The sequence below is a fragment of the Panthera tigris genome, chromosome C1, assembly GCF_018350195.1.
Source record: "Panthera tigris isolate Pti1 chromosome C1, P.tigris_Pti1_mat1.1, whole genome shotgun sequence".
In the NCBI taxonomy this organism is placed as follows: domain Eukaryota; kingdom Metazoa; phylum Chordata; class Mammalia; order Carnivora; family Felidae; genus Panthera; species Panthera tigris.
The window spans coordinates 180,357,563-180,883,511 of NC_056667.1; the positions used below are offsets into that span (position 1 = coordinate 180,357,563).

General features: G+C 37.9%; 3 protein-coding genes, 1 long non-coding RNA gene, 1 other non-coding gene and 3 pseudogenes across 13 annotated transcripts; 5 read left to right on the plus strand and 3 right to left on the minus strand.

The window, feature by feature from the left end:
* The first annotated feature begins 28,175 nt into the window (after nt 1-28,175).
* Nucleotides 28,176-173,318, plus strand: SLC39A10 (solute carrier family 39 member 10). Of its 4 annotated transcripts, XM_042994957.1 has the most exons (11): nt 28,176-28,249; nt 58,791-58,893; nt 131,497-132,521; nt 134,463-134,670; nt 146,714-146,883; nt 148,889-149,077; nt 152,413-152,533; nt 153,700-154,068; nt 155,183-155,263; nt 164,789-164,979; nt 170,526-173,318. In XM_042994957.1, the coding sequence occupies exons 3-11, from the start codon at nt 131,508-131,510 to the stop codon at nt 170,682-170,684; spliced, it is 2,502 nt and encodes an 833-aa protein (XP_042850891.1). In that variant the 5' UTR covers nt 28,176-28,249; nt 58,791-58,893; nt 131,497-131,507; the 3' UTR covers nt 170,685-173,318. The 4 variants fall into 4 exon arrangements, with proteins under 4 accessions (XP_042850891.1, XP_007094767.1, XP_042850892.1 ...); XM_007094705.3 differs by lacking the exons at nt 28,176-28,249; nt 58,791-58,893 and adding an exon at nt 106,191-106,293; XM_042994958.1 differs by lacking the exons at nt 28,176-28,249; nt 58,791-58,893 and adding an exon at nt 106,467-106,489.
* LOC122240988 lies at nt 107,314-125,687 on the minus strand. The gene is made up of 3 exons (XR_006220867.1): nt 125,292-125,687; nt 107,520-107,593; nt 107,314-107,395 (listed from the first exon to the last, which is right to left on the minus strand). It is a non-coding gene; the product is annotated as an uncharacterized LOC122240988 (long non-coding RNA).
* A 43-nt stretch (nt 173,319-173,361) lies between the features above and the next one.
* Nucleotides 173,362-437,797, minus strand: DNAH7 (dynein axonemal heavy chain 7). Of its 3 annotated transcripts, none has more exons than XM_042994954.1 (65): nt 437,629-437,797; nt 425,412-425,447; nt 419,148-419,210; nt 415,484-415,592; nt 414,600-414,747; nt 406,432-406,519; nt 405,164-405,344; nt 403,003-403,078; nt 401,129-401,254; nt 392,620-392,739; nt 384,872-385,055; nt 384,090-384,269; nt 379,631-379,903; nt 378,714-378,841; nt 375,897-375,975; nt 373,945-374,169; nt 371,240-371,386; nt 369,083-369,768; nt 366,245-366,431; nt 357,488-357,681; nt 353,477-353,675; nt 350,034-350,174; nt 344,866-345,078; nt 339,777-339,886; nt 335,706-335,874; nt 333,200-333,302; nt 332,955-333,082; nt 327,539-327,751; nt 325,550-325,648; nt 320,121-320,369; nt 317,412-317,561; nt 314,427-314,609; nt 313,926-314,102; nt 311,372-311,503; nt 309,380-309,604; nt 306,133-306,330; nt 303,699-303,854; nt 302,823-302,991; nt 299,450-299,576; nt 297,786-298,005; nt 292,199-293,071; nt 289,950-290,179; nt 285,202-285,532; nt 282,658-283,004; nt 280,156-280,336; nt 276,606-276,791; nt 271,775-271,938; nt 254,239-254,393; nt 244,382-244,572; nt 240,293-240,426; nt 239,260-239,595; nt 231,351-231,477; nt 229,914-230,108; nt 227,265-227,357; nt 221,846-222,022; nt 218,880-219,041; nt 210,561-210,761; nt 206,271-206,432; nt 192,942-193,127; nt 191,348-191,485; nt 187,927-188,157; nt 184,517-184,669; nt 183,018-183,195; nt 178,340-178,443; nt 173,362-173,729 (listed from the first exon to the last, which is right to left on the minus strand). In XM_042994954.1, the coding sequence occupies exons 1-65, from the start codon at nt 437,641-437,643 to the stop codon at nt 173,523-173,525; spliced, it is 12,048 nt and encodes a 4,015-aa protein (XP_042850888.1). In that variant the 5' UTR covers nt 437,644-437,797; the 3' UTR covers nt 173,362-173,522. The 3 variants fall into 3 exon arrangements, with proteins under 3 accessions (XP_042850888.1, XP_042850889.1, XP_042850887.1); XM_042994953.1 differs by having other exon boundaries at nt 173,363-173,729; nt 425,385-425,447; nt 437,629-437,796; XM_042994955.1 differs by lacking the exons at nt 419,148-419,210; nt 425,412-425,447; nt 437,629-437,797 and having other exon boundaries at nt 414,600-414,796; nt 415,484-415,571.
* LOC102966793 lies at nt 261,928-263,173 on the plus strand (annotated as a pseudogene).
* On the plus strand, nt 264,396-264,528 carry LOC122241599 (annotated as a pseudogene).
* On the plus strand, nt 424,787-424,891 carry LOC122241664. Its single transcript, XR_006221903.1, has one exon. It is a non-coding gene; the product is annotated as a U6 spliceosomal RNA (small nuclear RNA).
* Nucleotides 437,798-439,680: 1,883 nt separating the features above from the next.
* LOC102969415 lies at nt 439,681-442,765 on the plus strand (annotated as a pseudogene).
* A 38,901-nt stretch (nt 442,766-481,666) lies between these two features.
* On the minus strand, nt 481,667-513,199 carry STK17B (serine/threonine kinase 17b). Of its 4 annotated transcripts, XM_042994960.1 has the most exons (9): nt 513,068-513,154; nt 511,946-512,121; nt 503,806-503,971; nt 497,232-497,444; nt 491,665-491,809; nt 489,747-489,873; nt 488,024-488,072; nt 486,658-486,837; nt 481,667-484,828 (listed from the first exon to the last, which is right to left on the minus strand). In XM_042994960.1, the coding sequence occupies exons 3-9, from the start codon at nt 503,925-503,927 to the stop codon at nt 484,546-484,548; spliced, it is 1,119 nt and encodes a 372-aa protein (XP_042850894.1). In that variant the 5' UTR covers nt 503,928-503,971; nt 511,946-512,121; nt 513,068-513,154; the 3' UTR covers nt 481,667-484,545. The 4 variants fall into 4 exon arrangements, with proteins under 4 accessions (XP_042850894.1, XP_007094770.1, XP_007094769.1 ...); XM_007094708.3 differs by lacking the exon at nt 511,946-512,121 and having other exon boundaries at nt 513,112-513,199; XM_007094707.3 differs by lacking the exon at nt 511,946-512,121 and having other exon boundaries at nt 513,068-513,155.
* Nucleotides 513,200-525,949: the final 12,750 nt, after the last annotated feature.

Sequence of the window (525,949 nt, forward strand, 5' to 3'; positions counted from 1 at the left end):
CATGTAGATATTCCAGAAGGAGGAAAGGCCAATGCAAAGCTCTGAGGTAGGACATATCTGGCCCATTCAGAGAAGCAGAGAGAAGCCAATAGAGCAGGAGGGAAGGAAAGTGACAGAAAGAGTAGTTAGACAGAAGTTGTTAGATGTAGAGGGGGATGGGAGACCAAAATGGAGTGCCTTGTGGGCCATTGTAAGAACCTTGGCTTTTATTGTGAGTGAGATAGAAGTCATTGGAGAGTTCTGAAGGAAAAACCGGTAAGATAATAGAAGAACCAAGAGAGTGGTTTATCTCCAAAGCAAAGAAAGTGAGGTTCTTCAAGAATGAGGGAGAGATCAACCGTATCCAGCCATCGAGTAAGTTGAGGACTGAGAATTAACCATCTGATTTGACAAGAAGGGGGATCAGTAGTGACGCTGTGAAGAACGATGTCAATGTCATGGTAAGAGCAAAAATCTGGAGCAAGTTTAAGCATGAAAGGGAAGAATAAGAATCAGAGATATTTTCGAAGACGTTTGCTACAGAAGGAATAAGGCAGTATCAAAAGGGAGATACAGGGTCAAGAGAGGTTGGGGGGGGTTGGTTAGTAGGAGAAATTATAACTTGTTTCATGTTAAATCATTACAAGTCACAAATTATAAAACTCTTCAATGACAACATAGATTCAATGAATTTGTCTGTGTTTTCAGAATTCTTTTGATGTACCGATATGACTCACCTCTCAATATTCTATTGGCTTATAGTGTTCGTACTTCATAACATAAGAAACATATATTCTACTGGTTTCTTCTAGATCGTTTAATACGTTGTCTGCTCTGGAATCATCAATAAAGACCTGAAAATTAGAGATGTGCTGTGGGGGGAGTGGGGGGCACATGTGAAAGAGAGACAAAGAGTTGGAAAGCAAAGTGCATATTACTTAAAATTTGATATTTGTAATCCTTTTTGGTCAAACTTCTAAAAAAGAAATTGATCAAACAGGAGAATAAATAGTTCACCCAGAAAATTAGATTAAAGTTTCCTTTTTCATGCAGCAATTTATTATTCCCTTTAATCTCCTTGATCTTTTCAAATTAACACCCTCCAAAATTAAATTTACTTTAGACATGCATAATTTCTAGGTTTTGATCCTAGTCATTTTCTCTGCAGATTTTTCAAAGAAATTGATGAAATCTGTGAGTGTGGATCAGTTGTGTGACCAGACCCTCTTAAAAAGCTAACAAGTTTTCAAATGAGCAAAATTAATTTATATTTAGAGAAACAGATTGAGCAATGTGACCTTAAATGTGTCTTTTTCTTTCACATATATAAATTATATGTGGAATAAAAAACAGCACTCGTGAGGGTTTTGTTTAATTTGGTGTTTGGGACTTTTTTGTTGGTCTGAGATATATTTGCACACTATTGTTCTGGGGCTACGGTTTTAAGAAAAATCCTTGTAGGCTTTCTCTTTAGAAGTCATGATTTATATGCAATTTTTATCCATTGACATTCTTAAACTTGTCTTTTTATTAAAGAAAAAGTGTTAAGATGAGTAATCGGAAGAAAATGATTTTTATTTATTATTATAGGATACAAGAGAATTAGAAAAAAAGCCCCTCATCTTTTCTTTTGCAAGAATTAAAGAAACATTTCAGGACCTTTTTGTTGTTGTTTCTTTTTCATCTCTCACTATTAATGACATAGACATTGAAATACAGGTGGGTGCTTAACTGCATTTAGATGATAACAGTGATGATGATGATGGTGGTGATGATGATCATGGTAGTAGTAAATATGCAAATGGAATTTCTTCTTTTTAAAAAACATTTTTTTAATGTTTATTTTTAACAGAGACAGAGAGAGGGACAGAGAATGCATGAGTGGAGGAGGGGCAGAGAGAGAGAGGGAGACACAGAATCCGAAAAAACAGGCTCCAGGCTCTGAGCTGTCAGCACAGAGCCCAACACAGGGCACAAACTCACAGACCGCAAGATCATGACCTGAGCTGGAGCCGGACGCTTAACCGACTGAGCCACCCTGGCGCCCCTGGACTTTCTCTTTCATAATTGGGTTAAGGCTGGTATTTTCCCGAAAACTATAAGAACTAAGCAACTCTGGGACTTCATCGAGTATCATAAAGTAGTTTCCAGTCATTCTGCTTGGCCCAGAAAAGCTATTCAGAGCCTATTCTTGCCTCAGTGCAGGTCTAGAAGGAAAATAAAGCTTAAAGAGGAAAGTTCAATTCATTTTTTTTTTCTGCACCCTGCCGCACAAACAGCTGGGTAAGTTTGAGAATGTAAATGTTTTTGACCTAAAATTCATCCGTATCTTCCATTCTTGAAGATCATTAGAAAAAAATAACCACTCAATAGATCTTGCTGGATGAACCCCAACACTATTAGTACTACATTCATATTGGTGTTATGATATATAGATAAATTATTTCTAGAAATAGGCTATTACTTGCATAAATAGGGTCTTATTTTATATAAGTTTTATCTCTAAATATAGATTAATATATCTATAGCTAAATACAGAGAAAGAGATCATTTGATTTTTAAAAATTAGGAATCAGGGTTTGTAGATTCAGTTGCAACCCTGCCACATACTGTGACCTTGAGCAAATTAGTTAACCTCCTGGTGACTTAATTTATACATCTACAGAAGAGTAAATTACCACCTATGTTATTTACAGAGAGGATGAGGATTTACTTAACGTAGTAATTAGTAGGACTCTATTATTTTGGTAAAATTCTAACTCAGCTGGAAACCTGCACAGATTTAATTTATGGCAAATCTTAATGCTGAAATAACTACTAATGTATTTTTTTTAAAGGAACTATCCAACTGTAAAATTGGCAAAATGTTTCCCTTGGGCTAGACAAGTGAGTTTACTTTGTTGAAGCAAATCAGTGCATTGGATCAGACTACAGGACTAGAGAGTTCAAGGTCACAGGAGTAGCTCCTAAATTGACACTTTCACACACACAGAAAACCTATCTGAACCATGACTTGTATCCCTGATCACATCTTCATCTACTGCTCTATAGTGTATGGCATAGGTCACCAAGGAATCTGTCCAAAGAATGTAGATATCTCAGTAATACCTCTGTCCCCATTACTGAAATAAGCAATGACATACCCAAATCTTGCTAAATGTATAGGTGAGTAAGATCACCTTCGTTTCACTACTAGAAAGTAGGCCTCTGGTACCTGGGTGACTCAGTTGGTTAAGCATCTGACTTCTGCTCAGGTCATGATCTCACGGTTTGTGAGTTCAAGTTCCTCATCACGTGAGCGTGAGGCCCGCTTCTCTTTCTCTCTCTCTGCCCCTCATGGATTCTCTCTCTCTCTCTTTCCCCCTCACCCACTTGCCCCTCACTCACTTGCACCCTCTCTTTCTCAAAAAAGAAAAAAAAAGAACATAGAGGTTTTGGGGGTGTCTGGCTGTCTCAGTTACTAGAGCATGTGATTCTTGAGCTCGGGGTCATGAGTTCAAGACTCACGTTGACCATAGAACTTACTTTTAAAAAAATAGTCTTCAAGAACATAGAGGGTGTTTTGTCTCTTTTCTTCATTACCATATCTCTAGCTCCTAGAACAATGCCTGGTACAAAATAAACAATAAGTATGTTTAATGAATGAATTAATTAGTCACAATAAAAAATTTGGAGCTCCCTTGCCTGCCATTTTCAAAGAAACTACAGGATTATTCAGAGGACAATTTTAAAAATCTCTTTTTATTATTATTATGTTACATCTTGTGGTAAAACTGACATATACATTGAACATAAACAACGTAAGAACATCTTGTCTCTGTCTTGCATCTCTAGTCATCGTGACACCTATAAACTGGTTGCCACTTGTAACAGTTTGCCAAAATAGTTTCCAATTTATACCTGTCAGCCTAACATAGTCACTAATAACAGCCTCTTGTGTGCCTAAGATATCCTGCTTGGGGCCAAAATATATGCTTAACTCTACTGACATAACTACATACCAGGACATAAAGAACCTATCCCATTGCAAATTGACTTTCTCTAAATAAAACTAAAACAAAATCGTAAGCAATATACTAAATGTCTAATAATGATGAACAAAATGAACTGTAGTACAGTGAAAAGAGTATTAAAATGGACGTTAACAAACTTGAAATATAGTCTAAATTGTGCCCACTCACTAGCTGGGTGACTTTGGAATAAAATGTTTAAATGGGCCTAACTTTACACACCAAACACAGCCATCGACTTCAACTGGAAAATCTTAAATTTTTTTCTTAACGTTTATTCGTTTTTGAGAGACAGAGAGAGACAGAGTGTGAGTGGGGGAGGGGCAGAGAGAGAGAGAGACTGACAGACAGACAGAATCTGAAGCAGGCTCTAGGTTCTGAGCTGTCAGCACAAAGCCTGATACAGGGCTCGAACCCCCGAACTGTGAGACTATGATCTGAGCTGAAGTCAGATGCTTAACCGACTGAGTCATCCAGGCCCCCCTCAACTGGAAAATCTTAACAGCACTTCCAGCTCTGCTATTTTGTAATTCTTCAGTTTATTTATTGTTCCTTCTCCCTGATTTTAATTATTTGTTAGAATGTGAATTTTGGCTCATTGATTTGATTTCCTAATGGTTAAATGACTTTTTTTTAAGCTTATTTATTTATTTTTGAGACAGAGAGCTCAAGTTGGGGAGGGGCAGAGAGAGAGGAAGAGAGAATCCCAAAAAGTCTGCAGCAGAGTCATCATGCAGAGCCCACAGTGATGCTCAAATTCATGAAACTGTGAGATCATGACCTGAGCCAAAGTCAAGAGTTGAACACTTAACTGAGCCACCCAGGTACCCCGATTAAATGACTTCTGAGATCCCTTCCATTCAACCCTAAAAATGTAATTGGACTTTAAAGTATAGGTCTGCTATAGTCAATTCTAAGGAAGTAAAAATCATAACTAGATATAATGTGAAGGAAATGAGTAAACAAACTTATAACTATAAAGGATTTTGAGGAGGAAGACAAGTCTAGGTAGCACACTGCAGTGTCGGGATAGCTAGAAAAATGTTTAGTTCTGTAGGATTCAGCAGCAAGAAGAGAGGGAATCAAAAGTTAAGAGGAGGAAGGGTCTTTGGCTGCCTTAGTTGGTACAGCATGTGACTCTTGATCTTGGGGTTGTGAGTTTGAGCCCCACATCAGGTCTAAAGATTACTTTTTAAAAAGTTAAGCGTTGCCTGGGTGCCCAGAGTCAGTTAAGATTTTGACTCTTGATTTTGGCTCAGGTCATGATCTCATAATCATGAGATCAAGCCCAGTGTTGAGGAATGCAATGAGCATGGAGCCTGCCCTCTGCCCCTCACCCCCACTCTCTCTCTCTCTCAAAATAAATAAATAAACATTAAAAAAAAATAATAAATAAAGGGAAATTTCTAAAATTTCTTTAGAAGTAGTTTACCCCATCATCTTCACGTAGAGGCCAAATCAGTTGTTCATTAATGACATATCCTATGGATTAGCTTCCTCTTCTTTTTCTTTTTGTTTTCTTTCATTATTTTTATTTTTATTTTTTATTTATTTATTTTTAATTTATTTTTTTAATTTAGATCCAAGTTAGTTAAAATATAGTGTAATAATGATTTCAGGACTAGAACTTAGTGATTCATCACTTACATATAACACCCAGTGCTCATCCCAACAAGTGCCCTCCTTAATGCCCATCACCCATTTTCCCCACCCCTATCAACCCTCAGTTTGTTCTCTGTATTTAAGAGTCTCTTATAATTTTCTCCCTCCCTGTTTTTATATTGTGTTTGCTTCCCTTCCCTTATGTTCATCTGTTTTGTTTCTTAAATTCCACATACGAGTAAAATCATATGATAATTATCTTTCTCTGACTAACTTATTTTGCTTAACATAATACAGTCTACTTGCATCCATGCTAGTGCAAATGGCAAAAATTCATTCTGTTTGATCACCAAGTAATATTCCATTGTGTGTTTGTTTATGTATATTCATACATATACATATATATGTATACCACTTCTTCTTTATCCATTCGTCAGGTGATGAACATTTGGGCTTTTTTCCATAATTTGGCTATTGTCAATAGTGCTGCTATAAACATGGGGGTGCATGTGCCCCTTCGAATCAGCACTCCTGTATCCTTTGGATAAATACCTAGTAGTGCAATTGCTGGGTCGTAGGGTAGTTCTATTTTTAGTTTTTTGAGGAACCTCCATAGTGTTTTCCAGAATGGCTGCACTGGTTTGCATTCTCACCAGCAATAAAAAAGGGTTCCTCTTTCTCCACATCCTCACCAACATCTGTTGTTGCCTGAGTGGTTAGTTTTAGCCATTCTGACTGGTGTGAGGTGGTATCTCATTGTGGTTTTGATTTGTATTTCCCAGATGATGAGTGATATTGAGCATCTGTTCATTTGTCCATTAGCTATCTGGATGTCTTCTTTGGAAAAGAAAAGTGTCTTTTGCCCATTTCTTCACTGGATTATTTGTTTTTTGGGTGTGAGTTTGATAAGTTATTTATAGATTTTGGATACTGACCCTTTATCTGACATGCCATTTACAAATATCTTCTCCTATTCCATCAATTGCCTTTTAGGTTTGCTGATTGTTTCCTTTGCAGTACAGAAGGTTTTTATCTTGATGAGGTCCCAAGAGCTAATTTTTGCTTTTGTTTCCCTTACCTCCAGAAACATGACAAGAAGTTGCTGTGGCTGAGGTAAAAGAGATTGTTGCCTATTTTCTCCTCTAGGATTTCGATGGCTTCCTGTCTTACATTTAAGTCTTTCATTAGGTTTGAATTTATTTTTGCATGTGGTGTAAGAAAATGGTCCAGGTTTATTCCTCTGCATGTTGCTGTCCAGTTTTCCCAACACTATTTCCTGAAAAGACTGTCTTTATTCCAACGGATATTCTTTCCTGCCTGCCCATATGTTTGTGGGTCCATTTCTGGATCCTCTATTCTGTTCCACTGATCTATTGGTCTGTTTTTGTGCCAGTACCATACTGTCTTGATGATTAAAACTTCGTAATACAGCTTGAAGTCTGAAATTGTGATGCCTTCAGCATTGGTTTTCTTTTTCAGGATTGCTTTGGCTATTCAGAGTCTTTTCTGATTCCATACAAATTTAAAGTTTGTTTCTTCTACCTCTGTAAAGAATGGCTGGTGTTATTTGGATAGAGGTTGCATTGAATATGTAGATTGCATTGGGTAATATTGATATGTTAACAGTATTTCTTATTCCAATCCAGGATCATGGAATGTTTTTCCATTTCTTTGTGTCTTCTTCAGTTTCTTTCATAAGCTTTCTATACTTCAGTGTATAGATTTGTCACCTATTTGGTGAGGTTTATTCCTAGGTATTTTATGGGTTTTGGTGCAATTGGGATCAATTCCTTGATTTCTCTTTATGTTGCTTCATTATTGGTGTATAGAAATGCAACGGATTTCTGTGCATTGATTTTATATCCTGCAACTTTGCTGATTTTGTGTATCAGTTTTAGTGGTTTTTTTGGTGGTGCCTTTGGGTTTTCTTAAATATATATATATTTTTAATGTGTATGTATTTTTGAGAGAGAGAGACAGAGACAGAGTGTGAGTGGGAGAGGGGCAGAGAGAGAGGGAGACACAAAATCTGAACTAAGCTCCAGGCTCTGAGCCGCCAGAACACAGCCAAATGCAGGGCTCGAACCCACAAAGCATGAGATCATGACCTGAGCCAAAGTTGGACGCTTAACTGACTGAAGCACCCAGGTGTCCCTCTTCGGGCGTTCCACATAGAGTATCATGTCATCTGCAAAGAGTGAAAGTTTGACTGCTTCTTTGCCAATGTGTATGCCTTTTATTTAGTTTATTTAGATTGCTGGGACTAGAACTTCCAACCCTATGTTAAACAACAGTGGTGAGAGTGGACATACCTGTAGTGTTCCTGATCTCAGGAGGAAAGCTCTCAGTAGTTCCCCATTGAGGATGATATTAGCTGTGGGTCTTTCATATATGGCCTTTATGATCTTGAGGTATGATCCTTCTATCCCTACTTTCTTCAGGGCTCTTATCAAGAAAGGATGCTGTATTTTGTCAAATGCTTTTTCTGCATCTATTGAGAGGATCTTATGGTTCTTATCCTTTCTTTTATTAATGTGACATATCACATTGAAGGATTTGCAGATATTGAACCAGCCCTGCATCCCAGAAATAAATCCCACTTGATTGTGGTTAATAATTCTTTTAATGTATTTTGGATCCTGTTGGCTAGTATCTTGCTGAGAATTTTTGTAACTGTGTTAATCAGGGAAATTGGTCTATAGTTCTCCATTTTAGTGATTCTATGTTTGGTTTTGGAATCAAGGTAATGCTGGCCTCATAGAATGAGTTTGGAAGTTTTTCTTCCATTTCTATCTTTTTTCACAGCTTCAAAAGAATAGGTGTTAACTCTTCTTTAAATGTTTGGCAGAATTCCCCTGTGAAGCCATCTGGTCCTGGACTCTTGTTTGTTGGGAGATTTTTGATTACTGATTCAATTTCTATACTGGTATGAGTCTGTTCAAATTTTCTATTTCTTCATGTTTCAGTTTTGGTAGTGTATATGTTCTTAGGAATTTGTCCATTTCTTCCAGATTGCCCAATTTGTTGATACATAATTGCTCATAATATTCTCTTATTATTGTTTGCATTTCTGCAGTGCTGGTTGTGATCTCTCCTCTTTAATTAAAGATTTCTTTTATTTGGTTCCTTTCCTTTTTCTTTTTGATCAATCTGGCTAGGGGTTTATCAGTTTTATTAGTTCTTTCAAAGAAACTGCTCCTGGTTTCATTGATCTGTTCTACTGTTTGTTTGTTTGTTGATATCATTGATTTCTGCTCTAATCTTTATTATTTACCTTCCTCCTCAGGGTTTGGGCTTTATTTGTTATTCTTTTTCAACCTCTTTTAGGTGTAAGATTATGTTGTGTATTTGAGAACTTTCTTCCTTCTTTAAAAGGTCTGGGTTGCTATAAAGTTCCCTCTTATGACTGCCTTTGCTGCATCCCAGAGGTTTTGGGCTCTCATGTTATCATTTTCCTTGGCTTCCATATACTTTTTAATTTCCTCTTTAGTTTCACTTAACCCATTCATTTTTTAGTAGGATGCTCTTTAATCTCTAAGTATTCATGGTCTTTCCAAATTTTTTCTTGCAGTTGATTTTGAGTTTCATAACGTTGTGTTCTGAAATTATACAAGATATGATCTCAATCTTTTTGTACCTGTTAAGGGCTGATCTGTGACCCAGTATGTGATCTATTCTAGAGAATGTTCCATGGGCACTCCAGAAGAATGTCTATTCTGCTGCTTTAGGATGAAATGTTATGAGTATGTCTGTTAAGTCCATTCAGTCCAGTGTGTCATTCAAAGTCATTGTTTCCTTGTTGATTTTCTGTTTAGATGATCTTCTGTTGTTATAAGTGGGGTATTGAAGTCCTCTGCTATCATGGTATTATTACCAATGAGTTTCTTTATGTCTGTGATTAATTGATTTATATATGTGTGTGTTCCACATTGGGGCATAAATATTTACAATTGTTTTATCTTAGTGCATAGACCCCTTAATTATGATATAATGCCCTTCTTCATTTCTTGTTACAGTCTTTCTTTTAAAATCTAATTTGTTTGATATAAGTATGGCTACTCCAGCTTTCTTTTGATGACCATTAGTATGATAGATGGTTCTTCATTCCCTCATTTTCAATCTGCAGATATCTTTAGGTCTAAAATGAGTCTCTTGCAAACAGAATATATATGGGTCTTGTTTTCTTATCCATTCTGATACCTTACATCTTTTGATTGGAGTGTTTAGTCCATTGACATTTAGAATGGGTACTGAAAGATATGAATTTAGTGCCATTGTGTTGCCTGTGGAGTTGGAGTTTCTGGTGATGTTCTCTGGTCCTTTATGGTCTTTGTTGCTTTTGATATTTTTGATTTGTTTTGTCTTTTCTCACTAAAAAAGCCCCCCTTAAAATTTCTTGCAGGGCTGGTCATGAACTCTTCTAGTTTTTGTTTGACTGGGAAACTCTTTATCTCTCCTTCTATTTTGAATGACAGCCTTACTGGATAAAGAATTATTGGCTGCATATTTTTCTGCTTCAACATGTTGAATATATCCTGCCACTCTTTTCTGGCCTGCCAAGTTTCTGTGGATAGATCCGCTGCAAACCTGATTTATCTTCCCTCCTAGGTTAAGAACTTTTTTTCTCCTTCTGCTTTCATAATTCTTTCCTTTTCTATGCATTTTGTGAATTTGACTATGATATGCCTTGGTGGTGGTAGGTTTTTGTTGAATCTAATTGGAGTTCTCTGTGCTTCTTGGATATTGATGTCTGTGTCCTTCCCCAGATTAGGAAAGCTTTCCACTATAATTTGCTCACATATACCTTCTGCCCCTTTTTCCTCTCTCTTCATTTTCTGGGACTCCAATGATTCGGATGTTATTCCTTTTTATTTTTTATTTTTTTAATTTTTTTTAACGTTTATTTATTTTTGAGACAGAGAGAGACAGAGTATGAATGGGGGAGGGTCAGAGAGAGAGAGGGAGACACAGAATCTGAAATAGGCTCCAGGTTCTGAGCTGTCAGCACAGAGCCCGACGCGGGGCTTGAACTCACGAACCGCAAGATCATGACCTGAGCCGAAGTTGGACGCTTAACCGACTGAGCCACCCAGGTGCCCCTGTTATTCCTTTTTAATAAGTCACTAAGTTCTCTAAGTCTTGTATCATGATCTTTTGCCTTTGTTTTCCTCCTTTTTTCTGCTTCATGATAATCTTATCATCGATATCACTGATTCACTGCTCTGCTTCATCCATCTTTGCTATCATAGCATCCATCTGAGATTGCATCCTGGTTATAGCATTTATTTTTAAAATTTTTTTTAACGTTTATTTATTTTTTGAGACATAGAAACAGAGCATGAGCGGGGAGGGGACAGAGAGAGTGGGAGACAGAATCTGAAGCAGGCTCCAGGCTCTGAGCTGTCAGCACAGAGCCCAATGCAGGGCTCGAACTCACGAACCATGAGATCATGACCTGAGCTGAAGTCGGATGCTTAACTGACTGAGCCACCCAGGTGCCCCTGTTTTTAATTTCAACCTGACTAGATTTTAGTTCTTTTATATCTGCACAAAGAGATTCTGTTTTTTAATTTTTTAATGTTTATTTTTGAGAGAGAGAGAGCATGTGCATGAGTGAGAGAGCAGCAGAGAAAGAGGGAGAAACAGAATCTGAAGCAAACTCCAGGCTCTGAACTGTCAGCACAGAGCCTGGTGCGGGCTCAAACTCATAAGCCATGAGATCATGACCTAGCCAAAGTAGGACGCCTAACCTACTGAGCTACCCAGGTGCCTCAAGGGATTCTATGCTTTTTTTCAACCCCAGCTAGTATCCTTACTATTATGGTTCCTAATTCTAGTTCAGACATCTTACTTATATCTGTGTTGATCAATGCTGTGGCTGTAATTTCTTCTTGTTCCTTCTTTTGGGGTAAATTTTTTCATTTTTTTCATTTTGGAGGAAGAAAAAAATTAATAAAATTAAAAATTAAAATTAAAAAATTAAAAGCAATACAAAAAATCAAATAAAGGAAGCTAGATCCTGGATGTGTTTTGCTCTGCTTGTTGAAAGAAACTTGATAGAACAGAGGAAAAAAAGGGAAACAAAAGGAAAAAAAGTAAGAAAAAATTTAAAAATTAAAAAAATTATAATTATAATAATTATATATATAATATATGTTATATAAATATAATAATTATATATAATATATTATATAAATATAATAATTATATTGATTATATATATTAAAATATATAATTATAATTAAAAAATTATAAAGCAGAGTAAAATAAAATAAATTGAAGTAGAATAAAAAATTAAAAATTAAATAACAGTAAAAAATATAAAATAAAAATAAATTTTTCTTTCTGTATCCAAGAAAGAGGAAGAAAAAAAAGAGAAAAATGAAAACAATTTAAGCAAAAATAGAAGCAAAGAAAATGAACAAATAAATAAATCAGCAAACAGATTGAAACCAGAATAAAGTTACATCCAGTTTCCCCTAGAACTGAAACTATGAAGCTCTCTATAGCCCATACACTAAGAACGTGGTGTGACTTGTGCTGATCTTCTAGGGGAATTTCTTGGAGGGCACGGTTGGGCGGGGCTTGGTGTAATGACTCTGTTCTCCACCAGGTGGCACTGCTTAGCTTACTGGGGTGGATCAGCGTGACACACACAGGAGAGGTGGAAATGACTTCATCCAGCTCTCCAGTCCCTGGCAGAGAAACTTCAGGCTCTCACCAACCAGCAAAGAAGCACCCCTCCTTTGTCTCAGGCTTCCATCAACTCTGTCCACTCCTATGTCTAAGCCATCAGCTTGCCAGGTGGCCTTCCCTCCAGAGTTTTGTCTCAGATGGGATTGTGTTTCAAAACGCTATGCTTCAGAGACTCCCACAGCTTAGACCCATTCGGACTCTCTGGGGAAGGTCTCCCTAAGCAATGGTTGGGTGCCAGCTTACCACAGAAAACGTTCCTGAGATCATGCAGTGGCAAATGTTCAGAGATTATGGCAGATCACAACACACAGCCGGCACCAGGTGTCACCACACTCTGTTGTCTTTGTCCCAATACCAGAAAACATGGCTGCTCTCTGGGGTCCCCTGGGACCTTTACCTGTGAGGAGACCATATGGCCTCTACCAAATGCACTCCAAGCAGGGGAACCACTCCTCCCTGTGTGGCACACAGACTCCTCAATCCCCACTGCCTGCTCCTGGGGATTAGCCCTACTTGCTCACCAGAGTACCTCCAGGCACTGAGCTCCAAACCTCCAGACTCTGTGCTCCACTGTTTATAGAATCCTGGTGGCATTGAAACCCTCTCCTTTCTTCCTGTCAATTGTTTTAGGGAACAGATTTCTTGTTCAGCCCCTTACAAGTGTTTCTACTCTTTCTATCTGTCTCCAGCTACTTTGGGGGAGTGCTTTTCTTGTACAACCCTAATGCACCACATTCTCCCTCTTCCTCTGTGCTCTCTCTGCAAAAACAGCTCCCTACCTTCTGAGGCTCTTCTCTCCCCCAGTTCACCTCTCCACACCATGTACCTGCCAAGTTCTGTGGCTCAGGTTATGCAGATTGTTGTGTTAATCCTCAGATCAGTTTCCTAGATGTTCAAAATAGTTTGGTGCTGATCTAGCTGCATTTCATGGATGAGGCAGGATCAGGGTCTCCATGCTACTCCATCATCTTAACTCCTCCCTCACTTCATCTCCATTTTTGTGTGATGTCCCACCATTGATGATAGTGGCTTGTTGTTTTTTTTTTAAGTTTGCTTATTTATTTATTTATTTATTTACGTGATCTATAACCCCAATGTGGGGCTTGAACACACGACCTGGAGATCAAGAGTCGCATGCTTTTCTGACTAAACCAGCCAGGTGCCTCAATTGTAGTAATTTTTAAATATGTCCACAAATTTTTAAATTCTCCTTCCTTAAACAAGTGAGGCTTAATTCTTCCTCTTTTGAGTGAAGGCTGGACTTAATGACTAGCTTCTAATAAATAGATCAGGGTAGAAGTCATAGGGTATGACTACCAAAAACAGGTCATAAAAGGTACTGTGATTTCCTCCATGCTCTCTCCGAATAACTCTCTGGGTAAACCAGCTGCCATCTTCTAAGGACTCTCAAGGAATCATCTGCAGAGTTGCATGTGGCCTCCTGCCAAGAGCTATTAGGAAGGGAGGCCTCCTCCTAATAGCCATGTGATGAGCCATCCTGGAAATAGAGCCTCCAGGCCAAGTTAAGCCTTCAGATGACTACAGATCTCACTGACATCCTGACTTCAACCTCATGAGAGACCTTTAGCCAGAATCACCCAACTAACAGGTTTCTTAATTCCTGACCCACAGAAACTTGAAATGATAAATATTTGTTGTTTTAAGCTGCTAAGTTTTGGGGTAATTGGTTACAAAGTAATATATAACTAAAGTAGTGATCAATTTAAGTAAAAAAGTGAACACCCTGAGGAGAAGTGGGGTGGGCTGGGGGGAAATGATTGATATCAGATGCTAAGTATGAGAAAAGAGTCTAATTAAACTATCTGCATAGGAGAGGAACCCATCCTCTAGGAGTGAGATTCTGGTGGACACTGAAGGGCTTTTTTTTTAAAACATAATGCCACTAACCTTATTGATGGGAGATATATTTTGAAGTCTTTACAAGCAAAACGACATTATGTCTAGGCTTTCCTTTAAAATATTTTTTGGGGAAAAAACCCACCTGGGAGTAGGGGTTAGATGAAGCAAGACCCCAACATGCTGATAATGGTTGAAGCTGAACAATTGATACACGGGGGTTCATTATTCAATTTTCTCAACTTTTGTGTATGTTCAAAATTTTCCACAATAAAATGTTTTAAAATCTAAAGAAATATGTTATTATGCTCTTGACTTTAATGCTTTATAGCAAGTATGCATTTCAGAATTATTTTAATTAAATTCAAAATTTATTTTGAATACAATTTCAGAACCTTAAAAAGTGAAAATAAGGAAGTGTGCTTTTTATCCACTTGCAAGGGTGGAGTGGTGGGGGGTTTATGACACAAACCCCAGTGTTCCTAAGCCGTGTTCACTTCTTCACGACCCTCATCACCACCAACCTCGAAGCAGTGGAAAAGTCTGTATGCTGAGCCTATTCAAGGGAATTTTAGGGGGTGCTCTGGGTTGAATTGTTTCCCAAGAAGATGTACACAAGTCCTAAACCTGGAACCTGTGAATGTGAACTTACAAAAATGTGGTCTTTGTGAGGTAATCAAGTTAAAATGAGGTCATGCTAGATTAGGGCATACTTTTAGTTATTTATTTTTTAATGTTTATTTATTTTTGAGAGAGAGAGAGAGAGAGTGTGTGCCAGCAGGGGGGAGGGGCAGAGATAGAGGGGGACAGGATCCAAAGCGGGCTCTATGCTGACAGCAGAGAGCCCAACATGGGGCTTGAACCCACGGAACCAGGAGGTCATGACCTGATCTGAAGTTGGATGCTTAACAGACTGAGCCACCCAGGTGCCCCAGGACACCCTTTTAAAAAGAGGAAACTTTAGACACACAGAAACTGGAGGCAAAGATTGGAGTGATGCACCACAAAACCAGGAATGCCAGGATTGCAAGCAACTGCCAGAAGATAGGAGAGAAGCTGTTTCTCCCTCAGAGCCTTCAGAAGGAACCAACCCTGATTTCAGACTCCTTGCCTCCAGAAATATGAGAGAACAAATTTCTGTGGTTTAAATCACTGGGTTTGTGGTGCCTTGTACCAGCAGCTCTAAGAAACAAAAACTGGAAGCATCAAAGAAATTTCCTGCTCTCTTGGGTTCCCTTCCCACAAATGAGGCTAGAAACACTGGCTTGACAGTGTAAAACTACAGAGAATTTGTCAATTTTATGAGTAGTTTCCTGCTGATAAACCCCCACAGGGCAAGATCCACCTCATCACCCCAGGCTCCCTTACCCCTGCCTGCCCCCGGCCATTCTCACTGCCTTCAATGATTCCTCAGAGGGCAGGATGCGGTTTGCCCCAACTTCCCCCCTTCTTGGAACCAGCATGTAACACAAACTTGTTTTGAAGGGTTTTGCTATTGCTATTGCAATTGCACAGACACAGGGGTTTAAAATGTTTAGAAAGTAACACAAAATTATAGAAATCTCGAAAACATGGAAGTAGTGATATATGCAGTTTTCATTGAGTTTGGTCTGTCATGATCACATGGTAATTGCTTAGTAAGGATGACTATTAATTATTTCTGGAATTCCTGAGCCACTTCTGAATGTGGAGCCTGTATCAGGCCACTGAGGCCAGAAAGATAAGAAGATACGATCTTCTTCAGAAGGGACAAAAATATCTAAGTAAATAAGAGCAACAGGTATTAAGATTTAAAAGTATAGGGGCGCCTGGGTGGCTCAGTCGGTTAAGCGGCCAACTTCAGCTCAGGTCATGACCTCGCGGTCCGAGAGTTCGAGCCCCGCGTCGGGCTCTGTGCTGAGAGCTCAGAGCCCGGAGCCTGTTTCAGATTCCGTGTCTCGCTCTCTCTGACCCTCCCCTGTTCATGCTCTGTCTCTCCCTGTCTCAAAAATAAAAATAAAACATTAAAAAAAAAAAGTTTTAAAAGTATATGTGTCATATTGAGGTAGCATAAATTAGTTGTCATAAACCATTTCTTAGAATAAAATGATACTTTAAAAATGCAGAGGGTAGGGGGGTGAGCACCTGACTGGCTCAGTCAGTAGGGCATGAGACACTTAATCTAGGCGTCATGAGTTCAAGCCCCACGTTGGGTGTGGAGCCTACTTTAAAAAAATTTTTAATATATTTTTTAAAAATTTTATACAAAAACACAAAGTGGGAAAGAACATTTCAGCATGAGAATAGATAGATGATAGATAGATAGATAGATAGATAGATGCAAATTGTGGGAAACTGCAAGGAATTTATTGTGGATACAATGGCATAAAATGAAATTGAAAACAATTAACAATATAAGACTACGAACAAATATGTGGAGGGAAATACGCTGATGACAAAAGAGAAGTTATTTAGAAAATTGTTCCATAACTTCCTATGGATTTTTTTTATAAGTAACATTCATATATGGCTCCATGCTTCATAGTAGATAATTCAAAGAAAGAACATTATCAGTTAAGAGACTTAATACTTTGTGAGGTAAAAACACATCTTTTGCTCAAGAGAATGGGAATAATATTACTATAATCCCAAAGTGTAGATGGGGGTAGAAATAGAGACGAGGAGGGAACAGAAATGAAATAAAAATGGTATGCAGATGGAATACATTGGACTTGATCACCAGTTAGATGTGGAGACTCAGGGAAAGAGGAATTGTGAGTTCTGGGTTTCTTACACTGATGACAGGAGAATAGAGACCCATTAACTAAGAATAAGAAGAAAAGCAAGAAAGGTAATGAGTTCACTTGCGGGAATATGAATAGTTTAATGCCCTATGGGGAAATACTGGTGAAGTTGTCCAGTGAGAAACAGAGACCACAGTTACAGATATCAAATAAATGATCTTATAGGTAGAAGTTGAAGCCAAAGAAATAGACTAGCTCAGTCAAATGGGCTTGTAGATTTTTTTTTATAGGAAATGGTAGGTTTTTTTTTTAATGTTTACTTATTTTTGACAGAGAGAGAGAGAGAGAAAGACGGAGCATGAGTGGGGGAGGAGCAGAGACAGAGGGAAACATGGAATCCCAAGCAGGCGACCTGAACCAAAGTTGGACGCTCAACCTACGGAGCCACCCAGGTGCCCCAATCAAATGGGCTTGTAGATTAATAAAAGAAGGCATATGGCAAAGTAGAAAATAGCATGGGCTCTGGAGCCAGAATGCCGGGGTTCAAATCATAGCTGCGTCCCCAGCTCACTAGGTGACCTTGGGCAAATTAACCCAATTTCTCTGTTTCAGTTCCCGCACATGTGAAATGTTATAAAAATGAATGGAGTTATTTTACATAAAGTGTTTAGAAGTCAGGCCCTGACTTCAGAGAGGTCCAGGAATCTGCATTTTAACAGATCATTCATGTGATTCTGATGCAAGTAGTCTGAGTATCTGACTTTTCAAAATAGTTGCTCTGGATCGTGTAGATGAGTTGGGAATAGATATTCTTTCATTACAGGGTCAGAGCTATCACAAAAGCAGGCCAAGATATTTTATAGTCCTTGGTCCCACACTGTAAGAATTCCTGTAGAGAAGCAGTTCTCAAGCTTTAGGGATCGTTAAATACAGATTATTGGGCCTCACACCCAGAGTTTCTGACTGAGTAGGTCTGGGGCAAGGTCCAAGAATTAGTCGTTCTAACAAGCTCCCAGGTGATTCAATTTTGCTGATGCAGGGACCACAGGCTGAGCACTACTGCTCTTTAGCTTCATAAAATGATAATACTTTGCTATCCTTTGTCAGAAACATGAAGCAAACCAAGCTCATTATATTTAAAAAAAGAAAAAAAAAGAATAAAAAATGAAACTATGGTGGCAAGTGTCAGCCTTGTATGCTAAAGGAGAAAATAATTTCACACATTAATTATACCACATGGTCTCAAGGCCATTCCAGGTGCATCAGGGTAGAAATGAGCAATATTTTGTTCCTTCAATTATATCAGAGTGGCTTTGCCCACACATCCTAAAACTTCCCTGGAAAATTGTAAATGGCATGTAAAGGTACTGGGTTCATCTCTTATCAAAGAACCTGTTTCCATTTGAGAAAGAGTTTGTGGATTATTTCTCCTTCTTAACTCTGGGATATTGTGTAAGAATCCCAAATAAAGATCAAGTTAGGGGGCATCTGGGTGGCTCAGTTGGTTAAGCGTCTGACTTCAGCTCAGGTCATGATCTTGTGGTTCACGAGTTTGAGCCCCACATCGGGCTCTGTGCTGACTGTTCAGAGCCTTGAGCCTGCTTTGGATTCTGTGTCTCCCTCTCTCTCTGCACCTCCCCTGCTTGTATTCTGTCTCTCTCTCTCTCTCTCTCTCAAAAATAAATAAATATTTTTTTAAAAATTAAGTTAATAATAAAGACCATCTCGGGGGGCCTGGGTGGCTCAGTCAGTTAAGAATCCAACTTCAGTTCAGGTCACGATTTCACAGTTGATGGGTTGGAGCCCCCTGTTGGGCTCTGTGCTGACATCTCAGAGCCTGGAGCCTGCTTTGGATTCTGTGTCTCTCTCTCTCATGCACAAATAAACATCAAAAAATACATTAAAAAAATAATAAAGACCAACTTACTACACTTGTGACTTATTTTCTAACTATGATTCATACTTACATACTTTCATACTGTGTGTCCAATATGACTGTACATACTGTGATTCTTTTTAGCAACTAGTTTTAAATTCCTTTAAAATGAGAAAACTGAAGGCGGCACCCGGGTGGCTCAGTCAGTTAAGTGTCCGACTTCGGCTCAGGTCATGATTTTGCGGTTTGTGAGTTTGAGCCCCTTGTCAGGCTCTGTGCTGACAGCTCAGAGCTGGAAGCTTGCTTCAGTTTCTGTGCCTCCCTCTCTCTCTCTCTGCCCTTCCCCCACTGGTGCATGGTTTCTGTCTCTCAAAAATAAATAAAAATGTTTAAAAAAGGTTTTTTTAAATTTTTTTATTTTTTTCAACATTTATTTTTGAGAGACAGAGCATGAGCAGGGGAGGGGCAGAGAGAGAGGGAGACACAAAATCCAAAGCAGGCTCCAGGCTCTGAGCTGTCAGCACAGAGCCTGACGCAGGGCTTGAACCCACAAACCATAAGATCATGACCCAGGCCGAAGTCAGACACTTAACTGACTGAGCCACCCAGGCACCCCCAAAAAAGTTTTTAAAATGAGAAAACTGAAATAGTTTTTGTATGACAAATTTATTGTAACAAACTAAAGTACAAGATTCCTCTATAATTATCTTTTCTAATTGGATAATTGGATATTTGTACATAATTTTTGATTTGTAAATACTTTTCCACAAATATATGCTATATGCTGACTTTCATATAAGAAAGGCTATCGTTGGAAATAATGTTGTTAGGTTTTCATATTTTGCAAGAGTATTACTTTCAATGTACATGCTCAATCTAAAATTGTTTATTATGAAAAGAACAGGTGTTTTATGAGAGAGAGAACATTTACAGTCTTCAATGTGTTTATAACAATAAGAAATGAAAATCTGTGACCATCAATTACATAGTCACAGGTGTATTTTTTGGTGAATGAGAGGCAAACAGATTTTTTCAAACAAAATCACAGGCGATGAAATTGAAAAATAAAGACCACTTTATCCTGACTCCCTCACCCTGGATGGGAGAATAAGAAAGGTTTAGCCTCACAGGTGTTTTATATGCAAACCATTGGCTCTGATCAAATCACTCAGGGATGGAAATGAGATTTCTGTGGGGGCTCAGGGTGCTCCTATGGAGGAAATATTGGCCAGAGAGTCAGCTGTCTTATGACAATAGCTTTTCAAGTTGCCTTCTTCTGAGCTTCAGTAGAAGAAAAGGAAGATTACTTTTTTTAAAAAAAACAATCTATTCTTGGGGTGTCTGGTGGCTCAGCTGGTAAGTGTCCCGACTTCAGCTCAGGTCATGATCTCCTGGTTCGTGGATTTGAGCCCCACCTTGGGCTCTGTGCTGACAGCCCAGAGCCTGGAGCCTGCTTTAGATTCTGTGTCTCTCTCTCTGCCCCTCTTCTGGTGGTGCTCTGTCATTCTCTCTCTCTCTCAAAAATAAATCAACATTAAAATTTTTTTAAAAAATAGATTGTTCAAAAAAAATTTTTTAATGTTACTTTATTTTTGAGAGAGAGAGACAGAGTGTGAGTGTGGGAGGGGCAGAGAGAGAGGGGAAACACAGAATTCGAAGCAGGCTCCAGGCTCTGAGCTGTCAGCACAGAGCCTGATGTGGGGCTGAAACTCACAAACTGTGAGATCATGACCTGAGCCTAAGTTGAACACTTAACTGACTGAGCCACCCAGGAGCCCCCAAAACAATCTATTTTTAACATTAAGGTAATATGTAAATATGGTTTACAAAAGTTTAAGATAGAGGCACCTGGGTGGCTCAGTCAGTTAAGGGTTGGACTCTTGGTTTGGGCCCAGGTAATGATCTCAAGGGTCATGAGATCAAACCCCACATGGGGCTCTGTGCTGACAGCAGGGAACCTGCCTGAGATTCTCTCTCTTTCCCTCTCTCTCTGCCCCTCTCCCTCTCTCTCTCTCAAAATAAACTTTTAAAAAGTTTTAAAAAGTTTAAGATAAAAAGGGAAATGGTTTCCCCCTCTCATGATACACCAAATTTCTTTCCCCTAAATTAACCACAGTTAATCATTATTGTATGTGTGTGTGTGTCTCAGCTTATATACACTTCTTTTTTCTTTTTAAGTACTTTGCCAGAAACTTTGATGCCCTAAAAGTTTTCCCATTCCTTTTTTAATTATTTATTTAAATCCAACTTAGCTAACATATAGTGTAATAAGGGTTTCAGGAGTAGAATTCAGGGATCATGACTTACATATGACACCCGGTGCTCATCCCAACAAGTGCCCTCCTTAATGCCCCTCACCCATTTAGCCCATCCCCCCACCCAATAACCCTCCAGCAACCCTCAGTTTGTTCTCTGTATTCAACAGTCTCTTATAGTTTGTGCAATTCTTTTTTCTTATTTACACAAGTGCGGTCATACCATACGTATTGCTTTACATCTTGATGAAAACCATATCTTGGAGACCTTTCCAAATCTGCAGATACAAATCTTCCTTCTTCTATTTTTTTAGTTCTATAATATACCACCGAATGCATGTACGGTAAGTTATGCAATCATCGTCTTTTTAACAAACATTTAGGTGGTTTTCAATTTTTGTTTTTGTAAACAATGCTACAATGCAAGTGTATCCATAGGATAATTTTTTAGTTGTAGAATTGCTGGGTCAAAGAGGATATGAATTTCCAATTTTGATAGATACTGCCAAATGCCCTCTTAAAGGGTGTGCCTTAGTCCCATTGACCAAGAATAAAAGAGCCTCAGTAGCACTGGTTCTTTGCTTAATCATTGTTTCCAGCTACAGTAAGAGAAAAGGGGCCTATTCCAAACACTGGCAGGAACCCACCTACCCCTGTAGAGTCATCCACCTCTCAGTGCATCAGAGAAGTCACTGAACTCTGGTGAAGGCACTCAAAGGCATCACTCTAATTTCACTAGTCAGTTTATCATATAAATATGTATTTAGCATATTTATCAAAGGATATCCACCATATGCTAGTTTCCCTAGAGCTTGCTAATAATCTGGAATTTTTGCATCTGTCCTACATTTCATTTTGTCCTTGGGAAATATATAGTTCCAGCATCTGGATGGCAATAATAAATAATAATAGCTCCTCTATATGGGACTTTTGCTCCAGGAACTCAGAACACATTATGCACATTACCTCATTAATCATAAAAACATCCCTTTAAGGAAGGCATTTTCATCTGTATTTTAAAATTGCATAGAGCTTGAGCAACAGAGTGTTAAGGATTTCCCTTATGGGTCTTCATGAACTAATGGGTTTTATGTATTCGGGTCTCCTGATTTGAGTTCAGCAAAGTTCATGACAGAGGCTCTCTGAGTCCTCTTCACTACAGAAAGTCTCAATACTTTTATAAAAGTATAACCAGAAAATGGAACAGAGGTCTCCAGATAAGACAGAGAAGGTTGTGAACTACTTTTATCAAAAGATTTTGCCTTCTTCTATTAAACAACTGCAAAAAGAATAGAAGCCAGGGCACAGGTAGAGAAGAAACTATATTGTAGATTAAAGTTTACAACAGGATACCAGGGAGTTCTCATGGTGGTAATCAAAATGAGACAGCTGAATCTACAAAGCTTTCTGAAACACTCTCAAGCTACAATCGCATTGGAATGGAGGGAGATGAACTAAAAGTTATGCTTGATTTGATAGACAAGAACAAGAGTTTGGGGGGAAATCATTTAGATTGGCCAGTTGACATTGCCAGGCAAGACCCAATATCAACCTTGGCAGATCAATGTCTGACAATACCAAGGGGTTCGTTCAGTGCCTTCCATTCAGCCTTCCGTCCACCATAGTGTGAAATCTAGTGCTAGTTGCACAGAATTCTTGGTCTGATGTGGGAAGGTTATCTACAGAAGCTCCTTGTGGGCAAGTAGAAACAGAGGCATGACTCTGGCATTTCCTTCAAGCTCATTGGATTGTTAGCAAGTACACAATGGATTTTTCTATTGGTGCATTTCTATTCTTCCCTCAGAAAAGTTAAGATTCTGGGGATAATGTCTTACCCAAGAAGGCAGAAATAACTTTCAAGCTGGGATCTCACTCAGGGACCCTCTTCCCACAGTTCTGAGGTCTTAACAAAGGCTGTCCTTATCTCTTCCTGTTGCAATTTACAGCAGAATTTTTCGGCAGAAAAATGCAGTACGGTGAACAGAAAAAACAATACAAAATTCCATAAATAAAATCCCCTCTCCTGTCTCATAACCTCCTCCAAGAATGACTTGTGAACCAGTAGCATAGATCAAAAGACAGTGTGAAGACTTTCCCAGAAAAAGTGCTGGGGCAGGATTTTTTAGCATTTCAAATACTAAAATAGATAGAAGGAATTCAGAAAAATAATGTGCAAAATACTGTGGGCTGTAGTTAGCAGAACTGATTTGCTTTCTATAGTAACAAAACTAGATGTGACTAACTTCAATGCTAAGAACAGCAGAGCTTAGCTGTATGGCTCATGTTTATGTTAATTTTGGTGCATTAAAAGTTTTTTCATTGTTTTTGTTGTTTCAGACCACTGAAAAACACAAACACTTTAAGTAGGTGTCCTGAAAAATTGTGCCATATGTGGCCAAAAAGCTTCTTATGATAACATTCATTTGGGATCTGACACTTGAAAGATTTCATAAATGTGAAGCATTTGGTTTAAACAAACACACAATCACATACCAAGCTGTCTTTGGTAAGAAGAGACAAGGTCAGCTCCAAAGGGTTCCTGTCTCCAGTAGGGTTTACCATTAGAGAATGAAGGCAAATTGCCAGTGCCTGTGTACATGAATTTTCTTTGTCCTCTTTTGTTTTGGTTGTGGGGCCCATCCTAGCGATTTTACAAGATGCCCGCTGTGTTCCTGAGAAAATAAAATGTGCTAAGCATGCTTGCCTTCAGCTCGTCCTCACCCGTGGGAGATACCTGCAGTGATTAATTGCTAGACTCCTAACTGCTATTCTCTCCACTCCTTAGGTAGTTTGGTGTTAATCACAACAAAGTTATTCTTTCAAGTGAAAATGCTGGCAGGTCCCTTCAGGTTTTATTGGGCCCTAGAGATTCTTGGCCTAATCTGAATCTGAAGGTTAACTTCCAAAATGTAATTCAATTTATCTGATTTTTTTTTTAAGTCGCTGATACTGCCAAAAATATAGGTAACCTTTTTACAATCTTTTTAGGCAGTTTCAGTGGTTTGAGAGAATATTTGGTGCAGTAATCTTTGCATTCTCTTAAACTGGAAGGCCTCTCATGGAGCTACACAAAATTTTAGAGCTAGAAGGGGTCTCCCACCTCATCTAATACAAACCTGTCATTTTATCAGGTAGAAAATTTTCATGGTATGATATGTTTTCAAAATATATCACTTTTTTTTTGGATAAAATAAGATAAGCATATGGTTCAAATGTCAAAAAGCATGAAACTTGAGCAGTGGAAAGTAAGTATTTCCCAGTTACCCAGTTAGCATTCCTGGAGAGAAGCACTTTTCCAGAGATATTTTATGTGTGCTATGACATCCTTTCAGCAAGAGCTCCAGACCTAACAGGGCCAGAGAGGTCATAAATGAATCACAATTTGATAATTATCATAAAGTAGTAGTGGATCTTCTAATTCCATTATCTATTGGCTCGGCTCAGACTCTTACTATCTTGGACAAGTTAATGAATCTTTCTTCCTCGTTTTCCCCCTTCATGTGGTAGAACTAATGATCCCCAGCAGGCAAGATTGTCAGGATTGAGGTAATGTACCAAAGTTTCAGGCAAACCCCTTGATTCTGACCGTGGGAAAAATACAATCTTTTTTTTCCTGTTTTCATTTCAAATGCAGAAGACAAAGTCTTACCAAGGTAGGAATGAAGGTATCTATAGACTCTATATGGTAAGAAAGTATTGTCATGGTGTCTGTTTTCACAACTCTAACACTTACTTTCCCAGTCTTGATGAAGTTGACTGGCCTCTTCCTTCCTCACTGCATTAGTGGGTATCTTTAATCTTCTCCAAGACCACTTTACACAACCTGAACATCAGATGCCTCCTCGAAATGCACTACTTTCAAAGATTATATGCAGAAAAAATTACTGGAAGTGTAAGAGAGGTGGGGATTTATCATTTAATAAGTACTGATGATGTGACTAGTATGTATCAAGCGCTTTGCTAAGTGACACAGAACCAGGAAAAACAAAATGGAGAAAATAGTGCTAAGGACAGCTCTACTTAGGAACTGTTGGAATTCAAGGGACTGCTTGGTCTGAGAGCTACAAAATCACTAGTCTCGCTCCACTTGAAAATTTCAGTAATCAGTGGGGAAACAATCCAAGGGTGCCAATCCAAGGGGTGGTTCAGTCAGTTAAATGTCTGACTCTTGATTTCAGCTCAGGTTATGATCTCATGGTTTATGGGATCAAGCCTGCATCAGGCTCTACACTGATAACACAGAGCCTGCTTGAGATTCTCTCTCTGCCCCTCCCCTGTTTGCTCTCTTCCTCTCTCTCTCTCTCAAAATAAATAAATAAACATTAAAAATCAAAAGAAAAAAAGGAAAAAAAGCCAACCAAACAATTTAAAGAATTTAAAGGTATTTATTGTCCATATGACGGACAAATCAAAAAATTGGGCAGGCTTTAAAAACTAATGGCTCTATAATATCAACAAAGCCCTACTTATTTTTCCATTGCTGTAACTCTATCTTCCATGATGTTGCTTTCAACTTAGCCTTGTCTCTTCTGATGGTCTCAAGGAGGTAGTCGGATACAACCAAAGTTTCATGCTTCCTAGTTCATATGAACAAAAGCAGAGAGTACTTTTGTGGTAACTCCCATGGGTTAGAGAGAAATTTTCTTGTCCCCAAACTCCTTCCACTGTCTTCTCAATCTCATTGTCTCTAATTGGTTCACATGCCCACTCTGAACCAATCACGTGAACAAAAGGATGTGATATTGCTGGTTGGCTTAAGACAGTCAGCAATTAATCCTGGAGCTGGGTGATAGAAACCAAACCATGCTGGGAAACATGTTTACTTAGAAAGTAGAAAGAGGCCAGGATGGTGAGGAGGGATCTCACAAATGTCATCTAGAGCTCTTGTTACTTCTTTTTACTACATGTCTATTCTATGTTGCTTTCTTGCGTTGACTCCGTAAACAAGGTTTTCACTTTGGGTTCCTTCATAAATTTGATTTACACGTGGCTGAGGCTTGCCAGATGGACAACTCTATTTACTTTTTTTTTTTCTTTTTATATATATATGTAGAGAGAGAGAGGAAGAGGGGCAGAGAGGGAGAGAATCTTAAGCAGGATCTATGCTCAGCACAGAGCCCAACCCAAGGCTTGATCCCACAAACCTGGGATCATGACCTGAGCTGAAATCAAGAATCGGGCGCTCAACCGATGGAGCCATCCAGGCCCCCTGCCATGTAACGACTCTCAAAACAAATGCCTGTGACCCTGCAAATCCAATCCTGTCATTCACCTATGATTTTTGTGCTTTAGTTCAAAATTCTCAAATATAATTGGCTTGGCCTATCCTGTGGTTGACTCGCCTAGCAGCTCTCTACACACTGGTCCTCGCCTCCTATAGCAGGAGGAATAGGGTCATCTGATATAATCATGAATAACTAGACCCATCTGTTCAGCAGGGTTTGTGGGTGGGAACAGATTCTTTTGGAAGGGGATGTGGGCAGAAAGGCAATTATATACATCTCTAACCAGAAAAATCCCAGAGGTGAAAAGGATAGGGAGAAAATGACACCAAATTTAAAGATAAAAGGAAAGCTTTGTTCAAAATTAGGCTGTGTGACTGATCATAGATGTTTGCTTTATTCAGTATTTTAACCTTATAATCTCTGCAATTTACTTTTAAAAACATCAAAATGCTACCTCAAGGAGAAATATTACAGAAGAAAACAATCTTTGATCATAATCTTGAACCTAAAAAGATATTTACCCTCATTATCTCCCGGGTGTTGGAAAGTGCAACACATCTAAATTTTATGCCTTTTTTTGCAGACTGTTACTTCCTCAAAATGACTTTAAACATTGAAAAGGCTAACAGAATACCCTAGTAAAAATTCTCCCAACAAAGGTGCATTTCACTCTTAAGTAACTTACCCATTTGCACCTTGGGATTTCCAAGAAGGTGTTAAGAGATTCCCATGCCATCCCCAGCCTAACCCACTTTGACCCAGATGAACATCTGACTGATTAATATTTTAAAAATAAAAGAAGTAAAAAGAGGATTCTTTCAACACCTCCCCACCACCCCTAACGGGGAGTGGATTGGATTGAGGGCACCCAAAACTTCCCCCTGAGGCATGAAAATTGCACAGAGGTTATCTTGATGGTTCCAATACTTGAATTAAGAACGCTTTGCCTAGACTAGCCCAGATTTCAAAACATAATAAAATAAAGTTGAAGGAAAGAAAAATATAAGAAACAGACAACACTTTTCGAAAAAATGTTATTTGGCCTGTGGCTAATTCCGATTTTAGTTAAAAAACAAAACAAAACCCACTGATGGTTAAAACTAAACAGTACTTAAAAAAGAGAAGGGAAGACTTTAGACATAAAGGCAGAATTTTTTAAGTCAACATTTCATGCAGCAGCTCCTGCACGGCCTTTCCATTTCTCAATAGCTTTGATTTGTGGAAATAATGGTTATGCAATTTCCACACATTGTGCTCCAATCACAGCATGTAGGCAACAATAAAAAGAAAACAACTTGATGCACTCGAAGCTGGAGATTTTGATAAGCTTTTCTTTTCATTTCACAAGGGTTTTCAACTTGATGTTTTTCTGAGGCGACTGAGATAGTCCTATTGAGCTTTAATCGGATATATGTGAACACAGGGAAGTGTCTCATTTTCTTAAATGTATCTATGGCCGCAGCACTGGTTCATCTAGTTGTGAAAAATTAACCAAAAAGAAACTATTGGACTATGAGAATTCCAGAGTTGACAGATTGTTGGTCTTTCTCTTAAAAAAAAAAAAAATCCCTATGCCATCTGTTTACAAAAGATGAGAAATGTTGGAGAAAATTATTTCCCTTAGGGCACAATGCTACAGCCATTTAGAGAGAGGTCTCTGGCATTTTCAGTGAGGCTTTGGTACCAGGAACAAGACAGCATCAGGTCTGCACTGTCGTTGACCGAGAAAAACAAAGATGACTTCCTCTGGTCCTTATTTTAGTTTTACTCTTTGAACTTTCCAGCAGTTTATTTATGATTGTTGTTATTTTTAATTGGGTACAGATTGTTTTAGGAATCATCTTGGTTCCTTTTTCTGAAGTTGTTTTTTTTTTTTTTTTTGAGACTGGTTTCTAAGGTGCTCCACCTCCACCACCTGTCACTCTACGGGGGGCTATGACTTGAGGACACTCCTCGGTTCTGAGCTCAGCTGCGGACTGGATGGTGAAAGACAGCGGCAGGAGGAGGAGGAGGTTCAGATTTGGAGGTAGGTGGCAATACAGGATTTCAAAATAAAAATCCCCGCGCTGCCGCTTTCTGATAAATTTTCATACACTCTGTGGACCCGGAGAAATAACACTAATCTCTTGAATGTGATTCTCTCAGAAGGATTTTTCTCCTTACAGACAACATCCTGGGCGTTTCACCTCCTCACCCCATCATTTCTATGTGATTGATCAGACGTTGGTCACCTGTCACTAGATGGCATCCATCGTGTAGTGTTTCCTAACAGCAGTACCTAAACTGGCAAAATTACAGCTTTGCCCATTCGTTTCTGTATTTTCTTCCTTGGTGTGGATCTAGAGAATCTAAATTGGATACTGGATATTTCTTCTTTATTTGTCGTATGGATTTAGTTTTGTAAAATTTGGGTGTTCTTTGAGATCCTTTCTCTCCGTGTGTCTTGCTAGGACGTGACCTCAATGATTCTTAAGTCTGAAATAAATAATAAATTAGTTCTTCCTTTCTGAATTTTCCTCCAAGTCACACACCCAAATATTTACTTATAGAGACTTTGCAGAAATAAAATAAAACTCAACACATCCAGGATCTTTACCTAGACATGCAGGCAGAACAAAATACGTGTATGAAAACTTGTTTTCTCTAAGCACGGCCAGTTGCCAGTTGCAATCTACTTATGGATAAGCCAGGCTGATGGAATAATATAAAAATGATCAGTCGATGCTTTCAGAAACCTGTGAAATTCATAAAGGAAATAGAACAGCAATAAATAAGGAAAACTAACGTAAATAGAATAAAAGTTAATGGTCACAGTCTTATACTTTCCTAGATGTGACAGGTAATTATGAGCATTTTTCCCATTTTATTGAGAAATAATTGACAATGACCATTTTTATTTGTTGTATGCCATTAGACTTTATGTTACTGAAGAATAGATTCTAACTTCTATGCGGTCAATAAAACAAGACAAATCTTTCTAACTTTTAATTATGACTTAATGACCTGAAAACTTCTAAATAATAACAAATGATAAAATGTACTATTTGGAATGAGGCTAACAAGACAGATGACAGAGAGATCAGATGATACATAGCATCTATAACATTACTTGATATTCTGAATAGCTGTCTAAAATCTATAATATTAATTTTCTATTTTCATTTATTTACTATCTGAAAAGACAGTTCTGTTTTAATTTGTCTTTGTGTTTTATTCCATTCATTCAACAAATATTAGCTAAACACACTATGTTGGCTTAGATGCTAGAGATGCAAAAGTAAGTAGGACACTAAATTTGCCCTCAAAAAATTTTTAGTCCTCTACATTGTTAAGAATCCATAATGTAAGTTTCGGAATCAATCACTGGGGTTAGGGGGAGGAGGAGAGAGGGATACCGGGAGAGAGAAACAAAAAGAAAAACTGCAAAGAGTCTTAGACCAGGCAACAGGATGCATGGTTATGGTCAAAGCTCTGCTAATAGACCCTGGAGCTCCCTCACTGTATATGTAAATGAAATAATTTTATAATAAAGTGTTTTGTAGAGGTGCGTGGGTGACTCAGTCAGTTGAGTCTAACGCTTTAATTTTGGCACAGATCATGATCCCAGGGTCGTGGAATGGAGCCCCCAGTCGGGCTCTGCACTGAGTGTGAAGCCTGCTTGAGACTCTCTCTCTCTCTCTCTCTTTCTCTCTCAAATAAATTTTTAAATTTTTTTAAAAGACTAAAGTGTTTGTAAATTGTAAAATACTTTTTTTTAATTTTTTTTTTTTACGTTTTTATTTATTTTTGAGACAGAGAGAGACAGAGCATGAACAGGGGAGGGTCAGAGAGAGAGACACACACAGAATCTGAAACAAGCTCCAGGCTCTGAGCTGTCAGCACAGAGCCCGATGCGGGGCTTGAACTCACGGACTGAGAGATCACGACTTGAGCTGATCTCAGTCGGACGCCCAACCGACTGAGCCACCCAGGCGCCCCTGTAAAATACTTTTTAAATGTACAACTTTTTAAAGCTTTTTAATTTCTTTCTATAAGAACCCCGCGGTTTTCTAATAGAACTTTGATCCAGCAATCAAGTCTTCCTTCCTCCTAATTTACCCTCTATTTCAAAATTCCAACTGCATAAATAAACCCTATTAAGTTTACAATTCCCCTTGTGAAACAAAACAGAAACACCAGGATCTTGGAGAGTAAAAAGGTAGGAAGCTAAACTAAATGGCCCTGTGATCACATCAGACTCTGAAACATTGAGACTCTGGGATGATCACTCTCCCATTCTCTACTCTGCTAATTCTTGCTGCTTCCCTTGGTTTTTGCACATGAGAAATAGAATTTCAAGCCCATTTAGTTACAATAACACATGTGTGATAAAGGGACCTCTTGAAAGTTTCCTTTTGGTCCTATAACTACTTCGTTTACACTTTGGTGGTAGAAAAAAAAGATCCAGTTGATGACTGCATTAAGAGATTCGGTACAATAGCATCTATTCTTAGACTAGTTCGATAATTATGCAAAATATTTCTTATTTTCCATTATGGCCAGTCATTTCATATTCTCCAAAAGGAAAATCAGAAAACCTATTTTCCAGGGGCACCTAACTGGCTCAGTCAGTAGAGTATGCAACTCTTGATCTCAAGGTCATGAGTTCCAGCCCCACATTGAGGTGGAGCCTACTTAAAAAAAGAAAACTTATTTTTCCACAGATTGTATGCAGAAATCAACATGTAAGGAACTCTAAACTCAAATATATGTAAAATCACAATGAAAAATACATAAAATGGGGTCCTTTGTCAAGTCCTTGACTGGATCTGGATATGTAAAAGGGTTTTTTATCTTAATTCCCTAGTCTATTATCTGAGGATTTTGTGGTTTTTAAAATTTTTTTTTATGTTTATTTTATTTTTGAGAGAGAGACAGAGCCTGAGTGGGAGAAGAGGCAGAGAGAGAGAGAGGGAGATACAGAATCCCAAGCAGGATCCAGGCTCCGAGCTGTCAGCACAAAGCCCAACGTGGGGCTTGAACCCACAAACGACAAGATCATGACCTGAGCCGAAGTCAGACTTTCAACCAACTGAGCCACCCAGGCACCCCTGAGGATTTTGTCTGTTATTTTGTTACTGCATTAAGTTGCATTTTTAGTATGATGACAGGTTATTAATAAAGACAAACTTCTAATTAAGCATTTGGGCTGAAAATGTTCCCTCAATATATCAGTATATCCTTGTTTGAAATAGTCTTATTTCACTAGGAAAAGAGAAAAAGTTGCTTGGATTCATTCTACCTAAAGTAAATTATGCCTATCCTTATTTTGAATGATTAGTTTTGTTCTAGAATATTTATTTGCCATCACACATAGGCTGGGAGAAAACTTGAAGGGTTGGAAATGAAAGTTCAGAGATCGAGATATCTATCTACCGTATTATTTGTTTCCTGGCCTTCCCTTCATTTTTCAGGTTCATGACATTTTTCTCTTTGTTTAAAATATTATTTCAAGCCAACCAAATGTCCCAAGAATGAATTATTAGTATTTGTGCACAAGAAACCTAGAAAATGGAGTTCTACATCATCAGTTCCACAGACCATAGCATTTAAGCCTTTTACCTCAGTATATTTTGGCAAAAAGATGGTCTTTATCATAAAAGTGTATGTACCCACATTTAGCCATGAACAAAACGTCCCTGGAAAGAAGCAGAGATTTTTTTTTAAAACTTATTTTGGGAAAGTGTGCTGAGGGTTTTCCCTAAAAATAAAATGGCATTTCATCAGTACTGGTCATTTTTTAGCCACATATGACAAATGATCACAGATGCTCATAAAAATCTAAAAGGAACTGAATGTTGTTCTCTTCTGACACGACAAATGTCTTTCCTTTAACTGCATTTTAAAACAAAAACAAACTTTACCACTTTGATTAAAGAGAATACAGGAAGCCATATGGTCCCACCCAGAGTTCCTGCATTCAAAATGTCCTCATGGGGAAGAAGGTTGAAGGTGTTTTTAAGAACAGAACTTTCATGTTTCTGCCTGTTAACAATGGCACTTCCTGTTTTGACCTCTAACTATGCTAGGCTATCAAGAAAGTAAAATGATAGACTTCTGCTTTTTGCACAATAAAGAGCATTCTTACTCCCTGTCGCCATGTGTGTTTAGAGTGAAGATTATTGAAGCTCAGTTTTCCTGAGATCCTACACATTGATCTATGGTCTCCCAACAAAGGTTGGGATTTTCAAAAATTTCGGTTATCTAGCCATTAGCTTGGTATTGAAGTCAAAAGAATATGCACTGTTCTTTGTCTCAAATACAAATACAGCTACATGTTGCTTCTAAATGGCCCCAGTGTTTTACTAAAATTTATTAACAGCCCTTAAGTGAGTCAAGACTCTGTGACTGCCTCCTTTTAATATACCGTCTTCTGGGGTGCCTGGTGGCTCAGTCAGTTGAGCATCCAGCTCTTGACCTCAGCTTAGGTCTTGATCTCAGGGTCATGAGTTGAGTTCAAGTCCTATGTTGAGCTCCACACTGGGCATGAAGCCTACTTAAAAAAAAAAAAAATTAGAAAAGACTCTTTCTCTCAAAAAAGAGAAAAAGGAAGAAAGTAAGGAGACAGAGAAGGAAGGAAGGAAGGAAACAGAAAAGAAGAAAAATAGAAAAGGTGGGAGGAAGGGAGGGAGGAAGGAAGGAAAGAAAGAAAAATTAGAGTAGAGTGAGAAGGCCATCACTTCAAAGTGATGCCAGATTGGCAGAGGCTCTGAGAGGGAGGGCCTCAGGTCTCTCCCCAAGAGAATATTTGTCTTTGGGCAAGAAAGAATTCAAGAGCAAGCCATTTAGAGAAAGGGACAAAGATTTATTAAATATAAAAGTAAGAAAGGAGCTACTTTATAGACAAAGTAGCAGTCTTTCCTCCCAGGTAAGGAAGAGGAGTCTCCCTCTGCTTCTAACAAAGGGTCTTAGAAGTTTGTTTGTTTGTTTGTTGGGGTTTTTTTTTTAATTAGCTAAACCACAGGGGTGCCTGCCTGGTGCAGTTGGTAGAGCATTTGACTCTTGATCTTAGCATTGTAGGTTCAAATCCCATGTTGGGTATATAAAGTACTTAAAAATAAAATCTTTTAAAAAAATGTAGCTAACCATATAGGGAGGGGCATACTTTTTAACTTTGGGTTAAAATTTACATTAGGTGGTTGGTTTTTCCATTGTGTTAGGGTGTGTTAGGGTTGTGGAATTACCCACAGGGAGAAATATTAAGAATACCCAGCATTTATGACTTCTACTGCTGGAGGGAGCGGGGTCTTGTGGTCTTCCATTTGAGTCAGATCTTGTGACTCCTTGTATAAGTTGCTGACTTTTAGAATAAGGGTCAGCCTAAAGCCAAAATGGCTTTCCTTTGGTTAATTTGTCTCCTAAGCTTCCCTTCCCTCCTGCTTCAAAAGTAAGAAAAAAAAAAACTGCTTGACAGATTCAATAATCTGAGTACCTGTTGCTTCCCGAAACGAGAAAAAAAAATTTTTTTTAAGCAAATCCTGTGTCACTTAGTATAAAAACCAATTCATGTTATTTTTTAAAAAGTAAATACAGGGGTGCCCGGGTGGCTCAGTCAGTTAAGCGTCCGACTTCAGCTCAGGTCACGATCTCGGGGTCCGTGGGTTCGAGCCCCGCGTCAGGCTCTGGGCTGATGGCTCGGAGCCTGGAGCCTGCTTCCGATTCTGTGTCTCCCTCTCTCTCTGCCCCTCCCCTGTTCATGCTCTGTCTCTCTCTGTCTCAAAAATAAAAATAAACGTTAAAAAAAAAAAAAAGTAAATACAGATTATGGTGCACCTAAGTGGCTCAGTTGGTTAAGCGTCCAACTTTGGCTCAGGTCATGATCTCATGGCTTGTGAGTTCAAGCCCCGCATCAGGCTCTGTGATGACAGCTCAGAGGCTGGAGCCTGCTTCCGATTCTGTGTCTCCCTCTCTCTCTGCTCCTCCCCTGCTCACACTCTGTCTCTGTCTCTCTCTCAAAAATAAATAAATGTTAAAAAAAATTAAAAAGATAAAAAGTAAATGCAGATTGATGGAATGCTGAAAATAAATAACAAGCATTTTAGAAGGTAATGTACTCAAAGTTAAAAAAAATACTACTACATATTGAAAGAGGACACTATTTAAAGTAGAAAAATTTCAGAACAATTCTATTTTCTCTGTTATTGTGAGAGCAACAGTTTATTAGAAGTGCAAATGTATTTTCTCAACAACGACAAACCTTACCCTGGATTTTGTACTTCAGTTCTTGAAAGAAGTTATATATTTCTATATTCATAAAAAAGCAATGTGTGGGCTTTCTTTCCTAGATTCTATAAAATCTTCCTGACATATAAGTGCATATACTATGTAATATATGTATACAATTTATATACGTATAGATATAAATGTTTTAGGAAGACTAAGTGCTTTTTAAAAGTATTTCAGTAACTGGGATAAATACAGTAAAAACAAATTCCTTTAAGCATTTATTATTATCATTAATGGTTTATGTATCACTTTTTAAAAAATAAGAAATGTATATGTTTCAATTCCAGATTGATACTCATACCAAATGATACTAAAACAATAAAACATTTTCTAAAGCAGAAAATAAGCAAAACATCCTCCAAGGTTGCTCTTGGTGTAGCTAACAGCAAAATTGTTGACTGCTAATCCTGTTTGGAAATCTGTGCAACTTGATGAGCAAATGCATGAAAGATATTAATGGGATATCTGAGAAAACCAAAGATAACTAGAAATGTCAATTTTTAGAATGTATTCTAGGGCAAAAATAAGTTTTAAATGCAGAAGATTTTCTGGCACAATAACTAAAGTGATTAGGTTTACTTTTATAAATTTATAAAACTGAAATAACAATAGGTAACTGTCAAAAAGGAATGTTTTCTCCTTTTCCATAAAACAACAAACACTTTGGGGGCACCTGGGTGGCTCAGTCAGTTAAGCATTCGACTTCAGCTCAGGTCATGATCTTAAGATCCATGAGTTCAAGTCCCGCAGCTCAGAACCTGGAGCCTGCTTCAGATTCTGTGTCCACCCCCCAACCCCCTACCTGCCCCTCCCCTGCTCACGCTCTGTCTCTCAAAAATAAATAAATGTGAAAAAAAAAATTAAAAACCAAACAAAAAAAACCCCACTTTGTTAAATAATTTTGCTGTAAAAATGATCACTGGTACATGCTTTCCTTAATTCTTGATTTATGTGTAATTTTTATATATTTTCCACAGGGTAAAGCACCTGTGGAAAATATATAAAGCTTTTATATATTTTCCACAGGTAAAGAGTTGATGAGTTGTCTTGATTCATTATCAATAGCAGTCAGGTCAGAGGACTAGATAACAAATAACTTTTGAAAAACCTTTATAAATAAAATATATAATGTGGCCATGATAATCCATCAAGTTCAAGGAGATACTCAATATGTGTGATCACTTTTATTTCTAAAAGGCAATTGCTCAGCAGGCCCAGTTTTCGTTGGTGAGTGCTAAAGAGCAGAAACTATGGAATCAGCTGGTCTGTATTTAGATTATAGCGTGGTAGTACCACTCAATAGTATCTCTAGTAAATTACGCAATTTACCCCAGTAAACTGTTGTTTTCTCCTTTTTAAATGGAAATGTAACAGCCCTTTCTTCACGAGGTTGTTCAGAGCCTTAAATGAGATAATTCCTCCATAGTGCGATGTCTGAGACACAGTAAACATGCTATAAAATTACCAGTTGCAATAATGTTGTTGATGTCGGTGTGAATGATGATGCCTATTCTATTAGGGTTTTAAATTTCCTCTTGACCTGAGAGTTTCAGTTTTATCTGGGACTAGAAGTGAGCACACACACACCCGCCCCCACCCCACTATTCATGCTCTCCTTGAGACCGCAATATCTACAGAGAAGTAAAATGTTAGAATTACACTCTCCCGTTCCTGACACCTTCACATCTCAGTAGTTCTAAGGAAGTATGTGACTCCAAGAAGGAAAAAGCCAACCCTGAATTTGTGGGAGCCACAATTGAAGGGACAGAACCCACAATGCCAGCACTGTTTTCTCTGAGATTTGTTCTCTTTACAGTGAAAACTATTGGGCTCAAACCCCTGAATTTCATCAACTCAAAGGTGTAAATCTTGAGGTCAGTTTAAATCTCAAATGTGAAATTATAACCCTAGAGAATTCAATACAATTATAAAGTCAAGTTTGGAAGTTCAGGAACATAACATCTATATACCAAGGAAAACAGAGGGAATTAACAGGCTATAAAAATCACAAAAGCTAGAAATATGCAGTGGATTAGGGTTAGATGGGGAGCCATTTTGATGCTAATTAGGACTGCAAACCCCTCCTAAGACCAGGGCAGAAATACTTACTCTGAGCCTGGCTGAGAGCATTCTGACCTCTCACCCTGTCTTCCACTGACCAAGATAGAAGAATAGTTATTTAAGGGAGAGCAAAACTGCATCCTTTTTCTTGGGACCTAAAGCACCTTGAAAGCTGTTGCCGGGTAAGTCTTCTTATGTTCAACCCACCCTATGCTTAAGACAAATTAGTACCAAGACCATGGAAAGGATACTTAGTAATGTAGTGCGTATTTCCTTACTATATAAATATTTGAACTGATGTCATGGGGAATGGCAGTGGACCAAGAATCAAGAATGGCAGAGTGCTTCTGGGCTATTAGTGGAATATTTTCTTGAAGACATAAACTTGAATTTCTACATCATAGAAACTGATCCTCCATGGAGAAATTTTGCCACCTTTAATCTGGAGATTCACATACCTTATCCCCTTCCCTCTTCCAGCCCCATCTCTCATCATTACCAGATTAACCAAGCTAGGAATTACTAACTATAGGGAAGAATGTAAGTGTTTGGCATGAAGGAAGTTAAATTATTGATGTGTGTTATACACACAGGCAATTATTCATTTGAAGATTTAAATTGTTACATCTGTGTTTTTCAAAGGAAGTCTTTGTAAGAAGAAACACAACTCAGGTGACTGGCTCTTTGCCATATCTCTAAACCAGGTTAACTGTTCATTTAAGGTCTTATGAGCCAATAGTGTGGTCCACAGAATTATAATTGTGAAGAACCAATAAGACAGATTACAGGTTTGATTTGATCTTCTCAAGATTTCTTTCAATTCTGTGCAAAACTGTGGAAGAAGCGTGTGTGTGTGTGTGTGTGTGTGTGTATGTGTGTATGTTTGAACTTTGCTGGGTCAGGGAGAAACATTTTCTTTTCCCTCCTAGATTCTGTGGCTGGTCTAAGAATTAAACCAACATAAAGCAGATTAACGGGAGAATAACATACAAATTTATTTAATATATTTTTTTACAAATGCATGGAAGTCTTCAGATAGAAAATGGAGACCTGGGGCACCTGGGCGGCTCAGTCATGATCTCACAGTTTGTTAGTTCGAGCCCCGCGTCGGGCTCTGTGCTGATAGCTCAGAGCCTGGAGCCTGCTTCAGGTTCTCCCTTTCTCTCACTCCTGCTCTCACTCACACTCTGTGTGTTTCTCTTTCTCTCAAAAATAAATAAAACGTTAAAAAAAAAAAAAAAGAAAATGAAGACCTGAAGAAGCCATCAGGCTCAAAAGCTCATAAAACTTATTACACAAAGAATGATAAATTGTGAGGATCTGATAACACAAAGGGGCATGGGTTAGGGTGAATTGTGAGTGTCCCAGTGAATTGTGGGACAGTGATTAGGAATTATACGATAGGGAAACTAGTGGAAGATAAGGGTTATTTTAATATGCGTGTATGAAAGGACTTCCAGTCCCTGGTGATAAGACTGTTCTCTTCCTGGTTGAGGGAGGGTGCTTTTCCCTTTGGAAATTTTATGGCCTGCTTTTAGGTAGAAAGAGGGAGACCCAATAGCCCTTCATTCATCTTCTGTTTCTTAAGTTCCTTCAGTAGAGAGAGAGATCCCAGGTAGGCTCTGCACTGTCAATGCAGAGCACAATGTAGGGCTCAAACCCGCAAACCTGAGATCACGGCCTGAGATCATAAGCCAAGCCGAGCAGAAGTCTGACTCTTAATCAACTGAGCCTCCCAGGTGCCCCTGGGGTGGCATGTTCTTAATCCCTTCACCTGATAAAGTTTTCAAATTAGAAAAAAGGAAACTTTCTGGGGCACCTGGATGGCTCAGTTGGCTAAGCATCTGACTCTTGATTTGGGCTCAGGTCTTGATCTCACTGGTCATTAATTTGAGCCCCGTGTCAGGCTGCTCCACGCTGTCAGTGAGGAGCCTGCTTGGGATTCTTCCTCTCTCCCTCTCTCCCTGCCCCTCCCCTGCTCTCTCTCTCTCTCTCAAAATAAATAAATTAACTTAAAAGAAAAAAAAATATATGTATATATATACATATATAAAGAAAAAAGAAAAATTTCAACAACAAAAATCTTTTTAATTTCTATTGTGAAATAATTTTGTAGCTACAGACAGTGGTGCATAGGTATGCTGATTGTTATAACATCTCGGTAATTGGCAGAGTAAACACACCTCAGTCCTTCAGTTAACAGCCAGATAGTCTGACGCTTGTGTGCAATTTAGTCAGAAAATAAGCAATTTAATCAGCAAAGATTTCCAGACTGATCAGAAAATTGAACTAGTAAATTGTTAAGTCAGTTAAATACGTAAAATTGTAATGGGAAAGATACATTGCTAGTATGACCTTATCTCCTTGAATTGATCGTTAATTCCAAAACACTTGAATGATGTGATGAGGGAATATATTCAGAAAAATCAAAGGACAATCTGAACACTAAAAAAAGTTCCTCTTCTAAACCAGTCAATTAAAAGAACTGATTCGAATTGCAAAACACTTTTATGAAATGATGAAATGGAATATTAAATGAATGTAAAAGGAAGTTAGGAAGGACAATAAACAATGAAAATAAATGCAGATAAATTTGCATATAATGTTAACAGGCACCCTAAGACAATTAAAAAGCATGTGCAGTTTTTATAGTGCTGCCCACATGGGAAAGGTAGAAGTGGAAGAATCAAAGATAAGTTATATCTTATTATACAAGTTGTATAATACAAAGATTAAGATAAGATGATTAAATAGTGTATGTGTTTCCTGGGGAACTACCGTTGAACTTAGAAGATAACATAAAGAGTTTTCAAACCCTGCCTTGTGTTATATATTCTCCGCTGGAATTGCTTTGTGTTCTTAATTTTTCTTTTTTTTTTTTTAATATGTTGCACCTTTATATTAGCTGTGCCAGGGTACAATTTTAAAGATAAAAGAAAATTACTTACAGGCCCAGACAGATCAGTAGGCGTTTTGGGTCAGTGACAACTGGGAAGTGTGCTAGGGGGTGTCCACTCCCTGGGATAGAAGCTCAGACTCCAGGCTGTGGGAAGGCCTGACGTGTGAATTAACTGTGTTGGTACAAACCCTCTTCCAACTTAAAAAATTTAAGCCACTGTAGGAGGCCCATACCAAGTTTAGATCTCTGACAAGTTCTCTCACAGAAAGTATGTGATTTAGAAGATTAAAACCTCAAGGAGAAACAGTGTTCAGCAAATGGAGGTTACAAGGAACCACACAAGAAGCTTTATGATTGTTTTGTGCCTCACAAAAACAAAGCAATGCCACGAGCACACTAATGAAACCTAATATCTGACACATCAGGAATAAAAGGTGCTCACAGGATTAATTTTTCTTGTACCTTGCTGTGTATGCTCAAAGGTCTCCACTCTACAGAGCTTCAAGGGGATTATGTTTCTTCTTCCAAGACCATGTGAACCTTGAGTTTTATTTTTCTTCTATTGACATGGGCGATAGTAGTTTGTTTTCGCATCTTTGATTCTTGATCCCAATCTGCAAGCTGTTTTAATGTACAATAATTTTGATAACTAATAAAAGTTTAAGTTCTGAATTATTTTTATTGTTAAATAAAATATTGTTAATTGAAGATAAATAAAGATAATTGGCCACTTCTGTAGCCAAGTAGATATATCTTTTATTTTTATTTTTATTTTGTTTATTTATTTATTTAAAAAAATTTTTAATGTTTATTTATTCTTGACAGAGAGAGAGAGAGACAGAGACAGAGCATGAGCAGGGGAGGGGCAGAGAGAGAGGGAGACACAGAATCCGAAGCAGGCTCCAGGCTCCGAGCTGTCAGCACAGAGCCCGACGCGGGGCTGGAACTCATGGACTGTGAGATCATGACCCGAGCTGAAGTCGGACGCTCAACTGACTGAGCCACTGAGGCACCCCAATATATCTTTTTTTTTTTTTTTTTTTTTTACTTTTGAGAGAGAGATAGTGTGAGAGTGTGAGCGGGGAGGGGCAGAGAGAGAGGGAGACACAGAATCCAAACCTCTGAGCTATTAGCACAGAGCCTGACATGGGGCTCGATCCCACGAACTGTGACATCGTGACCTGAGCCGACTGAGCCACCCAGGTGCTCCCCCTAGTAGATATATCTTAATTTTCTCTAAATGTTGATCTAGTCTTAAACTCTTTTGCTGATAACTTCACCCTGAAGTTCAGGCCATTAGATTTCACTCAAATCTCAACTGCCTTTTTTACACAGGGCACCATCCAAATGGACCTCAGGGGCCTGTAATTTCTTCTACTTTTTAAGTTTCCTGTCTTTTTGCTAATACGCCATCCTCCTTAAATCAGTTTTCTATTGGCAACCCCCATTTCCCTCTTTTTTATTATTTCTTTATGTATTTATTTATAGTTCTTTTATTTTTATTTTTAACTTTTTTAAAGTTTATTTGTTTTGAGAGAGACAGAGAGAAACGTAAGTGGGGGAGAGGCAGAGAGAGAGGAAGAGAGAGAATCCCAAGCAAGCTCCACACTCAGCACATAGCCCAAAGCGGGGCTCAATCCCATAAAATGTGAGATCACAGCCTGAGTTGTGCTGAGATCACAAGAGTTTCCAGGTCCAGCATGGAACTTAACGTGGGGCTCAATCCCACAACTCAGAGATCATGACCTGAACGGAATTCAAGAGTCACACGCTCACTTAAGCCACCCAGGTGCCCCCCCTCTTTTTTTAATTACCACATACAGTAAAACCTTGCTTTGTGAGCATAATTTGTTCTGGAATCATGCTTGTAATTCAAAGCACTTGCATGTTTAAGTGAATTTCAAGAACTATCAGCTCAGTTGTGATCATGTGACATTCAGCATCGCATATTACTCATATTGCAAGACATCACTTGTTTATCACGTTAAAATTTATTAGAAATGTTTGCTCGTCCTGTGGAACTCTCACAGTGTTACGGAACCAGGCCGGAACGCTGGCAGAAAAACCAAGCGGCACTCAGAGATCTTGGTGGATCAGAGGTTTATTTAACCCCAGCGGGCTCAGAGGAGACCATTTCTCCAAAGATCTGAGCGCCAGATGCAAGTGGGGAGGGTAATTTATAGTTGTCAGGCTCCATATCTGTGGGAGTTTTCATGTGCATGGCAAACAGGGCAAGAAGAACCCAGAAGAGGGGTCTCTAAGCTAGAGACCAGAGCTTGTTTTAGTCCCATTGGCCATCTTTGGCACAGTATTTTATTCATTTCTCCAACATTCTCCCCTTTGATGTCTTTTAAAAAAACTTTTAGTAGGTATCACCTTTCAGTTTTGTTTTTTTTTTTTTTAATTTTTTTAACCTTTATTTATTTTTGAGACAGAGAGAGACAGAGCATGAACGGGGGAGGGTCAGAGAGAGGGAGACACAGAATCTGAAACAGGCTCCAGGCTCTGAGCTGTCAGCACAGAGCCTGATGCGGGGCTCGAACTCACGGACTGCGAGATCACGACCTGAGCCGAAGTCGGACGCTAACCAACTGAGCCACCCAGGTGCCCCTCACCTTTCAGTTTTACACGTTGGTATTCTTGAAGGCTGCAGTGCAGTAGTTTGGCGAGCAACAGCGTTTTCAATAAAACGTACCATGGCATTCAATATACAGGGGCCGATGGATACAAGTAAAATTATGGAGAGGAGGGGCCCCGCCAGGGCAGGAAGCCAGGATGCCCAATCTGTGAGATCCCATCCTTTCCATTGATTGATACTTTTCTGTTGTCTACCTTGAATTCTATCCTGGAGTCTTTTAACCTTAGTTGTAACTATTTTTGACTGGTTTATGAAATAGCAACATTCCTCCCCCAGAAAGATACAAGTCCCTCCTTTTTCTGAAGTGAGGAGGTCGAGGGTTTGCCTATTTTGGAGGGACACTGCTGCCAGGGAGTTTATTTGGCTTTGTAGGGTTCCCAGGGAGTCTGCCATCCGTGTCCAGTTCGTTGGTGCAATCTCCATTAGCCCAACAGCAAGAAGCAAGATCAGGGCAATGACGCCAGTAAGGGGCAAGGGCTGGCAGAGTTGCATCCGAACCCCTGGTCCTGGTCCGCAAGTTGATTCCTCAAGCTTCTGTCGTGCGCAGACCAGCCAGCTTCCAGGGTGTGGCTGGAGCAGGGCTGGAGATCTCAGGGGCCAGTGTCCTTTTGAGGGTCAGTTTAAGCGGGTTGATTGGATCTGGATCGCTTTGCCAGGTTGTGGGTTCCTCTGAGTTGGCCTTCTTAACTCTGGAGTGATGGACCCATGGGGTGATACCTGAAACTGAATCCTCTATTTGTTTGTATATCTGTAAAGTCCACCTCCAAGTCTTCGAAAGGGGCGGGTTTCTGGTAACTGTCAGATCAGGTTTAGGGAAGATATGGTTTGCATATTTAGAGATCCATCCTGTTTTCCAGTTGTTTAAATAATCATATGCCTATGGGGTCTTATTATTATCCCCACAGAATAACAAGCACAGAAGATTGTCTATACATGAAACACTATGACAATTTTTCTGACGTTTACCTCAAGCTGTCTAGTTTAGGCAAACAACAAACATTTAAAGACAATCAATAGAATTTCACATCCATAACGGTGCCTTGCTGAAACATAGTTTTTCTCTCTAAAAACCCCTCTTTCCAGAGATAGCCAAATTGAGACCAATGCGTTTGTAAAACAAGTCAGTCTTAACAAACCTGGCCTAATAATTTACATAAGCTCCTCAAGAATAGTGACTGATCATGAAGATCTTTTAAAGTTTGCTTTGCTGGAACCTTTTATAAGGAATCTTCCAGTTGAACTTTTAGTAGCCTTTTTCAGGCCAGAAGCCAAGCCAAATACTTGCCATCAAACAGGCCTGCAATACCTGTAGAATTGGGTGAATTCCTCTTTATGAGGTCCCCAAAATATCCTGAGGTTCCTGCACCTGCCAGGAAGTGACCTTATTTAGTCACCTGGTGAGACTGCTGGGAACTCTGTAAGTGAGGTACCAGGCCACCATTTCCAAGGGGCTTTATGGCTCCATGTTTTATAAAGCCAACCTTAGTTCCTTAAAGCTGTCTGGTCATATCTGAGTCTATGAATGTCACTCTCATAGTCTCCCCAAAACCCCTTCTTTACTCTGTCCCGACCCCGTAATGTTCCCGTGAGTCAGAGTTGCAAAGACATACAGAGGGATGGGGTGCCCCCTCTGATGAGACCAGTCAGATGCCCGTCTGGCCATGTCCCGAAGGAACTTAGTGACGCTTAGCCCTAGCGGTCTCAGCTTTGTGACCTAAAGATCGGAAACTCTCCCGATGCGGCCATAGACTTTGTGCCATTCACCACGGAATCTCAGACAGTCCCACTCAAACTCCGTGGGCTTTCAGGGACCTTAAGCGTGCCCCCCTGTGGAGCCACAGAATCAAACTCAGCAGGCAAGCTAGACGGAGTCACACGTTCACACTCACATACACACCAGAGGTTATTACATTCTCTCCCACAGAATTCCTACCTGTGAGACTTCTGAAGTCTCAGGGAGTGATCAGGTGCCCCTTCCACTCTTGTGAGTGCACCTGGCTAGATCAGGCCCCAGCCTTACCGGTTCCGACGTTGGGTCCAGGTCCTCACCTGCCAAGTCTCCTCGAGTCCAGTGGGAATGGCAGACTGGGGGATGGCCTCAGGTGACCGAGTGGGAGACTGCTGAAATTCAGGCAGGGCGCTCCTTCTCCCTTGAGATTCCTCATTCTGTCACCACCTCGCCGTTCTCCCAAACCGGTGGCAACAGCGTGGTTGGGTTTCCTGGTTGGTCGGTAACCAAATATGTTACGGAACCAGGCTGGAATGCTGGTGGAAAAACCAAGCAGCACTTGGAGATCTTGGTGGATCAGAGATTTATTTAACATCGGCGGTCTCAGAGGAGACTGTTTCTCCAAGGATCGAGCGCCAAATGCAAGTGGGGAGGGTAATTTATAGTTGTCAGCCTCCATATCTGTGGGGGTTTTTGCACACACGGCAAACAGGGCAAGAAGAACCCAGAAGAGGGGTCTCTAAGCTAGAGACCACAGCTTGTTTTAGTCCTGTTGGCTATCTTTGGCTCAGTATTTTATTCATTTCTCCAACAGCAGAACAAGTTCCTCGTGGTCCAAGGTTTTACTGTATTTTCAGTTCTCAATGGCCAACAACGAAGTGTTCAAAGTTTAGGAAGTAGTATCCATAAATAAAGCTATGTGTGTAATAGATTTTCTCATAAGGGTATTTCAGGTGGAGAATCATTACCTGCTATAAGTAAATAGCCCATGGTTGCCTGTGAAACTCAAGCGATTGAAGTTTCCAGGACTCAAGGGCAGGTGTGTAATAGCTGAAACACAGATTCAGGCCCTGGACACCAATGAACAGAAATGTTCAAGACACTTGTCAGCAGGTGACAACAATTTTCAGCGGACCAAGCTGTATTTTGCACTGTTCAAATCCCTAAATTTTAAACACTTCTGCAGAGCTCTAAAATGAAATATCTGAAGGCAGCCCAGACTTTATAGTATTTCGTATGTGATTCTAAAAGCCTTCCAAAAGAGCCACATGGGCAGTTCATTTCTTTTTTCTTATAATAGTAATAGTAATAATAATAATAATAAATTAAGGTTGAACCCCGCCCCAGAGAAGAACTACTTCTGGCTTAACATCTTTTTGGCCCAATGCCCCAACAGCTTAGTTACCAGACAAGTCTAGAAGAACATTTTTAGATGACATTTCTAACTGAAGATCTGGACCATGGGGGAGAGGGGGAGGGAAGAGGGCATTGTTTTCCTTTTGACTGGAAATCTAGTGTGTTTACAACTAAAACAAAAGCACGGAGCCACTGTACCTAGATTCCAAACTCTTTTCAAGATAAGACAGCAACCTCCCAAAGTGAGTCATTGGCTGCATTTGTAAAGCTGTGAAGGTGGGGCACCCACTATTGTAAAACAGGACTTTAGATTTGTTACCATACCCATGATGTTAAAAAGAAAAGGTACAAAAAAAAAAAAAAAATTAGGTTGCAAAGCAAAATCTGACTCCAGAATTTTGGCAAGGTTTCTTGCCTTGACTGCAAACATTTCAAGGAGAGGGTAGCCTCTTTTTCCAATCTCATCTTTTCAAAGAAGCAAATTCAAGCAGAAGAATTCGCACTGATCTCCCCCCTGATAGGACCCAAAGGGCAAAATGGGACTGTGTAACGCAGTGATGGAAAGAGGAGGAAACTACTGTTTTCCTGAAGCTAATCTGAGGGTTGTCATGGTAACTCACCAGGGTACAGACTATTGTAGCTTCAGGGTATAATTTTGGTTTACATTCTTAAAAGAGGATATCACGTGCTTGCATTAAGAGTTACAGAAGAATCTTTTGGAAGTGGACAGCACTGATTTAAGATTTGGGTTTGGGCCTTTGAGAGAGTAGGTGTTTAGGGAGAAAACAACAGAAATACGTCAATTGGTAAATCTTGCTAAATCAGGGGGGCTGGGTGAGAGGAGAGACCCAGAGAAACAAAGACTCATACTAGATAGTACAACTAAAAGAAAGAATCTGAAGTAAAAAACAACTGGAGCCATTTGGTAATTTAAATATGCACATTGGTCTAAGAATTGAAGCTTTAAGAGAAATTTCTCTCTGCTATTAGCTTCTCTGTTATCTTGGTATTAAATACGAAAGACTCTATTTCGATGCATTTGATCCTGCTGTTTTCCTATATTTTCATTCTGAAACCATTCCTTTTCTGTATTAATAACCTTATACAGGGTTTCCCCTTCTTACAGAAAAGCATAAATGACATAAGGTTTCATTGTAGCAGTTACTTTCAGAACAATTACTTCTGGTAGAAGCTTAACTATATGGAATTCTGCAACTAAATTTTTATCTAAGTTTTCATTTGACTGTGGTAGTCCCTAAGCCTATCTCTCTGGCTTCTTAGATTGCAGAACTATATCCTTGAGGAACAGGGCTCTGTACCAACAGGCACTCCTTCCCGAAGCTTTAGCTTTATGAGAAAATTTTGGGGAAAAGAGGCTATAGAATAGACTGCCAAATTCAAAACAACATTTCAGACAAAATAGAATGAGAAAGACCTATCCCGTTTGGGGCAGGACAGCTTTGTCTCACCTATGCCAAAGTCCTCGATCCTGCATGATTTTTAGTATTAGTACTTTTTGGAAAACTGAGAAGCCGTGATTCCAACAGTCAGTCTCTTAGGGATTTCTGAGGATGAATCCAAACAGTGCAATGTGCAAGTTACCCCAAATTACTATTTAATTATTTACACCTGTTTTGGGGCATTGTGCCTTGTCTTTTTTACAGCAATTATAAGGTGTTATGTGGGCTAGTGTGATTCCAAGTCAGAGGTCAACAATCCACTCTCTATATGCCAATATCCACCACCTGTTTTTCTACCACCTGCAAGCAAAGAATGATTTTTACATTTCTCAATGGTTGAAAGAAAATCAAAAGAAGAAAATCCATGGCATGAAAATTACATGAAATTCAATTTCAGCCGCAAATGAAGTTTTATTGGAACACAGCCACACATTTGTTTATGCATTGTCTGGGGCTGCTTTCATGCTGTAAAAGTAGCGTCAACTAGGTGCCACAGAGACCATATGACCTAAAATAGTTACTTCTTGACCCTTTATGGAAAATTGTAGCCAGTCTCTACTCTAAGTCATGATCCTCACGATTATTGCAGCCTGGGTTATCTAAATTTAAAACCTCAATCAAATTATATTAATACTCCACTAATGACAGTGTTCTAATGAGAGTTCATTGTTCTGCAGTAGGTGCCTAAAAATGTGGAGGCCAGATAACTCGATGTTAAGACTAACAAAAAGACAAGATACACAAAGAAAAACAAGGGATATGGTAATACTTCCAAGTAATCTCTTCCAAAGAAAATGGAAAACTTTTCAATGATATTTGCTGTTAGGTTTCCTTTTACATAACAGAAATCAAAATGTCCTAGTTTCAACCCCCTGGAAACTGGACACCCCCACCTGATCAGCAATTTTCTTTCAGAGAAATTAATGATCAATGTGTGCTAGTTCAAATTCTGACCTTATTTGTCAAACTGTCTGTGGTTTAACGCGCTGGGGAAAATGGCAAAAGGAAGGAAGCATTTAGATATGTGTCTTTGAAACTTCATTCATCTTGAATTAATTGAAGAAGCCATAAGAATAGTTTTCTGGGGGTGCCTGGGTAGCTCAATCAGTTAAGCATCTGACTTGATTTCAGCTCAGCATTCTCTGTCTCTCCCTCTCTCTGCCCTCCCATGTAGATTCTCTCTTACTCTCTCTCAAAATGAATAAATAAACTTAAAAAAAAAAAAAAAAGAATAGTGTTCTGGGCTTGCTTTAAAAAGAGGAAAGGTGTTATTGTTGTTGTTTTTTTAATTAAAAGTCTAGTTATGCTTTTAATTTAGCCAAGTTTCTTGTCTCCCTATTTAAGTCTGAGACTGTAGTACTTTTTCTTGGGTCCTAGCAAATCTTTTTTAAAAAAGAGAAAAATTGGATTAACAATTGTACCGTTGCCTTATCGGAGTCCTTCTCCATCTTTCTGCTGATGTACATGGGTTGTACCCAAGGTTGTACATAATTCCAGGATCCACTGACTACAATGCAATCACACTCCAGCTTGTGGAATGGAATGCCAGTAAATCCAAGAAAGCTATGAATCCACTCTTGTGAATATTTTAAGTAAACTTCAGGACATTTATGCCAATTAGAACTTGTGAACAGCAAGTTGGTTGAGACACATCTCACACAACTAGTCACAACACCTCAGTTGAACAAGAGCTATGGCCTGAGAACACATCTTCAGTGACAGAGCCAAAATATTGGGTGTGTTGGCGCTTCAGCTTCTGGAAAGCATTCTCTGGGCAGCAATCTGGGTAACAGTGGATCTGACTCTCATGGTACTTCTGGCAGAAGAGGCTCCTGGAAGTTGAATGTTAACGGTCTCTCACAGCCTCACATTTGACTCCACTTCTGGCACACCTCACCCTTTTCTAACCTGTTGCCCATCAGTTCAGTGAGCTGTTCTGTTCAGTCCCTTTGGACTCAGGTACAGGTAAGGGATCATCTCCCCTCTGTACGTCAAGCTGCCAAGGGTTCTCAGAAACCTCAGGAACAGCTGGTATTTTGTTGCACTAGAATTACTTATTTCTGTGCATGCTTGGCAGTATTTTCAAGAACGTGCTTGTTTTTCACTGGACACGAATGGCTCTCTTCCAAGGTCAGACCTTCTCAGAGTCTTGCCCTCAAGTATTCAGGACAGCAGTATTTCAGGAATAAGCATCCATCAAAATCATTCTGTTTGAGGAAATATCATTTGATACACAGTACCTCCTTTTAACCAGTTTAAGAAATAGAGGGAAAAGTTCTGGTACAATGGATCTAGGTTAAAAGAATACCTACACTTAAGGAGAAAATGAAATTTCCTAAGTCAACAGTATACTGTCTTTTAGATATCTTCTCTCTTAGGACAGCTTGTGGCTTCATCAGACGTGAGTAGCAGAGGTAGGTCAGCTGGGGCATGTCAGCAGTAATGTGGTGCTAGGCAAGTTAGGATAATTGCTATGAATCTCCAGGGAATCTTCATTCCCCAGAGCTTGTAGGTTTAACTGCAAAGGGGAACGCCAAGGAACACAGTTCTAGTACTGAGGTAGGAAAAAAAATGGTCCCTTGAATATCAATTTGGTGGCTGGCTGTGTGTTCTCCAGAAACAAGTCTACTCTGAATACAAGGCTGATAGCAAAAACTGAGATTTAATTAACACCAGATCCCTAGATAATGCATGCATATACATTCTGGAGGTGGCCTATGCTATTCGGCAGCCACAAACTCAATGCTAAGGCTGTCTGCAGAGCCCTGTCCATCTGGTTGGACTTTTCTCTTTATTCTGCCTCCTGATAAAAAGATAAAGCTTTTCCTTTCTTGCTATAAACAGTTCTTCCATCATGACTTTTGAACAATACTCTTTCTCTTGGCTTGCTTTTTCTTAATGTCTTAAATGCTTTATACCGAGGGGCACTGGGTGCCTCAGTCTGTTGAGCATCCAACTTCTGCTCAGGTCATGATCTCACGGTTGGTGAGTTCAAGCCCCACATCATTCTCTGTGCTGTCAGCACAGAGCCTGCTTTGGATCCTCTGTCCCTCTCTCTCTGCCTCTCTCCTGCTTACGCTATCTTTCTCAAAAATAAATAAACCCTAAAAGAAAATTAAATGCTTCATACCGAAATCATTTTTTTCATTTTCACGTTTGATTTTTTTGTTTGCTTTTCCCGTCTTATTTTCTTTAGTAATTATGTAACTTCAATTTTTTTTTTATTTTTTTTTAACGTTTATTTATTTTTGAGACAGAGAGAGAGCATGAACGGGGGAGGGTCAGAGAGAGGGAGACACAGAATCTGAAACAGGCTCCAGGCTCTGAGCTGTCAGCACAGAGCCCGACGCGGGGCTTGAACTCACGGACCGCGAGATCATGACCCGAGCCGAAGTCGGCCGCTTAACCGACTGAGCCACCCAGGCGCCCCTGTAACTTCAATTTTAAATGTGAAAATGCTGGTGCTTTCACACATTCTTTTTCAAAAGAAGTGATAGGAGTTGATGGATTTCCTTAGCATGTCGGAAACTGACTTAGCAACATGTTTTTTAAAAATCTACCTTTGATTACACTGGATTTTTCATGTCATTTATATAGCTTCTATTTTTTTCAGCTGTATTGAAGCATAATCTACATACAATAAAACTTAATAATTTTAAGTGTACATTTGGAAGGGTTTTAACAAATGTATAATGGTCCGTAACCACTACCAAAATCAACATACAGAATACTTCCATCACCCCCCGCCCAAGGACTTCCTTCCTGCCCCTCTGCTGTTAATCCTCTGCTCCCCCTCCCTTAGTCCCTGAAAGGCCCACTCATCTTTCTGTCGCTAGAGTCTGACTTTTTAGAATTTCATATAAATGGATCATTTTGTGTGTATTTTGTCTTTGGCTTCTTTCACTCAGCAAAATGCTTTTGAGATTTTCCATGGCCAGTGACTTTTTCTTTTTCATTATTACACATATCCGTAGTTTATTCTTTTGTTGTGAAATACTTTTCCACTGTACGAGTCTACCACCTATCAGTGGATCAGTTGATGGACATTTGGGTTGTTTTCATTTTTTTGCCTATTACAAACAAGCTTCTATGAACATCGTCTATGCACAAGTCTTTGTGTGAATATGTTTTTGTTTTCTTTCGGTAGATACCAAAGAGAGGGAGTGCTGGATCATGTGGCAAATGTATGTTTAATTTTTTTAAGGAACTGTAAACAGTTTTCCAAAGTGACTCTATCATGTTGCATTCCCACTAGCAGTGTATAAGGGGCTCACTTGTTTCACAGAATCACCAAAACTTGATACCAAATTATCACTGTTTTAAGTTTTAGTCATCATATAGTGGTGATTTATGTGATTTTAATTTATATTAACCTAATGAGTAATGTTGTTTACTTCATCTAAAAAGATTTTTGGTTTCATTCATTTTTCTTTTTCTGTTGTCCATTTTCTGACTCACTCACTTCTACTCTTTATCTTTTTTCCTTTTCCTGTTTTACTTTGCTTTGATTTGTTCTTTTTTCTTTTATTTGAACACTTTTATGATCTTATTCTTAATTCTGTTTTCTTTTCTTTTCTTTCTTTCTTTCTTTCTTTCTTTCTTATTAAGAATGTAGACATTGACCCTTTTTTTTTGATCCTTAATTCTTAAATTTTTTTTTTTAACGTTTATTTATTTTTGAGACAGAGAGAGACAGAGCATGAGTGGGGGAGGGACAGAGAGAGAGGGAGACACAGAATCAGAAGCAGGCTCCAGGCTCCGAGCCATCAGCCCAGAGCCCGACACGGGGCTCGAACTCACGGACCGCGAGATCGTGACCTGAGCCGAAGTCGGACGCTTAACCGACTGAGCCATCCAGGCGCCCCGATCCTTAATTCTTAATATGGTTGCTTAATATGAAACTCTTATATCATTCATTTTATTTATTTATTTTTTTAGAGTCATCTTCACACCTGATGTGGGGCTCTCACAACTCCCAGATCAAAAGTCACATTCCTTACTGATTGAGCAACCCCTCTTTCATTTTAGATCTTTCTTCTCTTCTAATATAAGCATTTAGTATCATAAATTTCTCATCAAACTCTACTTTAGTTGTATTACATACATTTTGCTGTGTTGCGTGTTTTTTTAAAAAAATGCTTATTTATGTATTTATTTTTTTGAGAGAGAGAGCATGAGCAGGGGAGGGGCAGAGAGAGGGAGAGAGACAATCGAAGCAGGTCCCCAGCTATTGGCACAGAGCCCAACTTGGGGCTTGATCCCATGAACCATGAGATCCTGACCTGAGTGGAAATCAAGAGTCGGATACTTAACCGACTGAGCCACCCAGCTGCCCTGTTGTGTTTTAATTTTTATTGACTTCAAAATATTTTCCTTTTTTTTTACCCTGGGTTATTTGGAAGTATGTTGCTTAATCCAACTATTTGAGAATTTTCAAAGTATCTAGAAGATGACTGATTTTGGTCATAGACAGTTTTTTTAAATTTTCAATATCATTAAATTTATTGAGATTTATTTTAAACCTAATCTGATGTATCTTGAATGTTCCATGCATAGTGGGAAAAAAAAATGTGGATTCTGTTATTTCTGGATGGAGTGCTCTGTATATGGTAATTAAGTCAAATTGGCTGATGGACTGACAGTTTCTGTTTATTACTGTATCCCAAGTACTTGAACTGTCAGTTCTCTATAAATACTTGTTGTATGAATGAATGAATGAATGAATGAATACATGATCTATAGCATGACTATGATTATTATTTTTATCCCCCCCCCCCTTGGAATTCTAAACAGTGGCCTGGCTGAAAAATAATCTCAAATCTAATCAGTGTATCTATTTCTCTAGCAACCGGACAGTCACATCTGAGCAGTAAGTTGAAAGTCCATTCAGATTGCACGGCCTCCCTTTTGCGTCAATTCTAGATCTATCACTGCAAGGTTTGCTGTGTACAGTTTTCCTGGTTACTAAACTTCAAGAGATTGCTGATCATTTCTTTGTACATGCAAACCGCCTTTCATTAATGTTCTGGAAGAAAATACCCAGCAGAAAAGAACTTAAATACATGTAAGGAGAGTTCAGCACACATTTGATTTCATGGTGGACAGCTGAGGATGGGTAAGGGAGGGGGCCAGAGGTAAGGGAGATCATGGCACTGAAGTTTTTCTAACGGAAGTACATTCTTTAGTGATTACAATTTTTATTTATTGATTATTATTTTTTTAGAGAAAGAGAGAGAGAATGAGCAGGAGAAAGGGGCAGAGGGAAAGAGAGAGAATCATCAGTGGGGCTGGGTCCCACAACCCTGGGATCATGACCTGAGCTGAAATCAAGAGTTGGACGCTCAACCAACTGAGTCACCCATGTGCCCCAATAATTACAATTTTTTAATGTACTTTGTCTTCACAAAAGTTTTGTTTCTTTGCATGAATCTTTCACTTATTTATTTTTTCATTATTTATTTGAGAGAGAGAGCGAGAGAGCACACAAGTTAGGAAGAAGGGTAGAGGGGGAGAGAGAATGTTAAGCAGGCTCAATGCTCAGCACAGAGCCCAACTTGGGAGGTCATGATCTGAGCTGAAAACAAGAGTCAGACACTCAACTAATTGATCCTCCCAGGTGCCTCTTTGTATGAATCTTTTAAAAGAGATGTCGGCGATGTTTGTGGCCCAGGAATAAAAATGGCAGTACTTGCAATCAAGATTATAAATCTTTTTAGAATAGCCTCACCATACCACCCCCCCCAAAAGTTATATTTCATGTTTATTTCTTTTCAAAATTCAGGCAAATCAACATTAGTTTGTGACTTTTAGAACACCCTGTGAAATTGCTATAGATAAACTGCATGCCAGAAAACCAGGATGTCTGGATTAGGATTGTAACTGTTTTGTGACTGTGAAACCTATTAACGAGAGTTCTGATTTGTATAGTCTCCAAAAGTGATGAGAGCATTATATTTTCCTAAATTAATGCATCTAAGTCCACATAAAATTTGTGCACTATTAACGTCCATCTCTACTCCTGTCATTTCAGTTCTTTTTCTTCTTTTTCTTTAACTGCCTCCAAGGAAACCTTGATAGAAATCAAGTCTGGCCAGTTTTGTTAGTTCTTGCCTCAAGTATAAGTGCTATCTTTAAAATCAGAGTTCTGCTTGCTAGTCTCAAGTGTTGCTAATTAGGCCAAAACATGTCTTAGCCTGAGAATTTCTCTGCATAATTTTAAGTTTTAATATGTAAGAAAGCTAGCCAAAAGAATATTATATGTGGATTTTGGGGGGGTTAAACCTATTGAAACCAATTTAACACAATTCGCTATAAAAACTTCCCTCTACCCTCTGAAATATTTTAATTAGGTACAGCTTTGAGTATGCAAACATTAACTTGACATATTCTTGTCTTTAGCTCATGGTTTCCTACATTTTCCCTTTGACTATTTTTTTCTTACATTACTCCCACAAAGGGATTCTTTGTGGCTTATTTTCAGAAAATCAGGAAGAATGATTCTGCTCTGGTAGGAAGGAGAATCATTCTGAATCCAACAAGAACTGCTTAGTTTTGAGAGCCTGAGAAGGTGGCCATTAGTCATGACTTTGGGGACCAGCACTGCCCCGTGGGAGCAGTTACTGGAAGAAGTGGCTTGTGTGAGGACTTAGGCAGTGGGGGCCTGAGCTGCTGTTCCCCCGTCTCTAGGGCCCCCAAAGCTTCACTCAGCTGGAAAGCCCTACTGCTTCCCCTGAAAAGTGGTAATAAATCACGGTGCAGCTCTACAGCCGTATGAGTCCTCTGTGTCACCTATACTTAGGGATTAAGCTGGGTTATTCCTGGATGGCACCTTGAGTCCCTAGTGCCAGTCTGCTTTTGAAATAACCTTTCACTGACTTCTAAGTGTGCTTTTATTCTGAGGCTGCATAGGGCCACTAGCTACTTCTGGTTATGTTGAGTAGAAAAGGCACCCCTTCCTTGGAGGTAGGTAAATGCAGCCCTGTGCCAGGACACTCCGCTTGCCCAGCGTTTTTATATAGGTACAACCTGCACAAGTATTTATGTGGCCGCCCGGCCACTACATCTGTGACCATGACCCTAGGATCACCTGGCAGGAAGTAGTCTGTCCTGAATGTCTTTTGAAATCCCCTCTGGGTTGTGACAGCTAGAACGACAGGGGAGTTAAAAGACAAATAAGGCTGGCAATTGTCACAAGTTGCTGCAGAGAAAGGCCATAAGGTGTGGACTGAAACCATTCTGCTGTTTCTTATCTTTTGTCTCCCTTCCTCACAGAGGGCTTTCCCTGTCAACCCATTGAGAGTGGAGTGCCATGCTTTTCTTCCAACAAGTGATAATCATTGTATTTGTGTGTTTACTTGTTCATTACCTATCTTTTCAACTACCTTTTCGAGGTGTTGGCCAATACACCATATCACATAGCTACTAGACACAGAGTTGGCACTTAATAAACACTTGAATGAAGAAATGTCTTTAGTAACCTCCGACAGTGGCAAGGATGAGAGATATGAAGGTGATCTCAAATAACAGGGAGACAGGGGGCGCCTGGGTAGCTCAGTCCGTTAAGCGTCCTATTCTTGATTTTGGCTCAGGTGGTGGTCTCATGGTTTGTGAGATCGAGCCCCATGTTAGCTGTGGATCCTGGTTGAGGTTCTCTCTCTCCTCTCTCTCTGCCCCTCCCCCTCCCCCTGCACACTCTCTCAAAATAAGTAAATAAACATTAAAGAATAAATAAAATAACAAGTGGACAGGGTGGACAGCAGCCCTTGATCAGGAGATACCATTGATTTGATTTCCCTTACTGCAGGGACTTTCCTTGACTCTCCTCTTTTTACAGATAAGAGAGGCTGGGCAGTTGATGTTTCATTGTTTGTTTTTAGCTGACATTCACCGAGAAGGCCAGGCACTGTACTAAGGGTTTTGTTTACACACATTATGTCATCCGACCTGTACAACAATCATTCTACGAAGTCCGTGTAATTATTATTCCATTTCAAATGTAAGGAAACTGAGATCTACATGGGGGATGATGGTAGGTAGTTCTATAGCTAACATAATAAATGACAACGTCAGGAGTTGAACTCATCTATCTGACCCCGACTATCCAACTCTTCAACGTTATTTTTTCCCACTTGTACTTTTTAAAAATGTGTTTATTTTAGGTAGGCTCCACATCCAATGACAACGTGGGGCTTGAACTCATGACTCTGCGATCAAGGCTCTGACTGAGCCGGCCAGATGCCCCTTCCTTCCCACTCTTAAACATTATTAAACATGCCTTTATCTTGAACACAGAGAGGCAGGAGAAGGTGCACAGTGCGAGCCCCTATCACAAACTCCCCTGGCCTTGGTCTCATGGCCCAATCTACATTTGGTCTTCCTAGACAGTGGAGGATTTCCAATCCTGCCTGTGTCCTAACCTAGTAAATTACAGTCTTCGTATTCCATTATCTCATTTTGCTTCCTTGGTGCTTACTGTCCACACTGTGGGCAGAGAGCTGTCTACCTCATGGTTTCCACATCCCTAGCTAGATACAGACTGTTTCCCACTCTCAGCAAGGCAAAGTGAGGACAGGTCATTTGGCTCAGCAGCAAGCAACATTCAGTCTCTGGTGGGATTCTTTCCCCCAAAGTTTTAATGATGTCCTAAAATAGCAAGCTTTTGAACCTCGTTCAGTTCAGAGACTTCTATTATTGGTGTCTCAGAGCCCTGGCAGTTAGGGAATATCTGCAACTCACAGAAAAAATCATAGGCAACTGCCCCTTGAACCTAGTATCAAGAGATGTTTAAAAAAAAAAAAGTTTATTAAATTTTCTCATCCCAAATGATAAAAAAAAAAATTATGACCAATTTTATAGCTATGCTACATATTTACTCACTGAGTAGAACACTATGGTAACCATTTAAGGTAATATATGGCATTTCAATACATGCAAATTACATTGTGACTCAGAATTCTTCATTTAAACACACGTGTTCAAGGCCTTGGTGAAAGGAAAGAAATAAAGATGCCTAAGTTGACTCCAAGAGGTTAAAAATCTAATTGTAATTATTTATAACCAGACGCCGATAAATGGGTTATTTTGGTCTTTTAAAAATCCTCATATCTCTTTAGAAACTGATCTGACACTCCAGCCTCCTACCAACAGGACACACATGTGCTTTCATTTCTTTGCCTCAGCTGCTGCTGCTTTGGTAGGTCACACCTTGCATATGCAAGAACAGAGTAGGATACGAGGACCACAGCAGTTACTGGTTCCCCCCCTCTTTCTCTCCCTCCCCTGACCCAGCCCAGTTTTGTGGATGAAAAAAATTGAGGCAAGTCCATCTGTGGCTTTTCCAGATCTAAATGTGGGGTAACACAGAGACATATAATCCAGTGATTGAGCAAATATTTTCTGATCCCGTACACGGCACGGATATGGCTGAAGATAAGCTCAAGTTTAAGATGCATTTTATTTTGTGAACTTGTGAAAGTCGCACAAAATATATTAACATATATTAATTACCCTTGATTATTATCCATGCTGGGCAGAAAGTATTTAAAATCACAAAAACATTTCTGCCTGCATCTTGAGGCTTATACCAGCAAACATTAAGAATCGTTCATCATGACCTCTTTCAGGAAAGAAAAAAAGCATTAAAATGTTTTATGCTGCAATTAAAAGTCCACCATGTTACTTTTCTTTATGTTTTTTTTCTTTTTTTTTTTTTTTTTTGTCACCACTATACCTTAATAACATGCAGTAAAGATAAAGGTGTCAATTGAGATAAATTTTTACTACATGCTAGAAAAGGGGAGCCTGAGTAAGTCCAAGCAATTTATTTCAATCCAGCAAACATTCTTCAAAAGCCTAGGACCAGTCTAGGCGCTACAGGCAGAGAGTGCAAAAAGAAGCAGAATCCTAATGGAGAAATGAGACAATACAGAAATAGTGATATTATAGAGTAGGGCAATTATTAAATGAGATTTGCAGCTAGGGGAAGGAGAATGGAAATATTTGAGAAGTTGGTGATAAGAGAGGGGTAGATGTATGATATGATTTCAATTAAGAATTACTCCAAGGTCGCTTGGTGGCTCAAGTCGGTTGAGCGTTTGACTTTGGCTCAGGCCATGATCTTACGGTTCCTGTGTTCAAGCCCCGCGACAGGCTCTGTGCTGATAGCTTGGATCCTGCTTCGGATTTTATGTCTCTTTCTCTCTCTCTCATTCCCCCACTTGTGCTCTGTCTCTCTTTCTCTCAAAAATAAATAAAACATTTTAAGAAATTGAAAAAAAAAAAGAATTACTCCGAAAAAAAAAAAAGAAAAAAAAAAATCACTCCAGACCATGACCTCCTCGAAGGTGACACATACAGTTGGATCTAGCCTCGCTGGTTTCTGTTTGGCCATTACTTCTCCCCCACTCACACCTTTCTCTTTCATCACCCTTCCCATGCCCAGAGAAGAAAGAAATGGAAGGGCGAATACTTTTCTTTCTCTTCAAATGTAAACTGTATTTTCCATCTAGGGACAATAAGATAGAGGCGTATACTTTGGTAGGATGAGGCAGAACATAAGCTGTGAAAAAATACAAACCTTTCCAGATTTTAAAGGGATAACTCATGGGAATGAACACATTAGAAGGGGAAAAGACAGGATGTGTGTGTTGCCAGTTTACCACAGTCGTGGTGTTATGATAGGATCTGTCCAAAAGACCTTGTTTTATTTATTTAATCGAGTAATCACACTCTCTCTGACACTTTTGGATGGCAAGAGCAAAAATAAAGGTACCCATGAAGTCAGACCTGCAGTTGCCAGGAAGTAGTAAAGAATGCCAATTGAATCTCTGCTACCTGTGTAAGTCCTAAGGGAAAGATGAGCTCATGGAAGCATATATAGATCATCACAAGGCAGAATTAAAATACATTAAGTATGGCAGTCAGATATAAACCCCTGAGGGTTATGCAACATAAAAAGAATAGTTGAAGTACAACCTAAAGCTTTAAAAGGGGGAAACCTAAGATCCTCACTGGCTGGGGAAAACAGTTACTACACATTCATCAAGGGAAAGACCTTATATAAAGCTTGGGATTTGAAAACCCTAGCACTCCAACTGATCTAAGTGAATGTAAATTTAGGAGGAGGGACTTGTTTTATTTTTGCGTTTGTGGTCTCCACAGCCTCTGGACGGACCTGACAGGCTTCTAGAATTTATCTGAATTGGATTGAGCTGAAATAAGGAGAGAAGGATCCCAAATCATCTACTGAAATCTTCTTTAAAGGGTAAGTTTCATTTATTTACCATTTAAAAAAAATGGTATAGTTACTTAGCAAAGTGTATGCTATTGGCTAGACAGACATTTACTTTAATATTTCATTTTTGGGTAACAGTGTCTTCAGTAGTACTGGGATCAGTACATGAGTGACAGATATGCTCCCCTCACCCCCCCTCCCCAACCAGGAAGCTTCACATTCTGGGAGTGTGCCATGCCATAAACCTTTGGTGTATTCATGAATTGACATCACCAGGGAACTTAATGGGGACTAAAAGTAAAAACTAAAGACTTTAAAATAGAATAAAGCGGATACCAGTCAAAAGGAAGAAATGTATAAATTCATACAAAGGAATAAAAAACGTGAATTAAAATCAAAAGAATGCTGACATTACGGAAAGCATTAAAAATGGAGAAGCAGGTATAGGAGGGAGATTTACTTGCAAAGACATTACTTTAAGGACATAATGTGGGCAAGGGATTTTATGCAGGAATGCATTAGAGATTGCTGTCAAAAATAACCCAAAATGACTGAAAAGAGGTATTTGGCTAAAAAAAAAATGAGCCAATGTAGACATTCCTTTTGGCAGACAATGGCTCTCAAAAATACACGGAGAGCCACAAAAATAAACAGTAAACATTTTGGAATAATGAAGAAAACATTTATAGTGCATAGGTATATATAATTAAAATTTCAGGAATGTCCATTAACTGTAATAAGTAACACGAAGAAAATAAGGGAGACAAATCTAGAAAGAAAGAAATAACTGTGTTGTTTTTTTTTTTCTTATAATCTCAGAAACGGACCTAACCAGACATGTTGAGAGTTAGTAGAGACTAAATGATTACTTACGGGTGTGTTTAGGTTCACAGGGAAACTCATCCTAGAGAATTCTGAAACAGAAACACAACAGCCACAAACTGGAAAACCTGAGTAACTCTACCTGGAAGCCAAATAAGCCTCCATATTGAAAGAAGTCCTTTTATTCTATGAAAGAAAAAAAAAAACAAAAAACAAAACAAGACTTTAAATTCTGAAGAACTCAACATTCGGCAAACTTAGTTACTCGTAAAAAGTAAATAACACAGCACACCAAAGATATGGTACAGTTCTTTCAGAAACAAATTATGACTTAATTTAAAAGGCAATACACTAATTTCAGGCTACCATTTCAGAAAAAAATAAGGAATTGAGAATTAAAAGTCTAGCTGTGTGCTTTCTTTCCACATAGAGAAACTAAAATGAAATGGAGGGAGAGAAGTCCTGTAAAGAAAAAGTATTCAGTCAGCTTTCGGATGCTTTGGTATAAAGAACTGATCATGGGAGTGTAATTCTATTAACAGCTGGGTTTCAGTCTGCTCCAGTAGGTTCCATCTTGTATTAGGGGGAGAGCTTGTATTTGCATGTTCTTTCCTTTCAGTGATTCCACGTTTAGGGTCAGTTATACCGTGAAAGGTTTTATACTTGCTTGCTAATCCTGGAATAACAGAAATATTAGCCAGTGTGCCTTTAGAGCTTAAAAGATCTGTAAATGTGGGGCACCTGGGTGGCTCCGTAGGTTAAGCATCTGACTCTTGGGTTTTGGCTCAGGCCATGATCTCATGGGTTTGTGGGACTGAGCCCCATGTTGGGCTCTGCGCTGACAGCACAGAGCCTGCTTGGGATTCTCTCTCTCCTCCTCCCTCTGCCTCTCCCATGCTTGCTCTCTAACTCTCTTTCAAAATAAATAAATACTAAAAAAAAAATCTGGAAATGTAGTTCAGTACCCAAGTTTGTTTTTTTTTTAATGTTTATTTATTTATTTTTGAGAAAGAGAGCACAAGCAGGGAGGGGCAGAGAGAGAGGGAGAGAGAATCCCAAGTAGGCTCTGTGCTCTTAGAACAGAGCCCCATACGAGGCTCACAGTCACGAACCACGAGATCATGACCTGAGCTGAAATCGAGGGACAGATAGATGCTCAACCAACTGAGCCACCCAGGGGCCCCAGTACCCACGTTTTTAACTTGTTTGGTTATGTTATATTTAGCATTTAAACTATCCTTTTCATTGACCTCACATTTTATTTAGATGAGTAAATTTTATTTTTTCTTCAGGTATGTGAATCTATTAATGTAATGTAGATACTTACACATGCTTTGAAAAAGTATGTAGTGTATATGTAATTGTTTTAAGAAAAACAATTTTTTTCTCCTGTGCACCTATTTGGAAGTATGCACTTAACACATTGAGGTACCGTTCTAAGCCACACAAAAAGATAGGTAACCAGCCTTTGCCCTCAAGGAGATTACTGTCTATTTTAGCAGATTTAATTTACCAAATCTGTTTTTTTCATAAGATGAAAGAATATTTAAGCTCTGCATATGTTGAGTAAGCACCTTGCCTAAGCAGTGGTGAGATAAAATGACTTTGGAGTTAGATGGACCTGGGCTTTTACCCCGGCACACTTAGTATTTCTGATCCTTTAAGTCTGAGAGTTTACTTTTTTTTTAAGTTTATTTATTTATTTTGAGAGAAAGAGAGAAAGAGAAGGCATGAACAGAGAGGGGCAAAGAGAGAGGGAGAGAGAGAGGGAATCCCGATGCGGGGCTCAGACCCACAAACTGCAAGATCATGACCTGAGCCCAAGTTGGATGCTTAGCCGACTGAGCCACTCAGGGGCCCCGAGAATTCACTTTTAAAACAGGAATACTAATTTTTAGCTTACAAGCTTACAGAGGTTTCATGGGGTAAACATCATAATGCATATAAAGCGCCTATCAGAGGAGGTGGATGGGGGGATGGGAAGAAATAAATAAATAAATAAATAAATAAATAAATAAATAAATAAATAAAATGCCTAGCACAGAGATTAGCCCTAAATTTTTAGTAGCCTCCCCCCACCCCACATATATTATTTAAATGAAGAGTTCAGCTTCAGCATTTCTATAATTATCTCCATTAATTTTTATCTAGTGTTATTTTAAAATAATTAAATAATTTAAATTTAAAATAATTTCATAAATGCAGCCAGATTCTAATTGGCAGTACTTTGGGTGGCGAATGAGGCAGCAATTGAGCTGTTAAAAATTCAAGAGACAATATAGGAATGCCAGAACATGAAGGTCAAGAGCCAGGCCCCAATCCTTCCACACATTCATTACCAGTCACAGCCTCTGCTGTTAGAAATGATCTGCCAGGGCTGAGAGGTGTCCAGGGGAAGGAGAACAGGAAAAATGGATTCACAGTGTTTCTAAAAGGCCCGGAGAAAAGAAAAACAGCTAAGGAGATAGGGATTTGTTTTGCCAGGATTCTATAAAAAAGAAGAGCACATAAATTACACCAAGAGACTGTGACTAGAAATAAATATTGGTATATCTCAGCCCTCTGCTCCCAATCTTTGGAATCCTTTTTGTGGTTTTCCGCAGAGAGAACAAAAGGCACGTCCTCTCACCAGCACACCTTCCATCCCTGGACAGCACTTATGCCTCAGCCCTCCCTCCTTCCCCATGCTGTTGAACGAACCATGTGGAACAAGCGATAAAGTAAACTTGAGACCCAACTTTAATTCTCTACCTGAAAGCCAGACAGTCAACTCTGCTCACCTGATCACTCCTTGCAACTGTGTCCCTCAAAAATAATCAGGGCACATCCTACAAAGAAGGGGAAAATGGAAGGGTCTCCCTAATCAAGAAACTCTAAAACTTAACTGAAGTCCCCAAACCCTACAAGTTATTTGGAGAGTCTTCCTCATTCTTTAATTCCCCTGCTGTCTCCACATTCCACGCCTAATGAGAGAGGGAAGGTTGAAAGAAAAGCAGTTTGGAGCACTTGGGTGGCTCAGTCAGTTAAGCGCCCAACTTCAGCTCAGGTCGTGATCTCACAGTTGGTGAGTTCAAGCCCCGCATCGGGCTCTGCACTGGTAGTGAGCAGCCGGCTTGGGAGTCTCACTTTCTCTCCCTCTCTCTCTGCCCCTCCCCGACTCGTGCATGTGCTCTCCCTCTCTCTCTCTCAAAACAAATAAACTTAAAAAGAAGAAACGCAGTTTGCTCATTTTTCCATCTTAATTTTCATATGGTCTCATTTTTTTTTTTTTTAGTTTATTTATTTAAGTAATTTCTACACCCAACTTGGCGCTCGAACTCACGACCCCAAGATCAAGTGCCGTACGTTCCCCCAACTGAGCCAGCCAGGCACCCCTGTTGTTAGTGGTTTTGTTGTGTAGTATTCTGTTGTGTGACTATAACACAATTTATTCTTCCCCAGCGATGAATAATTGTTTTCATTATTTGGCTGTTTAAGTAAATCTGCCTTGAGATCTCACTATGCATTTTTTTTAAGATATTATTTTTAAGTAATCTCTCCACCCAACATGAGGCTTGAATTTACAACCCCAAACTGAGTTGCATGCTCTACGGACAGCCATCCAGGCGTCCCTCCCACTGTGCATTCTTCATTTCTTCCAGGCCCCTCCCTGTGGAAATGTGGTGAATAGAATTGTGGAGAGGGTCTCCACACATCCAGTTAGTCTTGCCTCATGTTAGTTCTTCAGCTTACTTGGGCACCAGAATTCAAAGGAAGATAAAAATCCTTTGTTGCCCAAATTTGAGAGAGAGAGAGGGAGAGACAGAGACAGACAGAAAGGGAGGGAGGGAGGGAGGTGGGAGGATAGAAGGAGGGAAGGGAGACAAGGGAAGAAGGGAGGAAATGTATAGGCATGATCTTTAACTCATAATTCTCATTTTATAGAGGTATCTGATCATCTTAATTTCTAAGAGCTAAATAAGTAATGCTTACATGATACATGATTCTTTACTTCACTCTTGGAAATACTCCATGTCCTCTGGAAATATTTAAAGAGCTTTGTCATATCCCTTTAAGAAGTGATAAAATCTGGGGCGCCTGGGTGACTCAGTTGGTTGAGCGTCTGACTTCAGCTTAGGTAATGATCTCACGATTCATGGGTTCGAATCCCGCATCAGGCTCTGTGCTGACAGCTCAGAGCCTGGAGCCTGCTTTGGATTCGGTGTTTCCCTCTCTCTCTGCCCTCCACCAGTCGTGCTATGTCTCTTAAAAATGAATACATGTTAAAAAAAATTTTAAAAAAAGGAAGTGATAAAATCACAGTGTTAAGTGCAAGCTTCAGGGCCAACTTCACTAGGAAGTTTAGTTGACTGAGTATTTTTCCTAAAAGTTTTTTTTTTTTTTTTTAACTTTATGAAGAATCCGAACTCTTGAACAAATCCCAGGGAGGCTGAGGAAAGCAACGAAATGCATTTTTAAATATACCGTTTTGAGCATTGTTGCCAGCAGTCTTCATTGCTGACTCTTATCCTCGATGCCTTATTCCACTTCCCCTAGATGTTTCCACTTTCGCTGTTACTTAATTTGCTTCCTCAAATGTGGAAAGTCATGAGACACTGAAGTTTGTTTCTTTAAGCCCTAGAATCTACATTAATAAATTATCTAGACAATTTCCTAACCTATCCCTGTTTTAAAATTTTGATATACAGATCATCTAAGAAACTGGTCAATTAAAGTAATCAGTCCATGGTAATTAGCAAATTATTTGCTCCACAGTTTATTATAGAGACTTTAATTTCTATCGTTAAGACTAAAAGTTTTTTAGGGATGCCTGGCTGGCTCAGTTGGTGGAGCGTGTGACTCTTAATCTCAAAGTCGTGAGTTTGAGCCCCACGTTAGGTGTAGAGATTACTTAAAAATAAAAAAATAAAAAATTGTAATATTTATTTTTGAGCGAGACAGAGGGTCTGAAGCGCGCTCTGCACTGACTGACCCTGATGTGGGACTCACACTCACAAACCACCAGATCATGACCTGAGCCTAAGTTGGATGCTTAACTGACTGAGCCACCCAGGCACCCAAAATACAAAAAAAAAATTTTTAAGTAAAATCTTAAAGAATAATTTTCTTTTATTGTATGTTTGTTGTTCATTTGGGGAATGTTGACTTATTTTCAATTGTGTTCTTGTTTAGTCATGGGGAAATATACACATTCTTCATAACATCATCGATTAATATTTGAAATCAGATTATAATCATTTTCTTTTTAAAAAAGAAAATTTTATTTATTTATTTATGAGAGAGAGAGAGAGAGAGAGGCGGATAGAGAATCCTAACCAGGCTCCACTCAGCACAGAGCCTGAAGCGGGGCTTGAACCCATTAACCGTGAGACCATGACCCGAGCTGAAATCAGGAGTTGAACGCTTAACTGACTGAGCCACCCAGGCATCCCTATAACCATTTTCAATTAAGTTTATGCCAAATGAAGTTTGAGAGTCTTCATGATAAATCTCATCTCATAGACCCTCATAAGAGTAACCACTTGGTGTTTATTGTACAATAAATTGCAAATGACATTAAAATAGTGACACATAGCTGTGCAAGCATGGCAAGCCAAGTTCTGGATATCAACCCTTTAACCAAAAAGAGTTAATGTAAGAAAAAAATGGAAATGACTTCTCAATTTCCTCTTTTTAGCAATTATAGGTAGAAGTTTAAAGTATGGTTAGAATTTGCCTGTGATTTTTTTTTTCCTCCTGTAGTATTTAGTGCTAGGATGAGTGAAGCTTCTATGATGAGTGTTTTACCTCACCGCTCATGGGTTGGAAGTAGTTTTATTTAAAGACAGGATGGAAAGTATAGGGGCCAAAGCTGAGAGAGAAAAGATAAATATTTGTGTTGAGGGGCAGTGGCCATAGAAATGCATTAGATAATAAGTATATAAAAGGCTTGGCATTTATTACATTGCTTGGAAGGATATTTTGGAGTCTCCTGAGATTTCTTGAAAACCACATTAGCGTCCATCTGGGAAAGAGTTCTCTGCCCTAACCCACATTCCCAGGCCAACTTTCAGGCTTTCCTTAAAAGGTGCTTTGTATTAAGCTGTCAGGAAATAGCCCTTTGTTAGCCCTTTGGTTCTGGGCTCAAAAAAGGCTGAAGTGATAAATTGTGATTCTATTTTTTTAAAAAAACCACTCTAGCTAGAGATGGTTTTGAATTCCTATGATAGTGTTTAATTTGTTCGAGATTCTTATTCAGCATTTACAATTGGCTCAATGTTAGGGAGAAGGAGAAACCTGTTGATACAGCTCCTTTAAGTGCTGCGGGTTTCAAAACAACTGTAGATAGCACACATTCCTGGGGTGAGGCAGAGGGTGAGCCAAAAGCCTTCCCCATTCATTCAAAGAAGGAGAAAGGGACTGAACTTACCTCCCAGCAGGTGAAGTTAAGCACGTCCTGTAAGTGGATTGATTTGTTATATAAATCAAAGTTCTGTTTGAAGGGACCATAAACAATACTTTGTCACCTGGTACCTTCTGTTTCTCCACCCCACCCTCAAAGCCCCCCAGAGCTCATTGCTGGGGAAATCTTCCCTTCTTGTTGAGAGATGTCTTTCTTCCTCTTTGATGATTGTTATTTTTTTTCTCTTTCTTTTTAGCTCAAAAGGAGATTTTTTTTCCTTTTTGTCACGTCTGTGTCTTTTCTCATACATTACATTGTTTCTCTTTTGCTTTGTTACTAGGCTTGTTTACATCTTAAAAACAAATGTGAGCTTCGTATCAAAACAAAATAAATGCGTGCTCTCTAGAATTATAAAGGAATAGTACAGCTGTCCTCAGTGATTATGTTCTTTGAGCATCTAAAATTTTGAAAGTGCTTAGAAATTTCTTTTTAACAAAAGCTATCAAAAAACTCCTTACAAAAACCCATTTTGTGAAGTTTTTGAGTGTTGCTTTTGTGGATGGTTTACAGAAATGCCTAGTGTGTTTCAGAAGTACCTGTGCATGTGTCAGTGCAGTGAAAGCTCAACAATTTAAAACGTTAGACTGATTTTTTTATTTGCAGTTAATTTTGTACATTTATCCAGAGAAGTGCTTTTTTTCATAATATTTTTGCAGAGACAGATAAAAGCATTACTCAGTGCAACAACTTAACTTGAAAAGGAATAACAGATAAAGGTTGTGGGAGCCCGAGAAAATGGTTGCTGATACTTTGAAAGCTATGCCCTAGGATTGCCATTTAAAATTGTAGAACTGTTGTCAAACTCTTTAGCAATGTAGAGAGACCTTCTAGGGTGTATCTTCACCTGCTGTGAACTTCCCTTTCTCCTTTGTTCTGCCCCTGATCTCTGATCTCCCATCTCAGGGTCCTTCGTATTCAAGGACACTGCTGCTGAACTGCCAGCAGTCTCTGGCTGGAACCATGGACTGCTCTGACTCATCCACACTTTGATCCTGTGAGATCATTTATTCTAGGAGTAATGACATTCATTTTCCAGGAGGCTGGCGGTCTAGGCTACCACAGAAGGGATGAAGGTAAAGGACCCAAAATAGCACTGGTACACGAGCAGGAGCTCGATAACTATTTGTTGGATGAAAGTCTTCAACTGTTTCCTTCATGCCAATGGTATCTGCAACCGACCATGAGGGAGCCAGCTTGCTTTTTCTGTTAGTATTGCAGTTATAATTCTGACTTTTAAAATACCGAGGGACTTGACATTGCCAAATTTAAGTAAGTAAGTTTGGCCTAATTTACTTAAATAATCATCCCAAGCCCTCCAACGCCTTGTAGCTTTATTTCCAATATACCCTTTAAATTTTGCTTACAGGAGTTGGGAAGGAGGATTGCCGAGCTGGTGGTGCTCCAGGCCCTCTATACCCCCAAATGAGAGCATTGTTACGTGTTGAACTTGGCCACGTGATATTGTTGTCGCAGATGCTTTAGCTGCTCAAGAAACATTTTTAAAATAAATACCAAAAATCCACATTAAAAACACTTCTGGTTAAAACAGCCTAAGCTTCAGACAAACTCCACTGATTTCACCATTCCATCTCTAGCAAACCGGGAGGCCCCAGGCATTTGTGGCTTTTTTAATTAAAGTGTAGTTGACACATAATATCACATTGTTTTCCGGTGCACAACATATCGGCTGTGTCTTCTGACGGCTTCAACCTGTTATCAGTTATTTGTCCTTGCCTGTGGTATACATGAGAAACGAGACACTACGGTGTGTGTATTCTCTCCGCTACTAACCAATGAGTGACCACTCCTTCAGAAGAGAACAAAGCTCTCTAGAGCAGGACTTCGCCAAATTTATGGTGTATATGGCAATCACTGGAGAGGTTGTCACAATGCAGTTCTGATTCTGTAAGTCCAGGGTGGGACCTAGTAATCTGCATTTTTAGCAAGTCACAGGTGATGTGAATGCCACTGGTCTACATTTGTATCACCTAGGCAGTTTTTTTTAAGCTGCAAATCCTTGGGGGGCGCCTGGGTGGCTCAGTCGGTTAAGCATCCGACTTGGGCCCAGGTCATGATCTCTCGGTCTGTGAGCTCGAGCCCCACGTCGGGCTCTGTGCTGACAGCTCAGAGCCTGGAACCTGTTTCAGATTCTGTGTCTCCCTCTCTCTGCCTCTCCCCCGCTCACACTCTGTCTCTCTCTCTCTCTGTCTCTCAAAAAATAAATAAATGTTAAAAAACATTTGAAAAAAAAACCCTGCAAATCCTTGGGTTTCACCTCTATATCATCCTCCTATACACTCTTCCCCAACCCCATTCCAGGTTTCTCATCGAATTGGCCTTGAGTTTTGGCCTAAGCATGGAGACTTTTTTAAGCTCCCAAGTAATGCTAATACTCAGCTAAGTTTAAGAAACTCCAGATCTGGTTTTTCATCAGTTTCTACTTGGAAATGCATTTACTTACATGTATCAACTGTCTGGTCCTGGTCCCTGTAAGCATTTGTTTTCCTTCCTTCCATCTTCCCTCTTTTCCTTTCTTTCTTTCCTTCTTTCTTTCTTTCTTTCTTTCTTTCTTTCTTTCTTTCTTTCTTTTTTTCTTTCTTTCTTTCTTCCTTTTTTCTAAAGTTTACTTATTTTGAGAGAGAGAGAAAGAGTGAGGTTGGGTGAAGGGCAGAGAGAGAGAGGGAGAGAGAATCCCAAGCAGGCTCTGCACCGTCAGTGTAGAGCCCATTGTGGGGCTTGAACCCACAAACTGTGAGATCATGACTTGAGCAGAAATCAAGAGCCTGATGCTAAACTAACTGAGCCACCCAAGCGCCCCAGCATTTGTTTTTCTGAATTAAATGCTCTTCCCTTTCTTGAGGAAATCTTATCAGTCTTTCAAAGTGCTTTTTCAAATACTACTGCCTTTTTCACACAGTTAACACATTTAAAAAATTATTTTGGCACTCACCTTGCTCTAAATCCCATGCGACTTTATTTGTAACTCCTAAGGCAATGACAACATTCAGCCTTATAATTATATGTGTATTTATCTAAACCTCCTAGTTGATAAACTACCTGAAGGTAGACCTTGTCTCACCTCTTTTATATTTTCCCTGTAGTTTCCCAACCAGTGGTCTCACACAGTGCCCTGAGCATGCATTTCTTCATCCAGCAAGCATTCCCATAGAGCTGGTGTGCCAAGCAGGCCAGGCTCTGGTGAGGCACGCCAAACACGTTCCCTCCCCCTTCTAGGAGCTTCACCCTCCAATGAGGGAGACCGATATGCACAAATGATTTACAAAGACAAATGTAAGAGTTCAACCAAGATGAGAGAATCTAAATGATTCCAGATTGGAAAGAAAGTCTTCTTGAGGAAATGATTGAGATCTGAAGAAATCTATAAGTAGGTGAAGGTGGGGAATAAGGGTGAAGCACATTCAAGACAAAGAAAACTGGAGCATTTGCATAATTTTAGAAGTTAATTTGTTTTCAGTCAAAATCTTCCTATCCTTATCCTCCATGTACCCAGGTCCCCAGTGAGGTAACAACAACTATCAGTTTCTTGTGTATCCTTTTAGTCTCTTTAAGTATGTTCAAGTAAATACATAGTAAACACTGAATTTTCACCTCTGAACAATGCTCCCCCCAGCCTTTATAATTTATTTATTTATTTTCATTTCCTTACTCTTTCGTAAGGGAAAACTTGTTTTTTTAGAGAGACAGAGCGTGAGTGGGAGAGAGACAGAGAGAGGAGACACAGAATCTGAAGCAGGCTCCAGGCTCTGAGCTGTCAGCACAGAGCCCAATGGGACTCAAACTCACAGACCGTGAGATCATGACCTGAGCTGAAGTTGGACGCTTAACCGACCGAGCCACCCAGGCACCCCTGGGAAAACTTGTTTTAAAGCTGAACAGTATTCTATTACGTAGCTCTTTTGAGTGGTATGTCCCCGATAGTTGGCTTGCTTACAGTATTTTACTATTGCAAACAAGGCCACAATGAATAATCTTGAACTTTAGACATTTTTCACATGTGAAAGTATATCCTGGAAGATCATTTGCCAGAAGAGAAACAGCTGAGTCATGAGCATATGCATTTGTAATTTTGAGAGATATTGTGAGATTGCCTTCCATAAGTGTTTTATTTTTTGTTTTAGTATTTTATTTTACATTCTCACTAGAAATATACAAGAGCCCCTTTCTCTATTACATCCTCAATAGTGTGTTATCAACTTTTTGGATATTTGTTTAGATCTAGGTACCCATAAAGATATCTTAATAATTTTAGTTTGGGTCTCTCTTATGAGTGAAGTTGAACATCTTTTGATATGTTTAAGTTATTTATACATTTTTTATCTCTAAACTTCCTATTATTTTTAAAGATTTTTTTAAATGTTTATTTTTGAGAGAGAGAGAGAGAGAGAACACAAGCAGAGAAGGGGCAGAGAGAAAGGAGGACAGAGGATCTGAAGCAGGCTCTGTGCTGACAACAGATAGCGTGATGCGGGACTCAAACTCGAGAACCATGAGATCATGACCTGAACTGAAGTCAGAACTTAACAAACTGAGCCACCCGGTGCCCCTAAAGATTTTACTTTATTTATTTTTTCTTTAATGTTTACTTTTGACAGAGAGTGTGTGTGACTGGGTGAGGGGAAGAGAGGGAGACACAGAATCCAAAGCAGGCTCTGTGCTTATAGCTTAGAGCCCGATGTGAGGCTCGAACTCAGACTGTGAGATCATGACCCGAGCTGAAGTTGGACACTTAACAGACTGAGCCACCCAGGCACCCCAAGATTTTACTTTAAAGTAATCTCTACACCCACCATGGGACTCACACAAACCTGAGATCAACAGTCACATGTTCTACTGACTGAGGCAGCCAGGTGCTCCTAAACTTCTTGTATTCACACTCTTTGCCCATTTTTATATTGGGTTGTTGGTAACTTTATTATTGATTTCTAAAAGCTGTTTATGTATTAAAGATTTTATACTTTTTTTGATGTGAGTTACTATTAATTCTCCCAGTCTTTTGTATTTGTTTATAGTGTTGTGAAGTTTTTGTTTGTTAGTTGTTTGTTTTACTTGTTTGTTTTTATCTTATAGTTGATTTTGATTTTGACAGAGTTAACCTTATTAATCTTTTCTATGATTTCAGGATTTTAAGTCTTAGTTTGAGTGGCCTAAACCATTCCAAGACTATAAATAAATTCTTCTAGGTTTCATTCTAGAACAGTTGTAGCTCTGCTTTTTTATAGTCAAGTCTTTGATTTTTCATGTACACTTGGCATATGATATAAGGTATTCATTTGATTGTTTTTGTATGCCCATTTGCTGTCAAAATGTCATTTATTAAATTTTTTAATGTTTATTTTTGAGAGAGACAGAGACAGACTGTGAGCAGTTTAGGGGTAGAGAGAGAGGGAGGCACAGAATCCAAAGCAGGCTCCAGGCTCTGAGCCATCAGCACAGAGCCCAATGTGGGGCTTGAACTCATGAGCTGTGAGATCATGACCTGAGCTGAGGTCAGAGGCTCAACTGACTGAGCCACTCAGGCACCCCATTTATTTTTTTAAAAATATAACTATGAGAACCTTGAGAAAGGGAAGCAAGACTCAAGTCTGGGAGACCAGTTCTAGGGATAAGCAGGTGAAGGGTTAGGAAAATTTAAATAGTTAATCTCTGTAGCCACATGGATATTACATGACTGCTGCCTTAATCACCACCCTTTCATGGTAGACATGGCCAATCTGACGTGATACTTTTAAAAAAAATTTTTTTTTATTGTTTATTTATTTTTGAGAGAGAGAGAGAGACAGAGCGTGAGTAGGGGAGGGGCAGAGAGCAAGGGAGACACAAACTCCAAAGGAGGCTCCAGGCTGTGAGGTGTCAGTACAAAAGCCCAACATGGGGCTCAAACCCACTGACCAAGAGATCATGACCCGAGCTGAGGTCAAATGCTCAACTGACTGAGCCACCCAAGCACCCCTGACATGATACTTCTCAAAACATTGTTTCAGGCAGCCACTTCCTATTAATCAAAATGGATACATTTGCCATCTCTGGTGTAGGATTTGATTTAGGAAGTATGGGGGAGTAAGAGAAGTGGCAAGAGAGGTAATTGAAAGGGCAAGTAATGTCAGGGTCTTGAATGCATATTAAGCAATGGAGATAATGTGACTTTTTGGTTTTTTAAGGGCACAAAGTGGCATATGTGTTTCAACAAAGTGAGGTAATGATGGCTTGAAAAAAGAGAAACCCAAAGCTCCTGTAGTCGTCCAATCTAGGGATGCAGCATATCTGAACCCAGATAGTGAACTAGAGGAGAAGGGCCATATTCAAGAGGCAAACCTGGTAGGACATGTAAGTGTTGAATTGCAGGACTCAGAAGAAATTAACTATAGGTAGCGAGAGACAAGATAGACTAAAAAAATGATTAGTTCCTTAAAGTAGGGCATGTAGTGGTTCCGAGACCCAGATGGAGAACTTAGGAGGAGGAACACATTTCGGGACGGAGAGATGATAGTAAAGGGAATGAGTGTGGTTTTGGATTTCTGATATGAATGCTGTATTTGGACTGTTCGTGTATGTCCAGCTCTGGGCTAAAACTATGATGTGCTTAGGAATAAAGAGAAGAGATAGTATTGATTCATACAGAGTAATTACTTGAGGACAGAAGTTGAAACAATGACCCGTTAGGTCTACGGATTCTCAATATGAAAGATGACTGCCTCAAGTTGTGGGAAAAGATGAATTTGCAAATGGAGCGTGTAATAATGAAAACAACAACAAAAGCTGATACAAGCCTATACAAACTGGAATAGGAAGCATGAGGTGATCTTATGATGATAATTCTGTGTTAGCCTCCACCAGCCAGTCTCAGCATATTATGTCCAAGCTTGGGCTCCAGGTCTTTAGACATTAAAATCCTGGAGAACATTCAAAGAGCAACAAAGATAATTAAAGGGTTAGAAATAATAGCTGAGGCATGAAACTATATTTGAGTTAGCCTGGAGAAAAAAAGAACAAATGGTTACTCCGTTCACAGTAGATGAAAGCACCATAGAGATAACTATTTCCTCAAGTTTGGAGCAAGAGAAGAAGGGATTAAATTGTAAATTGATGTGCATGAGATATGGGCCAAAACTTCCTGAGATGAAGGTTAAATAATAGATTAGAGTTAAATATGGTAGTTCAAGTTGTCTGGAGGTTGTGAAATCTCTCTGTGAATCTTTAAAGCATCGAGGGCTAAACGGAAATCCTCCATTTAGCAAGCATTCTGTACTTAAGGATCCAATTCCTTACCCCTGCCAGCAAAAATGCACCGCAGATCTTGTGCGAGTTGCTGCCGTAAGATCCTTATTCTAAAAGGTAATTGCCACCATCGATGCCCCTTTGAAAGGCATGCATTCATTTGATAATTATTTTTTAACAATACACGTGGGACATTATTTTAGGTGCCAAGGATATTGAGTGAACAAAACAAGAAATGAATGTACCCACAGTTTATTGAGTATTGCTGTATGTCAGGTACTGAGCAACTACCTGCTTAATTCCAAAAGCCACCTCCTTTTTATTTTTTTTAAGTTTATTTATTTATCTTAAAAGAAAGAGAACGAGTGGGGGAGGGGCCGAGAGAGAGAGAGAAAGACAGAGGATCCAAAGCAGGCCCAGCACCGACAGCAGAGAGCCCAGTGTGGGGCTTGAAGTCATGAACTGCAAGATCACTCATCTGACTGAGCCACCCAAGCATCCCTGGAGACTTACTTTATTTAATGAGGGCAACTTTTTAAACTGTTCGCATAAGCAAAATTAGAACATACATCATTTAGGTGTTTATGTAATAAATGTAGATATGCCATGTATTTTTAAATGTTTAATAACGTGAAATACTTGGAAGGCTACTACAAGAAAACACGTTTAGAAATTAGCTGAATTTTTTAAAGCCATATTTGGAATTGGAAATTGATTGCTATATGGATTGTGAGTTCTTTGATTTCTTTGAAGATAGTGTTTGATGGAGTTCACTTTCATGGTACAGACTCAGTGTAGAATTTTGTATCTTTACAGAAGCATCAACCACACCAATTTAGAAGCTACCTATAGACAGGGAGTCACATTCCTTCTGTTATCATTTCCAAATGCTTTGAATCATCCCCATATCACCTTATCCAATTCTCCAGATAGAGGACTTGGCAGTAGCAGAAGGTAGGAATAAGGAGAAAAGGTAAAGGCCAGCATGATTAGGAAAAATCATTTTACTGGTAAAATTTTCACTAATTCAAAAGAGGTTAGAGTGGGAGAGAGAGCCAAAGCATAACAGACTCTTAAAAACTGAGAACAAACTGAGGGTTGGTGGGGGGTGGGAAGGAGGGGAGTGTAGGTGATGGGCATTGAAGAGGGCATCTTTTGGGATGAGCACTGGGTGTTGTATGGAAACTAATTTGACAATAAATTTCATATACAAAAAAGAATAATAATAAAAAAATTTTTTTCACTAATTCAGAGATGTGCCAACTAGCCAGAATAAATTGTAGTAGTTCAAAAGTATGAAGGGATCCAGCATTGGAAGAGAATTTGGCCTGGTAAGATAGATTAATGAGTGGATTTTTTGTAACTGTATAACCAGACAAACTTTGATGACTTTGACAATTTTGGGGGGTTCCAGAGTATCCCAAAATTAATTGTGTTTTTATAGAACAATTATCTGTGATCATAATAAATCCAATGACCAATTCACCATGCGTAAGAAAATATGCTGGGTGCTTTCCTCTGCCCATGCTTGAGCATGCTGTCTCTCTCTCTCTCTAAAATATGTAAGATAAAAAAAAAAAAAATAGAACTTAAGACCCATTTAATAAAAAGGTCCACTGTATTCAGTGCTGTTCTGCCAAACTTACACAAGGGCACATGTTTCCTGACAGGATTGATTTTGAGTCTACTGTTTTGTCAATAATTTGTGGGTTTTTTTTTTTCATCCTGAGTGTATGTTGTATATTAACACTTCTGTTTAAGGTTTTTGTTTGTTTGTTTTTTAAGTTCTTATTTATTTATTCATTTAAGTAACGTCTGCACCCATTGTGAAGCTCAAACTCACGACCCCAAGGTCCAATGACTGAGCCAGTCAGGTGCTCTCAAGGTTTCATTTAGAAGTATGTAAGTGATCTTAAAAGTTTCCATAAGAACATAGATTCTCCCCAACCCCTGCCACTCCAACCTTGCCCAGTATTTTGTAATTTATTTTAAGTAGATTATTTGTACTAGAAGTAAATATCCTTTTGAGGCTAGTATACATTTCTAAACAAAAGAGGCCATACTAAACCAAATATTTACTGTGAAGCAAATAACTGGTACTCTACACATACAACATCCTGAGTAAACTTTATTTTGGCTTTCTATAACCAAAGTTTAAGGCAACCCATTCATCAATTGTAAGATTTGCCTCTCAAACAAAAACTTGGCCCTGAAAAGAGAAACCTGTCTGGCTTTATAAAATGATTTATTTTAAATTTTAAATGGGCCAAAATGAATATACTGTATCATATACTTTCATTTATATGATTTTGTTTCTCAGCAACTTACTGTTTCATCCTTTAATAATGGAAGAGCCTGAAAACATTGTAAGGGTACTTGTAACATTGCTAAAGAATTCCATCAAAGTAATGATGTTTTAGTCATTAATTAAAAATGTAAAACTCAATGGGGTGCCTGGGTGGCTCAGTCAGATAAGCTTCTGACTCTTGATTTCTACTCAGGTCACGATCTTATGGTTCATGAGATTGTTAGTGGGATGGAGCCCTGAGTCGGGCTCTGCACTGACAGCATGGAACCTGTTTGGGACTCTCTCTCTCTCTCTCTCTCTCTCTCTCTCTCTCTCCCCACACCCCCAATAAATAAATAAATAAATAAATAAATAAATAGTGTAAAACTCAACACACACACACACACACACACACACACACACACCCTCTTAAGTATATAGAAGATTGGGAAAAATTAGACCAAGGACTCAAAATCTAAAATAATAGCTTTGTCATTTCCTGAAAGTTTATAGTCAGGAAGAAAATAAAGGAGGAAGATCATTCACCAGTCCAAATCTGGTGACCCCTTCAGTTATATCCAGTCCACTTACTTTTTTTAATTGTTTATTTTATTTTATTTATTTTGAGAGAGGGAGAGATAAAGTATGAGCAAGGGAGGGGCAGAGATAAAGGGAGAGAGAGAGAATCCCAAGCAGGCTCTGTGTAAGCTGAGCCAAAATCAAGAGTCAGACCCTTAACCGACTGAGCCACCCAAGTGCCCCAACTTGTTTTCATTTATTAAAGATACAAAGTGTGGGGGCACCTGGCTGGCTCAGTTGATAGAGCATGGGATGCTTGATCTCAGGGTCGTGAGTTCAAGCCCACATTGGGAGTAGAGTTTACCTAAAAGGATAAAAAAAATTAAATTAAAAATTAAAACAAAAACACAAAGTGTGGCCATTGCCCACCCTGGAGGAGGGAAGAGTGAACCTTCTACTTGTAAGTTATCAAACTTTGAAAAGGCAATTTCGAAAGATGCTAACAGCATATATTTGAGAATAGTCACAGTCTTTGTTCAGTAAAGCACTACAGATTTAAAACTTTGTTGACAACTTATGCTGATCAGCCAGTTACATAAAAAGTGCTTCTTCACTATTTTTTTTAAGATTTTATTTTTAAGTAATCTATATACCCAACATGGGGCTCAAAGTCACGACCCCGAGATCAAGAACTGCGTGTTCCACTGACTGAGTGAGCTGGGCGCCTCCTTCATCCCTTTCCATTCCCATCCTCATCCATTTATGAAGCACCTATTGTGTGCAAGGCATTAGGATTACAGATGAGCAAGGAGAATGCATATGTAAATAAGAGCTCTGCCCATCCTGCCCATCTTAAGTTTTTTTTTAAGAACTTAAAAAAAAAAAAATAAGAGTTCAATCCAACCTGGATTGCCCAGCAGACACCAGCAAGGGAGAGATACAAACAATTGAAGAAAGCTCGGCAATGATAAACTTATCCAATTTTTTTTTTTAATTTTTAACGTTTATTTATTTTGGAGAGACAGAGATAGAGCATGAGCAGGGGAGGGGCAGAGATAGAGAGGGAGACACAGAATCTGAAGCAGGCTCCAGGCTCTGAGCTGTCAGCACAGAGTGTGATGCGGGGCTCAAACTCACAAACTGTGAGATCATGACCTGAGCCGGAGTTGGAAGCTTAACCAACTGAGCCAGCCAGACACCCCCTTTTTAATTTTTTTAAATTATTTTTTTTATGTAAACTTACACAAATTTTTATAAGCAAAAGAAAAACAAACTGGAGAGAAGCTCTTAAATTTAGGTAAGCAGGTAAGTTTTGCATGCAGGCATTTGTAGCTTGGTACTGACCTCACTGAAACAATGCACGAGGAATTATAATCTTCAGGGGTCTAGGCCTTTATTTATTTATTTATTTATTTATTTATTTATTTATTTTAATTTTTTTTTTTTTAACGTTTATTTATTTTTGAGACAGAGAGAGACAGAGCATGAACAGGGGGAGGGTCAGAGACAGGGAGACACAGAATCTGAAACGGGCTCCAGGCTCTGAGCTGTCAGCACAGAGCCCGACGCGGGGCTTGAACTCACGGACCACGAGATCATGACCCGAGCCGAAGTCGGCCGCTTAACCGACTGAGCCACCCAGGAGCCCCGGGGTCTAGGCCTTTAAAAGTTCCAACTGAGGCCCTGCCCTGGCCTTCCTTATCTTGAGGAAGTGAAAACCTCTGATATTTTCTTCTGTTCCATCCTCTTTATTTTACCCCTAGAGATAGCAGTCATATGACCAGAAAGCCTAAAATGTGTCAAACTTCCCTTGGGATAAAAAGGCCTCATTCACATTCAGATAGTGGAGTACGAAAAGCAGTGAATCTGATTCTTGATGGTCTGACTGTACAGTAGGGCTACTTGATGGTTTACCTCTTCTTTCCTGATGGCTTTGCTCATGAAGCTTTGAGATGAGAGAGTAAGAAGGCCAAGTTCAATTTGACATATAAAAGAGAAAATAATACAGTACTCTTCTTCATGGCCACAAAATACGGATTACAAATCTATATAATTTCTTTCTTTTTTAAAAAGATTTTACTGGGGCGCCTGGGTGGCTCGGTCAGTTAAGCGTCCGACTTCAGCTCAGGTCACGATCTCATGGTTTGTGGGTTCAATCCCCGCGTCGGGCTCTGTGCTGACAGCTCAGAGCCTGGAGCCTGCTTTCGATTGTGTCTCCCTCTCTCTCTGCCCCACCTGCTCTTGCTCTATCTGTCTGTCTGTCTCTCTCTCTCAAAAATAAATACACATAACAAAAAGTTTAAAAAATTCTTTAAAAAAAGATTTTATTTTTAAGTAATCTCTAAACCTGTGGGGCTTGAATTTATAACTCCTAGACCAAGAGTCCTATGCTCTACCAACTGAGCCAGGCAGGCGCCCCTATATGATTTCTCCAAAAAAGCAAAAACAAAAAAACTAAAAACTAAAAACCAGGGGCACCTGGGTGGCTCAGTCGGTTAAGCGTCCAACTTCGGTTGAGGTCATGATCTCAGGTTCTGAGTTCAAGCCCCATGTCAGGGGGTCTTTGCTGACAGCTCAGAGCCTGGAACCTGCTTTGGATCTGTGTCTCCCTTTCTCTCTGCCCCTTCCCTGGTCACACACACACACTGTCTCTCTCAAAACTAACATTAAAAAAAAAAAAAAAAAAAAAAAAGCCTCAAAGAAGCCTTCCATAATTCTGTGGAAATGAAAATAGAAGAGCTTCCTTTTAAAGACCATACTACTTCTAGATTTTAGGGAGGATTTTAGGGATTCTTATCACAGAGCAGATACAGTAATTAGAAAGGGTCGGTTGGAGAGTAACTGTGCAAAGTGCAGATAAGGGTGAAGAAGATACCAGGGAAAATATCATCAATGGGTAATAATTTCCCTGAGTAAATTCTCCCCAAAGAGAAGATTTTTCTATATAGAGTTACTCATCTGTATCGCAGGTTCACAAACTGGCTGGTAAGTTTTAGTGGCAGGAAAATTGATAAATAGTTGCAGCCTGGAGATACAATTTCTCTCCTTGCACATAAATGTCTTCCTATGTCCCTTGGCTGTTTTTATCTCAAAGCATTAATCTATGTTTCTTGGGGAAAATAAATTCATGATGATGCATCAGTAAATTCTCAACAGCTCAAAGATTGCCTTAAAATTGTATTTTAAAATATTGCCTTCCTATATTAAATTAAGGGTTCACTGTTACCTAAGAAGTGATCTAAATTGGGAGCTTTTAACCAGGGATATGTGTAAATTCCAAGTTGCTATAATGACGGGATAATTTATTCCTGATCCATCTCTCAAAACATTTCGAAATGGGAAGTCTAGAAATCTGCATTAATACAAAACAAAGCAAAAACCTTCCTCAGTGACTCACACTTACCACATTGATTTATTTAAACAAAATAGCCACAACTTCAATAATTGTCCATTCTTTCATTTCAACATGGAGTGGATGATAAAGACTCTCATTTCAGTAAGTGGCCAGTTTATGTCATTCTGTGTAACAGAGGCCTGGTGATGTGATCTGGGTAGTACCAGCTTCCCACCATTAGCAACACACCCTAAAGGCAATTGTATTATCCAAATTAACAAAACTCAGGAGATGATGTAATTACCTGAGTAGCTGAAAAGTAAGGAAGAGAGACTTCAAAGGATTTGCCAGTTGTAACATTCTATGGTTCTTAGAAAACATTTTTTTCTTTTAAGTTTATTTATTTATTTTGACAGAGAGAGAGAGAGAGAGAACACAAGTAGGGGGAGAGGCAGAGAGAGGAAGTGGGGAGAGATTATCCCCAGCAGGCTCTGCACTCTTAGCACAGAGCCCTATGTGGTACTCAGTCCCACAAACCATGATATCATGACCCGAGCTGAAATTAAGAATCCAACACCCAACCAAATGAGCTACCCAGACACCCCTAGAAAAAATTTCCATAACCCACAGACAGACACGTTCTTGTAAAATAGGTAATAAGACCAGGAAAGAAATGGAAATGACAGGTAAATCTGAGAGAAGGAAAATGTGCCTATGTACATAGTATACTGAATGGCCAGGCATTGCCTTGAGAATCTCTAAACTGAGGGGCAACAAGAACCGCCTGTTTTTAAAAAAAAAGAATCTTTTTTTTATGTTTATTTTTCAGAGAGGGAGAGAGACAGAGCATGAGCGGGAGAGGGAGGGGCAGAGAGAGAGGTAGACACAGAATCCGAAGCAGGCTCCAGGCTCTGAGCTGTCAGCACAGAGCCTGAGGTGGGGCTCGAACTTAGGAGCTGCGAGATCATAACCTGAGCCAAAATCAGACACTTCACCAACTGAGCCACCCAGGCACCCCAAGAACCACCCGTTTTTTAAGGAAGGAATAGTAATGCCAAAGTGGAACAGATTGCTGTCAGTATCAAGTTTTGTGGACTTCACTCTTCTGGTAGTGTCTGCTCTTTGGATAATTTATTAAGTCCCTTGTGGACAAAATATGTGATGTAGACCTACTAAAATAAACTTTAGAAATGAACTCTGGTATAAAGAACGTTTACAAAGATGGGCAGTTTGAAGAAGAGCACCAAAATGTCAGCAAAATCAATATCATATCCACCTTGTTCACTAAAGTTATAATTGAAATATATGAATAAATTTATTAATGTAACAATTAAAGCATGCATTGCAACAATAAACATATGGACTACTCATCATATATAAGAGATACAGGTGAATAACACAGGCTCCAAGTTGGGAGTTTATGATAGAACACTTGTACAGTTGAAGAAATGTTTGTACTTTGTTTGTTGTTGTTTTTTAAGATTTTATTCTTAAGTTAACTCTGCACCCAACTTGGGGCTCGAACTCATACCCTACGATCAAGAGTCGCATGCTCCACCAACTGTGCCAGCCAGGAACCCCAAATTGTTTGTACTTTGAACATACAAAGTTTTCCATAAACATTCATATATCACACACCCTCCATGAAGAGTGAAAGAATAAATGAAAATGTTTGGATCCTTTGCTATTTAATTTATTCTTCCCTTAGGAAAGTTCAAGGAGAATGATTTAATGTCATATGTACACACACACACACACACACATACACATACTCACACACATGCGCACAACTGCTAAATTGTTAGCACCTTGGGGCGCCTGGGTGGCTCAGTCGGTTAGGCGTCCGACTTCAGATCAGGTCACGATCTCGCAGTCCGTGAGTTCGAGCCCCGCATCGGGCTCTGGGCTGATGGCTCAGAGCCTGGAGCCTGCTTCCGATTCTGTGTCTCCCTCTCTCTCTGCCCCTCCCCCGTTCATGCTCTGTCTCTCTCTGTCTCAAAAATAAATAAAAAACATTAAAAAAAATAATAATAATTAAAAAATAAATAAATAAATTGTTAGCACCTTAGCAGGCTCATCTTACATTCAATCAATATCCACATCCACTTTAATCCATTACTTAATACTTTTTAAAATGTTTATTTATTTTTGAAAGAGAAAGAGCATGAATGGGGGCAATGCAGAGAGAGGGGGGAACAGAGGATCCAAAGCGGGCTCCACCTTGACAGCGGAGAGCCTGATGCGGGGTTCGAACTCACAAACTGAGAGATCATTACCTGAGCCCAAGTCTGATGCTTAATCTGACTGAGCCACCCAGATACCCCTCATAACCTAACAGTTAACCTACTGTTATTATTTGCCAGGCACTGGAAATACACATTGAAAGCAAATGGTCTCTGTCTTCAAGACACCTACATTCTAACGGAAGGAAAAATACAAAATAAATAAAGACAAATAATTCATTGAAAATTATTTTAAGCACTTTGAAGAAAAAGGTTGAGGACCTATTGTAGGGTCAGGGTACCTAATTTAGACTAAGGGGTCAGGAAAAGTCTTTTGTAAAAAATAAAAAATTAAGCAGAGTGACCTAAATATGTGAGAAGTTAGTCTAATAAAAATAGTGGTTTTCTTCATTTTCAAGTTTTCTAGGCACAGATCCTGGGCCTTCTTTACATGCTTGCCAATTATTCGTGAGCAATCTTATCCAGTCGTGTGGCTTTAAATATCATCGAAACACTGACAACTCCAAATTTATTATATGACTCACACTTCGCTTTGGAGCTTGACCTGGATATTCCATTACTTACTTGACATCTCCGCTGAGATGTCTCAGGGATCTCAGAAATATCTCAAACTAGTAAGTCTCCACCCCCCACCCCCACCTCCAAATCTCTTCCTCCAGTCTTCTCCCTCTTGGTAAGAGATACCTCCCTCTATATGTTTATTCATACCAGAAACCCAATCGTTCCATGACTTCCCACCCCCCATTCCCTCTCACATACTATTATCCACACTAAGTCTTGCCAATTCTACCACAAAAATGTATCTCAAATCTGTTACTGCTCTTGATACTGCTTCTACACCAGCATCTTTTGCTTGGATTATTGCAAGGGCACCAGTGAGTGCAAACTCAACACATGCGTCTGCATACAAACCACAGCTCTGGAGCCACAGACAATAAGCACGTCAGTCTCAGATGGGTGGAGGAGACTCTTTGAGCTAATATTTGCAAATATGTCATGGCGTGTACTTTACACTTAATATTATACAAGTGACTTGGCAAAATTTCTTTATCAATAACTTGGTATTAATTTCTCATTGGCATCTGATAGAAAGGGACAATTTGGAGAAGAAATATTTCGATACTACCAGTAGAAGTATTGATCTAGTCATTTCACTTGCCATCTATGTTGAAAACGCCAAACTGAATCTCTGATTAAAAAATTCAGTCTCTAATTAAACACCAAATATATTTTAGCCACAAGCTATACAGCTGCTTAAGAAATTTAAACACCATTTTAACAATATCTCAATACACAATATTACTTCAAAGTTTAAAGAACTTATTTCTTTTTTAAAAAATGAAACCAGGGGTGCCCAAGTGGCTCATTCAATTAAGCCTCCGACTCTTGATTTCTCTCAGGTCATGATCCCACCGTTCCTAAGATCAGGCCCCATGGTTCATGATATTAGGCCCCACGTGTTGAGCTCTGTGCTGACAGCTTGTAGCCTGCTTGGGGTTCTATCTCTCCCTCTCTCTCTGCCCCTCCTTTGTTTATGCCCTCTCTCTCTTTCTCTCAAAATAAACTTTTTAAAAAAGTATCCAAAAAAAGAGTAAATAAAAAATGAAATGAAATTGTTAGACAAAATTGTAACTTAATTCATTTACCATGATTTACTTAAAAGTTGTTGTTACCTTTTCTGTTAGTGCCTCAGGCTGGTTTAAAAAAACCACGTGATTCAACGGAAATAGATTAATCCTTGCTGGGCCTTTGATTTGGAGTGGTTTTTTTTTTTGTTTTTTTTTTTTGAAAAGTAGCCTTTGAAAACAATCTCAACTTGTGACTAAGAATATTTACCAGTATTTAACATCAGTGTCCATTTGCAACAGGATGTGGGGAAAGTATAATCGCAAGATGAATTTTGCTGCATTCTAAGGTAGAAAGTGAAACATTTTATGGATATACTGATCAATGTTTATGAAGGACAAAACAATTTATCTATGAAATAGGATAGAAAGCTTTAATAAATACACAATTACTACTGTATATAAGACCACTAATTATCTTTATAAAGCACAATTGTGGAAGCTACTCCATCATATAATGGCTGTGCCTTGTAATTTGAGTAACCTAATCTTCATTGCCTAGGCTCTCCATTCAAGGACTTTAGAGGTCGGCATTATTCGTATTTGTTGTGAGAGTAGACAAGAGGAGTTTTATCATGCTTTGGATTTGAGATAAGCTATGCCCAAAGAAGTTCAATGGTTTGTTGCTCTTATCAAAACATTTTCCGTGAAGTTGAGTTTAAGTGGTAATGTCAAATATAAAGAAAGGGCTTCGGCGCTTCCTCTTCTTATAAACAATTGTGCTTGATCTGCTAAATGTGAATTAAGATTCATGGTCTCATCCAGTCCTCTTAGAATGTAGACCATTTCTAGACCTCTTCTTGTGACAAAAAGGTGGCACTTCTTTATTGTGAACCTCTAAAATAAGGGGTGGCTGGGTGGCTCAGTTGGTTAAGCATCCGACTCTTGGTTTTGGTTTAGGTCATGAACTCATAGTTGATGAGTTTGAGCCCCATATCGTGCTCTGTGCTGACAGTGCAGAGCCTGCTTGGGATTCCCTCTCTCTTCCTCTCTCTCTGCCCCTCCCCTGTTCTCTTTCTCTCTCAAAAAATAAGTAAACTAACTAAATAAATAAATGAAAGAAATGAAACCTCTAAAATAATGTGGTAATGTCTACTTATTCCAGAGTTAGTCTAAATTAAAATATGTAAGTACTTCAATAGTATTTAATTTTTGAGCTTAAAACATCTGTATGCATTTAGTTATAGAATTATTATTCATTAGAGGAGTTGAATGTTGACTTTTACAGAGACTGTTATTTTCTTAAAGCCATTCTTTATGCAGTGGGCTACATTTTCCCACTAGAGGCAAGAATTTTGATCTTGCAAGGTACACATAGCTGTGAAACATTTCTGGTTTTTTACTGACATACAGAAGGGAAGTAGATGGGAGAAATTAAAAAAGGATATGTATCTTTTTTATTTTTTTTCTACCAGACAAGTTTGTTTCTCTTTCATTACTTTTCCCACCTTTATCTTGTAGTGTGAGATTCAAAGGTTACAAAAAAATTGAATTGGAAATCTTCCAACCCACATGCAGCTATCAAAAGATAGACCTATTTTATTTTGAAAAGAGCTGTTGACTATAACCTAACAATTCGCAAATATATTTTACTGCTTCTCTTATTCATGACCATATCTTCACGTTTGGTAGTAGAACATTGGTTGTATTGATACAGAATAATGAATACTTTCTTGTAGGCCTACTACATAACTTATGGTTTGATTTGTTGACACTTGGATATATTCCTAGGGTTTTGCTTCCCAACACCTGGTTGCTTTCTGATCCTGATTACTCTATAAATCAGGAATAATGTTTTTTAGTCCCTAAATTTTGAGTGTTGTATTCTAATCCTTTTTACGGTCCTCATGTTTTTATTAAAATGTAATATTATCTCTTTTAATTGATTTGCCTCCATAGAAGACACCTACCTATTCTAGTTGTTCAAGTTGATATGCGTCCTTCCGGCTACTCTCACATGGCTTGTAACAATTTTGTTTTGCTTGCTCATTCCAGGGAGTTTGGAAGGTATCAAGCTCTGGTAATTAGGCTCTTAGGGTCTTTTGCATAGTGATGGGTTGACAGGAAGCGTAAGATTAAGTAGGAGTAAAAATGTTTGGACTTTGGGGAACAGAAAACCTGTCTAAAGGTCACTTAAACAATAAGGAGAATATCGTTTCACACAACAAGAATTCTAAAGATAGCGCAGTTTCAAAGTTGAATAATTCATTGATTCATCAATGGCATCGGTTTGCACAGAAGTTTTTCATCTTTTCACTTTTCCAAATTCCAAAAGTGTGTTGTTTGTCCTCCTGGCCAGGTTATTTCTAGGTTTCCCATGTAGAAGACAAAGTCCAGAGGCAGAAAAGGGAAATTTCGGTTTCCACATGTCTTGTTAGAAGAAAGAAATCTTTCCCAGAGACCCCATTGGCTTTTTGGCTAGAATTATGTCACCTAACCCAGAACTAATTGGTAAATGAAATGGAATATCATATTGGCTTAACTCGGCAGTGTTTTATGGAACCTGGAGACACTGAGATCCATTGAGGGAGTTCACAAGGTTAAAATCCTTTTCTCTAACAATGCTAAGATGTCATTTGTCTTTTTCACCCTGCTGGTGGTGTAAAAGGAGCAATGGTAACAGTCACAGTTGTTTAGTACCAATCAAGGCTGGGGCATCAAAATGTGCTGGTAGTCATTGTATGCCTCCCTGGCAGGCACTCATATAAAGTTATGAAGTTTGCTGTTGTTTTCTGGTCCATACTGAAGTGCTCTTGTTATTTCAGTCACATACTGTGCGACTCTTTGAGTCGTGAGTTGAAATGGCTGATTTTTGCATGGAACGCATTTTTTTTTTTTTTAACATGAAAAATGGACAAACAAAATACTGTTATTCAGACTTGGGTATTTTGTAAACATTTTCTTGAAAATGAACAGAAGTAAGCCTGTCACTTTAAGGAAAACAACTGACAACATATGTTGCAAAAGATATAAATTCAAGCTTTCAGGTAGAAATTAGAATAGTGGATAACTTGTATACACTACTGTGAGCTTGATAGTTTCCCAGTACTTAAACATTTTTCTGATGATATTAGTGGTGATGTTACGAAAGTGATTTTTTCATATGGTATGATAAAAGGTGTCAACATGTGAAAGATCTGCATAATTCAGTGAGCCAGTATTTTCTCAATGACCAGTGCATGTTGCAAAATCACTCATGGGTAATAGTTCCATTTAAAGACCAAAATAGACTAAAGATTTAAGGTAACAGTACACGATTTCATTGATATGTTTTCAGATTGTACATTATAACTAACCTTTGAGGAACTACCACTTTTGCGTTTTAGTATTGTATCAGAGAAGACTATCCCAAATTTTCTGAAGATGCTATTAAGATACTTCGTTTTGTTTTCTCCAGCCATTTATTTGTATGAGGCTGGATTTTCTTAATGTACTTCAACCAAGACAACAGATTGAATACAGAAGCAGATATGAACATCTATGTTTTCTATTAAGCCAGATTTCTCAATTTTTTGCCTTATTTTGAGAAATATAGTTATTTTCATTAAAATTATTATTTATATTAATATGTAATGGGTTTATTATTTTGATTTTTAAATTAATATATTTATTTTTTATTTTCTAAAATGGTAAATATTGATAGACACAAGTCACATAAATGCACTTGGCTTTAAGAGTATAAAAGGATCCTGAAACCAAAATGTTTGAAAGCCACCTAGTTTAGACCAATCAAAGATTTACCATTTGGGGCTTAGCTACAGCCTCCCCTGTATACAAGATTTTACGTTGTCTCAATAACAAGGTAGTTAATGGCTTGATTAGAAAGCAATGATCTACCATAGTTAAGCTGAAGGAGAATTTTCCCAGGGCCATGTGGCAATCAGCAAACTGTGACCTATCATTCAGAAATGTTGGCAAAGGGTTCTCAGGTCTCAGGGACAGGGACCTCATACTGCAATGCTCTGGGCTGTTAGATTCTAGGGGAAGGCTTTCTTTAGTGTGGCACCTGAATGGCTCAGTCAGTTAAGCGTCCAACTCATTTTCAGCTCAGGTCATGATCTCATGGGTTCGTGGGCTCAAGCCTGTGTAGGGCCTAAGCCTGCTTAGGATTCTCTTTCTCTACCTCTCTGTCTGTGTCTCAAAATAAATAAAATAAACTTAAAAAAAAAAACTAACTCCATATAGGAAATGGACAGAGGAAATTAGTTGCCTTTCATGCCCATTGGAAATCACCCTGCATCTCTGCTCTGGCCCCCCAGAAGAGTCGTGTTCCTTGTCCCAAGATGGGGATGCCTGTTTCTTTCTCAAGGAACATGAAACAATGACATTCCACATCACTGTCTCATACCAGAACTGGAGATGTTAGCTGTACCTGGGCATACCTCCAATCTCCACAAGTCAGCCAAGGCTGTTTTGATTGATGAATTGGTTAGTTATTCAAAAAAGTTAATGCATTGAGAGTAAAGGGAGCAGGTAGAAATAGAATCAAACAATATTTGTATGAAACCAGAGAGGATGATGGTAAAGAAAACAGTCCTTGAATATATGCTACGCTGTCATAGATCATTGGGGGAAATCATAATGCTCTTAGCCATGACTGAGGACACAACAGGAGCCACAGAACTAGGATTTAAAAAGAGGGTTTATCCTTTGAATATATTGACTTTAATGTTCCTGAAAGTCTGTTGGTAGAAATATGTACTAAGCAGTTGGAAATATGGTCTGACCTTTAAAAGAGAGATTGGGCTTAGAATTACAGATCTTGGAATGTTCAACATGAAGATCATAGTTGAAGTTGTAGGAATTGTTAAGATTTCTTTCCCCTGGACAGATAAAGTGATAAGACCAGGCAGTCAAAGGTAGAAATTTTGGGGGTGGCTCAGTTGGTAGTGCGTGCAACTCTCAATATCAGGGTCATGAATTCAAGACCTTATTTTAAAGACTTTGTTTTTATGTAATCTCTACCTCCAACGTGGGGCTCGAACTCATGACTCCAAGATCAAGCAAGGGATGCATGCTCTTCTGACTGAGCCAGCCAGGCATCCCTACTACAGCCTTAGATATATAGAAAAATTGTAGACAGTGCAGAGAGTTCTTATATACCCAACGTTATATACCTAGTTTCTCCTGTGAGCATCTTACATTGATATGTTATTTTTGTTACAATGAACCAATATTGATATGCTATTATTAACTAAAGTCCATAGCTTATTCAGATTTCCTTAGTTTTTGCCTAATGTCTTTTTTCTGTCCTAAAATCCCATCCAGGTTGCCACATCACACTTAGTTGTCCCATCTTCCTAGGCTCCTTTCGGTTGTGACAGTTTCTCAACTTTTCCTTGTTTTTGAAGACCGTGACAGTTTGGGGAGTATCAGATATTTTGGAGAATGATCCTGATGTTTTTCTCATGATTACACTGGGGTTGTGAATTTTAGGGAGGAAGACCACAGAGGTAAAGTGCTACTTTAGCCACATTATATCAAGGGAACATTCTATCAACATAATTTATCACTGTTGATGTTGACCTCGATCACCTGGCTGAGTTGGCATTTGACCAAGTCTCCCCATCCCACTTTCCATACTGTGCTCTTGGAAAGGAAGCCATATGTATACCACACTCACGGTGCGGAGTTATGCCCTCCTTCCTTGAAGACAGAGTTTCTACATAAATTATTTGGAATTTTTCTGCATGGGATATTTGTCTGTTCTCCTTCACTTTAAAATCTATGCAGTCATTTATATCAATATGGACTCTTCGATATTTATTTTATCCTTTAGGTTGTAATTCAAAAATGCGTTTATTTTGTTCAAATTGTTCCGGCTTTAGTGATTGTAGGTGATTTCAGGGGCTTCTGTGTCTGTTTCACATAGCCCTGTTCAACAATGACTTTTGAGATAGCCATTTCACCAGTGTGGTGGACACAGTATAACAGTGTGTTGAGAGGTAAATAAATAGTAAGGCAGTGGAGCAGGAAAACAGATACATAGTGTCTCGAATCAAGGTGAGGCCTAATACTTGTCTTTACAAGTCTTCAAGACATTTTAATACCCTAAAAACACAGATAGATGAAAGTCCTGGCTATCCTAAAGTGTTAAAAAACACCCAGAGTAGTTAAATTGGATGAACATTGAAGACGCCACTTAAAATTTCTATCTGATGAGACTGAGAAAATAGTTACTGTCTGTTCTTACTGCTTTTATATTTGCTGAACCCTAATTTTTTCTTTTAACAGAGAGTAGTGTGGTAAATGTTAATTATAATGTGGGTATGCCAGAATTTCTGATGTACTCCAAACTTCTCCGAATGCCAGCAGTGCAGGATTACAGAGAAAATAACTTGATTTTAGGTCTCATTGAAATTCTTGCAAAGACTTGATCTTCAGAAATGCTATAAAAATGTTTTCCAACAAATAGGTAATATTTCTCACAGTGAATATCTTCTAGCAGTAAAGGAATTTAAAAATATTTAGAAGACAAAAGTTGTGTTCTTTTTGTTTTCTGATCATTTCCTCATTTTAATTGACTGATGAAGTTTAAAATTTTACAGGTGACAGAAGAAGCAAGAGAGGGTTGGGAGGTGTTGGTTGATAGGGTTTGGATAGCTTAAGGACAAAGAGAGAATATTAATTCATAACTTCCCGCACACATATTATTATCAGTCCTGTTTCATACCTCGGGTCCAGAGAAGTCATTTCCAGCAGCCCTTCGACCAGTATTTACTCTATATCTACTTTGCACCATGCAATGTGCTTGAATCCAAGGATGCTGCATTGAATAAGTCACGATTCTGCTCACAAGAAGTCAGTGAGTGTAGAAGGATAGGAGAGGACAGGAGTATAGTGAGGATAGGAGACCCGGTGGGGGGGGGGGGTAGAAAAATAAACCACACAAGTTTAGCACATGCAAGCTATGTGCTGTGCGTGCAAGCGCGTAGAAGGCACAGCTAACCCAGAATTGGTTTGGGAAAGGAAAAGGGTGGGGAACCTCCTCATAGTGATAACTAAACTAAATCCTGAAGGACAAGGATGAGGTAATCGGATGAAAGAAGGGGAGTGGGTACAGAGGAGAAGTGCACTTTAAGCAAGGAAAAGTGTAACATTTAAGGGAGTAACAAGTCTTTTGGGATGGGCAGATCTAGATCATAGAGTTCTAGAGCTGCATTGTCCAGGAGAAGTACGATGCAAACCATCTCTGGAATTTTAAAAACTTCAGTAGTCACATTAAGAAAGTAGAAAGAATCAGGGCATCTGGGTGGCTCAGTTGGTTAAGCGCCCGACGTCAGCTCAGGTCATGATTTCACCGTTGGTGAGTTCGAGCCCTGCTTAGGGCTCTGTGCTGACAGCTCAGAGCCTGGAGCCTGCCTCAGATTCTTTGTCTCTCTTTCTCTGCCCCTTCCCCACTGTCACGCTTTCTCCCTCTCGTTCTCTCTCTCTCAAAATAAATAAACATTAAAAAAATTTAAAAAAAGAAAGTAGGATGAATCAAGTTATATTACTTTTAGTAATGTTTTAGACTAATATATTTAAAAATGTATCCTCTCAGCATCTAATCAATATGAAAGGTCATTTAATTTTTTTAAAACTTTTTTTAGGTTTATTTATTTTGAAAGAAAGAGAGTGTGAGTGGAGGAGGGGCAGAGAGAAAGGGAGAGAGAGAGAATCCCAAGCAGGCTTCGTGCTGTCAGCACAAATCCCGATGTGCGGCTCCATCCCCCGAACTATCAGATCATGACCTAAGCTGAAATCAAGAGTCGGGCGCTTAACCGCCCGAGCCACTCAGGCACCCCAGTATGAAAGGTTATTAATGAGACATTCTTACATTTATTTTTACCAGCATTTGAGAAAGCTAATGTGTGAATTACACTCAGAGCATGTCTTAAATTGGACTAGCCACATTTCAAGTACTCAATAGCCACTTGTGACTAGTGGCCACTCTATTGGACAGTATAGCTGTAGAGTGAAGTGATGAGAGATAAATCTGCAGAGATAATATGGGGGCAGATTAAGTAGGATATGGTTTGTCAGTGAAATTATTTCACCCAAGGGTGATGGGAAGTTTTGAAAGTTTATGAGCGGGAGTAATCGGATCAAATTAGTGATGACTGCCACTTCCCTTGTGGGGAGTGGATTGGAGGTGGGCTTGACCAGAAGCCAATATATGAGTTTTAGGCAATATATGATAATATCTTACCTAGGGAATGACTTGAGTGTGGTAAGAAGTAGGAGTCAAGAGTCATAATGGGAGAGTGAATGGAGAGGAGACAGGAGCAGGTACCTCACTTTTGTTCCCCACCCCCCCGCCCCACCTTGGGAGGACGGTACAACCATTTTGAGAACTAGGGGAAACAAGGGGAAGGATGGCAGGATTGGGAGACAGTGTTCAGTCTGGGGCATCTCTAATTCTGAGAGTTGCCTGTGAGACATCACATGGAATGTTGGCATCTGAAAACGGAGATAGATGTCACCAACATATAAATAGTAACTGAAGCCATGGGGTTAGGTAGTATCACCCAAAGTGAGTGTGTAAAACGGGAATTCTAAATCCTGAATGTTTTCTAAGAATTAACTGGGAGATAATTTAAAAATGCATATTTTGGTCTCCATCCCCGAGATGCTGGGTTACGTCACACTAGGGTGACGTTGGAAATTGCATCTTCAGTAAGAACCATTAGAGTCTCTCATGCTGATGCAAGTGATACTTAAAACACTCTTTACAAACACTGGTGTAGAGTGATAAATAAGAAACTGCCTACATTTATGGAAGTTTAGAGGACAAAGCCCTTGAAGAAGATAGGAACCACTAGAGAGGTTAATGAACAATCAGAAGAATGCTATTTGCTATTAAAATGGAGAGGGAACCAGGTTCTTACCTGGAGGGGATTGAAGTTCCAGGTGGGACAGTAGGCACCACTTTACTTGGTGGGTCAGTCAGCCTGGGAAAAAGGAACCACCCTTTAGCTATTTCTTAAGCTGTGTGTCCTGGGCATATCTTCTCAACCTACCACCGAACCCATCAAATTCCCTGAGTATTTGAAGGAGGAAGTGGTTAATCACCTCAAAAGGAGCAGAGAAATCAAATAGAATACCAGTTGGAAGTGAGCACTGAGTTTAGTACCTAAGGTCATTGGTGACCACTTGGATGGCCCGATAGGGATGGAAGCCCAATTTCAATAGATGAACCGATAAAGTGGGTTGAGTCAATGTATAAAAGGAGTCTTTTTGGAAACCTTACCTATAAAAGGGAGGAAAACAAAAGCAGTGTGCATAAATGGATGTTAGCTTAAGAAACAGTAAGAGATACATGCCTTTCTTCTGACTCTGTCCATCCTTGTTGGCATTTCTATTGTGTGGGTTGATTCATACCATAAAGCCATGGGATTTCTGTCGATGCTTCATAGAATGTAGTTATTAAATAATACTGTGATTATACATTCAAATATTGATATATATAATCATACATATCAATCAGTCAAATGATATTCAGTCATACTGTCACCTCTTCTACTAACTATTGGAATGAATAAACCATTTTGCAGAATAACTGTAGCCAGTTACTGACAGTTTGAAAGAAGTGCCAACCTATGACAGGTTAGGACTGGATGCGGGAAACAAAAGATAAGAAAGCAGAAGCCTGAACCTGAATTTCTCAGTTTCCTTCCTACCTGTCCTCGACCAGCCAGTCATGCATCTTTGGCAGAGCCTGCCCCCCACCCAGTCCCAAACTGGTGAGATTCTAGAATCACTTAACCGTGGTTAGTCCACAAGGCAGTTCATCTATCTTTGATAAACAAGAGCCTCTCAGAACTTCACTGTTGCAGTCATTTTGTGTTAGTGGTTGCCGCCTGCCTCCTCCTCCACACCATACAGGTTAATTTAGAACGGACTGATTACCAGTCACCAAGCTTATTCTTTAACAATGTTGAATATCGGTTTAAATGGTGCACAAATGCAGTAAATATTTAAAACATGCTTTGCTTCCAGTATGAATGTGGAGAGCTACAGAGTATAAAATTCAAACCAAATGAAGTATAAATAGGAGTGTCAGAGCTTCATTTCTAAACATAGCTGAAAGTTCAATTGGGTTAGATGCAGATTAGTGATTTTTTGTTTGTTTATTTCTACCAAACAGGGTGGGTCTATTTTGGAATGAAGCCCAATAATTTAAAAGACACATTTGTATCACTTTCATGGTGTGCACAGTTTGCCTCACACATGACCAGTCTAACTGCTTCAAAAAAGTGCCAGGCAGGGGTATGACAGCATCATCTTGGCTGATGTCACTACTGAAATATTTTGGTTATCTCGGAATGGCTCCAGCTACAACACTGTTATTCTACATTTGAAGTTGTTATACAAAAACAGAAAAAAGTGACTACTTCTGAATCATTTGCAAAATTACATTTAAAAACTCTAGAATTATAAAATCATGTATGTGCTATAATTTGTTCTAATTCCTTGAACATTACAGAGACAAGGTAAGTATTATTTGCCTAATTTGCTTTTATTACAATGTTTTATTTTTTACTGTTATTGTGGAGTTTTTAAAACACAAAAGCGGAGAAACAGTAAAATGAGCACCCATATAACCATCATCCACTTTAGCAATTCATATATGAGTAGTCTTGAATCACCTATATACTCCCACTGGATTATTTTAAAGCAAATCTTAGACATCTTATTGCATCCATAAATATGTCAGTGTATATGTCACTCTTGGGGTGCCTGGGTGGCTCAGTTGGTTAAGCATCCAACTCTTGATTTCGGCCCAGGTCGTGATCTCATGGCTTTTTGAGTTTGAGCCCCATAGTAGGCTCTGAGCTGTCCCTGTAGCTGGGGATTCTCCCTCTCTCTCTCTCTCTCTTTCTCTCTCTCTCTTTCTGCCCTTCCCTTGTTCACACACACACTCTCTCTCTCTCTCTCTCAAAATAAAAAAACGTTAAAAAATTTTTTTTAAATAAATAAAAGATACAGACTCTTCTTTTATTTTATTTTTTTTAATTTTTTTTTAACGTTTTATTTATTTTTGAGACAGAGAGAGACATAGCATGAACGGGGGAGGGGCAGAGAGAGAGGGAGACACAGAATCCGAAGCAGGCTCCAGACTCTGAGCCATCAGCCCAGAGCCCGACGCGGGGCTCGACGCGGGGCTCGACGCGGGGCTCGAACTCACGGACCGCGAGATCGTGACCTGAGCCGAAGTCGGACGCTTAACCGACTGAGCCACCCAGGCGCCCCCAGACTCTTCTTTTAAGCACAATACTATTATCATGCATTAAAAAATAATTCCTTACTATTAAAAATCTCCTGATTATCTCATACTTGTTTTTATAACTGGATTCTTCAAATTAGGAAAGAAACAGTCTTCCATATTGAAATACTGTATTTTTAATGTTTATTTAGCTATAAATTCTAGACAAGAAGACTTGAAATGCTTCAAACGCATTTCAAAACACATTCGTTGGTAGATACTAATTAGGAACATAATTGAAAAGAGATTATTTCCTAAGTGATCATTATAGTTTCCAACTTGATCTTCATTTCAGTAGCAGAGATAACACCTGGCCTGAGACGGGCACTGGAGCCCTCTGACCCACTTTAATGTCACACACACAGATTTCCTTTTAGGCTTTCTGACCTTGACTTTCAAGCTTTGGTCAAAGTCCTAATGGACATAATTACATATTGGATCTAGTACTTAATTAATAGGAGCCAATCTCTACAATTTAGTCTCTGAACTAAATTGAACAAACTCCCCAGGGCTTTAACAGAGCAAAATAAGTTGGAAATTTACATGGTTCTCTTGGTACCTGATTTCCATTTCCTACTCCCCCTTTTTAAACTATATAGCTGTAAAGCAAAATTAGAACATAAAAGATGATACAGATAATTTATAACATTTCTCTTTGATGATATACCAAAGGTGCAAGTATCTTCCAAGTGTGATTCCCCTATAATAAAAGTTTTTTGAAAGAAAACAAAGTATCTCTCCTGAAGAGTTTGGTTATTTTGCAATCAGTATCAACTGAAAGGGTGAGCATACATTCCATTTACATTTGCAACATTGCTAATAAATCAAGTATCCTAACATAAAAGTCTAAAGAACTGAAAAATAGGAAGAGGCTCATATTAGAACCATACTCAAAAGCAGCCACTCTATTTCATGCAAATTCTAGAGAGTTCAAGTAAAGAGTAATAGTCACACAGGGATACACACAATTCATCATAAACATATTTATAATGTTGTGGACTCTCCACCCTTAGAGGATGGAAGGCTTTCTTTAGAACTCATATTCTGAGTCTCTCAGGACATAGCTCCCACACAAGTTAGAACTGGAGAACACGTGACTTTAGTATGCCCAATGTAGAAGCCTCCGTTTACTTGGGTCTTGAGAGAGCTAGGGAAGTGTGAATGGATGGGATTTGGTCTTGGACTTGAATAAGACTGGCAGTGCCATTCTAGTAATTCAGCTACTGCTATCTTTACAGCATCAGAAAAATATTTTTGTTGGCAAAAACAATTTGGCCCTTAGTTTATTACCACAGGATTTGAGACTTTAGCAAGTACATTTTCTTCTCTCTCTTTCTGTTTCACACATGCAACACACACACACACACACAAGTGATAGTGTGATAGTTTAGTGGTTTAAGATCAAGGGGCTTTCAGCTTGGACTGTGGGTTTGAACTTTAGCAAGTCCCCAGCTGGGCAAGTTATAGACCTTCTCTGCAGCTATTTTCTTATCAGCAAAATGGGTATAATGAGAGTACATAGGGTTGTTTTGAGGATTAAGTTAGAAAATGTATGTAAAACACTTAGGTAAGTTCTGACACCCAGTAAATATTCAATAGCTGTTCATTAGTAGTGGTAGTAACAGTATTAGGATAGAGGAATTAAAAAATGCTGATACCTTCCCCAAATGCCACCACTATTAATGCAGTTTACAAACTACTTCTATGTGTTTATTTCTCCAAACATAGCATCTCATTATGTGTCCTTTATTATGCTATACCTGGCAGTCCGCTCATTCAGAACAGAGTCATTCAAGGCACTTATGTTGGGACTTGAGTGGACTTTTTTGTTAATGACAACTCCCATGGCCCTTTGTCTTGAGTTAACTCTGGTTAGGGACAAAACACAGTTAAAGACACACAGAGAAGGGGGGGGGAGCAATGGGGAGAAGGGAGAGAGTCATTTTAAAATTGATTAGAACTATTAAGGAAAGGAATAGTATGTAATGAGAGAATCATGGTAAGTTAGTACAGGGAAGAGGGTTCTTGAGATAGAGAAGCCTTCTTTGAGAACGTGAAATCTAAAGGATGAGAGAGTTTCAGGTAATCCAGATTATCCTTTTTAGCTGTAGAACATTCTACTTTATAAATACATTGTGAAAATTACTTTTTTTTTTTTTTAAGAAAAACAAATTTCCAATCAGATGCCATTAATGCTGGACAACCAACAGTGATACTCGGTTGTAGGCAGTATTTTTTGACATTCTACTGTTGTCCATCCTAACAACCTTTTGTTAGGTAATTGATGATAATGGTGATAGGGACCATACTGTTGCTTCGGTTATACGTTATTAGATGTCAAGGATATTGCAAAGCATTTTGCCTATATTATCTCATTACCTGTATTAGTTCATTTAGTCTTAAAAAGCAACTCTGGAGCACTTTGGGTTGAATATGGCAGATGGAACATAACATTATCTTTTCCTCCTCAACTAAAAGTCATACACAAAAAAAGAAATAACAAAGATACAGCTGTAAAGACAGAGAAGGAAATGGGCAAGAGTAATAAACAGTTTGAAAGGTAGAAAGGAAATAGTGAACTATTTCCTTAGACAATTTAGCCCTTGGGGATGGGAATGGTAGGACGAAGGATGCCTGTTGGGTCTAGCATGCCAGAAACACTTGAATTGCAAGCACTGGGCCCTTATGAAAAAGGAAGTGAATGGTAAGCCTGGAAACCAGGGGGTGTTTGAAAATCTATGTAAGGAGCAGACTCTCTGATCTCCCAGATTATGAGCGTGCATATTTACGAGAGTTAAATACTAACTTCCTTATTGAAAGTCAATAGCAGATGCCTCAAATTGATGAAGTGGCAGGATAAGCATATTATTGTAAAATATGGAGGTAAATCCCTAGAGAAAAGCTCAGATAATGGAGGGCTTTGTTCTGGGAGGTAGAATACACTGCTGTTTGTATTCTACATTAATTGTTTTTAAATTTTTTAAAATGCTTTTTATTTATTTTGAGACAGAGAGAGACAGAGGGTGAGCAGGGGAGGGGCAGAGAGAGGGAGACACAGAATCCGAAGCAGGCTCCAGGCTCCGAGCTGTCAGCACAAAGCCTGATGTGGCGCTCGAACCCACAGACTGTGAGATCATGCCCTGAGCCGAAGTCGGACGCTTAACTGACTGAGCCACCCAGGCGCCCCTACATTAATTTTTTTTTTAATTGTGGTTAAATATAGGTAACAAAATGTATCATTTTAGCCATTTTTAAGGTCTAATGCTCAAAGAGTACATGAAGCTGAATCCATTAAACAATTCCACTCTTTTCTTGCATCTAGAAATTAGGTTTTCTTGGCATCTAAGGTAAAATAAAATGGAATGGATTTAATCATTATATTTGTTTTTGTTGTGGTAAAATATACATAGAATTTGCCATTTTAACCATTCTTAAGTACATCGCGTTAAGGACATTCACAGTGTTGTGCAGCCAGCATCACAACCCGTTTCCAAAATTGTTTCATCATCCCAGGTAGACACTGTACCCATTAAACATGAACTCCCTCTTCTCTTCCTCACCCCATCCCCCCACCCCAGTACGTGGTGACCTCTGTTCTAGTACTTTCTGTGTCTATGAATTGCGTCTGTCCTAGGTGTCTCATATCAGTGGAATCATAAAATATTTGGTTTTGTGTCTGACCTACTTCACTTAGCATAATGTTTTCATGATTCATTCATATTGTAGCATGTATTTCTTCCTATTGAAATTTAAAGCTAATGTTAATGTATTACTTTAAAAAATAGTAAAACAAACAAAACCCTGCAAAATACTGCTCAATTTTTAGGTATTGAAAATGAAGCTGAATGATCAGGTTTAAGAAGGGCCTTTCACGGCCACAGCTAGCAAGTTAATGGAGTTGGGGTTCCAGTTTGATTCTATCTCTTCGATGCTTCTCAAATCAGCAAGATTTCTTTATCCATGATTACTTCACACATGGATTATTGCTATAACAGCTTCCTAATACATTAGTTTTCTATTTCTGCTGTGACATGTTACTTCCAACTTGGTGGCTTAGGACAATACAGATTTATTGTTTCACAGTTTGTAGGTCAGAGGTCTGACATGGGTCTCGCTGGGCCACATTCCTTCTGGAGAGACCCATTTCCCTGCCTTTTCCAGCTTCTAGAGGCCACCCATATTCCTCAGCTTGTGACTTTCTTTCTGTAGCAACATTGCATCACTCTGACCATGCTTGCACAGTCACATGGTCCTCTGACTTACCTGTCTCCATCTACTTGTGTGATTAAATTGAGCCTGCCTGGCTAATTTGGGATCATCTCCCCATCTCAAGGTCAGCTAATTAGCAACCTAATTCTATCCCCAATCTCTACTTTGCTATGAAAACTAACATATTCACAGGTTGCAGAGATTAGAACATGGATATCATTTGCAGGGGTGGGGGGAGGCATATTCTGCCTATCAAACGAATCATACTTGCTACTTCCTTCTTACCTGTGGTCGTGGCACTTGCTGGTTTAAAATTCTTCAGCAGCTCTTAATGCCTTCGGGGTAGCATTCAAACTCTTCTGTATGGTACACAAAAACCCTGCTTACTGGCCCTGTCTCATCTCTTCCAACACCCCATGTCAAAAACACACATCAACACCACGGGTTTCAGTTCCCCGGTTGAGAACCACACTATTACTCATTTCATTCTTCTGCTTGCATTTCTCTGTCCTCTGTTTCATTACTTGGCTGTTTCCTACTAATCCTTAGGTCAGACCTTGGATGTCACTTCCTTTCTGAAGGCATTTTTGCTTTTGTTGCCACGGCAACCCATACCTATCTCCAATATAGCACTTTCCATACTGTACTGAAATTGCCTCCTTCGTTATCTCCTTGACTGGATTGTAAGCTTCTGAAGGGCAAGAATTCTATTTTGTTTGCCCTCATTTCCCAGCTACTTGACAGAGTGGCTTGCAACATAAAAGGAGCTCAGAATTTTGCTTGAAGATATTTCCAACCCTTAATTAACACTTACCTCTTTTTTCCAAGTCTCCAAGGGAGACTTGCAGAGGATAGAGATTCATCTAAGGACTGGAGTGAGTGTTTAATCCCCTAAGTGAATTTCACTTTAAATCTGCTGGGATATGTTTGCCTGCACCTGACCAATTCTTCATTGATGAGCAAGTTCATAGCTCACTTTTCCATGACTAATCAAAATTGTTAACATACACTTGATTCTGCTTAATTTTTAATATAACTTTACTGGTATAAATAAATACTTGAACAACTACATCAAATCACCATAAAGAGGGGAAAGCTTTTCAACTAAATGTATAACCAGATTGGCTAATTAACTTTCTAATTTAAGAGACTGTGGAATAAACATCTCCCTTGGAATTGATTCAAGCTAGTCAAGCTGAAAGATAAAGCAGAAAAGAACAAATGTTCACATTATAAGTATCTTGAAACGTTTTTATTCTATGCTTTATTCCATTTAAAATTTCCATTGACCTGCCATATTTATAGACTGAAAAGCCACCAGTTTAAGGTTCTACAGATTTTTTTTTTTTAATTACCAACTTTTGCAGAGAAACTAATATAGATAACCTCACAAAAATAAGAGGCAAGGTAATGTAAGGGCTAAGAGCATAGCCTCCGGAGCCACACTGTTTGCATTGGAGTCCTGGGTCTGCCACATGCTCTGTAACCACCTTGATTTCTTCATCTGTGAAATGGGCATAATCATATTTACCTTGCAGGGCTATACAGGGTTAAAAGAAGTTATCATATTTAATTAATCAACACATTTTAAACTATACATCTTCATGTATTTAGGGTGGGAAGAAAGACACTGAAAACTAATTCCCTAGAGAAAGCAACTGTCACTGTAATTGGAATGAAACCTGAGTGTGAGGAAATCCTTGGAAGCTGTAGGTGAGATCATCTATAAGGAAGCAAGCCAAGTATAGTGGGTTCTTAATTATTGGGCACTGCCAGAATCATTCCTCAAAAAACAGTAGGGAATATCTAGAACTGCCCTACAGATGTGAAATGGTAACAAGAGGTGGTGTACGGGATTCTGTGAAAAATGCAAAAGTGACTTATTCTAGTAAAAACATAATTTGAGCTGTACTTAGAAATAGTGCAGGGAAAATCTGGAAATCCCTACAAGCTACTCTTGTTTTGACAATTCATTTATTGTCTTCCCTAATGTTTAGAATTTAGTTGCATTCCTGCTGTCAAACTTAATAAATGAAGATAAGCAATATTTGTTAAGCTAAACCAAATTATCTTGATTTTAAAAGATGTATTTGATTGGTTTCATAAATGTCAGGTGTGAAATGGGTCTCATTATTAATTGTCTTGGAATCTCTAGGCAAGATTTGAAATATGCTCTCTTGTGATGACATTTTAAATGAACTTTAAAAATGAGTTTATTAAGTTTAACCAGTTAAACAAATGAACCTGCTTTAAAAAATACTTGCATGGTAACTTACTGCTAATTCAGTTCCATGTTGATAACTTTCTTTAAAGCTTAACCATCGCCAAATCCTCTTCAAATTTGCAATATTAATGTGGATTATTTATGTTGCTCTTTTTATTCCTTTGGACTGGGAGTGAAGATTTGGAAAGGTGATTTTTTGCTGTGCTTTCAGAGTTCTAAAGGATCCAAAACGGCTGCCTCTTGGCATCTAGGCCCCCAAGCTTGGTACAAACTTACCAAACCTACTGTTTTCCTTCATCTTAGGATTTTCTGAGTGAACAAGACTGGCTAGGAGCAAGATTAAGAAGATGGGAATTTGTCTAGTTTTCCTTTTGTCCTTTTGTACCACATTACCCTTGGGAAACCAGATGATCATGTTTCCTCTCTCTTAAAACTTCCTCTTCAGAGAAGATAGGAAAAAAATACACCCTCACGGCAGTATAAACAATAAAATAGTGGTAACTTCCTTCAGGGTCAAAGTCCCTTTGGTTTCAAGACCCGGGAATAAAGTTCTAAATGTGGAATCCCAGGGATCAGTGAGCACAATAGACTAGGTCTGGGACAAGAAGTCTTCCTGGTACCATGTGCGCAAATGTGTGATGTGCCTGGTACCCTGGTTCCAGCTGCGATCTTCTTCCTTTCATTCATTCTTCCTAGTGGTTCTTCCTATTTCTCCTAGGCTAGGTCTCATTCCTATTTTCGAAAGCACTTGCCATGGCAAATCAGAAGCTTTAAGCCTCTCCCTTATTGTCTTTCTTCCTGTCTAATACTAAAGGCCTTTTGTTTGTATTGCAATGAACTGAAACTGAAGGATCTAACTCGGCTAATGATAGCATCCTCTAGGGAAATGATATAAAAACTGACTTTTCTACTGGGGGAGGGGTGTTGTTTCAACTGTTTCATTTCTCCAATCTAGTTTCGTTTGTGCAGGTCACCTGAAACTCATTTTATTGGATAAGCCTACCAACTTAAAATGGTCTCACCTGACAGGGACATCAGTCAAATCTTGCTCACCGGGGTGGGATTGGTTCCTTTTTCCCTTTGTGTACCCTCCTCAAAGTGATGGGCTCTGTGGAAGAGGATGGCCGTGTCAGTTACATGAGTGTTGCTCATTAGAAATGGCTACAAGGATAGCTATGCTCCTACAATGAGCACTTCCCTGCAGATTCTCACAGTCTATCTTAATTTTGGGAATGGAGAGTCTTTTTTTTTTTTAATGTTTATTTATTTTTGAGAGGGGGGGGCAGGGAGGGAGGGAGGGGCAGAGTGAAAGGGAGAGAGAATCCTAAGCAGGCTCTGCACTGTCAGCGCAGAGCCTGGTACAGGACTCGAACCTACCAACCGTGAGATCATGACCTGAGCCAATATCAAGAGTTGGTTGCTTAACAGAATGAGCCACCCAGGTGCCCCAGGAATGGCGAGTCTTTAGATGAGATGTCAGAGACATAATTTCTCAGGGGATCAGGAAAAGACTGCCCCACAGATTCCACTTCCCATCCTGACCCTGGGTTTGACATGTTAGATGTCACAGAGTGCCTTAGGTCTTAAGGAACAAAAAGGGGCATGCCCTTTACATTTCTCTGGCTTCGGATCTGGAGCAGGGGCCTCTATCTCCAAGCTGAAATACATAGTCTCCAAACGTGAGTAGACAGTTGTTAATTTTGAGGCCTAGGTTTAGAACATAGTCCTGATTACTTCTTTTTCATTCGTGAACACTTGTTTCTGGTACTTTGTACCGCCTACCTGAGGGCTGTACATCTGTATAATTTAGTCTTACAGGTTCTCTTTCCTCAAGGCATAACCCTGTCTGAACCAAACTTGTTTGGACATGTGAAAATTGAGAGTTTAAACTGAAAATGAATATAAGTAGTTTTCTTTATCTTTGGTTATTACTAAACTTAATTCATGGAGAGAACAATTGTTTGAAAGGTCTGATGTCTTAGAACTGGTTATGTTCTTTACACATTTAATTACAAGTTCTTAACTTTGTTGTTGATAGTCACTGTTTTCCCCTTTACTAGAGGGAAACCAAGTTTATGTCACAAACTTCCTTCAGTCACAACTAAAGATGGAGGTATGATGTGTGGTTCTTATTTTCTCTCTTTATTGCAGCTCTTTTTTCTTTTTTCACTTATTTTGAGAGACAGGACTAGTCAGGGAGAGGCAGAGAGAGAGAGAGAGAGAGAGAGAGAGAGAGAATCCCAAGTAGGCTCCAAGCTGCCAGGTTGAGCCCGATGCGGGGATCAAACTACAAACCATGAGATCATGAGCCGAGCCCAAGTCAGGAGTCAGAAGCTTAACTGATGGAGCCACCCAGGCGCCTTATAGCTAGCTGGTTCTTTTCTAATCCTCTGAGGGGCAAAAAGTGCCATCGGATTTATTATATCATGCCTCACAAAGGTAGGTTGGTCATGCTTAAAATTTTAGATGAAATGAAATTGTGCTTGCAGCAGTGTGAATAAGCAAAACAAATGAGAGGTAAACCATTTACACGTAATTCGTAATTCGGTACTCTGTCTTCCTCCCCAGGCTTTTGCAAATCATCTACACGGTTTTTATAGTTCAGGTGAGCTTCTTAATGAATCAAATGAGGTAGATAGAAAAAAGTAACCTTTTTAGAAAGTTCTGATTCTAAAATATTAGAAATCTCTTACCCTGACACATTCCTTGTATATAAAATGGACAGAAATAAAACCTACATTATAGTGATATTTTATATCACTATATAGCACTCTCCATTGTTTAACTCAGCGGGTGATTTTGGAGTAGGCCTTCAACTCATTTGCTGAGATTCCTTTTCCCAGTAGGAAAAGTAATATACTAGTTTGCAGCTCATTTACTGAACGTAGTAATTTTACTCTAAGCCCTGCCCTACTCAGAGTGGGTATACTTGATCATATATGAATGTTTGGGTAATTGTATAGAAGTGGGAGTAGCCATGGTCTATTTTCAAGTAGGTTTATCCTACAGTTTTATGCAGGTATATTTATAATATGTAACAATTAGTAACCGAACCAATTAGAATGGAAGTCTTTGATAACAGGCTGTCCTGTAGGTTTCCTGCTTAGCCAGGTCTTAACCCTTTCATTCCTGAAATGTGGGAGGGCTGGAGAGTCCTGGGAGAAAGGGCTGGTACAGGTACAGGCCATAGGGGAACTGGACTCAGAGCTGTGGCTGTTGAACAACTTGTATGGAGGTATCTGAATACATGATGAATCAGTTCAGCTGCACTTGTGTGAACCAGCTGAACAGTAGCCTTATATAACTAGAAAGCAGCGTGGGTACCCTAAAATATAAGGAATGTAAGTACTGTATTTTATTGATATTTAGAAGAAAGACATTACATATATTGTAAAAGTGCTCATAGTAATGTGGTCAATAAAATAATTATGAGTCTTAAAACATAAGGGTAATTGGGAAGCTTTTAGTGTTCTTGACCTAAAAGATGTACTATACTGCTTTCATGAAATCTAAGGACTTAACTTCTGATTATATGAGATCTAAGGACTTCAGAATAAATTTAGACCAATTTTCTTAACCATGAATCTGAGGAAAATGGTCATTTTCTCCCAGCTAGTGACTATGGTAAGACTTGAAGCAAGGACTCAGACTTAATCTCTTCCCTACATCTCAGGACTTCTCCTGTCTGTGAAACTGGCACTAGTGGGGTCAATGGATTGGCTTTCCCCAGACAAGAAAAAAGGGATATAAGAAACTTAGTACCTTGGCAGTCAGTAGGTGTTTATTAAGCACCCAAAAGATCTTCTTTGCAGAGATACAAAACAAAAAGAAAACCTTGCTTCACAGAGGTAAATATGCAGAATAGCAAGACATGTAGACATACTAACTGGGTTTCAATTCCAATTCTCCTGTCTGTGATCTTAAGCAAGTCACTTAGCTTCCTGTGCCTCAGTTTCCTGGGGTGGGATAATAATATCTACCTCACTGTGTTATGAGCATGAAATATATATGTAAAGCACTTAGTAACTGATCCATCGTTAAGACTTGCTATTACTATTGATCACGGTTTTATGCACTCTGCTAGACATCAATAAAGCACCCCCAGAACTCATTCTATTAAACAGATCTGACTGGATGCAGAAACAGGCACACCAGACAGAATACAGATAAGCCTCACCATGAAGATTAAGTAACTGTAGGAAGCAGAGTAATAAAGCAAAGAGAAGGTGTCCAGAGCCACCTTTCAGGAAAATATGGGTTATGAATTGCTTAAGAAAAGGGGAGGAGACAATTCAGGTGGCAGGTATGCTGTGAGCAAAGGAATGGGAGCAAGAATGAGCACGAGGTAGGCAGGAGTCCGTGGAATTGCTTGGCTGGATCAGGAGTTTTTGCCGTTGGGTGTTAAGAAATAATCAGTGAATTAGGTAGTAGGAAGTGGTGGAAAAGCTTGGGAAGTTGCCAAAGTCTCAATAATTACTGTAAGTGTTGGACATGCTCTCTACACTCAACTTTTTCTTTGAGGTTTGAAAGGCCTGCAGGAAGTGCGCTTGAGAATAAATTGTGGGGTGGAGAGCGAACTATGCAAAAGGTCTTGCGCTTAGCGCTAAATACGAGTTCCCTTTTGCCCTAAGAGACCGAAAGGTTATTTTAACAAAGGGGAGGGGTTAAGTTAGTGTAGATGTTTAACTCACGTACAGATAAACATCTTAATTTATCGATCTGAAACCTTTTGGCTAAAGCGTTTGCGCTTACAGTTTCCATTACTCATCCGCCTCCCCAGGGCTGCAGCAACCGACATGCAAAACCGGGATAAAAAGCGAGTGGTAAAGGGCGCTCCACGCATGCGTTAGAAGCCGCCCCAACTCCCCCGCAGCGTCCTTTCTTGGAACAAAACTACCGCGGAGCCACGGGGCTCCGCAGTTTGCGTAGACTCGAATTTCCTACTGCTCGCTCTGCCCGTGTGGAATCCCGAGAGTGGTGCAGTTCCCCTCCGCAAGTTGCGTTGTCCGAAGTGAATGGCTGGGTGGTGCGTGTACGCCCAGAGCGTAGCACCCATAGGCGGACGGGGTGCGGCTGCGCAGGGACCTGAGTGGGCCTTGTACGCCGGTAGCGTAGGGTGGTGTCTGACGCGCGGGCCTCCGCGACGCAGTTAGCGCAGCTGGCTTTGGTGAATACACGATTTGGTGCAGCCGGGGTTTGGTACCGAGCGGAGAGGAGATGCACACGGCACTCGAGTGTGAGGTAACTATAAAACCCCGATTTGTTTACATTCCCTCCCCCAGAACCGGCCCCATGCGCGGCGGAGACTGCGAGTCCCGGGACGGCGGGGGGGTAGAAAGGGAGACGAGAACCGGGGAGTCCGGGCTGGGTCCCTCGGGGATCCGGGCGCTGCAGTCGGCGGCGGCGGCGGCGGCGACGAGCCGGAGCAGAGCGCGCGGTGGGCTGCGCGTGGGGCGCCGCGGCTCCTCGTGTGCTCTCTGGACTGCCGCGGGGTTGGCGGCCGGGCAGCCTTCGTTCCGCGTGCGGGGCCCCGCGCCCGACCCAGCCTCCTGTTGAGGCCGGGGATTCGCGCGAGGAGTGGGGGAGTGACCGCTGGGCGGGCGGACGGCGGTTGGGGGGCTGCGCGCGGGCGGCCCGGGGGCCGAGGATGGCGTTGCCAGAGGAGGCGGGGACCCTAAGGCCGGAGGGTGGGAGGATCCGCAGTCAGGCCTTAGGGGGACTTGCGGCGGCGACGAATGCCTCGATTTTTCCTGTCCCGTCCTCCCCTCCGGTGGGGTCGGGCGAGGAGCCCCCGGGATGGAGCCTGGGCGCCGCTGTTAGCTGGAGGCTAACGGACGGTGGCGCCTCTGCTCCTGCCGCGGGAGGCCTCGTGGAGGCTTTCCTCCCCCACCAACCGAAAAGCCGAGGCGGGACGCGGGGGAGTTAACATCGAAGCCGGCTGGGGTCCCCGGAGCTGAGGCCTTAGGGTGGGGCTGAGGCTGAGTCGGTGGGGGGAGGCCGGGTGGGCCCGAAGGCGGCGTGGCGGCCCGGGCTTTGTTCCCGAAAGCCCTGCGTTGAGAGCGAAGTGGTCCCGGCTGGGGAAGTGGTAGCAGAACCGCCGCGGCCCCCGCCTGGCTTAGGGGTCTGCTCGGCTCGCTTTTCCCTTGGGATCCCCGAGCGCCCCAGCTAAGACGGGGCCCTGCGTGGGCGCGGGCGATGATGTGGAAAGTCTTCCCGTGGCTTGTGTAAAGCCCGGTTCACGTGGGAGCCTGTCCACATGGGCTGTCTTTTAGGAGTTGGGCGCGAGGAAGAAGTAATCAGCCACAGCAGCAGCCCTCCTCGGAAGGGTCGTTCGCTCAAGTCCCTGTAAAAGTGACATAAAGCACGTAGTTTTTTTAAAAGCACGTTATATATACTGGTGGGGCGGTTTTTGTTTTGGTTTTGTTTTACTTTAATGTCTTTTACACTGTTGAGTGCTCTGGTTTTACCTTGAAATTGAGTCGTTCTCCATAGAGCAAAACTAGCATGTGACAGGTTTACGTAATTAAGAACAAATAATATCCTGGAAAAGATGGAAATTTAGAATGTAGTTAATTGTAATGCACTGAAAATCTTAAGACTTTATGTACTTTTTTTTTAAGGGACTTTCCTACAGATGTTGAATATGAGTCACTTGTTCTAGATTTTGGGGAGTCCATACTAGACCACTCACATCCCTATACTCGTTGAATATTCCAGTAGGGAGAGAGAAAAAGTGTCAGTGACAAGTGGTATGAAGGAAATAAAACAATATACTGGAGGGATTTTTTTGTTTTGTTTTTTAATTGCTCGATTAGCCTCAGGATGATGATTTTTTAAATGTGGAATATATAGGATTACAACAGAAACCAACTATATTGAAATAATCAAAATATTAAATATGATGAAGTAATCCATGCTTTAGTAGAGCATTAAATAGGAAGAGTAGTTTCAGGTCTAAAGCCTAATTTTAAACTAGGACTCAGTGGTCTTTAAAGGACTTAATGTGTATGATTTTTTTTTTTGGATAAACTATCAGGTACTGCATTTACTGTGGTTTTGCCTGCATTCATAACTGAAATAACTAAATTTCAGAGATTAAGATGAGAATAGTATTTTTTTATCCAGATTCACAAAACAATATTATACACAGACTTCTGGTGAACACCCCTGTGCAGGAGTGACTTTGGTGCTACTTTAAAATAAGAGCTTCTCTTAAGAGGTGTCAAATCAGTAACTCGTGTGATGAGCTGTAATTGTTCTTCCCACTGCCAATTTATGTTCCACAGTTTACAAGCCAACATGTTTCTTCCCCTTTTTGAGCACCTGATTTTGAAGTACTTTTAGGAGGCTTCAAATTTGGTGTGCAAGTACTACTCTAGGGTTTTTTTTTTGTTTTTTTTTTTAATGTTTTATTTTTGAGACAGAGACAGAGCATGAGCAGGGGAGGGGCAGAGAGAGGAGACACAGGCTCCAGGCTCTGAGCTGTCAGCACAGAGCCTGACATGGGGCTTGAACTAACTCACCACGAGATCATGACCCGAGCCTAAGTCGGATGCTTAACCTGCTGAGCTACCCAGGCGCCCCAAGGGTGTTTTGGTTTTTTTTTTTTTTTAACTGATTTATGGAGAATAGGATATAGGTGTTAGAGCAAGGGAAATTATTATAAATTATTATTAAAGGGAATTTACTTTGCTATTCACCTCCCTCAAGCTTTAGCCAGTATTGGAAAGAATTTAAGGCTTTGGAGTGAGACTTAACGATTCAAAACTATGACCCATTATTAACTAGTTTGGTTACTTTGAGCAAGCTGCTTTATCATAATCTTTTATCTATGAACTTGTGCTGAAAAAACCTACCTCATGGGTTTACTGTGACCTTTATAAATGACATTATGAAACAAAGAGCTGCAGAAAAACTTAGTTCGTTTTAACTTCTTTTCTACATACAAATGTTTCAGTTTTGCATTAGTTGAAGGACTGCTTTATGTCTTTAACTCTGATAACTTGGTTACCCCCAGAATGAGATTTAATGGTCTCTACTGGGCTTTTGCCAAGGATAGTTACCCTATTGTTGTTACTTATATGTAATAATCCATAGGTTTTTTTTTTTCTGCCTCTCAACTTTTTTTTTTTTTTAGCTTACAATTACATGTGTACATCTTGTTTTCCCTGCCTGACTAAATTTCTGACTTGGGCACATATTCCATAACTTTCTGTCACATAGTGCTCATGACACGTTATTCATTGAATGCAAAGTTTGCTTGTCAACCTCTTTAATCAAGTTTAAAATTTTAATTGAATGTAACAAAATTTAAACTTAGTATTAGTCCAAGGAAATATTTTGGATAAAAATGTCATTCCTGGTCTCTGTAGTGCCTACTTCAATGGAAATGCCATGGGTTTTGCTTTTATCAAAAGGACATCAACACGAGTGCATTTTTTTTTTTTTTGTCACTAGTGCATTTTAAATTGATACAAGATAAATTACCCAGTAGAAACTGGAAGTATAGGTATTCAAAACAGAAAGCTATCCTTTTTCCTTTATAACAAATTTTATAACCCTATAAAGTCATCTCTCATTATACTATAATTCTCATTAAAAATATACTAACTTTAGCTTGGAGTTGACGTTAGAAGAATGCCCAGGCTGTCCCAACAGCTTGATGCTGCCGCCTAGTGTTTGATTTCCCTTGAAGTTTTCTTGAGCTTAGCTTCTTCACCTTCATCTTCTGAAATAAGATCTATTTAATTTAGAATTAGATTCCTTAGTGCTAGATTATATGCAGACTACAGTGGGATTTCCTCCACCTGGTTAGTGTTGCTAATAAGATGGGCATGGTCATTTTGAATTGGTTAACTTGATTGCTTTTAGCTGCTAGTTTTACAAGAATGCAGCAAGTTTTGGGTGGAGGTAAAACTGTATAATGTCAAGTTTCCCTGCAAAAATAAATGTGATATTTTTTAAAAAACAGGAGAAAGGTGTATGTTATAGGTGTATTTTTGAAGTTAGCTTTGTATATGAATAACAGCAATTTTATTCGTCTAATCTGGGTTTATGGTGTGAAAAGTAATAGAAAAATTTGTTTTCTGGCTTAATTTAGTCCCATTTAGCTTTGTACTGCCTTGACTGTACTGAAAATAAAATTTGAGAATATTAAACACATGGTGAGTGTTTTTTTTTTAATTCAGGTTTATTTTGAACTATGATTTAGAATGATTTCTGAAAAATCTCAAGGATCTGTAATAACCACAACATTTCCTGTAGTCCTATAAGGTTTCAAATTAGACCAGTTACCAGTATTCTCAACTACATTTTTCTTTTTCATTAATTTCTGTTTATAAGTTCTTTGAGTTGACCATGCAGTGATTTTTGAATTTTTTCCAAAGTAAGCAAATGTATTCTCAATAAAAAAGTTACTACACTCAGAATATTCAAAAATGTACTCAGGTATGAAGGCAATTTACAACTTAAATTGTGAGGTGTTAAATAACAACAGCATTGAAATTATTTCCAACTGTTTAAGAAACCATACTTAATGTTTAGACATGTTAAAACAATTCTATCAAATAGTGTCAAATTTTATTTTTCTATTAAAATGGTTTTTTTGGTTGATAATACAGGGATTGGATATTTAATAGGTTTTTAATACTTGATTTTTTCATATTAAAAGATGTTATTAGGGGCACCTGGGTGGCTCCGTCTGTTGAGCGGCCAACATTGGCTCAGGTCATGATCTCGCGGTCCGTGAGTTCGAGCCCCGCGTCGGGTTCTGTGCTGACAGCTCGGAGCCTGGAGCCTGCTTCAGATTCTGTGTCTCCCTCTTTCTGATCCTCCTCTGCTCATGCTCTGTCTCCCTCTCTCAAAAATAAGTAAACATTAAAAAAAAATTAAAAAGATGTTATTAAAATGGAGTGGTGGTGGTGGGTGGCAGTGGTTACAGGTTATTAGTATAGGGATAAAACCTAACATATTCAAGTATTTAAATTATTTTAACTAAGAGTTAGTGGTAGATGATTTTATAATTAGCTAATTTTATGATTGTATTTTATAATTATTCATTATATTGTAGATCTTTTACTGCTGAAAGGGAGATAGGAAATAATACTTGTCCTTGCATTAACATTTCTAACAGCCGTGTTTACACTTAATATGTACCCTACTTTTGGGGACCATCCATTCCATTCAAAAAAGAGGTTTTGGGGGATTAGAAAAGTAAATCAGAATGTTGTAGGAAGTATCTTTATCTTACTAATATAGTAAGATTATGTCATGGGACCAGAAATAATAAGAATTACTATGAACTACATATCGAAGAGTTATTTTTAATCCTGTAGTGATTAAGACTTGTCTGCCATTGATCACTTCAGTTTCTAGATTTATTTTCATTCATAAGAAATTAGGAAACCTAAATGGTCTTCAGTTGTAGTAATCATGAAGATGTATGTCCCACTGTCCCATTACTTTAATCTCTGTAAATAAAAAATAGTTTCAGTGCCCTCACACCCGTAAGCTTTTTTCTGATTATTTCACTTTACATATTCTGTGAATTTTTGAGTTTTAAACTAGTGGTTTCCCCTACAGCTGTCTGCTGAATTTGTAATTTAAAAAAATGTATAGATTAAGTCAAGTGTCAACAAGCTATGGCCCACGCACCAAATTAGCCTGCTTTTGTAAATTAAAGATTATTGGAAAACAGCCTCTTCATTCACTTAACGTATTGTGTATGGCTGCTTTTGTGTCAAAATGGCAGAATCGTGTACTGAAGAGTCTGCACTGCCCGCAATACCTAAAATGTTAATTATTTGAATAGCTTTTTTAAGTCTGCCAGACCCTGGATCCAGTTCTTAATGTTGTGTAATTATTTGATGTGTTGCTGTTATTTAAAATAGTTAAATTTTCCTAGAACCTATGTGACTTAAAAACTGGTAGGAAGGCATCGAATAGAAATTTGTAGGTAATGATGTGAGTTCTCATGTGTTTTTAACCTAAATAGTACAAATGCTTTTTGTTTCTTGTCCTTGCCATGTTTCCTCCATATGAGGATTAGTGCCTTTCTTATGTTTGGCGTTGGAATATGAAGCCTTTGGCCGTCAACCTTGGGTTACCACCTAATTCTGTCAACCGTTTCTTAGGTAGCATCTCTTGGAGTTTACCTTCTCTAATTTAAAAGGTGATAGTGTCTTCCTTGTATCTCCTTCAGAACAGAAAATGTGCCGTACTGACTTTTATGCCTTAACTCTTTTTTCTCCTCTCCCCTCCTGCCTCTGATAAAGTAACTTTATTTATTGTATACTTATAGGCCTGTGAACAAATGTTTTGGTATAATAACTCTGAAGATGAATCATTACTTTATTCTGATTATATGCAAAGAAGTATACTTTGTGCTATGTGGTTTTTTTTTTTTTTTAATTTTGAGAGAGAGTGTGTGCTCACATGCGTGTGCTGAGGAGTGGCAGAGACAGACAGACAGAGAGAGAGAGAGAGAGAGAGAGAGAGAGAGAGAGAGAGAATCTTAAGCAGACTCTATGTCCAGTAGGGAGTCCGATGCAGGGCTGGATCCCATGACCCTGGGAACATGACCTGAGCCGAAATCAAGAGACAGGCGCTCAACCAGTTGAGCCACGCAGGCACACCTGCGCTATGTTGTAGAGGAACAGAACCTTTTGATGGAGGCGGCTGTGGAGAGATTGATTTTATATGCCTTATCGAGATATATAGAATAATATGAGTAGGTATTACATTATGAAACAATGAGATCAGTAAAACAATGTTAGAAAAACATATCTTGTGTAATTGTAATGTTTATTACGTGACTGTAAAATTATATAAAAATGTAGAAAAATTAGGTAGTATATATTCTGTATATTATAAAGTAGTGAGATCATGTTTTCCATTCTAGTGTATCTTTTTTAGTGTAGAATTTCAACTGACTTCATAACTTGTTAATGTTTGGAACACACTTTTTAAGATGTTTGTTTTAAGTTAGGATACTCTTAATTATTTTCAAATGAAGTGCCAGTGTAAATAGAAAGTTTATTTTCAAGAAAATAATCATACCAATCTAATAAAAATGAGGAAGGAAGTCAGAAAGATCTGCTAAAATCAAATAATTGTAAGATTTTGGGAAAAAGGTGCTCTTTAAATTCAGTGTAGGGGTACCTGTGCCGCTCAGTCAGTTAAGTGTCTGACTTCAACTCAGGCCATGATCTCACGGTTCGTGGATTTGAGCCCCAAGTCGGGCTCTGCTGACAGCTGAGAGCCTGGAGCCTGCTTCAGATTCTGTGTCTCCCTCTCTCTCTCTGCCCCTCCCCTGCTCATGTCCTGTCTCTCAAAAATAAACCAACATTAAAAATATTTAAAATAAATTCACTGTGATATGTAATTTAATTTACAATTTATAAAACAAACATAGCTTTTCCTAGGAAGATTTTTGCCTAAATACAAGTACTTGAAAATTTATTGAAGATAAAATATAAACTTTCTTAGTTAACAAATAAGTATATGAATATTATATGTTAGTTCACTTGATGTTTTTTCCCTAAAAAAGAAACAAATTTAGGGGTCATGTTAATTTTAATTGTAGGTGTTTTGTTTTGTTTTGTTTTAAGGAAGAAAATACTAAAAATAGAAAAAAAACTTCTTAAATTTTAGAAACCATTGAAGAAATTGAAAAAAATTCGTAAGTTTCATTGCATGTATATGAAAACATCTATACAGGAAAGGGAAAACATTGTAATCAAATAAAAAGACACTGCACAGAACTGAAGATATTTTTTTTGTAGAATATATGACCAAGTCATATTATTTAAAAGCTCGTATATGTTGGTAAGAATATTGAGACACCAGGAATAATTATAAAGTATAGATAAAAATAAGGCAAAATCTTTTATTCCAAAATTAATAGTACCAAGTACTAAAGAGAATGCAATGATCATACTGCTGGTGGCAGTATAACCAAACTTAATTTCTCTAGAAACCAATTTGGAAATATGTAACAAGACCTGAAAAGTGTTAACATTTTTTTGGTAGTCTTTCCCTACATCTTGGAATTGCCCAAGCAAGTAACCAAAATTAATAGCACAAATTGAAATTATAATGATTGCGTATTGTGATTAAAACTCTACAAACAAATGCTTGTGAAACTCTTGAAACTGTAAGTAACTCATTTTCTTCCACATGTGACAAAATGTGATTTTGTTAACAAAAGCTTAAGATTTATAATTGCTGGCTTTTATTTTTAGGTTTTTTTTTTTTTTCCTTTTTTCTTCCCCAGTGACTAATTGCACCTTGAGTGATTGCAATTCGGTTTATTTAAGCATATTTTTAGTTTTATTCAGTCAAAGTTTTACGTGAATATAAAGTATTAAATAGTCTGTGAGGATTTTAGGGAAAAGGATAAATAAATCAGTCCCTTGCCTTCCTTCTTTTACATTCTTCTGCCTAGAGAGACAAGGGACTTCTTTCGTTTCATTAGTTGATTATCTTGCTAATTCACTGCTATGTCTCCAATGTGTCCATTAATTCTTGTTGATTTTCAATTTAAGTCATTTGTTTAGTGAAGGATGAGGATTTAGCACTCTTCCTCCCCTCTGTGTACCTTCTCCCATTTTCTATATCCCTTTTTTTTCAGTGCAATTATCCTGTAATTTTGATTTAGAACATTTATATTTTAATGACTATAAATTTTATAATACACAGCTATTACAATAAACTTATTTTTTCTTTTCTGCACAACTATGTTTTCCTGGCATTATTATTAATTTCTTTCTTTTTTTTTTTTCCTATGTGCCTGTATGTCACAAAATCTTTCTCAGCTCTGTATCTAAATGTAGCTTTGTAAGAAAGGGAATGTGCCCTAGGATGACTGTTTATAGAATGATTTGTAGTTTTCTTATATGTTGGACATTGTTAAACCTGATAATAAAGATGGATTGATAACTGATAATGAAATCGGTACTTTGCTACTAAAATTAATATCTTCAGTATTTGAATTACATTTTTGTTAAGAATTTATTAAATGACAGAACTGAATCTTCACTTTTGTTCAACAATTAAAAGGACCTTGATGGCTTAAAATAACTAGAAGGACACCTAAAATCACACAGAAAGCTTCCATGGTGGGGATGAAATAGCCTGCGTTGTCAGCATCATTAAAAAATGTTATAAAAAATGTAAGAAAAAATGTTGTAAAAAGATTGCCCTGGACATTCTGTGTGTTTTTTTTGTTTGTTTGTTTTTTTGTTTTTTTCCTGTCTTCATGGAAAGGAAGGATTATTTTATTGGCAGTGCTTATGGATAACAAGCTGGTGCAAAATAAAGGACATGTAACAGTGATACAAAGGAAGAGTCAAGATGAATGTGGTGATAAAAATTTGAGAGTGGCAATAACTATTCTTAGAATGAAGGCAACTGCCAGTGGTGATGAGTCAGTTAGGTGTGTGTGCCTCATTCAGGTCCTAAGGTTAACACTCTACATCCTCTTCATGCTGCATGTTATGTTGGTTTATATGCATTTGGAGTGAAAGCGGTTGAAGTCCGTTTACTTCAAGGGTAACTAAAATCATAAACATTTTGGTAGCTTCAAAAGGCATCACGGTATTTTGTGACTGGTAAAGGCCATTACATTTACTAATGTCAGATCAAATATTTGTTCTTTGTATTCACAAGCAGCAGAACAGACACAGGAGTATCATAGGTGGCTTTCAACAGCATGGTTCCAGGCTCCCTGTAATGAAAACTTGAAAAGCAGAGACTTGAGATAGACTTGTTTTGACATCAGTGAGAAAATGTAGGTTTGCACATGAATGCTTAAATACAATAAAGATGGATTTGATATGTTGATGCTTGGTTTGGTACATTGAATGAAGGCTCAAATATTTTTTTTTTTAATTTTTAATGTTTATTTTTGAAAGAGAGTGTGAGTGGGGGAGGGGTAGAAAGAGAGAGAGACACAGAATCTGAAGCAGGCTCCAGGCTCTGAGGTGTCAGCACAGAGCCCAACATGGGGCTCAAAGTCACGAACTGTGAGATCATGACTGGAGCAGAAGTCAGACGCTTAACTACTGAGGCACTCAGGCACTCCAAGGCTCAAATATTTTTATTCTTTCTCTCTTGGTAAAAGTTATTGAAATGGTAGCAGCACTGAATTATGCCCAAGCTCAATTATAGCATGCATCTAACTTTTTGTATGTATGAATCTTAGTGGAAATATCAAGAGATTGTTGGAACTGTGCTATTTTGGGAAGAGCTACATTGGCATTCCAAACTAAAACTATGGCATTAGTAGGTTAGGTATGTGGTGAAGGGAGGAATGAAAAACAAACCTTGAAGCTAGGACGATTTTGCTCTTCGTGTTGAGAACTCATTACTGAAATAGATTTATACCTTGAAAAGTTATTTTTTTCTTCTGCCTTGAAAAGTTTCGTGATGTCAATGAAACTGGTATGTTGTGATGATTCTTTACTACTCAGGTTCTAGTGAATTGGGTGCCTCTTGTAATCTCGAATTGGTCTTGGATGTACTAATGCTGTGTGTGCTCTTGAATATTTTTGCACTTGATCTTAGCCAAAAGGCCGAGAAGCGATTGAATATTTTTGATAGCACTCTTTAAAGGAATCAAAACAAAGGGACTTTTTCTCCCTGCTTATATACTTTATGAAAGTTAAGTGAAAGATACATAGAGTCACATCTAGTGGTAGTAACACTGTAGGTTAACGTGCTTGTTTTACAAATTTATATGTACTTGTTTTACAACCTTTTATATGCATTAGTTCAATTGATGGATAAATGTAGGTGCTTTCCCCCATTTTGCAGATTAGAAACAGTGACAGTACTGGGATGAATTTAGAGGCAAAGTTTTCTGGCGCCTGGTTCTTTACTATGTACAAAAACATTATTCAACGGGAGTATAGCAGAAATGTGACTTAAAACTGGATCCTTGTTATATTACTGTTAATGCTACTTGCACTTAAATAGCATTTAACATCAGTGAAATGAAAAACGTTTAGAGGTCTTACCACTTAAAAAAAAATACACATTTTACTTGGTTGTCATAATTACTGTGAAATAGAACAGGAATTAATATCCCCACTCTTTAAATGGTAATTAGACTTACAGAGGTTAAGTAATTTGCCCAGCAACTCATAGCAAGTGAGTTGGCAGAGCTAGATCTCTATTTTTGACTCCTAGAGTAGTGTTTCTGCAGTATGCAAACAGTCTGATTGCTTCTCAGCCATTTTGTGTGTACTGCTGTTGAATCACAGAGGGAAACTAAATTGTTATCTGACTACCAGTATTGATAAAGATTAATAAAGTCATTCAGTGGTATAAGTGTCAGTTCATGTGATTCAAGATAAAAATAAAACTAATTTCTGCCATTATTTAAAGAAGTCCTGTAATGAAACCCGTAAAAAAAAAAAAAAATGAAGTCCTTTATAAAATTGAGATACCATGTACATTTATTAAGTGGATTTTCACATTGTTAACTTTAAAGCATGATAAATTTATATAATCCAGGTTGGGTGTTTTAGTGATTTTTCTTTTGTTTTCTCCTTCATCGATCTTCAAAATACCAATCTAGAGCATTGAAATGGCTAGTTTTAAAACCTTGCTAAGCAATTTATAGTATTTTTCTTATTATTTTGTGATTGTGTTGTGTGCGTATGTATGAGAGAGCAAACTGAGATACAGATCAAAACTTTGGATTCTTTCATTTGGTTTTCATTTTTCTTTTAAAAAATACCAGCTTGAGTATTTTTTTTTTTTTTGAGTTTTTTTTTAAGTCAAATGTTGAGTGATCATACACAGGATATACTACATTAGTTGGCCTTTCCAGTAACAGTAACCTATTGTTGCCAATAGAATTATTTTAGTGTTTATTAGTTATTTTTATTATGTCAAGCAATCATTTTGTTAACTAATCTATTGATCATCTTATTGACTTTGTAATATTAACTGTAAGTAATAGACAATTTGTTTTCCCTTTAAAAGTGTTCTGGTAGGATACACTGGTAATTATCTCAGTGTTCTCTACGTTATTTAAAAAAAATTTTTTTTTTTAACGTTTATTTATTTTTGAGACAGAGAGAGAGCATGAACGGGGGAGGGTCAGAGAGAGGGAGACACAGAATCTGAAACAGGCTCCAGGCTCTGAGCTGTCAGCACAGAGCCCGACGCGGGGCTTGAACTCACGGACCGTGAGATCATGACTTGAGCCAAAGTCGGCCGCTTAACCGACTGAGCCACCCACGCGCCCCTCTACGTTATTTTAAAATATGCTGATGTTGTACAGAGTCCTAGACATTCAAGTTAGAGGACTGTCACAAACTTGAACTATCACCTTGATCATGTTGTATATCTTCTCTGGGTCTTAGATTTCTGTGTGTAAAATGAGACTGTTTAGCTAGTATACTTAAGTATCTTTTTATCTTAAACTTTCTATGGTTCTGTTATGTCTGCCTATATGAAATAAAATTAATTGTCTTTAGACAAAATATCTATAGAAATATAATGTTAGCAATTAGTGTATATTTCAGAGTTCTTGATATAGGTGTTTTATTTAAAAATTTAAAAAGTTGTAATTTGGCACTTTATTCAGGAAAAATTATAATTGAAAGCCTATAATTAAAGATGTTTGTAAGCTTTTATAAAAGAGCTTGGTATGGAGATTATCAGCCCTAATTACTTATGTTTCTTTTAAGTGTAGTCATATAGTGTTTTTTTTTTTTTAATATATGAAATTTATTGTCAAATTGGTTTCCATACAATACCCTAGTCATATAGTTTGTTAAGTAAGATCCTTTGGTTACCAATAATACCTTTTTTCTTTGTGGTTAAGAAATGGATTTTCTCTTACATTATTTTTAAGTGCATGTGACACTGGTAAAATTAGGTCTATAGTTTAAGTTATGTAAGTATCAGTATATTGGTTTTGAAAATGTACTGTTATTATATAAGCTGTTATCATTGGGAAAATCAAGTGAACAGTGCATGGAAACTGAACTGTTTTTATAACCTATTATCTTAAATTATTTTAAAATAAGTTAAAAATAAATTTGTCTCTGGAGATGGTTAAATATAGGTCTGTTTCTACAAGCTGTATATTGAGGATTTTACTAATTGGAAATTGAAATACACTTTTTTTTTAAGGTTTTATTTTTAAGTAAATTATATAGCCAACATGGGGCTTGAACTCACAACCTCCATAGCAAGGGTTGTGCGCTCCACCCACTGAGCTGGCCAAGCGCCCCTGAAGTATATAGTCTTTATATATACTTTACATAAGGAGTTTTAAAAAGTATATATACTGTACATAAGGATTAAAAATTGTTTTCTCTCAAATAAAACATACCTCCAGCAAAGTACCCAAATGTTAAGTATAAACTTTGACAAATTTTCATGAAGTGAACACACCCATGTAACCAGCACCTAAGAAATAGAGCATTAACAGCAGCCCAGAATTCCCCTCATGACTTCTCCCTGCCACTTCCCATACCGAATTACAACCACTACCTTCACTAAATATATAGTTCTGATGCTAATGTTGAAATATTAGTGACTTTTACAGAAAAATATTGGTAGATCTCATTTTTATTTGCATTTAAAGCAAAATATTTCCATGAGAAATTGTATAATTGATTAGCACAATGATTGTTATTTAATTGTGAATTAACCTGACCCTTACTATAGAAATTATACAATGATGGAATATTTAAACTTTTAACCAATCATATACTGGAAATCAGTAACAGAAGATGAAATGAAAATTGAACGTGTAATGGCAACTGCTCGCTGTTCAGAATCCATTCATCCTTTCTGGTGCAGTAGGATCATTCATAGATGTCTTACCCAGAAGGCTCGGGTAAACAACTAGATATATTTGCTGAAGTGGAAAACTAACACATTGTCAATGCACAGAAACTTAGAAAACTCCAAAACACACAAAAAAAGAGGCAATAGAATATCTTGGCTTGGGCAAAGCTCAGTCCTACAAAGGCCAGTACTTAGGGTTGAATGATAAATGGACTTGGGCGACATATCCTCCATTCCTGTCTTGACAGAAAGGATCCTCTTTTTGCTGTGGTTAGAAAAGGATCCTTAACCTCCATGGAATGCTTGAGAAACTCCTGGATAAGTTGTGGTTGAGGCTATATGTGCCAGTCTCCTTAGAGCTGATTGAGGCCATGTGACTAAGTTCTTGCTATTGGAGTATTAGAAGTGATACATGCAATGTCTGCTTCATTTGCTGCTTAAGAAGAAATTTCTGTACCTGGACTTCACTTTTTTCTGTTTTATTAATGATTGGAATAGCACTCATGTAAGGCTGATGTATCTGATTGATTGGAGTGGAGGTGCTCACAGACCTGGAGCAGTCATCTTGGACTGTTTTGTTGTTGTTGTTTAATTTGTTTATTTGGGGCGGGGGGGTGGGTAGAGGCTTCACGCAAGTGGGGAGAGGGGCAGAGAACAAGCAGGGAGGGAGAGAATCCTAAGCAGGCTCCACGCTGTCAGCACAGAGCCCAGCACGGCACTCAAGATCCCATGAACTGTGAGATCATGACTTAAGCCAAAATCAAGAGTTGGACGCTTAACCAACTGAGCCATCCAGGTGCCCTGTGTTGGACTGTCTTTGACGGAGAAATAAACTTGAGTGTTTCTTAAGCCATTGCCCTTTTGGGAGAGGTTCTTTGCAGTAGCTGTTTGGTCTATGCTAACTAATTCATACTTCATCCAAATGACTCTCAAAGCACACATTTGCTGTAGCAGTTCTGAACTAAAGTTGGAAAGTTTATGAATGATTTAAACACATAACAGGTTTAAAATTACATGTCACTCATGTGCTTGCATTCCTATGATCTCTTACATGTAAATAATTAGAGGAGTCAAGATATTTAGAATTCTTGGCAATAGAGTACTATACATTTAAAACATGACAAATGAAAATTTAAATCTCACATAGACCATCTGGTTTTTGTGTTTCATGTGAAACTGGTAACCAAAGAGTTAATGGGACTAGCAAGCACAGCTGGAGCTTTTACCCAGACCTTTTATTTTGTTTGTCTTTAAATATCCCTGACTCTCCTCTTTGAGGGAGGCAGATTTGAGCCTTCCTCTCTTGTCGCCTTGTCTCCTTGTTTGACTGCCTTTCAAATAAACCCTTTCCTGGCTGTATACTCAGTGTCTCAGTGATTGGCTTTGCTGTGCATTGGGCATATGAACTTGGGTTCAGTTACAAATTTGGCAAGCCAACCGGGTGCTCTTTGCCTCTGGTTTGTTGGTCCCCAGTCAGTAATAGAAGTCTGATGACAAGTCCAAACAGCTGCCTTGGCTCTTTTTCCTGGGGACCATCCCCAGAACCCCACCCCAACAGGGCACCATTGACTTTTGGTGCTTAATTTAGCCCTTGTGGCAAGGAAACCATTTTTGGTTTGGATGGATGGATGTTGGTAAGTGCTTCATGTGCCATGCTTGGCCTGTGAGCTTATTTCTTCCTTCTCTTTGGTTTGGCTTCGGTATTTTTCTCTCATTTGATTACCTCCAAGTAGGGAGTTTTGGTTCTCTTAACCTTTTCTTGCTTAAAGAATGGCTAACTAGGAAGTCATTTGGTTCTGTTGGTGAAGCCTTACTTTTGAGGAGGAACCAGTGCTCACAGAGGTACCATGGACTTCATTTGATTTGTTTGTTGCTGCAGCTTTTGGTATCTTTGGACAAAACTGGCCATATTCTAATTGGAAAATGGGAAATGACAACTCATTTCCCACATATAGACCTTTGGGTTGTAGTCTCCAAAATTGGGCAATGTTTACTTATGAATCTATGGAAAGAAAAAAAATCATCTTTTTGTAACACTGCTTGGCCACAATATTTATTTGACTCCAGAGAAAATGATTAATTAATGGACCCATAAATTATAATACCATCTTCCAATTAGATTTGTTTTTGTGTGTGTGTGGGTTTTTTTATTTTAAGTTTATTTTGAGAGCGAGAGAGAGAGTACATGGGTGAAGGAGGGGTGGAGAGAGAGGTAGAGACTCCCAAGCAGGTTCCACATTGTCAGCATGGAGCCTCACTCAGGGCCAGTCCCATGAGTTGTGAGATCATGATCTGAGCCAAAACAAAGAGTTGGATGCTCAATGAGTCTTAATGTGGAAGTACCCCATATTTGGAATTGGTTTTTCTATCTGTTAGAAATAAGTTTTTTAGATTTATGGTCTAAATTTTTAAACAGAGGTTTTTCTTTATCTTCAAACTGCCTACAAAAAACCCTCTGTATTTGCCTTTAGAATCTCGTTGCCGCCTTGGCTAAATAGATAAGTTTTGTGATGATCTGTAATCCTATTTAAAAAACCAGTTTTTTAATGTTTATTTTTGAGAGGTATACAAAGTGCAAGCAGGGGAAGGGCAGAGAAAGAGGGAGACACAGAATCTGAAGCAGACTCCAGGCTCTGAGCTGTCAGCACAGAGCCCTACGCGGGGCTCAAACCCACGAACTGTGAGATCATGGCCTGAGCTGAAGTTGGTCGCTTAACTGACTGAGCCACCCAGGTGCTGTAATCCTATTTTAAGCGTCTTCTTGAAAACCTGATATTTCTATTTTCCCAAATTCAAGTAATTAACTCCCTTCCCTTCCCTTCCTTTCCCTTCCTTTCCTTTTTTCTTTTCTTTCAGAGAGAGTGCATGTGCCCGCAAGTAGGGGAGTGGGGGGTGGGGGAAGAGAGAGAAAGAGAGAAAGAGAGAGAGAGAAAGAAAGAATCCGAAGCAGGCTTCACACTCGGCACAGAGCCTGATGCAGGGCTCAGTCTCACAAACTGAGATTATGACCTGAGCCAGAATCAAGAGTCAGATGCTCAACTGACTGAGCCACCCAGGTGCCCCCCCCCCCCAATTCAACTTCTAAATGAAGTCTTTTTGACTAATGAGTCTAGTTTATTTGGTATATCAAAGTACATGAGAAGCATTATCAAAGAAGATGATAAACCTTCTTAGGTTATATTGTATAGGTAAATGCTATAGCTGTTCCAGAAATTATGTAAAATTCCTAGTGAATGTTTTCATATATCCTCATATAATGTCATCACTTGTAATTTTAATTACCGAAGTGTCCCAGAATTTCCTTGTTAATTGCATTGTAATGACAAATACCTGATACCTTTAAGAGATCATAAAATTAAACCAAGAATTCCCAGAACTAGTGAGAAAACTGCATTGTTTTTTGTGGAGATGAGGGTGACTTTAGAGAGAAGTTATGTTTCAGTAGTGCACCTTGGTGGATGTTAGATTCCAATTCTGATTAACTATCTTTGTTGTTTTCCTATAAAACTGGTCTGGATCCTGAATTCTTCTGTTTTTCTCAAATGTCTGGCTAAGACCCTCCAAACTAACATTTCTAATTTTCTCCTTTTCTCTTCACTTGGAATCATTGAGAACTAAAACTGCCCTTTTTTTCCGAAGCCCTGCAAACTGAAGCTAGACACTTTGAGGTATACTTCAGAGAAAATTGCCGCAACAGCTCATGTTTAGACAGTCTTCATGCCTGTTACTGTATGGGCCACTCAGATCACCAGAGATATACAGATAATTGAGCAAGTTTATTCCAGCTGTCCTCATTTGACAGATCTGCTGTTGGAACATCCAGATCTTAAGATGTTCACAGAAGCAGTTTTATGGATCAAGGATAAAGAAGAACACTGGATGCAGTGGTAACCTATCAGCTATTATTCATTGCCAAGATCACCAGAAATTAGACTGCTTGATTGCTCAAGGGAACAGGTGGGCCTATCAAGCTGCCAAGCTGGCACCTCAGAAAGATTCCAAAACCCTCTGTAATGGCTTTAGTACGAGACATAGACTTAACTAAGTATCAACCCCAGTACTCTTCTGAAGACCTAAAAGAGGTGGAGAATGGGATTTTGGACACATTACTGGCATTAAAGCCAGCTGGAAATACAATGAACAGGAGATAATCCTTATCCCAGAACATCTCATGGAAAAAATAGTCATATTCACCAAAGCACCCCACATGGGTGAGATTGTTACTTTTCAGTGGATCCAGAAGTACATTGTGGGTCCCAATCTTTAGAGAACCATCAAAAAGTCCAAAATGTGACATTTGTGATGAAAACAATCATAAGACTGGGCCCCCACCATTTCTAAAAGGTGTACCACTTAAGAGTTATCAAACCTAAAGAAGACTGGCAGGTAGACTTTACTATGATACTACAAACAACAAGTGATTTTTGATATTTGCTAATATTTGTAGGCATCTTTTACAAGTTGAGTTGAACTTTTCCATGCCATTCAGAGAAGGCATCGGAAGTTATCAAAACACTGCTAAACAAAATCATTTCTAGATTTGGATTGCTGCTAACAATTTAGAGCGACAATGGAGTGGTATTTGTGGTGAAAGTCACATAAGCAGTGTCCAGTGCCCTGGGCATTAAATAATGAAAATTACGTGCTTCATGCAGAAACAGAAAATCAGCTGGGAAAACAGAAAAATGAACCATATGCTTAAAAGAACCTTGGCAAAAATTTGCAGAGAAACCAATTCAACTTGGGGGAAAAAGTCTTGTGGGTTGCCCTGCTTTGGGTAAGAGTGGCCCCTAGCAATAAGCTTGGCTTAAGCCCCTATGAAATGTTGTATGGAAGACCCTTTCTACATCCTTTTTATGACTTAAGAGTTCCTGATGGGAACACTATGGATACTATCAGGTATGTTCAATATTTGGGAAATACTTAACCGATATACATAAGTTTGCTTCCAGCAGGTTGATGTGTACCCCACAGATGTTCACTTATACCACGTGATACCTGGAGACTTGGTGTTATTAAAGAGAAGCACTCAGAGGACCTTGTTGGACAGGACCTTCTGCAGTGCTGTTGACCATCCATTCTTCAGTGAAACTAAAGGGAGTTAAGCCATGTATTTATCACTCAAGTGAAGCTGGTTCCATAAGAATCCACAGGTTCCCTATACCCTGTTGGCAAGGAGAACATTGAAAAGAACGCTCCTTGGATCAGTGAGCCTCTGAAAGACCTAAAACTACTAGTTAGGACATTTGGTTATCAATATTTTGTATTTTCAAGTGTTTGCAACCTCTCAAGCTTGGAAAGATAATTACACCATTAGGATTTCTCCGACGTTGGTCAAGGCTGGCAGTCTTTCTCACTGTTGGATATACCATCCTGAACCCAGCACAGAGTACCACCACAGCAACCCAGTAATAATGCCTATAACTAACCTTTCTTTGCTCCTTTCATGTAATTTGACGCTCTCCATCAACTTAGAGTCAGGTTCATCAAGTCATTCAATTAACCATACTTCTTGGTTTCAAATGATACCTCCAGTGAGTCTGCAGAATGAAATTATTAATCCTCCTGAATTAACAGGAGTGCTTTGTGCATCCCTAGGTTACAATTTGTATGTGGATAGGAATATGTTGCTAGGGGAACCAAAGTACAAAAAGTCTTGGTAATGCAGAATGTTGGGTTTCAGTTGGAATGTTGGAACTAAGGAATATTTCTAAATGAGTGCGGAAAGGTTCTAGTCTACTAACTCCGGTCTTTGCCACATTTCAGTTAGAAATAACTAGAGTGGTCATGGTCCTAGTTCCCTTGAGAACGAGGAATGGTAAAAAGACAATGGGGTTGAAACAAGTAACCATAGGTTAACAGGACTAGTAAGTGCAGCTGCAGCTTTTTACCCAGACCTTTTTTTGTTTGCCTTTAAACATCCCTGAATGAGGCTTGCTCTCCCATCTTCTTGTCTCCTTGTTTGCTTCTCAAATAAACCCTTTCCTTGCTGTATACTTGTTGTTTCAGTGATTGGCTTTGCTGTGCTTTGGGCATACGAGCTTGTCTAGCGACACATGGAGTCATTTATTTGATGTTGCCTGATCAGAATACATGTAGGTTTTATTCCCACCACTGGTACCTGTTGACAGAGATCATATGCACTGAATAAACCACAAGACATTTACATATCTGATGAATGGAGCAACGTTGACTAAAAATGCCCTCTTTCACTAGCATCTTCTAGTGGAAAATCAAAGTAAACTGCAGGGAGTGTAACTGTCCTCTTTCTGCTTAACAGTGATTGTCTTCATTACTCATGCCTTTTCATTAGTGCACAAGTAAAATTAATATATTTTAAATGGTGATTTTATCCATGAGACTATATAAGAAACTGATGTGTTTGGATTAAAAAATAAAAAATCAAACTTAATGTAGTTTGGCAGTTAAAAAACATTATAGGCTAATTGTTCTTTAAAATTCTTAAGCCACATCTGTCACATAATTCTATCTAATTTATTTGGGAAACTGTAACATTCATTTGACTGAAGTATCATATTAAATAAATGGGAATGTTTGATTTATTTATATTGATTGTAGTTCTCAAGCCTTAGCCATCTGACTCATTGACTGGATAAAACATTGCTGATCCCTACCTTCAGAGTTCCTGATTGAGTAGGTCTGTGTAGGGTGCAAGGATTAACATTTCTAACAAGTTCCAAGGTGACCGTGATGCTACTTCTGCTCCTACAACCATACTTTGGTTACATGGAGAGAAGTTATGTGAAATCCTTTCAAACTTAAGACTACATTGAAGAATATTACCTGAATCCCATTATGCTCCTCTAACAAAAGTAAGTGTTTTGTGACCGTGTTTCAGGCCCCCTCCTCCCTTCTTAAGAAATAAAACTGCAGATGCAGTGCAGTGCATTTGACTCCCCTCCTCTTCCTGAAAAGTAACCATTCCAGAGTGTAATCATCCCCATGGTAGGTTCTTGCTACCTGTATATATACACCCTAAAAGTAAGATGTTCTGCATGTTTTTAATTGTGTTTAAGTGATAGGATATGTATCTTTTTGTAATTTATAAATTGTTTCTGGGATTTGTGCATGTTATATATTCCTTCGTGTTCGTACATTTATATAACTGCAGTGTAAGTTTTAATGACATAAATATACCACATTTATTTTATCTGTTCTTCCACTGATGGGCATGTAGGTTTGTGGCAGGCACTAATGATTACATAATTGACTGCCATTCTTTATCTTACCTCCTTTTAAACTTGCTGTTAAGTCCCCATGTTCTGTGAGCACTTCCTCTCAATATGTAGGAGAGAGAGATCTTTCCATTCCTAAGGGAATGAATATGTTTGTCTAAGTCAATCATAGTAATTTCTTCCTTTACCAGTTACAGGTTTTGGCATGGGTATGTCGTACAGTCCTGTTCAAATATATGGAAAGAGAAATCTGGGATAGACTTTAGGGAAAGATTTTTCTCCCTGGGTAAGAAGAGACATGAAGAGAAATCCTCCAGTTTTGAATATAGTTGTACGAGGATAGAATGGTTGTAGCAATAGCAGTTCCTTGAGACTGCAGGGACAAACCTGAGAGCCTGAGTTTTTGATCATGCAATAATCCTGGAACCACCCATTTCTCCCAGCTTTTTATGTGAAATTTTCCTTTAGTGTTCTATTATTTATATAACCAAAGCATCCTGTCTTAAGGTAGTTCTTTTTTATTTATTTTTAACATTTATTCATTTTTTTTGAGAGACAGCATGAGCGGGGAAGGGGCAGAGAGAGGGATATACAGAATCGGAAACAGGCTCCAGGCTCTGAGCTGTCAGCACAGAGCCCGACACGGGGCTCGAACTCACAAACTGCGAGATCCTGACCTGAGCTGAGGTCGGACACTCAACCGACTGAGCCACCCAGCGCCCCAGAAAGCTTTTTCATTTAAATACATTATGTATATAGAAAAGTACACAGGGTATAAATACAATGAATTATCACAAAGTAAGCATATTTGTGTAACCATTACTCAGTTACCTCACTTTCCTATTCCAATTATTGCCCTCTACCTACCTTTCAAAAAGTCATCGTTGGGGTACCTTAGCTGGCTTAGTCGGTAGAGCATGCATCTCTTGATCTCAGGGTTATGAGTTCAGGCCCATGTTGGGTATTGGGTATAGAGATTACTTCAGAGTAAAATCTCTAAGGAAAAAAAAAATCATTATCTTGGTTTAGTTTTACTCATTTTTAACTTTATATAAATAGAATTATACACTACGGTCTCTTTAGTGATTGCCATCTTTTGTACAATCTCATGTTTGTGAGATTTATTTGTGTTAATGTGTGAAGCTGTAATTTCATTTTCATTCCTGTATAGTATTCTGTTGAAAGATTATTCTGTTGATGAACATTTGGCCTTTTTTTTTTCCTGTTTTAAGCTATGATAAATGATGATTGTGTTAATTTTCATGTTCATGTCTTTTGGTGTCACTGTGTATGCATTTCTGTTGAACCATATACCCAGGAGTAGAATTGCTGTGTGAGTGGTTATGCTTATGTTTAACTTCTGGGGGATCTGTCAGACATTTTTCCAAAAGATACCAATGTATGGTCAGTCCCACCAGCAGTGCATTACCTACACCATTTGTATTTTATTCATTCTGGTGGGTATATAGTAATACCCAAGTGTGATTTTCATTTGTATTTCGCTGATAACTACTGAAGTTGAGAATCTTTTCATATGCTTAGTAATTTGGCTGTCTTCTTACAAAATGCCTGTTCAGACTTCCTGCCTATTTTTCCATTGAATTGTCACATAATTTTCATGTTGCCTTGTGGAAATTCCTTATATATTCTTGACTGGTAACATGGTGATAATCTTTTCTCGATCTGTGACTTGCCTTTTTTTATTATTAAGATTTATTTTTAAGTAATCTTTACACCCAACATGGGGCTCAAACCCACAACCCCAATATCAAGAATTGCATGTTCTACCATCTGATCCAGCCAAGCACCCCCCTCCCCCCCTTTTTTTTTTTTTTTTACAGATCTGTGGCTTGCCATTTTTCATCTCTTGATGAAATCTCTTGATGAGCAGACCTTAATTTTAATTGTACTATACTTTATTGTTTTTCCCTTTATAATGTTTTTTATGTTCTATCCTGAAGGTCTTTTTTTTTAGTATATATATTGCAAAAGAATATTTAATGGCATGGGGAAATACCATTTAATAAGTGGAAGAAAGAGCCTGTAAAACAGTATGATCTCAAGTTGGTAATGCTATATTCTCGATCTGGCCCCTGGATTACCATATCAAAACTGGCGGCCATCCCTGCCCCCACATGCACTCCTTATGCCCTTACCCTGCTCTGCTCTTCAGTTTCCTTACTACCTGCTAACATAGTCTACAGGTTTTTTTTTTAATTTTATTTTTTTAATTTACATCCAAATTAGTTAGCATATAGTGCAACAATGATTTCAGGAGTGGATTCCTTAATGCCCCTACCCATTTAGCCCATCCCTGCTTCCACAACCTCTCCAGTAACTCTCTGTTCTCCATGCTTAAGAGTCTCTTAAGTTTTGTCCTCTATCTTGAAGGTCTTAATGGTAGTTTGCTGAATAAATGTTCTAGTTGTACACTTTTCAGGACAGTAGCCAGTAGCCACATGTGGTTATTGAACACTTGAGGTGTGGCTAGTCTGAGTAAAGATGTTCTGTAAGTGTAAAATGCATGCTGGATTTCAATGAACATAATATTAAAAAAGAATATCAAAATCACATTAATAGTTTTTATATTTATTACGTGTTGAAATCACATTTTGCATATATAGGGAGTTAAATATGAAAATGACCTTTTTCTAGAAAATTTTAAAATTACATAATTGACTCACATTGCATTTCTATGTTCTAGAAGTGTGCTATCCAATAGAACTTTCTGTGATGATGGACATGTTCTATATCTATACTGTCCAATATAGTAGCCATAAGCTGAAAGTGTCCATTGAGCATTGAAAATGTAGTGAGGGTGATTGAGAAGCTGAATTTTTGTTTTTTTTGTTTTTGTATTTGAGAGACAAAGTGTGAGCAGGGGAGGGATAGAGAGAATCTCAAGCAGGCTCTGCACCGTCAGCACAGAGCCTGACTTGGGGCTTGAACCCACGAACCAGGAGATCATGACCTGAGCTGACGCCAAGAGTTGGACACTTAACCGACTCAACCACCCAGGTGCCCCTGAGAAGCTGGATTTTTAATTGTAGGTAGTTTAAATGTAAGTAGCCATCTGTGGGTAGTAGCTACCATATTGAACAGCACAGTTCTGGACACTCTATTGCTTTAACATTTATTGTTTGAGATTTAGGTTTATAATCTGTCTGAATTGATTTTACATATAGTGTGAAGTAGGAGTCAAGTTTTATTTTTTCTTTCAGATGGAAATCGAGTTGACCAAGCATCAAGGAAGAGAGAATCTTTATTATTTTTAGACTGTTCTTTGTTTGTTGGGTATATTTATTTGTTTGTTCTTCCATCAAATGCCACACTGTCTTTAGTTGCTGATAGAGTAAGTGTTCTTGTTCTTCATGAATGTCTTGGTCATTCTTGGACTTTACTATTTCCACATAACTATAAAAAGTACCTCATCAATTTTCAGTTTCCTTTGGGATTTTGATTGACATTATTTTGGCTCTATATAACATCCAGTCATGAATATGATATAGTCATTTATTTAGGTCTTTCACTTGTCTCAGTAATATGTGATCTTTCAATTATGTAAAGGTCTTGCACATCTTTTGCTAGATTTATTCCTAGTCATTTGGTACTGTAAATGATACTGTTTTCTAATTTTAATTTCTCATTGCTAGTGTATAGAAGTAAAATTGATTTTAGGTTATTGTCTTTATATATGGCAATTATACTGAATTAACTTATTAATTTTTATAGATTCTTTTGGATTTTTTATATACCCAATCCTAAAATTTGTGAATAATGACATCTTTCTTTCTTTCTTTCTCTTTCTTTCTTTCTTTCTTTCTTTCTTTCTTTCTTTCTTTCGAGAGAAAGAGAGAGAGAGAGCACTAGCAGGGGAGGGGCATAAAATGAGGGGGAGAGAGTCCCAAGCATTCTCTGCACTGTCAGCGCAGAGCCTGATGTGGGTCTCAGATGGAGGAACCTGTGAGATCATGACCTGAGCCAAAACCAAGAGTCGGATGCTTACCTGACTGAGCCACCCAGGCGCCCATCTTTCTGGTTTTTATACATTTTATCATTTTATTTCATCTTGTCTTATTGTACTGCCCAGGACCTCAAGAACAGAGATTAGCAAACTTTTGTAAAGAACCAGATAAGAAGGAAGCCAACAGTTTCTGTATAAATATATAGTAGACTCTTACATGTTGTGCTTAAAGGGAGTCAGAATTGTCTTATAGATGGAGTCTTGAGCAATTTGTACTAATTTGAAGGGTTGTACACATTTGATAAAAGGGGCCATTTTTATAGGGCATTGAAGAAGGAAAGAATGATTTATAGTCATGAAAGAAATGTGGTAAAACATTTGCCTAGTGGATTAGCAATTTCTGGAGAGTTTATGATTATTTTGAATGTGTCTAAGTATGAACTAATACTTGCCTCTCTTTTTAAATCCCTTTAGGAAAAATAGAAATGAAGGTACATATGCACACAAAATTTTGCCTCATTTGTTTGCTGACATTTATTTTCCATCACTGCAACCATTGCCATGAAGAACATGACCATGGTTCTGAAGAACATCACAGACATCGTCGTGGGATGACAGAATCGGAGTCAAGCAAATTTTCAGTGCTGGATGCTGAAAATGAAAAAAAATATTACATTGAAAAACTTTTTGACCGTTATGGTGAAAATGGAAGATTATCCTTTTTTGGTCTGGAGAAACTTTTAACAAACTTGGGCCTTGGAGAGATAAAAGTTGTTGAGATTAATCATGAGGATCTTGGCCACGATCATGTTTCTCACTTAGATATTTTGGCAGTTCAAGAGGGAAAGCATTTTCACTCCCATAACCACCAGCATTCCCACAATCATTTAAGTTCAGAAAATCAAACTGTGACTAGTGTATCAACAAAAAGAAACCATAAGTGTGATCCAGAGAAAGAGACAATTGAAGTATCTGTCAAATCTGATGATAAACATACACATGACCGTAATCATCGCTTATGCCATCACCATTGTTTGCATCACCACCTAGATCATAACACCACTCGCCATTTTCCCAATGATTCCATTGCTCACAGTGAGCGTGGGGAGCCTAGCCATGAACCTTCAACAGAGACCAATAAAACACAGGAACAATCTGAAAGTAAGCTACCAAAAGGAAAAAGGAAGAGAAAAGGGAAGAAAAGTAATGAAAATTCTGAGGTTATTACACCAGGTTTTCCCCCCAACCATGATCAGGGTGAACAGTATGAACATAATCGGGTCCACAAACCTGATCGTGTACATAACCCAGGTCATTCTCACGTACGCCTTCCAGAACATAATGGTCACGATCCTGGTCATGGACACCAAGATCTTAATCCTGATAATGAAGGTGAACTTCGACATACTAGGAAGCGAGAAGCACCACATGTTAAAAAAAGTGCAATTTATTCAGCTGCTACCCACAAAGATCATAATGAAGATGACCGTCAACATGAGGTAGGTGTGAAGAGATGGTTGCTCCATAATTCTCAGATAATTGTGGACTATTTTAGGTAAAAAGAGAAGTAACAGTGGAGAATAGTCAATCGTATTCAAACTTATTTCCAGATAATGTTTCTGAACAAAATACTTTAAGATCCTAAAATCAGATTAAATATTTTTATCTGGATTTTCACTTGTGTTATTCTCAAAATTGGGTCCCTCAAATGTAAATGTTCAGAGGTTGTTAGAACTCATTCATTATTTTACTTTCTTGCTTATGACTTGTTTTGACTTCCCAAGTTTTCATTTTGTTACTGTCAGTTGGTTTCTAGATATTTGAAAATTAAAGTCTCTTGTGTTCAACTTGTCCTGTTGGAAAGTGACTAGGCATTTTCTTTACATAATCATTAACTTAATGAATTAACTACAGAATGTTTCCCTGTCATTGATGTAGCTCCAAAGTCAGGTGTTTTGTTTATATGGTAGGTTTGTTTTCTGTATGTCACTTTATGATACAGAGGGCCTGCTGCCTTAAAATTAATCTTCTCCCATGCCCTTTGACAGATTTAGGGTGAATGCAAAAAGATAAAATAACAGGAAAGTCCACTAGTAATGGGATGGTTATGTTTTCCTTTAAAGTATTCATGTTCTTTTAAATACTTCCACGTTTGATTTGTTCCTTCCTGATTTTTTTTTTAACTATTTGCCTCATACACATTTTGTTTCGTTAAAGGTATATCAACATTTTTGTTTAATTTTTAGTACTCTTTATTCTTAATAAGTTGAGAAAATTTATTTTTATTAATTTATTCAATTAATAAAGTTGAATTTATTTGTTGCTCATATGTATAAAAAGCAGCACCATTTAATATGGAAAATGACCCTACCCTTTGCTGTTTCTGTTTCTATTATGAAATATGTTTTGCATCTACGGAAATATCTTTGTGTTTCTTCCCTGTATAATCAGATATTGATTTTAGCAGTTATAAACACTGATTTTAAAATCACTTCTATTTAAAAATAAATAAATAAAGTCACTTATATTTAAAAATCTTAGTGTATTTGTAAAGAAGTGCTTTTATTTATTTATTACTTTAGATAATATCTTAGAATCTTTTGTTGATAATAACCAGACATTATCATATTCTTTCTACCAGACTTGTGGGGTCTGCATCAGTCAAACATGTTGTTTTATATCTTCACAGGTCTGATGCATGTTGGGAATTTTCTTAGGATTTCTAGAAATGTTCTGTGCACTAGATAGAGTAGTATCTCACATTAAGACCTGAGAAGAAGCATTTTTTTGTTTGTGTGTTTTGATTTTGTTTTTTATCCCATAAAAAAAATCATATAATGAGGTAGCAAATCAGTAACAAGCATACAACCGAAGTGTGTTATGTGTGGGGGAAAAAAGAAAAAGCACTACCACCTGCTTTGCCTTCATTTTAGATATTTTGCATATGATAGGTCCAAACTTGTTTGCTATGTGTTGTCTGCTTTGTTCTGCCCTTAAAAGTACTGGTGGATGAAGCTGCCTTCTCTTGTCTTCTACTTTTAGCATTTAGGCTAGAATGATATATTTTAATATAAATTTATTAAAGTACTTTGTGTCTATTTGACAAATGATTGATGATTTCACTTTGAATAGGAAAGTGATTTTTCTTCTCACCCCTTACGAATATAGTTGTGAGTGATTTTTATCAGTTACCAAGAAAGTCATTATCTTCATGTATTAGAGTGGAAAAATGGCTAAAGTCCATAAAAAGTATTGGGTAATGAAGTTCAATGTATTTCCATCATAAATCCTTAAAAGAAACCTTTATTTGTAATAGTTATCTGTATTACAGATTATTTTCAAATAATATTTAGAATATTTTTCATTACATAGTAATTTCTTTTTCTGCTTAATCTTCTTAAAGTACTCTTACTTAATTTGTTTTATCAATTCCCTTGCAGTGTTTGAACGTCACTCAGTTGTTAAAATACTATGGTCATGGTGCCAATTCTCCGATCTCACCTGATTTATTTACATACCTTTGCCCTGCTTTATTGTATCAAATCGACAGCAGACTTTGTATTGAGCATTTTGACAAACTTTTAGTTGAAGATTTAAATAAAGATAAAAATCAGGTTCCTGAAGATAAGGCAAATATAGGGGCATCAGGTAAGAAAGATTTAAGTTTTTTTTCCCTCAAAATAGTCTCTCTACTTATTTTTTTAATGTAATTGAATTAGTACTGTAATTCCAAATTGTCTTCCTTTGGGTGACTTTCGGTGTTTTAGTCAGGCTTAGATATGAGCATTTAGAAAGGATTGGGGATAGACAAGAGGCACAATACAGCTTACTTGTCCCTTTCTGGTATTATGGAGGAATATTTTTGCTATGGATAGAGAACTAGATTAAAAAGCAGATGGTAGGTTTGCGATAAAATGGATTCTTCTACATGGGCAAATGTAAATATTGGGGCCACTAATTAAAGTGATTTGGTGTTATAGTTACTTTTTAGCAGAGTTGAGGGCCTCTGATAAAAAGCTAACATTAAGTTTGTAAGGAAATAAAAAGGGAAGCCAGTGTGGTTAAACTCTCTGAATGTTTCAGAAGTGCCAGTGATTGGCACATGAATTCATCATGGGCAGTTTTATAGAGACCTTCAACAAAAGACCGAAACTATTGTTAAAATTCTTTCTAGATTTTTAAAAAATGTTTCTTTATTTTTGAGAGAGAGAGATTGAGCAAGCAGGAGAGAGAGAGAGAGGGAGAGGGAGACACAGAATCTGAAGCAGTCTCTAGGCTCTGATCTGTCGGCACAGGGCCGATGTGGGGCTCAAACTCACGAGCCATGAGATTATGGCCTGAACAGGAGTCAGTCTGTTAACTGACTGAGCCACCCAGGCACCCCATCTAGGCTTTTTTCAAACCATATTAGGCTGGCTACATAACTCCACTTTGATGTTCACAGGTACCTCCCACTTGAGATTTCCAAAGTTTCTACTCCATGAAAAGTTTGTTCCTCTTACTGAATCCCTAAAACCGTAACAATTGTTTTTTGATAAAATCTGAAAGTCTTTGAAATTTTTCCCATATGGTTTTTGTTTTGTTTCCTTTATATAATCAGTTGTCAAGTCCAATTGAATCTTCTCTCAAATACCTTCCAACTCTGTCTACTCCATTATAACTTTTGTTTAGGTCCTTCTTGGTTCTTGATTGAATTGTTGAAATAACTTCATAACCGTCCCTTTCTAGAATACAAATGAGATTGTCTGACATAGACTTTTTCTTTTTAGTGATAGTTAACATACTTTTGTTAACAAACACGTATTGTAGTGTTAAGTGTTAAGTAAAAGTTAATGACTTTTACTCAACAGCAGTTTTATTATAAGGTGGAGAATGTTCTTATAACTTTCCCACAGTCTCAGAGCTAATCCCTGATAGTACTGGGATTCAAGCCGAGGGTATTTAATCATTTTACTACCCATGTGCTGAGTGTTTCACATGCTTTTTCCCCCCCATTAAATTTTAACAATAATCTATTACATTATTATACGAGGGAGCTGTTACATGATTCTTGTTCTTGCAGATATGGACACTGTGGTATAGACAAATTTAGTAATTTGCCCGCATTTCCTAGGCCTAATAAATGTTAGATCCCACCAACGCTAAGGTTTGTCTGATAAATCCTTTGGTCAGTTAATAACTATGCTATTATCTACCAGATTTAGTTAATTCTGATTATTGCTTTTATGATTTTTGTCATATATCTTTATACTGTTCAAAATTTTTCATTAGATCTCTAATATTTTTCTTTATCTTTTTATTATAAGCAATAATGTCTATGAGAACATGGATTTTTTTTTTTTTTGGAGAGGGGCAGGTAGAGAGAGGGAGAGGAGAGAGAATCCCAACCAGACTCCACACTAACAGCATGGAGCCTAGTGCGGGGCTCACACTTCGCGAACTGTGAGTTCACGACCTGAGCTGAAATGGAGAGTCAGACACCTAGCCGACTGAGCCACTCAGGCGCCCCTAGAAAACATAGATTTGATGTGATGTGCTAGTTTTATTTTTTTCTCCTATATTTTAGCAAACTGCATTATGCTATGTTGTTCAAATTTCAGAGTCCTTTACTTGGCCAGTCAGGCTTTCCAGGATAGGATTCCTGCCTACCTACCTCTCCATCCTTATCCCTTACCATTCTTTTTTAGTAAGCTCTTCTACACCCGATGTTGGGTTCAAACTCATGACCCTGAGATCAAGACTTGAGTGCTCTACTGACTGAGCCAGCCTGGGTCCCCTGATCATTTATATCCTTTCAGCCTTAACCATAACAAACTCCTAATGACAGATTATACTGTTTTTCCCTCTTTTATCTCTGCCTTTTCACCTTCTAAACCTTTCTACTAGAGGGACTACTATGATTTGTCCAAAATTCAGCTCAAGGGTTAGACCCTCTGGGATAACCTATTTACTATCCTAGGCTTAATTAAATCCCCTTCCTTGACACTCTGGATATCTCCATTATCATACAGAGCTTGAGGGATTTTATTAATTGGATTTGTTATCTGTTTTTGTTGTGGACTTCAGCTACTTAAAGGAAGTGACCAGGTCTTTCATCTCAAGCGTCTCTAATGCCTAAGTAGGTAAAGGGTACTTTGAACAAAAAGTGCTGATATATTGATTGAATAAATTACTTAATATTAATCTGTAAGCTTTCAGTTATAACCGAGGAAAGACACTTGTTGAAAATGAGTCTTTGAAGATCATTTTATGACTACAGTTGACCTTTGAACAACACAGATTTGAACTGCATGTGTATACTTGTATGCAGATATTTTTCAATAAATAAATTAGAAAATCTCTTGGAGGTTTGCAACAAAAAAAACCTCACAGATGAACCGGGTAGCCTAGAAATACTGAAGAAATTCAGGAAAAGTCAGGTATTGCAAGAATACGATATGTAACACTTATACAAAATATGTGTTGTTTACGTTAATGGTAAGGTTTTCCATCAAGAGTAGGTTGTTAATAGTTAAATTTGGGGGGAGTTAAAAGTTACACTTGGATTTTTGGCTACACACGCAGAGGCAGGGGTTTGTCCCCAACCCCACAGTGTTCAAGGGTCATTTGTCTATCAGCCTAGTGTACTTTGATAATATAGTCTTCTCAGAATGAGTGGAATTCTCATGAACTTTATCATGTGCAAAATCACGATGAAGGCAGTTCTGGCTGAAAGGCCAAAGATGGAGTGGCACTGTTGCATTGTAATGAAAGAGACTAAATTAAATTAATATGTGTGAATGTGGGCCAAAAAAGAAATTCTGTTAAGATAAAAGGTGGAAAACGCAGAATTTAAAATTTTTTCATAGCACAAGAGTATGGTAGACATGTTTAAGAATATCACATTCCATATATATATAAGAGTTTTATTTGGGATAGAGATAGATATTCCTTAAAGCTTGAAAGAGTTCAAGTAAAAGAAAATGCTCTCAATACATGACAAAATAAGTCTCATAGGTACCACCTACCTATTGGTAATTTCTTTGCAATAGGAAAATAACTTGAGAATAGATAAATTAATCATTATAGTCTTTATTAGAACCTTACCATGTACTGTTCTAAATACTTTTACAAGGATATTTAATTTGTTAAACCCATGAGATGGGAACTTTTTTTGTTCCTATTTGCTGGAATGGGGGCTTTGAGAAATGAAATAACTTGCCCAAAGTCACATAGCTGCCAGGTAGCAGAACTGTGATATGAACTAGAGTATTCTCCACCTAAAGCTTGTAATTGTAACTGCTGTTCCCGTCTCCACTGCTTCTGCTAAAAAGGTTCTTAAGTCTGCTTTGCTAGCAAAAGTGTGACAGGAAGATAAAGAGAGTTAAATTTAGTTATATTTGGTAGTGTTTTGACAGGTAGTGCAGACATAGACAAGAAAGTGGTAGAGGTAAGTATTTGTATAAGTATTGCTGTAAGTATAGATCAGTAAAACAAAAACACCCAAGAATAATAGTCTTGTTAGGTAATACCCAGTCATTAAGGCAGAGAAAGTCCACCTAGTAGCTCTCAATTCTGGTCTTTGGACAGATAAAATATGTTCCCTTTGCTGGCTTCATTACATGTTCAGTGACCTTTGTAGATGAGTAAACACCTTGAGAACCACAGTCTCTCACAGGTGCTTTTAAATTCTCAATGAGGCAGGGGGAAAGGAGAAGCTAGGCCTGAGATTATTTGACTTACATTAAAAATAAAACACTTTGTTCTTTACATGGAAAAACACAGACTGACAAGGTTGTCACATCTAGAGTTAAAACGAATAGCCTTTTTAAATTTTTTTTTATTTTTAAGGCTTCTAAGAAATTCTAGTTGTTATTACATCAACTCTGGATTATGACTTAAATTTTTGTTATAATGACATATTTTAACAAAGGTATTGACAGATGCTTGACCATCATAATATTGAAAATTATAGTTTATTCAATCTGAAAAGCCTTAGAGGAAATAATACTAGCTTTGAAAGCAAATACATAACTAATAGTGAATATTGATTAGTTGTTTGCAGGTGGTTATTAGCACTGTCAGAAATGAAGCTTGAATTAACTATGTCCTGATAGATGTTAATAATTGTTAGAAAGAATGCCCTGCTAGTAATTATTTTTAATGACTGCTGCACTATTAAGAAAGGTTAACTTGTTCTATATAAATCTCCCATAGTGACACAGCGACCACCTCATTACTGCTCAAAGACTGCTGTAAACCAAGTATGCCATATACTGTGTATGGTGGAAATCGTTTGTTTCACAAGATTGGCTCATTTAGTCATAGAGTTGACCCTAGCTTAATTACCAAGGGGGGTTGTGAATAGGCCGCTAAGCTTTTTCTGCCAATTAAAATGCTGAAATTGTAGAAAACTGCCATCTTGCACATGCTTTGAACCGAGTTAATTAGAAAGTTTCCACAGATGAGCGCTTCTTTTTAAAAGAATGCATTTTCTCTCTAGATAATGAGAAAGGGAGTTGGTGAATAACTAAGCTTGAAGACCTTTAACGTTTTAAGCAACCTAATTTGCAGAATAAGTGAAGCTTGTTTCAGACATTTAACGTTTTTTATTGTATATGGTATCTTGGGTACAGATAAAGGAAACATTTGCTGGTTGTATTTAATAGTTTGTGTTTCATTGGTTGGCCTAAGTTTTAGAAAAGATGCCTTTTATTGTTTGGTTTTTGTTATTGTTTTGGGGGTTGTATATTAATAAACAAGTTGTGATTTTAAAAGTACAATAATTTGGTTAGAAATCAGAAAAATTTTATTACCTGCTTTTTTTCTATACATAGGAAATTATGGTAGCATTTATGTAAGCTTAAATATAAATGTTACAAATTCTAAAAATAAGTGTTTATAAATAGCATGGGAAAATATTTCAAGTACAATAAAATGAAAACAGTTTTACTTCTCATAGGTCAAAAGGATTGTAATTGTCCTCGAAGAAGAGTTACAAGTTGTAAAGAGACTATTACTTAAAATTTTAGTGCTGGAAAGCTAAAATTACTTTTTAAAAAAATTTTTAAAAATTTGTTTAATGTTTATTTATTTTTGAGAGAGAGAGAGAACCTGAATGGAGGAGGGCCAGAGAGAGAAGGAGACACAGAATCCAAAGCAGGCTCCAGGCTCTGAGTGTCAGCCCAGAGCCTACCGTGGGGTTCAAGCTCACGAGCCGTAAGATCATGACCTGAGTTGAAGTTAGATGCTTAACTGACTAAGCCACCCAGGCACCCCTAAAATTACTTTTAAAAAATGAACAGTAAATCAGTATAAGAAAACATGTATCTATAACATACACTTGTGAGAGATTGCGGGTGGTTTTGCTAATGAAATAGGTATGATGGAATAATTGCAATCTATAGAAAATACCTAGAAAATTTCTAATTTACCTGAAACGGGAAATATAGCTTCTTAGCCCTTATTTCTTAGGAAATAAGAAACCTAAGTGATAATTTATGTTGGATGGGACATAAATATTTTAACCTTACTCTCATATGTATTTTTAGGTAACACTGAAATAAATAAAAGTATATTCTGATGATTTTATGTTGTTTTGTGGTAATCTTTTGTCCCTCCCCCATCCCAATTTGTTCAAATTTTGAAAGATGGATTGCCATTTGAGTTAATAGTATTTCTTCTTACTTTCATGTTTAGTCTTATTTTTCTTACAGACTCTCCTTTATGTGGAACCACCTCTGTGAAGTAAATACATAAGTAATAAATGGGCCAAGAATTTGCTGAAAATAACTGTAGTTTAATTTAGGAGAAAACAGTGGATTAACAGGAGTTTTGGTTTAGTTTTTACTTTGCCATTTTAGCTAGCTATTTAATCATTTTTTATTATGTTAAAATATATATAAGATTTGCCATTTTAACCATTGATGTGTACAAATCAGTGGCGATTATTACATTCACAATGTTGTGCAGCCATCAAACTATTTTTTTTTCAATATATGAAATTTATTGTCAAATTGGTTTCCATACAACACCCAGTGCTCATGCCCAAACTATTTTTTTAAAGACTTTATTTTTAAGTAATTCTCTGTACCCAACTCAAACTCACAACCCTGAGATCAAGAGTCACACACTCCACCAACTGAGCCAGCCAGGCTATCTATTAAAAAAAATTTTTTTTTCTTAAGTTCATTTTTTTTTGAGAGAGAGCACATGTGAGCAAGGGAGGAGCAGAGAGAGAGGGAGACAGAATTGCAAGCAGGGTGTGAACTCACAAATCTGTGAGATCATGACCTGAGCCAAAATCAAGAGTCGGTTGCTTAACTGACTGAGCCACACAGGCACCCTAAAAAAAATCTTTATCACCCCAAATAGAAACTATGTAACCATTAAGCAACAAATCATCATTTCCTCTTAATCTCAGCCTTTGGTAACTTCTTGTCTTTTTTGTTTCTGAATTGGCTATTCTAGATAAGTAGAATCATACCATAGTTGTCTTTTTGTGTCTGGTGTATTTCGCTCTGTATAGTTTTCAAGGTTCATCCATATTGTAGCATATATTGAAACTTGATTCCTTTTTATGGCTGAGTAATAATACTCCATGGCATGTATATACCACATTTTGTTAATCCATTCATGCATTGATGGGCACTTGGTTGTTTCCACCTTTTGCCTATTTGAGTAATGCTGTAATGAACACAGGCATACAAGTATCGAAGTCTCTGCTTTCAGTTGTTTGGGGGTATATACGTAGGAGTGGGATTCCTGGGTCATAAGGTGATTCCATTTAGTTTTTTGAGGACTTACCAAACCTTTTCTAGAGTGACTGTGCCATTTTACCTTCCCACCAGCAGTGTACCAGGGTTCCGGTTTCTCCACATCTTTGCCAACATGTGATTTTCTTTCTTTTTTTTAACAGCCATTCTAGTAGGTGTGAATTCACATTATTTAACATTTAACATCTCTCTGCCTCAGTATGTAAATCTGTAAAGTAGAATGGCACTGGTCTACATTAGCATTTTCCAAATCCTGTTTTGTAGGAGGATCCTGGTTCCTTGAGATATACTAATAGGTTCCATGATCAAGTGAGTTAGAAAAATGCCGCACATTGTATTCCCCTTGCAGAGATTCATATTGCTTATTAAACTGGTGGAGGCTTTGAGGGAACTTGTTTAACCAAGTATTACCAAATCTTTTTGATTATTAAATTCTCCTCTCCTTCCCCTTGGAATACCTCTGAGAATTAGATGAACACAGTTTGAGTAATGCTAGTGTAGATTATTAAAGTCCTTTCTAGCTATATAGTGTGAAGATAGCAATTACAGTGCCAGTTAAAGTAGCTTACTGGTAATGAAGGAATTGGAAAGATAATTCTCCTTTTAAAGTGGCAGAATAATAGACATCTTTGAAAATGGTTTTAATAATTTCCAACTCTGTCAATACAGGCAATGTATATATGGAAGAATAATTATAATAGTCCCAGTTGTGCTCTGTGTTTTATACAAAATATGTTATGAGAAGTTATAGGATCCATTAAATCTTTTGAAGGTAGCATGCATACTAAATCTATTTCTTCTAGTTGGAAAAATGAGAACTCTTAATTTCAGAAAAGTTATATAAGGTGTTCAGAGTTCTACAGATTATTTAACTTTAATGTAAGAGCTTAGTCTTTTTCTGATTCTTGGCTTTTGTTGTTGGTCAGTAACCAATTATTGACGATCATTTGGCCAAGTGACCAGAAAACCAAAAGCATTTGTATTATTTATTTTTTAAAGTGTGTGTGTGTGTGTGTGTGTGTGTGTGTGTGTGTGTATCAACTTCTTTTGGAGGAGCCACTGGCCAAGCTCAATGTGATACCGTTGCACTGACTGAAGTGGCATCGTTCACATTTTCTTTCAAGTAAATGGCATTCCCTTAGAGATAGAACCACGATGGCACCTGAAGTTGGGCTCTGATGCTGGATTGATTTATGTAAGGCTTTCTCCTTTGTGGGCTTATGTTTTCTTGTATTTTCTGAGTTTCAGATGTCAAATATCAGAAATGCTAAAGATTTTCTAATAATGACTGGCTTCTCTCTTTCAAGTATGTCTTAGTTCACAGATTTGCTTTCTCGGGTGGATGAGAAAGATGATTTCAGAGCTGATACATAAGAAATTATACCTGGGAGTGTGTAATATGTGATATGTACTCATTTGTGCACATGTGAATTCACACACCCTTTCACACTCAGACCCCTCCCCCAACTATTTGTGTAAGCACTTGACTAATATAATGTGTCAGTCTGTCTGTGATTGGTGTTAAGTGACGATATATTTAGCTCACCTATCATATTGGCACATCGATTTTCACTGGATTCAATTTTGGTTGATTTGTCATTTGGTAATTTGGTTTTTAGCTAATTAACCAAAAGCCATTTGAAATTGTAAGTCACCTCAGAGCATTGCAAAATATTTATGGTTTCATAGACTCTTTTAGGACTTTTCTTCGCATTCAGAACACCCTTAGCCAGGAGTTAATATGGGAATTTTAGAAAGGAAATACTTGCTTAGAATAATGTTCATTTTCAGATATAATTTTTGTGATTAGGAACTAGAATCACATTTTCTCTCATCTCTCTTTAATGATTAGATTTTTGTAAATATGCTTATAAGAATATATAATGGTTTAATAGAGTCTTAGATTCTTTTTTTTTTTTTTTAAGTTTATTTATTTTGAGAGAAAGAGAAGTGCATGTGCATGGGTGGGGCAGAGAGAGAGAATCCCAAGAAGGCTCTGCATCATGGTCAGTGTGGGACCCAATGTGGGGCTTGAACTCAAAAACCGTGAGGTTGTGACCTGAGCTGAAATCAGGAGTTAGACGCTTAACTGACTGCACCACCCAGGCTCCCCTAGGGTCTTGAATTCTGTAATCTAATAAGCTCAAATGTTCAAATATGATCCTAATGCTAATATTTTATTAGTTTGTTAAATTATTTTGTGTAAATTGTTAACCATCTCAAATATCTGTTATATCAAATTAATGGTATACTCCTTATAATAAGATTTAGAAATTTAATTTCTATTGCAAATATCTTAAAGGGCAAATCCAAAAATGAATGAATGTATATTTCCCAGTGTAGAATATAATATTACCCTAAAAAAAAATAAAAAAGGAAAGATCAGGTTAAATAACAGTTACCCAACTAGATTTTGGGTAAATTTAGCATCTTAATCTATAGATTATATGAATTTTCTTGGACATTGGGACATAGGAATAAACTAAGAAATACTTCATTTGGACAGCTTCGGTGCTTAATTCCAGCACATCATTTGCAAAATAATTCTGATTAATACAAATTTTTAATACTTACGAGAAGTTAGCAAATTTGTTTACTCTTTATACTATATTTGGGTCTCATCTATAGCTTTGGCTATACCTATGCATATATATTAGCATATACAGAGTATCATGGAATATGAATTACTGGCTTTTTAAAGTCATTTTTAGTACTGTTTTTCTTTAAGTTCTTAATTGAAGTTGCTTTTATATTGATTGTTTTGAGATAAAGTGCTTCTAAATTTAATTACTGCCCAAGTAAGAAAAAAACATATTTGGGAAGGGAGAATTGTATATTAATATAGGAGACATATTATCTTCAGGTTAATGTATTTGTTACCAGCCTCAATTTGTCCCATTTAGTTACTACAAGTATCTTTTGTCCATTTTTTCCCCATTACTATGATTGAAACTACAGAGCTGTGGTAATTTTGACACTTCTTTATTGGTTTAGTTGGCCAATAACTTTTATTGGCTCCCTGAATTTAGACCTATGGCCACCTTACTCCAACCTATTTCCTCAGGCTCTCCCACTGACTTTATTATTCCTGCCTGTGCTTGAGGCACAGAGATAAACTAACTTGGTCATCATTATTAAGTCAACATTTTGACCTTATATTTTTCTTTCTAGAATAGAGTTTTTGACCTTAGCTCCTTGTGCCTTATAGTCCCAACCATAGTTGTTCTTATCTTTTGGTTTCACTAACAATGTTGCCTTCATAATGAATCTTTTCCCTTTGCCTCTTCCTTCCTTGTTCCCAAATCTTTGCAAGGATTAAAGACTCTAAATGCAAATTCTGGCTGTGTGTTTCTATCTTCTTTTGGACTTTTAGATTCCCCGTGTTTATATCAGAAATTATCTGTTAGATATAGAATAAATCACAGAACTTCCATTAGTAGTAGATGACCTGTTGTTTTAATCCTGTGAGCTACCTTAGCATGGAATTAGCTTATAGTATTAATGTCATTGGATATTGTGACTAAAATGTCCAACGTATAAACACAGTTGAATTGATAAATCTCAGCATTTAGTGGGTGAAGTAAAGTTTCATTTCCTTACCTATCCTTACTTCTGTCTTTGAAAATTTTTTTACCTTGTTGAAGAAATACATTTTTCATTGTTCCCTTACTATAACACTTAACGTAAAATTTCTCAGCAGATTATAGTCTTACTGGGTTTGATGAGAAAAAATAGCATTTTAGATGAAAAACTTTACCAAGTTATTATTGAGTGAAATTTTCTATAGATAAAAATTAAACAGAACTTTTAGGCCAGAACATTTCTATTTCACTTTAGGCCACCGATTGAAAATAATCTCACTTTTTAAATGAACATGCCCCATCCCCTGAACCACTGGCAGTTATTTCTGGTATCTAATCTATGTATGAATAGCCTCGATAAAGAAATGTGGACAGAATTCCCCTTTTCCATCACACTTCTGTTTTTCACAAATCCTGTTGTGAAAACATTTCTCTTGTGCTCTGATTCAATCAAGGTTACATAGTGAGGGGCCTTTGGGTGGCTCACTTGATTAAGCATCCGACCTCGTGGTTTGTGAGTTCAAGCCCTGCATCCCACACTGTCAGTGAGGAGCCTGCCTGGGATTCTCTCTCTCCTTCTCCCTCTCTCTGCCCCTCCCCCCTTGCTTGTGCTATCTCTCCCTCTCTCTCTCTCTCTCTCAAAGTAAATACACTTTAAAAAACAAAACCCCCCAAAATTATATAGTGTAATTTTTACAAAGTAGAAAATGATACAGAAAGCCAAATTGGAGCAAGGGGAATTTGGAACTATTTATGGAGTGTAAAAATAGTATCAAGGGGACAGGATTGAATTATCCTTTGTAAAAATAAGAAATGAAATGCAAAAATGGTACCAATAATAAGGCTTTTTTTTTTAAATCTCTTATGAATATATTTCCATTTTGGACTGGTATATTAAGTTTCTCAAACTTTGTATTAAAAGATTTACAAAGATAACACTAGATACTCAGCTTCTTCTAATGCTCACAGGAGAGTTTTATAATTGTATTCTCTAAATGAATAGTTTTATTGCTGTGGCTCTGCCTTTATACATTGGTAAAAATTTTTTGACAGTCTACATATTAAGAGTGAATCACAGCCTGAAGTCATTTTAAATCCCTGTTTCTAATAAGATGGGCTACTGAAGGTACTATTTATAACTTGGTCTGAACTTCTTCTTTTTTAAAGTGTTCAGGTGGGTTATGTGGTTGTTTTGTTTTTAAACACAGCAGTGCCAAAATGTAAAACTTCTTAAAAAGCATAGTCAGGGTAAGATAATCTATCTTCCATGACTCATTTATCTTAAGTTTATTGTTCTTTAGAGCTTTTTGGCTTATATTGTCATATTAATGTTGACTATTAATTTCTTTCCTACAGCATGGATTTGTGGTATCATTTCTATCACTGTCATTAGCCTGCTTTCCTTGCTAGGCGTGATCTTGGTTCCCATCATTAACCAAGGATGCTTCAAATTTCTTCTCACATTCCTTGTTGCACTAGCTGTAGGAACAATGAGTGGAGACGCCCTTCTTCATCTACTGCCCCATGTAAGAAATCTTTTTAATCTTTAAAAAAACAAAACAAAAAGAAAAATATTTAAGCTAAAAAGGTCCTTCATTAGCAAACTATAGTACACTAATCTAGTATTTGTTGTATTTGCCTATAGGATGAAGTATTTTTTCCATTTGCATAGTTTTAATAGCAATAGTTTTGAAGTAAATTGAGTCATTAGGTTTTAATACAGCAACAAAAATTGGTTACATCAGTATTACTTTTTCCTGCCACAACGTATACATACCAAATCACCACAGTGTACTCTTTAAATACAGTTTTATATGTCAGTTTAATCTGGGTAGAGCTGAAATTTACAAAAAATTGCTCTATTAGCAGTTCTGTAAATGAATACTTAAGAAGATACACCATCCATTGATTTTTATCTGTATGCTATATCAAGAAAGCCATTAGGAGAAATGTAGAAGTGGTCTTATGATTGTGCTGTATAGTCAGTGTGCCCCAGGTATCTTTATTTGATCAAGAATAGGCTGACATATTCAGTTAACAATTTAGTTAACTAATTTCAGTTATAGGCATTTAGCTCCTTACATATGGGGCCATTTATGTTTTCTCCCAGAATACCACTTATTTTCTTCTATTTCGGGACCCTTCTAATAGTATCATGTGCCCACACTTCTGGTACCACGCTTAGCAACCTTTTAAAATCTGTTATTAGTTAGTATTTGATACAGTGTTACTGCTTTTACTTCAAATTATGAAAACACTGGGGCTTTTTCTTTTCCAAATGTAAAATTACAGGTTTGAATGTTTTTTTAAAATATTCTTACCACCTCCTTTGGAGTATTTGGGAAACAGATTTGCGTTTTTTAAGTAATCTCTGCACCCATCATGGGGCTTGAACTCACAACCCAGAGATCAAGAGTTGGATGCTCTACCAACTGAGCCAGCCAGGCACTCCCAGAATTGTTACTTGTGTGTTTTGTATACTCCTCTTCCCCTTCACTCAGAAGAATTGGTTCAGAATTCCAGATTTGGTATCTGGAATACCATATGACACTGCCTTAAAAAATTGATTAATAAATCTTAAACTGTGAATGTAAATTTTTAAAAATTGATTCATTATGTTATTTACTGATTTCCTCCTTTATTCCTACCCCTTGCTTTCCCTTTTTGCCATCCTCAAGAATAGCCACAAAATTTCAAAACTGGGCCTATTAAGAACAGTTGATTGAAGTGAAAACAGTCTTCAGGTGCTGTTTGACTTATTTTTTTCTTAAGTATTATGTAAAGCTGTTACCTTTTTAAATGGCCTTACCGTCTTTGAGAAGTTTAGAAATCTCTTCTCTTGGCTGCTAGCAGATGGAGAAAAAATACAGATAAATGTTATAAGGAAGGGAAATACTTAAGACCAGATCTCTAATTTTTAAGATTGTTATTGTGGAACTTGTACGTTTGACAATTAAAAAGTACCCATTTCTATAATTTATTTTTTGCTAAAGCTTTAAACTGTAGAAAAATAAACACATGTGTGAGTGTATACTTATAATGTTCCATAGTTTGTAAGTACAGGTAGCGTCTCATCACTTCTTCAATTTATAAGAGAAAAACATAAAAATATAATCAGTTTAAGAAAAAGAGTACAGGGAGTCACAGGTTGTGACTGGCAGGTGAATTAGTTTGTTTTTACTGAATGTTAGACATCTGGGTCATGTTCACTTTGGTTTAAAAAGGACCCATGCTTCCTAATATCTTAATGCTGCTTGATTTTCTCACTATAGTATGTGTCAGCTCCTATAGCCGTTTGAGTTTGTGGTCTTTTGTTTTAGAGTTACCATGAAATGTAATACTTTCCAGGCCACTGAATACAGACAGCAAAATTAAATAAAAGGCTACTTATATTTATGTGAGATAATATTTAGAGAACCACTTTAAAAATTGAAAGGTATTTTTTTGTGTGTCCTAGCAGATTATAGTCTCAAAATTTTAAAAAGCATCTTTAATTACTTGTTTAGAAGTTTTTGTTATTCTTATTAATAGTCTCAGGGTGGACATGATCATAGTCATCAACATGCACATGGGCATGGACATTCTCATGGACACGAATCTAAGAAGTTTTTGGAGGAATATGATGCCGTATTGAAAGGACTTGTCGCTCTAGGAGGCATTTACTTGTTATTTATCATTGAACACTGCATTAGAATGTTTAAGCACTACAAACAGCAAAGAGTAAGTACTTTGTAATGATTTCTTCCGTTTTCTGAGATATGAAACTCAAAAAAATTTTTTTTCTGGCCACATGCTTAATTATGATGTTGGTGTGTGTTCAAGGAAACATTGACTTTGATCTTTGCCATTTTTATGTATATATTTTGTATATGTATGTATTTTGTATATATTTCCTTGAGACAAAATATGGTTTAGAACAGAGCTCTAAACTGGGACTCAGGGGGAGTGATTCTAATTCTTGCCCAGCTACAAAATAGCTGTGAAAACTATGACTCATTCCTTGTGATTTCCAGTTGCTATATAAATCTGTGGGAAATAAGCCCTACTTTTTGTCTGTATTTTCATATCATATTCCAAATAGTGTATTTAATTTTAATTGCCATATTTTATTCAGGGTATTGCCATATTTAAGTGCCTTCAAAGGAAGGTTGGTCAAGATGATGTGCAAGTGAATTATTATCTGAGGAATGGTAGAATGAACTAGGAAAGGATCAAAAGTGAAAGAAGCCTAACAGCATTTGGTTTTCAGAGGGTGTATGGAAAGGTGGATGGGTGAAGAATGGAGTGTTGGTAGGAGGGATGCCAAGGTGAGAGTGGCCGGAGAGAAATGAGTCAGAAGAGAGGTGATGGGGGCTTGAAGTAGAGTCATGTCATGAGGAATAGGAAAGATAAGGTGATTAAGAGAACTATTTAAAATTTTAATGATTATTTATTTTTGAGAGAGAGAAAGAGTGTGAGTGGGGTGGGGGCAGACAGAGAGTGAGAGCGAGAGAATCCAAAGCAGGTTCCAGGCTCAGCTGTCAGCACAGAGCCAGAAGAGGGGGGGCTCAAACCCATGAACGATGAGATCATGACCTGAGCCAAAGTCGGACACTTAACCGACTCAGCCACCCAGGTGCCCCAGAACATTTAAATGAGAGAATCAATATGATTTAATTGTTGATGACATTCAAGAAATAGAAGTATTTTAGGGTCCATCTCTGAGTACATAATTTAGAATACAGTTACATATTGCAAAGTATATAGAGAAGTTTTGACATTCCTGAGAAGCTCAATTTTCTTCAGTTGTGTGTACCTGCTAACACTTAAGCAGCAAATATTCATATTTAATTGTACAGAATATTAGGGACTGCATAATTTACCAGTAAGTATGAAATGTAGTCTTTCAAGAGGTAGTTCAAAGTAAACATGTTTTCTGTTTTTTATAATTTAATCTTGATCTCATTTTGCATTTAAATTTACTGGGAAAATTAAACATGTTTATTTTTGTAAACTAATGTAGAAGAATAGAATCTCCAGAACATGGCAGCTCTTTGGAAATTTGATATTGAAAGAAGTAAATAAATTAAAGGAATTTGATTAGATAAATCAATGGAACACCATTAAAGGGGTACTCTGTATCTAATAGTAAGGAATTCTTCAAGAATATCAAAGAGAGGAATCTGTGCAGATAAATCAGTGTGTCTCCTTTATGATAAATACGACAGTGAGTAACCAAAGATGAAAAAGTGTATGGCATTGTTTTGAAGAAAAGGAATTAGTGATCCTTGAATAGAACAGACGTTTGACCATCTGCAAAGAAGAGTCAGTTATTGGAAGGAAGCTTTCAGAGCATACATTAACTAATACATCAGATGAGGACTGGTTTCAGCAAGTTGGGGCTTTGAGGGTAGTGATTTGGCAAGTTTTCAGGAAAGTGGACAAGGACAATCTGAACCAAAGCAGTTGAACACAATCCCAGCTGGTGTTGTACATTTTCTTCTTTTCTCTTTTGTGCTATGGTTGGCTTGTTTTCCCTTCCCCCCACTTTTCTCCTTTCTACTTCAACTCCTGGCTGCTGTTTCTTTTCTTTGGTTGTCTCCATACTACTACTTTTGAACATTTTGTGTTTCCCCAGTTTCTGTTACTTATTGCTACGAAGCAGAAGAACCCACAATTTAATGGCTTATAACAACATTTTATTATTTCTCGTAATTCTGTCAGGAAATTAGGCAGGATTCAGCCGAGCAGTTCTTTTGTTCCCCCTACCATCAGCTACACTCACTCACTCTACTACATTCAAACTCAGCTGGCCTGGGTTGGCCTCAACAGGGCAGGGGTAGGAGGCCCATGAATGTGTATGTCTGCATCTAGTGTCCTCCACATGGTCTCTATTTTTCTAAAAAAATTTTTTTAACATTTATTCATCTTTGAGAGACAGAGCATGAGTGGGGAAGGGGTAGAGAGAGGGAGACACAGAGTCCGAAGCAGTCTCCAGGCTCTGAGCTGTCAGCACAGAGCCCGACACGGGGCTCAAACTCACGAACTGCAAGATCATGACCTGAGCCAAAGTCAGTCGCTTAACTGACCGAGCCACCCAGGTGCCCACACATGGCCTCTGTTTAGAGCCTAGGCTGAGTTTCTTCACAGATTAGTGGCTAGCTTCCTTGAGTAAAAAAGTAAAAGGTGTCAGGTTTCACACTAGTTCCAGAACTGGTCCATCATTTTCTTGCATTCTGTTGATCAAAGCAAGTTAAAGGGGAAGAGGTTATTTGTTCCAATAAACATACATAGATCGGAAATAGAACTTTAAGTTGGAGGAGTTGTTAGAGGTAGTTACACAGTTACATTGCTAAAAGAAGAAAGCAGACTGTTAAAAGATAGGAAAATTAAAACTAAACAATGAAATACAATACTTAGGATTTATTAATAAGTGAGGATAGATTAGATGAGAAAGAAAACTTACCTTTATTGCGAAGCTGTTAAGAGTCGGTTACCAATAGGTCATTTTTTCACACATCACCTCATTTAATCCTAAGAATCTATCATTTTAATTTTACAGATGAGTATTCTTATGGTTTAATAAATTTAACTGCCCAATTCTCACAGAAGTAAACTACAAAGTTTGTGATTTTAACTCAAATTTGACCCTTCCCATTATGTCACATGTAGGGAAATGGAAGATTGCATTAAACACAATGAAATTCAAAGGGAGTAAGCTTTAGTTTTTTGGAACTTCCTATTCCCATACACTATTAAATAAGATAGATATTAAATATATTTCACACATTTCATTTGGTTGCATGTAATATAGTACTGTGTACTGTATTCTGTACTTTGAAGTAGATGAGTTGATCCTTTGAGTGTTTGGAAAAAAAAAAAAGCAACAACATAGAAATTTAGCTGAATATTTTATAATGAGACCCCTTGATTAATTTCTAAAAATTTTTTCTCTTTTTTTTCCTAAGTAATTTATGAATAAAGTGTTACTACCACTTACCCCATAGATGTTAACAAGTGAATATTGTTGCTAGTTGTGGCTGCAGATTTGATACTAATACCAGATTTTTTTTCAGGGAAAACAGAAATGGTTTATGAAGCAGAACACAGAAGAATCAACTATTGGAAGGAAGCTTTCAGATCATAAGTTAAATAATACACCAGATGCTGACTGGCTTCAGCTCAAGCCTCTTGCCGGTAGACAACAGTTCTGACTAAAGAGAAACTTTTAAAATATAAACATTGAAATACTGCTTCTAACCTGTGCCTGTGTTTGAAATTTCTTGTTTTTGTGGCTTCCCTAATATTAGTTTCTAACTTGTATTTCCTAAAATGTGAGTGTATCTTGTGATTTTGTTTACTGTCTTGTCTATTTCAGCCTTATTAAAATGGAATGTGGGACTAATTATATCACAGGGCAAGGAACATATTGCACTTTTACTTTACAGAAAAAAAATGAAACAAACAAAAAGGCTTTGTAAGCAGTATACTCGTGTTATCTTTAGATCTTGGCAATGCAGGTCTCTGTGCCGTCCATATGGGATTGGTTTCATATGGAAGAGGGAGAGTGGTCTCCCTACTTAAAATCTCTGCTCATCAATTCAGCTTTTCTGTTGCCTGGTAAATGTGATGAGGTAGCTTACAATTGTCAAGGAAACATAAAGTATTTTAGTCTAATATTCCCTTTCTGTTTGAACTTGTGTTTCCCCTGAACGTACCAACGATTTTCTGCAGAAAAGGGGCAGATGAGACTCTAACTGTACTCTGCTCCAATTTGAGAAGTAGTAGACTGTTTGTCACATAATAAATAGTTTTTGAAAACTAGGTGAGAGGCCAACCTCAATTAAAAAAAATACTTAATCAGATGTTACCATTTATATGGGTTTCTGAGTAGCATTTTCAGATAGGTGCCATTGGAGGGTGCCAGCGATTTAAAGTTTGTTTTCTTCAGTGATAAGAGAGGATTAGACAGGGTAACTTTAAGTTTCCTTCTTCCCCTAAAAAATTATGGGTCCATTTAGTTGTCCTGTAAATGCTGCAGTAACTTCTACCCTTCGATTTTTAGCAGCTGTTCGTGATGTCCTCCCTCAGATTCACAGTTTCTCCACGCTTGCCAGTTCTTCTCCCCACTTTGCCTGCTGTTGATCTCAGTGTCCCCCCTTTACCTCATCTGGTTCATCATCTGGATGCTCAGAACCCCAGTTTGTTTTGTGTGTATGTGAACATGTTTGTTTTATTTGCTTTTATACATTTATTTGGGACTTCATTTAATCATTACACTGCTGTTCTGCCTGGGTTTAAATGAGCAAAGAAGCGTTCGTCTGCTTGTTGATAAAGTATATCCTTTGCTATTATAAATATAGGAACTGATGACTCGGTCGTTTCTGAAGATCGACTTAATGAAACTGAACTGACAGATTTAGAAGGTCAACAAGAATCCCCTCCTAAAAATTATCTTTGTGTGGAAGAGGAGAAAATCATGGACCATTCTCACAGTGATGGGTTACATACCATTCACGAGCATGACCTCCATGCTGCTGCACACAACCACCATGACGAGAGTAAGACTGTGCTGAGGAAACATAACCACCAGTGGCACCACAAGCATTCTCACCATTCTCATGGGCCCTGTCATTCTGGGTCCGATCTGAAAGAAACCGGCATAGCTAATATAGCTTGGATGGTAATCATGGGGGATGGCATCCACAACTTCAGTGATGGGCTAGCAATTGGTAAGTGGGCTTGAAACTTGGGTTATCATTTGTTTGATCTTTAAGACCACAGATTCAGTACTAATATTATAAACTGTAATACATAGGATTAAAATTTGAGGTTAACAAATACACTGTTATAGATTACTCTGGTCATTTGATTTGTTTCCAGAGGCTATGTTCATGTTTTTGATCAGCTTATTTGGGGCATAAAGGTATATTTTTACTGGGTTTTGCTTTTAATGTGTAAACAAATGTCTGTAGTATACTACTTTTATAACTCGATTTCAAGGCATAATCACATATGAAAGCTACCTTAACATTCTGTTTTCAAATACATTTATATATCCCTGAATATATAATTTCAGTCCTGGGTTCAGTACTTTTTTATGTCTTTGAAAAGGTGAAGAAAAATTTTACCTGTTAAGCATCCATTGTACCAGATTCAAATTATTAGAGTCTTGGCTAACGTAAACTGATATTACTAGTTTAGGAGAATATTAAATGTGATTAATATATGATTTTCTTTTCCAGACTTCACTCAGAAGTAGGCTTTGGTTTCTTTAAGAAAGGAGAGGCCATATTTTTCAATCTTCAGTAGCTGTCAATGTTAAAAAATAAAGAATTTACTAGAGGGAATCAAATGTATTTATATCTCTGATCTCAGTCCTCAAGACTGTCAGACGGATAATACTTTGTAGTATTTTTGCTCTAGACCCAGAAAAGTTCAGACAAGGATGTAGCCATTTAAGTATCTATAAATATTTATATGAGAGAGAGCGAATACAATCGTACGCTTAAAGGACTTGAAATTTAGCATCAGCCTTCCACTCAGAAGCTGAAATGCTGGAAACCATTACTACTCCCAAGCTTTCAGTGAGCTCTGGAAGGCTAATGTAATGGAAAATTTAATTTCTTAGAGAATATTTCTTTCACTGAGTAGCTCTTTCTCTGGTTATTATATACGTATTATACCTCACTATATGTTCAAAAAGTGTAATGTAAAATAAGTGAGTCACTCATATATTATGAAAATAATTTAGATAGGCAAAAGAGGTTGTACCTATCCTTATTAATGAAAATGGAAAAAGCGGAAGTAAACATCACTTGATTTTCTTTTTACCCCCCACCTCAGGAGCAGCTTTCAGTGCTGGACTGACGGGAGGAATCAGTACCTCTATAGCTGTGTTCTGTCATGAGCTGCCACATGAGTTAGGTAATATACCAGATTTTGTCAAATCTTAAGACTTCTTCAGTTACAAATGCATATAAATTTTGGAGAGGTTAAAACATAAAAATGGCTGATGACAAGTAGAAATGTCATCATTCTTTTATATAATTTGTATTATATGCACCTAAAAATGTATTGTTTTATATGTATGTATGTTTAATTTATGTAAACAGTATTATGTCCTTTCCCATTCTGTTCCTTATATTACTAATCATTATGCTTTTATTTAGTTTATTTTGAGAGAGAGAGAAAGAGAGCATGAGCACATGAGCAGGGGAGGAGCAGGGAGAGAAGGAGAGAAAGAATCCCAAGCAGGCTTCATACTGTCAGCGCAGAACCTGATGTGGGGCTTGATCTCACAAACCATGAGAACATAACCTGAGCCGAGGTCAAGAGTCAGATGCTTAACCAACCGAGCCACCCAGGCGCCCCTCATTATGCTTTTAAACTCCACCCAGGTTATCATGAATTCATTTAATATGTTGCTTTTAGTCAGTACTTAGAGTTGTGCATTTACTGCATTTTACATATTTGTCACCTAGTATTAGATACACTACACCTTTAATTTCCTGCCACCACAGATAATGAGGCATTGAACATCTGTAGACTTAGCGCTTATAGACTCTTACAAGAACATCTTTTGGGATTATACCCAGGAACAGAATTGATGGGTCGTGGGATGTACCTGCCAGAGAAGTGCTGTATTACTAGCCACCATGGCCATCTCTAACCACCAATACCAGAGAGTTCCTGTGTTTCCACATCCCTGCCAAGACTTGACATTAACTAATTTTTGTCAATTTGGTAGATATAAAATGATATTTCTTTGTTGTTTTAGTTGGCACTTACTGATCTACCAATGATTTTTTTTTTAATTTCTCTTCATGTGTTTTGATTTTTGTCTTATTTTTATTTCTATTATTTTTGAGCAACAGAGAGTGTGAGTAGGGGAGGGGCAGAGAGAGAGGGAGACACAGAATTCGAAGCAGGCTCCAGGCTCCCAGCTGTGTCAGCACAGAGCCGGATGCGGGGCTCGAACTCACAGACCGCAAGATCATGACCTGAGCTCATGTCAGATGCCTAACCAACTGAGCCACCCAGGCGCTCCTGATCTTTTCTTCTAAGTTGAAAAACATTAGATGTGCACATGCATTCATTCACAGAAAATATCCAGGGGATGTAGAGATGACATAAATTTGAAAGAAAAAAGTAACTCCCTATTCTGAGTTTCCAAGGAATTTCTTCATATGTTCTTGCTAGTTTAATATTTTTCTTAAATTTATCTGGCTATGAAACATCTATCACTTGACTGTGTTTAATTTTTTTTTATTGGTAGTAGCCTTATTTGCTTACTTTCAGTAGAGTTTATATGTATAATTTGCTTAGAAAATTATTAACTGCTCAAAGCAGGACAGTCTATTAATGCTTACTTGGTGCTGATTCTCTAAGTCTTGATTCCGTACTTACAGTTTTGTTCCTTTGCCAGCCTTGAGCTTGTGTTCTTATATCCTGTTCATCCCCCATTTCCTTTATCCTGACTAAACCATTATTGCCTTCGTTGTCTTTTGCTTGGACAGTTTCCATAGTATTTACACCTAGTTTTGCTCTGTTCTAGTCCCTTTCGTATACTTTATCCCAAAGTGACTTGCTCATGCAATCAGTCTTTCAGTAGTCTCCCTTACGTATAAAGTTAAAAGCTGAGATTCATTAGTCCTGCTTCCATTGGCCTTCATTTCTGCCTTTTCATCCTTACTCACTGTGCTTGCTGTTGCATGTTTTCCACTTCACCCAAACATAATTCACCAAACATATGCTGTGGATGCCTGAGCCTGCTTCTTTCCTTGTACCATCTTCCTACTTGGCTTGTCCTGTCCTGCTGATTGTCTCTCTAGTTAATTATGTTACGAGGCTTTTTTTCTCCAACTTGAGGACTGCCCTCCCGCTGGAGGATTACTGCCCTGTATGTGTTGGATTACTTTTTCGTGTAAACTTTATCACTTAGCTTCACCAGGTCTTTCTTTGGGTGCTTAGTATATATCCATTGTAGATGTCCTATCTCTTAAAGTGTAGGTTCTTTGTATGCAGATACTGTATCTTATGCAGTTTTCTTAACTACTTTCCTGTGTTAGGAAGAGAATAATCTGCCAAATACTTCTTTGCAATTCCATAGCAATACACATCAGGGCTTTCTGTCAGTTTTTATATGTAGGTAACATATAGCCTAATAATTTTAACTTTGCACTCTTCATTTTGAACTTGCTTAGTAGTAGATTTGGATAGTCTGAACACAAAATCCACAATATACTGGGAAGACCTTCAACTTCCCTTCCTACCCTCTTCCTGCTCCCTAAATGGAGTATATCATGCCACTTCATGGTTATTGACAGCAGGGAGTTTGGAGATTAGGGATGATTGCCTTCCTGCCACTTACTCCTTTTTCTCTCTATAGTTTCTCCTTGAAACAATGAAATACAAGGAATGATAGCCACATAAACAAATGCAGGACATATCTTAATAGCTAGGTAAGGCCTTGGCCCTATGCAGAGCTCTTGTGAAAGCTGGATTATAGAACTCTACCTGGGCCAGGACTCCCCATGAGACAATGGACCCCAAATCTCTACCTGTTTTACCCCCACAAACCAGAAGTTGGGATGTTACTGTTGCTATGATGGGAAAACATGAGTTTAAAGTACGTTGAACTTTAAAGGAGTGAGACCTTAAGAAAATGTGCATTTTCCCCCAATGCTCAGTGCTAAATTGACCTAAACTCTATTTTCTAGCTGTCTAGGCTCTAGGGTAGAAAGAGCATAACTCTGGAAGTGATAGAAAATGCTTTGGCCTTTGTATTCATCAAGGTAGGAAGTGGTCTAATGACCATAAACAAAGAAAGTATTTTAAAAAATGATTTTAGAGCCTTTTTTTTGCCTTAAGGTACAATAATGGACACTTTGGTAAAATAGGCCCAGATGAATGTCTTTACTCTGATTTATCTCTCTTATTCATTTGGAGAGGAGGGAATCTGGAGAGAGGCTAGAAACCTCTTCCTCAGAACTCCCAAGCAAGGGAAAGATCACTCCCCTAGAATATATGATAGAAGCATGGCAGGGAGATAGGAGAAACTTCTCCCTGGTTAATAGGTCAGGATATTGGCAAAGCAGCATAATACGTTGTATTCCAGGATAATTTATTTGATCTAAAACCTCTTAGGCCCTAGTTAAGTTTTTGATTATGAATTCTTAAAACTGTTCTGAGATTTTTATACTGAAGTCATACCCTAAATGGGAAAACAATTGTTTAAATTACATTTTAGTGCATTAAAAAGCGACCCTTAGTAATTCCAAGTTTTATTGTTCCTCTTCTGAACGCATTGCAGTTCTCGCATGGTGCGTACCAGATGATGGTTTTGTTTGTGCTTAGGAATGCAATAGGAAAAATCAAACTTTTAAACCTTCGAACAATATACAGCTCAGGGAGGTTCATTCTAAGAGGTATGCAGAAATTGAAACCATCTGAGAAAATAGAAAACCCTTGTCTCTCATAGCATGTTTGCTGTGGGGTGGGTTAACGGATGAAGTCACCTGAATTATTCCTACCCTTTCTTTTGTTTTTTGCCAAACTTGTTTTAGCTATATTTAAGTAAGTAGAAATATTACTTTGTTGTATTCTCTCTACTTTTTTCCTACTAGTTCAAAATAACTGTATAAGCATTTGAAAAATAATTTATATGAAAACTTGTATAAGAACATATAAAGAGGAAATGAGATTGGGATAATCTAGAAGAGCAGATAATCCAAACTCTCTTCTTGATATTAAGTAGTGTGTTCTAACTCCAAAAAAAAGTGACATTTTGATAAATAAATGTAGCCTTATTATTAAGACTCAGCTCAGAGAGGCTATGGTGCCATCCCATTTTTCCCCTTTACTCTCATGCGTATTTAAGGGGTAAGTAGAATTTCAAAATAAATTTTCATAATGTGCTAGATTGTTCAGGGAAAACTGAACATTTACTATATAGATGTATACGTGTGTATACATGCATTATTTAAGGCAAAATTAAAGAACTTTGAAATATGTATTTGTTTAAAAAAATCTCAGTGGTTGATATTAATATAATTACAGCATTGGATCACATTAACAGCTTTGGCAGGCACACCTCATTCGTTGTGTTAATGACACCCTTTGTCAGCAGAAAGGAAGGGATATTGATTTATCAAAAGATGAGTAGATTTGCTTGTTTGGTGTAAATCCCAACTGTATTCCTTTGATCTATTTTTCAAATATTTATCAAGGTTCTTACTGAGAAGGGAGGTGGGTGGAGAAAAAGGGAGAAAAATATGCAGATAACCTCTGAAATTTGTAACTAAGATAAGTCTAGGACAAAGATAGATTTTATTTTATTTTATTCATTTTTTTAAAAAAATTTTTAATGCTTATTTCTGAGACAGAGAGAGACAGAGCATAAGTGGGGGAGGGGCAGAAAGAGAGAGGGGGACAAAGAATCCAAAGCAGGCTCCAGGCTCTGAGCTGTCAGCACAGAGCCCGACGCGGGGCTCGAACTCACAGACTGCGAGATCATGACCTGAGCCGAAGCCGGACGCTTAACCGACTGAGCCACCCAGGTGCCCCTAGATTTTAATTTTTTTTTTTTAATTTTTTTTTTTAATGTTTATTTATTTTTTTGAGACAGAGAGAGACAGAGCATGAACAGGGGAGGAGCAGAGAGAGAGGGAGACACAGAATCCGAAACAGGCTCCAGGCTCTGAGCTGTCAGCACAGAGCCCGATGTGGGGCTCGAACTCATGGACCGTGAGATCATGACCTGAGCCGAAGTCGGACGCTTAACCGACTAAGCCACCCAGGTGCCCCTAGATTTTAAATGAAATAATTCGTCTTGGTACAAGGTCATTATACAAAGATAATTTATACTGCAGTATACTAGCAATGAACAATTAGAAATTGAAATTTTTTTAAAGTGCTATTTATAACACCAAAAAACCTGAAACTCTTTGGTTAAATCTAACAAAATATACACAGAATCTGTATGCTGAAAACTACAAATCACCACAAAAGAGATCAAAGGAGACTTGAGTGTGAACAGTGTATACCAGGTTTATGGACCAGAAGACTCAGTATCTTTAAGATGCTAATTTTCCCTATAGTTTAAGTGCATTCCCAGTCAAAATACCAGCAGGCTTTTTCAAATGAGCTTTTTCAAAATTTAATATGGAAACCGAAAGGAACTTGGATAACCAGAAGAATTTTGAAAAAGGACAACAAAATTGACTTTAAGACTTGCTATAAAGCCACAGTAATTGCAACAATTTATATTGGTGAGAAAATAGACACATAAATCAGTGGAACAAAGTAGAGTTCTCTGATATATGGCAACTTATTTTCAACAAAGGAAATTCCATGTAGAAAGGAAGTTTTTTCAACAAATGTTGCTGTAGTAATTGAATATCTAGTTTCAAAAACCCAAAGAAACCAAAAAAGTTCACACTGTAGACACAAAGTAACTGAAAAAAGATAATTGATTTAAATAAAAATTTTAAAATACAGGTTTCCCCTGCTATCCAAAAGTAGTGTTCCAGTGAAACTTTTTGTAAGCTGAAAGGGCTTAAAGCTAAGAAACAGTTACTATTTATATGAAGAAGTTTTTGAGCTTCCCAATACCTTAGGATACATCTTGCCAATGGAAGCACAAAATAGAGACAAAGCACAGATACTCACACACTTCAGAGCTATGGTGGCCTGACACTGAGCATGGTTCCTGGGGAAGGAGCTTGGTGGGGCTACTCTGGCTGCTCAGGGTGCAGGCTGCCTCTACAGCAGCTCATGCAAAACAAAGGCTGTTTTTGGTTTTTGCCTTTTTTCATAAAAGGGAAAAATCCTCTGCAGATTTTTTTTGGTTAGGGAAAACCGGTACTAATGTAGGTCTTTAATAAAAGTGAAGTGGCTGTAATACGAACTTTTGAAAAGTGGGGGTTACCTGTATAAGACTTTCAGAAGAAAACCTAGGAGAAAATCTTTGTGTTCTTGGATTAGGCAAACTATTTTTAGATAAAACATCAAAAGCATGATCCATTAAGGAAAAAGTAATAAAATGGACTTCATAAAAATTAAAAACTCTACACAAATAGCCTTTATTAAAAAAGAATGAAAAGGACTGTGAATAAATATTTGGAAAATACATACCTGACAAGAGACTTTTAGGATATTTAAAGACCTCTCAACTCAATAATAGGAAAAACAACAAAGTGGGCAAAAGATTTGAACAGGCATTTCACTAAAGCAATTCTGCAGATGAAAACACATGGGATTACAGGTGCTGGATTTGTCATTATAAAAGGGCTATAAAGGATGTGGAACAACTCTCAGAAATTGCTGGTAGGAATGCAGCTTTTTAGAAGGCTAGAAAAAAAAGACACTCGTTAAATGGCCCAGAAATCCCACTCATAGGTATTTACTCGAGAAATGAAAACTTATGTTGACAGAAAAACCTGTTTATGTGTACAGTGGCTTTATTCATAGTTGCCCCAAACTGGAAACAACCCATAGGTCCTTCAGCTGTTAACTTGCTTCATCTATGGAGTATTTAGTGTAGTAATACCAGTGACTTCCTGGGGTGCTTGGATGGCTCAGTCATTTGAGTGTCCGACTTCGGCTCAGGTCATGATCTCACGGTTTGTGAGTTCTAGCCCCACGTCAGGCTCTGTGCTGACAGCTCAGAGCCTGGATGGAGCCTGCTTCGGATTCTGTGTCTCCCTGTCTCTCTGCCCCTCCCCAGCTCTCTCTCACACTCACACACACAAACACACACACACACACACACACACACACACACACTCTCTCTCTCTCTCTCTCTCTCTCTCTCTCTCTCAAAAATAAACAAACATTAAAAAAATGACTTTCTGATATAAACTGTAACATGAATGAATCTTATACATGTTATGCTAAGAGGAAAAAATACCTAGATTCAAAAGACTACATACTTTATGGTTTCAATTTATATGATGTCCTGGACAAGGTAAAACTATAGGCATTGGTTGCTGAGGAATGAGGGAACTGAGGAAGTTTGCAGGGAAGGGCGGAGGGCGGATAATGAAGTAGTTCCAGAGTTTGATGGTGGTTATGGGTCCATGGTATGTACTTTTGTCAAAACTCATAGAATTCTACATCCAAAAGAGAATGCTGTAAAAAAAGAATTATACCTTAAAATTTTAATTTAAAAAAGTTTTAACTAAAAATTTCATCTTGAATCCTGATTAGCTAATTCACGCTGTTTGGTTGCTATTCAAGGATGAAATAAATCCTTTTGCCATCCAGTAATATCTGGGGAGGCATCAAGGTCGACATAGTTTGTACCTATGACACAATGTTCTTTGAGTATTAGTGTTTCTTTTAAAACCCTTTTTAATTATTTTTTTAAGTTTACTTATTTTGAGAAAGAGCACAAGTGGGATAGGGGCAGACGCAGAGGGAGAGGGAGAGAGAGAATCCCAAGCAGGCTCCATGCTGTCAGCACAGAGCCTGATGTGGGTTTCAAACCCATGAACCGTGAGATCATAACCTGAGTTGAAACCAAGAGTCAGACACACCACTGACTGAGCCAGTCATGTGCCCGTGCCCTTTTTTGAAATTATAAAAGGAAACACTTTATTTTATAACCTAAAGACACTTCTCATTTTGTATTACCTAACCCCCTGCTAAATTAAATTGCCCTCTGAGCATGGTTAGTGAGTGAATTAGTGAAAATCTGGTGGGGAAACTTATAGAGGAAGAAGTTAGGAAGCTCTTTGCTTAAGGAAGCTGAGAAAAAAATTAAAAGTCTAGGGTAGAGTAGAGATAAAGCTGCTTTTGAATCCAGGACTTACCAGGAAAATTAAGGATTTAGGATCAGAGGGGAGAAAAAATGCAAGGAGAGTAGTAGTAGATGGAAACTAGAGAATGGCAGTTTAAAAGCTATTGGTAGATAATCTTGCACTAATTTGTTAACTTCTTCCTATTTGTTATAAATTAGAACCTTATAACCATAAGAGTTAAAAAGGAGAACAGATCATGTATTTTTAATCATGTAAGGTTAAGACCCACCCCCCCCCTTTTTTAAGTTTGTTTCTCTACATATGAATGTAATTTCTATGCCAAACATGAGGCTCAAACCCATGACCAAAAATCTCATGCTCTTCTGACTGAGCCAGTGGGTACCCCTGAAATTGCTTCTTAAGGGAAGGAAATGCTCCAGTATCTATATAATACCTTGGATTGCTGAGTGTTCAGTGATAAATTAGATGTTTGTATATTTAGTAAAACAAAGAAGCTTGTTATAGTTTGTCAGAAATTACTGACTTTTACCCTTTAGCTTTAAGGCTATCATATCTAGCAGTATTTATTCTTCTAGTAATATCTCTGAGCAATATTTGTTTTTTTCTAGCAGTCCAACTCTAGACATACAGGTGTGAGTCTCTTTATTCATTTTACATTTTTAGAATTTTTAGAATTAAGATTTAATTTTTTTCCTGGAAAAAATAAATCTAAACAGCATACAATGTACTTACAGTCTGTTACCTCTGTTTGTTCTTAGGCCATTTTTCTTTCGAAAAGGGGCAGAGATAAGAGCAGAGGGCTTTAATTGTTGCTCACGGAAAGAGTAGTGACCAGGTTCTTTCTTTCTACATTTTTGATTTTTTTTTAATGTTTATTTTTGAGAGGGGCGTGGCACACAGGATCCCAAACAGGCTCTCTATTGACAGCAGAGAGCCCAGTGTGGGGCTCGAACTCATGAACTGTGAGATCCTGAGCTGAAGTCAGATGCTTAACCGACTGAGCCCACCCAGATGCCATTCTAGGTTTTTTATTTTTTTTAAAAACTGTTAAATGTTTTTTTTTAGATTTTGTTTTGAAAGAGAGAAAAAGAGTAGTGGGTGAGCAGGGAGGGACAGAAGGAGAGGGAGAGAGAGAATCCTAAGAAGGCTTCACCATGGAGCCCTATTTGGGACTCGGTCCCATGACTGTGAGATCATGACCTAAGCCAAAATCAAGAGTGGGATGCTTACCCAATTGAGCCACCCAAAATTTAACATTTCACATTCTACAGAAAATTGACCTTTGCTTTTTGATAAGCAGTTCTTTGAGTGTTCACGTGTCTGTAGACTTCTAACAATTCCATCATCCCAACAGTTCCCTTCTTGCAGTCCCATTGTAGTCCCACCCCTTTCCCACCCCTGTTTCTGGCGACCTTGGAATGTTCTTCACTGTAGTTTTATCTTTTTGAGATATCATATAAATAGAATCGTATATAACCTTTCAGACTGGCTCTGAGCATCGTGCCTGTGAGATTCACCCAAGTTTTGCCTGTATTAGGTTCAATTAAGTAAAAAATAAATATAATAAAATCTGTTATTAAAGGTGTATTTTTATATCAATTTTTTATTTTGTTTCCTGCTTTTTCCCCTTAAATGTGTGTGTAAAATCCTGTGATTGTAAAACTCTCACATTGTGTCTTTACTGCAGGTGATTTTGCAGTTCTTCTTAAAGCTGGCATGACTGTAAGGCAAGCAATTGTATACAACCTCCTCTCTGCCATGATGGCTTACATAGGCATGCTTATAGGCACAGCTGTGGGTCAGTATGCCAATAACATCACACTTTGGATCTTCGCAATCACTGCAGGCATGTTCCTTTATGTCGCCTTGGTGGATATGGTAAGATACTTTATAGTTTTGTGATTATTACCAAATCTGTAAGTAGAATGCACCTTCCAGAAATGGAAGAAACCTTTGGATGTAGTTTAAAAGAATATTTTTAAAAATGGAACCCATTTTAAAACATGTGAAATCCTAAATAGTCTATTAGGGAAAGATAATTAAATAGGAGGGTTTCCTCTTTGAAAATCAGTTGAGATGCTGAAAATTTTTGACCAAATGATATTACTATTCAAAGTAATCATCAGTAATATTTAGAGATAATTGTTATACTATTAAAATTTGTAATACTGTGGTGTGGTTTGTTAATAAAATAATTCTTTGAGCTTGTTTTATGGCAAACAAGAAATACTTCTTAGGGAAGCCAATCTTCTGCAGAAAATGGTATATTTTCCTAGGGATTTGTGTAATTTTCATTTTTTCTAACTTTAAAGTTAGTAAATCTAAACACTAGCAAATAGTTTTAATTTTACCTTTATATCTTAAATATGTTAGGCAGTGTATTTGCAGAACTAGCAGTTTAATTACTTTTTTTTTTTAAGTTTATTTATTTATTTTGAGAGGGAGAGAGAATCCCAATCAGGGTCTGCACTGTCAGCGCATAGCCCAAAGTGGGGCTCGATCTCACGAACCGTTAGATCATGGCCTGAGCCAAGATCAAGAGTAGGACGTTTAACAAACTGAACCACCCAGGTGCCCCTACTTTTTGTTTTCAAACATTATGTTCACTTTTCTTCCTGGTAGGATCTAGTAGATGGTCTCTTTCAAAATCATATAACCTGAATTTTTAATGATAGAATTAATGCCTATTTATAATAGAAAATTTAGAAAGTATCAACAAAAGAAAAGAAAAACTGTTTACAAGGTGCCTGGGTGGCTCAGTCGGTTAAGCATCCAACTTCAGCTCAGGTTATGATCTCATGGTTCACAAGTTTGAGCCCCCTGTTGGGCCCTGTGCTGACAGCTCAGAGCCTGGAGCCTGCTTCTGATTCTGTGTCTCCCTCTCTCTCTGCCCCTCCCCCGCTTGTGCATGCACACGCGTGCGCTCTCTCTCTCTCTCTCTCTCTCTCAAAAATAAAAACATTAAAAAAATGTTGACGCTCTGTACCTACAGTTCACCACTTCCCTATCTTTTCATAGACTCTAACACCTCATTTCTTGTCCCCATGCTCAGCTGATTACCTTATTTCCTGTTTCATGGAGAACCCTGAAGCCATTGAGACAACCTGCCACAGGTTCCCATCACCATTTTTACTCATCTGCCTGTATCCGTTCGTTTACTCCCTTTCCTATTACACCGGAGGAATCTCTGTGTTCCTCAAAGAGGTCAGCTTCTTAAAACCACTCCCTAGAACTTGTCCTCTTTTCACTAACTTCCTGAAATTCTCCCAAATTCTCTCTCGTGTTGGTCATTTTCCCCTCTCTGCTGGATCATTCCTACAAGCACGTAAACCTCGTGTACTCCTCACTTCAAAAGATAGGAGAGAGGACTTTCTTAACTCTAGTTTCTATTTTAGTCCTCAACCACCATTTTCTTCCCTTACAGAGCAAATTACACTTTCTTATTTTTTAATTCTCGTCTCTCTTGAGTTTGGCCATATCAGGTATTCTCCCTGACTGCTGTGCCAGATTGTTATGTCCAGTCGACCACGATGTTGCTGAGTCCAGTGGTCATTCACCCCATCCCATCTCTGTTCAACAGTATTTTGCAGTTGCTCATTGTCTTCTCTTCGAAATGCTTTCCTGCCATCACCATCTCCTGGCTTACCACCTTCCAGGCCTTTCTTTCTCAATTTGTTTTCTGATTCTCTTCTCCCTTACCTGTAACTGTGGGTGAAAGCCCTCTAGGTAATTCCATTTAGTCTCACGGCTTTAAATTTTTATTGACTGGTAATTCCTATGTTTACATCTTTAGCAGACTTTTTCCTTAACTCAGTTAATCTATCTACCTGCTTCCCTGACTCTCTGAACAGAAGTACAAGCTGATCATGTTTAGATCGCAGCTCTTGAGATCTGCCAGCCTTAACTTCTTGAACCAGCAACTCCTGTAGGGATTCTCTGTCATACATGATGAGTCCATTCTTCTGGTTGCTCAGATCAAAACCCTGACTATCATTCTTTGACTCAAGTCTCTCTGTCCACCCTACCTCTGGCTCGTCTTGGGAGGGCTCCACCCCCTAACCACCTCTGCGGCCACCATGCTCCTTCAAGCCACCACCATCTTCTTCTCTTTAACTTTCTCCCTGCTTTTGCCCTGCTGTTGCCCTGTCCACGACATTCTGGGTCAACAGTCATGTCACTTGTGTGCTTCAAACTCTTCGGTGGCTCCTGTGCATTTCCTCTCCCTCTCCCTCTCTTAATTTCTTGAACTTTACCTCATCTTCTCCTTTTCCCCAGGAGGCACACTCTGCTGCAGGGGCCTGGCTCTTGCTGATCGCTCTATGTGGAATATTTTGCCTGTGGACATTCTTCGGGCTAGCTTTCTCCCTCCTTGTGAGGCATCCCATCTAAAATTTCAACCGCTACCCCAACATTTTACACATTCTGTCCCTACGTTTTTTCTCCTTTGGACTTAGATCTTGATCTATAAATAATACACTAAACATTTTACTTATTTATTGAGTTCCTTATGGGCCCCACATGGATACCCATTCTGAGTTGGCAAGCATTTTTGGTAGTATTTCGTTTACTGCTAGAAAAGTAGTTCACAATTAGTTGAATGAAAAACGAGCTAATTCTTATACTAGGAACTTAAAGATATATTAAAAAAAAAAAAAAATGAGAATCTTTCCAGGAAGGATTTAGAGTCTAAGGAAGGAGAAAACTAGCCATTAATTAGAATTCTTTTAATAATGGGTTACAATAGAGTAGTGTACCATCTTTGTAAAACTATGTTGGCTAAAAAATTGGGAAATAAAATTAGGGAAGTTTCTCTGGAATGGGAGATCTGAGCTGAGTCTTAAAAACTGTTGAACAGTTTATTAGAAGCAAGAGAAAGGGTCATATGAGAAAGCAGAATAATGAATAGCATCGTTCCTTTGACTAGTGAGTCTCCTCCTGGGACTATATTTTAGAGAAAATAACCCATCATGACTATTGCTACTACAACAAGCAAGCAAACAAAAAACTGTATTAAAGTGTTTTTTGCAGTAGCATTTACAATGTTACAGTTACATTGAAAATACCCTAAGTGTCCAAGAGGGAAAACTATCCACATACATTTTAGGATTTTAATAACACTGTAATTATTTTTTTCCTAATGTTAAATGGAAAAAGATGGATTAAAAAATTACATCCATAGTCATCAGATGTTGGCCAGATCACGACAGTCCTACAACACACAGTGCTATAAAAGAGAATTTAGTGTAAATTTTATAAATTTTTAATTATAAATTTTGAGGAGCCGTTACAGAGTTAAGCAACAATGACATCACATTTTTGTTTTAGAAAGACCACTTTGACTATAGGGAGGAAGTTTGTATTCATTTACAATCATTCGGTATGATAGCAACAGTACCAGAAGTTTTGGTTTGAGGTACCTTTAGGGTATCCAGGTATAAGCGCCCATCTGGTTTTAAGGGCCTTTGGATAGCAGCTGTTTATCAACCAGTTTGGAAGCGCTGTTGTAGGGCCATACCAGGAGATACTGGCTGGCTTTTGCTGTGCTTATGATCAACAGACACGGGTGTGGGTATTCAGGATTGAATTGAATGTGGGGAAGGCATAGTGCCTCTTCGGGCTGGTATGTGTACCTATCTGGAGGGGGTGTTTCTGAGAAAAGTCCTGTATATTACGTATGCTTAAATGTTAAGCCAGAATTAAAAGTTTTTGTCTTAATAAAAACTTGAGGAAAGGAGAAAAGATATAATAAAAAATAGTCTTTTTACTAGAACGATGAGTTTGGAAATCGCCTGGTTTAGTCTGAATCTAGAGTATGGCAAATATTCGGTAAAGGGACAGATAGTAAATATTTAGGCTTTGTAGACCATACAGTCTCAGTCACAGTTCATCAGCTCTTCTGTTTGTAGTAGTTTCTGTCACAATTACTCTGCTCTGCTGGAAAAGAACAGTAGCCTCCACACTGCTGCCATAGACTTGGGAACAAAATAGATGATCAGCATGAAGTCATTCTTAAATAGGATCCTCAGGAGACTGTTAAATATACTGTAGCAGTGTCGGATACGGTAGTTGGATTAATTGTACTCATTATTTAATAATGAATAATGGTGTTTCTTCCTAGACAGGCATTATGTTCTTAATACTACATTTCTCCTTGGGGCGCCTGGGCGGTTCAGTCGGTTGGGCGTCCGACTTCGGCTCAGGTCATGATCTCATTGTTGGTGAGTTCAGGCCGCATACCGGGCTCTATGCTGACAGCTCGAAGCCTGGAGCTTGCTTCAGATTCTGTGTCTCCGTCTCTCTCTGGCCCTTCCCTACTCACACGCATATTCTCTCTCTCTCTCTCTCTCTCTCTCTCTCTCAAAAATAAATAAACATTAAAAAGAAAAAATACTACATTTCTCCTCCCTAAACCCAAAGCACCAAGGTATTGTTTGGAGTAAAGCTTAGTGTCTAAGAGAGTAGCATCTCATTATCATCTGACGATACTCATTGCAAACTTGAAAAACAATGCACAGAAAACAAAGAGTGGAAGTAAAAAGTAGAAGGAGCTATTCTCACACAATTTTGACTAGGTGTGGGAGGAAAGACTATGCTTATAATAATGTACATCTCTTTAACAAATCATATTTACTTAAATAAAAACTTAAGATTTATGCTTCGAACTATGGATTATTCTTAAATGTAATGGTATATGCTTATGCTTTAGAAGTCAAGACTATAAACTTCAGTGAGCTGTGCCTTTAAAAGTATTGGAAACTTTCAGGTTTTTTAAATTTTGTCCTAGAGTATACTCTGAAGGCAGCATGCATAACTTGGGGAGCGGTTCTGCTGGATAGGTTTGATAGACTATTTTCTCTATTATGGGAAGGAAAATAGTGGCCAAAGGGCATAGAGATGCCAGTTAGGTATCATCTGTAAATGTCTGTCCTTGCTGTCAGCAGTTGAATATGAGAATTTTAAAGGAAAGGGTGAAGAAATGAAACAGTTTTGAATTAGATGTCCCCCCAAAGAATATTACGTTCTCAGTGAGTTTAAGCTCAGCAAATGTGGGAAATGTGGTGTTCTTTTGGAGAATTTTATTGGCAATAATAAGTTGTCTTATACTTCAGCATAAAGTAAATGCCAGAAGTGACAAGGTCGGTGGATGGTGACTTTAAAAAATGACCAATGCGTATATTATGGGCATTCGTTTGGGATTTAGGAGGGAACAGATTTTGTATTTACTTACTACACAGCTAGAGCATGAACTTTGTCAGTGCTTGAGTGAAATCTGTGTTACGGATAGCATTATGTTGAATAGAATGATTTATTTGTAGTTGTGCTTTATCCATTAGTTTAAACTAGAAGAATGTTTTAAAAAGTTGAGAATATTATTACAAAATTGCTTGTAAGTATCTGTTTTGTTTTGTTTTCGTTTTTTCCAGCTTCCAGAAATGTTGCATGGTGATGGTGACAATGAAGAACATGGCTTTTGTCCAGTGGGGCAATTCATTCTTCAGAATTTAGGATTGCTGTTTGGATTTGCCATCATGCTGGTGATAGCCCTCTATGAAGATAAAATTGTGTTTGACCTCCAGTTTTAACCATTCCCAGTCACCATTGTGGATTACAAGAATGTTCCCATGCAGCTGTGCAGCTGTTCCTAGTGCTGTGCGCACATTTTGCTCAAAGAAAAGTCAGTGGCTTGCACTACTTACAAGTTCCATAGATCTGAGCCTAACCACAAAAGACTGGTTGGTGCTCAGTACTGCTTTTCCCTGTGTGAAGGGGTCTTTTAAAAATACAAAGCTTGTGATAAAGAAAGGAGAAAATGGGACTCCATGAACCAATGTTGATATAGGTTTAAGACTTTTAAAAGAATAATCATATAAAACACTAAAGTAGTCTCTTTGGTAGTAGAAACTTCTGTGGCTATGCAGAAATAGAAATTGAACCAAAAAAATCATTTAAACTTTAAAAATATTTTAAATGGACTTCGGGCAGACTTTTCTTTGTGCTAAAAATGAATTGTAGCATCCTTTAATTCAGTTACATATATACATAAGGTAATGGGGATCAACTTGATACAGTTTTGAAACTGCATTAGGTAGGCTATAGGAACTAGAGGAAGGCTCAGGCTGCATTAGAGTATGAATTTAGCATTGGGAAAAGCCCTTATTCTTGAATCTAGAGTTACTATTTTTGTATATATTGGCATAGTGTTTAAACTTGCAGCCTAAACTACTGAAATCTGTGATTGTATGTTTGTGTGAGCTTCAGTTTAACGAAAGATTCATAATGGTTCTTCGTATTAATATTATACTTGGTGTTTGGGTGTTTTTTCTTTCAAACTTTAATTTTGTTTTTCTTTTGGGATTTTTGGTGGGGGTAGGGAGTTGGAGCATGTGGTAAAATGTTTTTTTCATTCAAAGTGTAACCCTCTAGGAAATATCAGAACAAAGAACAACCCAAACATGATCTAAATACTCAGTTCTCCTACTTTAACAGTACTAACTAGTTATTTGGGAACTTTAAGTTCTAAATGTATGCATTGCTTTACCAGCTTGGCTTTGGAACCTAGAGCACATGCTGTGACTGGCAGTGAGGTAAGGCAGAAAATCCACGTTTACCATGTCCTAATCTGTATGTCCATTAAAATGGTCATGAGGATAATCTCCATCGATACCATAGCTAGCGTGGTACCCGAGTGACTTGGGAGATACACTTAAATAACTCCGCTGAAATCACTTAATCATTTTGTGCCAAGATATGCTGTTGGTGCCTGATAGGGGTTGGTCTCTTTTATAGATGCCCTGTTCTACCATAATTGAGTGATTTGTGAGAAGTGCGAGCCGTGTTTATCCTGAATTTTGACCCAGTAATTTGTAGTACTAGTCACATTGCATGTAGCTTTCTGTTGACGTCTTGTGCCACACGGCCTTCATTCATGCCAGGTAAACTGTATTTGAACTATGTGCAGGCAGCTTGGTTTTAATCTGCTTGGCTACCAGTGCGGCTGCTTTAAAAATCTTACTGTTCAAATATTTAAGAGCCAAACTCTTTCCATTCCATTTGCCATGTTTTCATTTCCTCCTCCTTTTCCTCAGCCCCTTTCCTCTTACTTCATGAACTTTAAACAAAAAAATAAAACTTCGAGAGCAGCACATGTTTCCAGGTATTAAGAGTATTGCCAGTGTTTCTTCTTTATGCTGTGAGCGAGGAAGCTTAGGTGTTATTTCCTTAATTTGTGCCTGAATTTGAAAAATTATTTCTGGCTTTTCTCACGGCCTCCTGTAATAAATAGGTTTTTGTTTTTGTTGTTTTTTTTTTAACATAGAGTATCTTCAGCATTGGGCACTGAATTAGGACAGCCTTCATCTCATTGCTTGGCCCTTCAAGCAACCTAGTAAAAGGTGCTGTTATTTTATTTAGTACTGCCAACTTCGAGATTTAAAATATCTTGCTTTCTGAACCAAGCTATATAATTCATTTTTGCATTTTTATACCCAAGGAAGATTCTGCATTCCGGCATTAAATCTGCTTAATTTTAAAACTTTTATGAAAAGCAACGGTTGGAATATACTCCCTGTCTTAAAGATCTGGTTGAAAACAAACAGGTTCTGCTGAAGTATATAAAGTTTTATATTCTCTCAAAAATGGTTTTACATTATCTTCATTTGCTAGATTTTTAAAAACCTGTTAAGAGGGCTGTAACAGTTGCTGCTAGTATTTTGTTAGGGTTCCACCAGTATTTAGTTTTCCTGTCATTCTGATGTATAGTTTCAAGTCTGACCAGACAATCTGAATTCCACTACATTTCTGTTCGGCTCCAACATTCCATTGAGCTTGACCAGTCTAATTTAACATGTGTTTGTTGGAGGTTGTTAATGTTACTTGTACAATGCTGTCACTGTGTGACATCCATATGAATTTTGGTGTATATCACATTGCATTCAATCAGCTGTGATTATGCGTAGAAATACAATAGTAACTAGATGCAGTGTGAATTTTTTCCATTAACAGTAAGTCAGTGGCTTAAATATGATTATGGTCCTGCAAGGTGATACTTGCTAAAATATCTAAACCTTTTTTTGTTGTTGTAACTGAATCATTTTTAAAAAAAAATTTATAAAGCTGGAAATGATCAAATGCTGTTTTTTTCATTGTCAACAGTGGTGTGTCATTTTATGTATGTTCCTAATGCTTATGGAACTCTCCCAAAATAAAGTTATTCAAAAAGAGCAAATATACCAGTGTGTTTTCTTTAGTCTTATTTCAGAACATTTCTTTACACTGAAGCATGAGTCATTTTAAATATAAGCGGCATTTGCACATAAATTTCTAATTTATACAGCTTTAGTGAAATAGACTTAAACCAAACTGCTTTATTTTCTATTCCACCATCCAACAAGAAGTTGGAACACAGAAATGGTATCTTCTGATTACGAATTAAGTTGACATAATAATGCTACACCCCGTCCAATCCAGTGCTCCATGGGTTGATCCGAGGGAAGAGTCATGGCAATCACAAAATTCGTAGAATGTCCAGTGGTGGATAATGTTCCTCTCCGCTCACTTGTCTTATACAATGGAGCAACATAACTCGGTCGTTCTGGTATGTCTACCCTCTTGCAGGGCTTTAGCCACATCTGGAAGAAAATGCATAAAACTTGACGTCAACAGTGTTGATATTTACATTTGAACCTAATAGCAGGGTATTGTTAAGTTAGTTCTATATCTGCAAATTTCTATGGCCCAAATAGATCTTTTGTTAGCAGTGCTTCCATTCTCAAGGTATTTAATTTGCAGTTGTTTTAGCATTTTTTATAACTGAAGTATAATTAACAGTGTTGTATTAGTTTCAGGTATACAACATAATGATTTGACAATTCTGTACCATCACTCAGTGCTCACCAAGTAAGTATACTTCCCCCAATGTCACTGACTGACTGTATTCACCATATGGGTGTGTTTTCACATATCGGGGTGTTTTCATCTCCACATTTATAACTGGAAGTTTGTACCTCTTATTCCTCTTTATTTCACCCACATCCCCCCTGCCAACACACCTCTCCTCTAGCAACCACCAACTTGCTCTCTGTATTTAAGAGTCTGGTCGTTTTTTTTTTTTGTTTTTTCTTTTCTTTGTCTGTCTTGGTTTCTTTGTTCATTTGTTTAAGATTCCACATGAGTGAAATCATGGTATTTGTCTTTCCCTGATATACCCTCTAGGTCCATTCATGTTGCTGTAAATGGCAAGGTCTCATTCTTTTTTATGGCTGAATAATATTCTATTCTGTATGTTATGTATATATAATACACATGTACACATATACACACACACACATATATAATATATGAGGAACCTCCATACTGTTTTCCATAATGGCTGCACCAGTCTGCATTCCTACCAACAGTGTACGAGGGTTCCTTTTCTTCCACATCTTCACTAACACCTGTTTCTTTTTGATTCTGCCAATTCTGACAGGTATCAAGTGATCCCTCATTGTGGTTTCATTTGCATTTCCCTGATGATTAGTGACGTAGAGCGTCTTTTCATATGTTTGTTTACCACCTGTAGGTTCTCTTTGGAAAACTATTCAGGTCCTCTGCCCATTTCTTAATTGTTTTTTGTTTTTTTTTTTTAGTCGAGTTATAGAAGTTCTTTATATATTTTAGATATTGACCCTTTACTGGATGTAATCATTTGCAAATATCTTCCCCTATTCAGTAGGTTGCCTTTTTTTGTTGATGGTTTCCTTCTCTATGCAAAAGCCTTTTATCGTCCCAATAATTGATGTTTGCTTTTGTTCCCCTTGCCTCAGGAGACCTATCTAGAAAATATTGCTAAAACCACTGTGAAGGAGATTACTGCCTATGTTTTCTTCTAGGCATTTTATTATTTTTGGGTCCCACATTTTGGTCTTGAATCCATTTTGGATTTATTTTGTGTATGGTGTAAGAAAATGGCCCAGTTTGATTCTTTTACATGTAGCTGTCCAGCTTTTTCTCAGCATCATTTTTTGAAGAGATTGTCTTTTCCCCATTATCTATTCTTGCTTCCTTCATTGTAGATTAATTGGTCATATAAGTGTAGATTTATTTCTGGGTTCTCTCTTTCTGTTCCATTGATCCATTTGTCTTTGTGCCAGTACCATACCCTTTTGATTACTGTGGCTTTGTAGTATATTTTACAATCTGGAATTTTATACATTCAGCTTTGTTCTTTTTTCTCAAGATTGCTTTGGCTATTCAAGGTGTTTTGTGGTTCCATACAAATTTTGGCATTCTGTGATAAATGTTGTTGGTATTTTGATAGGGATTGCGTTAAATCTATAGATGGCTTTGGGTAGTAGGACATTTTAACTATTCTTCCAAACCATGAGCACGGACTGTCTTCCCATTTGTGTCATTTTCAATTTCTTTGGTCAAAATTTATTCCTAGGTATTTTGCTCAAAAGATTTTTTTTCTTAGTGCTTTCAGAACTACCTTCAGAGCCTATGAGAAAAAATAAGTTATTTCACCTGTCAAAAAACATGTGTTATTGATGTATTTCTCACTTCTTCACCATACTTCTCTGCGGGATGACTTTTGACATTTACAGTAACAACAACAAAATCATACATACTTTCAGAGAGAACCATCACCATTGATACTTAAACTCGTGTCACTGTATTAATTTAATAAAGGCCATTCCCGAAAAATTCTTTTTCTTCTAAGTTTTTATTTAAATTCTAGTTTAACATATAGTGTAATACTGGTTTCAGGAGTAAAATTTAGTGATTTAGGAGCAGAATTTAGTGAGCACCCAGTGCTCATCATAACAAATGCCCTCCTTAATACCCATCACCCGGTTTGTCCATCCCCTGCCTACCTCCCTTTCAGCAACCCTCAGTTTGTTCTCTATCATTAAGAGTCTCATGGTTTGCTTCCCTCTTTTTCCCATACTATATGTTCATCTGTTTTGTTTCTTAAATTCCACTTGTGAATGAAATCATATGGTATTTGTCTTTCTCTGACTTATTTTGCTTAGCATAATATACTCGAGCTCCGTGTCGTCACAAATAGCAAGATTTCATTCTTTTTGATGACTAATATTCTGTTGTGCATACATACCACATCTTCTTTATCCATTCATCAGTCGATGGACACTTGGGCTCTTTCCATAGCTTGGCTATTGTTGATAGTGCTGCTATAAACACATAGCAGAAAATTCTGAAAGGATTTTGTCAGTTACTCTAGAACTAGATTGCCTCCCCATTTTAGGTGACTGTTTTAAAGGGGTTATAATGTACATTGTGCTGTTCATTTCTTTAACATTTTTTTAAAAGTTTACTTAGCACACGTGTGCACACGCAAGCAGGGCAGGGGGAGAGAGAAGGAGAGAATCCCAAGCAGGCTCCCTACTGTCAGCACAAAGCCTAACGTGGGGCTCGATTTCAGGAACCATGAGATCATGACCTGAGCCGAAATCGAGTTGGATGCTAAACCAGCTAGCTGAACTACTCAGGCATCCCATTGTGCTGTTTAAAACCTACCTGCATTTCTTTATAACTATAATATACCTACATTATTTTTAGAAAGTCATTAGCCAAGTTTCTAGAATGTTAAGCACTGTTAAACCTAACCAATCTCAAAAAAAAAAAAAAAACCTCTCTGAATAGAAGAGTAAAGAACAAACTATGTTCATAATGATGAAATAGTGTTCTGTTTCAAAATCTAATTGAGTTCCTTTTCCCAGTAACAGCAGCAGCAATGCTTGAGAGGACATGGCATGACAGCCCCACTGTTCACAGCCTCTTTTAAAAAGGTTTCTCAGGTCAAATAAATATATGAGGGAGTTAGTATGGATGCTAGTCTATATTTTGCCCACATTATTGTGGAATCCATCAAGCAGTTTTTTCGTATATAGTTAAATTTAAGGACTCAAGGTGAGTGTATTCATTTCAGCCAAGAATGCATTTTCTTAATGAGAATTTTTCTCCCTAAGTGACTTCCTTATTCTGGAGATCATCCATGTATAAATCCCTTTTGTATTCATTGTAAGCTACCTTAAAAGAGTTTTCATGTAATAGAAAAATGTTCGATTCCAATCAACTCCTAAAATTACAAACAATTGCCCTGTGACTTTGAATTTCGGTCTCATATTTGAAACTCTCTGCCCATACCTAATAGCATATGTGGCAGGGTTTGTTGCAATTGGCTCTACGCTGGTCCCTCACTGTACCTGGTAGAGCTGCTCTGAGGGATGTTTGCCTGTCACTAAGCTGTTCCCAATGTCCCACAAATAGTCCGTGTAAATCCACAGCCCATATTTTATTACACCATCCCAGACTGACCTTTTGAAGTGTGTGAAAATCTGTCTGGTCATTTTCTCATGATGTATTAACAGATGGAAACAATATCTTACATAGCTTAGTTGGCCCATGCTGAAGATAGGTTCCTAGGAAACTTAAGTTTTTATGTGGATGATTTTCATATACTAACCTTTTAGTCTGCAGGTTTCATTTTTAAGTCAAGGTATATATACAATACAAATATGCATGTATTTGTATGTGGATACATACATAGTCAATCCTCATTCTTCCTGGATTCTGTGCAAATTTCATTATTGCTAAAATTTATTCATCACCCTAAAATCAATACTCTGTTTTATGATCATTCACAGGCATGCTCAGAGCCTCAAAAAAATGTGAGTCACCAGACAAACAGGTTCCCAGCTGAGTTTGAGTCTGTCGACATTCTGCTTTTCTATTTCACCTCTTGTAAATAAGTTTCCTTTTAACGGTTTATTTAATGCCAGGTCTTTTGCATTTTGTTATTGGTGGTGGTTGTGGTGTCTCTTTGTTTAAAATGGCCCCTAAGCCTAGTGTCCAGGTGCTATCTAGTGTTCCTAAGTGCAAGAAGGCTGTGATAGGCATTAGGGAGAAAATAACTGGAGACTTTGTTCAGGCATGAGTTATAGTGTTGTTGTTCGTGAGTTCAATGTTAATGAATCAACAGTATATATTAAACAAGCATTTTTAAACAAATGCAAAACAATGCTATGTCTTGATCAGTTAAAAATGTGATCAGAGGATCATTAGAAACTTAACTTTGTATTTCTCCTAGGAGCTATGGTTTCACATTCACTAATTCAGTGTTGGTAGGAACTTTATAAAATGTAATTACTATAAATGAGAATTGACTCTGTGTGTGTGTGTGTGTGTGTGTAAAATAGTGCTCCCCCCCCCCAATATTAGAATATCAAGTACTAACCACAGGCACTGTATCATAAAGAATTTTGGGATGGGATTCTGCAAGTTTCTTGATCTTTCTATTCCAGGAAGCTCCATCCAGAAATAATCCATAAATGAAAACACCTAAATATAAAAGAAGCAGGTTAATACAGCTGTTTAAATGTGCATATTGAATAACTTTTGAATCTGAAATTCCTATTAGTGAAATTCCTATCACCTCTGCAGATGATACTAGGGCAGCACCCTAAGGCTTGTTCTAAAGTAAAAGCAATATTCTGAGTGCTTTGTCTTAACATCCATATTCTAAGAATATATTTTGCCTAGTTAATTCAATAGTAAGATAAGATATGGAGGATAAAACAGAAAAGGAATTTTATTTAAAGAAATTTTTTTTAACGTTTATTTTTGAGAGAGACAAAGCACGAGCAGGGGAGGGGTAGAGAGAGAGGGAGACACAGAATCTGAAATAGGCTTCAGGCTCTGAGCTGTCAGCACAGAACCCGACGCGCGGCTCACACCCATGAACTGTGAGATCATGACCTGAGTCAAAATCAAGAGTCAGAACCTTAACTGACTGAGCCACCCAGGTGTCCCCATCAAATTTATACTGTCAATTGGCCAGTGATTATAATGTTAGAGGCCATGAAATCTGCAAGAAAAGCTCTTACCGTAATTGTAGGGATCCAGTGGCTTCTAGGCAGCACCTGAGCAAAATACTCTTGCACAGACCTCTAATATCAGGAAAGTTAATTTTCTCCTTTCCTTCTAGGATTTATTCTCATTCCCAGACCTCTCCTTAGTATGTATGAGAGAACACATGGAGAGGAGTTCCCTCTAAAATGTAATGTTGTACACTAACGAAAGAGCACAAATGAGGAAATCACTGAAACTCCGATCAGTTGTCAGACCGTCCTTTTGGTGTAAAACCTCAGGATTTGAATATAGGTATATACACATGGAAACACTCATTATAATGGTTGCACAGATGGCAAGGAAGCAACGTGGCACCTAGAGAGACTGAGGTCTTTGTTCCTAATTTTTGTGTGTGACCTTGAGCAATTCATTTAACTTTAGACCTGTTTAGTCATCTGAGAACAACTGCAAAACATTTGTAAAATAATGCCTACTTTAACACCTCTACAAGGTAGACAGAGTCAAATCAGTTAATGTTGGTGAAAGCACTTTGTAAAATAGTATATAAAAGTCCACTTGGACCGTGTTGTCCAACAGGACTTTTTGTAATGATAGAAGTATTCTCTGTGTTTCCAATATGGTAGCCACTGACTATTAAACACCTGAAACATGGCTAATGTGACTGAGGGACTGAATTTTCATTTTAATTACAGTTTATTTTTAAAGCCACATGTGGATAATCCAGTGATGGCTATTGGGGTGGGGGGAGACTTTTTCCTCTCTAGGTTTTAACTGATGGAAAGAATGGTTGGAATAAAAGGTCAGTTTTATTAACTGACACAGCACTTGTCCAGTAACATTTCAAGTTTTACTTGGTACACCTGAATTGCAAAATGCATCTTGAGCCTGGAGTAACATGGAGAGTAGACCTGCCTGAGGGAGAGACAGATCAGTCTGCAAGCCTATCCTATATATTCATCTTTCCAGCCAGATCTAAGTCCTGCAGCACAACCACAATACTAGATGGGAATAGCAGGGCTTGGGTGGCTCAGTTGGTTAAGCTTCAACTTCAGCTCAGGTCATGATCTTGCGGTTCATGAGTTCGAGCCCCACATAGGTCTCGGCTGACAGCTCAGAGCCTGGATCCTGCTTCGGATTCTATATCTCCCTCTCTCTCTGCCTGTCCCCTGCTCACACTCTCAAAAATAAACATTTAAAAAAAGAGAAATGAATGATTAAGCTAAATAAATACTCAGTTTAAAAAAAAATACTAGGTGGGAATAGGGAAATAGAGGAGACTAAAAAACAGGTCCAAGACCTGTTTTAACACCCTGCCCCACTGACATGTAAGCATAGCCCAGGAATTCTCTGGTTTTAACCAATTAGATTATCTGTTCCTCGATTGGGAAACAAAGATAATGTCAGAGCAAAAGAGTTCATTTCAACACCTAAGAAAAGTGGTAATAAGGATAAAGTTTTCTCCAACCCAGTAACAATTTTATAGGAAATGTGATGGGGATATTCAAACGCATTTTTATTTCTCACAGCCAATACAGGCCGCATGGAAGACACAAGATCTGAAAGGATAGATGGGTATTAACTGGGTCCTGATTCAGAGCCGTTCCTACCCTGTGAGTCACACCTTTTGCCATCCATGAGATGTGGTCATCATAGAGTCAGGTCTGGCTTCTTCAGCCCTTCTCTTCAGGATTATCTGCCTCCCTTCCTGCTATGTAATGCCCTTCGCTGGTGAGTCCCCCATTAGGACTAGTAATTCAAAGAAGAGGAACCTTAGCAAGTACAGCTGGAAAGTAAGATTCCAAATCTATGTGGATTTACAGTGGCTTTGTGGCCACTTTATGAATCACTTTAAGAGTGCCCTTTTTCATTATGTTTAATTTAATCATAGGTAAATAGGCTCACTTCTTTGTGAGCCCCAGAATGCAGGGACGGGCGCACACTTAAGTGTGTATAAAAAAGACAGGCTGGTGGAGTGGTAAAGATAAAGAAACTGGGAAAACATTAGCCCAAGCTTTTCTCAAATGGGCTCTGGGATCCTCCCATGAGCATCCCATGGGAAAGTTGTTCCCTGGGAAAAGTCTAGTGCTCCAAATCATTCCATGGAATCTTATTTTTGTTTTGGTAATTAGGTTGGGAGGAAAAAGCCAGGAATGACAAAAAGGCTAAATTGTGGATATCTGTGTTTATTGGTAAAAATGTATGTGTGTGTGTTTGTGCAAAATAATAAAATGCGTGATTTAGTGAATATCTACTAGCTATTATAAATTAAACCTTGGCTGATACTTTAGTATTCAGTAAAATGGCTTAACTGATGACTATTCTTTACTGCATGATCTTGGACATGAAATAGTCCTTATTTATCTTTAAGTTGTACTTTATGCTTGCTCCACTGTTTTCAAGATAAGTTTGGATTTTAATGTATTTAATAAAAGCAGTTGTGAGTTAAATTAGTAAGTCACAGTAAAAAGAAATACCAACTACCTTGTAAAATGTCTAAGTTCAGTGTATAATGATTGGCAATTCAGTAGTTTGATCTTAAATATTAACTAGTTTATAAACTGCAGGCAATGCTTTTAGAAATTCGATTCTTTAGCTGAGTTCAAAAACCTCTAACTCTGAGGGACACCAATACTGCCTAGCCTTCAATCCAAATGCCATCTTCCCTGCCTTTTATCATAATGATGAGGAGAATTTAGGGGAAAAAAACCCAAAACATTGCATCTGAATTAAATACTTAGGAATCAATCATAGATTCTTCAAGGAGCTTTCCTTGAGAAATGTAATGATGTTTTCAAACTTTTACTTCTACAAAAATATTCAGCAGGCCTTAGAGAAAGCTAGCTAAGCATAAGAGTCAGCCTGCAGTTTGCTTAACTCTGCCCATTGCTAGCTGTGAGACGTTGGGCAAGTTACTTAACTTTCCTGAGCCTTAGTTTTGGCTGAGTATAATGGGGATAATAGCAATATCTATTAATAACCTAGGGTTATTGTGAAGAGCTGGGCAGTTTCTGGCACCTATCAGTGGTACAGAGCAACTCTATACCCTTCCTTTGATTTGCTTTTACCCAGTTTAAACTCCTTTTTCCCCCCTTCCTACTTAGTTTGAACAAAATTATCCTTCACGGTATATTGCTCATCTATATTTTGACTTTTATTAGGGTGCAGGAACTCAAACGTCTCTTTATTGACATCTTTTACAGCATGTAATATAGCGAGCTGTACAGAGAATGTATTTTTTAAAAGGCTTATATAATTAAAGGAACAATAAACTAGGCAGAAGGTTGTTAAATACTCTTCAGGCATTTAATATGCCCATTCTGTGTGTGTTAGGAATAAAAATATGTGAAGGATTAAGTCCTTAGAAACTCTAATTTTTAGAGGAGAAAAAGCTAGCAAAGAAGCATGAATGTGTCCAGTGAGAAAAGGAAAATCAGGAGAAACAAAGGGAGAAGGATGTCTCTTAGAAAGAGAAAGTTGTCAACTGGTAAGGACTGTTAGGAGTTTAAGATGAAGACTGATTTCATTTCATGGGATATGTCAATATGGAAGTCATTACTAACTCTGAAAAGATCATCGGTTGATTGGAGGAGATGAAAGGTAGGTGGAAAAAAGGAAGTGAGAATCCGGAGAGGGTATGTAAAGACAATTCTTTGGAGAAATTTGCTTTAAAGGGAGTAGAGACATGGGACAGTAACTGAGGGGATGTGGATGTTAAGACACTTGGAATTCTTTGTTGATGTGTTTTTTGTTTTTTTAAGTTTCATTTAAGTAATCTCTACACCCTATGTGGGCCTCAAATTCATGACCCCGAGATCAAGAGTTGCGCGCTCTGCTCTTCCAACTGGTGTCCCTGTTGATTTGTTTTTAAGATGACAGATTGTGAAGAATGTTGCAAGTTCATATGAATTTCTTTTCCTCAACTCTTTGAGAGTAAGTTACATACACAATGGTTAAAATGTTAATAGCTGAGCAAAGTAAGCAAGAATGTTAAGCCGTTGTTCAGTACCTAGATATAAACCAACTCATTCTGTCACTGCACTTACCATCTTCTGGAGCATGCTTATACTCTTTGTCTTCCATCACTTCATAGTCAAACCCAAGAAGATCAATGGGGATGGTGTGTTTCCTGGCATAGTTCTGCTGGGCACCAGTCAGGAAGGCTTGTGTGAAGAAGAAGCCAGAAAGCCAGAAGACTGGAGGAGGGCCAACCTCATACCATTGCTACAGTGTCAAAGCACAAGTGTTCTCAGGCTAGAGCCTTTCAACTTCAAATACAACACTGCTTAATAAAATTTACTCCCCAATGCTCCCTCTTATTATCTTTTAGGTAGATCAATAAATGAGCTAACACTTTGAGGAATAAAAAGCTATACTGTCAAGGTTTTAAAAAGACACTTATTCAGTGTTTGTTCTGACTTCAATTTCATATCCATTGCACCAGCTAGAGGATCACAGTGTGAGTAAAGGCAGAAGTAAATGTCTTTATACATGGTCAGTGATTCCTTCCAAAAACTCCATACAATAACGAATATCTAGTATATGTTGCACATATAACATGTTACATAGTTGAATAGAAGAGATCCATATAACACCTGGTAATGTTTTTTCCACTTTTCCTCTCTAGTCATTAGTGTCTAGCAGATTATTCCTTTGGATGTTTTCCCACCTACTTTACCAAAATACAATGAAATCCAACACATGGAAACACATTATTATACAAGGAAATTCCAAAAGAAACAGGGTATAAGCTAATTGAGTACTGACTTTAACTAAACAGTAAGTTATAGAAGTCTAATGAATTTCAAGAACTTTTCCTCATTAGAGTCCAACGTAGATCCTTCATCTTTCAAGAACAATCTTAATGTTTTAGTATCAACTCTAGTATAACAGAAGACCTGTGTTATGGAAGGGAAATTTAGCCATTTTACCCCTGCAGAAATTTCCTCATAGGCAGTTTTTGATGCATTATGTACAGCATCTAGGACATTAATCAATACTTCTAGTGAACATAATTGTTAATAAGAAGATAGTGAAGCACCAATATTACCAGATAATTAGGAGGCAGTCTTCTGCCCACTCAACATTTCCAAGGCAGTTAGCCATTAAGACTATTACTGTCTTGGGCTGAACCAGCAGTCTAGTGATTTCATGACCTGGAAGAATGCTGGACAAGGAAGAGATCAGGCTTCTTGCTAGTAGCTTCTCTGGCTTTCAAAGGTGCTCTGTTCTAGAAATCTATTTTAATGCTTAGTATTTAATGGAAAAATAAACATAGCCAGTTGTTTTCCCTCTTCAAGTGTCACTGATTTGAATGTCTAAGCTAATTGAGCATGAACACCTACTCGCAGAGATTCTACTTCCAACATTAGTATCTTGACAGTGAATGGAACAGTTACATAAATTATATGCAATACTGAGTAACGGTCATTAGTGCCCGAGATGCACAGAAAACTAGAGTCATTAATGCTCCTGGCATCAGGGATCCTGATTGAAGAAAATGAAATCAAAAGAAAACAATGTAGGATCATTTAGATGAACTCACCTGCAAGAATTTTAGTCTCGCAAGGAAGTCATTTACATAGCTCCCAAGTGGTTTAAGGCTTGGGTATGATTTACCCATCCACATTCCTGGAATTTTGACATTCAGAATACTGCTAACCACTTCTTCAAGATCTGTAGACATTACTACAAGCCCCTGAAACACATTTAGCCTTGGTTAAAATGATAGCATTGCTTTTGGACAATCTCTTCTTAAATGCCTTTTTCATAATTTGCCTGTATTTACAATTGTGATTAGTTGAGTCACATAAGCAGAAACTGAGGAATATGTTCTTTTACTGCCAGTAACTCATGCAGTCACTACTGAGTTATTCCTTACGAAAACATTGACAATTTTAACTTTAATCAAATTTTCTCATTGAAGTATAATTGACATATAACCTGGTAACAGTTGACCATTGAACAACATGGGTTGGAACTGTGTGGGTCCTCATGGATTTTTTTCAACAAATGTATTGAAAAACTTTTGGAGATTTGTAACAGTTTGAAAAAACTCACAGATGAACCAATTAGCCTAAAAATACTGAAAAATTTTGGAGAAAGGTGTTGTAAGAATACAGTATATAATACATATAACATACAATTGTAAGTTAATTGACTATACAATGGCTAAGGCTTCTAGTCATCAGTTGGCTATTAGTAGTTAAGTTTTTGAGAAGTCAGGAGTTATGATGATTTTAATATTTGTATATATTGTAAAATGATTATAATAAATCTAAGATGTCCTCATACAGTTTTTTTTCTTGTGATGAGAACTTTTAAGATTCACTCTCAGCAACTTTCAAATTTGCAATACAGTATTAACTGTATTAATAGTCATTATGCTGTACATTGCATCCCTATGACTTTTATTTTATAACTGGAAGTTTGTACCTTTTGACCTCCTTCACTCTTTTGCCCACCCTGGAAAGTTAACACTTAGCAACTCACTAGCTATTAAATCACAGCCTAACTTTGACTTACTTTACTACCCTATTAACTGGACAACTAAGGGGCACCTGGGTGGCTCGGTTGGTTGAGTCAGCGTCCAACTGGCTCAGGTCATGATCTCACAGTTCTTGAGTTCGAGCCCCATGTCGGCGTCTGTGCTGACAGCCTGGAGCCTGGCTTCGGATTCTGTGTCTCCTTCTTTCTCTGCCCCTCCCCTCCTCATGCTGTGTGTTCTCTCCCTCAAAAATAAATAAATGTTAAATGGACAACTAATACATCTCTATCCTGCCTTCTTAAAAGACTAGTGATTAAAATAAAATTAGAAAAATCTTATAAAATGCTTGCAAAAGTTAAAATATCCTGGAGTCCAATTGTGAAGTCTAATTGATCTTATCCCATTTTGTTACTTAAGTAAACTCTATGCCCAATGTGGGGCTTGAACTCACATCCCCGAGATCAAGAGTGGCATGTCCTACCAACTGAGCCAGCCAGGCGCCCCAATCTTATCCCATTTATTTATTTATTTATTTTTTAACGTTTATTCATTTTTGAGAGAGAGAGAGAGACAGAGCATGAATGGGGGGAGGTCAGAGAGAGAGAGGGAGACACAGAATCTGAAACAGGCTCCAGGCTCTGAGCTGTCAGCACAGAGCCCGATGCGGGGCTCGAACTCACGGACCACGAGATCATGACCTGAGCTGACGTTGGACGCCCAACCGACTGAGCCACCCAAGCTCCCCAATCTTATCCCATTTTGAATCACCGATGTACAGATGTTAAAACTTCAAGGCCCTTGAAAATTATTGCCTCATTGATCTTGCAATTGGGCCAGTTGCCATCATCATTTCTCTTTTTTCTATAGGTGATAATTTTACTCCCAACTAACATGGAGAAGATTTTAGAGTATATCTAATGGGTTCAACACCCACATTTCATTTGTCTCCTTCCCAAACCCACTAAAACAACAGTAAAAGGATTTATTTTTTAAGGGCATAAGCCCACAAGTACAAAAAAAAAACAGGGAAAGACAAAAATGACAACACAGTTTTGGGAGCTAGATAGCATATGGACTGTTGGTAAATGATGTAGAAGTCAGGAGAAAACCTGATCTTACATTAGCAAAGGAGAAAACTAAGAATCAACTAGATATTACAGAATACCCAAAACTCTTTGGAGTTGATGGGCCTAAATGAAAGTAAGGAGTTGCAGGTGGTACTAAATGAACAGGGTTATTGAAATCTGGCTTAGAAAACAGATTCCTGGGACTTCTTTCACAAATCTGCACATTGCCTACCTTGAAACAGGTAATGAAATGCTCATTCAATGAAAGGAAAATGAAGAAATCCCTGGAAGGATGCCAGGCTCTGTTGGAGTCACATTACCATCCTGACGTTGGGAATTAAGCGAATGCATGTACATTGAGATGCTGAGATTCCTGAGGCCTCTTTCCCCTTTCCCCCAGAATACTGGAGACCAGGACTTTCTCTCCCAGGTAGGATATAGGAAGAACCAGGTCAAGGAGAAAGACATGATACGGAATGCTTCTTAGCCAAACGGCGCAGTTAGATTAAACTACAGCCAGCCTGGTAGACTCCTCTTTCAATAATAACTCACATTCAAGCACTTTTCTTCTCCCATGCTACTATTAGAACCAAACTCAGCTGGACTAGTTCAGTAGCATAATTGGTCTCTGCCTGCATTCTTGTTCCCCTGCAGTCCTTCCTGCAGTGGTCAGAGTGAACTTTTAAAAATGTAAAACAGATCATTTCACTTCATTGCGTAAAGCCCTCTGAAGACCTCTCCTTACTTTTACACTTTAGAATAAAATTCATGATCTTAACCATGGCCAACAAGGCCATCATGAATCTGTAGCTTCCTCTCTCTGTCCTACCATTTTCCTCAAGCTCTTTCCACGAGCCTACCCTACTGTGTTCCCAGACCATGCCAAGCTTGTTCTCATGGCCTTTGCACTTGTTATATCCTCTGCCCAAATGTTCTGTGGTTTGCCCTTAAGGTCAGGCCTCTGCTCAAGGGTCAGCTCCCCAGAGGAGCCTGACTCAAAATGACAGAATTTCCCACCCATCACTCTCTATTCTCTTATCCTTTATGGTTTCCATGGAACTTACCACTTAATGAAATTATATATTTTTTTTTTTAAATTTTTGTCTCCCTTATAAAAACTTAAGCTCTATGAAGGCAACAGCTTTGTGTTTCTTACTCCTTAACACTTTTTCTTAGCATGTATCCTATCTAGCAAATTATGCTAACATACTCCATACTTGATTACCCAGTCATTAACTGTCCCCCCCAGAATTCTATCTGTCCTTCAAAGGCAAGGATTTTGCTTCTATCCCCAGAATGAAGGATAGTGCTTGCATAGAATCTCTCCCCAATAAATATTTGCTGAGTAAAATGAATGATCAGTTTATTGCCGTGACTTTTCTTTGGTATATTTCCCCTTACCTTGATTGCCTTTTGAATGTTAATGCACGATTCCCTTATGGTCTGCAACAACTTATTGAAACGCCCCATCTCTTGGACAAGTACAGTGTTCATGCTCTGAGTGTAAGTTGTCGGGTATCTCCTCATTGCAGCCTCAACATCAAAGTTGTTTGGAAGTTTACCCAAGATATCACCAGCAACCTCACTTACTACTTCATCTGATGATTTTGCACCGGCATCTGCTGAACGAGACTGTCAAGAATTCAAATGAAAAGTCAGAAATCCTCATAAAGGTGTAGGAATTGCTGCGTAAGAAAACTCCTAAGGTAAATTTTGTAAGAATGAGTACCACTCTATTCTACCGATGATTCTTCTCCACACAAGATTTATTCAAGTGATGGAAATAGACATGGGGGCAGAGATTCAGGAGAAAACCATTGTTAGGGAGGAGGAAGAAAAGAGCACCGACAGTGCTTACAGGCCAAAGAGGGTCTGGAGGAAGCAAATATGTGGTACATTGTGCTGTCTGGGTTGAGGGGGAGGAGTGGGTGCTGCGGGTAGAGGGAGCAAAAGCATTTAAGTTGGTGGGGTGGTGGAGGGAAAATGGACATTAAAACCCAGAAGAAGGAAGTCTGATCTTGCTTTGAGAAAGCTTGCCACAAAATATATTTGCCAATAACTCTGGTGCCTACTGGTTGCCAAAAGCAGAGATATAGTTTTGTCCTTGAACCAGGAGGGCAAAGAAAATAAGCTCGTCTTCTCTAAGCAGTTGGAAGAGTTATAGAGAAAGGCAGACTTTAGTGTTTCACATTGGAAGGAAGGAAGGGGAATTTCAATTTTTATTTTTTATGTTCATAGTGGCAGGGTGTAAATGAATCTATATTTTCTGGAAAAATCATTTAAATCCTCAGAATAAATGAATGTGTGTGCACACGCACGCACGCTGAGAGAAAACAAGCACAATTAGAATATAAATGAACATATCTCTTATTTTTCCAGCCCTAGGAAATTTTGTGCAGTCCTATGTTCAGATTTGGTGTTTCCTGGTTTCTTTACTGAAACCTAGGCATAAGCACAAGAACTCTGCAAAAGTAACAATTCCCAACTCTGACATTTCTTGTTCTAAGTTTTTTGCCGTTCTAATTTTTAAAGGTATTTTAAATCCATAATGCAAAAGTTTTGTCATTGTTAACTTGCTCTTCAAACTCTGCTGTTCTGGTCTCTTTGCCTCTGAATTGTGGTAAGCCGATGTAGAATCACTGGACTACTTGCCTACCCATTACTATAATTGTACTTGCCAATCTGAGTCTGAGGGTATTGAAAGAGGCTGTTTAATTACATACTGAGAAGATACCCCATGTGTATTTAAACTTATTTGTTTGGTTCTGAGTCATTCTCTGTTGGAACGAACCCACTGTTTTATGTATTCTGTAATGTGGCACACCCCATCAACTTTAAATAAAGCCAAAAGACACAGTAAGTGTCCTGTTTTCAGACTACTGTGTATCACGTGTGTCTAATATTCCTAAAGACCTACTTATTCATGTCTGTACATATACTTTTGTACTCGGGCAGTGACTGACTTTTACTGGTATTATTAACATGTAAAAATGGGCATAAAAACAGTCTCTGTCCTTTTTGCTTGTTAGAAAATGTGATCTTACAGTAGATCAGACCTAGGAGTTCCATGGACTTTTCCATCAAGGATAGCACACCATTTTATCCTGCTAATCTTCTAGTTTGTTTGTTTGTTTATTTTTTTTCCCCAGCATCTCTTATTATCTGCCCTTCTAGGTCCTACCCATCTTTAGAAGCTAGAAAGAAGAAAGCTCTGTGATTCAGAACACAGATTCTGGAGCCAAACTAGTGGGAGTCAGACTGCTTGGCTTTGATTCCTGGCTTGAAATTGTACTGGCTGACCTTAAGCAAGCTACTTAATCATTCTGTATCTGTTTTCTAGCTGTAAAGTGGGAGTAGTTAGCCCTTACTTCACATGATTGCTGTATGTATTACACTGTTATACATGAAGCACTGAGAACTATTACCATTATTACTCTGACATTCCATAAAAGTAAAAAAGATCAGCTAGAATTTCAGTTAGTAGGATAATTCACTTGACCGAATAAGCATTCTTATTAAAATTTTACTCAATCACTAAGGGAACTCTGGTCGTTTGGACTCATTTGCTTTCAAAAACCAAAAACAAACAACTGAGCACTTCTTCTGAAGGACAAAAAAATACAAGAGAAGATCTCTTAATAGAAGAGCAAGATTAAATACTTTGCATTCAAATATACGGACTTGTGCCCATGGCATGCTGAATTCTATTGCCTTAGATTACTCTCTGACATGCCCTTACATTTACATCTCACAAATGGAGTTGTGTGTCTATGGCGTGTCAACTGTATCTTCCTCCTCAACCTTTTTATACATTTTATACTTACTACTGCAATTCCATTCTTCATTCTTTTTTTAAAGTAGCATATAAATAATTCCTTTTTATGTTTATTTATTTTTGAGAGAGAGTGAGAGAGAGAGAGAGAGAGAGAGTGCACCCACGGAGGAGGGGCAGAGAGAGAGGGGGACAGAGGATCTGAAGCGGGTTCTGTATTGACAGCAGAGAGCCCGATGTGGAGCTTGATCTCATGAACCATGAGATCATAACCTGAGCTGAAGTTGGACACTTAACTGAGCCACCCAGGCGTCCCACAATTGTATTCTTTAAATAGTATGTAGGGGTGCCTCGGTGGCTCCATCAGTTAAGCATTGGACTCTTGATGTAGGCTCAGGTCATGATGTCACGGTGGTGAGACTGAGCCTAAGCGTGGAGCCTCCTTGGGATTCTCTCTCTCCATGTCTCTCTGCTCCTCCCTTGCTCCCACATGTCCCTCTCAAAACAAATAAACTTTAAAAATAAATAAATAAATAAATAAATAAATAAATAAATAAATAAATGTTATGTAATCTGATAAACTACTGATGTAAAGGAAACTGTTTCTATGTAAACTAGGCTAAATGTTCTGGAATATTTGAAAAAGATAAGTCATTTTAAAAGCTGCTGTTGATTTAATAACAGACCAGAAAACGGGCAAAATTCTAGATGAATTCCAGCATCAAACTGCTTCCCAAGTATCTTGATATTCTTCCACTTTAAAGGAATTAAAAAGGGACGTAAGATATAATGCACTTGGACATGATTTATGCAAGAAAGGCAAAATGGAACTCCTAGCAGCTGAATGGTACTCAAAGATTCTTTCCAAATCAAACATGGATGAAAAAAAAAAAGCCATATGTTCATGTACTTGCTGTTTAAGTTCATATTTAAGGTACACAGGGATTTTTTTTCTTTTCCTTAAAATGGTTCTCACTTTAACAGATGGCACATGTGCTTGGCCAGCATCCTTTCCAGCCTCAGAAGCCAGTTCCTGTACCGATCACATACCTGTGTGAGAAGAATGTTATCAAATAGCAGTTGAGTTTCTGATTGATCTTTAGTGATATCTGCATTGGCATTCATCCCAAAGATTTCTGGTGCAGGGTTCAGCGGCAGAGTCTTTGTGTATTCGATGTAGCTTTTGTGCTGCAAAGATGAATAGCCAAGAGTCAGGAGGCTAGAAATCAATTATTCTGTAGAACTTTCTCAGTGAAAGAGATAATTTTCAATACTCAAGTTATTAAGTGGATGAGCCTGTGAAACTGGACACCGAATGCTTTTATTTTCTTTCAACCTGGGGCAAAGTTAAAAAAAAAAAAAAAAAAAGGACACATTTAGGGAGAAAAAGAAAATGTTCTGTACAATTGGAATGGATTTTAAAATGGAGAGAGGGATATCTTGGCCATCTCATTTAGAAAACCTTCTGGAGAAATTTTTCTATACCACATTTGATGATGATTGTTCTTAATTTATTGCAATATTTTCTTTCTCTTTATTCTGATTTTTCTGTTTACTCTTGTGATAAATCCATGTAATTCAAAAAGTAAAAATTACCCAAATTTTTATTATACTGACAAAGTCGCCACTAACGTATCATTTTATGTACATACACACGTTTTACGTTTTATTTACATGGACTTCTGTCAAAATTGCATGCCTTTCTTTATGCTCATATAACCATACAAACATTCATATACATATATGGTGGGTGCAGGTGGGGGATTGGTCACTGATGGTTTTTTGAAACGGGTCATGTTACATATACCTGACTTTATCTTGCCTTTTTCTCACTTGACAACTCATCACTGGAGATCTTGATACTCATGGCCCCACACATGTTGACTTGCTCCACTCACTTAGTGACCTAAGCTCTGGGACTGATTTTCTCTTCATCCCCATTGACATCTGCTCTCAGCTAACATTAACCCGAATGGATGTTAGGGTTATGGTATGTACCTCTGTTGTATGTGGTCATATGTTTAGTTTTCAATATGTATCATTTTGACTTTTAGGAATAAAATGAGAACCAATGCAATTGTCCTGGCAGTCCCTAGAAGTCTAGGGACTTCTATCTATCACTTCTAGTCTAAAACTGTGTGATACACATCTTCCACTAGGCAGGCCTGGAAAAAAGAGCAGAAGGAAATGGACTCTTGCAGAAGCTGGTTGTATAACTCTCTTCCCCTTTCTACCTGTGTGGCCTTGAGCAAGTCTTTCAACTTTAGTGAACCTGCTTTCTTATCTGTACAAAGGACAGAGTAAGAATAGCGATGTTAATTCGGTGCTCTAGTGAGATAAATACCTATACTGCATTGTAAATAATTAAGCATGATCTAAATATTAACTATTATTAATATTATTTATTTTTTGAATGTCTATTGATTTTTGAGAGAGACAGAGACAGAGTGTGAGCAGGGGAGGGGCAGAGAGAAAGGAAGACAGAATCCGGAACAGGCTCCAGGCTCTGAGCTGTCAGCACAGAGCCAGACGGGGGGCTCGAACTCACAAACCATGAGATCATGACCTGAGCCGAAGTTGGCCGTTCAACCGACTGAGCCACCCAGGCGCCCCTGCTTTTAATTTTCTTGAAGGTCGTACTCACATCACCAGAAGGAGGGACGAAATAGATGCCACTTGAGTCGAATTTATAGTCTGGATTTTGAACTAATTCTGTGCTAAAGAATTTGTTTAGAATGCTACGCAGCGTGCGCCGGTCCCAGTCGTCGGTCACCCTGCCTCCGTAATTGCATTCCCCGGTCATGTACCGCAGAGCGTCATAAGGCAGTTCCTAGAATCGAGAGTTAAAGTCACTCAACAGCTAAGAGTTCTCAGCAGCAGGTTAAGCAGAGCTGTGGTTCCTGTTTGCACATGTTATTAAATGAAACTGCTTACAAAAATTTGTATTAAACACAATCTCCCTTTATATACTTCTCTGCTAATTGTTGCAATTTCCTCCAGGGTCTTTGTCACCTTGTGTGGCTTGTCATTTTCATTCAGTCAATGCCGAAAACAGAATTCATCTAGTAACTTGTGCACTCGCTCACTCAACCAACACTAATGGACCACCTACTACATGCCAGACACAAAAGGAGACCATAATTCCATCCTTGAAAATTTTGCATTGCTGAGTGACATTCAAAACAAATCCAATATAATTCAGAGATGATCAGTGTTAACTTCCTTCACCACTTTTTCAGATCCCTGCATACTTTGCCAATTGGAATCACTGTAGAAACAATTTTGCATATAATTTTCCACCACATCTCCTATTATGAGATACTTTTTACCATTTCATGAAGTACTCTTAAAATATTTTAATAACTATCTTTTATAGGGAACATTTCAGTTACTCCTAATTTTCTGTTTTCTGTTTCGTTAAATATACTTTTCTTAAAATTTTTAATGATTCTTAAATCTAGATTCTTGAAAAGGAAATTACTATATCAAAGGTAGGGAGCTGATAAAAAGCAATTGATTAATGTCACCAAACTGCTTTTCTGAACAGCTGCAGCAATCATGGGAATCAGTTTAAAAATTTTTGTTAATGGTTGCCCAAAGATAATTAATATTGTGTCAATTTGCATTTCTAGAATACCAGTGAAATTCATCATTTTTTCCTGTTTAATAACACTTGTTCTGTGAACTAGCCTTCTACCCATTTTTTTCAGTTAAACTTTTAATAGCTTTACTTGTATAAGCTGTTTTATAAGTTGTCCTTTTTAAACAAATTTGTGGAAATATTTTTTCCTTTTACTTTGTTTTTTCATAATATTCTCTGGTGTGAAGAATGTAAAAATGTTTATGAGTGCAAAAGTACTGATTGTTCATCTAGCAATTTCTTTTCTCCTCAGCATAAATACTTACACATCCACCAGCAGTATAGAGAATTCTATTTCTCACTGCTCTCAACAAAACTGAGCATTATCATTTAGAAGAAAAAGTTGACATTAGACAATAACATTGTTTTTAGGTTATTTTTAAAATATACATATTTTTATTTCAAAATAATCTCTACACCCAACAAGGGGCTTGAACTTACAACCCCAAAACAAGAGTCTCATGCTCTACCAACTGAGCCAGCCCATTTTTAAGTGCATTTTACTTTTTACTGTGATATAATTGACACAAACATCATATTAATTTGAAGTGTATAATGATTTGGTATTTGTATATATTGTGAAATGATCACCACAATGTGTATTTAACATGTCATTACACATGATTACATTTTTTTATAAGAACTTTTAAGATCTATTCTCAGCCGCTTTCAAATATGCAATACAGTGTTATTAACTATAGTTACCACGCTGGACATTACATACATTAGGTTATATTTTTGACATTTACACTTTAAAAATATTTATTCAGCATTTGTATTTATTTTGAGATAGGGAGGGGCAAAGAGAGAGGGAGAGAGATAATCTTATGAACCCGTGGGATCATGACCTGAGCCAAAATCAAAAGTTGGATGCTCAACTGACTGAGCCACCCAGGTGTCCCCCTACTCTGTTCTTCTTTGTGTTTTCCTCATTTGAATGATTCTATTTATTATTATTATTATTGTTATTATAACGTTTTACACAGATACTAAAACACTTGGTCAGATAAATTTTAGCTATCTCTTCAATTTTCTTTTCTTTTTATTTTTAAGATGTTTAATTGTTTATGGTATTTTTGATATAGCAATGTGTTTTTTTGCTTATTCAATTTAAATTCTGGTTGGTTAACAGTGCAGTATTCGTTTCTGGAGTAGAATTCAGTGATTCATCACTTACATACAACGCCCAGTGCTCATCACAAGTACCCTTCTTAGTACCCATCACCCATCTAGCCTATCTCTCACCGATCTCCCCTCAGCAACCCTGAGGAACAGCAACCCTGTTTGTTCTCTATCACTAAGAGTCTCTTATGGTTTCTTTCCCTCTCTTCTTTTTGCACCCCCTTTCCATATGTTCATGTGTTTTGTTTCTTAAATTCCACATATGAGTGAAATCACATGGCATTTGTCCTTCTCTGACATATTTTGCTTAGTGTAATACACTCTATTTCTATCCACATCATTGGAAATGGCAAAATGTCATTCTTTTTGAAGGCTGAGTAATATTCCATTGCATATACAGACTTTTTAAAAAAATTTTTAAAATGTTTTAAAAATTTACATCCAAGTTAGTTAGTATATAGTATAATGATTTTAAAAGCAGATTCCAGTGATTCATCTCCAGTGTTTTCCAGGGTGGCTGCACCAATTTGGATTCCCACCAGCAGTGTGAAAGTGTTCCTCTTTCTCTGCATCCTCACCAACATCTGTTGTTTCCTGGGTTATTGATTTTAGCCATTTTGACTGGTGTGAGGTAGTATCTCATTGTGGATTTGATTTGTATTTCCCTGATGATGAGTGATGTTGAGCATTTTTTCATGTGTCGGTTGGCCATCTGGATGTCTTCTTTGGAAAAGTATCTATTCATGTCTTTTGCCCGTTTCTTCACTGGGTTATTTGTTTTTTGGGTGTTGAGTTTGATAAGTTCTTTATAGATTTTGGATACTAACCCTTTATCTGATATGACATTTGCAAATATCTTCTCCCATTCTGTTGGTTGCCTTTTAGTTTTGCTGATTGTATCCTTCACTGTGCAGCTTTTCATCTTGATGAGGTCCCAATAGTTCATTTTTGCTTTTGTTTCCCTTGCCTCCAGAGACGTGTTGAGTAAGAAGTTGCTGCGGCTGAGGTCAAAGAGGTATTTGCCTGTTTTCTCTTCGAGGATTTTGATGGCTTCCTGTCTTATGTTTAGGTCTTTCATCCATTCTATTTTTGTGTATGGTGTACGAAAGTGGTCCAGGTTCAACCTTCTGCATGTTATTGTTCAATTTTCCCAATACCTTCGTTGAAGAGACTGTCTTTATTCCATTGGCTATTCTTTCCTGCTTTGTCAAAGACTAGTTGGCCATATGTTTGTGGGCCATTTCTGGGTTCTCTATTCTGTTGCATTGATCTAAGTGTCTGTTTTTGTGCCATACTTTCTTGATGATTACAGCTTTGTAACATATCCTCAAATCTTCAAATTCAGGATTGTTTTGGGTATTCGGGGTCTTTTCTGGTTCCATACAAATTTTAGGATTATTTGTTCCAGCTTTGTGAAGAATGCTGGTGTTATTTTGATAGGGATTGCATTGAATATGTAGATTGCTTTGGGTAGTATCGGCATTTTAACAATATTTGTTCTTCCTATCCAGGAGCATGGAATCTTTTTCCTTTTTTTGTGTGTCTTCTTCAATTTCTTTCATAAGCTTTCTATTCTTTTCAGTGTATAGATTTTTCACCTATTTGGTTAGGTTTATTCCTAGGTATTTTATGGTTTTTGGTGCAATCATAAATGGGATCGATTCCTTGATTTCTCTTTCTGCTGCTTCATTATAGGTGTATAGGAATGCAACCAATTTCTGTGCATAGATTTCATATCCTGTGACTTTGCTGAATTCATGGATCAGTTCTAGTTTTTTGGTAGAATCTTTTGAGTTTTCCGTGTAGAGTATTATATCATCTCTAAAGAGTGAAGGTTTAACATCTTCCTTGCCGATTTGGATGCCTTTCATTTCTTTGTGCTGATTGCTGAGGCTGGGACTTCCAATACTATGTTGAATAACAATGGTGAGAGTGGAAATCCCTGTAATGTTCCTGACCTTAGGGGGAAAAGCTCTCAGTTTTTCCCTATTGAGGATGATATTAATGGTGGGTCTTTCATACATGGCTTTTATGATCTTGAGGTATGATATTTCTATCCCTACTTTCTTGAGGGATTTTATCAATAAATGATGCTGCATTTTGTCAAATGCTTTCTCTGCATCTATTGAGAGGGTCATGTGGTTCTTGTCCTTTCTTTTATTAATGTGATGTGTCACTTGGATTGATTTGCAGATATTGAACCAGCCCTGAACCCCAGGTATACATCACACTAGATTGTGGTGAGTAATTCTTTTAATGTATTGTTGGATATGGTTTGCTAGTTATCTTGTTGAGAATTTTTGCATCCATGTTAATCAGGGAAATTGGTCTGTAGTTCTCTTTTCTATTGGGGTCTCTGGTTTTGGAATCAAGGTAATGCTGGCCTTGCCTTGTAGAATGAGTTTGGAAGTTTTCCTTCCATTGTTATCTTTTGTCACAGCTTCATAAGGATAGGTGTTAACTCTTCTTTAAATGTTTGGTAGAATTCCCTGGAAAGCCATCCAGCCTTGGACTCTTTTTTTTTTTTTTGGGGGGGGGGGTAGATTTTTGATTACTAATTCAATTTCTTTACTGGTTATGTGTCTGTTCAAATTTTCTGTTTCTTCCTGTTTGAGTTTTGGTAGTTTGTTTCTAGGAATTTGTCCATTTCTTCCAGATTGCCCAATTTATTGGCATGTAATTGCTCATAACATCTCTTATTATCATTTGTATTTCTGCAGTGTTGGTTGTGATCTTTCCTCTTTCATTCTTGATTTTATTTATTTGGGTCCTTTCTCCTTTTTCTTTTTGATCAAACTAACCAGGGGTTCATCAATTTTGTTAATTCTTTCAAAGAACTAGCCCCTGGTTTCATTGATCTGTTCTACTGTTTTGTTTTTTTATTTTGTTTTTTTTGGTTTCTATAGCATTGATTTCTGCTGTAATCTTTATTATTTCCTGTCTTCTGCTTATTTTGGGTTTTATTTGCTGTTCTTTTTCCAGCTCTTTAAGGTATAAAATTAAGTTGTGTATCTGAGACCTTTCTTCCTTTTTTAGGAAGGTCTGGATTGCTATATACTTCCCTCTTATGACTGCTTTTGGCTGCATCCCTGAGGTTTTGGGCTGTGGTGTTATCATCTTCATCGGTTTCCATGTACTTTTTAATTTCCTCTTTAACTTCTTAGTTAACCCACTCATTCTTTAGTAGGATTTTCTTTAATCTCCAAGTATTCGCTGTCTTTCCAAATTTTTTCTTTTGGTTGATTTCGAGTTTCATAGTGTTGTGGTCTGAAACTATGCACGGTATGATCTCAATCCTTTTGTACTTGTGGAGGCTGATTTGTGTCCCAGTATGTGATCTATTCTGGAGAATGCTCCATGTGCACTTGAGAAGAATGTATTCCATTGCTTTAGGATGAAATGTTCTGAATATATCTGTTAAGTCCATTTGGTCCAGTGTGCCATTCAAAGCCATTGTTTCCTTGTTTATTTTTTGTTTACATGATCTGTCCACTACTGTAAGTGGGGTGTCAAAGTACCCTACTATTATGGTATTATTGTCAATGAGTTTCTTTATGTTTGTGATTATTAAGTCCCTGGCTGTCATTTCTTCCTGTTCTTTTTTTGGGGGGTGAATTGCTTCTTTTTTTCATTTTGGAGGCAAAGAAATAATAAAATTAAAAATTAGAAACAACACAAAAAATCGAATAATGAAAGCTAGATCTTAAGTGTGTTTTGGCCTGGTTGTTGAAACAAGCTTGATAGAATAGAGAAAAAAGGGAAAGAAAAGAAAAAAAAATAAAGAAAAAGAAAAAAACAAGAAAACATTTAAAAATTTTAAAAATGTATACAATAGAATAAAATAAAATGAAGAAAGTAAAATAGACTAAAAAAATTACCAAAAAATTAAAAAATATAGTAAAAAATTAAAAATATATATCTAAAAAGAGAAAACAAAAATAATTTTTCTGTATCCAAGAAAAAGAGAAAAAAAATGTTGAACCAGCGAACAGAATGAAATCTGAATGAAATTACATCCAGTTTCCCGTAGAAGTCGAATTATTAAGCACTTTATAGTCCATATACTAAGCAGGGGGAGAGACTTGTGGTGGTCCTCTAGGGCTTGGTTGGCGCAGGTGGATGGGGCTTGGTGTAACAACTCTGTTCTCCACCAGGTGGTGCTGCTTAGCTTACCGGGGCAGATCAGTGTATCTGCAGGTGCAGGAGAGGTGCAAATGGGGTCACCCAGCTTCCCAGTGTCCAGCATCAGAACTCTATGCTCTTACCGACCGGCCATCAGGCACCCCTCCTTTGTCTTCGCTTCTGTCCACTCCCCGCTTCTGTACTGTCTGTGACCAACCCGTCAGCTTGCCAGGTGGCACCTCTCCCAAATTTTATCTTGACAGGGTTGTGTTTCCAAACCCCTCACTTCTGAGGGTCCTGCGGCGTGGGCCTGCTCCAACCCTCTGGCAGAGGGTCTTGCCGAGCAATGGCTGGGTGCTGGCTTGCCCCTGGGAATGCTCATGAGACCGTGCTGCTGCAGAGGCCCAGAGACTGTGTCCAGGTGCCAGCCTGTCCCAGAGAAAGTTCATGTGATTGTGTAGCAGCAGCAGTTCAGGGACTATGGTAAATCCCAACACATAACAGGTACCAGGCTTCATCACATCCTAGTGACCTTGTCTAACACCAGCAAACATTGCTGTTCTTCAGGGTCCACCTGGGACCTTTTCCCGTGGGGATGCTGCATGGCCTCTACCAAATGTCCTCCTGGTAGGGGAACCACCTCTCCCTGGGTGGCCCGAGGACCCCTTGGACCTCACCTCACTGCTCCTGGGGAATCACCCTTCCCATCAGAGCACCGCCAGGTATCGAGCTGCAGAATTTATGACGTTGCACTCCCCTGTTTATAGAGTCCTAATACTATTGAAACCCACCCCTCTCTCCCTTTCTCATTCAGACCCTTGTGCGTGTTTCTCCACTCTTTCTCTCTCTCTAGCTGCTTTTAGAGGGAGTGCTGTTCTTGTACTCTCACCCCTGTCTCTGACCTCTCTCTGCAAACAAAATCAGCCCCCTACCCTCTACAGCTTCTCTCTACCCCAGTTCACCTCTCCACACTGTGTACCCGCTGAGTTCTGTGGCTCAAGTTACACAGGTTGTTGCATTAATCCTTAGATCAATTTTCTAGGTGTGCAAAATGGTTTGTTGATGACCTAGATGCATTTTAGGGATGAGAGAAGCAGAGAACTTCCACGCTGCTCCACCATCTTGGCTCCTGCCCCTTCAAGATCAACATCTTCTCCATTCATCAGTCAATGGACATTTGGGCTCTCTTCCTGGTTTGGCTATTGTTGATAAGCAAGGTTTTAGAAGATAGCAATCTTTTACTTTGGGATTATTTCATCCTCTTTGTTCTTTCAGGCCCTTCTTGCCATTATCTGTTAAAAGTTAGAGTATCTATTCCACATTCCTGGGATCCCACTTTGAGGCATCTCTTCAATAGAAATAACAGCACTAAGGACGAGTAGCTAGTAGGGGTTAGAGAGGGGAAATTTATCAAATTAGAGGTTGGAAATTATGAGACTTGTTATTTTTTAGAAGTGGAATAGAAGGCAGAGAATTCAGGAGAACAGGTTTCAGTGACCAAGACCTTGTAGAGAAATAAACAGAACCAGGAAGGAGAAGTCCAGCATGTTTTTGTCCTTATTGTGAGGGGAGTTTGATGAGACTACTTGGACTTACCTTGTTGACAGGTCCCCACCTCATAAAAATGAAACGTAGCAAGAAAACTCATTGACAAAGTAAATAGGTAGTGAATGAGGTAGACCAAAGGTGAACCACCTGGCCCCTGGGAGGGCTTCCTGATGCAGACATAAGATGAAGTCTAGAAGGGAAGAGTTTGGTCTATGTCAAAAGGGTTAAAACCTGTCAACATGCCTGCCAGCTAATGGGGAAGATGTTGTTTCTCTCAGCAGCTTGATCACAACCAGGGCCAATCACATTGGGGTGTGCATTTTCCCAGGTGCCTGAGCACCCTGGTTGGGGTTGCAGAAATGATGGCAGTTGCTTCTGGGCCTATTGTTAGGAGGGTTGAGATCATGAATGGGGAGACAGTGTACATGGAAACAAACCCTAAAGTCAGCAACTTGTATGCAAAGGTGAACACAAAGTCGTCCATTTTAGCATTGCTTATTAGCAAAAAATAAAAAGGAAATAAAATTCTAGTAGTCAACAAAGACAAATGCTACGTAAGCAGCCATTAAACAAAGATCTCTATTGGGGCACCTGGGTGGCTCAGTTGGTTAAGGGCTGACTATGGCACAGGTCATGATCTAGCAGTTTGTGAATTTGAGCCCCACATCAGACTTTGCACTGACAGTGTGGAGCCTGATTGGGATTCTCTCCCTCCCTCTCTCTCTCTCTCTCTGCTCCTCCCGACTTGTGTGCTCTCTCTCAAAATAAATAAAATAAACTTTAAAAAAAAAAATAACCAAACATCTCTACTTTGGAAGTTGTCCACAATATTTTCAGAATGAAAAAAGCAAGCTGAAAGTGAGTATGCAAATATGTTTGTGAGAAAAAAAGCTTGTGTATATGTTGTGCTTATGTATATATGTATCTATACGTGTATAGGAAAACTTCTGTGCAGATATGTCCTAAGCTGGAAAATTAGTTGCTTTGCAGTAAGAGTAGGGTGAGAGAGAGAGGGTGGGCCTTACACACACACACACACACACACACACACACACACACACACCCCTACCAAATCAAGAAAAACAAAGTAGTTGTCCATCTGCTAAGTAGATTACATGTACCTTTTACAGTTTAATTTTTGTTTCCTGTCTTTAATCCAACAAGAATTACACAGTATAAATAATCTAACTTAATTTTTTTCCAAGTAGCAAATAATCAATTATTCTATCATAAATTATTGAATACTTCTCCCATTTCCTATTCATTTAATTTTTAAAAAAATTTTTAAAGCTTATTTATTTCTGAGAGAGAGACAGCATGAGTTGGAGAGGGGCAGAGGGAGAGGGAGAAAGAGACAATATCAAGGAGGCTCAGTACTACCAGCACAGAGTCCAATGTGAGGCTTGAACTCACAAAACTATGAGATCATGACCTGAGCTGAAACCAAGTTGGGTGCCTAATTGACTGAGCCACCCAAGCGCCCCGGCCTATTCATTTTAAATGCTACAATTACGATGCTAAATTTCTAATGGTAGTAGTGTTGCCATTCTTACTGAGAGCTTAAAGATCTTTCCACTCATCATGGTTCATTTATAAAACAGACACTGAGCCATATACCACATATACATATTTAGGCACTAAGGAAAAAAGGGTAAACAAATCAAAGTCACCATACAGTCTAGTGGCTTACAATCTGACAAAACGTGTTCCCCTTCTGAGCAAAATTTTGTAGTTCCCAGTGTCCTACATGTATCACCAGCTCTGTCAAGGCTACCAGAGCAAAATGGCGGTGGGTACCCATGTTTCTGGCTATTCGGCTAGAGTATGTCAGGGAAAGGATAACAGTAGATCATGAAGGGCCAAAAAAAATATGGAATCATCTCCTGCTTTTATATGTGCTCACCTACAATGATAAGGATTCTCGACACAATGCTGGACAAAGTGACCCTCAGCCAAAATGGCATGTAGAAATGTGCCAACAGGGAGGCACACTTGGCTCCTGAGTCTGAGATGGTTATTCAAGAAACACTCCCAAAAGTAGACAAAGATTGGGCATAGGAAAGCGCACTCAGAGCAAAGGAAAATATATGCCAAGGCTCAGAGATGTGAACGAGCACATCACGCAGACAGAAAAGCAAGTAGACTGTGGGCATGCAGTATAGCAGCCCCCCCGCCCCACCTTATCCTTGGAAGAGGTGTTGCCAGGTACCCAATGGATGCTTGAAAGCACAGAGAGCTGTTTTGTCCTATATATACATACCGATGACAAAGTCTAATTTATAAATTAGGCACAGTAAGAGACTAACAACAATAACTCATAATAACTAATAATGAAATAGAACAATTAGAACAATATACTATAATAAAAGTCAAGTGAATGTGGTCTCTTTCAAAATATAGCACTGTATTCACCCTTCCTCTTGTAATGATGTGAGATGGTAAAATGCTTACGTGACAAAACAAAGTAGGATGAATGATGTAGGCATTGTGACGTAGCATTAGGCTACTACTGACCTGCTGATAATATGTCGGAAGAGGATCATCTGCTTCCAGACCGCACTAGACCGCAGGTGACTAAAATTGAGGAACGCAAACCATGATAAGAGGGGTCTGTTTTTAGGGCATGGGGTAGAGCAGGAAGGAGGGGAGTGGAGGGAGGTAGGGCGTGCTTAAGGAGGGATAAGGAATAACTGAGTGCCAATGACTCCCAGATTTCTAGCTTGAGTTTGGGTGGGAGGTGGTTCTATTATTTTGATGCAGCCAGAGAAAAGAAAATGGGGAAGGGGAACAGTAGTATTCTGTAAGATAATCATTCCCTATTCTGTTGCTTTTCCAAAGTTTTCCCTACACCTTGATCTGTTTTCTCTCCAACCATTGATTTTGGGTGCTCACCAACAGTCCTTAGTTCTCTTCTTAGGTTACAAGACCTCCCTTTGAAATCTCAGGTATTCTCAGGTTTCTCTTAACACTTTACCAATTCATAAATTTCTGGATTTTGTTCACTTTCTTCTCTTGGGGTTTATATCTGTATGCCAAGAGCTTAGTAGATATACTTCCAGGATGTATAAAATTTAAGAGAATGAATTAATTACCCCTTTCACCATCCCCATTCCACTAACCCACCTGCTGTATACCTATTAACTTCCTGGGACTACTCCCTGTCTGGATTAATGAAAGGTACCTCCACTCTCCAGACCAGAAAATTAACATCAATCAAGACTTCTTCTCCCTTTGCCATTTAATATCTAAGTCATTTCAACCCTTTTTCCTACATATCTATTGTATCTCTACAATGTTCCTCATCCCAGCTCAAATGCTTTAATTTAAACTCTTATCGTTTCTTGCCTGGGTCATCATGATGGTCTCCTGCATTAGTTTCCTGGGGCTGCTGACAGTTGGCTTAAAATAAGAGAAATTTATTGTCTGATAGTTCTGGAGGCTAGAAGTTTGAAATCAAGGTGTTGGCAAAGCCATGCTCCTTCAAAGCTTCTAAGAGGATCCTTCTCTGCCTTTTCCAGTTTCTGGTAGCTCCAGGTAAGTGATTTTCTAAAATGCAAATATTCTTCTAAAAGCACACCAATAATAATAGAATAACTCCCAAATCAGTTAGCATTTCATATAAGTATGCTCCAGATCCCTTATCATTAACCAAACCTTTTCACTTATTTGACCCTTTTTAGAATCTTTTATGGTTCCTTCACCCTGAAAACTTCTATGCACTCAGTCCTGGGTACCTCTTCCTCTGTAGGAACCTAATCACATCCAGCCGAGTTGCTTACCTCCTTGTTCATGTCTCCGTCTTTAAACAGTTAAGGTGACCAAACATACTACTGTCCAAACTGGAACACTTTGAGAGTGATCATGGGCATTAGAGAATTAGTATTATATAATTTAAAAATGGTATATTGGCAAATCTAGTTTAGTGTATCGGTAGGCCCCTGAGTAGTTCTACTCAAACATTGTTTTCAAAGTAAGATTATTTCTGAAAATAATTAGGAAATGGAAGCAAAAAAAATTATGATTATCCTGAGAGTATATGCAGAACATACTTTTCTTGCTATATATTCACACACTTTAACTTCTTAGATACATCTGTTTCAGATAACATCTCTGATAGTTTCCCAAAGAATGTAATTTTCAATATGGTCTCACTGCTTTTAATCTCTATAATATTCTACAGAGCTTCACTTAATGGTTACTAAATTTTAAATTGCTGCCATTTTTAACTGACTCTTCACTACCGACTATCATATTTTAAGTTAGGATATACTCTACAGGTGCTTGAACAAATTGCTACAGATGCTTGAACAAATTGCTAAATGAACTAGAGAGAGCCCCCTCCTTCTTATTTTTTGTATTGAAAAGTATAATTATCTTAGGTCAAATACTTCTGCAGGCACTGTATCACTGTATTTTGGTCTCCATTCTTAGTATCTTTTTTATATATAAATATTCCTACAAGACAAATTCATCAAATTCATGCTTCTTTTTAAATGCTTTCCCAATTTTAAATTGCTGCAAAGTCAAAGGCCTCTCATTTTATTTGAGTACAGAATAGGAATCTGTCCAATGAAACACAGATCAAAGATCCTTCACCTAAGTTTAGATATGTCATGTGAGCTCTTGATATCTGTTTTTTCTTTGCTTTTGTAGAGACAGAATTCAATACCTTCCTGTTTATAGGTTTAAAAAAAAATAATCCCAAGTTACTAAAAGTTTCACAAAGTCAGTTTTTTGGATACTTTGAGATTGATTGATCTAAAATTTTCCAACTAATTTAGAACAAACTTCTAACTACACTTGGAGGAATTTGCCTCAAAAAACGTCATATCTTGCAGGACACTTGGATTGGTTTAACAAGCAGTGCTTCAGAGTTGCAAACATGTTAAAAAGCCAACTGATAGTCAAGTAGCAAAAAGATAATATGGGTAGTGTGTGTGTGTGTGTGTGTGTGTGTGTGTGTGTGTGTGTGTGAAAGAGAGAGAGAGAGAGAGGCAGACAGACAGAAAGAGAGAGAACTGTAGGGGCTGAAATGTGGTTGATATGATATGAAGCCATTTGGCTTCCTCTCAAAATCTACATACCTCAGGTAAACATCAATGACCGAAAGAATTTGTTTCCTCCTGACAAACGGCTCAAATTCTACAATAGCACAGTAAAATTTCCCTAAAAATAAAGCCACACTCCAGAACAGAAGGAAATTCATCTGTATTTTCATTTTGGAGCCTGGTTGATGTATGTTCTTCTCAGATCCTTTTCAATATAACACAATCACTTCGCAGATTCCTACAGGTGTGTACATGTCAAAAATAAATGATAAAATATAGGTTCCTACTGGGCGTACCAAATGTCCTAACTACCTACTCTAGCGTTATGATAGCCTGTCATAACAAAGTACTACCTAATAAGCGGTTGGGAAGTATTCTGCTATTTATTTTATAAGGGTGTGAATTAATCAGAATTTCCCGCTTACTATTACAAACACTTACAACATGATAGAGGGCAAAATAGGTGACATCCTTGCTGTGCTTTTTACGATACCTCATACTGGTTCAGGAACATGTGGAGTTGCTGTACACTTATTCTTAGGTCAGTCTCATTGAACTCATAAGGAATATTCCACCCCAGGGGTCCAAATTTCCGTCTCTCTTGGACCAAAGCATGAAAGAAGCAGAGGCCATAAAGTAATTTCTTGAATTCTTCCTGTAACGAGAAGAAACGGTGCCACATGACGTCCCCCCCCCCCAATGTTACATTATACCTACCATATTTTAAAATGAAATTAATTCTTTTTGTTTATAAGTATATCCACCCCAAAGTATACTAAAACAGAATTAACTACCATAGGCTATTTAGGCAAAAATATGCTCATTTGTACACATGTCCAGTTGACAGACACAGCTATGAGCACCAGGTTTTAGGGAGTATAGTAAGCTTGTCTATTTAATGTAACCGTATAGGATTCTGGAGGTTCCAACTGAAACATCATGAGGTAAGAAAAATTAATTCTAAATGGGTGATCCCAGACCACCATGGAGATATTTCAAAGAAGACAGTTCAAACCGATTAAGCAGCTCTACAAGAAGGACTTCCGGATTGAAACTTTGGACAGCTTCATGACTTTTCTAGTTACTCTGAGGCAAGAAGAAGGCTTACAGTTACTTTCAATGGCAAAGCCAGCCTTGAATCAGAAATCAGAAAGTATGATGCACCCTCCACAAGACTGTTACAAAATGGTCAAAATAGAGCTTGAGAGAGAATTGGTAAAGATTTCCTTGGAAAGAGCAGCTGCTGTGCTGGGAGCCCTCTTGCCCCCATCCCAGAGGGAGAAAGGAGCATGGGATGTATCTTCTTAGTCCAAGCTAGTGAGAAGGAATTAATGGGGCTGCTCAGAGAGCTGATGCATGTTCCTTGCAGCGGTGGTAGAGTGGAAAAGTGCACAACTTATGACAGAAAGAGTAGAATAGTCTATGGCCACAGGGTAGTGGATCAGGAGAGGGAAATCAGAGCCCTGCTTCCAACAGTGGGCCAACCCAGCCTGGATCCCAATGAGCAGATGGGGCGCTGGATTAAGAATGTCAGCCAGGGCCCACTTGAAGCATTTCTTGGTCAAGATGACTTATGTTACAGGGTGAGGAAATCCCGACAGTAAGAGCCTGTACGAAGTGAATGGCGAGACCCAACAGCTGAGGGGGGCATGAGCAGTCAGCTGATGGATGGAGTCACAGTCAGAGGAGTCCAGAAGGGGAGTCTAAGGAGAACCCATGAAAAGACTCACAAGAGAAAACTTGAGATTTAAACCCCTGCCAAGCCCAGAGAGCTCCAAGCAAAAGCAGCCCAGGACCAGAAGTTCCACTCTGCCCTGCCTTGCGGTTGTACACGCTCCAAACTGAGTGGTCAGGCTCAGCAGCCATCATTACAAAAAGAAAGATGCCAACTCCATCCTTCTCCCCAGTGGCATGAAGCCGACTGACTACAGGTCCTAGGTAAGTTGCTGGAGAGTTGAAGCCTCTATTTTAAATAAAAGCTAAGTACTGATTGACATATTACATTGCACTTTGATTCTGGAATCCAGGCTGGATTTACAAGTTAAAATGGCTGTAGGTCATTTCATTACCTGACAGTAACCAGAAAAATCGTGATGCTGCCCAAAGTTTTGTCCAAGGGCAGGTGGAAGTTTCCCCTGTGGAATAAACTCAAAGGGGGAGTGGAGACAAAACCCAAGTAGCATCAGTTTAATCAGAGAGGTGGGAAAAGGCAAAGTGACACATGCTGTCTGCATTTGGGAACTACTTTAGATCCATTACAGAACAGAACAAGTTGGCAAGTGTGATGATGTGGGAGCCAGGTGCTCAGCACAGAGGCAGTGGCATGCACGTATGGAATGAGGAAAAGTAAGCAAGAACCCTGGGTGGATGGACTGAAGTTGGCTATACATTACAAACTCATTACCTCTAGAATATGTGAATGAGTATGTATGTGTACATGTACTTATCTGGATGCACACATATACTCGTCTATATGTGTATGCATGTGAGTGTGAGAGTACACACATATTTCTAAGTTTTCTCCCCTGAAAGGACCAAGAACCAAAACAAGGCAGTAGCACCCAGATCTAGGTCTCTAGAACCAGGACTCCACAGAAAAATGGCTGGTTCCAGGGTTGAACAACGGATGAGCTTGCAGCATCTGGTGCCAGAAAGTAAGAGAGCTAAGTAATAATAATAACAACAGCAATAATAATAATAATAATAATAATAATAATAAATGATGGGACCTAGAACGAAGTACAGAGGAGCCAGCTTGCAGGTGCTCCCACTGACCAAATCTGGGACAATTTGAGCAAAAGACTTAAGGATAGTAATGCATTGTAAACCACTGGGGGGAAAAAAACCCCAAGGAATTCCCAAGTCCATCCCAAAAACACATAAGTAAAGAGAGAGATGGGAAAGCTGTTGTGGACTCTAGAGTGGCAGGGGTCAAATACGGCGGGAGTGCTGGAGTTGGAATTATCACGGGAAATAACTTGATCAGGCAAGATACATCAGTGGCTACTAAATCTGGGCTGGGGTGGATGTTGCTGAGGAACAGGATATTGGCATGGCCGTGAAATGTCTCCCTGCCTGACGATTAGTTGCAAAGGGTAAGGTAGTAATTACACGTTGAAGAAATCAGACAACACTCTGTCTGGGAGATCAAAATTTATACCAACAGTGAGGGATAAATGATATCGTGCACCTCCTAGTGTGATACTCTGACACAATTTCACTAATGTGGTGTTTTGGCTAAAAATGCATAACTTGAATCTAATAATGAGTAAATATCAGCCCCCAATGAGAAATGTTCCATTAAAAAGACAAGAGGAGACAAATTCTTCAGAAATGTCAATGTCATCCAAGGCAAAGGCTAGAGCAATGTTCAAGATAAAAGGAGGCAAAGAGACGTGGTGACTAAATGCAATTCTAACCCTAGACCAATCTGTAGTGAACAGGGAAGATGCTCTAAGGGACACGACTGAATCAACAGACAAATTTGGAACATAAACAGTAAACTAGATAAAATAGTGTATCCTTGCTAAATCCATTAAACTAATAATGGTACTAGGGTAAGATAATCTCTCTATTCTTAAGAAATATACATCAAAGTGTTTATTTAGGAGTAAAGGGTTGTGATATGTCTAACTTACACACAAAAGCTATATTAACAGGAGGTGAATGTGGGTTCAGGGCACAGGGGTGTTCTCTGTACTATTTTTATACTTGCCACTTTTCTGTAAGTTTAAAATTATTTCCAAATAAAAAGTTAAAGCAAAAATTATGATGTGCTCTTTTGACACTTGAGGAGATTTGGCTTTTGGTTTGGATTGTGCTTCATAAACGCCTAGACTTCCAATATGTGTGACTTCCACTGGAGAGATCTTTGGATCTAGAAGAAAGGGAGTAAGATTTTGCCAAAGGGCTTCTGTCCAGCCTATCCCATGCAGACATACCCTTACCACCTACCTGCAAGCAACCTGCTCTCCTCTGGGCCTTATCAATGCGAAAGCTACTCCTACAGCAGGTCTTAGAAGCTTAGGCTAAGGTGTGACTTAGTTTTAAACATAGATGCTTGCTTTATTTTAGTACCCAAGACTTCAACGAAAGTGTTTCCTTATTTTTAATGTTTTCTTTTGATGTGTACTTAAAACATATTCCGATACCAAAAGTGTGAGCTCTTTAATGGCAGAAACTTACCGAGGTTCATAACCCCTCTTAAAAAGAAAACCCTTCCATTTTTAATTATGGTAAAATGCTGTGAAACAATTTTAGGTCACAGACATTCACACGCAGAATTCTAATCATGAAAGCAGTGGGCGGTTTCCCTGCTTGCCTGGTGACGCTGAAAGAGACCCTTATGAGTCCCATCCATCAAGGAGTAAAATCATTTTGGTCCTCATTATAGTTATATGGAGGAAATATTTTTATGTTTTAATTTAAAGATATCGCTCCAAATAGCACAGGGCTCAGTTAATATCCTGAAACAAGATTCTTCAACCTTGCAGATTTGTACTGGGAATGGCTTACAGCTGACTTTCTCAATAGAGAGCTACATTATTAATGACGCCCCAGAAGATCTCAGCTGAGCAGAAATGAAGCTGGTGGTAAAATTAAAATAAAATATTAATACAATTGACTTCAGCACAGTCAATAATCAGTAATCAAAACCAACCGCACTGCAGGGCAGGAGGCCTATTTAATTTGTAGTTTTACTCAGCCACACACATTCATGATCACCAGGGGCCACTTGAAATGCTTCACAGGGCTGAGGTAACAAGACTTAGCCATTACTAACAGGCTTTTTGCAGCTGCCAAAGAACTCAGGGTCAGAGATCGGGTCCATGAGGTATGATCGAATGATATTAGCCCGTAAACCTTTCGGTGCCTCATTGGTCATTTTCACCCCATTCTGCAGTACGGACACGGGGAAGTTTGGTGACGGGTAACTTGTCAGCCAAATGCGGAAATCTGGATGGGTCGATTCTGGGCTTAACTCCTGCAAAAAAAGAAAATTAGACACAAATGGGTGTCTAAAATCCAAGGAAACTCTCCACATCATATGTGCATGGGATGGCCTGGAGGTGGGAGGAAGCATCTTTACAAATAGAGCCTACTGCTGCAATTCAAGGCAAAGGTCTTAAAATCTGATTCTGCCCCTGAAACAACACACTTCGTTGAGAAGGCCCGGACTGTTGCCGTCCTTCTTGAAAATTTAAATCACAGGACTATAAAGTTCTCAGAGGTATTATAGAATTTAGAGTTGGTTGCAATAGAGACTAAGACATACCCCCCAAAATCTCATATCTTAACTGATGTGCTGAAATATTTATAGATATAATTCTCTGCCCAAGAGCCTGATTAAGAATAATCCATTCTTCTTGCCGTAGCCAGGTTGTGAGAATGAGTAACATCAGTCAATATTAAACCAAGTGAGATGAAAAGAAAAAAAGAGCATTTTGAAAGGTGAAGTATTAAATATCACTATTAGCTATATTTTCTTAAAGGGATATTCAAGTTGGTGCAAGGGAGGATAAGAGAACACTCACTTAGCACTGTCTTAAAGGCTGTATAGGCTAGGAATGATTACCATGGGCCGTTCCCCCCTTCCTGTTCAGTCCTGCTCTCTATTGCTACCTCCTTCAATTGTCCATATCAGTAGTATCTTAAGCTGCAATTCTTTATCAATAAAACATTTTTTGAGCACTCATGTGGTCAACGGGTGAGGGTGAATTAGGAAGGATGCAAAGATGCCTCTGTTATTTAGCAACAACAGTGGAGAGAAAGGGCAACGTTTTTCCCTTGTACCAGCTGCCCTATGCCCAGTGACTTCAGCAACGTGACTCATGGGACTTTGGGCTAGGTTTGCCAGCCATCAGGGACAGCTCTTCTCTCTTATGTGATTCTAATGGGTATATATGACACAGTTCAACAGGAATGGCCTAGAGGGGAAGATGGCGGTGTAGGAGGATGCTGAACTCACCACGTCCTGCGGATCACTTAGATTCCACCCACAGCTGCCTAAATAACCCAGAAAACCACCAGAAGACTAGCAGAACGGATTCTCCAGAGCCAAGCAGAGACAAGAGGCCCACGGAAGAGGGTAGGAAGGGCAGATAGGTGGTGCGCACTCCACGGACTGGCGGGAGGGAGCCGGGGCGGAGGGGCAGCCCTCCGGCAAAGCAGAGCCTCCGCGTTGTGGCTGGCAAAAGCGGAGGGGCCGGACAGAGTGTGTTCAGACAGCAAGCGGGACTTAACATCTGGAAGGTCATAAGTTAACAGCTCTACTCGGAGAGCGGGAAGGCTGGAGGACAACGGGAGGGAGAGCTGTTGAGCCACAGACGGCAGAGCTCAGCTTGGCGGGGAACAAAGGCACTCGCCAGCGCCATCTCCCTCGCCCATCCCCCAGCCAAAATCCCAAAGGGAACCAGTTCCTGCCAGGGAACTTGCTTGCACCGCACAAACACCTAACGCTGTGCTTCTGCAGATCCATCCCTCTGGCAGGTCTGACTCCTTCCCGGTGCCGCAGGGCCCCTCCCGAAGCAGATCACCGAAGGAGAAGAGAGCTAAGCCTACCCCTCCTGCCCCCGTGCACCTTGCTGACCGACCCCAGCTAATACGCCAGATCCCCAGCACCACAAGCCTGGCAGTGTGCAAGTAGCCCAGACAGGCCATGCCACCCCACAGTGAATCCCGCCCCTAGGAGAGGGGAAGAGAAGGCACACACCAGTCTGACTGTGGCCCCAGCGGTGGGCTGGGGGCAGACATCAGGTCTGACTGTGGCCCTGCCCACCAATGCAAGTTATGCAAGACAGTACAGGGGAAGTGCCCCGCAGTTCTGCACCACTCCAGGGACTATCCAAAATGACGGAAGAATTCCCCTCAGAAGAATCTCCAGGAAATAACAACAGCTAATGAACTGATCAAAAAGGATTTAAACAATATAACAGAAAGTGAATTTAGAATAATAGTCATAAAATTAATCGCTGGGCTTGAAAACAGTATAAAGGACAGCAGAGAATCTATTGCTACAGAGATCAAGGGACTAAGGAACAGCCAGGAGGAACTAAAAAATGCTATTAATGAGCTGCAAAATAAAATGGAGACAACCACAGCTCGGATTGAAGAGGCAGAGGAGAGAATAGGTGAACTAGAAGATACAATTATGGAAAAAGGAGAAGCTGAGAAAAAGAGAGATAAAAAAAAAAATCCAGGAGTATGAGAGGAAAATTAGAGAACTAAGTGATGCACTAAAGAGAAATAATCTACACATAATTGGTATTCCAGAGGAGGAAGAGAGAGGGAAAGGTGCTGAAGGGGTACTTGAAGAAATCATAGCTGAGAACTTCCCTGATCTGGGGAAGGAAAAAGGCATTGAAATCCAAGAGGCACAGAGAACTCCCTTCAGACGTAACTTGAATCGATCTTCTGCACGACATATCATAGTGAAACTGGCAAAATACAAGGATAAAGAGAAAATTCTGAAAGCAGCTAGGGATAAACGTGCTCTAACATGTAAAGGTTGACCTATAAGACTTGTGACCAATCTCTCTACTGAAACTTGGCAGGCCAGAAAGGAATGGCAGGAGATCTTCAATGTGATGAACAGAAAAAAATATGCAGCCGAGAATCCTTTATCCAGCAAGTCTGTCATTTAGAATAGAAGGAGAGATAAAGGTCTTCCCAAACAAACAAAAACTGAAGGAATTCATCACCACTAAACCAGCCCTACAAGAGATCCTAAGGGGGATCCTGTGAGACAAAGTAACAGAGACATCGCTACAAGCATGAAACCTACAGACATCACAATGACTCTAAACCCATATCTTTCTATAATAACACTGAATGTAAATGGATTAAATGCGCCAACCAAAAGACATAGGGTATCAGAATGGATAAAAAAACAAGACCCATCTATTTGCTGTCTACAAGAGACTCATTTTAGACCTGAGGACACCTGCAGATTGAGAGTGAGGGGATGGAGAACTATTTATCATGCTACTGGAAGTCAAAAGAAAGCTGGAGTAGCCATACTTATATCAGACAAACTAGACTTTAAATTAAAGGCTGTAACAAGAGATGAAGAAGGGATTATATAATAATCACACGGTCTATCCATCAGGAAGAGCTAACAATTATAAATGTCTATGTGCCGAATACAGGAGCCCCCAAATATATAAAACAATTACTCACAGACATAAGCAACTTTATTGATAAGAATGTGGTAATTGCAGGGGACTTTAACACACCACTTACAGAAATGGATAGATCATCTAGATACACGGTCAATAAAGAAACAAGGGCCCTGAATGATACATTGGATCAGATGGACTTGACAGATATATTTAGAACTCTGCATCCCAAAGCAACAGAATATACTTTCTTCTCGAGTGCACATGGAACATTCTCCAAGATAGATCACATACTGGGTCACAAAACAGCCCTTCATAAGTATACAAGAACTGAAATCATACCATGCATACTTTCAGACCACAGTGCTATGAAGCTTGAAATCAACCACAGGAAAAAGTCTGGAAAACCTCCAAAAGCATAGAGGTTAAAGAACACCCTACTAACGAATGAGTGGGTCAACCAGGCAATTAGAGAAGAAATTTAAAAATATATGGAAACAAACGAAAATGAAAATACAACAATCCAAACGCTTTGGGATGCAGCGAAGGCAGTCCTGAGAGGAAAATACATTGCAATCCAGGCCTATCTCAAGAAACAAGAAAAATCCCAAATACAAAATCTAACAGCACACCTAAAGGAAATAGAAGCAGAACAGCAAAGACAGCCTAAACCCAGCAGAAGAAGAGAAATAATAAAGATCAGAGCAGGAATAAACAACATAGAATCTAAAAAAACTGTAGAGCAGATCAACAAAACCAACAGTTGGTTTTTTGAAAAAATAAACAAAATTGATAAACCTCTAGCCAGGCTTCTCAAAAAGAAAAGGGAGATGACCCAAATAGATAAAATCATGAATGCAAATGGAATTATTACAACCAATCCCTCAGAGATACAAGCAATTATCAGGGAATACTATGAAAAATTATATGCCAACAAACTGGACAACCTGGAAAAAATGGACAAATTCCTAAACAGCCACACGCTTCCCAAACTCAACCAGGAGGAAATAGAAAGCTTGAACAGACCCATAACCAGCAAAGAAATTGAATCAGTCATCAAAAATCTCCCAACAAATAAGAGTCCAGGACCAGATGGCTTCCCAGGGGAGTTCTACCAGACATTTAAAGCAGAGATAATACCTATCCTTCTCAAGCTATTCCAAAAAATAGAAAGGGAAGGAAAACTTCCAGACTCATTCTATGAAACCAGTATTACTTTGATTCCTAAACCAGACAGAGACCCATTAAAAAAAGAGAACTACAGGCCAATATCCCTGATGAATATGGATGCAAAAACTCTCAATAAGATACTAGCAAATCGAATTCAACAGCATATAAAAAGAATTATTCACCATGATCAAGTGGGATTCATTCTTGGCATGCAGGGCTGGTTCAACATTCGCAAATCAATCAATGTGATACATCACATTAATAAAAGAAAAGATAAGAACCATATGATCCTGTCAATCGATGCAGAAAAGGCATTTGACAACATCCAGCAACTTTCTTAATAAAAACCCTCGAGAAAGTCGGGATAGAAGGAACATACTTAAAGATCATCAAAGCCATTTATGAAAAGCCCACAGCTAACATCATCCTCAATAGGGAAAAACTGAGAGCTTTTCCCCTGAGATCAGGAACACAACAGGGATGTCCACTCTCACTGCTGTTGTTTAACATAGTGTTGGAAGTTCTAGCATCAGCAATTAGACGACAAAAGGAAATCAAAGGCATAAAAATTGGCAAAGATGAAGTCAAGCTTTCACTTTTTGCAGATGACATGATATTATACATGGAAAATCTGATAGACTCCACCAAAAGTCTGCTAGAACTGATACATGAATTCAGCAAAGTTGCAGGATACAAAATCGATGTACAGAAATCAGTTGCATTCTTATACACTAATAATGAAGCAACAGGAAGACAAATAAAGAAACTGATCGCATTCACAATTGCACCAAGAAGCACAAAATACCTAACAATAAACCTAACCAAAGATGCAAAAGATCTGTATGTTGAAAACTAGAGAAAGCTTATGAAGGAAATTGAAGAAGATATAAAGAAATGGAAAAACATTCTATGCTCATGGATTGGAAGAATAAATATTGTCAAAATGTCAATGTAATCCCAATGAAAATTGCACCATCATTCTTCTTGAAACTAGAACAAGCAATCCTAAAATTCATATGGAACCACAAAAGGCCCCGAATAGCCAAAGTAATTTTGAAGAAGAAGACCAAGGCAGGAGGCATCACAATCCCAGACTTTAGCCTCTACTACAAAGCTCTCATCATCAAGACAGCATGGTATTGGCACAAAAACAGACACATAGACCAATGGAATAGAATAGAAACCCCAGAACTAGACCCACACAGTATGGCCAACTAATCTTTGACAAAGCAGGAAAGAACATCCAATGGAAAAAAGACAGTCTCTTGAACAAATGTTGCTGGGAGAACTGGACAGCAACATGCAGAAGGTTGAAACTAGACCACTTTCTCACACCATTCACAAAAATAAACTCAAAATGGATAAAGGACCTGAATGTGAGACAGGAAACCACCAAAACCCCAGAGAAGAAAGCAGGAAAAGACCTCTCTGACCTCCGCCGTAGCAATTTCTTACTTGACACAACCCCAAAGGCAAGGGAATTAAAAGCAAAAATGAACTACTGGGACCTTATGAAGATAGAAAGCTTCTGCACAGCAAAGGAAACAACCAACAAAACTAAAAGGCAACCAACGAAATGGGAAAAGATATTTGCAAATGACATATCAGACAAAGGGCTAGTATCCAAAATCTATAAAGAGCTCACCAAACTCCACACCCGAAAAACAAATAACCCAGTGAAGAAATGGGCAGAAAACATGAATAGACACTTCTCTAAAGAAGACATCCGGATGGCCAACAGGCACATGAAAAGATGCTCAACGTCGCTCCTTATCAGGGAAATACAAATCAAAACCACACTCAGATACAACCTCGCGCCAGTCAGAGTGGCCAAAATGAACAAATCAGGAGACTATGGATGCTGGAGAGGATGTGGAGAAACGGGAACCCTCTTGCACTGTGGTGGGAATGCAAATTGGTGCAGCCACTCTGGAAAACAGTGTGGAGGTTCCTCAAAAAATTAAAAATAGACCTACCTTTGACCCAGCAGTAGCACTGCTAGGAATTTACCCAAGGGATACAGGAGTACTGATGCATAGGGGCACTTGTACCCCAATGTTTATAGCAGCACTTTCAACAATAGCCAAATGATGGAAAGAGCCTAAATGTCCATCAACTGATGAATGGATAAAGAAATTGTGGTTTATATACACAATGGAGTACTACATGTCAATGAGAAAGAATGAAATATGGCCCTTTGTAGCAACATGGATGGAACTGGAGAGTGTTATGCTAAGTGAAAATAAGCCATACAGAGAAAGACAGATACCATATGTTTTCACTCTTATGTGGATCCTGAGAAACTTAACAGAAACCCATGGGGGAGGGGAAAGAAAAAAAAAAAAAAAGGAGGTTAGAGTGGGAGAGAGCCAAAGCATAAGAGACTCTTAAAAACTGAGAACAAACTGAGGGTTGATGGGGGGTGGGAGGGAGAGGAGGGTGGGTGATGGGTATTGAGGAGGGCACCTTTTGGGATGAGCACTGGGTGTTGTATGGAAACCAATTTGACAATAAATTTCATATATTGAAAAATAAATAAATAAATACATCCCATGAAACCAAAAAAAAAAAGAATGGCCTAGAGATGGAGGAACCACGAGGAAACAGGCACAAATATTAAACCTCTAATGTAAGGCCTGAAGGATGAGAAGATCTTGGTAAGGCAAATAATAGGAAGAAATGTTTTTCAGATGGAAACATTAGGATGGCCTACATTCTTGAAAAAGTATGCTAGACCAAAGTGAAAGAACTTCAAATGGCTAGAGCATAGAAGTCAAGATGCAAAGTGGCCAGAGATGAAAACTGAGAGGAAGCAAAGGTCAACGAGGAAGGGTGTTGTAAGCCACGATGGGGGTTTAAACTTTGTCTTGCACGCAATGGAAAAGTTTTAAGCAGGGAAGCAGTATTTATTCACTGACTCAGGAAATATTTATGGACTGTCTCTTTGGACCAGGCACAATTCAAGGTGGTTGAGATAAAGCAGAGAAGAAAACAAAGTCACTGTTCTCATGGTGCTTATATTCCATTAAGAGATACAGACAAAATGGTGACAAGTGGCACAAAGAAAAATACAACTGGCTCCTTAACGTTTCAATTGTATGTCTGGATTGTGCAAGTTATATCATTACCTTGGCTAATTAGTAACCCGTGGGACTCCTGAGTTAGGGGCGGTCCAGAGTCGTGGGTAATTATATCAAATACATTTTCTCTATGTTTGTTGAAATCAAGTGCCAGGTTTTCTGTTCCTCAGTTGAGCTACATGGGGTTTCTTCCTGGAATTTCTGCCCACCAGAATAGGGAAGTGCCCTAACCCGCTGCAGGAACAGGGGGATGGGGGGCGAGGAGGGAGTACTCCTTTGGATTCAGATTGATCCTCCGTGGCAGAGTCACTGGCTAAGTAGGTGAGAAGTCAGTTAAAGTAAAGTTACATCCCGAAGCCTTTTGGTTTAGAGTGACTACATGAATTTCACCCTGAAAAGCCTCCTTTGTTGTCTTTGGTCCACTGCTGTAAAAAGTACATTGGTGTTCATTTGCCCTGTGGTTTAATCCCATGTTTGAGGCTGCTCTTATGGATTAAGGAGATTTCCAACTCACTGCATGAGCCTTTGTCCCTGTTGAGAGGGACTGGATGACGCCTGACTGCATGATCTCCTCTGGTCCCCTAGTTCCCAGTGCGAGCCCACCTCTCCTGTAATCCAGGCATGCCACTCGCCTGTAGCCCTCCGAACCAGAGAACAGCCATGGAGCTGAATGGCGTGTATATCAGTAATTATGTGGGGGAATACAATCTCATAAAAATAAACTTGCATTTTTACCTCACAAACTTTCTCGAGGGTTGGCATCCAAGAAGTGGCAAGGTGACAGTTCTGAAGAACAACCCATGTTCCTTCTTTGACAGCTTTTTCTATCATCTTCATAGCTATGGGCCCTTGGCCTTGACCAAGGGATAAAGAGCTAAGCTTTGATCCCCCATATCCCTGTGTACAAGAATAGCAAAGATATTATGTAACAATACACCTTTAAAGAAGAATCAGTGTTATTTTTTACAGGAAATGTTAACACTAAATATGTTCAAATTTAATTATGTAGAATCCCTCAACGGTCTAACCATATGCAGCCCTACAAAATTCTTACTGATTAAGAATCTTATAAAAACTGAGATCAAAAGCAAGTCAGTTCAGGTCATAAATAGTCATGGTAATAAATGGAAAATTCTGTAGGGTCTTTGATTGTTGACATAAGGGATAGAAAAAATATTAAGAACACTTTTAACCTGAGGAAACAGGAGATGAAAGGACCCAGCTGTCCTGCAGCAACTCCTAAAATCCAAAGCTGAAAAGAAAACTACGAACAGACAGATGAACTTGTTTCTGTTTCCTCCAGATCTTTGAATAATTATATTTTAATTAATTTCATTGCTGCATAGAGTTCGGTGGAAAAAAAGAAATTAACTCCTAATTCCCCTTTTAAAGTTTCTTTAAAGGATTCTGTGGGAATATGTGTCCAGAGTGCATTTCTACTATATCCTGATTCATCTGCAGCTTCTGGAAACAGTGTCTGGGACTCCTTGAGCTCTTTCTTTCCAGGGCAGTTACATCAACACTAGCGGGCAGAAGCAGCAGCAAACAAAATAGAGCCCGGTGCTACCATTTCTGGACATGGAGATAGCAAGTGAAGACAATGCACGGAGAACAATGGCAGAGAACAATCAAGTCATACAACGTGGGAAGAGAAATGGAGAGGAACTGGGAAGATCTCAAAGGATCGGAAAGATCACGTTGATTTGGAGAGGAGTCCCACCTAAAACGAATACCTCTAGCATCCACAGCACTTCTGCTCTGGCCCACCATTGCTCTTTCTGGCCTTTTAGCAGCGGCCCCACCCCCACCCCCCACTTCAAAGAATGCCCTGCTTCCATTTTGCCCTACTCAGATAAATTCTCCTCACGCCGGCTAGGATGAGCTTTAGAAACTATAGATCAGATTGTGTCACTTTGTTGCTTAAAATCCCATGACACCATCCCACTGTATTCAACATCCTTAACGTAGCCCACAAAGGTCCTATGTGGATCCGGCCCCTCAATACGTCATCTCACACCCCATCTCCTTTAGTGGTGACAGCCACATTCCAGCACTTCTTTAACTGGTGGTAAGTGCTGTGTCACACGATCAGTTCCCAAGTATCTAAGAATTACCCCCAATGGAAAAAAAAAAAACATGAAATATTAAAATAAATTGGCCTAGTAAAGAGTATTGTAATCCATCAGCTATGCAGCCTTTGAGAAGCCACTTAAGCTCTCCATGCTTCAGTATCCCTCCCTGTAAAATGGAGATGCCGCTCTTTACTTCATAGGATTGCTTTAAAAATTAAAAGAGAAGTGTGCATGACAAGGTCTAGCAAAATTAGCAGTATGGATAAAGCACAGTAAAAGTGGTGGTGCTGGTTTTAGAAATGTCAGTATTATTTCCATAAAATGTTATTTCGATTAGACCAAAAGGGAAAAAAATCAACTAAAAAATGTCATCACCTGGGGCACCTGGGTGGCTCAGTCGGTTAAATGTCTGACTTCCGCTCAGGTCATGATCTCACAGCTTGTGAGTTCAAGCCCCGCGTTGGGCTCTGTGCTGACAGCTCAGAGCCTGGAGCCTGCTGTGGATTCTGTGTCTCCCTGTCTCTCTCTGCTCCTCCCCCATTCACTCTCTCTCCCTCTTTCTCTCTCAAAACTGAATAAAAACGTTAAAAATTTAAAAAAAAAAATAAAATGTTGTCACCTGTTCATGAAGATTTTCTTATTCTAGGTTGAATGATGTAAGAAAATTTCCAGTAAATTCATTTGAATAATTTTAAAGCCTTGAAATATAAATATGGGAATATATTCTAACCTGGTAATGTGACTGTAATATAGGATTGTTCTGGAAAGTCAAGAAGGTCCCCCTTTAGAAATTGGAAGGGAGCGCCTGGGTGGCTCAGATGGTTAAGTGGCCAACTTTTGATTTCGGCTCAAGTCATGATCTCACGGTTCATGAGTTTGAGCCCCTCATTGGGCTCTGTGCTGTCTCTCCCTCTCTCTCTTCCCCTCCTCCACTCATGCTATCTCTCTCTCTTTCTCTCAAAATAAATATATTAATTTAAAAAAATAAAAAAAGAAAGAAATTGGGAGAAGGGACAGCATCAGAGAAAGATCCCCCCATGGTCACTGTCAAGACTTGAATTAAATCAATCCACGCTCATATACTGGTGTAATGTCAAAAAGTCTCTCTGTGCCCCCAAAATAGAAGCAAGTGTCCCTCAAGCCAAATTCTGGTCTTATAATTTGGATATGGAAAACTGTTTTTAATGTCAGTGATGTCATTTAAATATTTTCTTGAGGGGCTCCTGGGTGGCTCAGTCGGTTAAGCTTTCAACTCTCGGTTTCGGCTCAGGTCATGACCTCACAGTTTCATGTGGGTTCGGGCCCCGCATCAGGATCTGTGCTGGCAGTGAAGAGCCTGCTTGGGATTCCCTCTCTCCCTCTCTCTCTCTCTCTCTCTCTCTCTCTCTGCCTGCTCATACTGTCTCTGTCTCTCTCTCAAAATAAATATATAAGCTTAAAAAAATTTAATATTTTCTTGAGACTCTGTCAACTTCTGGAACCCTACTCTTTCAAAAGCTAAGTGAGTGATAAATTTTTACCTTTCCCTCCCACCATTTTGGATAAGCAAGTTTGTGTTTTAAAAACTTTAGCCAGAAAATCCTTTATTCACTTTTATAATATCAGACAACCTCATCTATTTTAAGGTACCTGGTCATCAGCAAATTTTAGAAGAGCAGCCATGGGATCCGCTCCTGGAGAGAGCACAAAAATCAGGGGTGCACAGCAGTTACTATCTCCAAATGCCTTGGATAAATCAAAGGGGGGTGGTTCAATGAACATGCGCCCCAATCTGTTGATTATAAATTCTTGCAGCATTGGAATAACCTAGAAAGAGACAAGAATATATTTGAAAGAACATTCAAAATCTGCTTACGAAATTAAAAAGTTCAGATTCAAAGATTTTTGAGAGAGAGAGAGAGAGAGAGAGAGAGAGAGAGAGAGAGAGACAGTGCAAGTCAGGGAGGGGCAGAGAGAGAGGGAGACACAGAATCTGAAGCAGGATCCAGGCTCTGAGCTGTCAGCACAGAGCCCGACGCGGGGCTCGAACTCACGGACTGCAAGATCATGATCTGAGCTAAAGTCAGACGCTTAACCATCTGAGCCACCCAGGTGCCCCGTAGATATTTTAAAACAAAGGACTCTAGGTACATTAGCTTAGTTATTTGTTAATACCTCCACCAGGAGGGTCCAAGGCATGACTTTATATAAACGTCTTTTAGATAGAAAAAAACTTATAAATTATTTAAATAATAAAAGATAAGTGGTTGGTGACGCCAGAATTCAAAGGTATTTTTCTTCCCTTCACGGAGCATTCAATACCTAGTGGATGAAGGATGTGAGAAACCCTAACTCTTTTACTTAACTTTTAAAATACCATGGGCTAAAAGTCCACAACTCAAAAGTAGAAATTTTAGAATGATTTATACAGTACTATACCATCAAGAAAGAATTGATATGGCTGGGAAAGCAAACAGAAAGAAAAAAGAAAAGGACTGTGAAGGAGAAACAAGCCATACTCCTGAGAAATAGCCAAAGCCATATTGCAGAAGATTCCTGATAACGGGGGCACTTAGATGGCTCAGTCTGTTGAGCATCTGACTCTTGATTTTGGCTCAGGTCATGATCCCAGGGTTGTGGAATCGAGCCCTAGGTGGGGCTCCAGGCTGACCATGGAGCCTGCTTGGGATTCTTATTCTGAATGCACACAGATGTCAAACTTATTGCAGGAAACTAAAAATCTCCCGTCTATCCCAGGGATATTACCTTTCTCATTCTTCTTTTCCCATAGCTGGTCTTTTCTCACTACATTAAAACACCAACTAACAAAGGAAAATGAACCTTTTTTCTCTTCCCAAGGCTGACTTCTTCACTAAATTATAGCTTTACAAACAAAACAAAAGCACATGGCTTCTAAGTGCATGGTATTACTTTTAGTAAGTTTGAGCTATCATCGTCCCCTCTCTTATGAGTGTTTCGGGCTGCATTGGCCACTGCTCACATGCAGACATGGCTGGCTAGCTGTCAGAGCTGGAGAACTAGGTCAGGGGTGTGCACACGAGGGGAAGCGCGGACAAATTTCAGTGTTTCCTTTTTTTTTTTTTAATGTTTATTTATGTTTGAGAGAGAGAGAGTGCACGAGCAGGGGAGGGACAGAGAGAGAGGGAGACACAGAATCCGAAGCAGGCTCCAGTCTCTGAGCTGTCAGCACAGAGCCCAATGCCGGGCTCGAACTCATGAACAGGAAGATCATGACCTGAGCCGAAGTTGGACGCTTAACTGACTGAGCCACCCGGGTGCCCCCAGTGTTTTCTTTTTAGTGTTAAAACTGAGCACGACTTGCTTGCTCCCAAGACTGAAGTGTAATTCTCAAGGTAAATTAAGCTGTGCTTGCTGTTCGGTTTGCAAGTCAACAGAATTGGATTTGCTTCTGCCATCGGATTACGCCAGCATTAGGTCTGTAAACGAAATCTGTCAGTAACAAAAATTGCAGGCTAATTTAAGCAATCACCTTCCCAAAGGCAGGGAAGAAGTTTGTGGTTTTCCATTTATGTTAATCTATGTGTTGTTGCAAGTTCCTGTAGGATTTATCGGAGGTCAGAGAGACATATTCACTACTGTTTGACAAGTTTCTTACTGAAAGTTGATTGATTTGTGTTTTGTTTACTCTTCAGGAGAGAATGGTGGCCAGAAGCTTATTTTGTGAATGGGCTCAAAACATGGCACACCTCAGTATTTATTCCCTTGATAGGCTTCTTTTCATCAATCAAACACTATAAAATATTAAATTCCATAAGAAAGTATGAGTCCATCTCATTTTTCCTACTGGTGATTGACTGATCATCTTTTACATTTTTCTAAATTAGAGCATGGGAGAACCTGGCACATGCAGCCTGTTACCCCTGGGTGGACTCTGTATTGAGGACAGAGCAGTGGAAAATTGTGCTGGCAAATAATATCTAATGTAAACTAGAGATTGAAGCACTGCTGATTTTCCTGGTGGATATATTATCTCATATATATGAGATAATAAAAATTTCCATAGCATTAGCCCAAATTCTAGCCTCATATAGCACTGTTCCTGTCTCTGGTAGCCAATGCCATGTTACTTGGGAAAACCATTCTTAAAAGTATCATAGCCATATATTATTTTTATTTTGTTTTTTAATGTTTATTTATTTTGAGAGAGAGAGAGAGCAAGCAGGGGAGGAACAGAGAGGGAGAGAGGGAAAGAATCCCAAGCAGGCTCTAAGCTGTCAGGGCAGAGCACGTTGTGAGGCTCCATCCCACAAACCATGAGATCATGACCTGAGCTGAAATCAAGAGTCGGGTCTTAACTGACTGAGCCACTCCGGTGCTCCATGTATTATTTTTAAATATATAGATTCCAAAGTCAACAATTTACCACTAGAACGTGGAATACCTGGTAACAGTAAGATTGAAGGGTTTGAGGTAGCTAATGATATAAGAGCATACTAATAATTTATTTATATTAAGGATCACAGGCGCATAGTATAGTTAACGGTAACCGGTCACTTAGGTTAAATTGAATTATGCTGCAGTAGCAAACAATTTCCAGATCTCAGTGACTGAACACAACAATTTCTCATCCTTGTAAAGTCCTGTGGGTGTGTAGACAACTCACCACCGGTGCTGACTCAGTGCTCCAGCCTGCTTAGGGAACTTAAATATCAGTATGTGCTTCCTCAATTTTGATGGCAGAGGGAGTGCCCTGGAGATTCTCCACGCTGGCAATTAAAATGCTTCTGCCCTGACACTTCTCACATTTTATTGGCCAGAGCAAGGTTTATAGCCACAGTCCTTCACCTCCTGCATGTGTGTGTGTATATGTGTGTGTGCGCACGCACGTGCAGAGGAGAACTGGAAATCCTGGCCAATAGCATTAATGTCTACACTCATCCACCCATCCAAGGAAAACTCTAAAGGAGATATGGAAACATTGGGGACAAAGTTACAAGTCAGGGTGCAAAATATTGGACAGAGTAGCTAAGAGAAGTATAAAACCGTAAGTTTCACCTCAATTGATTTAAAAGCAAAAACATACAAACAAAAACCCCTCAACTTGAATATCTAACTCCTCACCTTCCTCAAATATACTTTAAAAAGAGACTGAATACGGAAAGTAATGTTTGATCTATTTGGTAGCTCAATGTATTTTCAGCTTAAAATATCAACTTTTTTAAAACATAAAACTGGGGAAAAGATATTTATAGGGAAAAGGCTGTAGTTAGGAAATGGCTCATTAGTCACTTTTAATCAAACTTAATATAAAACATGGACAGAAGCCTCTTTGTTTTTTTCAAATACTGACGGGAGAAGGTCAGTGGTACACGCAGAGTCATTTTAGTATTAAGAGTCTTTACCTGGCTTAGAAAATAAAGTAAAAACCTTTGAAAATTTAAAAAAAAAAAAAAAAAAAGCTTTTAGGGAGGATGCTGTTTCAGGCCAGAGGGTGAAGCATTTCGTATTCTTCCATATTTAATACTTGTAGGGGAAACTTCTGAGGCTTAACACTAAGTGGCAATTCACTTTTGAAAGGGCTACCAAGGAGGAGAACATTTCATCAGTTTAATACCTGATTCCTAAACAATTGTGGCTGTTTCCAACACCCCAGGGCAGGGCAGTGTGGTGACTTTTGCGGGTCCTAGTCACCTTGTGCATCCCTTCCCCCATGAAAAACAAGTAAGAATTATGTTTTACATTTGTTTCAGGGTAATTACAAGCGTTAACAAGTCCAGGTTATATTTTCCATTTTTAAAAGGAATTCAAACATTTTCATGAACACCTAGAAGCATCCTGGGCCCTAGGCACTCTGCCTAATGGATCCTCGGCCACTGGCTAAGAGCACACTGACAGGCCAAGCAAGAATCTCTTATCTTCATTAAACAGACTATGGCGTACAGAGGGAAGAATGCCTCTACCCCACATTATCACTGGTGCAGGTAAGAACTTTTTAAAGTATGTTGCTTTCACCATCTAAGTTCCAGTTGTTTGTTGTTAGGATGGAATGACTGACTTATATATATTCCTTAGCAGCTCAAACTGTGGCTACAGTAAGTTTTGAAATCGTTATGTATTACTTTTACTTGGCTAGTAACAAAGGACGATTAGGATGTTTTTTCAAATTTTCCTCAATCTACCTAATATCTATAGTGTTTCAGAGAACATAGATATGGGTCATTATACTTAAGTGACTAGGTTTTTGTTTTTTGGTTTTTTTTTTTAATTGGAGGCTAATGGGGTCACCTGGTGGCTCAGTTGGTTAAGCAACAGACTCTCGATTTCAGCTCAGGTCAAGACTCACAGGTCGTGAGTTTGAGTCCTGTATTGGGCTCTGTGCTGACAGCGCAGAACCTGCTTGGTATTCTGTCTTTCCCTCTCTCTTTCTGTCTTTCCCCTGCTCATGCTTGCACAGCACACCCTCTCTCTCAAAATAAATAAATAAACTTAAAAAAATTAAAAACATAGAATATGATGAAGCAAATGAGAATGTCACTGAGCAATGAAATTCGCTGACCTGGACAGGTGAGCGGATTCACTGGTTATATAATGTATCATTTAAAGAAATTAAAATGAACAGTATTGACGTTTTCCTTTGTAGTCAGCAGTGATGAATGTCTTAAAAATGATATTGTACTTGCTTTCCAAAGGCCAACAAAGAACTATACATAAAGACAGGATTTGAAGAGCCAGAAATTCTACTAGATCTGTTTGACTAATATCATCAAAGCGATCAGAATAAAAATGAAGTTACAGCATGTAAAGGAAGTAGGTTTTAAGGAATTGGGAAAGCATGAATTAAAAGGAAGAATCATGAAATAAATAGAACCAAAACATATAGTCTGGTCAGCTACTAATTTAGTGTGGCTTTAAGGATGTACAAAATTCTTGATAAAATGGCTGCATTAGAAGGAAGTGGGATTAGTTCCCCCAGGCTCCTCCACCTCCCCTGTGATTATATAAGGAAATATGGTAAACCAGACTATAATGGGGGGGGGGGGGAGGGGTGGACTGGAATCACAGAGCTGCTTTCAAAGCCCACACTTACCTTGTCTGGCCTCAAGCAACGAATGATAAGCATCCTTTGAAACTCATTTGCTTTATCTTCCCAATTTTCAGGAAAAACCTCATGATGTGGTTCCTAAAATTACAGTAGATAGAATTCAATTCTATTTTGGAGATTATTTCCCAAGAGAACAGTATTTTGATGTATAAGCTGATTTTTAGAGAAACCATGTAATGACTTAATGAAATCAAGAATACTAATGTAAATTTTATCAGGTGGGGGCAAAGTTATGAAATAAGGAATGAAATGAAAATTTAAAACACCACAAAGGAATCAAAACTAGGGCATGAATTAAGCAGGTTAATGTCAATATGAATACAAATCATTAGACAAAATGAATCTCCTTATTAAAAATGTACATATGGAGTGTTCCATTATTTCTCCAAAGGCATTTAAAAATCTACCCACTACTGCCACCATCTATTTATAAAAAGAAATATATATTATAAAAGAAGAAAATTTATTATTATAAATTTATTATATTTCCTGTTTTGAACAAAGTTTTGGTATCTTCTTTATAAAGGTATATTTGAAAATGTATATAGTAAAAAAAAAAAAAAAAAAAAGAAAAGAAAATGTATATATTAAAAAGAAGCCAAAACAGAGAGAGCTATTAAAAATATGTAAGAGAGGTATTAAGAACCCAAGAGGGGTAAATTTCAAAAAAAGAAAAAAAAGGAGACATTTGGAATCTTAAAACCTCAGGGAAAGCTATGTAGTATCTCAGATTAGAAATCTCCATGCTTCAGCATAGTCAGTAAAATCTCTATTTCAAATTAGAATGAAGTACTCACAAAAACCTATTTGTGTCTAGGAAATATATTAAAACTATTTTTTAAATGTTTATTTATTTTTGAGAGAGAGATAGAGACAGAGTATGAGCAGGGAAGGGGCAGAGAGAAAGAGAGACACAGAATCTGAGGCAGGCTCCAGGCTCTGAGCTGTCACCACAGAGTCTGATGCGGGGCTCGAACTCACAGACTGTGAAATCATGACCTGAGCCGAAGTCGGAAGCTTAACCCAACTGTGTCACCCAGGCGCCCCTCAAGGAAATATGTTTTTATTACTAACAGGGAGAGATCCAACAGCGATCCAGTCCAAATGTTTGAATTTATGTGTAAATACAATCTCACTGTCATGTCTGCTACAAGAAGTAGGTAAATATTCTCCATATATCTGGGTCTTTATTTCCTCTTCCCGTCTTCCCTAAGGAGAGCTCTTTCTTGCATAATTAAATCCAAGAAAGCAGAATGTGGAGAGAAGAAATAAAGGAGTGGGAAAAAAATAACTACAAATTGGCAAAATATTAGCCCTTATCCTAAAAAAAAAAAAAAAAAAAGTGAGGAAAGGCAACAATTTCTATGTATTCTAGAAGGAAATTGTTTTACACTTTGTCCTGACTATAATAGTCTCCAATTAGTGAGATAGGGCCCCATGAAAAATTGCTTGAGAACTATTAGCTTTTCCCTCTGAAAGAGGGGGGAGGTGGAAATTTTCTTTTGTCCATGGTTCTTCTAGGTAGACTAAAAACTAAATTTACATGAAACAGATTAACAGGAGAAAAAAATCTAGCGTTTGATTACATGTACACAGAGGGTCCAATAATGAAAATGAGACCCAAAGAAATGATCAAGGCAGGTAGTTTTTATACTTTTTAGACAAAGAGACCATAAATCTGTGAGGAATTGACAGATCAAAGACAATTTACCTTTGGGAGTTTCAGTTAATAAGGAATACTAAATAGAATTTGGGGTGGGGCAGTAAATGAGTAGAAAGTAACAAGGGTGTTGATACAGCCTTCTGTGCTCCAAATTTCTTATCTCTGGTGATAAGGATATCTCTTTTACCTCCTGGTACAGGAAGGGTACCTTTCACATGGGAGATTTATTTCCTGCTTTCAGGGGCGGGTCTGAGTGTCCTTGCATAGGCTGTCACTTAAGTAACTTTTTAAAATAATCAATATGCCAAAGTGGCATATTTTGGGTAGCCTGCCCTTGGCCCCTACACCTCATGTCAAATGACAAAAATGTTTATTAGCTTATATCCTGGATTTAGAAAATCTAAACAATAGCTCTTTTGTAAAATCTTTAACTCACCTGCTATTATGATTACAAAATCTAAATTGTTAATAAGTAAAAATTTGGCATGGAAATTCAAACAGAATATTTTAAGGACCATGCATTTCTACACATTTCAAGGATTTGAATAGAAGTTCAAAACAAAACCATCAATTTAGAAGGTGCCGATGAGGGGCGCCTGGGTGGCTCAGTCGGTTGAGTGGCCGACTTCGGCTCAGGTCATGATCTCACGGTCCGTGAGTTCGAGCCCTGCGTCGGGCTCTGTGCTGACAGCTCAGAGCCTGGAGCCTGTTTCGGATTCTGTGTCTCCCTCTCTCTGACCCTCCCCCATTCATGCTCTGTCTCTCCCTGTCTCAAAATAAATTAAAAAACGTTAAAAAATAAAAAAAAAAAATAGAAGTGCCGATGATATAAATCGAAACCCTGATTTCAATGTCTGACCAGTTGTTTAAAGTTTATCTAAATCTTGTTTTTTATTCAAAATAAAAAAGAAATTTAGCATTATTTTATCCATTTAAAAACTTTGGAAAAAGCAAAAGTGTTAAGAACATACCAAACTATCATACACTTTTTTCCATCCATCCTTTAAGTGCATAAACTCCCTACGAATGGTTTTGAAGGAAGGTAAATCATCTAGTCGACATATTTCATCCCAGGATTTTTGTGGGAGCCAGGTACAAGGGTTGGTATGAGGATTATCCAATCCAATCCCACCAGTTAGCAGAAATCTCCACTCGGCTTTATTAACCTTCGGAAAACAAAGTAGCATGAAGAATCAGAAATGAATTCATCATGTGTACATAGTAAATTTAAACCATTGAAAAAGAACTGGCTATTGATTTTCAAGTTTCAAGTATTGTCCTTATGAAATTCTATAGCTAGTGGTATAGCAGTTCAGTATTTATTCATAAGAAAACATTTATCCATTATAACCGGTTTTGAAAATCGTTCCATTCTAGATAACCACTTTTTGATCATTTTCCTCCAGAATTACTAATCTAAACTTAAAAATTTTATCTGAATAAATGTTTTCCAAAATGACTGCTTGGCGTCTTACTGGCTCTAAAAATTGTGGGAAGACAGAGGGGAGGAGCTGGGGGAATCAGCAAAATGAAGGCAAGTGGGAGAGATAGGTTTCCAGGTAGGGAGTAAAGAAATCACAGGAATCAAAGGTACAGCGTAGGGAGTATCATCAGTGGTGTTGTAGCAGTGGTCGACGGTAGTTACACTTGCGGTACAGAGTTGACGAATTACTATGTCGTCCACCTGAAACCCATGCAACATTGGTGCGAACTATACTCAAAAGATAAACAAAAATAAAAATAGATAAAATAAAAACGGGGGGAAGACAGAAAGCCATCAATCTGCCATATCTTCAATTATTTTCCATAAAAAGGAAATGAGGTACTGCTATGAAACTTTTGCAAGAAATGCAAGAAAAATGCCTTTACTCCTTCAGAATTCAGCCAATGTATCACCAGACAAAAATCAATAAATCTTTAGCACCTAAGTGAATAAAAGAGTGCATTTATACGATACTCTCTTTCATTCTTAAGGTGCGTCTTTTATTTTAAATGAATAGATTTGAAACATAGTAAAAATTTATGAAAGGTATTAAGCTCCAATGGTTAGATTGGACTAACTTGCACAAGTTCTTAAAAACATTACCATATACTCTATATGATTACTTGATGTAAATATATCAACATATTTAGTAAATATATATACATACTTACATAAGATTCTAATAGAAACTATTTTATTTAAACTAAAACATACAGAGATTTAAGGAATAACTACATAATGGACTCTGCTTTATTTATTTTGCCCCCTGTGTGAAGTTCAGTCTAGTTGTGATCTCTTGCCTTAACTGCAATAATTGTTTAATTGTTTACGACCATCTTGTGAATACACACACATACTCCCATACAAATTAGTAAATTAATGAATCAATGTTAATGTTTTTCCTACAAATTATAACAGTACTGACCGCACGTTCATGTAGCAGCAGATTCATAGTTAGACAAAAGGAAAAGAGTAGTTTATCCTTTTCAAAGAGTGATCGGCAGACATTAACATACAGGGAGTAAGTAAAGTGATCCTTGAGAATTTGAAGCCTACAGGTCAACAGAAAGAGAAGTGAATAAATAAAAAATGCATTATACTTTAAAGAAAATGCTCTTAAGGAAACCTATTATAAACCATTTAGATGTATATTCTTCTAATCAGCTTTCTGGTCAATTACCCCCAAAACAATCAAGGATTGTCATTAACTGGGTGCACCAATTTGAGAGCTACACAATGTAGAAACACTTCAGTAGAATTGCATTTTACTGTTGACTGATTTTTTAAAAAACACTTAATCTTTCTTTCAGAAAAGAGTCAATGCATGGTACATTAATCTGTTGCGTTTAAAGATTTGTGGATGATTTTTAACTATAAAGCATTTCTTAGGGTAAAATTTGATTTTCTTATTCCATAAATGCTTCCAAATGTTGTATGTTTTATATTAAATTAACAGATTAAAATTCATAGCTCCTTTATTAAATTAACATTTAGTACTGTGCTACTCTGCTCTTAAGTCCATAAAAGCTAGAGAAATCACAAAACTTGATAAATTACATTTTTTTAAAGTTTATTTGTTTTGAGAGTGCATGTGCGCATGCGTGGGGCAGGGGCACGGAGAGAGAGAGAGAGAGAGAGAGAGAGAGAGAGAGAGAGAGAGAGAGAGAGAGAGAATGAATCCGAAGCAGGCTCCATACTCAGCACAGCGCCTGATGCAGGGCCTGATCTCAGGACCCCGAAATCATGACCTGAGCCAATATCAAGAGTCAGATGCCTAAACAACTGAGCCACCCAGGCACCCCAAGTACATTTTTATTTACTACATAGACAGAACATGAAAATATGAATAATCGCAATATTTGCAACTAACAACTTTATAGTAAGTCCTAACATGTGTGATCTGTATCCATAGCATGTACATAACACTTTAAACATTTTCATGTAATTATCTCATAAGGAAAATAAACGATCATTGAAACAAAAATTTCACAAATGTTTTATTATATTAGTTATAATAGTTATAATAGAAATAAAACAGTTGGCTGAAACCTTTGTGGAGAGCTAATGATTGACAAGGGCTGAAACTGAGCAGACCAATTTACCCGAAGGAAAAATTAGCAGAGTTTGATTTTGATGAAGAAAAATTTTATCAGTGTTTCTTAATGTGTCTAGAAAAAATAATCTACCAGTACCACCATATTGTGGCTATTTTCAAACTAATATCCCAGGGTACGGATCATCACAACTCTATTTTTTTCCTTACTGGCCAATTTCTTTAATTATTTTGTCCCCGGCCAGCATTCTCATAAAGAAAATTAAACAAATTGATGCATTTTATTTCTGGTTGAGAACTCTGAAAAGGGGCTTGATAGAGAGGGCTTTGAAACTAGTTGCTGAAATGTAGTTGAATTCTCTGAAGATTTAAAATAATAATACTACTCCTGTCCCCATTTTTATGCTAATAATGGTCTTTTCACACTTAGTATTTAATTTGTCTCATCTGTAACAGTACAATTAATACAGGGCAACTCAGACTTGGTCTTTCTAGAATAAAATAAAAATGTCTACACTTTAAGACAAATTTCTTCTTGTAGATAGGAAGATTGAAGGGAAAATTATAATCGTCACTCATATTACAAGTTCAAGGTCAGTCTCATCAATGATAAAAATGCAGATTAAAATACAATATTTTAATAATCTGTTACAGTGAAAAAGGATAAAAATGATCATTTTCAATGCTAATGCATGACACAGGGATATAAGATCATTGATGTTCCCTCAGTGGAGTTGTATATTTGAATAACTTTCCAGGAAAGGAATTTATATCAGGAGTCTGAAAGAAGTAAACACCTTCGTTCTGATTTTGGGATTCTAGCATACGGAAATAATTACCCGTGTGGACATTTATACTTATTGCAGTATTAGCTATAATTCAAAGGCTGGAGATTACTTGTGAGTCTTACATTAAGAAAATTATGGCACATTCATAAAGTGATATATTGTGCAACTATTAAAAATAGTTTCAGAAGAATATTTAATAACATGGAAAAAATGATCTTGATAGAAGTGGAAGGAAAAAACAACAGTGTGTGTGTGTGTGTGTCCACTTGTTTTCTCAGAGAGAGAGAGAGATTTCAGTTTGGTCCCTTTGACAAAGCTCTATCCTTGTTAGGTTTTTGTTTCTGTACTTACAGGTGTTTTGCAATAGTTATTTATTTATTTTATTATATTAACATTTTATAAGAAACAGATGAACCAAATTATGGCTATTTTACAGTACATCTCATAGCAATCATAACATATGTTTTTGTAATACTTAAGTAAGAATTACTACGAATAATAGCCATCAGAAGGCAAACAAAAATGGAGTGTATGTGTGGCTCAATCAGTTAAGCGTCCAACTTCGGCTCAGGTCATCTTCTTCTCATGGCCCATGGTTCGAGCCCCGCATCGGGCTCTGCGCTGACAGCTCAGAGCCTGGAGCCTGCTTCCGATTCTGTGTCTCCCTCTCTTTCTGGCCCTCCCCAGCTCACACTCTGTCTCACTCTCTCTCTCTCAAAAATAAATACTAAAAATAAATGTTATTTTAAAAACAGAAGGCAAACAAAAATGCGGTGCATGGGTGGCTCAGTCAGTTAAGTATCTGACTTCAGCTCAAGTCATGATCTCATGGTTTGTAGGTTCAAGCGCTACATCGAGTTTTGTGCTGACAGCTCAGAGCCTGGAGCCTGCTTCAGATTCTGTGTCTCCCTCGCTCTCTGCCCCTCCCCCACTTGTGTTCTGTCTCTCTCTCTCTCTCTCTCAAAAGTAAATAAATATAAAAAAAATTTTAAAAAGCAAACAAAAATGAAATGTTTTTGTTGCTGAGTAAAATAAGAGATAATTTTATTAGTTGTTACAAGTTTATATCCTTAAACACCATCAGTCTTAACCTCCCAATCTCCTTCACCTGGCAACCACCACTTTACTGTTTTTCTCTTAAAGGCATGATTTTTTTTTTTTGATTCCATATATAGGTGATATCACACGGTACTTGTCTTTCCCTGACTGATCTTGGTTAGCATAATGTGCTCACGGTCAATCTATGTCCAAATGGCAGAACATACATGCAGAAGAATGAAAACGGACACCTATCTCATACCACTCACAAAAATTAACTCAAAATGGGTCAAAGACCTAAACATAAGCCCTAAAACCATAAAATTTCTAACAGGAAGAAACCTGTCAATACTGATTTTAGCAATGGTTTTCTTGGACATGACGCTAAAAGCATAAAAAAAGCAAAAATCAACAAATGGGACTACATCAAACCCAAAAGCTTCTGCACAACAAAAGAAACTATTAACAAAATAGCACCCAGAGATAAACCCATGCTTATATGGGCAATTAATCTATGACAAAGGGGGCAAAAATATACAATGGGGGAAAAGACACTCTCTTCAACAAATGGTGCTGGGAAAACTGGACAGTTACATGCAAAAGAATAAAACTGGAGCATTTTCTGACAACATACACACAAATAAAATGGATTAAAGACCTAAATGTGAGACTTCTAGGAGAAAACAGGCAGTAATTTCTTTGACACTGGGTTTAGCAACATTTTCTAGATAAGCTGCCTTAGGCCAGGGAAACAAAAGCAAAAATAAACTATTGAGACTACACCAAAAATAAAAAGCTTTTGCACAGTGAAGGAAACCATCAACAAAACAAGAAGTCAACCTACTGAATGGGAGAAGAGATTCACAAATGACTTATCTGGTAACAGATTAATATCCAGAATATATAAACAACTTATACAACTCAACACCAAAAAAAAAACAAATAATCTGACTAAAAAATGGGCAGAGGACCTGAGTAGATATTTTCCCAAAGACATACAGATGTCAAACAGACACATGAAAAGATGCTTGATATTACTAGTCATCAAGGAGATGCAAATCAAAACCACGGTGAGGTATGACCTGACACCTGTCAGAGTCACTAGAATCAAAAAGACAAAAAATAACCAGCATTGGTGAGGATGTGGAGAAAAAGGAACTCTAGTGCACTGTTAGGGGAAAAGTAAACTGGTGCAGCCACTGTGGAAAATAGTATGGAAGGTCCTCAAAAACTTAAAAATAAAAATACCCAGTGATTCTACTACTGGGCATTTAACCAAAGATAAAGGAAAACACTAATTTGGAAAATATATGCACACCTATGATTATTGCAGCATTATTTATAATAGCCAAGAAATGGAAGCAGCCCAAGTGTCCATCAATTGATGAACAGATAAAGAAAATGTGTGTGTTTGTGTGTGTGTATGTATATATGTATATATACATATGTGTATATATACATGTATATACATATGTGTATATATGTGTGTGAGTATATATATATACATATATATATATATATACGCATATATACATACACACACACACACACACACACACACACACACACAAACACAATGGAATATTCCTCAGTCATAGAAAAGAATGAGATCTTGCCATTTGCAACAACATGGTTGAGACTACAGGGTATTATGCTAAGTGAAATATGTCAGAGAAAGACAAATACCATATGACTTAACTCCTATGTGGAATCTAAAAAACAAAACAAATAAAGACACAAAAAGCAGAAACCGATCCATGAATACAGAGAACTTACGGTTGCCAGAGGGGAGGGGTTGGGGGAAGATGAGCAAAATGGATGAAGGGGACTGGGAGATACAGGTTTCCAGTTATTATGGAACGAATAAGTCACAGGAATAAAAGGTACAGCATTGGGAATAAGTCAATGGTATTGCAATAGTGTTGTCTGGTGACAGACGGCAGCTATGCTTGTGGTGAGTGTAGCACAACATATGGTCTTGACTGATCACTATGTTGTACACCATACACCCGAAACTATATAACATTGTGTGTCAACTATACTTAGAGAGACAGAGAGAGAGAAAGGGCAGCCATAGGAGAAAATTTTTGCAAACCCATGTATCAAATAAAGAGTTAATACCCCAAATATACAAAGAACTAAGAATTTAATAACAAGAAAACAATCTGATCAAAAAATTGACAGAAGATCTAAATAGACATTTTTCTAAAGAGGACATTAAAATGGCCAACAGGCGCAAGAACAGATGTTCAGTATCACCAATTACCAGAAAAATGCAAATCAAAACTACAGTGAGAGATCACCTCACACCGAAAAGAACGGCTATCATCGAGAAGTCAAGATATAGTAAGTGCTGGTGAGGATGTGGTGAAAAGGAGCCCTTATACAACTCACATTTGTTTTCCTTCTGGCTAACGCCAGTTTGTTAACACAGATGGTCACTTCAGTTAGCAGGTGAGTTTGGGATGTGATTTCTGCCTTTGCAACCTCTTAATGTGCATTATATTCTGGTTTAATGTTTACTGAATCATAAAAGTGTTTTCTTTCTCTACTACCTTTGTGGAGAAAAAAACTTCTAGGTTGAGAAAAGATTTTGTTTTGATACTTCTACAATACACTAGCACACTGGGACACCACGTAACAATCAGAGTGAATAAACCACTGCACTGTACAAAACAATGTGGATTTCACAAATGCAATTCTGAGTGTAAGATGCCAGACACACAGGAGCACGTGCTGTGTGATTCCATTCACGTGATGTTCTCAAACAGACAAAACTGATCTACGGTGCTGGAAGTCGGGACAATCTTTACCTTGGTGGAAGGGGATTGGTCAGTCACTAAAAGGGACACAAAATGGGGTTTCTGGGTTGTCGATAATGTTCTGGGTCTTGGTCTGGGTGCTAATTACACAGGTGTGCTCAATAATAAAAGCTCACTGAGTAAATACTTCTGATTTCTGCATGTCTCTGTGTGTATACTAAAATTTCAATAAAAGTTTTCAAATATAGGGGCTCCTGGGTGGCTCAGTCGGTTGAGCATCCGACTCCGGCTCAGGTCACCATCTCACAGTTCGTGAGTTCAAGCCCCGCGTCGGGCTCTGTGCTGACAGGTCGGGCCTGGAGCCTGCTTCTGATTCTGTTTCTCCCTCCCCTCAGCTCCTCCCCTGTTCATACTCTGTCTCTCTCTCAAAATAAATAAAGATAAAAAAAAAATTTTTTTTTAAGTTTTCAAATGTGGTCTTCTCCTTTACTCTTTGGTTGGCTCCAGAATTACACTTTCAGGATCACTGGAGTCATGAATATGACTTTCATTGTATTTAAATTAAAGAATTTTAATGAAAAAACACATATTTTGTTTTCTAGATTCTACCCAAGTCTCGTATCTGGCTAAAAGAATTTTATTTTCTCTAAATCATAAGGGACTATATCACAGTTATGAAGAAGCCCGTCATATCTGTGGATGAGTTCTAATCTGATGTAACAAGAGATAATAAAGCAACTAGTAAGTATTTGTGAAGCAAAAAATTGTTCTAATTTTTAAATCTTATACACAAAACATGTCTTTAAGAGACAAGAAATGTTCTTGTCTTTAAGAGACAGAGCAAAGAAATGTTCTTCTCTAGACTCCAGCAAATACCTTAATTTAAAACTAGTTAAGATGATGACATTTTGGTGGCTATTGTTGTAAGCAAGGTAGATAAATGAACTGCAGTGAAAGGCAAAACATCATTTATTGTTGTGGCTCCATGTGATTAGCACTGTGCTAAGTTCTGGGAATATTAAGAAACCTTTGCTTTGGGGAACTCAGAATCTAGTGTGAAAAGCAGACCTGCCTGTTCAATTAACTAACAGAATGCAAATAGCTGGGAACTTTTCTAAGGAAGATCGCTTATAATTTTGTTTCCTATGCTTCAGTAATCCTTGCTACCCTTGAAAATTCCAGGTACTGGAAGACATAGAGAAATAAACTAAACTTTTCAAAGATCGTAACATAAAAACATACTTTAAACTCCACCACCATGCAATTCTTCCTGAAGATACTCACTCGCTCCTCACTCTCATGGGGAGACAGCTGAAAAATCGCTAAACCATGTGTCAGTCTTACACCTTTACTGACCTCATATTCAAGCTTGTAAAATAATGATACAAGAAATTGTTCAGTCTGAGGATATTCAACATTTAGTGGAGTTCTATCATGATAAATTACGGGAATTCGATTCGATTTTCAGGATTTTAGCATTTTGAATTTCTAAAAAACAATTCTGCGCTGCCAAGTGGTTAAGTATTAAATTGGGTTTCCTTTGTGGGTATGAACAGTCAAGAAACTGAAGTATGTAGCTTCGTATTGATCAAAAAAGTTAGTTTAATGTCAAAGTAAAATTTGTCTCACTGATAATTAATAAAATGACATTTTATTCTCTCATGCTTTTACTGTAAGGTCTTAATTCCACTACTGATTACAGTAGCCAACAATAAAATAAACTATTTTTTATCAATAAGAATAACACAAATAATCACAACAGAATATTTTTTTACAACCCTGTTACTGGACAAACTGTAAATCTGTGTATACCAAAATGTAAATTTAAAACTTTTGGAACGCTAGGTTACAGAGGGTAAGAGTCCTGTCTTTCAGGGATATTAACTCTTCTTTCCCTATCTCCCATCACAAATACATTTTGCACATGATAAACAGAGATAAATGTCTCCTCTTTTTATGATTACATTGTAATCCTATCTCCCTGTAAATGATTTCCTGGCAGACTGAATTTGGTCACATCTGTTCCTCTTCTAACCCTCAAATTTATTTCTAGTACAATAATTAAGTTTGCTTTAGCCATAACTGTAATGCTCACACCATGCTGTAACAACAATGAAAGGCATCGATTACTATTTAATGTTCATGCACTGGTTAGTATTAGTATTAGTATTAATTAGTATTTCTTTTACATACCTTTTTACTAAAACATCTGATTTCTCTGAATTTTCGATAGACAGGATGTAAAGGTTAATAAACCAGGTCAGTGAGTATTGGTACATGGGCTCGATGTTAGCTAGATCAGCGATAGAGAAGAACAGGATGGTGGAATGGACGGCAATAGGCCGATAGCCCATGCGGGTGGCATCAATCTTTTTCTCCGTCTCTTCGGCTACTTCCTGCTTTTGAGAAATCTCATTAGCCAAAGCCTTGGAGGAAGATAATATCTTAATAGCAGTTTCATCTTCTAATATATTGCCTTCTGAAGATGAAAGAACTTCTAAAATCTTGTCTTCTATTTCTTTTAACTGCCTGGAATAAAACACAATTTTCTCAGAAGAAAAAGAAGTCATTTAAAATCCCTTCATGCACACATTCTTGTATAAGAAACAAAGGGCTCGGAACCTAAAGAAATGCATCACTTTGTGACAAATACCCGTAACGGTGCTATTGTATAATTAATTTTTTATCTCACAAAATGTCAAAAAGTCAGGTTCTGCTCCACTTCTCTTTCCAACGATCATTTGCATGGGAACTAGAGAGAGAGGTGTAAACCAGTCTGCTCTGCCATCAAGTACCTCAGCCCTGAGTGCACAGAAAGTATCACTCCATTTAGTTTTTGAAGAGTTTCATGACTTCTAGAGCTTTGCCTTTTGTGTCTACGATAGAGATATTACAAGCAGAAAGTGGGATGCAACGTATTCTTTCAGACCATGCCCTGATGAAAAGAGATAATGTCAGCTACACAACGAATATTACAACTTTTGCCATGAGTTGTGGCAGCCTTCCGGTTCTTCCAGTGCCCTAGAACTTGTACGGAAGATTATACTCTCACGCAATTTTCCAGATTCACATAGAGGGCTTCTAATGCTTTAGATTTTCCTCTTCAATCTCCTCATTTGATGTTCCTACTAAATCTAACAAGATAGTTCTTTATAATGTACTCTAATCCATTCTAAGTGAATTTGAAACAAGTCAGAGCGATTTTGTGTTTCATAATGTGTGAAACCTTTTGTTTTCAGCTCCTTGTAGTATCAGGGCTTGCTTTTCCTCTTCGAGGTCTGGCCTTTCGCGTGCCACTACAATCCCCAACAACTGATCTTGCATCCCCTCAGACGTGATCATGAAGTTTAATAATGTTACCTGTAAATGAAAGAATATTCAAGAACTGCATCATTACATCTATTGAGAAAGCCTCTGCTTTTTTCAGTTCTGACCTTAAAATAGGCTCTATTTACTATGGTAGGAATATGTGAAAACCGGAATCTGTAGAGATGATGATTAAAGGTAAATGCAAGCTTGACTGCCAGATTAAAAACCCACCAAAGTTTCTCAGAGTCATAAATGCAGTATTTCAAAGGGTTTTGTTTGGTGATCAATTCTATTCCTGTTTCGAACTGGCCCAGTTTCTGACAACTGTTTAATCCTCAAATCAATTAGGGTCAGGTTGGAAGCTATCCTTCATACTGGCTGGACCAGCTGAGTTATAGGTTAAGGATCATAGTGGTGTCAAAAAGTAAAGGGAACTCTTACCAAGTGAGATAGGAGGAAAAAGAACACTATTATTACTTGAGTAGAGCATGTATGATATTTACAATGTGATAATCATATTACATAATGTATGACACACAATATTATAATATGGTCTATTATACAATCGTGTTACAATATGAATAGCTACTATTGTGAACTAGGGAATGTACATTTTAATGGTGTCCATCAAGGCGCAGTCTACCAAGTTGAAGTCCACCAACTCCAAGGTGAAGTCTAAAGCTTCATCCCAGTATCTAATGGCTCTTACACGCTTTGGTTCTACATCTTAGAATTTCTCCTTCTCTGGTTCCTTCCCATAAGTAGGAAAGTAATCATGGTCAGGTCTCTCCTTTCATAAAGCAAATAAACTAGTAAGTCATTCTCTTGCTCTCCCACAATCCCCTTCAGCTGTGGAATGATCTCCCTTTGTGTTCTCACGACCGTATTTATTGAAACTGTTGTTTATATAAGCTTTCTGTCTCTATCTCATTTCATTTTTCAGCCCTCTACAGTCTACTCTCATCCCAGCCTCCACACATCCATAAATACCCACAGCAATAAACTATAGGAACTTTCTGGCTCTGGTCATCAATAAACCCATAAGTCAATAAATACTTACCTGACCTTGGGTTATGTTGAGCACTGTCCCCCAACCTTTATTCCCCCCCACCCCGGCCTTTTTAAACATCTATTTTGCAATCTGCCTGCCCTCTGCCTGTGTGTCTTGAGTTCAGGTCCGCACTTCCGTCTTGAGCATCACCTCTCACACCTCCTTTCCATGTACCTTTCATTTTTGATATGCTGAACTAATTGTGGAGTCCCATGCACACCAACTAGGAAATGTCTGCATGTTCTTCAGCTCTGGCTGCTGAGTGGGAGACTTTATGTTTCCCCACCTTTCCCTAGTAAGAGAATTTGAGACTATTTCCTTTGCAAGAATGGAGTCATTCTTCCTTTGTAAGAAAAGTCTCAGAAAGTGTAAAACAGCTGGTTGCAGTACCCCTAGGAAGGTGACTCCCTTCTCTGCCCAAACCCGGCACCTTCTCCATGGTGGTTTCCTCTGGGTTAAACTTTTCCCCTCACCTGACCCATGGTGGGACACTTAGTGTAGATTACATGAGCATAATCATAAATTTAGATGGGATAATAAGAAATTCCTGAAATCGAGCAATTAAAAACTCCATTAAATGTTGTCTTGTAATTCTCTACTGCTTTGGCATTTATTCGTGGAAAAAAATTAAGCTTTCGAGAGAGTTTCCCTGTTGGCATGAGAAAACAAGTGCACAAGTTAGATTTCCTTTAATCCCCAAGCTATAGCCATAGTACTGAGGGAAATTTATGTTTTACAAATTCTATCTCATTGAATTCAGATACAAGGAGGTATTCATTCATATTCCATTAATGTTAGATCTTTCGAGATCAAGATTTTGTAAATCTAGGCATTTGCTCACAAATAACAATAAACATTCAAATAATAACAAAGAAACATTTCAAGTTATATAAAATATGATTTCATAATTTTATTTTCATTTAGATTCAAAAGGATTATAGCACCATGATATCATCCCTTGGGAACTTTTGAAAGCAAAGGTACATAAAAGATCCTAAAAATAGGATGAAGAGGAAGTATTTTAATTTGTAAATGAAAGCAAGTAACTGCCTCACTATGTTTTCTAATCCCTGTTTAATCAATCCCAGCAATTAAAAATAATGAAGCAATAAGGCACTCTAGGGATCTTAAGGATTTCAATACTGAATCATAGATCAGTTTCTTCCCCACAGCAGTTTATGACTTCTATAACTAGTTACTTGTCAACTAAGAATTGTTGGTTAGTTGTGATATTTTCATAGTTTTTACTGAAAAGTAAACATGGCTTACCACGTCATCTATTAAAAAAATTTTAACACAGCTTTGGGATTTTATCCTTTTCTCTTATGCTTCACTCTTTCTCACTTATATTTAAAAGCTAAACAATAATGCTAATTGTTAACACTCACACAACACTATGTGGTGGGCCTTAGTCTAAGCATTGGCACAGATTAATTTAATTAGCCTTTATACCCCTCCATGAGATAGACATTTATTATTCCTGCTTATAGACTAGGAAATAGAGCCACAGAGAGGTTGAATAACATCACACAATTGGCAAGTGATAAAACTAGGATTTGAACCAAGATAGTTTGGGTCCAGAATCTATGTTCTTAATCACTGCTAGATACTACCACTCCTAATAGATAAATAGATAATACACAATTTAGGTGCGTAGATAACATTTATTTTAATAAGTTAAAAATAGGTGGCCAAGAACTTCCATATTTTAACATTGTGTTTTTTTAAAACTAAGCTCAAGACTTTTCCCCAGTCTTCCTGGCTGCCCTGAAGCAGTAGGGACATACTTTAGTATGGACATACTTTAGACTGGACATACTTTAGTATGTCCCCAATTCTGAACTCCTGTGTTTTCCTAGTCATAAATATGGTCACTTTACATATACATTATTTACACTGTAAATCTCTTGAGAGCAGTGACACTGTTTTTTCATCTTGGAGGGAACGAATTAGGTCATCTTTATGTTTCCTCTGCCTCTATAGGGAGATGCCTATGTTAATTTAAATATTTCCAATAAAGGACAGTTTTTGAACTCTCTGGATAAATCTTGTCTCTGTATGTAACTTTCAAAATCAAAATCAAGATTTCTTAATGTCCTCTCCTGCAAGATTTTTTTAAAAAATATTTATTTTGAGAGAGAGAGCACACATGCATGCATGGGTGTGGGGGGCGCAGAGAGGGGAAACAGAATCCCAAGCAGGCTCCATGCTGTCAGCGCAGAGCCGGATGGAAGGATTGATCTCATGAACTGTGAGATCATGACCTGAACCAAAATCAAGAGTTGGATGCTTCACCGACTGAGCCACCCAGGCACCCCATCTCTTCCTATCTTCTGTAAATAAAAGTTATCCCTCCCTAACCTCTCTCATTCCACAAACATTTACCAAGAGTCAACTTTATCGAGTGCCAAGATTTGGGAATAAAAAAAGGAATGACCTCCAGGAGCTCAGTGGCAGATCAGTATCTCAAGTAATTTTAGTCATTGACTAGGACTTTAAACTAACTTTGCTCTTGAAAGGAAATTCTAGTATTTTAAAAAGAATTAGTGATCAAAATCAGTTCCTTTAAGTAATTATAAAAAATCAGATAGCAGCAACCTTATTCTGAGAGAGAATGGATTTTTGTTAATGCCAATGCCCAGAATTAGCATATTATCACTTATTACAAAGGATGACCATATGTGCCATCTATCCTTAACGATGAAATTCTAAGAATAATATCAATTATAGAAATTAGATTCTCAAAGTTTACTTTTCACTGCACACTGAAGGCTCCTTTATTACTTACATGCACACACAAAATAAACATTTGGAAATTATTATAGCTATTTCAGGAACTGCCAAGCAAGGACAAAATCTTTTTCTTAGGAAGACCTGTTCTTCTTATGGCTTAGGAGGAAAATATAGTCATTAATTGTACAATTCGATAAAGAAACATTCACTTTAGATACTGGCCTTTACTGATGTTTCAGGAAGATAATGAGGATTTCTTAGCTTGGTAGTAATATAGAAGCGGAAATCTGGCGCGTATTCAATGGTAGAGTCCCCGAGTCGGATACATATACTCCCACCCTGCTTAAAGGTCTGTTTTAGTAGAAGAGGTTCCAGGATAGGATCTAGCTCTTCTCCAACATTTTCTAGTAACACTGGAGTAAAATCAGAAAAAAAGATGCCATGTTATTTTAAATACTGACTGTAAACATTCAACTCTCCAAACTCTTTTAGCCTTCTACATTGCTGTTATTCCTAGTTACCTATAAAATTATTTTTGTCTTCTGAGTATAAGGAAATGGTATCATAAAAATAACTGGAAGTCTGTGGGAAGGGCTTAACCAGTGGGTCTGTCTTGTCATTTTGCACACTTCCATGCTTTTTGGTCTGCAATTCACCACGTGCCCAAGTATGATGGCAGTGAGCCGTCTGAGACACCAGAGAATAAGCGTTTCAAGTTGTAGTTATTTGGTTACATTTGTAATCATAAAAGTAACTCACGCTTAAGTAGCACATGTGGAAAATGTAAGAAAGACTAAAACTATTAAGCAAGGAGGCTATTAGACTGAGCTGGTGGCTGAGTAAGCAAGCCAAGCTCTAAACTTATAAAAGTCTTAAGGTTACAAAATCAAGTCAAAATCAAAACCCTAAGGCTAACCAAATACGAACAGCCAATTTTAAGCTATTTAAGCTTTTGCTCCCTACTTGTTCTCTATCCTCAGCTCTGGTCAGTGGGGCACCCTAACAACTTCCAGTTTGGTGCTGCCCAATTCCAATTGTGTTTTGCTCAAATAAACATTTAAAAATTTTAGTGTGCCTCAGTTTATCTTTCAAATATTTTACACAGTTGTCTCATACTCCTATGCAGGTGGGTAGAAAAATGACACAAAACTATGTTTGATAATTATTTGTTGGATAAATTTGTCTCTTCAGTATTTTTATTCATCTTTTTCTATACACAATTGAGACTAAACAATATACCTAATTTTGCATCCTAATTATTTTGCTTGACATTATAGCATAAATATTCCAATTAAACCTGATAAACATGCTTTTAATTACTGTATAATAGTCACATATTAACTTTATCTTTTTTTAAATCAATTCTCTATTATTATATATTTCAATTGTTTTCTGTTCTCAGTGTTACAAACAGCACTGTATACAAAAGCCTTGTGCTTAAGAATACTTTCTTATGATAGCATTCTAGAAGGGGAATTCCTGGCTGAAAGATCAGGGACATTGTTAGGGCTCATGACACATTTGCCAAATTAGTCTTACATTTTGGTGTTTGGGGTGCTATTGCAGCCAACCTTGAATAATGGTGTTTTGCACAAGTCCTTCAAGGGACTAGATGTGCAGTCTTGATGGGAAACAAGCTTAGGGTATTGGGATAAGCTTGAGACATTGGGACGAACCTCTACTGCAGTTACAGACATATTCTGCTCCTTCCCAGAGGTTACTCCTGGCTTAAATGAATTCCTGAAATTGTCTTGTCAATTTCTTTCACTGCTGAGATCTTAATTAACCGAAGCAGGCATGTCAGATGATTTTTAAATTCCTTTTCACATTTTGCTTGAATGAAATGATTCTTTTTCATGGTTAAATAATATGGGAGTATTATAATGTATTAAGTACATGAATCTATTATTTAGATTGCTTCCATTTTTCCATTGTTAATAATGCTACAGTGAACATCTTTTTTGAATAAATCCTCGTGTTTATCTGTGATTACTTAATCAAGCTGGAGTCCTAGAAGCGCAATTAATTTAAAGGCCATTTATATTGCCAAATTACTTTCCTGAATGGCTGAAGAAATTTCAGAGTTGCAATGAGCCCTCATTTTTTAAACTTGTTTTTCTATACAATTGTACTTACAAATGCCAGGCACCATGTTGACATTTAATTTTCTCATTCTCAAATGCTTTCAAAAGCATGGAGTATTGTTACCCTAGTTTTGTATATGGGGAAACTGAGGCAAGGCAATTGAGGTAAAATTTTCAGTTAAATCATAGTAAACGACAAAGCAAATACTTGAACTAAGCCGTGTGTCTTCTTACACAGCTTCTTTAAACACAATGTGATATTGCCAGCATTAAATACTATATTCATGACTTTTACAATTTGATAGGTAAAAAATAGTTAACACTTGTATTCAAGGCTTGACGTTTCAGTTGATCTTTGTCTAGTTATTTTTTTCCCCCTCTGGATATTGTATATTAGTATATTTGCCCTGTTCCTGGCACATGTGTACTGTGTATTACAATCAGGTTCAGTTCTAAGTGATAAAAAAAACTAAAATAGTGACATGGAAAAGAAGGACTTTATATCTCGTGTAAAGGGGAGCCTGCTGTAATTAGTCTAGGGGGGAAGGACAGTGTGTCTAAATGGTCAGAGATCCAAGTTGTTGCCATCTCGCTCCTTTTTGGCCAAAATGGCCTTTCAAATGGCATCCACATTCCAACCATCAGAAAGGAAGAAAACACAGAAACGGGGAAAATATCTCTTAAGGATATTTACAGAGAAACACAAATGGCATTTCCACTTATATCATGAGGGCCAGACCATAGTCAAATCATCACATACAACCACAGTGGCAATCAGGAAATTTCTTTCTTTACTCTGTACCCAGCTAAACATGGGGGTAGCGCTAGTTTTTAAAACTTCATTTGTATTGTTTTTTAAAAATGTTTACTTAGTTGTGAGAGAGAGACACAGTGCAAGCGGGGGAGGAGCAGAGAGAGAGAGGGAGACACAGAATCTGAAGCAGGCTCCAGGCTCTGAGCTGTCAGGACAGAGCCCGACGCGGGGCTTGAACTCACGAACCATGAGATCCTGACCTGAGCTGAAGTTGGATGCTTAACCAACTGAGCCACCCAGGTGTCCCTCATTTGTATTTTTTAACACTGTGGTAGCAAATAGCTCCCCATCCCCCAGTTTTCTGCCTGTTTTCAAATTTGTTTACATTTCTTTTTACATTTTATATTCCCGTAGAAATTTTCAAAACTTGTTCAAAAGTAAAAAGAACAGTACACTGAACGTGATGTACTAATCATCCAGCTTTGACCCTTGACCCTTGCAAATGTAGCCAATCTTCTTTCATTTCTTCCCCATCTCATCCTGGATTATTTACAAACAAATCCTAGAAATCCTAAAACTTCACCTTTAGATATTTGGCTATCTCTGAAAGGTAAATACTCTTTTTTAAAAATTGCCACAGCTTAAAAATTTATCAATAATTCACAATTTTATCAGATATCAAGGCAGGGAATATGTTTCTACCTGATCTTAATATATTTTATAACTATTTTTTAATTATTTACTGTTTTTTCAGTAGGTTCCATGCCCAATGTGGGACTTGAACTCACAACTCTGAGATCGAGAGTCACATGCTCTCCCAACTGAGCCAGCCAGACACTCCTGTCTTAAAATATTTTGATTATAGTTTGATTATTTAAATTGGGGTACAAATAAATTCCACAAATTATAATTGCTTGATAATCTCCTAAGTTTAGTGTTTCTTGGTTTAGCTGAAAAATTTTTAGAGTCAAACCTATTAAGCTTTTTCTTTTCTATTTTATCCATGTGTATTTTCCTAGAAAGTTCTTTTACAAAGACAAGATATCATTCCCCTATGTTTTCTTTTAGCATTTATGTCTTTTATTTTTTCTTTCATATTTAATTCCTTAATTCATCTGGAACATATTTTGGTGTGAAGGGAGACTCAATATATTTTTCCACAAAACCATTTTCTCAACACCATTTGCTGAATGACCTATCATTCTCCCATTGGTTCATAATGCTTACCTGATGATGCATTAAAGGCTTATATTTATTAGGTTTTATTCCAGAACTTATTCCAGTTGAGTCCAAACTCACTCTTTTTTTTTTTTAACGTTTATTTATTTAAGAGAGAGAGTGCACGAGTGGAAGAGGGACAGAGAGAGAATCGCAAGCAGGCTCCATGCTGCCAGTGCAGAGCCTGATATGGGGCTCGATCCCACAAACCTGTGAGATCATGACCTGAGCTGAAACCAGAGCTGGAAACTTAACCGATTGAGCCACCCAGGCACACTCAAACTCACTCTTTTTTCTGAACTTGTATTGGCTTTTTTATTTTCTTTCTTCTGTGTTAGTTTTAGTATTATTTCCAAAACTTTTATTTCTGAAAGAGTTGGCATCTTTACAACATTTAGTTTTCCTATCAGACAGATAGGTCTTACTCAAGTCTCCTTATTTTTCTGTGAAGTTTTGTCACCTTTTTACTATGCATTGTTAAAGTCATCCTAAGTTTCTGTTTGATTTTGTTTTGTTTCCTATTCACTAGTTGACTATAATCACTGCACACTTATTTTTTCTCAGTTGTTATTTTTAAATATTCTTTTTGGAATATATACACTCCATTAAATTATTTTATCCTAATAGCTTTTTAGCTAATTTTCCTTGGTTTTCTAGATGAAATATATTGTCTGCAAATAAAATGTTATTTCCTCTTTCCAAATGTTACCGCATCCTCATTGTTTCACTGCACTGAAAAGAACTTTCGTAATAATGTTAAGCAACAACAGTGATACTAGATACCAATTTCTCATTTTTTATATGATCAGATTTTTTCAATCTATTAATTTTCTAGAATAACAAATGAACCGAAATTCTTTTTATGAAATATTATAACGTTTAAATTTTGTGGAACTGCCTCAGCTTTTATTGACAGCATTTTTTTAATAAAATCTCATATTCAAATTATTTTTCCCTAAAATATATTATACAATTTCATCCTTTACACTTATTTGTTTCCTATTTTGAAATGGAATTAAGAGTGTCTATATTAATATGTATGAGTCCCTTTCAAAGCTAAAATACATATTACAAAACTTAAATATTATAGACTTAGTTCTTTTTCCCACAAGTGAAAATTTATTCCTTACTAACAGAATCAAGTCTTAAGCCTGTTAAGTTTTCTATAGCCTCCTTATTTCAAAGAAATCTATCCTCACAATTGAATATTTACTATATTATAAGCCTCAGTGAAAAATCAAAAGCATTCTAAACTTAAAAAAACAGGAAAAGAACAAAAATCTATAGGTATATGAATTATCCCAGAATGCTCTCCTTATTTTGACTCCTCTAACTTTTAATTAGATCAAAATATGTTTCATGTTAAAACACAGGAGCAAAAATGAATGAGACGGGCTTTTCTTCATATTTCTATCATCAAAGTTAACAAAATGCTGGTTTATGTAAAAACCTCCTTCCTCATTTCCAAATGTCAGCTCATCAGTATTTGCAAAGCTTGTGGGAAACCAAGATCAGGGACCAAACACATGGCTTGCTAATATCTTTTGAGTAAGGCAGAGAATCTCACTAAAAACAGTTATCTTTACCAACAGAAATATAAAGGAAACCAAGTATTCTTTTCATACTTATTTCACTTAGGACAGAAACTGATATCAGTTTTTTATTACATATCATCTACATTATTCTACGTTAGACTTCAAATTAATAGAAAAAATCTTCCGCATATTATGTTCAACAATGCAGCATACTGCATCCACAGTAGAGTCAACCCTTTTGGACCACCTCCTGGGAACCCTCAAAGAGCTTGGAGGTGAGAAGCAAACAGTTATGCACATAATAAAAGGGCAATAGTAGAAACCTATAAAAACTGCATTATTGGCATTTCATTGGAGAGGTTGAGAATTCACAGAAAAAGAGGTGTTTGAGTTGTACCTTAAAGGGTAAGCTTAAAAGACTTCACCAAGTGGATGGAAGAACAGAGAAAGCCAAGAGATGTGAAGCAATGCCATGTTGTATGTATCCCCTGTTCCTGTGTACCCCCTGCTCCCGTGTTCTAAAGTTCATCACATGTGTGATCTCGGTCTCCCTCTCAAACCCATAATATTTCTCCAAAATGGCAGAGACCAAGTCTGTCTTGTTCATGCTAGGTTTTCAGTGGTAGTGGCAAAACAAGTATTTGTTAGGTGAATGAATGAACAAAACAAATGAGCAAATGAAATAAAACTTAAACCAGAAGTAGCCTTGCACATTACACGCAAGGGGGAAACAAAGTGAAGTGCCAGGAGAAAAAAGGAAAGAAGGCTCAGGTATGACAGAGGCTGCCCTTAAGGCAAAGATTCTTTTTCCACAGAGGTAATGAAAAGCCATTCAGAGATGTTTTAGACAAATTGATTTTTTTTTAAAACATTTTATTTTGAAGCAATCTCTACATCCAACATGGGGCTTGAACTTACAACCTCAAGTTTAAGAGCCACATGCTCCATCAACTGAGCCAGCCAGATGCCCCTAAGTTGATGCCTTTTTAAAGTTTTGTCTTGTTTTTCCGGGATATAAAACAGCCTAACCCAACGAGAATTGCTTTATCGGGATATAAAATTGATTTATCCGCAATGTCTATATGATTAATATCCTATGCACACCTTATTCATTGGTATAGCTAATATAGATGTATCTTTCTTTTCTACAACGTTGGCTTTCAAACTTTTTTTGTAAGCAGTACGATACTTTTTTCCAAAGAGGTTATTATCTTAAAACCCAGTATAAACAAAGTAAAGGGAGGCCCGTCTGGTTGAAGAAGAGCCAGGTCGGTGAAGGAAGAGAAAACCTCTACCTTCCCTACCCAGTCTGCCAGCAAGGGATGACAGATTAAAAGCCATTGTTCTTAATAGGCCACTATCAACTGCTTATGTTTTAAAATTGTAACAGTAACCAATTCTTTTACCTGAAGTGTCAATAGAAAAGTAATTGTAAAATCTGCCAACTGCTACTCTCTACAATAGATTAAAATTTTTCACTTCTGTTAGAAGTGAATAATGTTAGAAGGTATTGTAAATAATTATTGTCCATTAAAATTTTTTTTTAATGTTTATTTATTTTTGAGAGAGACAGAGAGAGAGCGAGCATGAGCAGGGGAGTGGCAGGGAGAAAGGGAGACAAAGAATCCAAGGCAGGCTCCAGGCTCTGAGCCGTCAGCACAGAGCCTGACTCAGGGCTTGAACTCACAAACCGCAAGATCATGACCTGAGCCGAAGTCAGACGCTTAACTGACTAGCTACCCAGGCGTCCCAATTATTGTCCATTTTTAAAGTAGTCCATTCCCAAAAGTAGGTTAAAGCAACCGCGAGCGGCACAGGCAGCACTGGGCAAAGGTAGAAGACCTGGGGACTAGTTTCAGCATTCCCCTTTACTAGGTGTATAATCTTGGTTAAGCCACATAACTAACATTCTCTAGTACCTGACTTACCTTGTTCATAAAATGAACTGGTTGGAATTACTACTGGATTTCACACGTTTTATGGTCACAACTCCAAGTAAGAAACACAAATCTTGATCAAGCACACACATATGCACATCAAACCCCCAAAATTTCATAAAATAATGCTTACTGATACTCCATGCTATGCAGCCTAATATATTCTATTCTTTGCTACTGCATTTCATTTAAAAAATACTAGTCATGACCCACTAGAAGTTGGTTTTCTCTCCCACAATTTGGAAACCACCAGACACTTTGTCTCCATAGACCTTTCTTCTCTAAACTGATGTAACACTAACTTAAGATCCGTGACTGAGATTGTAGAATCTCAGAATGTCAAACATGTGGTAGCGGCTTTTTTTTTTTTTTTTTTTACTGTATCAAGAAAATTTGGCTAAGTGAAATCAAGTAATTTTTTTTAAGGTTTATTTATTTTGAGAGAGAAGAAGAGGGCAAACGAGGACGGGCAGAGAGAAAGGGAGAAATAATCCCAGGCAGGCTCCACACTGTCAGCATGGAGCCTGACATGGGGCTTGATCTCATGAACCGTGAGATGACACCAGCTAAGATCAATAGTTGGATGTTTAACCCACTGAGCCACCCAGACGCCCCAAGTAATTTTAACTAAACTATTTAAGGTCCCAATTCTTTCAAGAAATCTTCCCTATTTCTGTGAATTCTCATAAACATCTGTGCCTTTCTTATTATGCTAATATAATTGAATATATACTAATTTAATTAAAAGAGAATATGTGCACACCACAGGCAAATCTCCAAGAAACAACATACATTGAACTTAGCAGACACTTCCGTAACTACCTAAAGTACAGTAACTCATTTCTTCCTCATGCTATATGCTCAAAGTACAGATGGGGAAACTGAGTCTCAGAAAGATCACTGAACTAAACAATGAGTAAGAGGCAAGACCTCTAACTCCAGAGCTAGTGCACCTACTCACAACAGCATAGTGGTTCTAACAAGGATTAGTGACACATGTCCACTTTCTATTTTTATTACTGTTAGTAACACATGTTGTCTGATCCTATTAAACAAGCAAGATATTTGATAGTAGAGGTCATGTTCACCCTTTTCTGTAACGCATATATCACTATACCATACTCCATGAACACCAGTTGGATGAATGAAATACCATTTGCGTATGTGTCTGTGTATCCATATACACAAACACAGATTTTGTAGGTAGACTAAGGTTTTTCATTTCACGTGTACCCTAACCAAACCTAAAATTGTAATATTTTAAAGATTAGATCATTATTTTATTTAAAACCTTTTTTTTTTAATGTTTATTTGAGAGAGAGAGAGAAACAGAGCATGAGTGGGGGAAGGGCAGACACACGCACGTGCGCGTGCGTGCGTACACACACACACACACACACACACACACACACACACACACACACACAATTCCATGCAGGCTCCAGGCTCTGTCAGCACAGAGCCCAACGCAGGGCTTGAACTCAAGAACCACGAGATCATGCCCTGAGCCAATGTCAGATGCTCACTGACTGAGCCGACCAGGTGTCCCAAGATTAGCTCATTATTAACATGCAAAAATAAAAGGTCTAGAAGACTACCTGATACATTTGTTGTAATTCTTCCATGTTGTACTAGCTCTAGTAGCAATTGGAATTTGCTCAACTTGTCCTAAGCACAAACATGTTGTTGTTTCATAATGTTTACATCCATTTATTTGGTCAAGTAGTCAAAAGTTGATAGGTAACATAAATTTCAAATGTGACAACCCCGGGGCGCCTGGGTGGCTCAGTCGTTTAAGCGTCCAACTTCAGCTCAGGTCATAGTCTCATGGTCTGTGAATTCAAGCCCAGCTCAGACTGTGCCAACAGCTCAGAGCCTGGAGCCTGCTTTGGATTCTGTGTCTCCCTCTCTCTCTCTGCCCCTCCCCCACTTGCACTCTGTTTCTCTCTCTCTCTCAAAAATAAAATAAAAACATAAAAATTAGAACACGATAACCCCAATTTACTCAGATCATAAACATTTTGTGTTTCAACAAATGTGACATGTGCATAGAGCTTTATTGAAAAATCCCTGTCATGTTTCTAATCTCTCCATCCTGGCCGATAATAGTCAGCCATGCAAAATGTGTGTTCACTTCTCTGCCACTTGGGTAGGACAAGTTGAAAGAAGAATAAATAGATAATTGGACTAATGTGTTAAAATACTTCTGGCATATGGAGTGGTCCTATTAATTGCAGAAGCAGAATTATAATGAGAACTAAAGAATGGAAAACCACAAACAAAAATGAAAACAGCTACATTAGAGGAAGCCTCACAAGTGAATCTTGGGACAAAGGAAACAGCCTAACCCAACGAGAATGATAATCTCTCAAGTTCTTGATTAATTATCGATAAGTAATGAAAGATATAACAAAGCCATTATTTATTTAAGATGAGTCTGACACAAATATCTTTTTAAAAAAGAAAAAAACCTACCTCCTTCTGGGTTAGTTGTGCCCTTTCCAGGCATTACCGTAATGTACACTTATACACTTACTATTCAACTACATACCAGGGGTACCAAACTGGATGCAATTTTCCAGAGTCCTGACGTAGTCAGGGTCACTTAATTTAATTACATGAAGACTATTGGTTTTTTCCATGTTCTTGATCCATTTATTAGCCTGACCTTGAGGATCTATCATCAGAGGCCACCTTCTTGCATTCCTGAAAGAGGGAAAAAAGACAATGCTGGTCAAATCATGATTTGTCTCTATGTTAATAATCATGCACATATCACTTTCTTACAGTATATGCTTTATGGTAACATTTTACTTTTTAATGTACTATGAGAAACTATGTTCTTATAGCAGAAACATTTACATTGACTAGACTATTAAAATCACAACTATAAAAAATCACATTGCAAACACATTTTTTGGGGGAGAGAGAGAGAGAAAATGTGAGTTGGGGAGGGGCTGAGAGGGAGAGAGAGAATCCCAAGCAGGCTCCACACTGTTAGTGCCGAGCCTAATGACGCGAGGCTCAATCTCATGAACCGTGAGATCATGACCTGAGCCAAGATCAAGAGTTGGATACTTAACTGACTGAGCCACCCAGGCATCTTGCAAGTTGTTTACTCTTTGGAAAACAATAATTCTCTAAAGGTTAAACTTTTGAAAACATTTGTCGCTTTTTCTGGTTAAGTCAATTCATTTAGCAAGAACACTACAAATTGGGAAACCAGTTTTTCACTGGGCCCTGCCATTAATTACTTGTGACTCTGAAACCATTTCTTGGTTCCCATCTGCTATCATTTGTACAAGAGAGAAAGAGAAAGAATTGAGACATCATATCTCTCTTTGAGATCTAGACCATTAAGGATATAATGGTCTAAAAAAAAAAAAAAAAAAAGGATAAAAAGCATAATTTGAATCATCTAAACTTCTTGGACCCTAAAGTGTAAATACAACTTTTGACCCAGTATTTGTTTCAAACACTTGTATATTTAATGTCATACATGTAGTTCATTACATATTTCTAAGCTTCCTACAGACAGAAAGATATTCTCTGAAAGTCAGTTTTTGCACTATGGGAGAGCTCATACTTACTGCTCTGTTCTTACTCACATCCCTTTTTTATGGTAGGATCAAGAGCAGTAAACCATGAGATACCCAGTTTATTTTCCAGGGTCACAAAGAATTAACCAGTATCTGCCATCACTAAATAGTATCCAACCATATAGCCTTCTGCATCGTGTGAAATGCAATCAGCATTAAGATTACTGTTATTCTCTTGGAAGTTTCAATAAACACAAGCCATAATTCTGGTCACTTCCCTAAAGATACTGCCATATTCTTCAAAAGTGAGCACAGGAAATTCGTAGGTTGCCAGAAGAGCAGAAGGAGAAAATAAAAGGTGACTGGAGCAAACACAAAACACAACAAGGCGAGGCTAAAAAGGGATAATTTATTCAGTATCATCTCATTATAATATGAATTTAGAAATTCATGGGATAATTTGTCCCAAATGGAAGTAACCCATTTAAGTATTTAGTATTTAAGTTAGAACCTGGAATAAAACATGTAGTTTATATTGTAGAGAAGACAGACTTGCCCTCCAAATTAGCATTATACAATGTAATAGTCAATTTGAAATTGAGTGACTCAGTCTTCCTTCTGTTGCTTCCACAATTTTTAACCACAGATATTCATGCTGTTTCTTTGTCTAAAATGCACTTCTTCCTCATCTTTTCATGTTCAAGTCCTATGCATGTTTCAAGGTCAGCTGAAATGTTATGCAATTCACAAAGTACCACAGATTGTCTTAACGGAAATTTATTTTCCCACAGTTCTAGAGGCTGGAAGTCCAAGATCAAGGTGCTGGCAGGTTTGGTTTCTCCAGAGGCCTTTCTCCTTGGCTTGAAGACAACACAGCCCTCTCCATCTGTCCTCATGTGGGTCTCTCCTCTGCGGGCATTCCTGGAATCTCTGATTATAAAGACACCAGTCCTATTGAATTGGGGCTCCATTATACCTAACTTAACCTTAATTATCTCCTGAAAAGTCCTGTCTCTAAATAGTCACATTGAGGGTTATATACTCAACATATGAATGGGGGGTGTGTGTGGACAATTCAGCCCATACCATAATATTAATTATATTAAGAAGAAGTGAGACCAAAAGAGTAGTGTAATATCTTAGATATAATCAACTAATAAAAATAGAATCATATCCATAAGACACTAAAGGGTATGAGAAGGAAGATTAGAAAGGAATAAAACTTATAAATATGTAAAAGTCTCATTCTGTCACATTTTAGAAATACTTTTAAGTCGGGAGGATTAAGTGTGTTAGCATTTATGCTTCCCCAAAGAAAGTGAATGACTCACTCTTCCTTCTGTTGCTTCCACAATTTTTAACTACAATACCCATAATCATGTTGTTCCTTTGTCCAAAATGCACTTCTTCCTCATTCTTTCACGTTCAAGTCCTATGCATGTTTCAAGGTCAGCTCAAATGTTACGCACTTCACAAAGCCTGTCTTGAGGTCTCTGTTCTCTCTGAAGTTCTTTAGCAGTTCATCTATATTACATTTATGGTACTCTGATAGAATGATAATATTCTATTATGGTAACTTTATAATTTGTCAACAGCATCACTCATCTAAGTTGTGTATTCTTTGAGGGAAAGGTCCACAGTGAGTCTTCTTTATCCTTTTTTTCCTGGATCACATAAAGTTTGATAATCTACTGGAAGGCAAACAACCAGAACACGTCTGACAAACATCATATGGGTTAACAGATTATAAACACAGACATTTTCTAAGTGATCCCCCTCCATGGAGAATACCACTCCAAAGAATACCATCTCAGATTCAGAGGAAAGGATTACGGTGCTGACCAAGCTGGGCTAAGTCCATTATAGTCTTTCTCTTCCACTGATTGCAATGAAAAGTTCTGGATAAAATACAAAAAGCAACTGTTTACAGATTCTAAAAAGTAAATAATGAAAAGTGAATGGAAAGAAAGTTAAAACTGGAGGAATGATCAATAAAGGGGTAGTGAGTTTCCTGTGTTTGTTTGTTTGTTTGTTTGTTCGTTTTTCTTTCTATCTTCTGGCTTTGGTTGAAGAACAGACCTAATGGGCACACTGGGCAGCAATCACAGGTAGCAAAAATTCAAACTAGAAGACAAAATGATCATGTGTGAACAGGGTAGGGAGGAGGATAGGCAGAGGGAACCTCTTTTTCCTTCTGTCCCTGTCCCCAGGTCAACCCCAGCCACAGAACCATATTCCTATGCAGAAGGAAAACCAATCTGAGAGATATCAATTGCTCTGGATAGCAGAGTTGGGCAAAGGGGCCTCTGCTGTGCATGGTGTGTAAGGGTTTCTTAGTCTGCCCAGGTTGTTGTAACAAATTACTTAAATAATAGACATTTTCCACAGTTCTGAAGGCTGAGAAGCCCAGGACCAAATTTCTAGCAGATCCACTGACTGGTGAAGGCCTCCTTCTGGTTTGCAGGTGGCAATTTTCTCATTGCCTCTTCACATGGTAAATTAGTGCCCTCTTAAGGGTGGTAATCCAATGAAAACTCCACCCTGGTGACCCAATTACCTCCCAAGGTTGCACCTCCAAATACCATCACATTGGTGACTTGGGCTCAACATACAAATTTGGCAGACACAAAGATTTAGTCCAAAGCAGGGGGAACCCCAGTCTTTTTCTTTTTCCTCTTGTCACTTTGCCCCAAGTGTGGACATGAGTTGTGCAACAGTGTGGGAAGCTGAAACTCTGAGAGAATATCATCATTTTGCACAGAAAAATACAGAGAACGAGGTCCCTGGGATATGGAAAGTACAGGAGAAATCCTGGAGAAGACAGACTCCAAGAAAGGATTTCTTAATCTAGACACGAGTTCTGATCTGACTACCAATCTGTGCAGGTGCAAAACCTATCCAAAGAAGCATATCAAAGGTTTTGAGCTATGATATAAACCCACGTCCCAGACTCACCCCTGAGTAAAGCATGCTGAGAAGCATCTCTAGACAGCATAGCAAAAACTTTAAATTAGGACTTCACATTGGAGACATCGTGCCCAGAAAGAAAAGACAGAAATTGGCATCTGAACCTTACCAAGTTGTTTGACTACTAAAACAAAAATCAATCTTATTCAGAAGATTTTAATAGGAACCAGCATCTCATTTTCAAAAGGCCCAGGGTACAATCCAAAATTTTTTAACAAACAAAGAGCTAGAATGTGACTAATTCTCAAAGAAAAAGCAGAATGTTAGAATTACCAGAAAAGAACTTTAAAGCATCCTCCACAAGGTAACAGCATTATAAAATAATAATAGTAATAATAATAATAATAATAATAATAATAATAAATGGAAAGAGAGGTGTTCTCAGCAGAGAAACAGAAAGAATAAAAAGGACCAAATGAAAATTTTAGAACTGAACAATATCTGAAATCGGATCCAGTGTAAGGATTCAATAGTAGAAAGGAGATGACAGAGGAAAGTCAGTAATCTAAAAGACAGATGAATAAAAATAATCCAATTTAAATACTAAAGAGAAAAAAAGATAAAACAAACACAGCCTCCAAGATCTGTGAGAAAATATTAAGAGGTTTAACACTCATGTGATGGGGGTCCCAAGAGAGAAGAGGTAAATGCAGAAAACATATTTGAAAATATAATGGCTGAAACTTTCTCAAACGCAGTGAAACACACAACCATACAGTTTCACAAAGCTTAGCAATCCTCAAAAAAAGGAGAAACTAAAAACCAAAAAAACATACAGAAATGCACACACACCCAGATACGCTGTAATCAAACTGTTGATAACCAAAGATTTGAAAGCATGGTTTTTGAAAGCAGCCAGAGAAAAGTGATACATTATACATCGATGACAATCATGCAAATGACTGCAGATTTCATGTCAGAAATCACAGAGCCAGAACATAGTAGAACAGTCTCAGAAGAATGAAAAGAATTGTCAACCCAGAATTCTATATCCACCAAATATAACCTTCAAGAATAAAGGTGAAATATTCTCAGATCATGAAAACTAAAAAAATTCTTTGTCAGCAGATTCCCTCTAAATTCTAATGTTCTTCACTCTGAAGGGAAATGATACTAGAGTGAATCTTAGGAAAAAAGCCACAAAATGGTAAATATAATGGACTATTTCTCTCTTAATTTCTTTAAAATATGTATAAATATGGAGACAAAAACATTCAGTTAGGGGGAGCTTCAAAGTATACAGACATACTACATACGACTACTATAACATAATCAGGAGAGGGTAAAGAAGACCTATATGGTTGCAAGCATTCTACAATTTTTATTTTTTTAATTTTAGTTAACATACAGTGCAATATTGGTTTCAGGAGTAGAATTCAGTGATTCATCACTTACATACAATGCCCAGTGCTCATCACAAGTGCCCTCCTTAGTACCCATCACTCATCAAGCCCATCTTCCACTCACCTCCCTCCATCAATCCACAGTTTGTTCTCTATCATTATAAGTCTCTTGTGGTTTGTTTCCCTCTCTTCTCTTCCCCCCACTTTCTCATATGTTCATCTGTTTTGTTTCTCATAGTCCACATATGAGTGAAATCATATGGTATTTGTTTTTTTCTGACTTATTTCAGTTAGCATAATACATTCTAGCTCTATCCATGTCATTACAAATGGCACGATTTCATTCTTTTTGACAGAAGAGTAATCTTTTATAAAACACACACACACACACACACACACACACACACACACACACTACATCTTCTTTATTCACCAGCCTATGGACATTTGGGGTCTCTCCATAGTTTGCCTATTGTTTGTAATGCTGCCATAAGCATTGGGGTGCATGTACTACTTCAAACCTGTATTTTTGTATCCTTTGGGTAAATATCTAATAGTGCAATTGCTGGATCATAGGATAGTTCTTTTTTTAATTTTTTGAGGAATTTCCAGCATGGCTGCACCAGTTTACATTGCCACCAAGAGAAGAATTCTACATTTTAATTGAAGCAGGAAAATATTATTTGAGTAGACATAAAAATTTGTACTAAAAAATAATGCAGGGGCACCTGGGTGGCTCAGATGGTTAAGCGTCTGACTTTGATTCAGGTATGATCTCATGGCTTGTGAATTTGAGCCCCACACTGAGCTCTGTGGTGACAGTGCAGAGCCTGGAGCCTGCTTCGGAGTCTGTGTCTCCCTCTCTCTCTACCCCTCCCCTGCTTGTGCTCTGTCTCTGTCTCTCAAAAATAAATAAACATTGGGGAAAAAAAATAATGCAAAGCATTATAGTGAAAAAATCCAGTAGATAAATTAAGGTGGAATACTAAAAATTGTGGATTATTCAAATTATCCAAAAGAATGAGATATGACAAACCGAGCAACAAAAATCACATGTAAAAACAAAACAAAGAAAAACCCCAAAATAATAATATGGTCGATCTAAATTCAATTATACCGACCACATTAAGTGTAAAGTTGTCTAAACGTATAATTAATGGAGGGAGATTATCAGACTGGAAAAAATATAGGCTCTGTATGCTATCTATAAGATACCCTCACTTTAAATAACATTTATATTAAAGATAAGAGTAACAGATACACCATGCAAACACTAATCAAAAGAAAGCTGAATTACATGTAGACTTCAGAACAAGAAAAATTATAAGGGATACAGAGGGATGTTACATAATAATAAAAAAGTCAATTTATCACAAAGACCTAACAATCCTACATGTTTATGCATCTAACAACAGAGCTCCAAAATACATGAAGCTACAACTAATAGAACTGAAGAGACAATCAATAGACAGATTAGCAAGGATGTGGAAGATGTGAACAACACTATGCCACAATTGAACGTGACATTTAAAGAATCCTTGGAGTGCCTGGGTGGCTAAGTCAGTTAAGCATCCAACTTTGGCTCAGGTCATGATCTCGCAGTCCTTGAGTTCGAGCCCCACATCAGGCTTTGTGCTGACAGCTCGGAGCCTATAGCCTGCTTCAGATTCTGTGTCTCCCTCTCTCTCTGACCCTCACCCATTCATGCTCTGTCTCTCTCTGTCTCAAAAATAAATATACGTTAAAAAAATAAAAAAATAAAAAATAAATAAAAGCCTTAAAAAAAAAGAGAATCCTCTACCCAATAATAGCAAAATAATATTTTTCAAGTATACATAGAAAATTGAGAAAGACCCTATTTATGGCATAAAACAAAGAAATTTAAAACAACTGGAATCTTACAATGTATGTTCTCTGAACATAATGAAATTAAGTAAAAAAACAAAAAATAATAGAAAATAGCTTAAAAGTTATCAAGTATTTGGAAATTTAAAAACATATTTTTAAGTGGCCTATAAAGAAGTCTCAAGATAGGACATATTTTGAAGGAAATGAAAATACAGCATATCAAAATTTGTGCTATGCAGCTAAAGCAGTGCTTAGTGGAAAATGTATAGCAGTAAATGCTTAGATTAGAAAAGAAGAAGAATCTAAACTCAATAACAAGCTTTCACCTTAGGAAACCACAGAAGAGAGTAGTTTAGGCCAAAAACAAGAAATAATAAATATTAAAGCAGAAGTCAATAAAATGGATAACAAAAAAGGTGGATAAAAACAATGAAATGAAAGGTTAATTTTTAGATAGGATCCAGAATATTTATTAAGCTTTACCTACGCTGATCAAGAAAAAATAAAATAAAAAAAAGGAAATGCTAATTACTGATATCCGGAATGAGAGAGAAGATTATAATCATAGACCTTGCGGACATTAAAAGGATGACAAGGTAATACTACAAACAACTCTATGCCCGTTAATTTAACAACTTAGTTGAACTGGACCAATTTCTGGAAAGATGGAAACTACCAAAATTCACTTAAGAATAGATAAATTGCTGGGCACCTGGGTGGCTCAGTAGGTTAGGTATCCAACTTAGGCTCAGGTCATGATCTCATGGTTTGTGGGTTCAAATCCTGCATCTGGCTCTGTGCTGACAGTTCAGAACCTGAAGCCTGCTTCAAATTCTGTGTTTTCCTCTCTTTCTACCCCTTCCCCGCTCATGCTCTGTCTCTCTCTAAGTAAACATTAAAAAAAATTTTTTTTTATAAAGAATAGATAACTTTAATGGTCTTTTAACTCCTTCAAAATTGAAATCATAGGTAACGTCTTCCAACAAAGAAAGTTCTAGGCGCGAATAGTTTCTTTGGTTCTTTCTACAAAACATCTAAGAAAAATAATTCTACATAATCTCTTCCAGAAAACAGAAAGGGGGAGAACACTCTCCAATTTGTTTTATGAGGCCAGCATTACCTTGATAATGAAATCCTGCAGACATGCCAACAAAAGAAACCACATACCAATATCCCTCATGAACAGAATGTAAAAATCTTCGACAAAGTGTCAGCAAATTGAATCAGAAGTATATGATTAAGGAGAATACATGAAGACCAGGTAGGGTTTATCCTAGAAATGCAAGGTTAGTCAAACATTCAAAAAAATCAATCTGTAAAATTCACCATATTAACAAACTAAACTTAAAGCACACATCTCTCTGCTTCTGGGGGTGTAGATATGGGGGCCGGCGACACGGAGGAGGATGCCTCAACAGCATCTTTCCCAGAGAGTATGAAACAGCTGAGACACTACTCAGTTCAGAAGCTCATATGCTCCTGGAGCATCGAAAGCCACAGAATGAGAGTACAGAGGTTGCATAGGGACTTCCTGAGGTCTTCATGAAAACTTTAAATGTCACAGCCCGTCTCAGTCATTTCAAAAACAGGAGAGTCCATTGCCAGTGTCCGCAGCTTGTTGCTTTAGGAGAAGCTTCTTAAGTTTGAGTTGGCCTGTTTGGCCAACATTTGCCCAGAGCCTGCTGAGGAGTGGAAGGCTCTGACCCCAAGCCCGGTGGGGTGGTTTGAAGGTTAGGAGCTACAGCAGATTCTTGACGGTATCCAGACCATGCATAGCTCTCAATATTAATCTCCAAATGTCACCCTGCTGCTGAGTGAACGACATCCCCCGCTGGCCTGGGGTCTGCCTCCGACTTACACGAACTTATTTTGCAGAAGACACTTGGGCTTCTTTTGGATAGAACAACCTGGCTTGGTTTTGGTTTAGGTGCTACTTCAAACTGGACAACCGGACCATGGATGCCCTGACCTTGCCTCTGGGAAGGGTGAGATGGAGAGGTGCATATGAGCTACACTGTTGACTAGCTTACACCAGGGTTTTGGCCCTTGTGTTATTTTTTAAAAAATTGTTCTTAATTTTTTTTTTAAGTGACCTTTATTCTTAATGTGGGTCTTGAACTTATGACTCCCGAGATCGGGAGTCACATGCTCTGCTGCCTGGGCCAGCCAGGTGCCCCTTAAGATTTTATTTATTTGGTATTTATTTATGTATTTATGTATTTATTTATTTTTGCCCCTGGGTTATTTTTGATTCCTAAGATTTCATGTTTTAATTTCAGTGTGTTTGTAGTTTTTGACACTATATTAGAGCACATCAAACTAGCATAGGAAACAGCGGTCTTCCCTAAATGCAAAAGGAAGAATTAAGGGGCACTTGGTTGGCTCAGTGGTTAGAGCATGCAACTCTTGATTTTGGGGTCATGAGTTCAAGCCCCACTTTGGGCATGGAGCCTGCTTAAACAAAACAAAAACACCCAAACAGGAGCCCCCAAATATAAATGCAAAAGGAAGAATTGAACCAGACCTGTATCATCATCTGAAATTCTCAAAGACAGAATAGTGTTAGTGACTGTGAGACAGCATTGGCATCATTGTGCCAGAAGTCAAGGAAGTCAAGGAAGAAGGGCATCACCGAAAGTAATCACACCTGAGGATAACTCCAAGCATCTTGGGGCCCACAGCCCTGAGGTAGATAGGTACTTGGCCTGTTTTCTTGGAGTTCTGAAGGATGTAGGTTTGGAGTCAGTGGTCCTAAAGCACTGTTTTCTCACTCCCAAATTAAGATTTTTTTCCTTCATAGGCCAGACTTGAAGGTCTAACACTTTGAAGACTCCTTGTATGGGGCATTGAATCCAAACCTCTGACTTGCTACTCAGCAGCGGGTGTTCTCTGATGGAGGTGATTTGGAAGGAGGGAGCCTGCCTCTTCCTGAGTCGCTACAATGTAGGCACTCTATTTGCGGGGTAGTTGTGGGGGGTGGGGGAGAGAACTCTTCAATTTCTAAACATGCTAGCTTTGTGCAGTGGCAGTATCGTAGCCAATGAGGTTTATGCAAGGCACAGTTACTGCTAAAAGGGGTAAAAAAAAAATACATAGCTAAACATTTTAGCTTTGATTTTTCTGAAAGGAAATATGCCTATTTTCTTCACAATTTGGAGATTTTTCTTTGGGGCACTTGCTGGCTCCCAGTGAATGCATGATCCCAAAAATGTTTGGAGAAACAGCAAAGTTTCTTTTTATTTATTTTTTTCTTTTTTGGGTAGGTTCCACACCCAATGTCGGGCTCAAGCTCATGACTGGAGATTAAGAGTCACATGCTCTGTGGACTGAGCTTGCCAGAGGCCCTAACAAAGTCAGCTTTAAAAGTTAAGATAGTTTGGGGCGCCTGGCTGACTCAGTTGGTAGAGCAAATGACTCAGGGTCACGGAGTTCAAGCCCCACATTGGGTGTAGATTTTACTTAAAAATACAGTAAGAATAATAATAAAAAAAAAAACAGATTGTTTGATGTCTGCTGTCCAAGGCAGAAATAAACTTTTCATAAATTCTTTCAATTTCTGAAATGACATGGTTTGTAAGTCACTGATATTCTTGATCAACGTTTGAAGGAAATAATCTTTTCATCCTTGGACAACTTTACTTCTTTGAGGCTTATCAGAGTTCTGAGTTGTAAGTTATGTGGATAACAATAGTATCTATTCCATAGATCTTTTAAGAAGATTGAGAAGATTACTAAAAAGAGCCTATTAGTGTCTGCCATACATTATGCCCCAATAAATGTTAGCTCGTATTAGTAGCTCGATCAGATGAGCAAGGGTATACAGATAGCTTGCTTCATAGAAATTAGTGCAAGAATTTGGTACTACACCACGGGTTCTGGTATCAGGCTATGAAAACAAACCAAATGAATTTTATTTATTTATTTTATTTACTTATTTATTTTTGAGACAGAGAGAGAAACAGAGCATGAGCAGGGGAGGGGCAGAGAGAGAGGGAGACACAGAATCTGAGGCAGGCTCCAGGCTCTGAGCTGTCAGTACAGAGCCTGAAGCAGGGCTCAAACTCACGGACTGGGAGATCATGACCTGAGCTGAAGTCGGACGTTCAACCGACTGAACCACCCAGGCGCCCCTGCAGAACTGTTTTTAAAGAGAGGCAGTAATGCGTGCAGGTTGGCACGAAGGGATGGAAGAGAAAGAACAGAGTGGAAGGCAGACCTCAGGTACCATCTAGGCCCGTGCGCTACTTGGCAAGAGAGCAGGCAGTGCCGCCATCTTTACTGGGGTGCCCGCTTGTGCCAGTAATCCATGAGATGTCTCAGAGTATGAAAGTATATATGGGCCTGGCATACACTTAGGCACTGATAAATGGCCATAAGATAATTAGAAGTAGATTAAAAAAAAACAAAAAAAAAAAACTTGTACTAGGGAATTATTTGAAAAAGCAATGTCATGCTATGTTATAGATTCAAAGTCTGGTCAAATTCTGCTGGACATTGTTCTCTCTGGTCCCAGGTCACATCTTACTATTCAGAATCGTTAGCAGGAGACCCTGCAAAATCCAATCATCTGTGCAACACTGTAAGGCTCATTGTATCATGTTTGCAAAAACCAGAAACAAAACATACTGCACATTAAAACAAAAATATCATGTTGTCAAACCCTCATAAGAAAGCTAAATTAACTGGAAGAAACTTTTCTGAAAATTGTACTCATTCTGGTTTTATTCAAATTTATTAAACTTGAGGCTTGAAAAACAGTAAAAAAAAAAATATCTCAATAGACACAGAACAAGCACTTGACAAAATTTAACATGTAAAATGGTACGAACCCTCGGCAAACTAAGAACAGAGGGAATTTCCTTTACCTGATGAAAAGGATATACAAAAAACCCACAGCTAATATAATACGTCATGGTGAAAGACTAATTCCTTTCCCCTAAGATTGGGTAAAAGGAACAATGTGCAACACTGTAAATTATATTTTTATGGCAAATATTCTTACACTTGCCAATGTAAACATAAAAAGTCCCTGACAGTACAATAAGCCAAGAAAAAGAAATAAAAGGCATAATTTTAGAAAATAAGAAATAGAACTGTGTCTATTTGCATAGAGTATGATTGTCTATATACAAGATCATAATGAACCTATATAAAAGATCACAGATCTAATAAATGAATTGATCAAGGTCACAATGTACACGGTCAATATTCAAACATCAGTTGCTTTTCTTTTTTCTGTTTTTTATTGGGAGGGAGGACCAGAGAGACAGGAAGAGATAGAATCTTAAGTAGGCTCCAGGCCCAGCCTGAGGTAAGGCTCAATCCCATGATCACAAGATCATGACCTGAGCCGAAATCAAGAGTCAGACACTTAACTGACTGAGACACCCAGACGCCCTTCAACTGCTTTTCTAATACCAACAATGAACAACTGAATAAACTTTTTTAAAGCACCATTTATAATAGCACACAAAAATTAAGACATACTGGGTGTAAGTCTAACAAGGAAATACTGATGAAAGAGATCAAAGGTGATCTTAAAAAATAAAGATGTATTTATAGAAGACTTGTCAAGTTTTCTCAGATTGATGTGTAGATTGAATGCAGTTCCAATCAAAATCCCAGAAGGATCTTTTGTAGATATTTAAAAACTGAATCTAAAACTTATATTGAGAGGTAAAAAATAGACACAACATGGGGCGCCTGGGTGGCTCAGTCGGTTAGGCATCTGGCTTCGGCTCAGGTCATGATCTCACAGTCCGTGAGTTCGAGCCCCGCCTCGGGCTCTGTGCTGACAGCTCAGAGCCTGGAGCCTGTTTCGGATTCTGTGTCTCCCTCTCTCTCTGACCCTCCCCCATTCATCCTCTGTCTCTCCCTGTCTCAAAAATAAATAAATGTTAAAAAAAAAAAATTAAAAAAAAAATAGACACAACAATTCCGAAAAAGGAAAACAAAGTTGGAAGATATATAATCTAACTTCAAGACCTAATATAAAGCTATGCTAATCAAGAAAATGTGGTGTTTGCACCAAAACAAACAAACAGGGTTGCCTGGGTGGCTCAGTTGGTTAAGTGTCCAACTCTTGGTTTTGGCTCAGGTCATGGTCTCACAGTTTGGGAGCTCGAGCCCCGTGTTGGGCTCTGTGCTGACAGCACGGAGCCTGCTTGAGATTCTGTCTCACTCTCACTCTGTCCCTCCCCTACTTGCTCTCCCTCAAAATAAAGTTAAAAATTAAAAAAAATTTAAAAAGACAAATAGATCAATGGAACAGAATGAACAATCCAGAAAAAGACCCACACATATGTGGATAACTGGTTTTCAACAAAAATGTAAAAGCAATTCAATGGAAAAAGGGTAATGGTATGCTGTTCCATACCTAGTTAACAATTATATCAAACTTATTTTCTCCAAATAATACCCTCAATATGACATTTTAAAACAGTTTTTATTTATTTATTTTTGTGTTTTTCTACATTTTTGTGAGAGAGAGAGAGAGAGAGAGAGAGAGAGAGAGTGGGGAGAGGCAGAGAGAAGATCCTAAGCAGGCTCCATGGTGTCCATGCAGAGCCCAATGTGGGACTTGAACTCATGAACTATGAGATCATGACCTGAGCTGGAATTGAGAGTCAGACACTCAACCAATTAGGCCACCCCGGCATCCCAATATGAGATGTTTTTGATCGAAAAGCAGGACAATTTTGTAACTTCAGTTTTTGATTTTTTTTTTTTATTTTTAAAGCAGATTTTGCTTTAAAAATTTTTTCAATGTTTTTATTTATTTTTTGAGAGAGAGAGCGCGTGCACACATGCCCAAACAGGGGAGGGGCAGAGAGAGAGAGGGAGACATACAATCAGAAGCAGGCTCCAGGCTCTGAGCTGTCAGCACAGAGCCCAATGCAGGGCTCAAACTGGTGACCGAGAGATCATGACCTGAGCTGAAGTCGAGCACTTAACCAGCTGAGCCACCCAGGTGCCCCTAAAGCAAATTTTGCTTTTAAAGATTAGGACTTCTACAGTGTAACATATTAAATGAATAAAATTTCAAAGGAGACATTCTTCAGAGTAGGTAGAAAAGAGTGTACTGGTTTTAACAGCAATTATTTTGGAGAGCTATATGCAACACACATTGGTTTAAACAGCTTCAGTCTTTGGAGGAATATAAATCCTGAATTTGAAATGAACAAGCACCACATTTCCTGTTTACTTCCTCTCCACTATTATTTTGCATTATTTTTTGATAAGACATTTTTCTCCACACAATCTTCTCTCTTACTTCCTCCACCAAACATTCTTGAATCCAGAAATGCTTTAAAACCAGTGGCTCCCAAATGAAAACTGAATTTTTATAGACTCAGCATTCCAGGTTTTAATACTGTTTGTTCTTTTGTGATGGTCTAGAGAGGATTCTAATTTGGTGCTCTTCGGGGTTTTTGAAAAACACATTTTTTTAAACGTTGATTTTTTAATTTATTCTGAGAGAGAGAGAGAGAGGGTGGAAGAAAGAGAATCCCAAGAAGGCTTCATGCTGTCAGTGCAGAGCCTGATGTCACAGACCGTGAGATCACAACCTGAGATGAAATCAACGGTTGGACGCTTAACCAACTGAGCCATCCAGGTGCCCCCAAAAATGCATACAGTGATAATACATGTTCACTATTGTGCAGGGAAGGACATAAAATTTAAATATGTAATGGTGATGCATCTCAAAGAGTTTTATTATTTTCCTCTTTACACATGTCCATACATAAAAATTGATAAAAGCAGACAATGAAAGGTGGGTGCTCCTCTCTGTTATTACTGCTACTGAAATAAGCTGAATTTATCTGACTCTTACAGAAATGAAAACTAAAAGACATTTTTTAAAAAGCAGAGGTATATTAGATATAGGTCTGATTTATTTACCAAGTTGTTAAACAATGTTAATACTATTTCCCTGTGAAATGTTCAGATACAATCCAATCACATTTAATGTTATCACTAGCCCTTGAAATTCTGATTAGCCAAGGACCTTCAACTGTCAATAGCTGCAAAAGTTAATTATAATCCAATTTATCTAAATCTTATAGATTCTTCCCCTTTCCCTAAATCATCAACTCTTCAGTCAGTTGAGATAGCATGTGAAAAGCACTTAGCACAGGATTAGGTCTTTAGTAAGTGCTCAGTATTAGGTATTATCATTACCAAGCAAGTATCTCTGGGGAAGAGAAGAACACAGTAGGCAAGTAAATAAGATACTTATCTGACACTTCAAAATGATCACCTTAAACCTATTTACTGAAACCTCTCAGTAGGAGATCACCAAAATACACTGACAAAATAAGCCAAGGATAAAAAGGTTAACATTTCTTTCTTAGTAAAGTTGCTACCATAACTTTTTGCTAATATTTCAACATTTCTATAAACAAATAGCAAAAATGTAGGGGTTCTGGCTCATTAACATCATGTTTTACCCCTTTCTCTCCTGAAATGTGAGTTTGTTATCTTGAAAAATAATCACCAATAGTTCTATTATTATTGAAATATGACTGGACCCAAAAGAAAGAGTACATTTATTTGCTATAAAATAAGAAGCAATTTAGCCTCCAATGAATATAATGGTTATAGATACCCTGCGAGGTGGAACAAAGGTATATAAATTGCAGATCGAAACAATAAAGACATAACTACCATTATGAGGGACATGGCCAATTATATTCACAAATGCTGGGAAAAAGCAAAGTATTTTTTCTGGGAGGGGAAAAAAATAGCAACAACAGTAGCAAAAACAGCAAAAATGTGACTATTCTTAAGGCTGATGTTAATTGGTCCAGCTGGACAAAGCAAAAGTAGACTTCTAAACTTTCAGAAATCTCCCATATAGGTCAGTGCCTAATTGTATTCTCACATTAAACATCAATGCAAACACTCTGCATGCCACCTACCTGGTTAAGGAATTAAAAAAAAATTAGTTGTTATCCTGTACTTGTAAAAAAGGCACTTAAAAAATCCGTTTCAGTGGCAAAGTAATGTACATATTTATCATTTATCTAGATCCTATAATTTCTCTTCTGGATTAATTTAGATTATCAGAGCAGAACACCCAGTACTTAATTTTAGTTCCCCGAAGAAAAGCCTTGTAGTCTTTTCTCCAAATCAACAAAATAATTACATTTAAGTTTAGTTCCTGAAAAAGTTTGTCTAAGTACAATTTACCTAGTTAAAAAATGAGAGCTATATGACACACTTTTCTTTTTTGCTTTAATGACCAGAAAGCTTTGAAATTAATTCAGGGCCCAATTGTAAGGATTAGCTTGTATCAAGTATAACTTCCCTAAGTGGTCTTATCAATTTTTACTTTATATTCAAATTGCACATACCTCAAATTCCTGTAGAACAATTCGGTAAATAAATGCTAAATAAGTCCATATATATGTCAGGATCATTTGTTGAGCAGTAAAGAAATGTATTCACCAGAGTTTTAAATTGTGGAATAATTAAATACTACACCCAAAAAATTTAAGAATAACTCATCTTCATACGTAGCGGTTATTTGAAGGGAATTTTAAAAAATTCACATGCCTCTGCCATTTTTACTTTAAATTAAGTACTATTACATCACTTGCTTTTTCAGTAGTAAACTAACAACCGATCAAAAGTCTTGTAACACAGAACCGAACATTTCTCCTGATGGTTTACCTGTGCTGTTCTTAATATGCCAAAACCTCCAAGAAGACTGGCCCAGTGATAGAAGGTGCATGGTAATGTGAACTAGGAGGTAACATGAATCATAATTGTCCTTACACTGGGTCAGGCTGAAGTTTTTGGTTTTGGGGAGATAAGACTTGGAGGAAAGGTGAAGATGGGTGAGCCTGCAGTGTTCTTCCAGCCCAATGTCCATGGGATTTATCTACTAACTGGGAGATTCCAGGAACAATGGCCACTATCTTGAAAGTCCCTGTCAGCCCAGGACTCAGAAATGTATCCATATCAGTTGAGCTGGTCCCACACCCAGGAGGGACTAAGAATTTGGTACACTTGAGTCCATCACCACCACCAACCCACCATTGTACCTTTCATTAACCTGCAATAACAAAACCCTGTAATTTTACGGGAATCAACAGTTTGGACTTCACTTATTCATGGTAGGGCTTTGCTCTATTTGCTAAAAATTGATTAAAAATTAAGCAAAAGTCATTAGGGTTTTTGATTGTTTACTATAGCCTCCAATATGCCGTCATTTTAATATTACTAGAAGGAAGCGATTATTCATATTTAATTTAGCTAATTAATAATTTAAGTACATTTTTTCCAATACGATAAAAGTTTACTAGCTATAATTGTTTAAAAGATGCACAGATAAATAAATCTACTGATTAATAGAGATCATTTGTGAGAAAAATATTTTCCTTACATTATGATGATCCCGTTATCAATGGAAAATGGGTCTGAAGGTAACCCAGCAATATTCCAGGCTCGAATTGTCACTGCTTCTCCCAGGATACCCATAAGAGAATAATCATCAGAGCAGGGAATATCATTGTTTTTGCACAAATTTGTCCACTCCTTCGTTTGGTTCTTTAAGACATACACAAGAGATACAAAAATGAGGCTGGAGGTTACCAAATGAATACTTTGTCAACTCCTTGATTATGTTTTATTCCCTGAGTCAACAAACCATTGTTGAAACTGCATCTCAAAAATAATTTATCAGATTTTTCAAATAAAATTATTATTTAGAAGGTCCACTATACATTCAAATGAAAATTAACTATATCCAATGTTAATTTTAGGTAGATCACTTAATAGTGAAGTTGACGTCAGAATGCTGTATCCGAAAAAAACAATTGCCAATTATTATTCTAAAGCTTCACTCGACAAAGTAGTTGGAGACCATCATCTTTCTATGTATTTTCTTTAAATTACAAATAACCAGCAAGCCTTAGTATTATGGCATAAATCTAATTTGAACTGGTAGGGGACTAAAAAATGAAAACCTTTTTTTCTGGCTCTCACATGCCTGGGGAAAGGGACCATGGCAGGACTATCAGGCATCAACAATGTGTACCAGGATACATATTGGAGTCTGGGATATCCCACCTAGGGCATAGTTTGCTAGGCTACTCAGGAACCAAAAGGGTACTTTAAGTCCGGGTTCACACTCAGAAAGTTAGAAGTCAAGGTCCAATCTGAGGTTACATGTAAGAGTTCAGAAACAGTGCAAGGCATGACCAGAGAAAAAAAGAGGTTAGGAAGAGACGTGGGGAAGAGGCACAGACACACGAGGTGTTGGTACGAGCCCACAGGCGGATGAGATGCTGTGTGTGGAGGGGTGCTGGTAGAGGGGGCATGGTGGGCACCACCATCGCCCTTGGCCTCCTGCTGAGCAGGGTCCACCAACATTCCTTTAGGTTTGCACATGAAAGGTCATGACAGGTTAGGGGAGTTGATGACTTTTATGACCTTGATCAATCAATTAGTTTGTAGAATGCCCCAAAGTTGGGTCTCTGTGATGTTCTCTCATGATTCAGTTCAGGTTACACATCTTTGGCAACAATACCATAGAAAATGTAGTCGTATTCTTCTCATTGCACTCAATCAGTGGTACAAGATTTCAGACTGTTCATTTATTGATGATAGTGATTTTTATCACTTGACTAAGGTGTTGCCTGCCAGGCTTCTGCCTCATAATTGTATGATCTTAGGTATAATTAAATCTTCTTTGGGTGGTGGGACACAAGACACTCAGATAGATGAAAGAACTCTTTGTTACTTACACTGCCAAATGGGAGAAAGCTGCCACACCAGAAGTTGCCCCCAGATACAGGGTAACAGCAAGGTGAAACTGTAGGAGGCAGTTATATATGCAAGCAGTATGTGATAGGGTTAGCTATATTGCCTGGGCTTCCTAGGGACTGGGTAGTTTGAGTAATTCCTCAGGTACAGTGATGAAGGATCTTCAGGTGTTACGTATCTGAGGTCTGCTGGAAGCTGGGTGCCTATGATAAGCTGCAGTATTAGAGCCCGATACAGGAAATGGTTGTGGTGAGGGCTGAGCAAACTACCCACACAAAGGAATTCAGAGTTTTTATTATGAATCAAAACCGAGTTAAGGCAGTACTTGTCTAATATTGGATTACAGCCTCTGCATTGCTTTTTTCCCCTTTCCCTTTGTAATTAATAACATTTTGTGGGGAGATACTCACAGCTGAATATATCTAGGTTTTGTCAGGCACTCATTCTTTTAAATTTATTAATTTATGTCAGTATAGATCGACCTTTTTCTATTACCTTGGTCTCTTTTCTAAAAATATCACTGACCTATAACATGATATTAGTTTCAAGTGTACAAGACGATTCACTCTTTGTGTGACAACTCATCACAGTAAGTTGTCAACATCCATCACCATAGTTACAAAAATGTTTTACTTGGGATGAGAACTTTGAAGATCTACTCTTGCAGCAACTTTCAAATATATAATACATCATTATTAACTGTAGTCACCATGCTGTACATTAAATCCCAGGACTTATTTATTTTCTAACTATCAGTCTGTACCTTTTGGACCTCTTCACTCATTTGGCCCACATCTTTTATTCAATGAGTTATGTTACTATCAGTATTTATTGCTGATGTGGCCAGTGGAAGTAACGTTAAACTACATTTTATGTTCCTTTAACACGTCCCTATCATTCTTTGGGCACTTTCTTACTTTGCTTTAAAAGGATACTATCCTATAATCGAGCCCAAAGATGATCTTCCTATTTTCAGTTCAGCTGATTAGCAACCTTAATAACAAAGTCCCTTTGCCACATAATGCCACATATTTGTAGGTGTGACACTGCCGGGCAAACAATGGGGGGCAAAACTGTCACCTCTTAGGAGCACTTAAAGACTATCATCTGACTTTCTGTTTGGGTTGGCTGTTGTTCCCAGGAACGAGTGGTGTGGCTGTGTAGGGAGGAGGGGTATCAAGCATTTCCGGTTTGAATTTGGCCTTCTTATACACCGTTCCTACTGGCCTGTTTTGATCTCTTTGTTGTCAGGCTGTGGGGCGGCCTGTAGACTTTGGGGGAAGATCTGAAGGCTTCGTCAAATATAGCTTGATGCTGGTCTTGGCAGACTAGTCAGTGATATGGGAAAGCAGTAGCGAAGGCAATAGTTACTGTTCATCGTTGACAGGTATGGTACGTTACCCTAATTCTGGGTTAGAAATTGAAGTGGCCCAGTTACATATCTAAGGGGGCATAGCGGCCGAGAAGAGCTGAAATGAACACGAGGTGTTCTGAACAAGCATCTCTACATAGAAGCCAAGAGCCTTGCCTAATACTCCAGTGGTACACTAGATAGTAGAAATTTAAAAAGTGGCCATCAGGAGTGTCATCCTGGAGAAAACAGCCACCACCACCACCACAACAGTTTTGACTTTAACCGTTGGCCGGAAAAGTGAAAAAGTTCGAATTAATTCAACTCTAGGCCTTATAGCACCACAGGATTCTGTTTTACAGATTGGCATGGGCACAGCAGCTGAAGTACTGCGGGCCCCATTATCCTAGAAGAATTGGAGTTGTCTATGTTTTATTTATAGAGAGAACCAGAAATTTTACAAAGGGGTTGATGAATAATTAACAACCACTCAGATGAAGCTTGGAGGGAGGGGATCCAGCTATTTATGGAGGGCTCTTGGTATCCAGAGGTTTTGATGCGAGAGAAGAACCAAAATTGTTGTGAAGGCTTTTTTGTCTCAGCTGGGTTTCCCAGAAGCAAACTCTGAAATGAAGATTTATGTGAAGTGATTTATTAAGGAAAGGATGTGAGGGGAAGCAGTAAAAGGACTGGGGAGCAGCTAGTAGAAGGTGAGGGATCAGCCAGCACTGTGCTGCAGGTGGCTTCAGCTGGTCCCACAGGGAGTGTGAGTTACTACTTAGAGTCGTTCCGACCGGCAGGAAGGGACACAGACCCTCATGCTCCCACTCCTGTCAGTCATTCATCCAGGCCTGCCCTCGAGGGAAATAAATCTCAGCAATTCTGGCTCTCCACGCCCTGGGCAAAGTGAATTCTAAGAACCCAAGGGAAGTTTGCCAAAAAAGAGCCACAGGCGCTGGTTGTTGGACACGGAAGCTCAGGAAGCCAGGAGGGCATCTGGGCAGACAACGAGTTGCCACAATCACCTTCTGCTTACTACTGAATGGGAAACTTCCGATGGGGTGTGATCTGCCAGCTGCCCTGACCCACGAGAGGATCAGAGCAGGACAGAATGAATTCATAGGAAGGAACTGAGACATCAGCGACTCGTTAAAAAAAGTTAAAGTCTAGGTTGCTATAGAGAAGGGGGAAGAGAGGAGGCAGAATCCATCAAAGCGGTGGAAATTTGAAGCAGAAAACACAGTATTTGCCTCTTTCTTTCTTTCTTTCTTTCTTTCTTTCTTTCTTTCTTTCTTTCTCTTTCTTTCTTTCTTTCTTTCTTTCTTTCTTTCTTTCTTTCTTTCTTTCTTTCTTTCTTTCTTTCTTTCTTATGTTTATATACTTTGAGAGAGAGCATGTAGGTGTGCGTAAGCAGGGGAGAAGCAGAGAGAGAGGAGAGAGAATCCCAAGCAGGCTCCACACTGTCAGCACAGAGCACAAAGTGGGGCTTGATCTCATGAACCCGTAAGATCATGACCTCAACACAAGTCAACAGTCAGATGCTTAAAGATGCTTAACTGACAGAGCCACCCAGGCGTCCCTTGGTATTTGTTTTCCAAGGAAAGAATCTATTTGGTTCTAAGCCAGCTTGCCTTTTCCTCCCCTAAACTTTCAGTCTCTGAAGTGATTTTTGAAATGATCCATTACTGAAACTCATAGGGAGAAGCTGATTAAACACACACACACACACACACACACACACACACACACACACACACACACACACAAAGATGTAAAACATCCTGGTATCTTTATAGTTGTTTAGGAACTAAAATTTTATCATCAGGGTCTACCATTTCATGTTACCTTTTGGAGTCAATCTTTTTGTTTCTAAAACAATTTGATTTCAGAAGAATATTTGATATAGCATCTTCTGGCTATCAAGCCAATTTATAGAATAACTAAGATACACACCTACAAATCACTTGGAAACACTTCACTCCCCATACTTACCAAAAAAAACAAAAAGCAAGCAAACAAAATCCTCTAAGATGAGATTAGTGCTGGCTATAATGGGAGGGTCAGGAAGAGACCTTAGAAATCAACTAGTATTCTTTACCTGTCGATAGTTAGATGTAAAGGCGCCAAGGTAAGCGACAACTCCTGAGGAAATGAGGATATCACCTGTCAGGTTGATGTACAACTGGCCCAGCTCCAGAGCTGTAAGGCTCCATCGCGTTTTCTCACCCCCAAGGCCTCCAATCAACTGCTCGGCTCGGTCTAGCTTTTTGCTGCACAAGTCAACCTTAAAAGAAAAAAAAAAAGTCAGCTTTTCTCAACATCCACAAGTAAAATAAATTGAAAATTCTGCAAGATTTTGCCCTCGGAGGCAAATTATTTTTTTATTTACAAACTTTCATCTGGAATTTTTTTAACTCTTTAAAAAAATGTGAGCTATGTCACTTTCCAGCTACATCAAGACTGAAAACTCCATGACATGTTTTAAAATTTTCATAATAAAGTATGTACAATAAGCATGTATAATAAAGTGTATACAGTTTATGAAATTCATAATGGATATTCATCATGTAGTGCAAGAATATCTCTATTTTCTCATTTTTAAAATGTTTATTCATTTTTTGAGAGAGAGAGAGAGAGAGAGAGAGAGAGAGCATGAGCGGGGGAGGGCAGAGAGAGAGAGAGAGGGAGACATAGATTCTGAAGCAGGCTCCAGGCTCTGAGCGGTCAGCACAGAGCCTCATGCAGATCTCAAACTCACAGACTGAGATCATGACCTGAGCCGAAGTCGGACGCTTAACCTACTGAGCCACCCAGGCACTCCAAGAATGGCTCTATTTAAGGAAATGATCTACAGCAGGAGATACTGCAATTTAGTTAAGTAATAAAGAACTTTCTCGCGAGTATGTTCTTCCTCAATTTTAAATACTCTAAATGTATTTTGTTTCAAATATCCCATCAAAATCTTCTCCTCATCTAACTTATGGCTGACTTAATGATAATTTTGTTTAATTTTTTTATTTTGAGAGAGAGTGAGCACGCACGTGCCTGCACAAGTGGGGGAGGGGTAGAGAAAAGGAGAGACAGAATCCTGAGCAGGCTCTGCTCCATCACTGCAGAACCCTAAGCGGGGCTCAAACTCACAATCTGTGAAATCATGACCTGAGCCGAGATGGAGAGTTCAATGTTCAACCAACTGCACCACTCAGGCACACCAACTTAATCATGATTTTAAAGGTTAAATGTTTAAAAGTAGTAATAATTTATGCTTACTTGCAAAGCATAATTTTCACGTTGTTAAATTGTGTCAACCTTGTCACACACTTGCAATTAACCTTCAATTAGGACATCAATCAATAGCTGAGAGCCTACTTTGTGCAGAAGACTGTCAACCAAATTTGATTATATGTAATTGAGCAATGTGATTAAAAAAAGAAAAAGGATAATTATGATGGTGGAAAACTTGGAGAAAAGCCATTTCAACCCATGCAATGGCAATATTCCAGTAGAATGCCTAAATTATTTTAGTTTAATTTTAAATGACTTAGCATCATTATTCTTGGATAAAAACAAAACTAAGTAAAAGTTAGCTTAAGGTTCAAAATAAAATGAATGACATGAAGAGAAGTAGTAAACAGCTGATGAAAGCAGAGGCTTGTAGATTATTGTGGAGTAAGAATTTCGCTTATACTTTTTCCTAATGCATTAAAAAATTTTGTTTTAAATATTTATTTTACAGAGAGATAGAGAGAGAGGGAGGGAGGGGGAAGGGACAGAGAGAGAGGGGGACAGTGGATCTGAAGTGGGCTCTGTGCTGACATCAGTGAGTCTGATGTGGGGTTCGAACTCTTGAACCATGAGATCATGACCTGAGCTGAAGTGGGACACTGAGCCACCCAGACATCCCTCCTAATGCTATTAATATTGATATTAAAGGGGCACCTGGGTGGCTCAGTCAGTTGGGCATCCGACTTTGGCTCAGGTCATGATTTCGCGGTTTGTGGGTTCGAGCCCCGCATCTGGCTCTGTGCTGACAGCTCAGAGCCTGGAGCCTGCTTCAGATTCTGGGTCTCCCTCTCTATCTGCCCCTCCCCCGCTTGTGCTCTGTCTCTCTGTCTCTTGAAAATGAATAAATGTAAAAAAGAAAAAAGTTAGGGGCACCTGGGTGGCTCAGTCGGTTAAGCGTCCGACTTCAGCTCAGGTCACGATCTTGCGGTCCCTGAGTTCGAGCCCCGCATCGGGCTCTGGGCTGATGGCTCAGAGCCTGGAGCCTGCTTCCGATTCTATGTCTCCCTCTCTCTCTGCCCCTCCCCCGTTCATGCTCTGTCTCTCTCTGTCTCAAAAATAAATAAACGTTAAAAAAAATTAAAAAAATTAAAAAAATTAAAATAAATAAAAAGTTAAAAAAATATTGATATTAAATAAATGCTTTTAGACCAAAAGATATAAACTACTAAATTAATTTATCTAAAGATAAGTTTAAAAAAGCAAATGGTATGTAATTGGTAAAAATTTTGGTACTTCCTAAATTTAAATCCTTTCTCTTTTAATTTTTCTTCTTTTAATATCTTCTGTCTTCCTAGTTTCCTTCTTCACTCTTTTTCCAATAATGTTTATAATCAACTGAATCATGTCTCAGATTACAATAAGTTACCATCAGAAATTACTAAGTGAAAATATTTTAACTAAAATTTTTCCTCCAAAAGCAGATTTTTGGTCCATATATAAGCATATGTTCATTTTACATGACCATGATTTCTAACATTTTATCACGAAAGATAAAAGTTTCAAACATATAGCAGAATTGACAATGTTTATAGTAAACTATATACCCATGTATTTTATTATTTAAACTAAATCTGACCACTTGGAAATCATGCCCTCTCATAAGTAATATTTCTAAAGATTAGCACAATGTCATATATTTGTACAAATATGGAATTTGTGGTTATATCCTATAGGAAGAAACAGTCTGCTACTGTGGTAAAGACCAGAGCTATTAGAGTCAGACTGTCTTCGTTCAGATTTTAGCCTTAATGCCTGGAAGCTGGGTTGACCACAGGCAAATTGTTTAACTTTCTGTGCTTTAGTTTCTTCAAAATGATACAAAAAGACTACCTCCTTCAGAAGGCTGTTTTGAGAATAAATGAGATAGTACATACTGCTCCCAAAACAGTAGTGACTTGCACTTAGTAAGCACTCAATAAACATTGACTGTTATAAAATACTTTGACTTCTTTTTCCTGGAACATAATCAGATTTGAGCAGTTGTTTGTTACAAACATTATCACCAAGGCAGAGCAATCTTTTTAGTCTTAGAATCATTTTCAGTGAACATAGTATGGTTCTTGGTATTGAGTTCTAATCTCAGCTGTGCCATTAACTCTTACACAGCCTAAGTCACTTAATTTTTTGGTTCTCCGTTTCCTGATCTATAACATGGAGAATTATTTTAAAATTTCAAAACCGTTATTAGCTTACGGGTCACGCAGAAACAGGTAATGGTGGATTTGGCCTGTGGGCCATAATTTGCCAATGGCAACTTCCCCAACCCGGAAGAAAACAGGATTGTTGCTGTTATTAGCTACAAGAAACATCATGCTTATTAAAGTAATGAAGATTTTCCCATATTTGTCTATATTATCACATACCTGGTTTTCCAAATCTGCCTTCTTTTGTTTGTTTAGTTCCAGTGTATCCTGAAGCTTGGCCAGCTTGTCCTGAACTTCCTGTAGGGCTGCCTGCTTCTTTCTAAGACCATCCATCGCAATTTTAAGCTCCCCTTCAGCTGCAGCCAGTTTTATCTTTTTGGGAGCTACTATTTTTGCCACTCTGCAAAAAGGAAAATTAGAAAATCAGATATACATTTTATACTGTAGTGCACTTCCTATCACTGAATTTGCTTTTCTATCCTTACCAAACCTCAGAACATATCTTTATGCAAAACTGACACTGATTCCTACAGTCTAGATTTCATCTAAGAATCAAACCTGACCCCAGCACTTAAGAAAATGATGATTAAAACGGATACCAAATATGCATAACATTTTCAAATAAGTAATTTTTTTACTCACGGTAAAATATTAGATTATTGACAGTATGAATATCGGTGATTTTACAAAAGGAGAACCGTGTATTCGTGCAAAATATGACAGTGCTTGCAGAAAACATTCTGATTCGTTAGGGCTTAATTTGTAGGAGAGGGTGAGGTGTTTTATCTATGTCATTTTGCTTTTTAAACATTTTCAGAATATACCTTTAACTAAAACCAGCCGTCTTATAAATATGTAGGTTGTAACAGCAGGGAAAATATAAGAAAAAGAATGGATCTAAATTATCGTCTATTGGGAAAATGGAGTCAGTGGTGTTAGCTTTCTAAATAAATGTCAAAATATTAAATTAAACTTCATCATTAACATATCATGATCCAAAATATACGCAGTGTGTAATATATATGCGCAATTATTCAAACGGTGTAGGAGTTTGAAAGACTTCCTGTAACTGTTGCTCTTTGAAGAATAAACCAGTAATTTCTGTTTTGTAAAAGATATATATATATATATATATATATATATATATATATATATTCTCACACAATCATCAAAAAAAGGCTCCTTGTCTCACAAAGAATATATATTATGCTAGTGGTTTCCAAAATGTGGTCCAAGGCATGCTTCATCCCCTTCAGGGAGTCCATGAGATCCTCTAGTGTCCAACTAAAACGTCTGTGTTTAGGCTGTATTTTCTTCATATACTTCAATTGAAACAATATATTGCAACAGATTGAAGAAACAGATTGGCGTGTCCAGCTGTCTTCTATTGGACACATATCAAAGAGATTTACAAAACTATAAAACACCACTACTGTTTTCATAATTTTTTGTGTGAAAAATGTGGATTAAAAAAATAAGTTACTTATGTAACATGTAATGTTTTTATGAATTAATAGTTGTTCAAATTTCTCCATTTCAACTTCTAATATGGTAGATAAGCAAAAGGGTTTGGTGTCTTCAAGAATTTTTAAGAGTATAAAGGGTTCCTTGGTGCAGCCGCTCTGGAAAGCGGTGTGGAGGTTCCTCAGAAAATTAAAAATAGACCTACCCTATGACCCAGCAATAGCACTGCTAGGAATTTATCCAAGGGATACAGGAGTACTGATGCATAGGGGCACTTGTACCCCAATGTTTATAGCAGCACTCTCAACAATAGCCAAATTATGGAAAGAGCCTAAATGTCCATCAACTGATGAATGGATAAAGAAATTGTGGTTTATATACACAATGGAATACTACGTGGCAATGAGAAAAAATGAAATATGGCCTTTTGTAGCAACATGGATGGAACTGGAGAGTGTTATGCTAAGTGAAACAAGCCATACAGAGAAAGACAGATACCATATGGTTTCACTCTTATGTGGATCCTGAGAAACGTAACAGAAACCCATGGGGGAGGGGAAGGAAAAAAAAAAAAAAAGAGGTTAGAGTGGGAGAGAGCCAAAGCCTAAGAGACTGTTAAAAACTGAGAACAAACTGAGGGTTGATGGGGGGTGGGAGGGAGGGCAGGGTGGGTGATGGGTATTGAGGAGGGCACCTTTTGGGATGAGCACTGGGTGTTGTATGGAAACCAATTTGACAGTAAATTTCATATATTAAAAAATTAAAAAATAAATAAATAAATAAATAAATAAAAAGAGTATAAAGGGTTCCTGAGTCCAAAAAAGTTTCAGCACACTCTATTATACCATATAATTGGTACAGTCTCGCCTCCAGTAGATATGTACACATACAGCAGGTATTAGATGTGATTTTCCAAGGAGCCTCTCACCTGTATAGCTTTTAAGTTTTATATTCTCTAAATGACCAAATGGGAAAATAAAACACAGCAGGGTTTTGTGGGTTTTTTTTTAATGTTTTTTTCTTAATGTTTTTACTTATTTTTGAGACAGAGAGAGACAGAGCATGAGCAGGGAAGGGGCAGAGAGAGAGGGAGACACAGAATCGGAAGCAGGCTCCAGGCTCTGAGCCATCAGCACAGAGCCCGATGCGGGGCTCGAACTCACAGACTGTGAGATCATGACCTGAGCTGAAGTCGGACACTCAACCGACTGAGCCACCCAGGAGCCCCTGTGGGGTTTTTTTTCAGTCAGTACTTACTTATCATATGAATCCATTGCTATGACCCATTTGCACAGACCTTCAGCTGCCGTGGAAGCATTTCTAATCTTTTCTGGAACAAAATCTGGGTTTGGAATATAATGTTTTCTTATGATATTCATATAAGCTGCTGGAATGTTGTCCTTGTCATATTCATGAAGTGACTGTAGAAATCGGATGTCACCAAGAAGTCTCTTAGCTGGACCCCAGAAATCCTCTATTTTTTTTCCTGAACCTGTTGGGTCAGGGATTTTGTCAGCTTTGATGCCTTTCAAGATGCATATAGCTTCCATAACAAGCTTGACACCAGCAGGAGGACTCTTCATGGATTTTACCACTGTAATGTCCTTGAAATAACAACATGCTAAGTATGAGGAAAGAATTGTTTGTTTATGCATGACTTATAATCGGCTCCTATTTTCAAACTAAACCATAAGATACAGAAACTCATTCTGTTCATTGTGTAGAAATGGTGGCAGTGATAGAATTGTGCCAAAAAGCATTGAGAAGTTTGTCCCAAAGTTAAAAATGAAAAAGAAAAGTGGAAAGATACCTTAATGTGAGATTACTTATGACATAAAGTCTACTTCAAAAATGCTTAAGAGAGATCTGACCGTTGCAAAATAAGAGTTTTATAGCTTCTTAAAAACTATAAAAGCAATAGACATAAACATTAGAAAATACAGAGAAAATATACAAACAAAAGTCTCCTATAATCCCATAATAGCTAGTTAACTACTGGAAATATTTTTATTTACATTTCTTCCATATGTTCTTCTGTGTATATATAGGCTACAAATTAGTGTATATGCTACATTTTGACCAATGGAATTATAGTATACATAATGCTGTTTTAAAACTTTTTATATTTCAATAACAATATATAGCAGACATCCTTTCACGCTATGAAACACTTCATTTTAATGGCTGCATGACCTCCTGATGTATAGATATGAACCATAAGTCTCATGCCCTATGTTTCTTCCTCTATTTTTTACTATTATAATTTCCATGCTGAATTAAGAACTTTATGTCTTTTATTTTTAAAGCTTTGGACACATATTGACAAACTACTCTCCATAAAGTATATAAGGATGCCTGTTTTACTACATATACCCTTAGCAACAATGCCAGGCATTCCGACAGGCAAAAGAAATATTTTAATCTGTATTTCTCAAAATATAAATGAAGTAGGATAGATCTTCATATGTTTATTGACTATTTGCATTTCCTCTTTTGTGAATTACTTCTTTATATCGTTTACTATCTTATCTTACGGCTATTTTTTTCTTATTGATTTTTAAGAGCTTTTCACATAGAGGCATATTAATCTTTTGTTTGCCATGTAGTTTAAATATTTTCCCCCCGTGTTTCTACACTTCTGTGATGTTTATAACAACAAAAAAAATGTGTTGTTTTTAGGGACTAAAATTTATAACTTAAAGAATTTTATTAGTTATGAAAAAACAGAAAAGTATCCAGAGCATATATATTACAAATAATTTTGCTTAGTTTTTTTTTCTGATTTCTCTCATATCAAAGAAATCCAAGGACCTAATCCACTCCAAGATATAAACATGACCTGCATTTTCTACTATTTTATAGTAATATAGCTATTTATATTTACATTTCAATCATTCTGAAATCTCTTTTGAAGTGAGGTGTGAAGAAAGGATCTAATGGTCTCTCCTACCTCCACCCAAAAGTTTCGTCATGATTCTCAACACTATTTTTAAAAATCACCTTCATCTTTCTTAACTGAAACCCTTTCACATCTAAATTTTTAATACATTTCATCAAGTTTAAGACATGCTATTATAAAGTATAACATTGTAAGGCATATTATTAAGTATCACAAAAATAAAAAACCCAAAACACTAACAAACATTAACACATTATGTTATCACATCTATTGTAAGGTAGATATCAATTACAAAAGCGTCTAACTATGAAAAAGGTGCACCTCAGAATCAAAATACATAAAGTCTTGTGCTTCTGTCCACTATTGTGCTGCGAAGTTATTGTGCAAAGTTCTTAAAAGAACAGAGCTTTCAAGGTAGGTTATAAAACTTGGCAGCTTTCTTCTCTTCCAAAAGTCTTTTTAATTAAAAAAGTTTTTTTTTAATGTTTATATTAGAGAGAGAGAGGGAGAGACAGAGAGAGAGGAAGAGAGAGACAACATGAGTGGGGGAAGGGCACAGAGAGAGGGAGACACAGAATCCAAAGCAGGCTCAGGCTCTGAGCTGTCAGCACAGTGCCCCACGCAGGGCTCCAACCCACGAACTGCAAGATCGTGATCTGAGCTGAAGTCGGAGGCTTAACCGACTAAGCGACCTGGGAGCCCCTACTTTTCCCAAATTCATGGGCCCACGCGTTGCTTTTTTGCCAGGTCAATTAGGGAATTCTTTCACCAATCTGAAAATGATTTCGATTGCATTAAATGTGGAGACTAATTGGGACAGACAGACCAGATGGTAGGCCACAACGGTAAACACTCTCAGGCTGTGATGATGCGTGTCTTCAAGAGTGTCACCGTGTTCTCACCTGTGCCGTGAGAGTATCAAGGGCAGACAGCGCCGACTCTAATATCGGCAAGGCCCCCGCCAGGTCCGCGTCACACTCGTCTTTGATGGCTTTGGCGGCCATAGCTTGTTCGTTTGCTATGGTCTCATCAGCTTTCACTATTTTTTCAGTTTTGGCGACTTCCGCCGACTCCCTCTCGATGACTGCCATCATTTCATCCACCTCTTTGCTGGCAACTTTTAATTGTGGATGTAGAGCTTCTAACTCAGATTGCATGGTGGCTACTTGGGATGCAGCGGAATCCAGTTTGTCCAAACCCACTTCATACCTCTTCTTCATTGTCATTACTTCACTGGGAGCAAACAGATAAAACAAGGTTAGGCATCAAGTTCTGTATCCTTTAAGGAAAAAAAAAAATTCTTGAGCTTTGCAGAATTTTTCCAGACATAACTAAGGAAGCGGTATGAAAGATTTTCACATCACCATTTGTCAAAAAATATGAACTTTAGAACACTGCATTGTGCACGATTAAGAGCCAAAAATAAGCCGTGCTTGTTTTTCTATTTCCACTACCTAGCCCAATATCCAGGCATGTAACAGAAATTCAAAAGTTATTCTGTGATTTATTAGATACTATGCATAAGGCAAGGAGTGCTCTTTATCAAAATGAATGGCGTGCCCTCTAAGTTTAGTCACTTTGGGAAGTTTATTACTACAACACTAATGTTCCTTAAAACCTTTTTACAATCATATCTTTCAAATAGACTTCAGGGACCGAAATATATGACTTTGAATGCTTGCAAAGGTGGCCAATGATTTTAAGAAGTGTTCAATATCTTGAAATAATTTTTTATTAAGACAAAAGTGACAAATAGGATAGATAATATAACTCAACACTTTTTTGGTACAAAATGACTACAAGGTAATAATAATTGATTAGGAATATAGTAGTATTTTAATGTGCTTTAAATTTTTTATCTGCATTCATATATGTCTCTGGATAATTATCCATTAAATGTAGAGAAACTCTTCTTTATAATTTGTTTCTTTATATCTATCTATCTATCATCTATCTATTTAGAGAAAGCATGAGTGTGCACAAGTAGGGGAGGGGCAGAGAGAAAGGGAGGGAGAGAGAGAGACAGACAGACAGACAGACAGACAGAGGATTCCAAGCAGGCACTGCACTGTCAGCACGGAGCCCAGTGCAGGGCTCGAACTCGCCAACTGTGAGATCACTACCTGAGCCAAAATCCATAGTCAAATGCTTAACCAACTGAGCCAATCAGGTGCTCCTAATTTGTTTCATTTTAAGTATTTGATATACCACAATGTTTCAAAGTAAAAGGCGACACATTTTTTAAATCATCTTCAAAAAGGAGGTTGGAGTAGATAACAAACCGACCTGATAACTGTCTAAAGGCAGAAGCACGCCCTTCAGCTGAGGGCTTATCTGATCCAAGCTGGAATAGGTTAACCAGGGGAACATTAAAAAGACGGCCACAGAGGGGTTAAAAAAAAAAATTTAGAAGTGAGGGTATGTCAAATGGCTAATAGACACATGAAACGATGCTGAACATCACTCACTATCAGGGAAACACAAATTAAAACCACAATGAGATACTAGCTCACACCTATCAGAATGGCTAAATTTAACAACTCAAGAAACAACAGATGTTGGCGAGGATACAGAGAAAGGGGAACCCTCTTGCACTGTTGCTGGGAATGCAATCTGGTGCAGCCACTCTGGAAAACAGTATGGAGGTTACTCAAAAAGTTAAAAATACAACTACCCTACCACCCAGCAATTACACTCCTGAATATTTACCCAAAGGATACAAAAATATGGGGCACATGCACCCAAATGTTTACAGCAACATTATCAACAATGGCCAAATTATGGAAAGATCCCAAACGTCCGCCAACTGATGAATGGATAAAGAAGATATGGTATGCATCTACAATGGAATATTACACAGCCATAAAAAGAATGAAATCTTGCCATTTGCAATGATATGAATGGAACTAGAGTGTATTATGCTAAATTAAATATGTCAGTCAGAGAAAAACAAATGCTATATGATTTCACTCATGTGGAATTTAAGAAACAAAACAGAGGAGCATGGCGGAAGGGAAGGAAAAATAAAATAACATAAAAACAGAGAGGGAGGCAAATCATAAGACACTCTTAACTATAGAACTGAGAGTTGCTGCAGGAGAGGTGGGCAGAGAATAGGCTAAATGGGTGATGGGCATTAAGGAGGACACTTGTTGGGATAAGCACTGGGTGTTATATGAATCACTAAATCCTACTCCTGAAACCAATACTACACCACATGTTAACTAACCTGAATTTAAATAAAAGCTTGGAAGAAAAAAAAAGAAATGGTGAGGGTATACCATGTTTTGTCATACATTGTTGATTCCCTCTGAATCAGCAAAATACTTGACATAATGGGAACTGAGGGGAGTGGATACATGATACCGTATTATCTGTGAGTCTGGTTTTAGTTGAACAAAACAGGAAAGGTCTCACTCCTGCCAGCATGAAGAGTTTTCATATTGTGGCTCATCCCATGTGATGATTTGCTAGCTAAACTCTTGGTATCCTGGCAGTTGACCTGCTTGCTTCTAGGTTACCATAGTGCCTGGCTCTAAAGACATCTGAAGGCATTAGCCATTAAGGGAAGAGTAACCACAGGATGGGGATACTGGTTGAGGTAAAGGAGAATTTTTTTTTTATAAGAGAGGAAGATTTGAAATGCAAAGAAGAATATTGAAAAAATTCCTAGAAAATTATTGCTTTCAATCCTCCTATAACTTTCTATCTCATTTTCATAATATTTCTTTCAGTTAGGATGGCCTTAAACCTTGTGAATGTACAATCAAATAGAGATATAAGTGACCAAAATTTATTTTTTAATTTTTTTTTTTTACATTTATTTATTTTTGAGAAACAGAGTGAGACAAAGTGTGAGTGGGGGAGGGGCAGAGAGAGAGGGAGACACATAACTGAAGCAAGCTCCAGGCTCTGAGCCGTCAGCACAGAGCCTGATGCGGGGCTCGAACCCACGAACTGTGAGATCATGACCTGAGCCGAAGTTGGACGCTCAACCGACTGAGCCACCCAGGCGCCCCTAAGTGACCAAAATTTAATCAGACTCTCTAAAAGGTGTCAATCCTCCTGGATGGGAAAATATGGAAGAAAAAAAAAAAGGCAAGATTCCTTTAAGTTAAAGATCATAAGATCTACATGAAAAGATAATTATTTTGACAGCCAAAGCAATTATAAAATTCAGCCAATTCATGTAGCAGCCCTGGGTAGGGGTTGCAGATTTCACTAGGTAGATACAGAAAGTACTAATAGTAGGATTCAAACACAGGGGTATGGATCATGGTGCACAGGAAAGCCCGGACACCCCAGCTGGAGAAGGTATTACAATAGTCACTGTCAATATGGATGAGGAGGGTCCTACCAGGATCTAGGTAGCATCCTGGACAGTACGAGAAAAGGTGCTTCAAATGCTTCACATAGTCGGTTAGCACAGGAAGATTTAAAATTAACAGTTAATATGCAAACATTAATCTTTGTGTTAATATTTTTGTGGCATGAAATCTGTGCACATTGGTGTTTTAAGTATATATTTTTAATATTTAGAAGAATTTGGTCTGTTAGACTAACAGATTAACCTTATAGTCCAGTATAAATTGTGCAATTGAGCAAGAAATAGACTCTGGTTTTTTTTTTTGGTTTTTTTTTTTTTTAATTTACATCCAAGTTAGCATATAGTACAACAATGATTTTGGGAGTAAGGGTACCCCTTACCCATTTAGCCCATCACCCTTCCACAATCCCTCCAGTAACCCTCTGTTTGTTCTCTATATTTAAGATAGACTTCTGTTTTAAGATAAAAATATCTCAAAGTTTATAGATAATATTCAAACAATTAAAAGAACGTAAGGCTCACCCTATGTATTAGTTTAACTGACTAGATTTTATAAGTTATTTAAGGACCTAGGAAAGTTTGATTGGTTAAATCAGACCTCAAAGGGAAATAAAAACTATTAAAGATTATAAATGCAATGTAAAAAAAATTATTTAAATAACTTTTTGAATATGACCAAACATTAGCTAAAAGCTCCCTTAGAGGGCAGATCACTAAAACTTCTAAACTTCTAGCTTTCTAGCTTAAAATAATGTTTTTACATTTTATAATATATTTAGTGTTTTATGGAACCAAAGAAGCTTCTGAATAATACTTTTGCACTATAAGTCACCCTCAACGACATTAAGAACTCACACTGATACATTCTGTAGTATGTTAAGCTGATTGATATTTCTATCAATGTTTTCAAACGAAAGTTTAAAGAAGGAAAGTTGGCTAGGTAGACAGAGTAGCTGTCTCTGGGTTTCAGCTACTCTGCAGTTTTATCTAATTACTTATCAAAAAAAAAATTCTCTCTATTGGTGTTTACTCAATATCATTGTCAAAGGATCCTGGAGTCCTAGCCCAGCTCTGAGAGGCCCACCTTTATTCTTTCAACAACTATGATTATGCACTTAGGATGTTCAAGACAATGCATCAGACCTTCTCCCAATCCTACAAATGTTTGTGGAATACATCATTTAAAGATTTAACAAAACTCAGTTCATATATATGTATATGCATATGCAAAACAAATCTCTTTAACATCATAACCATGTCATTTTTGTACAAATATTTTTAAACCACCATTGCTTACTTAGAAATATGAAATTTCATTTTTACCTTCTTTTCTTTTCCAACAACAGTTTGAAAGTGGAGATTAGTTCAAGATAAGAAGTAGGAGTCACATAATTGTATCTTTGAAGTTCAACAAAGAAGGATGTTGATAAATCTATAGTAGAAGTGTGGAAGCTTTTACACATGTTGATACAGCCTTCTCGTATTTCTTCTGACATTTCAATTTCTTCCAAGAAGCGTGAGGCAACTGCCTGGAGAGCATCTTCAGGCCATGACTAAATATAAGATAAATGCTTTAGCACTTGATCAAAATGACTAGTGGAAGTCTGTTACTACTGCAGTCCTTAGTAATTTATGGGTTTTTGAAATGGAAGGGGGCACATGAAGAATGGGGCAGGAGGGACACTTCCATGAGGAACTTCTTCTTCCCCCCACACAAGGACTTCAATGCTTAGGACAGGGAGCCAGTAGCTAGTGCAAGTAATATTAACTCTTCATGGCTTGCTCAAAGGTTAAAAAAATTGTTCATGAGTATTGTAGGAGCAAGGAAGAGGAAAGAACTAAACTTATGGAATGTCCATTTCTGTGTGCATCCTACTGGTATTATCTCGTTTAATTCTCCCAATTAATTCTCCCTAGTAAATGTTATTATCCTTTCCCCTAAACTCCAGAATCATATGAACACCTATCTCCTTGATTCCTCCTGTATCTCCAAGTCCAAAACATGTCCCAAACTATCTACCCCAAAATGGTTGCTGTCTTCCCCAACTTAATGAACATCACCACCATCCACCCCATGCTCCACCCAAAATGCAGGAATCATCCTTGGTAACTCTCCTGTTCCTCAACTTTCCATCCATCCCACAAACAAGTTCTGTGGGCACTGACCCTACAGTAGCTTCCAAATCCTTTCTCTTCTTCCTACGTGTACAACAACCACCCCAATTCAACTCTGCTTTCATCTGCTTGAAATATTCCAACAGTGTTCTAACTGGTCTCCCTGCTTGTGTGCTCTCTACACCTGGCAAGGTGATTTTTTTCAAAATGTAAATCATCTCATCTCTCCAATTTATAATCCTTCAAAGACTTCCCAGCATATTTCAAATCCAAAACCAACTTACAAATCTCTGCCTGTCACACGGTTCTTCCCACCTTTCTGACCTCACTTCTGCTGCTTTTCCCTCAGTTCTTCTGCACCTGCTACCCCATGTTCCCTCACACACTCATTCCTTCCACAGCCCCTTGCCTTCACTAGATGCCGAGGTCCTCTCAGTACTGACACTTTTTGTCTGCCTTGTTTCCTTGTAAAGATCACCTACTCAGAAAGCCTTTTAATCCCCATATGCTAGCCTGAGAACAGAATGATTTTTTGTTAATTTGTCTGTCTCTAGAAAGTAAGCTCGAGGAGTGCAGAAGCCCCATCTATTTCATTTTTTTTTTTTTTTTTTTTTTGCTTCCAGCATTTAGGATCGTACCTGCTATTGAGGAAGAGTTCCATAAATATGTTTTTCATGAAACGATCATAGCAGGAAATGGAAGAGCAGAGGGGTTATGTCAATTCCCCAAGGTCAAAAATGCTTAGAGGTTGGCTCTCCCTCATGGGACCTCTGCCACAGCCCACAAACTTCCCACCACACACTCTGGTCTCATCTGCTCTGTGCTTCCTCATTCTGAAGTTTACTACCAAAAGTATCACTCTGGATTTCTTCCTTTTGACTTCCTGCTGGATTTGACTAACAGAAAAAGATTGGAGGGTGGAGGCAGGCACATTTATGACCTCCCTTCCTTTCCAGCAGAAGCTTAGGTAGGTTTTGGGTTCCTGCTCCTGTCAGGTAGTCCTACTTCCACAGCTCCAAGCTCCAGCGACACGTTCTCCTCCCAATGCCCCTTTATACCCAAATTATAATAACAACTCCCTACTATGTTCCACCCCTTCCTCACTGTTCCACCATCTCCTCTCAGTTCGTTTACACCCACCTACACCTCTGTGAGCAGTGCCTTCATTCATCTTTCCTCAGTGGAGCCTTCCAGTGTGCTGATCCCTGTCAGGACCCTGACTGACACCCACATTTATCATAAAACCTTCTATAGTATATTGAGGTTAATGATGGTATTTATTAAGAATAAAATGTTTTTTTTTTCTATCATGAAGATTTTTTGAACTAGAAAATTCTTGTAGTTTAGATGATTCTGCTAAACTACATTTTTTTTTGGAGGGGGGAGTCTATAAAGTAAATCAAGATGATGATGACAACACATTTTTAGAAGTCTATCTAAAATTTACATGGCAATACCTGAAACCAGTCAATGGTACAGCAGTTAACAAGAGCAGGGAACTTCCTAAGGCGAATCCGAAATGCATCTCCAATGGGACTCATGGCGAGGACCACGTGCAGTTGGTTGCGGCAGCGATCGAGAAACATATTGAAAAGAGCTATGGGGCTTCCATCTGTTTGTTTGGTTTTATCCCGTTGGCGATCTAACTGACGCATCTTATCACAGATCTCCTGCTTCTCATCTAATGCAAAGAGATTTGGAACCTCCCCAGCATTCAGCAGATTGTTGACATCTTCTAGAAATGACTCCCTTTTAATCTGAGTGTCTGTAAACAGGAAGACACCATGCACCTCACCTTCGGCACATTTCCTCAAGATTACCTTTAGATCCTCGTGCCACTCAGAAGTACCATAGCCCTTGGAGATTTCAACCTGAAAAACTGTATAATCAGCCATGTGGGCAGCTAATCTGGTGACAGATTGCCTTCCGCTCCCTCCAACACCAACCAGAAGAGCATGGCTGCGCGGCTGCTTCAGGATCCTGGAAATCCTGCTGATGTGTTCTATGGCAAATCGGAATAAGACGAGGTTCATGGTTTTTTTGCTCATATTGTTGTATTCTTCTAGGTGAACTTCTACTATCATCCGAAGATGGTCCACATCTGCAACTTCTCTATAGTTGGTGTCCTCCCTCCTAGGATCGTGGAAATCACAAAACATTAAGCTCCGCAAGTCGTCTTCTCCTACGACTCCATCATTATCAAAGTCTAAAGCTTGGAAAAGCTCATGAAAATCTTCATCCATGTATTTTACCAAAATTTCTTGAATGTAGTTGATAAGCCAACTTCTATCTGCATTATCCAGAAGGCGATCATAATACACTCTAAGGACCTGTAATGATAATCAAGAAGTAGCATTAGGAATGGATTCTTCTATTTTTGTAGTTTTATTTACATATTAATCTCAAGTAGTATAAAAAGTACTCTCAGGAAATTTATTTTTTTTAAATCTAAATAGGCCCATATTTATTAAAAATTTGTATTTCTTATTACAAACTTTTTTTTTTTTTTTTTTACAAACCAAAGACCAGGTTCAGACGAACTGTGGTGTTCTGTTATGGTAGCCCTAGCAGACTGATACACGTATCATATAAGCAATGCATATATTTGTCAGCAAAACTTCTGGCATTTGGGGGCAATTACTAAACCTGTCTGCATCAGCTTCTTTATGTATAGAATGGAAATAGTAATACCTGCACTGCATTACATTACAACCATTAATCTACTTTCTGTCACTACAAATTTTCTTACTCTGCACATTTCATATAAATGGGATCATATAATATGTCACCTTTTTGTGTCTGGCTTCTTTCACTTGGCATGATGCTGTCTAGGTTCATTCATGTTGTAGCATGCATCAGTATTTCTTTTCAGGGCTGAATAAAATTCCACTATATATATATATATATATATATATATATATATATATATATATATATATATATATATATATATATATATATATATATGATCTATCTATCTATCTATATGTCACATTTTGTTTATTCATCATCTGATGTATATCTGAGTTGTTTCCAGTTTGGGGCTATTATGAATAATTCTAATAATATTTGGGTATAGGTTTTTGTGTGGACACGTGTTTTCTATTCTCTTGGGTACATGGCTAGGAGCAGAATTGCTGGTATCTCTATGTTTAACATTTTAAGGAACTACCAAGCTGTTTTTCAAAGTAGGTGTACCATTTTTCATTTCCATAAGCAGTACATGAGGGCTATGATTCCACCACTATCCTTGCCTGTTTTTTTTTATTGCAGCCATCTTAGTGGGTGTGAGGTAAACTTCACTGGGGTGGTGATTTGCATTTCGCTGATGACTAAAGATGTTGAACATCTTTTCACGTGCTTATTGGCCATATCATCTTTGGAGACATGTCGATTCAAATGTTTTTCCCACTTTTAAATTGGGTTATTTGTCTTCTACTGTTGAGTTGTAATAATTCTTTATGTTTTTTGGATATTAGACACTGATCAGATCTATACTTGCAGCTATTTTTCCCCATTCTACAGGCTATCTTTTCATTATCTAGATAGTGTCCTTTGTAGCATGAAAATGTTTAACTTTGATGACATCCAATTTATTTTTTCTTCGGATCCCTTGTGCAGACTATTTATATTTAACAAGCAAATCAGATGTTATGCATGCTAACATTTGAAAGCCATGGAGAAACCAAAGGGAATGTAAACTAGTAAGCCAGTTTCATACCTTGAAAACTATTTAGTAAAATTATATTAGGTCCTCTAGTTTGGTGAAAGGGTCTGGAAAGGAAAAGGACACTTAGCGTAGTATCTGACATATATTAGACCCTCAGGAAATCTTTTTTGAGTGAATAGAAACAAAGCCCAAACAGAGTGCTGAGTTCAATCACTTCATATTTTTTGAAGTGTTGAGAACAATGTGCCTAGCCCTGTTCTCAGCACTGGGGATAAATCAGTGACAAAAAATAAAAAAATAAAAAGCAACTCTGCCCTCATGGAGCTTGCCCACTATCTGAGAGAGATGGACAATAAACAAAACAAATAAATTATATGGCATATTAGATGCTGATAAATGCTATGAAAATAAGAAAAATAGAGCAAGTCAAGAAAGACTGGAACCGTTGATGGGGTATGAGCCTGTGATATTCACGAGGGTGGTCAATGTGGACCTCATCGAGAGGGAGACATTTGATCAAAGGCAGTATAAAGCTAACCCACAGGATCAATATCTGGGGTAAGAGCATTCCAGGAAGAGAGAATAGCCAGGAGGCCTGTGCTGATGGTGAAGGCTGAATGAATGTGAGAGAAGGAGGCAGCCTGAAGGGAACCAGGAAAGAGGTACACATATAACATCTTATGGGCCACCAGACTTTTATTTTTAATCCCTCTTAATAAAGTGCTATTATAAGGTTTTGAACTGAGGACTTAAACTCATTATGTTATATGAAGTAGCCATTAAAAATCGCAAGTTATTGGGGCACCTGGGTGGCTCAGTCAATTAAGCATCTGACTTCAGCTCAGGTCATGATCTCATGGTTCGTGGGTTCGAGCCCCACATCGGGCTCTGTGCTGAATGCTTGCTCAGAGCCTGGAGCCTGCTTCGGATTCTGTGTCTTCTCTCTCTGCCCCTTCCCTGTTAGCGCTCTGTCTCACTCTCTCAAAAATAAATAAAGGTAATTAAAAAAAGTTTTTTAATAAAAAAATTGCAAGTTATTATATTAAGGATCTCATTAAATGGCCTAAGAGCTCAACAGCCAGCGTCAAAACTCAATAATCTAACATCAAAGGCAGCATAAGATTTGGAAAAGTATAAAGAGTAATGGCACATACTATAAGTATATAAGAGCACATATGAACTGCTCCCACGAATCAAAGAAGGCAATGGTACGTATAATCCCAAGTGATGAAACATGTCATGTATAATAAGACTGCCTTTCTTCCTCCCCTTATGCACTCACACAATATTTGCTGTGTCCTTGCCATGTGTCAGGCACTGGGATAAGTACAGAGTAAGTAAAGACGCTGCTTTCAGCAAGCTTCTTTTCCAGTAGAGACATTAAATAAGCCAAAATACAGGCAATGTCAAGTGATGTTCAGTGTTATGAAGCAAAAGGTTAAAGGAAAAAGAGCTATGGCAGGTGGGGATGGCCTAAGGCAAGCCTCTATGGAAAGAGGATATTTGAGCAGAGACCTTAAGGAAGTAGGCAGGCTTTGTGGATAATGGGGGGAAGAGTGTTCTAGGCAGAAGGAATATCAAGGGTGAAACTCCTCAAGTGGAGGATGCCAGATCTTCCTAGAGCAAGATTTGGCTGCTGACAAACTTAACTCTTTTTTTTTTAATTTTTTTTTTTTAATGTTTATTTATTTTTGAGACAGAGAGAGACAGAGCATGAACGGGGGAGGGTCAGAGAGAGAGAGAGACACGGAATCTGAAACAGGCTCCAGGCTCTGAGCTGTCAGCACAGAGCCTGACGTGGGGCTCGAACTCACGGACCACGAGATCATGACCTGAGCCGAAGTCGGCCGCTTAACCGACTGAGCCACCCAGGCGCCCCCAAAATTAACTCTTTTGATGAAGTCAGTGACATCCTTCTCTCACATCTCTCTCCCTCTCCACCTTTCAGCTATTTCTATCACCCTGTGGCCTACTAGACTTAGAGCCTGCGTGTGTCTCCCCAAATACAGATCCCACTCAGGCAATTAAGGGACCTGCAGAAGAGTACAGTAAGAATCACAGACCATACTTTTCCAAAAAATTACTTTTAGGGACCTTGCTGTGGCCAAAATATTTGAGTAGAATGGACTTTTTTCCCCCTTTTAAATGTTCATTTATTTTTCAGAGAGAGAGATAGAGAGAGACAGCGCAAGTAGGGGAGGGGCAGAGAGAGAGGGAGACACAGAATCTGAAGCAGGGTCCAGGCTCTGAGCTGTCAGTACAGAGCCCGACGCGGGCCCTGATCTCAAACCGTGCCCGAACTCACAAACCACGAGATCATGACCTGACCTGAAGTCAGATCCTTAACCTACTGAGCCACCCAGAATAGACTTTCATTTGGACATATATTTGAGTGTGTGAGGATTTTGGAATTCAGACTGTAGAATAAAAAGCCAACAGAAATGGAATTTGTAAACACCCTTTAGAAACTTATGTCTCCACAGCACTTGGTTTTAACATACTAGCACATTCCATTTTCTAATTTCTTAACTACATTATTAAATTAAAATAGCTATATTATTTACATGTTAAAAATAAAACATTTTTCTTTAACTTTCCTATATTCTTTGTCTATTTTTAAAATATTTTTATTTTTTTTTAACAATTATTTATTTTTGAGAGACAGAGAGAAAGAGCATGAGTAGGGGAGGGGTAGAGAGAGAAGAAGATACAGAATGCAAAGCAGGCTCCAGGCTCTAAGCTGTCAGCACAGAGCTTGACACGGGGCTCGAATCCATGAATCACGAGATCATGGCCTAAGCTGAAGTTGGACGCTTAACTGGCTGAGCCACCTAGCGCCCCTATTTTTAAAATATTGAATTATTATTTCTGCTGTCTTGTTTTTTGTATTCTCTCTCCCTCTTTCCACAAGTTTTTACAAGAAAATATTCACCCACATACCTCTTTTCCCAGAGATAACTTAAATATATTTTTACATAGTTTGTGTGCTCTCAAAACTAGTTTGCTCTGCAGTTTTTTGGCAAGGAAATATTGCAAGTAATGTAAATAAATGTGTTCACTTCTTATAAAATCAATTACTTAAAAAGTATTCCACCTCAAAAATTATTTAAAATAAAACTAACAAGGATTAAGTAACTTAAAAAAGATTGACGCAAAGTGATACCTACTTCAAAGTATCTTAAAAGTCAACAAAAATTTCTAAAACTGCGAGATAAAGCATCTTAAATATCATGAAATATATTAGTGTTAACTATTCTTTTAAATTACCTTGATCATTGATTGGCCTTCATAATACCACATAGCTGAATGCATTTCAACAATATAAATTGCTAAATGTTTCTTTTTAGCCAATTGTCAATAACATGAAAATTTACCTCATGAACCCAGAGACGCTTAATCACTTCTTTGGTTTCTGCGGTTTCTGGTCTTGATAAACAAACCCCCTGAATAACGCGAGAGAAATCACGGAGGTTGAACAAGTAGTGAGACTTAGCTGGTGTAGGCAACAGATTTTTCATGGCTTCTTTATACAGAGTCATGGTACCGTTTACAATTTGTGTGGTCAAATCTAGAAAATCATCTGGAAATTTATAACTTAAAAAAATTTGATAAAAAAGAAAGTGTTAGCAAATATGATACATACATACATACATAAATGATATTTAACATGTCTAGTGCAATATTTTTCTGATTGAACCAATTGATTTAATTTATAAGATTACCATTTCTTTTTCCAATAATAATGATGATGATAGTAGAATTTTAATTTCTTTTACAATAACTTTCCATTCATTATTTTATGTTCAAAGAAACTCCACAGGAAGGCAGGACCAGTGTAATGGACTTAAAATTACCTACATAAGTGAACAGAAGAGCCAGCCAAGGAACCCGGATTATGTAACTCAAATCCAGTATCCACTAGACAAATGTGTCCTAACTTCTTTCACGCCTCATCATTCTCAGTTGCATATAAATGGATCCCTTGGGGCACCTGGGTGTCTCAGTCGGTTGAGCATCTGACTTCAGCTCAGATCATGATCTCACTGTTCGTGGGTTCGAGCCCCACATCAGGCTCTGTGCTGACAGCTCAGAACCTGGAGCCTGCTTCAGATTCTGTGTCTGCCTCTATCTGCCCCTTGCCCGCTTATGCTCTCTCTCTCTCTCTGTCTCTCAAAGATGAATAAATGTTAAAATAAATAAATAAATAAACAAATAAATAAATAAAATCTCTGAAGAACACTGGTGAAATGACTATTTTCAGAGAAAATAGGAAGGAAATAAAAATATGGGAAAAATAAGAGAAAAAGAAAAAGGAAAGTTAAAAAGAAAGTGAAATAAATAGAGTGGCAGGATTAAAAAAAACAGGGGCAAAGGGCACAATTCAGGTAGAAAGAACATGGGAAATGAATATCCATTTAGAAAAATGGACTATCTTAACTTCTGGCTCGAGGAAGAGCCAGCTGTCCTCCTCCATCATCACAGGAGAGGGCAAGGAATGACAATTACCTGAGAATGGACAGCAGGGAACTGAGACTTGCACTGCCCAGGTCTACTTGGCTCCTGAACCTCCGTTCATCATGTTGAAAAGCACTGAATGGCCAGAGCTAGAGAACAACATTTCTCCAGGGTACAAGCTACACTCAAACTTGGACATGAACCTTCTGGGGGAATTCCCTACAGGGTATCAAAGTCACAGGACAAACCTGGCATAAATCTTTCCAGCATTAATTTTACTGCACGGTGAAAATTCAAAATATTGACAATTCCAACATGGACATATTAAACAGCAGAGTGCAAAATTTGTATGGATCTGGGGGCTAAAATCCAAGACTTCAGACAAAAAGAAAAAGGTACTCTGTCCCCTTGTGTTATGCTCCCATACCTGGAGATGTGAGCAGCAGAGGAGAGCAGTGTTACCTGTTATCTTTATCTAGGGATGCTTTCATGGAAAAGTTGGAGAAGCACTACTTATATTGATACGTTTCCAAAAGACTTTATACCCCATAATGAAAAAAGAAACACACTTTAAATTACTTACCAGATCTTTAAATGCCAGGTTAAGATTCTAGAGAAGATCGCAAACATGGATTTATCACTAAACTCATTGATTGTTATAATATTAAAATGTCGCATGTATCGGGGAGTTATTGGATTTCGACCACCACCTAAATATTAAAAACAGTAACTCTTAACAACATTACTGCTACACACTAGAATTTTTTCTCTGATATTTTTTGGCATAAAATTACTTGAAAGAGGACAAATTCACAGCATACAGAGAAATGAAGAGCAATTATGTGGGTAACCGTGACCTGAAAACAGTTTTCCCCTCAAATTCAGTAAGTCTTTTTTCTAGTTGAATTATCTGACTGAGTTCTTAGGTCAGGTCTATTTACCAAAAGAAATGAGACCAGACAGAAAGCTATCAGCCACCTTCTCTGTGACTCATAGAGCCCAAAGCAGTAAACTATAAACATCCTCATTACAATATAATATTCAGATATAACATTATACAATAGTAATATTGTATACAATATTGGGGAACATGACTGATCAAACTTTAGCGTCATTCCCACATGGGTGAAATTCAGCACCATCTTGGCACATAGCCTAATTCTTCCCCCACATCCTAAAATGAATTTCCTGAGGACTAGTCTATGTGGCTCATGGGACCACTTCATTGACTTGCATTTTAAAAAACTGGGGGATTATCTCACTTTCATGAAATAATGACTACATTTTTAAATATTAAGCTTTAACAACAGACTTAGAATGTAACATCACCTGAAAAAATTCTTGATGTTATGTTTAAATACATAAGCAAATTACATTTGCTTTTTAAGGGCATTCTATCATGAAATCTTTAGTAACGAAGTAATTTTAGAAGTATGTGATATCTCTAACACATATTTTTGCATAAATATATGTAGGTTCATGTTTTATATTTGTTTAAAACCAGGTAAATCTGTATTTGCTTCTATCACTGAATTATCTGGTGCTCATTCTGAAAATATGAGAAATGTGTGAAAGTATGTAACTGGTAGTCTACACATCAAAACAACTGTGTTTGCCTATGGTATTTACAAACTTAATACAAAGAACGCTGATGCGCTGGGGCGAGCTTAAGGAGATGGTTGAACAGTCAATGAAGCAAAGGCCAGAGATCACATCCCCCAGCTCTGTCTTCAACTTTTCCTCCCAAAGATCATTCATAAATGGTGATGTGTTTAGAAAATGGGGTCCAAGAGGGAAAGATACCTCATGGCTTCGGACTACTCCTTTGTCCAGTCCCTGAAGGAACAGGGCAAAGTGGACATGTGATACAAATGACTGGCTTGGGTAGTAGGAGAGAGGCAAAGTAGAACCAAGTCTGAGACCCAGGAACAAAAGAATCTTGTTAAAAAACAAAGAAGGAAGGAAGGAAGGAAGGAAGGAAGGGAGGGAGGGAGGGAGGGAGGGAGAAAGAAAGAAAGAAAGAAAGAAAGAAAGAAAGAAAGAAAGACAGACAGAAAGAAAGAAAGAAAACAGAGGCAAACCATAAACCAGACTGTTAACTATAGAGAGCAGATTGAGAGTTGCTGGAGGGGAGGTACATGGGGGATGAGCTGAATGGGGGATGGGTATTATGGAGGGCATTTATGATGAACATTGGTTGTTAAATGTAAGCGATGGATCACTGAGTCCTACACCTGAAACTAACATTACACTGTATGTTAACTAACTGGAGTTTAAATAAAAACTTGGAAGAAAAAAAGAAAGGAAAAAAAGCATTTGAAGTGGCCCAGAAAGTGTGCTGAGAGCAATTACTGACTCAGAGCAAACTGACTGCATTATAGGGAAGATAAGTTCAGGGGTTAGGAGGCAAATACCAAAGGGATTCCTTGAAGAAATGGTATACAGAAAAAAGGAATTAAAAAAAATTTTTTTAAAGGTTTATTTATTTTTGAGAGGGGGAGGAGGGGCAGAGAAAGAGGCAGACACAGAATCTGAAGCAGGCTCCAGGCTCCAAGCTGTCAGCACAGAGCCCAATGTGGTGCTTGAACTCATGAGCAGCGAGATCATGACCTGAGCAGAGATCTGATGCTCAATCGACTGAGCTACCCAGGTGCCTTTTTTTTTTTTATTTTTAAAGAGAAAAGAAATTTTTAAAGACTAGAATAACAACTAGGTATTTATCCAAAGGATACAAAAATGCTGATTTCAAGGGGCAAATGTACCCCAATGTTTATAGCAGCACTATCAACAATAGCCAAAGTATGAAAAGAGCACAATGTCCACTGGCTGATGAATAGATAAAGAAGATGTGGCATATATACACAATGGACAATTACTTGGCAATCAAAAGAATGAAATCTTGCCATTTGCAACAATGTGGATAGAACTTGAGTGTATTATGCTAAGCAAAATTAGTCAGAGAAAGATAAAAATCATATGATTTCACACATATGTGGAATTTAAGAAACAAAACAGATGAACATAAGGGAAGGGAATGAAAATAAGATAAAAAGAGAGAGGGAGGCAAACCATAAGAGACTCTCAAATACAGAGAAACTGAGAGTTGTTGGAGGGCTGGTGGGTGGGGGATGGGCTAAATGAGTGATGGGCACCCAGGAGGGCACTTGCTGGGATGAGCACTGGGTGTGATATATATAAGTGATCAATCAATAAATTTTACCCCTGAAACTAAGACTCCATTATCTGTTAACTAACTTGCATTTAAATAAATTAAAAAAATTTTTTTTAATTAAAAGAACTGGCAAGGATGATTCAAAGAGAAAAACAAAGACATAATGAATAAAGACTAGAATACCAGCTTGAGTTCAGGAAAAGAACAGCTAAAGATGTCCAGTTACTTGAATCAAGCCACTTTTGATACCCCAGCATAAAAAAATTTCCCTTGTATAGAAATTCCTTTGAATTTATCAATTTCCCTTGAGATACGCAAAGAATGTTTAAGGGTTAATTCTTTTGACTACTTGCTACTTCAATTCCTCTTAACAGCCTGTCTAAATCCAAAGACTCACTAGAATGAGACTTGATTGGAGTAGCGGAAAAGGGAATTTCATACAGTTGAAGGATTAAGGAATAAAAGAGAGGGAAATGAGCTGCTCCAGGGGCATCTGGATCCTTAGAATGCAGAGACAGGAAGTTCAGAGCAAAGTGCCAGAAGGTGGGAGAAAAAGGATTTGGAAGAATTGGTGGGAGAATGGCCCCAAGCAAGGTAACCCACTTCATAGTGTTGACCATTGTACTATATTTCCATAGGTCACAAAGAACACACAGAGAAAATATATACACAAGAAAGTGTAACTCAGTTGTCCAGTTGGGTTTCTCTTTCTTTCTCCAGCTATCTCTCTAGGTATAACCAGACTGATTCTCAATCTTAGTAATCACAAACTCAGAAAACGTACCTGGAGGTCCCATAGCGCACATGATTTGAATGTCCACTAGCTTAATCATAGAACAATCTTTTAGATCATACCAATTCCAGTGATCTAACCATTGTCTAAGCAACTCAATGGGTGGCTGAGCCCCATATACTTCCCGAGCGGGCATATTGACATCATCTACAAAGACAACCTGAGAATAAAAAGAGAAGCAGTATTACAAAATATTAACACCTTAATGTCCTATTGTGTAAATCGTGTTGAGGCAAAGAATGTAGAGTACATATGTGAGAAATGATGGTTTCTTTTCAAATAAAGAATAATATCCCCTAGCATCCATGCTTCCAAGGAATAGGGAAAGTCTCATTACTAACCTTTATAGATTAAGAGTCGAGGACTTAATAATCCTCTCACACAATTTGTTTCTCAATATGCCTCCTCTTTTTCCTTATACAATTTCAATACATTAAAGTAAATGAGAAAGCTAGGATGTTAAAATGATTATAACCTCTGAGTGGTGAAAGTTAGGTTCAAAGGGGTGTTCCTGGCAAAGAAACACAGAGAAGTCAATTGATAGCTGGGTTGTTTAAAGGTCTAGAGGAGCAAGCAGCATAGATGGCTGAATAGAAATGTTAATCAGAGAAGTAGACAGGTAGATAATTTCCCAGATGAATATTTTACTTTAATTCAAAGGGCAAGTGCTTGTTTTTAATGTCAAGTTGTCTAATGCACATGCAAATATGAATACACTTTTCGGGAAACGTAATCAAAATTTGTGATTAAAAAACAGTGTACAAAAAGATATCAAGTTTTAGTCTATCTTGTTTCATTTTTCTGACTGTAGCAGGGTCAGCGAAGTGGACCAGTGCTGTGCCATACGTATAGAAACAGAGCAATTACCATTCTCTTGCCCAAAGGAGGACCAAAAACTCCCTTTCTTCTTTTGTCCAATTTTGACATGATGATATTCTGAGTTTGAGCTGCTGTAGTTTGTGCTGAGAAGTTAATTATCAGAGGCTTGTAGATGTCTTTGCTGAGTTGATTTAAAAGAAAATTCTATATAATAGGAAATAATAAAATGAGCCATAGTTTGGAATTATGCTCTGACTTTTGAAAATAAACACTAAGCAAAAGTATTGACACACCTGAATCTAAACTTAGAGTGTCGTAACAATGTGAAACAAGGGTTGGAATCGATAGAAATAACAGTTACTGTATCAGTGGTGTCTCTATTTGTCCAGGCCCCATGCATATGGCCTCTCTGATTTCCAAAACCACATTCCTTCTTAACAAGAGATCATGGGGACTCAGAGGCTAAGAAACTCATTTAACGTCTCAGGGATGGTGGAAGGGGGAAGAATTCAGATCGCCATGCATCTCTTACCAGATAAATGTTCTTTTTATTATAGTCTGTTATCTTTCCACTGAAACACCAAGTTATCAGACTAGAAGTTAGGAAGCTTAAATAATATAACCGTATTTTCAAAATGGATTTCACCGGAAAGCAGGTGCAATTACAATGATTCTTAACCAAGACGTTGTGTTTTACAAATCATCTTGTAAAAGAATAATTAAATAGGAAAATATTTACAATAGATTAGGTAGAAAAAGCAGATTACAAAATAAGATGCAAAGTACATTCCCCATTTTGTAAAAAGTAATGTTTTTTGTTTGTTTGTTTTGCCTGGGCTGAATTTGGAATGAGGGTATAAATGACAAATGGGTTTATTTTTCTCCAACCATTGCCTTTAACCTTATCAAGTCTCCATTCCTTGACTCTTGATGGTATCTTGGGTAAATCCCTTAGCTTTCTGTATACTTTCAGCAAGATTGATTTTTAACCTTGGCCAAACCAACACCTTAATTTAAAATCTCAGTTTAAAACTTCTCCATCTCTGCTGTTGGATATTTCCTGATGTATACAGCATTTAGATTATAATGAGGGTTTCGTTTCAGTATGTTCTGAAAGATATTATTCAATAAATCTTATCAGGACAATTATTTAACCATATGCCTAAATATATTCCAAAAGGATTGACAGATTACATAAAACGATAAAAATCAATAAAGAACTAGAAACAGGAGCTATCATAATTGGGGGAATGTGAGTTGACTGAGAACCTGCAATGGGGGAGGGATCACTGATGGCTCATTTGGGCTCCTTTCCCTTTTTCCCATCTTCTTCCCACCCCGCAGCTGGGTGGGGGACAGAGCTAGAGGAAGATAGGCAAAAGTCCTATCCCACTGGCATCAGTGTGGTTTCCTCTTGGATAATGTGGTCTTGCCTGCTGTCGTGGAAAGCTTCTAAATGCTTACTCAGAGGAGCAGATCTGCAAATTCTTTAGAAACTCCAAAGGGATACCCACACTGTGCAGTTCTCTGCCATAAGGAAAGTAATGGGGCTCCACACTGTGGCATTGCTGTGGGTAGTCATCTAGAATGGAGTCCCAAGAAGGCTGAAGTCCACTTATCTTCCACATTGTCCACTTGCCCCTGGGAAACTTGCACTCACTTGTCCTGCCAAAGCTGGGGATACTTACTGACAGCTCCAGGCAGCTTTCTGCCTTCAGAAATCTGAAACTAGAGGCAAGAACTAGTCTTTGTTCAATATGACCCTCTAAACACAAAGGAACACAGACTGTGTAAAGCTACTGAGATTTGGGGCATTATCTGTTATAGCAGCTAGTATTTTTTTTTTAAACAAACACACAACGGGAATCATTACAGAAGTCAATCAGTCTTATTACTACATAATAATCCTTCTTATATTAAATAATTTTGAAAATTAAATATCAAGTGTCATTAATTAAAACACCCCTTCCTTTCAACAGATATGAACTTCTTCATCCTCAACAAGCTATTTTTATTAAAATACCTTTAAAAATACCTTTAAAAAGGTACAATAATTTAGTGATGTAAAATAGCACATCTTTAGTCCATTTTCTAAAATAGGCAGTTACTAAAAAATTCTCTGTGGCTACAACATCAAAATATTGGAATGTTTAAAAAATATGAAGTTTTGGGGCGCCTGGGTGGCTCAGTCGGTTAAGCGGCCGACTTCGGCTCAGGTCATGATCTCACGGTCCGTGAGTTCGAGCCCCGCGTCGGACTCTGTGCTGACGGCTCAGAGCCTGGAGCCTGTTTTGGATTCTGTGTCTCCCTCTCTCTGACCCTCCCCTGTTCATGCTCTGCCTCTCCCTGTCTCAAAAATAAATAAAAATGTTTAAAAAAAAATTTAAAAAAAAATGAAGTCTACTATTACACGTAGTTTACAAAATAACATTCTTAGGAATATTAATGTACCTTTTAACATGTAGATTTCTATAATACTTACAATGATATAAACACTCTTTCCAGTTCCTGTTGGTCCTACAAATATTGAAGGCTTTTGATGGGTGGTTAACAATTCCATTAATGCAGAGTATCGAACTGTGTCCAGAGTTGGTACAATGATTTCATTAAACATCATATCCTTAGGAATTGGAGGAGCTTCTGCCAATTTTTTTACCCATGGTTCCCATTTTCCTATTCCCTGTTCATAATAAATAGCCAAACGGTGAATGTTATATTATAAAATACTTTTAAAAGCTCTGTACTCCTGTGCCACTGTAGAAAAGATCAAAGATCAAGACCAAAGCAAAACACTGATGTTTATACATTTGTTTTTAGCCTTTAAAACACTTCACCCTGAATTTGAAAGTTAAACTTTGTGCTAAATTGAGAAGAAACGAGGCTTTTCTATGAACCAAAATGAAATGGCAATGCTGTGGGTTTTTTTAATGCCCTGAAACCACTGATTACGTCAATCCAAAGATCAGCTATTTTGGCCAAATGTTAGATTGAGAAAACTGGACTAATTAATGCATTAAAGAGTAAAGAATTTTATTCCATAGTGTTAACCAATATAGCACTTATTTCCCTAGAACATCAGCTGCATGTTGCTTATACTTTAATATTTTTTATTTTTTATGTCTATTTTTTTTATTTTTGAGGGGGAGAGAGAGAGAGAGAGAGACCGAGAGAGAGGGAGGAGGACAGAGGATCTGAAGCAGGCTTTGTGCTGACAGCAGAGAGCCCAATGCAAGGTTCAAACTCATGAATCTTGAGATCATGACCTGAGTCAAAGTCAGATGTTTAACCAACTGAGCCACCCAGGCACCTCTGCTTATGCTTTTATAATGGTATTTATAACAAACATCAGCTTATCATTTCAGGTGAGATTTTTGTAAATTGTGGTTAAAAAAAATACCTAAAATATACCTTCAACCATTTTTTTGAGTATACAGTTCAGTAGTTTTAACTATATTCACATTGCTGTGCAACAGCTATCTAGAATAGACAAGATTTCTTAATGTGAGATTATTATCATGACTTAACATTATACTGCATCTTTGTATCCAATTAACTTGTCAACTAAAATTTGTGCTTGCTATACAGTGTTTAGAACAAAAATTTTCAGAGATATCATGTTAACTCTCTCACCTTAGAAAAACATCACTGGTCTCTCCATTCTTGCAAAATCAAATTTAAGCTCCTGGTCATTTAAAGCATATCAGAATTCAGGCCCTCCTTTCTTATATCTTTATGTGTTCCACAGGCCAGTCTCATCGATGGATGTACTGTTTCCCTACATGACCTGGGTTCCTAGACCTTCCCACATGGCACTCTTTTGGCTTAGAGTGTCACATGACACTCTTCTGAAGAGGTTATGAACTCATCAAGGGCAGCTCTGTGCCTTATTCATTTTTGTACCCTCTGGCACAGTACTTTGCGGATAGTACAGATTTTTTTTTGAGGACGGTGAATTCATATCACATGTGAAAACTGTATTACAAAGACATTTCTACAACTTTCTAGAACTGATGAAAATAAAAATTTCCTTCCCATATTCTTTAAGTATATTCATTTTTGAGAAAGAGAGACAGAGAGTGAGCAGGGGAGGGCCAGAGAGAGAGAGAGGCAGGCACAGAATCTGAAGAAGGCCCCAGGCTCTGAGCTATCAGCACAGAGCCCGATGTGGGACTTGAACCTATAAGCTGCAAGATCATGACCTGAGCCAAAGCTGGATGATTAACTGACTGAGCCACACAGGTCTCCTCCTTCTCATATTTTTGATGATCTTTTCTAACATGGATCTTTTGCCACCATATGAGGAAGGAAAAGTTAAGAGTCAGAAATCCTGGAGTGGATATGCCCTTAGAGATGTTGTGATACTGGGAAAATCACCTATCTCTGAGCCCTAATTTTCTCAATGGGAAGATTTGCAAAATAATACTATCTTTCTTATTTCACTGAGATATTGGGAAACAAATAGAAATGATTGTGGAAAAGCTTAATAAACTTCAAAGTGCTCTGAAAATGCAGGCTATTGTTAGTAATTGGAAATAAAATAAAATTAGGAAAAATGAAAGGATAATATCTTTCAGTTGGCAGGGTGAAGAATCCGTCCTAAGGTAAGCCTGGTAATATACCTCAAAAGCCATAAAAATTTAAAAATTGATATAGCAAATTCCTTTTCTAAGAACTTCTCTTTTTTACTTAAAAATTTTTTTTAAGTTTATTGTTTATTTATTTATTTTGAGAGAGACAGAGACAGCATGAGTGGGGGAGGGGCAGAAAGCAGGAGGAAGAGAAAATCCCAAGCAGGCTCTGTGTTGTCAGGGCAGAACCCAATGCAGGCTCGAACCCATAAAACTGTGAGATCATGACGTGAGCCAAAACCAAGAGTCTGACACTCAACCATGTGAGCCACCCAGGTGCCCCTCTAGGAATTTATCTTAAAGAAAAAATCAGATATATACACATGGCTTGTATACAGGAATATTCACCACAGGAGAAAAACTAAGAAACAACAAAAACAGTTCAACATCTAACAGTAGGAAACTGTTGGGCTAGATTGTGGTCCTCAGATAATAGAATATACAGAGGCTTAGAAAAATAAGTTTATTAAAGAAATACTAATGAGATAGAAAGGTGTTCTCTTTGTTAACGGGAGAAGAGGATATAAAATTACCCTCTGGGGATATAGTATGATCCAATTTCACCTGAAGCTCCATATTTAAACATCATGGATTTTTAAATGTCCTCAATACAGTACTTATAGCTGTCACACACATACAGGTGAACAAACACCACCCAGGTTTTATTGTCCAATTCATTTGCAAAGTGCTGAATTAACACTAACCCAGCTATGGCCCTACAGGGCTTCTTACCATCTGTGATATGCTAACATGCACCAAATGAATCTCCAAGAGGTATCTTAAAGCAAAATGTACCTACTGCTGGACTAGATGTCATAATGTATAATTTTATTTAATGAATACAATAGGCCCATCAGGTGCTATTATTTATCTCATTTTATCAAAGAGAAAAGCAAGAATCAGAAAGATTAATAAACTAGTCCCAGGTTCTACAGAAAGAAAGTGGCGTTACTAGGACTGAAACCCAGAGGTGTCCGACTTCAAAGCCAAAGCAACTTCCTTTACTACTCCATGTTGACTCTTAAGGTAAACAGTGGTGACAAGGTGGCCCCAGAGCCATTATGTGCTGTAATGTTGTACATCTTGCTTCAGAGTTCTTACCTCAGTGACAAATTGATAATCATAAATTGTTCCTTTTTCAGGAAATGGGACAGTTAGTGCTTTTGAAGATGTTTGTTCCGTACCGCTCAGTAATTTAAACTTATTTTGAGTTAGTTCTGAAATTGGGCCTTCCATTAGTTCTCGAAGAATCTTATCAAATCTCAACCTATCATCATCATTACAAGACGCTCCGACGGACCAGATCAATGAAAATAGAAAAATGCCCTGCATCGGAGAGATGAGAAAATAGAGTGCATTAAAAAAGGACTTTAATGTATTCTTGAAGCTTGAATCAGATCAGCCAGATTAATATCTTTGAAAGAAAATGAATAAACTAACATATAATAGTAACTTATCTCAGGATTTTATAATAATTAGATTTTTAAAAACCAAATTGCATGTTTTAGAAAAATCTTGCTATCAGAAAAGATAATATAATGCAAAGTATAATTCTAGGCATTGTGAAACCTCAGAATGATTAGTCTGGTAAATCACATGAAATTTTAAGTAAGTGTCAGGACCCTGATATTAAAAAAGAACATTGAGATAACTTTTTATGAAGGCGTATTTTAATAAGGAATAATCAATCGACAATAAACCTGCTTTTTAAATTTAAATTTTGATAGTGTTTTCGTAAAAGCAGAACAAATTTATATTCATTTATTTACCTGTTGTAATAATCTGAGCAACGAATGCATAAACCAGAACTGCCATTCTGTAAGCTTTCTTCTTACCAGGCTTAGGCAGGAAAACAGAGTAGATGACAAGACCCACCACTAAATGAGAAAACTTACTAGTTTGCTTTAAAATCAAATCCGCTTCTTTTTAAAAAAATTTTTTTAACATTTATTTTTGAGAGACCGAGCATGAGCAACACAGGGGCAGGGAGAGAGGGAGACACAGAATCCCAAGCAGGCTCCAGGCTCTGAGCTGTCAGCACAGAGCCCAATGTGGGGCTCGAACTCATGAACCATGAGATCATGACCTGAGCTGAAGTCGGACACTGAAGCCAACTGAGCTCCTCATTATAATGCCAAAACAAACACAATCTTGACTATGCTCATAAAAGTTGTGGACTCTACTTCGACACTGTGCACCTGCTCCTAGATTACTCACAGGTTGTTTCTCTCCAGAAACTCTTTAAAACTAAATTGAAATTAATTTATTTAATAGAATGTAAGTAATAAGAGCAACATATTGACCATATTAGAAATGCTACCATTAGCAGTACATAATTTTTTATTAAGGAATATTCAAGGTCTGTTGATAATTTTATTCCTATTTTAAAAATATGTTTATACATATTTTCTTCCTTTCCTCAATCCTGATGTAGATTTGTATATGCATATATATATTTTAAGCGCTTAAATCTCAAGAAAAATGGGGCACCTGGATGGCTCAGTCAGTTGAGCATCTGACTCTTGATTTTGGCTTAGGTCGTGATCTCATGGTTCCTGGGATCCAGCCCCGTATCGGGCTCTGTGCTTATATAGCACGGAGCCTGCTTGGGATTCTCTCTCTGTCTCTCTGTCTCTGTCTCTCGCTCTCTCTCTGTCCCTACACCTGTTCACACGTGCTCCCTCTTTCTCAAAATAAAGAAACTTAAAAGAAAAAGCGAAGACAAGCAAGGAAAAAACGCAAAGAGTTATTATGATTTGCAGGTTGAAGGGGAAGGAGGTGAATCTTATCAAATGGTCATTGCTATTTTGGGGGTTGATCATTTCTGAGGCTGGTTAAGTGACTGAAGATTCCAGTAGCAGATCTAAGGGTATCAGTGGGTTTCACCCAAACCTCATGAGGCCATAGAACTGACAGTTGAGGAGGTTCCTCCAAGGACCTACTATTTGGAGCCTGACTTTTTCCTTGCTGTTCAGCTACCACCCACAGTCCAGCCCCCATTTCCGGGGGAGAAATGAAGTTCATTAATGAGGAAGCACTGGGGAAAGCAGTAGATGCCTTTCTACAGCAGGATTCAAAGGCAATGGACCTTACCTCCAATAAAGAATACGTTTCTCGGTCATTTCTCTCTTTCACTTTGACTGCATCAGCAAAGTCATCGATAAAACAGTCTATTAGATTCATTAAGGATCGGACTAAGTTTGTGTCTGAAGTAGGAGATAATTCCTGAAAAATCAGGGGGAAAAGTCTATAGAACAAATTAACTTAAATTAGGCACTAATTAAAATAGCATCAACTAATATTTATTGAACTTACTTCGTCCTCATAGCTGTAGTACTTATGAAAAGGCACGATTATAATTCTAGCTCTATAGGTAGGAAAACTGAGGCACGGATTAATTCCCTAGTCTAGAGTGTAGTGACACTGGAGGTGTTGTCCTGAGCCTCTCCTGCACAGATTCTCGAATTCACAAAGTTTACTTGTACATGTTCAGTTAATCAATGACCTTGATTCTCATACCAATTGTGTAGGTCAAAACACTAAAAGAAATCTTTCAGAGAAGGCAATTAATTTTCATTACTTAAAATTAATTAATGCGCTTCAAAACTTATTTTATACATCTTTACAGTAGTATTCATAGTAAGCTCATTCCTATGAAATAAATTTGCAAGTCTTGAAGGGCACAAAATGTAGCCAGAGTGCTGTAAACATCATGCACTTTACTTTTTGGGGTCTCACCGTGAGTGTTTATAAAATAAATGAAATAGTGTACATAGGTCCTAGCACCAGGCATCACATAGCAAGTTCTCCATAAACACGTGTCTTCTTGCCTCCGAGCTCTCCTCCAACCTTTAGAGGGGTATTGCTTCACAGTTACTGTGTGAGAATTAACTCTCTGAAAGTTAATTGGAACTGAAGATTAGGAGCAGCTGACTTCATCTTCAGCCACTGTCCCAGTAGAAACAGGCAGAAATGACAACCGAGTTTCCCTAAGGATGGGACTAACTACTACTGATGCCCCCCTAAAATACAAATGGCTGTTGCTAAAAATAAGACGCTCATTACTACATAGTAGCTAAGAGGAACTCATAATTTCTTTAAGAGAGGACAAAAGTACATAGTACATTTTAGAAGCTTGTAATAAAAGCATGTTTTTTTTTTCTCTTTTGCTATTGAAAAGATTAGTTATTACATGGAAAATTCATTTATTTGTAATACCTACATTCTCTGACAATGCCGGGGATGGGGGGGAACCTGTAGCTTATTCTACAAGTTTAACTGTTTTTGAAACATGATTACTTCATATCTTCAACAAATTTCAAGGTTTCTTTCCCTCTTTTTTTTTTTTTATTTTTTATTTTGTAACATCCACACTTGGAAGAGATGTGTCCGCCCCTGTAGTGCCAGTGTCCCCCCCCCCTCCCCCCACCAACCCGGCCCGTTCCTCAGTGAGCTGCCAGAGCAGCCTTGCCTCTTTCCTGAAAATGTTTGGGCCATGCTTCACCCCATGATCTTCTCACTTGCCAAATCCAAGGCCATGTGCCAAACATTTTCTGCCTTGACCTCTTGGTAGTTTCCCATAATACTGACTACCTACTTCTTAAAACGCCCTCTTCTCTTCCTGAGATTGCAGCCAGGTCTGGCATTGTATTCTTTGCTCTCTTATCTTTTTTTCTCTGCATTTTCTCTTTAGGCAATATCCACTGGCATGATTTTTAAATTCCGCTTTCCTTTTCTGTACTGTGAGCCAAACCCGTGCCTTCTTCTCTTAGATTTCCAACAGTAGGAGAAATACCAGCCCTGTGTCCCTATGTTTGCTCCAGAGCCCAAGTCAACAACAGTAATCTCTAAACAAGTAGATACACTCATGCTAAATATAGTGGATTCCTCATTTAGCAGGCCTAGAGCAGTAACGTGTTCCTCCATCATTACCCACTATCTAATTCTTTAGATTTAATAAATGAATTACTTTTAAAAATGGTCCCTTTGCTGGTTATAATATAGATTTATTCTAGGAACTTTAAAAAACAAAGAAAATTATAAAAATGGAAACTAGAATATAATAGTCTGAGAAATGAGAGACAACATTTTTAGGTATTTTCATCCAGATGTGGTTAAGTGGACCTTTAAGACTTTTTTTTTTTTTTTTTTAAGAGGTAAGAGAGTAGCATCCATACATCTTCTCAAACTTTAAAATGCTTCTTTTAAAATTTTTCTGGGGGGCACCTGGGTGGCTCAGGCGGTTATGTTAGGTTGCTGATTTCGGCTCAGGGCATGATCTCGTGGTTCACGGGTTAGAGCCCAGCATCGGGCTCTCTGCTGTCAGCCTGCTTCAGATCCTTGGTACCCCCCTCCCTCTCTGCCCCTCTCCCTCGTGTGCTCTCACGTGCTTTCTCTCTCTCTCAAACTAAAATAAACATTACAAATTAAAAAAAAAAAAACAAAAATAACATTAAACTTTGTTTTGGAGAATAAGTATGTAGGTTAAAATCTTTTTACTTTAATCAGAAAAAGGTTTTTAGTTAAAACAGTTAAGTTATCTTAATACCTGAGAGTTGACATTGACCACAGACATTAAAATGAATATATTTGGCTAATTTGGATTTTCCACTGATTGTTTAAGTCTTAAAATTCTCGTTCCTCTTACCTTCGTATGCTTTCTAATAAATTCAACAGACACTGGGACCATTCTGTCAAATAAGCCTATTATAAATTCTTTCTGAATAATACTAATCACAGCAGGTAAAAGATTTATCCAAGACAACATTAGTGGTCTCCAGCCTAACATGTGAGGCTCCATGTAAATCATACCACATCTGGAAACCTGGAAAAAAGAATAATTGTTTACCATCAAGGTAATGAAATATGACATGGTACATCCCTTTCTTAAAACCTGCAGAAAATTCCTAAAAAGAAGCTTAATTTTATGTCTTCATGACCTAAATTTTTATGTGTGACTTTACCAATGGTTCTAGACAAAAAGGAAAAAAATCCCTGACTCTAAAATTGATCAAGGTAGGTCAACAGCTATGCCTGTTCTTAGAGTACTGTTACAATGAATTGTAATACGTTTCATTTAAAGTCAAAGTTCCTTATAAACACATTTATAACATTTCAAATATATAAGATGTCAACATTGAGGACTCACAGTGGCGGGAGAAGCAACTTCCAAATCCATTGGTTCAAAAATAAGATTCATTTGTGGTGACATTTGAATAATCTCCCCACTCATCAGACAGAGCTTTTTGTTGTCATCCAGCACCGTATTCATATTCTCAATCCACACGGCATCTACTGGCCCATCAAAAATTAACCATTTCCTATCTGGCGTCTGGTATATGCATTTGATGAATACAAGGGAAAAATTAATAGTGATAATGTAAGGAAACAGTGCAATGCTTCAAAATTTAAACATGTAACTCCTAAAATTAATTTCACCATGAAAATGTAAAGGTGTCTTTAGAATACAGTGTGTATGTGTGTACAGAGAGAAAGTCACAAAACAAGCCTTTATGTGCCATGGACAAGACAGAAATGTAACATCTGTTCTCAAGATTCCATCTTTTCCAACGTTTCTGAACTCACATGTAACATGTTTTGGAAAGTATTACAAATAGAAAAAAATATAATTGTCAGTGAAAACAGAATTTTCATTGAAATTACCTGATTCTATGCGGTATTATGTTCATACAGATTAATTACTCTTACGTGCTAAGTCAAGTTTTTTCTTCCCTCCACTGAATGAATTCACACACATTCATACCCCTCTTGGGTCAAATGGTTTTATGGCGATATGGGACATTAGTATAAGATTCAGTTTCACAATGATAAATATGAAAATATTTGCTTATTGTCTGGAATACAGTAAAAGCTCAACAAATATTAAGGAGTGGCTAGGTAGCTGCTGGAGGGTACAAAAGCTGATTCTACTTTCCACAACTTACGAATCAGCTTTTTTGGGCACACGGATGCTGCCTTGGTTCACTTTCAGCAAACGTGATTTGAGTTGAAGTGGTGAGGGATTTGGATCCATCTTAACACCTTCTCAGTCCCTGTGGACAACTGCTTTAATCTACAAGACAGTACACCTGTCATGGGCTTAGGCCACCCCATACCCACTCTCTGAGCCAAGAAGCAAGAAAGAGCCCATACCCCGGGAGTCGCCTTGAAAAGAGCCCGTAACCCAGAAGTCACCTTGAGAAGAGCCCAGACCCCAGAATTCACCTTGAGAAGAGCCCGTACCCCAGAAGTCACCTTGAGAAGAGCCCGTACCCCGGAAGTTACCTTGAGAAGAGCCCGTACCCCAGAAGTCACCTTGAGAAGAGCCCAGGCCCCGGAAGTCACCTTGAGAAGAGCCCGTACCCCAGAAGTCATCTTGAGAAGAGCCCGTACCCCGGAAGTTACCTTGAGAAGAGCCCGTACCCCAGAAGTCACCTTGAGAAGAGCCCAGACCCCGGAAGTCACCTTGAGAAGAGCCCGTACCCCGGAAGTCACCTTGAGAAGAGCCCATACCCCGGAAGTCACCTTGAGAAGGGCCCATACCTTGGAAGTCACCTTGAGAAGAGCCCAGACCCCAAAAGTCACCTTGAGAAGAGCCCAGACCCCAAAAGTCACCTTGAGAAGAGCCCATACCCTGGAAGTCACCTTGAGAAGAGCCCATACCCTGGAAGTCACCTTGAGAAAAGCCCGTACCTCAGAAGTCACCTTGAGAGCAACTTTCCCTTGCACTGTTGGCTTCCCATGCCTGCTAATCTTCACTTTGGGTAACACCACCATGTAACAGCAAGATGTTGGGCTCTACGGTCTGAAAGACCTTGCTTTTCATTTGGCTTTACTACTTACCAGCTAGGAGACTTTGGGTCAGCTCCTTAACCTCTCTGAGACTATTTATGGGACAAAGCTCTCTGGAAAATGTAATATGTGCTATGTAACTGGATGTACAATGGGAGAGATCTCATAATTATTTCTGTACAAATAATGTAACTGCATACATTATCTACAGATGCCATGTGTTAATCTGGGCCAGAGTGTATCCACTGTGAAAAGAAAGAAACTGAGAAGTTATATCAATGGTCCCAACGTGTCTGTTTGCCTCACAAATACTTTTATCCTTGAAATTACTAATAAAGCCTGGTACTGGGCAAGATCTCTGTCCCATGAAAGCCAATCCTTATGTCACTCATTGCCCAAGTTCCTTCAGCCATTAAGAGCAGAGTTGAGATATGACATTTTTCTATTATCACACTGATTAAAGAATAATGATTAGTCAGGTCCTTAAGCGAATAAAGAGCACCAAAGTCAAGACGTAAGGTAGTCAGAATAAAGGAAATATTTATTTGAAAAAGATTCAATAAATTAAGTGTCTCTAGCCTAGGCCCTTCTTCTTTAAGACCAGACTTAGCAAGCTCTCTCCCACATGATCACATTCTGTGGACAGCCTGCTAACATGTGGCAACCAAGTTAACATTTCCTGGTCTGTGGACTCTTTCTTGGAAGAGCGGGCAACCGCTGCTCAGCAGAATAAGCCAGGAGTAGGTAAATGCCCGCTCTCACTCACAGCAGTCAGCACAGCTGGCTCATCCCTCACCTCCTACGCTTTCCAGCAGCCCATTTTCTTCCGAACAAGTAGAGCAAAAGTGTTGGAACTTGAAGACACTGTTTTGTAAAAGTCTGCAATTTCTTCTCTGCGAACTGGAATATACCTAACAATTAGTGGATGTGACAGAGACAGCAGCCTAAAAAGTGGACAATGGAAGAACGTTCCTGAAGGAGCAAAAGGATCACGATATTCAGCTGTTCTCCTTCCTGTGTCGTTTAGCCTGAAAAAAGAGACCCAGAAGTGCTTTTTCCCTGACTTCTTTCTTGTGCCCTCTTCTCTGCATACCCAGGCAAAGGCCCTCGCCAGCATCTGGCATCTTTGCCAGCATCTGGCATCGTCTGGCATCTTTGTAGGTGCTGCTGATGCTGGCAGAAACAGTGCCAGACGATCTGGGACCGTGTTGTAAATAAACACCTTGAGCTTGAACTAGAAATATAAGTGTTTGTTTGGAACAACTGAAAAACACATCAGACATCTGTCAGAAAGGACTATCACAGTCTTTCGAAGTGTGCATGCTGAAGTGTCAGTACTTACCGGTGAGGAAGCAAATGCCCTAAAACTGACAGCGAGGATGCCATCGGACCACTCGTGAGACACTATGTCAAACTGTCCATACAACTGACCCATGGTGACAGACTTGGGATTTAAAACAGTAATTTGAACCTTGTTCTCTTCCATTAGCCCCTTAAAGGAAAAAAAAATACATTATCCATTTAGAAGGATACTGTCTCTATTCATAGAAAAGCAGGACTGTATATGTAGAAAATCCTAGACTCTACAAAGAAACTCCCAGAAATAAGGAATGCATTTAACAAAGTTCCAGCATATGAAGTCCATATATAAAGACTGGTTGTATTTACACAGTGCCAATGAACAACTGAAAAAATTAAATTTTTACAAATACTGTTTACCATAGTTTTAAAAACTCATAAAATAGTAATAAATTAGCTATAAATCCAAATACTTACAGAACTGTAAATCTAAAACAACAATGAAACCTGGCAAAATTTTTTGTTAAGGGTCAGGCAGTCAATATTATAGGCTTTCAGGTTACAAACAGCCACTCACATATTCTTCTGTTTCTTTTCTTTCTTTCCAATTTTTTTTTTTTTAGACAAACGTTAAAAAGTGTTACCACCATTCTAAGCTCATTGGTGTTAGAAAATAGGCTCGGGGCCAAATTTGGGCTGTAATTGCCGACTTCTGCTACCAAATATTCTCTGAGAGAAAATTAAAAGATCTAACCATGTTCCATTCTCACAGAATGGAAAAGTTAATACTGGCAGATTGTCAGTTTTGACCAGAACCTTGAAGCCCATGTGGGAATTATACAAGAGATGTTAACAGCCCTTGGGGCATAAGCTTTTCATGTTTTTAATTAATAGATGTTATTTTCTTAGAGTAGCTTTAGATTTCCCCTATTATTAAAGCCCAGTTTCCCCTATTATTAAAGCCTTGCATTGGGCTGGTATATTATTATGAATAATGAACTGATATTGATACCTTATTACTAATTAAAGTCCATGGTTTACATTAAGGGTCACTTGTGTGTTATACATTCTATGAGTTCTGCCAAACACACAATGGCACATGTCCATCATTACACTATCGTACAGAATAGTTTCACTGCCCTATAAATCCCCTGTGCTCCGTTAGTCATTTCTTTTTTTATATACACAGCAACATAACATGTGCAACTCTTCCCAACATTGCCTTCTGCCCACCCCCTCGGGGCTTGGGACACAAACCACCAAACTCAATAAAGACGTGGGAAGATCACTAAGCAGTAAAACAAGCTTTGAGGCTTTGCATACTTCTCTGTGCCCACCAAGAGGCTGACAAGGAAGGCATCGTCCTAAATCCAGAAGTTTGGGAAAGCTCTACCAACTTTGTCAGAGGAAGTTGCTATCACCAAAACAAGGTTTTTGTCTCAAAGGCAACAGGCTAGTGAGACTCCACGAGAAAGATCTAACGATCACATTGGGGCATCTGGGTGGCTCAGTCGGTTCGGTGTCCAACTTCTGCACAGGTCATGAACTTGCGGTCGTTAGTTCGAGCCCCACGTCAGGCTCTGTGCTGACAGCTCAGAGCCTGGAGCCTGCTTCAGACTCGTGTCTCCCTCTCTCTGCCCCTCCCCTGCTCACACGCTTTCACTCAAAAATATGAACATTAAAAAATATATATATATATAATGATCACAAATCCCATTTGGCTATAAACGTTGAAATGAATGAAACAAAACTCTTCAAAATACAAGAAGTAGATGGAAATTAAATTTTATTAGGTGGAAAATTAAAAGCAGCCTCATTCCTTTCAATGGAGCATTTCAAAGTAGACCAAACCATGATGTGTAAGATAGGAATTCACTGCATTTATGTACATATGTAAGTATTATATAACACACAGCACACATTCACTTTAATACCACTAACAGCTAATCACAGAAGTTTGCATTACAAAACTAACCATCCAGGAAATAAAAAATACTCTCTTAAAAGTATAAAAAGAGGGGTGCCTGGGTGGCTCAGTCAGTTGAATGTCTGACTCTTACTTTCAGCTCAGGTCGTGATCCCAGGGTCGTGAGATGGACCCCCACATCAGGCTCTGCACTGACGGCATGGAGCCTGCTTGGGATTCTCTCTCTTCCCCTTTTCCCATCTCTCTCTCTCTCTCTCTCTCCCCTCTGCCCCTCCCCCACATTCATGCTTTCTTTCTCACTCTAAAATTTTTTTTTAAGTATAAAAAGAAAACTTTTAGGATTTTCAGACTTTTTTTTTTTTACAAGAAACGTGTTACCTTCATAAATAAAAAAATTTTGAAAAGAAATAAAAGGTTGACAGCCAAATCTATGGTATATTCTTTATATGCTAAACTTAATAGCTTCATATTATTTTTCTAGTAGTATTTTCCCTTTGACTCATTTTTTCCACGATTTTAAGTGGCTACATTAAAGTATCTTTTTTTTTTTTTAATGTTTATTTATTTTGAGAGAGACAGCACACAAGCAGGAGAGGAGAAGAGAGAGAGAATCCCAAGCAGGCTCCCTGCTGCCGGTGCAGAGGCGATGTGGGGCTCAATCCCACAAACCGTGAGATCATGACCTGAGCAGAAATCAAGAGTTGGATACCCAGCTGACTGGGCCACCCCAAAGCCCCTCCACTAAGATATCATTTTAAATGACCATACATTCTATCTTCCTCAAAGCTGATCATAAATAAATTAACGCATTAATACCACACCTACCTTTTCACAGATGTCATTTAGTGCTCCTGCTAAGATGCGATATGCACTGGTTTTCCCTCCAAATGGTTCTCCAACAATCATGAAACCATGACGCACAATCATCATCTCATATATTTGAAGTATCTTCTCAGAAAAGAATCTGGTCATTTGCAAATTCATGGACTCACAGTTATCTTTGATAGCTGTTAGCAAATCGTTGTAATCTGGTTTTGGTAATTTCACACCAGGAAACAAATCTGAGGTGATTCCCTGATGACAAATGATTTGGGGATTTATATTATACATTCAATACCCTGTCTCTCTCCACACACATATATGTACACATGATGAAATTCCTCCCATCCTCATATTTAATACTGATGGAAATAGAGCCATTAAATAGTTCAACAGTATTTTTAACAGCTTTTTAGAGGTATCAAGACTAACATACAATGAACAATGTTTAAAGTGTTACAATTCGATAGGTGGAAACATCAACTCAATCAAGACAATCAGCCTATCTATCACTCCCCAAAGTCACCTTGTGACCTTTTGTAATCCTCTTTACCTTCTCTCCTTGTCACCTCCCACCTCCGTCACCAAGTTACCACTAATTTCCTTTCTGTTATTTTTTTTTTTTTTGTATTGCCTAGAATTTAATACAAATGAAGGTACACATTATGGATGCTGTTTTTTCTGATTTTTATTCAGCATAAAGATTTGGAGATTTGTGCATGTGACAGCATCTGTTAATAGCTCACTGCATAGAAGTATTACATTGCATTGAAGTATAATGGTTTCTAAATCCATACCCCTGTTGATGGACACTTTCATTGTTTCCAGTTTAGGGCTATTAAAAACAGAACTTCTATGAACATTTACATGCAAGTCTTTTTTTTTTTTTTTCTTAATTTTTTTCTAACGTTTATTTCTTTTTGAGACAGAGAGAGACAGAGGATGAACGGGGGAGGGTCAGAGAGAGAGGGAGACACATAATCTGAAACAGGCTCCAGGCTCTGAGCAGTCAGCACAGAGCCTGACGCGGGGCTCGAACTCCCGGACCCAGAGATCGTGACCTGAGCCGAAGTCGGACGCTTAACTGACTGAGCCACCCAGGCGCCCCTATATGTAAGTCTTTGTATGGACAAATGCCTTCACTTCTCTTGGGTGAATACTGAGTAGTGGAATACTTGGGTAATGTGGTTATGATTTTAATATTTTAAGAAAGTGTCAGCTTTCCAAGGTGGTTGTATTATTTAAATTTACCCAAATACTTTTAGTATTTGGTATAGTGTGTCTTTTCAACTTTTTTTAGTGTTTATGTATTTATTTTTCAGAGAGAGCGAGAGCCCGAGGAAGCGTGTGCATGAGAGTGGGGGAGGGGCAGAGAGAGAGGAGACTGAATCCTAAGCGGGCTCCGCCCTGGCAGGCAGCTCAGAGCACCATGTGGGGCTCACCAACTGTGAGATCACGACCTGAGCTGTAACCAAGAGTCAGATGCTTAACCCTCAGAGTCACCCAAGACACCCTGGTATGGCCAGTCTTTTTAATTTTAGCCCCACTCATAGATGTGTCGCAGTATCTTACTGTGGCTTCAGTTTGCACTTCCTGATGACTATCATTTTTTGTCTGTGCTTATTTCCTTTATGTGGATGTTCTTTAGTGACGTACCTGTTCAAATCTTCTATTTTTAATTGGTTTCTTTTCCTTTTTTTTTTTTTTAAACATCTAATCACTTTTGAAAGACAGAGACAGAGACAGACAGCATGGGAAAGCAGAAAAGCAGAGAGAAAACAGAGAGAGAGGGAGACACAGAATGTGAAGCAGGCTCCAGGCTCTGTGCTGTCAGCACAGAGCCCGATGTGGGGCTTGAACCCACACGCTGTGAGATCATGACCTGAACCAAAGTCAGACACTTAACCAACTGAGCCACCCAAGCACCCCTAATAGGTTTATCTTCTTAATGGCAAGTTTTAACCATTCTTTAAATATTCTGCATACAATTCCTTCATCATATATCTAATTGGCAAATATTTTTTCCTAGACTGCAACTTGTCTTTCGTTCTTTTATCAGTGTCTTTCAAAAAGCAAACTTTCAAAATTTTGATGTGTATATGTTATCAATTTATTGTTTTATGCACTGCGCTTTTGGTGCTGTGTTTAAGAAATTTTTGCCTACCCCAGAGTCACAAAATATTTCTCCTGTTTTCTTTTAGAAATTTTACAGTTTTACGATACTTTTAAGTTAAAATGTTAGATGAATATTATCTGATTTCAAGGCTGATTATGCAGTGTCATATTACTATAATGATAGACAAATATATCAGTGGAACAGATCAGGGAGTCCACAAAGAGACCCACATACATTTGAACATCTCATTCTGAACAAAGACAATTTGATGGAGAAAAGATAAAGATAGGATGCCTTTAATCCATATCTCAATATCACATACAAAACTTAGTTCAAAGGTATTTTAATCATTGTGGTGGTTAGTATTGTAATCAGCTTAGTCTCTCTCAAAAATTCATGCCCATGCAAAAACCACAAAATGTAACCTCATTTGGAAATGGGATCTTTGCAGATATAATTAGGTAAATTAAGATGAGGTTATACTGGGCCCTAAATCCAATAACTGGTATCTTTGTAGCAGAAAGGAGACGGAGATTCAAATACAAATACACCCAGGGGAGGCCATGTAAAGGTGGAGGCCGAGATTGGAGCGATGCCAACCCACTCCAAGGAACATCGAGGGTTGCCAATAGCCACCAGAAGCTAAGAAGAGGCAAAGGAGTCTTTTCTAGAGGTTTGATTTCAGACTTCTATCCTCTAGACATTTGAGAGAATACATTTGTGTTGTCTTAACAGTTTGGGGTACTTTGTTATGGCAGCTTTGGGAACCTGATACGATCATATACTGTATGATTGGAAAGAATTATGATTCCATATTTAGTATATAGGAATATATGAATATATAAAGTTGATTGCAAGATCTAAGAAGCATACCTTTATAAACTGCTAAAGCTGTAAGTATTATAGCAACCTATGTGAGAAAAAGAACTATTTTCTTTACTGTGAAAGTAAAAGTGAAAATTCAGAAGTGCTTCATGTTTGAACTACACTTTAGAATTTATGAACTATGAACTTAATTGCCCCTATATTTAAGCCTTCAAACGCTGTTATAGAGAAACTGATCTTAGTTTATCAAAGCAGTATGTTTCCTTGGGATAAAGGGGAGAAAAAAGCATCGTAGCACAGTGGTCAAGAGCACTCCACAGCCTGACTGCATGGTTGAAAATCCCGCTCGCTCATGTACTAGCCATAAATAAAAGTTAATTATCTTTGCCTCAGTTAAATGATCTGTAAAACAGGGATAATGACAGCACCTGCCCTACCTACTGGGTCATTGTGAGCATTAAGTTACTATTAGCAAAGCCCTTGTGTCTGATCCACAGTAAGTCCACAGTGTTTGATAAATAAATAAACAATCTTCTCAGATTGTTCAAATTGCTTATGGTTGACCTTGAAACCCCAGAACATATTTGGTATCCAGTGGTTCTCAACCAAGACCAGTTGTCCTCACTCTCCTTTCAGGATGTGAGTTGGAAATATGTGGAGTTGTGCTGGTCGTCACAACAAAAAAGGTCTCTAAAAACTGGGGTGAGGGTGGGGGGCAAGGATGCCAAACATCCTACAGTGCACGGGATAGTCTCGCAACAAGGAATTGTCATTGTCCGAATTTAAAGTGACAGTTATGCGGGATGCCTGGGTGGCTCAGTCGGTTGACTGTCCGACTTTGGCTCAGATCATGATCTCGCAGTTGACGAGTTCGAACCCTGCATGGGGCTCTGTGCCGACAGCTCAGAGCCCGGAGCCTGCTTCGGATTCTGTGTCTCCCTCTCTCTCTGCCCCTCCCCTGCTCATGCTCTGTGTCTGTCTCAAAAATAAATAAACATTAGAAAAAAAAAAGTGACAGTTATGCTCCATTTTTGAGATATTGCTCAATAATGTTCACGGAGTGAATACACAACTGCTTGAGAATACATCTGGTGAGGCAGATTTCCACGTTATAAAACGCAGTGTTTCGAGGCACCTGGGTGGTCCGTTGGTTAAGTGTCCGACTTTGGGCCAGGTCATGATCTCACGGTTTGTGGTTTCAAGCCCCACATAGGGCTCCATGCTGTTAGTGCAGAGCCCACTTCTTCATATCCTCCCTCCCCTTCTCGCTCTGCCCCTCCCCCTCGCGCGCATGTGCATGCATGCGCCCTGTCTTTCAAAAATAAACATTAAAACAATTATAAAAATATGTAGTTTTTACTCTTGGAAAATTTATTCAGTATACTAGTGCCAAAGACACTGAGGGAAAACATGAGGAAGAAAATTTGAACCTATTCCTTATATATTTGCACTGCCAGCTCTAAGTGCTATGAAAAGATCCTTTCAACTTGGTGAAACATGGTCCCTAGGGAAAGCTGAAGACACTGGGCCACACTACAGAGACAGTGGCCTTCTCCCCCCTCCCTGTCATACCCCTGCCGTCTTTACACACTGGAAGATAACTGCTTGAACTTCAAGGCAGCGCAAATTAGTGCACCATCTAACATCTGTTGGGAGACAGGCCCCTGATTCCTTCTATCTGAGACAGGGAAAAGGAAAAGAATGACATCAAATGAAACGTGAAAACCTTAACCATTATTCTAATACTTCTTCTCGATTAGTAATAGTCTAATCTTAAAAATATAACAAGCTTCTTAAACTTAGTTCTTTCTTTAAATTATCCTGAAAAATCAATTTCATAAAAGCCATTATACTCTTTTAAAGAAATTAAGCTTCTTTAAAAATGTCTTCAATTATTAAGTTTTTTAAGTTTTTTTGTTTATTTTGGAAAAGACAGAGACACAGCAAGCAGAGAAGGAGCAAAGAGAGAGGGGGAGGCAGAGAGAATACCAAATGGGCTCGACACTGTCAGCACAGAGCCCGACGGGGGGGCCTCAAACTCATCAAACTGTGAGATCATGACCTGAGCCGAAACCAAAAGTCAGACACTTAACCGATAGAGCCACCCAGGCGCCCATCTTCAATTATTAATTTAACAAACATTGACCACGTACCTTTTCTGTGCAAAGGATTCAGTGGTGTGTTAGACCAATTATTCTCCTTCATGGAGCCTACATTCTAATGTAATTTATAAGCAAACATACTTTGCAACTTTTGTGGGTTTATTACATTATGCAGTTAAAAAGTACTATTTAAAAATCCCAACTTGTTGAAAGTCATATAAAGTAACAGAGCTAGTTAAACACACTTCAAGTACAACATGGGATGATCTATGTTTTTCTGTGCTGTGTCATTATTATCTATAGACGTTTCTCCTAGGAAATTGCAAAGTTGGACACTTGATAAATACACAATTTTAAAAATTCTGATATAGCAAAATAATAAATGTTCTTACCTCAAAGAGTGGTAAATCGTGGGACAAAAATTTTGGCAGATTTACATCAATAATAGATCTAAGCAGCAAAATTTCTTCATTTTCATTTGGATATTTCAGCTAAAAGAAAATATACTCAAGGTGATCTCTCCATCTTCTAAATGTAACCTCTACATTTTCACACACACATACACACACAGACCCTAAAGACAATTTAAATCCATGTAAAATTGTTCTCACTTATTTTCATTTCATTGGATTGTTATTAATTTTAGAGTCTGAAAAAATTCCAAAACACCTGTGATAGACCCAAAGTTTACTAAAAGCCTGGTTGAACTCCAAACCTGTTGCTCATGCCCATAATAAGGTTAGCATCGTTCACAAACATGGAAACTGAGAATTATTTCTCCCAACTTCCAACACTTTCTTCAACATCTCACTCCAAAGTTTCTCCTACCATCATGGATTTAATTTTCCAGAACACTCTTCCTTTCCTCTAGAACCTTTATGCCTAATAAATTCCACGTCCCAACTGAACTGGCTTTGTAACCTTACAGTCAGTGATGCCCAGCTGTCAAGCTCAGAGCACCCAGTGCCAAAGCTAATTCTGCGCATATGGACTTTGTCTTCAGATCAATGTAACCACACATAAATTGTGAAGTGTCAAAAGTCTATTGTGTGATTTGAGAAGCTATTATTTTAAAGCAAATGTTTAAATTGTTTCTTGACATAATAAAAACAAACTTCAAGATATTCAAGCCAACACTTTCAACCACTCTAAATTAGCTTTTGACAAAGAATGATAGGATTCATTTGCAGGATTCATTTGCAGCATAACTTAATAGCTCAATTCCACAGTCAAGATGTCAGTGATAACATATACTAGGACAATGCATTATCTTTTCCATTATCCGACCACAGAATAATTCTGACATGCCAGGTTAATATAAATTGTTGCTTCTAGTTGCGTTTGCTTATTGCAAAAAGACAACGACTTGAAGTTATGCTAGGCTAATGTGAAATAGAATATCACCACCATATATCAGAATTCTCAGTAACATTATTACAGAAGATAAAAATGCATGCCATTGTTCTTAATCATGTAGAATATATTTTAAAATCTTTATCTTCTACAACACATGAACATGAACATTTTATAAACTCCAAGGTCACATTTTGCATTTTGCTATTAAGTATAGCCTACCTTGCTTTGTTTCATAAAGAAATAATGCACATTAATAGTTCATGGCTCCACAAAATACTTTCAATGAAAGGTTACACAAGCCTTAAAATATTTGTATTTCTCCATCTATATAGTTATGATTCATACCATTTTAAAATTCAAATGTTATGCTGCAAATCTATAACTGCTGGTCTACAATAGATTGTAATTATGGAATTACATTAATTGATAATGTTCAGCCACATTTGTATATATTTATTAATTATACATTATTTCTTTTAAGGCTATATATGTTCATATAGACTGAAAGCCTTCAAAATATTCTCAGCAACAAGGAATTTTATTCCTTGGTAGTACTTAACTTCATACATTCAAAATTATGGAGGGGCACCTGGGTGGCTCAGTTGGTGAAGGGTCCGACTTCAGCTCAGGTCATGATCTCACAGTTTGTGGGTTCGAGCCCCACGTTGGGCTCTGTGCTGACAGTTCAGAACCTGGAGCCTGCTTTGGCTTCTGTGTCTCCCCCTCTCTCTGCCCCTCCCCAGCTGGCACTCTGTCTCTCCCTCTCTCTCAAAAATAAATAAACATTAAATTTTTTTTTAAAAAATTATGGAACTGAACTCAAATCAAATCACTAGGAATTACATTTAAGTTTTTACAAACCCTAAAAATTTCCTTTTTCACATGTGCAGACGATCAACTATTTTTTAGTACAACTGAATTTTTTTCAGTTGGTGAAACCAGCCAGTATTGGAACTCTGTAAAGACAGATGGCCCTGAAATTTACCAACAAAATTTATGAGTAAGAAATAACTTGACTCCTCTACCTTTAGATTCCCAGCGGCCGTAAGCACGGACTTCACAGCTCTCATGCCATAGTCATAGTGATGTTGTGAGGACAACTGCTCTGAACACAAGCGGTAGGTGGCCACGATTTTCACTGACAGTGGACGAGCTGTGACGAACCCACAGGAGTACAGGACTATTTCAGCAATCATGGCATAATCAGGCACCATCATTGCTACTGTCCGAAAGAGAGCCTGTAGGAGTGCAGAATAGGTGTTTTTTAAAGAAGACCATCATAAAGATAACTTACTGGGCATTTCCTTATGACTTTATAGCTCTTGCTCAATAATATTAAATTACAGTGTCCAGATCATATAGATAAGAACACTTAATTTTAAAAATGGGTTTCTAGTGGTGCCTGGGTGGCTCAGTTGGTTAAGAGTCTAACTCCTGATTTTGAATCAGGTCATGATCTCACGGGCTGGTATGATCAAGCCCCAGGTAGGGCTCTGTGCTGATAGTGCGGAGCTGGCCTGGGATTCTCTCTCTCCCTCTCTGTCTGCCCCGCCACTGCTCACATTCTCTCTCTCTCCCTCTCTCAAAATAAATCAATAAACACTTTTAAAAAATAAAATAAAAATGGGTTTCTTGTCATTGTTATAATACATATCATTAACTTCTGTATAAGTATTTTTCCTTAAATCATGATTTAAGAACACTTATGAATTCTTATGGTACTTAGATTGATTCTTCTTGGCAAGTGACAGATTATAGGGAAAAAGTATCCAATTCTGCTGGGATGTCCAAAAGCTGGGCTTTTCTTCTGGGCTGGTGAAAAAGTGCCTGGTTTGGGGAGACCTGGGCTGTAAGTGAGGTTCTCTAGGAATCTAATTATGTGCAGTGGGCTAATCAGATTACTCCTAATAACAAGGCTATGTTAGATAAATAAGGTATTTTGAGATATTTTTAACTTTTTTGTGTCTATAGTAAGCATGTCAGTCTTTCATCAAGCATAAAGAAATGAAAACTGGAAGTCACAGATAATTAATAATAGAAATAAATCAGTTTTCCAAATTGTAAAGATATTTTTATTGATTGATTTTTGAGAGATAAAGAGATAAAGAAAGAGAGAGAGAGAGAGAGAGAGAGAGAGAGAGAGAGAATCCCAAGCAGCCTCCACGCTGATGTGGGGCTTGATCTCACAACTGTGAGATCATGACCTGAGCTAACAGCAAGAATCGTACTCTTAACCAACTGAGCCACCTAGGTGCTCCAAGATATTTTTTTCTCATGATATTTTAACTGTTGTGGGATAGATAAATGTTACATGATGCTAACTAAAGAGAAAGCTCAACAGATTTTAAAAGAATAAATAAGAAAATTTAACTTCACAGGCACCTGGGTGGCTCAGTCAGTTAAGCATCTGACCTTGGCTTAGGTCATGATCTCATAGCTCGTGGGTTTGAGCCCTGCATCGGGCTCTGGGCAGACAGCTCAGAGCCTGCCTGCTTTGGATTCTGAGTCTCCCTCCCTCTCTGCCCCTACCCTGCTCATGCTCTGTCTCTCTGTCTCCCTCAAAAATAAAGATTAAAAAGAAATTAAAAAATAAAAGAAAATTTAACTTTAGAATGTTATTACGTGTCAAGTCCTACTTCAATACCTCGTACATTTAGACAGGAACCTTTGTGTACTAAAGAGAAAAAAAAAATAATATTCTAGAAAAGTGGCAATTTTTTTTAAGTAGGCTCCATGCCCAGTGTGGGTCTTGAACTCACAACCCTGAGACTGAGAGTTGCATGCTGTACTGATTGAGCCAGCCAGGTGCCCCTAGAAAAATGGCAATTTTTATTCAGATAGTTGGTAAGTATCTTCCGGACATTCATTGAATTACCTGAAACACAGGCAGATAGAAAATTAGACATCTCGCTTAAGTGATCCTATAGACTGTTCCAGGTTGAGAATAAAAGATTTGCATCAAACAAGATCCTTCCAATGTGTTAATTACTAGCTAGAGACCTTAGTACACCTATTTTATCAGTAAGGTTACCATTAAAGAAAGAATAAAATGTTAAAAATACATAGCTTGAGCAAATAACTTGGAACACAGAAGCTTAAACAAGTGCTCTAAAGCACTGCATATTTGAGAAACAAAGAATGCAAGAGAATTACTATATACATAGTACCTCTTCAAATTTTTTTAATGTTTATTTCTTTTTGAGAGAGAGACAGGGCATGAGTGGGGGAGGGACATAGAGAGGGAGACACAGAATCTGAAGTAGGCTCCAGGCTCTGAGCCATCAGCACAGAGCCCGATGCAGGGCTTGAACCCACAAACTGTGAGATCATGACCTGAGCCGAAATCGGACACTTAACCGACTAAGACACCCACGTGCCATAGAGAGTACCTCTTTAAAAGGGTAGTTTCTCAACCGCTTTTTTTTTTCTCAAGTAAAAGAATGAATGAATCAATGAATCAATGAACAAATCAGTCAGTGGGTCCATGGCTAGGTTAGGGTGGTGTGGTCTTTCCACAATAGTATAAACTGCTAGTAGTTTAAGGTGAACATTCAGGTCTGTGTGTTGTAGGCTTCCCTCTGACAACCTCAGGTATTTCACAAATTCCTATTCACATTCTTTCAGCCCTACTAGCAATATGGCCATGGAACACTATGCAACAGACAGATCAGTAGCCAAGAGAACAAAAAACAGAGTGTGGTAAAGAAGTTTTGAGGGGTTATCATGATGTTCCATCCAATAGGAATCCTTCACCAAAGACTTAACTTTGCTTTTTATATATCACAGAGGAAAGCATCCTGCTCAAAATATTTTTAGGACTAAACTGTTATGGGGGTGGATATTCTAATTCAATGGTTCTCAAACAGTGTGTGAGAAATACTGATATGATATGGTTTGATCTGAAATGTGTCAGAAATAATTTGTTAGTAACAGCAATAAGTTTAAAGGCAATTTAGTGCTCTTAAAAATTTTTAAGTTAGATTCTGGCTTACCCAATGACATACTTTCTTGAATGTAAGAGTATAGTTCCAAGTTTCATACCCAGGCTTGAATGAATTCTGATACATATAGTCAACACGACCATTATCTTTCTGGAAAGCTATGTATCAGGTTATTGGCTTTGTGATATTAGAAGATCTGGAATATGCCTGTTTTACCATGGCTTCTAGCATTCGACTATTCTGAAATGTCATGTTGAGTGGATTAGAATAGTTTTAATATTAACTATAGCTTCTCTAACGTAGAAATGTGCTTAAGGAATCGACCTACTATGCAGATCTTATCTAGGGGTACAGGATGTCAAAAGGGGACTCTTTCTGCATGATGCACATGGGCGTAGGGAGATGGCAGCACAGGGGAAGCTGGGTCCTAATTCCAAGGTTCTTGTAGATCAGGCCAAGAACTTTGAACTGTCTTTCTGCAGGCAAAACAAAAACAAAAAGCCCAGTAGCTTAACTCTGGAAGTTATAGGATCAGATTTCTTCTGATGACACTGGTAGACTTTTAACGGGGAATTCGTTAGAGTGAATTTTAGTGAGGAAGAGATTGGTGACAAGTGGGTTGCTGCACTAAGACACACAAGAGGAGACTGAAGAGGGACAGAAACAAGGTGTGGTGATGAGACTAAGCGGGTGCAGCAAGAACTATAAGGCTTTTGTAAAATAGGATTCCCATTATTGGGGACCAGCTGAACCACTGGGTGAAGAAGAGGGAAGCTTCAAGGATGACTTTGAAGACATTCTCCAGGCCTCTGGGCCTCAGTAAGCCTTTTGTTTTTGTTTCAAGGAAGACAGATTTCTTTCTTTTCAGACTAAGGCATTTTCTTCAAAATTGTTAGGTGTTTCCATGTATACTTGCAAACACTTCTAACTAAGGAGACTGCACAGTGGGAAGAACAACAAAGCTACCAGAATTTAAGAGCAACTTTTGGTCTAAAGTAGAAGGAAAATAATACATCACCCACAGAACCACAGGTGGATAATTTTGACACCATTTCAACACGCACAGTACATGAAACCATGAGACAACCTGCATTACAGGTTACAAGGGCATTGACACACTCAGCTAATAACCGTCCCAGCTTTTTATGATGAGCTATTCACACATTTCTGCCTTTACAAATACTGTGTAATCACGTTGATCCTACTTAAGAAAAACAGCAAATAAAAGCACTGCTACAAAAAGAGCTTTCCAAATGTAAACCACAATGAAAAGTTGCAAAATGCTTCTTAGATAAAAGAAGATTTACCAGTTTTTATTTTTTAATCATACCATCCTTCACTAAGGCAAAGTACTAAAACATCTAACATATAAAAGTGCATGGAATACAAATACCAAATACTGGGTAGCAATTGGTTGAATCAAGTCTTTTTGGTGGAAGAGAAAAATTCCTCACCTAGTCTAAGAAGTCCATCTAAATATGTGAATAGTGAATAGTAAATAGTGAAGCAAGCTCCAGGGGACTCGGTTTTAGATCCACAATTACCATTGCATTATCCTCCAACATTGTTCTTTATGCACTAGCCACAGATGCAGTTTATCAGAAAAGGATATAAAATGCCTAAGATATGGGGAAATGCCATATTTCTCTCACAATCAACTTTTTGTTTTTTAAGTGAAGATTCTAGATTGAATTAGCAAAGTGTTTTGCTCATTTTACCAAGAAAAAAAAAATAGTGTTGGGTATAAATGAGAACTGAGAGTTGATGTGAGCTGTGAATTATTTCAGCCTCTGTTGGAAGGCAATTCAGCAACACAGCACTTGGTCCTATGGCCATACTTAAGGAAATATTTTAAAATAGAGAAAAGCCTTAAGTAAAAATTGCCATTGCATTATTATTTATAACAAAGGAAAACTAAAAGCAACCTAAATAACAGTAAGGCACAATGCAGTAAATTTATTTGCTGTTTTGAATTACGTTTATACAGACAGGAAAATGCTCATGCTATAATGTTAACCTGGAAAAAAAACTGAGCATACACAATTGCCTGATTCCACCATTTAAAATGAGCATTTTAAAAGGCATTTAAAATTGTGGGATACAATATAGTAAAGAATAGGATGGGTATCTTTTTCAGCATTTCCTATATTTTCTAATTTTCTGTAATTATCATTATTTTTTTTAGTAGGCTCCATGCCCAACGTGGGGCTTGAACTCACAACCCTGAGATCAAGAGTTGAATGCTCTACTGACTGAGCCACAGCCAGGAGCCCCAATTATCATTATTTTTTAAACACAAATTTGGAAACTGCACTGGGTTTGCATATTTATTTTCTAAGGGCACTCAAAGCTTTACAAATTATTTTCTAAAAGAGTGTTCTATAACATCCAAAAGCAAATGTTTTGCATAAAATTCAAAGATGACATGTTCTTTCTTTTTTACATGTTAACTTTATAAACTACAGAAAGGAAATAGATGATATAATTGCCCCTTCTGTACCTTCAGATTATCTGGCAGTTCTGATCGCCCTGCATATCCAGGGTTCATTGTTATAAAGACAGCACACGTGGGGTCAAGTTTTAACTCGGTTCCTTCAAACACCAGTATATCAGTACCTGCATTAATACCTGTGGGTCATCAAGAATGAAATGCATTAGCAATTCCACATATAAATACGATTTGTGCCATGCACTGCCTCTCATATTTCTGTTTTCACATAATGCAGAGACAAACTAGTCCATTACCTCTTTGGATAGTAAGAATTTGTTGAGCAACCACAGACAGTACTTCCAAATCAATTCTGTTAAACTCATCAAAGCAAGCCCAGGCGCCACAAGATAACAGTCCCTGGGAGAAAAGAGTAATGAAATTTTTCAATTATATCTGATTGAATGTTGCATTGAAATGTTGCATTTTCACCTGATGTTTTCAAGGATTTAATACCCTAGCAAGGAAATTCCTTATTCACCTTTATCTTTAAAGACAGCATATTATTTTTTATTAGAAATTCATTATTCTCCATGAATAAGGAGTTTGATCAGTTGGAAAATTGTCCAATTGGTCTATTGCTTTTTATTTTCTGTATATCTTTTGGCATTTAGATGTATACCTGAAATCTCAAAGCCTTTCTTACTTTTTTTTTTATACAAGTTGATTTTGCTTGCTTTTTCTACATGCAATTTTTTATTTTCTAGATTTTATTTTCTCATTTTCTAGATTGCAATAATTCTCTAAATAAGAGGACTTCTTTGCTAATGAGACTACTTTGTGGTCTAAGGACCTTAACAGTCAACTAACAGTCTCAGGCCCTAGTTTGCACTTCTAACTCAAAACTACCTCACAAATATGTGTCCTTTGGTCATTAAAGGAAACTGGAAAACCAAGCTTGAGTAGCTCAGTCCAAATTCAAATTTACTTAAAAAAAATCAATTTGACATTTATTGAATGCATTTCCTGTAGATTGTATGTGTATGTATATGTGTTTCATTAAGTACCTGGTAGATGCCAGGCATGATGCATGTCTTTTATGTAAAGAAACTAAGACTATATCATACAAGATATTAAGTAATTAATAAAAGGCCACACAGCTAATAGTGCCTGACCTTGGATTTATACACAGTTCCACTACTGAATCACACTGGATTAAACGTGAACTCCATGAATTTCGAAGATTAGTACATTTTCATTAGAGAAGGCTATGACTTTGATCTCTGCATATCATAAAAGAATTAGAAATCACAGAGAACAAAAAATGCTTTTGAAGTTACATATTCAATCAATTATAAGGATTGTGAGGTTCTTAATAGTAAGACCCATGTCTGTCTCATTCTGTACCCCCATTATTCAGCATGTTCCTAACACAAAGTATGTAACCAACACATACTTATCAATAAGCAACTTTAATATCAAAAGTATATGAATCTATAGCAAAGAATGAAGAATATCATTATATACATTCAAAAATTGAGTAGTACATACCAGACTTTCCTTTAAACATTTAGGAATATAATAGCTGTTCAAACTACACTACACACAGACTCTTTAAGATTTACTATCTCTTTCATAAATAATCATTACAGTAAGATTGTGTGTCATTACAGAGTATGATTAATGTGATAAGGGGTCATTCGAATGTTTTTTTGAGACTTATTATAATTTTGACTTTTAAAATCTTCTTCTAATTGTTTCAGCATCACAAAGGCAGACACTTTTTATATTCCATATCTGTTATAAAATGACTAGGTTGTATTTCAGCCAGAACAGTTTATTGTATAGGGTAGGATTTGTATATTCTTTTTTTGTGAATTTGTGTATGTGCATTTTTAATGTTAACTTTTCCGAAAAAAATTTGGAAAATAATTACAGAATATTTAAAAGTAAGAATTACAGAATCTTTACAGAAACATACACATAAACAGAGCCCATAATCCCAAATGGATAATTCTGTGGTCAACTGTACCAACTAACATTTTAAGGAATAATAGGCTGTAGCAATAAAATGCTAAAAAGACCAGATATTCATAGGTTTAATTTTTTTTAATGTTTATTTATTTTTGAGAGAGAGAGAGAGAGAGAGAATGAGCAGGGGAGGGGCAGAGAGACAGAGACACAGAATCTGAAGCAGGCTCCAGGCTCTGAGCTGTCAACAGAGCTGGACGTGGGGCTCAAACTCACAAACCTTGAGATCATGACCTGATCCAAAGTCGGATGCTTAACTGATTGAGCCACCCAGGCGCCCCAGATGTCATGGGTTTTTAGACAAGGATGTTATATTTTTAACTTCCCCCTTTTGTAATCTTACAGACTCCTAGGAGTGAGAATCTGACTCAGAATAAGAATAAAAAGTGGATTTTAACTTCACAAAAAAAGATTAACTAGAGTGTATCTATGAAAGTAAATTACTAAATCATGACTTGTTAATAATAAGAGCTATAGGTTAAAGAAGAGATTCCCCACAGTCTTTACGTGATGTATTTGTTCTCACATTTTTAGCTGCCCCAGTATACTGAAGGGACACCACTCATTCCTATTAGTAATATTGACCCATCACAGCAGGGGCTGGGGGCTGAGGGACAGTTCCTTCTCAGGTAAGCTTTTGAAATAACCCTACTCCTCTTGAGAATGAAAATAGTGTTTTAATTTTACTTAAAATACAAATAAGTCCTATACTTGCATTAAATTAACTTTCATTATAAATGAACTTCCTCTCTGAGAAGTCATCGTTTTGTAAAGAAATGAGTCAATTCAAACCTTAAAGAATTTCCCTAAAGCTAGATAATCCAACCCATCAGAGCAGTTGAAAACGACACACTGTTTGGCCACTGCTTTTGCTAAATCTTTGGTAGTTTCGGTCTTTCCTGTGCCAGCTGGCCCTTCAGGTGCTCCTCCAAGGTGCAGGTGAAGAGCTCCAAACAAGGTCCTGAAATAGAAGCAATAAGCAATCTTTGTAGAATAATGTTATTCTTAAATATCTATTATGAACAGAGGAAAAGTTTAAACTGACAGCCAAATTTTCTCCTTCCTCTTAAATAATTTCTTCCTTCCCATGAATCTCGGAAAATCTCTGTGCATTACTTTATCTGTTATCATATTTAATTTGTGAATAGCTGATTATATATGACAAAGTCAGAACAAACACACTTTTGAAATTCAATGCTGACTCCGGTCAATATGGAGAATTCAGCTGAGGCCGTAAACCATCCAATGCCCCTAATTACAAGAATTTGGAAATGCTACATAGAAAAAAATACTAACTTTGGAAATACATAGCCATTTTTGAAAGAACGGAAAGGAAATCACCAAAGAAGAGGAAATGCAATGCTGTCAGTAATTAGGTGCTTAAACTAAGAGGTGCATATTGTTTTGGGATCTGCATACAAACACAAGTGTATTTACTACCACACGGAATAGAAAAACTCTTAGAACTGAGCAAGGTGAAGAGCTGAAACAGATTTACCTATATAAACTTAGAAGCCTTGAAAAACTGACTTCTCTCTAAAGAGGAAGTAAAGTTATTTTAGCAGCCTACTCAAAAAAGACAAAGAATCAACTACAGAGGAGTTAGGAAGCTTATACTTCATGTAGCACCCAATCAAAAGCCTACATCATTCATAGGGGTATGGTCCCAATATCCATTATTCATGGGCATGTGAACCCAAACTAAGAAATTAACCTTGAAATTTTGTTCTGGACCAAAGAAAACCCTAGAGCCCTTTTCAGAGGTAAATGTGAAACTGCTCCCCATGGACACCTCCACAGCTGAGGAAATGTAAGACTGCATGGGGAAATGACCCTTACTAAAAAAGGAGCTCACGATTAAAACTAGAGAGAGAGAGGGATCTAAATTAAGAGTCAGACTTGCAGTGGCAGATGGACAAAGGTGTGGGAGGATTACTGCGTACATGGTACTCTTTGGCATCCTGGTGGTTTATTCGATTAGATTTTAATAAAAAGCAATAGACATAAGAAAATTGTGAGGGGGAAAAAAGCCAATTTCATAAAAGAGACAACTTGAACTCTAGCAATAAAAAATATAGTCATTGAACTTTTTTTTTAATGTTTATATTTGAGAGAGAGAGAGAGAGAGAGGGAGAGAGAGAAAGCACGAGCATGAACAGGGGAGGAGCAGAGAGAGAGGCAGACACAGAATGTGAAGCAAGGCTCCAGGCTCTGAGCTGTCAGCACAGAACCCAGCCAGCATGGTTCCCGAACTCACAAACTGTGAGATCATGACCTAAGTCCAAGTCAGACGCTTAACGGACTTAGTCACCCAGGCACCTCTAATGACTGAACTTTTTAAAAAGTTAACAGATTTAATAGAGTAACCATGGAAAAAACAGAATTCTGCACTAGAAGGTATGTGAGGAAATCACCCAGGAAGATTCTGAGATAGAATATAAAAAAAAGTTGAGATACCATAGAAGAAGGAAGAGACTGCAGAGAAGTCGAAATTTAAAAAGCAATGGCTGAGAATTTGCCAGAATTGAAGAAAGATATGAAGTGAAAAGTCTCAAGTGGGATAAATGAAAACTTACCCACATCTAGTAACATTACAGTGAACATCAACAAAATCTTAAAAACTACAATAGAAAGAATTTACCTACAAAGGAATCATAATTACAGTAACACACTACTAAGTAGTAGCAATGAATGCCAGGAGAATAATAACTTTGGAGAGCTGAGGGGAAATTATGATTCACTTATGGTTCTATACCTAACTAACCTGTCATCTAATAATTGAGTGAAGACCAGATTTTTTTTAGACAAAGATTGATAGAGCTTATTATTTGCAGAACCTCGCTGAAATAATTACTAAAAGATGTCGCCTAGTAAGAAGAAAAATTAAACCAGAAAGAAGGCAAAGGAAGAAGCAATAGGGAGTAAAGACAATGATAAAATTTTTGATAAACATATATAAACATTAGCTTTAAAGTATAAAAAAGTCTAAAAATATACAAATAGAGCTCTTTCTGTCTTGGAATGTTTATTAAAAACCCAAGCTGAGAGCAATGTATGCCATCTTATCTTACAGAAAGTAAAATTGGTCGCCTAGCACCAGGGCATGTAGAGATTGGCTAGGAAGCTTGTAAATGACGGGTCAAGAGTAAGATTTCTTTGGAAAGAGCTGCCATTATGTTGTCTATTTCCCATTCCTCCGTAGAGAAGAAGAGCAGCACCTACCCCTCTGCCAAGCTACCTGAGGAGCTTTAGAGAACTATTCAAAAAGCTTGACACACTGACCCCTGGAATTTGTAAAATACAGGAACTGGGAATTCAATCACAACTTAAAATATTTAGCACCAAGAGAATGCCTGTAGCTGCTTCTGATGGCAGAATCAGGGAAAACTGTAACAGTGAGAGAGATGTACTCATATAACTGGCAAAATAAATGTACGTTTATCATCTGACCAGATCCAGATCCCACTGGAAGGGAGGTAGATTTGAGTCACATTGAATGGGACTCTGTGCAGAAGACCCACTTAGAATCAGAAAAGATCCCAAGGTGAATGTCAGTGTGTGGTTGACCTCAGACAGAGGCTGAAGCAAAAGTCACCAGCAGCCAGCCAGAGAAGGCATTTTACACAGGTAACTAGGGGATGGGGGAAGTTCCAGAAAACCCACATAAATATCCCATGGGAGATCTGGCGTATCTAGGCTTGCATCCCCACTGAGGGCACTAAATAGCCAAGAGATAGTTGTCACACAAGACACTTGTCACATGTAAACCCACCTCTCCCTTTCCTTCTCCCCTCCTCCATTAACCTTCAACATTGGAGGAGCCACAGGTGAGCTATTGAGGGACAGATGCTAAGGACAGGGATAAAACTGACAAAAGACTGAACACATTTGCCTCTCCAAATGCAGGCTTTGTGTCTGAGTCAAGCTCAAGCTGGGAGAGAAGGGGAGTTTTAAGTTGGATGAAAGAGGGGCACCTGGGTGGCTCAGTTGCTTGAACGTCCAACTTTGGCTCAGGTCATGATCTCATGGTTCATGAGTTCGAGCCCCATGGTCAGGCTCTGTGCTGACAGCTCAGAGCCTGGATCCTGCTTTAGATCCTGTGTCTCCTTCTCTCTCTCTGCACCTCCCCTGCTTGCACTCTGTCTCTCTTTCTCAAAAATAAACAAACATTAAAAAGATTTTTTAATTGGATGGAAGATGCTAACTTTGATATTATACCTATATGAACTGTTAATATCTGAAAAAAAATAACACTTTTCATTTTTGACAATAATTTGGAATACAGGAGATGGGAACTTGGATTAAAGTTGTTAAAGCCTTTTTATTATTCAGAAACCTGATAGAAAAAGTATAAACATAAATACCTATGAGCTATCTAATGGAGATACCCAACCAGGCATGTATGTAGCACAAGTTTACAGGAGAGACCTTGGCTGGAGGTATAGATTTGTGGATCTTCAGAATGTAGGCTATTAAAGCCTGAAAGTGAATGAGAACATTTGGGAAACCATGAGTCATGGTACGAAACACTGCATGAAAACAGAAATCTACAAAATTCTGCGTTTCTGGGGAAGCAACAGTTTGCCTTAAATGATCCAAAACAAAGAGAAAGTTTCAAGGAAAGAAGAAACGAATAGTGTAAAAAAAACAGCAGCAAAATCTGGCAATATTTAGCTCCAGAGCTGAGAGGAAAAAGCCAGCAGAAAACGAGAAACTGAAAATCAAGTTGAGAGGAGTATTAAGAGTCTAGGAAAAGATAACATAAAATACATTTGCTGAGTCAAAGATAATTCTTTTAAAGATTTAGTGGTCTAGGGGTGAGTGAAATTTATGTCCAATAGACCCTTAAGTTAGCAAGTTTACCTGTAACATCGATCAGTGAGCGGAGTAATAACCAGTCTAGGGGAATTACCCAGATACTCATATCCATATCGTAAGCCAGCATTGATCATCTTTGTTTCTAAATGATTTTCCTAGGATAAATCAGAGAAAATGAAGATAACTTAAATAACAAAATTTAAAATAATATGAAATTTCCAACTCTTTAAAACAATTGTCATGTTATAAACAAACTCCCTAAAATTCACTTTTCAAGTCTCTTCAGCAAGTGGTGCTGGGAAAACTGGGCAGCAGCAGGCAGAAAAATGATCCTGGACCACTTTCTTACACCATACACACACAAAAAAACTCCAAAATGGATGAAAGACCTAAACATAAGACAGGAAGCCATCCAAACCCTCGAGGAGAAAGCAGGCAAAAAACTCTTTGATCTTGGCCGCAGCAACTTCTTATTCAACGCATCTCCGGAGGCCAGGGAAACAAAAGCAAAAATGAACTATTGGGACCTCATCAAAATAAAAAGCTCTGCACAGCAAAGGAAATAATCAGCAAAACTAAAAGGCAACCGATGGAATGGGAGAAGATATTTATTTACAGATGACATATCAGATAAAGGGTTAGTGTCCAAAATCTATAAAGAACTTATCAAACTCAACACCCAAAAAACAAATAATCCAGTGAAGAAATGGGCAAAAGACATGAACAGACACGTCTTCAAAGAAGACATCCAGATGGCCAACCAACACATGAAAAACTGCTCAACATCACTCATCATCAGGGAAATACAAATCAAAACCAGAATAAGATACCACCTCACACCTGTCAGAATGGCTAACATTAACAACTCAGGCAACAACAGATGTTGACAAGGGTGCAGAGAAAGAATCTCTCTTGCACTGCTGGTAAGAATGCAAACTGGTGCAGCCACTCTGGAAAACAGTATGGAGTTTCCTCAAAAAATTAAGAATAGAACTACCCCACAACCCAGCAATTACACTACCGGTATTTATCCAAGGGATACAGGTATGCTGTTTCGAAGGGGCACATGCACCCCAATGTTCACAGCAGCACTGTCAACAGTAGCCGAAGTATGGAAAGAGCCCCAACGTCCATCAAAGGATGAATGGATAAAGAAGATGTGGTATATGTATACACAATAGAGTATTACTCGGCAACCAAAAAGAATGAAATCTTGCCATTTGTAACTACATGGATGAACTAGAGGGTATTATGCTAAGCAAAATTAGAGAAAGACGAATATCATATGACTTCACTCATATGAGGAATTTAAAATGCAAAACAGATGAACAGAATGGAAGGGAAGCAAAAATAATATAAAACAGGGTGGGGGACAAAACATAAGAGACTCTTAAATATGGAGAACAAACAGAGGGTTACTGGAGAGGTTGTGGGGGTGGGGGTGAGCTAAATGGGTAAGGGGCATTAAGGAATCTACTCCTGAAATCTTTGTTGCACTAAATGCTAACTAACTTGGATAAATTAAAAAAATAAAGTATAAATAAATAAATAAATAAGTAAAATTCACTTTTCAGACATCATTAAATTCAAAGAACTAAATATCTGATTTTCTTAGATAAGTAACGGAAGCCACTGGCTTCCATTTTTTCCGTAGATATCTATGAAAAACATATTTGTTCCTTATTTTTCCTATATATTCTTTTCTTTTTACTTGCCAAGGCTTTTTAAAATTAAGGTATAGTTGACATACAATATTAGTTTCAAGTATAAACATAATTACTCAGTATTTGTGTTTACTGTAAAATAATCACAGTAAGTCCAGTTAAGATCTATCATCATACATAAGTACAATTTTCTTATAAGGAGAGTTTTAAGATTTAGTAATTTTTAAATATGTAGTACAGTACTATTAACTATAGTAAAATACTGTGTATTACAACCCCATGGCTTATTTATAACTAGAAGTTTGCACTTTTTGACTCCTTTCACCCATTTCTCCCCCTTTCCCATCCCCAGCCTCTGGCAACCACTAATCTGCTCACCAATCTAGGAGTTTAGTTTTAGACTGCACATTTAAGTGAGACGGTATTGTACGTCTTTGTCTGACCTATTTCACTTAGCATAATGTCCTCAAGGTCAATCCATATTGTTACAAATGGCAAGGTATCATTTTTTTTGGCTGAATAATATTCCCCTGTACATATATATCATGTCTTCTTTATTGGTATGTCAATGGACATTCAGGTTTGTTTCTATATCTTAGTTATTGTAAATAATGCTTCAATAAACACGGGGGTGCATGTATCTTTTCTAGTGTTTTTGTTTTCTTCAGATAATACCCAGAAGTGAAATTGTTGGATCATGTCATATTCTATTTTTTATTTTTTGAGGAACCTCTATACTGTTTTCCATAGTGTCTGCACCAATCTACATTCCCACCAACAGCATACAACAGTTCCTTTTTTTTTCACACCCTTGCCAGCAATTGTTACCTTTTGTCTGTTATCTTTTGTCTTTTTTTAAGGTCTATTTATTTAGAGAGAGTGTGTGTATATGAGTAGGGGAGGTGCAGAGAGAGATTCCCAAGCAGGTTCTGCACTGTCCAAAGTGGGGGTCAATCTCAGGAACTGAACCTTGAGATACTAACCTGAGCAGAAATCAAGAGTCACACTTGACTGAGCCACCCAGACGTCCCTCTTTTGCCTTTTTTGTTAATAGCCATTTTGTTAGGTGTGAGAGGATATTTCATTGTGGTTTTGATTTGCATTTTACTGATGATTAATGATGTTGACCATCTTCTCATGAACCTGTTAGGTATATGTACATCTTTGGAAAAATGTCTATTCATATCCTTTGACCATTTTCAAATTATATAGTTTGTGTTTTTGCTATTGAATTAATTGTAGGAGTCCTTTACATATTTTAGATGTTAACCCCTTATCAGATATGATTTGCAAGTATTTTCTCCCACCAAGTAAGCTGCTTTTACATTTTGTTGATGGTTTCCTCTGCTGTATAGCACGTTTCAGTTTGATGTAGCCCCACTTGTTATTTTTGCTTTTGCTGCCTTTTTCTCGCCAAAAAAAATCATTGCCAAGACTGATTTAAAGGGCTTACCATCTATGTTTTCTTCTATGAATTTTTTATTTCAGGTCTTACATTCACGTCTTTAATCCATTTTGAGTTAATTATTGTGTATGGTATAAGACAGTGGTCCAGCTTCATTATTTCCTATATGGTCATTCAGTCTTCCCAACACTATTATTGAATAGACTGTCCTTTCTCCACTGCATATTCTTGGCTTTTTGTCATAAATTATTTGGTCATAGATGTTTGGGTGTATTTCTGGGCTCTCTATTCTGTTCCATTGATTCATATGTCTGTTTTTATGGCAATACCATTCTGATCTGATTACTACAGCTTTGCAATATAGTTTGAAAACATGGAGCAGGATGCCTCCAGCTTTGTTCTTTTTCAAGATTGCTTTGTGTCTTTTGTGGCTGCATACAAATTTTAAGACTGTGTATTTCTGTGAAAAATGCCATTGAAATTTTGATAGGGATTACATTGAATCTGTAGATTGCTTTGGGTATTAGGAATACTTTAACAATATTAATTTTCCAATCCACAAAGTATCTTTCCATTCATTTGTGTCTTCAATTTCCTTCATCAATGTCTTAGAGTTTTCAGCATGCAAATCTTTTACCTCATTGTTTGAATTTATTTTTATATATTTTATTCTTTTTTGATGCAACTATAAATAGGATTGTTTTTTTAATTTCTCTGGTAATTGATTCTCCTATATTTATAATCAATTGTTCAATTCATCTTCACTATTGAATATTCTCATTATCATCATTTTATGGGTAAGAAAGCTGATGCTTCTAGAGAGTAAGTAACTTGTCCAAGTCCTAAATCTGGTAAGGGAAGGATCTGGCATTCATTCATTCATTCATTCATTCATTCACTTATTGATTGAAGAGAGAGAAAGTAGGAGGAGCAGAGAGATGAGGAGAGAGAGAGAATCTCAAGCCAGCTCTATCCTCAGCAGGGAGCCCCACACAGAGCTCAATCCCACGACCATGAGATCATGACCTGAGCCAAAATCAAGAGTCAGATGCTTAACCAACTGAGCCACCCAGGCACCCTAGGATCTGGCATTTGAAATGATTCCACACTGAGCTCCTACCCACTACTTCTCCTATGGTTTTCCCGGGTTCTTATTCTTGTATCTTTTCTCCTCCCACTCCATACCTACAAGCCTTTCACAAAAGTGAATCTGCTAAGAACTTTTGAGTCTGTATCTCCAGACATCCTCAGCTCCTTCTTCCCACTCTCAACAGGTTTAACTTTGTCCACTGTACTAACTGTCCCTATTCCTCCTGCATTCTCAGCTGTGCTGCCATGATCACCCACCTAGGTATCCTGATAAGAGCCTTCCTTCCAGATGTTTCTGGAGCCTTTTACTGACCAACAAGAGCAAACTTTAATGATGAAATCAAAATAAAAGTCTGAGTTTTTACATTGTTTAGATGTGTCAAAATCTGAAATTACAATTTTAAACTGTCTAGTTTGGACATTTTACAGATTCTGTGAGCATAATGGCTTATTTAAAGTGAATGATTTTTATAATTACTCAATTTGTGAGCATCCATATATGTATATATATATACACTGTATTTATATGTAACTATAAATTTGGGTATAGAGTTGGGTATAGATATAGTTTTTTGTTTGGATGATATATAGTTTCGCCTCCCTTAACCTTCAGCCTGGAGAATGCTTCTTTGGGTAGAGTCAGCCATCAACAAAAAATCTTTTTCTTTTAATGTTTATTTTTTATTTTTGAGAGAGACACAGAGCATGAGCGGGGGAGGGGCAGAGAGAGAGGGAGACACAGAATCCGAAGCAGGTTCCAGGCTCTGAGCTGTCAACACAGAGCCCGACGCAGGGCTCGAACTTACGAACCGAGAGATCATGACATGCGTCGAAGGCAGAGGCTCAACCGACTGAGCCACCCAGGCGCCCCAACAAAAAAATCTTCTACTACTATTTCCCATATGAGCAAGCAAGCACAAATTAAAAAGCTACGAGCTGAAATTGCTGTGTAATAACATTCAGTGATTTCACTTACTTGCCAATAGTACCTAAGTTGACTTAACCACTCGAAGTCACTGTCATCGCTAACTTGTTTTTTAACAAGTGATGTGAGGACATCTCTAGCATGGACATCCAGCACCACAAGAGCTCCCAGAGTAACACGATTCTGCTTGGACAATTTGCCACGGACCAAAGTGACAATGTCATCAATTTGCATGTTACATGTTTCCAAGTACTGCTCAAGAGCCTGAAAGAAAAGAAGATATAATTAACGTGATCAGAATTTTTCTGAACAAAACCATTTCAAGCTAGCATATATACAGAGTGTTTGCCACATTTCCCCCCATTTGACACCATTTAAAAATAATCAATTCTTCTTACTACAAAAGTATTAGGTGAATGAGGCCAACCTGGCCAGATAGAGAAGAATATGTGGTTTGTGTCTACTCAACATCCTTTCCACTCCTATCTCCACTCCTTCTGTATGCTCTGTGGTTCTGGTGAGCTGTCCCTCACCTTGCCCTATCCCAACGGCAGCAAGGAGGGGGATGTGTGACCCAGCCAGGGCCAATCAGAGTTCTTCCCAGGAAATGCTACACACAGAGAAAAAAGTGATTTTCTTTAGGTTTGGGGGACTCTGAGTATGCCATTCTGAAGCTACTGCAAGCCTTCATCCACTTGGCGGAACAAGCCTGCCAGAGACCAGCAGAGAGGAAAGGCAAAGGAAGAGAGATACTGCAGTAGCAATGATGCTCTGAGACCCCAATTCCGACCGCTCTTCCTTGAATCCCAAAGTCCTTTCAGTCCTGTTGTGTAAGCTTTCTGAGCTGGATGTGTGCCACTTGAAAAGTAAAGATCTTAATAAACAAAACATCTCCCATTTTAGTTTATGGTGAGCAATGCCAGTTCTGAGTACCAGACTCTCTTTTGGTGGGTAAATCTAATTAGTAAGTTAAAAAATAGAAGAGGGTTTATGATGAAGATCAAATTAGAATCAGCGAAAACCGCTATGCTTAAGGGAGTGTCAACACGCTCCAGAAGGCTGGTGTGCTTTCTTTCTCCACTCTAATAATATTTAATGAACATTGGGCACCAACCAGTGTATTTCATTCCTTCAGGACCAGCTAAGTGGTAGCGATGTAACGAAAAATGAGCATTTTCAAGAATGAGAGCAAGTTTAAAGGGCAGGGTTGGAGACCGCACACTGTTTCTCTGAGGGGCACTTTTCTTCCTTGAAACATTTCATCTTTATTTTTAAGGAGGTCAGTCTTTCAAAGATTTGAAGTGCTTGAATACTATTGCCTTCATATTATTTACATGATCGATCGCTATTAATTCTCTTCATAAGCAGTGAAAGATAAACTTCTGTCCGAGCCATTTTTAAATGGCCATAAGTGTTGGGGCGCCTGGGCGGCTCAGTCGGTTGGGCGACCGACTTCACCTCGGGTCATGATCTCATGGTTCGTAGGTTCGAGCCCTGCATCAGGCTCCGTGCTGGCAGCTCAGAGCCTGGAGCCTGCTTTCGATTCTGTGTCTCTGTCTCTCTGCACCTCCCCTGCTCGTGCTCAGTCTCTGACTCTCAAAAACTAAATAAATGTTAAAAAAATTTTTTTAATAAATAAAAATAAATAGCCATAAGTGTTTAAATTCTTGGAGCCAACTAGTGAAAATATGTTAAGATGCCAGTGAGTACATCTTAATTTTCTCATCAGTAAAAGTGGGGGTCTCTGAGAGACTTACCAGTTCTCACACTCTATAGTTCAACACAAAACACAAAATAAAAATTTCATCTTTCAATCTGACAGCACAAATTATACGTCCATAAGAATTTAGTACTACATACACTAGCAGAATGTATCTTCCTATACTAGGAAAACAGATTTGGAACTAAAATTTAACTGCAAACTGCAACAAACTGAGTTCTTCAGGAAAAAATCTATATGAATCAATGAGCATTCAGATTAGATAGAAAAAAAAATCACGGTATCGATAGCATTTTTGTTACATTTTCTTCCTTGTAAACCATTCTGTATAGTGAGCTAATGAATCTAAAGGTAGCAACTATTCTATTCTGTCAAAATAAACCCTGTCTGAAATCAAATATTTTTATCATACCTAGATCCTTCTACATATGCAATGATACAGTGACTCAAAATCGCATCAGTATCTGCAATACCCCGAGCTCTGTGACAGTGTTGATTCTTTCATTCATTTTACAGCCCCTGCAATGCCTCACGCAGACGAGTTGCAGAATCAACATTCACTGAATAAATTGAACAGGTCCTCTGGGAGTGTGACAGGATAACACAGGGCTATTATAACATCAAGCTCTAGACAACTTGGGATGTTTGCAGACAATGGAAGTGTCCAGTCTTCTATGAAGCTGCCAAGAGTCTCTGTTCAACCAAAGTGATCCGTTTCAAATGTTTACCACACATTAATCAGGAGGAAAAATTATCAACACATATAATACTAAAGCATATGCTAGCCTCCCATGATAGACCTACACATTAAATTTTTAAAAATCAGTACTAATACTATAGAATACTAAATCATAGAGTACTATAATTACTTTTATAATTATAGAATACTAAAACATGTGCCAGCCCCTCATGATGCTACTACAGAACTTGAATGGACTGAACATGGATGAAATACAGACAGGGACGAGGTGCACAGATAGCAGATCACAGGCAGAAAGAAGCAGGATAATCACACGCAGATGAAAAAGAATTAATTTTTAAGGACACATATAAAGCCTAGTTTCATATCATGAAACTTAGCTATGAAAGCACCATAAAATGCAACAGACAAGGGCAGTCTGGCAAGCAACAATAACCGAGGAGTAACGTGTTAATCTTGCTAAGCTGCAGCTCTAGAGAACCTTGAGTCTATGAAGCTGAATCACCCTCAAGTAGCATAGGTTCTCATTCTGGCTTTCTCTGTGAATGGCTCCATATCTGTACCATGTAACATAAGTAGGAAAAAAAGCTGAATCAACTGATAAATGAGTAAACAAGCAACTCAATTTCAGTATCAGTGCATACTGCTATAAAGAAAACCAACAAAAAACCCTATTTGCATCTGTATGCAATATGGTAAGAATTATAGGCAGATCGTTTTGAGCAGAAGACGCATTGAAATGGGAGTGACCTAAATGGCAAGTCCCTTGAGATTCAAAGTATGCTTGGGAGATAAGTAGAAACTGTAGTTTACACTTTAATGCTCCATATCAATTCCCACTGTTGCAGCCTGCTTGGAGTAAGATCAAAGAAAAATATGGATTTGGCAGAGGGGTAGAGGTTTGATAAACACCACATTTAAACTGAAGAAATTTGGAAGATGCCTCCAAGTTTGTCTAATCTGCTCACATTTGCTTCTTCGTTCCCTGCAGACTGAGTCCCCACAGCGGTGAGTGATAAAGTTGGTATTGTGTTTTGGGGGGCTGGCCAGCAGGCAAGGAGGGAGATCCAGGAGGCTACATGTTGCCCCAGCACGCTACATTGGTGATGGAGGAATCTCTCTGTGTGGGGAGGTTAATGAGTGGTGGCTTAAAAGAAAAAGAGAAAATGAATTCTCTAAGTCCACTGGGAGAGAAGAAGGAGGAGGAGGAGGAGGAGGAGGAGGAGGAGGAGGAGGAGGAGGAGGAGGAGAAGGAGGAGGAGAAGGAGAAGGAGAAGGCAAAGGAGGAGGCAAAGGAGGAGGCAAAGGAGGAGGCAAAGGAGGAGGAGGAGGAGGAGGAGGAGGAGGAGGAGGAGGAGGAGAAGGAGAAGAAGAAAGCACATGTGGCTAGAAACTGAGGCCCCAGAAGTAACTCCAAGGGCTTATGGTTGTTAGGGAACCCCCCCCCTTCCCCAGGGTCTTGTGTTCCATGAAGACAGTTCTTCCAGAAAACCTTGAATTCCTACCCTATACCCTCATCCCTTCCCACAGGAAATAAATAAGTGACCTGTTGTTAAGTTTGACAAAGCTAAGTATGTGTTACTCAGATCCATACTCTATGGGATCCGGCTGCTGACAGAGAACATTAGTTTCTCAAACCTCAGCACTACCAGTGTTCAACAGTACATTAGAGTTAAAGACAATAATACCAAACTCCATGTCAAAAATATATTTGAGGGGCACCTGGATGGCTCAGTTGGTTAAGCGTCCAACTCTTGGTTTCAGTTAGGTCATGATCTCACAGTTTCGTGAGTTCGAGCCCCACATCTGGCTCTGCACTGCTGGCATGTAGCCTGCTCGGGATTCTTTCTTTCTCTCTCTCCTCCCTCCCCTTCCCCCCACTCACCTGTCTCTGTCTCTCTCAAAATAAATAAACTTAATTTTATATATATATATATATATATATATATATATATATATATATATATGTGTGTGTGTGTGTGTGTACATATATATATATTTGAAATTATATATATTTGTAATTTATATATACTTGAATTATATATTTGAAATTATATATATTTGATATATATATGTATATATATTTGAAATTCATGGTTCTAAACAAAAGATCCACAACTACTACATTGCAACTGGCCCATCAGTCAACTGAAAGTTGACCTGCTTGAAATCCTATAAATGTAGTTTCTGTTGTTAATTACTAACAGCAAGTTAATATTATTATGCTAACATACCTAATAGAATACTTAAAAGTAAGCATTCAAAGTATCAATAATTACTGGGTGCCTGGGTGGCTTAGTCAGTCAAGTGTCTGACTCTTGATTTTGGCTCAGGTCATGATGTCACAGTTTGGGAGATTGAGCCCTGCCTCAGGCTCTGACCTGTCAGCTCAGATTCTCTCTCACTCTCTCTCTGCCCCTCTCTTTCCCACTCTGTCTCAAAATAAATAAACTTTAGAAAAAATCAATAATTCTACAAAATCAATACATTAAGAATAAAAATGAAAATAGTAAAGTAAGCTAACCGATACCTTGTCTTCCTACTTCCTCTTTTACTCAAGGTATAAAAGAGGATTATGCTATTTTCCTCCTAATCTTTCTGAGTTTAGGAAGCTTAGTTCCATTACAATTCTATGTTTAAAGGTATAAAAATGTATCTAGTAACAAGATTGAGGTTCAAGTACCCTTGACTTTTTGAGAGGATTGTCTTTATTTTGTTTTTTATAGTTAGTATATTCCAGCAATAGTACCTGTTTAAAAAATGCTGAAAAACCTGGGGCAGGGCAGTAATGAAGCTTACCTCTTGTCCCTTTGGAATAGCTGTTTGTACTTCTGTTGTCCAGAAGATTTGAGATACACAAAGCACTGTCTGTCCAGGCCACTCCCTCACCCAGTTAATTCGCATGTTTTGCGTATAGGCAGAAATTGCATCTTTAATTACCTAATTGGAAACAAAAATGCTAAAGATAGTTTCACAGTTTACTTAAACAAGCTATACAATGAGGACCTAAACTCCTAAACAGATTAACTCATACTATTTAACTTTTTACAACATCTTAGCCAATTATGAAGACTCAAAGCATGTCATTAGACTATTTAAATTCAAGTTTATTCATATACCTATGAGCAAAAGCATACATTACACAGCATTTTATTTTGCTGATACATGATCAATTTGTGTGAACCCACATTATATCGAATATTCGTGAGACCAGTCGTAGCCAAAGATATCCTAGATACACTTGGGTTGAACAAGCCCAAGCAATTTTATTGCAAGATTTAAAGTTAAGTAATTCCAAATTCATAGACAATAATTTTCTTTGAACTTGATCAGATCCCCACTCACCCAGGCGCACATGTATGTGTACGAGCACTCTCAGGCAAACCACACCACTTCTCTAAAGTTCCTTCTGTGTTTCTGGATCTAACTTCCTCTCAATCTATAGTTAGATGCCCAAGGCAATGATGACAAGCAAGGGGATATAACTGATTTATGGAGAGTTAAGAATCAGGAAAGTCAGAAAGTCTTATTTACATTCTTTGCAACATGATTTAAGTCTAATTCATGTACTTCTCCTCCATATGTTTTCTGTGGATTGACATATCCAGTTTTTCTACCAGCCATCAGCGAGAAACAATCTAATCTTTTATATCTATCAACCCGAAATGGTCATGTTGTCTATGAGGTGATACCCACTTTAATGTTTGGTTTCAGAAAAGACGGTCAAAATTAGATTTTTCTGAGAAATATATAAGGATGTATGAACCTTTCTAGACTTCTAGTCTGGCTAGGGTATTTATGGAGCTGAACAGAGACAAAGGGCAGTGGTAGCTATTGATAGCAAAGAAAGTTTCTAAGGCCAGAAGGAGCCACAGAAAGGGCAGGTGAAAATGAGCAACTGAGAGACAGCAGAAACAGAAACTAGAAGGTACAGTACAGAAATGTCAAAAATGGAATAAATATGTGCTCTAGGAGGACAACAGGGAGAGAACAAGAGGAAGACTTTAAAATCTAAATCACAATTGCTACATAGTTGGATGAGGAGAAACAATTACAGGAAGTTCTGCAATACTGGATGTAAAATATATCTATGTGTGCCAGATATATATACACATATATAAGTACATGCATATTTTGGAAGTAACATACACATGATAATCTAGTAACATAAGGGGTACAAGTGCCAAGAACATGACTTTTTTTATTATCGATAAGTGACCTAAAATTTACTTAATTTAAGCATGCAGTGGTCTTGCTAGCATGGGACTACATACAGTAGAAACATAGTAACACACATCTCTATTTGTATTACTTTATATTGCATTCGATTGCACATTTCAGAAACACAAACTTACACAAGAACATTTGGGGATGATGTTTTCCTGGCCACCCCATCTAAGTGCTCTGAAATGGCAACCAAAATACCTTCTCTAAGCACTCTGACAAACAAAATGAAAAGAATAGTTGTAACAGTATTGGATATGTCTAAAACAATGAGTTATCACTGTATACAACAATTACCAAACCATATAACCAAGGCTGGTAAATAGTGGTCAAAGTGGAATTCATTTACATTACTTACAGCTGCATAAATAAAATAAACCTTATTTGTCAATATGCACCAAGGCCTATGAAACCTTGTCTCTTTAAATTTTAATTTTCTTTTTTAACATTTATTCATTTTTTGAGAGAGACAGAGAGAGACAGAGAGAGAGAGAGAGAGAGAGAGAGAGAGAGAGCATGAATGGGGGAGGGGCAGAGAGAGAGAGGGAAACACAGAATCTGAAGCAGGCTCCAGGCTTCCAGCTGTCAGCACAGAGCCTGATGCAGGGCTCAAACCCACAAACTGTGAGATCATGACCTGAGCCAAAGTTGGATGGTTATCGAACTGAGCCACTCAGGCGTCCCAAAACCTCGTCTCTTTGACCTAGTGGTCCTACATATGAGAACTTATCATGAGAAAGAATTCTTTCAAAGAAACCAACTATATCCATAAGGACATTCACTCTAATTTAATCCACAATAGGGAGAAATGAAAAACTCCAAATGACTTTACATCTATTGAAAAACTATTATGCACGCAGACATTAAAACTATATTTAAGAAGAGGAAGCAACACTAGGGCACATTATATACATTAAACACTTGGATTCCAATGAATTTTTTTCAACAATGTGTGAGAGAATCCGAAAAATTAATGAAAACTGTTGTTAATTAGAACATGATGCCATATTCCTTCTCAATCCTGCTCTCGTGATCCCCAATTCAATCATGATTTTTATTCTTATGAGCAACTTGAATGCTAAGACCATAGTAGAGTAAAAGATGAATTTAACTGCTCAATTAATCTGTATTTGTTTCCATGACTTGAAATTTTCTACTAATAGGGGCGCCTGGGTGGCTCAGTCGTTTGGGCGGCCGACTTCGGCTCAGGTCATGATCTCACAGTCCGTGAGGGCTGTGAGTTCGAGCCCCACGTCGGGCTCTGTGCTGACAGCTCAGAGCCTGGAGCCTGTTTCAGATTCTGTGTCTTCCTCTCTCTGACCCTCCCCTGTTCATGCTGTCTCTCTCTGTCTCAAAAACAAATAAATGTTAAAAAAAATTTTTTTTTAAAAAAAAGAAATTTTCTACTAATAAAAATAATTACAAATGATTGAGTTGATGTTTTAGGAGATGTGGAAAATATGAAGTTATTAATTATAAGAAGTATTTGTGATTTTCTAACATTTTGGTACATATTTTTTATATGCATAGGACAAAAAGGCTCACCTCAGAAACGTATATATCAAGGAGAATAATGTAAAACTATAGAGAAATGCATGCAAGGCAACTAAATACAGACTCTGTAGACCAAGGTGTATTTAATTAATGATCAAAGAAATAACTTGTAGCTGCAAGAAACAGGATTTATTACTAAAACCCAAGAAACCCAAGTTTTCTGTAGTATGGATGCTATTTTGTCCCACTTTTCAAGTGGGTCCCTATGAAATTAATTTCATAGATTTTGTCTTTGAGCTATATATTACAATTTAATTGGTAATTCAGGACTCAATTTCTATCTAAAAACAGTGCATTTATTAACCAGACATTTTTACTGTAATCACTGCCCCCAATGTGGGGCTCAAACTCATAACCCTAACATCATGAGTTGCATGCTCTGCCTACTGAGTCAGCCAGGCGCCCCTATGATACATTAATATTCCATATCTTTACTAGAAATAATAATAAATATAGCTGAGTACCTTGTGGATGGACTTAATCATAACTCTCTCCAATTCAACCAACCACTTCTCCACTTGACCTCTGGCTTTGGCTGTTGAAATGGTCTCTGTGAGTTCCACCAACTCTTCTTCACTACTCTTCATGTGAGTAATATCAAGTGTTTCTGTAAATTCTACCTTTGCAATTCCTTCAAAACATTTCTTCAAGTGAGGTTGCACCCTGTCAGGGGGAAAAATGTTCAAGAGAATTAATCAGATTAAAGCAGTTCCTTAACATCAGTGTTCTTTGTGTACCAATCTTTACTCACAATTTATAAATGTGCATCACGTGTCAGGCCCCTGCTAGATGCTGCTGGAGATGAAAGGCTGAGGGAAAAAGACACAATCCCTGTCTGTATGGATTATACAGTCCAGTAGGAGGTCATCATTAATTGAATAATCACAAAAAGATCTGTAAAACTACAATTATAATAAGAGCTACAGAGGAGACACCCATGAGGCTTTGTTTCCAACACAATAAACTGAAAGATGTTAAAAGCAACATAAGGAACAAACCAATCTTGGCTAACAGATAATACACTAATTGGAAGAATCTTCAAATGCACAAAACTAGCTTTTTCAACTGGGATCTTCAGAGACTGCTCACAAATTATGAACTAGGTTTAGCACTTTAAGTACTTTACAGTTTACTAAATCAATAGCTTTGAAAGTATCCAACTGTAATCATTGTAACACAGATGGAAGTGACTAAACCCCTCATTCTGGGCACATTACTAATAACCAAATGAACTCATCTTTCAATAGGCAATAAAGAATCAGAATATAAAAATTCAGATAGAAATCTGAGCCTACAGGAGGAAGTCAAACTTTCACTCTTCATAGATGACATGATACTCTATATGGAAAACCCAAAATATTCTACCCAAAATCTGCTAGAACTGATCCATGAATTCAGCAAAGTGGCAGGATACAAAATCAATGCACAGAACTTGGTTGCATTCCTATACACAAACAATGAAGCAAGAGAAAAAGAAATCGATCCCATTTACAATTGCACCAAAAACCATAAAATACCTGGGAATAAATTTAACCAAAGAAGTGAAAAATCTATACACTGAAAACTATAGAAAGCTTATGAAAGAAATTGAAGAAAACACAAAAAAATGGAAAAAGATTCCATGCTCCTGGATAGGAAGAACAAATATTGTTAAAATGTCCATACTACTCAAAGCAATCTACATATTCAATGCAATCCCTATCAAAATAACACCAGCATTCTTCACAGAGCTAGAACAAATAATCCTAAATTTTGTATGGAACCAGAAAACACCCTGAATAGCCAAAGCAATCTTGAAAAAGAAAACCAAAGCAGGAGGCATCACAATCCTGGACTTCAAGCTATACTACAAAGCTGTAATCATCAAGACAGTATGGTACTGGCACAAGAACAGACACTCAGATCAATGGAACAGAATAGAGAACCCAGAAATGGACCCACAAATGTATGGCCAACTAATCTTTGACAAAGCAGGAAAGAATATCCAATGGAATAAAGACAGTCTCTTCAGCAAGTGGTGCTGGGAAAACTGTACAGCACAGGCAGAAAAATGATCCTGGACCACTTTCTTACACCATACACACACAAAAAAACTCCAAAATGGATGAAAGACCTAAATGTAAGACAGGAAGCCATCAAAATCCTTGAGGAGAAAGCAGGCAAAAACCTCTTTGACCTTGGCCGCAGCAACTTCTTATTCAACACGTCTCTGGAGGCCAGGGAAACAAAAGCAAAAATGAACTATTGGAACCTCATCAAAATAAAAAGCTCTGCAAAGCAAAGGAAACAATCAGCAAAACTAAAAGGCAACCGATGGAATGGGAGAAGATATTTATTTACAGACGACATATCAGATAAAGGGTTAGTGTCCAAAATCTATAAAGAACTTATCAAACTCAACACCCAAAAAACAAATAATCCAGTGAAGAAATGGGCAAAAGAGATGAATAAACACTTCTTCAAAGAAGACATCCAGATGACCAACCGACACATAAAAACTGCTCAACATCACACATCAGGGAAATACAAATCAAAACCACAATGAGATACCACCTTACACCAGTCAGAATGGCTAAGATTAACAACTCAGGCAACAACAGATGTTGGTGAGGATGCAGAGAGAGAGGATCTCTTTTGCACTGCCAGTAAGAATGCAAACTGGTGCAGCCACTCTGGAAAACAATATGGAGTTTCCTCAAAAAATTAAAAATAGAACTACCCTGGGGTACCTGGGTGGCTCAGTCAGTTAAGCGACCAACTTCAGCTCAGGTCATGATCTCACAGTTTGTGAGTTCGAGCCCCATGTCAGGCTCTGCGCTGACAGCTCAGAGCCTGGAGTCCGTTTCGGATTCCATGTCTCGCTCTCTCTCTGCCCCTCCCCCACTCACACTCTGTCTCTTTCCTTCAAAAATAAATAAACGTTAAAAAAAAGAAAGAAAGAAAGAAAGAAAGAAAGAAAGAAAGAAAGAAAGAAAGAAAAATAGAACTACCCTATGACCCAGCAATTGTACTACTAGGTATTTATCCAAGGGATACAGGTACGCCGTTTCAAAGGGGCACATGCACCCCAATGTTTATAGCAGCACTATCAACAATAGCCAAAGTATGGAAAGAGCCCAAATGTCCATTGATGGATGAGTGAATAAAGATGTGGTATGTATGTATGTATGTATGTATGTATGTATGTATGTATGTATGTGTACATACACATACATACAATGGAGTATTACTCGGCAATCAAAAAGAATGAAATCTTGCCCTTCGCAACTACATGGATGGAACTAGAGGGTATTATGCTAAGTGAAATTAGTCAGATAAAGACAAATATCATATGACTTCACTCATATGAGGAATTTAAGATACAAAACAGATGAACATAAGGGAAGGGAAGCAAAAATAATATAAAAACAGGGAGGGGGACAAAAACATAAAGAGACTCATAAATATGGAGAACAAACATTCTTTTTTTTACTGAGGTTTTTTTACTGAGGTTACTGGAGGGGTTGTGGGAGGGGGGGGATGGGCTAAATGGGTCAGGGGCATTAAGGAATCTACTCCTGAAATCGTTGTTGCACTATATGCTAACTAACTTGGATAAAAATTTTAAAATAAATAAATGAAAGTTAAAAAAAATATATATAAAATAAAATAGCAAAAAAAAAAAAAAGAAGAAGAAGAAGAAAAGAAATTTGAGCCTAAATTTATCTTTTTGTCTGGATTCCTTGTCTCCTACTTTGAAGGCACAAGACACAAAACTAACAAATTTAATAACTTTCCATTCACTGTCTGCTGTACACCAGACATACACACTTTTCTAAGAAATTGGGCATCAGTGTCGGGGAAGAAAAAGAAGTCCAAATTCTCTGCCATCATGGAGCTTCTGTTCTGCTAGAGGAAATCAGACAGTAAACAAGTAAGTACATGATAGAGTGTTCCAGATGCTACAAAAGAGGCCGAAGGAAATAAAAGCAGAGACGATAATCCACTGGCTAGGCAGTGCTGGAAGGGTTGCCATTTTAAATACAGTGGTCAGGGAAAGTCTTCCTGAGGTGCAGACCTTTGAGCATATTTCCACAAAAGTCTAGAAGAGGTAAAAGAAGTCAGAGATATTCAGGTAAGGAGCAACTTCCGCAAAGATGGTGGTACACGGATGTAGGGGGCTGCCCCTTTTAGAGTGGACTTAGAAGGACAGGTAATGGGACACCACCAGCAGGGGTCACTGCAAGCCACTGGGAGCGAGGTGTTCTGAAAAATATGTAGGAGAAAATGGGTAAATTAGAAATCCTCCCCAAGATTTATCACGTTTGGAAAAATCACCTTCAATGACATTACTTATGTCGTTTTAAATAATTACATTGGTTATTGATAATACTGGGAATATTCTTGAACATAATTATATGTGTTTTTATTCTGCCTTATTTTAAAAAGTAAATTCAGATAAATTTAGCTATATGCTACGTATGTAAGTTACTTACCTAGTGGGATCTTTAGTCTCAGACAGTATCTCAAGAAGTTCATCATTAGACAAGAAAAAGAATCTGGGGAAGAAGAGACGTTTCTTTTCCAAATATTCATTAAGTCCTTTAAGAATGAGTTCCAAAAGTTCGTTTGATTTTTTCAGCCGTTCCAGCATTCTCTCAACAGTTACAACGTGTAGAACACGTTTATCCTAAAAATAAACACCCAATTCAAAAATATTAGATACTAGCTTTATTTGTATTCTTATTGTATTCGAGGTTGCCTGTTTTTAATCAAACAAAGGTCAACCAAAATTTAAAATGAATATTTTCTAAAAGTAGCCTCACAGACTCTAGGTCTAACTAGCCTCTTTAATTAGTAAGAGTCATGTTGACTTGATCCTTAGTGATGTTGCTCACAGTGTCTCATTCTACACTGGAAAGCGTGAGAGACAGAAAATGAGTGTGAGGGGGGAGGGAAGGAAGAGAGGGATGCGGGGGGGTGAACGCTCATGCACTGGGATGGGGCAAGAACAGGGAACTCACAGGAAGGATGGGGGAAACAAAATAGTATGAGATGTGTTTGTCTTTTATTCATTGAGAAAAGTATTCTAAAATGATAAATCAGCATTACTTCATATATTATTGTTATCGATAATAAAACAACACAATCTCTGTTTTATAACTGTAGATAAAAATATAAGTGTTTGAGGGTGAAGAAAGGAGTTTTCAATAAAAATCTTACACTGCAAAAACTGTATTTGGAACTACAGAGGAACACTGCTTGCTAAAGGACTTAAGTTTCAGGTATATTCTTCCTGAACGCTCTAGAAGCTAAAACTGTGCTACCTCTAAGGCATGGACCTTTGAATATTTTATCACGGAAAAGTGCAACTGTGAGCTGTTTGGTTTGAAGCAATTTAAACACAGTCAAGTATTTAAAAGAGCTTTCTTTTATGCTGTGGGATGCAAGGTAAGAATTATAACTGAAAGCTGATCTTAAGAACTGATATTTTTAAAAAGTAAATAGTTTATTGATTTATAAAAATAGCCATACAAACAAACACTGGGTTTATGAAAATCTTTAGAAACACATTATTAAAATGTGCTCTAGACACAGTTGAAATAAAATTATTTTTCCTTCTTTTTCCTTAACACCTGACTGAGGGCATCCAGGTCTAGTGTTGGCCTTTTAATTTCAAACTCCATGTTCACCACTGACATCAATGACAGAATAGTAAAAGTGCTTTACTAAATAAGCATCAATGTGTTAGAAAGAGGGGCTAGGGGCACCTGGGTGGCTCAGTTGGTTAAGCGTCCGACTTTGGCTCAGGTCATGATCTCATAGTTGTGAGTTCGACCCCTGCATCGGGCTCTGTGCTGACAGCTCAGAACCTAGAGCTTGCTTTGGATTCTGTGTCTCCCCCCTCTGCCCCTCCCCTGCTTGAACTCTATCTCTCTGTCTCTCTCTCAAAAATAAACATTAAAAAAAAATTTTTTTAAAGAAAGAGTACTAAAACACTTTAGAGATTTTAATCACCAGACCAAATAATAAACCTGTGAGAACACACTAGTACATTTATTAATACAAGGAACAGGACATTTTAGAATGTATAGATATTAAGAAAATGTTAAAAGATTAAACATGGAATTTCAAGAACTAATTTAGCTTATTTGTAGTACTCAGCCTTGACTAAGAGATCAACCAAAAATATCAGCTGTAAATTGTTCTATACAGAAATTTTCTTCTTCTGCAGGACCCTCTAAAATGTTTTTGTTACTATACTTTGAAAGTAGTCAAAAAGGAAAGATACACTTTTCTGCTTTTTTTTTTAATTTCTTTTTAATGTTCGTTTATTTTTGAGAAAGGGAGAAAGAGCATGAGAGGGGCAGAGAGAAAAGGAGACACAGAATCCAAAGCAGGCTCCAGGCTCAGACCTGTCAGCAGAACCTGACATGGGGCTCACGGGGCTCAAACTCATGAACCATGAGATCATGACTTGAGCCGAAGTCAGACAGTTAGCCAAATGAGCCACCCAGGCACTCCTGCTTTGTTTTGAATTTTAACAACATAACTTAGAAACAGCAACTTACTCAAAGAATAATTATCATTAATATCTGTTTTCTCAGTGAAACAGGTTCACATGAAATATGTAACATATTGGTGTATTATCTTTAATTTTTTTAAGTTTATTTATTTTGAGAGAGAGAGAAAGAGAGAAAATGAGTGGAGGAGGGACAAAGAGAGAAGGGGAAAAAGGATCCAAGGGGGGCTTCTGTGGTGACAGCAGAAAGCCCAATATGGGGCTCGAACCCACAATCTGCGGATCATGACCTGAGCTGAAGTCAGATACTTAACCAACTAAGCCACCCAGGTGCCCCTATATTAACTTATCTTTAAAGAGACAATATTTAAAAGACATTTTATTTCTTAACAGTTTTATGTTTAAATAAACTTTTAAAACACATGTAAAAAGAAGCATGACAAAAACTCAGATCATCATTTAAATGTGCAATTCATCCAATTAAGGATAGAGGAGCACTCTTGAATTACTAAATCCAAAATCCAAAATAGTGTTCTCAGAGTGCCACCTTCTGGTGAATATGCCTTTCCTTGTTGGAAAAAAAAAAAAAAGAAACTGAATACTTGCTAATAAATATGGAAAAAACCCTTTCATATATTAACAATATTTGTTTTATTTTCAAAGAATTTATTACAATATTGCTATTTTGGGTCTGAGGTTTAAAAACTAAAGAAAAATTCAGCTATCTAATTTTTTTTTAATTTTTTAATGTTTATTTATTTTGGAGAGATGGGGAGGTGTCGGGGAGGGGTGTTGCGGAGAAACAGATAGAAGGAGACAAGGAATTCGAAAAAGGCTCTAGGCTCTGAGCCATCAGCACACAGCCCCACTCGGGGCTTAAACCCACACACTGTGAGATCATGACCTGAGCCGAAGTTCGACACCCAAACGACCGAGCCACCCAGGCGCCCCGAAAAATTCAGTTATTTAAAACAACAGTTCATACTTCTTTCCCTAAATATTATAATTACAAAAGAAATACTTCTGGAAACACCTAACATTCAAGTAAAAAAATTTTTATTGAATTCCTCAGGTCAAACCTAGTTAGCCAAATTAGCTCAATGACTGAACCAAACATTCTAGCTCTCGATGAACAAAGGCAATAATCTCTGTACCTTTGTGCATGGACTTAAGGAAAAAATATATAAAACTAATCATCTTGTGACTGGAAAGTAAAGTACCTTCACTTTCTTCCTGTGAGAAAGTGAACTTAATAAAGACTGCATCAGATAAAGCAAAGCACAGACCTGGTTCTAAACCCCCATGCTCCTTATTACCTGTCTGACCTTGAGTCATTTACTTAACCCAAGTCTCTATTTTACCTTTAACATGGGAATAAGAGCCCTCTCTCAAAACTGTTGTGAGGACCAAGTTAGATAAAATATTTGAAGCACCTAAAATGGTCTAAGTATGGGAAGCACATATACTTGAAACTACCCTTTCCATTTTCTCTTCCATAGCTGTCTATTGAAGAGACTGAGACAGACAGACAGACAGACATTACTGGGGGGTAGGGTGGGGTGGATGGAAGGCATGAGGCAGTTACTCCACTCCATCAGTTTTATGGAGTTCAAATGAACAGTTTATAATCTTCCATCCTTCAGGTAAGCTATTTATCATTGTAAAATAAAACTGGCTGTTAAGTTCCTTTAAGGATTGCCATAAAATCTTAGTCCACAATAGGCATTCCATCAGCATTTGTTGAGTGCATGAGTGAAAGCAGAATGAGGTTCGTCTGTAGACCTACAGAGGAACTCAAGTAAGTACAACCCTCCATGTTGCACCAGGATGGAGCTTATCAGCTGTGTTCTCAGGACATAACAGCGGGATGTTCTAATAGGAAGCTACTAGAAATTTGAAACTTAATGTGAGCTCCTTGACACTTTATTTACTTTATGTCTCCTGGAGGGGAAGAAAAGGAATTGTTAACCATCGTATTTTGGGGGGGGGCAGGGGTGGGTTAAAGAAACAATTTTCCAAATTTGATGTGTCTTCTTATGCATCATAAGTATCACTACTCTCAGCAGCTCAAATGACAACCTACTGGTTGATTTACACTTTTAAACCTGTGATATCAGGGGCCTGAAACTTGAATTTGGGTATAGAGAGAAAGCATTCTAATTACTGCCAGCAGGAAGCTTCACAGAAAGTACCATTCCATATGCTTAATGGAATTAAGCTCAAGCCAGTTCAGTAAACGTCCAAAAGCATAAGCTTCCTAATCAGAAATCCCTGGACAACGGAAAACTTGTAAGATACTCATTAAGGCTTTTAAGCACTAAGAGATAAAATGTGGGTTCATGGAGTAGGCCTGAGGATACACTGCCTTGCATATTTGTCAGGTTTCTGCCAAGGCTTCTGGCAAGGGAGGCTCAGCAGTAGGATGGTCAGGGACCCCGAGTCTATCAAATAAACTCAAATGTCCCCATCTCCGGTTCTCACCATCCTACTCTTTCCCAATAAGTAATCTACCTTTCACATAACAGATCTGGCAAGGCTAGCAATTAAATTACATTGCAGTTTGGCAACCCAATGAATCAGACTCTATCACTCATTTTTGGCTACATCCAACTTGTAGCTACGAGAAATAAGAGGCTTTTTGATTGCAGTCACAAGGGCTCCTTAGTCCTCTGACCATGTCTTGAGCTAGTTTTCAACTCTGATCTAAGCCATTTCATTCCTTTATTTCTCTAGTGCCTTTGAAAGAATTCAGCCCATCTCATACCCTTTTATCCCAGATCCTACCATATTATCTTATTCCAGCAGCCACTGGGTCCTCCAAAAGATTGCCTGTAAAATAAGACTCTTCATTCCAGGAGACCAAGGGCATAATTTAAGTGATTTGTGTACTGTATGCCAGGTACCATGAATGTTCCATTTTCAAATGGTAACTAGATTTTCATTATTCTCAAACCCAACTGGGTCATATAAACAATCCTAGTTCCATCTTTGAGGTGTTTATACATTTATTCAGAGTTCAGTGCAAAATCCTTCTAGGTATATTAGGCGAAAAAGACATTTAACGTAGGGAATTCAGTGATTGAAACAGCATCAGAAGGTCTGGGGTAGCACACCCAAAGTGGAGCTTTCAGGAGAGACTTCTAAGACACTGTGGAACTGAACTTCCAGGAGCATGTCTACTTCTGCCCCAATCAGAACAAAAGGATACACCACTATAACTGTGCATTCAAGAACACACTATAGTGGCTGCGATTCTAGGGCTCAGAGAGCCACCATCATCACTGCCCCTGGACACCTATAAAACTGATGACCAGACATTAAGTCCTGCTGGAAAAGAAAAAAAAGTCACATGTTCATGATCTTGCCTGACAGGAGAAATCTCTAAGACGGCGAGAAGGTGGCTGCTGTTTCACTTATGCTTTCCAAACCGCAAATGAGTGTTTATAGTCATCTAAATCCAATTCACTGCCAAAAAACTAGATGCTATGGAGTCTGAGAGATGGGGTTTTTAGCTTTCCAGCTCACTAGAAAGAAGTGAGATGTATGGTGCCGAGTGGTCATATTTATTATAGAAAGAAAGAAAGAAAGAAAGAAAGAAAGAAAGAAAGAAAGAAAGAAAGAAAGAAAGAAAGAGAAAGAAAAGAAAATAGAAAGAAAGAAAGAAAAGAAAATAGAGAAAGAAAGAAAGAAAGAAAGAAAGAAAGAAAGAAAGAAAGAAAGAAAGAAAGAAAGAAAGAAAGACAGACTCCTAAGTTTCTCATCTGAGCAACCAGCGGAATAGTATTTATGTCTACTAAGATGGGGTTAGACTACAAAAGGAAAGTTTTGTGGAGAAGTTCAAGAGTGCATTTCTCTGCCTGTAAGGAATATACACAAAACTCATAAGGGTCAAAAGCCAAGTTTGGGAGCGAGTGCGGTATACATGAAGAATGATTATCTACTTCTTTCACCTCCAGATGGCATGAAATTAACTGGTTTTCACCCCTGAATGTTAGGAAGGGGGCCAAGAGATTCCCTAGAAATGTTTGCAAGTGTCTACAAAGAGAGGAAGCTAACATCTTCACCAACTGGAACTCTGCTCCATCACTGGGTGCACTGACCTCCTCTAGTGCTACCAGAGCAGGGAAAGAACACTGGGAGAAAACAGTTGGTGGGATGACCAGGTGAAGAAGGGGCAAAGAGCATGTGCTCAAGGTTAATAAGAGGTACAGAAGATAGATACCCCCTTCCTGCAAGCCCTAGATGAAATCAAGACTTACGAAATACTGCTGTAGCAGAGATTAGAAACACACACAAGAGAGAAATGTGGTAATAGCCACCATGGAAGGTCAGGCTGAAGGCTGAAGGTGGCAGATCTCACGAAGGATGAACAAACCTGGAAGAGATGCTCAACACAGAATCTCTTAGCAGCCAGGGCTCATCCAGGGGTCTTCACCTGTCCACACTGAGTCAATCTGTGGACTTCAACTGTCCACAACTGATGAAAAAGCTAGACCAGTTGTGATGACCAACAGTAAAGATATAGTGCCTGGACACCCCTCACAGGAGGTTGTCCATCTTATGACCACTGATGAAAAGGACAGCCAATTTGGCTGGATCAGTTATATCAGTAAATCCTCTCTCACTCTTGCCCTCTCTCTTTCTCTCCCTCTTCCTATCTTTCTCCCCCTTCCTCCCTCTCCCTTATTCTCTTTGACCCAGCACCAGGCAACAAGCCCAGGAAGGAGAGACATAGCATGGGAGAGCAGTCCCACATCTCCCCAACACTGCAACCTCAGGTTTACCTACCCTGTGCAGAGAAGAGCTTTGGATAGAACATGAGATTGAGGTTTTGAAACAGGTGTAGCTAAGTCTTCATAGGCAAAAGTATATTAATGGTGACTGAAAAATTTCTGGAATTAGATCAAAAGGTTAATAAATCTCACTCCTCTTGAGAAAGGATCTTTGGTAGCAGGTATCAAAACATGTAATTATCCTTTACATTCTAGATTTAACCTCGGAGACTTTTCTCTTGCCTGGTTCTAAAAGAACCTTTATTAGGAATTCCTTAGATGGAAAGTGATGGCTTTTTGCATCAAACACTTAATCTAATGACGTCTCTACTACACAAGTCAACTCACTCGACTTCCTGAGTGAATATAGGTTGACGTTTATTTTCAAAGCTTTGGAGAGTATGGACAAAAGCTGTCCTGAATACTAGCATATTGAGAAAAAGAAAATGGAAAGCCAGTTCAGGAAGACAATCAGGTCTTACAGCAAAAGTAAAGGAAGTGTCACCCAAAAGAAACTGCTTATTTGGGAATAAGAGTAAGTTATGTTTGTTGTTTTGTCTGCTTTCCTTAAAAAAAGAAAAAACATATTGTGTTTTATCAGTTTTAGGTGTACTTGTTTGTTTTTAATTCAGCAGTGTGATAGAATTGAAAATCTGCCTCCTTAATTTACTAGTCCCAGTATAGCTGCCCTTTTCTAGGCATTATAATATTTATAAAATTTCCTTAGCAATATGAGGTTTTGAAGAGTATTTTGATCAGATACAAAAAAAATAATGGATTTTTTATTTTAAAAATTATCTTAACTAGGAGAATACAAACATCTACCTTTTGCTTTTGCGGCAGCCAAAAAAAATCTACTTCATCCTTTTCCAAATGAAAACGTGTACATTTTACAAGGGGTTTGCCCCATTGTAAGGAAACAATATATGAAAGGCTAAATTTTTTAAATACGTTAGAGATGATTAAATGTATTACAGTGTGACTCACTATAGGTCCTTTAAATATAGACTTCCAGTGTGATTAATTTTACAAAAGTTTAGGTTATACAGAGATTTGTTTCAAGTATTATTACATAAAATGAAATAAACTTATTCAATCCATGTCTATCTTTCTGAATATTTTCCTAGCAGATATATAGTTGATGTTGATATAGTATTGTTAGTATTTAGGATTATAGTCACAGTTTTCAAAGTTTAAGTAATGAAATTATGTGTATTTGTATTTTAGGGTAGGAAAATTTTAAGATAATACTCATCCTACCTTATAATATTGTATTTGATCAAAAACACCAATGGATAAATTTACATTCATTTAACGACTATAATTTAATAACTAATATTTCTTCTATTTTAATGTTAACTTCCTGGTAACATACACACTGTGTTTTGTGGGCAGTAAATGTCTTTTGAATTGAACAAAAAAAAAATCGTATCTTTTTCACTGTTACTAGTATTTACCAAATTCCATCCTTAACTAAAATTGTAAGTTCTCCTCCACAGTATTTGTGTTTTGACTGATTGATTGCATTTTGTTTGTATTTATTGGTCTCTTTAAATTAATCTTTGCAACTCATCTTTTTTTAGATGCCTAAAGAGAAACAATGATTGAGTGGCACGCTAGCATGTTTCCACCACAGTGTATCTCAGTGGTGGTGCAGCCCATAACAAAGGGACATAGAATAGAGGGGGACATTGAGCTCTGTGTACAGTGTCTTCCTAGCAGAGCATCCGTAGGCACCACTAATAGAACCATAGGTCACCAAATAATTCAAATTACTTCGGACCTCAAGGATATCAGAAGATATCTAGTTAGTTTTGATATTTCTTGCTCCTGGGATTCTAAAATAATATCTGAAAAGTGAACATATGTGGGGGAAGAGAAATGACTTATTCGGGTTGTTTTGAAAAAAATCATGTCACTTCAACCGAATAATTACATTCTCAGAGATTTTTACCTACTTGTATGACACTTTTCATTGTATCTCTCCATGTTTTATCCACAGCTGTAAATCGTCTTCCTTCCTCGGGCATTTGAGACATGATGTCTGGAGAACTGAAAATAGGCTCCAAATATAGCCATGTGGCTTGGACTTTGAGCCATTCATCCAGAATTTCTTGAAGCAGCAGGAGCTTGCCCTCCCATTCTCTGAGAAGCAAAACACGGTGGCTCAACAGCAAATCAAGCAATGTTCCATATGACAAAACTCACAACGATGCCTGGATTGTCAATCTTGTATGCTGTGCTCTTATTTCCATTTTCATTCATCTACCTACCGTCATTCAATGATAAATCACCAAATTGGTTGTACAAAATATGTCTTAGAATAATAGCATCAATGTTTATGTTGATACTAAAACACACATTCAGATATAACTACCTACAAATGGGGTGGTTTCTGTATATGTCATAGCAATAAACCTTTCTGCATTTCAATTCCATGGCTAGGGGGTACAAATTGAAAAATTAGATTTTGGGGACAGTAATGATGTTCTCAGCGAAGGGCACTCTGAATATCTTAGGAAAGGTAGTTACATCCACGACTCATTTCCTTTAACATTCTTTTTAAAAAACAAAATTGAGCCCAAAAAAACCTTTATTTCCAGAATACAGTATTTCAATTCATAAGATGTAACTGGCCTTTAAAGAAAAATCTACATAATCTAAAATATAATAGTGTGTCTTTCATGAGTAGGAAGCATTTTTAACCTGCATTCATTTCTAAATATGGAGAACAAAAATAATGACAAGATTTCCTCAAGAATAAATATCATGGGCGCCTGGGTGGCGCAGTCGGTTAAGCGTCCGACTTCAGCCAGGTCATGATCTCGCGGTCCGTGAGTTCGAGCCCTGCGTCAGGCTCTGGGCTGATGGCTCGGAGCCTGGAGCCTGTTTCCGATTCTGTGTCTCCCTCTCTCTCTGCCCCTCCCCCGTTCATGCTCTGTCTCTCTCTGTCCCAAAAATAAAAATAAAAAATGTTGAAAAAAAAAAAAAAAAAAAAAGAATAAATATCATAATGATACCATAAACTAATTATTTCATTAAGTACATTCTAAGGCCTCTGTATGGATTTGCTCCCGCTTCATAATCCTATAGGGTCCAGTATAATATCTGTTTACCAATGGGGTAAACATAGAGGTAAGTACCAGGTTTAAGTTCAGTAATAAATAATAGACCCAATAATAGACCCAGATCTGAACCCAGAGAACTGCAACCACAATGCTACAAGAGATAACATAGCCATCAAGAAGAATGATTGGTTAATGGCAACAGAACTTAGAGATGGGATAGCTTTATGTGTATATTAATACATTACTCATCATTTATAATTAGTGATCTGTAATTTTAGATTGTTAAAACAAAGATATATAAATAGAAGTTTCCAAAAGTCACTGGGCATTATCAAATGCTTTTCCAAAGTACTTCCTTGCAACATTTATCAATGATTTGTTTAACCTCCTTTTATAAGAAGAAATGAATGCCTCTACCTTCTGTTGTTCTTTCCTTTTTCTCCATCTAATCCCTGATGGATACAGAAAATTTCCTATGAGCTAATGATCGCATGTAGAGTCCTTAAAAATAGAATCTGAATATGCCACTTTTAGAGTAGTTTTTTTAAATTTTTTTAACGTATCCTTATTATTTTTGAGAGAGAGAGACAGAGTGCAAGTGGGGGAGGAACAGAGAGAGAGGGAGACAGAATCTGAAGCAGGCTCCAGGCTCTTAGCTGTCAGCACAAAGCCCGATGCAGGGCTTGAACTCGTGAACTGTGAGATCATGACCTGAACATAAGTCAGATGCTTAACCAACTGAGCCACCCAGACGCCCCACTTTTAGAGTAGTTTTAAAAATTACTCTTGACGAACACTTGGGAGCAAGTAAGGTAGGAGGCAGAGCAACCAGAGTGACTGGGCCAAAGTCAGGGCATACTCGAGTTTAGGATAATTCATTAATAACCAGAGGCAGATACTACCAAGCAGTTAGCTTTCCTTTGTCATACAAATTCACACTGAAGATGGTAGTCTGATTTGGATTTACTTTTATTTTTTAAGTTTATTTCTTTGAGAGAGAGAGAGAGAGCATGTACACATGAGCAGGGGAAGGCAGAGAGAGAGGGAGAAAGAAAATCCCCCAGAGCCTGACATGGGGCTCAAACTCATGAACCATGAGATCATGACCTGAACCAAAATCAAGAGTTGGATGCTCAACCAACTGAGCCACCCAGGTGCCCCAGGATTTACTCTCATTTTTAAGGTAAAATATAAACTGCTTAATACAAATCACAAAAATTTAAAAAATGGACAGGACAAGGATTTAATATAATCATCCATGTCAGATGCCTGAAACTCCAGACTAGAGTCATAATATTCATACTTCTGCACTTACCCAGCCATCCATCTTGTACAGGAGTGAAAATTACAATCAACTTTCAAGGATCATCTACCCTAACCTAATTAGTATATTTGGAAAATGACATTATCTTCAATTTCATAGTTTATGTGTTCTACAAACTACATACATAGATGTGAAATGATTTTTGAGTCAAACATATAGGATCAGATTGTAGGCAATAAAAATGAATATCTGGAGGCTGATTGTCCACTACCTTTGTTATGACTATAGACCATAGCGAAGGAATAAGTACTATTCCAAAAGCAAAGAAGGTTATCAAACCTTACAAACTACTCTTTAAAATATTAAGTATGAACTGCAGAATCGATTTTCAAAAAGAACTGTATATTACCTACAAGTTACAATTTTGATAACAGCATTGACGTGTCATATAAATATTACGTTACCTTATTTGTTTTTCGTAAGGCTTAATGAAAGGAGATCCTCGCATAGTTTGTGTTTTAATAATGTGGTCATCCAACAACATCTGAATTTCATCAACTGATGACAAAATAAATGTCCCACTTTCTCTATAAGGAAGAATGACAAATTCCATTGCATCCCACTCATTAGTCATCTTGTCCATGGCCTTTTCGAGAGAATATTCTTTGCTAGCTGCTTCACTAATACCTTCAAATCTATCTAAATATGGTTCCAAATTCATGTCTAAAAAAGAGAAGACGGTGGAGTCATCTGCTGGCTGCAGTGGATAACCAACAACATTGGACATGGCCTCCCAGTGCCTGGGGCGCAAACCAGGATTACAGATCACTTGAATGAGAGGAATGTGCTGCTTGAAATCTTCCACCTTTGCTTTTACTTTTTTTGTCATTGCCAATGCATTTGGAGAATCATGGAAGGTTTTTTCCAGTTTATACAGTCCTCTCCAGTAATTTCCAACATCTATTTCTACTTGGTCTGGATTCACCTTATGATATGGTCCTTCAGTCCATCCTCGGTACTTGTTGCTAAATTCGACAGCAGTTTCATAAAGACGAAGATAAGGGTTCAAACCATCTTGGATTTTTTTGCGTTGAGGATATATTGATGGTAGCCAACCAAAAGCCTCTTCTTCAGCATTAAATTGCTCAATCTAGAATGACAGATATTAGATTTATTATTCTGGAAGTGAATGATAATCAGTATTAATTTTTTAAATATTTTTATCAAATGTGACCCCAAAACCCTCACTAAACCCCAAAGTTAAACTTAAATCTGGCCATAATCCAGAAATACTGAGCAGTAATCTCTGTTTTCTCTTTCTTTTTTACTACATTTTCCAGAGAACACTATCTGGTTAGGTTAGTTAAAATAGTAACAATATATATAAAGAAATCTTTGCCCATCCAGATATATTGAGGATAGAGCATCATTTATTAACGAACAAGAATTTAAGTATTTTCAATACGTATAGGATTGTATCAGGTACTGTGGAAAACAGAGGAAAAAAGTACTATATTGCAAAATACCAACTCCCAGGAGTCAGTTGCAACTGTTCAACAATAAAATATGGCAGTTAGAAAAGAGGTCTTGGATTAGTAGCTCTTTAATATAAATGAATAGTATATACTGAAAATGCTACAACGCTACAACTTAGAGGCAAGGGATCATGGTGAATAGATGCTTACATAGAGAAGACGAGTCTTGAAGATGTGTAGGATAAGAAGAGGCCAAGAAAGCATTAATTTCCTTTTTGTTTAGCAGTGAAGTATGTGCGGATATGGGTGGTTTAGAGGAGAAATGTATAGAATCGAAAAGTGTGAGTTAGGTATATAAATTACACAGGTTACCCAAAATTCCAGTGGCTATAGAATTTTAAAACTACAGTTTCTCTTTTCTTAACATGTGTTTACATATTTGTGACTATTATAAACTATTTAATTCCCTGAACTGATACTAAAATCTTTCAATGTAAGAAAAATGGGAAAGCATCATAATATGGTCTGTTTTCATATTCCCCCCTTTTTATAAAAAATGCAATTAAAAATCTCAAACATCTTATTTGGCAAAGGGTATGACTTTTCCCCCTCCAGCTTCTTCTGATGAGAAAGCTGCCTTCTGACACAGCAATATTGGGAACAATGTGGCTTGATGGGAGAAGATAATGGGCCTAATTTAAAAACGTGGCCACCAAATCTACACTGGCTTCTGTGAAGATAGGCAAACTTAAGTAGTAACCAGGTGCTAGCACATAATATAAATGATTAAATGACACAAAATTAAAAATAAGCAGATGGAGATAAAACTATCTCTCAAATAAAAGATGAAGGCCACTGGAATGTTATAACTATCAAAAGAAAAAAACAAAGCTGCTTCTCCTTGAAGCTTGTCTGTAAGATCTATTTTTGTCATTTGTTTTTTAAAATTTTAATTCCAGTAGAGTTAACCTATCGTATCATATTAGTTTTAGGGGTACAGTGTAGTGATATTTGTGCCATTTATATCATTCTGTAAAGGTAGTTACACTTATACTTGAATCTATTTTTAAAAGGCGAATACACGGTACAGGCTCAATGCTCTTTCTTTTCAACTAATTCATCCGTTTAAAAATTTTAAAATTATACCTTGTCTGCTGCTAAATCCAACTTTCCATTCAGTGTTTGAGCCTTTCTCAGGTATCGTTGTACATCCTGAAGGTCTCCGAAGGAGTAAAATTCTTCTGACTGTTTCGCATAACTCTCCAATTCCTCCACAAACCGTTCACACCGTAACTAGTACAAATAATATTTGTTGTTACAACTTTTTAAAGGCAAAACCCCTAGGCATCCCAAGAAAAATTAAATATTTATAAGGATTATCAGAATTATTATTATCACTGGCAAAATGTAAAGAAAGGAATGATCTGGAAGAGGGCAGGGATCTAAAACATGCAGAATTTTTAACAGTCAAGATTTAAAAATAATGGATTGAGATTCCTATAATTGACAAATTAGACAAAGTTAAACTTACACTATCAATGTAAGAAATTCTAACCAACAAAATAAGAATGTGTTAAACAATGGTATTATGCTTTAGTATGCTAAAGAATGTATGCTAACAAATGATTTAGAAGAATTTTTTAATTTATAATCATCAAGTATGGGGTTAAAAGAAAGTTCCACTTTTTTAAGGGCTATAAAGAGATCTCTGGCATTTCTATAAACAATGGAAAAAGACAGACTTTAATTGTATTCTGAATTCAGTAGTTTTTCAACTTTCAATCCTAAAACAAAATATTCCAAGGTTATTTTCCTTGTCCTATGGGCTTTTTTTCACAGGAAATGTGCAAGGACAAGGTAAGTAAATCCAGATTTTAAAACCTAAAAACTATAGCCTTCCAATATAAAACAGGTTTGTTTTGTGTAATGAGAAAAGCTCATTACAAAATTGTCACTGGTAAGGCACTCCAAATTAAATGGCTCTTAAAAAAAATACCTCTTAATAAAATATTCAAAGTCAAATCTGGGTTATTCAGAAATAGATTTTATATTTTATGGATTATCTAGGCTTATTTCTGTCTTCTTTAATTCATGGCAATTTTACTGCGCTGGCTCAGTTGGGGAAGGAAAATGAGAGGATGAAATTCATCAATATTATGTGTAGTTTCCAGAATAGTAAACTTTGGGACGCTTGGGTGGCTCAGTCAGTTGAGCATCCGACTTCAGCTCAGGTCATGATCTCACGGTTCGTGAGTTCGAGCCCTGCATCGGGCTCTGTGCTGACGGCTCAGAGCCTGGAGCCTGTTTCAGATTCTGTGTCTCCCTCTCTCTCTGCCCCTCGCCCACTCGCGCTCTGTCTCCCTCTGTCTCAAAAATAAATGAACATTAAAAAAAACATTAGAATGGTAAACTTTACAACAAAGTGTAGATAATTCTGGGCCACCTAGCAATTTTCTAAAAATCTATTATAGTGTAACTTCTTTGTCTAATACTATCATGATGTTTTCTACAGGTTTAGAAAATTCTGAAATGACCTAAATGTGCAAGAGAAATATAGACTCCAGGTTGTTTTTGTTGTTTTTAAGTTTTGTTTTTTTGTTTTGAGAGAAAGCGTGTGCGAGCTCAAGTGGAAGAAGAGCAGAGAGAAAGAGACAGAATCCCAGGCAGCCTCCACACTCAGCACAGAGCCCGCACGCAGGGCTCAATCTCAGGAACAACAAGATCATGACCTGAGCCAAAATCAAGAGTCGAGTGCTCAACTAACTGAGCCACCCAGGTGCCCCTAGACTACAGGTTAAAATAAAGGTTTTTGTTTAAGCCTATTAATTATTCTCTAAACAACGATCCCGTGAATTAATTGTATTTTCTGTAATGTGATAGGAAGAGGCTAGACTTTCTACCAAAGGACATCTCTCCTGGCTGACCAGGCACAAGTCTCTTCACTTTGGGAACCTCCGTTTCTTCATCTGTGAAATGAAACTGAAAATACTAAACCGTTTATTGATACAATAGCTATGGAGTGCTCACACTGTTGTAGTGTGTCAGGCGCTGCACCGGCCCATGGGTATAAGTGGAGGAAAGGAACAAATCAAACAGCCCTGCTGTCAAAGAGCTGACCGTCTACTGGGGAGATGCACCTGACGATAAGAACATAAACAATCAGGTACTTGGTCCAGTGGAGATGTGTTAAAAGTGTAATGGAAGCAGAGAGGCAGAATTGAGGTCTAATTGAGGGGAATTCTGAGAAAGTCAATCAGGTACACAGATAGACAAGAACGTGTGTGGGCCAGCTGTATGCTCACGAGCCAATGGAGACAATGTGCAAGAGAGGAGAGGTGTAGGAAGGCAGGGACCTAAAAGTTGCTCAGGGTTGCTGAGAAGTCAAGAACAAGGAGTGGAGGAGGTAGAAAATGAGGCTGGACAAGTAGACGAGGGGACATCCCAAATCATCCTCTATGAAAGACACACAAAATGGTAAGAGTTACTGAATGTCAGAGCAAAGACTCTGGGCATAATTATTAGGTGAGTTTGAGTGACTATGAAGCTCTTCACCAAAAGAGCTTTGATGTTACACAGTAAAAATAACTCAAAAGAGTGCTATAAGCTGTATAAGATAAACACTATTTTTATTAATGGTCATTTGTGAGCAATATATTAGAAGATTTTGCCCTTGAAAAGCAAGAAAGGATACCATATTGATGCAGTATATATACCATCTTCTACTAAAATTGATGATATGAGAAAGCTTACATATGTGACCCCGTGAAACAGAGTTGACAATGCTACGTAAGAGGTAAAAACTTAAACATTTCCAGAAAATGAAAATAATTTAAAATATCTATGATGCCAACCTTAAGACCTTCTTGATATTGTTCTGTTTTTTCTTTAATGATTTTCCTGTGCTCATCAAAAATTTCGTCCATTCTTCCATACCATTGGAAAACATTATTATTTAGCCTGATGTCTGCTGGAGAGAAGTTGGTGCACTCGATGAGGAAGGCAAGGCAGTTTTTAGAATCCACCAATCTCTGTTCCAATTCAACCATGTCAGTCGTCTGTACTTTCTGAATATAAGCCTGCAGGAAAATAAAAATTACAAATGGCATTTTAATGAACAGCTCAAGTAAAAAAGAGGCTGTGGAGATGCTTCGCATAAATATGTACAGACTTCTTAGCAGTGTAGACTTTTGGTTCAAGACAGGAGACTGCAGCACAGTTTACTTCTCATTGGTTCCAAGCACCTCCTCACAACAGCAGTGGGGAAAAAAATAGCAAATACTGGGCAACACATAAAAAAGAAAACCATGGGGCACCTGGGTGGCTCAGTCGGTTGAGTGACTGACTTCGGCTCAGGTCATGATCTCATGGTCTGTGAGTTTGAGCCCCGCATCGGGCTCTGTGCTGACAGCTCAGAGCCTGGAGCCTGCTTGGGATTCTGTATCTCCCTTTCTCTCTGCCCCTCTCCTGCTTGTGCTCTATCTGTCTGTCTCTCTCTCTCAAAGAATAAAAATTATAAAAAAAAAAAAAAAAAAAGAAAAGAAAAGAAAATCAGAGGGGCGCCCAGGTGGCTCAGTGGGCTAAGTGTCCGACTTTGGCTAAGATCATGATCTCTCAGTCTGTGAGTTCCAGTCCCACATCGGGCTCTGTGCTGACAGCTCAGAGCCAGGAGTCTGCTTCAGATTCTGTGTCTTCCCCCTCTCTCTACCCCTCCACTTTTCTGTCCCTCTCCTTCCCTCCCTCCCTCTCTCTCAAAAACAAATAAATATTAAAAAAAAAAAAAAAAAGAAAGAAAGAAAGAAAACCAGAGAATGCTATGGTTTTCTGGGAGAGATGAAGCAGATAATATCCTCCCTTCTTTCAGAATAGCATTTTAGGGCACCTACTACGGTGCCTGACATCGTGCCAGGTGCTGGAAATTCTGCACCTGACGGGGTCAACAGACTGGGGCTCTGCCCTCAGAGACTTTCTGGACTAGCTGGGGAGACAACTGTTAGTCAAATCCCCACCACCGCAACAAATGTAAAAGTGCAAATTTGCAGCGGACACCAGCCCTACAACGCTTTCCTTAATGACAAAAATGAAAATACAGCTACGGGCAGATTTAATAAGAAATGGGCTACGCCTGTATGAGGAAAACTACAATACTTTATTGAAGGATAGGTTTACAGTTCTAAATAAATGTAGAAACATATGTTAAGATGTAATATTCTCAAGATGTAAACTCTCCTCCACTGAGGAGGATTTCAATCAAAATTTGAATTTCAACGGAAAGTGCAATGGCATTTCAATCACACGAAGAGCTCCAATATTTCACTTCCCCCAGTGGTGAAAACTCTGCCCTGTGGTGTCTTCTCAGGCTGACTGTGGCCATGTGACCTGCTTTGGCCAATGAGATGTTAGCTAATGTGGTACCCAGAGCAACTTGAAAAGCACGGACACCTGGACTTGCTTTTGTGTCTCCACGATGCCTTGAGTACACGCCCAGTGAGCCTGCCTGAGTGTAAGGAACAAGTGGAGCAGAGTCAAATTGCCAAAGAGAGTTACACCAGTCAACCCAACTGAGAACTAGCTGACCCAGTTGAGTGAGTGACCCACTCGTTACCAGAACTGGCTTGTGAGTACCCAGCCTGAATCACCAAACTTCAGACTCATGAGCTAAGAATAACAAAACAAAACAATGCATGATTTTAAGCCTCTTAACTTTTGGAGTGACTTGTTATTGTATTATCATGTTGACAATAACAGCTGGGGAAAAAACAATTAACTTATACACATACGGCTATAAAAAGTTTATAAATAATACCTTCATTTCCATTAGTTCTGCTGTATTTGGAGGAGTGCTAAGAGCTTTTTCAGCTATCTTCTCAAATTCATCACATAATCTGAAACACCAAACAAAATTAATCTTAAGTAATTCAATTTTATTCCTAAATACATCCCTATATACTATTTAAATGTGCCATTGCAAATACTACTCAGTCATCAAAAAAAAAAAAGAAAAAAAAAGAAATCTTCCCATTTGCAACAATGTGGATAGAGCTAGAGTGTATTATGCTAAGTGAAATAAGTCAGTTAGAGAAAGACAAATACCATATGATGTCACTCATATGCGGAATTTAAGAAAGAAAACAGATGAACATATAGAAATGAGAAAAAGAAGGGGAAAAAAAAGGAAACAAGCCCTAACAGACTCTTAATGATAGAGAACAAACTGAGGGTTGATGGAAGAAGGTGGTTGGGGGGGTGGGCTAGATGGGTGATGGGTATTAAGGAGGGCACTTGTCGTGATGAGCACTGAGTGCTGTTTGTAAGCAACGAATCACTGAATTCCACTCCAAAAACCAATATTGCACTGTATGTTAACTAAAATTTTTTTTAAATGTGCCATTACATGAAAAATAAAGATGCTCTTATCTGTATGATATCTAAAAAATTAAAAGCAAATTTGTGTCCATACTCATTCAATACACATTTAATGATCATCTATTGCATACCCAACTATAATATTAAGTGACAGAGATAGAGAAGTAGAGAAGATATAATAATGATTCTCAAGCAGTTCATAATACTATATAAAAGACAGGACCATAAACAATCACTTCTAATCTAGAATTTTAGGAGCCTTACCAGAGATTCAGTTGAGATAACACCAAAAAGGTGGTACTAAATAAGAGAGTGATTCACTCTACTTGCAGGGAATGGTTAAAATGGGTCTATATGTTCAGAAACCTCTGGTGATACGCAAATATCTCCTACTCATTTTGGTTGTGGCCAATATAATGAACTTACTGTGAGGTTAAAAAAAAAAAAAAAGTAATGGAAGCTAAAAAAGTCCAGGTAAAATGTGTAGAAATTTCTTCAAGAAGATTAGCTATGAGATGAAAGAGAGAAATAACATGGTGATGAGGTTGGGTTGAAGTCGGTGGGGGGGGAGGAGGTGGAAGACGAAAGAGGGTTTTGAACACGATTTTACGTTTGAAAGACAGAAGTCACAGCAAAGGAGAGATTTAAGTGAGATACAGAGGAGACGGATGACTGGCTGAACCAGCTCCAGAAGGATGGAGGGCAATGACGTTGAGCCCATAGGCAAAGAGAAGAAAGAACTTTGAGTGGTGTGATAGACTCTCACCCTCTGAAAAATGCAGAGACAAGAATGAGGGGTTCATACAGAGGTGAGTGGAGACATGTAGAGGCAAGAAGTTGAGGCATTCGTATCTAATGGCTCCGCTAATATTCCGGGTACATCCTCTGTAAATCCAGTGAGTGTGGTGAGAGGTAGTATTAGGAGAAAAAGGGAAAACGTAGAACTGGTACGAGCTCAGAGGGCAGTTTGGAGGCAGGGAAATAGCTATGAAGTTAAAATAAATATTTCGCTCAGCACGAAAAGCTACAAGTAAAAGACATTTTCAGTATTCTTCCACAACTTTTAGAAGAAAAGGTGCTTTTACAGCTGAATACAGGATTCTAGTTCCTGGAGAATCTCTACACAAGTCCTCTTTCCTCAGAGTGTCTGTGAAAGGAACACAAATCAGTCCTAGTTGTTAAAATATACCATGCCATTTTCATACCTCACACCCTTCTACATGTTACCTTTTTCTACCTGGAATTCTTTTACTTACATTGTTCACCTGGCAGACTCCTACTACTCATCCTTCAGAATGAATTCACGTATTCTCTTCCTCTTTGTAACTAGCTTTCCCTTGATTTTCCTCTCTTCCCCAACCTCCACGGTGAAAGAATTTCATCATTTCCTTCTCTGTTCTACTTCCGTACCTCACTACAATATTTACCGAGTCCTATTGTAATTTATCAGTTTGTTGTAGGTCTATTTCCTCTACAACATTGTAACTTCCTTCAGCAGATTTGTTCACATTTAGAGTATAAGTACCTACTGTTGTGCCTAATACAAGCTTCCTTCAGGCTTTACACAACCTGAATATTCTTTTCAAGGATCTAATTTTTCCTCTAATCCTGTAATTGTTACAAAACTTCTGAGTATTTGGTGGGGATGGGGGGAGGATTTTCCACGTAACTGATACCAGAAAAGAGGTCCCAAGAGCAACACTAAAACCAGTTGTTGAAAGACTAGTTCTACTTCTTGCCTTAAATCAACAGGTATTCTGCTTTATATCTTTACATTCTGTGAGTTTATTTAGCATGAGCCAGTTTTCCTAAAAATCTTCAGGTTAGTCAACAATTAAGTTTTAGTTAAGACAACAAGTTATCATAGCTTTAGAGAGTAATTACAGTAAGATGAAGTTCCAAATTTGAGGATCCATCAGGAGCCATGACAACTCCTGGGTAAATCTACTTTGAAAATCCAGTTTGTATACTGATTATACAAACTTATTGTTCACCTTAGTGAAGTCAGATAACACCCATCTTACATGTACAAACAAAACGTACATTTTAATACCCCCTTAACTGAGACAATTGGGAAGGCGCATTTGTGGTGAAAAATAACAATAGTCACAAAATAACAAAACCAAGTAGAAATAAGTTTGGCGTTATCTTTTTGGAGGGTCACTGATGACACTGTTCTAATCCCTAATTTTATTTGAATGACAATTGGTTCTATCTAACATCCCCCTGAAAAAACTAATCAATATCACATAAATACCTTGTATTTACTTCCTGATGATTTCTGAACATTTTAGCTATAAGTCTTCCACAAATCATGTCTGCTCGCTTCACCAAAGCTCTGATTAATTCCTCACAGCGAATTTCAAACATTCCTAAACGGATAGTCTACAATGATAAATATTAAAAGCTTAATAAACATAAAAAGAAATTAAAAAGTCCCATACTTTTGCCTCTCTCACAATATTGGTTTTGTGTGTGCATGATCTAACAAGATTGAGTTTTTGTGGTTTGGTTTTTTTTTTTGTTTGTTTTTTTTTTAATATGATGCAGGCAGGATTTTCTAAACGCTCATTTGTATTTTACAACTATCTTCTGGGTAAATCTCCTTCAAGAGTTTGCTACCTTGGAAGCCAATTCTATTTCAGGACAACAAATGGATATAAGAACTTTGGAGAATCGAGTTATTGCAAAATAGATAGTAAGGGATTTAAATGCTATAGATAGTAAGGGATTTAAATGCTATATTTGCTCTATACAAAACAGGAATGCGTGCTTAGGGTGGAAAATGTGGAAACTATAAAAAAGGACAAAGGAAAATTTTAAATTACCAGTCTCTTACTAAACAGAAGCAATCACATTTTGGTATAATTACCATATTTTCCAAAGGATTTATAAACATTACAGCAAAAAAAAAAAAAATAAGTTCTTGGAATTTTTGAGGGCTCACATCATGTAAGTACTTAAAAGTCAGGCTTGAAATACTAGACTTCCAGCCCTATAAGCACAAGAACCCTGTGCAGGGCTCGGCCATGTTTGGCACACGGAAAGACAGTATTTTCCCTGTTGAGAGTAACGGTCTGATTCTTTCACTGCATGGTCTACAAACACATCCTAATGAAATTGGGAAAAGATCGTTAGTTACAAAGAACAGCTGTGCAAGAATGGATCATTCACCTTTCTAGATGTGTACTGTATTTCCTCTATTAGTTTTTGGTACTTGCGAATTTCTTGTATTATTTTCTCATAATTATGATTTTCTTCAAGGAAAACATCAACATCTTGCTCGGCTTTTCTGGTGATCAGAAAGTTGTACTTGTCATAGCATCTGAGATGCTCCAGAGGTGCCACGCTCTCTCTCATTATCACCTCCCTCACCTTTTCTTTGTGGGCCTCAATAATTTCATTCAGAATTATCGGCTTCAAGGTTGTTGGTTTAGACTTACTTTCCTAAACAAAGGGAAAAATAACGTTCGTTTTGAAAAATAAATTTAGGTAGCCATAGTATTTATCTTTGCAAAAATGCCAATCGTACCATATTGTCTTTTATTTATTTATTTATTATTATTTTTTTTAATGTTTATTTATTTTTGAGACAGAGAGAGACAGAGCATGAACGGGGGAGGGTCAGAGAGAGAGGGAGACACAGAATCGGAAGCAGGCTCCAGGCTCTGAGCCATCAGCCCAGAGCCCGACGCGGGGCTCGAACTCATGGACACGAGATCGTGACCTGAGCTGAAGTGGGACGCTTAACCGACTGAGCCACCCAGGCGCCCCTGTCTTTTATTTTTTCCTCACAAGGTCTTTTTGATTTTCTAATCTCTGTAGAAAGATATTCAGTCTAATCACAGAAGATATTAAATATCTAAGTTTCATTTAGTTTTTTGTTTTCCTTCAAGGCTACCCGGTTGTGTTTTGTTTTTCCAAATGGATGAAAGAACTGTCACTTGAAAATATACGCAGAATATGAGCATACAAAAACACCCAAGTCCACATTTTATTTGTGCAGTTGTAAATGCTAGCTTTCTGAAGGTATTGCTTGCATTGTACTTTATTTTTAAAAAAATAAGCCAGCTCAATGTCATATCATCATATTCTTTGATGACAGTACTTTTTCACCTTGAGGGGTAATCTGTCTAGAACAAAGAAAGATTGTTTACTCATTCATTGACCTTTGATCTTTGATTCTGTGAACAGCAACTAGAGCAGACTAATCCCTAGCTGCAAGATGTGCATTCTGCTATTAACATAGGAATAATGGATCAGATAACAATTTTTAATAAGCAAATCTCAAAGCCTCGTCTCCTCTTTTCAAATAGGAGGGCAAGTAAATGTGCCTGCATGGTTTATTACCTTGAATCAAGTTACATTTAAAAATATACATGCTCTACCTCTCATTCAGAAGAAGAGATTTTTAACTGTAACCAACAAAAACTATGATCTTTAGGGGATATTCTACAGCATTCACTTGATAACATCAAAGGATTCCTTAGAAAACTGGGTAATTTATTCGGGTATCTGGAGTGCATTTGCCCACTATGCCCCCTAGTGGGATTTTAGGAAATTCTATTGTTTAGAACTAGATGCTTCTTGAGAACTTTAGTGAAAAAATTGTATTTAAAAAATTTTCAAACTATTTATTTTAGTGGGGGAGGGGGGGGGCAGAGAGAGAGGGAGAGACAGAATCCCAAGGAGGCTCCGTGCTGTCAGCGAGGAGCCTGATGCAGGGCTTGATCTCACAAACCATGAGATCATGACCCAAGCCAAAACCAAGAGTCAGACGCTTAACTGACTGAGCCACCCAGGTGCCCCCAAAAAAGTGTATTTTATTTTCACTTCAGTTTCTATCAAAGATTGTGATAAGAACAGTTCTTATGAAAGTTCTTCCATGAGTGCCACTTCTGCAGTTGTTGTCAAAGGTCATTGAAACCAAGTTCAACGATCTTACTTGAAGTACCACCTATATTGCTTGTTTCCAAACCTAACTGATCACTAGAAAAATATCCCTAGATGATTCTGGCAAACTATTTCTAAGAACCAACTATCACGTTGAATCCACGTCTCTAGGGCAAGAGGTGGTGATGATGGATTTGTATTTTTAAAATGTCACCAGGTGATGGTGACACGTAGGATTTCAGAACACTACCTCATGTACAATGTCCCATTTAAGACCTCCCGCTCAAATTCTGATACCAGGAAAAATACCTGAGCAGTCTAAATTAACTGTTTAATCCTAGTGAAAACGTGTCCAATTTTCCTCTTCACTTTAGAAACCAGGAAACTTAGAGCTTTATTTTATTTTAAAGTTTGTTTACTTATTTTGAGAGAGACAGAGAGAGAATCCCAAGCAGGCTCTGCACTGTCAGTACAAAGCCCAACTCAGGGATCCAACTCATGAACCATGAGATCATGACCTGAGCCCAAACCAAGAGTGGGCTGCTTAACCGACTATACCACCTAGGTGCCCCTGGAGCCATATTTTATAACCATTAAATCATAGCAACTGTATTCACTCAAATAATGGTAATCCTTTTCTCCACTTTGAGCACATCTAGTACAGTAAAACCTTGGATTGCGAGTGACTTGTTCTGTGAGCGTTCTGCAAGATGAGTGAACATTTCTAGTAAATGTTAACTTGGTAAATGAGCGATGTCTTGCAATACAAGTAGTACATGATCCTGAATGTCACATGATCACAAATGAGTCAATGGTTCTTGAAATTCACTTTGATATACAAGTGCTTTGGATTACAAGCATGTTTCTGGAATGAATTATGCTCGCAAATCAATGTTTTACTGTTATTCTTATTTACTTGTTATATTTGTTTCATAAGCTCCCTCAAAAGTCATTCTTGAAAAAAGGTAGTGTATGACCAGAGAAGGAGGCAGTAGACTGAAATTAAACAAAAGACAAAGTAAACTACGTTTCTCGAGAGACTTCTATTTTTGGCAAAATGAGGAATAAATAACCTGAAAATAACTGTCTAGTTCAAAACATAGAAGTATATTGGAAAAATTGCCAAATTTAGCTTTTACAATACATAGGTAAGGAAGCTAAGGAAGCAATAATAGGGCAAGTCTAGGGGCCAAACGGCAGAGAACACGTGAATTGAGAGGCAATTGTGTGTAGAAGTGAGCAACTGCCCTGGAGATTGCTGATCGCTGGTGGCCTAAGCTTTGCTTTCATGAGTCTCCAGCAAAGTGGGCTTATGTGCAGGGGAGGAGAATGGAGTGAGAAAACAGCTGTCAGGAAACAGAGCCTCAAGCCTGAGCGAGAAGGGAAGTCATAACTGATACACCAGTGGGAAGCCAAGAACACTGAAATGTGACACAAAATTTCAGAATGCTGAAAGGTGATGGGACCTTTCAATAAGGGGGCAAAATTAAGGAAAATATCCTGGTTAGACCTTGTTTTTCAGTGGAGAAGAAAAGGATGGCCATCGTAAGAATTTATGACCACCAGCCTATTCTCAGATTTGGGTAAGCATTCACACGGCCAGTGTTTTCCATGAAATTCTCAGCAAGAATTTTGTTAAAAATCATCCTTGGTAAGGGGCGCCTGGGTTGGCTCAGTCAGTTGAGTGACCGACTTCGGCTCAGGTCTTGATCTCACAGCTCGTGAGTTCAAGCCTTGCATGGGGCTTTGTGCTGACAGCTCAGAGCCTGGAGCCTGCTTTGGATTCTGTGTCTCCCTCTCTTTGTCCCTCTGCTGCTCGCACACTGTCTCTCTCAAAAATAAACATTAAAAAAAAACAAACAAAGGTCCTTGGTCTGCAGAGGCCTCCAGAGTAAAATATGCAAACTCTAAAGGAACCAATTTAAATTAAGGCCTCAAGGATTTCCCTGCATGAAGTTCTTACATTTATAAGCCCATAATAAGGTAGAAAGAGAAGAATGTGAACAGGGAAGGGCAGTGGGGAGCAGGGAGAGCTAAAATGTATCACTAATATTCCATTTCTCTAGTTAGATTGTAAGTAGATAGGGGTTAACTTTACTACCACTTAAAACTACACAATAGTCTCTTGGACTCCTGTATACATGAAATATTTGTAAACTATTTTAAAACTAAAACAAGAAAGCTACTGGTTGGAGTTACAAAGCTTGAAAACCTTTCCAATTAAGGAATTAGACACGCTCATTTCATATACTAGATTGCAGTAACTACTTTTGAAATGTCATAGTTCAGCATAGCTTTGCTAAATAAATGGCCAAAGAGAGAAGGGAAGTAGAATCTATGATTTGGAAGTACAGAGACATTACTACTTTTGGGAAAAGATATATGAGGAGAGTCTCATCGACTGGGGGACAGTTTTACAGAGCTAGCAAAGTGTAATGGAGGTCTATGGCATGGCCTGTGTGCTACAGCCAATACTCACTGACTGCTTTAAACCTGGTCACAACTTAAAACTTTCCCTTAAGAAAATTCTCAGTCTAGTGGAAGACTAGGAAGAAACTAGGAATACTGTAAGAGCAGCTAATGGGAAAATTTTTTTTTTTTTAATTAAAATTTTCTGATAAGTCAATGTTACTAGGCCATTTATATTATGCAAAGCAGAGGATATGTGTCCACAGCTTTTAGAGGTTGAAGTGAATATCATCATGCAAATTCAAACAATCATAATATCCTTGTTACTTACCCATTTGGAATACAATTTGGTCTCAACTCTTGGCACAAAACTGACAGCCTTAATCATGATATCATACACATTTAGAAGGATGTCTATATAGTCACTGAACTCAGGTTCAAACTTAATGGTGTCATTTTCAAGAATCAGCCTCATGATGAAACCTGGATGTTCAAAAGCTCTAACAGAATCCTGCAAAAAATATTGATAAGTGTATGTGAATATTGACATGAATTGAGAGAGACTCAAGAGTGCACTGGTCCCAATTAGAACACATGGGAACTCACCCTTCCTCTTATGCCCTAGACAATTAAGCCAATAAGGAGCTCTACTAAAAAGGTCAAGAGCAATTTCCAGCTAGACTTGTTGGTATCTAGTATTCACTGGGCCTACAGATCAATTATAGTGTCAAAGTTCCAGAAAAAGGAGGATATGCATAGCAGTGGGGCTCTAGAATCACATAAGAAAGAGTCCAAGAGAACATTTCAATTCTTAGGCCCAGCTCACATTCTAACAGGACCTTCTTCCAGAAAGAAAAGAGTTCCTTGCAGAAATCTCCAGCCATCATGACCCAAATTTCCCAATAATGAGAATTTTCACTTCTCTTCACTAATCCGCAGCAATGTGATGAGAATCATATATCCTGAATATTCAGGTTGACGCTAACTTTTTTACAACAGGTAAGTGGTCTAAAGATTTACTTCCTCATCTTCTACTGGTAGATTTTTTTTTTATCTTTTCCCTTTTGAAAAGAAATTAGGAGATGAATACTGGTGTAACTACACCATACTTACTGGTGGTCGTGCAATTAGGTCTGTGAAATCCTGCATGGAGACCAAAGTGAGTTCCTGAAGCTGTAAAGTCATAAGTGTAGCAGCGCAGTTGAAAAAAGATTCCAATTTGGCATTGCTGTCACCAGTTGGCAATTGCTTTTTTTTATTACCTTGGTAATAAATATTCTGCACTTCTGGAAACCACCTTGAAAGCACAAAAGACTTTTAGAAGTTAATACTTTCAGTGAATTACTCCTTTTACATTAAGCATTAACAGTAACTTCTGGACATCCAAAGGTCTTCACAGAGAGCTGTATTGCTCACTGACATTATCCACCCTCTGAAATGTAAGCAGTAGCATCTTTCACTTTTGCTAGGAAAAGAAATGTTCATCATAGCCGATAGAAAATGACTCAACAATGTGATGCTGTAAGAAAAAACTGGAAGTCTAACTCCTGAAACCATGATTCCTATACTACTGAAATAAAAACTATTGGATATTACAAAATACTCCTTACCAGTCTCTAAAATGTTCCTCAGGGAACGAATTTGTTAAACGTAAATGTAAATATCTGATTAGACCAAGAGAGTTATTTGGTTCAACCAAATAGGTTGAATTTTTTCCTATGCTTTTTCACAATGACTTGAAAACAAGACAAACCAATAAAATCAAGTGTATATGTTCTTATTCCCTTCAACGTGAAATCCTGAAAGAATGACTGATTTAAAACAGTTTCAAATGTGTATGTATCTTTGTAATAAAAGGCTAACAGTAAATTTATAAACAAAAATTCAAGTTTCCAATTTATAAAACCACTAACACTACAAAATTAAGGAATGTTAATATTTCTTTCATAAGAGATAATGGATTTTTTAAAAGTAGAGTGCACATATTTTTAGGAGTTGCCTGAATGCTCCAAGAGAGATCTAAATATTAAATATATGTATTCATTCCTTTAACAAATACGTGTTTAGCATCTATTGTGCATTAGGAACAGTGTCACAAGAGATATAAAAAGATATGACATCATCCTTTCTCTTATAATAATGAAGGCAATGTGTCATAGCAGAAAGACAGTCTTGAAGTCAAAGGATTAAAATATAATTTTCCATGTAAGTAACAGAGAAGGGTTTTATAATGAAGATGGCATTTCACTGAAGGATGGAAATGAAATGAGGAAGATTGTGAGAAAACGACCTGAAGTAGAAGTAGGATAATAAGAAAAAAATAGGTGGATAAGTGGGGCTAATATATGTGAATCATTTCATTGTCTGTAATAGAGATAATATAAAGATTTCTTCCTAGAATAGGAAGAAATAAGTGGGAGAAAGTCTGTAAGGACTTTTGCACAACCTGAGAACTAAACACAAGAAGTTGCCACAGCCTCATGCTCCAAAATAAAGCCATGGTAGATAATTCTCCGGTAAGTTGTCATTGTTTAAGCAATAAATAAAGAGGACAAGAGGCAAATACCAAGTAGTGAAGGGCAAAGCTAGATTAAGAAAGGAGACTGAGAAACTTCCAGTAGTTCAGACAAGAGATGGAATAAGTTTGGGGCTATATCACTGGATAAAGCGTTTGTCTTTTTTTTTTTTTTTTAAAGAAAATCTTGGGGCGCCTGGGTGGCTCAGTCGGTTAAGCGTCCGACTTCAGCTCAGGTCATGATCTCAAGGTCTGTGAGTTCGAGCCCCGCGTCGGGCTCTGTGCTGACAGCTCAGAGCCTGGAGTCTGCTTTGGGTTCTGTCTCCCTCTCTCTCTTACCCTCCCCCATTCATATTCTGTCTCTCTCTGTCTCAAAAATAAATTTAAAAAAATAAAAGTTTAAAAAAAAAAAAAAAGAAAATCTAAAAATTTTTCAGCCATTGTCCCAAAGGCTCCCTATTATGTATAAAACATTTGGTACAAAATTGTTACTCAGTCTTCAAAGCACTTATGGGCTAATGGAGGAAAAGACAAACACATAAATACATATTATAAAAGGAAGGAATTCTAACAGAATAAAGTATCAGAGGTATTCAGATGGGAGAGATAATTTTTCAAGAGGTAACCATAGAGATTTCACAGAAGAAATGTCATTTGGACTGCATATTGAAGGACAGAAGAGAAACTTCTCCAGTAATAAGAAGTAGCATAAATAGTGTGAATCACAATATTTTGGTGATGGCATTCAAGAAGCTTTTGTTCTGTTTAATTTCCTTAACCTCTGATTCAATTTGATATAATTACGTGTGCAAAGACGGCAATGCTAAGAGGGAGGCAACTAAACAACTTTCAAATTTTCCTAGAATCCCCATCCTACATATAAAAAAAATACGTAACTATTTTAAAAATCAATAATTGGGGGTGCCCGGGTGGCTCAGTCAGTTAAGCTTCTGACTTTGGCTCAGGTCACGATCTCACGATATGTGGGTTTGAGCTCCGCATCGGGCTCTGTGCTGACAGCTCCGAGCCTGGAGCCCGCTTCAGATTCTGTGTGTCCCTCTCTGTCTCTCAAAAATAATAAATAAACATAAAAATAAAAATCAATAATTGGCTAAAAAGGAGAACAAAGAGCCTTTACCCATTGAATACTTAACAGTGGTAAGATACAGTTACAGACTAGTCTTAGAAGTTATATCCTGTTTAACATGACAGTTTCTCCAGGCATGGCCCAAGGTGAAAGTCTTTTCAGAACTGAGAATGCAAGAGATAGGTTAGGTCCAGGTTGCAAAAGACCTTAAAAAAGGTTAAGAAATGTTGACTTATTTGGTCAATGAAAGGTAAGCAATGAATTAGGGGTTAAGATTCATGTGCCAGTAGTTTGTAGGCTACCTGGGAGATTAAAAGAGCCTGCCCCGAGTAGTTGCAATGGGAATAAAGGGAAAGGCGTACACACAGAAGAGGCTTCTGAGAGAAGATAAAAAAATAGTTGGTTGTCCTAAGTCTCAAAGAATACAAAAGGATTGAAATCATACAAATTCTAAATCAGTAACAGAAGGACACTCTGGAAATTTACAGATACATGGAAATTAAACAACATAGTCCTAAAGAATCAGCCAATCAAAAAGGAAATCACAAGGGAAATATGAAAATAATTTGAGATGAATGAAAATGAAAACTTTACCAAAAATCACAGAATGAAAAAAAAGCAATGGCCAGAGGGAAATTTATAGTGGTCAACACCTACATTAAAAAATAAAAAAAGATCTTGGAGGGGCGCCTGGGTGGCTCAGCAGTTGAGTGTCTGACTTTTGCTTGGGTCATGATCTCATGGTTCATGGGTTCAAGCCCTGCATTGGGCTCCAGACTGATGGTGTGGAGCCAGCTTGCGATATTCATTCTCTCTCTCTCTCTCTCTCTCTCTCTCTCTCTCTCTCTCTCTCTCTCTCCCCCCCCCCCCTCCCTCCCTCTCTTCCGCCCCTCCTGCACTCACGTTTTCTCTCTTTCTCAAAAAAAATAAATAAATAACTTTAGGGGGTGCCTGGGTGGCTCAGTCAATTGAGCATCCGACTTCAGCTCAGGTCATGATCTCGCGGTTTGTAAGTTTAAGCCCCTCATGGGGCTCTGTGCTGACAGCTCGGGGCCTGGAGCCTGCTTCAGATTCTCTGTCTCCCTCTCTGCCCCTCCCCTGCTCATGCTCTGTCTCTCTCTGTCCCTCAAAAATAAATAAATAACTGTTGAAAAAAAATTGTTTTAATTAAAAAAGGTCTTAACTCAATACCCTAAAATTCCACTCAAAACTGGAAAAAGAAGAGGAAACTAAACTCAAATCAAGGAGAAAAGAAGAAATAAAGATTTAAGTGGAAAAAATAGAGAATTAAAAAAATAGAGACTCAAAACAGACTCAAAAGTTGGCTTTTTAAAAGATCAGCAAAATTGACAAAACTATAGCTAAACTGACCAAAATTAAAAGAAAGAAAGAAAGAAAGAAAGACAGACTCAAATTGTTAAAATTAGGAGTGAAAAAGAGAACATTAATATTCACCTTATAGATATTTTTAAAAACTACAAATGGATTTAATGAACAATTATATGCCAACAAATTAATCTAGCAAATTCCTAGAAAGATACAAACTGCGAAACTAACTCAAAAAGAAATAGAAAACATGAATAGAGCTGTAACAAGAGGCTGAGCTAAAAACCAGAAAATTTTCTAAAAAAATAAAAAGACCAGGACCCAGGAAAAGATGGCTTCACTAGTAGGTTCTATAGAACATTTAAAGAAGAATTAACAACAATTCTTACCAACTCTGCCTAGAGAGAGTGGGGGGAGAGAGAGAGAGAAATGCTTCCTCATTCTATGAGGCCAGTATTATACCAAAACCAGACAAAGATATCACAAGAAAAAACTAAAGACCAGTATTCCTTTTGAATATACACAGAAAAATCCTCAACAAAGTACTCGCAAATGGAATCCAGTAGCACATAAAAAGAATTATACTCCACGGCTAAGTGGGACTTATTTCAGGAATGAAAGATTATTTCAATATATTAAAATGAATATATTAATAAAGTAGAAAAACCCATTACGATCTCAGGTGCAGAAAAAACATTTGGTAAAATCTGCCCTATTGCATGATAAAAACAATCAAGAAACGAAAAATGAAAGGGAAATTCCTCAACCTGATAAAGGAAAACTATATAGCTAACTAAATGCTGCAAGACCTGTACTGCAGATTCTAACCAAAGCAATTTGGCAAGGAGAAGAAAAAAATCAAATGCTTCTGAGAAATGAAGAAGTAGAACTATCTCTATTTCCAGATAGCACAACCTTACATAGAGAAAGATATAAAGGTTCCACACAAAAAAACTATTTGTGCTAATAAGCAAGTTTAGCAAGGTTGCAAGACACAAGATCAATATATAAAAAAATTAATAGGCTTTATCAAAATGAAAAATATTCGTACCTCAAAGGACTTCTCAGGAAAGTGAAAGGATCCGCCACATAAAGAGACAAAAATTTGCAAATCATGTAACCAATGAAGATTCAGTAACAAGAATATATAAAGAGCTCTTACAATTCAGCAATAAAAAGATCATTCAATACAAAGAGAGCAATGATTTGAATAGACATTTATCCAAACAAGATATGTGTGTGTATATATATATATATATAAATATATATATATATATATATACAATAAGCATATGAAAAAATGTTCAACATAGTCATCAGAGAAATGCAAATCAAAACCACAATAATAACTTTACATCTATTAGGATGACTATAATCAGAAAGATGGGCAATAACAAGTGTCAATAAAGATGTGGAGAATTGGAACCCTCATACATTGTTGGTAGGAACATAAATCTGACCCTTTAGGAAGCACTGTGGCAGTTCCTCAAAAAGTTAAACATAGAGTTATTATACAGCCCAGCAATTCTACTCCTAGGTATATACCCAAGAGAACTGAAAACACGTTCGTAGCATTATTCCTAATAGGCAAAAAGTAGCAACAACACAAATGTATGTGTACTGATGAATGGATAAACAAAATGTGTTAGATCCATATGATGAAATATTATTTAGCCACGAGGAGGAATAAAGTATTGATATATGCTATAACATGGATGAACCTTGAAAACATTATGCTTAGTGTAAGAAGCCAAACACAAATGGCTACATATTATATCATTCCACTTACATGAAACATTCAGAATGGAGATAGAAAGTCTATTGGTGATGGCCAGGGCAAATGCAGGAGTGATTGATAACAGATAAAGGGTTTCTTTTGGGGGTATGGAATTAGTGGTGATTATTGCAAAAACTTGTGAATATATTATAAACCACTAATATGTACACATGAAAGTGGTAAGTTTTAGGGTAAGTGAATTATATCTCAGCTTAAGAAAAAACACAGCCATACACTGCTTATGGCTGGGGGCAGGCTGGAGGTGGTGAAGATGTTGATGATAACCAAGAGACAGAAAAAGTCATAAAGTTTTCAACTTGGCCTAGGAATGGTCCAGAACAGGTAGAGTCTCAGATCTGGAAGAAAGAATAAGCCCTGTTATGGAGATGCTGAGATTCTGATGCTGATATAGAGCATGGAGATACAGAGTACAGAATTAGTAACAAGGGCCTAGAACTCCAAAAGCATAAGATCTTCAGACAGATGAAACAGATGAAATCATGACATTGTCAAGAATATAAAGAAGACAAGAGCAAACTTAGGGGTTTGCACTTGAGGGGCCTCTATTCTTAGGGATAGTAAAATTAAGTACAGCTGGGGGAAAAACAGATTAAAAAAAGAAACAGTTGGGGCGCCTGGGTGGCTCAGCCGGTTGAGCATCTGGCTTCAGCTCAGGTCATGATCTCACAGTTTGTGAGTTCGAGCCCCGCGTCAGGCTCTGTGCTGATGGCTCAGAGCCTGGAGCCTGTTTCGAATTCTGTGTCTCCTTCTCTCTCTGCTCCTCCCTCACTCATGTTCTGTCTCTCTCTTTCAAAAATAAATAAAAACATTAAAAAAATTCAAAAAAAAAAAAAGAAACAGTGGCACATGGACCTAGAAAAATGGGTTTCCAGAAGGCAAGGGTGATAAACCATAGCAACTACTGCATAACAGCAAAGGATGAGTATGCAAAGAAAGGTCTGGGTTTCGGGTAGAGGTCCTAATTAATCATTTACCAATTGTTTCTTCACTGTGGTGAGGTGATGTTCTGCCTTTTAGCCATGATAAACACATTCTGGCTCACTATTTAAAGTATGGTCAGAGTGTTGTCTGAGAGTCAATCAGGAAGCATCAAGAGATACAGCTCATCAATCTACAACTCTCAGCACAAGTTTTCAATAAAGGTCTGTACTCTGCTCTGTACTTTGACACCCAATTTACCAAAATTTACAGTAGTAATATATTCCTGAGGTATAACTCTGAAGTTATAGATCAAGAAAATGTACTTGTATTCTGTCTTAAGAGGTCATTTTATTCTCTGTAATGATAGGGTTTCATTCTACATCTCTCCTCTTTGAATGTTAACTAAATACTAATATTAAATAAAAGTCTAGAGTTCTTTCAAATAATGCCAAAGATTTGATTATAACATATTGGAGAAGAAAAAAAGATAAAGGAAAGGTTCAGTCTTCAACTATCAGGATATATTTCTAAATAACTTTTGGAAATCATGAAGCCATGCTGGAGTTTCACGGCCTCTGTTATCTGCAATTTGACCTAATTTTAATGTTCTATTTGTAACAACCTAATAACCCACGAGAGAAACAGTTTTCCTGTATTGTTTCACAGCATATCGTCTGGCACCTAGATCAATAATTTTCATATCTGGCTATTCCATTTTGAAGGGTCAAACCAAAAAGATGTTGAATTAATCATTTGAGAGGTCTAACCTCTCAATGTCATTGTAAACTCATTTAAAGAATATATTTTCTCCACCTAATCATGCTTTAAACTCTTCTGCATCCCCAATCCAAAAGCAAAATCAAAGAGGTACAGTGCCTTATACATATTAATAGATGTCATAAATATCTAGCAAATGGGTTAGTTGATGATCATTCCTCCCATTACATTCAACCCCACTCTCAGAGCATTAAGTAGAAACCAGACATTGGGGGAAGAAAGCACTATAATCATTTTAGTTTCTGCATCATCTGTGCTGTGTAGGACATCTTCTGGATGGACATTACAGACCAAGGCACTTAAAGACATTATATTTAATTCTTGAACAGGAATAATTAAAAATGTTTTAATGGGATTTTCTAAATGCATTTAAAATATAGTTCCCCACCAATCACATTTTTAAACTTGTTTTCTTCCATGAAACTTCAAAACTTTACATTTTAAGTAGAGTCTCTTTGGCAGATTCCATGTGTTTCATGACAATGGTCTGAAATACTGATAGCTCTAATGCATCCTGGCGATTATGAAATTCTTCTGTATCAACTAAACGTAATTTTCTGCAAGAGATAAAAATGAACAATAATTAAGGCAGGAGGTTTTTTTTGCATTTAATATTTTTGTTAACTGATCTTTTCCAAAATAGGATATTCCTAGGCTCATTAAGGTTTGTGTTTAATAAAATATTTAAAAACCTGAGATTTTAAAACGTAATTTTAATTTTAAAATAATTAATGTAATTAAATTCAATAGGAACACACGATCATGAAATGTCACTGTGAAATAGAAGAGAGTTGACATGTTTTTATTTTTGGTTTCAAACTGGAACAATTAAAAAACAGGAAAAGAGGTGAAGCTCAAAGCTTACAAAGCTCCTAAAACAAAAATTGCACCCACTCTGAAAAGAAAGCAACCTTAGATTTTAGGGTGTCATGGTGTGGTAGAGTTCTCACAAGTAAGACCTACTGTATCAAAATATTTTGATCCTGTCCGATTTTTTTTTTTTTTTTTTTTTTTTAAGAAAACACAGTGCTTACTCTAGTCAACAATTCTCCATACAACTCCTTTTCTGACTACAGTGCTATGGATCTTTGTTATACATGATTTATACCTTTAAGATTTTCTGTTGGGAAAACTGGACAGCCACATGCAAAAGAATGAAACTGAATCCGTATCTTACACCATACACAAGAATTAACTCAAAATGGATTAAAGACTTAAATGTAAGACCTGAAACCATAAAATTCCTAGAAGAAAACATAGGTGGTAAGCTCCTTGACATCAGCGCTGGCAATGATTTTTTTTGGATCTGATGCCAAAAGCAAAGGCAACAAAAGCAAAAAAATAAACATGTGAGACTACATTAAATAAAAAAGCTTCTGCACAGCAAAAGTAAGTCATTAACAAAATGAAAAGGCAACCCACTGAATGGGAGAAAATATTTGCAAATTAAATACTGATAGGGGTTAATGTAAAGAATTTATAAAGAACACATACAACCCAATAGAAAAAAAATCTGATTAACAAATGGGCAGATATTTGAATAGACATTTTTCCAAAGAAGATATACAAATGGCCAAAACGTACATGAAAAGATGATCACTAATCATCAGGGAAATACAAATCAAAACCACAATGATACATCATCTCAAACCTGTTAGAATAACTATTACAAAAAAGATAAGTAACAACTTTTGGTGAGAATGTAAAGAGAGAATTCTTGCGTACTCCTGTTGGAAATCTAAATTTGTGCAGCCACTAAGGAAAACAATATGGAGGTTCCTCAAAAAACAAAAAATAGAACTACCATGTTATTATCTAGCAATTACATTTCTCGGTATTTATCCCAAGAAAACAAAAACACTAATTCAAAAAGATTTATGCACCCCCTTGTTCATTGTGTTATTTATAATAGCCAAAACATGGAAACAACCTAAATGTCCATTGCAAGATAAAGAAAATGTGGTATACACACACAACGGAACATTATTCAACCATAAAACAGAATGAAATCTTGCCACTTGAGACATCATGGGTGGACCCTGAAGGCATGCTAAGTGAAATAAGTCACACATAGAAAGACAAATACCTTTATGATCTCATGTATATGAAATCTAAAACAACAACAAAAACAAGGCTCATGGATATGGTTGGTGGTTGCCTGAGGCAGAGGCTGGAGGGCAGGCAAAATGAGCGTTGGGGGTCAAAAGGTACAAATTCCCAGTTATAAAATAAGTAAGTCATGGGAAGTAACATATGGCATGGTGACTAGGGATAATAATACTGCACTGCATATTTGAAAGTAGCTATGAGAGTGGATCTTGAAAGTTATCAACAAGAAAAAATTTTTTATGTACGAGGGTAGATGTTAACCAAACTGTTGTGGTGACCATTTTGCAATATATATACAATATATACAAACATCACATCATTAGGGTGTATACCTGAAACTAATATGTTACATGTCAATTCATTTTGGAATTCATTTTGCCACTCAACCACCAGACCAATTTTCCCTGCAGCTCCTTAGTGTTTGATTTGAGGCAGAATTCTAGGCATAGGCTATCCATCTTTGAGGTCTTGAAATTGAAAGGCCTTTTCACATGTTTTAGAGTTCAACAACTTTCCATGAAATCCCTGACAACATTTCCCATTTGGTCCATAGTCTGAATTGTTACAAAGATGAGAACAACACGACCAGATACTCTTATTCTCTCAGGATGATCCCAACAATAACCTAGCAGTAGAACAATAGTTTCAACCACTGGTTTAAGACTATAGGAGTAAGGGAAAAGATTGCTACTTTGCATTAGTTTGAACTTGGTTAGCTAGAGAATAATGTTAGGTTTCTAGGTCTCAAAGTTTTATGATGATGAGTCCTCTAACTGCCGAAATCTCTTCTTCATCTCAATTATCTATTAATAGAACCAAATAATAGGCTAAATCACTCAGGTCCTGAACCCTAGGACCTTTGCTAAAGGAAGATGCCATGTGATGTTCATCACAGGTTGAAACACATCTTGACCCTTGGATCCATCACTGATTTCAAGCAGGAGGTATTTCAACAGTTCAGGCCCAACACTGCACACTTAGCACCAAGTCCGTCTCTGATTTTGTTCTCCTGTTCTCAAACTTAGTATCACTTCTTAAAGGGACCAAGTCACCCTCCAAATTTCACCCCAAGTGCCTGCATTTCTTGTTTGTTCCCTGAATTTTTCCTTTTCTTTGAAACACGTTTTGTTCTTGCCAGTCCCCCTCCCTCGTTACATTCAAAACAGCACACTATAGACCACATTCTGCACTTGATTTTTTCCCTTACTACATCCTGGACACTTTACACATTAGCGCATTGAGATCGTGTTCATTTGGATTTTACCGCTCTGTAGTATTCCATTGTGTGAATGAATGTACTATAACTTTTTGATATGGTCCATAATTGATGGACACTTGGTTGTTTCCAGTCTTTTATCAACAAATGCCACAACAAAGAACATCATACCTATATCGTTTCCTACATTTTCAGGTGTATCTGTAGGCTAAGGTCTCAGAAGTCAGATTGCTGGACTCAAATGTCAAAAAAAAATTTAATTTTGATAGCTGAATTCCCCCTCAGAAGAGTATCCATTTCTCCAAGCCTTGCCAACTAAATGTGATGGCAAGATGTTGGAATTTTGCCAGTCTGATAGGAAATAGAAGGATTTCTCAGTGCAGTGTTTATTTCAATCTCTTTCCATTTCTCTTGTGAATTAGATTAAGCATCTTTTTAATGCATTCAGGAGTGATGGAACTTGTATCTTCTGAATCCTTTGGGTAAGTGAATCCAAATTTCAATCTAGAAACATTTTCTTGGGCTCACCTTACTCAAATCATGAATTTTAAAAAATTCATTTTATATTTTAACATAAGCTTCACTTAGACTTCCTTTTATATTCAACTACTGTCATTCATATTCTATGATAATTTCTACATATATATACATACACACACACACACACTTTACACATGTGTCTTCATATATACATACTGTTTTTCAAGCAAAAACACCTGTGTGCTGCATAGGTTATAATTGCATTGCAAATGATATCTCTGACATTAAGTGGGTTCTATAAATCTAACTACTCAAAGACATGAGCTTGCACATTCCCATCTACAGAGCATCCCCTTCAGGTTTCCACACATGCATTTTTACAGTCATTCAGATGATTTTTGCATTACCATTCCCTAACCCACTGCCACACATAGAGATGTCCTATATTTTCAAGACCTGCTGAGATTCAGGCCAAATGACTGTCACCTAGAGGAAAGATGCCCTGTATATTCAACACTGGCTCCTACTCCGAGAGGCCGTCCTCTTGACTGCCCACCACTCAACATTCACTTAGAAAAGGTGACTCATATGAAAAGCCCACAGCTAACATCATCCTCAATGGGGAAAAACTGAGAGCTTTTTCCCTGAGATCAGGAACACGACAGGGATGCCCACTCTCACCGCTGTTGTTTAACATAGTGCTGGAAGTTCTAGCATCAGCAATCAGACAACAAAAGGAAATCAAAGGCATCAAAATTGGCAAAGAGGAAGTCAAGCTTTCGCTTTTTGCAGATGACATGATATTATACGTGGAAAATCCGATAGACTCCACCAAAAGTCTGCTAGAACTGATACGTGAATTCAGCAAAGTTGCAGGATACAAAATCAATGTACAGAAATCAGTTGCATTCTTATACACTAACAATGAAGCAACAGAAAGACAAAGAAACTGATCCCATTCACAACTGCACCAAGAAGCATAAAATACCTAGGAATAAATCTAACCAAAGATGTAAAAGATCTGTATGCTGAAAACTATAGAAAGCTTATGAAGGTAATTGAAGAAGATTTAAAGAAATGGAAAGACATTCCCTGCTCATGGATTGGAAGAATAAATATTGTCAAAATAAACAGATACACAGACCAATGGAATAGAATAGAAACCCCAGAACTAGACCCACAAACGTATGGCCAACTCATCTTTGACAAAGCAGGAAAGAACATCCAATGGAAAAAAGACAGTCTCTTTAACAAATGGTGCTGGGAGAACTGGACAGCAACATGCAGAAGGTTGAAACTAGACCACTTTCTCACACCATTCACAAAAATAAACTCAAAATGGATAAAGGACCTGAATGTGAGACAGGAAACCATCAAAACCTTAGAGGAGAAAGCAGGAAAAGACCTCTCTGACCTCAGCCGTAGCAATCTCTTACTCGGCACATCCCCAAAGGCAAGGGAATTAAAAGCAAAAGTGAATTACTGGGACCTTATGAAGATAAAAAGCTTCTGCACAGCAAAGGAAACAACCAACAAAACTAAAAGGCAACCAACGGAATGGGAAAAGATATTTGCAAATGACACATCGGACAAATGGCTAGTATCCAAAATCTATAAAGAGCTCATCAAACTCCACACCCGAAAAACAAATAACCCAGTGAAGAAATGGGCAGAAAACATGAATAGACACTTCTCTAAAGAAGACATCCGGATGGCCAACAGGCACATGAAAAGATGTTCAACGTCGCTCCTTATCAGGGAAATACAAATCAAAACCACACTCAGATACCACCGCACGCCAGTCAGAGTGGCCAAAATGAAGAAATCAGGAGACTTTAGATGCTGGAGAGGATGTGGAGAAACAGGAACCCTCTTGCACTGTTAGTGGGAATGCAAATTGGTGCAGCCGCTCTGGAAAACAGTATGGAGGTTCCTCAGAAAATTAAAAATAGACCTACCCTATGACCCAGCAATAGCACTGCTAGGAATTTATCCAAGGGATACAGGAGTACTGATGCATAGGGGCACCTGTACCCCAATGTTTATAGCGGCACTCTCAACAATAGCCAAATTGTGGAAAGAGCCTAAATGTCCATCAACTGATGAATGGATAAAGAAATTGTGGTTTATATACACAATGGAATACTACGTGGCAATGAGAAAAAATGAGATATGGCCCTTTGTAGCAACGTGGATGGAACTGGAGAGTGTTATGCTAAGTGAAATAAGCCATACAGAAAAAGACAGATACCATATGTTTTCACTCTTATGTGGATCCTGAGAAACTTAACAGAAACCCATGGGGGAGGTGAAGGAAAAAAAAAAAAAAAAAGAGGTTAGAGTGGGAGAGAGCCAAAGCATAAGAGACTGTTAAAAACTGAGAACAAACTGAGGGTTGATGGGGGGTGGGAGGGAGGGGAGGGTGGGTGATGGGTATTGAGGAGGGCACCTTTTGGGATGAGCACTGGGTGTTGTATGGAAACCAATTTGACAATGAATTTCATATATTAAAAAAAAAAAAAAAAAAGAAAGAAAGAAAAGGTGACTCATGTCTACAAGGGCAACTTTGGAGTTTGCTACCCATAGAAGGCAAAGCTTCTTTCTCATTTGTCTCTATCCTGGATTCTCTGAGGTTTGCTTCACTTGCTGCTACTAATACCCTGCCGCCATGAACATGGACACCAATTTGGGGCACATCCATTCTTTACTGTGGTTTCATCTCCACTTTGGAACTTTTTCTTCCCTTTCCTCCTCTCAGTTTGTCTCTTGCAAACTTCTGACATCATCCAACAAAGTGTAGCCTTTTATGGAAAATACGAGGCACTGAAGCCTGGCCTCCTAGCCTCCAGCACTACGTGTGGGTGGATATAAAAGAAAATGGCTCTGGTAGTATGGTGAAAATGAAATGTATTCCTGCATGCCAGCGTCCCTTGTGAAAGTGACGCACTACATAGTACGACCTCATTACTGCATGCAAAATTAAATCATGAGTCTTTTCAGGAAGAAGTATTTGAGCCCCAGTATCCAAAAGAAAAGAAATGAGAAAAACACAGGCAAGGAGATAACCTCTCCCCATTCCAAAAGCCAAATTCAAGTGGTCAAGAAATCTACATTATAACAATGGAAAGCCAAAAGGATGCCCTTTCTAACAATCTGCAGTCCAACCAGCAAAAGCCATTTTTGTGCTATGTACGTGTGTACATTGTATGGATACACATATGTATTTGGTGATAGGAGATATCCCAATGGGTGGTTATCATGTGTCTTTGGCTGGGCTGGTGGAAGAAGGGCAGAGATAAGGAAAAGAAAGGCTGGTGGAAGTCAAGCAAAGTAAAAAATACTGGACTTAAATATACCTGATCACATTTACAGGTTTATATAAAGTTACATCTGCATAAAAAACTAGAATTTAAAAAAAATTTTTTTAATGTTTATTCATTTTTGAGAGAGAGAGAGAGCATGGGCAGGAGAGGAGCAGAGAGAGAGGGGGACACAGAATCCAAAGCAGGCTCAAGGCTCTGAGCTATCAGCACAGACCCCGATGTAGGGTCGAACCCATGAACAATGAGATCATGACCTGAGCCGAAGTTGGACGCTTAACTGACTGAACCAACCAGGCACCCCTAGAATTTGTTTTTTAAAAAAAGCAGAAAGGGACAGAGGGAGGGAGGTGAGGGCCCTTGGACACCACACGTCATTTTACCTGTGGAAAAACAGAGACCTAGGGAGGGAGGACAAGGGGTGAACTAGAGAGCTTAAAATCAGATGGTGGCCACTCTCCAGCAATCTTGGATGGCTTCGCTTCCTGGAACGGACCTCAGGGATAGCCCTAGTAGGGCTAGAAGGGGCATACTAAAGATCCTAACTTTGGGAAGAGTTCAGAGAAGTTGGTCAGTGAGGTGCCCCTAGCGTAGGTCCAGGGCTTTCCCAGGGGAAGACAACAACTGCCTTCTGCAGCAGCCACAGCTCTTAATGCACTTCTAAAGACAGCAGCTTTCCTTTGGCTGGTTTTGGGAGGCAGAAACACGTGCTCATTTACTATGCCCTCCTGCCTGCAGAGCAATACATGGAACAAAACCCAGGAGACCCTGGAGACCAGGTCACTTGTAACTGGGCTGCAGTTGTGGGGGTTGAAATGGTTGGGGTGGGGTGGTGAGAATAGGCCCAGGCCACCTTGGAGACAAGGTGCCATCTCCTCTACCATAAGGCAGGGCCCATCCAGGTTCTGAGGTTCCTGAAGGGAAACCTTCTTTAAGAAAAGTAAGTATAGGGGCGCCTGGGTGGCTCAGTCGGTTTAAGCGTCCAACTTCGGCTCCGGTCATGATCTCACGGTTCATGGGTTCGAGCCCCACGTCGGGCTCTGTGCTGACAGCTCAGAGCCTGGAGTCCGCTTCGGATTCTGTGTCTCCCTCTCTCTCTGCTCCTCCCCCACTCATGCTCTGTCTCTCTCTCAAAAACAAACATTAAAAAAAAAAGAAAAAGAAGTATAAATCTGTATTACTTTTGTATATTTTATGAAAGCCTCTGTCCACAGGTGCATGTTGCTGGGATGCCCCGCAGTGTCTTGGAAGAGGCCATACAAGGGGGCGGAATATGGAGCAGGAGTTCCTGTGCGACCACCTGTCCTCAGCCCTAGGACCCAGGGTCCACAATGCCCACCAGCATCCACCTCCAGCCGTGCCAAGCACTTGCTACGTGTAGCTGGGCTGTCCCCACCGTGACAGTGTCTGTGAGGTGATTCATAATCTGTATCAACTTGAAGACCCAGGAACTTCAACTCCTGCCATTCAGGTGGGTAATATTTACTAGGTTTCTACCCCATTTAGGTGATTGTAGCAGCTAATGTTCTGTGGGATTTAAAACACAGCATGACAATTCAGCCCTTTAACTGTGATTACCCCTTAAACTGTGTGTGGTAATGGGGTATGGGATATGGGGGTAGAATTGGGTTAGAGATAAAAGGCAATGTTCGTGTTTTACCCTACTTCTACATTGCTGATTTAAAACCATGTTTGAATACTGATGTTAAATTTGTAGTTTATTGATTTGTAGTTAAAATAGTAAAAGAAATAATTAAGGTGTGACAAAATAGCTTTCATCACTCTTTTGAAAAGAAGCTCCATAAAGCCAGAAGTACTCACTTAAAAGTATTGTGCCACAAATCTAGTACAGCCAACATTGTAGGGTTTATTGCATTCAAGTGATCCTTAATGTAATTGCTTGCAGCTAAAAAAGATTTCCTCCAAGGCTTTGGAAGAATTTCCATCCTGAAAAGAAAGAAAAAATAATCATTTATCTTTCAAAATCAAAAGAAAGTATTGTTATAGTGTCCTTTTTTGAATAATAATGGCTTCATTTTAATAAAAAGTATGACATATCCCTTGCTGTAACAACAAAACACACAATTATGTATTGAAATACGTAAAGGTCATACTTTTTACGGTTTGGTATAATTTTAGAATAATTAACACATATGAAATTAGAGTTGAATCTTTTTTTTTTTTTTTTTTGAAGTTTTAAGTAATCTTCACGCCCAACATGGGACTCAAACTCATGACCTGAGATCAAGAGTCACATGCTCTTCTGACTGAGCCAGCCAGGTGCCCCATAGACTCGAATCTATAATATATAAGATAACAAATTTTTCCTTTAAATATTTGATCAAGTCCACAAATAGCTCATAATGATCAAATAGAAACAGAAGCAGAGTTTTTTCATGTCTTAAAAGAATTTCAAGACACTAAATGTTTAAGTTTTTCTAATTTTTTTTTAAACATTTTAAGAACATAGTCCAGCCCACCTGTGGAAATCCCCTTGAACTTAACCTCTGTTAATGTGTAAAGGACACTTCCCAAATCACCAGCACTAATGTCCTTATTTGAAGACATTTACTGCTTAACTCCTATGACTTGAATAGTCATCCTTAATATATTAAGGATTCGCCATTTTCATCTTTCAGAGTATATTTAAAACATTTACATTTGATGCCTACAATTTTTTAATTCTCACTGATTTTAAACACTTAATCTTGTTTTATTATATAGTAAGCTTAATTCAGTTTTTCAGCTGTAGTCATACTACCTTTACAATTATAAAAGATGATTTTTGGGGCACCTGGGTGGCGCAGTCGGTTGAGCGTCCGACTTCAGCCAGGTCACGATCTCGCGGTCCGTGAGTTCGAGCCCCGCGTCAGGCTCTGGGCTGACGGCTCGGAGCCTGGAACCTGTTTCCGATTCTGTGTCTCCCTCTCTCTCTGCCCCTCCCCCGTTCATGCTCTGCCTCTCTCTGTCCCAAAAATAAATAAAAAACGTTGAAAAAAAAAATTAAAAAAAAAAAAAAAAAAAAAAAAGATGATTTTTGTCTTTCCCCAGGAGAAAAGCTGTTTTCCACAGAAGATATGTTGGAAGTGGCTACATATCTTTTTGTGGCTGTTATAGGAAAACAACCTGAGGCACTTTTAAATAATATGAAAGAAAAACTGAATTGTTTACTAAATCATAAAAACATAAGTTCTATTCTTTAAACTATTTAAGAGATTTATTCCTAAATGTTAATTATTTTAGGAAAATATATAGCTAGTGGGTTTTTCTATTATATGTTCTATATTTTAATCTATGTAACAAATTGCAATATACTGTAAATGTGCATATTTTTTGCAATGTTTGCACTGTGTTTTTACGCATTCCAATTGCCATCAAGCTTTTATACCACTATTATATGTGAAGCCTGTGCTAGTAGCCTTGGAAATACAAAGATCTGTATCAAGTTCTTTCACCAGGGTATTTATGTTTTAACAACATAGATATCATCTGTCTGTCTACCCATCTATCCCTGGATTTGTAAATGTAACATATTAGGGCTTAAATACATAAGTATAATAAGAATAATCAGTTGTATATGAGGTACGTAAGTTATAAGCATGTACATGAGAAAATATAACGAGTGTGTGAATCTATATACACCTACACAGGAAGGGTCACATAATCAATATTCTTTGAGAAACTTGATTACTTACTCAGCACGATGGGGTGGAAGTTCATCTGGTTTTTTATCATCCTCTTTTTCTCTAGGATCTTTTAAAACAAAATCAACTAAAAAGAAAATTGAAAAGTTCTGGTAAATAACCTTATATTAATTACAGTATATTTCCAAGCAATTGCAAAACTAATTGCACTAAAATCAATTATTTAAATTATATTATTTAAAATAATGGAGTAATTTGTGCATTTATGAATATAAAAATATTTATGAGAAAAATCTGTAATGTGTGTGCCTTTGAGAGTATGTGTTCCCTTAACAATGTGTCCCTATTATTTCATTTGAAAATAATGATTGCTTTTAAAATTACATTTTCCTTTATAGCTGTTCCACCAAAAGTAGTTCTCACTGAAGGTCAACAATACAATCATAGTAGCTTCCTTTCACTGAGGAAGCATACATATTGCTTTGTTCTCTTTTAAGTTGCATAAAACAATCCAGTTATCAAATCAGTAAAGGGAGCTACACTTCAGCTTCTATCTTCTGTGGTCATATTAATCCACAGTTAACTCTAATTTTCCTGCCTGTCCTTTAAGATGCTCTAAAATGTAAATATGTAAATATTTTAACCCCTCTGCTTAAAATCCTTTGGTGACTCTCCTTTAAGTTTGAATGTTTTAAAGAGGCCTAGAAGGCCCTTCGGATTCTGTCCCCTTCCCAAATGCACCCTATGCTTTGGCCATCATGACCACTTGCAAGCCCAGAAGGGGCTTTCACATGTGTCTTCCAATGTTCACACCATTTCCTCTACTAAGCACACTCCCTAGCATTCAGTTTGTGTGTCAAGACGATTTAGGCACGTCCAGAGTTCTTTCTACCAAATCAGGCATGAGCTCTTCTCCCTTACAGCAGCATGTCCTCTGTTTCCCTCCTCATTGTGCCTGCTATTTTGTAATTAGTGGTTTGCCCATCTCCCTCATTACAATGATGAGCTCCTTGGGGGCGAAGATTTGGCTTTTTATTTTTACATTACCAGGACACTCAATAAGAGTCTCAAATCCAGTAAATGCCCTCCTACCCAAAAGGAATCCGGGCAACTCCAAAACATGATGATTTCTCCAGTTTTAAAGACGACATCAATTATATCAGGTTTATAATACCGATTAATTGGAGAACTTTTTCAAAAAATATATTTTTGAGAAAGAGTGCATGAGCAGGGGAGGGGTAGAGAGAGAGGGGGCAGAGGATCCAAGGCAGACTCCCACTGACAGCAGTAAGCCCAATGTGGGGCTCGAACTCACAGACCCTGAGATTGTGACCTGAGCCAAAGTCGGATGCTCAACCAAGAACTTTTAAGTATAGATTCGAAGGCCCTGCCTCCAGAGATTTTAATTCAGATGGGTGCAGAAATCAGGATGTTAAAAATTATTCTGATGATTAGTCAGCCTTAGAATCTATCAGTCTATGCCAGGACTCAGCAACATTTTTATGTAAAGGGCTTCATTATAAATATAATACTTATATACTATTTATAATATTGATTATAAATTAAAAAATACAGAGACAAGGTGTCTATCACAACTATTCATCTCTGCTCTTTTAAAAAATTTTTTTAACATTTATTTATTTTTGAGAGACAGAGCAAGACAGAGCATGAGTGGGGGAGGGGCAGAGAGAGAAGACGACACAAAATGCGAAGCAGGCTTGAGGCTCTGAGCTGTCAGCACAGAGCCCGATGCGGAGCTCAAACTCACTGACCTCAAGATCATGACCTGAATCAAAGTCAGACGCTTAACCAACTGAGCCACCTAGGTGCCTCTCATCTCTGCTCTTATAGCTCAAAAGCAGCCACCAACCATATGCAAATGAATGTGTATAGCTATATCCCAATAAAACTTTATTTACAAAAACAGGCAGTGAGCCAGACTTGGACCTGTGAGCTGTAGTTTGCCAACCCCTGGTCCATAGCGACAATTTTTAATTAATCACCTCCTGTCCTTTGCTAAGATATAACCCTGCAAAAAAAAAAAAGATGGATTTTTAAATTTTTTGCAGTACTTTATTAATGAAATTTGCCTAAGATCTCAAGCAATGAAATAGCAATGCAAGAAGCAGTATAATATAATAGTTTCAAGTATAGGTATTAACTTTCAGTTAATAAGACACATTCAAGTTAGAAAACAAAAATACTGATTTACCTATGGATTTTTTTACACTAAGAAGATAATCTTCTCTCATTTCATCAGATAATGCAAGTATGCTGTTAGTGAGGACTTTTAGATGTTGGGGGACTAAATTCAATACGTGCTCTAGCCAAGAATCTTCCATTGGGGCTACGTGGTCTGTATCAATTCCATGGTGAATATAATAGTAATATCTCTGCATATAGAAGATGGAGAAAAAAGATGGGTTTAGTCCTATAATGAAACAAGTGTGTTCATCAAAAATAAAACTAGTGAGAAAAATCAAAGTTTTAGGAAAACAAAGTATTTACAAATCATAACAAAGTATTGTGTGCAATTCTTGGAGGCACTATTGGAGATCCCCTAAATTTAAAAAATACATGATGTTTCATGAAAATTAAAGCTCTTACCTCAGTTGATAACTATAAAATATCAAGTTATATTACCGAATATATAACATACTAAGCAGAACCCATTCTGAAGTAGAATTTAGTGCTTTATAAATATGTAAAAGTGTGGTAAATTAATTTTTCTTCTTTTATTATTGATAATCAAGGCCATCTTACAAGCTGCAAGTGAACCAGTATCCCTACACATTAAGCTCAGAAATCTATGACAGGATTTAGGAAACTTCCAATTGGCTTATTAATCGTCCATATTATAATTTTACAGCTGCTATTAAAGGTGTACATAAAATATTCATTTTAGGACATAATAGGATTTCTCTAGCAATGGACATTCAACTTTGATATATTTTCGCTAATTTTTACATGTCACTTATGAGAAAAAATTTAAAACATCAAAATATTTTTTCAAAAACACTCTCAAATTAGTAATGTTAAAGTCTTTGACGTTTACGTTTAAAACAATTCTTCTGTATTTGAAATACTAGAAGAATTGTATTTCTAAAGTAAGTTAATATGCTTTGTGAAGTGTCCATTATATAACTAAGATAGTTTCCCATAGAAGAATAAAGACACATAAAAGACTGAGGCTCATTTTAACAAAGGGAGCAAGTAAACCGGAGATTCTTTAATTGTGGTCTTAGGTGGCAAGGGAGACAATGATCTTAATCTAATAGAAAAGATTAACACATATGAAATTAGACTTGAATCTTTTTTTTTTTTTTGAAGTTTTAAGTAATCTTCACGCCCAACATGGGGCTCAAACTACATCCACAGAGTTCCACAAGAGAGGAGCACAGAATAATCTCAAAAGTATAAAAGTATCTTCAAGTGCTTCCTTTACATTCAATGATAGCGACAAAAGACACAGCCCATTACCAAGATGTCTTTCTCTATTGCAGAAGTGGTCAGTTTGGGAAATGTGCTTTCATCAGGGCTAGCTGAGTCTAAGACAGCATCTTGTTGCCTAAGAAAATGATAAACACACTATTCAACTAAACATGAAAGGCAGTCAGAATATACATTAATGGATATATAGCTGACCCTTGAACAACTCAACTTTGAACTGTCCAAGTTCACTTATACATATTTTTTATTGTACAGTGTTGTAAATGTATTTTATTTTTTTCTAAGTATTTTCTTTAGCTTATTGTAACACTACAGTATATAATACACATTAAAAATATGTGTGAAATGACGGTTTATATTATAAGGCTTCTAGTCAACAGTAGGCTATTAATAGTCAAGTTTTTGGAGAGTCAAAAGCTATACACGAATTTTCAACTGCGGCGGGGTCAGTGCCCCTAACCCCTAAGTTGTTCAAGGGTCAACTATAAAAAAATCAGGACCGTTTCCTATTAAATCATAAGAATGAGCTGTTGAACATTTTATTTATAATGCACATAATACATATTTGTTTGATACCACATTCTTCCCAGAACGCTTCCTCTTTATTCATAGAGATAGTTACATTGGAAGTGATTGCAAGACCTAATTCAGAGGCTGCATTCTTCTTGATGGGCTTTGCTTATTCTTCCTCATGACTCTAAACTCTCTCTCTCTCTTCTTTGAAATTCTATAGGAGTACTCTTGCAGTATTACTAAAATATTTATAGTTATTTATAAATAAGGGATTTAAAAGAGCACTGATGGAAAATATTATAAATGTAGACACAGATAAATTCTTGAAAAAATCATTTCTCAGATATCTAAAGATATATAATACAAGCTAGCAAAGAGTAACATAGCTTATACATTCCTATGTATTTATTATTGGCTAACTGTTCATTAAATACTACAGGGTTGAGAGCTATAATTCAGTTCAAACTCTATACCAGATACAAGCCTCATTTTGTGACTTCTTCTGGGGCACCACTGTGGAGAAAGACATAGTTCACATCTTCATGAAAAATAACAAGTTGTTCTGGGATGGCTTTAACTTCTTTATCATTAAATGTATCATGCTCTAGATCCCAAGTTCATCTGAGATGGATACAGTTCAGTGATGCTATATAATAAAATATTCCCTCCCACTAACTACCCAGTGAGTGGAGACTGGAGGCTTATTGAACATCTGTCTGAGATACCATACTAAGATAGATACCAGGATGTATCATCTAAATTATTCTGTCTTTTGCAAATCCAGGAGTCAAATACTTTGTGAACTTTATACTCATTTTTTCAATTATATGGATCAGGGAAAAGAGTCAATGCAATAGCTCAGGTAATGTCTTAGTTTAATTCAGTACATAGTAGATGCTTAACAAATGTTTATCAGACATTTGGGAACAAGAATATAAAAGGAGCAGTGGAAGATCTTCAAGGTATTCTACACTTGGAGTGAGAAGTGTTGACTATTCTAATTATAAAAAAAAGTCATCTCATTATTTTGATTATACAGTCAAGAGGTACTAATGCAACAGTAATGGACTTCAAGAATCAGGACATCTGCATGCAGATTCTGCCACCATAATGTATATGATCTTAATAACTGTGTTGTTCATGTTTTTAATGGAAGAAAGTCTCCTGTTATTTACCTTGCTAAACCCAGAGAGTCCAACAAGATTCATCCTCCGTGTGAGTAATGCCTGCCTAGAAAAGTGCAGTAAGGTCAGGGAAGGTGAGGAGGAAGTTGGGGGCTATCGGGCCAGCTGCACAAGTTATTGCAGTCATAATGAAGATCCTTTCAGCTCTAAAACTCTAGGATTCAATCATTCCGTGGCTATAGGCTAAGATTCTGCTCTCTAGAAACAATAATAAAAACTTTTTATTGATCACCTAGTCAGGCCCTCAACATTTTCACATGTTATCTCTAATCCTCACACCTATTGTTAGAAGAGACAGAGAAATCATCACAGATGAGAAACTGAATGTCAGAGAGATTAAATAGCTTCCCCTTTGTGTTTGTTAATTAAATACAAACAACAAGGATTTGTCCATCCATATGTGCTTTCAAACTGTCATGCTCTTTCCAGCAGAACAATATTCCTTTCAGAAATACATCTAAAGGCGACACTTTACCTGACTAAAGAGAAAATATGATGTACCTCATTTCCTAAAAATGAAAAAACTATATTGATTTTCTTTATTAATTCAATAGAGATATTGAGTCAAGATGGTGGCAAAAACATCCCTTTTTTTCAAGTTTCCTCATGAAAATGGCAGTAATTTTAACCAAGGACTGTAAAGAGACTAGAGGATCATCAGTTGAGATATTTCAACAAATTTCTGGAACATGAAAAGAAGAGAGAAGACAGATAAAAACAGTTGAAAACACCATAGCCCATAACTCAGGTAAGAAGACAACCAATCTGCCTACGAGATCCTTAGGAAAGGCTCTGATCTTGGAGTCGGCAGGTACCAAAGGAGAAAATGAGTAGAATGGCTGTAAATAAGGAACTTATTTTCTGAACTTTATGCCAGCAAATTAGACAACTTCAGTGAAAATAGATTCCTAAAAAGCAAAAATACCAAACATGACTCAAGAAGAAATAGAAAATCTGGATATATAACAAGTAAACTAATTGAAGGAGTAATTAATAATCTTCCCACAAAGAAAACTTCAGGTCTGGTTGGCTTCAAAAAGTTCCATCAAACAAGGATGAAATAATACCAATTCTACCTAAACTCATTCAGAAAAGAGAGGAGGTAAAAACACTTCCCAACTCATTTTGAGGCCTACAGCCAAAGACATGACAATAAAAATACAGACCCGTATCATTCATTAATATGGACTTGAAAACCTTGAACACAATATTAGCAAATCAAATCCAGCAACACACAAAAAGGATTGTACATAATGACTAAGTGAAAGGGATGTAAGCTTTAACCTGAAAGGCAGTTAATATACTATACTGAAAGATTAAAGTAAAAACGAATTCTCATTTCAATGGACACTGAAAAAGCACTGGACAAAAATCCAGTATCCATTTACAGTAACATCTCTCAACCAACTAGGAAAAGAAGCAATCTTTTTAACTTGATAAAGGGTATGTGAAAAACCTACAAGTAACATCCTACATAAATGTGAAAGACTGAATGGTTTCCCACTAAGACTGGGAAGTCCACTATCACCAATCCTATTTCAAAATATACTGAAGAACCTAACAAGTGCAAAATGGAAAGGGAGAAAGATGGAAGACACTGGACATGAAGTAAAACTGTATTTGTAGACAACATAATTGTATACATAGGAATTCTATGATATCTGTTAAAAAGCTCCAGAACTAGTAAGCAAGTTTAGTAAGGTCTTACAGATAGGAGATCAGTAAGTAAAAATCAGTTGATTTTTCTGTATACTGGCCAAGAACAATCCAAATATTCAATAATTCCATTCACATCAAAAAGTACTGAAGATCTTTTTAAAAGAAGTACAAGACATATATTACAAACACAAGACATTGCATTGCAAGGAGCAATTAAAGAAAAACTAAATAAAAAGTTCATGTTTATGGACTAGAAGATTCAATATTATTAAAATGGCAATCATCATAAAATCAATCTACAAATTCAATACAATGACTACTAAATCCTAGTAGGCTTTTTTTTTAAATTGTTTTTAATGTTTATTTATTTTTGAGACAGAGACAGAGCGCGAGTGCGGGAGGGGCAGAGAGAGAGAAGGAGACACAGAATCTGAAACAGGCTCCAGGCTCTGAGCTGTCAGCACAGAGCCCAATGCGGGGCTTGAACCCAAGAACCGTGAGATCATGACCTGAGCTGAAGTCAGACGCTTAACCGACTGAGCCACCCAGGTGCCCCAAGGGTTTTTTTTTTTTTTTTTAAACAGAAACTGACAAGCTGGTCTTAAAATGTATATGAAAATGCAAAAGACCTAGAATAGCCAAAGCCATTTTGAAATAGGATAATAAATGTTATGGACTTAAACTATCTAATTTCAAACTATAAAGTTTGAGTGATCAAGACAGAATAGTAGTGGTGGAAACATGGAAATATAGACCAATGGACCAGAAACAGAACCCCATATATGGTCAAATGATTTTTGACAAAGGTGCCAACCTAATTCAATGGGAATAGTCTTTTCAACAAAGGGGGCTGAAACATTTAGATATCTATATCCAAAAAATTGAACCTGAACCCTATCTCATACGATAAACTAAATCATGCACATAAATATAAGAGGTAAAGCTGTTTTAAGAATAAACTAAGAAAACATAGAAAATCTTGTGACAGAAAAGGATTCTTAGATATGACTCCAAAAGCATCAACCAAAGAAAAAATTAATAAATGTGAGCTTCATCAAAATTTAACACTTTCACTTTCCAAAAAATACCATTAAGAAAATGAAAAGATAAGGCACAACCTGGAAGAAAATATTTTCAAAAGATAGATCTAATAAAAGACTTGCATAGGAATTATTTCAAGCACTTGTCCAATGCATTAGTAGAAAGATAAACAACCTAATTTTTTAAAAGTGGACAAAAGATTTAAATACACATTTCAAAGAAATTATATGAATGTCAAACAACCACCAGAAAAGATGCCCATTATCATTAGTCATTAGGGGCATATAATTTTAAAGCCATAATAAGATAAAATAACACATCTACTAGAATGGCTAGAATAAGCAAAACAAAACAAAAAAAGTGTGGACAAGGATGTGGAAAAACTAGAAACCTCTTCATACACTGCTTGTGGGTTTGTCAAATGGTATAGCCACTTGGAAAACAGTTCAGCAATATCTTTAAAAGTTAAACATATACCTACTATACAATCATTTCTATAATTTGGCATCTAGCCAGGAGAAATGAAAACATATCCACAAAAAGACTTGCACTCAAATGTTCATTCATAGTAGCACTTTCAAATAGCCCAAAACTACAAAAATAAACAAAATGAATGGATTAAAAAAACATATTCTAGGAATCCGTTTATATAAAATTTTAGAAAAGATAAAACTATAAAAACAGAACACAGATCAATGATTGCCTGGGGCAACCAGTGGTAGAGAGAATTAATGGAAACGGACAAAATTTTTATGGATGATGAAAATATTCTAAACCTAGATTTTGGTTAAGGTTGAACTGTAGAAATTTACTAAAATTCATTCAATTGTACACTTAACCTTGAGGAATTTAATGGTATGTAAGTTATATCTCAAAGAAGCCATTTTTAAGCCTCTCTAGAAGGCTTTGAAAATAAAATATTCAGGAAAAGAAAGACAGGTTGACAGAGTACAAATACAGAGTGCAAATAAAGTAATGACAAATAGAGTGATGTAGGCTTCTCATCAACAATGATACAAGTCATGGTGGCTACAGTTGATAGTACTCTATTATATGACTGAAATTTGCTAAAAGTTGAACTTAGGCGTTATCACACACACACAAAAAAGGTGAAGATGTGAGATGATGGATGTGTTAACTAACTTGACTGTGGGGATCCTTTCACAATATATACGTATATTCTCACATCGTACACTTTAAACATATTCCAATTTTATTTGTCAATTATATCTTAATAAAGCTGGGGAAAAACAATACATAAAATAAAAATATTAACCAATTTTTTTGTCTTTTAAAGTTTATTTATTTTGAGAGATAAAGAGAACATGTGTGTACAACCTGAAGAAGGGGCAGAGAGAGAGGGAGAGAGAAAATCCCAAGCAGGCTCCATGCTGTCAGCACAGAGCCCAACACTGAGCTCGATCCCATGGACTGTGAGATCATGACCTGAGCAGAAATCAAGACTCAGACACTTAACTGACTTAGCCACCCAGGCGCCCTGGCTAATATTTTTCACCCAAAGTTTTCAGATATAAGGTAAAAATTGCAATTATCCTTTCATTTTGTAGCCAGCTTTGTCATTAATTCAGGGGTAAGGACAAAACAGAGACCTTTACAGAGATGACTGTCTCAAGTTAATTCCCCGTAGATTCTCACTAAACAACTACTGAAGGATGAACTTCAGCAAAACAGAAAATGCACCCAGAAGAGTACAATGCAAAGGCAATTTTCCAAGAAATTAGAAAACATGTTAGTAAATCTCAGCGTTAAGAAAAAAAGTATGCGGAATATAAGGACCTGGTAGAACTAAAATATTATAAAAATATTAGTAGAAATAAAATGAAGAATGATCACATGGAGAATGCCAAGGAAAGTTTAGAGCTAAGTTAGAGCAGTCCAAGATCCCTTTGTGTTATTCAGGGGCAAGACAGATAAAATTGAATTTTAAACGTTAAAAAGTATAAATTACAATATGTGGTTTTAAATATTAGAGTAACCAGGGGTGCCTGGGTGGCTCAGTCGGTTAAGCATCCAACTTCAGCTCCGGTCATTATCTCAAGGTCCGTGAGTTCAAGCCCTGTGTCGGGCTCTGTACGGACAGCTCAGAGCCTGGAGCCTGCTTCGGATTCTGTGTCTCCCTCTCTCTGCCCCTCCCCTGCTTGCACTCTCTCTCTCAAAAATAAACATTCAAAAATATTAAAAATAAATAAATGTTAGGGTAACCACTGTGTTTGATAGCTTTTAAGCCAATAGAAATAAAGGGAGAAGAGAGAAAATTCAATTCAATAGAAAGCAGAAAAAAGAAAAAAGAAGCAAAGGCAATATAGTAAATATATAGTAAACACAAAGTACAAAATAAATTGGTAGAAGCACACATGTATATGAAATGCCAACAACTATAAATGGGATTAAACATAATACTAAAGTATAGAAACTCTAAGATTGAATTTCAATATATCTATCCATATCCTATTTATAAAAGGCATAACTAAAAAATGACATAAAATGACTAAAAAGAGACTACTGTTTGTTTTACTACAACAACAAAGATAATCTGAAAAACCTCCCAGTACCATTCTATAAATGTTGGAGAATATGGCACGTTCCTTTTGAATGCATAGATGAGCTCACAAAAAAAAAAAAAAAGGAAATACTCAGGAGAAAAAAAAAATGGAATGGCAATCATCAAAATCCTGAGGCTACATTTATGGGGTCCAGGGCCTTGGACTTTAAAGCCCATGTCAATCAGGAGGTGAGGAGATGATTCCATAGGGCTGAGTGAAATGAAGAATTCAAAGTGAGGCCCCTTGTGTGAAGCTAAAACCCAAGACCAGCTCTATCCTCAAGCAGATAAGGACCAGAAGTGACAGGCACAGGAAGTTGTGTCAAGAAAGATCATCTGTCTTAGCCAGGATGCTGGGCACAGAAAAAGTTGCTTCCAAGACTTTGTAAGCTACCCAGCCCATGGTTTGGGGTTTTGATTTCACACAGTTTGTGGAACGCAAGAGTGCTTAATCCAAAAAAGTGGGCCAAGCTGGTAAGATCCTACGGGCAAAGGCAAACTTCAAACAACTCTAGCAGAGGTGCACACCTGCAAGCCGGCTGCACAGGGCTCCCACAAAATCCCTTTGCCAGCCCACAGTACCCACTGTCCCCCTTTCAAGGTGACCATTTGGCCACTGAAGTACCACATGGGGACAGTAAAACAGGACTCTGTGGGCAAGTTACTTCCTGCAACGTGTCATGAAATTATGTTCACAAATGGCAGCTTGGGTGCCTAGAGAGTCATAAACAAAGAGTGTAGCAGGCATCTAGCAAGAAGCAGTGAGGAAACAGGTAAAGAGGCACTAGTGACTTAAATCTGCACTGCTCTTCTAAGCGGACTTACAACTCAGAACTGGCAAGCCCAGCCCTGCTCACAAGGCTGATCACTTCACCCCAATTCCTTGTTTTTGTAGACAAGGAGACCCCCAACACCACATTACCTGAGCAGAAGAGATGGGGGTGGGAGGAAACCCACACCTTATCTTCCACCAGCCACGGTGGCCATGACCGGAGCTCCCAGACATTGTGCTCCCTCAGCCAACATCAGCATTAACATCAGTACCTTTTTCGTTTGTGATATTTAATAAGTGAGACACACTTCATAGGGTTAAGCTCAGTCTTTATTTGTACTCTGACCTCACTCCAACAAGGCTTTGGGGCATCCTTAGAGATGCATGGAATTGTTATACTTTTAGATAAAAAGTTACCCGGGGTTCTAACAAGGTTAACACATACTGCTTAGCTTATAGAACTTACATAATGACATTAACAAGAGTGCTTCTAAAGTTTTCTCGTTCTTTATGTGGAAATTTGCTCTTGGATTTGGAAGTAGATGGTCCAGCATAATTATCCTCCATTTGGTCTAGTATTTTGCCCTTTTTGCCAAAATGTTCCATGTATTCAGCTTGAATTTTTTTTTAAAAAAAGCATAAGTTAGTCATCTAAAAAGTAAGCTAAAACATTTAAGTGGTTAGAATAAAATGCTAAAGCAACTTTCAAGAAAAAGCTACACACTGTAAGTTCTCAAGTTACCGTAAGTACAATTACCTTTCTTTCAGTCTTAGGAAGTTAAACATAATAGAAACCTTTGACTATTTCAAGAATATTCATTTATATTTTGATTAATATGCTAATAACTCTAGTTTTCAATTAATTTACATAGAACCTTCTTAAAATGAAGATTAAAAATATGATTAAAATAACACAAAACTATCTCAAAATTTAAAGAACCATGATGAGAAAAATGTTAATATTCAATGTAATCAATCTGAGGACTCAATAAAATAAAAAGTAAAAAAATATTAAAATGACTAATTTGGAAGCAAAATTTACAACTTCTTAAAATCACTCTCAGAAAAAAAAGGCTTTCATGCAGAGGCAAATTCTGACTACAATAAATCAAAGTTTTAACATAAACACCAATTCTTAAAATATCAGCTTTTATAGCATTTACAACAGCCTGAAATAATTACGAACTGGAATCAGTTATTTTACAAGGGAAAACATTTGGGATAAATTTTCCTACTTGACATAAATGTCATTTCAGTTTTACAATTTCACTACTCTCAACTAAAATGTTGTACGATTTTTTTTTCCCTCTAGAGAATTTCCTTAAGTCTAAGTTGGAATAAAGTTCTTACCATAGGACTGTTCATTTTTAACGCTAAACTGTTCAGGAATCTCATCAGCCTGCTTTACAGTCAAATGGAATGACGGAGCTGCCTGCTGCCACTGGGGCTTTGTGCTCACCTGGAACAGGAAATGCAAACAGCATTAATCAACAAGGTCAGAAAAAAACAAACAAAAAAAACCACTTTTTTTTTTTCATGAAATGCAGGAGTATTTATAAGCACAGACATTTTCTCAAACAAATCCGGACATCTGGAAAGAAGGCACACTCCACAGCAAACCTTGTTCAAGCCTGTGAATGGCTGTGGCGTGTGACATTTGGGAGACATTACCAAAGGCTCTGATGCTAGTTTGATGCGGGCATCTGTTACATAACACTAGGGTGGGCATTCCGGAGAGCCTCCTCCCCTCCCCCCCAAACACTGGCAAGTGATTTTTAGGCCTTCCATTTTAATGAGAAGGACTCTCTGCTGGGCTCCAATGCTAATGAGCTTCTCTGCATTCCAGCTCCAAAAGATCTTCCTGTTCTCATAGCTTTAAGCAGTTGTCTCGTACTTCGGCAACTCACGGATTTATTCCACACTCGAAGGCAGGGTTCATATATTCTTATACTTAAAAGACGTAGGCAGATCTCATAAAAGAGGGAGGAAGGCTAGTGATGATGGCTAATTGGCACTCAGCTTCAGTGCTGGGGAACAAGAGAGGCTGGTGGGGACTGTGGCAGACAGGAAAACAGCTAGGTCTTCTAAAAAGACAACAAAAATTAGCTCAGGCCAATTACTGCAATACCAGAACACAGACCCACTGCTGCTGGAACCTAGGACTTATCGAGAAACCCAGATGGGTGGATTTGAAAGTAAAATACACATTTTACAGACGACAGAATCTCTATCTTCCTCTCGGATCCAGACCACGTTGATAGAAAGCCCATACTTGCACAGGCTTCTTCCTACTTTTTACTCTCTGCAATCCTTACTCCTGCTCCCAAATGAACTTATTTCTGGCTCTTCTTTCGCAGGAAAACAAGCTAAGGCAACTTAAAGATCCATGCTCTTCCATTCTGACTGCCTTTCCATTCCTTTAGTCTCATCTTGCTCCATAAAGGACTTAATATTTGTGGGGGTGCTATGAGTGAGGAGTGCAGAGAGGGTGAGAAAAGACAAAACAAATAAAAAAACCTGCTTTTTTTTTTTGACAATGGGAGTTACCTGTGCTGAGTCACCCTTGATTTCAACTACAGGGATCTTCTCTAGAAGCATGAAGCCTTGTAGTGAAAAATCATTCTAGGTCTTAACTACTGCTGGAACATTTCATCCAAGTGTAAACCTTAATATTCAAATGAAAGTACTTTGCTGTTTTTTTTAAGTCAATGGGTTTATAAGAACATCTCTTGAAAATATTATTTTCCTTGTAACATATAAAACACAGAGAATGCTGAGAAAAAAAACCTAAGATACATATGAACATAAAACCAGGCTTAAAGCAGCCAACAAAAGTGTTGTAGACTATTATATGCCACCAACAGGAAAGGATTATTATGCAACTCAGCCAGTGAATAGTAAATAAGAAAATTTAGGTTTACATTTCTAAACCCTCTATGCTAACCAGACACAATGAACTCAGAATAATATTTTTTTTTTTTGGAGGGGGGGTTAAAATTTGTTGAGTTTTCAAAAGAAAATGTCTATTTTATTTCAAGTCTTGTCTTTTAAACTATAAAATCTACAATATATTTTGTAGAACTAGGGAAAGCATTCTATGGCTGAATTTTACAGAACTTGGCATGATACTCCGGTGTCATCCACAAAAACATGTTTTTAATTAAAATTTGTGTTTTGGGGGCACCTGGGTGGCTCAGTCGGTTGAGCATCTGACTTCGGCTCAGGTCATGATCTCGTGGTCCATGAGTTCGAGCCCCACATCAGGCTGTGTGCTGACAGCTCAGAGCCTGGAGCCTGTTTCGGATTCTGTGTCTCCCTCTCTCTCTGACGCTCCCCCATTCATGTTCTGTCTCTCCCTGTCTCAAAAATAAATAAATATTTAAAAAAATAAATAAATAAAATAAAATAAAATTTGTGTTTTGTAGGGGCACCTGGGTGTCTCAGTAGGTTAAGTATCCGACTTCAGCTTGGTGATGATATCACAGCTTGTGGGTTCGAGCCCCACGTCAGGCTCTGTGCTGACAGCTCAGAGTCTGGAGCCTGATTCAGATTCTGATCTCCCTCTCCCTCTGGCACTTCCCTGCTTGTGCTCTCTCTGTCTCTCAAAAATGAATAAATTTTCAACATTTATATTTTGTAATATTCAAAATCTTTCATTTAAGAACATTAACTCTTAAGTTTCCCAGGTGAAAACTGTCATTCATTTAAAATTATCAGGAATCTTCTGTACATAAAGCAACACAAATTCGGGGCGCCTGGGTGGCTCAGTGGGTTGGGCGGCCGACTTCAGCTCAGGTCATGATCTCATGGTCCATGAGTTCGAGCCCCGCGTCGGGCTCTGTGCTGACAGCTCAGAGCCTGGAGCCTGTTTCGGATTCTGTGTCTCCCTCTCTCTGACCCTCCCCCGTTCATGCTTTGTCTCTCTCTGTCTCAAAAATAAATAAATGTTAAAAAAAAAAATAAAAAAAAAAAGCAACACAAATTCAATTTTATAATTTGTTTGTAGCTTTTAAATTATCTTTCAAAAAAATAATCTTTAGATAAACCTCGAAAGCGTTATGCTAAGTAAAGCCAGGCCTCAAAGAACAAATGTATGGTTCCACTTACACAAGCTACCTGGAGCAGTCCAACACATAAAGACAGAGAGTAGAATGCTAGCTGCCATGGGCTCAGGACACAAAGGAGATACTGTTTAATGGGCACAGAGCTTCAGTTTGCAAAGATGAAAAGAGTTCTGGAGATGGAGGACGGTGATGGATGCACAACAATGTGAAGGCCCTTAATGCCACTGAGCTATGGTTCAATTAAAAATAGTTAGAATGGTAAGTTTTTTGTTAGGTGTCTTTTATCACAGTTAGAAAAAAATACTGTTTGCATTGAACCTCCACCTAAATCCAACTTCCAGAGGTCACAAGGGCACAGCTCGATGGCATTAAACTCCACATTACTAGCAAAGTCACTGGTAAAATTTATTACAGTGAAGCATATCATACCCAGCACTTACCAAATGAAAGAGTCTACAAACTGCCTCTACCATAGCACATTGATAATCTAAACATAATAATTTTTAAAAGGATACCAAGATCTAAGGACTCTTCTGCGGCATAGTGTTTCAGTGCTGGAAGATACAGCTCAAAGAAACCAACTCTTCTCATTTTCAAACACAGGAACTGCAGCTCACAGAGATAAATGATCCTTTCAGATACTAAAGCCATTAGTGACAAAGCTGTACCCTGAGACCTCACTTCCTAACTCCAATACTGATAAACTTTCTGCTAGCCCATCTTGGAAATTCTTTTATCTGGAATATTGAAATATTCTTGACATACCAGGAAATTATAGCTTACAGTTACTTTAAGATAGTTATTTTTCCTAATATGTGTACCTCATAGAATTTCTCCAACAGAAAATAATCAAATGGAGACCAAAATTCAAAATCTGATGTTCAGTTACTTATTTACAAGTTTGAAAGACATTTTCAAAATGGCAAAGATCCAGTATATAGGTAAATTACCGTAGCCAACTGGGGTAAAACTCTTCCTGGGGTCTTGCCTTTTTCTTTGCTGGCTGACTTATCCTGCATGAAAAATAGGAGGAAAACTGTTCACTCTTAATGGCACAATTGATTCACTCAACCAATTTTACAGAGGATCTACTGCAAGGTATAGGTCATCAAAAACATTCAAAGACCAACTTTAAACTTCTCATCATTTGTCTTAGAGTGACTTCCTTTGTAGCAAGGAAAGAAAGAAAGGTGGTATCCCACAATACTTAGAAAGTATTCTAAGTACTCAACTCCCAGCCTGCAGCATCTCTGCAAACATCTTTGCCACCCAAGTGGGCCACAGCCAACCCCTCCCCAAGAGGTCTTTGTCTAAGCTTTGAGGAAGGGATGGCTCTTCCAAGTTTCTCCCTTGACCACTCTGCCTTAGACATAGAAGGAGTGGCTGTTCCTTATGTCTATTCTTCTATTCTTGAAAGCTATGTTGTCTAAAACAGCATCCACTAGCCGCCTGCAACTATCAACACCTTTAAATGTCACTCATCTGAAGTGAGACATGTTTCAGAGTGTATGTTTGGGGCGCCTGGGTGGCTCAGTCGGTTAAGTGTCTGACTTTGGCTCAGGTCATGATCTTGCAGTTTGTGAGTTCGAGCCCCACATCGGGCTCTGTGCTGACAGCTCAGACCCGGGAGCCTGCTTCCAATTCTGTGTCTCCCCCTCTCTCTGCCCCTCCCCTGTTCATGCTCTGCATCTCAATAATAAATAAACATTAAAAAAACAAAGAGTATATGTTTAAGTATATATTAAATATATACTGGATGTTGAAGTCTTAGTATGTAAAACAAGAAATAGGATTAGAATATATTTTATAATGATCATGCTATGTGTTGCATATTTGTTCTAAGAAGTTTACATGAATTATCTCATTTAATTCTCTTTAAAATTCTAAGGTAGTGTGCCACTTTTGTGCATATTGTATAGATAAGGACTCTTTATAGGACATCTTTGCCCCTACAAAGCACACAGTCTAGTTAATATTAAAAACTATATGCTTTCATCCTGGAAGGGAGATGGTGTAGAGCAGAGTATTCGCAGACAGTTTCAAAGAGGGAAAGGATGAAAGCCAATCCTTGAGGCATAGTTGGATCTCCACAGAAAAGGACAGCAATGGGCTTACTGAAGACAGAGGGAACATTCATGAATGAGGACTTGGAAGCTAAATGAGTACATCAGGCTTAGGAGAGGACATTGGGGTCAAAGGTAAAGGGACTTGGCCCAACCGAAGTGTAAAGTATAACCACTGTCTTATTGCACAATGATTTACCGAACACCTACCATGTGCTGGGTTTTCTTTCAGACACTGGATCTACAGTCACTGACAGGACAAAGCCTATTCCTTCTTGGAGCTTACATTCTCGTGGGTATAAACAGCCATTTCAGAAAAAAATCATTATATATAATATATATTATATACATATAATATATATTTTATATATTATATATAAGTAATACATAATAGACATTATATATTATTATATATATAATGTAAGCAAGTAATAAGTACAATGGAGAAAAATAAAATTGGGTAAAGAGATAGCAAAAGGTAGAGAAGTGCTAAGTTAGATGGGGTAGTGAGACCACTTTGTAGAGGTTTTGTTTGAGTAGGAACCCAAATCAAGAGTGAGGAAAAGCTGGATGGGGGGGGGGGGTGCTGCTATATTATGAAGCATAAGTGTTTGGGGCTTGACTGGCCTGGTTGGTAACAGAGAGCCACTGTAATCCTCTTGAGGTGACCTCAAGTCCCAGTTTGCTGGGACAGTCCCAGCATATAGCTCTTTCCCAAGCATAATTAGTAGGAATTTCACTCTCAATGGCATCTCAGTTTGGGTGATAAATTCTATTTTTATCTTATTTACCATACAAGGCCATTCAAAGGGATTTTTTATAAATGGTCCTTACAACAGTAAACAAGATATACAAAGAGGAGACTAGAGTTGGCAAGGAGAATAATTTAGTGGTTTTTAAAATTAATCCAGGCAACAGGAGATATGGGCCTTAATTTAGAGAAAATGCTAGGAACTGACGGTCACCATAACCTTCCCAGGACATGGTCTGATCATACTGCTGCCTGCTCAGAAATATCAGAAAGCCCCCTATTAAAGCAGGCACAAGTCATCACCCTGGTTTTCAAAGCCTCCTCAATACGCCCTGAACCACATCATTTCCCAGCTTCTCTTGGTTACTCTGTAGCCACAGGACTTGTGCTGGCCCATGAAATGTGAGCACTGACGTGTAAGATGTGTAAGAGCTGCTGTGCCTTCTCTACTCTCCCGCCCCTGCTACCTGCAGTGAGGGGACCCCATGTTCACAGTGGCATAGGTAGAGGGTGGAAGGGGACTCTCTGACCCACATCAGACTTCATGCAAGGAAGGGGCAATCTCTGTTGGGTTAAGTCTCTAAAATTTGGGGGTCTGGTAGGTCAGCTGGTAATAAATATGCTAACAAAGAGACCCATCAGTTTGTCCCCTCAGTACTTCCTTGTTACAGTCCAGCTCTTTCTTCAAGACCAAGATCAAAAAAGTTTAGATTTTCTTTAACTCCAATTGCAAGTGGTCTCTTTGAATAGGAATAGCACTCTTTTGGTAATTCGTTTATTGTTTAAACCCTGCCTGAAATAGAATGTGTGTGTGTGTCTATCCTGCTCTCCCAGCCCTTCATCCCACTCCATCTCAACCTACTAATTCAGTCTTATAGAGCTGGATAAATGGGTTTTAATTTTAACTTTATCTTAGAAACAAAATTGGTTAACCAAGCCCCCCCCCCAAAAGTGTAACTAAAGAAAACAAAATTTTAAAAAATGTTTAAAAAAAGAAAAAAGTTGCAACGAGCTTCAAACAGTATTTACCAAAGTGCAACATCAAATCAGGTGAATATCCAGTGCTGTACTACAAACATTTTCTACAATTCCTAGCGAACCCCAGGATGTGGAGGGAAACATGAGCATTAAGTTTGCAAGCTGAAATGTGCAACAGGTATCTCAAAGTGGAAGGCTTTCTGTTAGCAAGAATGAGGTATGGTAAGAATGAGGTTGTAGACAATAGAGAGAAAAGGTTGTGACATATGGTCCAAGTGACCTGGAATGTTCACACCAAGACAGAAGGAATTCATGTGAGGTCTACTGTATAGCAGCCATCACAGATGTACAGAACACGTTGCTCAACCCCAGCCTCTTACACAAACATTCACTCTAAGTCATTCTGAGTTAGAATCTCTACACCACCCACTCTGCATGCTGAGCCATCAACCCCAGTCCTGTCAACACCTTTTTTACCCTTTTTGCCCTGGGTAAACAGTGAGGGCCTTCATGTTTCCTTATATTGCAGTACAGAATATACGTCTAATAGAATATTTTATATGTAGTGGTTCTCTGGCTAACCAAAAAGAACAGCCACACAGAAGCCAAAATACCACCTAACTAAGGTTGCTCTTCAATAAGATCAGACGGGTAGACTTTAAATTAGTATCTACATACTTTTGCTGACAAGCAGTTCTATTTTAGTCTGCAGTTTCCTAACCAGTGATGACCTAGGCATATGCTACCCTTACCCTCTTCTTTGGCAGTCTTGTGAGAAGGGCCCTAAGGGACTTCAAATGACAAATCTTGTGCCTTACATCCTTTCCCATCCCATCCTCCTGGCTTTGCCTCTGATTCCACACATGGTTGTAGTGAACAGTTCTCGGCTGGCTTCAATTCACATAGAATGACAGTGTTTCACCTCAAGAAAATGTCCTTTGCTTTCTGCTGTGGGGTTTCTCCAATGCCATATAATGGGACTCTCAAGGTAGCCCACTCTGCACACATATAGGAGGAACCAGAAGTGGGTGAAAGTTAACAATCCCAGGAGTAACCTCCACCTATGTGGGATGAGAGTTGATGGATAAATGCTACTCCCTAATCATACTCAGGTCAACAATTTCAGGAAGCAGTGTATAAGCTCCTCAGAAGGTCATGGCAGGATCACCGCCAGTTAATGTGGCAATGAACTTACTGACACATGCTCAGATTGGCTTTTCTTTCTTCCTAGTTTTACTCTCCTTAATCTCTTATTTCTGCTTCCTGGGATCACTTCCCAAATAAAGTACATACAAGTCCTTTTTTCAGGCTCTTCTTTCACAGGTAATAAGCTAAGACATCTTAAAAAATCAATGCTCTTCCATCCTTCTGTCTGCCCTTCCATTCTTTCACTCCCATCGTGCTCCATAAAGGGTTTAGGACGTCCGAGTGCTATAAGTGTGGTGTGCAGGAAGGAGGAGAATCTGGTCACCAGTTCACAGGCATTGGGAACCACCAGTGCTGAATCATCCTTGATTTCAACTACAGAAGCATGAAAGTCTATAATGAAAATCATTCTAGGTCTTAACTACAGCTACAAAAATGCCATCTAAGTGCAAACCTTAATATTCAGATGACAATATTTTTTACTCAATGGATTACTTTTAAAAAATCTCTTAAAAGTATTACTTACCTTTAAAAAGCCCTACAACCCAAAAAGATACAAAGAAAAATACGAAGATACAGTCGAATAACAACATAGTATATGGCTTAAATCAGGCAACAAAATCATTGTATACATTTGATGGCTACAAAGAATTATTTGTTTCAGCCATTGAATATTTGTTCAGTAAGTAAATTTAAATTTTGTTGAGATTTCCAAGCGTATATACTAGTAACATAAAAATAAAACTAATGGTAATTGGTTTTCCAGTTTTAAAATTTGTTAAATTTTTAAAGGGAAAATATCTATTTCGGATCTTAGTCTTTAAAACTAGAAAGCAGAGAGATTTGCAGAACTAAAAAAAAGATGCTATGATTTTATTATTTTATAGAACCCAGTATGGTAATCTTGGCATTATCAATAAAAACAGTCACGATCACAACACGTACTTTGAAATGTTCAAGAACATTCGCTAACAAAATTTCATTTGAGATTTTTAAGCTGAAAAAGTCTTTCTTATTATTAGGAATCATCTCTGCATGAAGCAATCCAGATTTTATAGTTCATTCTGAGTTTTTAGAAGATATTTCAAAACAAATAATGTTTGCATTGAACCTCTACTCACACTCAACTTCCAGGAATCACCAGAGTGTCACTCAATTAAACACAACATAAAAGTACTAGAGAGTACATTTTATTGCAGTAAAACCTAACACTTTATCAACTAAAGCACGTTATCAACTAAAACTATTAACTGCCCCTTCCATAGAAAAATAAACTCAAAATAATGACAAAGGATGTCAAAATCCAAGAAATCACATTTTAGCGCTGGAAGAAGCATCTCCTCAAAGATCATTCAATCAGCTTTTCTCATTTTAAGACTGAGAAACTGGGGCTCCAAGAGGTAGGTGAGTCACCAGCGTCACAGAGCCATTAGTGACAAAGCTATATTGTTTCCTGATTCCAATACTGCTTCTGCCAGCCCATCTTCACAATTCTTTTACTCAGATTACTCAAATATTCCGTGCAAACCGGTAGTTGTAACTTAGAATTTCCCTCATTAAGGTAGTTATTTTTCCCCAAGATATGTTCATCCTGGGTGCTCTCCATCGGAAAATAGTTCAATGGAGCACAGAATTTAAAACCAGAAATTCAGTGCTCGCTTCGGCAGCACATATCACTAAAATTGGAACGATACAGAGATTGGCACGGCCCCTGCGCAAGGATGACATGTCAATTTGTGAAGCTTCCGGATTTTTGGTATCCTGCTGAGTGAATTAAGTTAGTCAAAGACAGGTATCCTCTGTTTTCACTCATATGTGGAGCTTGAGAAACTTAATAGAAGACCAGGGGGGAAGGGAAGGAGAAAAAATATAGTTACAAACAGAGAGGGAGGGAGGCAAACCATAAAAGACTCTTAAATACAGAGAACAAACTGAGGGTGGATGGGGGGGGATGGTGGGAAAGAGGGGAAGATGGGTGATGGGCATTGAGGACACCACTTGGGATGAGCACTGGGTGATGTATGTAAGCGATGAATCATGAGAATCTACCCCCAAAACCAAGAGTACATTTTACACACTGTATGTTAGCCAACTTGACACTGAATTATATTAAAATAATAATAAAATATACTTCCCCCCAAAAAAATAAAAAAATAAAACCAGAAATTCAGAAACTGCTTCGCAAGCATGAACATTAGTACATTTTTATTATAAAAGCAATAAAGTATGATGATATATTAGTAAATTACCATTGACAATTGTGGTAAAAATCTTACTGGTGCCTTGGAGTTTTCTTTGCCGGCAGATTTATCCTGCATGAAAATAATACAAAGAAAAAAAAGAACCATAACTGTTCACTCTGTTAATACTATAATTGATTCACTCGACAAAATTCTACAGTGTCTAATTTAAGAAAAACACATATCCTCCAAAATATTCTAAAACATACTCTACAGATGGTATAATACTGTGTACAGAAATTCATAAGGAATCCACAAAAAATTATAAGAACTAATGAATAAGTTCAGCAATGTTGCTGGATCCAAGACCAATGGGGGGGAAAAAATCAATTGTATTTCTAACATTAGCAATGAACTATCCAAAATTGAAGAAACATTTATAATAGAATTAAAAAGTATAAAATACTTAGGAATAAATTTAATAAGACTTGTACAATAAAAGCTATAAAACATTACTTACAAAAAAAAGACACCTAAATAAATGAAAAGACATCCCATGCTCATGGATTATAAGACAAATATTAATACCCCTTTCCCCCAAAATTATCTACAGATTCAACACATTCCCTATCAAAATCTCAGCTATTTTTTTTTAGTAGAAATAAACAAGCTGATCATAAAACTTATGGAAATATAAGGACCCAGAACAGCCAAATAATCTTGAAAAGGCACAAAGTTGGCAGAATCATACTTCCAGATTTCACAACTTACTACAAAGCTAGAATAATGAAGACTACATAATGATAAACACACAGATCAAAGAGATAGAATTGGAAGTTTAGAAATAAACCCATTTGTTTATGGGCAATTGATTTTTGACAGGAGTGCCAAGACAATTCAGTGGAAAACTGGTCCTATCTTCTTCTCAGAATGTATCTCAATCTAAATGGTGTCCAAAGTTTCCTCAGCCTGGTCTCTGTTCTCCATCGCTAATTTTTTTTTTCTGAATCCTTTATATCCTAAGGCTAATATACCCTCAATTACTACTAACAAGTACAAATATTGCTTGCAATAACTTTCAGAGAATACCTTTGTCTTCTTTGCAATAGAGAATAATTCTATTGTAGGAATTTCATCTAAAGTAAGAAGTGCTATTGAGCCTGATACTTGGATTTGTAAAAGAGATAATACAAGTTGTGCTTTGGTCGCTTATAACGGTGTTGGCTCTCAGCATCACATCTATGCCTTTTTGTCTTCCTTGATGGTTCTCGAGCCGGACCCAAAAACATTTCTCCAGCTGGCACAGTATTAGAGAAGGTTCAAAGGGACACTGTAAGAAAAAGGGACTCTTCGTAGTTCCAGTGCTTTTCCTCAATGCTCTCACGGTGTGGCTGTCAGCAGTCAGTCAGTATCCTTGCCCCTGGGCAGCTTCCCAGCCTGCGGTACCTGGCTGATCCAGTGGCAGACAACCTCCAGCAGGTTTCACTGCCATCTCGATTGGTAGCTTTCCAGCAAGTTTCCCTTACATCAGAGGGAGAATCCCTTTCAAACCTTTCAGCATATGTGTATGTGCATATCTGATTTGTCCCTTTAATTCCATTGATACAGTGGTCTATCTGTAAATAAATTGTATCAAATTTCTGTAACTTCACAAAAGATCTTGAAATTCTCTCCACCTTACTATTGTAAAAACAATCAGATACAGACTTCTGGTCCAAGATGGTGGTGTAGGAAGACTCTCAACTCCCTTCCTCCATGGAGACCCCAAATCAACACTCATTCATAGAGCAGTTCCTCCTACAGATGAGCTGAGGGCTAACTGAATAGCTTCTGCACAACGAAAGATAAAGAGGCCACAGAGAACTGGCAAGAGATGAAGACACACAAAGGAAGGGAATTCTTACCCCCAACATTGCAAACTGTAGAGGAGAGGGATAGTACTGAGGGACTGAGCAGATTTGTCTGTTCAGGGCAAGGGGGGCGGGGGAGACATGGTTTAAAAGAGCAACTAGAGGGGCACCTGGGCGGCTCAGTCATTTCAGCTTAGGTCATGATCTCCCAATTTGTGAGTTCAAGCCCTGCATCGGGCTCTCTGCTGTCAGCACAGAGCCCCTTTAGGATCCCCTGTCTCCCATTATCTCTGCCCCTCCCTTGTTTGCACACATGCGTACACATTCTCTCTCTCTCTCTCTCTCTCTCTCAAAAACAAACATTTAAAACAAATAAAAAGTAAAATAAAAAAGCAACTAGGATATAAAAGATCCAGCCTTAAAAGTTCGCCAAATGGCAAGGGAGCTGCTGGAACTCATTCCAAGTTCAAAGGGCTGGCAAGCACCATGGTTTACATTCATCTTCTACATTGATAACCCAGACAGGAGGAGGGTCTGGCCACCATAGCCAGGCTGCTGCCTTAGAGTGCCAGCTCTCTAGCTCACACCAACTCCAGACACCCTGGGCACAGATAAAACCCCACAGTTTAAAGGAGCAACTGGAAAATAAAAGATCCAGCCCTAAAAGGCCACCAAGGGCAAGGGAGCTGCTGGAATTCTCTCTGGTTTAGAGGGGCTGGTGAGCACTATGGTTTACATTCTCCCTCCACCTTAATAGTGTGGACAGGACCAAGGTCGAGGTACCATAGTCTACTGCCTCAGTGAGCCCCAGACCCCTAGCCCACATCAACCTCAGCCAACACACCAAGGCAGCCCAGTGCAATGCACACCGGGACCCTAGTCAGTGCTCACTACAGCCCCAGCTGTCATGCCAAGGTGGCACAGATGCCAGGGACCCCAGAACACTCCAAGCCTATGCCATCTTGGCTTCAGATGACTTGCTAGGGCACTCCCAGAACAGACCACTCAGGGACCTGTCGGCTCATGCCTACTTTGATTCCTGCCTTCCTACCAAGACAGCTCCTATGCAAAGCACTCCAGGAACTCTTAACCCTGCCTGCCTCAGTTTCCAGCCACCCTGCCAGGGCACTCCATGCATGAAGCACTCTGGGAACCCTGCATTGTACTCTCCTTTGGCCCCAGCCATCCCACCAGGGTATCCCCTGCATGGATTGCCCCAGGACATACCTTGGCCTGCACAAGTCCACTCCCCCACCAAGGCAGTCCCTGCATGGGCACTTGAGGCACCTTGGCTGGCACCTATTTTGGTTTTAGCTATCCTGCCAGGGCACCCTCTGCATGAAAAGCCCCAGCTCCACCCCAGCCCATGTCTACTTCTGCTAAGTCATCCCACCAGGGCAGCTGCAGCACATAGTGCCCCAAACCCATAACCCACACCAGACACAGCTCCAGCCAGCCAAAGCCACAAAGCACAAACATTTTTCAGGGGGCAACCATACACAGACCATTCCTTTGAGTTTAGGAGAAGTAGCTATTCCACCTAATTCATAGCAACAAACACAAGTCAGGCAAAATGAGGAGACAGATGTATATGCTCCCAATGAAAGAACATCACAACCCCCCCACCGAACAAAATAAATGAAACAGAGCTAAGTCATATACCTGATAAAGAGTCTAAAGATGCTCATCAGACTGGAGAGAAGAGTAGAACTCAGTGAGAACTTCAACAGCTACACAGAAAATATAAAGAGGAATAAATCCAAGTTGAGTACAATTAAGTGAAATGAAAAACACACTAGAATCAACAGATTAGCAGATGCAGAAGAATTGATCAGTGATCTGGAAAACAGGATCATGGAAAGCACCCAAGCTCAACAGCAAGAAGAAAAAAGAATTTTAAAACTGAGGATAGCTTAAAGGATCTCTTGGACAACATCAGACAAACAAGTATTTTGTATTATAGGGGTCCCAGAAGGAGAAGAGAGAGAAAGGGGAAGAAAACTTATTTGAAGAAACGATAGCTGAAATGTCCCTAACTTGAGGAAGGAAACAGACATCCAGGATCAGGAAGCACAGAGAGTTCCAAACAAAATGAATGCAAGGAGGTGCACAGCACTGCAATAATTAAAATGTTAAAAGTCAAAGGGAGAATTTTAAAAGCATTAATATTATCATTCAGAATTGAAGGAGAGATAGAGTTTCCCCAGACAAACAAAAGTTAAAGGAATTCATCACCACCAAACCAGTCTTCCAAGAAATATTAAAAGGTCTTCTTTAAGTTTAAAAAAAGGCCATAGTTAAAAGTAGGAAACTTACGAATAAAATGATGTAAAATATGACAATATATACATACAACATTGAAGGGAGAGTAAAAAAAGTTCTTTTAGAATGTGTCTGAACTTAAATGACCATCAGCTTAATATATATTGACAGCTTTATCCCATATATGAACTTCATAGTAACCACAAACCCAAAATCTTTTACATATACAGAAAAAAATAAAGAGAAAGCCAAGCCTAACACTTCAGAAAGTCATCACAAGGCAAGAAAAACAGAAGAACTACAAAAACAACTATAAACTGATTTTAAAAATGGCAATATGTACACATCAATAATTACTTTACATTTAAATGGTCAAAATGCTCCAATCAAAAGACAAAAGGTGGCAGATGGATAAAAAACAAGATCCATCTATACACTGACTACAACAGACTCACCTCACACCTAAAGACATATACAGATTGAAAGTAAGAGTATGGAAAAAGATGTACCATGCCAATAGAACAAGAAGAAAAAAAAAGCTGGGGTGGCAATACTTAGAGAGGACACATAGACTTTTTAAAAAATATTTATTTTTGAGAGAGAGAGTACGAGCAGTGGAGGGGCAGAGAGAGGGGGAAACAGGATCAGAAGCAGTCTCTGTGCCAACAGCAGAGAGCCTGATGTGGGGTTGAACTCACACACCATAAGACATGACCTGAGCCAGTCAGATGCTTAACCAACTGAGCCACCCAGGCATCCCACAAATAAGACTTTAAAACAAAGACAGTAACAAGAGACAAAGAGGGGCATCATATAATGATAAAGGGATTAGTCCAACAAGAGGATATAATAATTTCAAATATTTATGCACCCAACACTGAAGCATCTATATATATGAAGTATTAACAGACATTGAGGGAGAAATTGACAGTAATACATAGGAGAATTTAATACCCCACTTGCATCAGTGGATGGATCATCTGAATAGAGAGAAAAAAAAAAAAGTCAAGAAACAGCATCTTTGAATGACCCACTGGACCAGATGGACTTAATAAATATATACAGAACATTCCATCCAAAAACAGAATATACATCCTTTTCAAGTGCACATGGAACATTCTCCAGGATACATCACATGTTAATCCACAAAACAAGTCTCAATAAACTTAGGAAGATTGGAATCACATCATCTATCATTTTCAAGCACAACTGTATGAAATTAGAAATCAATCATAAGGAAAAAAAAAAACAAACAGGAAAACCTCACAATGCATGGAGACTAACTACCATGGGTCAAAGAAATCAAAGAGAAAATAAAAAATACATGGAGACAAAAATGAAAACACAATGACCCAAAATCTGTGGGACAGAACAAAAACATTTCTTAGAGGGAAATTTATAGCAATACAGGCCTAGCTCAAGAAACAAGAAAAATCTCAAACAATCTAATCTTAGATCTAAAGGGACTAGAAAGAAAAAAAAAAAAAAAAAAGACCAAAGCCCAAAGTTAGTAGAAAGAAGGAAATAGGAGCATAAATAAATGAAATGAAGAAAAAACAAACAAACAACAACAAAAACCAATGAAACCAAGAGCTGGTTCTTTGAAAAGATCAACAATTGATAAACCTTTAGTCAGACTCATGAAGGAAAAAAAGACACATAAAATCAGAAATGAAAGAGAGAGAAAAAAAGTAACAACCAACACCACAGAAATACAACAAATTATAAGAGAACACCATGAAAGATTATGCCAACAAATTATACAACCTAGAAGAAATGAACAAATTCCTAGAAACACACCATCTTCTAAAACTGAATCAGGAAGAAATAGAAAACCTGAATAGACCAATTACTAATAATGAAATTGAATAAAAAAAAAAAATCCAGGACAGATGTATTCACACGTGAATTCTACCAAACATTTAAAGAAGAGAGAAGATTTAATGCCTATTCTCAAACTATCAAAAAAAAAAAGAGGGGGGGGAAGAAAGCTTCCAAGTACCTTCTATAAAACAAGCGGTACCCTGATACAAAAACCAGACAAAAACACTCTAAGAAGGCAACAGGCCAATATCCCTGATGACACAGAGGCAAAGGCCTCAACAAAATGTCAGCAAGCCACATTCGACAATTCATTAAAAGGATCATTTACCACAGTCAAGTGGGCTTTATTCTTGGGAAGTAAGAATAGTTCAATATTCAGAAATCAACATGATACACCACTTCAGTGAAACAAGGGATAAAAAGCATATAATCTCAATAGATGCAGAAAAAGCTTTTGACAAGTCAGCAACAATTCATGATAAGAACACTCAACAAGGTAGGTTTAGAGGAAACAAACCTCAACAAATAAGGGCCATATGTGAAAAACCCAAAGCTAACATCATACTCACTGGTAAAAACAGCTTTTCCCCTATGATCAGGAACAAGTGTGTATACTCTCACCATTTTTATTCAATATAGTACCAGAAGTTCTAGCCATAGCAGTCAGACAAGAAAAATGTAAGACATCCAAATTGGTAAAGATGAAGTAAAACTCACTGTTTGCAGATGACGTGATACTATATATAAAAAACCCTAAGGACTCCACCAAAAACTATTAGAATAAGTGAATTCACTAAAGTTGCAGGATACAAAATTAATACACAAAAATCCATTGCATTTCTCTACTCTAATAAATAACATAAAGAGAAATTAAGAAAACAACTCCATTTATAATTGCACCAAAAAATAATAAAATACCTAGGAATAAACTTAACCAAGGAGGTGAAAGACCTGTACTCTGAAAATTAAAATATTGATGAAAGAACTTGAAGATGACACAAATGGAAAGATATTTCATGCTCACTGACTGGAAAGATTATTCTTAAAATGCTCATACTATCCAAAGCAATCTACAGATTCAGTGTAATTCCTATCAAAAAACCAGTAGTATTTTTCACAGAACTAGAACAATACTAAAATTTGTATGGAATCACAATAGACCATAACAGCGAAAGCAATCTTAAGGAACAAAGTTAGAGGAATCACAATTATACAGTGATATAATATAAAGCTGTAGTAATTAAAACTCTATGATACTAAGAAAAATAGACACACAAATCAATGGAACAAAGGGCCCAGAAATAAACCCATGCCTTATGTTAAATTAATCTACAACAAAGGAGGCAAGAATACACAATGAGGAAAAGACTGCCTCTTCAATAAATAAAGACTGCTGGGAAAACTGGACATCTACATGCAAAATAATGAAACTGGACCACTTTCTTACACCACACACAGAAATAAATTTAAAACAGATTAAACACCTAAATGTCAGACCTGAAAACACAAAACTTTTAGAAGAAAACATAGGCAATAATCTCTTTGGCATTGGCTTTAGCAACATTTCTCTAGATATGTCTCCTCAGGCAAGGGAAACAAAAACAAAAATCAACTCCTAGGACTACACAAATAAAAAGTTTTTGCACAGTGAAGGAAACCATCAACAAAACAAAAAAAGCAGCCCACTAAATGGAAGATACTTGCAAATGATTTATCAATAAGGGATTAATACGCAAAGTATATAAAGAGCTTCTACAACTCAACACCAAAAAAAAAAAAAAAAAAAAAAAGAAACAAACAAACACCTATCCAATTTTTTAAAAAATAGGCAGAGATACCTGGGTGGCTTACTCAGTTAAGCATCCAAGTCTTGATTTCAGCTCAGGTCATGATCTCACATGGGTTTCAGGTCGTGATCTCATGGGTTTAAGCCCCACATTGGGCTCTGGGCTGGTGGTATGGAACCTGCTTGAGATTCTCTCTCTCCCTCTCTCTCTTTCTGTCCCCCACTTGTGCTCTCTCTCTCTCTCTCTCAAAACAAGTAAACTTAAAAAAAAAATAGAGGACCTAAATAAGCACTTTGCCAAAGAGGACACACAAATGACCAACATAAATGACAAAGTGCTTAACATCACTAATCGGAGAAATTCAAATCAAAACCACATTGAGAAATCACCTTACACCTGTCAGCATGGCTGAAATGAAAAACACAAAAATAAGTGGTGAATATGTGAAGAAAAAGAACGCTTGTGCACTGTTGATGGAATGTAAATTGGTACAGCCACTACAGAAAACAGTATGGAGTTTCCTCAAAAAGTCAAATCCATTATGATCCATCTATTCTGATACTGGGCATTCACCCAAAGAAAATGCAAACACCAATTTGAAAAGGTATATGTACCTCTATGTTTATTGAAGCATTATTTACAATAGCCAAGATATGGAAGCAACCCTAGTGTCCATCCATATATGAGTGGATAAAGTTGTGGTATACATACACAAATACACAATAAAATACAACTCAATTGTTAAAAAAGGAGATCTTGCCATTTGCAACATCGTGGATGGACCTAAAGAATATTATGCTAAGTGAAATAAGTTAGACAGGACAAATATCACTTGATTTCACTTACATGTGGAATCTAAAAAAACAAAACAAAAAAAGAAAAAAAATGAACAAAAAGAAGAAACAGACCCAAAAATACCAGAAAGGTGGCCAGAAAGGAGGGAAGTAGGGGATGGGCAAAATGGGTGAAGGGGAGTGGGAGACACATGTTTCCAGTTATGTGAAGAAGTCCTGAGAATAAAAAGTACAGCATAGGGAATATAGTCAATGGTATTGTAATAGTGTTTTATGGTGACAGATGGTAGCTATGCTTGTGGTAAGCATAAGATATAAACTTGTTGAATCACTATCTTGTACACCTAAAACTAATATAACATTGTATGTCAACCACATCTCAATAAAAAAAAAAAAAATTACCATCGACAATCTTGACCTTTTTTCTACCAGGTGAATTTTAACATCAATGTTGCATAAAACTTTTGGGAATTTTGATAAAAATACACTGAATTTCTAGAATAACGTGAAGGAAGCTGACATAATTAGGATACTGACTCTTCTTTTTTCATGAATACAATGCTTCTTCATTCAGATCCTGGGAGTGTATCCTTCAAAATCATTTCATAATATTCTTCCTAAGCGTCTTCTACATCTTTCGTGAGATTTTTAGGTATGAAGATTTTGAACAGGAAAATGAATCATAGCATCTGCACGAGACTTACAAACTTTTTATCCCAACTGCTTTGTCAACATGGAAAGGTCTATGAAAGCTGCATCTACTTGTAATTTCTGTGATGGTTATGCTTTGTTTGGCCCAGTCCAGTCTCCATGCCTTTTTTTTTTTTTTTTTACCCTTGCTTTCTGCCTGAAAGGCCGAATCTGGTGGGGATTAAGCAATGAGAAGCACCAGTAGGACACTAGAGAGCAGGAGGGGAGAGCGTTTTGGATATTTCTTTCCTAGTATGTCCTGTTTCCCATAGTTCTGTTAGTAGCTGAATTCTTCCAGAGCTCAGCTATCAGGAAGCTACCATTCCAAACCCCCACCTCATACCAGGTTTTAGATAATGGTAAGTATAATTGAAATGATAAACAGTAAACGGCAATTCCTGATCAGGCCTAGGAATGTTAATGACTTCGTATTGCTGTTAATCTTTAAGGGCCTCCTCAACCTCGTTGGCTCTTTGCCTTAACCTTACCCACACCACTGCAAAGGGTCTCTTTGTAGGTTTTCTTCAATTAAATCCCTTTGAGATGGTCATCTGTTTTCTGGTGGGATCTTAACGAACAGAACTTTACTAAAATTAAAATTGCTAAGGAGTCTAGACCTTCCTTAAGTAGTCTGGCTTTGCATTTCGTTTTGATTTTAATTTTCAACTACTTGTCTATCGGACGGGAGGTCATAAATCTGGCATAATCTAAGTTTAACCACTCTGATCAAATGACCAGAACCTGCGAATGTATCAGGTTAAATCAACAATCTCATGAAGTTGTCTGGTTAAAACAATATCTCAAAATTTATCAGGGTTGATTTAACATAGTTGTCACAGATTTGCATTATGGTTATCAAAGTGATCACCTAGGTGGGCCTCATATCAAACTGTTTTTACTCTGACCTCCTCTTTAAGCAAGGACATGAAGAAGATATTTAGGAAAACTGAATGAGCATCCTATAAATGCACAATTACAGTACTTGATTTAACACTTAGAAAAAGTGCTTGGGTAGAGAGGAGTTGACGGCTTTTTCCTCCTTACCTGCCCACCATATATAGTCGATTTGTGGGGCACTCCATGATCTTTGCATATTAAGACCCTTGAAAGTTCTTCAATGAAGCTCAAATGTCTTACTTTATGTTTTAATTTTAAAATTGAAATGAGCAGTTGCAAGGGATTTAGGTTTCTCTTAAAGAGCTAACTTAAGAGCTCAGACTGCTATTCCTGAAAAATGCCTTGTCACTCTCAAACTTCCACTAATGAGATGAATGTGTTAAAATCTCCTTCAGCAAATATGATTTACCACCTGCTCACTTTTTCAAACTAAATGAAGACATAAGTAAATGTCACATAAGAATGGCATTTCCAAAAGTTTAATCCATTCCATTTGTTTTAGGTTAAAATGTAAAAGCTTTTATCCTTTCAAAAGGAAAACTGCATTTGAAATTAGCATAAATGAGAGTACCAAGAGTTTTAAAATTACCAAACAACCAAAGCAGTGAGAGAGGGACCTCTGCTGTTTAAAAATGGTGTTTAAAAAAATGGAAATAATCCTAGATGGGGTCACGTAACTTTCTTTCAAGATCCCAATAATGCCTCTTCAATAATATAGGTCCCTTTAGGGGAGAGTGGGGAAGGGATAAGGGAAGTCATTTCCAAACATCACTTTTATTAAGATAAAGCAAAATTTAAAACCTAACTGCCAATAGGTTTTCACTGGATATTTTTTAGTTGTAAATTGGTCAGCTTGGGGCTTTGGAAAATAATAGTTCAGAAATACCACTGCAATATGATAAATATGTGTTTTAAATTTCAACAACATAGGCTATGGTTCAAGATCAGGCCAAAGCCTGTTAAGAGCAACATGCGAATAAGTTGCTTAATGCATATCGATGGTAAATATTTTTAAAAGGACTTTGTGATTATAGGATCACTCACAATCACTAGTACACTCTATTAATCTAATGGCTCAGGTTTTTAGCTACCTAAATAATTTTGTTGTTGTTTTTTGTTTATCATTTGTTCTTTTACCACTAATTACTAATTATATGGTAAGTGAATCAATGTCTTAGTTTTCAGTTTATTACACATTTCAATAAAATGCCAAAACTAGGTTTTCTTGATCACTTAGGCATTATTTGATTAATCAATTAGGATTGACATTTTGTTAGTAATCTACAACCCAATGGATAGGGGAATAAATTACTTTTTAACATCCTTTCCTCAATAAACTAACACTACAAAAAAAAAAAAAAAAAAGCATGAAGCATTGAAAAAAAAAAAAAAGTATAGTTTAGTGTTATAACAAAGAAACCATGCAAAATCCACAGGCTTTCCAGCAACTGTTTTTCATTCAGTACCACCATACTTAAGGAGCCTTTTCCATATTCATTTAGAGAGTTAAAATTGTTTTTCTCACTAGCTAGAATCATGCCCGTGCTTAACTCCTTCCCATTCTGTTCCCGCATTAAAAAGTTGGCCATTGTTCTGCATTTCTTTTGTTTACAGTTGCTCTTAAGTTCAATAAAGAAAGTTCTGGAAAGTAGGTATTGCAACATGCATCTTTTATTACCTGTCCTGGAGATATTTTCCTAAGAAATTCCATATGCCACTTACCAAACCCTCTCACATACTGGTTTGAATTTCACAACCTCAGAAATGGGGAAAGTTCTGATGCCCCTTCCCTTCTGCCCCCCTGCATAAAAAGGGAGAAAAGCTTAGAAAGGTAAAGTGATTTCCCCCACGTCTCACAGCTAGGAAAGGGCTTGGATTCCAACCCTAGAGAGCCTAGACCCACTGCAACTCCCCACGCAGCTTCCCCCCACCGTGAGCTGGGGACACTCTGGAGCTGTAGTTTTAACTGCTAGCGCACCGCTGGGCTAAAATGGTTGGTTGTCATGACAACATCAAGGACGAACGGTTGGGAAGAAAACACTTAAGGGTTTTCACGAAAAGCGCTCAATATCCCAGATGTAACTAGGGTGAAGGAAGCTGTACCCTACAGGATCACGACTGGGGAACCTGGAGGACCAGGCTTCGATCGCTTCTGAGATAGGAAGGAAGCTTCGCTGAGGGGCCAGCCGGGCGAGGAGTACCATCTCACCTGCTCGCTGCTCATGGCTGTGAGGTCGCGTGCGAGTCACCTAGTGGCTTCACTATCGCTGCAGCCCGGCGCCCCTCAGGCAAGAGAAGTGGCAGCCCGGGACCCAGCCTGAAGCCTCTGCTCCCTCAGCGCAGAGACGGTCTAGCGTCCTGCAGCATTGGTTGCTAAGCAACAGACCTTCTCAGGCTCCGTTTCCGGTCATCGGTTGCTCCTGGGACAGCACCTAGGGAACTGGTAGTGGGATCCTGCAGGAGGCACTTTCCAGGGCACTCGGTGGCGCCTCTGAGCCAGTGCTGTGCACCCACCGAACAGCTGAAGGCAGAGAGGGTGCTTCTTCTGTCTTGAGAAGTGAATAATAGCCTTTGATTACTGATCATCACATTTCTATCCTCTTCTAACTTAACTAGGTGCTTGAACCCCTGCCATAACCCCTTCTTTAACTCTCTGTGCCTAAATCTCAAAACTAGCGGAATAAAACGCTTTTCTGTAGGAAGCAATATCATCTGCTAACTACTGAAGTTTCCATATCTTGGCTATTGTAGATAATGCTACAATAAACATAGAGGTGCATATATTTGAATCAGTGTTTTTGTGTCCTTTGGTAAGGGGTGAGATTACTGGATTTATGGTAGTTCTATTTTTAACTTTTTGAGGATACTCCATACTGTTTTCCACAGTGGCTGCACCAGTTTGCATTCCCAACAGTGCAAGAGGGTTCCTTTTTCTCCACATCTTCACCAACACTTGTTCTTGCAGGTCTTTTAGTCTAGTTATTCTGACAGGTGTAGCTCATGTGGTTTTGATTCACATTTCTCTGGTGATTAGGGATGTTGAGCACTTTTCCATGTGTTTGTGATCCGTCTGTAGGTCTTCTTTGGGAAAGGTTTATTCAGGTCTTCTGTCCATTTTTTAAATCAAAAACATTTTTGGTGTTGAATAATTGAAGTTCTTTATATATTTGAAGAATAACTTTTCTATCATTTGCAAGGATCTTCTCCCATTCAGTACATTGCCCGATGGTTTCCTTTGTTATGCAAAAGATTTTTATTTCTGTGTAGTCCCAAGAGTTGACGTTTGTAGCTCTCTTGCCAAAGATTTGTCTCGAAAAATGTTGCTATGGCTGGTGTCACAGAGATTACTGCCTATGTTTTCTCCTAAAAGTTTTATGCTTTCAGGTCTCACATTTAGGACTTTAGTCCACTTTGAGTTTATTTTTGTGTATGGTGTCAGAAAGTGGTCCAGTTTTCCCAGCATAATTTTTTTGATGTTTTTATTTACTTTTAAGACTGAAAGCATGAGCTGAGGATGGGCAGAGAGAGAAGGAAATAGGACCCGAAGCAGGCTCCGCGATGACAGCAGAGAGCCTGACACAGGGCTTGAACTCACAGGAGATGTGAGATCATAACCTGAGCCAAAGTCAGACACTTAGCCAATTGAACCACCCAGGCACCCCCCAGCACCATTTATTGAAGAGACAGTCTTTTCCCCGCTGTATATTCTTGCCTCCTTTGCTAATTAACATACACACCCCTATGTTTATAGCAGCATTACTTACAATAGCCAAAATATAGAAACCAAAGTGTCCATCAATAGATGGATAAAAAAGACATAGTATCTATATACAATGGAATATTAATTGACCATAAAAAAGATAAGATCTTGGGGCACCTGGGTGGCTCAGTAGGTTAAGAGTCCAACTCTTGGTTTCGGCTCAGGTCATGGTCTCACAGTTTCGTGGGTTCAAGGCCCACATCAGACTCCAGGCTGACAATGCAGAGCCTACTTGTGATTCTCTCCCCCCACCCCCCTCACTCTACCTTCTCTCAAAATAAGCTTTAAAAAAATTTTTATAAAAGATAAAATCTTGCCATCTGTGACAGCATGGATGAACCTAGAAGAGATATGCTAAGTAAAATGAGGAAGATAAATACTATAGGATTTCACTTTATGTGGAATCTAAAAAACAGAACAAATGAAGAAACAAACCAAAAAGTAGACTTTTTTAATACTGAGAGCAAACTGGCGGTTGCCAGAAGGAAGGGTGATGGGAGGATGGGTGAAATAAAGGGAATTAATAGGTACAAACTACCAGTTATAAAGTAAGTCATGGAGATGAAAGAGCATGGGGAATACAGTCAACAATATTGGAATAATGTTGTACGGTGACAGATAGTGACTCTGCTTCCCGTGATGACCACAGAGTAATGCATGGAATCGTTCAATAAATGTTGTACACCTGAAGCTAACCTAACAGTGCATGTTAATTATACACCAATTAAGAAAAAAATGGGGGGCGCCTGGGTGTCTCAGTCGGTTAAGCTTCTGACTTCAACCCAGGTCATGATCTCAGTTTGTGGGTTTGAGCCCCACATTGGGCTCTGTGCTGACAGCTCAGAGCCTGGAGCTGCCTCAGATTGTGTGTCTCCCTCTCTCTCTCTGCCCCTCCCCTGCTCATGCTCTCTCTTTCAAAAATGAATAATAAAAACATTTAAAAAGAAAAAGAAGAAAGATAGGAGTCAGGGGTTAGTGAAAAATTGGAGCAGAATGAAGTTTTAAGATAACTACTTGGCAGGAAAGCAGAGAGAATGGAAGTGATCAAGGACATACAGGAAAGATCATTTGAAGTTGAAGCCTCCGAATTAGTAGTGACAAAAATCTGAACTCCAAAGACATTCAACAGACCAGGCTCAGGTTCAAAGAAAACCAACATATGACACATTTCCCAGGCTGGTATGACAGAAGGATAACTATTGGCTCACAAACTGGCCCCCACACAGGGAAGAGGCACGTCATCCCAGATTGGTAGGTGACAGGTTTCACATGCAAGGGAACTTACGTACTAGACTTGCTCTCCCACAGCCATAAGACGAACAGATTTCCACACCCAGCCGCCCGCTAGAATCTTCAGTTTATATAGAGGCCTTAACAAGGTTCAGTCACATCCAGATGGGCTCAACAGCAGATTGCTCCCTCATTTGACATCCTTGTAAACGGTGTCAGCTGTAGAAAGCATGGAAAACATGGGCAGAACGTGCATTCCAAGGTGGGGGAGGGGGGCTAAAAGGAGCCTCCAGATGCCTGGGTCCAGTTTGTGGCCCTTTGATGACCTCCTTCAACAACAACAGAGCAAGAGAATGGAGACTCTGAAAAGAGTGAAGTTGAAATTAAGAATCTCAGAACCTAAAATCAACAAAGGAAGAAAAGGCTATTCAGTGGCAATAAAGGAGCTCTTAAATAGGATAGGTGGGCATCTCAGTGAGAGAGAGACGTGGCGGGAGAAACTGCTCTCGAAGCAGAAAGAATAGGAGTGAGGGTATTGACGCTGCAATTTCAGAAGTGCAATTCCAGGCATTGACACGGTCCCCCATGTGGCCATGGAAATGGGTGCCTGTAGTGAAGGACTTTGGTCATGAAAGGTCAAGGAACTAAGCTTGATTAAGGAGTTTCACTTTAGCTAAGGCTATAGCTGTTCCCATGGATGCTGAGGTAAGCAGAGTGGAGGGGAAAACCGTGAGCTGAAGTCCTCAATGAATGAGGTAGGAGAGATGTTATGAGCCTAAAATTAGTAATAACTCTGCTGGAAAACAGATGATAAATATTGTAGACCCCATCTCCTGAACTTGGAATGTGGAAGAATGGAAAATCCCACGTAGAAACAGAGCCTTCAAGGAGATAAATTACAGTAAAAACCTGGAGGTAGGGGTAGAGTTCCAAGAATGGGTTGAAGATATAGTGTGTTTTCGTAGCCCAGGGGTACAGTGAAAAGATCTGAAAGCCAGTAGAATACTAGAAAGTTGATTCTTCAGCCAAAAAGAAACAAAAACCTACTTAAAAGGTAAAAGCATGAGAAGCTAAAACATTAGCTGGAGGGCTTATACCACAGGCGATGCTAACCACGAGATGTGAAGGTGGGATTGGTTTAAGTGGCTGCCCGTGTGCTGCCAATAGAACTGTTCCCAGCAGTTCCCAGGTATTTAAAAGGAATTTGGCATTCTTGATAGAAAGCCAACATCAACTGGATTGCTTCTTGCAGAGTACTGGTCCACACAAACAGGCCAGCAGGGGACAGATGGATTCACAGCAACCGTCTCAACAGGGATGACCCTGAAAAGGCCCATTCACTTTCCACCCTTTTCCCCATCTGCAAATTTTCCTCCTTCCATCCTCTGCTCTTCTCACCGTCCGTTCACTCCACCGCAAAAGTCATAGTAGAAATGAACAACCATCCAGTGTTCTGACTTTCTATGTTTTTTCTGCTAGACCTCCATTTCTAGCTCCTCTGGGTGGTCACTTGCTCATTCACAGAATCTTGTTTCTAAACTTGTCTTCTGACGATTCCCAATGGGTCGTAACGCAGCCGTTCTCCACGGAGGGGGCGCAGGCGGTCCCGGTGCACATCTCGTAAGAGAGATCGCAGGCGCCGAGAAAGGTCCCGGTCCCGGGAGAGAGATCCTCGACGGAGCCGCTCTGGATCTCCGCACAGAAGAGGCTCCAGATCCCCAAGACGGCATAGATCCACATCTCCTTCCCCTTCTCCACTAAAAGAAAGAAGAGATGAGGAAAAGAAAGAAACAAAAGAAACAAAGAGCAAAGAACGTCAGATTACTGAGGAGGGCTTAGAGGGCAAAACAGAGGAAGAAATCGAAATGGTGAAGTTAATGGGATTTGCCTCTTTGGACTCCACAAGAGGGAAAAAGGTGGACGGCTCTGTAAATAAATGCCTATGCCATAAATGTATCTCAGAAGAGGAAGTACAGGCAGTATATGAATCGAAAAGGCGGATTCAATAGACCTTTGGTTCCGTTCTCATTGCATGAGAACTAAAATGTTAAAGAATGGGTTTTTTTCCCCATGTTGCTCAGAAGAGTGGATTTTGTATTTCATATTTAATATTCATAAAAAAACATGATCACAGTCTTTACTCCCTGTAAAAGTAAGAAAATGGTATTTATTATGTGTGCATTTCACTTACCCTGACTCAAAAAAAGAAAGGTTAATATATTTTTCTTTTAGGAAATGTCATTTGGGGCAATCGTCAACCCCAGTTTTTTGTTCTTATTGTTGTGGAAGCTGTGTATGTTTTCTTCTTGGATGCTCGTTAGGATTTTTGAAAGCACGTAGAAGTAATTTGGATGTAAGTTTCTCAAATAAAGCAATATTTCTACCCTTTAAAAATAAATAAACAAACAAACGTGTCTTCTGTGGGGCACCTTTGCCAGAGTTATGGAAGAAAAAACAGTTTTATAAAAATTGGCAGACAATTCTTTCGTATTTGTCCCTTATTGTGATCCCTGTCAAGCAAGAGAAATGTCACTCCTGGGACTGAATTTCCCTAGTAATTCTCACAGTAATCAGTACTATCACCAACAAGACCACAGCCGAGATGTCATCCCCTGTCCTCACCAGTCAAAACCCTGACAAAATCCGATACATTTCAAAAATCGTTAGGAATGAATTTTAGCTTAGATGTGTTAGACCATTGGATCCCTCAAATTATAGAAAGGCACTTTATCACTCTATTACTTATCTCCTTGAAAGATTCCCTTATGCACATAGTGTTTAACTTGGGTAGAGATATATGTATGCTTTTGATTTACTAATCTAAAAATATGGAAGTTCACTTTAAATTTTTTAAATGTTTTTTAATTTATTTTTGAAAGAGAGACAGAGCATGGGCAGGGAAGGGGCAGGGAGAGGGAGACCCAGAATCTGAAGCAGGCTCCAGGCTCCGAGCAGTCAGCACAGAGCTGATATAAGGCTCGAACTCACAAACCGTGAGATCATGACCTAAGCCAAAGTCGGATGCTCAACCAACTGAGCCACCCAGGTGACCTGGAAGTGCACTTCAAGAGAAGTTATCTGGGAAAAGAAACTGTTAACCAACTATAAAAGACCAAATGGAGAACAGAAATTGACTTGCTGATATTTTGGTTCCCTAGGTGTCAATTTCAGCTGCATGTATAATTTTGTGTTTTCTCTCATGGTTTGGGTGGGTTTTTTTCTCTTTTAAAAAACTTGTGTTTATGTATTTTGAGAGAGAGAGAGAGAGAGAGTGATGGGGCAGGGGCAAGAGAGGGAGACAGAGCATCTTAAGCAGGCTTCACGCTGTCAGCGTGCAGTCCTATGTGGGGCTCGAACTCGCTAATCATGAGATCATAACCTGAGCCTAAATCAAGAGCCCGTAGCTTAACTGGCTGAGCAGGGTGGGTTTTTTGTTTTGTTTTGTTTTTTAGTGATTTTATTACACATGAACCAAATTCTTGCTTAAGGATATTATGTCCGGGGCACCTGGGTGGCTCAGTCAGTTGAGCGTCCGACTTCGGCTCAGGTCATGATCTCACAGCTGGTGAGTTCGAGCCCCGCATCGGGCTCTGTGCTGGCAGCTCAGAGCCTGGAGCCTGCTTTCAATTCTGTGTCTCCCTCTCTCTCTGCCCCTCCCCTGCTCATGCTCTGTCTCTCTCTCTGTCAAAAATAAAAAAATAAACATTTAAAAAAAAAAAAAAGAAGAAGAAGAAAGGATATTATGCCCAAATTTGTGCTGATTCTAAGGAAATTTTTTTATCAGAAATTTATTTTCCAGTAAAGTATATTGTATAAGCTGCTGAGTTTTGACTTGTGTTGTAATTTGTTACTACTTATTTTCTTTACCCCCTTCTTTTGAAACCGTAGCTTGTGTAGAGGGGAAAAGTGCTGATATGTTATACATGCTCCTTTTAAGCAACGTGGCAGCTTTTTATTTTTGTGGGTCATGGTATGAGGTTGAAAAAATTGAGTGTACAACTTAAAGCAGAGTCCAGCATCTGGTATTCTTTTCTCTGCCCATTCCCTTTTCTCTTTGTGAACCTATACTCCTCCTTATCTTCCTTATCTTGCTTAGTTGACAAATATTTCTTGAACACCTGCTGTGGGCCAGGCACTGGTCTAGGCATGGGAGAGAGAGGATGCAGCCAAGATCCCAGCTTCTATTCTAGGAGAGAGAAATTGAAAATTAGCAAGAAAAGAGCATTTTGTTTGTTTATTTCAGATGATTAAAATAAATGCAAAAAGTGAATAAAATGAAATGGGGTAACAGGAGAGACTGAAAGCCTCTCATAGGAGGAGAAATTTGAGCTGCGACTTGAATGACAAAAGAAGTCAGCCCTTCAGTGATGTCCGGAATGTTTTTCCCAGGAAGCAGGTGAGGTAGTAAGACTCAGACCTGAATGTAAGAATAAACTTGACACATTCAAAGCCAAGAACATAGTGAGGAAGGATCTTATTTTAATAAGGCAAAGAAACCATTAATTGAAATGGGGCAAGAAAGGAAGCAGGAAGGCCAATTAGGTGCCTACTGAAGTAGGTCAGGGAAATAACAATGGTGGCTTAAACTTGGGGGAAGTGATGGAAATGAAGAGAAGGAAGACATCAGGGATATATTTGGGGTGGGGAGGAACCTGATAGGATTTGTTGATGGACCACATGTAAGGAATAAGAATATGGTAAAATGACTTTTAGGTTTTTTTGTTGGCTGAGCTACTTGGTAGATGGAAGGTACAAGAAAAGAAAAAACCTCATTTTCTAATATGTTAAGTTTGAGATGTCTGTTAGATGTCCAAGGAAGATGTTGAGATAGGGAGCTGTACAACTCTGGGTATAGCTCTGGTCAAGGTGTAGGCTGGAAGTTCATCCATAGATAGATGGTAATAGAAGCCATGAGATTAGATGAAATCATCAAACAAGAGACTGTAAATAGAAACAGAACGAAAGGTGATCCAAGGATCAGGCCCCAAGACTCTTGTTTTCTCTTTCTGGAAACTTGCAATTTAAAAAATTACATATTTTGTTGACCCTTTAACAAAGAGTTATGCAAGTACAAAGAGTTACAACAGATATCTCAGATGCAAAAGGAACCCTACAAAATGTGGTTGACAATTCATGCATGTGGTATTTGTTTGTGAAAATACTGAGCTATATACAGACCATTTCCCATAAAAACAAATAATGATGCTGTTTTATTACCACACATTGACCTTCGACTAATCACAACCAGATCTGGAGAAACACAAATGGGTGCATTCTATTTCTTTGAACACTAGAGGGAGATATATTCACCTGCAAACTAGAGAGAAAAAAATGAACTTTTTTCCTATCGAAGTGCTCTTTGACCATAGAATCATAGAATATTTTAAATTTTGATATTTTTGCAATCATCAAGAAATAAGTCTTAAATAAAGTACACGTTTGGAAAGTAACTTGATTTGCTTGCTAAACCAGATTTTACTAAAAGGCTATTTTGTATATGCTTGTGATATGGTATCTTTTCACGTGATATCTCAGTTCTTTTTTTCTTGGACAGTGTGGAGTAATAATATAAAAACCAGTTAATTTTTATTTGGAGAAACATCAGTTCTTCCTCCCTAAGAATTCTGGTTATATATTCATTGTAAGCCAAAGTGTCAAAAACTTTACTCTTGACTTTATGTCTATGGACTTTGAAAATGTGCTGTACTTCAACACGCTCAGTGTTTTTAGGTGGCTTAAAGGTCGTTGGCACTGACTTCACTCTGGACTTTTTACGCGCCCAATAAAATGTTCGACTTTGCTAGGTAATCACATAGATATGTAGCATTTTCATGATTGCCTGGGGCAGCTAGAATACTTTCTCTTTATTTACTTTGGTAATCTTTCCAAAGAACATACTGTAAGACGTCCTCTTTGCCCAATCAAAGGTTGAGTGTGAACCCCATCCAACAATTCTTAGCCTACCAAATACTTTATTTGACCTTGTAACTACTTAGAAGTCTTCTTCCTTGTAACTTCAACACTGAAATGCTTCTGGTAATTAGAGGGGGGAAATGTGTTTTCTATCTCTAGGGAAGGTGGACGGTATAGGAAAAGAGGCTGTTTTCTGGAATCAGCTGGTATGAATCCTCGCTTTGGATAGATATTAACTAAGCTTACTTTGATAATCATTTCACAATATATACATATATCAAGTAATACTAAGACTGAAATGAATACAATGTTTTATGTCAATTATATCTCAAAAACATCCTGACTTTGTCTCTACTGGTGAAGGTAAACAAGTTACTTTATATCTCTGAACTATCATTTTCTTCTTGGGATCACAACCTTTTAGAATTGTTGTGGGGGCTGATTCAGACAATGTATGAAAAGCATCTAGTTTAGCTCCTGGTAAAAAGCAGACCCTCCCAGTTCCCTGGGCCCTCCTTTTTCCTTCCATGTGAAGTGCTTTTTAAATTGACCCTATAAATCATACATGCATAGATTATGTGCTCTGAAGTATTTGTCAAGTGTTGGTGATACGTACAGAATGTGACCTGGGCCACATTTGCAAGGCATTCTTGCAAGAGTTCATGTGTCATCAGACCTGTATTGTCCTGGGCTCTACATGACCAAGTCAAATCTAGGACCTCACCAGGTGATCGACTACTCCTATTATGGGCTTGTGAGTAGAGAGAGGAGACGAAGCACTGAAAGTGTGGTGAGGACTATTTTCCTTAAAAGGAATGACTTCCTCTTTTCCTCCACAAATCTAGATTTCATCTCCTACCCCCATAAAGGTCCAGTTCAAATCCTTTCTTGAACAGACATTCCCAGCCCAAATGAACTCACCCTTCCAAACACCTATAATATTTATCCAATTCAATCATTGGATTGAAGCATTCCTACTTAACCTTCCTTAATTAAGCATTCCTACTTAACCTTCATCGAAATGTGTCTCCCCAAACCACGTAGGTTCTTACAAGGCATGGTTGCTACTATACTATATTTGTTAGTGCTTCACTTTAACCATTTTGTAGTGCTCTCCCGGAAGCAGACATCTGTACATACTTGGATGAATTTCCACGTCAGTTTTCCTTCAACTTACTTGTCACGTGCATTTTGGCGATAGAACTCATCCATGGTAAATGTGTAGGTATGGTTTAAATCATTCTGCTGACAGCATCTGAAAATTATCTTTCTTTAAACTACAGATTCTTAAAAAGAAAGAACCAAGAAGTATAACATATTATGCTTAACTTTATGTAATAATTTTTGCTGACTATTCACTCTCAATTAGAACAGATTAGTTACCATGATATAATGGCCATCATTTACACATACAATATAGCAGATAGATTCTCCGATAAACATTTTCATCACCAGCAACTGACTTTTTTCTTTTCAAACCTCTTAGTCAAATTGTATTATTGGTCATAAAATGAAAGATAATCTGACAGCTGTAAATTAAACTCTGAGATTAACACACACAACTCCATTTTTACACACACAGAACTAAAACAGATGATGTTTTATCATTTATTATTCAAACAGCAGAATAAAGGGTTGCTAAAGCTAGAATTAGAATGCTTTTCAAGGTCATGAAGGATAAAGAAGCACGCATGAAATGGAGCACCTGTTCCCCAAGTTTCAAACCATAACACAGAAAAGTCATAGTCCTAAATCTTGACTACATAGCAGCTCTGTGATGTGACCCACTTGCAGTGTGACTCTGCCTTAGGGTGGCCCCACCTTGTCTCTAAGAAACACCTAGGCAAGACTTCAAGAGGACAATACAGGAATGTACGTTCAAATACTAATAACTGAAGCAACATTATTCTTAAAAGAGTTGCATGGAGCTGTATTTTTTTTAAAGAATATTCAAGCAATGGCTGTTTTTTAAAAAGTAGATGCAGAAAAAAATATGGAAACAGACTCCTTCCCTTCTGCCTTTAATCATTCACAAATCTCTTAGCTGCTAAATTAAATGTTTAATTGACATTTTCTTCTAAACTCCATGGCATTTATCCTTCCTTTCGTATCCCAAGTCATCAAGTGGGTGGTCTTTACTTACTTGATCCATTTTCGATTTCCTTGCCGCTTGATCTCTTTGAGAATCTTCTATAATCTGACTTCTGTTTCCACAGTCCATAGAAATAGCTTTAATATGGCTAATGACCTTAACCCACTTCTTATTTTTCTTAACTACTCTTCAGAATTTGATGTTGCTATTACTTCCTTCTTAAAATGATCTCCTTCCCAGTCTTGCACAACTGCCTGGCCCCATTCTTCTAGTTCTCTCACACTTCTCTCACTCTTTTTCCTTTTCTGTCCATTTGTAGATATTCCTTAAAGCTTTACTTGTGTTCTCTCCCCTCAGTTCTCATGCCAATGGCCAATCTACTTTTAAAGCTTCATATACAACCTTGCTGCTTATGAGTCCTGAGTCTTTGTTCCCTGCTATGTTCTCTCTCACTCGAATACTTCTATCTTGTGCCCAAGTATCTACATGACTTTTCCATTTAACTACCCTACTGTCCCAAACCAGCAGTCCAAAACTGACCTTCTCTTCCCCAATTTTTCAATTTCACCTGCAGCCTTGCCAATCTTCCAAGATCAGTATCTTGAGTTCACCTTGGTTTTCTCCTTGTTCTCCAAGTCCAGGTTTATCTTATGTTATTGCTTTTTTATAGAAATGTCTTACAATCATCCCTTCCTTCTAGCCCTACTGCCACTTTTTAAATCCAGGCTCTGAACACTTGGGTAATTGCATGGGTCTTTAATTATTGTTTGTTTGCTTTGTTGGTTGGTTCTTAGTCTGTCCAATATGCACACCTAAAGGCAAAAAATACTAAAATAATCCAGAATGATTCCATCTTCATCTGGTGTCATCGAACTATTTCAGAAGACTATCCATCAATTCCTTCTTCCTTACCAATCCAGACTTGCCTTCCTTAACTCTCTTCCCTTTGCAGAGTCTCTATATTGTGCAACATAGAACCTCTACTCAGATTGTGATCCTCTATGTGTGATTAAGTCTACTCTTCCTCTGTATCTTTATCTCACTTTATCCCAACTCAATTCAAAAGCACTCCATCAATAAGTTTGCTCAAATATCCAACAATGTTTTACTCTTCTTTAAAATAAGAATTCACATAATATAATCTTCCAATTTATTAACTATTATGGTTTGCATGAATGACATTCTCCTTTCTTTACCTTGTATATATTGTTTCCATTTCTACTTACTTATTCTTTAGGTCCCAATTCAACTATCACTTCCTCTACAAAGTCTTCCATGACCCTCCCACTCATTGTGTCCCCCAAATATACCTGGCATTTTTAGACATGTAATTGAACAGATGTAAAAATCTTCCAGTTTTTCCATATTTTGAAAAAGAATGACCTCAGTGAAATTAATTGCTTACTTAGACCCAAAGGATACATACATAAATTAATAGATAAAGATAATATTTTTCTGGGTCAAGCCATTGGTGTTATTAGTAGAAAAAATAAATAGAAATTCTTAGAGTTATTTTCAGTGAAGCTAAAAAACAGCTCATCACATTGTCTGAAATATTTATCACTGTAGTTTATATAGTAATCACTATTTTTGTTTTTAAAATTTTATCTTTAATTGTGAAAATAACAAACTATACTGTACTGGTGGTGTAGATCATAATACATTTGTGAAAAGAGTGAAACTATGAACTTTAGTTCATATCATATCAATATTTGCTCAGCACTGTAACAAATGTGCTGTACTAATACTAATACTAATAATAGGGGAAATCGGATGGGGAGATCAGGAGGAACACAGGAACTTTCTACTTCCCACTCAATTTGTCTGTAAACTTAAAACTACTCCAAAAAATCAAATCTATTATTTTTTTAAATGACATATTTATTGTAGAAAATGTATAATGTCATGTAAAAAAGCACAAGGAAGAAAATTTAAAACATCTTTAAGCCTACTACTCTATCATTGCCAATATTTTGGTATCCCTTCTTCTATCATTCTATCTATCTATTTATCTATCCATCCATCTATCTATCTATGTGTCCAGCCATTTATCACTGGAAGATACTTTACCCATTATTATTATGTGACTATTCTCTTTTAGTATTTAATCATATATCACAAGCATTTTTCCTGCCATTAAATAATCTCTTACAATAAAATATTTAATAATCATGTGATATAAACCTCTTCATCTTGAAGCAATATTTCTAAGATTTTCTTGAGCTTTAACTTCTGCAGCCTGATAAACTCATTTCCTGCACTACTTTCTAAACTTGCATTATTGTTTTCTTCTTGGTATTCTTATCTGCATGCTTGATATCCCTCTCTCAGGATGCTTGAAAGTGAGTTATTGTAGGGGCACCTGGGTGACTCTGTTGGTTAAGCCTAGACTCTTGATCTCCGCTCAGGCAAAGATCTCACGGTTTTGTGAATTGAAACCCCACATCCGGCTCTGTGCTGACAGTGAGGAACCTGCCTGGGATTCTCTTTCCTCTCTTTCTGCCCCTCCCCGACACATGCTCTCTCTCTCTCTCTCTCTCTCTCTCTCTCAAAAATACATAAATAAATATTACAATTTTTTTGAAGTGAATTGTTTATACTACTGATTTTCCATTTAACAGAACCATTTTTTTTTGTACTAACATTTCTTTGCTAAAAACATATCAGCTTATTAGATAAGGGTAGTTTTAGATATCATTAAGTGGCATGCATACTCTCATACAGCACATTGATGATGAATTAAAACAAATCCAAGATCATCTTCTACCTGATGCATAATTTTTATAATGTATGATCCTGGATTACTATTTGGTTTTATTTAATACAGAAACTTGGAGATGAGGGGCTGAGTAGAAGTAGCACCGTACAGAGCCTCTCTGTATTAGAACAACATGCAGAATTTCTGAATTAGTGCACATGGCTTGAAGTAGTCCTAGTGATGGGCCAAAAATGTCCTCTGCTACTGTCTTGCATTGTTAGTGAGAAGCCAGCATTTTCACCTGCATGTAATGTCCCTTTCCTCTAGCTGCTTTTAATATTTTCTCTTTTTTATAGATTTTTGGCCATTTGATGAAAAGGTATGTTTTGATATGATTTTTGTGTTTATCTTTCTTCACATTCCCCAGTTTCATTGGGTTACATTTTTCATACAATTTGGAAAATATTTGACCACTATTGCTTGAAATAACTCTATGTTCCAATCAATACCTTTCCCTCTGATAATTGAATTATATATATACTGATTGTTTATCTGTCTACAGCTTTCTGAGGCTCTGTCCACTCTTTTTTTCAGCCCTTTCTCTCTGTGCTTCAGTTTTTATGGATCCTGTGTCCTGTCTTCAAGTTGTTTTTTGTTTGTTTCTGCAGTGTTAAACCTATCTTGTGATTATTTCGTTTTGTATGTTGATTCTTTTGGATCTAGAGTTTCTATTGATTCTCTTTTTTTAAAGACTCCATTTTTCCGTTGAGATTCTCCGTTCTCTCAATGTGTTCACGTTTTTCTTTTAATCCTTGTATATAGTTATAACAATGGTTCTAAAGTCTTGTCAACTAATTTCATCGTCACACTTATTTCTTGTTCTTTTGACATTGGCTGATTTTTCCCTCTGGCTGTATAATTGGAATTGGCACGTTTGGTGGCACAACTCTCACACTGGGCCGTTGGTCTCTGGACCATCTTAGAGCGATCATACCGGGAAGCCCAGTGGAAACCTCTGGAATGTCCCTCTACCTCCATTTAAAAAAAGGCATTCAAAACAAGTTTCACACCCATCTGTGGAGTAAATGACAGAAATTAGTGCCATCCTTAAGTATCTAAAGGCTCACAGGCCTCACAACAAGAGTTACGTTCAAGCATAAGCTATAACTTCTGCTTTGGTACTTTGAGAAAAAATAAAATACATTAAGACTGAAAAGAGGAGCATAATTGCAGCAAATATTAAAATAGAAGAAAAAACTGGTGTGCCTGGGTGGCTCAGTTGGTTAAGCATCTGACTCTTGATTTCAGCTCAGATCATGATCTCATAGGCTCCATGCTGAGTGTAGAGCCTGCTTGGAATTCTCTCTCTCTCCTTCTGTCTCTGCCCCTCTCCCACTCAGGTTTGCTCACTCTGTCTTTCTCTTTCAAAATAAATAAATAAACACTTAAAAGAAAATAAAATATAAGAAAAGACATTATGAAGGGATGCCTGGGTGGCTCAGTCAGTTAAGCATCTGACTTTGGTTCAGGTCATGATCTCACAGTTATGAGTTTGAGCCCCACATTGGGTTCTGAACTGACTTGCAGAAACTGCTTGGGATTCTCTCTCTCTCCCTCTCTCTCTGCCCCTCCCCCACTGGTGTGCACGCGCTCTCTCTCTCAATAAATAAATAAACTTAAGAAAAGACTTTAAAAAAAAGAAAAAAGATAAAACATTATGAATAATGTTATGTCCACATGTTTAAAACCTAAATGATGTGGACAAATTTCTAGTAAAATGCAACTTACCAAAGCTAAAGACTAAGAAGAAATAAAAAATCGGAATGATCATATAATCATTATCATAACTGGATCAGTAATTAAAAGATTTCTCAAAATGTAAAATCAGCTCAGAAATTTCCATATGTGAGTGAAACATTCAAGGAACATGTTCTAATTTTAAACAAACTTTTCCTAACACTAAAAAAAAAGAGGAAATTAAATTAATAAACCTAAATGAAACTTGCTAATAAAATGAGACAATGACAATATGAACAAGGAAAATTATAGGCCGTTCTCACAATGGGAAAACCCTAAATAAAATACTAGCAGGCCAAAGTGAATTGAGTATACAAAATACAAGAATGTAAGAATTGTTTAACATCAGAAAAATCTATTAATATATATTTACCTCGTTGTGGTATAATAAAAAATATATTTGGTCTTTGTCTCATGTTCTTGGCACAAAGCTCTTAAAATCCTTGGCGTTTCCTGAGGGAAAGGAGTGTATGTTGTTATTCATAATGAACCCCTTTCTACCAAACCTTCAGGATAAAAGCTGATCACCAGAAAGACCAAGTGTAGGATTAGAGGTTTGGAAGTTTCAGTCCCAGCCCTTGACATTTGAGGAGGGGAAGGCAGGGGGATTGGAGATGGTTCAATCACAATGTTCAATGAGTGAATCAATCATGCCCACCTACTGAAACCTGGATCAAACATTCTTAAACAGCGAGGTCTGGGCAGCAACCAGGTGGGTGACAGTATCAGTGTGCTGGGATGGTGGTGTGCCAGGAGAGCACATGTAAGTTCTGTGCCTGCCCTGCTCTGCCTCCTATTACCTTGTCGCATGCATTTCTTCCATTTGGCTATTCCCGAGTCGTGTCCTTTGTCATAAAACGGTGATCATAATTATAGAGCTTTCCTGAGTTCTATGAATCATTCCATCAAATGATCAAACCTGGGAGGGGGGTGGTCATGGGAAGTCTTATATTTATAGCCAGTTGGCCAGCCTTATGGGGACCCCAGCAACTTGTGACCAGGACCTGAAGTGAGAGGACAGTTTTGTGGCACTGAGCCCTTAACCTATGGGGTCTGTGCTAATTCAGGGTAGTTAGTGGCAGGATTAAATTGAGTTGTAGGACACCTAGTTGGTATCAGAGAGGAAATCGTTATTGGAAAGAGACCATACAGATTAACAAATTAAAGGGAGAAAAATCTTATGATTTCCTCAGAAAATATAGTAACAAAATAGGTGGCAGATCCTTTAGGCCTGTCTGCCTGGATCCCACACCTGTGCACAACTGTGTGCCACAAATGGGTCACAGGTGAACCAAGGTTGTAAAGTCTTGTGAAGCCCAGAGCCCTTAAGCTCGTTGCTTCTCCAACTTCAAACAGACTCATACACTTTTTCCTACCGTCATGTATGAATCATATAATTTTCTACTTGTGCCATTGTGTTAAAAAGTACAGATTTTTTAAAACAGAAGAGCACCACTTAGATGGGTAACTCTTATCCTATTGTTTCACCAGTGGATTAAATCCATCGGTTTCACTTGAGGAGAGCTTCTCTATTAAACAATGTTTAAATGAGTAACTACTAGGAATTTGTTCTTTTCTTCCCTCCATGCCTGAACTAATGTGACACAAGGATCATGGGTAAGAGTTTTGCAAATGCAAGTTTCCCTCAGCTGGGCTGAATCAAGGCCAAGAAGAAGGGTGCAGAATCTTAGCAAGCCTATTTAACCACTTACTCATACCCTCCAATGAAATTGCTGTCAGTAATCATGCTGATATACGTTTTTTAAAGATTTATTTATTTTTGAGAGAGACGGTGCAAGTGGGGAAGGGGCAGAGAGAAGGGGGGACAGAGGATCTGAAGCAGGCTCTGTGCTGACAGCAGTGAGGCTGATGTGGGGCTTGAACTCACGAACCATGAGATCATGACCTGAGCCAAAGTCAGATGTTCATCCAACTGAGCCACCCAGGGCCCCCCACACTGATATTTTTTATCTCCATTGATCTGACTGGCTCACTGGGAATGTAAGTAAGAAAGAGCTATTTTATTTATTAACCTCTTAATATGCCAATGCATAGAATTTCAAAAATGAGGGGTTATTCTGGATCAAAGTCAATAGATGAGCCAAAATTGAACCCAGGTTCACCAGTGATTTGCAAATTTTTCATGTACTGCCAAAGTTTTAATTGGCTCCTCTCCTGTTTTTATTCCCTTCAGATTGCCACTGAAAAATCTCCTTGAAAACTCTTCCACTGACCAACCACACTTGAAGCCACGTGCCCGCCTCTATCTCCACCCCATAAGAACCGTCACCAGTGTCAGATGGGCCTGTTAGAGCAAAGCTTGTTGCTCTCCCCTCTCCAGCCCCACTTTGTTCTTAACACTGTCTGTGGGGAATCTTCCTCCATTAAAGGACTTCAATAACTCTGCTCCACAAACTGAAGTCATGCTTGGTGAGTTTCCAGCCTCATTTTTTTTTTTTTTCTGTTTTTCAATCGTCACTAGCCAGCAGACCCTTTCTAGAAATCAACACATCATGACTCTATTCTGGAGCATTTACCTTCCATGTGACCCTCATGTGCAACAAACTTCGAGAATTGCAAGCTTACTTCAATAATGTGGCACCAAGCAAGCTATTCCCTTTCTATTCCCTTTTGGAGGTATTTGTTGAGTGTCTCCCTCTCAGTCAAGGCCATCTTCCACCTGCCACCTGAAGGGGACAATTGCCACTGGTCATATTTCTGCCAGGGCTTTGTGCCATCACACCTTCCCACTGCAAACACACACACAGGCTCCCTCACGTTACATCCCTACTAGTACCCAGTGCAATCACTGTTGCCACACTCACAGATACAAGATGCCTTTATGTTAAGAGATGGTTAGAATGTTCTTTTGCCACAAACCCATTATCTGTGTAGGCTGGCTTTTTGGATTTTAAGTAATAATCTTACATAGAGTGTACTTACATAGAGCATGGTACCTAGCCAAAGATATCCAGAAGGTTTGCTCAAAAACATTTCTTGTTGGGTCAGCCTTTATGAAATCCTCCCTGGGAGCTGATATTTTGGGAACAAAATATTACTGGTAAAGAGAAGCATGTGAAGTTTCCAAAGGCAAAAGCGTATGTAACCAATGAAAGGATAAAATTTCAAGGCCTGTACAGTAAAGCAGCTGTTAGATGATTTACTGGAAAATTCTTCCAAAACATAACAGAGGCTTCCTACTCCAAAGGAAATATTTTCTTTCAAGTCCATAATATTAAAGTTCAATATGTTATGTACTCAAAAGACCTCTCTAATAAAATCTGAGATTTTTCACAAAAACCTCCACCTTAGAGATTTGTTTCTTGTTCCATCCCTCTGAACAGCCAGAGCATCACTGGTGTGAGATTCATGATGTGTGTTCTAAACTCCAGACTCATTCCTTCTGTACAGTTTCCAGTATCAATAACAGAATCTGGGACTTCACTTCTCAAACATACAAGTGACTCATCCTAAACTAGGCAAATCAGACAACCTCTCACTTTCAATTAGAGATATTATCTCAGATCTGCCGGCAGGGCTCTGAGTGATTTGCAAGGCAGTGAGGACAATTGCAAAGCAATACTTACAGAAGCAAGAGGGGTGTCAGAAATGGAGAGAAAATAGACTGTTTCCAGTATCTGCCTTAGCTTTCTACATAGATGACTGGGACAGAGAAGGCTGTTCCCAGATGCTCTAGTGCCTGAGTGTTTTGGCCAAGTCCCGGTGGAAAGAATGAAGGCAACTCCAAGGTGTGCAACACATTGCATTGTCACTGCTCCACAGGCTAGAGAGGTGACCTATGGGGGCATCCATGCAACTGAACAGGCAAAAAAGCCCCAAACCAGCCCTTCCCATTTAACCTCATCCTTGGCTTTGCTGACCCACAAGACAATTGACTAGGAGGGGTGCCTGGGTGGCTCAGTCAGTTAAGCATCCGACTTTGGCTCACGTCATCATTTTGCAGTTTGTGAGTTTGAACCCCACCTCAGACTCTGTGCTGACATCTCAGATTCTGTGTCTCCCTCTCTCTCTCTCTGCCCCTCCCCTGCTCGCACTCTGTCCCTCTCTCTCTCAAAAATAAATAAACATTAAAAAAAAATTTAAAGACAATTTATAGGAGTTATCAGAAAAGTATTGGACTCTGTGTAATGTTATATGTACACGTTAACCATCCTCTGGCTCAAATGACGAGGACCCCACCTGTACAAAGGGCACTACTGAGCTTACTGAGGGGTAATTACTCCTGAGACTTTGATCCACACAGGAAAAACAAAAACGGCAGTGGAGAAAAGAGACACCGTGATGCAAGTCAAAGGCAAAGCAAGATGCGTCCTGCCACTTGCATCATTTACTGTTTTGAACAGGCCAACCGATTCCTGCCCACCTGTCCTTCAGTGTGCCAGAGTGTGGGGCAGGCCACAGCAGCAAGAGAAGTTCTCTTCCGAAGTCAGCTCTTCATCTGATTGCTGATTAATGGTGAAGTGGCTGCTCTTAGCTTTGTTGGGATGTTCAGACAGTAAGACTGGACACATGGCTTCAATACGCACGTCCATATGATGGAAACTCCAGGCTAAACAATCCTCCTTTTCTGAAGAAATGAACATGAATGTGGTTCAATAGCAACAGGGACATTGATACAGGAATGGGTTGTTCACTAACTATGACATATGAGCTAAAGGTCCAGAGTCGGACCCTGACAGGAGCTGGTACTGTGGGGACGGGAGGCCTGAGCTTGCTGAGCACAGACTCTGGCTCGGCCCCTGGAGCCTGCTTGGCAGTGAAGGTTTGACTCAGCTCTGCTCTGCTACAGGAAGATAAATGAGGTATCATGTGCTTTACTGTTGGTGAAATAGGTTATTTGGGGGAAAATTGTAGAAAGTAACTTCAAAAAAATTATTCAGTGAATATGAAAGGTCCCTATCTGAAATAGTGCATATTTGGTCCATGATGAGAAATTTTCCTTCCTTAGGAAAATAATACTGTCTTCCAAGTTACTACAACTGTTTACTACATGGACCCTTTGAGTTGCATTGACAAGGAGGGAGTCAAACACTGCTTCCAATGACACTCTGTTCACTTGGGTGACAGCATGCCCCCTGACTTATATGCACTACCACACTAGTCCCAGCCGAAGAGTAACTCTAAAGTCTGCTTTGGATCAAAGCAATGAATGGGCCCAGGTCCTATTTGTTCCAAGTGGCGGGAGATACTTTGAGATCAGTTATAGGGTTGTTTCGTAGGTTTTAGCTTCCATGCTACTTTCTATGGTGTGTGTGCCCCTTGGTTCCTTCTCTTCTCTCTTTGCTAATAGACCCCTGGTCTCATTCAGGGATCAGGCAGCAATGTGCTCACAGCAGTTAGGCTGAGGCCCAAGCATGAGTCATGATGGGCCATTCCTCTTGGCCAGTGACTAGCGCAGGGATCAACCCAAAAGAGAAACACTGCTTACGGGCTTTGGAAAGAGGCTTTCCTCCCTAATAAAAGGAAACTTGACATGACTGAGCAGCTGAATTAACCCACCCTGCAATCCTAACTCTGGGCTTCTTTTTGGAGAGAATAAACTCTTAATTGTTTAACCCCCATGGATATGGTGAAAATTGCAACTAAAATCATCCTAACTGGTCCTCAGTGGTAAGAACTTGAATTTATTTTCTATTTCTGGAAGAGAAACCACATCACAGGCTCCTACATAAGCCGAAAAAATAAGCACTCATAGTAAGCTGCGTGAATTGACACAAATGAAGTCAAATTTGCTCATCTATAAAATGGATATATAAGTAGCAACAATTACAGAGGTTTATGAGGATTAATTTCTTTAGTGCAGATAAAGTTCTTAAAATAGTACATAGAATAACGGCTCACTTTAAATGTCAAATGTCATTATTACGGAGACGAAGCAAGAAGGATTGATCATTCTGGGCTAAATTAGGGCTACTGATTAGGAATTAAGATACAATCACTTGCAAAGAGAAAGATTTTGGCTGAGACTCGGAAAATAAAGGAGACAATAATGGCAGCTTAACAATGTCTTCATCATGCTGTTCCCTCCCCAGGTACATACGGTGATCTGGCTGTGATGGCCACTCTCCCGGGGTTGGCTCAGTTTACCTGATGTGGTAGGCTGAATAATGACCCTCTCCCCAATGACGTTAATGTCGTAATCCCCAGAACCTGTGACTATGCTACCTTACAAGGCACAATGAACTTTGTAGATGTGATTAAGATAGGGGTCTTAGATTTCTATCTTATGAGGGGATGGGGAGATTATCCTGGACTATCCAGTGAGGTCTAGTGTCCCTATAAGAAGGCAGAAGGACAGCCAAGTCAGTAGCGGGAGATGTGCTCTTGGAAGCAAGAGACTCCAGTGATGGGAAGACGGGGCCATGGCCAAGGAATGTAGGACGTCCTAGAAGCCAAAGAAGGCAAGGCAACTACTTCTCTCCTAAACCTCCAGAAGGAACTCGGCCCTGCCAATAGCTTGAATTTGGACTTCTGACCTCTAGAGCTGTAAGAGAATAAATTTGTGTTGTTGAAAGCCAAAGTTTGTGGAAATGTGTTATACCAGCAATAAGAAACTAGTATTTCTGCCGAGCCACGTAAGACATGTACCTCATGTCTTACATGTATGTTCCTCTGTGTTATTTTGGATGTTTTTTGCTGCAAGTAACAGAAGCCTCAACTGAAACTGGCTTAAACAGTTAAGAGATGTAAGATCTCACATATTAAAACAGAGTAATAGAGGGGTGCCTGGGTGATTCAGTTTGCTAAGCATTGACTCTTGATATCAGCTTAGGTTGTGATCTTATGATTATGAGGTCAAACCCCGTGTTGGGCTCTGCACCGAGGGTGGAACCTGCTTGGGATTCTCTCTCCCTCTCCCCCACTCACTCTCTCTCTCTCAAAATAAATGAACATTTAAAAAATTTTAAAAATAATTTAAAAAACACAGAGTAACAGAGTGAAGGTGTTATAGGTTGGTTAATTCAGCAGCTCAATGACATCATCAGGGATCCATGTTCTTTTCCAAATTCCTGCTCCCCCATTCTCAGCATGAAGGTTTATCTCTTCAGATTAATCCACTCATGGTCAAAGGGTTGCTGTGGTTCTAATCCCTACACTCTTACACATTAATGTCCAAAGGTTGAAAGATGAAATCATTTCCTTCATGCATCCCTTTTTAAGTTCCAGGAACATTCTCCCAGAAGTCCCCTAGTAGACCTTGTCTCGTGTTAAAAGAGGACTTCAACTACCTCCATTTTGACCTCAGCCTGTACTTTCTGACTGATTAAGTTCCTCTTTCCAGCTTATCTCTTAACTCAGGCAAAAGACCCTGCAGGCAAATCATGCTGTGACAGGAACCCTCAGGTACTAAGGACTGCTCTGACATTGGCAAGACCCCACATGATTGACCCCAAGACAATGATCAGCCTAACCTTTACCATCCACCTGCATGTACCCACTGACCTTTGTCCCGTGTTTTCCGTATATAAACCTGGAAGCATTTTCAGCACATTGGAGACTGTCTTTGATATGCTAGTCCTCTGTCTTCTCAGTGTTGGCCTCACTGAAATAAATTCCCTCTTGTTTCACCACCACTCCACATCATACCTTTGGCGTCTGTCAGCAGCAAGTGGCCGAACCTGATCTGTTTGGGACCCTCAGAGCCAGGCGCTCTTGCACCCCTGTGCCCTGGTTACAGTGTGGCATTAGCAAGAATGGAATGATTCACCTGTTTCTAAACCACTCACCAGGGTGGGGAATGGAATCAAGATTCACCTCCTGGGACAACGGAAGAGCTGGCCCCTCCTGAGGACTTGGCAGCCCACTTTCCAGGTTGCATTAGGAAGAGGAGGGATGGTAAACGGTGTGTGGAGCATACACATACCTCCGACATTCCCTCCTCAAGGATCCTTATGAGCAGACAACTCCATCAGACAGAAAAATCTTCCAAAATAGAGGAGGCTGTCCTTTTAGCAAAATGCACACATGTCTGTAGCTTGCACTGTTTTTGCTCAAAATCTTCTGCCCTGGAAGTGCATTCATTTATTTAATATTTTTCTTTGCTTAGCACAGCCCTCAAATTAATGTTTACTAAACCAAGGGTCAATAATGGTTATTTTGTGCCTCCAGTCGGTATTATTTTCTTAATTGATTCTCAGTAGTTGGACAGGTGTTTAGAGTCTACCGGAGATTTCATTAGCATAAATATTTGTATTAGAGTGAATAAAAATAAAAATATTAATTCTTATATAACATTTTCTCTGGGCCCATCATTATACAAAGGATTTTGCCTAGCTCATTTAACCTTAGCTACATGAAGCAGTACTGTTTCCTTGTGCTGTTTTATTTTCAAAGTAAGCTCTATGTCCACCATGGGCTTGAACTTGTGATCCCAAGATTAAGAGCCTCATGCTCTACCAACTAAGCCAGCCAGATGCCCCTGAAGTGGTGCTGTTTTTTTTTTTTTTAAGTTTATTCACTTATGATTTCTGAGAGAGAGAGAGTACAAGCAGGGGAGGGGCAGAGAGAGAGAGAGAGAGAGAGAGAGAGGGAGACACAGAATCTGAAGCAGGATCCAGGCTCCAAGTCATCAGCGCAGAGCCCTATGTGGGGCTCCAACTCATGAACCGTGAGATCATGACCTGAGCTGAAGTCAGAGGCTTAACCAACTGAGCCACCCAGATGCCCCATTTTTAATCCTCATTTTATAGATGGGGAAATTTAGGCACAGAAAGGAAAGCCATTGATAGTCCATATGTTCCTCCTTGGAAAAGTTAGGCAATGGTAATTCTCACGATATTTTAAAAGGAAGTAAAAACAATTCAGTAAAAATGGCCTGATACATGACATAAACTGCAGGATGATTTTATACCTTTATTTCCAAAAAACTCTTTTTCCTGTAAAATTAAATACAAGCAGCACTCAAACCTAAACTGAGGGTGGATGAAAACATAGCACAAAAATGAAAAGTGTGTCTGTGGGAAAGATACCAATAGAAAAAAGATAAACTCTATAAATTGTGGTCTAACACTCATGAACGAGACAAAAAACTTGAGATTGATTTGGAGTCAAGATCCTTTGGCTTTACCTAGCTGGAGACCAATATTTTTAACGTCTTTTGTATGTTTGTAGAATGACTTTGACCCTCCTCTGAACTAACATCTTCTTTTAAAATGTGTATGGAGTATTGTGCTACAACCCATCTGGGCCAAAAAAGCTTCTATTATGCTTTGGCCACCGGGCTTTTCTAACCACTGTTTATCCACTTTATTGTTATTGAGTTTAGATGTAATGAAACCAAATGATTTTTATCAATTCTTGCATATAGACAGAGACAATAATAAACGTCATATTGAATTCATTATGATTTCCTCCAGGAGAGAAAATGACACCCATAAATGCTGGCACCATTGTGTTTATATTGGTTGGCACTGCAATGGAGACTGAGATGCTCTTTAAATAATCTACAGAAGAGTTGGAATTCCTATGCCAAGGAAACAAAAATTCCCTCACCTGAATCCTATTAAAGCTGACAAGGGTTTCAGTGAAGTTAGATAGTTATTTAAAAACGAGACGTTATAGATTTCATTATGCCAAATAAACCAAAGAATGACTTCAAGAACACAACAACCTGAAATACATAAAGGGAGAAGGAGGCTAATTTATGGCAAATGCAAAGCATAAAACACAAGAATTCCCAAAACAAAACAATTTGCATGTGGCAGCATGTTGGCTTAATTCTGGCTCTACTCAAACAGAACAGATGTCCAGAAAGAAAAATTAAAAATGTTGCCAATTTATCTGAATGATTCCAAATAATAGTATATTGACATAGTAAATATAGTTGATATATAATATGTAATATTATATATATAATAATATATAATATACAATCAAGTATAGTTGATATATAATGTTATATTAGTTTCAGGTGTACAACATAGTGATTTGAATGAATATCCAGACTCTCAATTGACATTTCTACAGCACTCTGAATCATTGCGGGTAGGGTGTAAATGAGTCCAATGCTCTGCAAACTGATTTGGCTGTATATACAAGAGCCCTACAATGTTTGGGTATTTGACCGAGTGCTTCCGCTTCTGGAAGTCGTTTTCAGGAAATAACACAAAATTCAAAAACCGTATTTGTATTCAATAATGTTTGTTTATATGGTAATTGTGCTAGTTGAGATGAGATACAATCTAAATGTCTAATAACAACAAGATGGTTAAGTGAATTATGATATATCCACTGAATGAGATGTTATTATTTCTAAAATTTATAATGAAATGAGAAAATTTTTAAATATAACGGTAAGTGCAGAAACAGGCAGAAGGCAGAAGCAAAATTGCATTTGGCATTTGGTCTTAACATTAAAAAATGCATATCCTTTTAAAAGAAATATATCTCTAAAGGCCCATTGACATGTATCAAGAGAAAGGATAAATAAGTTGTGGTATCCAGCCCATGATAAAATATTATAAAAATGTTTTCCATGAATGAGCTTTAGCCACATAAGCCAACATGGGTGAATCTTAATAATATGTCTTGATAGAAATAATGTATCAAAACAAGCTAACCAAACATTATGCTATTTAGGCACACATTCATATACATGTGCATGTGTTTTTGCATGTGTATATGTGTGTGCCTGATGAAATTGAGAAATGGTAATAAACACAAAATTTGGGACAATTAATTGGGACAATAAATTCCTCTCTGGCAGGAGGGCACAGGGTCATGGGGAATAGGGAAAAAACAAATAGATAGAGGTCAGTTACTGCTAACAGTCTTCTTCCTGGGCAGGGCAGTGGGTCTTTTGCTAGTCACTGTGTTATATAATGAGGAATAAACAAAATTAAAGATGGCCAATTTTTAATTAAAGATGAGCCAATGACACTGTGCCACAACCAGGAATTACATCTTATTTAATTCTTAACATTGTTAGAAGATGAGATTATGACTGACAGACATTTTTCCCTTCATACATTTCTAGAGTTTCTACTTTCTATGATTAACATTATACTTGAAAGTTTTTAAACAAGAAACTAATCTAGAAAGGCTGTAGATATAAAAATTCAAAAGACCTATTATAGCTGAGTCTGGTTGAGCTAAAATTACCAATTTAGGCCAAGCAGTTGAACCAAAAGCTAGGATTCAATTAATACTAAGCTACAAACAGTTAGTGGGTATATTACTTGGGCCTGATTTTATTTTCTTAGTCCTGAGGATTCAAATTCTTCTCCAAGAATGTAACCATTCTGGGGCCTAAGTGGAAAGATCAAAAAGTACTGTATTTTCTCATAACAATAATAATAGCTGACATCGATTATTACTATGAACCAGGTACTGCGCTAAGTGCTTTTTATCCATGGTGAGTTCATGCTCACCATGATCATGTGATAGTTATTATTATTGTCCAAATTTGACAAGTGGGGAAACTGAGGCACAAAGTAGCTAGGTGCTTCGCCCAAGATCACACAACTAGTAAATAAGGGAACTCAAAATTGGAGTCTAGACTTAACATGCGTCAAATATCCTCCTGAGAACAACTTAAAAAGTCTTATCAAATGCTGATCTTAATACATAGTTACTTACCAAAGTGGAAGCATAATCAGTCTGCAAAAAGGAACCAAGTGTGAGGGTAGATTCAGGGGCATAGCTTCTCAGGGCCTGGATCTGGAGACAGTAGTTAGAGCAGTACAGATCCCAAGGATATATTTAGCAGGCAGGATAGTAACATGCATTAAGATTCAGGCCCACAACTACTTAGGTTTACATGTAGGCTTCACTGCATATTAGCTCTGTGACCTGAGAAAGTTACTGGAATTCTCTGTGCTTCATTTCCTATGATTGTAAAGTTGGGATAATAGTAAGTACCCACCTCACAGAGTCATTGTTTGTATTAAATGAGTTAATTTATGTAAAGCACTTAGAACAATATCTGGCATACAGTACTAAGTGTTACTTATTATACTTCTAGAGTATATTTTCCCAGTATGTGATCTTTAGTCTTTCCCGCTCTCTCTTTCTTTCTCTTTTTCTCTCTCATTGTACATCCATCGGATGTTTTGAATTATTTGGGAAATGAGACAAGGTATTAATAAATATAGAATGAAAGATAACCTTGCCAATACTAATAAATTCACATTTATGATATGGATATAGAGGTTTAAAGATGCATAAGTTCATTTTCTTCTTCTGTTAAGAGAACCTAATTCTAGGAACAAGAGATCTGAGTTCAGGTCTTGGCTCTGTCACCAACAGTCCAATCTTGAACAAGTCTCAACTTTCACCAGCCTGTCTTCTCATCTGACAGTGGAGATGGTAATGACAGAATCACCTACCTGAACCCTTTGTTCTGGTATGCTTTGGCAGGTTTGTTTTTTCATTCCATCATGCACATTTGGTGAGCAACTGGGCTATGCCAGACTCAGGGCTGTAGATGGGACATGCAAACTCTGTGACGCTGAGGAATTCAGAGTCCAGGAACTACAATCCTGGAACAAGTGTGCGCACGTGCACGTGAGCATGCAGGGATGGAAGCAACTGGAAGAGACCACAAAATATTCCTTTTGGAAGTGACGACATGCAAATTCTCAAAAATACACCAGCCCCATGCAGGGGAGGACTAGCTGTTCAAGAATGCTTTTCTTTTTGACATAAAACCTGTGCACATTTCCATGGGACTTTCTACCTACCGTTGCCCCCATCTGAAGTGTTCGTTTTGCATTGGTTTTGGATTTTTAGGATTCCACAAACCTTTGAAACTTTAACTCAATTTCTTAGGACAGAACATTTGTATTTGTTTGGCAGAAATTTTCTCACTGTTCATATCCAATTATTAAGTTAGATAGAAAATAATGATATTACTACTCTTTCATGCTTATCACCCTTGACATTTTCCATAAATAGAAACTTTGTTCATTGGCTGAAATCTTGTGTAATACTAAACACTGTCAAAGGCAGGGTTTGGTACACCCATCTCCTTGGAGAAAAGGATGTGGGTCTCTAATTCAATTACAGACGGAACTGAATTTGATAGCCCCAGACTATTTGCCAGTATTATTTTTGTAGCCACAAATAACCTGACAACTCAACATTTTAGTTCTCTGTGAGGTCAGAAAAAGGTCTTATTAGTCATTCATTTCACATTTCTCCATTAATTTAGTGCCCATCATATGCATGTCCATTCAGAGCAGAAAAACCCACCAAGTTACCAAAGCTACACAGGTATGTGTCAAACATTAAGGTACCCTTCAACCTTAAAATTCTACGGCTTGTCATCTAAATAAAGGAGAAGGACTCCAGGAAAAAATATCTAAAACTTTTTTGTTAATCTATCATCAAGATATTTGGTATTGCTTAGACTGAATGAAAAATTGTTTAAAATTTTGCTTCTCAAAATGTAATGAAAAGAGAAATACATCAAAACCACACTCAGATATCACCTCACGCCAGTCAGAGTGGCCAAAATGAGCAAATCAGGAGACTATAGATGCTGGAGAGGATGTGGAGAAACGGGAACCCTCTTGCACTGTTGGTGGGAATGCAAACTGGTGCAGCCACTCTGGAAAACAGTGTGGAGGTTCCTCAGAAAATTAAAAATAGACCTACCCTATGACCCAGCAATAGCACTGCTAGGAATTTACCCAAGGGATACAGGAGTACTGATGCATAGGGGCACTTGTACCCCAATGTTTACAGCAGCACTCTCAACAATAGCCAAATGATGGAAAGAGCCTAAATGTCCATCAACTGATGAATGGATAAAGAAATTGAGGTTTATGTACACAATGGAGTACTACATGGCAATGAGAAAGAACGAAATATGGCCCTTTGTAGCAACGTGGATGGAACTGGAGAGTGTGATGCTAAGTAAAATAAGCCATACAGAGAAAGACAGATACCATATGGTTTCACTCTTATGTGGATCCTGAGAAACTTAACAGAAACCCATGGGGGAGGGGAAGTAAAAAAAAAAAAAAAAAAGAGGTTAGAGTGGGAGAGAGCCAAAGCATAAGAGACTGTTAAAAACTGAGAACAAACTGAGGGTTGATGGGGGGTAGGAGGAAGGGGAGGGTGGGTGATGGGTATTGAGGAGGGCACCTTTTGGGATGAGCACTGGGTGTTGTATAGAAACCAATTTGAGGGGCGCCTGGGTGGCGCAGTCGGTTAAGCGTCCGACTTCAGCCAGGTCACGATCTCGCGGTCCGTGAGTTCGAGCCCCGCGTCAGGCTCTGGGCTGATGGCTCGGAGCCTGGAGCCTGTTTCTGATTCTGTGTCTCCCTCTCTCTCTGCCCCTCCCCCGTTCATGCTCTGTCTCTCTCTGTCCCAAAAATAAATAAAAAACGTTGAAACCAATTTGACAATAAATTTCATATATTAAAAAAAAAAAACAAATTAAAAAAAAAGAGAAATAAAAAATGGCTGATAAACTATGAAAAGATGTCTGGCCTCATAGTGACTTTAAAAAATGAAAAATAAAGCAAAATATTATTTTTCTCCTATAGAATTGGTAATTATTTGGACATTGATTGATAATACTCAGTGTTTGCAGGGGGTAAAGTAACTCTCATCTCGCTGTTGGGCCTTAAAGTATTGTTAAAATTTTTCCAGAAAGAAAAAAGTCCTAATGCTTTGCCTATCCTTTGGCCTTGAAGTTCTACTTTTAAGAAATTATCTTAAGGAAATAATGATGAATGTACACAAAGATTTGCCTTCAAGGGTAATTGCTACATTGTTTTCAATAATGAATAGTTAAAAAAGGTAAATGTCCAAAAATAGGAGATTGGTTAAATAAAAGATGCTAGAGTCATACAATGATACAGTATATAATCCTTAAATATAATGTTATGTCATAATATTTTGTAGCAAGAATATGTTTATGAGATATTAACCAAAAGAGACATCATCATGCTAGCAGTGGTTATCCCTAAATATATGAATCTAAGTTGGGGTGCCTGGATGGCTCAGTCAGGTAAGCGTCTGACTTTGGCTCAGGTCACCATCTCACCAGTTTGTGAGTTCAAGCCCCACCTCGGGCTGTATGCTGACAGGTCAGAGCCTGGAGCCTGCTTCAGATTCTGTGCCTCCCTCTCTCTGCCTCTCCCCTGCTCGTACTCTATCTCTGTCTCTCAAAAATAAATAAACATTAAAAATAAATAATAAAATATATGGATCTGAGTTGACTTCTAATTTCTTTTTAATTTTTCAGTATCTCCTATGGTGAATGCATTTACCACTTTAATAACAATTAAAATATAATGTAATAGTTTCAATGAGAAAAAATAGATAAGATGTAATATAATGCTTCTTAAACTTGCATAAATTTCTTAATTTTTTTTAATGTTTATTTTTATTTTTGAGAGAGAGACCGAGCACGAGCAGGGGAGGGGCAGAGAGCGGGAGACACAGAATCCGAAGCAGGTTCCAGACTCTGAGTTGTCAGCACAGAGCCGGATGCGGGACTTAAACTCAAAAACCGCGAGATCATGACCTGGGCTGAAGTCAGACACTTAACCGACCGAGCCACCCAGGTGGCCCCTTAAACTTGTATAAACTTCTAAATGCTATTAAAGCAAACAGATAATGGCATTCACCTTATTCACCTGAGAGAGTAACTGTATTAAAACGTACATTTTACTAGTTTTTATCAATTTAATTCCAAATAATACAGAGTGCAATATTTGTTGAAGACACTGTAAACACATAGGATTCTGGTGCCCTAGCAGACATTCTGTATAATACATGAGGTGGTTGTGCACTATTTCAGCGGACAGCTGGGATTTGCAAACTTGCACTCCTGTCCATGGGAAGCACGTGGAAATAATAGGAAGAGCTGACAGATGTAGGTACTTTTGTAGTTGAGTCCAAAATAATAGGGGTAGAAAGCCAACATTCACTGGTATGGGGTGGCCGGCCCTGAATTCCTGCCTCTGCCCTTCAATGGCTGTGTAACCTTGGCCAACTCACTTAACCCCAGCAAAACAAAGACAACAATCACATTGACCTCTTCCAGAGGTTTTGAGAATTAAATGAGAAAAGGAACAACATGGGTGACAAATAAGCGCTCAGTGACTTCAGCTATAATTCCATCAATAGGTTTATCACGTGGTTGGTACATTTAAAGCCTCCTGCTCAGTCCTACGTGGCCCAACCTGAGGAGGAGGGATGTCAAACAGCAAGATCTGTCAGCAACGGCCAACGTTCCTCAACATTCCCCAGGGAATAGAAAGTGCAATCCATGGAAAGAAATTGAACTTGGAAATGCCCTTGCATTCCTACCTAATTTGTGTGTGTGTGAGTGTGTGTGTGTGTGTGTGTGTGTGTGTTTGCCTTAACGGAATCCTGTTGTTAAAAATAAAGTAAACAAATCAGTAGAAGAAAAGAGGCACTGTCCACCATAGCTAATATTGCAAAGCCCTGGGGAGTAATATATCCACTACTTTGTGACCTAGAGCCCAGCAGGGGTTATGCTTCAAGGGATCCTCTTTGAATTGCAAGGTTCTTTTTCTCTTCTTTAAACTCGTTCAAACGTTACCAAACTTTTAAGTCCATGGATGGATAAAAAAAATCTCTGAGCAAATTGGTTAGCGCTGCTGAACCCCGGGGGGTGGGGGGGGTGGGGGGTGGGGGGGTGGGGGGCGGTGAGTGTCCTGACACAAGGAAGGGCCTGATTTATTCAGAGCACTGAGCACGGAGAACAATGACCACTTTATGTGGTAAAATAATTAACCTGTTAAAACAATGATCACTTACGGGAAAAATGTGAGAAAAGTTTACTTAAACCAGGAAGTCAGTGGTGAGAAGGCACTGTTGCCTTCTTGGAGAATCAGTAATTGAAAACTTCAGCTCCATGCTCCTAAAGTAAAAACCCTTGGTCTTAAGCAGGGCAGAAAAAAAAATCATGTGCTTCCTGAAAAACACAAAAGCTTATTTTTTCAGATCTTAAAAAGAGATGTAATTTAGAAAAGGGATAATCACAAGCAACACTTTCTGCTGAGAACAAAAACCAAAGCAAAAAAATATTTATGGACATTCCCAAGAAACCGCTATGGCAAATCTCGTTGGAACTTTAATTCATGTGGAGACTTTGAAACATCAGCACACAGCAGGAAATGAAAGGGCATTTGAAAAATGAAGGACAACTCCAGTTTCTCCTCTATCCATACCTCCATAAATTGCAAAGAAAGTCCTTATTTTTAGCAAAATTGCTATCACATTTACAAACAGCAGTTCTGGACATGTGTCCACAGCCCTGTGCCAACCTCACTGTATCGCTGTGGATCCAAACCTACCAGAACATTTTGTTTTTCAAAAGTAGTTTTGCCTTAGAATATATTCGCATGGAGAATAGGAAATGAGAACTGTCATGGATAATGACAACTCAGGGCCTGAGAACAAAAGAAATCTGCCAGAGATCTCAAGGAGTGCACTGTGAAGGAAAGTTCCTTTTTAGCTCCCAGTGAATTCCTCAGCAATTAGTGGTTTGTCTTGAAATGATAGCAGTTGCAGGAACTGCGGCCAGAGATCCAGTGCCTGCCTCCATCCTGGGAATATCCTTGGCCCCTGAGCAAAGGAGCTGCATGGAGTTATTGTGGCACAAAGTCTGTTTTTCAAAGCTTTACTGGCCTCTCTTTCAATAATATGTGAAGGAAACAAATAAAAACTAAGCAAAGAAAAATTGTCCTTGATCAGGACTTCATAGATATTTCAAAGTAGAGGGCTGTGCTAATGCTAATACCATAAAGTATTGTTTCTGAACGAGGAAATGTGTTTCAGTATGCCAAGCTACTTCCAAGAAGTATCTTAAACACTTGGGGAAATAAGGTCCAACATAAATGCTTGTGGGATTTTGTAGGTAAGATGACTCTAACTTCCTGGCATGACTCACAAAGATGTAACGAAATGCCATGAAAAACCACATACTTCCAAAATCATGAAAATTTGTTAAAGATAGTATATTATTTTAGTTTTACATTTTTTTGTGTTACTGCTGAGACAGCTTTGCCTCCTTCCCCATCAAATGCCTGATTATAGAAGAAATGCATGCTTACTGTAGCCAAATGCCGAGCACGGGGAAAACAGCACCTGTCATTCCGCTGCCCATGTGCTGCCACAACTAACATACCAGAATTTTTTGTCTTGTCTGTTTTCTATACATTTTTAAGTTTATTTATTTTGAGAAAGATAAAGAGAGAACTTGAGAGGGGAAGGGTCACAGGGAGAGAGAGAGAGAGAGAGAGAGAGAGAGAGAGAGAGAGAGAGAGAGAGAGAATCCCAAGCAGGCTCCACACTCTGTGCTAAGCTAGATGTGGGGCCGATCTCACAACGGTGAGATCATGACCTGAGCTGAAATCAAGAGTCGGATGCTTAACTGACTGAGCCACACAGGCACTGTTTTCTACATTTGAAAACAACATAGTTAAGATTATACTCTGTGTGTGTGTTCATTTGATGCTTCATAGAAGTCGTCCAAGGTCATGGAGAGCAATTCATAATTATCATTTTCAAGGCACCATAATGTTTCACCACATAAATATGCCATAATTTGCTTCACTGAGTTCTGTTATTGTACATTTTGCACATTCTTTTGAACATTTGTATACTGAGGGTTTTCTTATTCCAAATAATGAGGAGATTTTCTTGCCAAAACATACAAAGAATTGTATCTTATAGTTATTTGTATGTATATGTGTATATCTCAGTTTTGGGTGCTAACACCAGATATTTTGATCTATCTAATATTTATTTTCTTTGGTGTAGTCTCTCAAAAATTAAGACTTGTTTGTATCTAGAATATATAAAGAACTCCTAAAAATCAATAATAAAAGATAACCCAATTTCAAAATGGGCAAAAGATCTGAGTAGATATTTCTCCAAAGAAGATATACCAGTCGCCGATTAGCACATGAAAAGAGGCCCAACATCATTAGTAATCACATAAATGCAAATCAAAACCACAAAGAGATATTACTTTATACCCAATTAAAAGGAGCATAAGCAAAAAGGCAATAACAAGTGTAGGGAAGGATGAAAAGAAATTGGAACTCACATAAACTGCTGGTGGGAAACAGTCTGGCAGTTTCTCAATGGTTAAACATAGAATTATCATTTGACTTAGCAATTCCACTCTTAGGTATATACCCAAGAGAAATGAAAACATACACCTACACAAAAACCTGTACATGGCAGCCTAGCAGCCAAAACGTGGAAACAACCCAGCTGTCCATTAACTAACGAATGGGTCAACAAAATGTGATGTATCCATACAAGTAGAATATTATTCAGCAATAAAAAGGAATACAGTACTGATATATGTACATCATACAGCATGGATGAACCCTGAAAACATTATGCTAAGTGAAAATAGCCAGTCACAAAAGATTGCTTATTTTTTTTTAATTTTTTTTAATGTTTATTTATTTTTGAGACAGAGAGAGACAGAGCATGAACGGGGGAGGGTCAGAGAGAGGGAGACACAGAATCCAAAACAGGCTCCAGGCTCTGAGCTGTCAGCACAGAGCCCGACGCGGGGCTCAAACTCACGGACCGCGAGATCATGACCTGAGCCGGTCAGCCGCTTAACTGACTGAGCCACCCAGGTGCCCAAGATTGCTTATTTTTGATCTCCTGATATGAGATGTATAGAATAGACAAAGCCATACAGACAGAAAGCACGTTGGTGGTTGCCTAGGGCTCGGAAGGTTGGGAGGAAATAGAGAGTGCCTGTTAACGGGCACAGGGGTTCTATGTGGGGAGATGGCCTGGAATTAGTGTTAACGGTTGCACGGTTTTGTAAATATATGAAAAACCATTAATTTTACACTTTAAGTGGATGAGATTTCAATAGAGTTGTTATTTAAAAAGGAAAATCTTAGCACACTATGGGAAATATTCAGACACTGGCTCAATTTCCACATTTTAAAAGGTACCAATAATGGAGCCACCAGATTCTTGGAAATATAGTTTTCCTGGCTGCAAAGCACCTTTTGGTATCAAATTTCTCTATATGTACTTGAGAGGATCTTGTAGCCACAGGAGATAATTACTAAAGTTTCTAGTCAGGTTTCAGATGGTTAACTCATAAATGCCTGCCTCTTTAAGAACAGAGTTAGGCTTCCTGAGTGAAACTGAAATTATTTTTGAGAGAAATTAATCTAATTCACAGGCTTTTACTGTAAGTTCGAAGCAAATGTGAGCTTTCTTTATCTAGGGACTGGAATAAGATTTACTTACATTTGAATCTCAGATATTGCAAACATTTCGAAAAAAATCTCTATAAATCTCACATATTAGATCATTTCCATTTCTAACTTTCCTAAGAATAAATGGGCTCTGGCCACTTTGATTTACTTGGCATTTGTTTATTTTTTCACGAGCATTTTTGACAGCTCACAAATGACACCTATTTGCGTAGTCACACAAATGGGGACAGAGTGTGGGAGTGACAAGGGTGTAGAGGAACATGAGGGATCATAAATATTTCTGTGGTTATTTTCAGAGAATGTAAGCTGCCATTAAGGTTAACTTTCAAAGCTTAATACTAGTCATCTTCACTTTTGCGTGAATTTATTTCAGATCTTTTCTGGGAAGAGATTTTCACAAGAGGAAGAGAACCTCAGCACACAGCCTTAAAGGAGTTGGGAAGGGGGCATGAATAAAAGCAGGAAATGCGATACAGAAACAGAGACACGTTTTACCTACCACCACTTCTGCAGAGCTGCCCATGAACTTGCCAGTACCCTACCCCCAACCCTGTTTTAAGTAATTGTTCCTCTCTGTTGACAGGAATGTGGGTATTCTATTAAAAAGACATTTTGAATCCCTTCCATTCTTCCTCCAATCACTTCTCTCCATCCTATCTTACCTCTTCCCCCCCCAAATTATGTCTACTAAAGCCATGGCTTCAAAGCAAGTTAATATGACTCTGATATGGAGACCTGAATTGTGGAAGGCTTTGTAGGGCATGACTCAATTTCACTTCCCTACTCCCAGCTAGTAACCTCATTCAATCAGCTGTACAATGACAATACCTCAATTTATATCTCTATTGCTGGCCACACCTGAAAGCTCCAAATCTATATAACCAAAAAAACCATTATCATGGTCCACACATCCAACACTGAGTTCAGCTTCCCCTCAGACCTGCTTCCCTCTCCAGCGTTCCCTTGTTTTACTATATGGACAACCATTGAAATGGCTGCTCAAAAGAACAATTTGAGAACCATCCCTTATAAGCTTCCTCATCTTACACATCCAAGTAATGAGGGAACTCTATCGGTCCTCTCAAGTCTCACTTGAATCTGTCCATTTCTCTTGGCTTCCTAAGCCATCACCATCTCTTGCCAGGACAAATGAAATAATCCTCCTAAGTGGGCCTTCAGATTGACCCCCTTTCAATACACCCTCCACACAATATCCAAGCAACAATCCTTCTAAAACCCAAAATAGGATTACGTGCAACTCTCACTTAAAGCTTTTCAATGGTACCCTGTGACCTTAAAGTAAAAGACCAACTGGCTAACATAGCCCCTGCCCACCTCTCCAGTCTCTTACCTCACCTGTCTGGAGATCTTCCAGTTCCTTGAATGGGCCGGACATTTCCTGCCTCAGAGCCAATTCTGCCTGGAGAAGACCTTCATTTGAAGGCTACCTTTTCAAAGAAGGTTTCTCAGATATTAGAGATAAAGAAATACGTAAGACTCATACCAATATCTTCTCCACATGTAGTAAATTGTGTGTCGATACAGGCCATCTTACAGTACCTATTTGTACAGTACCAATGGCTAACTAGGAAACACTAGTGAATTATTTATGTTTCTCTTTTCTATTTAGCAAATACTACATTCTGTAATGTTTTCAGTATTGCAATTTAGGTTATTCTATCCTAACTTTGACTTTATGGTACACTTAAAATTTTTAATCAAACAGTATATAAATTAAAATTTAGATCCTAACATTTTTTTAAGTCATAGATTCCAATCACTTTCTCCTAGCTTTTTTTTTTTTCATTTAATCCTGGAAAATTTAATTCAAATACGCTGTGATAGAGAGGATACAGGCAGCATTTGAAGCCAGATGGACTTGAGCTCAAATCCCCAAGTACGGTACTTAGCTAACTTTGAAAACTGCTTAACCTCTTGGAGTCTCAGTTCTTTACCTACAATGTGGGGATATTCAGGGTTGTTGCGAAGATTAAATGAGACAGCATGAATAAAGGAGCCAAATATAATTCCTGACTCATAGCGGACCCTTAGCAGACTTTATTCTTCCTCATTTACTTTATGTCCCATATATCTCTGGATACAGGCATACCGGCAGGTGGTATTTTTTACACAGACCCACAAGCACCCATTTTATAAACACATGCTGTAAAGACCTTCCAAAATTGATACTTAGACACAATGTTGTGGGACTATTTGTGTGCGTTGTTTGGGACACTGGAGCAAAGCCAAAGTAATTAAATCTCTTACAAATTTAGTAATATAAAAGGCCCCAGGCATTGGCCATTGTAATTATTCTATTTCTGGGAAGAAAAGAGACAGGTTCATTTGCAGTATCCCATGCTTAATCATTAGTATTAAATGAATTCAGACCAGAACTAATCAAAGAAGCAAACAACTGATTACTGCTGTTTTGTAAAATAAAGAAGTAATTGATGTTCACACAGGTTAAAATGGCCAAAAAGGCCTTTAAATAAATGGTTCAGCTTTTTTTCTCCCTTTATAGCTGGTTTTCAATGGTCTTTAGTCTGTGATTACTTAAATATTCATTTATTTCAGAAGCCTTTTTGTGCAAATCCCAATTAAAAAACCAATCACGTTCTTAATAAATTGGGCTAACAACTTCTTTCAAAGGAAGAAACAAATCACAATGTTTCATCATAAAATTTGACTTCACATGACTATCTAGGCAGTTAATTCAATTATAATCAGGAAAGATCATGAAGCCTCATAGATTTATTCATTATGACTGAGTTACAAGGAAAGGAAGGGCTCTGATATGCCTTATATGACATGGAGAATCTGTTATGGTTTATTTGTTTAATCATTCTACGTCATAATTTTCTTCACATACATCTTGCATTCATTTGTTTACTATTCAGTATAACTAGAGTGCACATTTACAATTGTGTCTGTATTTGGTGACCCAGTTGCATTTTACAATCTGGCTAGCAATATTGGTATAATTAGCATATATCTTTCTTTTGGCTTTTCAAAGGGGTATTACAGTCACTAAATTTAAATTCCAGTGGTGAGCCACAGAAGGTGGAATCTTTCCTACTAATTATAAAATAATGACTTTTTTTGCTTATTCTGAAAGTTGGCCACACTATAGGGTTAGCATAGGACCTAAATGTGAGAGATTATTCATTTAATTCTACCCACACTTGCACCCACCCTGCCTATTACTGAGATTCTTTAACAGTTTTCATAGTAATATATTTTAAAGAAAAGGACTTAGTCAATTTCAATAAAATGGAAGATCTATTTGTTTCCTATAAGTAAAACTTTTACTATTATAAAAAGAAGATAGAAAATTGTGTGTGTGCATAGTGAGGAAAGTATACAGGAAAGTGTTAGAACATCTCTATTCTTACAGGAAAGCTTTGATAAATAAGGAAGAATCCAGAAGATACAGAAAGGCCCAGGATGCTTGATTTTCTGTGTCAACTTGACAGGGCTAAGGGAAGCCCAGATAGCTAGTAAAACATTATTTCTGAGTGTGTCTGTCAGGGTGTTTCTGGAAGAGATTAGCATTTGAATTGGTAGAGCGAGTAAAGGACACCCTTTACCCACTCTTCCCAAAGCAGGTGGGCATCATTCAATTAGTTGAGGGCTTGAATAGAAAAAAAAAAAAAAAAAGGCACAGAAAGGGAACATTTTCTCTCTTTGCTTGAGCTGGGATATCCATCTTCTCTGGCCCTCAACATTGACCCTTCTGGTTTGTTGGCCTTCAAATTTGGGCTAGGATTTGTATCACCAGCTTTCCTGGCTCTCCAGCTTACAGACAGCAGATCATAGAACTTCTCTGCCTCCATAATCAGGTGAGCCATTTCCTATAATGAATTTCTTCTTATATATTTCTACATATCCATGTACATCCTATCCTGTATCTAATACAAGGCTTTTGCATTTAGGTGTGGAAATGCAAATAGTCTCATTTAGATAAAATGAGTCTCATTTAGATAAAAAAAAAAAGTCTGTCCTTCTCAGACTCTTCTCCAGCTCTTGTGAGCTGATTCTTACAAAGTAACTTGAATTCTATTCCTGGATGAGCCGGATATTTAGACATTCTTGGAGTGTATCGATATAGCATCTGGTACAGTGCTTTCCAAGTACATGTCCATGGATACCATCCAGAGGGATGTTAACATGATCAAAGTAATTATAGCACACAATACACATAGGTTCCCGGAGTAAAGCCTCCAAGGAATCCTGCAGTAAGAATGCATGTTTAGCACTGTTGAACTGGTGTTTCTAAAACCCAGTTGGGTATATATGCTTTCTTCCTTTGCCTGACACCTAATAACATTATGAGGAATTCAAGTTTGGAAAATACTGATGATTGTGCCAATTAAAATGCTTTCAGTTGTAGGGCGCGTAGGTGGCTCAGTTCGTTGGGCATCTGACTTTTGATTTAGGCTCAGGTCATGATATCATTATTCATGGGATTGAGCCTCATCAGATTTGGGATTCTCTCTCTCCCTCTCCCCTACTCATGTGTGCACTCACTTGCTCATTCTCTCTCTCTCAAAATAAATAAACTTAAAAAAATGCTTTCAGCCACAAATAACAGAAAACCCAAAATAGAGTGGCTTAACCAAATAGGACATTTATAAAAATCACAAACTGAAAAATTGAGAAGGAAATGACTGCTGCTCTTACTTCAGTGACTTCAGGGGAACAATAATGTCAGGACTCCCTTGTCCCTTCGTTCATAATTAAAAAATGGTGGAAACAGTTCTCATCCAAGATGGCAGAGAGCTTGGGACTGTCAGCATTTCTTGCTTTCATCCAGAACTCAAAAGCATTTCAGAAACCACCCAGCAGACTTCCAGTTTATCCCTTACTCCAAGTGAGCTGAATGCATTCTAAGGGAGGAAGGCAATCGAGAAAGACACTGGCTCTGGCTGGTGGGTTAGCCAATCTCATTCCTTCATCAATGGTAGGGTTACTTTTAGAGACTTGCATTGTAGTTGCATGCCCTCAGCTGCCACCAAGGGATACTGTCAGAACCAATGATATGAAGCCTACTGATGTTTTTCCAGTAGAAGCATTCCCCTCATGAGGATGTTGTCCAAAGTAAGAGAATATGCTCTAATGTGATCCACATGAGAACCTCCTCTCAGGCTCAATGCTATCTTCTCCTTCTCTGCCATGCTCATTCCAGCAACAATGTTTAACCCACACAGCATTTTTAGTTCTACATTAGCCCTACAGGCCACATTGCTGCTGTTGGACCATTCTCTACAAGGTCCCACAATATTCAATGTGCATGGGGAAATAGGCAAGTTTCTTATTGCTCTAAGACCTATAGATCTTTCTCCTTGTCACCTTCTGAGCCTTTTCCACTCTTCAAACTCTATTCTTCTCAACGCGCTTTAGTATTTGCAAATAACAAATACTTAAATACAAATACTTAAATAATACCCTGGAACAGAGTTTTGGGGTTTATTTTTGAGTGCTACTATATATGTCCCTGACATAAAGAAGCACAGTCTCCTGATATAAAAGGAATATAGGCAGAAATGACAAATTAGTATTATAAAAATTGTTTTGCCACACACTACACAATTAACTACTTAGTAACAAAATAAGATGTTTGGTATTTAATGTCTGTCTCTCCTGATAGCTGCATTCATTTGACCAATACTGTTGACCAACTCTGTCCTCACCTTTCGCCAAATTTTTACTCTTCCTACCACACCCACCTCTATTTCCTTTACTCTCAGCAGACCACTAGCTGCAGTCTTCTTAGGAGAAATAGATTATCCTGTCCCTTCACACCTCTATTGTCACCCATTTTCTTTTTCTTTGTTTTTTGTTGGGAGACAGTTTTTATTCTAGTCAAAGTTGACCCTTGCATTTGTGCTTGTGATCTCATCACTTTCTCTGTCATTTTGTTTCATCAATCATCTTGCACTCTTATGCATTTCAACTGTTGCCTCCATGTAGACTTCTCTCCTTTGCCTATTAACGTCTTTAAGTCTTCCCCATCTTAAAACATTTTTAAAAATACGTTTCAAGCTATTGTTCTCCTCCCTTCCCCCTAGATTTCTTGGAAGACCAAAAATACCTGTGGTCTCTACTTTCTATTTTCTCAGCTAGTTGCAAACTTACCTTTCTAGAAAATTCATTATATCCAATGACTACTCAGTCTTCTTCCTCTTGGGTATCTGCTAGACAAAGTGAGTGCCAACAAGGCTCACTTCCCTGTGTCTTTCTGGCTCTACTCTCATTTTAATCATTCTAGAGCTAAGAGAATTAGTATGATAATCTAGATTGGGGTCAACAAACTAAATGTTGCCCATCATCTGTTTTTACAAATAAAGTTTTACTGCCACAGCCATTTGCTTGCATATTGTTCATGGCTGCTTGCATGCTCTAAGAGCAAAATTGACTAGTTGTGACAAGACACCAGCCTGCAAAGCCTACAGTATTTTTTTTTTTAACATTTATTTTTGAGAGACAGAGAGACAGGGGGTGAGCAGGGGAGGGGCAGAGACAGACACAGAAAGGAAGACACAGGATTGGAAGCAGGCTCCAGGCTCTGAGCTGTCAGCACAAAGCCCAACACAGGGCTTGAACTCACGAACTGTGAGATCATGACCTGAACCGAAGATGGATGCTCAACTGACTGAGCCACCCAGGCGACCCAAACCTACAGTATTTAATAATTGGTCCTTTTTAGAAAAAGTTTGCTGACCTCTTTCTAGATGACCTATGCAATCTAGATCTAGATGAAAGAACACCAGTGAGAATCAAGAGAAAATAAGTATAAGATATATAAAAAGACTTTATTGATAGAAATTAATGACTCTTAGAAGAGGTGCAGTAAGGAAACAAAATTTTTAGAATGACACCTAGAGATATCCAGTTGTGATGTGTGAGTAAACAGTGCTGTGTTAACTAAGGGAGGTAACAGGAAGCCAAGAAGTTTGGGTGAGGAGGTGATACAGAAAGGGAGTATATGATCATGATTTTACTCAGAGCTATTTTACATTTGAGTATTCTTACACCCAAATAAGGATAATATGTATAACTTCAGTGTCCAGGAGGAAAAAGGGGCTAAGGAGAAAAGTTTGGGAATGCCATTGTGTCAGAAAAAGAAAACATGGAACTTGAAAAGAAAGTGCTCACAATTTAAAAAGTTCCAACACATCAATTTTTCCTTCCTCAGACTTAATTAAGTTCTGCACAACATTTCTCTCTTATCACACTTCATACTTTTTATGTGATGATTTTAGCAATGTAGAGTTGACCCTCTTTATTCATGAACTCCGTATTTGTGAACTTACATACTTGCTAAACATACATACTTACACACACACCTTGCTAAAATGTATTTGTAGCCCCAAATTAACATGCACAGTACTTTCACAACCATTTGGAGACATGATCAAAGTGGTAAAAAATTTGAGATGCCTGACACGCGTTTCCATCTCAGGGTGAGCAAAGTGATGCTCTTATTTCAACTCTCAAACTGTAAGACAAATGTCCATTTTGTAGTCTATTTAGTGTCATGCCTTCTGCATTTTGGGGCTTTTTGTTGGTATTTAAAATGTCCCAAATCATAATTTTGAAGTGCTCTGTAGTTATGTTCCTATAAGCACAGGACTGCAATGTGCCTTATGTGTTATTAGATAAGCTTCATTCAGGTATGAGTTATAGTGCTGCTGGTGTGAAGTCAATGTTAATGAATCAACAATATATATTAAATAAGATCCTTTTAAATAAAAACCTACATAAAACAAGGTTATGCACTGATTAGTTGGCTAAAATGTTATAAACAGAAGCTTGTAGGAACCTAACCCTGTATTTCCTCTATCAATGTGTTAGTATTCACTGGAATAGAACTACAGTAAGTGATGTGATTGTACCTTAGTACATAATCAGATTATACATTTCTTAAAGAATCCCTTATTCATCTTTTTTAAAAAGTCAATTTATTTAAACTAAAAACAAAGACACAACAGAAACAGTTCACCCATTTCTGGGTAAATAAAAATCCCTTATTCATCCTTATGCAACATGTAGTACACTGCCACTTACTAACATTTTCTGAAAGTATCTAGTTATTACCAGAGAATAGACTTGTTTTCAAATTTACGTGGCTTTTTAACAGACAGGATCTAATAAACACATATGTACTGGAAAGGAGTTCAAAAATGACATGTGTCAAGGCTCGGACCTCCAGGCAAGGAAGTTTGCTTAACAAACTCAGAAATACTTTAAAGCAAAAGACAGTCACAAATGTAAAAAAGCACTTTTTAATTTTAACCAAAAGGATCATTAAGTTGATATATATATGTGTGTGTGTGTGTGTGTGTGTGTGTGTGTGTGTATATATCTATATATATATATACTTTTTTTCTGAAGTATTTATAATAATGTCAGTCAGTATGCTTAAGCAACACAGTTATTTAATGAAAGTTAAGATGGGCAGTTGTAATTTGTGTGAAATTTACAATTAGAATTTAAACTTCTTTAAAGTCTTATAAAATTCTAAATTGATAATAATTCTCCAAATTGGAAGTCAGATAACTTAATTTTAATACAATTTGAAATTAAAGAACAATTGTTTACACAACAACAAATAAAGACAAGTTTCCAAGACAGATATAAAAATCTAAATTCAAAAATAAACAGAAGAAATGTAAACAGTTATAAGATATCAATTTATAAATGTTGTTTAGAGCAAAGCTATTCAAAGTCTGGTCCATGAGCTATTAGCAACCCATTCCAAATGAAAGAAAAAACTTGTGCCAGAATAAAAATGAACTATATCATTAATCAGCTGACTTTTTATAACAAGACTTTCTTTAAAGGAAGCAATGTTTTGATGTACCTTCTGGGACAGGCGCCTAATCTCATTACAGACTGTAGAACACATACTGCTTACTTCTTTAAAGTGCCCCTATAAATTTACTGCTCAGAGTTAACTTGACCGTGGGGAAAAAATTAAAATGACAATCGTAACTGTCATCTGTACTTTATTTTTTAATCCTATCTGTCCAAAAAGCAAAGTTATTAAACTTTATAAACACACCACAATTTAACATTAATTTTCAGATGTGTTTAAGCATTACTGACATCTGGTCACCTCAGAGGGGCTAAGATTCCTGCTTTAATGAGATACATCATCTACTTTTGATATTTGTTTTCAACCTTGGGAGAAAAAGAATAAGAATTGAGTCATTTGTCAACAAGTTCTCCCTAAATACTGGTTTAATTTATTTTCACATTTCAAATAGTGAAAATATTTAAATTAACCTTTATGAAAAAAACTGAATTTGTATGCTGTTTGTGCAACTCCTTGTTGCGTTTTTGTAATAAAAATTGCTAGGAAAAAAGGTACGGAAATTTACAACTCTGTGTATTCTAGTAACTAAGGGGCAGCAGATGAACTATTTTAAGATTCTTCATATTAAAAGAAAGCTGGCATAAAATATTTTTTAAGAATCAGCTTATAATTTAAAATTCAAACACTTTTTTTATTTTTAATTTTTACTATGGCATAATTCCTCTAGAAATTTAAAAATAAAATATGATCTTTTGTAAAAATCCTCTTTCACCAATGGCTTGCTAAATTTTACCTGCATTAGCTTAATATGGAAGGCAAATAACTAGACAATCTACAATTTAGAAAAAACTCATCAGTTTTAGATATACAAGAGCCCAATTTAGCTTTTGCAATGGCTAGTTTATTGAACCAACAAACTATTTCTTAAAGAATTTAAATGTATATTTACATGTCCATAAGAAGAGAGCTCCTTTGGCACCTGAGTTGAACACAATATAGTACAGCAAAGAATCTCTAAGAGAAAGTTGTCTAAAGACTATATATTTTATCTATCTATACATAAATACATACACCTATACATATACACATATACACACACAAGTAGAAATAACTTTTTCTTTAAGGCATGCTAAAGATGTAAAAGGAATTCACCATTTAGTCAAATAAAGTGAACTGATGGCTATTAAAAACAGTTTTAAGTTATTTGGAGTCTTATCAAATTTCAGAAAGTTAAAGACTTTACAGTAATATGTAATTCAAGGGGGGGAAAACTCAAGAATTTTTTTTGTCAAAATATAATTTAATTTGATATAGTAACATGATCATGAGGTAATTATCCTAACATGATAATATAACAGAATTTTTGATAGTAACCAGGTGCAAAATCATCAAAGATAACCATAAAAGGAGTAAACTTCCCTTTATTATCACTAAACAGTCACCAGCCACCCTTCTGTCCTTAGACTCTTGCATTGGTTCCAACAAAAGACCATTATAAGGCTACCCTGCAGATGGCCCTCTGCTGGGCCTCATCACTCACTGGAATTTTACCTAAGAACTTTAGAAGAGCATAATGTCATCAGGTTTTATGATCACATCCACCTTGCTGTTGTGGACTCTGGCACTGTGTTAACAGTCTTACTGGTACTGTGATATTTTTTTATGTATACTTTTAGAACTCTGAATGACTGGCTTACATCCTAAGACTTAGAAAACATCTAAAATTCTGTAAGTTGCTGAAATAAGTCAGCATTTTCTTCTACACTCAATTAATAAATATGTTTGGCCACCCAAAATAGAGCACATGCAGTCTTACTTAAGTATCTTCTACTTCAGAAATTCTGGAAGATGAAAATCCTCTACACCTGTGTACAATCTAAGTCTCCATCTTTCAGTCCTTATTAAATCTGAAGTATGATGAGAGAGGGCAAGACATTTGAGTCAAAAAAAAAAAATGATACCATGCTGCTTTTTTTTTTTCCTCCAACTTGTATAGAATATCCCTAATTGGGTTTATAATTTCCCTCTTTGCTCTGGTTAAAGGACTTGTCTCATGTAGCAGATCATATATCCTGGAAATCTTAGGCAGTTTCAAAATATTTGTGATTGAAATATTTTCAAATATAAAATATCCCACATCTATAAAAATAGTAAATATTCTTGCTTAAACTTGACATTGTTATCCTAATAAAATTTTGTCAGTAGAGGCATGTATATAGAACTTACCTCATAGAACCTATTGAATTCAAATGTCTTCGTTTTGTTCAGTTTTATATCAACCATAATATAAACCCGAATCAATGTTTTCCTCACCTGTAAAATATTTTGATAAATCCATTTGAACTTGAATTCTTCAATTAACATGTAAACTCACATGCATAGCTTTATTTTTGTCATATATTTAAATATTTTCTTCTCTGAAGAGTTAGTATCTCAGAACAGGAAACGAAATTATGCTTGTTACTAATAATTTGGCATTAAAACACTTCTATGCAAAAGTGCATTTACAAAATAAACATGCCATAAATGAAGCTACAAACCACAATCTCACATTGGAGTAGATTTCAAATTCCAAATTCAGTCCAGTAAGTCAAAGAGAAAAGTGCTAACACAGCAAATCTGAAACAAGTTCATGGGGATTGGGCAATGAGTTATCAAAGCGAAATCTTTTGGAAACCATGCTGCTATCCTCTGGAATATTCTCTTTGTCTTCTCGATCACTACAGGTTCCATTACAAGAGGATTTAGAAGTTTTGTCTTCAGAGGACCTTAATGAATGATCCTGACTTTGAGAGGAAGTAGAAGATTCTTCAGGGTGAAATAAGTTTCCAAAGTCCCACTGCTGTAGCCAAGAATGAGACAGGCAGATTTCTGCTGTGGGTCTTTTCCTTTGAAAAGAAAGCATCAAGTGAAAATGGAGAACTAAAAATCAAGTTGGAAACATCTGCAGTTTGATACACTATAGACTTATTTTTTTAATTTATTATGAAAATAACACATATTCATAGTATAGAGGGAATAACAATACCAAAATTGTAGTACCTAGAGTTTCTTTAATATTGACATGTGCTGAAAATTCAATTCATCATGGAGCTTACAGGTAAGACTAGACAAAAAGCTTGAGGACATATGTTAAGCCTCACAAGTAAAAATTAGTAAAATTATAAAATTCCTTGATAAAGGAATAAAGGATAAAGGAATATCTTTAAAGAGATAAAGACATGAAACTATGAAGGAAAACATGTAATTTATAATCTATTATTCTGTGTTCTTAAAAGCAATACTGTTAAATCTCAAAAATACAGGCTGCTCTTGAATGATGTTTATCCAGTATTTTGAGTTTTTACATTTTGCTTTCTCTTTTGAAAATAATATGGTCAAATATCACAATTTTTCAAAAGTTAGGAAAATACCTATCTATAGTCAGACCTACAACCTTAACACAATCACCATTTCCATTACAACATGTTTTCTTAGTCTTTATCTTCATCTTTTATGATCATTTTATGTTCATTTTTTTTCTGATTATAAAGAAGTGAATTTACTCACTATAGAAATTTTTATGTTCGTTTTTTGATTTTAAAAACTTAATGGCTCATTTTAAAATTTTAGAACCTAAGGAAAAAACTATTTAAGAAAATAACCAGAAGCAATTTTACTACTATACTACTATTAAATAACCATTTATGTCCAAAACACGGCCAGTGAAAATTTGTGTGGATTTGCATTAAGCCAATAAAATAATTAGCAAACCCGTGAGTTCTTCTTCCTTAAACTGATAAGAAACTGAATCCTCCAGGAGATTAAGTAAAGGTCAGAGATAAAAGACCTGACAGCAACAAAACCAGGATCCGAGCCCAAGGCATTTTAAAGTAAACGGGGCTGCTCTGGGTAAAGAAATGGGAGGCCAACTTTTTCTTTTCCTGCTCTGAGTGAATTGTCCTGGCTCTGAGTTGCCAATGAGTGAAGTAAGAGTCCTAAACCATGGTTTCAAATCCCCTTCTTTTGCAGGTGGTCAAAGAGCATTTGATTCTTAAACGTTTGACAATCAGTAATTTACACTTCCCATATAACTATAATTACTTGACTACAGATTAGTCACAACAAAGTCTATCGCAGCCAGCCACGTGTATTGTAAACCTTCTATTTCTTTTAGGGAATTTCAGGGTTTAGTAGCAGGTTGCGAGAGAAATAACCCAAATCTTCTCTTCACTCCAAAATTTCCTGCTGTATGTTTTGTATTTACCATGTTTGAAGTTATAGATTTGGTATTTAATGATCTCTTATACCACCTCTCTTCCCATTTTATCTGAAACTTGAGAGCATACTTCTAATAATTTTATACTGTTTTATTTTATTTATTTATTTTTTTTAACGTTTATTTATTTTTGAGACAGAGAGAGACAGAGCATGAACGGGGGAGGGTCACAGAGAGAGGGAGACACAGAATCCGAAACAGGCTCCAGCCTCTGAGCTGTCAGCACAGAGCCCGACGCGGGGCTCGAACCCATGGACCGTGAGATCATGACCTGAGCCGAAGTCGGACGCTTAACCGACGGAGCCACCCAGGCGCCCCTTTTTTAAAAATTTTTTTATTTTATTTTATTTTTTTTAATTTTTTTTTTTAAAGCTGTATACTGTTTTAGAATATATCTTTCTTAACAGACATAGGATTCATTTTGTAATTGTACTTAAACACATTAATGTTATAACTTACTCTGGATTTTTTACTAAAAGCCTCTGGATAAAATCTGTGGCCAGCTGTGAAACCGATGAAAATGTTTCTTCTGAATAATCTACATTAACTTGAGAAATATTGAGGTATGTTTCTTGATTATCTTCTCCCACAAATGGAGATGTATGAGTTAACAACATATATGCTATTATGCCAATATTCCTGAAAAACAAAGAAGGGAGAAGAGGGGAATTTAAAACATATGTTAATCTGAAAACATTTATATAAAGTAAAATTGATACTTAGCAGATTCCTGTCCTCAGAACTTGTAAACTATAGACTTTAAATTGCTTTTCAAATTTCCTATATTATTAAAACTAAAATAACTGTGTTATCTCAAAGTCTGCCTCACAGAAAAAGAATATAAGGGGAATATACATGTTACATAATTATAAATATAATGTATCAAATATATAGCATGATATCTATAGTCTGCCCTTCATTCAGACACCCTTATTGAGTACACAAAGCTGCTCAAAGGGCAGCATTTCCTAAATGGTACCCAAAGACATATTAATGATCTGTGCGACATAAACAGAAGTTCTCTGCAAACAGAGTCTGCAAGTTTAGCAAAGTACAAAATTGGATAGGTGGATTTTTTTTCATTGCAAGACTTTTCAAAGCCTTAAACACATTCACGAGAAGTCTGATGCTTAGGAGGCAGAAAAAGACAACACATACAGTGCATGTTTCCCACTTATTTAGCCGTAGGACCTTTTTTCCTTGGCAAGCCCATTACAGTTCCATGGAACACAGGGAACAAGTCTAAACTCTTCCACTTGGACTATGGAGTCAGACCCCCACCATGTTCCCAGCTAAAGTTCTAGTATCAATTCCCGTTCTACTCCTTATGACATCTGATATTCAAAATATGATTTTGCTTGCCACAGAAACTCACAATGCCCTAGAAATATAATCTCCTAAAACTAAACTTTTGTATAAACCTGACTTCATTTTCTCCATACCAAATACCTTTCCAGTTCATCTAGACCTAGATTAGGTATCTCCCATCTGGTGCTTGTCTACTGTTTCCTCCATGCTCATTAAGTATTTTACCTTATTACAGAACATATCACACAGTACTGCAACTATTTTCGTTTTTTATTAGACCGAGTCTTCCTTCAGGAAAGGGATCTTCCTATTTATTTCTATACTTTTGGCTCAGAGCCAAAGTATTACTTAAAAAGAATGTACAGATAAATGCCTTCTTGTGGCACAGTAATGATACTTCAAAAAAATCTTTTATAGAAAGCCTTATTATTTACATTTCTTTGGAATCAAAGAAACGCAGAATATATATTCTACCAAACTTTTAATGAAAGCATTTAGGTAACTAACAAAATCTTACCACATATCTGTTGCTGTAGTAATAGGATCATAGTTCAGGATTTCTGGAGCTGAAAGCAAAGATAAAATTCAAATTCAATACTGACAAATTTAAAAACATGAAAATTATTTTACAATAATTATATATATTTAGTATATATATGTAAAATTATAATATATATTATATATAATTATAATAATAAAACTGCTTTAATTTTAAAGAATAATATCAAATTGATAGAAATTTAGCATAGTATTAATTATCCTGTGATTGGACATTTAAACATATCTAATGTTGAGCAAATTATATATATACTCAGAAGGTTCAAAAGCACAAATAATATTCTTGGAATAACCAGTAGCTATGGAGGAATGTTTTTAATCATTAAATCAATCTCAGGAAAAACAATTATGAAGAAGTAAAATTTTAGACACTGGAATCTTTTTAAAAATTGTAGTTTGATTACTCTGTTAAGAATTAGTTTGTGTTATTTTATTATACTGATTGAAGTTTTTCTTTTCAGAGTAAAGAGAATCATATATATTTACAACAACATTATGAGTAAATTATGCATTCTGGAAGGGCTTTACATTTTCAAGTAGATTCAATATCCCTCTTAGACTATCAAAAACCTAATTTCCTATGTAATTAACTTCCCATCATCTTCTTCCCTGCCAACTTTTTAAGTGCAAAATAAATTCTCTATATCTTGTGATTATCATAAATTTCAAATTAGTAGAGGCCAAACTAGGATTTATGCTTGAATAATAACTTTGCTTCACAAAAATTATTTCCTAAAGCCTAACATTTTTATTAATAAAGACTTTGAGTCATATATCTGTCTGTCCATCACACAATGTACCACCCTATACATACTTCTGTGAGCTGTGTTATCTATAATTACGAGCATTTATTCTAGGACACTATTGTCCCTATTTGCATTCAAAAGTTAGTAATTTGTTTTGTTTTCATTTGAGGAAAGTCAGCTGCCTTGCTGAGTCGCACCTCTTCTGTGTAGTTGTATCTTTTCAATACTTGCATGGGGGTATCAATATAAGCAACAACAAAAAAGTGCAAAAAGATGAATTTTATAAATTAAAATAAATTTATGTGCTGCTTCATATAACTTAAATTTTTTTCACCTGCATGATTTTATTTGTTGATATAGTACAATATTCCCAGATTATCTAATCATAAGATCTTTTCTTGACATCCTTTTTCTTCAAAATCCTCCTTTTACAACCCTAGGCAAAACCTCACATTTTTAAGCAGCAGCAACAAAAAGCAAGTAGTCCTGCTAAAAATTCTTGCAAAACTGAAGATGATGTATATTTATAAACAGCTTCAGAGTTGGGACCAGGACACAAATAGAAATGACATTTATCCAACACCCAGGCTTCAAAGGTAAAAATGACTGGGCCATGTGACTGCCTGTTTTCCTCTTTTTTCCATTTTCTCCTGTTCCCTAACTTCCCCTTCACCCATTTTTCTTTATGTAATAAACTGTTACACACAAACATTAACTTCTGAATTTACATGTCCAATGTCATGTGAATTGTTGTGAATGTCTCAATGGTCCTACATTCACTAAAGTTCATTTATTGTGTCATAACCAAATTTCAATGCATTAAAATACCTGAATCAAATAAATCCTGGAATTACATGCTCTAAAATATGGCTTTATAGAGATAACATTTAGTTGATAAATTTCAAAATGGTGTATATAATGAAAGGAAGTTCTTACCTAAGTATTCTGGTGTTCCCATAATTTCCCGAAGTTCGCATGCATTCCCTATTTTTCGAGACATTCCAAAATCTACAATTTTTATATCTCCAAGAGGGTATATGCTGCTTAATAATATATTCTGTGGCTAAATAAAGCACAATAAAAATTGGTAAGTAATATACAACAATAAAAGAATACTTGTCTCAGATGGGAAGTAAATTAAATGTTTAGCTATTACACATTTCATTAAGTCATTCACCAAACATCTACTGAACTACTAGTTAGCAAAAGCTTTATGCTCAATGATAAATAAAGGTAAAATTATACTCAAAGGATTCTTAGTTTGTATGAAAACAAAGTTAGATGAATATACAGATTGAGTGATTATGAGATAAACTGAATAATAAACACAAGACTACTTAATTCTGCCTATTATAAAGTCTAAGAACCTTTTGCTGTAGAGATGATATTTAAGCTGAACCTTACAGAATAAATAGGAGTATTCCGGTTAGAAAGGCACTCTAGGGAACAGCATGAAAGAAAGTATGAAGGAATAAAAAATGTATACTTTTCCAGAAACAGAAAATGGTTCAGTATGATGGTTCTGGGTCTATTAGCTTAGACAATAAGATATATTGATGCATGGAAAGTGTCACCCATTGCTTCCCAGAACCAAGAGACTTTGCTGAAGTCTATTACAAAATTCCTTGCCACAGTCATAACCCAAATAGTTGCCAAGGTGCTGTTCCCAAAGTCTGTGAGAAGAATTCTAAGTCTAACTTCAGGAAAACCCAATGCTTGTTTATTATTAAATCACAGAGACATTAAAGGAGAAGAGGTAAGGGTAATTAGATCTGCTGTTGTCAACCACAGGCTTTAGGATATACAAAGCCAGGTTTATTTCCCATCCCCAACCTCAAGTGCTATGTGGTGTTATGTAATACACTTGGTTTATCCTTAGCAGGAGAAAGACCCAACAGCAAGTTTGTGGGGGCAAGAACGTCTGGATATGTACCATATTGTTGTTTTTACAACAGCTTATTGGTAGGGGACATGGCAGGGCTGCTAGGTACTTAACACTACCCTCTTCCAGAGGGGGGCCCAACACAGACAAACATGTTTTTTCTTTTGAAAATGGGGTAAGAAAAAGAAAGAAAGTCTAGTTTGAGACAAATTTTGAGACAAAGTTTGTACAAGATACCCAAATGGTACCTAATTTGCAGTTGAAGAAAATAATTTGGAATTTAGGAGAGAAGTCTGGGCTATAGGAAAGAGAACTGGGAATCATCATTATGGTGAAAGTGGTAGTGAAGGGCAAAGGATCATGCAAAGGGAGACAATATAGAAAGAGAAGAATCCAATGTTCAAAAAATAAGACACAGATTGATTGAGATTTTGGGTGGCTGTGGAGGAAAGATAAAGAGAAAGGATAATAACGTAAGAGTTTAAAATGGTATTTCAGGGCTTGAGTAAGGGGACTGAATGGTCTGGGGGGCAAAAATGGAGGGGCCAAAAGACTAAACATCTCAAGGGAAAAATGAATGAATATAATGGGAGCAAAGAAATGAGCACTAGAAGGAGGTTATCTTCAGAGATGGAGATTAGGCTAGAGTATTTTAGAGATGGGGCAGTTTTACAAGATGAGAAATCCAGGATGTAAGAGTGGGATGGGGTACAATGATTGAAGAATTAGAACAGGGAGGAATGATGGTTTTTAAGAGCCCAGTGATTAATTTGATCTGCTCGCACATGCAGTCCTCTCCTCTCTGCCAATACAAAATTAAGTCCATGTAGCACACATACACAAGTGCACCCAGTGCAGTACAGAGAGTCATAATCTGACTGTTGCTTCCTACCAAATCCAGCTTGCAATTATGCATCCCAAGAGCAGAAGGAAAAAAGATGCTATATTACTTAAAATCATATGGTACATTACCTTTAAATCAAGATGTACAATGTTATTCTGATGTAGATAACATACTCCTTCAAGTATTTGTTTAATGAGTCTGATAATGTCATTTTCAGAAACCATTTCAGCCAGCTCAGGTAAACACAAGTTGAAAATTTCTCCACCTGCAGCACTGAAATAAAATTCAAATAGAAACTTGGAAAATCATTGACCTAAAAATGACAATTTTTAAATACTGTAAAACTGTTAAGTAAAAGCTATAGCTATCTAGTCTCTCTCTATAGATACATATACTTTTGATTCTCATGACAACTATGTGGGTTATTATTCCCATTTGACTGATGAAGAAATAAGTACAAAGAGGTTAAGCTACTTGTACAAGGTAACATAGTAAACAGGAAACCAGAACCTGAGTCTGTATGATATGGGCAAAAATCTGCATTCTTAACCAGTATCTTGTACTGTAGCTTCCCAAATCTTTATCATTTTTAAAAGAATTGAAAATCTAAACAATGCTGACAAAAGCATAGAAAAAAGGCCCTTGGTTTGGAATCAAATGATATAAATTTAAATCCCAGATCTGCTATTTACCAGCAATATAACTAAGATCAGTCATTTATTTGTCTTTCACCATCTGTAAAACAGAGTCATAACTGAGCTCAATAGATTTTTTTTTTTTTTAAGAGAGAGTGCAAACAGGGGAGAGGGACAGAAAGAGAGAGAGAGAGAATCCCAAGCAAGTTCCATGCCCAGTGTGGAGCCCAACACAGGGCTTGATCCCATTGACCCTGAGATCATGACCTCAGCCGAAATCGAGTCGGACGCTCAGCCAACTGAGTCACTCTGGCACCCATACATTTTTTTTGAAGATTAAATCTAAAAAAATGCAAACCCTCCTCCCCCCCCCCAGATGGTTATTCAAAAATTTATAAGGTATATTTAAGAACATCTCAAGTAGGGTGACTGGGTGGCTCAGTCGGCTAAGTGTCTGACTTTGACTCGGGTCATGATCTCATGGTTCATGGGGTCGAGTCCCACATCGGGCTCTGTGCTTCAGAGCCTGAAGCCTGCTTCAGATTCTGTGTCTCCCTCTCTCTCTGCTCCTCCCCGGCTCATGCTCTCTCTCACTTTCACTCTCAAAAATAAATAAACATAAAAAAATATTAAAAAAAAAAAGAATATCTCAAGTAAAGCATATTCTATGTGGTAAAACAGGACAGTGTCTGACATGTATAAGGTGTTCAATAAAGGTTTGTTGAATGAATGAATGATGGAATAGGCAGTCATTCTTCAGAGCAGCTGAAACTGAAATTCAGAAGTCTCACTGACTGACAAGAGGAAGAAGCATGTCATATGTATGAGCAGCCATAAGAAGGAAAAGAAAAGGGAAAGAAAAACCTTTGTTTCTGAAGGTATATATTCACAGACCAAAAAATAAAAATAACTTTAAAATATAGGAACGTGCCATAAAAGTAACCAGTTTACGTATAATTTCTATCTTCTATGTCCTCTAAATTTAACACAATGCATAGGTATTACTTTTATAACCAAAAGTATCCTAAGGGTTTTTTGTTTGTTTCAGTAACAAAATCAAACAAATATTATAATTGTCAGCCAATCAGATTGTCTCTTCTTTTTAGGTTGGTAAGTTGACCAATGTCTTTTGTAGGATTGCCATTTTTCCCATAAAAGCAGGACACAGGTAGAGCTATGGGAAACGGAAAATTAGGAAGAGGAGCTAAGAGGCGGGAATGAACAGATAACACAAGAAGCAGATTACAGAAGTCAGCAGAAACTAGAATAAATGTAAGCAGTGAGTAGTAGACAAGCAGATGATTTGGTCAAACAAGCCACACAAGAGCAGTGACTAGAGAGGAAAAAATCTCTCTATAGAGATAAAAGACACCTATATACCATTATCATTGCCCTGGAAGGCATATTCAGGTACACCTCCTTTTTCTCTATTAGAAGAGTTGTCCTCTGATGGGACATCAACCAACAAATTTAGAAATTTGGAGTGTTTGCCTTCATTCGCATATGTATTTGTATATATGTTGTGTGTGATAATAGTACTTTAGTAGAAGTACACTGTCATGTAAACCTATGTGTTATACATCTTTCAAAAGGCTAAATAAATGTGGTAAGATGTCAACAATTGGTAAATCAAACTGAAAAGTATGAGTATTGATTATACTGTTCTTTCAACTTCTTTGAAGATTTTAAATTTTGTACCAAAAAAGTCAAGGAAGAAAAGTATGTAGGATGACTTGAGGAGGGGATCAGATTGGTAATTGTTATTAGAGTAAAAGATTTCACCGTTCTACTTTCACCACATAAAAAATTATGCCACCTTATGAAAATAACTAAGTCTCCCTGACTACATTTTTACCTTTGAGATTATCTGATGTGACAATGCTACCCAAAAAGTAGTAAGAACTAAACCAAATTCTAGCAATAAATTTTAGTAGGTCTTAGTTGATCTAGTAATAAATTATTTCAGGGGTGCTGGGTGGCTCAGTCGGTTCAGCATCTGACTTCGGCTCAGGTCATGATTTCACAGTCCGTGAGTTCAAGCCCCATGTTGGGCTCTCTGTGGACAGCTCAGAGCCTAGAGCCTGCTTCAGATTCTGTGTCTCCCTCTCTCTCTGCCCCTCCCCTGATCACGCTCTGTCTCTCTCAAAAATAAGCATTAAAAAAAATTTTTTTAATAATTTTAATCCATTTATACATTTAATGAGTGCTTGCTATACACTTCAGCCATAAGGTACAGTTGTGCCCTTATGGAATTCAGTTTACTTGGCAGGGTACCTGAATCAATTTTCAGAGTATGAACAAAATCCAACCATAAAATGTGTCAAAATTTTCTGATATATTTTGTTGTTGCTATTTAGATAAATCCCCCAAAGAAAATTTTATGAAAGTACTCAATGCTCCTATGTATTCATTCTCTAAAACTAGTATTCCATTACTATGTTTGAAAAAGGTTAGCTCCTTTTCACATACTTCAAACGTGCAGTGTCATGCAAGTAGATAACTTGTTTTTTTCTCAAGTTAGTTAACATACAGTGTAGTCTTGGCTTCAGGAGTAGAACCCAGTGATTCATTTCTTACATATGACACCCAGTGCTCATCCCCAAAAGTGACCTCCTTAATGCCCATCACCTATTTAACCCACCCCCATCCCCCACCCCCATCAACCCTCAGTTTGTTCTCTGTATTTAAGAGTCTCTTATGGTTTGCCTCCCTCTTTTTATATTTTTTCTTCCCTTCCCCTGTGTTCACCTATCAAATTTCTCAAATTCCACATATGAATGAAATCATATGGTATTGGTCTTTCTCTGACTGACTTATTTTGCTTAGCAAAATACCCAAGTAGATAACTTTTTAAAGGTTAGATTAATCTAACAAAAATAATCACAAAATATATGAAAAATGAAATCAGACTGATAGCATCCTGGGCATTTCTGTGATTCTAACTTATTTTGAAGGTGTTATATTATACCTTAGTATGTTGTTTTATGGAAAATGTACACAGTATTAATTCTTTAATAAAATTTTTTTTAATGTTTATTTGAGAGAGAGACAGAGAGCGTGAGCAGAGGAGGAACAGAGAGAGAGAGAGAGAGAGAGAGAGAGAGAAGCCAAAGCAGGCTCTAGGCTCTGAGCTGTTAGCACAGAGCCCAATGTGGGGCTCAAACCCATGAACCGTGAGATCATGACCTGAGCTGAAGTCAGATGTTTAACTGACTGAGCCACCCAGGCACCCTCATAGTAGTCATTCTTTTTTTTTTTTTTAATTTTTTTGACATTTATTTATATTTGAGAGAGAGAGAGAGAGAGTGAGAGAGACAGAGTGTGAGCAGGGGAGGGGCAGGGAGAGAGGGAGACACAGAATCTGAAGCAGGCTCCAGGCTCTGAGCTGTCAGCACAGAGCCTGACGCGGGGCTCGAACCCATGAACCATGAGATCATGACCTGAGCCAAAGTCAGTCGCTCAACCAACAGAGCCACCCAGGTGCCCCATAGTATTCATTCTTAAATGAACTACTTGCCAGTTTAACATTTTGCAAAATAAGCATTTTCATATTTATAAGTTGATTCTAGGTAATCAACTTTCCTGGTATAAAAACATACTTTTTACAAATATATAAACAAACTTCTTCATCCTTAAAATACCTGAATACTAAAATTAGGCTATATTACTTTTTGTTTTTTATTATTTTATTTTAGAGAGAGAGAGAAAGGCAGAGAAAGAGCATGAGTGGGAGACAAGGGCAGAGGAAGAGAGAGAGAGAGAGAAGAGAGAGAGAGAAAATCTTACGCAGGCTTCATACTCAGCAGAGAGCCCAATACGGGGCTTGAGCCCATGACCCTGGGATCATGCATGACCTGAACCAAAATCAAGAGTTAGAAGCTTAATAGACTGAGCCACTCAGACACCCCTAGGGTACATAATATACTTTTACATTCAAAAAGGCAATGATGCAGGTTAACCACTAAAAAGAATTACCGTATTTATAATGCACTTTTTTCTGAAGTAAATACTTAATCTCTTTAGTTTATTATAAAATAGATTTCTTCTATAAAAAATTATCAGACGCTAAAAGCATATTAAACATAAATTTAGCTAACCTTTTCCAATTGTTGTAGATGTTCAAACACATTTTATATACATATAATAAATGTGTCAGACTGTCACTCATAAAGGTACTATTTTAGAGTCACATGTGAATATACTAATTAACCGGCCAGTTGGCTTAACCATGACCTACCCCATGCTTAATGTGATGAATTGTTGACTATTTGGGTGTTTTCAGCTTTTCACTGAGTTGTGGGAAGAGATATATTTTATTTCTTATTGCTACAATTCCTAACAGTTTTTCACAAGTTACACAATACTAAGTAAATGTGTTTCTTCAACAAACAATGTGACAAGCACACCTTCACCTTCATGCAAATTCACCCTTCTTTTCTCCATGAGTCATTCCTTTGGATGTATTTTTCAAATAGATGGATAAATTATATAAATGATTTCAATTCTATTTATCCATCAGGTAGTTCTGCACAAAAACTCTTCGACTTTCTATGCTATTAGCAATGAAAGTATACTTGTTTCACCACATTCCTCAAGCATTGTGATGTCATTTGGGTTTTTTTGTGTGTACTGTTTAATTAGTTTTTGTGTATATGTGAAAATTTTCAAATATACACCATGTCTCTCTAATATTTTATCAACAGAAATCTTTACAAGTTTTTTTTCCTAAATGTTTATTTTGAGAGAGAGAGAGAAAGCACATGTGTGTGTGCAAGTGGGGGAGGGGCAGAGAGACTTAGTAAGAGAGAATCCCAAGCAGGCTCCATTCTGTCAGTGCAGAGCCCAATGCAGGGTTTGATCTCATGAACTGTGAGATCATGACCTGGGCTGAAATTAAAAGTTGGACACCCAACAGACTGAGCCACCCAGGTGCCCCCAAATCTTCATAAGTTCTTGTCATACTTTTATCATTCTTGTTCTTAACATTTCAAGCCACCTTTATCCCACCAATTAAAATAAGTACTACAAATTTATTTAAATTTATTAAAGTATATACTTACTACTCCAATATCAAAATGATTTCACTGGTATTTTCATAGACTTCATGAAGATTAATCACATGAGGGCAAGATTTTGCCAATTCAAGTACAGCAATCTCGTGTAGAATCTCTGCTCGACAATCCTGTCCTCTTCTTCTCTTTTTCAGAAACTTCGCAGCATATTCTTGGCCAGTAGATTTTGATATACACTGTCTAACCACAGCAAACTTTCCTCTGGGGGGAAAATGAGGACAGTCAATTTTAACTTTTCCAAAAAGAACAATATTAACATAACACACAGTTACAACTCCAATTTAGAATTAATCCTTTCAAACAACTATGCCATTAGTTGAGAACTATGTTCTCTTAACTGAATCAAATACTACATATACTTTTATGAAATTTATATTATTATCACAGAAAAATTAAAATGGCAAATGTAAAAACAGGATAAGACATAACTGTATTTGTTCATCACTGTTAATATAATATGTTATCATTGTAGGGGAGATCTCATTTGCATTCCAACTCCATGCCATACTCTTGTTATAAATGTTTGTGTTTAAATATCATAACAATCCTACATAGCAATGAAATTGTTTTGCAGAGCCCAGAGAGTATATGTATCTTAGTCTATTTCCAAAGACTGTACCTTTAAAAGGGTACCACACTAACTCTCTAATCAAAACAGCTTCCTTCCAAAATAAAAAATTAAAATTAAAGCAAAAGTGGGTATTTGACATTTCATTGTATCAGTGTAATCGCTTTGCCTTTCAGCACCATGTTTAACGATCTTTGAAACTTTCTATCACTAATTTAGTAGTTGTTTTTCCAGTAAATCTCTTAATATTGGCCAGTAGTCTATGAAGCCTGTAACAGATAACAGAGGTATATGTATCCTACGGAGAGTATCCAGAGACACTTCATGATCAACTAAGAAAATTAATAGTTATCAATAGCTAAGTACAAATACACCCATTAAGGTCATGTTTATCATTTTAGGAATAAGTAGGTGTTTAGCTCTCTCCAACAGAAGTGCTCAGCATCTCAGCCAAAATTTAAATCTACACTATACTAAGTGTATAGTTGCCCAAAATCTAATTTCCCAAAGATCGAGAGCTATTTTGAGTAAGACTATTTTAAGAAACTAATAAAGGCAACTGACTGCCTACCCAGAAAAATGTACGCCATGCCCTTAAACAGAAAGTTTTACATACAATTCCAGAGGGTTTTCAGACTTCAAAGCCCATCTATCGACCTTCTAAACCTGAGTCCACAGGATCCAAGATTAAGAACCTATATCCTAAGGCTCAAACTAACATATGAAGTATAAATAAAGGGTCTTCAGAGAAGAACTTTTGTTCCCTAACTCTTCTTTCTCCAATTTGACTTCTAACACATGTCAGGTGCTTAGCAAGGAAAACCTGGTATTTGGGGCTGGGGAGGGGGGAACAAAATAAATTGCTTGATTGTTATTTTAATTGCTATTCTCAAGGGCCAGGATGACAAGGATTCCTACTCTTTATTTCCCACATTTCTTCAAAACTGGTGCCGGTGAAAAGGACAGGAAACCAAGCTGAAAAAGTATGCTACAATGCCAAAAGAAGTGACCAGGCTATAATCTGACTCTTCTACATTCATCACAACATACAACTCAATAAATTTGCATGCACAAGCCTGATTCTTGGAAAGAACGTTTCATTTAAGATTTGGCATATATAATTTAAACTAAGGCACTTTCTCACCATATGCAAAAGCAATACAATTCAATGCATTTCAATGAGCATACAAAAAGGTCATCAGTCTTTGTCTTCAAACTACCCTTTATAGATTTTATACTGGATAAATCAAGTCAAACTAAGATTAAATGACTCATGAAACATCATATATGGAATTGGAGTGCCAAGAATTAAACTATGGAAGGTGAATTTTTAGCTTTCTCTTCTAATCACTACAAAACAATTCCTCCCTTTAAGATCATTTTTTAAGAAGTGCAACTCACTTCTGCCAATTCTCACTCACATTTAGAAGTGAAAGTGTGTCTAAAACAGAAAGGAAATTTTGAGTTTTATACAGAAATTCACCTTGTAAAACTAAGTAAACAGAAACAAGTTAGCCAAGAAAATTGTCCATCTGAAAAAAAAAAAAAGTTTATACTACCAACTGTGACAATTAAGTTCTGCTGCAATTCTGTAATTACATCTATAAGCCAGAATCTTCTCAGGAACAAAGAGCAAAATTAACTGGTAACACTTTTTAACCTCATTGTTTCATGTATTCTTATGAGGCTTTTTTAAACAATCCAGTACAAAAGTGACCAAATGATGCTGGTACTTATTTATTTACCTGTCAGTGCTTACCACTGGGTAAAAGTCCCATGTAGGCAGAGACCCTGTTTGTTCTAATTACTACAGTTGTTATAAACTGTACACTTTGCTAATGCATAACAGGAACTGAAATATCTGTTGAATGAATGCAAGAGCTATGCACCTACTAGAATACCATACACTGTGCTATTTTAGTTTATATCCTGTAGTTAAAGCATTTATATTTTTAAAAGTTATTTGAAATTCCAATAACATTTTACATATATATAAATGTACATGCTGTTAAATAAGGTAAATATTCTTACCATAATTATCAGATGACTTAGGAAGGAAAGAGTATTTATTTCCTATTCTAAAATGTTAGTTGCAGTTTAGAAGTAACAAAAATAATCTTTTATCATAATTTTCCTGTATCAAACTTAACAGAAATATTTAAGAAAATTGAATACCCTTAACAACAATACTTAATTCATAACCTAAAAAGGCAAAGCTGACTAGATTTCCCAGCAGTGAAAAGTGCTAGTAGTTACCCTTTTGCATTCTAGAATAGACGATAAAATGTGAAAGGAGGGGGGGAGGGTGAGCCACAAAGGAAGCTGACGTTTATTTCTGCATCTGCCTCACCCTTCTAACCACAAGAAGTCCTAAGAAACCTTGCCTCAGTTGGGGGAGGGGTGGAAAAAAACATATCCAACATGTTAAAAAACAGGAACAATGCAAAGTTTTTTGAGAATAGTCTAAAACGAACTGTTAACTTTTACATATTTTCTTTTAGTCTGCTAAAGGAAAATAAATTCTTCAGCACTAACATCTTAAAATTAAATTTTAAAAAGTTGATTTAGAAAGATCAACTTGATTTAAAAGACTTTTGTAGTTCACACCACATGCTAGAATTATGTTTACATAGTTCAAAATGTAAAGCCTCAAGAAAAACAGTATTTTGATCTTAATTTTCATTGTGCATTAGTATAGGATATTAAAGTTAGTAGCAATAGTGGAAGAACTTAAAGCAAGTTATTGACAGATGAAAGATCATGATTTCCAACTGATCAAGTTTTACTAATTAGAAATACCAAGGGGCACCTGGGCGGCTCAGTTGGTTAAACCTCCCACTTCGGTTCAGGTCATGATCTCATAGTTCCTGAGTTCGAGCTCCACGTCAGGCTCTGTGCTGATAGCGCAGAGTTTGGAGCCTGCTTCAGTTTCTGTGTCTTCCTCTCTTTCTTTGCCCCTCCCTGCTCTCTCTCCCAAAAATAAAATAAACATATTTTTTTTTAATAAAAAAAAGAAATATCAAAATTTACCATCTGACTCATTAGCCCATATTAATTCAAAGAAAAATGTTAGGTCTCTTTCATAAAGATATTAGAAGAGGGGATATTAGCAATCTGAGTTTGTTTTAATCAGAGTCTATTATGAGTTTTTGCTCTAGAATGTTAAAAAATACACCTGATTCAAGTTCAGGCTTGTTATTTATGATAGTATCTCATTTATAAAACAATGTAATTATTAATACTGTCCTCCCCAAAGTTTAGGTTCTACAAATCTCTCAAAGGAAAAAGTATTTTATAGACTTTCTAGCCCCCATAATATCCCTTATTTTGCAAAGTTAACTTAATAAATATATGTACAGTTACTGATCAAAATATAACTTAGAAAAATGGAAAAGATCCCCTTTATTGTGTTTACTGTTCAAAGCTTTTTATATTCAGTTACCTGCTCAAAGCAGTTGCCAAACATCTTTGCAATAGAAGGAAACTTGGAGACATCTAGTCCACCCTCTCAACGAAAAGGAAATCACACAACTAAGTAGATCACACAACTTTAGATCCACAGTAAAGACAGGTCAACTGACTTCCAATTTAATGTGTTTTTTACTAATATACTACATGATGCTATATGACATATATTTGACATGGTTGTTGAAGAAAAAAGAAAGAAGACTCCCAATGGAATCTTAAGCTACCTCAATAAACCTTTACAGCATTCTAGATGTTAAGATACTGACCAAACTGTGTACACTCTAGGCCTCCTCATTTTAAGACTGACAATGAAAAATACAAGGAGTCCAGAAGAAGGTAACTGGATCAAGGAAGGCTGTCTGGAAATTAGGTCACAATATGAGCATTTAAGGAAACTGGCAGTGTTTGGCCATATTCAAATCTCTGAAGAATTTTTACAAGGACATTACATGCAGCTACAAAAGATGAACCACATCTATTGGGTAGATGTTAGTAGAGTAGAAAACAGAACCTTCTGTGCCTAAGAGGCACCCACAAAATGGAACAGATACATTCTGAGGTAATGAGTTCCCCATCACGGCAGCATTCAAATTAAGGCTGGATAAACAGCTTGTCAAGAAAAGTATAGGAAAGATTGCTGCGTAAATTGTATTAGACCACCACTGACCACCAAAGTCCTTCCAGTGCAAAGATTCTATCACTATTTGATGTGAGATACAGGCAACTAAAAGTAAAACTTACTCCTTCCTGTTATAATGCAAACAGAAATAATCACAGATTTAGAACTAAACAATTTCCTAGAAACATTCTTTTTTTAAGAAAAATTTTTTAATGTTTATGAGAGAGAGAGAGAGAGAGACAGAACATGAGCGGGGAAGGGGCAGAGAGAGAGGGAGACACAGAATCTGAAGCAGGCTCCAGGTTCTGAGCTGTCAGCACAGAGCCTGACATGGGCTCGAACTCACAAACCACAAGATCCTGACCTGAGCTGAAGTCAGACACTCAGCTGATTGAGCCACCCAGGTGCCCCTTCCAAGAAACATCCTGAAAGGTTTTTAAAACTGTATCTTTCAATACACCATTAAAACACCCAGATACTTTGTACATAAAATTAAATAAATAAATATGCCAGGAATTAAGAAAAATGCTTTCATATTTAGTCCTTAGTCTAATGAAGTAGATGTTATCATCCTTATTTTGCAAAAGAAAGACTGCATCCAACAACTGATAAGGCTAGGACTTGTCACCCTTCCTGTAAAAGATCACCAAGAACAGAATTACTTTTCATGGTCCAGTCAACTTTTGTTTTCACACTGAGATTTTCAAAGATAAAAATCAATCATACTATCTTACTATAGATCTATCAATACAAACACAGACTTAGCAAACCATTTTAAGATAAGCAAAACATTTACCTCCAGAACTAAAATCAAACCGAAGATAGAAACTGATCACCATCTTTCAACTCTGCTAAATGTCTTTAATTTAAAGTTCAAAGATGCTGAACATATAACATAAATATCTTAGTCTATTTTTACAACTTCCATATATATTAAAATGGTAGTACTAAATTGCAGAATCCCAGGTTGCCCCTTGGCCTTAAGGAATTTACACTCTCATCAGGCAAAACAGGTAAGTGTTAGCGTTAAGTACAGGGTTTTACTTATAGAACATGCATTGTTTGTCATACAGAATTATACCATGAAATATGTGTTAAGTCTTTTTGTTTAATTTAGGAAAAAAGAGGAGGAGGCCCTCCTTATTTGTTTTGTAGCCCAGCACAATATCCTAGGAATTTTAAAAAATTTTAACAAAAATTAATAAGATTCTACTACTTCACAAATATTAACTAATTTAATCCTCATAACAACCATAGAAGATAGATACAATTATCTTCATCCCCACTTCTCAGATGAGGAAACTATAGCACTAAGAGGTACAGAAATTTAATTGAGGTCACACGGTTTGGAAATGGCAGAGCCCGGATTTGGACTTGACAGTCCACTATGCTAAGCTATCTGTTGCCATGCACAGCCTCAAATTAAGAACCCTGACCTCCTATCAGGGGCTCTTAAGCTAGGTGGGATTTTTCATACAAGCTCACTAACTCTCTACAGATTTGATTTCCAAGTCAGTTAAAACTAGATCCTGTATAATAATAGAAGAAATGATGACTTTCTAGAATTCCAACCATTTTTTTAAATGATCAAGTGAATTTTATAAAACTATAGACCCAGAAAATTCAATATGTGAATTTATTTTTTTTTATTTATTTTTTTAACATTTATTTATTTTTGAGACAGAGAGAGACAGAGCATGAACGAGGGAGGGTCAGAGAGAGGGAGACACAGAATCTGAAACAGGCTCCAGGCTCTGAGCTGTCAGCACAGAGCCCGACGCGGGGCTTGAACTCACAGACCACGAGATCATGACCTGAGCCGAAGTCAGCCGCTTAACCAACTGAGCCACCCAGGTGCCCCTCAATATGTGAATTTAAACAGCATACATACCACACAATTTCCTTACCTTCCCAGCTCTTTAGACGTAAGTGTATAAAAATTATTAAAGTTTTCCATTCTCATTGGAGTTTGAGGAGTTGTAGTTAACAACCCTGAAATACTGCGACAATCAAATCTTCTCCTCGACATGTTAGATGACTCCCAGATATGCTTCTTTAGTCACTTATTTTTACCTATTTAAAAAAGAGAATATATAGGATATAACTTAAATGCAATTTTAAAAAAGATGTTATCTCAGATAGACAGGATGTACATTATGTTTTATAGCTCTAAATACAGCTATAAGACACAACCCTTCCCTCCCCCAAAAAAAGAAAAGAAAGATTTTTAAACAGCACATTCGACCCAGAAGGAAGAAAAACAAAAAGCACACACACAAACTGGTATCATCTCTATGGTACTTGAACTAAGTTACTGACTTTATTTCATAATAAAACTACTATAAAAATCCTCAAACCTCTCAGATTCTTAGAAAATAGTTATAATAAAATTTTAATATAAGCAACCATTCAATTTAATTTTTAAACTGTCATTCTTTGAAGTTATACCTTCACATAACAAGATTTTAACACAGCAGGGTAATGACTACTCATTTTAAATATAACTTCTCATGGCCAAACAATTTTGGTGGTGAATTCCCATTTTGTGAGTTTTGTTACTGACATCTGAATGACTACAAGAAACAGAACTTATTTCACAGACTACCTACATTTCAATATTAAATTCAAACTTTCATAGGTCTTAAGAGTTTTTTCTTTTGGTAGAACTGAGCTCTATAATTTTGTTAGATGAGTGACCGTATATAAAACCTTATTCTACAGTTCTGTACCTTGAACCCATATTTATCTTCAACTTTGTGATATTTACATATATTCAGTTTTAACAAAACTACCATTTCACATTAATTGAATTCATATAATTGCAGACTATATATTTTACAATAGTTAGGACTTCCTCCTATGTTTACCAAAAAAAGATCCAGTATTATTCTTCTAGCACCCTCTTTCAATAACACTGTAGGGTTTTTGTTCTTTCTCTGCCACATTTTTCCTCTGTTTATTTCCTACTTGACATGTACTGTTGTTTACCTTCCTAAATTCAAATGCCAACTATATTCAATTAAAAAGCAGTGTGATAAGAGTTCAGTGTTTTCAGTTTCCATATTTTTGTGGTTTTATTCTTAAGTCAGTAATTTTTTCTTTCTCTAAATGTGTTGGTCTTTGGAGAAACAAAGACCTAACTAGTTTGGGTGTACATCTCTAGTGGTCTAAGGGTAGCAGCGTAGCATTCTGAAAATAACATTTGGACTGAATCACATCTGAGTCTGAATCCAACTTAGCCATCATACCACCTATGAGATCTTAACTAAATTATTTAACTTCACCACTGTTATGAGCCAATTGTGTCCCTCCCTTCAAAATTCACATGCCGAAGTCCTAGCCCCCAGCACCTCAGAAGGTGAATGTATTTGGAGTTAGGGCCTTTAAAGAGGTAATTAAGTTAAAAATGAGGTCATTAAGGGGGCCCAAATCCAACGGGATCAGTGTCCTTATAAAAAGAGATTAGGCCACAGAAACAGAGGGAAAACCATGTGAGGACACAGGGAGAAAAAGGACATCTACAAGCCACAGAGAAAGATCTAAGAAGAAGCCAATACTGTCAACACCGTGATCTCAAATTTCTACTCTCCAAAATTATGGGAGAATAAATTTATTGTTTAAGTCACCCAATCTGCAGTACTTTGTCATGGCAGTGTGGGAAACAAATATAGCTACTTATAAAATATATATATATATATTTCCAAATGTATAAGAAGGGATACAAATATAACACTTTTTCAATCTTCTTGCTTTGCCATATTTTGTTTAAATTAAAAATAAATATAACAAATAAATATAAATATAAATATAAAATATTTATATTTTATAATAATATAATATTATATTATATAAATATAATAATATAATAATATTATATAAATATAAAATATAAATATAAAAAAAATATGATAAAAATAAATAACATCACTGACACAGTTGAAGTTGGTCCCTTCTTTACATGCCCAGTTTACATTCCCACTATCACTAGGTGGGAGACCTTATCATTTTCTTGCCAACATTTGTCCCATTCAGGCCTTTAAATTTGGCTATTGTAGTGTGATGAAAGGAAATGAAATCTTGTGATTTACTTTGCATTTCTCTGATTACCAGTGAAGAAAGCTTGAATTCTGTTTCTTCTAAAGCATGGATTATAATAGAACTCTCAGAAGAACTCACAGAACTCTAAAGATTAAAATTAAAATATGATGAATTCATGATGAAGGATGCTGGTATAGTGCTTGTCATGAGAGTACATCATGATTGTTCAGTAAGTAAATATTGTTAATATTCTACCTAAAGATACTCTCTACACAGTCTCTGGGTACTGTTGAGTAGTTTGTACTGTTTTCATATACAAATTTCTCACCCCAAGTTAGCTTACACTCAACTCTTAAAATTCTGTTTTATTTATTTTTTATTTTTTTTACTGTGTTTTGATAAACTATTTATGTACTTTCTTAGTTCTGATAGCACTCAGTTACATTGGCCATATATTCCTCTCAGAAAAATCAATATGGTTACCAATTTCTATGCTCAATCTATTTTTTTTTCAGGTCATCTTTGGCCTTTTACAATTTTTTTCTAAATCTCAAAGTCTATGAATATGCCTGCTTATGATCATATTTATATTATACATATATATACACATAAAGAAGGGATATAACTGTATCATGTATACAAACTGGGCTAAATTCCCAACAGTGTCCATCAATCAGGCCTTGGGAAATACAAGAATAAGAACATGTCAAATTCACTCACAGAGACAGAGTACAGGCTCTTGACTCTGATGTTCACCTCAGGGAGACTGTAGAATCTAAGATGTTTATCTCATGCTATGATATATCAGCTACAAAGTGATGTATTCATAAGAACTCTAACAGAACTAATTTTATGAGTAAGTATTTTTTGCTCTCAAGTTTCCTGAGTCAATATGGGTCTTAGATGTGGTCAAAGACTTATGCTCAATGAAATATAATTTATAATAATGAAAAAAAAACTTATTGAATGAATTCCAAAGTCCAACAATGTTTAAATATACCTAAAAATAAGATGTATATACTCAAAAACCATGCTTCCAAAGAATATTCTTAACTCATATAAGCTTAAGTGCAAAAAGGAAGACACAAAAAGCATATACATGATAATTTTGTGGCAAAAATAAAAAAGCAAAGAGAGGATTGGAAATTAGGGCAAAATGTTAATAGTGGCTATCTCTGGGTGGTGGGATCATGACAGTATTTATACTTTCCTGCTTTTAAAGTATCTACACTAAGCAGGTACTACTTTAATAATAGGCAAAAATTAGTAAATGCCTTTGGAAATGCCTTAGAGAAAAAATATTGCTGTGAATATACATGATGAGACCCTAAATGCAGCAACTTGCCCACTTGCAACAGAAAAATCTATCTCTTCACACATTAAGGGTTTACTTGGTTGTAGGTTCAAGAGACATTATTGCTCAAAATTTTTAAGGCCTCAGCATTTTCTCTGCATTTATACAAAGCAGATGGTGTTCACTATCCAAATAATATTTCAGCTTTTATGCAGAGACCATATAAGCATTCAAGGTAAGCACTAAATAAGAATTAATGCCTTGTTTAATACTGGACAGAAAAGACAATTTAACAAATTCTAAATTAATGTCATAGATACAATTCTATATAATGAATAACAATTTGTAACCTTAAAACATACACCTTAATTATGAGTATCACTTGTGAAAATCTAGACTTATCCTGGGTCCCCTGCCCAACAACTCCAAAATGTGATATCCAAATAAACAGATAAATATTAAGTTTTGTTATATCTATTATTTAGTTATGTTAGAAAAGAGATGACCTTTTTAAAAAAGGATTGATATGGATTATAATAATATAACTAGGGCCTTATTAATTGAGCTACTTAATAATATTTCCTAATACTGGACACTGTCTTATGTTTAATTTTTTTACCCTAGCAACTTTTCCTTCCCTCACATTCATAATGCTCAATGTACCCACAGGCATTTTTATGACTATAAATGTAGCTGAAAACAGCACTGGGCAATCAGCAATTCTTTTAAATACATGTTAATACAAAAATCTTTTTTTGAATTGTGATACATTTCAGACTAGCTCTGAACACAGCTACGTCTCAGAAAAAAAAAAGCGAGCACATTTCTGAAGACAGAACCTGACATTTACCTACTTATTGTTAATATACTACAGACTGCTTAAGGCATACATATAGCGTTCTATATTTTCCTTCTATTTACTGCACTTGACCCAGTTGCCACAGCCTAGATATTTTTCCATTTCTTCTCCTTTGGCCAATTTTACATATAATGGACCATGAATGTTACCTTTGTCTAAACCTCCCACAAACATCTGGTTGCCCATCATGTAAGATTTAATCCTTGGGTACATGAAGGCTATCAGTCAGCTCTCTGTCTCTGTGCCTTCCCACCAATTTCTCTTTAACTCCAACAACAACCCCAGACCTTTCCTTATTTTCTACCACAATTCACATAACTGATTCTACATTGCCAATATGTCCCAATCTATTTGAAATTCATTTCATAACACTTTATTAGGCTATACTAATTAAAAAAAATCTTAAGGGACTTAGTAGGTAACTGTGAGTGTGTGTGTGTTCAGGGACACAGTCAAGCACTAGAAACAGTAAGAGGGTAATAGAGGCAAGATAAAATTAAGCTTCCAATTATACAGTACCTCAAACTTATTTTCAAATATTTTTCTTTCATTAATTCCCATTACAATAATTACAATAAGAATTCAGATATGGATCAGTGAAGGAAGTAACAGAGGAAATGTTAGGTTTGGTCTGGGCCTTAACTTACTTGAAAGGAGAAAGCAATGTGATGTGATCAGAAGTAAAACAACCTATAAATAGCTCTATTTTTAAAAATATTCATCACAATATTCATTTCAAAGTTATCAATAAAAATACTTTATAAGAATAGAATATTTAATATACAATAAATGAAAACATCTACAGAATTAAATCGTCTGCTTTTATCCCTTCATTAGCTACCCAGTACCGATAAGCTAAAGCCCTTCCTGCATGGCAGAGAAAAGCCTTTTGAGGCCAGGTACACACCAGTTTCATTTCCTGCCACACTTTTTTTTTGCCTCCACATCTCTGAAACATTCTTTCTACTTCTCCTTAAAAGGCTAAGTCTTCTCACACACGCTTCATATCTCAACACAAAATGTCACCTCCCCCAGGAAGCTTTGCCTAAAACCCACAGGTTGGTCTAAATGCCTGAACTTTATACTTCAAAGAGGAGGACTAGGAGGACCCCCGACAGACCTCTTTACCTCAACAAGTAACATGTTAGGCCGCAGTTCTCTTTAGTGTCTAAAGGGCAGCAACATTTACTTGTGAGTCTAAACTCCCATCATGGTGTCTGGCACCAGATAGTAATTTTTTTAATGTTTGATGAACTGAATTATAGGAATTATGAAATACAGCAACAAGAATTTTTAGGTGCATCTCGGATCTTCAAGGGTTTAGCAGAACTTGAGATCCATCTTGAAATTAATAGTATTGGAGCTTCAAGCAGCTTAGTCTCTGCTTAATCAATACTTGGCTAAATAAAATAAGAAATATTCTAAACTGCTATTAGAGAATTTAAATTCTAAACAGCATAGCCATAAAGCTTAGATAAATGGAGAAAATTATTTTTTCATATACTGTAATGTAATACCAACAATTTATTTTGTATTTACCTGTCTTTTCAGACTAAGTGGCCACATTTTTTTATGTGAATACCTATTTCAGCTAAGAATATCAATATTTTAAAAGCTACCTCATTCAGTAAATTCAGAAATTTGTCCTGGTAAGGACTGACCAATCTACATCATTGTGAAGAAAATTCAAAAGGCAACTGGTAACAATGCAAGGCACAAGATTACGGGGAAAGAACTCCTTTCTATGTCAGCATTTAATAGCTACCAGTTTTTCCTAGGAAACAGAGGAACTAGAGAGTTATTTATCTAGTGTCCATCAAAATAAAGTAAGAACTTTCTGCTAGGATGGCAGAAGACTCCATTTTTAAGCCACTGATTAGAAGTAAAGGGACAGGGATGAAGAGGATTTTTAATTTCAAGGAAGAGACTATATTCCTTTTACTAACTATATTCTAATAATAGGTTTTGTTGTTTTGTTTGTTTTTCAAGATTGAATAGGAAGTGTAAGTCAGGAATTTAATCCTGGAAATCACAAAAGGAAGCCAGCTGACTCTAGCCCAACCAGTCTAAGCACATACTACCCAAGGGCTGAAGTTCCAGGTAACGACCCCATGCCTGACTGTGTGCCATGACAGTAAAGCCCGGGGCTGTCTCTTCTACCTTCAGAAGGAAAAATTAAACCCTATAATGTGAACAGGACAGGAAGATGCTGAAAAACAGAAATACAGTGGACCAACAAATACATAGGGCTTGTCATTCATCAAATGGAAAATTAAGTTTCTATTGTAAAATAAAGTACTGTTTACACACCGTTCCACTGAAGTACCATTTGTTCAGTAATCATTACAACACAAAATGGAATATGATCCTTTAAGGATTAAAGATGAAACTACCATCTCATTGTTAATATCAAAATTTTAAATGCTTAAAGTAGAACTATGCCCTCTTATGGTGGAGAAATTGCAAAGGGTCAGGGATGCACCAAAATACACTACAAATATTGAAAGAAATTGATTAGCTTAGATGTTTAAAGTAGCATTCCAGTTCAGGGTTAAATGTTATTGGAAAAAAGGGGGAAATAAAAGATATTTTTAAAAATTTAACAAAATATGTCTTGAAAATTACATCACAACATATTTAGACAAAAATATGTTTGTAATTTTATTTTTTGTAACTTAATTTATAAGTACATCTGTTAATTGAAATATTCAAAGAAATATCCTTTAATATTAGTCTACCAGAGAATATAAGCTACTTAAAAATAAAATCCTTGAATTTTGTCATCACTATTACGGAAAACTATAGCAACTAAAACATTAAAGTTGTTCCAAGTGGAAAGGAAGTATATAAATGACTGTTAATGTTACTGATACAATCAATAGCCACAGAATGCAAAAGAATTCTTAAAAAACACAAGAATCAATCAAAATCTTTTAAAAGCAGTCAATCTAGCAGCACTATTCTTAGCTGCCAATTTTATATACAGGAAATATGCACTACAATATAATATGCATGCAATTTTGAGACAATTTTAGGATTTAGTGAAAGTGTCAGCAATTGATTTCCTTGATTCATGGGTTTTTAATTGGGTCTCTTGAGGACAACAGGCAATTTTTGATAAGGATATTCTCTCATAATTATCAAACAGTTTCAAAACAAAGCTTTTAAATGTTTACTTAACACAAGTAAAGCACTGCCAAATGCAAGCTTAAAAATAAAATTGTTTGATTAGAAACATGTCATAAAATGCCTTTATCTTTTTCAGAATTGTTATTAATGTGCTGACATAGTGACTAATTAGTCAAGGCTTGACTTTCCTAAAAACTGATTCTATCTTAACCAAATTGTAATTCACTATTCAGAGTCCAAAAGCAACCACCTACAACCATTCTGTCCACACACAAAAAAGAAAGACTTTCAAATGACTACACAAGTTTTACTTTCAAAACTTAAATATATTGCCATGTAAATATATTTCACTTCGATTTTTGATTCATAATTTAGAAAATGACCTAAAATGCATGTTATGCATCTCAAAAATAAGCAGATACTAATTCTGCTTATTAACATATTAGAAAAATTTTTTAAAAATGAAACATCTCACAGAAGGATAAAGAGGGAAGAAGAGAGGACTTAAATTAGAGCACTGCTTCTATGGACAACTTTTTCAAAAATACAAAGTTCTATGGGTAAATGGCTTAATACTTATAAAACAAACACTTTAGAAGTTGTTAAAAACTTACTTCTGGACAGTTCACTATAAAACTGTAAAATAGTGTATCCATGAGAAAATTGGCTTATTATATTTTCCTTTAATAAAGTTGTACTCGTGGGCTTATATTGCCAGGTTACATACCTAGGCCACCACTTGCCCAATCTTCCCTGCAGACCACGCTGTCTCAGCGCACACATTCCCAAAGATGAGAACTTAAAGGGGCCACGCCGCATCAAACATCTCTGCCAAGGTTCAGCATTTCACCGGTACCAGAGGTAAACATTACGTTGGCAAAACAGTGAATGCGATACACAGACCTAATAGTATTGAAATCTGATCAGTACCTGGTTGGATTTTTAAATGTATTTTTTTAATTTTAATTTGCAAGTTTGCGTCCGAGTGTCTCTTAGTCCCATCACAGACCGAGGAAGAAAACGATCAGCTACCAGCTGCCATAAAGTCTCTTTCAACTTTGTCTCTACTAATCCCTCCACGGGAATTCAAATGAAGCGCTTTTCCCTACATAATAAAACCAAGAGCTGGATAAACTTCAATACTGTAACCATGACGTAGTCGTATAGTTTGAGGATGACTCGTCTACACTTAAGTGATTTACACGGCATCAAAATAAAATCAGATCGCTGAACATTACTGAAACAACTGCAATTCGTCTGCTCCATTCAGTGACTTTAAGACACTGTTCACAAGCAGTTACCGAAAATGCCCCACGAGATGAGCACCAAACTTTCTCGAGACCAAAGGCAGCTGTGAGCAGAACGTGTCCACCAGTCCAGAGGTGAATACGTCCTGTGCCCACAACACAGCTGTGAACTCGGGAGGGACAGGAAGGACCACATCGACGCAACGTGGAAGGGGCACGAGTGAGCGGGTCGCGCAGGGAGCCCCCGCGGGACGCCACCCCGGAGAGCCCAGGCGAGCCAGGCGACCGCGCGCACACGCAAGACCCGCTGAGTGGGGGGTTGGGAGGACCACCGGCCGTCCTCGCCCCGAACCCGAGGGAACTCGCGAAGCAGGACTCCGGCCGGAGAGCAGAGACGGGCCCCGGGCAGTCGGACCACCTATTGCGAGGCAGAGTCCCAACCCACCTCCACTAGGCTGACGGTCGGAGTTCTGGGGAGACCCTTAATTCGCCCACACTGCCTGTATCCCTCCTCGGGACCCCTCCCACGTTTGGGGTCTCCGTATCCAGGGTAAAAGGGGCGGGTTCACGGGTTCAGAATCGCAGCCCCGAGCCTACCCCACCAGTCGCGGCAGGACCGCGGTCGCGCGAATCGGAAGACACTGACCGCTCGGGCCACAGGAGGTTCTCTCGGGGCTGCCCCCCTCCAAGGGGGCTCCCGTCCAGCCACACGCCGGTGGCCACCACAGGACTTGTTCTCCAGCTCTAGCCCAGTGAGGCGCCAGGTAGCTCCGAGCGTGGCAGGACCCACTTTTACTCTTCTGGACAACGGCCAACAGCAGTGACCTGTTTCCCTGTGAGGTGGCTCCCGGCGACGGCAGCAGAGACGGTGACCGGAGATTACAGTTGAGGTTTGAAAACTGCAGCCGCGTTGCGGGGCAGGGCTGTATGCTAGGACCCACCCCCTCGGCCGGGAGAGCCAATCCGAGAGCGCACGGAGGGCGGGGCTGTCACGTGACGGGTGGGGCGGGGCGCCGGCCGGTGGCGCGTGCTGCGGGGCTGGAGGGGCCCCAGAGCGGTGAGAGGGTGTGGCCCGCGCGGGGCGGGCCAGAGGCTGGGCGGAGCTGCGGAGCAGGTGGGGACGCCGGGCTAATTGCGGCCAGGGAGGGGTGAGACCGGCGCTGCCAGGGCTGAGCGCAGGGCTGTAACCTTAACTGGGTGCACCATTACCTGCCTTCAGAGTGGTCAGCCCACGAGGCGTGAATATCTGCAGATTGGGAAGAGGAAGAACTAAAGTTACTCCCAGCTGCTCGGTCATTCCCAAACTTCTGTGTCTACCAAAGACTTGTTTTCTAACTCTTCCTAGTCATGTTTTCTATGGCTTGAACCCATTCCGCAAGTGGAGCCCCAGGTTGCTACAACTTGGCAGGCATCAGCATCGCTTGGGATTTTATGGAGCCTGAGCGCCACCACTAAAGTTCGCTTGAGGAAATGGAGTCCTGAGGCATAGCTGAGAGCAGTGTAAAGGAGAGTCCCCCCTAGGATGAATTGCTGATTTTGCATATAGGATGCTAAGGGAAAAGATGAAAGCGCACAGCACCTGCTCAGGATCTGTTATCCCTTGACGAAAATGAAAAGGTTGAACGTTCTCTGCAAGACACCACTGAATGTTTAAAAATATATATAATGTAGGATTGGTTGCCGAGTATATTTACAGTAATTGTCGAAGATTACTGGGAAAATATATTGGGAGAGGAAAAGTTCTGTTTTGAAATGCTGTAACATTTAGTCAACATTTAAAAAAAAATTTTTTTTAACGTTATTTATTTTTGAGAGAGAAGAAGTGAGAGAGGGGCAGAGAAAGAAGGAGACACAGAATCCGAAGCAGGTTCCAGGCTCTGAGCTTTCAGCACAGAGCCTGAGGCAGGGCTTGAACCCGCAAACCATGAGATCATGACCTGAGCCAAAGTCAGAAGTTTAACTGACTGAGCCACCCAGGCGCCCCGAGTCAACACTTAAAGAGGAGGTTTTCTTCTATCCCAGTAGGCCAAGCAAATTCTGATCAAGCCATTTCTTTGCTCTTCATGCTGTATTTTTCTTAAGATAAATGCATAAAATGCCTCATAATCATTTAATGAAGTTTGTTGTTACTTAACTGACTCATCACAGTTTAATGTGCTTATTCTCTAAGCCTCTCGCTTGGAGAATACTTCCATCTAGTTTCTTGTTAACAACTGAACTGACTAAAGAAGTCTACAGTTATGATGGAAGCAAGCAAACTAACTGAAAGCTGCATGGTGAAATGCACTTTTTAGCTATCATCATCTAAGAGTCCACAAACCGGTAAGACTGTTCCTATCTTTTCTTTTATGAGCACTGGGGCAGTACCCCAGAGGTCTGAGTACCAGCACTGGAACCAGTAATCTCTGGGAATCACGGGACTACATCATTGTGGTGATTTTTGGTGTGTGTGTAACGCTAGACCTCCTCAAGTCTAACATTTGATCATTCGCCAGCTCTTATTCTCCTCACACTCAATCTGCCTTCTCCTCTTGTCAGCAAAGCCAGTCCCACATCACCTCACACCTAAAGGCAGACCTTTCTCCCTCCATCACTGCTTTAAATCAACCCTCCTTGCATTCACAAGCCCTAGGCTCCAACCAATCAACTTCTAGAAGATCTTTGCGTACCTTGCATTTCCAGCCTCTGCCGTAGCTCTAGACTTTCACCATCATCCTCATCAGCACCTGTTCATCAGTTTCCAACTTTGAGAAGGTTATCCTCTCCAGAAATCGGAAATCTTTACTGATTTCTCCTTTCCACTCCCAGCTTGATCACCTCTTTGCCTTATGTTGTGCACATTGTACTCATCCCATGTTTCTCTTATGCCCCTAAATAGATTGTTAACCCTTGTGCCTGATGTCAGATTTGCCGGCCAGGATTTAGCACATTATGCCAAGGATGTTCTACCCGAGTTGCTTGGCCTCAGGAACTATGGTTCAGGTAACAAGGAATTGCTGGTGCAGAGGAGCAGACTAGACCATCTGTGCCTTGCAATAAAATTCAGGAGTCAATATGTCCCTCCATTCAACCTAATTTACCTAAAGTCATTCACAACCTTGTCAAAGGTGCACATCTTGCTCTCATTCCTTTGAGTAGGAAATCCTCTTGTGACCTAATGGTCATTTTGTGGTCATTGCCTCTGACCACAGAGTTCATTAAGTTGATCCTCGAATGCCACATACTGACCAAAGATAATGGTTACTATATGGGCTGACTGTGTACCTGCCAAATTCGTATGTTGAAGTCCTAACCCCCAGTACCTCAGAATGTGACTATATTTGGAGATAAGGCCTTTAAGGAGATAATTAAAGCAAAATGAGATAATATAGGTAAGTGTTACCTAAGATGAAGAGATCATACCATCAACAAAATGAAAAGGCAGTCTACTGAAATGGGAGAATATTTGCAAATCATTCTCTGGCAAGGTGCTAACATTCAAAATATATAAAGAGCTCATACAACTTCATAGCAAAAAAACAAACAATCTGATTTTAAAATGGGTAGTAGAACTGAATAGACATTTCCCAAAGGAGTCATACAGGTGGCCAACAGGTACATGAAAGGATGCTCAACATCATTCATCATCAGGGAGGTGTAAATCAAAACCACGATAAGATGTCACCTCATACCTGTCAGAATGGTGATTATCAAAAAGACAAAAAAAAATTAATAATAACAAGCGTTGGTGAGGATGTGGAAAAAAGGGTACTCGTGCACTGGAAGTAAGAATGTAAATTGGTGCAGCCACTAGGGAAGAGTATGGCGGTTCATCAAAAAAATTAAAATATAACTAGTATATATCCAGTAATTCCACGTCTGCATATTTGCCCAAAGAAAACGAAGACATCAACTCTAAAAGATATATGCATTCCCGTGTCCGTTGCAGCATTATTTACAGTAGCCAAGATATGGAAACACCTAAATGTTCATCAATGGATGCATGGATAAAGAAATTGTGGTATGTATACAAGGTAATATTATTGAGCCATTAAAGGAAATGAAACCTTGCCATTTGCAACAACGTAGATAGGCCTCAAGGTGAAATAAATGCTAAGTGAAATAAGTCAGGCAGAGAAAGGTGAATACCATACGACCTCACTTATATGGAATTAAAAGCAAAACAAAAGAAAAAAAAATCAAGCTCATAGATAAAGAACAGATTGGTGGTTGCCAGAGATGAGGGGTGAGAGATGGGAGAAATGGGTGAAGGGGGTCAAAGGGTACAGACTTCCTGTTATAAAATAATTAAGTCATGGGGATATAATATACAGCATGGGAACTACAGTTAATAATACTGTACTGCATATTTGAATGCTGCTAAGAAAACAGATCGTAAAGTTCTCATCACTAGGAAAAAATGTGTTTTTAACGATGATGGATGTAACTAGATTTATTGTGATTATTTTGCAATGTATAAAATATTAAATCATTATGTTGTATATCCATAACTAATATAATATTTTGTCTGTAAATTATGTCTTGATTTAAAAAATAATTTTAAAAAGAGATTGCAACACAGCCTAAGGGCTGACCATGTGAGGACACAGTGAGAAGACAGTCATCTGCGAGCCAAGGGGAGAGACCTCAGAAGAAACTAAACCTGCTGACACCTTGATCTTGGACTTCTCACCTGCAGAACTGTGAGAAAATAAATTTCTGTTGTTTAAGCCATGTCTTCTGAGGTATTTGTTATGGCAGCTCCAGCAGACTAACACAGTGGTCCTTTCCAGTCACTGCAAATGAGTCACTGTATGTGACCAGAGGTGGTGGTCCTTTCTGTTCATGCCACAATGTTCATCATATTGTGCCCAGGGAAAGTAACCCTCCCCAGTCACAGCAGGTCTGTCACCACATGCTGAACATATACTGACTGGGGATATCTGGACACATCCTCCCTGATAGTGCATTTATTCTTTACAGATGCAGAGGAGGGTTGAATTTAACACAGCCAGGAAGGCCCAAATTCAAAACTCCTGCCATTAACGTATGCTCCTTCTGAAGAAAGCCTTACCGGTTATTTTTGTGTCAAGATCTTACAGTTTAATCCATGTGGAAGGAACAAAACAGACACTGCTACCTGTCTTCAACTGAATAAACTAGAAAATTGTGGCCAGGCTAAAGGCAGCCAGACACAGGGGCAGGGGCAGGAAGCAATGGCCTCTGAAGGAGGTTGGCTCAAACCTCCACCCAACAGGGGTATTCGGGCTGAATGGACACAGACTAGTCCAGGTAGAGGGAGGAGTACTGGGTATACTTAGATGGATAGTCACAGTGCTTTATCCATGGTGCCTATAGGTCATCCCAATTTTGGAAGCACTGGGGACCCCAGAGTCCCCACATCCCCTGGCTCTCTTAAAACAAACCCAGTTAGCAAAGGTAATTGGGGCAAGTCTTTCCTAATGAGAGTAATGAGTCAGAACGGGACAGATGTCTTCCTCAAAGGGTTATACTATTCTTTTCTCCAAAGCACCTGTCACTGACTAGGATCTAGGTTGCCAATCAAACCACCCCCACACCACAGTTTATAGAGTATGAACTTCCAAAACCATCCAAAAGAAATAGCATGCAAGCCACCTATGTCATTTCAAAAGTTCTAGTAGTCACATTAAAAAAAATCAGAATCACAGGTGAAATAAATTTTAATAATATACTTCACTTAAGCCAGTATATCCAAAATGTTGTCATTTCAACATATAATCGATACAAAACTATTAGTGAGATATTTTACATCCTTTTTTCATATTGTCTTAAATCTGGCCTATTTTACATTTACCACACATTCCAATTCAGATGCTAAATTTCCATTGTATTTAGACTGCACAAAATTTACTGTTGAGAAAGAAAAATCACATCCCTATATTGTTTCAAACATAAAAGTTTTCAGTAACTAAATGCAGTATCCACTTCTTAATTTCAATTTAATCAAAATGAAATAAAATTGTGATTTAGTCACACCAGCCCTATTTCAAGTGCTCCATAGCCACTTGTGGTTGGTGGCTACTGTATTGGACAGCACAGGTCCACAGGGCTAGAAATGTGGCTTCTAATTGCTTCTAAACCTCAAAATGTTTAATGTAGCCCCAGCACAATGGAGGTGCTCAGTAATCATAGCATTACAGCAGTTTGAAGTTTCAAAAATCAGTAAGGCTCGGTAGCCCAATTCCCTTGTTTTAGGAAGGAGTCAACCCAGAATGACGGAAATTAAGGCACTAGCAAAAGATCACACAACTGAACTAGTTGGTGCATATCTGGATAAGAATCTAGGTCTCCCGATTCTTAGTCCTGAGGTCTATGTCATTACATCAGACTTACGGGAAAAACAACAACAACTCAACAGATATTTCTTTTCTCAACGGATTTTTAAACGTATTTGAATAATCACTTGAATGACATGGACAAAGAAAAACGTACTTATAACCTAGTTGTACGTGCTAACCCGATAAAGGCAGTGTTTTCCAGAATATGCAAGGTCTCCTTCCACTTGGTCTGGGGTCTAGGTGATTTAATCTGCAGTCTCTCTTACCTTGGCCTGTCACCACTCGGAGCTGCCTCACTGCACATCCATCTTGCCCTCCCCCAGAGCATCCGGCCACATTTTTCTGTCTGCAGCTGTCCTCTCCCAGCTGTCTACCACAATTTGTTTGAGGTTGTGCTCCAGCGACTCCTTTATATTTGCAAATCAAAGTATTCAGTAGAAACTGCAGCAGAGTTGTAGAAAAGCTGCTACCCGCTACCCGTGAATCGAACCCCGAGGTCCTGCCTCATGAAAGCTATGAGAGAGAGAGGATGTATGTGTGGCTAAATGTGTGGCATCAGACGGCCCTACATTCGTGTCTCAGTTCTGCCCAATTCCAGTTGTGTGACTTTGGGCAACCCTCAGGTTCCTCATCTGTAAAGTGAAGATAATAATAATAGCTACTTCTATGAGATTTAAATATGGTAGTGTACCCAGCACATTTCCCGACAAGGGTAAGCCATGCAAGCAATTGTTATTTTCCAGTGGTCTGCAGGCTCTCTGAGGAGGAGCGCAGATATCTGGCTTACTACTGCACCTTGTGACTAGCCAAATGCTTGAGACATAGTAGGTCCTAAATGAATATTTGTCTAATGAGTTCATAAGATGCTTATGATTTCCCTCAACTCTTATGATTGATGCTAAGAGAGATGATTGGGGAAGAATTATGGTAAAGTCACTGATAAGGAAAGGGGAGGGGGAGGGGACTGCTTCCGCCTTCAGATTCCACCTGGTAGAGGCACCCAGGTTCAAAATGAAGCTGTAAGGTCAACAACTGTTGACGTCCAGGGCTGTGTGCAATAAGGAAATTAGAGTCACTGGTATTTATAAGAAAGTAGATACTGAGTAGAACAAAGAAATAGTAAAATAAGAAATAGCAAAGCTACACTAGGGCAGCCTTCTTACAACAGGTAGTAACAGGTATAGGTTAGGCAGAGCCAACTTTTAACCTCCACCAACTCCCTCCTTGGGAAGGATCCTTGCCTCAACCGGCTTAAGGTGACAGCATGAGCATTGAGAGGCCAATCTACTCCACTAGCTGAGTGCTTTCATTGCACAAAAGTGTTGGTAATTTGGGAAATAGTGATATTAATGATTATTACAACACCCCTAACCCGGAGAATATTCAAAGTATCCTTGAGTTTTTTCTATAGGTAGCCTTACCTTTAGATATATAGAATAGCGTTTCATAGCTTCATTTTTACAAAAAGAGATGTTAAGTATAGAGTTGTTTAGAAACCCTGTAAAGGGCTCATATTATGAGAAAGGGGGGTCTGTAATTTACTAGCTGTGAGAGCTTGAGAAGGTTAAAATATCTCCATGCCTCTTTTGTTTTTTCATCTGTAAAATGGAAATGATAATATATTTACCCCATAGAGTAAGAATAGCAGTAGCTCATGAACGCTGAGCCAGGCATTGTTCTAAATGTGTTGTTTGTGTTAACTCATTTAATCCTCACAGTCCCATGAGTAAAGTGCTATATTTTCCTCCTTTAAAGAAGGAAAAAAAAAAAAAAACCTAAGGGACAGAGAAGTTATATACTTCCCCACAATAATCTGAATTACTAGTGGAGTAGTAACTAGTGGAACCAGGATTCAAGCTCATCCTCTACCATATGGATATATACTACTGTGGATATTTAATAACTATATCTATCAACAACAGAGTAGAGGGTCTTGGGTGTTTAATTCACCTTAGCTCCTGGAGCCCCTGATCTTTTCATCTTTATGTTTCCTCTCACAACTACCATTCCAAAATTTCTCCATTTAAAAAGTAACTTTACAAATATATAACGAATGCAAGAGGAAGGGGTTAGAATGTTCCATGTGCCAGTGGATTCAAGTTACAGACATTGGTATGAACAAATGTTTAACTTAATATACATGCAAATGTTTACATATAGAAATATTTATGGATATGTATAGACATGTGTCAGAGCATATAAAAGCGATGACAATAGCAATCAGCACACCTACCACTCAGGCCTTGGTTTCTAATTCCATTCTCCAATAAAAGGAACCAAAGCTCCTTGGAGAAGTTGATGCTTCTAGGACTGGAGAAGGAAACATATGGATGGGCCTGGAACATTGTGTAGTGCCATGAAGAAGGAAATTCCAACAAACAAATAAAACCACCATACAGTGATGGGGGTATGTCAAAGGCACCCAGGAGCCAACTGGAAGAGCTCCCAATGGCCAAAGCTGGGACAATTTGGGCCATGTTAAATAAATAAAGTAATATTGGATTATAACCCAAAGTACAACATAGATGTGCATGAGTACATAATAATATAAAGAAATGGAATAAATAAATAAGAAAAACAAATCCTTCCTGCAGAAGAATTGTGAATAATTTATATAGCTACTCTTCAAAGCTGGTAGACTGTAACTCCCTTCCCCTTAAATGTGGGCTATGCATACTGACTTTCTTCCAAAAAGTACAGTGTGGAAAGAGGGGGCAGGGGGAGAGGGGAGTAACGTTACAGTGAAAAACTTCTGACAGCCAGGTGACATTCACCCACCTCAAGCCAGGTGATCAAGGTTAACAAATAATCACAAGTCATATTGATAACACCTACCCTTATTATGACACTTTGCCTCTGTGGTCTTTCTCCTTAAAACCCAAAACCCTAGTTCACCCATGAACATCAAATTCCAGTTGAGGGGCATCCTACAAAATACCTGACCTGTACGCCTCAGAACTGTCAAGGTCACCAAAAACAAGGAAAGTCTGAGAAATAGTCACAATCAAGTGGAGCCTAAGGCATTGTGATGAACATTGTGGTATCCTGGAACAGAAAAATGACATTGAACAACAACTAAGGAAATCTGACTAAAGCATGAACTGTAGTTAACAATATGAATTAGTATCAGTTCATTAATTATAACAAATATACCCTATTAAAAATTAAGATACTGTAGGGGAAACTGGTTGTGGGGTCTTTGCAATAATTCGGTACAAAGACAATTGTATTGTCTTTGCAATAATTCTGTAAATCTAAACTGTCCTAAAATAAAAAGGTTTAGAAGAATGAATGACTCTGCCATTGCTTAAAATATCTATATTTAGGGTTATAGAATAAGAAAATAAAGCTGGAAATAATCTTTGAGATCAAAGGAGAGGATAAACTCCATAAAATAACTAAAATACAGTCCAGCCATTATTTTTGCAGTCTATTCAGAGTATTATTATATTAGTAATTTGATGCAGGCCCAATCCTGTCAACCTCTGAGCAAAATTTCCAACTCTTGGATAAAAATATATGTGACAGGAATGCAGAAAGGGATCCAAAGAATTGTGCATGTCAGTATAGTATATACCATCTAATTTCAATCACAAATTGAATCTTTCATCTAACAAGTCTCAAACTGTGGTAGGGAGTTTTTATAAGTCAAAATTATTTTTATAACAATACTAAGATATTTACCCTTTTCACTCTTATTCTCTCACAAATGTATGATTCAGTTTTCCTGAGACTATAGAGTGTGTGATATAACAACAGGTTAATGTAGAAGCAGATATGTTCTCATATTTGCCCATATCCAACTGTTTTCCAGAAATTAGATTACAACAATATAGAATCACCCTGTATCATTTTCTTTTCTTTGTTTAATACAGCCATTTTTCATCAAACATGTTATTTATGTTAACATGTAATTGTTGTTATTTTAAATGAATCAATAAGTATTTTTTAAATTTCTCTTTTAATTTCTGACATGATAGATATCAGATATATAGATATAACCTACATAAATAAAAATTCCTTAAGGTACTTACTAATTTCTAAGTATAGAACGTTTGAGAACTAGAAAGATTGAGAATTACTGGTCTAATCATAGGGACTAGTTTACTCTTTTGGCTTTGGGACATTTGTCATTCCATGGACACACGGTATCTTAACCCCTCCAGTGTTATGAGAATTCCTCACGTCTTGAGTCTGTGGAAGTAAAAGCTCCAAGTAGTCACGTTCCCAGCCCTCGCTTGCAGCTGGGGCAGGAGCAGTGACCCTAGGTTCCATCAGCCGCCTGTATACACTTGAGCCTCAATCTGGAGCAAGGGAGGCTGGGCCCAGAAACAACTCTGTCACAGAGCAGAAGTGGCAGGTACATCAGGTCCTGGAAGTGGTAGTTCTTGTGGCCTCTCCTTTAGCCACTGTTAGTGGTGCCAGCCGCACAAATTGCCACCTAGAATCCCATCTGGCGGCAGAAATGGTGTCTTCACCTGGAAAATCTGTGGATCACCTGAGAGATCCATGGACATGACCTTGGATATTGTTCTGGTTATCTTGTCCTGACTCTGGTTCTCCAGCCCAGATCTCTCTTCTATGAGCCACACAATATCCTTTAAGTATGTTCCTTTGCAGCTTCAACCATCCAGAGTGGCTTAATTGCTTGCAGTTAATAACTCTGACATAACATACCAAAAATTGGTTTCTCTTAAACAGATTTTTTTTAAGGTTTATTCATTTATTTTGAGAGAGAGAGAGTGAGCGAGCACACACAGAAGTGGGGGAGGGCAGGGAGAGGGGGAGAGAGAGTAATCCTAAGTAGGCTCTGCGTTGTCAGTGCGAGCCCCAAACGGGACTTGAACCCATGAACCGTGAGACCATGATCTGCGCTGAAATCAAGAGTCGGACATTTAACCTCCTGAGCCACGCAGGCATCCTCCAAAAATTGGTTCCTGAGTTCTATAGTTATATATCTTGACTTATTTTAATACCAGCGTTTCAAGAATTCCACAAATAAACCATGGCTAAGAAAAAGTGAAACTTGCCTATGCTTTATCTGCTATAGAAAATAAGTAACTACATATATAAATTGAAATGCTTAGCATTTGGAAAGATGAGAAAAAAATGTTGGCCTTCTACTCTAGCTATAAACTTTTACCTGGATTTTAGAATTGTGATCCAACTTCTAACCAGCAGAGTGTAGGATTTTCATTGTGTGACTTCCCAGGTTATGCAATTTCTATAAAATGGGTAAGAGGCTCTGAAGAGACTGACTGATGACGCCATGCCATGTGCTTAGTTCATTATAAATCATTTCAAGTACCGCCAGCCATTCTGAGCCAATCAAAACAGAAATGTTCTAACACATTTGAGAGTATCTTGTTTTACAGAGTGCTTTAAAAAGACATGAACAGCACACAAGATTTCAAATGTACCAAATTATCCAGAAAGGATTTTGGAACTGATTCCTATGAGGTTACTTTTCATTATTATTTAATGTGATATATAAAATATAATGCTTTTCTATTTGAGTTCCTAGGGCCTCGAATGGTTCTGCCTTCTACAATTTTGCAAGCAAATTTTAAAATATTTTATTCCGGTCATTTTTTTCCTAGACTTCAAAGGTGAAAAGTATGTGGGCCAGATAGGCCCTTTAGATCTTCCCATTTCATGGTAACTCAGGTTATTAGGGACCTCAATTAACTTTGACTAGAAAAAGTATCTTCTTCTACAGCTGAAATGCTACCTCAGATAAGGATCCTTTGAAATCCAGGAAAAACATACAAGGAAAGCATCCTATCCTTTTTCCCCCTCATGCTCCTTGATTGTCCGGGTTTAAGTTTAGGCGTTCTTGGATCTGGATTCTGATATCTCCACAGTTCACTTCTCCGAGAAAAGTTTTGTTTATAGGAGAAGTCAACAGAAAAGCATATATCAGCACACTCTACCTTGGAAACAGGTTGAGAAATAAGAAAGCAGGCACATGTAATAACCAATGAAAACCTACTTTTTTGCAAGCCTAAAATGGGGGTACATCTTTTGAAATATGAGAGGTTGGTTGTTTTTTTCACACTTTGCAGATGATTATCTTGGTGTACTTGAGAGAAGCTGCACAGGCATAAAATCATTTGTCTTTGTGTCTTCCTGTCTCTCACCCAGAGTATTTGTCTTTTTTTCTACTTGCTAAGAACAGGAAATTGCAGAAATAAAGATTTAATCAGTTCCCATTTCTTCAGTGAGTCTTGCTTGGTTTAACCCAGGTCAACAGCGCATTTAGATTTGCCCAAATAAATCATGCAATTTATCAGAATAGACTAGTTCTGTATAGTTTTTTAATTATATTTTAATCTTCCAAACCTTAAATTCTTCTCCCTATGAAGAATATCTCTGAGGAGGTTGCTCTTTCATAGTAAAAATAGGCAATACCTTTGAGGCACTTTCCATTACTAATTGACCTAGATAAGTCCCCTTATAGTAACTCAGTCCCGGGCAGGTTCTAGGTCAGGCTCGTATGCTGAGTGTGGCACAGACTATATTAATATTAATAGCACCTGAAGTCTGTATAGCATTTTAGTTAACACGGACCTTCCACATGCTATATTTTATCTGAGCCTCAACAATCCTGAGGTTCCCATGCACAAGGCTAGAGTTATCCCACTTTACAAATGAGAAAAAAGATTCTGAGAATGACTTTTCCAGCTGAGGTCAGTGTTCAGTCTAGAAGTGAAGATTGTAGGCCCTTCCAGGCTACCCCTAAGAGAGAGAACTATCCAAGGAGCAAAATTATCTGACCTACTTTCTCTCCTCTGCAACCCCCAACTCTTTCTCTGAGACATTATAGGAGGCCCTACCATAGAGCAAGCATGGACAACAGGGAAGAAAGGAGGATGTAATTTGTCAGGAGGGCCCAAAGTCCAGATGGCAAGCCAGGCTGAACCCCACGGCTATTTTACCTGCAGCCCCATACAGCACTGGGAGCCCTAATATCACCCCAAAACTTAGTGTTCCTGTATTCCCAACTTGCTGAGCCATGCTCCCTTTCCACTACTGCCCTGGATTGCCTGGGCAGTTTGGGGTGGGGAATTAGGAAAGTCGAGAATGACTTACCAGAATAATAAGATTTAGCCTAGAACGAAGAACTCCAAATCAATAGCCAAGGTTGCCAGAAGATATTTAAGAGAAAGGAGTACACCTGTTTAC

Excerpts from the sequence above, each read along its gene's own strand:
- SLC39A10 (XM_042994957.1), top strand. The coding sequence starts at position 131,508 with ATGAAGGTACATATGCACACAAAATTTTGCCTCATTTGTTTGCTGACA. Across the intron at positions 132,522-134,462 it reads AAGATGACCGTCAACATGAG|TGTTTGAACGTCACTCAGTT; the intron begins GTAGGTGTGAAG and ends ATTCCCTTGCAG. Across the intron at positions 146,884-148,888 it reads TTCTTCATCTACTGCCCCAT|TCTCAGGGTGGACATGATCA; the intron begins GTAAGAAATCTT and ends TCTTATTAATAG.
- DNAH7 (XM_042994953.1), bottom strand. Across the intron at positions 320,370-325,549 it reads ACGATTTACCACTCTTTGAG|GGAATCACCTCAGATTTGTT; the intron begins GTAAGAACATTT and ends ATTTGTCATCAG. Across the intron at positions 311,504-313,925 it reads TTATTAGAAAGCATACGAAG|GAATTATCTCCTACTTCAGA; the intron begins GTAAGAGGAACG and ends CTGATTTTTCAG.
- STK17B (XM_007094708.3), bottom strand. The coding sequence starts at position 503,927 with ATGTCGAGGAGAAGATTTGATTGTCGCAGTATTTCAGGGTTGTTAACT. Across the intron at positions 491,810-497,231 it reads ATCATTTTGATATTGGAGTA|TGCTGCAGGTGGAGAAATTT; the intron begins GTAAGTATATAC and ends ATTTTATTTCAG. Across the intron at positions 488,073-489,746 it reads GGGAACACCAGAATACTTAG|CTCCAGAAATCCTGAACTAT; the intron begins GTAAGAACTTCC and ends CTTTGCTTTCAG.